Raw genomic sequence first — 576,716 nt, forward strand, 5'->3', positions numbered from 1 at the left:
AGCTGGGGGATGTGGGGATAGAGCTGTCAGGGATGGGTTTGAGTTGAGGGTGTGGGGCTTGAGCTGTGGTAGGGTTGGGGGTGCTGGTTTGAGCTGGGGGATGTGGGGATTGAAGTGCCGGGAGTGGGGTTTGAGTTGAGGGTGCGGGACTTGAGCTGCGGGGGGGGGGGGGGGGGCGACAGGGGTTTGAGCTTGGGGGTGTGGGGATTGAGCTGGGAGTTGTGGGGATTGAGCTGCCGGAGGGCGGGGTTTGAGTTGCCGGGGCGAGGTATGAGTTGAGGGTGTGAGGATTGAGCTGTGGGAGGGTTTGAGTGCTAGGGACGAGGTATGAGTTGAGGGTGTGGGGTTTGAGCTTGGGTGTGTGAGGATTGAGCTGCGGGAGGGTATGAGTTGAGGGTGTGGGGTTTGAGCTTGGGGGTGTGAGGATTGAGCTGCGGGAGGGTTTGAGTTGAGGGTGAGGGGTTTGAGCTTGGGGGTGTGAGGATTGAGCTGCGGGAGGGTTTGAGTAGAGGGTGTGGGGTTTGAGCTTGGGGGTGTGAGGATTGAGCTGCGGGAGGGTATGAGTTGCCAGGGGCGAGGTATGAGTTGAGTGTGTGGGGATTGAGCTGCCGGGTTTCTGCTGCTGGGGCGGGAATTAAGATCCAGGGGGTTGGGTTTGTGCTGCAGGGGGTGTGTCTATGGGCTGAGCCTGCCGCACAGAGCTTTACCTGGAGCCGGCGGGGTGAGCTGAAGCGCAGTGTGTCCATGTGTGTGTGAGAGCTGCAGAAAGCCGCTGCATCGCTCTCTCTCCTGCTCACTCTCTTGGGGAACGGGGATAACTGCAGCAATGGCCGGTGCTCGGGAAGCCGCAATCGCCGGGCTAGCAGGTGTGTCCAGCTGCAAACTGAGCCCCACTTCTCTGGTGTGTTGTGTTGTTTGCCTGTGTTTATTAGCGGCCGCAAATGCTCAGGAGGAGTTCGAGCCCTCTCTGCTGGACGGAGCGAGGCCGGACTCGATCATACTGTCCAACAGCGGAGTGAGAGTCCCCTTCGGCAGGTCCGTCCACATCGACCCTGTCAGCGACCTGGTGATCCAAGTGCGGCCGGGGGACAGGTGCTTTGTCACGGTGCTGGAGAACGACCCCTTGTCTCAGAGACCTGGCATGTTGTCCCCCAAGAAATTCTCCTGTGATTTCGGACCAGAGGATGTCAAATACACCCACTTCGGCTCCAGGAGCCCCAACAGAGACAGAGTGAGGCTCCAGCTCAGGTATGACACCCAGAGCGACACTATTATCGTGCCCTTCATGCTGGAGGTGGAGGTGGTCTTCCAGCAGCTACAGATCCTGACCCGGAACATCCCCCTGATGGTCGATAAGTTGAAGGGCGCCAGCAACCCCATCGACAAGAAGGTGCTGGGGTACACCTTCGACAGCAGCTCGGAAACCTGCAAGATCACCACTTTAGTCGGCACCGGCGGCCTGCCCAGGTATGGCAAACTTTTAAACTTCACATCCAACGGGCAGATGGTGGACTGCGACACCTTCGTGACTTCGGGCATTCGCTACAAACATACGGCCAGCACCAGCTCACCCAACAGGGATTACATCCCCATGCTGGTCGAGCTGCTGGATAGGGATGGGAACCCGGTCAAACAGGAGTATTTCCAGGTTATGGTGAGGATTCGGGAAGGGGCGGAAAATAGCCCGCCGAAACCCAGCTTTGTGGCCATGATGATGATGGAGGTGGACCAGTTTGTCATGACAGCCATCACCAATGATATGTTGGCTGCTGAAGACGTGGAGTCAGATCCTGATGACTTGATTTTTAACATCACTTCACCCCTTGGCTACCAGCAAGGCTCCATCATCAGCACTGACGACCAGAACCTGCCGATCACATCCTTCTATCAGAGGGATATCAGAGAGCTGAAAATCGCTTACAAGCCTCCCTCGGTGGATGCCGACGTGGAGAGGATCTTCCAGATCGAGTTTGAGGTTGTGGACAGCGAAGGAGCCACCTCGGACACATTCGCCTTCATGATCGTAGTGAAACCAATGAACACGCTGGCACCAGTGGCCACCAGGAATAGCGGGCAGCTGCTATTTGAAGGTCAGTCGCGACCACTAGCCAGTGGCCAGAACCTGCAGATCAGTGATGAAGATGACCTGGAGAATGTGCAGATAAGGGTACTAGATGGTCTGAGACACGGCGAGCTGACAGTACTGGGGGTCCGGAGGAAATTCTTCACTGCGGCTGATTTAGACGCCGGCGTGGTGGTTTATCAGCACGATGGCACTGACACCTACAGTGACAATATCATCTTCCGTATGAGCGACGGCAAACACCGGGTGGAGTTCCTCTTCCCCATCACTATAGCAGCGACTGACGATGAGCCTCCCATCATTAACGCCAACACCGGCCTGGTCCTATTCAAGAATGAAATGCTGCAGATCTCCCCCTTCATCCTGAGCGCCACCGACATCGACTCGGAAGATTCAACCATCCGCTTCGTGCTGGAACCTCCTTATTCCACTATCGGTGCCCTGCTCCTGAGGCAGCCGGAGGTGCCCGAGGAACCAGCGGGCTGGAAGAACTTGCAAAGCCAGGGGCTCTACGAGAAGGTGGTGACCGAGTGGTACCAGCAGGACATTCTGGATGGGAAGTTATATTACCGCCACATTGGACCTCACAGCAGCAGCACCATGATGGACACTTTCATCTTCCGTGTGCAGGACGACAATGACCCTCCAAACCAGTCGGGGGAACACACATTCACCGTCAAGATCCAGCCGGTGGATGATATTCCACCCGAACTGTTCCCGGGGACTATCCTACAAATGGTTGTGAAGGAATACGAGCTCACCCATTTCCGCAAGAAATTCCTCCGTTACACCGATCTGGATTCAGATGACCGAGACCTGAGATACACCGTCCTCACACCTCCAACCGATGTAGACGAAAACCATCCGGTAAAGACGGGGCAGATTATTTTGACCGAAAACCCCAACGTCCTTCTCACGGAATTTACCCAGGCTCAAGTGAACCACCACAAAGTCGCCTACAGCCCCCCAGACCAGGAGCTTGGCATCACTCCAAGAGTGGTCCAATGGACCTACGCGGTGGAAGACACGGCAGGGAATTCTGTAGAAGGCACCTTTACAATATTTTTACAGCCAGTGGACAATAAACCTCCTCAAATCACAAACACTGGCTTTACTGTACCCGAACGGGGTGATTTTGTATTAACCAACGCAGAGCTGGATGCGACCGACCAGGATACCGATGAGGATAAAATAACTTTCACCTTGACACAGGCTCCAAAGCATGGCCATTTACAGTATGTAGGAGTTACTATTGCCGTAGGCGAAGCGTTTATTTTGGACGATATTGCAAGTGGACGCGTTGTGTACTGGCACAGCGGCGACGAGTCAACCAGCGATTCGTTTAAAATTGACGTTGGCGACGGGGTCCACGAAGTCCCGGTAACTATCAGAGTTACTGTGCGACCAGTAGATGACGAGATACCAACCATTATGCTTCCTGATGGGCAACTTGGCTCACGCATAGATGTTCTTGAGAACGGGGCCACTGAAATTACCACCAATGTCATCCAGGGTACTGATGAAGATACTGATGACCTAATGCTGACGTTCATTGTGGAAGACCCACCCAAACTTGGTGAAATATTAGTAAATGGGTTACCAGCCGAGAGGTTCACCCAGGAGGACATCATCAGTGGAGCAGTGGTGTATGCTCATACCAGTGGTGAAATTGGGACTCGGAGGAAACAGGATTCCTTCAACTTGACCATATCTGATATGTCAAATGAATGGGTTGTCGGTGGAAACAAAGTACAAGGTGTCCGAGTTCAGGTCACGGTCTTGCCTGTTGACAGTGTGGCACCTGAGGTCATTATTGGTGAGCAATATACCGTTGTGGAGGGAGAGAAGAATGTCATTACACTGGCAAATCTCAATGCTGAAGACATAGACACTCCTAATGATGATATCTTGTGCACAATAATTGTTCAATCTACTTCTGGTTATGTTGAAAACATTTCTCCAGCTCCTGGGTCTGAGAAGTCAAGGACTGGCACAGCAATTAGTGCATTTACAATTAAAGATGTCCGCGATGGGCATATCTACTATGTGCAAAGCATTCACAAAGAGGTTGAAAAGGTTGAGGACAGATTCACCTTCCGCTGTTCGGATGGCATTAACTTCTCTCAGCGTCACTTCTTCCCAATAGTCATCATTCCAACTAACGACGAAAAGCCAGAGATTTTTATCCGTGAGTTTGTTGTGATGGAGGGGATGAGTCTTGTTGTTGACACCCCAATTTTGAATGCAGCTGATGCAGATATCCCTTCTGATGAACTATATTTTATTATAACAGAGCCACCAAAGCACGGGCAGATTGTGCAACAGTTAGCACATGGTACTGTTCCTGTCAACAATTTTACTCTAGAAGAAATTTCAGTTGGTTCCAGTATTGTCTATGAACATGATGATTCTGAGACCAAAGAAGACCGCTTTGACATCAGACTGACAGATGGCAGACATGCAGTAGACAAGACGGTCCCCATCATGATAATTCTTGTTGATGATGAAACACCACGGATGACCATCAATGATGGTCTAGAAGTTGAAATAGGTGAATCAAAGATAATAACCAACAGAATCCTAAAAGCAACTGACTTAGATTCAGATGACAAAACATTGACTTATATAATTCGTTATAGCCAAAGTCAAGGCTTATTGCAGCATCTGATGAAAGATGGTGATGTGGTTCAGAATATCACCGTTGGCATGAATTTTACTCAGGACGAAATTGATAAAGGATTGATTCAGTATGTGCACACTGGCCAAGAAGGTGTACGTGATCTTATCAAGTTTGATGTAACGGATGGCATCAACACGCTGATTGATCGTTATTTCTACATTAGCATTGGCAGCATTGATATGTTGTTCCCAGAAGTAATTAACAAAGGAGTTACACTAAAGGAAGGTGGTAAAGTTACACTGACCACTGACTTACTGAGCACCAGTGACATTAACAGTCCTGATGAATATTTAACATTTAGTATCACTCGTGCCCCAAGTCGTGGTCACCTAGAAAAGACTGATAATCCTGGAGTCCCAATTACCACTTTCACTCAGTTACAATTAGCAGGAAACAAAATCTATTACATCCACACATCAGACGATGAAGTTAAGATGGACAGTTTTGAGTTTGAGGTGACTGATGGTTACAATCCAGTTTTTCGTACCTTTCGTGTTTCAATAACAGATGTAGACAATAAGAAGCCAGTACTCACAGTCCATGATCTGGTAGTGAGTGAAGGGGAAATGAAGTTGATTACTCCATTTGAACTCACAGTTGAGGACCGTGACACTCCAGACTACCTTCTACGTTTCACTATTACCCAGGTTCCTGTTCATGGTCAGTTGTTATTTAACAGAAGCCAACCGATCACCCGCTTCACCAAGCAGGATCTCAATGAAAATCTTATTAGCTACAAACATGATGGCACAGAGACAAATGAAGACAGTTTCTCTTTCACTGTAACTGATGGCACACACACTGAATACTATGTTTTCCCAGATACTGTGTTTGAAACCCGCAGGCCTCAGATGATGAAGATCCAGATATCAGCAGTTGATAATGGTGTTCCACAAATTGTTGTTAACAAAGGGGCTCCAACCCTACGAATTGTGCACACTGGTCACCTTGGGTTTCTGATCACCAGCAAGGCACTGAAGGCTGAAGACCGTGATAGCCCACACAAACTCCTGAAGTTTAGGATCACAGAGGGACCAGAGCATGGCTACATTATTAACACTGACCTGGGCAATGATAGTGTCACCACATTCAGTCAAGGTTAGTCAATGAGGCTTTTTCAGGATCATGTTTTACACAATGAAAGGTTTTCAGGTTTTCTCAAATAATTTTGCAGTATTTATTTAATCTCTATCAAAGGATAACTATTAATTGCACATAAACTAAATTTAATCTCTGATTTAACTTCCATAATATCATCAAATATGTTCGGCTTACAGATGAGAGCCCCTTGAACAAGTAGCTTCTGTCTTGAGAATAATGATGTCTTTCACATGTGCTGTCTCACTATTATGTCTGTTTTGTTGCATTTTTACCTGCATATGTGCACCTCTATCATTTGTTCCTCTAAAGTGACTAGTGCTAAAGTAACATGACATTTCCTTTCTGGCAATTAAGCATGGCTTGCACCAAGAGGGCATTAAATATGTCATGTTTTTCATTTGAGCATTTTTATTTATGTAGTAATGTCTTTCTGTGCTTAATTTATCTTTACATGGCTGCTTTTGCTGGAACTGGTTGAACAAAAATTGTCCATTCTAACTCTGATCAGTGAGGCTTGGTGAAAATTTAGTGGCCACGTAAAGGGAGTGCAAAACAAATGAACAAAATAAAAAGAGCTTTGAAATGATTTGTATGACATTATTAGTCTGAAGACAGGATTTGGTTTATGAAAGCAGTTTTTATTTTAAGAATACTTTGAAGTTGGAAGTGATTAACCAATGTGGTTCTTAGGTAATACTTTTCCTCCCAAACCACTATACACAGAAAACATAAATGACTTGGTGTCTGGTTTGAATAAGAGATCACAGTGCAATTCAATACAGTTTTCAATAGAGACAATCCACATGACAAACATTGTTAGCCTTGCTTAAACAGTCATACAAGTCTTTGAGACATTACACCAGTGCGCAATGAACTTTAATTAACCGAACAATTATCTATTCTATTTGAAAATTATCCTTTAGCACTTTTAAACAAAAACATCCCAGAGCAACTAAAAGAATGGATGATAGTGAACTGATTTTAATTATATAAACTTTGATGTCATGATTTGTGACTGCCATGCCAGGAGATAAAGCATAAAAAATGCATGCTTTTTGTTCCCGCTACGCATAAGCTATGTTGATGAGCCTGGTGAGGTGAATATATTTAGCCCATGGCATTATCATAAAGGAACATGGTTATTAGATGTTGTTCACCACATTTTATGGAAAAACTTTCAATTAGTAACTACAAAAGGAACTTTTTATTTTGCAAAGAACAATATACTATTTTACATTTGACTAATTTTTGGTATAAAATATTTCATTTTTTGAATCATATACAAGCAGTTCCTTGAAATATAGAAAAGAAAGTTGTAGAACCATAGAAAAGTTACGGCATAGAATGAGGCCATGCAGCCCATCGTGTCTCCGCCGGCTGAAAAAACAAGCCGTCCATTCTAATCTCACCTTCCAGCACCTGGTCCATAGCTTTGCAGTTACAGCAATTCAGGTGCATGTCCAGGTACCTTTTCAATGAGTTGAGGGTTTCTGCCTCCACCATCGATCCAGGCAGTAAATTCCAGACACTCACCACCCTCTGGGTGAAAAAGTTTTTCCTCATGTCCCCTCTAATCATTCTCCCAATTATCTTAAATCTGTGTCCCCTGGTAATTGACCTCTTCTCGGGGAAGCGGGTCCTTCCTGTCCACTCTGTCTAGGCCCCTCATAATTTTGTACACCTCAGTTAAATCACCCCTCAGCCTCCTCTGTTCTAAGGAAAACAACTCTAGCCTATCCAATCTTTTTTTATAGCTGCAACTTTCAAGCCCTGGCAACATTCTTGTAAATCTTGTAAATCAATTAGTACAGCAGACCAAACGTTTGGATATAGTTTCTTCACATATCTTACCAGTCCAATCAACAGCTGCTACCTCATCTTCCCTTTATGGCCTTTAATGCTTCATTATCTATTGATATTATGAAAGGTTTTTTTTATTCTATCATGGGATGTGCGTGTCGCTGGCTAGGCCAGCATTTGTTTCCCATCGCTAATTGCCCTTGAGAAAGTGATGGGGAGTTGCCTTCTTGAACCACTGCAGTCCATCTGCTTTAAATACACCCGCAGTGCTGTTAGGAAGGGAGTTCCCGGTTTTGACCCAGAGACGGTGGAACAATGGATAAAACCCAAGTCAGGATGATGTGTGACTTGGAGGGGAACTTGCAGGTAGTGATATTCCCATGTGTCCGCTGCCCTTGTCCTTCTAGGTGGTGGAGGTCTTGGGTTTTAATGGTGCTGTCAAAGGAGGCTTGGTAAGTTGCTGCGGTTCATCTTGTATATGGTACACACTGCTGCCACTGTGCGTTGGTGGTGGAGGGAGTGAATGTTTAAGGTGCTGATCAAGTGGGCTGCTTTGTCCTGAATGGTGTTTAGCTTCTTGAGTGTTGTTGGAGCTGTACACATGCGGGAAAGTGGAGAGTATTCCATCACACTCCTGACTTGTGCTTTGTAGATGGTGGACAGGCATTGGGAAGTCAGGAGGTGGTTTACTCACTGCAGAATTCTCTACCTCTGACTGGCTCGATAAGTTAAGTTTCTGGTCAATGGTAACCCGCAGGATGTTGATGGTGGGAGATTCAGTGTTGGTAATGCCAATGAATGTCAAGGGGAGATGGTTAGATTCTCTTTTGTTGGGGATGGTCATTGGGTGGCATTTGTGTAGTGTAAATGTTTCTTTCCACTTATCAGCCCACGCCTGAATGTTGTCCAGGTCTTGCTACATGTGGACACGGACTACTTCAGTATCTGTGGAGTTGCGAATGGTACTGAATGCTGTGGAATCATCAGTGGACATTCCCATTTCTGACCTTATGAAGGAGGGAAGGTCATTGATTAAGCAGCTGAAGATTGTTGGACCTAGGGCCTAATTAACAGTCTGAATTAATGATTCTTGAACCTTTGACTGTAATGATGTGAAATGAGCACCTGAAATGCTAAATTTCACCAATTAAGGAGAAAGTCCCACACTTCTTCAGTGGTTCAGTAGGTAAATACATTGTGTGGCATTACAGAATGTTACATAGATGAAATAACTTTTATGTTTTATCCCTGGGTTTGTGCTGAGTTTCTGTTTCTCCTATGGTGTTCGAGGTTTGATTGATTGGGACTCAGGACTAAGGCGTGCAATATTGAACTTTTATTGACAATACAAAAAAAGGGTGTTGGGGGGGCCCATGTTTGGCAATCAGTGAGCAGGACTGTAAAATACTTCAGCATTTCATGGATTGGGCAAGCAGGTGGCAGCTGCCATTTAATGTGGAGAAATGTGAGATAATACTCTTTAGGAGGAAAGCAAGAGTTGCAAGTATATATTATACATCACAAGTAAAGGATGAATGAAACTGAATTGGGTGAAAGACATTTAATAAGAAACCTAGGAGTTTGTTTTCCCATCATGTTCAACAGATAGACAATATGATAACAAAACAACAATATACATTTATATAGCATGTTTAATGTAGGAAAATATTCTAAGGTGCTTCACAGAAATGTAATCAGGCAACATAGAACCATAGAAAAAGTACAGCGCAGAAGGAGGCCATTCAGCCCATTGAGTCTGCGCCGGTCGAGAAAACTAGCCATCCAAACTAATCCCACCTTCTAGCACCTGGTCCATAGCTCCGCAGGTTACAGCAATTCAGTTACATGCCCAGGTACGTTTTAAAAGAATTGAGGGTCTCTGCCTCCACCACCATTCCTGGCAGTGAATTCTAGACACCCGCCACCCTCTGGGTGAAAAAGCTTCCCTTCATGTCCCCTCTAATCCTTCTACCAATCACCTTAAATCTGTGTCTCCTGGTAACTTACCTCCCAGCCAGGGGAAACAGGTCCTTCCTCTCCACTCTATCTAGGCCCCTAATAATTTTGTATGCCTCAATCAAGTCACCCCTCAGCTTCCTCAGCTCCAGGGAAAACAACCACAGCCCATCCAATCCTTCATAGCTGCAACCTTCAAGCCATGGCAACATTCTTGTAAATCTCCTCTGCACTGTCTCCAGAGCAATTATGTCCTTTCTGTAATGTGGTGACCAGAACTGCACGCAACACTCCAGTTGCATCCTAACCAGTGTCTTATACAGTTCCAGCATCACATCCCTGCTCCTGTACTCTACACCTTGGCCAATAAAGGAAAGCAATCTATATGCCTTCTCCACCACTCCATCCACCTGTCCCGCCACCTTCAGGGATCTGTGGACAAGCACTCCAAGACCCTCCACCTCCTCTACTCCTCCCAACATCCTCCCGCTTATTGTGTATTCCCTCGCCTTATTTGCGCTCCCTATATGCAACACCCCACACCTCTCTGGACTGAATCGCATCTGCCACCCCTCCGCCCACTCAACCAAACCATTCTGGAGTCCACAGATCCCCTCCCCACCACCTGGCCAATTTTTGTGTCAGCAGCAAATTTCCTAACCATGCCTCCCACATTCAAGTCCAGGTCATTAAAATACACCACAAACAGCAAGGGACCCAACACTGAGTCCCGTGGAATGTCACTGGAAACAGCCCTCCATTCGCACAAACATCTGTCAACTACTACCTTTTGTTTCCTGTCCTTGAGCTAACTTTGGATCCAACCTGCCACCTTATCCTGCACCCCATGGGCCCCCATTTTACTGGCCAGTCTGCCACGTGGGATCTTGTCAAATGCCTTACTAAAATCCATGTAAACCACATCTACTGCACCACCTATTACTCCTCCCTATTACTGCCTCAAAAGTTAGCAAGACATGACCTTCCAGAATGTAGGGCTTAGATGGATGAAGGAACAGGCATCAATTATAGAGAAAGAGAGTGGGGTGCACCAGAGGCCATAGCTGGAGGAATGCAGAGTATATATGCATTTGGAATACAGATGTACAATTTTGGCCACCAAACCATCAAAAACACATTTATTCATTAGAGAAACTGCAGAGAAAAGCTACAAGGCAGATTCCATTATAAAGGATAAGTTGTATGGTATATTGGAAAAAAATCTCAAGCTGTAGCCGAGAAGCACCTTATTGAGATACATTGCAATAGATGGCATAGATAAATAAGGTAAAGCTAGGATAGGAATTTATAGTAAGCCGGGTGAGTATGACTAGAGGATATAAATTTAAATTGGTAAAAAATAAATTTAAAACAAATATTAAGAACAACTTCACTCAAAGAGTGCGAATTATTTTGTTGTCACCTCCAGCTTATCGTCGGTTATTAAGGCAGTAGAATAAACACACCCTGATATTTTTCCATGTGATCGTTTTAACTGATCATTAACAACTTTACAAAGAGCATGTTTACAGATTCATTAAAAGTAAGGCACTGAAGAAAAAAGCAGGACAAAGTTTGTCAGTGGTATACAGTTTTGCCTTTGAGTTCTCCCATGCTTTTTAGCATTTTTGCAAATGTTGTAAGTTATGTTATGTTCATTTAGTAGTTATAGGATTGCTCAAAGTTGTAATCTTCCAGTTTGGCTGTTCTACACTCAAAAACTATTGAAGCAAAATTAACATTTGCATTTTGAGTGACAAATGGCTGTTGATGCAGATTTTCTTTAAAGCAGATTTAGTTTGAAAGAAATCTTAGGTACCACTTTTGAAAGAATTAAGATTGGAACAACTCAATATGTTATTAAAATTGATCTTTTACAATCAACATTCAGACTGTTTACCTGCAAAAGACCTGTTGTTACGGATTTTGTTTATTTGTAACAATATCTTTTAAGCATACTTCTTCTAATTGTAATTTGAACTAATTAGGTTTGACTCGATATAAAACAAAATTCTAAACTATAATGATTTACAGTTCCCTGACTAAATCTTCTATTGCCCTTCAGCATTAAGCATATATAGAAAAACGTCTAAACCTTCTCTTGACTGGAAATTCCTGTCATTCCACTGACCCATTATGTCTTTGGTTTTTCCTATAATTGTGGTCCACTGAAAGTTTATATCTCGTGATCTTGTCATCCATGCTTTTGTTAATAAGAAGAATGACTGTTATTAACCCTAAGCGGTGTTCCACAAAGGCCTCAGGAAAGCTTTCAGGTGCCTGAGGGAGACTTTATCTTTGACAGACCTGATCACGGAGGCTTTGGGATTTCAGTGATAACTTTACTAGAGGTCTGTGAAGGTTTTGTTTTGAACTATCCCAGTAAGAATGATACGGGCTGATCCTTCAAAATTTCACAAAGAAAAATTTATGTGAGCATGCCCAGATACATCCTACCTAAATGTTTAATTGGCTTATCATGGATATGTTCAGAGAAGAAATATTTAGCTTATAATTGAAGAAACATAGTTAAAAATCCATTAAAAAGATCCACCACACTTGATTCATTGGCCTTGTATGCAAGTAATTCTTTGATTTTGTTATGCAGGAACAAATAGCACAAAGATGAGTGGCCTTGGAGATCCCCACTATAACCCTGTGCCGATCTGGGGTCAGCTGACAATGCACAGCTCTACCTTTCTACCACCTCTGCCAGCAGAAGGGTAGGGCTTGGCAGAGGTAAACTTCAAAGACTAGGGCTTATATGTAGAATTGTTCTACTGCCTCTGTGCTGTCAGACTGGTTATCTGACCTCCAGTCTTGAGTGAGCCACAGTTTCCTCCAGTTAAATATTAAGAAGACTAAAGCCTTCATCATTGGTCTCCACCACAAACCCTGTACTCTTGCCACTGACTCTATCCCCACTCCCAACCACCATCTCAGGCAAAACCACTCTGTTTGCAATCTAATCCCAAGTTGAGCTTCTGATCCCATATCCTCTCCATCACAAAGACCATCAACTTCCACCTCTATAACATCACTGGCCTCTGCTGCTGAAATTCTCCAATGCTTTTGCCACATTCAGACTCGACTATTCCAGTACTGTGCTGATGGCCTCTCATAACCCACCCTCCATAAACAGCAATTCATCCAAAATTCTGCTGCTCGTATCCTATCTCATATCAATTCCCATGCACCCATCTCTCTGTCTAGGCTGACCTAGTAAGTCAACTAACACCTCAAATTTATAATTATCTTTCTCATGTCTAAATTCTTTCATATCTTTGCCCTTTTTTTTAATCTCTGCCCAACTATCCCCCACCCCCAGAACTGGCTGTTTATCTGACTCTGACCTCTTGTGCCTCCCTCCTCCATTTGCCACACCATTGGTGCCTGTGCCTTCAGCTGCCAAGGCCCTATGCTCTCGAATTCTTTCCCTAAATCTCTCTTCCTCTATACCTCTCTGCCCTATGTATGTGGGGGGAGTTGGTGGAGATTAAAAAACAGCAGAAGGTCAGGGGAGCCCAACAACAAAGCTACCCTGGCTGGAGGAATTGGGTTGGGGAACAGCATGGGAGGTGTACAGATACAACATGGGAGGGCTGGGTGGCATGGGCGAGGGGGGTGTGCCTGGATAGCATGGGAGGTTGGGGGGGCGGCATGGGAGGGAGGCATGCATGGGGGGAATGGGGATTGGGAATGGCATAGGAAGAAGGGTTGGGATGGGGGATGGAATGGGGATGATATGAGAGAGATGAAAGGAATGGGAGGGTATGGCATGAGAGGAATGGCATGGGAAGGATGGAATGACATGGGATGGGGATTTTAAAAAGTTCTGTTGAAATTAAGATACTAATTTCACTGCAAATATTTTGCGGGTCTCTGCTCGTAAAATAGATAATTCTTACCAGTTTAAACCAGAATTCTTTGAATGGCTTTAGATTACAGTTCCAGACACAATGGGCTGGATTTTATAGAGGCCTCAACGTCGGGATCCGTGGCGGCAAGGGGGGCCTGGAGATTGCCCCGGATGAGGCCCGCCACACACCTTGACACTGGCAGGGCCCATCTTGATCCTGCCGACGGCAGTAAGGCCTTGTGGCAACCCCCCGTTGCTTGGCGATGGGACTGTGATTTAAATATTCAAATTTATTAACTTAGCTGAGTTAATGAAGTTCCCGTCACCTCCTGAAGTGCCATCGCGATCTTCAGCCTGGTGGCTGGCACTGCCGCGCTTTTGAATCCCCATCTGGGGAAATAAGGCGCAGCACCTGCGGGGAGCGGGGAGGAGTTAAGTTTCTCAGTGCAGGAGGTGGGGAGTGGGATCAAATTATTCTGATTGATGGAGGGGTTGGTGGGAAGGGGTAAAGTTAAAGGTTTGTGAACTTTGCGGGGAGAAGGTCAGGTACACAAGGTAAGTATTTTTGGGGGGAGAGGGCAAGGAATGACTATTGTTAATGGGGGGAGGGTGGGAGAGGGGCTGGAAACATGTATGTTATTTTTTCAATCACTTTTATTCCACTTGCCTTTTAAACATATAAATTAAAAGAAAGGGCTGGAAGCCCTTTAAAAATGGGGCCGACACCTGCGCAGTGGCACCAGACGCCATTGCCAAGGACAGCTCGCCCGTCCCCACTTCGTCACCGGGTTGCGGGGTGGGGGGTGGGGGGGTCTGCCCCGGCCATGTAAATGAGCTGCTGCGTATATCATGGTGGGTCCATGGAGTAAAACTCCTGTGTGCAGGCTGCCATCGTTTAATCGGCAGCAGCAGCGTAAAATTCAGCCCAATATGTTATCCTGGCAAGAATGCTCTGATTGAAGGAAAATTAATAGCATCCTTTAACTGATGATTGAATATCATGTATGTTTACAAAGGTAGATTGTAGAATAGTATATGCAGAATACTTGGCAAAAGGTTGAAATTGCTTTGCATTTTTCTGCCCTTCTAGTTTTCCCTATATCACCTGCTATTCCTCTGACTGACAGAGAGAGTGATGAAACATAAGTATAATAGGCTTAATTAGGAAGAATTTAGATATTGTTAATATATTATACCTTTTAGAATTAAAGGTTGAATAAATGGTCAGTTTTCAAGACTCACTGAAATTCCCCTTTATGAAGGTAGAGTTGAAAATTTTAAGGTCTTTCAAGGTCCCTGTTACAATAGAATGTGAACCAGAAACACCTTTTAAGTTGGAAATCCATTTCAGCATTTCTGTTGCCAGGGAATTGGAAGATAAACACATGTTGAAACATCCTGTGTGACATCAGTATGAGGTAGCTATAAACTTAATTAGTTGATGGTGTTGGTAAAAAGTAGACAGATTAACTCAAAAGGGTTCAAGGTACCATAAAACACAATTATAGATAATAAAATGGAATAGTACTTACAGAAACAGATTTCAAGTAAAGTCAATTATAAGCATTTTGACCAGATAAATGCTCACAACTTCAAGAACAGGGGAATTCCAACAAAAACATTAAGTGGGGATGGTAGCTAATGATATTACCGTATATGGATCTTGAAAGGTAACACCTATATGCTTAAAGGTCAGATGATAGTTTAGAAACAGTATAAACATGAGGGTTTTTGAAGCAAAAGTATTGAATTCCTCATCAATGCTTCTCAACCTATAGCTTACTCAGGGAATTCAAGGTAAAAGTTTAATTGAAATTTTGATGGATATTCTAAGATATTTTGCCGTAATAATGTTGAGGTTAAAGTTTTGGATTCAATTTTAGAAATAAGATTATGTGTTATATATCTTAGTAATCTTTGATATTGTGGTATACGTATCCACTTAAAGTGTATTGCATGTTCAATTCTTTAATAGATATATAAAAGTTAATAAGTCGTCTTATGTAGTATTCTGTGTACAACTACAAGAACCCACCCCCCCCCCCCCCCCCCCCCGTGTCTCTTTAAGTGGAGAGATACATTTTGAAGAGAGTTTCCTAGACCCTTATAATATCTGGGATATTTATGACTTAGCCATAATTATTAAAAAATAGGCTATCGGAAAGATGGTAATATTATCTGTTAGTTTTCTTTCTTTTAGGGAAAACTAGTTAAGTTCTTTGGAACCAAATAAGTGTCTATAGGAATTTGTCTGGTTTGAACTTAATTAAAGGAGATTCGTAGGGATTTACGCTTGATTTGGTTTAGTCCCTATAAGGGGTTAAAGTCATAAATCACTTTAGATACACTCTTGGGACAATTCTCCTTAACCTTTTTAAGAGATGTGTAAGTGGAGCACTGACGCCTGATCCTCCCTTTTACTCTCCTTTCCTGTGAAGGAGTCCTGGCCTCTACTTAGCTATGATGGGGGACCTGTCCTTAGGGAAAGCCACTGGTTCAAAGCCAGTCCATGACTCTTCACATTAGAGCTCCAATGCCCTCTGTAGCTACATTGCCTACAAGTAAAAATCTTTTATGGTAAAAAAAAATGCTTAAATCTCAGTTAAACTTAAGTTTACTGTCAATTGGTTTGTAAAGTGTTCGTTAAAATTTTCTACGAATTGTGTTGGAATTCCAGCTGACAGTTGCACTATTGATCTAAATGCCATGAGAATATGAGGAAATTGCTGGCAGGGTACAGAGGCAGATATCCCAATTGAATTGGTGCAGTCTGTGTTGCCATGTACTACTATTCATACTATCACTATTCATAATACAAAAGCAAAATACTACACATGCTGGAAATATGAAATAAAAGCAGAAAATGCTGGAAATACTCAGCAGGTTTGGCAGCATCTCTGGAGAGAGAAACAGAATTAATGTATCAGCTCAATGACCTTTGATCAGAATGACATAAATGGGGCTTTTTCAAGTTGGCAGGCAGTAAATAGTGGAGTGTCGTAAGGATCAGAGCTGGGGCCTAAGCTATTTATCATCTATATTAATCACTTAGATGAAGAAATGGAGAGTAATGTATGTAAGTTTGCTGATGATACAAAGATTGGTGGAAAGGTAAGCTGTGGGGAGAAACAGAGAGGCAGCAAAGAGATATAGACAGGTTAAGTGAGTGGGCAACAAGATGGCAGATGGAGTATAATGTAGGGAAGTGTGAAGTTATGCATTTTGGTCGTAAGAATAGAAAAACAGAATATTTTTTAAATGGTGTGCAACTTATAAGTGTCGATGTTCAAAGAGACTTGGGTGTGCTTGTACAAGTTAACATGCAGGTGCAGTAGGCTATTAAGAAGGCAAATGGCATGTTGGCCTTTATTGCAATTGAATAAAGAAGTCTTACTAAAACTAAAACAGGGCTATGGTGAGACCGCACCTGGAATACTGTGTGCCGTTTTGGTCTCCACATTTAAGAAAGGATATACTTGCACTGGAGGTGGTGCAATGAAGATTTACTAAATTGGTCCCTGGGATGAGGGGGTTGTCCTGTGATAAGAGGCTGAGTAAATTGGGCCTGTATTCTCTGGAGTTTAGAATAAGGAGAGGCAATCTAATTGAGACATACAAGATTCTGAAACGGCTTGATAGGGTAGAAATTGAGATATTTTTTCCATTGGTCAGGTAATCTAGAACACAGGGACACAGTCTCAGGATAAGGGGCCAATCATTCAGGACTGAGATAAGGACAAAGTACTACACTCAAAGGGTTGTGAATCTTTGGAATTCTCAACCTCAGCGTGTTGTGGATGCTCCGTTATTAGATATATTTAAGGCTGGGATAGATAGATTTTTGGTCTAACAGGGAATCAAGGGATATGAGGAGTGGGCAGGAAAGTGGAATTGAAGCCCAAGATTAGCCATAAGCATATTGAATGGCGGAGCTGGCTCAATGGGCCATATGGTCTACCTCTACTCCTATTTCTTGTGTTCTTGTGTGTTAACATGTAGGTACAACAAGCAATGTGGAAGTCAAATGGCATATCGGCCCTTATTGCAAGGGGATTGGAGTGCAGGAATAAGGAAGTATTGCTACAATTGTACAGGGTTTTGGTGAGACCACATCTGGAATACTTTGTGCAGTTTTGGTCTCCATATTTAAGAAAGGATATACTTGCATTGGAAGCAGTGCAGTGAAGGTTCACTCGATTGGTCCCTGGAATGAGGGGATTGGCCTATGATGAGAAACTACGTAAATTGGGCCTGTATTCTCTGGATTTAGAAGAAGGAGAGGTGACCTCATTGAAACATATAAGATTCTAAAGGTGCTGGATAGGGTAGACACTGAGAGATTATTTCCACTGGTTGGGGAATCTATAACACGGGGGCACTGTCTCAGGATAAGGGGCCGATCATTTAGGCCTGAGATGAGAAGAAATTACTTCACTCAAAGGGTTCTGAATCTTTGGAATTTTCTACCCCAGCGGGTTGTGGATGCTGCATTGTTGAATACATTTGAGGCAGGGATAGATAGATTTTTGGTCTCTCAGGGAATCAAGGAGTATGGCGAGCAGGCAGGAAAGTGGAGTTGAATCCTAAGATCAGCCATTATCGTTTTGAATGGCAGAGCAGACTTGATGGGCCATATGGTCTACTCCTGCTCCTATTTCTTGTGTTCATGTGGGATGAAAGGTCATTAACCTGAAAGGTTAACTTTGTTTCTCTGTCCACAGATGCTGCCTGACCTGCTGAGGATTTCCAGCATTTTCTGTTTTTATTTGCTATTCACCATAGTTAGACAAAGTGCAATAATATGTAGCATGCACCCAATGCAATGATTTTAAAGCAGATAATAAGCAGCCAATGATGGATACTTACTAACTTCTGACACAGAACTGTGGTGTTTTGTAATTCATTTGGTGCAAGAATGGAGCCGAACTGGTGGTACATATAAACAGGGGTTTGATGTGTTTAGAATGCTATTAACAACATATCTTTAGTAATATGCCATACAAATTATTCATTGAATGCAAATTGCATTTTAACAGCTGATATCGATGACATGAAGATCTCTTATGTTCTGCATGAAGGTGACAATGCAACAAGTGATATCTTCTACTTCTCTATTGAAGATGCTGGTAGGACTTTATTTATAATATGGTTTATATGGAAAAGAAATCATGCGTTAACACATTAGCCTTACTTTCTGCTCATGATTCTGGTCATGAATTGAGAAAGCTACTTCCTTAATTATTACATATACTGCAGTGTCTCCTGTCACCTCTAACTGCATTATTAATATGTGAACTTGTTTAGGAACGGTTGCGAATATTGGTGCGTTGTATGACTTCAAAAGCCCAATTTTATTTTAAATATCAGTTGTCATAGTAATATTGATTTCCATTCAACTCAGTTAGATAGTGCAATCCAGACCAAAGAGGGAGTGTTACAGTTGCCCCTATCTCTCTTTTGCAGTTGATTTTGTCCTGATTACTACAGAAAAGGAGGAGAAATTGATAACCCCGAACATGGACTATGATAATATTATGTGCTCTTACTAACTATGGGGCAAATTTAATCTCTGCAACATGTGCAACAGGTTCATAAACAAATTGTTATGACCAGGTGAGGAAGGGGTCTCAGTCTCCCCTCTGGCCCCTTTCCAGGTTTGGCCGAAACAGGTTTTAACTGTTATTAGCTTCACCTCAGTGAGTCCTTGCTCACTGCTGTCTAATTGTAATTGTAAAGGAACCAATCAGACGGGCTTTCTCAGGTTTAAACAAGAAAGGTGTAAGTTTATTCACCTTAACACTCTAACTCAGTTAAAACTACTAAAAATAAGCGACGCAACCACGCTAGCGTGCATACACGATAAACACACATACAAATAGATAGGAGGAGAAATAATTAAAGGGAGAAGGTTTGAAGTGGTAGATGGAATTCAGTTACTGTTTTTTGTTTGGATGTAAAGACCTTGATTGGAGTTAAATTTTGCAGTTCTCATTGGGGCCCAGTGCATACTTTCAAACTTGTTTCGCTGCTACCAGAAGGCTAATGGGGTTCTCTGTCTTGAGGCTTAAGTTGCTTCCATGGGTCCCTGGAACTTTGCGTGAGAGACAGAGAGAGAGATGGAGAGAGACCTTGCTTCTCTTTGGTCTTCAAAATTGCAGTCTGCCCAAATATTTCTGTGAGGCACAATTCAATCAATTCCCAGGCTAGTCATGTGACCAGCTCTTTGTTTGAAACAGCATCGCCTGCGAGGGTTGTTGATTCTTCAAAGCTTATGAGACACATTCGGTGGGGGGTGGAGTGCTGGCTCGTACACAGACAATGACTCTCAATGTCTTTTGATCATCACAATTGACAAAACCCATCTGACTAATTGAATCAGGGAGCAATCCCATTGTCTCTCTATGCAACTGTCTCTCAGAATACAGACGTGCAGCCATGTTTTCAGCCATTCAGTTCTGTTGTCTTTTTAAACAAAAGTTATGTTCAATGTCCAGTAAAAGTTGAAATAGTGTTCCACATGATGAAATTAATATGTTTCCATTTGGCAGGTGTGGTTTCCATCACACCTCCACTTCTGGCCGAATGAAATGCGACATTAGGGGGAGCATTTCATTATAAATTAGAAGGAAGAGAAAGTACAGGAAGGCCCACATGCATTTCTTTCATTCATTCTCATTCATCCAGAAATCTTAAAATTGTTACAGCCTGTCTTTCCTTTGTAGCAGTGCTGCTTTAAACTGCCCCTTTTCCCTTGAGGTGGTCTGAGATAGTTATGTGTTGCCCAAGGGGTTTAAAGTTTCTTCACTATCAACCTGCAATACGTTGGGAATGGGCATCCTAATAAACATGTGATTTTTTGGGAGGCTTGAAGTTCGCACATTTCCATGATTGTCTAGGGTGCCTTTGTTCTTGTTGGGGTCTGCAGAGGGTTGGATAGATTTAATTAGCCCTGGTTGGAGCTGTGATCATGGGAGTTGGCAGTGGGTGGATCCACTCTGATCTCTCTTTCAGTGCTCTGATGAGTCATCCAAGTGCTTTTCTCCGTAGGGTATTGTGGGTTCCCTTTTCTTCTGACTGCGGAGGCGTATTCTTTGCTAATCTTCCCTTTCTCCTGTGGGACATTCCTACTTACAGTTACTTGTCCAGATTCTACTGCACTCCCTGTGGCACTTTGACTAGCTGAGGCATCACCCTCACAGTTTCTCTGCCCTCTTGAGGACCTACTTTGTCCTTGCAGGTTTCTGTAAATGCTGTTAGCAACCCTGGTGGGGTGCTTCTGGTGTCTGCATTTACATAGGAGGATGTGGGGTCTAATTGTTCCAACATTTTGGGGTTGGCTGACCGGACAGTAGGAAAGTTTTCATTTGGGAATACTCCCGGACTTCCTTTAACCTGTCCTCTTTGTCCCTTCTTCCCCTTTCCTCTCTAACTTTTTGCCAGCCCTGTGCCTGTCTGTCCCCTTTTGTTCTTGGCAGTGGTCCCTCACAGTGCACCAACCCTTAGCTGGAGGGTTTCCCAAAAGCCAATACAGGAGTTAAGGGTGAAGATATCACTGCAGCTTGGGCTTTCCCATCAACCTGGCACATGTGGCAACTCGTACAGTACTCCACCACATCTTTGTGGAGTTTTGGCCAGTCAAACCGTTGTCTTATACGGGCTTTGGTTTTTCGTATACCAACATGTACGGCCACTGTAATCTCCTGAGCCATTCTTAGTATTTCTCTCCACTGTCTCTGCAGCACCACTAACTGGTGAGCCACTGTTCACTCTTTGTCCTCAGGTCTGTGAGGAGAACTCCGTTTCCTCATCAGTACCTCATTCTTTAAATAGTAGCAATCAGGGACTCCCTCTGTTTCAATTTCAGTCTGGTCAGCCTGTGCTAACTCTCTCAGTACTGGGTTGGCTCGCTGAGCCTCAGCTAGGGAAGATCCATTTGATCCATTCCCTGTGTCCTCTAACTTTCCAAAGAAAATTTCAGACAGACAGATCTCATGGTCATCTGTCTGCAGTGCCAATTCAGTCTCCTCTGGGGAGCTGGTTTGGTCATGGCCTGATTCACTGCACATGCAGGGGAACTGCAGGGGACCGTCTCCTGCCATTGCCCTGTCTCTCTGACCTCCTTCGGTCTCTCTTTCACTGCTGAGGAAGCTACCACCATCGCCCCCACCAGATCATTACCTAGGGGCAGGTCAACCCTGTCCACAGGCAAACTAGGGCCAATCCCTATGGTCACCAGTCCCGAAACTAGGTCGCACTCCAGGTGCATCCAGTGTAAAGGAACAGGTGTACACTGCCCTCCAATACCATTCACCACCATTCTGGTATTTACTGCACTCTCTTGGGGGAAAGGCCAGACCTTTTAACATCAAAAGGAATCTGGTGGCCCCTTTATTACTGAGAATTACCATGGGCTTGCATGTCCCACTCGAGGGGTTTGGGGTTACTCTCCCTTTGGATACAAAATCCTGATAACCTTCAGGGATCCTAATAAATTTTCCTGCACCCACAGCCGTATGTTTTCTGGGTCTTACTATTGCTGAAGTTAAAGCCGCAGCTTGTTCAGCTGTGCTTTCCAACAGGTTCCTTTCTCCTTCACTGAGCGGGTTTGCCCTGCTCAACCCTAGAGGCTTTCCCCATAGCTTCTAGCAGTCAGCTCTCAGATGACCTGCCTTATTACAATGGAAGCACACGGGTCTTTGGGTCTCACTCCTATTTACAGCACTATCCTTTTTGGCTGGGGGAGTGTCCCCTGTGTGTCCTGTTTTTCTTTCTCCCCCAGGACAGCTTGGGCTCCTATCACCTTCCCACCCTTTGACCTTTTCAGATTTGTGGGTGCGAGTAGGAAAGGTTTTCCCCGGGGAACTGACTTGTACAGTAGAGAAAAATCATCAGCCCGAACTGTGGCTTGCCTTGCTCTATGTACATTTTGTTACTCCACATGGGTTTTTATGGAGAGGGGGAGAGAGTTTTTAAATTCCTCGAGGAGAATTATCTCTCTGAGGTTTTCATAGCTGGGCTGCACTTTAAGAGCCCTTAACCACTGGTCAAAAGCCAGCTGCTTACTTCTCTCAAACTCCAAGTAAGTTTGATCAGTCTGTTTTCTGAGGGGTCAGAATTTCTGGCAGTAGGCTTCTGGTATTAGTTTATATGCCCCGAGGATATCATTTTTCGTCATTTCATAATTTGATGAACTCTCATCTGGCAACAGGGAATAAACCTTATGGGCTTTTTCGGTGAGCTTACTTTGCAGCAGGAGAGTCCAACTCTCAGCTGACCATTTTAATTGCTTTGCAAGTTACAAAAGATACAAAAAATGCTTCCACGTCTCCCTCATTGAATTTTGGAATCAATTGGGAAAATTTTAAAAACTCAGCACACAGCCCTGCACCACTAGTATTTTCCATGCTTTCATTGGGGTTACTCTGTTGCCCCCTAGTTAACTCAAGCCACCTCAGCTCTCTTTCCTCCCGTTCCTTCTGGAAATTTCTTTCTCTCTCTCTCTCTCTCTCTCTCTCCTGTCTTTCTTTCTCTCCTCTCTCTCCCGTTATCTCTCTCTTTCCCTGTCTTCTAATTCAAGTTTCCTCTGTTCCAGTTGTATCTTTGCTAACAATACCCTGTCGGAGTTTATTTCTAACCCTGTCTCTGAACTTCAGATTCGAGGGGAAAATGGTTGGCCACTAGTCTTAGGAGTTCCGATTTCCTAGCCTTGGCACTGACAGTGATCCCACACTGCTCAACCATATTTCTCAACTCCTCCATAGACAGTGCCTTTAACTTCACCCTTGCTTGGGTAGTTACTGGCTTCTGCCGCGCACATGTTAGTATTCTAACACATGCAACCACGGGAAAACCTGTATTGAAATAATTTCCCTTTTTGATTGGGATCAATTTGATTTCCCACTTCCAATTTCTCATTTGTCTGTGGGTCCAATCTGGACGATAGCCCCCAAATTTCTGTTACGACTAGGTGAGGAAGGGGTCTCAGGCTCCCCTCTGGCCCCTTTCCTGGTTTGGCCGTAACAGGGTTTAATTTTTAAAACACAGTGTTTTTACCTTCACCTCAGTGAGTCCTTGATCACTGCTCTCTAATTGTAATTGTAAAGGAACCAGGTAACATCACATGGGGTTAGGGGCAATTTATTAGCTTGTGTAGAGGATTGGCTAACCAACAGAAAACAGAGAGTCGGGATGAATGGGTCCTTTTCTGGTTGGCAAGATGTAACTAGTGGGGTGCCACAGGGTTCAGTCCTCGGGCCCCAACTATTTACAATCTATATGAATGAGTTGGATGCAGGGATAGAAGATACTATAGCCAAATTTGCAGATGACACTAAAATAGGTGGGATAGTAAGTTGCAATAAAGAAATAAGAAATTTACAAATGGATATGGATAGGTTAGGTGAATGGGCCAAAATTTGGCAGATGGAGTTTAACGTGGATAAGTGTGAGGTTATCCATTTTGGTCAGAAGAATAGAAAGACAAATTATCTAAATGGAGAGAAACTTCAGAGTGCTTCGGTGCAGAGGGATCTGGGTGTCCTCGTGCATGAATTGCAGAAAATTAGTCTGCAGGTACAGCAGGTAATAAGGAAGGCAAACGGAATTTTGGCATTTATTGCTAAAGGAATAGAGTATAAAAGTAGGGAAGTGTCGCTGCAACTGTACAAGGCATTAGTGAGACCGCACCTGGAGTATTGCGTACAGTTTTGGTCCTTTTACTTGAGGAGGCATGTAGTTGCATTGGAGGCAGTTCAGAGGAGGTTCACTAGATTGATTCCAGACATGAGGGGTTTGTCTTATGAAGAGAGATTGAGCAGTTTAGGCCTTTACTCTCTAGAGTTTAGAAGAATGAGAGGAGATCTAATTGAGGTATATAAGATGATTAAGAAGATTGACAAAGTAGACGTAGAGAGGATGTTTCCTCTGGTGGGGCAATCTAGAACAAGAGGTCATAGTTTTAGGATAAGGGGTAGTAGATTTACAACAGAGATGAGGAGAAATTACTTTTCTCAAAGGGTCGTGAGTCTGTGGAATTCACTACCCCAGAATGCGGTGGATGCCGGAACATTGAGTAAATTTAAGGAGGAGATAGACAGATTTTTAATTAGTAAAGGGTTGAAGGGTTATGGAGAATGGGCAGGAAAGTGGAGTTGAGGCCAAGATGAGATCAGCCATGACTGTAATGAATGGCGGTGCAGGCTCGAGAGGCTGAATTGCCTACTTCTGCTCCTAGTTCTTATGTTCTTTCTCAGGTTTAAACAAGAAAGGTGTAAGTTTATTAACCTTAACACTCCGACTCAGTTAAAACATCTAAAAATATATGACGTAACCACGCTAGCCTGCATACGTGATAAACACATACAAAATAGATACAGAGGAGGAGAAACAATTAAAGGGGGAAGGTTTGAAGTAGTAGATGGATTTCAGTTACTGTTCTTGGTTTGGATGTAAAGACCTTGATTGGAGCTAAATTTTACAGTTCTCATTGGGGCTCTGTGCACACTTTCAAACTTGTCTCACTGGTACCAGAAGGCTAAAGGGGTTCTCTTTCTTAAGGCTTAAGTTGCTTCCATGGGTACCTGGAACTTTGCGTGAGAGACAGAGAGAGAGACGGAGAGAAACCTTGCTTCTCTTTGGTCTTCAAAATTGCAGTCTGCCCAAACCTTTCTGTGAGGCACAATTCAATCAATTCCCAGTTTAGCCAGCAGGTTAGTCATGTGACCAGCTCTTTGTTTGAAACAGCATCGCCTGCGAAGGTTGTTGATCCTTCAAAGCTTACGAGACACACTCGGTGGGGGGTGGAGTGCTGGCTCTTACACAGACAATGACTCTCAATGTATTTTGATCATCACTATTGACAAAACCCATGTGGCTAATTGAATCAGGACGCACTGCCCTTGTCTCTCTATGCAACTGTCTCTCAGAATATGTGCAGCCATATTTTCAGCCATTCAGCTCTGTGGTCTTTTTAAACAAGTTATGTTCAATGTCCAGTAAAAGTTGAAATAGTGTTCCATATGACGAAATTAATATGTTTCCATTTGGCTGGTGTGGTTTCCATCACAGAGTTTATTATTCAGTAATGAAATTGGCTTTATTGTTTAGATTGAAATTGTACAAAGCTTGATATCCAGACTGACATATAGAACATCAGCATCAGAAATTACTAGATTGCAACATTAATCTACATTTCCTCTTATAATTAACCCACTAAATAGAAGAAAGAAATAAACAGCAATGATAAAAAATGAAATAAAAGGCAAATTTAAAACAAAAACTGTTCTTCTTCATCCTTGGACAAGCCCAGCATCATCATCATAGCTGATGGTAACCAAATGATTTGTATTCTTTGTAAATGGGTTTATGATTTTATTACAAATTAACTCTGTCCTTCATGAGTCAAATTGTTTTAAAGAATGGAGACTAGTAACTGTTAGCTTAGCCTAGTTATTTGCCTCTTGCCTCTGAGCTAGAAGGTTGTTCTAAGCTGCACTTGAGCATGTTGGACCAGATGTTTCAGTCAGTGCTAGCTGTTTGCTACACTTGCACTTGCCCATAGGCACTCAATGGATTTTTGCACTGGATTTTCCAGTCAGCCAATTATTGAAAAAGTGCAGTGCCCTCTACTGGGACCTATTTGAACAGGGCAAACAATGGTGTATCTGCTTAACCTATCAGGTTGAAGAATCGTTCATGAGCAGCGCAGTGTCTGAACCAGGAAGTGACTGAATATTGAATTCTGTTGGAATGAGATTAAGCACTTGTAACAGTTAATTTTCAGCGTCACAGAGGATGTTTGGTAGCAATTAAGACTTATGACACCATTAAAAGGGTACTTATACTGAAATGGACAAACCCTAGCCTTTTCTGGTGCTTTTAGTTCATATATCTCAGGTAAGTACAGAAACTCCACACCGTTCAATACATTTGAATGGTGAATCAGGCAGCAAGATACTGTTATTGCACAGTTTTGGAGGAGCAGGGCGTCTTGGATAACAACCTCCTGATTTCATTGTTTAACTGCATTTGGGCTGCCGGTGGAAGTTGCTGTCAAATTTCCATGCAAATGAAGGTGCCTGCAATTATCCTCATCATTGCTTCCACTGCAAAATACAGCCCATTATCCAGACTGACATTTCAGTGCTATACTGAGGGAATGCTGCATTGTCAGAGGGGCTGCCCTTCAGTTGAAGTTGCACTGAGGCTCTGTCCACATGTTCAGATTGCACTATTGGAAGAACACTGCTCCCTGTGTGCCCAATATTCCTGCTGCACGCAATACCACCAAAAATATTTTAACTGGTTATTCATCTCATTGTTATTTGTAGATCCCTGCTGTGCATAAATAGCAGCTGCATTTGCTATCTAACAGCCATGACTGCATTTCAAAGTGACTAATTATACATTGTGCTTTTGGGTGTTTCTGAGAGATGTTATGACCAGGTGAGAAAGGAGTCTTGGGGTCTTTCTCAGCCTTCACCTGGTCTTATTGTAACAGGATTTAATTTTTAAACACACTGTGTTTTGAGCTGCTCCTTGTTCACCACTTTCCAATTATAAGGCAAAGAAATGAGCACAAACAGGCCACCTTAGGTTTAAAGAAGTTTATTAAAAATTAAACTCGAATTTGGTTAACACCTACGGATACACGCCGTGCCTACGCTAGCATGCATGTACGATACGCACATGCAAATAGAGACAGAAAAGAGCAGAAGAAAAATAAAGTAGAGTGGTTTGAGGCAATCTCTGAAGAGGAGTTTTTGTTACTGTGCTTCGAGCTCACTGTAGTCCTTGCTTGTAGGTAGATCTTGCTTTTCGTTGGGGCCCAGTATTCTTCTTAAACCTTGTTCACTGTAGGAAACTTTTCTCTCTCAGGGTTCATATGTCTTCAATGGTTTTTAGTCCCGTGAGAAAGCGATGACAGCAGACAGGAGAGAGGTCTTTTCAGTCCAGGAGCAAACCGCTTTCTGAGATTTAAAATTCGGTGGCAAGTTCAAATTCAAAAAAACTCCAACAGCCAGTTAGTTATGTGACTAAACTGGTCTGGCCATGTCTGTTTGTGTTTACGGCCATTTTAGCAGTTAACCTGGAATGCTAGCTTCTCCACCTTCAACATCTGGTAATCAAAAGTCCATTGTGGATTAAATTGGAGCAGGGAGTGGCCCCTTTGTCCTTTCCAAGTACTGTCAGTTACTATGCAAATATCTTTCCAGTCAAGGGTCTGGTAGGTTTTTTCAAAGGCAAGTTCTTTCTTTTCTCCAGTAACAGTTTAAGAATCAATGTTTATGTGGCAAAATTAATGTGTCTCATTCTTAGCAGGTGGGGGCCTGCATGGCAATGTGATGAGGCTATATAAATGTAAGTTCTTATTTGATATATGCAAACCAGTGCATCTTGTATGTAGTTTGATAAGGTGGTTAGAAAATTGGCTGAACGTGTTGAAAGACAAAATGCAGAACTCAATGATCAATTACTAACAGTCTGACAGAAGATGCTGCTCTGTCTTCAAGTCTGACATTAGCAGTCACTGTGTAATGTTTCAGCCATTCATAATTCAGCATAGAATTACAAGCAATGTTTATTTTTAGTGGAGAATTTTAATTTTAGTTGTATGTTATTTGAGCTTTTGTTCTAGGATTTCATTGCCAGCAAAAACAATGCAGAATGCAAAGAAAAAAAGGTTTTGCAATAGTTCTACAGTGCTACTTTGTTATCTATATAGTTTATCGTTCCCCCTCTGACAGCCGAAGTAAGTCTATAGTAACCGAGTAGAACACCAGCACTGAGGAAGTACTATCAGCCCATTTGACAGGAACATGCTAATTAGAATAATTATAAGGAAGCGGTACTACTCTCGTCAGTTTTTTGGATTACTGGGGGCTAATTCCTTCTACTGTTTAACTGCTTGAGATCTTAACAACAGAGACTGGATGGCATTGTAAAATAGATCAGCAGCAGTCAGCTGTGTAGCAACTACCAAACATAGCTTCTATATGAATTGGAATCATTCAGGTAGAAACTACTTTTGGCAATAATAATGTCTCCCCATAACATTCTTCCATCTTGCTGTTTTAATGTAAGTTGAAGTAACGGACAATGAAACGTTTGTAAGTTTATGTGTTAAACACGTTTTCACTAATATTGCTGACAATAATTTCTGTCCTTTGGAGTGGCTGTAGCACCTCAGTGGACCACACTAGACAGACTCAATTCCTGGTATGGCATGCTTGAAAATTTCCACACTGCCATGTTTGGCTGCTGTGGTAAGTTTGTGTGACAGTGGACTCCTCAGGGTAGATTTTATGAAATTTCTACAAATGGAAGCTCCTCTGGTGTCTACTGTTCCAGAATTCCCAACATGTGCTGCTGCTGTGTAGCATTCCATAGCAGGAGCGCAGTTTGTTTTATCAATCCTCACCAGGTAAATTTGTGAGGCTATACTGAATATTGACCTCTACTGATGGTAAGTAACTCCCCACTTCCCACTTCACTACTAACCAGTAAATGTATTAAACTAATGTTCTATACATGAGAGAAAATCTGCCCAAACCATTCATTTTGATGGCTACAATCAGTGCTATCAGTAGAACGCATTGAAATCTGGTCACAGAAACCTTAGATGCTGTTGTACTATAGCTACAGCTGAATCATATATATTTGCTTATTTTAAGGTATTTGATGAATGTAACTTCCTCATTGTGAGGAAATGAAAACCTTCACCTACTGACAAATTTTGTACTGGGTTCCCCTGAAGACCTGAGGGTCATAGTTGGACTTCAGATTTTAGAAAAGTGAATTTTCTTTGCCAACTTATTTGTTGCATTATATGTTTTGTGTTGTTAGCATCTGAACCATGAACAAGGACAAAAGAAAATGCCAGTTAAAGAATATGCACAAGAACTAAAAGTCACATTGTAGTCCCAATAAATTCTGATATGTCCAGCAATAATTGGGTTTTAGTCCACAGGATCAGCAGAGAGTCAAGTATGTGCAATTGATTCCCTTTCAATAGGCACATAAGCCGGAATTTTATGGTGGATGGACGGGAGCCGGACTCCGATGTGAAAGTCGGTGGCGAACCCGCTTCCTACTAGCCTGGGGATCCATCCCGTATTTTACGGATCCCCAGGCTTTAATTGTCCTGAGGCGGGACTTCCACCTACGTGAGGGAGGAGGTCCTGCCTCAATGAGCTGCCGGCCAATCAGCGGGTCGGCAGCTCTTAGCGCCAGCAGCACCACCGGGAGTGGTGGCCACTGCTGGGACTGCAGTCAAGCCGACGCCATGGATCGAGGAGGGAAGGTAAGTAGGGGCATGCCTCACTGGGGGGATCGATCCTTTCCTGGTGAGGCTGGAGTGGTCCTTTGGGGGGAGGGGGGTGTCTTAGGTCCCGAGGGTGAGTTGGGAGGCAGCGGTGGCCTTCAATCGGGCACCCTGTGCCCGATTGCCATGGCCCCCCACCCCCCCCACCCCGGGGCGCGGAAAGGCTGGCAGCTATCGCTGGGCGGCCTTTCACATCCCCAGCACACCTGCTTGCCATGGGTAAAATGCTCATGGAGGCGGGCGAGGGCCCTTAAGTGGTCGTTAAGTGGCCACTTAAGGGTCTTGATTGGCCTCAGGCGGGTGGGCCGTTTCCCACCCCCCGCCCCCCCCGCCTGACCTCTGTAAACTTGTCCCGAGGCAGAATCGCCGCTCAATTTTGCGCCACCCCCACGCTACCATCCGACCCGCTGGGGTGGTGTAAAATTCCGACCATAAGAACAGGAATGGACTATTCAGCCCCTCAAGCCTGCTCTGCCGTTCACGTAGATTGTGGCTGACCTGTACTTCAACTCTGTGTACCCACCTTAGTTCCATATCTCTTAATACCCTTAGCTAACAAAAATCTATCAATCTCAGTCTTCAAAACTCTAGTTATCTGAGCATCCACAGCCTTTTGGAGCAGAGAATTCCAAATTTCTGGAATCCTTTCTGTGAAAAAATGAAACTTGTTCCAATTGGGAATTCATATCCCCACTATTAATATCCAAAGAGATAAAATGTTCTGAAGTGTATTCCATGGAACACAGGACATGACAGTGGTAAACTGGAAAAAAATGGAAACTATATTAGAGAAAGTTACAAAATTAATACATAGCAGGTAGGAGTATAATCACCATGTTAGAACTTAGAGCAAAATAGATTTAAAATTCTGGCAAAGGAAAAAATATCTGTGTTTACATCCTACCTTTGTCAGGAACTTAGTGGCACAGAAATAAATGAGGGGGAAAAAATCTGGGTGGATGAGTAACCTGACCATAGCACCATGGTACAGGAAGCCATTCAAGTGGAGGGAGAAAAAAGGAATGTAGTGGTAGCAGGGGACAGTATAGTTAGGGGGATTGACACTGTTCTCTGCAGCAAAGAGCGAGAGTCCAGACGGCTGTGTTGCCTGTCCGGTGCCAGGGTTCAGGACATCTGCTGAGGGTTGGAGAGGAACTTACAGTGGGAGGGGAAGGATCCAGTTGTTGTGGTCCATGTAGGTACCAACGACATAGGCAGGGCAAGGAAAGAGGTTCTGCATGGTCATTATGAGGAATTAGGCACTAAATTAAGAAGCAGAACCTCAAAGGTAATAATCTCTGCATTATTACCTGAGCCACATACAAATTGGCATAGGGCAAATAAGATTAGAGAAATTAATGCGCGGCTCAAAGACTGGTGTAGTAGAAGTGGGTTTCGGTTCATGGGGCACTGGTACCAGTACTGGGGAAAGTGGTGGCTGTACCGTTGGGACAGTCTACACCTGAACCGTGCTGGGGCCGGTGTTCTAGCGAGCTGCATAACTAGGGACGTGGAGAGGGTTTTAAACTGAATAGTGGGGGCAAGGGATCAAACTTGGGAAGATATGATAAATCAAGGAGTAGAGACTAGACAAGAGAGGAAGGTATTAATATGGGAAATGATAAACAGACTGTGATAGGAAGGGACGGAGGGTACAAATCTAAGAGTAAATCAACCGATAAAGCTAGAGGTTACAAAAATAATAAAAGGGCAAAACTAAAGGCTCTGTATATGAATGCATGTCGCATTTGAAACAAAACAGATGAACTGAGAGCGCAAATAGAAATAAATAAGTATGATCTGATAGCCATTACAGAGACAAGGTTGCAGGATGACATGGATTGGGACCTGAATATTGAAGGGTACATGGCATTTCGGAAGGACAGGAAGCTAGGAAAAGGTGGAGGTGTGGCTCTGTTAATTAATGATGGTATTAGCGCATTAGGGAGGGATGACATAAGTTCAGGAAACCAGGTTGTAGAAGCAGTTTGGGTACAGATGAGAAATCATAAAGGCAAAAAGTCACTTGTGGGAGTGGTGTACAGGCCACCTAACATTAACCACACTGTAGGACGGGGTATAAAGGAAGAACTAATGGCAGCCTGTCAGAAAGGTATGGTGATAATCATGGGAGATTTTAACCTACATATAGATTGGAAAAATCAGATGGGCAGAGGTAGCCTAGATGAAGAGTACATAGAATGTTTTCGGGGTAATTTCTTTGAACAGTATGTTCTGGAGCCAACCAGAGAACAGGCTATACTGGACCTGGTATTGTGCAACGAGATAGGAATAATTAATGACCTTATTGTTAAGGTGTCCCCAGGTAGCAGCGATCATAATATGATTGAATTTTACATTCAGTTTGAGGGAGAGAAGAGTGGGTCCGAGACCAGTATTTTAAAATTAAATAAGGAAAGCAGAGCTAGCGAAAATAAACTGGAAAATTAGGTTAAGGGATAGAGATAAGATAATAGAGATGCAGTGGCAGACATTTAAGGGGATATTCCAGAATACACAGAATAGATGCATTCCAATGAGAAAGAAAAATTCCAAGGGGAGGACCTGCCATCCGTGGTTAACTAAAACAGTTAACGATAGTATCAAACTTAAAGAAAAAGCATATATTTGCGCAAAGATGTGTTGCAGGTCAGAAATTGGACAGAATATAAAAAACAGCAAAGATTGACTAAAAGATTAATAAGGAAGGTAAAATTAGAGTACAAGAGAAAGCTAGCTAGAAATATAAAGACAGATAGTAAGAGTTTCTGTAGATGTTTAAAAAAGAAAAATTAACAAAGTGAACGTTGGTCCTATAGAAAGTGAGTCTGGCGAATTAATAATGGATAAAATAAGGAGATGGCAGATGAACTGAACAGGTACTTTGCATCGGTCTTCACTATAGAGGATACAAGTAACATCCCAGAATTAGCTGTTAAGTCAGGAAATGGAAGGGAGAGAGGAACTCAAGAAAATTACAATCACCAGGGAAGTGGTACTGAACCTCTTACCTTCCGGGAGAGGAGCGGAGAGGAGCTCTTCCAGCGCGCAGGAGTTTTGAAAAAATAAAGAAAAAAAAAGCCAACAGTGATGTCAGAGGAGAGCTGCAAGCTGATTGGTTGGTGAGTCACTGCATTTAAATATCCTTAAAAAAAAGGGGAAATTTTGTTTTGTTGAAAAAAAACCTCTGGTGATAAGGTGAGTACTACTAAAGTGTTTTTTTTAAAATTCAGTGTAGCTTATTAAGGACTTTAGATTGGAGTGGGTAGAACAAGGCCCCTAGTGTAATTGGTATTTTTTAATTAAGGGAGCAACTAATTAATCTAAGGGTAAGTCATGGCAGGAGAGCTCAGCCCCGTGATAAGCTCTTTCTGTGCTATGTGGGAAATCAGGGATGCTTCCAGTGTCCCTGACGACCATGTGTGCGGGAAGTGTATCCATCTGCAGCTACTGGCTACCTGCATTACGGAGCTGGAGCTGCGGGTGGATTCACTGTGGAGCATCCGTGATGCTAAGGACGTCGTGGATAGCACGTTTAGTGAGGTGGTCACACCACAGGTAATGGCTGCACAGGCAGAAAAGGGATGGGTGACCAACAGACGGAATAGTAGGCACAGGCAGGTAGTGCAGGAGTCCCCTGTGGCCATCCTCCTCTCAAACAGATATACCGCTTTGAATACTGTTGGGGGAGATGACCTCCCAGGGGAAAGCAGCAACAGCCTAGTCGTGGCACCACGGAGGGCTCTGGTGCACAGCAGGCAGGGAAAAGGGGTGGAAGAGCTATAGTGATAGAGGATTCTATCGTAAGGGGTGCAGATAGACGTTTCTGTGGCCACAAACGAGACTCCAGGATGATATGTTGCCTCCCTGTTGCTAGGATCAAGGATGTTTCGGAGCGGCTGCAGGACATTCTGAAAGGGGAGGGTGAGCAAGCAGAGGTCGTGGTCCATATTGGTACTAAAGACATAGGCAGGAAGATAGATGAGGTCCTGCAAAGTGAATATAGGGAGTTCGGCAGAAGGTTAAAAAGCAGGAGCACTAGGGTTGGAATCTCAGGATTACTCCCTGTGCCATGTACTAGTGAGGGTAGGAATAGGAGGATAAGGCAAATGAATGCGTGGCTGAAGAGCTGGTGTAGGCAGGAGGGCTTCAGCTACTTGGATCATTGGGATCTTTTCTGGTGCAGAGGTGACCTGTACAAGAGGGAACTGGAAGGGGACCAATATCCTTGTGGGGACGTTCGCTAGTAGTACTCGGGAGGGTTTAAACTAGTCTAGCAGGGGGGTGGGACCCAAAGTAGTAGTCTTTCCGATGAGATAGTTGAGGCAAATGTAGAGGGTAAAGGAAGCAAGTCCAGTAGGCAGGCCGGGCAGGGGCAGGATAGGGAGCGTGGTAGGTCTGGTAGGCTAAACTGCATTTACTTTAATGCAAGAAGCCTTGCAGGTAAGGCAGATGAACTCAGAGCATGGATTGTGATATTATAGCTGTTACGGAAATGTGGTTGAGGGATGGGCAGGACTGGCAGCCCAATGTTCCGGGGTACCGATGCTTCCGGCGTGACAGATATGGAAGTAAGAGTTGCACTATTGATTAGGGAAGACATCACGGCAGTACTTAGAGAGGATATCCCAGGGGGGAACGTCCAGCGAGGCCATATGGGTAGAACTTAGAAATAAGAAAGGGGTGATAACTTTGATGGGATTATACTATAGGCCCCCCAATAGTCAGAGGGAGGAGCATATATGTAAGGAAATCACAGATAGGTGTAGGAATTATAGGGTTGTTATAGTAGGTGATTTTAACTTCCCTAATATTGACTGGGACCGCCTTAGTGTGAAGGGATCAGATGGGGAAGAATTTGTTAAGTGTGTCCAGGATAGGTTTCTGAAGCAGTATGTGGATGGCCCTACTAGAGAAGGGGCTACACTCGACTTCTTCTTCGGAAATGAGACTGGGCAGGTGGTTGATATGTCAGTGGGGGAGCACTTTGGGACTAGTGACCATAACTCTATTAGCTTCAAGATAGTTATGGAAAAGGATAGGACTGGTCCTCAGATTGAAGTCCTAAATTGGGGGAAGGCTAATTTTGATGGCATCAGACAGGAACTCTCAAAAGTGGAATGGGAGAGGCTGTTTAAAGGTAAAGGGACGTCTGGCAAGTGGGAGGCTTTTAAAAGTGAGATAGGAAGAGTTCAGAGCTGGCATGTTCCTGTTAGATGGAAGGGCTAGGCTGGCAAGTTTAGGGAACCTTAGTTGACGAGGGATATTGAGGGTCTGGTCGGGACAAAGAAGGAGGCATATGTCAGGTATAGGCAGCTGGGATCGAGCGAGTCCCTCGAGGAGTATAGGGGATGTAGGAGTACACTTAAGAAGGAAATTAGGAGGGCGAAAAGGGGCCATGAGATTTCCCTGGCAGATAAGATAAAGGAGAATCCTAAAAGATTCTATAAGTATATTAAGAATAAAAGGGTAGCTAGGGAGAGAGTAGGTCCCTTTAAGGATCAGTGTGGTAATCTATGTGTGGAGCCACAGGAAATGGGCGAGGTCTTAAATGGTTTCTCGTCTGTATTTACCGTGGAGAAGGTCATGGAAGCTAGTGAGTTCAAGGGAAGGAACGGCGATATCCTGGAGCATATCAACATTACAAAGGAGGAGGTTTTGGAGGTTTTGAAGCACATTAAGGTGGATAAATCACCAGGGCCTGACCAGCTGTATCCTAGTATGCTATGGGAAGCAAGGGAGGAGATTGCTGGGGCCCTGGCAGAGAATTTTGTATCATCGTTAGCCACGGGTGAGGTACCAAAAGACTGGAGGATAGCTAATGTTGTGCCTTTATTTAAGAAGGGCAGCAGCGATAAGCCAGGGAACTACAGGCCGGTGAGCCTTACATCAGTGGTGGGAAAGTTATTGGAAGGCATTCTGAGAGACAGGATTTATATGCACCTGGAAAGTCAAGGTCTGATTAGGGATAGTCAGCATGGCTTTGTGTGTGGGAAGTCATGTCTCACGAATTTGATTGAGTTTTTTGAGGAGGTGACCAAGAGGATTGACGAGGGCAGGGCGATGGACATTGTCTACCATGGACTTTAGCAAGGCCTTTGACAAGGTCCCGCATGTTCGGCTGGTCCAAAAGGTTCAAACACATGGGATCCAGGGTGAGCTAGCCAATTGGATACAAAATTGGCTTGGTGATAGGAGGCAGAGGGTGGTAGTGGAGCGTCGTTTTTCAGATTGGAGGCCGGTGACCAGTGGTGTGCCGCAGGGACCGGTGCTGGGCCCTCTGTTGTTTGCCATATATATTAATGACTTGGATGTGAATGTAGGGGGCATGATTAGTAAGTTTGCAGATGACACCAACATTGGTGGTATAGTGGACAGTGAAGAAGGTTGTCTAAGGTTCCAACAGGATATAGATAAACTGGGAAGGTGGGCAAGGGATTGGCAAATGGAATTTAACGCAGACAAGTGCGAAGTGATGCATTTTGGGAAGTTAAACCAGGGCAGGACATATACAGTGAATGGCAGAGCCCTGGGGAGTGTTGTTGAGCAGAGAGACCTTGGGGTGCAAGTACATAGTTCCCTGAAAGTGGCAACGAAGGTAGACAGGGTGGCGAAGAAGGCGTATGGCATGCTTGCCTTCATCGACTGAGGCATTGAGTACAAGAGTTGGGACGTCATGTTACAGTTGTACATAACGTTGCTTCGGCTGCATTTGGAGTACTGTGTGCAGTTCTGGTCGCCGCACTGCAGGAAAGATGTGATTAAGCTAGAGAGGGTGCAGAAAAGTTTCACAAGGATGTTGCCTGGTTTGGAGGGCTTGAGTTATAAAGAGGCTGGGTCTGTTTTCCCTGGAGCGAAGGAGGCTGAGAGGGGACATGATAGAGGTATATAAAATTATGAGAGGCATAGATAGGGTAGATAGCCAGAGTCTGTTTCCCATGGTAGGGGTGACTGAAACTAGAGGGCATAGATTTAAGGTGAGAGGGAGGAGGTTTAAATGGGATCAAAGGGGTAAATTTTTCACTCAAGGAATAGTGGGTATCTGCAATGAGCTGCCAGAGGAGGTGGTGGAGGCAGGAACAGTATCAACATTTAAGAGGCATCTGGACAGGTACTTGAATGAGCAAGGCATAGAGGGATATGGAATTAATGCAGGCAGGTGGGATTAGTATAGATAGGCATTATGGTCGGCATGGACGTGGTGGGCCGAAGGGCCTGTTTCTATGCTGTACGACTCTATGACTGAACAAATGTTTGGAGCTGCGGGCTGACAGGTCCTCGGGTCCTAATGGACTTCATCCTAGAGTCTTAAAAGAAGTGGCTAGTGAGATGGTTGATACGTTCGTTTTAATTTTCCAAAATTCCCTAGATTCAGGGAAGGTTCCGCAAGACTGGGAAATAGCGAATGTCACTCCTTTATTCAAAAAGGGAAGGAGACAGAAAGCAGGAAACTACAGGCCAGTTAGCTTAACATCTGTCTTAGGGAAAATATTAGAAGCTACTATTAAAGACATTATAGCAGGGAACTTAGAAAAACTTAAGGTAATCAGGCAGAGTCAACATGGTTTTGTTAAAGGGAAATCATGTTTAAGCAATTTGTTGGAGTATTTGAGGGAGTTACATGTGCTGTGGAAGAAGGGAAACAGGTGGATGTTGTCAGGCAAACCCCCCACCTGCCAAGACTGAGGCACACATGATTTCGCCACATGAACATTAAAACTTAAAATTGCAAGCCCCTGGCTGGAAGGACATTTGCCTAGTACCAGACAGTGTTGAAACAAAGCGGCCAGTCCCCGCCCCAATACACAGAAGAGACTGGTCAAACCAGTTGGTCACGTGACCACCTGCTGGCCAACTAGGGGAGTTTTAAACTGGAAAAGCAGAATTTGAACTCAGAACGCCATGTGCTCCTGGAACTGAAGCAAGAATTACCTCCTCTCTTGTCTGCCTGCTCATCTCTCAGGGAACTGAATCTTGTGAAGACAGGTGAACCTCAAAGAGAAAAACGTTTCCTACGTGAACAAGGTTTAAGCAGAATATTTGGCCCCAACGAAACGCAAGAATTACCTACGAACGGACTATACATGAGCGAAGCACAGTAACAAGATATTGCCTCAAACTATTCTACTTTATCTTTTCTTCTCTTTTCTGTCCCTATCTGCATGTGTATATTGCATATGCATGCTAATGCATTGTATATCCGTAGGCGTGAACCACATTAGAGTTTAAGTAAGTTTAATACGGTTCCCTTTTTTTCCTTAAACCAAAGCAAGCCTATTTGTTGTCATTTCTTTGCCTTATAATTTGAAAGTTGTGAACAAGGATTCACAAAAGGGGGGAGCTCAAAACACAGTGTTTAAAAATAAAACCCTGTTACAATAAGACGGGTAAAGACAGCAAAAGATCCCTATACAGATTTCTCACCTGATCGTAACAATGTATTTTACTTCGATTTCCAGAAGACATTTGATAAGGTGCCACATCAAAGGTTATTGCAAAAAAATAAAAGCTCATGGTGTAGGGGATAACATATTGGCGTGGATAGAAGATTGGCTAGCTAACAGGAAACAGAGAGTAGGCATAAATGGGTCATTTTCTGGTTGGCAAGATGTAACAAGTGGTGTGCCACAAGGATCTGTGCTGGGGCCTCAACTTTTTACAATTTATATAAATGACTTAGATGAAGGGACCAAAGGTATGGTTGTTAAATTTGCTGATGACACAAAAATAGGTAGGAAAGTAGGTTGTGAAGAGGACATAAGGGGGCTACAAAGGGATATAGATAGGTTAAGTGAGTGGGGAAAACATTTGGCAGATGGTCTATAATGTGGGAAAATGCAAAGTTGTCCATTTTGGCAGGAAGAATAACAAAGATGCATATTATCTAAATGGTGAGAGATTGCAGAGCTCTGAGATGCAGAGGGATCTGAGTGTCCTCGTGCATGAATCGCAAAAGGTTAGTACGCAGGTACAGAACATAATTAGGAAAGCTAATAGAATGTTTTCATTTATTGCGAGGGGAATTGAATACAAAAGTAAGGAAGTTATGCTTCAGTTAATCAGGCCATTGGTGAGACCACATCTGGAATACTGTGTACAGTATTGGTCTCCTTATTTAAGGAAGGATGTAAATGCGTTGGAAGCAGTTCAAAGAAAGTTTACTAGACTGATACCTGGAATGGGCGGACTATCTTATGAGGAAAGATTGGACAGGCTAGGCTTATATCCATTGGGATTTAGAAGAGTAAGAGGTGACTTGATTGAAACATATAGGATCCTGAGGGGTCTTGAAAGGGTGGATATGGAACGATGTTTCCCCTTGTGGGAGAATCTCAAACCAGGGGTCACTGTTTAAAAATAAGGGGTTGCCCATTTAGGACAGAGATGAGGAGAGATTTTTTCTCTCAGAGAGATATGAGTCTTTGGAACTCTCTTCCTCAAAAGATGGTGGAAGCAGAGTCTTTGAATATGTTTAAAGCAAAGGTAGATATATTCTTGATAAACAAGAGGGTGAAAGGTTATCGGGGGTAGGTGGTAATGTGGAGAAATCAGTTCAGCCATGAACTTATTGAATGGCGGAGTAGGCTCGAGGGGCGGAGTATTCTATTCCTGCTCCTAATTCGTATGTTCCTAAACAGTTATTCCTTGTGCAACACACTCAATTTGATGTACACCTTAAGAATCTGGATAGTTGAGAGAATGATTTTCTTGGAATTGGGTAGAGACCAAGGATTAGAGACCTGGGTAGTTTAGAATATATGTCCAGATCTGAGACCTGGCATTTCAATCTGGCTCACACAGGTTGGATGAAACCACATTTTTTTTCTTTCCCTTTCTTACTTTCTTTTTCTCTTCCCTCCCTCCCCTCACCACTTCCACATACTCTACAACAGCTGTTCCAGCTCCAAAATCAAATGAGTTTAAATAGTCCTAGGCTGGTTCCTAGCGATTTCCTCTGACTGCCGTTACTGTTCACAGCTGTTGTAAAATAAAGATGAAACTTGAGTTGCTGTGTTTGCAACGGTGTATAGATTGGGTTGGCTTCTAGATTGTGATGAATGAGTGGACACATTCCAGAGGAACAAATCATTACCTCACTTGAGATCAGAATATTTTAAATTCGGGGACACACTTCACATGTTAGTCATTTGGCTATAGAGTTTTAGCCTTCATTGGATATAATTCTTTTCACTTGGAGGGTTGATTCACTTTTTCCCTGTAGAATCAGCAAGGATCTCAAATGTGTTCTCATCCCTTAAGTGGGCAGAAGATCCTGGGAATTGAGCGGTGATGGGTGCAATAAGTATATGCCTATATCGAGGCATGTGAGCGAAATAAAAGGGTTGTAAAATGTTTTTAAAAAAGCTGTCACTCTTGAGATACACTGCTTCTATTTGACTGAAGAAATCAGGTTTAAAGAAGAACAACTGGATAGAGATATGGGGGCAGATCTTGACTTTGTGTAATAGTGTAACATGGGCGACAATGAGTTGACAGCCCGTTTTACATCTCTCCCAATTTTTTATTTCCGCTGAAGTCAATGACACCACAACATCTACCAGCATAAAACTGACATGGAAAATAGTGAACTAAATATGAAACAAAGTGAATCAATACCAGGGGGAATTGTCTGAGCCTGCATTAGTGTTGAGGTAACCTCATCCGCTGGCACTGCTATTGGAAAATAATGGCCTGCCATGTCTTTCTGTGCACTGTGGGTAGATATGCGTGGGTGTGGTACCTTGCCACAGGTACTGACTTGGAAGATTCATTTCTGTGTGTGGAATAATGATCTCCACTGCCTGTTCCCTGGTAATAACATATCAAAGGGTTGGATTTCTTTCTTTCACAGTTTGATATCATCTGAACAGGTCCATAACATGAGAATAATATTGTGTGTTAGTCCGCATTGATTATATTTGGTACAGTATACAAATTAGTGTAACATTTTTAAAAATCAAAGCTAATTCCTGATTCAACCTGGAGTACAAGGATAGGAGCTTGATCCCAAGAAAGGAGGGGATAGAAATGGTCTGATCAGGTTCTACACATCAACCTAACTAATAAGGCATATGTATAGGTGCCGGTGCCTCTTTAATAGACATGTTTCAAGTGAGAAAATGCACAATGGGATTTAATTTTTTTTAAATTTAGAGATATAGCACTGAAACAGGCCCTTCGGCCCACTGAGTCTGTGCCAACCAAAAACCACCCATTTATACTAATCCTACATTAATCCCACATCCCTACCATTCTCCTACCACCTACCCACACTAGGGGCAATTTTTTTTTTTACAAGGACCAATTTACCTATCAACCTGCAAGTCTTTGGCTGTGGGAGGAAACCGGAGCACCCGGCGGAAACCAACGCGGTCACAGGGAGAACTTGCAAACTCCGCACAGGCAGTACCCAGAATCGAACCCGGGTCGCTGGAGCTGTGAGGCTGTGGTGCTAACCACTGCGACGCCCATGTATGTTCGGGGATATTTGGTGACCTTCATGATATTGCATTAGCAATTGTATGTTCCACTTTTATTCTTTTATGTTTATAAATCGTGCATATCAAGACCAAAATGGACCATCCAAGAACTTCAAAAATAATTCTGTAGTAGCTGTACACCAGTGTTCAGTGTAAGTTGTCTGATACTTCCCATTGAATCAAATGTGTGTGACATCTTGTCAGCTCTCCTCCAAGTTGCCCTGGTGACTTAGCCTGTTGACACTTGCCGTCAACATTGACACATGAAGAATGACCTCTTGGGCAAGGTACCAGAGACTGAGCGGTGCCCATAGAACGATATCCCAGCATGAGTTAGTGCCTTCAGGAGAAGAGGGGAGCAAATTAGATAGTGTGAGAAAGGTTAACAAAAAGAGAGCAGCTGTATATCTCTGTTATTTAGTGTCTGCAAAAGGCTAAAATTACAAAGGATTAAGTAATTATAGTGAAAGCAACGAAGTCCCACTGTTAATTGGCTTCCAGTTGTGTTTGACTGTTGACGTGTAAAAACAAGTCATGAGAAAATGACAGACTGACAAGTGTAAAGGGGAATATTAATGGGTAAAAACAAGTTGGGCTAAAAGTGAATCTCTAAGAACCAGGAACGTAAAGCTGTGTTAGCTTTCTTAACCTTTCATGAGATCAGGCAAATAAAGAATGCTTGGGTTTGGGATGTAGAGTCCCCATTTGGGGTTGATGCTGCATTCTTGACAATAAAATGAAGCCTAGTGATGTCGTGGATGAATACTTGGCTATGTGTTTGAGAATTTTCATTCCCTCTTTAGAGTGAGCACCCCCTTCAGGAATCGTTGCTCTCTTGCCACGTGATTGACATCTGTCCATCAATGCACCTCCACATAACAAAAAAGAGAATTTTGTGATGAAAAAATCTTACCAAGTTCTACTTATTTATTTTTTAATCAAGGGCTCACAAATTCCTTGCGACAGTTTTTTCTGGGCATTCGCTGAATTGACTCAGAAGTTGTTTTAGGCACAAGGACAGAACTGTAACCCACTGCCACCACCATCCCTACCCCTCTTGCTCCCTCCAACAACATGCACCTATTGACATTGTTCTGTTCATTGCTGCTGAACATGTTAGTAGATGCAGAGCTTTATTATAACAGGGCGATTAAACTGATGATTCCATCTCGAGTCAGAGCAATATATTACAAAGCTGAAATATATTTGAAGACTTCTATTACAGTGTAAGAGTTTTTAGGAACCCAAAATAGGGCATTTTCCCCTGACTCTTTGTCAGAGATCAACCCCACTTACCTACCTTCTCACAGCATCTCTCATCCATTTGCAGAAAGGCATCAGTATTTTTAACATATTTATATTGTCCAACACTATAAGCCTTAGCGAAGAAAGTTCTGCATCCCCAAACTTCCTGAGGGTAAATCTTTTCAAATCTTCTCCTGGCTCAGAACTATGTATATCTGAATTTGCAAAGGTTAAAGTTTGTCCCTTAATTTTTACCATATGTTCCCTGGTGTTTGAACCCTTCAGTGTGATGAACAATTTGCTTGGATCAAAATTGTCAGTTCTCTTCAAAATATTGAGTTATTTAGATTACCTCAAAGTCTTCTCTTTTCCAAAGAACTCAAGCCCGATTTCCTTATAATAACCAGAATTACCATTGTTGCTTACTTCTGTAACATTTTCAGGGTAACATTATCTTTTCTGGGTTTAGGTTAGTTGAACTGCATACTGCATACAGTTTAGCTACATAACCCTATCCCTCAGCAAAAGCAACCCAGTACTTTATTTGCAAAAGCAAAATATTGCAAATCTGAAATAAAACAGAAAAGTTGGAAATGCTCCGCAGATCAGGCAGCATCTGTGCAGAGAGAAACAGAGTTAACGGCTGGAATTTTATGCCCCCCCCCCCACAGGAGAGGGTTGGAGGTGAAGGGGTAGTAAAATTGAATGGGAGGTGGGGGGGGTGCCATTCCTGTTGCCTTCCTGTCCCCACTACAATTTTATGAGCGGCGGGGCAGGTGACAAACGGCCTGCCCACCCCAGACCAATTAAGGCCCTTAAGTGGCCAATTAGATGCCACTTAAGGGCCTCCTCCCACCACCGCTGGGAAATTATCAGTGGTGGATGGGTGGCTCAGCACCTCAACAGGCCGCCCAGTAAAACCAGGGGGCCTCCTTGTGGGCTGGAGGGAGGGGCACTCCTGATTGGGCACCCTGTGCCCCGTGGAGGGCCCCCCCCCCCCAAGGCAGAAGACCCCCTGCTGGAGCACATACCCCCCCCACTCAATCAACCCCCCTTGCCTTATGGGGGCACAGCCGATTGTACCCGGTGAAGCCCCACGCACTTACCCTAATTCCGGGATCCGTTCCATTGCTGCTTCTCTCACTGCATGCAGTCCCAGCAGTGGCCACCATTCCCAGTGGCAACCATTCCCAGTGGCACTGCTGTGAGTGAAAAGTTGTCGGCCCACTGATTGGCTGGCAGCTCATGGAGGCGGGATCTCCTGCCTCAGCCCGAGGTCAATTAAGGGCCTGGGCCACGTAAAATCATGGTGTGGCTTCCAGGCCTGGTGGAGGCAGGCTCGTCCCCAATATTTTGGCCGGTGGGCAGGGCCTCCGCCCCGACGTAAAATTCCAGCCAGCGCTTCAAGTCAGTGCTGAAAGTTTTACTGAAAGGTTACTCTGTTGCTCTCTTCACAGCTGTTGCCTGACGTGCTGAGCGCTTCAAGCATTTTCTATGTCTGTTTTTATTTTCTTTATTTCCTGTAGCTAAACAGTGTTGACAGTTTCATAACCTTACCTACTATAACCCCTCGACCTCCTTCCTGATCTGCACTCTGTGCCATTGCGTTATTCAGTACATATTGGGACCAATTCTCAACAGCTAGCCGTGAGAACAGCTAACAGTGAGGGCGGCACAGTGGCGCAGTGGTTAGCACCGCAGCACCGCAGCCTCACAGCTCCAGGGACCCGGGTTCGATTCCGGGTACTGCTTGTGTGGAGTTTGCAAGTTCTCCCTGTGTCTGCGTGGGTTTTCTCCGGGTGCTCCGGTTTCCTCCCACAAGCCAAAAGACTTGCAGGTTGATAGGTAAATTGGCCATTATAAATTGTCACTAGTATAAGTAGGTGGTAGGGAAATATAGGGACAGGTGGGGATGTTTGGTAGAAATATGGGATTAGTGTAGGATTAGTATAAATGGGTGGTTGATGTTCGGCACAGACTCGGTGGGGCGAAGGGCCTGTTTCAGTGCTGTATCTCTAATCAAAGCCACTAGTTTCACACCTGAATAGCAGGCTGCTGGCAGTTGCAATTTGGCAGGGTGGTGGAGGGAGGAAGGAAAGGTGCATTGACATTCAAGATCCACCTGATGCAATTTTCAGTTGGATTTGTGAATGGGTGAGTTGGCGTGCCTGCCTGTTTCAAGCATAAGGCTGCTTAAATATGCAAATCAGAGTCATTCTTGGTTTTAGATCCCCGTTTGCAATTTTCTGATACAAATAGGTGGAGTATTTGCCCATTTGTATCAGGCAGTGAACAGTCAAACCATTGGTCCAGAAAGGAGCTTTATTTTCAGAAAATATTTTGTGGGAGTAGGAGTTATGGAGGGAATAGGAGTACTGCTCCTCCCTCCATAAAAATACAGCAGCTAGAAGCCAGCCATGCTGGATCCCAGACTTGCCTTCCGCCCCCCCCAAACTTGACCAGCCAGCCAGCTCAGCACAGCCAGCGAACTGCAGAGGAACCTGTTTGGTGTCATTAGGTAGCTGGAGGCATTTAAATGAGGCCCGAATCCCAAGATGTGTTTGGACCTGCTGCCACTGGCTTCAGGCAGGTAGTGTCTCCTTCACAGGGCAAAATTAATGGAAGGAGAATTGTATAGGTTCCATAAAGGGTGGGTGAGCTGCTCTGCCAGTTTGCCACCCAGATGGCAAAGCTGAAAATTACCCCAATTGTTTAAGAGCATCAAATGCTTTGAACCAATTTCCTTCATTTTTGATTGCGGTTTCATTAATCTCACTTGAAATCTGATATCCAGCTTTTGTATTTCGTATTGATTAAAGATCCATTAATACCTACTGCATGGAAAAAAGTGCTTACCACTTCATGAATTCTCTCACACATCCATATGTTTAAATGATACACAGTTTAGTTTACTTTTTCCATAGTTTTCCCATTGAAGATTTGGTGTCAAGATGAGAGTTGACTAACCCTACTGCAGCATTTTTTAACATGTACATATAAAAACAAAAGGAGGTGTGGTTGCAACACAAGCCCGGGAATAATGGGTGTACCAAATGCAAAGAGAGGGGGCTTTACAGAAAAATGTGACCACATGTTACAGTGCTACAGCATAAGTAAATAAGAAATCATGGATTGAGAAAAGGCTTTTGGTACATCCACATTCCCTCCACAGCAAATCTACAATTAATCCAATAATAAATACTGCTTCCTGCTGCTGAATCTCCTGTAAGAAATTTCTGAATAAATATGCCTTAATACCTGCAACAATGTTGAATTGAAAATCTTGAGTATTAAGAACACAAGAAATAGGAGCAGGAGTAGACCATTCAGCCCCTTGAGCCTCCTCTACCATTCAATACAATCATGGCTGATCTTCTGCCTCAACTCCACTTTCCTGCCCACACCCCATATCCCTGGATTCACTGGGAGACCAAAAATCTGTCTATCTCAGCCTTGAATAGACTCAATGATGCAGCATCCACAACCTTCTGGGGTAGAAAATTCCAAAGATTCACAAGGCTCTGAGTGAAGAAATTTCTGCTCATCTCAGTGCTGAATGATCAACCCCTTAACTTGAGACTGTTCCCCCCCCGTTCTAGATTCCCCAGCTTGGGGAAACAACCTCTCAGTGTCTACCCTGTCAAGCCCCTGCAGAATTTTGTACATTTCAATGAGATCATCCCTCAACTCAATATTAATCTGTCCTCACAGCATCTCCATTATTTAACCCTGACCTGCATCCTTGGCCCTGGCAGCAGTAGATATTATCAAGAATAATTGACACAATTATATGTCAATAAATCTGATGGGAGATAGGGGAATGATATCATAACTATATTTTTAACCAATTTTCTTTGCTCATGTTTTCTTTTACTTTATTTTAGTCTTTCAATTAAAACAGCTTTCTTCTGGGAGAATCTCTACTCTTAGAAAATTTGTCGTAAGCGATCAAAGAAAACAAGCTTTGCTTGATGTAGCTAAGGGTCAGAAGGCAGCCATCACAGTTAAACTGACTGATTTTATGGTGGGTGTGTACAAAATAAAACTGTCATTTTACAGGAAAAACAGGTAAGAATATACGCGCATACCAGACCGCTGGCAGTAAGTAACCTTGGCAACCCTACAGCTGGAAGGGACGTACCTTTAACAAGCCAGTAGGGCGATCATCAGACAGAACTGTAATAGATAGTAAAAGGGTCTTTGGCCTGTTCTTCTTAATAGCGATGATAGAGGAATATTGAGCCCATGCCAGCATTTGTCCTTGTAGACAGCTTGGCAGGAACAGAGCAAGAGAGATTAATTAGGGCAATTTGTCTGCTCAAACAGCTTTTATACAGTAGTTGCCAATAGCTGGCACAGTTTGAACATACTACACTTGTTATGGATGAGCCATGTTGAAGATATGTCCAAGAAAGCTGAGTCAAATCCAAGATTCGGAAGAAGTATAGACACAAATGAATGAAACATATGAGGAAATATAACAGTTTGGTGAGCAAATTCTTCATGTTGAGCAGGTAGAGTCTTCTGCATTCACTAAAGGTGTATTTAATCATGCTGATGCAAAGTATAACCTTACCTAATTTGATCTCTCTGTGTATAATCCTTGATTTCTTGGTAAGTGACAGATTTTCTGCATGAGGGTTTTAGTGATTGGACCCAGTAACTGATGCTGTAGTCTACATTCATTCTTTCCTATTAGAGGAGCAAATAGATTTGAAATAATTTGTTCTGGAATCAGCTTTCAGATAAAATATGTGTAGAATATCACCCAAGTGATGCCTCTTTCTTTCATAAGTCTGTAAGAGACCAATAATTCACAAAGTTCACAGGTGCAAGCAAGCTATGTTGGGCCTTCACATAAGCAAAATAACAATGATAATGCAATGTCTGGAGAGAGTCATTCTATTTATACCATGACTGATGAATTGTTAACTATTGAATGTGTTCAGGATCATACTTATAACTGATGTCATTCACAACCGTCTACTTCACTGTAGTGAAATTACCTTTTCTTTTAAACCTAGCTTAAGGAATGAATATTCCTGAGGTATCCAACGATGTAGCATGAACAGTAATTAACTGCAAATGTTTTTGATGTAACATCAGTGAAATGAACACAGATAAACACCCAATGGTACTGTCAGCTGCTACATTGCTCGACAAAATCATGTTGGACTTGAAGGAGATACAGCACCAGAAAACATGTGCATTTCATTTAAAAACACAGTGATTTCCAGTAATCTAAGTTAATATACAATCTCATTTAGCTCAAATTATTTGTGATACAGGCAGATACTGAAAAATGATCAGTCTGTGGATAAATTAGCTACAGGTGTAATTTGTAGCACCCTGTGTTAGATCTCCCTCAGTGTCTGTGACGTACTTTCAGTAGAAATGGTTGCTGCCTGCACTGGGAATCTCAAAATAAGCTTTCTAAAATAAAAATTTCATCTGTAATAACAAAACAAAAATAGTCCTTTGAGACTTCTGTCATTGACATAGGTACTTTGCCTAAAAATTTATTTTTGTTAATGTTTATACATTTCATAATGCGACAGTCTGGTTTGGTCGTCTCATACGTGCTAACTGCACATAAAACCTACCAAATTCACCTGTGGCAACCCCAATTCAAATTCCTCATTGGGATGTAAGAAATGCTGATACACTGTGAATCCTGTTAGCAGGCATATCTTTGAGCACTGTGGTGCCAGTTGTAGCATCAGGGCAGCAATCAAAATTTAAGCACAGCATGAGCCTAACCAGCTACTGCAAACATCTCACACCAGGCTAACTTCAATAACTGCTGCATGATCTGGCATACACATTTAACCTTTGTGCAAATTTTTCCCAACCCACCAACTGGGGGCTCCATAATTGTGATTTGCACACAGCTGTTATCTGGAGGATTTTTCTGGTCAGATTTTCACATTTCTTTTTGGAATCAAAGCAATATTATAGTCCTCAAGGCTCTGAACAGACAAAACCTAAATAGGTGCATTCCTAAAAAAGTAGATTTTTGCCCCCAGTTTATTTTTCTGCCATCTTGAAGGTGGTGCCTCAAATTTAAGTCAGATTTTTCGGGCACCAGCTGCCCTCTGTGCCGTACCCAAGAGTCCATTCATAGTCAACAGGCTGTACAAAAGTGGTGATTATCATAACAGTGCCTGATCTTGTCCTCACACAACATCTATAAATGTGCACTCAAGTAACTGGAGCATAAGAACATGAGTAGGCCATTCAGCCCCTCAAACCTGTTCTGTCTTCAATGAGATCATGACTGATCTGTATCCTAACTCGATCCACCTATCATGGTTCCATGTCCCTCATTACCTGAGCAAAAACCTATCCATCTCAGATTTAAAATTATTAATTGAGATAGCGATTAGGAATAATTTATTTCCCCTTCTTAAAGAAATATTGAAGAATATGGTACTGCCTTCATTCCCAATGCTGTTGAGATTGACTAGCTCAGGGACTAAACCTAGAACCTTCCTGATCAGTATGGTTCAGTGTCATATGATATGAAAAGCAGGATTGAAGTTTCTGGCGATATTTAGCAACAGTGTTTGATTTTTTTTGTGGAAGTGGGAGAAGGAAGTTATTATTCTTACATGTAGGGGATCAACGGGTAATGCAAGAGGGAAGTTCATGATAGAATAATCGATATAGATGCTGAATAGAATAAGCTTGATTGGTCAAATCACTTTTCCTCCTTCTGAATGTTCTTATGTTCTAATAAGCCATCAAAAAAGCCCAATGAGGGTAAACATTAAGTCGTGTCATCTCATGCCTTACATTTGTCTATTATAAACTTCCATGCTGAGGTAGATATATATTACAGGATTCTAAACCAGTATCGAGTGTCCTAAATAGTTTGCTTCAGAGATAAGGGGCAGGATTTTATTGGAGACAGGAACGGGGGTGGGGGGGCACACAAAATGGCATGGGATGGTGTTGAAAGGTGCGCCCGATGTTGTCCTGCCCCCATGCCATTTTGTCTACTGTGGGTAAGTTGGAGGATGGTCCTCCTGCCCAAAGCCAATTGAGTCACTTAAGGGCAACTTCCTGCCTCTGCTCCCATATCACCAACGTTGGAAGTGCCTGCCTCCGTGTGCAGACACCTCCACATAAGACCTGGCAGGCTTCTAGTGGGCTCAGGGGTTGGGGGGGGTGGGTGTCCATCCTCTTGGGCAATTCATGGTCCAGGGAGGGTCCCACAGCAGCAATGGCCACCCCCGCGGCAAGATCATCTCCGCCCTCACCAATTCCCCCACTCACCCCCTCACGAGGGCCTGCCTAACTGGTTCTGGTGACCCCCCAATTCCAAGGACCCAGGGTCTCCTCCATCTTCGCCGCTGCAGGCCTCCTGCCGTACTAGCAGCAGCCACCACTCCCTTTGATGCTGCTGATACTGCAGAGATGCTGGCCCTCCGATTGTCTGGCTGCTCTGGAGGCAGGAGCTTGTCCCTTAAAGAGATGGTGTCTCCGATGGCGGGCCGTTAATTGGATGCCCACCATGGAATTCCACTGGGGGTCTGACAGAGAATTGAGGCAGGGTCTCTCCCGCCTTCTGGCCCACCGCCGGGATCTTTGTCACTCGGATAAAATATAATATATATCACATCAGTAAGTATCAGCACAGCAACCAGACAGCAACATATTAGTAAATGCAATGAAATGGTAAAGGGCCACTTTACAGCAATAAGAAACTGGTTGTCAGAATCAAAGCTATGTGGCACAGCACTTGATGTATTATTAAACACGACAGCTGAGAACCCAAGTCAATCCCAATCAGCCAGACAAAGGATTCCTCAGGCACGTTGATGGACATGCACAGCTGTTTATATGTGGGTTACCAGTTCTGCTTTATTTATATATACTGTATATGCTGTTTCCTTCAAAATGACTACAGAGATTTATAGTCTAGCCAAGAAGCTTAAATGATTGTAAATCTGCTGTTGGAAGGTAAATGGAATATATAATGCTGATTAGATCAATATTCAAATTCGTAAATAGATTAAACATGTGAGCCCCCATTTTAATTCTGTCCTTGTGGTGTACTGAAATCAGTCTGAGGATTGGAGCATTTTTACATAGTTTCTATACAGCCGTCTATAATTTATGTCACATCAGAGTTCAGCTAGACCAGAGAATTTATCATTAATATGTGCAAAGTCTGTGGAGCTTTCTTGATGGCCCACTAGGGCATAAGAAAATCTAGACCATGATGAGACAATGTGGCCAATCAATCTTCCTCCATCCAGAGTCTATCTATGATTATTCTATAATGGACTTCCCTCCTGCATCACAGATTGACCCCCCCCCCTACATGAGGGAATAATGGAAAGGATGTTTCCTCTTGTGGAGAATCTAGAACTAGGGGTCACTGTTTAAAAATAAGGGGTCATCCATTTAAGACAGAGATGAGGAGAAATTTTTTCTCTCAGAGGGTCGTGAGTCGTTAGAACTCTGTTGCTCAAAAGGCAGTGGAAGGAGAGTCTTTGAATATTTTTAAGGCAGAGGTAGATAGATTCATGATAAGCAAGGGGGTGAAAGGTTATTGGGGGTAGGCTGGAATGTGGTGCTGAGGTTACAATTAGATCAGCCATGATCTTATTGAATGGCAAAGCAGGCTCGAGGGGCCGAGTGGCCTACTCCTGCTTCTAATTCATATGCTCGTACTTATGTTTGTATAATAATTTCCTTCTCCAACCTCCCCTGAAAAAAAAGTGTTATTAAATATCCATAAACCTAATTTATTTCAATATTTATTGTTGCCTATGTTGTGCTTTTCTTTTGTTGCAAGTAGTGGGTGTCATCTTAGATAATGCCCGATGAGATCTATACTGAAAGATTGATGATTGTGATGCAATAACTGCAAGTCTGTTGAATAATTATTGGTGGTTGTGTTTTGTCTGTGTGCATATTTTCAAGAAAAAGTATTCTCCTAAATTGGTGAATGATCTAATGGTAAAAGAAAACTTTAAACACAGAAGAAAATGTGGCCTAATAGTTGATAAGTTGACTATCAATCTAATACATGAAGAGAGTTTAAACAAATAAAACATTTAAAAAGTGTTTGACATTGACACGCACTTAAAGATGTGTCAGAATCATTTTTATCATAATTCAGTCAAAAACTCTGCATCTATTGCCTGCGAACCAGCTAAAAAATGTAGCGTGCCTCTGCTATTAAGTTTCAATCTTGAAGCACCGCAAACTGTAATTTCACTTAATAGAAACAGCTAAGACAAATATTTATATCTCATTTAAAAATTATTTCAAAACCACCCTGGAACCACCAAATAAAATCTGCAGTACAACAGCCATGTACATCAGAATTGTCTAGTTTATCAAGCAAAAAAAAAATTCCTGTGCATTCAGAAATATCTCTGCCTTTAGCCTTTTTGTCCGTTCAGTGTACAGAAGTCATTCTTTGTCTTGCAAAGTCAATAACTCTTTTATACTGTATATTGTTTAAATTACAAGCTGTTGATGTGTAATAGATGACAGATTTCAGTTGGACTGAGAATGTTGAAGGCACTGAACAAGGAAACCATGTATATTTGAGGAATATTCATGCTACGGCCAGCATTATACAGTGCAATATTATGCCTTAACCAGGAAAGTGCCTGAAAAGAAGTTTCAAATGTTGTAATTCCCTTCTTTGATCTGAACAATAATTGCAATAAGTGTGTGTTTTTCTGCACTCATCTGTATAAGCACATTAAAGGGCAAATCTCCCTGCTTCCCACTGCCCCGAGCAATATTCATGCAGCTGGCTGACAGACTGCACAGACTGCCTGCCCAATAGACCTGCTGGGAGGCCTGGTCCTTTTTAAGGGCGTGGCCTCATTAACATATGGCCAGTGGACTGCTAACAGAAAACAAGTAAACCAGGGCACCCCACCATTTCAATATTGGGTGACTTAGCCCAGCCCCAGGCTGGAAAAGGGTGGGTGGGGTGGTTGATAGGGGGAGTGGGTCAGGTTGATTTTGTAGAGCTTGGAGGAACTTTCCAGCTCCACAAAAATAAACAATGCCTACATTCCTGACTCTGATCTAGCTAAAACTGTGCGGAACATGCATGGTGCACACTCTGTCCAGTTGAGTCCTAAAATGGGCAATCAGAGCCTTATGTACATTATAGGCTCAGTTTGAATATCAAAGGCACCTATTGCCTGACTTAGGCGAACTCTCCAGCTGCACAGTGGTAGGCTCTTGAGAACGTGGTGTTGACCACATTGTCAGTGGGAATTGGGCAGCTGGTCATAACCCACCATGTTCAGGGTGCTACTGCCCCATTTCTGCTACACGGGAAGCTTCAAAATTGTCCCCCACTCCCCGCACCCCCCCCCAACAATTGGTACCAAATCTTCATTTGTTGAAGAACTATGCTAGTGTTACAGTGTGAATTTGGTGCTGATTTTCTGTCAGAATCATACCTTGTGTGCTATATAACTGGTGATATATATCTTTTCCATGGTGTGGCTTATGCTGAGCAGGGGAATATGTTATTTTATAATAGAGGTGGTATACCATGTAACGTAGAATGTATTATCAGTGCCACAGATTCATGGTGACTAAATAAGATGAGGACGAAATTGGTCTTTGGTGATAGTGCGAAACGAGCAATAACAAATTGTCAGCCCATTTTACACAACATCTGGTTTTATTTTCCATTGGTTCACTATCATCCAATTCTCACTCCTGCCAGAAGAACAATTTCAGCTCTGACAAATTTCATTTGTATTACGCGGTATTCTAGGCTTTGGAGATCAAATTCTGCAATAATACCCAATTTCTATGAAGATGAGTGACTTTGATTATTATTATACATTGCTTTGCCAGTATGTTTGATATATATCTCTTAATTTTTGAAAACACACAGGAAGGTGGTGGGCAATGTAGAGCATATTGGAGGAAGGTGGACTTTTCAACTTTTGTCCGAGATGGGCATGAAGTTAGCGGAGTGGTCGCACTGCCCGCCTGAAATCGGTGTCGGGGAAATCCAAACCATTTTTAGGATTGGGGCTCATTTGAATGTTTCCAGAGAGCTGCGGGAGGGTGGGGAAGTAGCTGGCTCCTATCCTGAGCTGTTTCATTGGCCTCCTGGCACCCCCAGCACTGCCACCTCCCCACCCCACCCACTGCCCTGGCCATTGCTAGGATTAGCCACCAGAAATGAAGGCAGACATTGTGGGCAGAATCATTCAAATTTGAGGTTAATGACATAAAATTATCAGGTGATAGAATTCCCAACATTGATGCCTGAGCAACATTGGGTGTCAGTAATACCTTGCATTCTTAGTATCTAATATTGCTAAATATGCAGGGAGTGGGGGGGAGGAGGATTAAATTTAAAGGCCCATTTTGCTTAGTGCAACTGAACGTCAGCTTCTTGCTGACCTTGTAGTTGGCCACCCTAAGCTGCTGCTGGTCCAGCAGCCATTTCCCTCTCCCCTCCCCTCATCTTGAGCTAAGCAAATCCTACCTGGGGAGCCTGCCACTGGCTTGCAACTAGGTCTAGAAGATCCACCAGAGTATGCACTCGCTAGGAAAGGCAGACACACAGTCTGCCCTGCTACAGTTTGATGAGACTCTTACCTGATCAGAAAATGCAACTCCAGTCTAAACCCAGGCATTTCAGAAAATAAGACCTTCAAGTAAAAGCAGTAATGAAGATACTCAAAAAGGCACAAAATGCAACTTCAGCGTTAAAGTTAATCATGTTATTGTGAAATATGAAAATTCTTAATATCATTTTATGATCTAAAACTTGTAGTGAACATCAAGACATTTTAGTTACAGAGAAAAAACCACCAGACAAAATGTTTTCAGAAAGTGTTTTGAGTGATTCACTTGGTGCAGCTTTTCTCTTTTATTGGTAAGTTCACTTGATTGATCATTCAGGATTTTTTTTTCATAAGTCCTGAATAGTTCCTCATTGGCACTTTTCTAGCTGTTTTCCTCATTGAAAATGTTGTATGCTCCCTACTTCTCCAATTCTGACTTAGTCTTTCTTTGAACCAAGTATCAGAGTGTAACATCAAAATATTGGCTTTACTGTGGGTAACTGGCAAACAAGAAGGGTGTACTGGATGAAAGACATATGTATAACAGGTATGGTTATGTTACTGAACCGGGAATCCAGAGAGTGTGTTCAAATTGTACTGTAGTAGTTTGATAATTAAAATGGGAATAAACAACTGGTATCAGTAAAATTGACTGTGAAGCTGTCTGATTGTCATAAAAACCCATCTGGTTCAGAAATATCCTTTAAGGAAGCAAACCTGCCATCCTTACTCAGCGTCACATAATGTGGTTGACGCTTAACTGCCATTTGAAGTAGCCAGGTGAACAGAACTGACAAATGGCCAAGAAATCCCTTAGGGCTCTAGAATGTTATCTTCTACATATACTGGTATCTGACTCATGTGTATAAGCATATTAAGGAATGGATTGATGCTGATAGTGAACAACATTGTTCTCAAGTACTGCTATCTTCATGAGTTCTGTTTTGAGAATTGGTGGTTTTAAACTAAACCCAAAGACGAAAGATGATTGGGTTCATGAAACATTTTACAATTCAGTCCATCCGAAGGGTTTGTTTTATAGTGCTATTAATCATGTAGATAGAAGGAGATATTTCTCTCACTGAGAGGCTGTAAATAGCTTCTTCAGTGGCATTTAATAGAATCTCAATGTTCATTTTAAAATAATGCAGAAAATACAAGGTCATTTTTTAAACTAATCTCATTGACTTTTTTGATGAAGTAACAGAGAAGGTTGCTGAAGGGAAAGCAATGGATGTCATCTATTTGGATTTTAAGAGATCATTTGACAAAGAACTATATAAAAGGCTAGTTAACAAAATTGAGGCTCATGGAACAGGAGTCAGTGTCAGCTTGATAAAAAGTTTGCTTAAGGACAGAAAACAGTGAGACGTGGTAAATAGCTGTTTTTCAGGCTAAAGGTTCGTAGACATTGGTGTTCTTCAAGGTTCAGTGCTAGGACCACTGCTTTAATAATGCACATATATGACATGGATATTGGAATACAGAGTAAAATTTCAAAATTTGCCAATGATACCAAACTTGGAGATGTGGCAGACAGTGAAGATGATACCAATTGACTGCAACAGGACATAGATAGGCTAGCAGAATAGGCAGACAGGTGGCAGATGGAATTTAATACAGAGAAATGTGAGGTAATGCATTTTGGCAAAAGGAAAAGGGAGAAGCAATACAGACTTAATGGTACAGTTCTAAAGAGTGTAAAGGGACATAGGGACCTGGGGGTCATGTGGATAGGTCTTTGAAGGCAGCAAGACATATTAAGAGAGTAGTTAGCAAAGCATATGGGATCTTGGGCTTCATAAATAGCGGTATTGAGTGCAAAAGCAGGGAAGTTATGCTGAATCTTTATAAAGCTCTAGTTAAGCCACAACTAGAGTACTGCATCCCTTTCTGGTCACCACACTTTAGGAACGATGTGGGGGTTTTTAAGAGGGTGCAGAGGAGATTTACCAGAATGGTTCCAGGGATGAGGGATTTTAGCCACAAGGTTAGGTTTGAGAAACTGGGGTTGTTCTCCTTGGAGCAAAGGAGATTGAGGGGAGATTTGATAGAGGTGTACAAGATTGACAGGTTTAGATAAGGTAGACAAAGAAAAACTGTTCCATTTAGCTGATGGTACAAGGACTAAAGGACACAGATTTAAGTTTTGGGCAAGGGATGCAGGGAGGATGTGAGGAAGAACATTTTTACGCTACAAGTGATAATGACCTGGAACTTCTGTCCATGAGGTGGTGGAAGAGGAGGCGATGAATGATTTCAAAAGGAAACTGGATGGGCACTTGAGAGAAATAAACTTACCGGGCTCAGGTGATAGAACCGGGGAATGGGACTGATTGGATTGCTCTGCAGTGTGCTGGCATGGATTCGATGGGCTAAATGGGCTCCTTCTCTGTCGTTATGAATCTATGACTTGAAACATGTCTTGCACAGTTCTTAGTTTAATCTGATTACCAGATTGTCCTTCATTTTCACAGTACAGAGAAAAATTATTTTTCCACCAGCAGAGGTCACAAATAGAATCACGGAGCTTCCTAATTAATGCTATGTGTGCACTGCACTTAGACATGTTGGTTGGTTTAATCTAACTTAAATCAAGATTTGTTGGTTCACAGTACATAGAGAAATGTACAGCCTGAAAGAACTATTAGGTTCAGCATGTGTTTTTGGCAAGTGGAGGGGAAGGGGGAGGGGAATAGGACATCAATACTAGCACAGGCACATCTTCCTGTGCTTTCTGATTCTATGGGCTGGGTTTTTTGCTACACAGCATTTCAGCAATTTAAATGAGGTTGTCATCTCGTCAGGGTGTATACCTTGCACGTATCTCATGGCCACTCTCCTGTTGTACCCCTGGGGTCCTTTATCTGGCATGGCTTGCCCATCTTCCCGCTCTGCATCCTCATCACCCAAGGAGGCAATATGCTGCTCGTTATCCTCATTGCTCATTGCCACACCCCCCTCGCAGCAGACCACCATGATACATGAGACCGTTGCCGGGGCATTCTGAATGGCTCTACCGGACTGATCTGGCACCTGAATCTCATCTTCAGCACACCAATGGCTGCGCGAGTTGTCCTGTGGCTGGTCTTGTACCTCTCCTCTGCATCTGTGTGTAGGCTCCTCACAGATGTCAGTAGCCATGTCCTCAGTGGGTAGCCCTGAAGTATCCATCCCTGAAAGTGCACAGGAAGCTGGAAAAGCTTTGGTACCTGTGACTGCCTCAAAATGTAGGCACTGTGGCAACTTCCTGGGAAGCGTGCATAGACCTGCAGGATCCCTTGACAGTGGTCACAGACCAGTTGTACATTGATGGAGTGGAAGCCCTTGCTGTTACTGGTGTTCAGGAGCCTTGATGGCCACATGCATACACTCAATGGCACCCTGCACCTCTGAAATCCAGCGATGTCCACAAAGCCTAGAGCCCTCTCAGCCTGAGATTTGGAATCCTTGTGGAAGCGCACGTTGTCACCAGTCCTCCTGAAAAGGGTGATCTCCTTGATGCACCAACGTCTGTGACTGTGAGATGCCACACATGTCCCCAGTGACCCCCTGGAATGATCCAGAGAGGTAGAAGTTCAGTGCCATGGTGACCTTTAGCACAACTGGCATTGGATTTCCACCAAATCCCCTGGGGCTCAGCTCGTCCTGAATCATAGTACATAGGTCAGTGACGGCCTTCCTGGAGAGGTGGAGACTTTGTTGGCACTGCTTCACAGACATCTGCAGCTAGTTCAGCCTCGACCTGTAGACCCTCTCTGGAGGGTACCACCATCTTCATGGGGGAGCCACCTCTCTTTCTCCTCTGCACCCTTCTCCTCCGTCTGGCGAGCCTCTGAAACCCTGTGAAATCTGTGTGCTGTTTAGAAAATTCAAACCCGACCATAAAATTGCTTTCAATTTTATCTTAATTAGCTGCTGGCCGCGTCGCCATTGGAGCTCTGCCCTCCATCTTTGCTGCCATCAGTAAAATTGAGATGGGACGTCATGATGAAGTATTGTGTCCCATCCCGATTCTATGCCCCTCTCCTGCCTCCGATTCTGTCCCCGAGGTGCTCTTAAAATTCTGCCCTATGGTTCTAAAATCCAAAGTTGATGTTGTTAGAGTTGATATAAATTCTGAAAACCTCATTATCCTCAAATTCTTTACTTCTACAAGGTTTGGAGTATTTTATTTAACTGCACTACTCTAACATCCCACATAACCCCGCACCCCACTCCCTGCATACTCCACAATCGCTGGGCATTTAAATTGAGCTGCAACCCTGTAAGGTAACTCCACACCACATGACATAATCAAAGAATCAAAGCTGTAATATCACTTTCTTGTTGAAATACATAAAAATGGTTTTACAGTATCAAAAATCAGCATTTAAAATTTCCTAGGGAGTGGCAATCGTCTCTTCCTATAGATCACTTTTCGGTCTTTAAAGTTTAAGGCTGGCACTGTTTGAAGGAACTGCACTGTCCATCTACCTATTTCTCCAGTATCTATATAAATGATCCATTTAGACATACTACAATAGCAAAAACAATATGGTGCATATATGGAAATATTTGTATGGCACTCCTCACATAGAATATCTCAGTGTACTTAACAATGAGGACATGGAGGATGCTGAGGCTGTGCCAAGTTACCTGGACACTGGAATGGGGATAATGGAAGTGCACAACAGTGGATTCAGCCCAAACCATTTAAACTCCTAAAGAAATGACTCTGAAAAGTTCCTTTGTAAAGATTATCGGTACAAAACGTATTGAATCTGGCTGATAAACATACTGTTTGATGCATCAGATTTATGTTGATCATGCAATGGATTCTGTGAATATTGGCATGCAAATACAGGATGTGTGCAACCACAGTAACACTTGAGAAGCCTGACACTGTACGAGACAGAGCATTTTTCTTGATTGATGCCCCTATCTTAACTTGCCTGCTCCTGATGATCGTCTGGTGACCTGTGCTGAAAAGTGCAAGTTTGTGTGTTGTTGTTTGGATGCCAGCTGAACTCTGCTGTGCTGCCTGCCACATTTTTTTTTATTCGTTTATGGGGATGCAGATGTCGCTGGTCAGACCAGCATTTGTTGCACATCACTAATTGCCCATGAGAAGGTTGTGGTGAGCCGCCTTCTTGAACTGCTGCAGTCCATGTTTGGTAGTCCATGTTAGGAAGGGAGTTCCAAGATTTTGACCCAGCAACAGTGCAGGAACGGTGACGTTCAAATAGACTGCCAACATTGACTGTCAAGGATCATACAAGAAGAAAATCACTTGCGTAAGTTATCTGAGTTGCTGTCAATCAAGATAGTGGCACAGAATCTTGAACATCTACCTGAGTTGGCACAGGCTGATAGGATCATAATTTAGCATCTCATTTGGAGGATGGCATTTCCAACAATGCAGCATTGTTTCAGTAGTGTCAGTATTGACTGGGCTGTTAGCCTGGATTATCAGTTTCAACCCTGGAATGGGGCTCAAACCCACAATTTTCTGACCCAGAGATGAGAGTACTGCCAACTCAGCCAACTTGAAACAAAGACAACTTCTCTAATCTTGCTTTTACACTAGAGGGATTCATCTTTTTTCCATTTGAAATCCATCTTCCTTCTCTTTGTACTCTTTTTGATAAAAGTACATCTGTTTTTGTAGTATGGCGACTAAAAGCGAACTCAGTATTCTAAGAGCGATCTGGCCAGTGCATTGCAGAGTCTAACTTCCACATGATTTTCTATTGGTCTGGTATTATATATCCCAGCATCTACCAGTTAGAACATTAAATTACAGAGAAGGTTTCTCCCAGAAGATCATATTTAAAGACATTGTTGCCTTGTTGGAGTGTTTTCAGAAACGTTCAGTTCTTGGAACACAGTAAAGGAAGTAACATGATGCCATGTTAGATACTGGAGGAAGCTAAAGCTGCCTGAGTGACTATGGTTCTCCATGTGCCCTGTGGTTTTGTGGGTTACATGCGAACATACGAAAACATACAGACTAGGAGCAGGAGTAGGCCATTCGGCCCCTCGCACCTACTCTGCCGTTCCATAAGATAATGGCTGATCTGTTTGTGGACTCAACTCCACTTTCCTGCCTATCCCCCGATACCCTTTGACTCCCATGTTTGTCAAGACTCTGTGTATCTCTGCCTTAAAAACATTCAATGAACCAGCCTCCACCGCTCTCCGGGGAAGAGAGTTCCACAGACTCACGACCCTCTGAGAGAAAAAATGTTTCCTCATCTCTGTCCGAAATAGGTGACGCTTTATTTTTAAACTGTGCCCCCTAGTTTTAGTCTCTCCCACATCCACCCTGTCAAGTGCCCTCAGGATCTTATATGTATCAATCAGATCACCGCTCATCCTTCTAAACTCAAATGAATACAGACCCAACCTATCCAACCTTTCCCCATAAGATAACCCTCTGATCCCAGGAATCAGTCGAGTGAACCTTCTCTGAACTGCTTCCATGCAATTATATCCCTTCTTCAGTAAGGAGACCAAAACTGTACACAATACTCTAGGTATGGTCTCACCAATGCCCTGTACAACTGCCAAAAAACATCTCTGCTTTTATATTCCATTCCCCTTGCAACAAACGACAACATTGCATTTGCCTTCTTAATCACTTGCTGTACCTGCATATCAACTTTTTTGGGTTTCATGTCCTAGGACACCCAGATCCCTCTGCATCTCAGAGTTCTGCAATCTCTCTCCATTTAACTAGTATATTGCTTTTCTAGTCTTCCAGTCAAAGTGGACAAGTTGACACTTTCCCACATTATTCTCCATCTGCCAAATCTTATCCCTTAACCTTTGCAGACTCCTTAAGGCCTCTTCAGAACTTACTCTCCTACCTATCTTTGTGTCATCAGCAAATTTAGCAACCATACATTCTATCTATTCATCCAAGTCATTGATATAGATCGTAAATAGTTGCAGCCCCAGCACTGATCCCTGTGGCACTCAACTAGTTACAGCTTGTCAACCCGAATATGACCCATTTATGCCTACTCTCTGTTTCCTGTTAGCTAACTAATCTTCTATCCATGCTAATATGTTACCCCCTGTACCATGGGCTCTTATTTTGTTTAGTAACCTATGATGCGGTACTTGGTCAAATGCCTTCTGGAAATCCAAGTGCACCACATCCACAGGTTCCCCTTTATCCACATTGCTTGTTACTTCCTCAAAGAACTCTAATGAATTAGTCAAACACAATTTCCCTTTCACAAAACCATGTTGACACTGCCTGATTGCATTGAGATTTTCTAAATGACCTGCTGTAGACTCCTTAATAATAGATTCCATCATTTTCCCTATGATAGATGTTAAGCTAACTGGCCTGTAGTTTCCTGATTGCTGTCTTCCTCCTTTCTTGAAGAGTGGAGTTACATTCACTATTTTTCAATCTGATGGGACCTTTCCAGAATCTAGGGAATTTTGGAAAATTAAAATCAATGCATCCACTATCTCAGCAGCCACTTTTTAAAGACCCTAGGATGAAGTCCATCAGGACCTGGGGACTTTTCAGCTTTTAGTTCTAATAATTTTCTCAGTACCCTTTCCCTGATAATGGTAATTGTTTTAAGTTCCCCCCTCTCTTTCAACTCTTGATTTACAGTTATTTCTGGGATGTTATTTGTATCCTCCACAGTGAAGACAGATGCAAAAAATCTGTTCACTTCCTTTACCATTTCCTTATTTTCCATTATTAACTCTTTAGACTCATTCTCTAGAGGACCAACACTCACTCTTTTCCTTTTTAAATATCTGTAGAAGCTCCTACTATCTGTTTTCTGTTTTTATATTTCTAGCTAGCTTTCTCTCGTACTCTAATTTCTCACTCCTTATTATTCTCTTCATCATTCTTTGCTTTTTAATATTCTGTCCAATCTTCTGACCTGCCACTACTCTTTGCTGAATTGTACACCTTTGCAATTTGATACTATCTTTAACATGCTTAGATAGCCGCAGATGGTGCATCCTTCCCCTGGAGTCTTTCTTTCTCACTGGAATGTATCTTTGCTGAGTGTTATGAAATATCTCCTTAAATGTCTACCACTGCATCTCTACTGACCTATCCCTTAACCTAATTTCCCAGTTTACTTCTGTCTTCAAACCATCATAATTACCCTTATTTAATTTTTAAACACGAGCCTTAGATCCACTCTTCCCACCCTCAAACTGAATGTCAAATTCCATCCTGTTGTGATCACTGCTACCTGGGGGCACCTATACTATGAGGTCATTAATTAATCTTGTCTCATTTCACATGACCAGATCTAGAACAGCCTGCTCTTTGGTTGGCTCTAGAACGTGCTGCTCTAAGAAACTGTCCTGAAAACACTCTATGAACTCATCATCCAGGCTACCTTTGCCAATCTGATTCCTCCAATCTATATGTAAATTAAAATCACCCATGATTATTGCAGTACCTTCCTCACAAGTCCCCATTATTTCTTCCTGTATACCCCATCCTACAGTGTGGTTACTATTAGGGGGCCTATAAACTACTCCCACAAATGACTTCCTACATTTACTATTTCTTATCTCTACCCAAACTGATTCTACATTTTGATTTTTAGAACTAAGGTCACCTCTCTCTATTGTACTAATGTCATCCTTAATTAACAGAGCCACCCCTCTGCTTTTTCCTAGTTTCCTGTCCTTTCGAAATGTCATGTACCCTTGAATATTCAGGTTCTAGCCTTTGTCATCTTGCAGCCATGTCTCTATAATGGCTATCAGATCATACATATTTATTTTTATTTGAGCTATCAAATCATTTATTTTGTAACGAATGTTACACACATTCAAATACAGAGCCTTTAGTTCTGACTTTTTACTATTTATGCAACCTCTAGGCTTAGCTGCTTGCACACTCTTAGTTTTGAACATTCTGTCTCTTCATGCTATGCTCTGATTATTATATCCCTTAATGCGACCATGCTCTCTTGCCTTGTCCTCTCTCTTTAATTTAACATATCTTCTCTCACTTGATCCCTCATCCCCACTATTTAGTTTAAAGCTCTCTCTACTGCCCTAGTTATATGACTTGCCAGAACACTGGTTCCAGCATGGTTCAGGTAAAGACCGTCCTAATGGTACAGCTCCCACTTTCCACAGTACTGGTTCCAGTGCCCCATGAATCGAAACCCATTTCTCCCACACAATCTTTGAACCACGCGTTTAACTCTCTAATCTTATTTACCCTATGCCAATTTGCTCATGGCTGAGGTAATAATGCAGAGATTATTACCTTTGAGGTTCTGCTTTTTAATTTAGCCCCAAGCTGTTCATATTCCCTATGCAGAACCTCTTTCCCAGTCCTATCTATGTCGCTGGTACTCACATGGACCACAACAACTGGATCCTCACCCTCCCACTGCAAGTTCCTCTCCAGCCCAGAACAGATGTTCCAAACCCTGGCACCGGGCAGGTAACACAGCCTTCTGGACACTCGCTCTTGGCTGCAGAGAATTGTGTCTATCACTCTGACTATACTATCTCCTAGTACCACTACATTTCTGTGCACTCCCCCTGTTTGAATAGCTTCCTGTATCATGGTGCCATGTACAGTTTGCTCATCCACCCTGCAGCCCATGCTCTCTTCCATACAATCTTGAAAAAACTTCACACCTGTTGGACAATTGCAAGGGCTGAAGGTCCTCCACTTCTGCCTTCTCGATCCTCTTACCAACCTCACTTGTAGTCACATCCTCCTGTCCCTGACCACTGACCAAATCAGACTAGCCTATCCTATGGGGTGTAACTGCCTTCTGGAACAAAGTGTCCAGGTAACTTTCCCCCTCCCTGATGCATCGCATGTCTGTAGCTCAGCCTCCAGCTCAATGACTCTGAGCCGATGCTCCTCTAGCTGCAGCCACTCCCTGCAGACATGTTTGCTGTGCATCACACTGACATCCACCAGCTCCCACATATTGCAGCTGCAACACATCACCTACCCTGCCATCCTTAATGTGTTTTAATTAACTATTAAATTAATTATTTTGTTAGTTTTTAAATTAATGCTCCACCTCAGCAGCACTTACTGTACCAACTTAACTTTGGTAATACAATAAGCCTTACTGCTTAAACTAAAAAAAAAGGCAACAGCAGACTCACCAGCTTTTAGATTATTCTATATTCTAGCTATTTACACACCTTTCCTAAAAGTAGTGAATTAATCTAGCTATTTGCACGTAGACTCTTACAGTAGATACTCATCGACTAATCAACTTACAACTTTGCTGTGACATCACTGTTTTCTTTTTTTCACTCTTCCTTCAAACCAACACTTGCCTGTCAGGGCCCTGGGCCCTTGTTCCTCACTGCTATTGCATATGGTGGTGTGTGAGGGGAAGAGTGGTCAGCTGTTGTTATGCAGGGCATGGTGAGAAGGAAATGTAGTCAGCAACAGTAGGGCTCTCCACTGCATTTTCTGTCACTGTAATTTTGGGCAGGGATTATGGAGGTGAATTCTAGCCTCTGCTGTGTTATATAGTGTTGTGTAATTTGAAATTTCTAGCACCAGCTTTTGGGTTTAATTAAATTAACAACAATGCCACTATATAACCAGTCATGCAATCGTGCACTTTTTTGTTTCTAGTCTGATGCTTGGTTTTACAAAACAGTGGCCCTTTAGTATGACCCAATAATCTAGAGAATTGTAGCTTACCTTAGTAAGCAAAATGTCTCTCATTTGAAAATTTCTTTTTTATCTGTCAAAATCTGCTGACTAATTTAGTAGCTTGCTTTGGGTAAAAAAAGTTAATTCCTTGTGTTTGTGATGTCTTTCCTGAAGCACTACTTTATGCTATAACCATGAGCATGGTTTAACATAGCTATGTGATAAACACCAGCTGTTGCTCACAATCTCATATAGCCCTGCTATATGATGTTCAGCATTCAATGTTAATGGTGTGGTCTTTGGGGTAAAGAGGCAAGGTTGCAATGGGCCCCAAAGGTTTCCAACACCACTACTCTTGTTTCCCGCTAGCATCAGTGTTACTGCTACATCATCCACAAAGGTATGCACTGTTAGGTGACAAATGTCATTTTTTTTATTGTTTCCCGATTCCTGTTGCAGGCAAATGCCACCAGCAATAGACCAGCATTATAAAGATGAGTTAAAGCGATAGTAGAATTTAAATTCTGCAGCTTGAATTGTGAGGCCTTTCATATTAAATATGTTTTCTCCAAGTATTCCGTTTCAACTCTTTGGAATATTGGCTCAGAGATATCTGATGCTGATCACACATGACAGAAAATTAATTTGTAGATGATAAAGAAAAAACAGGAAAGAATTTTAACCTAAAAAGCAAGTGTGTTTGGGAGCAGGTGGCTGGTTAAAAGGGCTGAAAGTGACAGCGCATCAGGAAGTCGCCTGCAATCTGTCTCAACTTCTGCTTTTAACTGTAGTGCATTTGGCTGCATGAGAGAAACCCCCTCAGGAGAGGCAGGTTGCCAATTTAAATATGTTAAACAGCAATTAGCAGCTGTTTTAACTGAGCTTTTTGAACTTAAATCTGAGTGCACGCGTTTCGCGGGCTTCGTGGAACTAGCCAGGAAAAACAAGGTCAGAGGACAGTGGGAGTTGAGGACGCTGGGCAATTGACAAGCAAAATATCCTATAAATACTCAGACCTCACACCTCCTTCCTTGCCTAAGTGAAAGTGTTTTTTCTTACAGGACTTGTTCTGAGATTGTGCTTTCACTACTTTGGTGGTGTCTTCCAATACTTTGAAGGTCATTTATACTACTTCAAAGTTTTGTACATCTAGTCTATACTTTCCATCTTTCCATGGGTGCCACTTATGCAAATTTGCCTTGGACCTTCTCCTCGGCTACCTGCTACTCCACAGGAGAGAGGGGATGAGCACAGAGATACAGTTTGCAGAAGGCAATACTCCCAACACAGGGTATATAAGCAGAGAATCAGCTTCCTAGACATGCCCAAGCAATAGTGCCTCAGGAGGCTCAGGACATTGCATCAGGTGGTCGCAGATATTTGCAGGCTCCTGGAAGAAGACCTTCTGCCATGTGGACCTGGTGGGCATACATTGCCAGCAGATGTCAAACTCGCCACCTCCCTTAATTTTCCTGCCTCTTGGTCTTTCCATGGCCAATCTAAACCTTACTATACTTTGATCACTGTTTCCTATATGTCCCTCGACTGACACTTGATCCACTTGACCCACCTCATTTCCCAGAAACAGATCCAACAATGATTCTTTCCTCATTGGACCGGAAACATAGGGCTGAATTTTATGAGCGTTCCACAAATTGTGGTGGCACGCACTGACCTCGGCAGTCTGCACACGTGGATATTGCTGAGCCCCTGCAATATTTTGCATGGGGCTCATTTAAATGGAGGGGGAAAAGCGACCACTCCCCATGAGGTAGAGGGGGCGGCCGCTCCTCCCCAGGCAATAGTGTCTGGCGCCACTCATTTTTAAAGGACTTCAGGCCCTTCACTTCCATTTACGTGTTTAAAGGTGCCGTTTTGGTAGGAAGTGCAGAATATTTTAATTTATCTTTGATTCCCCTCTACCCCCCCCCCCCCCACCCCCCCCCTCCACCGCTCCAAACGGAGTTCCGAAGGCACGGGAGTTCCAGCCGATGACCAGAATATAGGCATGGGACAGCTGCCGGGACAAGGTTTGTTCATTTGAATGATTTTAAAATAATTTTAATATTGAAATGAAGGCCCTGCTGCTCGGCAGCAGGGGACCACACTGAGGCCTCACCGCCGCTGGGAAAATGCGGGCCTTCTTGTCATCGGTGGTTGTGGTGGGCCTCTCCCGGAAGAATTTTCTGGGCTCCCCCCGCCACAACCCTGGATGCCTGAGGGCTCATAAAATTCAGCCCATACTGATCTAGAAAATACTCCTGAACACACTTCAGAAACTCTTCTCCCTCTCTGCCCTTTAAACATTTACTATCCTAGTCTATATTAGGAACTATTCTATAGTTCTTGCACTTCACTATAATTTCTCTGCAAATTTGCACCTCTATATCTTTCCCAGTAGCTGGTGGCATATAGAGTATATCCAATGGTATAATGTCACCTCTGTTTTTTCTTAACTCTAACCAAATAAATTCTGTCCGTGACTGCTCCAGGACATCCTCTCGCTTCAACACTGTAATATTCTCCTTAATAATATTGCCATCCCTCAACCTTTCTTTCCTTCCCTATTTTTCCTGAACATCTTGTATTCAGGAATATTCAGTACCCAGTCCTGCCCCTTTTTGAGCCAGGTCTCCATTATCACTGCTATCTTTGCATGAAGAAATATTTCCTAATTTCACTCCTGACAGGTCTGGTTCTAATTTTTAGACTATACCCCTGGTCCTAGACTCCCCAACGAGCAGAAATAGTTTCTCTCTATCTATCCTATCTGTCCCCTTAATATCTTGAAAACTTTGATCAAATCACCCCTTAATGCTCTAAATTCTAGGGAAAACCCCTAGTTTGTATAATCTCTCCTCATAAATTAACTCTTGAAGTCCAGGTATCATTCTGGTAAACCTTCGCTACACTCCCACCAAGGCCAGTATAACTTTCTAAGGTGTGGTTCACAGTACTCCAGGTTTGATCTAACCAGAGCTTTGTATAGCTGAAGCATGACTTCCAACTCCTTGTATTCTAGTCCTCAAGACATAAAGACCAGCATTCCATTCGCCTTTTTGATTATTTTCTGTACTTATTCATGCCATTTTAATGTTATGTGTACCTAGACACCCAAGTCGCTTTGGACCTCACTGTTTCTAGCATTTCAACATTTAAAAAGTACCTTGTTCTATCCTTTTTAGGTCCAAAGTAGATGACCTCACATTTGCCTGAAAACCTTACCCACCACAGATGTTAAACTGATCGGCCTGTAGTTACTAGGAATGTCCTTACACCCTTCTGTGCCATAAATGACTCTTTGACTCGATATACGAGGATACCCAGATCCCTCTGTACTGTAGCATTCGGTAGTCTCTCTCCAATTGAATGATCTGCTTTTCTATTTTTCGTACAAATGTGAATAACCTCACATTTTCCCTATTAGACTCCCTCTGCCAATTTTTGCCCACTCACTTAACTTTATCTATATTCCTTTTCAGACTTGTCCTGTTCACAACTTGCTTTCCCATCTATCTTTGTATCATCAGCAGATTTGGCTACAATACATTTAGTCGCTTCATCCAAGTCATTAATATAGATTGTAAATGATTGAGACCCCAGCACAAATCCCTGTGGCAGCCCACTAGTTAGTTTGCCAACCTGAAAATGACCCATGTATCCCAACTCTCTGTTTCTTGTTAGTTAGCCAGTCCTCTCTCCTTGCTTATATATTACCCTCAACACCATGATCTTTTATCTTGCATTAACCTTTCATGTTGCACTTTACCGAATGTCTTTTGGACATCCATATACACTACATCTACTGGTTCTCCTTTATCCACCCTGCTTGTTACATCCTCAAAGAACTCATTTGTCAAACATGATTTTCCTTTCATAAATACATGTTGACTCTTCTTGCTGGTATTATGATTTTCTAAATATCTTGCTACTGTTTCCTTAATAATGGATTCCAGTATTTTCAAATGTTAGGTGAACTGGCCTATGATTTCCTGCTTTCTGTCTCCCTCCTTTCTTGAATGGGGCGTTATGTTTGCAGTTTCTCAATCTACTGGGATCTTTCCAAAACCTAGGGAATTTTGGAAGATTCCAACCAATGCATCCACTATCTCTGCAGCCATTTCTTTTAAGGCTCTAGGATGCAGGCCATTAGGTCCAGGGGACTTGTCAGCCTTCAATCCCATCAGTTTGTCTAGTACTTTTCCTCTAGTGATAATTATTGTTTTAATTTCCTCCCTCCCTTTTTCCTCCTGATTTTCTATTATTATTGGGATACTTTTTGTGTCCTCTACCATGAAGACGAATACAAAATGTTTGTTCAAGTCTTTGCCATTTCCCTGTTTCCTATTATTAATACCCCAGTCTCATCCTCTAAGGGACCAAAGTTTACTTTAGCTACTTTTTAAAATCTGTACTTGTAGAAGCTCTTACTGTCTGTTTTTATATTGCCAGTTTACTCTCAATCTATTTTCTTCCTTTTTTTAGTCATTCTTTGCTAGTTTCTGAAATTTCCCCAATCTTCTGGCCTACCACTGATCTTCACAAATCTAGGCTGACATTTTAGTGCATTAATGAGGGAGTGCTGCACTGTCGGAAGGTATTAAACTGAGGCCTGTTTGTCCTCTGAAATGGGCATAAAATATCGCATGACATTATTTGACGAAAAACAGGGTTGTTCTCCCAGTGTTCTGACATCATTTACAACCCCCCCCCCCCCCCACGCCCCCCACCCCCGCTCCAAAACAATGATCACTTAAAACACATTATCTGGTAATTTATGTCATTGCTGATTGCAGGATCTTGCTGGTTGCAAATTGACTACTGCATTTTTTTTTTAACAATAGATTAGAGATACAGCACTGAAACAGGCCCTTCGGCCCACCGAGTCTGTGCCGACCATCAACCACCCATTTATACTAATCCTACACTAATCCCATATTCCTACCAAACATCCCCACCTGTCCCTATATTTCCCTACCACCTACCTATACTAGTGACAATTTATAATGGCCAATTTACCTATCAGCCTGCAAGTCTTTTGGCTTGTGGGAGGAAACCGGAGCACCCGGAGAAAACCCACGCAGACACAGGGAGAACTTGCAAACTCCACACAGGCAGTACCCGGAATCGAACCCGGGTCCCTGGAGCTGTGAGGCTGCGGTGCTAACCACTGCGCCACTGTGCCGCCCAATATAACAGTGATTACACCACCAAAAGAAAAAAAAAAAAGACACCACAAAGCACTTTATCGGCTGTAAAGCACTTTGGAACATCCTGGGGATGTGAAAGGAACTATATCAATGCAAGTTCTCCATTTTTAAAAAAGTTTTATTTTTATTTCTCCATTGCCACCTTCCATTTCCAGCAATTCTGCACAATGGATGACTATACAATCACAGCCAATGCTGTTCTGCTATTGGTTAGGAGGAGACGTACGTCTATAGGGTGATTCTGGGAAGTTTTCTCTAGATCTGTCCACTCCCCCTTTGCTGAGACAGAGGTCTGCACTGCCAGTGAGGGCAAGAGAGTTTGAACGTCAACTGAGGCCAGGATTCAGAAACACAGCTCTGTTCCCAGACCCAGTGAACCCTATTTTAAACAAGACTATATGTGGAGATTGTGATGTCTTAACGGTGTTTAAAGTATTCCCATCATTTATATATTTAGCATGATATATTTAGCATCTCTTGGCAAATCTTTCTTGTGATATATTTGTGACTGGTTTCTAGACTGAAAGTTAACCAATCAGACAGGCGGCACAGTGGTGCAGTGGTTAGCACTGCAGCCTCACAGCTCCTGTGACCCGGGTTCAATTCTGGGCACTGCCTGTGTGGAGTTTGCAAGTTCTCCCTGTGTCTGCGTGGGTTTCCTCCGGGTGCTCCGGTTTCCTCCCACAGCCAAAAGACTTGCAGGTTGGTAGGTAAATTGGCCATTATAAATTGCCCCTAGTATAGGTAGGTGGTAGGGAAATATAGGGACAGGTGGGGATGTGGTAGGAATATGGGATTAGTGTAGGATTAGTATAAATAGGTGGTTGATGGTCGGCACAGGCTCGGTGGGCTGAAGGGCCTGTTTCAGTGCTGTATCTCTGAACTGAACTGAACTAAGAATTACTCAGAATAAGCATTTTGTTCCTTTTTATAGAATTAAATGAGTTCTTAATTTGGCATTGTTCAAGGCAAGATTTCTTATATTACAATTTAACATTGGTGTCTTCTTGCACAATGTGGAAATGCTTATCTTTTTCAATATACAAAAAATAATTTAAGTATAACTGGCTTTTGCTAGCTTGTTAATGCTAACGTGTTGTGTGAATGAGCTCATTAGTTTGCAGCAGTGTGTTCCCATCTGCCTGCACTCTGACCCTGTTTCCCAGACAACGAAGTGTATGGTGACAAATATGATAAGTTCATTATTGTAACGGCCATTCTAACTGATCTGTAGAAAGGGTGAATGGAGATGGGACTAGTTGAAAGGACCCCTCTTATTCACCTCCTCGTATCTTGAAGATACTAAGTAGATTAGAAGACTAAATATTACGAGGTGTTTCTTAGTTAAGTTTCGATGGCAAGGTGAGTATAGACTGGTAAAAGGTAAATTCAGAACTGATGTAAGGAGGACTTCTTAACGGAAAAGGGTAAGAATTGGTACGCATTTGCCCATTTTTCAGGCATAAAAGGGGTGCAACGTATAACAATTTCTGGCTGTGAGGTCTCATGCTTGATGTCAAACGGCAGCATGACCATCACCACATTCGACTGCAGCCACCTGGAATTGGCATTGGCTCAATTTAAATATGCAAAGAAGGGTCTGCACCTGTTACAGAATTCTTTTACCATATTGGGAAAAATGCCATCAGAATTTACTGGTACCAGATCAGCGTTTTTAATATACAGCATCTACAAGACATCAATGCTTTATTTTTTTTCATGGGAAGTGAGCATCCCTGGCGAGGCCAGCATTTATTGCCCATCCCTAATTGCCCTTGAGAAAGACTAGCTCAGGGTTTGCATCTAACTGATGTGTTCATGAAATCTCTCATTTTAATGTAAAAGCTTGAGACAAGTAAGAAAGTAATGGTAATGTAAAGATAAAGCATCAAAGTAAGGTCAGGAAGGTTTTTTTTGTTTCAATAGCAGCCTAACCAGTGGTCCTTAAAGAGACCATTAGAGGCTACAGAAGAAATGCAAAGATAAGTTTATAAAAACTCCCTGAATATGGAACCAGGCTGTGCAGGAGTGCTTCTCCTAGCTTCACATTAAAACTGTGGGCTGCTGTCGGCCACTGCTTCCCCCTTCCACCCCTTCTCCAGACTTGCTGTCGGCCCTTGATTGGAGTCACAGCCAGCTGGTTTGGGCCTTCCAACTATAGGTGAACAGCCTTTTGAGGTCTCAGTAGTGCCCGCAGGATGTCGGTCACCTTCTGATGAGGCAAGAGGACCAATATCGCATGGTCCTCTCATCCATCAGTTTATGTGTAATGGCCATCGCCAGCACTCTGCTGACATCCGAAACAGCTATGAATGAATTTCAGTGAGTGATTCATACCTGGAATCTTCTGAATAGATTTGTGGAAGCAAACAGTTTGGAATTATTCAAGAGAGATTTAAATGCTGAGATGGGGGTCCCATGGTTTTCAGTGGAAAGATGACTGAATGGGATAAACTGCATATCTCAACTATGCTGGTAGTTGAATTATGTGACCAACGGAAAATGTAAAATATAAAGTTGAGTGTTGTCCTTGATTGTCTTTCACCTCTGGAATCTGGTTTGCAAGCCAGATAGGATAATGTTTCCCCTCTTTGCTGACTGCAAGGGTCCTGCATGAAATCAGTTTGAGCAATTGTAACCCAGTTCCCAGTGGTGAGGGGCCACTGAATGGATGTTTAATGTGGGAAATAAAAAATATAATCTCAGCTGTGCAATAGCGGGTGCTCTTCTGAGGTTGTGTTTAGGGAATATTTTTATGTTAGACAAGAGTGAGCTTTACTCTGCTTCTAATCCATGCTATGATGAATTGGGTGAGACTGGAAATTAAATGATGGTAATGTGTACTGAAATCTCTCATATCGATGGGTACAAAATTGAAGTTAGAAAGAAGAAAAAGAAATATTTTCAAAATATGTGCCCTCATCATTGAGGCTACATGCATTTACATTAAAAATGAATACACAATTAAGTTTTAACAATGTTGGACAATATTTAAATGCATATCAATTTAAAATTCAAGAAGCCTAGTTTCCAGACAACTGCAATGGCTGCACATTTTAAAACAATTTTGAAGATCAGTTAATGGAAAAAACATGATGCTGCAAATAAATTTCTTAAGTAAGTTAGACAGGCCTTTGTCATGGTCACCATCAAACATTTTGTCTGGACGGGCCACCCATGTAGTCTTCACCATCCCCCTCACAGCACAGGGCATTGCCACAGTTTAACTCAAACAATTGAGACTGTCAGCCTTTGAAATAGTAAAGGTTTGCAGCTGTCATCCATGTGGGGATCGAGATATATTTTTTCCCCCAAAAGAGGAGCTAAATAATCCCAGTGTTTAAAGTATTTCATGTAGGTACTGTTTACTCATTGGAAGTGATCTAATTGGCCCTCAGGAGCATGCCTGTGTTATGTGGCACTTGTCATTACCTTTTAAGAGTCTCACACTGTTTCTGTTTCTGTTTATGTTTCGGTTGACCTGTTTTCTCTAGAGCATTTTACTTTTAACAAGTTAATACCAAAAAAAACATTTTTAGTGACTTACTTGTTCAAGTTTTAGGATTTTTTTTTACCCTTGCTTTCATTCCCAATTCATCTGACAGATCTGCCTAGAATAGTCTCGAATTCAGAACAGTCAACATCCTGCACAAAGGCAAGATTAAGGGATCGATTTGTCACATGTGTCAGATGAATTGAGAGAATGTTGTTTTTTGGGGCACAGTTTATCCTCCTCACATACAGCACTGTTATCACCTTACCTTGGGAGACAAATGCATTTTGTGCAGGAATTCTCTCCATAAGGAATGCAATTTACACCTGGTGTTTGGGAACCATTACCTTTCCACACTAGTATTCATTACACGTCACTTTGCACTGATGTTGCTGCTACGGTTTGTTGCGGTTGGCGCACAAGCTGTAAATCATGACACATACCTGCGTGACACCACAATGCACCTCTGTTCTGATGGCCAGAGCTTCAACAAATAGTCAATTACAACACAGACATGCATACATATAAAACAAAAAAGAAAGTTTTCTGAATTATTTGCTGGGTGTAAATAGCAGGAAGTTACTGATCCACACTCTGTGGTGGAAAGGTAACCTGCACTGATGAGGTAGAAGTCGGCAGCAAGGCTATGTGGAATTTAAGTTTGACAGAGAGGAACATAGGAATGGTAGTAGGCCATTGATCCCCTCATGGCTGTTTCACCATTCAGTAAGACTATGGCTGATCTGTGACCTTACTCCATATACCCACCTTTGCTCCATGTACCTTAATACCCGTGGTTAACCGAAACCTATGTATCTTGGGTTCAGAAATTAACAATTGACCCAGTATTAACTGCCTTTTGTGGAAGACCATTCTAAAATTCAGTCACCCTTTTCGCGTAGAAGTGTTTCCTAATTTCACTCCTGAAAGACGTAGCTCTAATTTTTAGGCTATGTCCCCTAGTCCTAGACACCTCAACCAGCAGAAATAATTTCTCTTTATCGACCCTATCAATTTCCCTTAACATCCTGAAAACATCAACTAAATCACCCCTTAATTTTCTAAATTCCAAAGAATACAACCCTAGTTCGTGTAATCTATCCTTGTAATTTAACCCTTGGGAATCCAGGTATCATTCTACGCTGCTGTTCCTCCAAGGCTAATATATCCTTCCTAAGGTGATGCCCAGAACTGTTCACAGTACTCCACTTGTGGTCTATCCAGGGCTTTCTATAGCTGCAGCATGACTACTAACCCCTTGTATTCTAGTCCTCTAGATAAAAAGGTCAGCATTGCAATAGCCTTTCTGATTATTTTTTGTACGTGCCCATGATATTTTAATGATCTGTGTACCTGGGCCTTTAAGTCACTTTGGACCTTCACTGTTTCTAGGATTTCACCATTTAGAATATTCTCTGATTTAACCTTTTTGGTTCCTAAGTAGATGATCTCACACTTGCCAAATTGAAATCTATTGGCCACAATTTTACCTATTCACTTAATCTATCAATACCTCTTTGTAATGTTATGCTTCCATCCGCACTGGTTATGATCCCCCTCATGACAGCGGCGAACTCAGATATGAAGCTCTCTATCCTGTTGTCTAAGTCACTTACAAAAATGATGAATAGTTGAGACCTCAACACAGATCCTTGAGGGGCACATCCTGCCAAATAGAGTACCTGCCCATTAAGCCTACTCTTCCACTCAGCCAATTTCCTCATGGGGTCGATAATGTACCTTCAATTTCATGCACTTCAACTTTAGCTAACCGTCTCTTAAGAGTGACTTTATCAAATGCCTCCTGGAAGTCCATATAAATAACATCCATAGACATTTCCCTGTCCACTACTTTAGTCACTTTTTCAAAAAATTCAAACAGGTTCATCAGACTTGCCCTACACTTTACAAATCCACAATGGCTCCCTCTGAGCGGCTGAAAACTTTCAACGTGCTCAGTCAACTTACCCTGAATTATAGGCTCTAGTGCCGCAAAATGTAGTTGTGGAGCGCCTGTATTTGCAGAGTTATGGATGTTGTTTTGATTTTAAAATAGCATCCATGGCTTGCGTGTGCACACACTTCTGGTGCGAGCTGCAGTGGGTGACATCTTTGGTAGCACGTTAGCGTGGGCACAAGGAGTGTGCACTGGAAGTCTGCAGAGTAGGCAGATTGTGACGTCAATCAGAACATAATGCTAATTTGATGCCAGCACTGTCACTTTGGAGCTCAGTGCTCCAACAAATTCTCTTAACCTAGCACAGTTAAACATGCGTTCAGCAACAGGAAGGATTCCTCCATGATCATTATTTAAAGGTATCATGAACTATTTTCCGGTTAGTTGCCGATTGATTTTTACTGGCTGGTGCTGAGTTTGTAGAAGTGTTTGGTGGTGGATGTTGTTACTTAAAGTTGCTGAAGTCTACAAAGAGTGGTGTGGCAGGTGCTGAGGACTTGGCCCTAACTTATAGAATCATAGAGTTCTTATGGCTCAGAAGGAGGCCATTCAGCCCATTGAGTCCATGCCAGCTCTCTGTCGAGCAATTCAGTCTATCCCCGTATCCCTGCAAGTTTATTTTCCTTAAGTGCCCATCCAGTTTCCTTATGAAATCATTCATCGTCTCTTCTTCCATCACTCTCGTAGATAGCGAATTCCAGGTCATTATCACTCACTGCATAAAAATGTACTTCCTCACATCCCCCCTGTATTTCTTGTCCAAAACCTTAAATCTGAACCCCTAGTCCTTGTATCATCAGCTGACGGGAACAGCTTTTCTTTGTCTACCTTATCTAAACTTGTCATAATCTTGTACGCCTCTATCAAATCTCCCCTCAATCTCTTTTGCTCCAAGGAGAACAACTCCAGCTTCTCCAGCCTAATCTTGTAGCTAAAATCCCTCATCCCTGGAACCATTCTGGTCAATCTCCTCTGCATCCTCTCAAGGACTGTTACATCCTTCCTAAAGTGTGGTGACCAGAACTGCCACTAAGCAGAGCTTTGTAAAGGTTCAGGATGACATCCCAGATTTTGTACTCTATTTATGAAGCCCGAACTCCATAAGCTTTGTTAACCACTCTCTCAGTAGGTCCTGCCACCTTCAAAGATCTATGCACATAAACCCCCATGCTGCTCTCTTCCTGCACACTCTTTAGAACTATGCCATTAAGTCTATATTGTCTCTCCCTATCCTTTCTGCCAAAATGTATCACCTCACACTTCTCTGTATTAAATTCCATCTGCCATTTGTCTGCCCAGTCTGCTAGCCTATCCACATACTGTTGCAGTTGATTGGTATCATCCTCGCTGTCTGCCACACCTGAGGCTCTGTATGCAAAGAGAGCTGATTACATTTCTGTCTCTCCAGAGAGCAGCAGGTGGAGCGAGCATGTGGTTTTGTTAGGATTATAGACTTCCCCATAGTGCAGGTTTCCACTGACTACATACACGTCACTTTGTAGGTGCTGCATGTCAATTTTGACATGCTTTGCAACTGAGAGGGATTCTACTCCTTCAGCTTCCAGCTGGTGTGCGACAATATTCAGCACATCATGTGAGTCAATACTTGGTATTCTGGCAGCAGTACTGAAGCTTTTGTTCTGCGCCAGTCTGCCATACAACCTGCATTTGAACCACCGCAACAAACCAGAGGGTGGCTACTGGGTGACAAGGGCTATCGGCTGACTACATGCCTCATGACTCCGGTGCACAACCCACCCACACAAGGGCAGCATACATATAACGAGAGCCATGCTGCCACATGTAATGTTATCAAGTAGACCATTGGTGTGCTTACACATTACGTCCTCTGCCTGGACCGCTCCGGAGGAGCCCTGCAGTAGTCAACTGAGCCAAGTTCAAGGTTCGTCATGGCCTGCTGCATGCTGCACACCTCTCCATCAAGAGGGCACAACCCTTGCCACCAAATATGTGGCAAATAGCTGAGGAGGAGAAGGAAGAAGAGGAGGAGGAGGAATGAAGGTGACAACCGAGACTCCCTTTCTGGCCGGGCTGTCCATGATTGATTCACCTGACTTTGGTACCATTGAACGTAATTCAATTCCCCATTAACCAATAGTCCCAAACGTTCCCTTCCCTCTGACAATGACTATCACAGCGTCGTCATGGCCATAGTGCTAAAATAAAAGCCACCACAAAACAACATTCCAAACCAAATTTATAAAATTGAAACATCCACTGTTCCATACAAAAGTCAGCCTATCTCCCTTGTGCATTCCCTTAGTGCCTGTCTTCCATGTATCTTTACCTGTCTTAGTGCTCCTACAGAGTGCTACCCCAGTGGCTGCAGCATAGCTGGTGGAATGCTGCTGACTTTCAGTGTGAGCAATTGCAGATGGCCTTGCAAGATGACCTCAAGCAGCTCTGGCCCGAGAGTGTCCAGCTTCAGACTGCACCACCTTGGCATCAGTGGCACCAGTCTAGGCTCGCTGGCTGACTGTCCAACATCAAGGGCGCTGGCGGAGTGGCAGTGGTGAGAGAACAAATGCTGTTATCCTGAGAAAGAGAACACGAGGTTCATGCTCCATGGAACTGTTGTCATAGGGTATGCCTCAGTAATCCTAGCAATGTGTTAGAGGACAGATTGCTGGACTGTTGTGACACCTTGCAAACTGCTTGGCATTTTGGTATGCACAGCTATTGTACAGCAGTCTGAGCTTGTGTGGCAGCAAGCTGGACTTGCATGACTTCAGTCTGAGCTTCCACTGCAGGACTCAAATGTTGGATGGCTCTTGCATGTGCTGCAGTGGAAGCTGAGACATCAGCCATCAGGCACTGCATCATGGATCGGTCCGCAAGTGTTCTCATGAAACTAACTGCCATTTCCATGCTGGAGAGTATGTGCTCCAAACTCTGTGCAAAGCCCAGTGCCAAGTTGGTGCCCAACCCCTCCATGCTTCTTGACGTTGACTGCAGGCTTTCTGGCAGGCTTACTCTTTCCCCATGCCCTGGTGGCAAGCCTCTCACTCCTAATATGTCACCACGATCAAATCCCACCTCTGAGATATCTCTTAAAGTATTCACAATGCCATCTGAGCTAGTGGCTGTGAGTGTTAGATCGAGTGACATTGTTTCTTCTTTATCACTGCCTTCCTGCTCTTCCACCTCTTTCTCTTCCACCACAGCCTGGCCAGGTTTTAATTCTTGGGTATCTGAAAGGAGAAAGGCACAAGGCTAGGGCTTTGGTGAAGGGAGGGATGGAAAGCAAGAGGTGAATGTTTTGACCATCTGAAGCTTAAAATCAGAAAAGCTTGTGGAATGCGAGGTAAATGGGATTTGAGAATGACGAATAGGTATGAGCACACTGTCGTCATCCGTGGTTTCAGCCCCATCATTGGCCATAGCTTCAGTGATGGCTGCTCCAGTAATGGTGAGCACTGTCTCCTCAACGGACATGCAGCTGTGCCTGTCTTCCACTAGTTAGGTGCTGCTGCCTCTGGTGATGTGCCACCTTCTCTTGCAAGAGAAAGGCGTTTGTGTGTGCTGTGCAATGTGTTTGGGTGATGTGGCTGTCATGGTTGAATAGTTAGCAATGTGTGCAAGCTGGATGTGGGTGTAAGGCTTGCAGCAGTGCAAAGTCTGTGAGGGTGAGGTAAACCTTTTAAATGTTAGGTATGAGTCTGCATTGATAGAGATTGTTGGTAGGTGAGTATAGGGGTGTGGTGAATAGAGCAGTGTATGAGGCTAGTCTGCAGTTGTAAGTATATGGTATTTGAAGATGCATTCTCTGACCTTGACCACTTGTGTGAGGTCATTGAACTTCTTGCAGCACTGTATCCAGGTCCTCAGGACTAAACTGCTGGCATTGACCATGACAGCTATCTGCTCCCACTACCTTTGCAGTGCCTGTCTGGATGGCCTCCTGTCACCTGTGGATAGAGGACATCTTTTCTTCTCTTTGCCTCCTGCACAAAAGCCTGCAGAACAGTGTCTGAGAACTTTGGAGCCCTCTTTCTCCCCTGTTGTGTTATCAGTCACTCTTCTTGCAGATCACACACTTTTTCCCCAGCTACTTCCAGCACCTGCTCCAGCCAGAATGCGTCTCCTCTTCAATATGTGCAGGCTGGATTTAAGTGATGCTCGTGCCACACAAACCTGCGCCCTCCATCTATCATTTAAATGAGCAGGTTGTACAAAGTTTGTGTGTTGCCTAAACTGGGCCTGGGTTCATGTGTACATCACAATCCCCATGCCTGTTCTCGGGGAGCTATCCAATTTTGCCCCCTACTAATTTCCCAACAAAGATGTTGGGCTAACATCTGTGAATCCTGGTTTCCCTCTCTTAAATTTCTTACATAGCGGAGTAACGTGCAATTTTCCAAACTAAAGGAATGGTTCCTGAATTGAAAATACTTTGGAAGATCATAGTTAGGACATCTGCAATGTTCTTACCTACTTCCTTTAAAACCCTGGTATGAAAACTATCTGGTCTTTAGAGTTTGTCTCTATTTAGTGCCATTATTTTCTTTATTACTGTTAATTTGCTTACATTAATTTTAGTGAGACCTGTTTCTGATTCGGTATTTGTTTCCTTGCGTTGTCCAGCATGCTATCTTCTTTCTCTACTGTAAATAGAGATGCAGAGTAATTATTTAATGTGCCCACCATTTCCTTATTTTCATTTATAATATCACCATTATCAATTTTTAAGGGGTCCCCATTGCTCTTAACCACTCTTTTATTCCAAATGTAATTGTCAAAGTTTTTTGTTTTGATTTTAATATCTCTTGCAAGTTTCTTTTCATACTTTTTTTTTCTCTAACTCTTACTATCTGTGTTGTCAGCCTGTGCTGTTCTTTGTATTTCTCCCATTCACCAAGATCTGTGTTTTTTTGCATTCCTGCATGCTTTTTCTTTTAGTTTTATGTTGTTTATCTACCTCTTTAATTGTCCAGGGCTGTTTTTTTTTTGCAAATAGAGCTCTTGCCCCTTTGCGGTGTAAACTAATTCTGTATTACATTAATTTCCTTTTTTGAACACCTCCCACTCATCTTCTGGCATTTTATCCATTAACAGATTTGCCCAGTTTACTGTGGACAGTCTCTGTCTCATCCTGTTGAGGTTGGGCTTAACTAAATTTAGAACTTTAATAGCTGTTTCATGTTTGTCCCTTTCAAACATATTGAACTTGATCGCATTCGGATCACTATTAGATAAATGTTCACGCACCATTAAGTTGTTAACTAAATCTTGCTCATTATTCATTGTTAAATCTAACATGGCTTGTCCGCTTATTGGCGCTGGGACAGATTGTTGCAGAAAACTGTCTTGAACACATTCAAGAAATTTTCCACCTTTCTGACATCAGCTCATCTGTTTATCGCAATCTATATGGAAGTTAAAATCACCCAGGAATACCACTCTGCCTTTACCGCAGGCTTGTCTAATGTTTGCATTAATACATTTGGTCGAATTTTATGTTTAAGATGCTGGTCCCGCTGTCAGGACCAGAACCGGGCGTGAGGCACATTAGGGACAGGAGCGGCCAGCTGCACGAGATTCAGTGGCGGCCAGCCAACTTAGCTTAATGAGTCATGACACCTGACCAATTGTGTAGTCGGAGCGGGGTCAGAGGCTGGGAGCATGGCATCAGGTGACACCTCGGCAGGTGCTGGCACCATTTCTAAAGGGCTACCAGCCCTGCATTAAACGCTGCACTGTGAAGACCTGGGAGAGGAGGAGGTGATTGCAGAAACAAGAGATGGCTGAGAAGAGAGCCCGGACGGCCTCACGCTTTCCTGATGCTTCCCTCCAGGTGCTTTTGCAGGCTGCATGGGAAGGGTGAGACATTTTGTTCCTCAGGATTGGGAGGAGTCCTGGGAGCCAAACCAAGCAGGCATGGCTCCCAGGTCGCAGAGGAGGTCAGCAGCCATGGGGTAATGGATCCGGTGTTGCAAGCAGCTCAACGATTGCATCTAGGCTGCGAAAGTGAGTACCTTTTAATACCTTCATGTCACTGGGGGACCAACAGCTTCCTTCCCTCTGTCTGCAGGAAAAGATAGCACACAATCAGAGAGAGTGGGCCAAGACCAGCAGTGGGATGCCCATTCTCCATGTCTTTACTCCTTTGGAGGAGGAGGCCATTGAGCTGGCAGGACTGCAAGATGGCTGGAGTGTCACGGATGCAGCGACAGGGGCATCTTTCCAGGACAGAGTAAGGTCACCATGGGGATAAAGGCTGCATCTGCAGTAATGGGGCCATGCTACTCATCAGGCATCTGGTGCCCACAGAGGTCTGCAGTAGGGGAGTGTGCTATGGTGGGAGGGAAGATCCTTGACCTTTACATGTCTCTGTTCTTTCATGAAAATCAAGCAGTGTCAAATTTGACAGCCTTTTAGACTGCGGGGGAGCCTGCCACCTCTGAGAGGGGAGGAAGGAACCTTAGAGGGGCCATCAGCGCTGCATACTATTGCACCCTCCACCAGTGCAGCTATTTGCACCTCGGTGCATTTATACTTGAGGTTAGATCCGGGCACACAGCCTGGTGAGCGCAGCACACACGTGCCCAAGCAGCTGATGGAGGCTGTGACAGTCCAGGCCTGTGACAGTTGGAGGGCTGAGGAAGGCAAGGTCCATGCTGAGCCATAGGTTCATGACTTGCCTCTGGTGTTGGCAGCATCACGGGAAATGCTGCAGCTCCAGGGAGAGGTCCAGCAACGCCTGGCAGAGATGCCAGAGGAAATGCCTGCCCAGGCGCAGGCGATGGAGGAGTCCATCCAGATCTTGAGCTTGACATTGTCTCTGGTGCACGAATGACATCTGCCATTGAGAGATTGGTGGCTCTAATGGAGAGCCACATCCAGCAGAGCACTCTGTGTCTGCAGGGCATTCGTGCAGACCTGCATACCCTCGTCTTGACCATGGGCTGAAGGCAGCAGTGGCAAAGCAAGTCATCACCAGGTCATCTGCACTCTCAGGTCAGCAAGGAGGTAGAAGTCTGTCTTGCTAGGGAGGAGGAGTGGCTGCCTCGCGCAGCTGGGGGCTCCTCTCAGGGTGTTACTGGTAAGGGCAGCTGCTCCTCTGCCCCTCTGCCAGTGTTGCCAGATCCTCCTTCATCCCTGCCAACAGAAGGTGGTACTGCTTCTGTGCAGGAGTCCCTCAGCATGCCGGGGCCTTCCAGGCCTAAGGCATCCGGGGACGACCGCAAAATTCATTCCTCGCCAAGGTGCAGCAAGGTTTGCAGCCAGCCTCCATCTCAGCTGACTGGCAGAGGGAACACCACATAGGAGTTCGTGCAAAGGAATTAAAGAAGAACACATAGAAGCACAGGGTTATCACAGGTGAGTGTGTCTTTCACATATAAAGGGCAGGGTTTATTGTAAATGTTAATAAATCATTTCTTAGAAGAATAGACTACCTCCCTTTCTCTTTCATCAAGCCATTGGCCCTTCACTGCAGCCCAGCCTCTGAAGAGGCTGGAGGCTCCACAGCAGGGTTGTCCAACATACAGCCTGCGGGCCAGAATCCGGCCTGCCAAAGGTTTCCATCCGGCCCCCGGGTGTAACCTGTACCCGGGGCTGTTCCTCATCCTCGCCAGGCGTCCGTGACTGGAGATGAGAAATTCCGCATTGTCAGACTGGCTTTTCAAAATGATCAAAAGTCTGTTTCACAGCCAACATATCCTGACATCGGGAACAGCAGTTTCTGAACTGGACAGATTCAGGGTGTTTTAAAAGCCCGCTGGAAAACCCTGAATCTGTCCAAAGTTCAGAAATTGCTGTTCCCGATGTCAGGATCTGTCAGCTGTGAAACTAACTTGAGATTTTTTTAAAAACTGATCAACCATCTGCTGAGTGTTCCCACTCTCTGCAACTGTCAGAGAGAGAGAGAGAAAGGGAGACAGAGAGAGAGGGGGGGCAGAGTGAGAGAGGGAAAGGGGGACAGAGAGAGAGAGAGAGAGGGCAGAGAGAGAGAGAGGGCAGAGAGACAGAGAGGGAAAGGGGGGCAGAGAGAGAGAGGGGAGGGAGGCAGAGAGGGGGGGGGGGAGAAAGGAGGACAGAGAGATAGAGGGGTGACAGAGAGAGACAGAAAGAGAGAGAGAGAGTGATCAAGATCACTCCTGACAGAATGACATCTCTCCAGAATACTCCGCACTGCTACAAGTGTGCAGGCAAACATTGACTACTTGTGCAAGCGAAAAAATGCCAGGCATCTCACTAAATCAGTGTTCAATATAGTGACTAGAAAGTAAGTCAATAAATCAGTCTTCTCATTTAAAGCTTCTTCACAAAAATGCACCTTTGTTGTTCTTTAGATTAAGAGTTAGATAAATTTTAATGTCTTTCTCTTCCAAAATTGTCTCACCGGCCCCCCATGTAAGATAAAAATTGTAATATGGTCCCCCACATGAAAAGATTGGACAACCCTGAGCTACAACATGCTACTAGTGGTCAACTATGGAGCCTGACCAGCTCTGTGCTCCGCGATTGTTCAAGAAGCTAGTGTATTCTTAAGGAAGTACGACGACAACATGGCTGCATAAAGGTAAGTTTTTATTGGTCAAGCTACAACTGGCAGTAAGGATCAAAGGAAATGAGAATGTATAAGGGCATCACGAGCTTCCCTTACATGTATCTCATGGGCACTTCCCTGTTGTTCCTGGGGTTCTTTATCTGGCCTGGTTTGTCCATCTTCCCCCTCCACATCCTCATCGTACGAGGAGTCAGTACGCTCTTCACTTTCCTCATTGCTCATCGGCTCCGCTCTCTGTAGGGTTAGGTTGCGCAGTGCACAGCAGACCATGACGATACACGAGACACTTGCCGAGACATACAGAGGGCTCCACCGGACCGATCTAGGCACCTGAATCTCATCTTCAGTAGACTGATGGCCTGCTCAATGGGTAGCTTGTGTTGTCCTGTGTCAGGCGTTGTACCTCTCCTCTGCATCAGTGTTTGAGTTCCTCACAGCTGTCAGTAGCCGTGTCCTCAGTGTGTAGCCCTTGTCTCCAAAGATCCAACCCTGAAGGTGCATAGGAGGCTGGAAAAGCTCTGACACCTGGGACTACCTCAAAATGGAGGCATCGTGACATCGTCCTGGGAAGCATGCATAGGCCTGTAGAATTAGTTTATGACCGTTGCAAACCAGTTGTACATTGAGGGGCTGGAAGCCTTTCCTGTTGATGAAGGCAGCTGGTTGGTGTTCAGGAGCCTTGATGGCCACTTGTGTGCAGCTGATGACACGCTGCATCGGTCGGAATCCAGCGATGTCCACGAACCTGATGGTCCTCTCGGCCTGAGCGTTGGGATCTGAGCGGAAGTTTGCATAGTCGCCGGCTCTACGGGAAAGGGCATTGGTGACCCCCTTTATGCACTGATGGGCCGCTAGCTGTGAGATGCCACACATGTTCCCAGTGGAGCCCTGGAATGATCCAGAGGCAAAGAAGTTCAGCGCCATGGTGACCTTCAGTGCCACTGGCATAGGATTCCCAACAAGTCCCTGGGCCATGGCTCTTCCTGCATCATGGAGCATAGGTCTGTGAGCGCCTGCCTGGAGAAGCGGAGTCTTCGGTGGCATTGCCTCGCAGACATCTGCAGGTAGTTGAGCCTTGACCTGCAAACCCTCTCTGGAGGGTACCTCCTTCTGTGTGGTGCAACCTTCCCACTCCCCTCTGTGCCCTTCTCCACCATCTGGAGGTCGCTGCTGACCCTCTTGTCAACTCACAGGTTGTTGCAGTGCCGGTGCAGTTGCCTGCCTGCCTTCCCACTCTGCTGCACCTCCTCTTCAATGGAGTCCCCAAGGCCTTGATGAATGATAGGTGTTCAGTCCCTGAATGCAAGTCCTTCCCTGCCAGTGGCCCCCACTTTTTTCCCCCACTTGTGAGCCTTGTCCAGGTGTTACTTGCCCATTGCCCCCTTAAAATGCCTTCCCCCGCAGCTGAAACAACCTTCCCCTCACTCCTCGCACAATGTACGATGCCCTCCCTTTGTCACCCTGCCAGGCCCTTGATGGTTGCCCTTCCAATGGCCTCCTCTAACAGGCAGCCATGCTCACCCGCCTCCATGTCACCTCCTTGAAAGAAGCAAGCCTTTGAAGCCCTGTGAAACCTATGCACCGTTTGAAATATCCAATCCAAGCCAAAGTATCTTAATTACCCACCCGGCATGTTGCCATGGGACCTCTACCCTCCACGTTTGCCGCCATCAATAAAATCGGGATGGGATGCCGCACTAAAGTGTCCTTCCCGATTTTATGTGCCCCCATGCCTCTGTTCCCATCCACCTCGTTCCATTAAAATTCAGCCCATTCTGCCACGTTCCAGCTGCTACCAAGGGCCTATAAATGACTCCCACAAGTCTTAAATCCTTTTCTATTTCTTAATTCTACCCATAAAGTCTCGTCTGCCTACTCATTTATTGTTATATCATCTCTTATTATAGAAGTTCATCTTTAATCACTCATGCTACTCCTTCTTCTCTATCATTTCCCTATCCTTCTTTTAGACATTATAACCTGGTATATTCAGTTCTCAGTCCTGACTGTCGTGCAGCCAATTCTCAGTAATAGCTACCATGTCGAACCCTCTAAGCTGAATTTGCAGGTGCAATTCATTTAATTTGCTCCTTATATCCTGTGCATTTGTATAAAGATTGCTTATTTCGCATACATTTCTTAGTTCTTCCTCCTAATTTAATTACTTTAGATCATTTTGTTTTCCTTTCACCTGTATTGTCTAAAGCATACATTCGATTACTGTACTCTCTTCCTTCTCATTAAAACTATTATTTATACTACCTTTTCAACCTGAGTCCTTCCCCCTCCTATCCGCCCCCCCCCCCAACTCCCCCCAACCATTTACAAGTTTAAAGTCCTGTGACTGCGCTGTTTAACCTTTCTGCTAGGACACTGGTCCCATTCTGATACATTTTCTTCCTGCTCCAGTACTGGTACCAGTGTTCCACACCACTCCTTCAGCTACATGGTCACCTCTGTAATCTGCAAATTTGCATGTGTCTTGGGTAATAATCTAAAGATTATAACCCTTTAGGTTCTTTTTAAAAAATTTAGCTCCTAGCTCCTGGTATTCTCTTATTAGAAACCCGATGTTGTTGGTCTCAACATGAGACAAAACAGTTGGATCCTCTCCCTCCCTCCCTAATATTCTTTCAAGCCAGTTTGAGATGCCCTTCATGCTGGCACCAGGTAGGTAACCAACAATGTGGGACTTCCAATCCTGCTTCCAAAGGATGCTTTCTGTCTCCCTAATTATTGAATCCCTGACAGCTACCACATTACACTTCCCCTCATCCTCCCTTTGGACAGCCTCCTTCTCCAAACTGCCATAATCCTGTCCTTCTGACAGTCTTTGTCCTTACCTCACAGGTAGCAAGTACATTGTACCTGTTGGATAGGATCAGTTTCTGTGGACTCTTGTTCTCTATTTCACCTGATTTCCCCTTACTCTGCACACTATTGGTCACACCAACCCCGTTCTGATCCTACACTTCTCTACAAGGTGTGACCAAAGTTTGGAGCAAACTGTCCAGATACTTCTCCCCCTCTCTTATGTGTCGAAATGTCTTCAACTCACTGTCCACCTTAGTGATTCTGAGGTGGAGAGATTTGAGGCGAAGACAGATGTGTTCACTTGGGACAGTCTCTCGCTGTCCACAAACTCCCACATACCGCAGTCCAGAGACGCAACCTGATCTAGCATATCTTAATCTATATTTCTTTAATTTACAGTTTCTTTTTAGTTTTAAGGCTACTTAACTGTTTGGCTAACACCAAAACACAAACGCTAACCACAAAAAAAACTAACCAACAAATGAAATATTTATCTGTAATTTGCCCTCACTGTTCCACACTCTCTGACATCGCTTTTTGAGTTTTTGTCTCTGTTTCTCTGGTGCCTGCCGCTTTGCTTCAATAGACTCTGCTGCTGCCGGGCATTCACACGCAAATTAAATCTGCCGCTTTGCTCCAATAGACTGCTGCTGCCGGCTCTCGCTTGCAGTTTAAATCTGCCATGCTGTTTCCGATAGACTCTGCTGCTGCCGGGCGTTCGCACGCAATTTAAATCTGCCGCTTTGCTCCAATAGACTGCTGCTACTGGCCCTCGCACGCTGTTTAAATCTGCTTCATCTTAATGTACTAACTTGCACTAAGTGCTAAAACACAACACAATTTTAAATACTTACTGCCTCAAGCTTACACAAATCGCTACATGCGTTAAAGACAAAAAGCATTTCTTTCCTCTCTGCACCAAATTCCCACTCTCACCAAATTCTAAACTTCTTACTTTGTTCATGATGCTCTCAGTTAATGTTGTGATCTGTGGTTATGCTCTGTGATGGAGCTCCTGTGGGTTAGTGTCAGGATTACTATCAGACACTTGACGGGGTCGGGATGGAAAGCAAAGTCTTTCACTGGTGCAGGAGAATGGCAGCAGCTTCCGAAGATGGAAATTGATCCTCACTTCATTTTAGGAAACTTAGCGAGAGATGGTATTTACTCATGCACTGAAATTGTAAGTAGCATATAATGATGACACCATATTGACATAGTCATATCAGGTTGCATATGGAACTGGCCCAGTGGTTGGCTGTACCCACTGATTTAGGTGACATTATGCAGATGCTGTGGTGATATTGTACTGCTGACTCAAAATTATACAGGTCTTCTAAGATGATTGAGAGTACACTGAAGGGTAGATGTTCCCAGTCATTGTGCAGGAAGTAACTGGCCCACTGTGAGTGCAGATTGAAAGATTTCCATGTCTTAGACTCCCGACCACTGGTGTTACAAGCTCACAGGACAACACTTGTACTGTGTCTTTATTGAACTGCCCTCTGATGGATGCCTGCAGCGAGTGCCTCATGCATTTCTATCCCAAACATCCCTCTTTTCATACAAAACCCCCCCCCAAAAATTGCATGCATTATCATTTACACTGTGAGTTGCCCAAGTTACCCACTGTACACACAACTGTTCCCACATATTAGCAGTTCATTATTCTCATCAGTCTCTGTACAAGCATCGTACACATAATCTTTAAATCATGCCAGTCTCTTAATGGTGCGCGTGTGCATTGTCATTGGCTGTTTATCTGGGTGATTTTCCTTCTTTGGGGAGTGTCGTTCCCATGTCACTTCTTGATGTTGTGGTAACTATTGTTGTTCCATTTCCATTGTCGGGGTGCTGTGGGCCTCTGGGACTGATGGTTGATCTGTGGTCTGTGAAGATGGTGAGTTCACATCTTCCTGATCAGCCACCTGCAATGAAAGAACAGCTTCTCCAGTTGTGCATATGTGCCTGCTGTTGCGACGGTTTATCTGGTCGTTCACTTCCACCGCGTACGATCGAGGTGACAACTGCTTTATGCAGGTCCCAAGTTGCCACTTGGGCTGACTCTTGTTGAGAGCCTTTGTACCCTGACTTCTCTCCAATGCTCAATTCTGTCAATGGTTTGGCAGTTTTGTCAAAATGAAATTTGGCTTTCTGCCGTTTCACCTTGATTTTGTCACTCACGCCTGTTACTACTTCTGGCTTCAGTAGCTTTTTTGCTATTGCAAGAGCAGTTTGGGTGCGGCATGACATTAGTCTTTGTACTGGACTATTTTTCATGCCTTCAATAGGTGTGTTTCTCAACTCGCGGATTGCCTTGTGTACATCTGTGCTGGATTTGTTTGAATTTTTTCACTGCCGCCTCAGCCTTCCCATTGGCCTAGGGATAGTGTGGAGATGAAGTATGGTGTTGAATTTCCCAGTCCTTTATGAAGCGGCTGAATTCTTCACTTGTGAACTGAGGGCCATTGTCGCTCAGTACAATGTCTGGAATGCCATAATGACCGAAGTGTGCTTTCAGGCATTCTACAATCTCACCGGTAGTCGTTGAAGTCAGCTGGTCTATCTCCCAGTAGTCAGAACAGTAGTCGACAGTGACAAGATAATCAGTTCCTGCGAGAGTGAAGAGGTCTACTCCCAGCTTCATACATGGTCTGTTTAGGATGTCACGTGTCATCAGTGGCTCTAGCTTTCTTAGCTTGGTGCTCATTACATGCACTGCACTGGCTGATGTGGTCCTTGCTTTCATTGCTCATGTTTGGCCAGTAGAGCACTTCTCTTGCCTTCCTTAGACTGGTCTCAATTCCTTGGTGGCTTGCATGGATGTGCTTTCGCATCTCTGCTCTCAACTCCTTAGGGATAATGGCTCTATTTCCTTTGTGCATGATGCCATCTTGGGCTGTCAATTCATCTCTGTATGCCCAATACGCTCTTGTGACCACAAGGAGTGTCCTTGATACTTTCGGGCCATCCTTTCATCACTACTTCTTGCAACACTTGGAGAGTTACATCTTGTTGGGTAGTTCGCTTGCTTTGAGCAAGGCACTTGTCTGTCAGTTTCAACGTCTCTGCTGGGTTGATGACATCTAGGGCATGTTGAGTTGCAGCTTCATGTTGAATCTGGAAGATTTCACACTCTGCCGTAGCATCCTCCATTTTCTTCATAGGGAGTGCTGCTATTGACAACATGTCAGCGATGTACATCTGTTTCCCTTGCTTATATGTCACGTCCCGATGACAACTCTGCAACCGGAATAACATTCTTTGCAGACGTTTTGGAACAGATAGTAGCAGCTTGAGGAAAATACTTTAAAGTGGCTTGTCGCTTCCAAGTAGGTATTGATGAAAATGTTCACAAGCAAAGACAATGGCCAGGCACTCTTTGTTGATCTGAACGTAGTGTCGTTCCATTTGCGTTAACGCCCTGGATGCAAATGCAACCGGTTGTTCTTGCTGCATTAGGGTTGTTCCATGTCCTGTCTTGCTGGCATCACACTGAAGGGCGACTTCATCATTAACGTCATATTATTTCAGCACTGGCGTTGCTGTCACTAGTTTTGATTTTAGTGAACGCTGCTTCTTGTTCTGTGCCCCAATACCACTGCACATTCTTGGCAGTGAGTTGGCATAATGGTTCACACTTCGATGACAAATTGGGCAAGAATTTTGCTAAATAGTTGACAAATCCAACAAATCTGCTTTTACATCTGTCGGTCGCTGCATTGATGCTACTGCTCTCACCTTTTCGGGATCTGGGTGAAGACCTTTTGCTGTCAGAACATGACTTATGTACTTGACTTCGGGCATTTTTAATTGCAATTTTTTCTTGTTCAGCTTCAGGCTCATCTGGCGAGCTCTGTCTAGCAGTCGCACTAGATTTTGATTGTGGTCAGCAATAGCTTCTTCCATTGTATCTCCGCACCCATAAACTAGCAGGTCATCCACTATAGCTTCCACTCTGGGAAGATCATTAACTATCTCATGCTGTCTGCGTTGATACTCCTTAGGAGCCATGGAAATGCCAAACGGCATGAGCAACTATCTGCATCTCCCAAACGGTGTCCAGAATGTGGTTAGAAAGTGACTGCTTTCATCCAGCTTCACTTGACAGTAACCATCCTTCGCATCTCAGGTAGTGAGGATTTTTGCCTTTGCAAGCTGTGGCAAAATTTCCTTTGAGGGGTAGTGAGATCTCTTCAGAGTTTTATTTTGATCCTTTTGAGTCAATGCATACTCTCAGCTTTGCAGGTTGTTTCATTGCTACCATGCTGCTAATCCATTCTGTAGAAGTTGTCACTTTCTTGATTACTCCCTTCTTTTCCAGCTCTTTTATCTTGTCTTTCAGGCTGGCCCTGAGTACAGCTGGAACTTAACTCGGCAGATGCTGAATTGGTCTTATCCTGTCATCTACTTCAAGATAATATTCTCCAGGAAGCCATCCTAAACCTGTAAATACATGGTTGTACTCCTCTAGGATCTGCTCTGTGGTTAATGGTTTAGTTTGCTGCGACACAATGCAAATCTCTTTTTGCACATTGAGGGTTACCAGTCCAAGCTTTAGACTTGCTCCAGCTGAGATGAGTGGTTTTTGCTTGCAGTCTATGGTCTGGAACTCCAGATCTTCGTTCTTGTCATTGCATTGGGCTCTCAGAGTAATTTGTCCTCTCGGCACTAGTCTGGTGCCATCATATAGCCTCAATCTTACTTTCAAGGGCTTCATTTTTGGATTGCCATGTTGAGTCACTTCGCACAGGTCTGTGAAGGTAATGATTGTGCATGATGCACGGTGTCTATCTGACACTTTGTTGACTTGATGTTCTCCTTCTGAAGCCATCATTCCAACAGCCACAAATCATTTATCACCAATTGACCTGACTGAACCAACCTGTTGTATGGAGTATAGTGATTTTTCAGAATCTTCGGCTGATATCTCTCCATCTCTTTCCTGAGAATACGTTTCTCTACTCTCAGTAACTGTGCTCTCACTGCGGGATCTCTTATGCCTAATATAATCCTGTCTTGAATTAGATCATGGCTAGAAAAGACCTTTGCCAGTTCTGATGAAAACTCACAGACTGTTAACTCTGCTTCTCCCTCCAAAGATACTGCCTGACCTGCTAAGTATTTCCAGCACTTTCTGTTTATATTTCAATTTCCTGCATCCATAGTAGTTTGCCTTTTTCCATAACACTCATCTGTGTTGAAATCCATCTGTCACTGTTTTGCCCACTCACTTAATCTATCAATGGATGGAATTTTATGCTCTTGCCTGTGGCAGGTTTGGAGGCAGGAGAACATAAAATTGGGTGGGATGGTGGCTGGGGGGACCTGTGAACAGCCTTCCCACCCCTCCGCCAGTTGAGGCCATTAACTGGGTAATTAATACCTAATTAAGGTCCTCTTCCCACTGCAGCCGTAATTACCCACACGACGGGTGGCCCTGTCGCCGCCTGGGAAGCATGGCACCAAAAACCGTGCGGGCTACTTCCAGCTGCTGGGCGTGGGGGTTGGGTGTGTGGTGGGTGCCTCGTTCAAAGGCACATATTGCCTGAACAAGGGTCCTGGCATCGGCAAAGTGGGGGGCTGCCTGCCACCCCCACTGCCCCCCCGTGACCTCCACCCTGCGAGACCCCTGCTGCCCTGACCTACCTTAAGCCTGGTTTCAGCACTGCTCCTTGGTGTCTGGTCGATGCAGCTATAGCAGCAGCCACTGCCTCTGCGGTGGCGCTGCAGCTATCGCCTCTGATTGGCCAGCAGCTCTGCAAGGCTGGGACTTCCGGCGATGGGGTCCTAAATTGTACGGAAGGCCTGCCACTGTTCAGTTAAGTGCCTGATTGGCACTAAATTTGGCAGACCTTCCATACAAGAGGCGGTGCAGGGATCTCGGCGTCGGTTTTCCCCCGACGTCGAGACCCCACCTACCTACATAGAATTCCACCCACTTTCTCTTTGTATTTTCATGCTTCTTACTATGCAACCAATCTTTGTGTCATTGGAAAACGTGGATCTATGGCTGTCTATTGTGATAGCAAAATCATTAATAGACAGTCAATAGTTAAGGCACTAGCACAGATCCATGTGGCTCATCACTAGTCACTACCTTCCACTTCGAGTACATACCCATCATCCCTAGTCTGTCTTCTGCGCAGTGTCCACTCTAATTTTTTTTTTGAGCATGTCCCATTCATTTAAGTGCGCGAGACATCCAAATTTTTTGCACGGCCATGCTTGCGTGGTAACTTAAAAGTGCTCGACCTGCACGGGAACTTCGGGGTTACTGTGTGGCCGTGCAGTCTAGAGCAGGGTCTGCAACCTGCGGCTCTTTAACATTTCATTTGCAGCTCCCAATCTTTTCCCACTGGATCGCATTAATAGGAAAAAAGCCTAAAAAAATTAAGTCAAGTAAGAGCCACATTTTTATTGTGGGGATAAAAAGTTAATCATTATGCTGTACTTTACAGTTTCAAATTATTATTTTAACTAAAAACATTATGTGCTCTAAATAAACCAGTTCCAGTAGTATAGCCACACCATGGTTATAGATAAAGCCTTTGGTTCGAGGAACATGTTTCATGGTTGTGACCATTATTGTTACTAATATAGTCGAGATGATAAATTATTCTGAATGTTTTTTAAGGCTTTTTTTAATCATGAGAACCAATAGCCGAAAAAAGTGTCTTAATTCTACACATCTTAAGTTAAAGCTTATTTTAAAGATGACTTTACTGACAAAAGTAGTGTAAAAAAAGTCAGAAAATGAAATAATTCGGTGTTCTATTTTAATTTTGATTTTCTTTTCTATTGATACATAAATTCGATACATGTATTTTAGTTATTATATTTGTAAAATTTTGCATTCTACCAGAGATGCTTGTCAATTTCCCAAGTATTTGGTTTTTAACATGCTGAATTTTTGTCTTGCGGCTCTCAATAATTTTTATTTTACGCAATTTTTTTTTAAAAAGGCTTTTCAGATTTTAAAAAAAAGGTGCCAACCCCTGGCCGAGAGGGATATTGTTCCATGGCCTAACCATTCTCCCAATTTGCCTTCAGTTCCATGATCTTCCATTTTAGCTAACAGCCTACTACAAGGCAGGATATCCTTACGATTAGCCCATTCATACAGATTGTTGTTTATATAAAAGGTAACATGACACTTTGGCTAATTCTAGTGCAAGGCTTTTTAATGAGTTCCAGCCAATGTCATGGGGTTATTTATATCAGTGCAGTGATCATAGAGTAAGAAAAAGCTTGACTGGCAAACTAATCAAAAAATCTTCCAGCTTTGCATGCTTGTACCAATATTCTGGCATTGCATGTGGATGTATGAAAAGATATTACAGCATAATGATATGATAAAGGAGATTAAAATTTGATATTTGTTAATGTACAAGTTGTTTTCTGGAATAGCATATTCTAAATCATCAGTTGAAATGTATCTGAGAGCTTTTGGTTTTTAATTGCTTAATTTTTCACCTATTGTTAATTCCCGTGAAACCTATATGGGAACCTTTAATGACTGTTCCCCAAAGTAATTTCAGCCTTTGTTTATATAAAGGTTGTTATTAGAGTGCTGAAACTGCTGAGTATGTATTGTATGAATGGGACTAGGCGATGCAGTCAGTTAGAAAGAATATTGCCCTTTCATCTCTGCCATTGGGAGTTTAATCTAGGCTAGACAGATAACATGAAAAGATCCCGTCTCTGACAACTTTTAATTGTCACAAAATAAATGTTTTTTAGGCCATCTCATACCAGTTCTGAAGTTCTGAATGAACACGAGTCCAGAGTACCATCAGAGACAATATTTAAAAAGATATTATGCATAATCGTAATGCCATGCTGGTGTGGTATTTAATACTCTTTGTGAGGTTTTATTTAGTAGAATACTACACTGCGTGTGCTTTTTGTTGCATCAGAACAAGAGATGATATCCTATTATTTGCCATACAACAGGAAGCCGTACAATCTTCAATTTGAAGGGATAAATATACATACTTGCACAAGTACACACATCAGCACATTCAAGTGGATTTACACTTATATCAACTCACACAAGCTTCGGCCGCAGTTATACTGCCACTTTTGCATCAGTGTCTAAGTGACTTTCGATGTGCAGGAGCGCAGGTGACAATTTAATTCCAGAGCACCATTAGAACCCCTCCCAGAGTCTGTTTCACAGAGCTGGGACTTTACACCTGGAGGAGTGTAACTCTCAATCCAAGATATAAACATTCACTGATGCATATATATGTATATATATATAGATATTCATTTGGTGCATGCAAACCAAAATAAATGCATATATATTTATATATATTATATATATATCAACATGCTTAAACAGGTGTACAAAAATAGATGGATAAACATATACACTTATAATACTAAGCCGAATTTCAGCTGCAAATAAGCTGTCAATACTGGTTTACTTCAATACAAAAGAAATTCCATTTGTTTTATTTGAATTGCAATCTGTTACAAGTGTAGGTCATTTTTACAAAGATACAGCATATTCTTCAAATGACATTCAGTTTGGAATGAATATGGCACATGCTTTTAGATAGGTGACAGTAAATGTAGTCAGAATATATGTCAATGGATTGTAGTCAGTGAAATAAGAAAGTTCAATCATTAAAATAGAAAAAAGGAATAAAGCTGAGCTATTCCAAAGTGCAATTGATAGCAAACATTTCATTTCACTTTGATCCATGCAAGAAAAGTTTTGAATCAAATTAATGCTAAGTGGACCTACTACACCTATTATTGGACGAGATTCAATTGCAGCATTATGTCACAAGCACGCAGACCTTACCTGGTCCGGCCTTCATTTGACTCCTGACCCACAGCAATGTGGTTGACTCTTAAATGCCCTCTGAAATGGCCTAGCAAACAACTCAGCTGTATCTAACTGCTACAAAGTCAATGAGGAATGAAACCAGACAGATCACCCGGCATCGACCCAGTGGCAAACTCAGCCCTGTCGACCTTGCAAAGTCCTCCTTACTAACATCTGGGGGCTTGTGCCAAAGTTGGGAGAGCTGTCCCACAGACTAGTCAAGCAACAGCCTGACATACTCATACTCACGGAATCATACCTCACAGACAATGTCCCAGACACCGCCAACACCATTCCCGGATATGTCCTGTCCCACTGGCAGAACAGACCCAGCAGAGGTGGCAGCACAGTGGTATACGGTCGGGAGGGAGTTGCCCTGGGAGTCCTCAACATTGACTCTGGACCCCATAAAGTCCCATGGCATCAGGTCAAACATGGGCAAGGAAACCTCCTGCTGATTAGTACTAACTGCTCCCCCTTCCTCAGCTGATGACTCAGTACTCCTCCATGTTGAACACCACTTGGAGGAAGCACTGAGGGTAGCAAGGGCACAGAATGTACTTTGGGTGGGGGACTTCAATGTCCATCACCAAGAGTGGCACAGTAGCACCACCACTGGCTGAGTCCTAAAGGACATAGCTGCTAGACTGGGTCTGCGGCATGTGGTGAGGGAACCAACAAGAGGGAAAAATATACCTTACCTCGTCCTCACCAATCTGCCTGTCCCATATACATCTGCCCGTGACAGGATTGGTAGGAGTGACCACCTTGTGGAGACAAAGATCCATCTTCACATTGAGGATACCCTCCATTGTGTTCTGTGGCACTACCACCGTGCTAAATGGGATAAATTTCGAACAGATCTAGCAATGCAAAACTGGGCACCCATGAGGTGCTGTTGGCCATCAGCAGCAGCAAAATTGTATTCAACCACAATCTGTAACCTCATGGTCCGGCATATCCCCCACTTTACCATTCCCATCAAGCTGGGGTACCAACCCTGAACAGTGCAGGAGAACATGCCAGGAACAGCACCAGCCATACCGCAACATGAAACTACAACCCAGGACTACTTGCATGCCAAACAGCATAGGCAGCATGTGATAGACAGAGCTAAATGATCCCATAAGCAACGGATCAAATCTAAGCTCTGCAGTCCTGCCATATCCAGTCGTGAATGGAGGTGGACAATTAAACAACTAAATGGAGGAGCTGGCTCCACAAATATCTCCATCCTCAATGATGGGGAAGCTCAGCACATCAGTGCGAAAGTTAAGGCTGAAGCCTTTGCAACAATCTTCAGCCAGAAGTGCCAAGTGGATGATCCATCTTGGCCTCCTCCAGAAGTCCTCAGCATCACAGATAACAGTCTTCAGCCAATTAGATTCACTCCGCGTGATATCAAGAAACGACTGACGGCACTGGATACTGCAAAAGCTATGGGCCCTGACAATATTCCGGCAATAGTACTGAAGACCTGTGGTCCAGAACTTGCTGCGCCCCCTAGCCAAGCTGTTCCAGTATAGCTACAACACTGGCATCTACCGGCAATGTGGAAGATTGCCCAGGTATGTCCTGTACACAAAAAGCAGGACAAGTCCAACCCGGCCAATTACCATCCCATCAGTCTACTCTCATTCATCAGTATAGTGATGAAAGGTGTTGTCGACAGCGCTATTAGGTGACACTATCTTAGCAATAATCTGCTCAGTGATGCTCAGTTTGGGTTCCTTCAGGGCCACTTAGCTCCTGATCTCATTACAGCCTTGGTTCAAACATGCACAAAAGAGCTAAACTCGAGGTGAGGCGAGAGTGACTACCCTTGACATCAAGGCAGCATTTGACCGAGTATGGCATCAAGGAGCCCTAGCAAAACTGAAGTCAATGGGAATCAGGGGGAAAACCCTCCGCTGGCTGGAGTCATACCTAGCACAAAGGAAGATGGTTGTGGTTGTTGGAGGTCAATCATCTCAGCTCCAGGACATCACTGCAGGAGTTCCTCATGGTAGTGTCCTTGGCCCAACCATCTTCAGCTGCTTCATCAATGACCTTGCTTCAATCATAAGGTCAGAAGTGGGGATGTTTGCTGATGATTGCACAATGTCCAGCACCATTCATGACTTCTCAGATACTGAAGCAGTCCATGTAGAAATGCAGCAAGACCTGTACAATATCCAGGCTTGGGCTGATAAGTGGCAAGTAACATTTGTGCCACACAAGTGCCAGGCAATGACCATTTCCAACAAGAGAGAATCTACCCATCTCCTCTTGCCGTTCAATGGTATTGCGATCACTGAATTCCCCACTATCAACATTCTGGGGGTTACCATTGACCAGAAACTGAACTGGAGTAGCCATATAAATACTGTGGCTACAACAGCAGGTCAGAGGCTAGGAATCCTGTGGCGAGTAACTCACCTCCTGACTCCCCAAAGCCTGTCCACTACATACAAAGCATAAGTCAGGAGTGTGATGGAATACTCTCCACTTTCCTGCATGTGTACAGCTCCAACAACACTTAAGAAGCTAAACAGCATTCAGGACAAAGCAGCTCACTTGATTGGCACCCCATCCATAAACATTCACTCCCTCCACCACCAACGCACAGTGGCAGCAGTGTGTACCATCTACAAGATGTACCTCAGCAACTCACCGAGGCTCCTTAGACAGCACCTTCCAAACCTGCAACCTCTACCAACTAGAAGGACAAGGGCAGCTGATGCATGGGAACACCACCACCTGCATGTTTCCCTCCAAGCCACACACCATCCTGACTTGGAACTATATCGCCGTTCCTTCACTGTCGCTGGGTCAAAATACTGGAAGTCCCTTCCTAACAGCACTGTAGGTATACCTACCTCACATGGACTGCAGCGGTTCAAGAAGGCAGCTCACCACCACCTTCTCAAAGGCAGTTAGGGATAGGCAATAACAGCTGGTCTAGCCTGCGACGCCCACATCCCATGTCCCAATTTTTAAAAATTTACATGAGAATGATGCATATGTTCATGTAATTTAAAATGTTTTCAGATTCTTCATGTTTAACTCTTGAGTACCTATGTATTTTTCTGTGCCATATTATGCCATCACTAGCACCTTGTGATTAAAGGAGTCATGTTGTACTATCCAGTGGCTGCTGGGAGCCTCACCCATTATTTTCACTGAATCAGTAGTGAAGAGGGAACAGAGGCATCAACTACAATGTTTAAACAGTTCAACTTTTTAAATGTGACTGGTTTTCTGAATTATGTCTTTATAAAAAAAGTCAGCAGGTGATCATGATCCGTATGGCCTGTTGTGTACAACAGTAGTGGAAACATGAGAACCTTCGCTGTGGTGGTTGATCCTAGCTGCTGAACTTAGGGCCTTGCAGAGCTGATTTGACCTGGGGAGGTTAGCTGGCAGGTGTCCATACCTCTGCCTGACTTCAGACAGCTGCCTCGATGGAGCAAGAGGCCTTAAAATCCAGCTTGTCGCCAATGACCATATCCTTCTTTCTAAAACTAACAATGCTTGACATCGTTGATATCAGCATGGGTGCACTGCCTGAGAGATCTGAAGCTCCTGTGTGTACCTCACAAGTCTCCCTTCATTCAGGGTCAGTAGCAATTCAATTGTATTTCAGCAAGGGAAAAGAAGACACTCTTGTCTCGCAACAAAGTAGCATGCAATACAGATCATGGAGGTTATCAAATTCTTTATTAGAGACCCAGAGGTCGGCTGCTGTTCAGCTTGCACAGCAGGCAACCGATTGGCTTTCAATTGAAGTCGTCACTGTTCTGAATAGGGAAAAGTGGGCCATCTAAACTGTGCACACAGGTCAGGATGAACTGTGTTTCACGTGCTAATCTCTTACCTTCAGGGCATTGACTGAATTTTGCTCCACCAAAGAGCAGTTTGTTCTGTATAAAAAGATCACCGTTGGGTTGAATACTCATCATCTAACATACTGCTCTGTTCCAGGATCCTTATTTTTAAATAGCCAGAATTTGCAATCTCACTTCTCAAAAATCGATTAAAGGTACTAGCTTCAATATAGGTCCCGATTTTAATCCCAATGGCAGGAAAAGAGCAAGTGATTGGTTAAAATGGGCCAGATTGACTTACCACACTGTTCCCGACAGAAACTCATCAAGGACAAATTTCTCTCTGCAGTTCCTCTGCCTAATTATACCTGAATTGGTATAGCTTCCTGATTTGCATGCCTAAACAGCCTGGCGCTTCTGTCAAGCAGGAGGGCTGCTCACCTATTTACAGGACCACCTGAATATCACCTCAGGCCTGAAACATTAAGGATGTTTATTTCTTCTAGTGTGTAGCATACAAATGTTGGCAGCTTGATTTAGAATGGTGTTGCTCCTTGGTGCCTGTTCTTTGTTTCAGATATGTGACACTTAACCTGCAAATCTTTCCAAGTGATTGCCTTGTAGAAGGAATAAATGTCCTTACTGAATGCAGGAGTCCACTGGCAGTCTGTTGAGATTTGGTTTTTCCTAGAACTACTTGGGCTGTGCAAAACCAGGTACTGTTCATGTGAATCAGCACTTATGTGAGCTTGGTGGCTGATTGGTGTTACCTGCTTTCTGCCACCTCCTTCAATGCTTGGTGCACCAGGTACTTTGGGGTTGGAGGGGAGGTCATTAGTTCCATAAAGTGTGTATATCCCTTCCTCAACGTCTGGTTTGCAGCACCTGGCCAATAACCTGCTTTCTCTCTTTCTGCTACACCCGATTCTACGGCAATTTTGTTCGGTAAACTGTACAATTACTTTAGCTGATCAGCTGCCTTTCATTGCAGTCCACTGCTAACTTAGAAGACTCCTACAAATACCATTTCATTAGTTGGTCTGCTGTGTGGGAGATGGATCCCACATTTGTGCCCAGAGCCTTTTAGGTGTGAATAGTGTGCCAGGAACAATATCTAGGCTTTATATTATGTGCTGCTATGATCACCTCAGTACTGTGTGTGGATAGCTAAAGTGTCAATCAACTGTCAACCTTTTTATTAACATGGCCGTGGGATGCCAGGTATTCAGAAAATCTAGTCACTGGAATGCTGATTGTTAATATTTTGAAATTTGCATCCCAATAAATCAGTCTCAAAGCTAAAGAAAACACTATGGACATAGAATTACTTTGTGTTAATCACATCAGACCTAGGGCTAAAAATTGGATAAGGCCCATTAGCAATTACTCTGCACCCGATAGAGGTATTGCAAGAAGCATGCAAACTTTGTGCTGCCTGCTCATCTCCATGATTGGTGTGTACAGCCTGGCACTAAACACAGTGTTGAGGGGCTGCATGCTCAGCAGGGAGCCTAGGTTCGTACAAGGCTAGCACGAGTTAAAGCTAGGCTGCACTTTTTAAAGCTAGTCTGCAGCTCTTAAAGGGGAGTGGCTGGTGCAGAGGCTGGAACTGTTTGCAGCAGAGTTTCTCAGAAGGCCAAAAGAGGAGCAACGGAGAAGCAGGTCAGGCAGAGGGCTCCCAGGTTCTCCTAGTGATGGGGGCAGAAAGGAGGAGCAAGATTATTTTTCCACAGGGGGCCAGGAGGCCTGCCAGATATACACTTCGAAGGGAATAGGAGCAGATAGCCATGGAGGTCAAAATAAGGAGTCTGCCCACGAGGACCTGATTACAGGGCCGGAAAAAATTCAGTGACTTCGCACGAGTGGTCAAGGCCAGTGAATGCATTTTCAAATACCATGTCCTACCAACCACACCAACCTCATACGCTCCGCACCCCCATTATTCACTGATCAGCAATCTCTAGTAATCAGGAATCATGCCAAACATTCATATGCTCCACCTCACCCTCACACACTTACCACTGCTGCAAGCCTCACACCCACATCTCACAGATTCCACATACTTCTAGCTATTCAGCTATGACAGGCACATAACCCTAACACATTGCTCCACATTCACTGACACCCTACCCTATCTCTTGCAGCACAAGATGACACGTAATGTGCAGCAAAGAACCAGCAGGGCACAAGCGCATGTCTTCAGCCCCTTGGAGGTGATGGTGCCCCTAGTTATTAGCATGGCAGTGACTGAGGCTGTTGCAACCAGCATCACTGAAACAATCCAGGATGATGGTATGTTCCTGCCTTATGCACTTCTCAAATCCTACTTCACCATTTTCCCTCAATCTGGTATGAAGTACAAACTGCAGATAGTGTGAGCATGTGCCTCTTGCTTTCCACCCACCCTTCTTCCCTCAACCCAACACCCGATCCTCTTTCCCTTCTGCATTAATGTTTTCAGATGCCCAAGAACTGCCACCTGGCCAGCCACAGCAACCTGGCAATTGTCATGCTAAGCCCCCACCTGCCAAGAATGAGGCACATTAATTTTGTCATGAACATTGATATGAAACTGTTACTGGAGTGAAGAAAGGACTTGTTAAACAGATCAGCCGTGGCTGGAAAAGACATTTGCATATTAACAGACGGTGATGGGAAGGACAAAGGACCATTCCCTGACACATGCAACCCACAATGGACCTTGATCACCAGGTATTGTGTGTAAGAAGAACATTCCAGAGACTGCTAAGGTGATACAAAATAGCTGTGGTCAGACCAGTTAGTCACATGACTAATCTGCTTGTCAACCTAGGTTTTTCTGAATTGTACAAACAGTTTGAACTCAGAGTGTCTGTTTGCTCCTGGACTGAGAAGATCTCTCCTGTTTGTTCCCATCTCTTTCACACAAGCCTCTGAATCCACTGAAGACACATGAACCCCAAGAGAGAAAAGTCTCCTACAGCGAACAAGGTTTAAGAAGACTGGGCCCCAACAAAAAGCAAGATCTACCTACAATCAAGGACTCTACAGTGAGCTCAAAGAACCGTAACAAAAACTCTTCAGATATTGCCACAAACTTTTCCACTTTATTTTTCTTCTTCTCTTTTCTGTCTCGACTTGCATGTGTGTATCGCATATGCATGCTAGCGAGGGCACATCGTGTATCCGTAGGTGTTAACCGAATTTGAGTTTAAGTTCAAGTTTAATAAAATTCAACTTTTCTTCTTTAAACCTAAGAAAGCCTGTTTGTGCTGTTTTTTTTTGCCTTACAATTGAAAAGCAGTGAACAAGGATTCACCAAGGGGGAGCTGAAAACACGGTGTGTTTAAAATTAAACCCTGTTACAGTAAGACCAGGTGAAGGCTGTAAGGGAACCCTTGACCCCTTTCTCACCTGGTTGTAACACAATAAAGGGCAAGCACAAGAGCTGACATCTGAGGAAAAAGCACCATCACTTGATATGATACTTGCAGCCACCAGCTCAGATACTGGCACTGCACGCACTTTAGAAGGTAGTATAGAGGCATTATATGCACATGATGAATGACTGGGCACGATTAGGCCACAACAAGGACAGAGGGAAAGGGTTACGTGTATGCCGGCTCCCTGGAGGGCAAGGTCACAGATGAGATCTGCTACAGGGCTTTAGGTGAGGACTGCGATGGGGTGACATGCAGGAAAAGGCTGATGGGTCATGCACACAGAAATGCTTGTTACATTGCCTCTTGTCACTGTCAAGGAGCATGGAGGAGTCTGGCACCAACTTGACACAGGGCTTCGTGCAGAGCTTTAAGCCCATCCTTTCTGGCAGGGAAGTGGTGGCCAACTCCATGACAGCACTTGCGGAGTCAGCTGTAATGTAGCATCTGATGGTTGATATCTCCATTGCAGCACAGGCAGAAGCCACCTAATTTCTCCGTGCTGCAAGTCTAAGCTTACACTGAGGTTATGAGATCTCTGCTTGTAGTCATGCAAGCCCAGCTTTGTGCCATGCAGGCTCATACTGCTGCCATCATGCCTGCGGGTACCAGTGCTCAAAGGGGCTTGCAGAGCCTCACAGCAGTCTAGCAATTTGTGCTCCAGCAGGTAACTAGGATTACTGAGGTGCCGCTCTCAGTGAAAGTAGTTCTGTGGTGCATAAACCTGCTTTTTCTCAGGGTGACAGCATTTGTGCTCCCACCACTGCCACCCAACCAGTGCCCTTGCTGTTGCCTGTCAGCCAGCCAACCCAGACTGCTGCTGCCCATGCCAAGGTGGTACAGTGAGAACTTGATGAAGGGTCACAGACCTGAAACGCTGCTTCTTTCTCCACAGATGCTGCCAGACCTGCTGAGTATTTCCAGCACTTTCTGTTTTTATTTCAGATTTCCAGCATCTGCAGTATTTTGCTTTTATTGGACCATTGTTTGTCCCTGCTGCTGGTCTGCTTCACGGCGTTTCCTGTGGTTGCATGGCTCTTGTTCTAAGAGTTCTGTCCCCGTGTGGTCGGGTGATGGAGGGGAGTCATCAGCCATGTGTAGTGCAGGTAGCCCTTGTCGCTAAACAACCACCCTTTGGTTTGATGTGACAGCTCGAGGATAGTGGGAACCCCTGACTAACACAGAATAAAAGCATTGTGTCTGCTGCCAGGATATTGGACATTCACAAACATGTTGGTCTGTGCGTGATCACACAAACCAACTGCACATTCAGGGAGTGGAACCCTTTGTGGTTTCTGTACATCTCATCAACAAGATGTGGTGCCTACATAGCTATATGTGTGCAGTTGATGGCTCCCTGCACCATTGGGAGTCCGTTATCCTGGAAAAACTATGTGCCCACTACTCCTGCTTCTCTCTGCTTAAACAGAAGACAATGAAGTTTCCTCTCCTTGTGTACAGGACCTTGGTGACTTCTCTGATGCAGCAATGCACAGTGAACTGAGAAATATTGATGATGTTGCCAGTTCCAGCCTGGAAGGATCCTTTGGTGGAGAAATTGTGGACGATGGTGACCTTGAGGGTCACTGGCAGTGCCTCCTTGCCCTCCTCTGCTACTGTAGGTCCAGTTGGAGGAGTAGCACATTTCAGTGACCACCTTCTTGGTGAAGCGTAGCCACTGCAGACACTGCTCCTAGCTGAGGTGTTGGAAAGTGTTCTCTGTAGACACTAGGTGGGTATGGCCTTCTGTTGACAGCCCTCCTCCTCTTCCTCCTCCTCCTACCTCTACGAACAGCTTCTCCTCTTTGCTATCCCTGCTGCATCTCCCTGTGACACTGCAGCCTAAAAGGGACCACAACTATAGTCACCATGATTGAGAGCAAGTTTTCTGCTCAGAGACTTCTCAAACACACAGCACTCCTTGCGAAGGTCCAGCACCATTCCTTCCTGACTGAAAGAACTTGTGCGAGCTCCTCCAACAACAAAGTACAAAGTAATTTCACGAACTCTGCGAGCAGCAAAAGAAAGTTAAAAGCACCTCATTTGAAAGCTGCATGATGGTCCTCTAAATCATGCATCTTCCACTGTGTATTTTTAAGAGAGGGTGAGAACAGAACCTGTGAGGTCTGAAATGGCAGGTCGCGTGCCAAATCAACATTAGACACTGTCTGACATCACGATCTTCCCACTCTGCATGCTTCTGGTACATGCACAGGATGCCCACTCTCTTGCCTTGCCTGGTCACTGAAATGTGCTACTCCTCCAACTGGACCTACAGTAGCAGAGGAGGGCAAGGAAGCACTGCCAGTGACCCTCAAGGTCACCGTCATCCTCAATTTCTCTGCCTAAGGATCCTTCCAGGCTGGAACTGGCAACATCATGGTGATTGCCATGGGCCATACCTGACGTCAACTCCGGACTCCTGTAGCCCTGAAACCAGCGGGTCTACAGAGCTGAATTTTGACATCTTAAAATCTACTGAGCACAGATTTTAAATAATGTATTTTCAAAAATTGTATGTGCAATAGAGTGTAGAAATAAAGCATGAGAAAGAATGCTTCCTGCCCATGGCTGATACATTCTGGTAAAACCCTGCCTGTGCTTTGGTCAGCTTGAGCAAGGAAGTTTTGAACTCTTTTCTCCTCACCCCTGATGAGATGAAGACTTGGAGCTTCGACCTGTTTAGAAGAGGATGAGATTCAATGGGTTTGCCTCAATCTGAGTCAAAGACTGTTCCTTATAGGTAGGTACCCTTTTAGTGAAAATACAGGAGAAATGCAATGCATAGGCCAAGAACGGAAATATTCAGAGCTGGGAAATATTTTTAGTGAGATTTATGATCTTGGGTTTCAACCATGGCTAAGTGGTAGCACTTTTGCCTTTGAGTCCAAAGTCCCACTCCAGGAACTTGAGCACAAAATCTAGATTGACACTCCAATGTGGAACTGAGGGAGTGCTGCACTGGCTTGCAGATGAGATGTGAAACCAAGGTCCTGTCTGTCTTCTCGGGTGGATGTAAAAAATCCCATGGCACTATTCTGAAGAAGAGCAGGCGTGTCCTGGCAAATATTTATCCCTCAACCAACACATAAAAGCAAATAATCTGGTCATTACCAAATTGCTGTTCGTGGGACCTTGCAGTGTGCCAATTGGCTGACAAATTTCCTGCATTACAACAGTTACTGCACTTCATAAAAGTACTTTGTGGGTTTTGAAAGGTGCTATTTCAGTGCCAGTCTTTCTGTCTTTCTAAAATTTGAGACAGATTGCAGAACTATTTAAAGAAATGGAGCTGTGTTTATTTTTAGGAGTGAAGTGCAGTGGAATTGGCTAAACATCTAAACCAAAATGATTGAGTCTTGTCCCAACTGAATGAGACTTTTAGGCCTAGAAAGAGAACAGGTTTTCTTGTCGAAGTGTCCCAACACTGGCACTCAGTGTCACAATGCAGACAATAGAAGTGCAGCGAATGCATTTGAAGACACTTGTAACTTAGGACAAGCATGACACAATTTAGCAGTCTGATGTTTATCTTACAAAAATGTTGAATGTTTATGTTAGTGCATCAGTGAGTGGAGTGAAAGCACATGTCAAGCACAGTGAAACTGGAACAACAGTAGAATGGCTCATTTGCAGCGTTTCTCACACTTCACTTCCCCTAACAGATTCCTCATGAGGTCAGGTCATTGCCAGTTTTGGCCTTTGCCTCTGTGCCTACTGGTGCGAAGCTCAGCAGCCTTTGATGGTCAGACTGCTTCAAGTTGGCCTTTGGGAAAGGTCACATGGTGTTAGGTTGTCAGAATGTGATTATGACATTTACAGACCTATCTAGTAGAAATATTACTTCCGGTCCATCTGATCAAAAATAGCCATGAGAAACAAGAAAATGTGACTGAGATTATCTTATCAAAAGCATGAAGCTGCTCTGGCCAAAGTCAAGTTATGTTATTGAAGTTTATACTAAAACAGAAGAAAAAAAAAATCACATTTCAAAATAGAGCTGGTTGTTGAGATCTTATTTCAGCTCCTGATTTTATGCTTTTGCTTTATTGTAAACAAGTTAACATCTTTGTTACAATTGTAGACAGAAGACTTTAATAAGAACATGTTAACATTGTTTGTTGCTGATATCACATGCATGATTTCAAGGCACTGGGACCAGCATTTAATAAATAAGATCAACATTTTTGGCATAAAACTTATGTATCCTTGTGGTTCAAATAAATGGCCTTCAAAAATGTCTGAAATACAGTGGATTACTTTGAAACACTGTTGTTTTGTAAGCAGATGCAGCACCCATTCTGTGCACAGACAGATTCCAAAACTATAATGAAATGGATGATAAGCTGGTTTTGGTGATGGTATTGTTCGAAAAAGGAATGTTAGCCAGGACATCATCAAATTGTGCAATGTGATCTTCATACCCATTCAAAAAACACAGACTCGATGCCATGACGGGATCAGTGTCAGCCTTGACTCAGTGTGAAAATAATTTTCACTTCTGGGTCAAAGCCTGTGGGTTTAAGAACCAATCTTGAACTTGATCACATGATCTAGACTGTCATTTCATTGCACTACTGAGAGAGAACTGCATTTTCAGAGATGCTATTTTTCTGATGAGGTGTTAAACCCTCCCCATCCTCTGATGAACATAAAAGATTCCACATCACTATTTGAAGAAGAGTAGGGGAGTAGTCCTGGTGTCCTGGCCCACATTTATCCTTCAATCAACACAACAAAAAACAGATTAACTGATCATTTGTTTCAGTGCTATTTGTGGGATCTTGCTGTGTGTAAATTGGCTGCTGTGTTACAAAACAATAACTGCACTTCCGAATTAATTAATTGATTGTAAAGTGCTTTGTGACATAGAATCACAGAATCATAGAACAGTTACAACACTCAAGGAGGCCATTCATCCCGTCCTCTCCATGCCAGCTCTCTGCTCGAGCACCTCAGCTAGTCCCACACTCCTACCTTTCCCTGTGGCCCTGCAATTTTCTTCTCTTTGGATAATTATCCAATTCCCTTTGGAAAGATTGGATCTGCCTCCATCACACTCTCAGGCCATGCATTCCAAATCCTAACCACTGGCTGCATAACAAAATGTTTTCTTATGCCGCTTTCTTATGCCGCCTTTGTTTTTTTTCGCCAATCATCTTAAATCTGTGTCCTCTGTTTCTCGACCCTTCCACCAATGGGGACAGTTTCTCTCTACCTACTCGGTCCGGACCTCTTTGATTTTGACACCTGTATCAAATCTCCCCTCAACCTTCTCTTCAGTAAGGAGAACAGACCCAGCTTCTCCAATCTATCCAACTGAAGTGCCTCAACACGAGCAGAATTTCTCACCCACAGCTGTTACAAAAATTTCTAAATTCACTTGTAACAGCCCTTCAAAACACTCCCACAGGGGATGCTGAGACCAAGTGGGCCCACATCAGAGACGCCATCTATGAGTCAGCTTTGACCACCTACGGCAAAAGTGCGAAGAGAAATGCAGACTGGTTTCAATCTCATAATGAAGAGCTGGAACCTGTCATAGCCGCTAAGCGCATTGCACTTTTGAACTACAAGAAAGCCCCCAGCGATTTAACATCCGCAGCACTTAAAGCAGCCAGAAGTACTGCACAAAGAACAGCTCGGCGTTGCGCAAACGACTACTGGCAACACCTATGCAGTCATATTCAGCTGGCCTCAGACACCGGAAACATCAGAGGAATGTATGATGGCATGAAGAGAGCTCTTGGGCCAACCATCAAGAAGATCACCCCCCTCAAATCTAAATCGGGGGACATAATCACTGACCAACGAAAACAGATGGACCGCTGGGTTGAGCACTACCTAGAACTGTACTCCAGGGAGAATGCTGTCACTGAGACTGCCCTCAATGCAGCCCAGCCTCTACCAGTCATGGATGAGCTGGACATACAGCCAACCAAATCGGAACTCAGTGATGCCATTGATTCCCTAGCCAGCGGAAAAGCCCCTGGGAAGGACAGCATTACCCCTGAAATAATCAAGAGTGCCAAGCCTGCTATACTCTCAGCACTACATGAACTGCTATGCCTGTGCTGGGACGAGGGAGCAGTACCCCAGGACATGCGCGATGCAAACATCATCACCCTCTATAAAAACAAAGGTGACCGCGGTGACTGCAACAACTACCGTGGAATCTCCCTGCTCAGCATAGTGGGGAAAGTCTTTGCTCGAGTCGCTCTGAACAGGCTCCAGAAGCTGGCCGAGCGCGTCTACCCTGAGGCACAGTGTGGCTTTCGTGCAGAGAGATCGACTATTGACATGCTGTTCTCCCTTCGTCAGATACAGGAGAAATGCCGTGAACAACAGATGCCCCTCTACATTGCTTTCATTGATCTCACCAAAGCCTTTGACCTCGTCAGCAGACGTGGTCTCTTCAGACTACTAGAAAAGATCGGATGTCCACCAAAGCTACTAAGTATCATCACCTCATTCCATGACAATATGAAAGGCACAATTCAACATGGTGGCTCCTCATCAGAGCCCTTTCCTATCCTGAGTGGTGTGAAACAGGGCTGTGTTCTCGCACCCACACTTTTTGGGATTTTCTTCTCCCTGCTGCTTTCACATGCGTTCAAATCCTCTGAAGAAGGAATTTTCCTCCACACAAGATCAGGGGGCAGGTTGTTCAACCTTGCCCGTCTAAGAGCGAAGTCCAAAGTACGGAAAGTCCTCATCAGAGAACTCCTCTTTGCTGACGATGCTGCTTTAATATCTCACACTGAAGAATGCCTGCAGAGTCTCATCGACAGGTTTGCGTCTGCCTGCAATGAATTTGGCCTAACCATCAGCCTCAAGAAAACGAACATCATGGGGCAGGATGTCAGAAATGCTCCATCCATCAATATTGGCGACCACGCTCTGGAAGTGGTTCAAGAGTTCACCTACCTAGGCTCAACTATCACCAGTAACCTGTCTCTAGATGCAGAAATCAACAAGCGCATGGGTAAGGCTTCCACTGCTATGTTCAGACTGGCCAAGAGAGTGTGGGAAAATGGCGCACTGACACGGAACACAAAAGTCCGAGTGTATCAGGCCTGTGTCCTCAGTACCTTGCTCTACGGCAGCGAGGCCTGGACAACGTATGCCAGCCAAGAGCGACGTCTCAATTCATTCCATCTTCGCTGCCTTCGGAGAATACTTGGCATCAGGTGGCAGGACTATATCTCCAACACAGAAGTCCTTGAAGCGGCCAACATCCCCAGCTTATACACACTACTGAGTCAGCGGCGCTTGAGATGGCTTGGCCATGTGAGCCGCATGGAAGATGGCAGGATCCCCAAAGACACATTGTACAGCGAGCTCGCCACTGGTGTCAGACCCACCGGCCGTCCATGTCTCCGTTATAAAGACGTCTGCAAACGCGACATGAAATCGTGTGACATTGATCACAAGTCGTGGGAGTCAGTTGCCAGCATTCGCCAGAGCTGGCGGGCAGCCATAAAGACAGGGCTAAATTGTGGCGAGTCGAAGAGACTTAGTAGTTGGCAGGAAAAAAGACAGAGGCGCAAGGGGAGAGCCAACTGTGCAACAGCCCCAACAAACAAATTTCTCTGCAGCACCTGTGGAAGAGCCTGTCACTCCAGAATTGGCCTTTATAGCCACTCCAGGCGCTGCTTCACAAACCACTGACCACCTCCAGGCGCGTATCCATTGTCTCTCGAGATAAGGAGGCCCAAAAGAAAGAATCAAATCTCCCCTCAACCTTCTCTTCAGTAAGGAGAACAGACCCAGCTTCTCCAATCTATCCAACTGAAGTGCCTCAACCCTGGAACCATTCTTGTAAATCTTTGCTACACCTTCTCTAATATCTTCACCTCCTTCCTAAAATGTGGTGCCCAGAATTGGACACAGGACTCCAGTTGAGGCCAAGCCAGTGTTATATAAAGGTTCACCATAAATAATTTCCTTTCTTTTGTACTCTAAGCCTCAGTTTATAAACTCCAGGATCCCATATGCCTCATTAACCTCTACTTAAACTGCCCTGTCACCTTCAACAATTTGTGTACATATAGCCCCAGGTCCTTCTGCTCCTACACCCTCTTTAGAATTGTATAATTGTATTCTTTATTTTATATTGTATCTCCTTGTTCTTTCCCCCACCAAAATATATCACTTCACGCTACTCTGCATTAAATTTCATCTGCTACGTGGCTTCCCATTCCACTAGCCTATGTCCGCCTGACATCTAACACTATCCTCCTCACAGTTCACAATACGTCTGAGTTTTGTATTATCCGCAAACTTTGAAATTGTGCCTTGCGCACCCATGTCTGGGTCATTAATATTGATCAAGAAAAACAGGGGTCCTAATACCCACCCCTGTGGAACCCTTCGTCCAGTCCGTAAAATACAGGTTCACTAGCCCTCTCTGTTTCCTGTCACTCAGCCAACTTTGTTTCCGTGCTGCAACTGTCTCTTTTATTCCAAGGGCTTTAACTTTGCTGACAAGCCTGTTATGTGGCATTTTATCAAACGCCTTTTGTAAGTCCATGTACACCACATCAGCTGCATTACCCTGATCAACCCTTTCTGTTACCTCATCAAGAAACTCAAGTAATTTAGTTAAACACAATTTCCCCTTAACAAATCTGTGCTGGCTTTCCTTAACTAATCCATATTTGTCCAAGTGACTGTTAATTTTGTCCCAGATTATCATTTCTAAAAGCGTTCCTACCATCAAGGTTAAACTGACTGTAGCTGCTGCACTTATCCGTACATCCTTTTTAGAACAAGGATGTAACATTTACAATCTCCAGTCCTCTGGCACCGCCCTGTATCTAAGGAGGATTGGAAGATTTATGGCCAGGGCCTCCGCAATTTCCACCCTTAATTCCCTCAGTATTGTCAGATGTATCTCATCTGGTCCTGGTGACTTATCATCAGCCAACCTTTCTAATACCTCCTGTTCATCAATTTTTAGTCCATACAGTGTATCAACTACCTCCTCTTTCACTACTACTTTGACAACATCTTCTCCGTTGGTAAAGACAAATGTAAAGTACTCATGTAGTACCTCAGCCATGCCCTCTGCCTTCAAGTGTTAATCCCCTTTTTGGTCCCTAATCAGCCCCACCCCACCTCTTACTACACTTTTACTATGTATATGCCTTTAGAAGACTTTAGGATTTCCTTTTGTGTCAGCTGCCAGTCTCTTCCCACTCTCTGTCATTGCCCCTTGTTTCTTTTTTCACGTCCTCTCTGAACTTTCTATATTCAGCCTGGGTTCTCATTTGTATAATCAACCTGACATCTGTCATAGGCAACCTTTTTCTGCTTCATCTTACTCTCTATCTCTTTCATCATTCAGGGAGCTCTGGCTTTATTTTGTATCGTCCGCAAATTTTGAAATTGTGCCTTGCACACCCAAGTCTAGGTCATGAATATAGATCAAGAAAAACAGGGGTCCCAATACCTACCCCTGTGGAACCCCACTATTTACCTTCCTCCAGTCTATAAAACATACGTTCACCACCACTCTCTTTCCTGTCACTCAGCCAACTTTGTATCCATGCTACCACTGTCTCTTTTATTCCAAGAGCTTTAACTTTGCTGACAAACCTGTTATGTGGTACTTTATCAAACACCTTTTGGAAGTCCATGTACATCACATCAACTGGTAGGACTTTCTGTCCTACCTTTCCCCCTTGTGGGAATGTACCTTGGCTGTACCCGAACTATCTTGTCTTTAAAGGCAGCCCATTACAGTGTTGCTTGCCAATCTTTGATTCCAATTTACCTGGACCAGATCAGTTCTCACTCCATTGAAACTGACCATTCCCCAATTAATGATTTTTACTCTGGATTGTTCATTGTCCTTTTCCAAAGCTAACCTAAATTTTATGAGACTTTGATTTCTGTCCCCTAAATGTTCCCCTGTTGATACTTGATCTACTTGACCCACCTCATTCCCTAGATCCAGATCCAGCAATGCCTCCTTCCTCATTGGATTGGATGTTAATAGTCTTAACATAAATGTAACTTCTTACTTGGTTCTACCAGCTGAAATCAATTATCTATGAGGAATGATCTCTCCTTTGTGAAACAAAGTCTGAATTTTATGCTATCAAAAAACATATACTTCAAACATTTTTCTTCTGTACCGATGATTAATCAAGAGTACAGATGAGAAAATATATATAAATGGTGGAAAACAGAGAAGGGGAATGGAGAGGAGGAAAGGGAAGTAAGGGGAGAGGAGGGAAAGATTCACTGGCTGCTAGGATCACCATAAAGGTGATTGATACGGCAGAAGATTATCTGGCAGTAGTTAACATGAAATAAAAACAGAAAATTTTGGGCCGGTGTAGATCGGCATCTGAGTAAGAAACATATGTCAATGAATTGCGTGGGACCCTTCACCATAACTGGCCGGAGAAGCCTCTTTAATATGGTTATTATTTAAAAATATATCTGTCTGCTCATTCTCTGTTGTTACTGTGCATTAAAGATCACAATTTAAGCAACCAGGCTCCCTCATTTTTGTATGTACAATTATTGGATGTGTGGTAACCTCGAAAATATCTTTAATTAGCTTAAGTACTTTTATTGTTGTTGAAGCTCTCATCCATGCCTTTGTTACCACCAGACTCGACTATTCCAGTGCTCTCCTGTGCCTTCTGTCACCAAGGCACCATGCTTTGCAATTTCCTCCCTAAATCTACCACTCCTCCTGCCTCTCCCCTTTAAGACCCTCCTTTGACTAAGATTTTGATTACCTCATATCTCCATCGTTGTTTTTGCTTTACATCACTGTGAAGCATCTTAAGGTGTTCTTTCTGTGCTAAAATTGCTTTCTATGTGCAAACTGTTGTTGTATTGCAACAGAAATTTGCATCTTGAGACAGCTCAGTGAAATATCACAACATTGCAATCAATGTGCGAAGAACCACTTGGTGAGTTGTTCACAAAGTAAATGCTGAGATAATTGTATAGAATGAGTTGTAACATGAAATCAAGGATGTTGCGTCCCTGCTTGAGGTTTATCCAGATTGCTTCTGTACTACAGTGTGTTGCGAGATTTACTGCTGCTACAGAAAGTACATCTTATGTGCATGACTCTGCAGGATGATTGCCTAAAGTGTGCTTTTTTCTGCTTATTCAAACCACATCACCACAGGAGGGAACAAGCTGAAGAGTCAACCATTCCATCTGAACTGGGCTTGGATTTCCTTGGAGAGGGAATACTACCTTGTGGATGAGGACTCCCGGTTTCTGGAAGTGACACTGAAACGAAGGGGATACTTGGGAGAAACATCCTTCATTGGTAAGCATCTGCCAAGATCTCACATGAAACAGAAAGGAACCACTCAGCTTTCCATTTATTACCAAATCAGTGCTGTTTCACGGCAGAAAACTCATGATTGTTGGTGTTCCACGAGGGGTATGTGACTGGTCCAAAGTATGCTTTCATAGCAGGATGGTGTTACGATTCAAAGGAAGGTATGAATAGTTTTATTTAAAAGCTCACTCAGTAGATACTACTGCTTTGCCTCCCACTGTGAGTGTCCTAATTAGTCATCCTAATGCCTCTGCACAAAGAAAGAATTTAATTACACCACAAATACTCCCCAAAGAAAAACATCAGTGCTCCCATATGGGCCGCTGTATATTTTGTAACATGTCTGCTGCCAGAAAAAGAAAATAGAATTACCAGGGTGAAAGGTGGCAAAGGGAAATGCTTTATACTTTAAAACAAAGGACTTTGTTCAGTTCCGATACCAGCAGGAGTCCGGTGTATCTAGGAAAGATCATTTCTCGAAGGTTCTTGCTTCTATTTGTAAATGAAAGCCAGTTGGTGACAGTTAATTTCACAGCCTGTTATTTTAACTAAAGCTCAAATTTTTTTTATGCCCTTTGAACAAACCACAAAGATGACATGGACTAGTGGATTCATGAAAGGAACAGCTGGGCTTGACTGAGGCAATGCCCCAAATTATTCTGACATGTGTCAAAGATTATGGCTAGAGAATAGTTTTCAAACCCAAGTTTCTTTTGTTTCAATCATTTTGACTATGCTTGGAATATGATAGTGAGCCTCTAGTTAGATTCAATACCATAGTATAACTCTGCAAAAGACAACCGTGTAAATCATGGTCTTCAGAACATGGACGGTAATCTGGTCGATTGAATCACCTGCCCATTATGGAACGCACCTGATTTTCATTCCATTCAAAACTCTTCCCCCCCCCCCCCACCCCCTGACTCACACAATGAAAACTTGCCTTCTCGGGATAACCCAGCTGAAGTATTATTTATGGTTAGAAAAGAATTAGGTTTTAAGCAAGTGAATGGGAGATGGGGGACACAGGATAAAGGTTAGGAATGAATGTGGGGAGGGTGACGGGGAGTTAAATTTTTGACTTCACACCTGGGCATTAGTTTGGTGGAGCGAGTCACCAACCTATTTAACCTCATGGGGATTAGTAACGTCACTGTGAAACATAATATGTATATTTTAAAGATGGAACTTTTCAGGATATCAAAGTTAAAACTGTAATAAAATCAGAGTTGTGTGATAAAGGATGGCATCATTATTTTTCTCCCCCTTTTCCTCTAGGTATTGCCACCAAGGATGGTACTGCAAAAAAAGATAAAGATTTCAAAGGGAGGTCGCAAAAACAGGTCCAGTTCAACCCAGGCCAGTCCACTGCTACCTGGAGAGTAAAGATACTTGCCGATACTGAATACGAGACTTCCGAAACATTCCAGATTGTTCTGAATGACCCTGTCATGGCTGCTCTGGAGTTTCCAGAAATTGCTACAGTTGAGATCGTTGATCCCAGTGATGGTGAGTACAGCTGGTTTGTATGAACACCAGCTTTGATTTAAATGACAAGCATGATTGCTCTTGTTATGGAGTTAACTAATTTGCTTGAAAATAAATTTCTAACATGTCCAGAGCACTGAACGCTTCACTCGGAGATCAACTTGCATGTCAGTCTTAAAAACATAGGATCATAGAATGATTACAGCACAGGAGGAGGCCAGTCGGCCCGTCATGTCTGTGCCAGCTCTCTGCTGCCATTTTGCCATAGCACTGCAAATGCTTTCTCTTCAGATAGTTATCCAATTCCCTTTTGAAAGCTACATTTGAAACTGCCTTCACTACACTCTGAGGAAGTGCATTCCAGATCCGAACCACTCGCTCCATGAAAAAGTTTTCCTTATGTTGCCGTTGCTTCTTTTGATAATCACTTTAAATCGGTGTCTACTGGTTCTTGATCCTTCTGCCAACGGGAACAGTTTCTCCCTATCTATTCTGTCAAGACCCCTTATGATTTTGAACACCTCTTTCAAATCTCCTCTTAATCATCTCTTTTTAAAGGAGAATAGCCCCAGCTTCTCCAATTTATCTACATAGCTGAAGTTCCTCATTCCTGGAACCATTCTCATGAATCTTTTCTGCACTCTCTCTAATGCCTTCACATCTTTCCTAAAGTATGCTGTCCAGAATTGGACACAATACTGCAGTTGAGGCCACACAGGTTTTTCATAACTTCCTTGCTTTTGTACTCTATGCCTCTATTTATAAAGCCCAGGTTTCCCAAGATGCCCTGCCACCTTCAATGATTTGTGCACTTGTACCTCTAGGTCCCTTTTCTCCTGCACCCCTTTTAGAATTGTACCGTTTATTTTATATTGCCTCTGCTTGTTCTTGCTACCAAAATGTATCACTTCACACTTCTCTGCATTAAATTTCATTTGCCACTTGTCCACCCGTTCCACCATCATGTCTATGTCCTCTTGAAGTTTATCACTATCCTCCTCACAGTTCACAATACTTCCAAGTTTAGTGTCATCTGCAGATTTTGAAATTGTGTCCTGTGCATCCTAGTCCAGGTCATTAATTAAGAAAAGCAGTGGTCCTAACACCGACCCCTGGGGTACTCAACCGCGAGCCTAAAAAACAACTTTTCACCACTACTCTCTGTTTCATGTCACTCAGCCAATTTCATATCCATGTTGCTACTGTCCCTTTTATTCCAATGGCTGTAACTTTGCTGACAAGCCTGTTATGTGGTACTTTATCATTTGCTTTTTGAAAGTCCATGTACACCACATCAACGGCATAACCCTCATCAACCCTTTCTATACCTCATCAAAAATCTCAAGCAAGTTAGTTAAGCACAATTTTCCCATAACAAATCCATGCTGATGTTCCTTAATTAATCCACATTTGTCCAAGTGACAATTTTACATTGAATTATTGTTTCTAAAAGCTTTCCCACTACTGAGGTTAAGCTGACTGACCAGTAGTTGCTGAGCTTATCTTTACACCCTTTTTTGAACAAGGGTCTAATGTTTGCAATTCTCCAGTCCTCTGTCACCAGCCCTGTATCTGAGAAAGATTGGAAGATTATGCCCAGTGCCTCCACAATTTTCGCCCTTTCCTCAGTGTCCATGGATGCATCTCATCTGGTCCTGGTGACTTATCAGCTTTAAGTATGGCCAGCCATCTAATACCTCTTTATCAATTTTTAGCCCATCCAGTGGCTCAGCTACCTCCTCTTTCTCCATGACCTGGGTAGTATCTTCTTCCTTGGTAAAGAGAGATGCAAAGTACTCATTTAGTACCTCAACCACATCCTCTGCCTCCATGTATAAATTGCCTGTTAGGTCCCTAGTCAGCCCTAATCCTCTTTTTACCACCTTTTTACTATTTATATGCCTTTCGAAGACTTTGGATTCCCTCTTATGTTAGCTGCCAGTCTCTTCTCATACGCTTTCTTTGATTCTCTTATTTGTTTTATCCACTTCCCATATGAACCTTCTATATTCAGCCTGGCTCTCAATTGTATTATCCACCAGACATGTGCACCCTTTTTCTGCTTCATCGTGCTCTCTATCTCTTTCATTATCCAGGGAGCTTTGGATTTGTTTGTGCTACCTTTTCCCCTCATGGAAATTTACCTTGACTGTACCCTAAATATCTACTCTTTAAAGGTAGCCATTGTTTCATTACAGTTTTGCCTGCCAGTCTTTGATTCTGATTTACCTGGGCCAGATCGATTTCCACTCCATTGAAGTTGTTACCCCCCGCCCCAATTAATGATTTTTGCTCTAGATTGCTCCTTCTCCTTTTCCATAGCCAACCTAAATCTTGTGATACAATGAGCACCGTCCCATGAAAGTTCCCCTACTGACACTTGATCCATGTGACCCACCTCATTCTTGATTGACATTTGGAGTTAGACACTCTGGGCGGCACAGTGGCGCAGTGGTTAGCACCGCAGCCTCACAGCTCCAGCGACCCGGGTTCAATTCTGGGTACTGCCTGTGTGGAGTTTGCAAGTTCTCCCTGTGTCTGTGTGGGTTTCCTCCGGGTGCTCCGGTTTCCTCCCACATGCCAAAAGACTTGCAGGTTGATAGGTTAATTGGCCATTATAAATTGCCCCTAGTATGGATAGGTGGTAGGGAAATATAGGGACAGGTGGGGATGTGGTAGGAATATGGAATTAGTGTAGGATTAGTATAAATGGGTGGTTGATGGTCGGCACAGACTTGGTGGGCCGAAGGGCCTGTTTCAGTGCTGTATCTCTAAACATATCCGAGGAGGTGAGATTTCCTATCTTAGGTGGATCACCAGGGGAGGGAAATGAATAAAAGCAGCGATAGAATCTGCAAAGAAGACACTAGTGTGAATACGATGAACCGGTGGTGGAAAAGAGAAATGTTTAGAAAAAGGTGTAAGAGGAGACAAAGGAAGTAAACTTCAAGCATATGCAGAAGCGCAAATATGGTGCTTGCAAATCAGCCGCCTGCTATCTGCTCCGCCTGATTTTGCTTTCAATTACTCCAAAGTGTGCATTTGATACTGCCTCAATGCAAAAAGTTGGGGGAAAGCCCACCCCCCTCCTGCCTGGAAGCCATGCTGCAATTTTGCATAGCCTAGGCCCTTGATTGGCCTCGGCAGGGACTTCTGCCCCTCTAGGGCAGGATGTCCACCTCCAGGAGGTGCTGGCCAATCAGAGGGCCGGCAGCTCTTCTGTCCCAGCAGTACCACTGGGAGCGGTGGCCATTGCTGGGACTGCACCCTGCAAGAAGAGGACGATGACGTCGCCCTTCAAAAAGGTAAGTGGGGATCAGATCTCGCCGGGGACAATTAGATGAGCCCCAGCAAAGGGGGTTGCGGTCAAAGTCTAGGGCAGGGGTTTAGTTTTAATTGGGGCAGCCCATGCTGCTGGGGGGCCCTCTGTGAGGCACAGGGTGCCTGATCAGGAGGCCCTCCCACCAGCCCCCAAGGAGGTCGCCAGGTATTACTGGGGAGCCCCCTCACCTGCTAAAGTGCCTGTCCAACGCTGGTAAGATACCAGCGATGGTGGGAGGAGTAAAGGCCTGCTCAGGTCGGGAAACAGAACCCGACTCGAACCCGACTGATCCACAGCGGACCAGAGCCCGACCCGGCCCGAGTCCCTCCAATTTCACCCCGAGCCCGACCTGACCCGAGCCCGACCCCACTCGACCCCGACTTGACCCGACCCGACCCGACCCAACCCTCCCTTTACTTACCTTCTGACTGGGAAGCTTCACGAAGCTGCAACGCATGCGTGATGACGTCATGGTGATGTCACTCGCTCACTGCGCAGACTCAGTTTCATCCTGGGATCCCTGCTCAGCTACGTTTTTTATTCTTAATACTTACCAGCAGAGCACTTACCGTATGTGTCCGGCCCGACCCGAGCACGACCCAGGCTCGGCCCGACCCGACCCAAGCCCGAAAGCCAGACCTGGAAGAGGGGCCCGACCTGACCCGAACCCGACACATGTCATCATGTCCCGTCGGGTCCGGATCGGGTAGCAGGCCTTTAGGGAGGAGGTCCTTAAGTGGCAATTAATTGTCCGCTTAAGGGCCTCAATTGGCCTTGGTTGTCCGGGCCGTTTGTCACCTCCCGCACTGCTGGTAAAATAACAGCGGGGTCGGGTAGGCAACAGCACCCCTTGGCTCCCCCGCAATTTTACATCCCCCAGCCCACTTCCCAGCTCACTCACTCCTGAGGTTGGGGGGCGTGGGTGGGACGCTAAAATTCCGTCCATTGTGTTAATGAATGTTTGATACAGTTTCACTGTGTGAGTGAGTGTCTGATAGCATCTCAATGTGTGAAGATTTGTTTTAGTTTAGTTTAGTGATACAGCACTGAAACAGGCCCTTCGGCCCACCGTGTCTGTGCCGACCATCAACCACCCATTTTATACTAATCCTACACTAATTTCACATTCCTACCACATCTCCACCTGTCCCTATATTTCCCTACCACCTACCTATACTAGGGGCAATTTATAAAGGCCAATTAACCTATCAACCAGCAAGTCTTTAGCATGTGGGAGGAAACCAGAGCACCCGGAGGAAACCCACGCAGACACAGGGAGAACTTGCAAACTCCACACAGGCAGTACCCAGAATTGAACCCGGGTCGCTAAAGCTGTGAGGCTGCAGTGCTAACCACTGCGCCACTGTGCCGCACTTTGATACAGTGAAGAAGTGTTTGGTGCATTCTCAGTGTGTGAATGAGTGTCCAAAATAGTCTCAGTGTGTGAGTGAGTGCTTGATACAGTCGCACTGTGTGAGTGTTTGATAGAAACTCATTGTGCGAGTGCTCGATACAGTCTCAGTGTGAGTGAGTTTCTGATATAGCCTCAATGCGTGAGTGGGTGCTCGATGAAGTCTTAGTGAGTGAGAGTGTGTTTGATACATTCTCAGTGTGTGAGGGTGTGATTGATACAGTTTCAGTGTGACTGAGTGCTCAATACATTCTCACTGGGCTGCATTTTATTATCCCGCTATCAAGAGCGGCGGTGGATGTGCAAAATGGCGGCCGTCCCACCTGTGACATTAGCGGCTGTGCTAATCTCAGGCAGCCATCCCCCCCTGATCACATGGTGGGGGTGGCATTGGCAACGCTGTTAACAGTATCTCCTGATATTGGATTGCAGAGTTCCCTCCTTCCCCTGCCCTCCCTCCCAACAGTATCCACTTGCAGAGCTTCCCCCTTCCCTCACATCTGCAGATTGAGCTCAGCGGCAATGTCCGATGTGACAAAAAATTCCACAAGATAACTGTGGATAACTTACCTAACCTTTGCAGGCACCGATGACTCGCACCTCAGTGGCGCCAGCTTTTCAAAGATGGGAAAGTGAAGGCATGTGAGTGCCACATGCCATGCATAATATTGCGAACACCTGGTAGGATCACGGTGAATTAAATACAAATTCATGCAAAACAGCACATGCCAGAAATCTGGTTGGAATGCACAGAAGTCTGGGTATCCCTGAACGCTGTGGAGTTTTGACTGCACCACCCACGTGTTATAATTAACAGGATTCGTGGCAGGATGGCAGTCTGATTGACAGGCTTGCCTCCCTGTCATTTGGTGAACACTGCAGCAGAGGTCATGGCCCTGAATCAAGTAAGGACATGCTGCTTAGAGATTGCAAGGTACAGTTTTGAGGTGGGTGCAATGTGGGCTTGTAGGGTCGGGGGTGATTCACATTTTCGGAGAAAGATAGGGAGGATGAGGCGGGGGGATGCTGGTAATTGTGATAGGGGTCTTATTGTGTGGATTTGTCACTGATCAAGTGGGTGTTCCAGTCTTAGGGAGGGGAATTTGGTGATGTTGGTGAGGAGTTACAAACATGGGGAGGGGTGTTCGGTGATATCATGGAGCGGAGGGGGTCTGATCCTGAGAGGGTCCAATCACTGGGGTGTTGTTCATTAATCACGGGAGGTTCTGATTGTCAGCAGAAAGGTCTGATTGCAGGATTTGCTTGAGGGACTGGAGGGAAGCACTTCTGTTCCTGGGCCACGGGCCTGCCTCTTCCATGCAGCAGTCCTCCTCTCCCTTTAGCTGCCAGGTTTCCCAAGCCCCAAAAAACCCCGCCAGCCAGTGTTTGAAATGGAGATAAAATCTCATACATGAAGCCTCATTAAAATATTTAAAGAGCATTCCACCTCTTGGGAGCGGGTTTGTTGCACAAGCCTTCATCCCACCTCCACTCAAACTGGCAGGTCAAAGTGGTTTGGGCTTGGGTTTGAGATTTTTTTAATTTTTACACCCCACCCAACCTAAACCCACCCATTTTTGGGGGTTAAAATCTTTTCTTATAATGTATGTGTTTGATGCAGTCTCGGCATGTGAGAAAGAAGCCTGGAAGAAGATACATCCTCCGAGACAGCAAATGTGATCGGGAAACTTAGAAGTGTAAAGGAATAATTAGGAAATAAATTAAATATCATGGCAATTTGTTTTGCAAGTAATTAGTATAGTACAGTTTAGAAGGAAAGTAGTAGGACTGAATAGACTTGATGGATTTGACTTGTGCTGCAAACAAATTGGGTGAGTTTCTAAGCTTGATGTATAATTAAACTATAAATGGAAACACCATTTCTAGCCTTGCCCTGGAACAGACTTTATTTGAAAGAAAATTGCTTGCCCTTCATTTGTTTTCCTCAATGAAACTCCTTCATGATAAACCTGTATTGTATGTGTCAACTGTGGCTCAGTTGGTCGCATTCTGGCCTCTAAATCTCATGGTTCTAAGTTCAAGTCCCACTATAGATTTTGAGTGCAAAAATCAAGGCTAACACTCCAGTGCAGTAATGAGGGAATGCTGTACTGTCGGAGGTGCTGTCTTTCGGATGAGATGTTAAGCCAAGGCCCTATCTACCCTCTCAGGTGAGTGTAAAAGATCCCGTAGTACTGTTTTGAAAAAGAGCAGGGGAGTTATCCCCAGTGTCCTGGCTAATATTCATCCCTCAATCAATATCACTAAAACAGATTATCTGGTCATTATCGCACTGCTGTTTGTGGGAATTTTCTGTATGCAAGTTAACTGCCATGTTTCCTACATTACAACACTGACTACACTTTAAAAGTACTTAATTGGCTGTAAAGCACTTTGAGTCGTCTGGTGGTCATGAAAAGTACTATATAAATGGAAGCCCATTTTTTCTTTCAATACTTCCAACTGTACTGAAGAATTTAGAAGAGTGAGAAGCAGTGCATTTGGTGCAGCTCAGCACTGACATCCAGCAATACTTTTAATTTCCTTTTCAACAGAGTCAACTGTTTACATTCCCCAGTCAGAATACAGGATCGAGGAGGATACTGGTGAGGTGCTCATTCCTTTGAGGAGATCAGGTGATTTTAGCCAGGAGCTCATGGTCATCTGCTTCACACAACAAGGTAAGCTTACAAATACTTACATATCTATAAAATCCTTAAGACACCTTAAAATGCTCCACACAATGAATTACTTTTTTGGAGTGCAGGGACTGTTATGTGAGCAAATACTGATAGTGCAAATAATCAGGAAAAGGAAGACGAGGATTTCACTGAGGATTTGTTTATTTAAGAAAATGAATTAACTATACCTGAATGATATGGAAGATGAAGAAAAAGTAGATGAGAAGTTAGGAAAAAACGTTCTTGTAGAATTCAGTAGGCGCCTGCTTGAAGGCATTTCTTATCTAAGGACTTGATCTTGACACATTCAGAAGTGTGAACAAGTACAGTCCCTAGTATCCAATATCTGGGTGGTCCCTGGAGTACACAGATACCAAATCAATCTCCTAACAGTTGTCATGGCCGGGGATCAGATGGAAGCTTTGGATGAAGGAGGATTGCTGTCATCCAGATTGAAAAGAACGGCTCCTCCATCTTTTAGTTGTTGCTTCAGTACATAGAGTGCAGATTAATAGAGCGAGACTTGTAAGGTGAAATTCTGTTGAAACCTTTACATGCCATTGTGAACATTGGAAAGGAAGGAAAAAGCTAAAATTTTGTAGCTGTCACCTGAACATGGTTGAAATGGATATTGGCTTGCCAGGAGGATGCTGTGTGGCAGCTCACTTTACCTGTTATATTTATTACTAAGCTGAAGGACAAGCAAATTGAGAGGACTCCTCTGTACATCTAGCATCGCTACCTTACCATGTGATGCTGGTACACTGGATTTTCAAAGATCATTCTGTTACCGGGAGTGGAACACTTACACCTTCAGACTGAAGGCAATCAGTTTCAAAATTACACGGTTTGGAATAACTGCGCCAATATTTTTCAGTACAGATGTTATCTTTATCAAGGGTCGGATTTTGAGATTGCTTTGTTACTGAGGATAGAGTTCTGTGAGGTAGGTTCCATTAATTTCCTGCCGTAACTCCTGCAGAACTTAAGCCCCAATGCTTTTAAATTGCAGGTACAATCAATGCACGTCAGCAAAAGTCATTGCTTACCACCAAGCATCATATTTTTGCAACTCAAGACATCTTACCACTAAAAAAGCAATTAGTGTGTACCTGTTAGATCTTTTGAAATTGGGTTTCATTAAAATCACATTAAAACTGAAGGGGTGTCCCTGGATACTGTAGCTGTCTGGTGCAGATAATTAACTATTCAACTGACAATGGGCTGAAATTTATGGAAAACACTTTGCAGAGCTGCCACGATATTTTAAGTGCAGCGGCGCATTTAAATAGCCGGGGCAGACCGCCCACCCCAATGGTGTGGCGGGGGCGGGCTGTCTGTCCCGGCAATGGCATCAGCCGCCATTGCACAGGTGCTGACGCTATTTTTAAAGGGCTTCGAGCCCTACATTTCAATTTAAAGATTTAAAGATATATTGATGTAAAATTGATTTAAAAAATTAAATAAATGTTTCTTGCCTCTCTCCCACCACCGCCCCCCCCAGTCACCATAGAATTAATTACCTGCCTTCTCCCCCCCAAAACACTTAACCTCATGCACCTGACCACCCCCCCCCCACCAAAGTTCCTAAACTTTACACTTTACCCCTTCCCACCATCCCCTACACCAATGAAATTACCTTGACGCTGCTCCCTACCCCCCCACCCCCATCCCCGCACTGAAAAACTTGACCAACTCCTCCCTCCCCACCAGTGTCCCGCCTCGGATCACCGGATGGGGATCTGAAGGCTCTGGAATACAGGCCACCGGCACCAATATCGCAGCGGGACCGAAGGCGGAGGCACAGGTCTGATTAATTCATTAATTTTAATGGATTTAAATATGTTAACGGTGTCTCATCCTCGAGCAGCAATATCGGGCAGGGCCTTCCTGGCGCGAGGCCTGTGGTGGGCCTCTACCGGAGGCATTTGCCAGACCCCCGCCAAGACCCCTGACGTCGGAGGGTCTGTAAAATTCAGCCCAGTGTCTTAGTAAAGGAACTTCCACAAAGGTACAGGTTTAATAAAGGTTATTGAGGAACTAAATAACTAAATTGAGTAGGGGTTTGTTTTGGAGCACAGTGAATAAAATGCATGTAGGAGCCACCTTCCCATTGTACATTCTGATATTAATGATACATAAGTCCTGTAATGTTAAAAGAATGCGTAAATAGAGGCTGATTTTTTTCCTTTTAGCGTTTTTTAAAGTTGCAACTGCCCTCCCATCAAAAAATGTAATACCTTTTAACTTCCCATGCTCCCTCTGCTGCGTTTGTCACAGCAAGGCAGCTTCATCAGTCAGCAGTGATCTTTTGAAAGTCACAGGCCAAAGGTCATCCAATGTCCTCAGGCAGCAGTGGATCATTGGGGAAAGCATTTTTCTAAGTGTTGAGGGTCATAGAAAATCTCAGTGAGAGTTTGTTTCCTGCCCCACAGGGTCAGGCTGCTAAACCTCCCTTTTTAGGCTGATCACTTGACATTGATGAGTTTAACTTTCTCAGATCAACTGTTGTTTTACTTTGTTTTGTTTTTCCCTAGGAATTTCTCACTCCTTTCTTTCCGTACCAACTGATTGATTTGTTCTTAGGGCATGTACATATGTCAAAATTGATGAGATGCTCCTTGTTCAAAATTTGCATTCTTCCCTTTAACTAAAACAAGAGAGCTTCCCACATTCAGGGGCAGCATGAATTGTCAAATTAATTTCGGAACCCTTCCACATTGGGAGGAAATTGCGATATTCTTTAAAATAAACAGTTCAGTAATTGTGACTTTTCTAAAATATAAAGCTTTGAATTTAAAAAAAGATTATTCATAACGATTCAATAACAAGCAAGATTATCTTTACTGGACTGTCTAAGCATGTCAAATAAAGTTGGTCTAACTGTATTTACATCACATTTGCTTGACCCGCACAAGCTCAGGGTGGTCCTTTGAAGCCACTTCATCATTTTGAGGAAGGACAACCACAGCGAGCGTGACAAATCTCACACCATTTCCAATTTCACTGAACCCTTTCATGACTGCAGCAGCACTGCTGATCACACATTTGAAATATAGCAGGCACAATGTTAGAATTCGCAACTTAAGAAATGTGAGGTATGTTAACTACTTCGAGCGGTACAGCAAATAGAAAACCAATGTTTCCTGGTGGATGTCAATACTTCAGACTACAAAGGGACTACTTTAATTGACTGCTTTTTAAGATTCTTATACATACAAGACGTTTCACAAGGTTTATATCTGAAGAAGTTGAGCATGACTCAGTGCTGATCATAAACCCTTCCACTGTTATTTTTCCCCTCCTATCCTGCCTTCCTAAAAGCTAAAGAAAAAAATTCTGCAAACAAAATTTGCATTGCAGCACAAGTTCTCTCAGCTGCGGTGGTGGAATTTGCTACAGCTGTCAAAATGTGAGCAATTTTCAAAGCAGATTGTTGGATGTGGACTGGCTTGAAGTCTCCTCAGTGAGATGGAAGCTCTTCGAATAAAAAGGCTTTTTTTCAGCTTCATCGTTACAGAGCATCACCCAGAAAGGGGAAAACCTCAATGAGGAGCTGCGTAATTATTTAGATTTTTAGATTTAGAGATACAGCACTGAAACAGGCCCTTCAGCCCACCGAGTCTGTGCCGACCATTAACCACCCATTTATACTAATCCTACACTAATCCCATATTCCTACCACATCCGCACCTGTCCCTATATTCCCCTACCACCTACCTATACTAGGGGCAATTTATAATGGCCAATTTACCTATCAACCTGCAAGTCTTTTGGCTGTGGGAGGAAACCGGAGCACCCGGAGGACACCCACGCAGACACAGGGAGAACTTGCAAACTCCACACAGGCAGTAACCAGAATTGAACCCGGGTCGCTGGAGCTGTGAGGCTGCGGTGCTAACCACTGTGCCACTGTGCCACCCATTATAATAAAGAAATAACAGTGGTTAAGTCCATTCAATTGTTTTCTTTATCATAAACATCATAAATCCATTATAAATGTTCTATACAGTTCAAAAAGTACAATATGCATCAACATATCCACCTGTCCATGCAACCTATTAAACAAGAAAGGGAGTCAAAAGGGGCGCCACAGTACTCTTGAACAGCCCAGGACCTCTCCCACCCACAACATCGCCCTATTCCTACATTACACCAGTGACTACACTCGAGTAAGGATTTAATTGGCCAGGAGGTTCTGAAGTCATGAAAAGCACCAGATAAATGCAAGTCTTTTTTATGTGAAGAAGGGAGATTCAGATTTGTTCTGTAAAGATGACATGTTTAATGTAATTGTGCCTATCCTGCAGGTACTGCCACAGGCACGATTCCAAGTACCATCTTGTCCTATTCTGATTTTATCACCCGTCCAGAGGATCACACTAGTGTAATTCGATTCGACAAAGAAGAGACAGAAAAATTCTGTCGCATTGTCATCATCGATGATTCACTTTATGAAGAAGATGAGAGCTTTAACATTACACTCAGCATGCCCATGGGTGGTCAGGTTGGCAAACAATACCCCACTTCTCGTGTCGTCATTCTTCCAGATATGGCTGATGGTAAGTAATATGTATATTTATGTACATTTGGTAGTTCTGCCAGCTATCTTATTTTGCATTGAAATTATCTGGAAATTGTTCTCACATTTGTCACAAAAAATCCAAATTGGTCCATAAATTCAGTAATTGCTAACTAGAAGAGATGGTACTGTGTGTTGACTGGTGGTGATGGTATTTACTTCAGTGGAGGCTTTACAACTGTATATAAGCAGACAGATATTTGGTAATACGAAGTGGTGACACTTGTTACATTAGGCCCTAAAAATGGAGGGGAGAACAAAAAAACCATACAGCCCATTAAGCTCATCCTGTTGTTTCAGTTCGTGTACAGCACCCACTTGGCCCATTTTATCATTTTTCGACAGAAATGCCAAGTCTGTATGAAATACAGTTCTAACTTTTCATTTTGAAAAGAAATCAGTGATACTTAAGCCCTGATTTTAACTAGGGGTGTCAGTGCTATATGCAGCAGGATGAAGCAGGACAAAGCAAGGGACAGGGTTGAGCATAGGAATGGGAGTAGACCATTTAGTCCCTCGAGCCAGTTCGCCATTCAATGACTGGAAATGAAATCATCCAATTTTTCAGATTAGCGCTGTTAAAAAGAACCTTTTAATATTGACATAAATTGGAGCTTGAGAAACTCATTGCTTAACGTTGTAAACCACGCCTTAATTAAGAAGTACAAATAAGAAGCAACTACTTGAGAGGACAGCTAAACGGTTCTCGGACATCCAGGTTTAAATGATCACGAGGAAAGCATGAGAGTGATCTCAAGTAAATATAGAATCACAATGAGTCGAAATATTTTGTAGTATTTAGGCATTCCAAACGTAAAACATGCCATACTTGCCAGGGATTCTGTGCTATCGACTTTCAGCGAGAGGAGCCAATGAAGCTGAAAGCACAGAAGACTTCATCATCCCCTTTGGTACAGACAAGGTCACTAGTTCTGTAAGCACTATGTTCAGATTTCACCACCTTTTGGGCACAAATAGCATTTGCATCACACAGTGTAAGTATGCTATACTCCCCTTGCTTAAATGCACACTTGTCATGCCTGCAGTAAGGAATGCTGCCCAGTAAAGTATAGGAAGGATGTGATTGCACTGGAGAGGGTGCAGAGGAGATTCACCAGGATGTTGCCGAGGCTGGAGCATTTCAGCTATGAAGAGAGACTGGATAGGCTAGGGTTGTTTTCCTTAGAGCAGAGAAGGCTGAAGGTGGACCTGATTGAGGCATACAAAATTATGAGGGGCATAGATAGGGTAGATAGGAAGAAACTTTTTCCCTTAGTGGAGGTGTCAATAACCAGGGGGCATAGATTTAAGGTAAGGGGCAGGAGGTTTAGAGGGGATTTGAGGAAAAGTGTTTTCACCCAGAGGGCGGTTGGAGTCTGGAACACACTGCCTGAAGGGGTGTAGAGGCAGGAACCCTCACAACATTTAAGAAGTATTTAGATGAGCACTTAAAACACCATAGCATACAAGGCTACGGGCCAAATGCTGGAAAATGGGATTAGAATCGATAGGCTTGATGGCCGGCGTGGACATGGTGGGCCGAAGGGCCTGTTTCTGTGCTGTATAACGCTATGATTCTATGACATATTTAGAAAGAATCACGCAGAAAGGTGTTTTCCACTCAGCTTTTCGAGCTCAGATCTATGATGTTAGCCAAGTTGAATAAAAGTTGATAGGTGGATTCTATCAATGCATTCTCAATGGTGATAAGTGATATAGGTTTACACCTCTGGCATCTGCTGCTGGGGCAAACACATCAGGCATAATTTTAACCTAACTTACCGAGCAGTAAACTCACGGGATCAGGTGGCACTCTGGTTTTACACCCCGCTAATATATTAGGGAAGCTGCTGGAGAAGATACTGAGGGATAGGATCTATTCCCATCTGGAAGAAAATGGGCTTATCAGTGATAGGCAACATGGTTTTGTGCAGGGAAGGTCATGTCTTACCAACTTAATAGAATTCTTTGAGGAAGTGACAAAGTTGATTGATGAGGGAAGGGCTGTAGATGTCATATACATGGACTTCGGTAAGGCGTTTGATAAGGTTCCCCATGGTAGGCTGATGGAGAAAGTGAAGGCGCATGGGGTCCAAGGTGTACTAGCTAGATGGATAAAGAACTGGCTGGGCAACAGGAGACAGAGAGTAGTAGTGGAAGGGAGTTTCTCAAAATGGAGACGTGTGACCAGTGGTGTTCCACAGGGATCCGTGCTGGGACCACTGTTGTTTGTGATATATATAAATGATTTGGAGGAAAGTATAGGTGGTCTGATTAGCAAGTTTGCAGACGACACTAAGATTGGTGGAGTAGCAGATACTGAAGGGGACTGTCAGAGAATACAGCAGAATATAGATAGACTGGAGAGTTGGGCAGAGAAATGGCAGATGGAGTTCAATCAGGGCAAATGCGAGGTGATGCATTTTGGAAGATCCAATTCAAGAGTGAACTATACAGTAAATGGAAAAGTCCTGGGGAAAATTGATGTACAGAGAGATTTGGGTGTTCAGGTCCATTGTTCCCTGAAGGTGGCAACGCAGGTCAATAGAGTGGTCAAGAAGGCATACGGCATGCTTTCCTTCATCGGACGGGGTATTGAGTACAAGAGTTGACAGGTCATGTTACAGTTGTATAGGACTTTGGTTCGGCCACATTTGGAATACTGCGTGCAGTTCTGGTCGCCACATTACCAAAAGGATGTGGATGCTTTGGAGAGGGTGCAGAGGAGGTTCACCAGGATGTTGCCTGGTATGGAGGGCGCTAGCTATGAAGAGAGGTTGAGTAGATTAGGATTATTTTCATTAGAAAGACGGAGGTTGAGGGGGGACCTGATTGAGGTGTACAAAATCATGAGAGGTATAGACAGGGTGGATAGCAAGAAGCTTTTTCCCAGAGTGGGGGATTCAATTACAAGGGGACACGAGTTCAAAGTGCGAGGGGAAAAGTTTAGGGGGGATATGCGTGGAAAGTTCTTTACGCAGAGGGTGGTGGGTGCATGGAACGCATTGCCAGCGGAGGTGGTAGACGCGGGCACGATAGCATCTTTTAAGATGTATCTAGACAGATACATGAATGGGCAGGAAGTAAAGAGATACAGACCCTTAGAAAATAGGCGACAGGTTTAGATAGACGATTTGGATCGGCGTAGGCTTGGAGGGCCGAAGGGCTTGTTCCTGTGCTGTAATTTTCTTTGTTCTTTGTACTCTGCATTAACTTCTGCAGTGAGTAAAATTGGGTTGGGTATAAAAAACAGCAGTGCACCTTATCGTGTCAGTTTCCCAACGGGCACCTTAATGCTAAGACCATCCCCAATCAATAAGGATCCTTTAACTGTCTGCTTTAAATATGTTTATGGCGATGCCTTTTACGGTGTGATTGTTGCACAACTGATTTGAATTATGTGTGGTCTTGCAACTGTAAGTATATTTAACATGGTTTTCTCTGGCTTAGTAAAGCTACAATGTGACACATCTATACTTTCACACAGAATGCAAGTCAAAGCAAAAACAAAAAAGTACTTTTCCTACAGCAAATTTTCCTACAGTCCTTTGTAAATTTTGAAAATATTCTTAATGTTTTGTTTTCTTTTTCAATAGATGCAATCTATTTTTAGAATTGTTTTGGTAGATTTTGAATTGATGGTATAGGAAGAAGAGCTGGCCATTCAGCTTCTTGACCCATTAAATTAGATGATGACTGATCTTTACCTCAACTCCATCGGCCCACCTTTGCTCCATATCTCTTGATACCCTTACTTAATAAAAATCTATTGATCTCAATCTTGAAAGTTCCACCTGACCCACCATCTATATTCTTTTGGGGGCGGGAGTTCTAGATTTCCACCACCCTTTGTGTGAAAAAGTTCTTTATGACTTCACTCCTAAATGTCTAGCTGTAATTTTAAAACAATGCCCCCTTATTTGGGATTTCCCCACCAAAGGAAATAGTTTCTCTGTATTTACCCTAGTGAATCCCTTTATCATTTTAAAGACCTCAATTTGATCACCTTACAATCTCCTGACCTCAAGGGGGTGTAAACCAAGTTCATGCAACCTGTCCTCACATGGCTCATGGTGTGGCGTGTCTCCCTGGGTTATGGCGAGAATAGTGACAGGGTTAGCAGTAATGTTCCTGCTAAGCTGCGCAGATGCACGGTGGCACAGCAGCCTGACAGGTACTGTGCAGGCCTTGTTCTGGGATAAATAATGCATGTGCGCATTAGTGCAAAATATTTAGAGGGGCCCCACGCTAAAAAATAAAGGCTGCATACAGCCACTAAATTTTAGAGGAAACATTGGTTAGCAGAACATATGGCTTGATCTGAGGCAACTCATTTGAAAAGGGTACCAATTTGCTGCCTCCATTTCTGTCACCTGCTTGGTTCTGCTAACGCCATCTTGAAAGAGCCCTGTGGAAATCAGAAGAGGTTTGTGAAAAAATGTGAGAGCTGCTAAATGCAAATGTAGCCAGACACATCCTTCTTTTTCGAAATGGAAAGTTAAAAGTGTTTGGGGTCACTCCAGGTCAAGGATGCTCAGGGGTTGGTAATTTCTTTGTAGAAATGTTCATATATTCACCATAAGAGTTTCAAGATGAGCGGAGTTCTGTAGCAATATTCAGGAAGTAGATGTCTGTAAAGTATGACCAGATTTCTCATTAGGATTCATCTGTTTCAAATATATGTAGCAACGTGACATTATTACACACAGCAACCTGAGCAATCCTTCCCTGCCACTGTTAACACACACACAAACACTTATCAGACATTCATAGCTCATTTACCTGTTCTAACTGACCAGAGTTAGGTACCCGTTAGAAGTGAAATAAACTGCGAAGCCCAGTTAGATGTTTTGACTTTGACAAGCTTCTCCTGTTTCTTATGCCAGCACCCTGAAGCTTTTGAATCCTTCACATAAGTCTATCTGTTGTGAGGTTTTTGCACTCCATAGTTCACTGCTTAGCACAGGGTTTTGAACAATCAGTAAATAAATCTGAAACCTTTTCATGGAGCTGGAACATGGCTCCAAAAGCAATCTGTTTTGAAAATCCCCGGGTTGAACGATTAAGGAAAAATTCTGGTTTTAGTGGGAAAAGAAAGGTCACAGGCCACAGATTAAGATAATATATGTGTTCAGATTTGGAATGATTTAACTCCTCCCGAGAAATGTGTTTTGGGGTGTTACCTTTATTCTTGTGTCATTTGTCTCTGTGCTCACTGCAGTGGCCTCACTGCAGCGAGTGTTCAGACTCAGCTCAGCACAATAGGAGCTGAAACTTCCACATTGCCAATCGTTGCTGGGACAGTATTCATCCTACTTCATTTTAACATACATAATTGTTCCCCTTGACTGTCAAAAAGCCACCTTCTGAGTCAAACTGCCAACATTATTTAATTGTTGCAGATTGATGGGAAAATTCTGTTTCACTCCACATTCTGCTTTGTCAGATTTAGAGAGTATTTTCCATTGTTTTTCCTGCTACATTACTGTCAGTCTCTTATTATAACCTCGATGCTCCGTGAGTCATTTTGATGTTGCATGACTTCCATCCTGAACCACGCTGTCATTCCGACTCCCAAGAATTTCAAGCAATACTTGAGATGTCAAAGCTTAAATTGTAAAATATATAACATATTAAGAAGTCAATAACATTTACATGATACAATACATAGTACAATACAATATGGGCTTTTTGTTTCGGCGGTTATTTATATCAACTTTACTGAGAAGCCAAAAATATGGATAATAAGGAATTACATGTAAAACCAAGACTTTTACAGCACAAAGACAGTGGCCAGGCACTTGAAATCATAAAGTTAGTTGTTAAAGTACATTGAAAAAGGCCCCGGAGAAACAGAATACTGTAAGAATTGAAAGACCATTGTTACACAGATTTTACAGTGATGCACTTAACTGTACTGACCTTTACCAACTATGAGAGGATAGGCTCCTTATTCCATAAAAGGCTTTAAAATTAATGGAAATCTAATCAGCAGTAAAGAGGTTAAGAAGCTCTGGTCATTGAAGTTCAAACTGTGAGGTATCAGTCTTTTATAAAATCTTGCTTTAAGAACAGGAAGAAAGGATAAAAGAGGAATTAACTCATTGTTGGAAATAAAAGGCACTCTGCAGAGTAGGAGGTGCATTTTCACTTTAGGAACAATCCACTTAGCAGCTCAGGAACTGGCAGAGAATGCAGTAGCTTTTCAACATCTGTTTGACTGGAGGAATCTCAGTAGCTGAAACTTCTTGTATTTTCATTTTGCTTTCTCCCTTGCTTCTTGCTTCACTTAACATAAACCCAAGAGATTTATTTAGCAGCCATACTTGTGTTTGGATCCTGTGCACAACAAAGTTCCGTAACAATTCAACCAGCAGGTTCTCGTTCAACATGACGATCGCTGCTAGAAGTATAAACTCCACAATTACTGCTTGCGATATAAGCAAAGAAAAGCTTACTGTGTTCTTAAGGAAGTCCTCAGTCCATTCTTGTATTAGACGCATTATCCAATTAAAGTAAAGAGGGTGGTGCCTCCATTAAAGCAGCAGGCGAATTGCCACCTGAGGTATCATTTCCCTGTCCTGGCTGCAGTGCACTTGTGCCCGGTGTCTCACCGTGTGCAAATTCCACCTCTACAGTATCCTCTTAAGCTATGCAGAGAGTCAATATCTGAGCTGGTGGCTGTGAGTGTGAAGTAGTGTGACTGTGTCTCTTCATCATTACTGGCCCCTTCCTTCACTGCCTTGCCAGATTGTAGTTCTTGGGTATCTGAAAGAAAAATGCACAAGGGTAAGGTTGTGGCGAATGGGGAGAGGAAAGTAAGAAGTGCACACTTAAGCTATCTGCAGCTTATAAGTCAGAAGAGCTTGTGGAAGTGGGATGTGAGAAGGATTCTAATGTATGAGGATACAGTGATCTTTAATGGATTCAGCCGCGCTGCTGACCAAGACCTCAGCAATGGTCGTTCCGATAATAGCCAGCATCGTCTCCTATGTGTATACATGGATGGTCGATGGGTGCCCATCTGGAAGGGTAGGAAGAGGCACGTAGTGCAGGAGTCTTCAGGGTGTGTGCCACTCTCAAGCTGGTAATTGGCTTTGGAGACTGCTGGGAGTGACGACATCTTAAAGGAATGCAGTCCAAACCATGGCACCAATGGACATGAGACTGCGCAGGAGGGAACAGCAAAGAGTAGCAATCTAGTCATTATAGGAAATTCCATTGTTAGGGAGACAAACAGGTATTTGTGAACTGTCACCGTGAGTGCCGCATGGTGTGTTGCCTCCCTGGTGCCAGGTAAAGGACACCAAGGAGAGGGTGCAGAATATTCTGCAGGGGGAAGGGAGTGAGCCAGAAGTTGTGGTACACGTTGGAACCAACGACATAGACAGAGCAGATATTGAGGTCCTATGGTCAAATTTTTAGGAGCAAGGGAGGAAGTTAAAAAGGAGGATCTCAAAGGTTGTAATATCTGGATTATTCTCAGTGCCATGTGCTAGCGAAAATAGAAATAGGAAGATAGGGAGGATCAATGTGTAGCTTCAGGCATGGTGCAGGAGGGAGGCCTTCCGATACTTGGGACATTAGGACCAGCTCTGGGGCAGGAGGCACCTATTCAAAAGGGAGGGGTTGCACCCCAAGAGGACTGCGACCAATGTCCTTGCGGGAAGATTCATTAGTGTGGTTGGGGTAGGTTTAAACTAAATTGGCAGGGAGATTGGCACCAGCATATAGAAGTAAAAAAAGAGGAATAAGGTGCATAAAGGAGTGCGAGTGTTATATAGTACTAGAGAAGGAAGTTGTATCCTATTAGATACTGAGTGGTGACTGAGAAGGACTATAAGGAATACAAAGGCAGGTTTTCAATGCATGCAAATAAATGCACAAAGTGGTGAATAAGATTGGTGAGCTACAAGAACAAACAGCCATGTGAGAATATGGTGTAGTGGCAATAATGGAAACGTGGCTCAAAAATGGTGAGGACTGTGCACTTAATATTCAAGGATACAAAGTGTTCAGACAAGATAGGGAAGGAAAAAAGGGAAATCAGGTGGCAGTGCTGATTAGAGAAGACATTGTAGTGTTGGAAAGAGAGGATGTCCTTGAGGGGGCAAAGACGAATCCATTTGGTTAGAGTTGAGAAGCAAAAATGGGATGATCACACTGCTGGGCGTATTCTATAGGCCTCCAAATAGTGAGAGAGAGATAGAGGAACAAATTTGCAGGGTAATCAGAGAGATGTGCAAGAACTATAGAGTGGTGACTTTAATTGCCCAAATATCGATTGGGATAATTTTAGAGTAAAGGGGAACGAGGGGAGGAATTTCTGAAATGTGTTCAGGGGAATTTCATTGACCAGTATGTTCTCAGTAAAACTAGGAAGGAGGCATTGTTGGATCTGATGCTGAGGAATGAAATGGGCCAAGTGGATCAAGTGTCTGTAGGGGAGCACTTAGATAAGTGTGATCAATGTAGTATAAGGTTTAGATTAGCAATGAAGAAGAGAAGAACAATCTAAAGCAGAACTTTTCAATTGGAAGAGGGCCAACTTCAATGGGATGAGAAGGAATCTAGCCAGAGTAGAATGGAACCAAAGACTGGCAGGTAAAACTGTAACAGAACATTTAAGGACAAGATGTTTCAGGTACAGGCTGGGTACAGTCCAACAAGGTAAAGGAACCAAAGCCAAAGCTCCTTGGATGACAAGGGAGTTAGTGAATATGATGAAACAAAAAAAGATGGTGCATGATGCGTATCAGGTGAGAACCAGGCCAAATACAATAAGTTGAGAGGGGAAGTGAAGAGGAAAATATAACTGGCAAAGAGAGAATACAAGAATGGAATGACAGTTAACATAAAAGGGGACCTTAAAATCTTCTGCTGGCATGTAAATAGTAAGTGGGTAGTAAGAGGGGGGGTGGGGCCTATTAGAACTGCAGGGCAAGGCTAGTATACTTAATGAGTAGTTTGTATCGGTGTTTACTGAGGAAAAGGATGTTGACAAAATATCAGCAGAAGCGGTGATGGTAGAGGTAATGGATGAGGTGAAAATTGATAAGCAGGATGTACTGGAAAGTCGAGCTATGCTTAGAGTGGATAAATTGCTTGGTCCAGATAGCTTGCATTCCAGGTTGCTGAAGGAAGAGAGAATGGAGATAGTGTAAGGGCTTGCCATAATTTTCCAGTGTTCCCTGGATACAGGGGAGGTGTCAGAGGATTGGAGATGTGTCAAATGTGACACCCGTATTTAAGAAAGCGTGCAAGGATATTCCCAGTAACTACAGTCCGGTCAACAAACAACAAAGAACAGTCCAGCACAGGAACAGGCCATTCGGCCCTCCAAGCCTGTGCCGATCTTGATGCCTGCCTAAACTAAAACCTTCTGCACTTCTGGGGTCCGTATCCCTCTATTCCCATCCTATTCATGTATTTGTCAAGATGCCTCTTAAACGTCGCTATCGTACATGCTTCCACCACCTCCCCCGGCAGCATGTTCCAGGCACTCACCACCCTCTGTGTAAAAAACTTGCCACGCACATCCCCTCTAAACTTTGCCCCTCGCACCTTAAACCTATGTCCCCTGGTAACTGACTCTTCCACCCTGGGAAAAAGCTTCTGATTATCCACTCTGTTCATGCCACTCACAACTTTGTAAACCTCAATCATGTTGCCCCTCCACCTCTGTCGTTCCAGTGAAAACAATCCAAGTTTATCCAACCTCTCCTCATAGCTAATACCCTCCAGACCAGGCAACACCCTGGTAAACTTCTTCTGTACCCTCTCCAGAGCCTCCACATCCTTCTGGTAGTGTGGCGACCAGAATTGTACTCAATATTCCAAGTGTGGCCGAACTGAGGTTCTGTACAGCTGCAGCATGACTTGCCAATTTTTATACTCTATGCCCTGACCGATGAAGGCAAGCTTGCCGTATGCCTTCTTGACTACCTTATCCACCTGCGTTGCCACTTTCAGTGATCTGTGGACCTGTACGCCCAGATCTCTCTGCCTGTCAATACTCCTAAGGGTTCTGCCATTTACTGTATACTTCCCACCTGCATTAGACCTTCCAAAATGCATTACCTCACATTTGTCCGGATTAAACTCCATCTGCCATTTCTCCGCCCAAGCCTCCAACCGATCTATACGCTGCTGTATCCTCTGACAATCCTTGTCACTATCCGCAACTCTACCAACCTTTGTGTCGTCCGCAAACTTACTAATCAGACCAGCTACATTTTCCTCCAAATCATTTATATATACTACAAAGAGCAAAGGTCCCAGCACTGATCCCTGCGGAACACCACTAGTCACAGCCCTCCATTCAGAAAAGCACGCTTCCACTGCTACCCTCTGTCTTCTATGACCGAGCCAGTTCTGTATCCATCTTGCCAGCTCAGTTTGACATTTGTGGTGGGTAAGGTTTTAGAAACAATAATCAGGGAAAAAATCAGCAGGCAATTGGAGAGGTTTGAGAGCCAGCACAGTTTTGTAAAAGGCAGATCATGCTTGTTGATTTTTTTGAAGTAACAGAGGAGGTTGATGAAGGGAAAGCAATGGATGTTGTCTATATGGATTTTAGAAAAGTGTTTGACAAAATACCACATAAAAGGCTGGTTAACAATATTGAGACTCATTGAATAGGAGGGTCAGTGTGAGCTTGGATAAAAATTGGCTTAAGGATAGAAAAGTGAGTTGTGGTAAATGTTTGTTTTCAGACTGCAGGATGGTAGACAGTGGTGTTCCTCAAGGGTCAGTACTAGGACCACTGCTGTTTTGATATACACAGATGTCTAGGATATTTGGAATACAGAATAAAATTTCAAAATTTGCCAATGATACCAAACTTGGAGGTGTGGCAGACAGTGAGGATGGTATCACTCAGCTGTAACAGGACATAGGCTAATAGAATGGGCAGACAAGAAGCAGATGGAATTTAACACAGAAATGTGAGGTGATGCATTTTGGCAGAAGAGATAGTGAGAGGCAATTTAGACTAACTGGCACAGTTCTGAAGAGTGTACAGGGACAGAGGGACCTGGGGGTTCATGTGCATAGATCTTTAAAAGTAGTAGGACATATTGAGAGAGCAGTTAGCAAAGCATATGGGATCTTGGGCTTCAGAAATAGAGGTATTGAGTACAAAAGCAGGGAAGTTATGCTGAACCTGTATAAAGCTGTATTGGGCTACAACTAGAGTATTGAGTACAGTTCTGATCACCACACTTTAGGGAGGATGTGAGGGCCCTTGAGACTGCAGAGGAGATTTACCGGAACGGTTCCAGGAATGAGGGGTTTTAACTACAAGGTTAGGTTGGAGAAGCTGGGATTGTTCTCCTTGGAGCAAAAGAGCTTGAGGGGAGATTCTGACAGGTTTGGATAGGGTAGACAAAGAAGAACTGTTCCCATTAGCTGATGGTACAAGGACTAGAGGACATAGATTTAAGGTTTTGGGCAAGAGAAACTGGGGGGAATTCAGGAAGTACTTTTTTACGCAACGAATGGTAATGACCTGGAACTCGCTACCTATGAGGGTGGTGAAAGCAGAGACAATGAATGATTTCAAAAGGAAATTGGATGGGCACTTGAGGGAAATAAACTTACACGGCTACAGGGATAGAGCAGATAATGGGATGGATTAGAATGCTGTGCAGAGAGCTGGCATGGACTCGATGGGCCAAATAGCTTCCTTCTGTACCATTATGACTTTATGACTCTATCACATGGGGGTTAGAACATGCAGGCATGCCTCTTACTCTCCGGTTAGCTTCTGCTGCCTCCAGTTGTGTGCCACTCTCTCCCACAAGAGAGAGGGAAGTGTGTCAGTATGTGGTGCAGTATGTTTGGGTGATGTGGTTGTCATTGTTGAATAGCTGGTGGTGTGTGCAAGCTGCAGGTTATGTGTGTGAGGCTTGTAGCTGTGCTAAGTGTATGAGGGTGAGGTGAAGCTATGAATGTCAGATATGTGTTCTGAATAATAGAGATTTTTGTAGGTGAGTGAAGTTTGTATGGTGTATTGAGAAGTGGCTGAGGCTAGTGGTGCAGTTGGTCAGATATGGCATCAGAAGACGTATTCCCTGACCTTCAGGTGAGCTCATTAAACGTCTTGTGGCATTGCTGGGCTAAACTCCTGGCATTAGCCTCGGCGGATATCTGATCCCACTGCCTTCTCATCATGTGTTTGGAGGGCTTACTGCTCTCCTGTAGAGACAGGACATCCCTCCTCCTTTCCACCTCTTTCACCAAGACCTCTAGTGCAGCATTGGAAAACCTTGGTGCATGGTCTCTCCCATGGTCAACCACTGTGCAGGCAGCATGAACAATGCGTATTGTCTGCATTAATTGAACGGGATGTGGTAATTTCACATTGTAATCCCTGCACCTGTATTCGGGGGCTATCCAGTTTAGCCCCCTATGTTCTTCTGACTCTGGCCTCTAATGCATCTCACCTCTCCATTTGCCCCATCGTTGGTGGTCCTGCTTCAGTTATCTCAGCCATACATTCTGGATTTCTCCCCCTAAACCCCCCCCCCCCCCCCACCTCTCCACTTCCCTGAAAGTCTTCGTTAAAACCTCCTTTTTGTCCAAGCTTTTAATCAACCTACTTCTTCTTTGGTACAATGTCAATTTTTGTCTGATTAGGCTCCTGGGAAACACTTTGGAACCTTTTTCTTTGTTAGCGGCCCTATATAAATGCAAGTTGTTGTTGTTGAGGATTATGTTGCCAAACTAGAACTCACCATTCTGACTCAGAAGCAAGAGTACTATCAACTGAGCCAAGCAAGGTAGTTTGTTCAGCCTCACTCTTTTTGGTTTATTATGTCTCCAGTGTGCTATCAGCCATTAGCTGACCTGATTGATGCTGTCCTACCCTTATAATGCTGCCCACTGTATATTACCGTACTATCTCTGATGGTGGTGCTGTAATACAAAGGAAATCACGTTAAGGAGCCTGAGGCTCAAAGCTGCACCTGGAAAAGTTGTTTACCCAGGCCTCTCTGAAGCATATCGGGAATCTTAAAAAAAACAGTTACTGAATTGTAGCTTGCACAATTTATACAAGTGAATGAGAATGGCATAATTATTACACACATATATAATTTGTCTCAGTAATCAGCACCATATGTACAAATCAAATGTACATTTTCCTTATCTAAAATTAACTCAATGCCACTGAAAGTATCCCTTTTAATGCTGCAATCATAATTAAGGCACAGCATGACAATTCACGCTAGCTGCATACTAACATCATTATAATATTTTATAGCTGTAGACTGTTGAAGGAGACAATTGCTGCAGAATATATAGGGGGCCTATCACAGTGCTGTATTCACTTTGCGACGGAACCATCTGACCGGAAATGTACAAGAACTCTGACCTGGAGTTTACTTCATCCTCCAGTTTTCTTTTCTTCTCTCTAGGAAGCACTGGTCCAGACTCATTATATAGGGAATGATGGATAAGAAGCTGTGTTCCTGTTGCTTTGTGATATGACAAACCAGCCCTTAAAAACATAGAAAATAGGAGCAGGAGTAGGCCATTCGGCCCTTTGAGCCTGCTCCGCCATTCATTATGATCATGGCTGATCATCCAATCCAGTAGCCTGTTCCCGCTTTCTCCCCATACCCTTTGATCCCTTTCGACCCAAGAGCTATATCTAACTCTTTCTTGAAAACATACAATGTTTTGGCCTCAACTGCTTTCTGTGGTAGCGAATTCCACAGGTTTACCACTCTCTGGGTGAAGAAATTTCTCCTCATCTCAGTCCTGAAAGGTTTGCCCCGTATCCTTAGACTATGACCCCTGGTTATAGTGCTAAAACAAGAAAGGACAGATTTTCTTATGAGTGGTACTCGTGTGCTTATCTACAATCAAACAGCGAGCACTCTCCTGCAAAGTAACTTAATTTCTTTTTATGTGTTCATGGGATGTGAGCATTGCTGGCAAGGTCAGAAATTATTGCCCATCCCTAATTGCCTTTGAGAAGTGGTGGTGAGCCGCCTTATTGAAACACTGCAGTCCATGTGGTGTAGGTACACCCACAGTAGGAAGGGAGTTCCAGGTTTTTGAGCCAGCGAGAGTAAAGGAATGATGATAAAGTTCCAGGTTTAGATGGTGTATAACTTCGAGGAGAACTTGCAGGTGGTGAGTTGCCCATGCATCTGCTGCCCTTGTCCTTCTGGCTGGTAGAAGTCATGGGTTTGGAAGGTGCCATTGAAGGAGCCTTGGTGAGTTGCTGCAATGCATCTTGTAGATGGTACACACTGTTGACACTGTACACCGGTGGTGGAGGGAGTGAATGTTTGTATACGGGGTGCCAATCAAGCAGGCTGCTTTGTCCTGGATGGTGTCAAGCTTCTTGAGTGTTGTTGGAGTTGCACTCATCCAGGCAAGTGGAGTGTATTCCATCACACTCCTGACCTGTGCCTTGTAGATGGTGGACAGGAATTGGGAGTCAGGAGATGAGTTACAATTCCCAGCCTCTGACCTTCTGTTATAACCGCAGTATTTATATGACTGGTCCAGTTAAGTCACTGATCAATGGCAATCCCCAGGATGTAGATGGTGTGGGATTCAGTGTTGGTAATGCTGTTGGATGTCAAGGGGAGATGGTTAGATTCTCTCTTATTGGAGATGGTCATTGCCTGGGAGTTGTGTGGCGTAAATGTTACTTGTCACTTATCAGGCTAAGCCTGAATGTTTTACAGGTCTTCCTGCATTCATCATTATCTGAGGAATCACAAGTGGTGCTGAACACTGTGAAATCATCAGCGAACATCCCCACATCTGACCTTATGATGGAGGGAAGGTCATTGATAAAGCAGCTAAAGATGGTTGAGCCTCGGACACTACCCTGAGGAACGCCTGGAGTGATGTCCTGGAGCTGAGATAATTGGCCTCCAACAACCACAACTATCTTCCTTTGTGCTAGGTTTGCATCCAGCCAGTGGCGAGTTTCCCCCCAATTTCCATAGACTTCAGTTTTGCAAGGGCTCCTTGATGCCACACTCGGTCAAATGCTGCCATGATGTCAAGGGCAGTCACTCTCACTTCACCTCTGGAGTTCAGAACTTTTGTCCATGTTTGGACCAAGGCTGCAATGTGATCTGGAGCTGAGCGGCCCTGACAGAACCCAAACTGAACATCGGTGAGCAGGTTATTGCTGTATAAATGCTGCATTGTCAATGACACCTTCCGTCACTTTGCTGATGATTGAGAGTAGACTGATGTGGCAGTAATTGGCTGGATTGGATTTGTCATGGTTTTTGTGAACAGGACATACCTGGGCAATTTTCCACATTGTCGGGTAGATGCCAGTGTTGTAGTTGTACTGGAACAGCTTGACTAGGGCCACAGCTAGTTCTGGAGCACAAGTCTTCAGTACTATCGTTGGCATGTTGTCAGGGCCCATAGCCATTGCTGTATCCAGTGCCTTTAGCCACTCCACACGGAGTGAATCGAATTGCCTGAAGACTGGCATCAGTGATGCTGTGGACCTCAGGAGGAGGTCGAGATGGATCATCCACTCGGCACTTCTGCCTGAAGATGGTTGCAAATGTTTCAGCCCTGTCTTTTGCACTGATGTGCTAAACTCCACCATCGTTGAGGATGCGGATATTTGTGGAGCCTCCTCTTCCCATAAGTTGTTTAATTGTCCACGACCATTCATGACTGCAGAACTTTGACCTGGTCCATTGGTTGTGGGATCGCTTTGCTATATCCATGGCAGGCTTCTTCTGCTATTTACATACATGTAGTCCTTAATATGAGGAACAGCAAACAGTCCTATGCACAAATAAATAAAGAAGATGAATATCTCCCAGTTACACAATAAGAATGTAAATGTTTTGAACAGCAAGGATGTTCATTTGCTGATCTGCTATGTTACAAAGCCACAGGATGCAGCTTCTTCAGGAGTGTAGTTCTATGCTATTTTTGAAAAAAACTGGCAGGTGGTGTATAAGAGTAAATAAAAAGTACGATTTTGCCCGTCAGTGATAGTGGATGCTTTAGTGATGTAAGGGGAGCTTTGTTTTCTGAAGAAGTCTCGATTATTTCAATAAGCAGTTTGCTTTGAACTCATTGAAACTCTTGTATTGTTTTTCTGAGGCCACCACACACATGTGTAAATGAGTCATTTCATGACTCAGTTGTTTATGGAGGCAAATTGACTTTGATGCTTTATGTGAAACGTGCTTCATTTGCTGACTGACTTCAAGCTAGCATTCTACTGAAGTTGCTAAGAGTTGGGATGAGTGCGGAAAAGCTTTAAAAGATTGAGAACCTGATGATATGTTGCCCCTCTGGCATCCTCCTGCTGCTGTAACTTGCGTGGGAGTTCCCTGCAAGAGCTGAAAAATTAGCCAGGGCCGAGATGCCAGGCTCTAGCCTTTTCTGGGATGGCCATCAGCGTAGGAAGAACTTTGTACCTCAGGAGATCCTGTCCTGGGCCTTCAGTGGGATCTGGTTTAGTGTTAGGGGAGGTACACCTGATGAGGCCTACAGGAGGACTGAGTGAGCAACAAATTATGCTTTCAAACTGGGACTAAATGCATTTTCCACCCCACTGAGCACTCTTCCACTGGACTTTCCAGCCTCTTTGTCTGGCTAGACCCTAAATGCACACGTGCCTAGCACTTCACTGCCACCATTGGCAGGAAAATTAGAAGGCATTCCCTGGACCCCAGAACATCCACTGGGGTTCAGTGGCAGAGGTTCCTGGCAGATGCACCTTGGCACCTATGTTGTAATGGGCTCCATCACTGGACTTTGGAACCTGATTTTTCTTTTGGGCAGAGTTTGGAAAAGCTGCATGAAACGTGTTTGAGACCGTGCTGGTGGCATACTATATTTTCATCAAAGTGACTCCTGACAATGCAGCCCAGCACCGACATCATCAGAGTGCTCCCAGCTTCGCACATGCGCAGTATGGACTCTTGCTGTCAGTGTGGAGCTGCGCATGCACAGCCTACGTCAACAACAGGTTTGCCAGGACTAATTTGCACATGTGAAAACGTCATCCCTTATTGCAACGTCTGCTCGCCGCTCGATCCCTGCTTCACCACCCCCCACCTACCTGTAGGCCATTTGCTCCCAGCCTCGCCGCTTCCTCCCCTCGGCCTTCCCACGATCACCACCTTTCTTCCCTGCGTAGGGGAAGCAGGGAGAGAGAGAGTGAGAAGATAGGCAGGGGAGGGGAGTGAGACTGCGAGTGGGACGGAGCAGGGAGCAGAAGCAGAGCAAAAGGGATGAAGTGGCAAAGCCGGGAGCGAGGGCCCACAGGTGGGATGGGGGGGGGGTAGTGGTGGAGTGGAGAGCGAGTGGCTGAGGGAGGAGAAGTGGCAAGGCGAGGAGCAAGCGGCGAACAGACGGGCGCGGGAGGCAGTGGCGAGAAGAAGTGCAATGGCAGGAGGGAGCGGGGTACTATTGGGGTGCAATGGAGGCAGCGATCGCAGCTACTGTGGGCATTTGTATAAAACCCACGCGGTCACAGGGAGAACTTGCAAACTCCGCACAGGCAGTACCCAAAATCGAACCCGGGTCCCTGGAGCTGTGAGGCTGCAGTGCTAACCACTGCACCACTGTGCCGTCCACTATGCCACTAATTCTATTAATTATTGCAGTATTATTGTTGCTACTTACCAGGAAGAGTAAAATCCATGGCCTGAGGTATCCAGCCTGGGCCTGAAGCTATGAAGTGTTGGGCCTGTCTGGGTCCAGGGTGGTAGCAGCAAAAATCAGGGCTTGGGTGGTCCCTTCTTGGCTCTGGGATGCTGGGAAAGGAGCAAAGGCTAAGGTTGGGAGTCAGACGGGTAGTTTACATTCTGAATGTTGAAGCTTCCTTGTGGGGCTGGTGGATGTTATCCAGTGACAGGTGTAACATTGCTCTAGGGACATCAGGAGCAGAGTCATGACCACTGCCTCAGACTGTGCAACATTGATCTCTTATTGGCCTAACATTGGTTCCTACCACCATCCTTTTTCCTCCCCCTCTGACTCAAGATGGAGGTCTGATGAATGTCGCCTATGCAGACTTCTGAAGAAGAGTCATATCTGACTCGAAATGTTAACTCTGTTTCTCTCTCCATAGGTGCCGCCAGACCAGCTGAATATTTCCAGCACTGTGTGTTTTTATATCCTTTATCCCTGGCCTGGCTACAGCCCACTCTTTCCTGGTGACTCACCACATGCTAATCCTAGGGCGGCACAGTGGCGCAGTGATTAGCACTGCAGCCTCACAGCTCCAGCGACCTGGGTTCAGTTCTAGGTACTGCCTGTGTGGAGTTTGCAAGTTCTCCCTGTGATCACGTGGGTTTCTGCTGGGTGCTCTGGTTTCCTCCCACAGCCAAAGACTTGCAGGTTGATAGGTAAATTGGCCATTGTAAACAGCCCCTAGTGTAGGTAGGTGGTATGAGAATGGTGGGGATGTGGTAGAGAATATGGGATTAATGTAGGATTAGTATAAATGGGTGGTTGTTGGTCAGCACAGACTCAGTGGGCCTAAGGATCTGTTTCAGTGCTGTATCTCTCTATGACTCTAATTCTATAGCCTTTAAAGAACGTGCAGTGCTGGTGGCTCTGAGTGTCAGAATATATGATGGGGCCTCTTCATCAGTGCTGTGTGCTGTTAATGCATTGTTAATACAGTCCCACTACTCCACAGGTCACAGCATATCAAGAAAGTTTCCCACCTACTGAAGAATAGCCAAATTAGACACTCTATTTGTGCCCCAGAATAAAGCAGACCAAACCAGGTTTCTTTAAACAACAACATTAACTATGTATTAGAAAATAAATAATAAGCCTTAAACAATAATGAGATGAATCTATATATGAAAAGATTTTTAAAAATTCCTTATTCTTCCTAGCCCTTGTGAACACACACATACATTCAAAAAACCGGTTAACCGGGGCGAAAAGGATTTTTTTGGTTTGCAGCTGTTTCTTAGGAATAAAAAGGAAAAAAATAAAATGATTGAGTTTATCATGTTCTGGTAGGATGTTTACAGTATGGTGAGGTGTCCCAGAGTCGAATAGTCAGATGTCACTCGAAGTCTCTCCAGGTGAGGTTAATGAACAGTCTGTGATGGGTAGGCACTCAAGGCAGTTTGCCTGCAGCAGGCATTTCACAGGTCTTTCAGCAGGGGTGCAGCAACTGGTCTGCTCAGGACTCACAGTAGCAATACAGCAGTAGAAGCTTTCTGCAGATTCCAGGGTTTCCCAAAACACAAGAGTCTATATGAACCACACTGGATGCAGGAATTCTTCATAGACAGGAGGCAATAGGAATCTTTCACCTTTCAAATGCAGGATTTCTTTTCAAGCGATGCAGGTTTTCTTTACAGAGAGAGGTCTTTTTCATCTCCAGGCAGGTCACAGCCAAATTTCAAATGCCTGCTCCTTGTCCAGCTCACTGGTCCTTTACAATCCAAAAATGAAAATAACTTCAACAATCAAGTGACATGACAATCATAAATCTTGGATATAGGTGCCTTGCAGTGTGTGTATTTCACTCAGTCCAAACCCACAAAGTTCAGCAATCAGTGTCCACTGAAAAATCCTTTTTCATTTTGTTTTTAAAAACACACAGAATTCAAAGTTTTTAATACAAAACAAAGCCTTGCAGCACATGCTGTTGTCTCTCTTTTTCCTGGGGTTGGTCTTGCTAGGCAGGTGGAAGCTGTTGGATGCCTGAAAGCAGAAAATCAGAAGGGAAAGGTTGGGGTCATGGTGATGCAATTTGCATGGTGATGCAGCTTGCTCATTATAATATATTTGGGTGGCACTAGCAGAGAAAATGGACACCAAGCATAGCCAGTTCAACAAAGTATTTTTTTAAGTCATTACGTTATCACGCTATTATGTCATTAGTATAATATACAAATACATTACACTGTTTCCCCTTTCAGAAGAAAAGTATGTTTCTTTTAGTTTCTCTACAATGAACTATATCTACGAATCAAGTTTGATAACCGGCTTATGAAATCTTTCTCATCTCCTTACAGGTTTTGGTGTAGAGTCAGGTTTTGGACTGCTTGGTATTGGTTCAGTACTTAAATAAGATCTTGTTTCTTTCTCAGAAATTGGTACTTCAGACACTGAAGTCTGAACTGGTTCAAACTCTGGCATGACCTCGTGATCGAGCAGATCATGCTCATGTTTTGGTTCATCCCTTGCCGTGATCATATGATCTCCATGAATATTTCTCACCTTTCTGTCAATTTCAAAATCTTTTGGCTCCATACACTTCAACCATATTTCCCACATCCCACTGTGTGACTTGTGAGCGGGACTCAAAACACAAACATGCTCATTTGCCTGAAACCGCGTTCTCTCTTTTTTGTGTCATGCTGATGTTTTTGACTGAACTCTTTGTGCCCAACTTTAGAAGTCAAGTTTGGTAGAACCAGACTCAAACGTGTCCTTAACCTTCTCTTCATCACAAGATCAGCAAGTGTATGCCCTGTAGTGGAGTGTAGGGTTGTTCTATACTTCAGCAGGAAATTAGCCCACTGTTGTTTCATAATGAGTTTTGAACATAGATGCAATATTTGTTTCTTGAGTGTATCTTTAACTATTCTAATAGATCTTTCAGCTGCTACATTTGATGCTGGATGATGAGGAGGAGTGAGGGTATGTTTGATACAGTTTTGCTTCATAAAATTTTGGAGGGGAGCAGAATGGAATTGACGACCATATTGAGACAAGCTCTTCGGGTAAACCATGACGAGCAAAAATAGACCATAACTATCTATTGTTCATTCTGCATTGGTGTTTTGACTCATGTTCTTTACTTTGATCCACTTCAAGTGGCTATCAATGAATACTAAGAAATTGTCATTTGCATTCTCACAAAAGTCTACATCAAATCTTCGAAATGGTTGAGTTGGTCATGGCCACGATTGCAAAGGAGCTTTAGGCGGCTTATTTCTACAGTGTTGGTTAAGCAATGATTCTAGGTCACTGTCTAAACCAGGCCAACAAGCAAAACCTCTTGCTATGGATTCCTCTGTGTTCAGTATGGAGTTCTTCCAGACTCCTATCTCTCTCAGAACTAGGTACCACCACTCTATAACCCCACTAAATGCAGCCCGGTTCACATAACAACTCATTGCAATGATTGTGGAACACTTTCAGTTCCTTGTCTGTAATCTGGTGAAATTCTGTCCATCCATTCAATGTCTGTTCGTAGACTCTTTTCAACACTGACTCTGAGTTTCAGCTGCAATTTCAGTTGCAGTGATTAGAAGTTCATCATCTACGACTCCTATTGTGAAGATTGTACCTTTGCAGCCGACTTCTGAGTCCTCATTCGGCAAATGCAACAGTACGTCAGCGATAGCATTCTCTTTCGAGCTGCGTTATTCAGTGTTGTAATTGCACTGTGAGAGAAGTACAGCTCACTGCTGCATCCTTGACGCTGTCATCATCAGTATTGCAGGCTTTGGTCCCAGAATAGCTACTAGGGGTTTATGATCTGTTACTAGCTTGAAGTTTCTACTCAACAAAAACTGGTGAAACTTTTTGATTCCAAAGATGATTCCAAGTGCTTCCTTTTTTATCTGCATGTAGTTGCATTTGCACTTGGTCAGGCTGAGCATCATTCATGACATGACCAATCATTGCTCCAACTCCATAGTTTAAAACATCACATGCTAGCTTAGGGTCACGATTTGTGTCATAATGAATGAGTAGTGCATCACTAGTCAAGCTTCTCTTTTATGCATCAGAAGCATCTTGTACTGTAGACCATTCCCATTTCACATCTTTCTTCAACAACTCATGTAATGAAGCTTACACCGTTGCAAGCTCAGGCAGAAATCGCAAGTAATATTGGTCCATGCCATGAAAAGATCTAAGCTTTTGGCTTCAGGGCATTGACTATAGCCTCTATCTTCTCTTTCACTGGATGTAGTCCTTTCTCATCGATTTTCAGGCCAAGGTACACTACCTCAGATTGCATGAAAGTGCATTTGCTCTTTTTCAACTTCACATTGTGATCATTGAGCCTTTTTAACATTTCGTCCAACACTTGAAGATTCTCTTCCTCTGTTGCAGTCGCGATCAGCACATCATCCTGATTACACAAGCAATGTGGCACTCCTTGCAAAATGTTATCCATTGTAGCTTGGAAGATTTTTAGAGAAGACTTCACACCATAGGGCAGCTTCATGTAGGAGAGGGGTCTTAATAACAAGAAGAGCCATTTTTTCAACTAACTCAAAAACGCAATATCCTAAGAGCCGCAATGTTATTTATTACTCAAATATAAATAATAATGAAAAGCAACACAGAGACACATATTTCAACAACATTGTAAAGGTTTTTACCAAAATGTTGTTAATTGAATGATGCTTTCGCACAAGTACAATATTACTAAAAGTTTTTAAAAAATGAAACAAGCCATTTAATTACCAGCATTCGATCAAGGTCGGGAGCCGCAAAAGTCCTTCATGAGCCACATGCGGCTCTGGAACTGTAGGTTGCAGACTCCTGGTTTGGGAGTGTAACTCCATGTGTGTGTTTATCATGAAATATTGCTGACTCTCTCGATCTACGTTGAGCTGTGCATAAGCATGGGACAAATCCAACTTCTTGAATAGCTTGGATTTCACTAACTCCACATAGAGATCTTGAGAGGTCGGTACTGGATACTGCTGACTATTCACTGCCTGGTCGATTGTGACTTTGTAGTCCCCGCTTAGTCTTATGGTTTTGTCTGACTTGGGCACTGCTACAATTGGGATTGCCCAATCACTTTAATCAGTTTTCACTAACATACCATTCCTCTCTAGCTTCTTTAGTTCCTCTTCAACCTAGGTTTTGAGAGCATAAGGAACCAACCTAGCCTTGCAATATACGTTCCGAAGAAGGGTCACTGACCCGAAACATTAACTCTGCTTCTCTTTCCACAGATGCTGCCAGACCTGCTGAGTGATTCCAGCATTTCTTGTTTTTGTTCTTGCAATATACTGGTTTGTCATCTGGCCTGATTTGGGTGTGCACTTTCACCCCAATTATGCCTTCATAGCTTTCCTCGAAAATGTTGCTGTAATTATTCAATAGTTGATCAAGCTTCTTGGTCGTCTCAACTAGGAAAACATGCTTCCAGTCTAATTTCAGCTTGGAAAGCCAGTCTTTAGCCATTAACACTGGTTTGTTGACATATCTCACTACAACAATGGATAGCTTGAGGGGCTTGAACATTGGGCTCCATTTGTCTACACTTTTCTAACACCTCATCTGAGTAGGTTTTCAACTGAACTGTGCTCTCAGTTTGAGGTACATCACTGAATTTGCTATCGTACTTATCTCTACTCGTAATGAAGCAATCTGCAGCCGTATCAAAGTGCATATTGATTTACCAACATCTCTGTACAAAAGTCTGTCATTTGAGTTATTGCTAGTGGTATAAATTCTGTACAGCCCTAACTCCTCTTCGCTTAGGCACTCTGGATTCACTTCAAGACGGTGAACTTCACCTTTGTGACTTAACTGTTTTCCATTACCACTGGAATGAGTTCCCTTGCCTGCTTTGACCTTCATGTGGCAAGCAGTTGCAAAACGGCCTTTCTTTTGACAATTAAAGCACTTGGCATTTCTGTACTGACATGCTTGTGCCATGTGGTTGCCCTTAAAGAGATAACAAGACACTAAACTGCTATCACCAGCACTCCTCTGACTAGGTCTCTTCACTTTAGGCTTAGCAAAAGCCTTCTGACAGTGGACAGAAGGTGGACTCGTCACTGGCATAGGATGAAATTCCCAAGCATTCTTTGATGCCATCTCCATAGAAAAAGTAAACTTGCACAAATGTAAGTTTTTTGTGTTTAGTAACTTTGGTTGGATTCTTTCTTCCACCAATCCACATACAAATCTGTCTCCGAATGCACAGTCTAAGAATGCGCCAAAGTTGCAATGTAGTGATAAATTCTTCAGTGCCACAATGTACTCACCAACTGAACGAGGAGACTGCGGGGGAATGGAACTGAGGGAATTGCTCTTTCAGAAAGCCAGTCAGGACATGATGGACCGAATGGCCTTCTTCTGCACTGTAACGATTCTGATTATGTGAATTCAGTGTAACTTCCCTTTAAGAGGGTCAGACTGCCTTTAAGAACAGAAGGCTGGCTGCCCACTGCGTGTTCTCCGTGAAAGCTGCTTGGCGAGCAGCGTGGCAGATACTCAGCTCCATGCTACAATCATGGAGATGCTGTTGGAGCAACAAATTTACATGCTGCCTATCTCCACTGGAACTGGCTAGGGTGGGTTGCAAATTGCAACCCCCTTGCCCGAAAATTGGCGCAAACCAGTTTTTATCCCTTTGTGAATTGATCATCATCTCAAATAGGTCTTAGATGTCCGAACAACACAAAATGAAGTGCTGAAGAATTTAAAGGGCTGTATACCATTTGAGTAGGTATTGCTGAATGGATGGAGATGATTCATGGTTGTGATTTGATGTCGTTCACATTGTGCTGTAACTTTACTTGCACTTGGTCCTTCATGCATGATGCAAACTCCTGTCACCCAAACATAGGTCCAGTTAACATCTGCAGTAATAACCAAAAACTTCACCACAGGTCTGTAAGAAGATGGTTACTTTTATAGTCTTTTTGGTCACAGGGTCAGGGCCTTGCTGCTAGTAACTCTTGAAAGTGTGGCTTCTTGACATTTAAAAGAAGCAAATAAAATATTTCATTAACTGCAACTCATCTACCATTGTTGGGAAGAGTTCTGGTTTAATTTCATTAGACCAGAGACACTTGCTTCTGTTTCAAGTTAGACATTATTAAAATCATGTTGACGCAGATAAATAGGAACTAACTTTCTTCATTTGTTTTCCCTGGTTTTTGTAACCTACTGTCTTGCCAGGTTTGTGGCAGTTCCCATGATAGAGCAGCGACAGGTAGACTCCTAAATATATCTGCACTATTTTATGAACCTTCAATTCTGTTCATCTGCTTTTATTACTTTGTGCTTGTTGATCGCTCTGGATAAATTCAAGGCCAAGTTTCCTTTGGAATATGAATGATAAATGAGGTAGTAAAAGAGGATAAAAAGACAGGCAACCTTTACTAAAGAAGTTGAAGCGCTTGTCAAGAGTAAGAAGAAGGCTTATGTTAGGATGAGACGTGAAGGCTCAGTTAGGGCGCTTGAGAGTTACAAGCTAGCCAGGAAGGATCTAAAGGGAGAGCTAAGAAGAGCAAGGAGAGGACACGAGAAGTCATTGGCGGATAGGATTAGGGAAAACCCTAAGGCTTTCTATAGGTATATCAGGAATAAAAGAATGACTAGAGTTAGATTAGGGCCAATCAAGGATAGTAGTGGGAAGTTGTGTGTGGAATCAGAGGAGATAGGGGAAGTGTTAAATGAATATTTTGCGTCAGTATTTACAGTAGAGAAAGAAAATGTTGTCGAGGAGAATACTGAGATTCAGGCTACTAGGCTAGATGGGATTGAGGTTCGCAAGGAGGAGGTGTTATCAATTTTGGAAAGTGTGAAAATAGATAAGTCCCCTGGGCCAGATGGGATTTATCCTAGGATTCTCTGGGAAGCTAGGGAGGAGATTGCAGAGCCTTTGTCCTTGATCTTTATGTCATCATTGTCGACAGGAATAGTGCCGGAAGACTGGAGGATAGCAAATGTTGTCCCCTTGTTCAAGAAGGGGAGTAGAGACAGCCCTGGTAATTATAGACCTGTGAGCCTTACTTCGGTTGTGGGTAAAATGTTGGAAAAGGTTATAAGAGACAGGATTTATAATCATCTTGAAAAGAATAAGTTCATTAGCAATAGTCAGCACGGTTTTGTGACGGGTAGGTCGTGCCTCACAAACCTTATTGAGTTTTTCGAGAAGGTGACCAAACAGGTGGATGAGGGTAAAGCAGTGGATGTGGTGTATATGGATTTCAGTAAGGCGTTTGATAAGGTTCCCCACGGTAGGCTATTGCAGAAAATACGGAAGTATGGGTTGAATGTGATTTAGAGCTTTGGATCAGAAATTGGCTCGCTGAAAGAAGACGGAGGGTGGTGGTTGATGGCAAATGTTCATCCTGGAGTTTAGTTACTAGTGGTGTACCGCAAGGATCTGTTTTGGGGCCACTGCTGTTTGTCATTTTTATAAATGACCTGGAAGAGGGTGTAGAAGGGTGGGTTAGTAAATTTGCGGATGACACTAAGGTCGGTGGAGTTGTGGATAGTGCCGAAGGATGTTGTAGGGTACAGAGGGACATAGATAGGCTGCAGAGCTGGGCTGAGAGATGGCAAATGGAGTTTAATGTGGAGAAGTGTGAGGTGATTCACTTTGGAAGGAGTAACAGGAATGCAGAGTACTGGGCTAATGGGAAGATTCTTGGTAGTGTAGATGAACAGAGAGATCTTGGTGTCCAGGTACATAAATCCCTGAAGGTTGCTACCCAGGTTAATAGGGCTGTTAAGAAGGCATATGGTGTGTTAGCTTTTATTAGTAGGGGGATCGAGTTTCGGAGCCACGAGGTCATGCTGCAGCTGTACAAAACTCTGGTGAGAGCGCACCTGGAGTATTGCGTGCAGTTCTGGTCACCGCATTATAGGAAGGATGTGGAAGCTATGGAAAGGGTGCAGAGGAGATTTACTAGGATGTTGCCTGGTATGGGAGGAAGGTCTTACGAGGAAAGGCTGAGGGACTTGAGGTTGTTTTCGTTGGAGAGAAGGAGGAGGAGAGGTGACTTAATAGAGACATATAAGATATTCAGAGGGTTAGATAGGGTGGATAGTGAGAGTCTTTTTCCTCGGATGGTGATGGCAAACACGAGGGGACATAGCTTTAAGTTGAGGGGTGATAGATATAGGACAGATGTCAGAGGTAGTTTCTTTACTCAGAGAGTAGTAGGGGCGTGGAACGCCCTGCCTGCAACAGTAGTAGACTCGCCAACTTTAAGGGCATTTAAGTGGTCATTGGATAGACATATGGATGAAAATGGAATAGTGTAGGTCAGATGGTTTCACAGGTCGGCGCAACATCGAGGGCCGAAGGGCCTGTACTGCGCTGTAATGTTCTAAAAAAAAACCTAGAGGAAATCATTTCCAACCAATTTGACAATATGGAAGCACATTTTAAGATAATGAATAATGCTATTTAATAATTTATTGTCTAAGAAACCAGTGCAGTATAACATTTCAAACAGGGCTGGAATGTTTGTTGAAATAAAGGCAATGTTGCTCATTTTTACATAAAAATTATGCCCTTTTTTTCTTTTTACAAGGATCAAATTTAACATTGTTTACACTATGATTAATGGAATGGGTGTCAAAGCTCATAAGTGTGTAGAAAGAACAATTATTCAGAGTGCAGTTGCAGCCTTGCTTAATCCTTGAGACATTAAAAGACAAAGAGAAAATTAAGGAAAGAGGAGGTGCCTGTAGAAATTATAGCAGAGATTAGAGTGAAATAATTGAACTCAAAGATTGATAAGTGCCAACCATTTCAATGTTCACAGTACATGACTGAACACAGTGAACAAGTTGTGCTCATATTATTGAGAATGACTTTATGTATGTACACGGGGAGAAATCTATTAAATATGTAGAAACACAAGCAACAGGCGGGGATCAAAAATTACAGCTAGCTCTGAGCACAGATTCTGAGGTAACAAAGCAACACATTGGGCTGGATTTTACATTCGGCAGTGGCCATAAAATTAGGCGGCCCGCACGCATGGGTTTTACTTTGCAGAGCCGCCATTATCTTATACGTGGCAGCTCATTAACATAACCGGTGCGGACTGTCCCTACCGATGACATGGATGGGGTGGGAGAGCCGTCCCCTGCAACGGCGTCCGGCACCACTGCATAGCAACCAGTGCCATTTTTAAAGGGCTTCAAGTTCTTAGAAGAAAGTTTACTTTTTAAAGGGACTGGTGTTAAAATTTAATTTACACATTACATTACATCTGCACACCCCTCACCCCCAAGTAATAATCGAGTCATTAATAGGCAAGTGCCACCCCAAAAAAACTTTGATTCAGATTGCGACCTTTCCCTCCGACCTTTAATCACTTTCACCCTCAACCCCTTCCCACCATCCCCCTCCACCAATCCAAAGAGTTTGACCCTGTTCCGCGCCCCCACCCCCCCCCCGCTGTCACTGAGAAACTTATCTCCTCCCCCCACCCCACAGGTGTTGTGCCTCGTTTCCCTAGGATGAAGATCGCAGCAGCACTTCAGGAGGCGACAAGCACTTTATTAATGCAAGTGAGTTAATTTATTTGAATATTCAAATCCAGGTCCCGTTGCCGAATGGTGGGGCACGCTGCCACGTGGCCTTTCTGCCGCCGGCATAATCAGAACAGGCCCTGCCGGCATTGAGGTTGGTGGCGGGCCTCATCCGGGGCAATCTTCATGCCTCGCCCGCCACAGATCCCGATGTCAAGGCCCCTATAGAATTCAGCCCATTATATTTGATGTCAAGCTGAACTGAAATGTCATTTTACTGTGGTGTGCAGTACTGCCTGATTAACTCAAAGTACGTGGTGCTGAATTTTTTTTCAGTGGATTTACTGTGAAATATTTTGGCTGGGATTTTATCCTGGCGATGGGGGTCTTGATGCCCAGAAAAAGTGACACCAAGAACCCTGCGTTCATACGAACATACATACAAGCATAGGAATTAGAAGCAGGAGTCGGCCACTCGGCCCCTCGGTCCTGCTCCGCCAATCAATAAGATCATAGCTGATCTGATTGTAACCTCAACTCAACATTCCCACCAATAACCTTTTATCCCCATGCTTATCAAGAATCTATCTACCTCTGTCTTAAAAATATTGGGCTGAATTTTTAAAGCTCGCTGCCGGTCTCAGCGGAAAGCTTCAAAAGAGGCGAGGCGCACCCGCAAGATGTGTGGCGGCTCATTTACACGGAGGGGGCGGAACACCCACTCCCAATGACGTAGAGGGGGCGGCTGCTCCATTCCTGGCAATGGCTTCCAGCGCCACCGCGCAGGCACCGACGGCATGTTTAAAGGGCTTCAAGCCTTCAGTTACATTTAAATTTTTAAAGGTCCCAGTCTCCAGGAAATAAAAATGAAATTTTAATGCAACTTTGAAACCCCTCTCCCACCCCCCACCCCCCCAATGAGTAATCTATATATAAATTGCCCTCGCCCTCCAAAAGAAACGTTAATTCAGATCCCGAACTTTCCCCCTCGAACTTTATGTCCTTTGACCCTCAACCCCTTCCCACCATCCCCACAACCAATAGGAAGGGTTTCACTGCTCCCCACTCAGCCCCCGCCGCCCTGAAAACTTCACTCCTCCCCCCTCCCCACCAGTGTTATGCCTCGGTTCTCCAAACGGAGATCCGAAGGCGCAGGAGTTCTGGCCACTGGCCGGAATATTGATGTGGGTCAGCTGTCGGGACAAGGTAAGTGTTTATGCATTCATTATAATTTATTTAAATAAATGCTTCGTCGCTGAGTGGCAGGTGGGCTGCTCCGAGGCTTGCCGCCGCTGGCGGAAAAATGGGATGGGGCCTTCCCAGTGTCGAGTCCCATAGTGGGCCTCTCCCGGAAGTATTTTCCTGGCCCCCCCCCCCACGACCCACAACATCGGGGGACTGGTAAAACTCAGCCCAAGGACTCTGCTTCCACCGCCTTTTTTGGAAGAGAGTTCCAAAGACTCACAAACCTCTGAGAGAAAAAAATTCTCCTCATCTCTGTCTTAAATGGGCGACCCCTTATTTTTAAACAATGACCCCTAGTTCTAGATTCTCCCACAAGAGGAAACATCCTTTCCACATCCACCCTGTCAAGACCCCTTAGGATTTCATGTTTCAATCAAGTTGCCTCTTACTCTTCTAAATTCCAGAAGATACAAGCCGAGCCTGTCCAACCTTTCCACATAAGAGAACCTGCCCATTCCAGGTATTAGTTTAGTAAACATTCTCTGAACTGCTTCCAATGCATTTACATACTTCTTTAAATAAGGAGACCAATACTGTACACAGTACTCCAGATGTGATCTCACCAATACCCTGTATAACTGAAGCTTAACTTCCCTACTTTTGTATTCAGTTCCTCTCGCAATAAATGATAACATTCTACTGGCTTTCCTAATTACTTGCTGTACCTGCATACTAACATTTTGTGATTCATGAAGTCGGACACCCAAATCCCTCTGCATCTCAGAGCTCTGCAATCTCTCACCATTTAGATAATATTTTTTTTTTAAATTCTTCCTGCCAAAATGGACAATTTCACATTTTCCCACATTATACTCCATTTGCCAGATCTTTAACCACTCACTTAACCTATTTATATCCCTTTGTAGCCTCCTTATGTCCCCTTCACAACTTACTTTTCCACCTATCTTTGTGTGATCAGCAAATTTAGCAACCATACCTTTGGTCCCTTCATCCAAGTCATTTATATAAATTGTAAAAAGTTGAGGCCCCAGCACAGATCCCTGTGGCACACCACTCATTACATCTTGCCAACCAGAAAATGATCCATTTATGCCTACTCTCTGTTTCCTGTTAGCTAGCCAATCTTCTATCCATGCCAATATGTTACCCACTACACCAAGAGCTTTTATTTTCCACAGTAACCTTTGATGTGGCACCTTATCAAATGTCTTCTGGAAATCTAAGTACAGTACCTCCACTGGGTCCCCTTTATCCACAGCACATTACTTCTTCAGGGAACTCCAATAAATTGGTTAAACGTGATTTCCCTTTCACGAAACAATGTTGTCTCTACCTGATTACTGTGAATTTTTCTAAGTGCCCTGCTATAACGTCTTTAATAATCGCTTCTCACATTTTCCCTAAGACAGATATTAAGCTAACTGGCCTGTAGTTTCCTGCTTTCTGTCCCTCCCTTTTTTGAATACAGGAGTTACATTGGCTATTTTCCAATCTAATGGAACCTTCCCCGAATCTAGGGAATTTTGGAAAATTAAAACCAACGCATCAACTGTCTCACTAGCCACTTTTTTTAAGACCCTAGGATGAAGTCTATCAGGACCCGGGGACTTGCCAGTCTGCAGCTCCAACAATATGCTTAGTGATTGTAATTTTCTTGAGATCCTCCCTCCCTTCCATTTCCTGATTTACAACTATTTCTGGGATGTTACTTGGATCCTCGATGGTGAAGACCGATGCAAAATACCTATTCAGTTCATCTGACATCTCCTTATTTTCCCTTATTAATTCCCCAGATTCACTTTCTATAGGACCAACGCTCACTTTGTTAATTCTTTTCTTCTTTAAGTATCCATATCTGTTATCTTTTTATATTTCTAGCCAGCTTTTTCTCGTACTCTAATTTTTCCTTCCTATTAATCTTTTAGTCATTCTTTGCTGCTTTTTATATTCTGTCCAATCTTCTGACCTGCCATGCATCTTGACGCAATTATATGCTTTACCTTTAAGTTTGATACTGTCTTTAACTTTTTTAGTTAACCACGGATAGTGGGTCCTCCCCTTGGAATTTTTCTTTCTCATTGGAATGTATCTATTCTGTGTGTTCTGAAATATCCCATTAAATGTATGCCACTACATCTCTATTGACATATCCTTTAACCTACTTTGCCAGTTCACTTTAGCTAGCTCTGCTTTCATGTCCTCATAATTGCCCTTATTTAAGTTTAAAATACTCGTCTTAGACCCACTCTTCTCTCCCTTCAAACTGAATGTAACATTCAATCATATTTTGATCGCTGCTGCCCAGGGGCGCCTTCACTAGGAGGTCATTAACTACTCCTACCTCATTGCACAATACCAGCTCTAGTATAGCCTGCTCTCTGGTTGGCTCCAGAACGTACTGTTCTAAGACACTATCCCGAAAACTTTCTATGAACTCCTCATCTAGGCTACCTTTGCCCATCTGATTTTTCCAGTCTATATGTAGATTAAAATCCCCCATGATTATCGCAGTAACTTTCTGACAAGCACCCATTATTTCTTCCTTTATGCCCTGTTCTACAGTGTGGTTACTGTCAGGGGGCCTGTACACCACTCCCAAAAGTGACTTCTTGCCTTTATCATTCCTCATCTCGACCCAAATCGCTTCTACATCCTGGTTTCCTGAATGTGGATCATTTTTCTCTACCGTGGGAGGCCTGCTGAAACTAGTGCCAATTCTGCACTTAAGGGGACAGCAGCGGGCCTTCGACGGGATCAAGGACACCAGTGATGGAGGTCCTACCCTCGGAGAGCTGCCAGCCAATCAGAGGTCAGCAGCTCTTTCACTGAGCAGCGCCATTGTGGAGGCAGTGGCTGCTGCCAGTGGAGCACCTGCCTGAGGCCCAGGAGTGGCGCTGGACCCAGGCCACAGGTGGGTCATGGCAGGAGGGGGGTTGTGGGAGAGGGGTTGTGCGGGGGTTGGTAGCAATGGCGGGGGGGGGGGCAGCTATCGGCAGGCACCCCCCCCCCCCCCCCCCATTTCCCGATGCCGAGTCCCTTGTACAGGCACTAAGTGCCTTTTAACAAGGGATACTACCCCCAGAGGGAGAAAGCAGCCTGCACGATTTTTCATGCTGTGCTTCCTGTGCGGCGACAGGGCCACCTGCCGTACGTCTAATTGTGGTGGTGGTGGTGGATCGAGGTCCTCAAGCGGGCATTAATTGCTCAGTTAGGGGCCTCAATCGGCAAGGGAGCTGGAGGCTCCGGTGGCCTTCCCGATCCGCTCCCATTCCGCCGCCACTTAACGGCCACTTAAGACCCTTTGCCCGCCTCCACGCAGATTTTACGTGTGGCAAGTGGGCGTCTGAGACCCGAAAGAAGCTGCCTGACAAATGCAGGCGGCTCTCGAACGTGCCGGGGGGTGGGGGGGGTGCGGCCCTCATGATCGGGCACCCTGTGCCCAATGGAGGGCTGCCCCCACTACCCCAACCATCTCCAACACCCAACACGCCCCCCTTTCCCCGAATTGACCACCCTTGCCTCGCTGGGGCCCGACCAATTACCCGCGGTGAAGCAACCAAAACTTACCTGCCTTCCAGCCTCCCTGGCATCTTTCCTTCGAGCTGGGCTGTAGTCCAGGTGGTTTCCGTTGGCGCTGCTGGGACTGAGAGCTGCCGGCCCGCTGATTGGCCAGCAGCTCCATTAAGCGCGATTTCCTACCTCAAGCAGGTGGAAGTCCTGCCTCACACTGCCGGGCGACCTGCAAAAAATACAGATCGATTCCACAGGCGAGGTGAAAGTGGATTTGCCACCGCCGGCTCCCATCCACGGAGCGTAAAATCCTGGCCAATGTTTCAGATTGATAACTTTTCATGAGAACTGCCAGTCAGAACAGTCCCAGTTCTGATAAACGGTCATGGACCTGAAAGGTTAACTCAGTTTATCTCTCTCCTCAAATGCTGCCTGCCGAGTATTTCCTGCATTATCTGCTTTTTATTCCAAATGTAAACCTCTATGTGTGGTCTTAGAATGGCTTAGAAATGTGGTTCAATAAATGATAAAATATTGTAATACTTAGAAAATGTTTAGATTAGATTTGAATATAGATAATAGAAAACAGGGTTTCCTGCCTGTCACTTTAGACAGAACAAGATGCAGCACTGACTGAGAGAATATAACAGTACGGGTACAACACTAATTTGCCCCTTCAACATAGTGAAAAGTTCCAAGATGGTTCACAAGGGGTGATTGGGGACTCCCAGGAGAATTTGGAAGAAGAAATAAGAGGGGTGGTGAAAGGCACAGTCGAAGAAAAAAGGTGTTGAGAAGATTTCTCAAGGTAGTGTTAGGAAGAGAATTTCCTGACGGTTGGGAAGCTTTATTTTCGATGGTGGAGTGGTGAGAGAGTAAGGAAATGCATCATAGATCAGAATTGGAAAGATCGAGGTACTGCCTGATATGTACGGCAGGAGGAGGTTACAAACGAGTAGATGTATAGAAAATGCGGAATTAGATTCATTTTGCAATTAACTTTTTCAGCATAGGGGCTAAAAATCAGAAATGTACACATTGGGAGTGAAATTCAATGTAAAGCGGGCACAAGCAAATCGAAAAGCGAATTGAAAAGAAAATTGAGCGGGTGTATCACATTTTACACTACCATCAAATTGAATTTCACTTCCCATTATTTTCTTATGGGTTTATCTCTGCTATTAACCTTCAACTTTTGCTAAGAATTGGAGATGAAGAGGAGAGGTCAGCATGTAAGAAAGCAGGAACAATCTTCTTCTGTACCTGCAATGCAAATTTAATATCTTAAAAACTAATGCCTTTAAGGTTTTTAATTCCTGTTTCTGCCTTATTGGCAAAGAAAAACTGACACAATCCAAAGCAAATCATGCATAAATCAAACTAGTTGGGATAGTGAAAAATAAGAAAACAGTGCGAGACAAAAAGTGGTTAGAAACACTTAGGTTTGTCCACTGGGGAGTGAAAAGGAGGTAAGGTTTTATCCACTGCCTAGAAAAGATCAGCCTCTCTGACCCTGAAGTTGGAAGAAGAGCAAGATTGAGAATGTCGGCCCCTGGGGATTTTATTTGAAGGCCACACAAATGTGATCATGATAGCACAGAAAAGACTGAATACATTCTCTACATTTCCTGCACACAAATCTGCTATCAATTGATTAATCAGAGTTACTGACATCCCATTCTGGCCCCAGAAGATGCAATAAAAAGATTATTAACAAACATGAAGGCAGTTGAATTAGTTGGAAAACTAGCTAAAAAAGAATCAGGCCATTAATAGCTGATCTATTTCATCCTCTCTTTTTTTAATCAAAAGCCAAGCCTTTGGTTTGTAACGAAATAGAAAGTGATGAAAGATTTGAATCTGAGATGTTTAAACTTTTCAGAGCTTTGCGGTAAAATTAGTCTTCTTCCTTTTCAGTAAGTCAGATGTGAAGTTTGGGGCAAATAGGTTAGCACTTTTTTAAACAAAATAACTACATGGAGTATAACATTTCTCTGGAATGTCTTAATAGGGCGGCACAGTGGTGCAGTGGTTAGCACTGCAGCCTCACAGCTCCACTGACCTGGCTTCAATTCTGGGTGGTGCCTGTGTGGAGTTTGCAAGTTCTCCCTGTGTCTGCGTGGGTTTCCTCCGGGTGCTCCGGTTTCCTCCCACATGCCAAAGACTTGCAGGTTGACAGGTAAATTGGCCATTTTAAATTGCCCCTAGTATAGGTAGGTGGTAGGGATATATAGGGACAGGTGGGGATGTGGTAGGAATATGGAACTAAGTGTAGGATTAGTATAAGTGGGTGGTTGATGGTCGGCACAGACTCGGTGGGCCAAAGGGCCTGTTTCAGTGCTGTATCTCTAAACTGAAAAACTAAACTAAACTGTCAGCAGAGGCTTCACCTTTCTTCTGGTCTGCTGAGTGGCAATTCGTGGCTGAGATGGGGGCATAAAGTTGTTTCTGATTTGTGAACAATTTGCTTCAATTTATTTTATGTTCACTTCTGTCTTCTTGCATCCAATATCAGACGTTTCCCGCTTTTTTTCAGGTCCGCACTAATTCCTGCTACGACCAACGTTTCTGTCTTTAAAATCTCACTGCAAGACTAAGGATTACTTTCCTCCTTAAATTAAACTAAGTTTCTGTGATGCACCTTTAACTCCCTTCTCGTTGAGAATTGAGTATTTGCAGCCTCGTTGCTTGCTTTTTTCTTTTTGCTCCAGACTCCATGTGTAATGGTGTTGACCTCAGATCAGCCCACACTATGGACTTCCCTGGTGCTGTCTGCCTAGTACTGTTAGGGACCCATCTTTTACCCTCTTTTAGGGTTGCTCACCAGATTCTCGAAGTTTGCTTGGATCTCCGGCTCGAATTCTACGCTCGCCGGACTGAATTTCGACTGCCAATTCCGCGACTCTCTGTGTCTGGAGCTTTGGAACTTTTCTACAGCCCCTTCTCGAGTCCTGCAGTTTTGGTTCTTTTTTCAGGTCAGCCATCTTCAAACTCTTTCAAATTCTTCTTCTGGGTGTAGAATGGTAAGAATCCCCGTTATTCCCGATCCGACCACTGATCACCATATACACTGCCACCTTAATTAGTCTATCGTAGGCTGGAGTAGTTAGAACATTCACATTTATTACAGTATAACTACGCACATCTTCACACCAGTCTGTATGACTTCTCCGAAGACATGCTGCATCTATCTTCCAGTCTCTCTCACATGTTATCTCTTACATCATCGTAGGAGGTATTCTTTACACGCTGTCAAGATTAACCCTTTCAGACCCTTATACTACAGTGGAGAATTAAAATGAGCCAGTGGCTTGATGTTCAGTGGCATGGTCAGGGTCCAGGGGGAGATTGGAGGAAGTGTCGGAATGTTGGTGTTTGGCCTCTGGTAGGTAAAGGTCAGTTTACCCTGGCCATTGTTTCCAGGACTGTCACTGATCTCCTCTGGAGATCTTCCCTCCACGGCTTCTAACCTCATAGTCCCGCAACTCCGAACAGCCTGCTTCTACCTCCTTCCCAAGATCCACAAACTGGACTGCCCTGGTAGACTCATCATTTCAGCTTGTTCCTCCCTCACTGAACAGATTTTTTCTTAGCTCAACTCTATTTTTTCTTCTCTTGTCCAGTCTCTTCCCACCTAGATCTATGATTCTTCTCAGGCTCTCCGAACTTTTAACATTTTCCAATTTTCTGTCCCCAATCACTCTACTGCCACCTCCCACCAGGACAATCTTGGGATTTCCGCTTTTCCCTTGAACGGAGGACCAGCCAGAAGTCATCCACAACCACCCTCTTCTTCCTAGCTAAAGTTCTCACATTGAACAATTTCTCTTTTAACTCAACTCACTAGCTCCAAGTATCAGGTGCTGATAAGGGTACCTGCGTGGGTCCCAGATATGCATGCTTTTTTGTGGAATATGTGTAACATTGTATGTTGCAGTCCTACTCAGGCACCTTCCTCACCTCTTTTTTTGGTACATTGTTGACTGTATCAGTGTTGTTTCCTGCTCTCACCCTGAACTGGAAAACGTCATCAACTATGTTTCCAATTTCCACCCTTCTCTCACCTTCACATGGTCCATCTCCAACTCTTCCCTTCCATTCCCTTCCTTAACTTCTCTGTTTCCATTTTTGGGGATAGGCTAGCAACATATTCATTATAAGCCAACTGACTCCCACAGCTACCTTAACTACACTTCCTCACACTCTGCTTCATGTGAGGACTGCATTTCATTCTCCCAGTTTCTCCGTCTCTGTCGCATCTGTTCTGCTGATGCAACCTTCCATAGCAGCGCTTCTGATATAGAGTCATAGAGTTATACAGCACAGAAACAGGCCTTTCGGCCCTTCGTGTCTGTGCCGGCCATCAAGCACCTAACTATTCTAGTACCATTTTCCAGCATTTGGCCCGTAGCCTTGTACACTATGGTGTTTAATTTTCTTCAGCCGAGGGCTCCCTCCCACCATGGTTGACAGGACCCTCGACTTTGTCTGTCCCGTTTTCTGCACTTCTGCTCTCATCCCTAACCTCCCACTCAGAACCAGGATAGGGTTCCCTTAGTCCTCACCTTCCACCCCACCAACGGATCATCCTCCACCATTTCCGCACCTCCAGCATGACGCCATCACCAAACGCATCTTCCCCTCCCCTCCCCTCCCCTTTTAGTATTCTGAAGGGACCGTTCCCCCAGGACATGCTGGTCCACTTCTCAATCGCCCCCAATACCCCATCCCCTTCCCACGGCACCTTTTCATGCAAGTGCAGGAGATGCAAGACCTGCCCTTTTACCTGCTCTCTCCTCACTGCCCAAGGCCCCAAACACTCAATCCGGGTGAAATTGCAATTTGTGTGCACCTCTTTCAATTTAGTGTACTGTATTCACTGCTCACAATGCGGTTTGCTCTACATTGGCGAGACCAAATGCAGATTGGGTGACTGCTTTGCGGAATAGCTCCATTCAATGTGCAAACTTGACCCAAACTTCAGGCTGCCTCTCATTTTAGTTCTGCACCTTGCTTTCACACTAATATCTCTGTCCTCAGCCTACTGCAGAATTTCAGTGAAGCTCAACACAAGCTGAGGAACAGTACCTCATCTTTTGATGAAATGCTTTATAGCCTTCTGAACTCAACAATGAGTTCAACAATTTCAGACCATAATCTCTGCCCCCATTTTGTTACCTTTTTTTTTAATGTTTCAGTCTTACTCTTGTTTTTTTCTTATTTTTTTCTTTTGGATGGCAGCAGTTCGTCATTCTTCCATTCACACCTTCTCCAAACACATCTTTTGTTTCTTTACTTGTCCCATTACTACTCCCTTTGGTCCTGCACCACTAACACTTCTATCATTTAATCTCACTTGGCTTTCGCCCTATCACAGACCTTCCCTTTTGTTCTTTTTCCGCCCTTTCCCTTTTCACTACTTAAAACCCATTACATTCTTACTTTTCTAGTTCTGATGAAAGGTTATTGACCTGAAATGTTAACTCTCTTTCTCTCTCCTCAGATGTTGCTTGACTTGCTGAGTACTTCCAGCAATTTTTGTTTGATTTCAGTTTTCCAGAATCGGCATCATTTTGCTTTTCTAAAACTGTAGTTGTTGGGTTAAGAGGTGTATGCTTGTACTGTTTAATTCTGTAAATAATTATAGAAGTGTGTAAAGATTCGCTCCAGTTCTATCCTTCACCGTCTGGCTTTCTGGATTAGAACATCTGTCTCACCTGATTCCTAAGCAAGATGGATGTGAGGAGCATTACAAGCAAGAAGATGCATAATTATTGGATTGAGACAATGGCAGACCTATAAGGCTTGTTCTTGAAATAAGGAAGATGATATATACAGAAAAAATGGCTGCCCAGGCATTTTAGACCCTGTAACAGATGAGGATAAGGGAAAGGCTTGATAGAGGTCTTTATATGATTTTCACATTTGAGGAGAATCAGGACTCAGGAAAGATCTTCTGTTAGGCAGACAAATCAGAGGCCAGCAGAAACAGTTGTGACAGAATTGTGGAACACAAAACCAGCAGGGCTGCTGGTGCAGAAAACAATGGCAGATTAAAAAGAACTGGATGAATTCCTGTTAATGAATGGGTTAAAGGGCTATTAGTTCTAAAATCACAGTAAGAAAACTGATGAGAGGTGTGAAAGGTTAGGTTGAATAGATCAATATTCTGTTTCTGTCCACACGACTGTGTTTCTGCTTATCCATCTTACTAATTAGGCAGTGAAATACACGGCAAGGAAATGATAGCTGATGTACTAGGAAATAAATAGTTGCCTAGCATCTCCATATCTATGTATTATATATATATATATACACAAAGATCCTATTGTTATGCTCACAGTGGTACAAAAGACTACCACAGTCCAGAAATAATGACTATTGTGCTCAGCAGAAACAGTGCAAATATTCTGTGGTGATAGATGAAAGCAATAGACAGCCTACTTATCCTCAGTGCTGGTGTATGTTCACTTCCTCTGCTGGCTCCTAAAGAAATCTAAAACACCTTCGTACTTTGGAATAGTTGTGGATGTCAGTCTTTCAACAAGTGGCCAGGGATAATAGTCTTTACCTCACAAACTCATGTGGTTTCGGCTTGTGTGGAGCATAGGAATGAATGGTCTGTTTCTGTACTGTAAATTCCATGTAACAAACTGATGAGGGTCCAAACTCTGCTCAAGCACTGCAACAGTCACAAGATGTAACCAATGGCGAGGCTATCTATTGTCCAGATTGGGCAAAGATTGTGGATCTCTGCTGACTGTGGACCTGTCCTTCCATCTGGGGAGCACCACACATGACAATGGATTTAAAACAATATCGCTAGCCTGTATGGGCTGTCACAGCCCTCACAAAACATATGGTGGATCGGAACTGGCAGTACCATCTGATTATATTGCTGCACTAGTTCTGCTGACATGGGAGAGAAACACCTCTTGAGACAGTCCTCGCGCTGCTGCCAGCAGTGGAACTGCCTCATTTCCATCGCAGAGCTACACACAGCATTAATGAATCCATGTTGGTGATTAATAAAAGCTGATTGCACATCACATTTAAAGCAGATGCTGATGACAAAATGGCTATGTGTGTGCTCACATTGCTTGTGTCAAAATTAAATGTTTCAGAAAAGAATATTTGTGAATTCAAAAACGTGCTCTGAATTAGCCTGTAGCTTATTTTTCATTCCTGAGAACGGTGCTTAGATCCAGAATTAATTTTCATATCCACTGATAATTTCTGAGAGTGTGAGCATCTGTTCAGCTGTCTTGGGACTGATCACCTCAAACCTGCAGTGAACTGTTCAACAAGAAAAACAGCAAGTGCTCAGCAACTAGAAGAGCCTTCTCAGCTGTGTCATGTTCCATGATTGAGCCTTAATGCGCCCAAAACAGCTTTTTTCATGTCTTTTCACTAAGTTTTATTAATCCTTTTTTTGGAAGTTGGGAATCGTCGAAGATGGGCCAAATATTGAAAAAAAGCTTTCTCCACAGATAACGCCATTATTTATTCTTTTGAGTAGATTCATGAAACAGAGGCATTTCAGTGCTTTGGTAACCATAACTGAATGGTAATTCTGTCACTTCCAATTTATGTAGTCAGTATCACTTCAGTGATCCTTCATAGCTTATCCTAACAGGATGGAGTTGTGGCTTCAACTAAAATGTTTTTCTTAGTTTAGATGAATTTTGAATGGTAAATGTTCTGACTTAGGCATCTGGTTTAGAGCTTCATGGGACAGAAAAGCTAAATCCTAAACTTTACCCTTAAGCTTATATCCGTTGTGTTTTTTTAGTGTACATCAAGGGATGGAGGGAAATGCTGGGAGGTGGATAGGAATCCACTCACGGCACCTCATTGACTGCATTAGGCAACATTTTCTTGTAAAGTTAAACCATTTGCATTGGATGTAGCATGCAAAGCCAGAAATTCCAGTTCTGTTCAAAAGATTAATGTGTAAATATTTAGATTTTTCAAAAGTATCTGAAACTCGACACGCATATAATCAAAGTCAAAACTAACCAAGTTCACTGCAGGAATTTGTCAACTTACTTTATTAAGAGATGTGAGGTTAATAAGTGCACTGCATAATAACATGTTCACCAATCAGCCTGGTTATAACATAATGCCAAATGAAATGCCACAGTGTTTTTCTAATCCTTTGAAATCAATTGCCACAGGTTAAGAGCGCACAGGAATTTGTTGTTTATGCCCCAAGTTCTTTTAGACATGCTGATCGATTTCTACCGTATGTGTGCAGTGTTTGAAAAGTTACCCTCTGAATCTAGGCTGGAAAGATCAAATGAACCAGGCCAGTTAGAGGATTGCAATTCTAATCTTTTAAAACATTTGCCAAGCACTGGGTATTCATGTGTAAATAGCAAATAAATCTGATCTGTTGACAGGTAAGATTACGGGGATACTTAAAGCTGGCCATATGGAACCTCTCTAAGTTTTGTGAAGTCCTGATTACCTTGTTACGAGATTTAAAGAAAGAGTGTGCTAATAACTAAAGGATAGCTTTCTCTATAGTTTGTACTAAGGCTGAATGAACAGCTGGACTTTTGTTCACTTTTTTTGTGTATCAATTGTCAGTGTATCCCCCCACCCACCAAAAATAAAACCTTTAGTTTTCTATAAGCAGCTTCTCTCTGTTCAGACAATCCCTTAGCTGCACTACAGTCGTCAGTGGTCTTTGCTGTCTGATCTTTGTGGGGGAGTCGGGGATGGGGGGGGGGGTACATTTCTGCAGTGGTCCTCCATGCATCTGTTGTAACTTCAGTGGAAGAAATTGTGGAAAAATGGTGAAAATGCCATTCACCCAGTCTTTCCGGAGATTCTGTGTTTTTTCTGCCTAGGTTATGGGAGAGGAGTAGAACTTCTGTGGAAAACCATCCATCCCTTTGTGTTTGTCTGACTGTCATTTGAAAGACGTTGTGTTAAAAGGTGCAAGATCACTCTATTTCCACTGTTTTGCTTTGATTTAGCTTCACCTTTTGAACCTATTCCCACTGTGAATCTCCAGTCACGACACCAGTGTTCCACATTGGCATATGTAACATTGGCTAAGATGGTGATATCATCTGGTACACATGCCACTTGTTCTGATCTCTCATCACGAGGAGCTTGATGATTAAGATTTGGTAATTCTGCACAGGAAGAGTATAAGAGTGCATAATCCATCATGACCATTCCTTCCACACACCATATATAATTTAATCAAATGGGGCAAAAAATTGGCTCACCCTGTTTTTTGGGCACAAGGATCATGATTCACGACCTGCCAGCAGCCATTCAGATTGAGATGGGCAGCACACAAATTTGGTGTACCCACCTCATCTGCATGATTGTAGCATCACGCGAGTCCCGCTTTGCTGTCTACTTAACTCTGCTGGCTGCCTTTGCGCTCAGCAGGGTAGCCCAGTGGCATTTTTCAGAAGCCATGTGATGCTCCAGCCTGCTCTCCTTAAAGGCAAGCTCTCTCCTAAAGGGAAGCTCCACTGAAGAATATTGCTGTAATTTAAATGATGGTAAGGTGAACACCAAGGCAGCGAGAGGATTCCAGGGTGACAGATATGCCTCTGGAGACACTAGTGGTGGAAGTGGGTTGGAGGAGAGATGCCATGCTTCTGCTGGGAATAAGGCGACTCTCAAAGACCTCCTTCAGAAGGGAGTGGGAGCAGGTGACCGGCGAGGTCAATTCACAGAGTTTGGACCCAAGGACCTGGCAGCAGTGCCACAGAAAGTCTTATGACCTCACACGGCTGGTCAAGGCCAGTGAATGTATCTACACATGACATCTCCACCCCACCACTCAAACAGCCTCTCATGCTACTCAATGCACCACACTCCCATCACTAACCCAGCAGCACTCCCTGGGACTTAGGACTCACAGCTAACATCCAGATACTCTACCTGACCCTCGCACACCTTCCAATTGCTGCCAGCCTCACACCCACTACTTTCTGCCTCGACGTACCTCCAGCCATTCAACTGTGGCAGGCACATCACTCAACACAATCACTGATATTCTGCCCTCTCTCTTGTAGAACAAGATAGCGCACACTAGAAGGGAGCAGAGCAGAGCCGTTGAGGGACAAGGATGCCTGCAGCTCGTGAGCCCTACAGAGGAGATGGCTCTCAGCATCATGGTATCAGCTGCGATGGGGCACATAGCGTTCGACATCACTGAGATCATTGAGGTTGATTGTATATTCCTGCCTTATGTCCCTTCCCAACTCCCAACACACCCTCATCCTGCTATCTGGCATGATGAGCAAGCTGCTGATAGTGTGATCATGGACATTTTGCTACCCACCCCACCTACCTTCCCTCACCACAACCTTACCCTGTGAATTCTGGATTACAGACACCCAAGAACTGCCGTCTGTCCAGCTACAGCAGCCCAAGGAGGAAGAGAGAGAGCAACAGCGCAGCATTGATAAAGAGGCCTAGTCACTTGATATGACACTCGCAGCTTCAGCTCAGTTACTGGCACTGCACATACCTTCAAGGCGAGTGAAGAGTGGAGAACAGCATGTGATGAGTTATGCAGGCACGAATGGGCTGCAGCCAAGCCAGGGATAAAGGATGGTTCGTTTGCCAGTGCACCAGAGGGTGAGGACCCAGACGATTCTGCTGCAAAGAATTCAGATGAGGTCCTTGATGGTGCAGTATACGGGAGAGCACTAATGGGCCTGCATACTGAGATGTTAGGAGAATTAGTTGGCCTAACAGGCAACCTCCTGTCACAATCAAGGAACATGGAGGGGTCTGGCTGTAAGTTGGCTGAGGGCATGGCACAGAACTTGCCCTCTCTACAGCTTGGCTCCATCTTCCTGTCATGCTGCAGGCCCAGAGACACTGCTAATTAGAATTAGAATTAGAACATTACAGCACAGTACAGGCCCTTCGGCCCTTGATGTTGCGCCGACCTGTGAAACCATCTGACCTACACTATTCCATTTTCATCCATATATCTATCCAATGACCACTTAAATGCCCTTAAAGTTGGCGAGTCTACTACTGTTGCAGGCAGGGCGTTCCACGCCCCTACTACTCTCTGAGTAAAGAAACTACCTCTGACATCTGTCCTATATCTATCACCCCTCAACTTAAAGCTATGTCCCCTCGTGTTTGCCATCACTATCCGAGGAAAAAGACTCTCACTATCCACCCTATCTAACCCTCTGATTATCTTATATGTCTCTATTAAGTCACCTCTCCTCCTCCTTCTCTCCAACGAAAACAACCTCAAGTCCCTCAGCCTTTCCTCGTAAGACCTTCCCTCCATACCAGGCAACATCCTAGTAAATCTCCTCTGCATCCTTTCCATAGCTTCCACATCCTTCCTATAATGCGGTGACCAGAACTGCACGCAATACTGCAGGTGCGGTCTCACCAGAGTTTTGTACAGCTGCAGCATGACCTCGTGGCTCCGAAACTCGATCCCCCTACTAATAAAAGCTAACACACCATATGCCTTCTTAACAGCCCTATTAACCTGGGTAGCAACGTTCAGGGATTTATGTACCTGGACACCAAGATCTCTCTGTTCATCTACACTACCAAGAATCTTCCCATTAGCCCAGTACTCTGCATTCCTGTTACTCCTTCCAAAGTGAATCACCTCGCACTTTTCCGCATTAAACTCCATTTGCCATCTCTCAGCCCAGCTCTGCAGCCTATCTATGTCCCTCTGTACGCTACAACATCCTTCGGCACTATCCACAACTCCACCGACCTTCGTGTCATCCGCAAATTTACTAACCCACCCTTCTACACCCTCTTCCAGGTCATTTATAAAAATGACAAACAGCAGTGGCCCCAAAACAGATCCTTGCGGTACACCACTAGTAACTAAACTCCAGGATGAACATCTGCCATCAACCACCACCCTCTGTCTTCTTTCAGCTAGCCAATTTCGGATCCAAAGCTCTAAATCACCTTCAACCCCATACTTCCGTATTTTCTGCAATAGCCTACCATGGGGAACCTTATCAAACGCCGTACTGAAATCCATATACACCACATCCACTGCTTTACCCTCATCCACCTGTTTGGTCACCTTCTCGAAAAACTCAATAAGGTTTGTGAGGCACGACCTACCCGTCACAAAACCGTGCTGACTATCGCTAATGAACTTATTCTTTTCAAGATGATTATAAATCCTGTCTCTTATAACCTTTTCCAACATTTTACCCACAACCGAAGTAAGGCTCACAGGTCTATAATTACCAGGGCTGTCTCTACTCCCCTTCTTGAACAAGGGGTCAACATTTGCTATCCTTCAGTCTTCCGGCACTATTCCTGTTGACAATGACGACATAAAGATCAAGGACAAAGGCTCTGCAATCTCCTCCCTAGCTTCCCAGAGAATCCTAGGATAAATCCCATCTGGCCCAGGGGACTTATCTATTTTCACACTTTCCAAAATTGCTGACACCTCCTCCTTGTGAACCTCAATCCCATCTAGCCTAGTAGCCTGAATCTCAGTATTCTCCTCGACAACATTTTCTTTCTCTACTGTAAATACTGACGCAAAATATTCATTTAACACTTCCCCTATCTCCTCTGATTCCACACACAACTTCCCACTACTATCCTTGATTGGCCCTAATCTAACTCTAGTCATTCTTTTATTCCTGATATACCTATAGAAAGCCTTAGGGTTTTCCCTGATCCTATCCGCCCCCTTACCTGATGCAGCATTTGGGCTGAATTTAATGTGGCAGATGTGGTGGCGTGGGGGGGGACAGAGAATCGCATTGCTGTCGTTCACCCGGAAATTTAGCCTTGTGACATTGGTTCAGGATTTTGTTCGTGGCGGGAAAGCGCCATTGCAGCATTGCTGCCCCAACGTGATGGGAAGCTATTTTAAATTGCTGAAATGCTGATTTAAATGAATTTGAACATAATTAATTCCAATTTATTGATTGGTCCGCGATTTTGTGAACGGTAGGCGGCACTCACGTGCCTTCGGGGTCACGACTGGTAAAACCTGCTGGCACCGAGGCAGAGACGCCACATTGCCGCGAGGGGGAGGCAGCCCTGACCATTGCTGCATAGGGGAAGAGGGGGTTCGGAGGCCATTGTGGGACTGTGTTGCTGCGTGCTCCGCAAGGGCGGTTCAGGGGCTCTGCAAAAGGGGTTTGGGGTCTTAGGGGCTCTCCAAGGGGTTCTGGGGTCTCAGGGGCTCTGCATGGGGGTTCAGTGTGGGTTTGAGGGTTGGGCAGTATAGGGTTGACAAACTGCCATGCGACGTGTTTGGTCACTTACACTGCTGGAACAGAGTCCTGGGTGGCACATGGCTTTCAGACATTGATGACTAATAATTTTGACAGAAGAATTTTTAATTAGTTACTAGAGAACATATTAGAAACACCCGTGAGACACAAAGTGTAGCTAGGCGGTCTTTCTAATACGTTTGCGATTGCTCCTGCACAGTGTGATGCCTGTGACAGCAGCCTGCTGATCAGGCTGCCCATTGGCTCATGAAGAATTTGGCTGCCTTCCTCTGGCTGCCTGAAGCCTGGAGCACCCCGGCTGCCTGATGGTGTCATGCACTGGTGCAGGACTCTCCTCAGGCGTCCCAGCTGCTGGAGCTGGGCTCACTGGCAGAGGGGCTAAGGAGCTGCTGTCCACACTCAGAGTGTCCTAAGGGGAGCCCCCAGATGTGGATAGCAGCCTCTCCTCCTGCCTTTGAAGGCTGTCTTGAACCTCCCTGCTCATCAGAGAAGGAAGCGGAGCAGAAGAAGTCTCCAGGCTCCTGATCCTTCTCTCGCCTTGCCACTGCTGCGTTGAGCTCATGGCCAAGGCGACAGTGTGCAGATCTGTGTAATCTGGCTCCATGAGGGTTGCCAATATGTCGAGGGAGGAACCCTTGCACCCACACGTCAGAGACATGGCAGCACCTCCATCGTCCGCTCATGCCTGTGCATTGCCTCTGGCATCTCCGCCAGATGTTGGCTTACCTCTGTCTGCAACTCCAACATGCCCTGTGCTGTTGGTCCCAGAGGCCCATCATCAGCCTAGGACTCAGCATGGGCCTGGCCACCCACAGCCCTTCGACTGTCGGAGGTCTCGGCTGTCTCAGCATCAGCCAGATTCTTGGGCATGTGTGCTGCTCTCACCAGATTGTGACCCTGATTCTAAAGACATGCAGTAACCCACTGAGTTGGAAGGTGCAGGAGAGTAATGGGACAGTGCATCCTTTGACTGGTGGTCCTCCTCAGAGGTGGAGGACTGTTCCTCTGTGGCTGAAGTCTCCTGCACATACCGACCTGCATGAGGGAACACAAACATGTGTGGGTTAGACTGTACAGATCTCCTCATGCCAAGCTGGCAAAATGTAGGTCTCCAACATTATTGACTATGCCAATGGGAGCCAATCCTCACTCTCTTGCACAGGGACTCTAGTCTCCCCGTCCGAAATAGCGCAGCCACATTAGGTGCCCATGAGCTCTGAGGCCTCTTGCTCGGCATTGGCAAGAGGATGCGCAGATCTGGAACTCCACCACCAGTCCTTGCCGTCCCCCTGCTATTGTGGGCCCTCTTGTCTTGCAAGAGGAAGGATGAAGATAGTAGAGCTTGGCAGTGAGCTCAACATGACGGTTCTGCTAATGTCAGCCCCTCGCTCCCTACTGGGGAAGCTGATGTAACTTTGCTGACACAGTTAAGGAGGAATGAGTTCTAAAGGAAGGTGGCCTGTGGCCGAGATGCAGCAATGCATCTGTCAGGATGAGATCATACCCTAGTCCCTCTGCCATCGCCTTTGTAGTGCTGCCCTGCCCATGTCACGCACCCTCCCGCGTGGTGACATGCACTTCCCAAAAAGGAGAGAGTTATGGGGAATGCACCTTGGCCAAATGCAAGAGGTGTTGACTCTCTTTCGTCAATGCATCCAGTTACGGTGGGTGACCCCATGGCTGCTGACCTCCTCTACGATCTCCACCCAGGCTTGCTTAGTCAGGCGGGAGGAGCTCTTTTTGCATCGCTGGGGAAGAGAGCCTCCTGCCTTTCCTTTTCAGCCTGGAGGAGAATCTGCAGGAAGGCATTGCTGAATTGTGGGGCCACCCTGTGTGTTGCCTCGGTCATCCTGTGCTGTCCTCTTCGGGGGGTTTGGAGTGTCCAGGATTCATTCCAGCACCGTCTTCAGCAGTGTACTGAAAGCTAACATTGACTCTAAGGCAGGAGTGAAAGCAGGGCTAACATCCCTTTAAATATGGCATCACCACCCACTCCGGAGTCATCTGACGCTGTAATCACTGACTTCTTCCTGCCCCATCACATGATCACTTCCAGTATGTAAAATGGCCACCTGCCACGTGATCGCAATGAGCCGGCCATCCATGTATCATTTGGGAACAGCGTCCATTTCCGGGTCCCAGCTGCAGTCTCATAAAATTCACACCTTTGTGTGCACAGGTCACCAACTCCTCTGTCCTCCCTATGAGAATGCAGCAACACTCCCTGCCAAATCCAAGAACTCAATGCAAAATACCTCCAAAAACACTTCAGAGTACTACCAGACATTTTGCAATGGAGAACCTATCTAAAATTACTTTACCAATTTGGATGCCTGGCCCTTTAAGGAATGCTCGTGCAGGACCTATCTTGCAGCCTCATGCCTGACCTTTGCAGAGTGACTTGCAAATCCATTGCCAGGACTAGCGGTGAGGCTGTGTGACGTCAATATAACGCTGCTTCACAGACTTCCGTGCCCTCTTGGGATACTCACATCGGCGCCGTTCTGAGCTGGCATCATTGCATGGGTCGTGCCAGAAGCATGAGACACTGCTCACCTCTGGAAAGCGGCACTATGAAACTGAACTTCGCACCCTCTGAGTCTACTTAACCCATTTAATCTACAGTGGAAAGTTTCTGAATATTTGTCCCTGAACCTAGGGAACAATCAGCAAACTCCTAAACATAATTTCTTCTCAGAGCTAATTAGGCCAAATCAAGCCAGTTTGAATTTGGATCCATTCTAGGTCCCCTGTTCCTTTTCAAATTGGCATAACATAGAGGGACAAAATGTTCTTCTCTGTGTGTGATGTAGCACATTTCTGTCCTGGCAATAATTTCTGTGGCAGCTGTTGGTGTCTGAACCTGGGAGTAATTACAAACAGTAAAATAAAATCTACCACATTGGTTGCACTCTTGTTAAATTCGTACCTGGTATTTTTTTATCTCTCCTGATAAAATCTCTTAGGTTCTACGTGCTCATGTCATGCTCACAGGTTTTCAGGTCATACAAATCTGGAGGAAGATGCATCGGCACACAAAATATCATCACTTCAAATTGAATATGCTATCAAAACCCAACAGAGCCTTTTTGATTAAGGATACTGAATTCCATTGTTTTCCAGCATGCAGCTTTACTCTGCAGTGGAAACAGCTTCAGGCTTATCCTCAAACATGATTTAACATCTTTTACTTCAGACAATTTTTATCAAACTTCTGGTGGAGAGAGCCTTGATTGAATGACATTCCTTATTGTAAGTTTAAATGGAAAGTCAGCTATTAAAATGATGCTTTAAAGTGAGAACTTAATGAACAGCTTTAAAGAAACAATAGCCTAGAAATTGGATTGTGCCATGCCCTTTTTCAGGTGTCAAACAGGTACCTAAGGGTCCAATATGGTAGTGGGGGCAGGTGTTCCCATCACGGACCAGAAATGTGCCAATGCCATATTGGGTTGGCCGCTGCCCTCCTATCCAACACATAGTTGTCCAGGACATGTGCCAGATGTGTTTAAAAAAATCCTTAAAATAAGGGCCCTATGTTGGTTGCAAGACTGTTTGGGTGGCCTCGAGCAACTCTTTGCATTGATGACCTAACTGCAGACCGCAACATACTGGTGTGGGTTGAGACAGTTGGACCCAGCAAGCTGTGTGGCACTGACAAGGGCACGGGTCGAGTTGGGAGAAGTTTATTCCACACATTAAGGTTGATTTTAACTTTTGGGTGACCAACTAGCAAAGAGGGCTGGCAGCCCGCCATTCCATGGGTGAAGAAACTGCAACCAATTTGAGGCCCGGCCTCACTAAAATGGAACTGTCGGGCAGTGCAGTGGATTCAAGCTGGTCCAGTATAGGGTGGCCTTACAGTTGCTGGACTGACAGCAATGTAAGTTCAGGGGAATGTATGTCCTAATTGTGGGGAGTGGGGGAGCTTGGGGTAGAAGCAACACAGATTATTTCCATGTGGTCTAGAGGAGTCCACCTGGCCTCACAAATATTGTTAAAAACTTATTTTTTCAAGGTGTCTTCAGCTCTATTGCCAGTGAAACTGGTCAGAGGCTATGCCATACATAATCAGAGCAGTACAATCCCAAAAAGGTATTCGGGGACCTGTGTGCAGCATAGGACATGGATTTTCCTATTTAAATGGGCCTGCTGTTTTGGCTGTGAATGGTGGGCTCCTCTGAAAGTGGCATTGGGCCAATCGTCAGTGTTAACAGAGCAGTAAGTCACCAAAATAAAAACAGAAATGCTGGAACTACTCTGTTAACTCTGCTTCTCTCCACAGATGCTGCCAGACCTGCACTTTCTGTTTTTATTTCAGATTTCCAGCGTCCGCAGTATTTTGCTTTTCTATTAGTAAGTCACCAACCCCATTTTGAGGTCATTATCACTCCCTTAATGGCTATTCCGGATTGTTAAAATCCATCCCTTCATGGGAAGAATAATTTCCTGATAACAGTTGTAAAATTACCATTTACTGGTTTGAATCTCTGATCCCTACTTCTACTCATGCAGTTAAATTTGAAATAATATTCTATGTTTTTTCTCTATACCCTTAGCAACCATATAAAACTCATTTTACCTTTATATACTTCTCAGATGCCTCTTTCCCAGTTTGAGATTTGATCCCTGTTCTCTGCTGAATTATATTCCATTAACATGGAATCACCTGCAATGGCAGCGTTTCCATAATTGTGTTAGGAACAACCCTGAAAGGGTATGAAATTGGAGGCAACCTGTTGACTTGCGTAGAGATTTGGTTCAGAGATGAAAGACAGAGAGTAGTGATAATGGTAAGTACTCAAACCGGCAGGTTGTGACCAGTGGTGTCCCTAGGGATCTGTAGTGGGGAAACAGCTTTCCACTATATTTATAAATGACTTGGATGAAGGAATAGAAAACCGTATATGCACATTTACTGATCATATGAAAGCCGCAAAATTAGACAGGGCCCAAAAACGGGCGTAGGTATCGCGATGTGTAATTAACTCGCACCTACTGCCTCTGATACAAGAAGCACACAAACTTCGTATGATAACCGTGTGCATATAGCACTGAATGCACTGCACTGTGGCTGCCTATCTCAGCAGGGGGTCCAAGTTTGTGCAACACTTAGAACATAGAACATTACAGCGCAGTACAGGCCCTTCAGCCCTCGATGTTGCGCCGACCTGTGAAACCATCTGACCTACACTATTCCATTTTCATCCATATGTCTATCCAATGACCACTTAAATGCCCTTAAAGTTGGCGAGTCTACTACTGTTCCAGGCAGGGCGTTCCACGCCCCTACTACTCTCTGCGTAAAGAAACTACCTCTGACATCTGTCCTATATCTATCACCCCTCAACTTAAAGCTATGTCCCCTCGTGTTTGCCATCACCATCCGAGGAAAAAGGCTCTCACTATCCACCCTGTCCAGCCCTCTGATTATCTTATATGTCTCTATTAAGTCACCTCTTCTCCTCCTTCTCTCTAACAAAAACAACCTCAAGTCCCTCAGCCTTTCCTCGTAAGACCTTCCCTCTATACCAGGCAACATCCTAGTAAATCTCCTCTGCACCTTTTCCAAAGCTTCCACATCCTTCCTATAATGCGGTGACCAGAACTGCACGCAATACTCAAGGTGCGGCCTCACCAGAGTTCTGTACAGCTGCATCATGACCTCATGGCTCCGAAACTCGATCCCCCTACTAATAAAAGCTAACACACCATATGCCTTCTTAACAGCCCTATTAACCTGGGTAGCAACTTTCAGGGATTTATGTACCTGGACACCAAGATCTCTCTGCTCATCTACACTACCAAGAATCTTCCCATTAGCCCAGTACTCTGCATTCCTGTTACTCCTTCCAAAGTGAATCACCTCACACTTTTCCGCATTAAACTCCATTTGCCATCTCTCAGCCCAGCTCTGCAGCCTATCTATGTCCCTCTGTACCCTACAACATCCTTCGGTACTATCCACAACTCCACCGACCTTCGTGTCATCCGCAAATTTACTAACCCACCCTTCTACACCCTCATCCAGGTCATTTATAAAAATGACAAACAGCAGTGGCCCCAAAACAGATCCTTGCGGTACACCACTAGAAACTATACTCCAGGATGAACATTTACCATCAACCACCACCCTCTGTCTTCTTTCAGCTAGCCAATTTCTGATCCAAAGCACTAATTCACCTTCAACCCCATACTTCTGTATTTTCTGCAATAGCCTACCGTGGGGAACCTTATCAAACGCCTTACTGAAATCCATATACACCACATCCACTGCTTTACCCTCATCCACCTGTTTGGTCACCTTGTCAAAAAACTCAATAATGTTTGTGAGGCACGACCTACCCTTCACAAAACCGTGCTGACTATCTCTAATGAAGTTATTCTTTTCAAGATGATTATAAATCCTATCTCTTATAACCTTTTCCAACATTTTACCCACAACCGAAGTAAGGCTCACAGGTCTATAATTACCAAGGCTGTCTCTACTCCCCTTCTTGAACAAGGGGACAACATTTGCTATCCTCCAGTCTTCCGGCACTATTCCTGTCGATAATGACGACATAAAAATCAAGGACAAAGGCTCTGCAATCTCCTCCCTGGCTTCCCAGAGAATCCTAGGATAAATCCCATCTGGCCCAGGGGACTTATCTATTTTCACACTTTCCAAAATTGCTAACACCTCCTCCTTGGGAATCTCAATCCCATCTAGCCTAGTAGGCTGTATCTCAGTAATCTCCTCGACAACATTTTCTTTCTCCACTGTAAATACTGACGAAAAATATTCATTTAACACTTCCCCCATCTCCTCTGATTCCACACACAACTTCCCACTACTATCCTTGATTGGCCCTAACCTATCTCTAGTCATTCTTTTATTCCTGATATACCTATAGAAAGTCTTAGGGTTTTCTTTGATCCTATCCGCCAATGACTTCTCGTGTCCTCTCCTCGCTCTTCTTAGCCCTCCCTTTAGATCCTTCCTGGCTAGCTTGTAACTCTCAAGCGCCCTAACTGAGCCTTCACGTCTCATCCTAACATAAGCCTTCTTCTTCCTCTTGACAAGCTCTTCAACTTCTTGAATAAACCACGGCTCCCTCGCTCGACAACTTCCTCCCTGCCTGACAGGTACATACTTATCAAGGACATGCAGTAGCTGCTCCTTGAATAAGCTCCACATTTCGATTGTTCCCATCCCCTGCAGTTTCCTTCCCCATCCTACACATCCTAAATCTTGCCTAATCGCATCATAATTTCCTTTCCCCCAGCTATAATTCTTGCCCTGCGGTATATACCTGTCCCTGCCCATCGCTAAGGTAAACCTAACCGAATTGTGATCACTATCTGCCTCTCTCTCTCTCTCTCTCTCTCTGTATCTGCCTCTCTCTTTGTCTCTCTGTGTCTCTGTATCTCTGTATCTGTCTCTCTCTGTCTCTGTCTCTGTATCTTTGTGTCTCTGTGTCTCTGTCTCTCTCTGTATCTGTATCACTGTATCTGCCTCTCTCGCTCTCTCTCTCTGTGTCTCTCCCTCTCTCTGTGTCTCTCCCTCTCTCTCTGTATCTCCCTCTCTCTCTCTGTCTCTCCCTCTCTCTCTCTCTCTCTCTCTCTGTCTCTCTCTCTCTCTCTCTCACTCCCTCTCTCTCTCCCTCTCTGTCCATCTCCCTCTCTGTCCGTCTCCCTCTCTGTCCGTCTCCCTTTCTGTCCGTCTCCCTCTCTGTCTCTGTCTCTCTCTCCCTGTCTCTCCCTCTCTCTCTGTCTCCCTCTCGCTCTTTCTCTGTCTCTCATTCTCTCTCTCTCTCTCTCTCTCTGTATCTGCCTCTCTCTCTGTCTCTGTGTCTCTGTGTGTCTCTCTCTGTCTCTTTGTGTCTCTGTGTCTCTCTCTGTCTCTGTCTCTGTATCTTTGTGTCTCAGTGTCTCTCTCTCTCTCTCTGTGTATCTGCCTCTCTCTCTGTCTCTGTGTCTCTCTCTCTGTCTCTTTGTGTCTCTGTGTCTCTGTCTCTCTCTGTCTCTGTCTCTGTATCTTTGTGTCTCTGTGTCTCTGTCTCTCTCTGTATCTGTATCACTGTATCTGCCTCTCTCGCTCTCTCTCTCTGTATCTGCCTCTCTCTCTGTCTCTGTCTCTCTGTGTCTCTGTATCTCTGTATCTGCCTCTCTCTGTCTCTGTATCTCTGTATCTCCCTCTCTCTCTGTCTTGCACCGTTTAAAGCTACTCTTCACTACTTAAAGCCAGCCTGCACCTCTTAAATGGGAGGTGCGTTCTGACCACAGCAGGTGCTGAAACTGATTGCAAAAGAGAGTGCCAGCAAAAAATTACACTGAATTATGGCACAACAGGGCAGGGAGTGTACTCCAAGTTTCTCTGACGCAGCACTGGAGTCCTTGGTGGAGGAAGTGAATAAAAGGAGAGAGAACCTCCAAACACAGGGGGCCAGGAGGCCTATCAGACAAACTATGCAAAGGTAATAGGAGCAGACAGCCCTAGTGGTCAATGCCAGGAGTTTATTCCCGAGGCCCTGGATGCAGTGCCACAAGACGTGCCATGACATCACATGAATTGTAAAGGTCACTGAATTCATGTTCAAATGCCATATCCTTCAACTGAACAACTAGCCTCACACAGTACTCAATTCACCACATCACCTTCACTCACCTATCAGCAATCTCTATCGATTAGAACTCCTACCTAACATGCATAGCTGCACCTCACTGTCACGCACTTAGCACGGCTGCATGCCTCATACCCACATCTCACACCTTGTACACTTTTTTTTGTTCATTCATGGGATTTGGGCATCACTGGCTATGCCAGCATTTATTGCCCATCCCTAATTGCCCTGGAGAAGGTGGTGGTGAGCTGCCTTCTTGAACTGCTGCGGTCCATGTGAGGTAGGTACACCCACAGTGCTGTTAGGAAGGGAGTTCCAGAATTTTGACCCAGCGACAGTGAAGGAACGGCGATATAGTTCCAAGTCAGGATGGTGTGTGACTTGGACAGGAATTTGCAGGTGGTGATCTTCTCATGCATCTGTTGTTCTTGTCATTCTAGGTGGTAGAGGTCGCAGGTTTGAAAGGTGCTGTTTAAGGAGCCTTGGTGCGTTGCTGCAGTGCATCTTGTAGATGGTACACACTGCTGCCACTGTGCGTCGGTGGTGGAGGGAGTGAATGTTTGTAGATGGGGTGGCAATCAAGCGGGCTGCTTTGTCCTGGATGGTGTTGAGCTTCTTGAGTGTTGCTGGAGCTGCACCCATCCAGGCAAGAGGAGAGTATTCCATCACACTCCTGACTTGTGCCTTGTAGATGGTGGACAGGCTTTGGGGAGGCAGGAGGTGAGTTACTTGCCACAGGATTCCAAGCCTCTGACCTGCTCTTGTATTTATATGGCTACTCCAGTTGAGTTTCTGGTCAATGGTAGCCCCTAGGATGTTGATAGTGGGGGATTCAGTGATGGTAATGCTATTGAATGTCAAGGGGAGATGGTTAGATTCTCTCTTGTTGGAGATGGTCATTGCCTGGCACTTGTGTGGCACAAATGTTACTTGCCACTTATCAACCCAAGCCTGGATATTGACCAGGTCTTGCTGCATTTCTACATGGACTGCTTCAGTATCTGAGGAGTCGCGAATGGTGCTGAACATTGTGCAATCATCAGCGAATATCCCCACTTCTGACCTTATGATTGAAGGAAGGTCATTGATGAAGCAGCTGAAGATGGTTGGGCCTCGGACACTACCCTGAGGAACTCCTGCAGTGATATCCTGGAGCTCAGATGACTTACCTCCAACAACCACAGCCATCTTCCTTTGCGTTAGGTATGACTCCAACCAGCAGAGAGTTTTCCCCTGATTCCCATTGACTCCAGTTTTGCTAGGGCTCCTTGATGCCATACTCGGTCAAATGCTGCCTTGATGTCAAGGGCAGTCACTCTCACCTCACCTCTTGAGTTTAGCTCTTTTGTCCATGTTTCAACCAAGGCTGTAATGAGGTCAGGAACTGAGTGGCCCTGGCGGGACCCAAACTGAGCATCACTGAGCAGGTTATTGCTAAGCAAGTGCTGCTTGATGGCACTGTTGATGACACCTTCCATCACTTTACTGATGATTGAGAGTAGACTGATGGGGCTGTAATTGGCCAGGTTGGATTTGTCCTGCTTTTTGTGTACAGGACATACCTGGGCAATTTTCCACATTGCCGGGTAGATGCCAGTGTTGTAGCTATAATGGAACAGCTTGGCTAGGGGTGCGGCAAGTTCTAGAGCACAGGTCTTCAGTGCTATTGCCGGAATATTGTCAGGACCCATAGCCTTTTCAGTATCCAGTGCCTTCAGTCATTTCTTGATATCACACGGAGTGAATCGAATTGGCTGAAGTCTGGCATCTGTAATGCTGGGGACTTCAGGAGGGGGCCAAGATGGATCATCAACTTGGCACTTCTGGTTGAAGATTGTTGCAAATGCTTCAGCCTTATCTTTCGCACTGATGTGTTGGGCTCCTCCATCATTGAGGATGGGGATATTTGTGGAGCCACCTCCTCCAGTTAGTTGTTTAATTGTCCACCACCATTCACAGCTGGATGTGGCAGGACTGCAGAGCTTAAATCTGATCCGTTGGTTATGGGATTGCTTAGCTCTGTCTATTGCATGCTGCTTATGCAGTTTGGCATGCAAGTAGTCCTGTGTTGTAGCTTCACCAGGTTGACACCCCATTTTGAGGTATGCCTGGTGCTGCTCCTGGCATGCCCTCTTGCACTCTTCATTGAACCAGGGTTGGTCTCCTGGCTTGATGGTAATGGTAGAGTGGGGGATATGCCAGGCCATGAGATTACAGATTGTGATTGAGTACAATTCTGCTGCTGCTGATGGCCCACAGCGCCTCATGGATGCCCAGTTTTGCATTGCTAAATCAGTTCGAAATATATCCCATTTGGCATGGTGATAGTGCCACACGATGGACGGTATCCTCAATATGAAGGCGGGACTTCGTCTCCACAAGGATTATGCGGTGGTCACTCCTACCAATACAGTCATGGACAGAAGCATCTGCGGCAGGCAGATTGGTGAGGACAAGGTCAAGTATGTTTTTCCCTCGTGTTGGTTCCCCCACCACCTGCCGCAGACCCAGTCTAGCAGCTATGTCCTTTAGTACTCGGCCAGCTCGGTCAGTAGTGGTGCTACCGAGCCACTCTTGGTGATGGACATTGAAGTCCCCCACCCAGAGTACATTTTGTGCCCTTACCACCCTCAGTACTTCTTCCAAGTGCTGTTCAACATGGAGCAGTACTGACTCATCAGCTGAGGGAGGGCGGTAGGTGGTCATCAGTAGGAGGTTGCCTTGCCCATGTTTGACCTGATGCCATGAGACTTCATGGGGTCCGGAGTCGATGTTGAGGACTCCCAGGGCAACTCACACCCTACTGTAGACCACTGTCCCGCCACCTCTGCTGGGTCTGTCCTGCCGGTGGGACAGGACCTACCCAGGGATAGTGATTGCGGTGTCTGGGACATTGACTGTGTGGTATGATTCCGTGAGTATGACTATGTCAGGCTGTTTTTTGACTAGTCTGTGGGACAGCTCTCCCAACTTTGGCACAAGCCCCCAGATGTTAGTAAGGAGGACTTTGCAGGGTCAACAGGGCTGGGTTTACCGTTGTCGTTTCCAGTGCCTAGGCTGATGCTGGGTGGTCCGTCCGGTTTCATTCCTTTTTATTGACTTTGTAGCGGTTAGGTACAACTGAGTGGCTTGCTGGGCCATTTCAGAGGGCAAGTAAGAGTTAACCACATTGCTGTGGGTCTGGAGTCACATGTAGGCCAGACCAGGTAAGGATAGTAGATTTCCTTCCCTAAAGGACATAAATGAACCAGATGGGTTTTTACAACAATCGACAATGGTTTCATGGCCATCATTACACTAGCTTTTAATTCCAGATTTATTAATTAAATTCAAATTCCACCTTCTGCTGTGGTGGGATTTGAACCCATGTCTCCAGATCAATACCCTGGGTCTCTGGGTTACTAGTCCAGTGATAATACCACTACGCCACCACCTCCCCCTATTCTGTCACTTATTCAACCATGACAGCCATATCATTCAAACACTGAACATACAACTCACTGACAAACTTCCCTGTCTCTCGAAGGACAAGATGGTGAGGTTTTGCAGCATGCAGCAGCTGACCATGAACCTTGGCACATGCTATGCTGAGTACTGCAGAGCTTCTCCAGAGCTGTCTAGGCAGTGGAAGTGTTCTTTGAGTACCCCAGTAGCCTGCTGCAACTCATTTTGAGTAGCCCACATGTGTGTCTGTAGTCAGGAGCCATGTCTTCAAAGGAAAGCCCTTGACCCCCAGTAGCCACTCTCGGGTTTTTCATGGTGGTTCAAATGCAAATGGCAAAGCGGAATGCCTCTAAATGAAGGCATCATGACTGCTGCCAGGACACTGGGCATTAACCAATATGGTACATTAAGTATGGTTGCACGCCTGCTGGACGTTGAGGGAGTGGAATCCCTTTTGGTTGGGGTGCATCTCAAAATTGACATGCGGCACCCGCAAGGCAATGTGTGTGCAGGCAATGCCACCCTGCCGCTTGGGAAAGCCTACAATTCTTGCGAAGCCATGTGCGTGCTCTGCCTGTTTCTCTCTGGCAATAGAGAATGAACTGTATTCAAATCTCTTGGAATACAGAGCCTCAATGACCTCTCTTATGCAACAGTGGACAAACTGGAAGTTGTTGCAGATATCTCCAGCTCTGGCCAGGTAGGAGCCAGGGGTGTATGAAAGTTCCTGGCCACGTTTGCCTTCACAACCATAGCCAATGCCATCTTTGCCCTGCTCTGAGGCTGTAGCAGGTGGCAGATTTCAGTGAGAACATCCTCAGTGAAGTGGAGACATGTGACATACTGTTCCTCACTGAGGTTATGGGAGGAACATTGCTACTGAACATCCTGGGTTGATATGGCCTCCTGTTGAGACCCTCGCCCGCCTCCACCCACTCTTCCTCCTCCCTCTTCCAGCAGCTTGTCCTGCTGTAAATCACGTCTGCTCATTCTCCCTGTCATGCTGTACTTCATGTCTGAGAGCAAATTGTTTGTGCAGAATCCTTGAAGTCACAACAAAGTCCTTAAGCTTGTGTCACACCACTCCCTCTGGACTTTAGCAACTTTAAAGAACTCTCGAAACATATCCATAATTGTGGCAAGAGCAAGAGGAAATCAATCAACACTAACCTGAAAGTAGTTGATGATTCTTTTAAATAGCCCTGGTGGGAGTCAGGGTGGGGGGTCATTCCTGCTGCTGAACGCATGTTCAACTGGCCATGTTTAACAGAGGGTGTTACTGGATCATAGAGCTCCAAAACAGTAGCGCTGGTGACAAATTATGTCACAATCTGCCCAGTCTCCATACTTCTGTGGATGGTCCTTGTGTACGTGCTAACTCAGTAACCAAAATGCATCTGGTGTGTGTCTGTGGGGCCGCAGACATTTTGGAGGCAGAACAGCACCCATGCGGCTAGGAAAACAGGGCATTGCAGAGCTGAATTTCATGGTCTATGTTAGGTATCACAGAAAGTAGTCTATATGGGAGCAGAAAGTTGCATGAGGAATTTGATAGGCAAAGTGAGTGCGCAGAGCTGTGACAAATAGAGTTCAATGTGAGCAAGTGTGAGGTCATCCACTTTAGACCTTAGAAAGATAGATCAGAGTTTTTCTAAATGGCGAGGAGCTAGAAACTGTGGAGGAGCAGTGAGACTTAGTGATCCTTATACAAATACCACTTAGAAATGAAGAACTAGTACAAAAAGTACAAAAAGGCTAATGGAATGTTAACTTTTATTTCAAGGGGGCTTGAATACAAAGGAGTGGAAGTTATGTTATAACTATATAAAGCTCTGGTTAGATTGCATCTGCAGTCCTGCATTCAGCTCTGGGAACCACACAGTTGCAGCTCAGATTCACCAGAATGATACCGAAGCTAAAAGGATTAAATTATGAACACAGGTTGCAAAGACTCGATATTCCCTTAAGTATAGCAAAATTAAACAGTGATCTTATAGAGATGTTCAGGTTAATTAAAGGGTTTGATCAGTTCGATGGAAAGAAACTGTTTCCTCTGATGGTGAGTCCAGAGCAAGGGGACATAACCTTAGAAATCGAGCTAAGTCATTCAGGGGTGATGTCTGGAAGTACATCTTTATACAAAGGGTACCAGAAATCCAGAACTCTCTCTCCCAAAAAGCTGTTGAGGCTAGATCAATTGAAAAAATTCAAAAGTGAGTTTTACAAATTTTTGTTAGGCCAGTGTATTAAGGGTTGCAGGAACAAGGCAGGTAACTGGAGTTGAGATACAGATCAGCCATGCTGTAATTGAATGGTGGAATAGACTCAAGGGGCTGAATGGCCTCCTTCTGTTCCCATGTTCCATCTGAGCTGCATAGTGATTGGAGCATTGTGATTGGGCTGAGTGTCAGCAGACTAGAGAAGGGAAAAAATCACACTGAATTCAATCACTATCCAGCAGCCTCTGCAGTAAAATGCACATGTGTATGCTGGATGCAGGCAGGATTGATCTCGGCTATGATGCCTTCTGACAGGGAATAACTACTGAAGCTCACTCACCAAGGCTCGTATTTTGCGTCAGGTACCAGGAATTGTACTTCAGCATGAGTCATTGCCCTCAGCAGACAATGAGAGGAAAGGGCAGAAAATTGGGGGGACAAAACTGCTTTTTCCAACAGATTACATAGTTCTCATAATTCATTAAGCACAAACTACTTGTTACTGCCCCAGATGGTATATTTATGTGTAGGTTGGTGAAACTTGATGCAAGTCAATACTACCACTTTTCTGCTCCTTATATATATACCACAGACAGCTCATTGAGACTTTTCCCTTTCGTGGAATTCTTGCATGGAACCATTCCAAAGTTTCTTGGGAATTCCATTCCAAGTAAAATGACATTACTGCAATGACAGATTGGATGAATCATATTTTTGCAATGGTTTGCTACCTAAATTATTTCAAGATAAAGATTGTTGCCAAATATTCCTTTCAGGTAGGGTCTCTGCTAAAATTACCCAACAGTTGCCCGGCTGCAGGCGGGGTAGAACAGGTGTTTGGACAGTCACGTAAATAGAAGCAGATACTTTTGCAAATGACAGAGTGCCCAGTGGCATGCTTAGCTGCATGCCTGCTTTGTACAAGTACTTGATATAACTGATGATTTTGACAAATGTGAACAATATTTATGTCTTATTAGCGCCATGGAAACTCAGTGAGATCCAATTAAATGCCTGTGGTGAAGCTTTCAGTCAGCTCTAATTTGTTCTTCTTCTACATAGTGGAGCTCAATTTAAGAAGCAGTTGACGTGTAGAAATTGCTTTCCACCTTGTCTAATGGGCCCCTGGACACAGATCAGGTCACAAAGGAGGCAGCTAATATAAATCATTTGGAAATGTTGACAGCCTACACTTATTAGAATATAAAGGAGCCCAGTTATTTAAACAATACTGTCATAATTTAAAATGATCATATTTCTATTACTTGAGCATTAGAGAGCCAGTAGTGGCAACTATTTCTGCGCATAGACATCTAAGGTAGGTTACACTTTTAAGGCTGTTTCTGCTCTCATTTCTCTTTTTAAAGCAAGTTCTCCACCCTCACCACCCTGCGACACTACACCACCAATCCTCCCTCCCAGGCCCTCGGAATTCTGGGGCAGCTAACTCTTGCTGGTTTAGGGTGCCACTGATCACCCTCCAATGGTATACCTAATTGCCAGTACTCATTTCTGACCTTTGAATGGGAGAGTTGGCAAGCTGTTCAATCATTACTGTACAATCATACACTATCCTATCTCCACCTGATGCCCACATGCATGCACTTCCAGAAGGGGTTACTAAGTGCTAGTCAGTAGCAGAAACCCTGGTTGATTTTCTTTCTCCCTGATCCAGGATCAATGAGGGCAATTGTAGCAACATTCCACTGAGTCCAATTGATTCAGCATGGACTGGGGATTGAACCTTGGTCCTCACTGGTCTGGGCTGAATTAGGTAAATTCAGTTAGCCAATGGAAGGATCCCCTGATCTGTCTATTTTAATTACCCTAATACTGTATGTAATATAAATAGAGTACATCGGTTCAGCAGATTGAAAGTACATAGTGGTGCAGTATGGAGCTAGCATGTTGTCAGTTTAACTTTTAAGTAGTTTATACACCAATTCAATATAGTCAGCAAAAACCTTGTCACCAGTTTAAGGGTTAAAATGCTAAGTTTTTTTTAAAATGTCCTTTTGCTTTGTTTATGTTTTCTTTAGTTTAAAAGTGTTGAGGTCAATTGTACATGCTTTTGTGAGCGATTAGAATGACTCTTACTATAAGATCATATTCTTTATTACCAGTTTGTGACTGAGAAATGTGTCTTTATTGCTACTGTAGAAAGTTTTTTTTTTCTTAATGTTAAGGGAGAGGCATTTCACAGTACCTTTTGTGATATCCAGAACAGTGAATCCTTTGTCAGCTACAGGATGGACATTGCCACTTTGTGATGTCTCATTCTGCTATGTTTCAGAAATGTGGTGATTTCACAGCTTGCTGGACTCCTCCATGAAAGTGCAGGGGTCTGTCTTCATGGGAGGTTGCTACTGGAAAAGAAAGAAGGAAAGACTTGCATTTTATACAGCGCCTTTCTTAACCTCAACATGTCCCAAAGTACTTTACAGCCAATGAAGTCTTTTTGAAGTGTAGTCACTGTTGTGATGAAGGAAAAGTGGCAGCCAAATTGCACACAGCAAGGTCCCATAAACAGCAATATGATAATGAGCAGATAGTCTGTTATTTTGGTGATTTTTGGTTAATGGATAAATATTGGTCAGGGCACCAGAGAGAACTCAGATGCTCCTCTTGAAATGGTGCCTTGGGGTCTTTTACATCCATCTGAGAGAACGGATGGGGCCTCAGCTTAACGACTCATCCAAAGGACGGTACCTCAGTACTGCACTGAAGTGTAAACCTAGACTATGTGCTCAAGTCTCTGGAGTTGGACTTGAACCCATTATCTTCTAACTCAGAGGTGAGAGTGCTACTATGTGAGCCATGGCTGGGAGAGTGCGTATTGGGTAACAGTCAAAATTAGTCCTGCATATCGGTCCGTGCTTTGCCCTGCACCCAGACTTGAAGAACAACAGCAAATGTATCATCTCCCAAAATGCAGCAGAACGCATCAAAAATATGGATTCTGCTAATGTAGACTTGAGTGGTGGGAGGATCTATATCCACTGTGTCTAGTAAGATAGAATGAAATAGTCATATTGGTGGAATATTTTATCAAAGAAATCAAAGCAGTGGGAAAAGACAGACCTTTCACTGTCCAAAGCAAAGCCTATTGCAAGCTGATTATCATCACAAAGTATATTTCTGTATCAATTATCTGTCTTAACATGGAGTGAGAAAAGTATTAGGAAACTCGAGGAAAATCAGGATCCCTTCCACATCACAGCTGTAGTTGTTCAGCAAGATTTCTAATTGAAATCTGAAATGATTAAGTAAGCTGCTGCAGCACAGAAGTGGTAGAGAAAGATACCAGCTATTTCCCAGAGGAATAGATGACCAGTCTCTCGTGCATTGTATTTGATGGTAAACATGTCATTGAGAGAGGACTTAGAGAAGGTGAACATTTTTAACCAGTGATATTCCTTGGTTTGTGAAAAAAGCAATGGGGACATTATTATATACATTTTTAATAAATATATATAATATACACCTTTGTGTCTAATGTTGTACCATGTGCAAATTTGCATGCTGATTAACAACAAAAAAAACAATGTGAAGATCCCAAGGCTGCTGAAAGTTCCATTTCTGAAGTTACTGATCACTGTGCAGCTACTGGGTGGTGCTATTGCTGGAATCTCAGTGGCAAGACTCTCATTCATGTTAATCAGTTTGCTTACTGATAAGTAGGTCGTTCTGAACAAGAGAACTGACTTGTCTGATGTCTCATCCTAAAGTTGATGGCAGGATCAAAAGAGGGACTTCTTAATTTTTTTCTCTTTGCTCTTGGGCAAATAAATTTTCCTGTGCACTTAATACCTTTCAGTCAGGCTTGTTTGTTTTAATGAACAAGTTTGAGTGGCAGCCCAATTCAATGAAACTAATTACAACATCAGACAGGATAGGTAAAGGACACTGTTGATGGCAACATGATACTCTCCTTTCATCAGCAAGCAGTAGCCACATGGATGTGTGATAAGAAGCTTCCTAAATCATCACCTTTTGCAACATTATCTGGGTTTTCTTCTAGATCAAAGATGGCATTCCTGCTACAAAGGTACAGTTGTGGAATGAAGTTATGTGGAAGGGCCTCAGAATCGTTTTTTCTTACACTGTGTTAGGTTTTTCACCATCTCTTGTCTCTGTTCAATTACTCTTCACAGAACCTGCATTCTACTTCGGAGATACAGAATATCAGGTCGATGAAAGTGCTGGCTATGTGGAGGTGCGTGTCTGGAGGACAGGTACTGACCTGTCAAAGACTGCTACTGTCACTGTGCGTTCACGCAAAACTGAACCAATGTCGGCAGAAGGTATGTGAATCTGAAAGGCTAAAAATGATGTTTTCCATGTTGCATGATTCATTTTGTAGATTTAATTTGTTCTTGATGTTAGAATGGTATTATTTGTGGAGGTGAGTTTCTTCCCCCTAATTTCCACCTGCACCCTCTCCAGCAACCTTCTGTTAATATCACTCTTCTTCATGTGGAAACCTAGACAGTGCATATCAGCAGGCCATTTAATCAAGGGGGTCAAGTCTGATCCTGTCTTTACCACACATCTACATTTGTTTTTTCCAGCAATGGTCACTGGATAGCAATTATGCACCATAGGTGGATTTTCTTTTTGCTTTCCATGGCCTGGGGCACAAAGGTCAATTATAGGTTCCCCTGTAGCAATGAATTTCACTGACAGATATGCGACCTGATCTCTTCAGCCTATCTCTTTGCTGTTATTCCAAACCGTGAAATTTCCCTGAGGTCAGAATAATGCTTGTTGATCAAAGTGAAACCATGTACCACTCTTAGCATAAGATCCAGCCTGCTCTTTTTCTCCTGTTCCAACTGGGAATTAGTAACAGGCATGGACTAAGTATTGGCAGTCCCAGGACCATATTCTACATTTCAGAATTACAGCAAAGAAGTAAATTTATCCTAACTTAGAAATTATTGAGGGAAAATTGGGCATTAATAAACTTGCCAAATGGCTGTATAAATGGAAAATGAATTGTAATAGAGATAAGTGTAAGGTAGTGCATTTTGGGAGGAGAAATAACAAGGCCACATAGTTTTGGAAAATAAGTGTCTAAATTGGGTAGAGGAGAAAAGAGATCTGGGGTACTGATTCTCAAATTATTAATAGTAGCAACACAGGTTAACAGGGTAGTAAAACATATAACAGAGCAATGGGGTTAATTTCTAGAGGAATCGAATTTAAAAGCAGAGAAGTTATGTTAAAGTTGTAACGAGTCTTAAACCACACGTGGAGTACTGTGCAGTTCTCATCTCCATATTACAAAGGATATAGAGGCAATAGAGAAGGTGCAAAAAAAGGATTTACAAGGATGATACCAGAACCGATGGGTTTTAACTATAAACAGACCACTTTTCTCTAGAAAGAAAAAAGCTGAGGGGTGACCTGATAAAGGTCTTTAAAATTATGAAGGAGTTTGATAGGGTAGACACAATGAAGATGTTTCCACTTGTGGGGAGTCCAAAACTAAAGGCCATGAATATAAGACAGTAACTAATACATTTGGTAAAGGGAATTCAAGACCCTAGAGCCTAGGCAGCTGAAAGAAATGGTGGAGTGATGAAAATCAGGGATGCGCAAGAGTCCATAATTGAAGTGTCAAGATTTCAGAGGTTGCAGGGTGGGAGAAGATTTTAGAGATAGGGAGGGGCGAGGCCATGCTCTAGTTATACATTGTTCAAGTTAGTTCTGTGTATCTTTTCTTAACAGTGTTAAACATGGAAGCATATAAGAAAGAACTTAAATTTATAGTGTTTTAGCACATCTCGCAGAAACTTTCCAAAATCACTTCACATAAATTGAATTGCAGTCACTGTTATTTTGTAAGCAAATACAGCAGCCGTTTTGTATACAGTAGTTTCCAAGAGACAGCAATAAGATGAATGATCATACGACCAACTGAGCCAAGCAAACATACTGCAAGGTACTAACCTCAAAGGAGACTTTGTAAAAATCTTACTTGTTACACAATGTGAAAAACAGAGGCACAATAGTTTTCTGATTTTTTTTAACAAGCTGGAGTCGATTATGTTGGAATCAGCCAGAATTTGGACTTTGCTCCTGGTGTCACGATGCAGACATTCCGCGTCACTGTTCTGGATGACCTGGGCCAGCCTGTCCTCGAGGGGCCTGAGAATTTTGAGCTTGTGCTCCGTATGCCAATGAATGCAGTGCTTGGTGAACCCAGCAAGACGATGGTGACCATTAATGATTCCACATCTGACTGTAAGTGCAGAGGCGCAGAATCAGAAGCCAATTGTCTCACCAATCCTCTCAACTGGACCATATGATTCTTCTCATTTTAAAGAAAATATTTTTCTTCTTGTGTGTCTTCAGTGCCCAAGATGCAGTTCAAAGAATCTCAGTATGTGGGAAAGGAAAAAGCTGGCAAGATCACAGCTGTTGTATACCGCAGTGGTGATATCAGTTATGAGTCCACAGTGCGCTGTTACACTCGCCAAGGCACCGCTCAGGTTATGAGTGATTATGAGGAAAGGCCAAACACAGATGACTCCATCATTACTTTCCTGCCTGGTAAGTAGTCAGTATTAACAGTGTAATTATTTGAAAATTCCTTGGCACGGGAACAGTACACAATGGCTGGTGTTCCAATGCATAGCTTTGCATTGTGTATTTTATGATGTGTGCTTGCCGACATATTTCACCACACAGTAAACTTTAAATCTCATGTGCACCATCAGGATGAAGGTGCCAGATAGAGGCCCAGTGCTTTGGCACACAGAGAGAAAGGGGACAATTAGTGAGCAAGCCACCCTGGGTTATTCTCCCAGTGCCAGACTCTAGATGCAGCGTTCACTAAGTCTTGAGAGTAGGTGGCAGCAGCACAGAATGATGATGGGGCAAATAGAGAGGGGGGAGAAAGAGAGAGATTGAGAGAGACAGCAGCAAGAGAAGTAAAGTGGACAAAAAATATAGATTCAGAGTCCTGAACTTTCAATGGAGGAGGGAGTTCTCCCAATCTCTGACTGTAACTTCGGCAGGAGATTTGTGACAACCCCAGCAAAATGGTGTAAACAACCTTTTGTCTGGGATTCTGGCAGTTTCACCACTGAAGTTATGGCAGGAAACTGGGAGAATGCCCATGAAATCCCCAGCCCCATGCTTTTTAAGAACTATAACTGAAACTCACCTTGAATTTATGATGTGCAAATATTGTCACAAGGACACTTAATACATTCATATGAATTCCCTTTCCCATCATTTTAACAGACATTTATTTAAAATGGGAGGAATTTGTTTTGGTGGAGGGGATTCAGTTGCTCTTATTGGTTTATAAGGTTTATAACTGTCATCTGAACTCTGCCCTTCTGCCTTCAGCCTTGAACTCACTCCCTGCTATCTGCTACTTCTATCATATCTTGTTTCATTTTTATTCCATTTTTGGATCTGTATTTGTGTCAGCATGCATTATACTCCTGATGCATGATGCTCATAAGTAGGTATTAACAGTTTAGAATTTACTATTATTTACCAGGCTGTGCTTTAATTAGTGTAGGCCCATTTAATTAACCCGTTGTACTGATTCAGGTTTCACTTAAGTTGAGGCATTCAGACACAAATGCCTGCACTGCTGTTCTCCTTCGACAACACTACATGATTATAGGTGTGCATGATGTCTGTGCTATAGGATTGACCTGTGATTTGCAAAATGGTGGCCAGGTTTGTTCATGAGATTTTAACAGACACTATATATTTGCCACCCAGGGGAGATAGAGAAGTCCTGCACTGTGCCTCTTGTGGATGATACCATTTATGAGGAAGAGGAGGAGTTCCGTCTGGTACTTGGGACACCCCAAAGTGAATCACCATTTGGGGCTTCTGTGGGAGAGCAGAATGAAACACTAATCAAGATCATGGATGAAGGAGACAGTACGTTTGTGACTCACGTAATCATTGTCCTTCTTTGCTGTTTTTGAAGTGAAATCGGTGACTGACACATAATTTTGTTTTTAATAGAACCAATCATAAAGTTTTCTGAAACAAAGTTCAGCATTCAAGAGCCTCAAGAACCTGGGGAATTGGCAATTGTGACAATCCCTGTGCTACGTCTGGGTGATGCATCAAAGGTCTCCATTGTACGAGTTCACACCAAGGATGGATCAGCTACATCTGGTGAAGACTACAATCCATTATCTGAAGGTCAGAGAATGAACAGAGGAACTGGCTGCTCTCCTTGCATTCTGCAATGACACACCAGTTACGACCTAGCATAAATTTTATTTCTAAAATGCAGGCTTTGCATGAATAAATTAATACAAATATTCTCAATTGGACGATGTGCCATCCAATTAGATCTTTTTCAAAAAGAATCCAGCATCCGCAGTATTTTACTTTTGCTTTATATATTTCTACACATATTGCCAATAATTTTATGCAAAATCCAACCTTGTTCCAATTTTACAGACACTAATTTAATTCTATTGTTGTAAATGAGGTGGTAACTATTGATAGTCTGAAGTAGCTGCAGAAGCATTTCAACAGTGTTCCACTTCACTAAAAGGTTGAAGTTAACAGTGCCACCAAGGGCTGGCCGGACCTTTTCAGAGCAATCAATCTTTCATATACACTAATGCAGACCAGCATGATATTTGAAGATCAAATGGTATCAGCAGTACAATAAGGAGGAGCTGAGTTTTTTCCTGTGGCTTTTATTTCAGATATCGAGTTTAAAGAAGGGGACACTGAACATTTTATAGAGATAGAAGTTGTGTATGATGGAGAGCGGGAGATGAGAGAAGCTTTTACTGTACACTTGAAGCCCGATGAGAACATGGTGGCCGAAACACAGGTAATGCTTTGGCTCACTGCTGCTGATAGCTGGGCTTCTGTGATCTAGGCTTGAAAAATCTTCATATGAGTCTGTGGGTGGTATTTTATGCTCTTCGCCCATGGCGGGTTTGGAGGTGGTGAGAGCTTAAAATCTCCCCCCACCATCCGGCCTCCGCCAAAATTTAGTCTGGGGCGGAAAGATCTGTGAACAGCCTTTCCACTCTGTCACCAATGTAGGCCTTATTTACTGGATCATTAACCCCTAAGTAAGGGTCTCTTCCTGCTGCAGCCGCAATTATCCGTGAGGTGGGTGGCCCTGTTGCTGCACAGGGAGCATGGCACGAAAAGCCATGCGGGCTGCTTTCCAGCTCCAGGGGTGGGGGCTCTCGTTCAAAGGCAATTAGTGCCTGAACAAAGGACCTGGCATTGGGAAGTGGGGGGGGGGGGTCCATTGACAACCACCCCCTACCGTTAATGACGACCCACCCAACCCCACCGTGACCCGTCACCCCGCGAGACCTCTTCTGCCCTGACCTACCTTAAGCCTGGTTCCAGTGCTGCTCCTCGGTGTCTGGTTGCTGCAGCTACAGCAGCTGCCACTGTCTGCATGGTGGCACTACAGCTGCTGGCCTCTGATTGGCTGGCAGCTCTACAAATCCAGGACTTGTGGCGACAGGGTCCAAAATCCTATGGAAGGCCTGCCACTGTCCAGTTATTTGCTTGATTGGCTTTAAATTTGGCAGGCCTTCCAGAAGACAGGTGACGCGGGATTCTTGGCATTGGTTTCCCCCAATGTCAAGACCCCTGCCACCAGCATAAAATTCTCCGTGTATCTGGTGACGTCTTGTCTATAGTTTTGAAGTGAATACCTATTGTTCTATGCAAAATAGTACTGGAAAAGCTTTAACCCTGTGTAATTTTTTTTTTGCACAACAAGTAAAAGATTGTTGCTTTGGCTTAAGATCAATCAAATGTAAAGTAAAGGATTTGGTAACGTTATAGAAATAGGTTCGGGTTTAGCATTTGAATGGAGTTGAGGAAATCATGGCCTGGAAATGTTCTTGCACAGCACATATTTATTGTGTGCTAATGGGTTTACTAAGGCCTCAGGACAACAGGTGAGAAGCATGCGCACATTCCCACATGTCAAATTGGGAAAGGACAAAAAAAATTAATCATGAACTGCCCAAGCCTGAAACAGGTGTTACGGTCAGGTGAGGAGGGGTCAAAGGACTTCTCTTTTTTCCCCTCTCCATGTTTGACCACAGCAGGTTTAATTCTTTCTTAAAGTGGATGAATTGGCTAAATCAGTAGGTGTTTGATTATTTACTTGCTATGATCATAACAAGAACCAAACGGACAGGTTTTCTTGAGTTGAACAAAGAAAGAGGTTAACTTTATTGTACCTAAACTGGACTAATGAAAATGATAAACTACATGCCAAACTTTCGCTCACACACACATTATAGAGGTTAATACACAAACAAATAGTTTACAGAATGGGGAAAGTTAATTCAGTTGAGTTAGAGTCCATAGCAAAAAGGGGGTATACAGTCTGTGGAGTTTGGTGATTTGGCTGGCTTCTAGCTGAATTCAGTAGTCCTGAGGGTTTTAGTTTGAAGAGGTTCGGTGGGTCTCTTGGAAACAGTGATGCAGATGGTTTCCTCCAACGGGGTTTCTGATTGTAGCCAGAGTATACAAAGGTGTCAGTCAACAGGCAGAGTTTGAAGCTTGTAAGCTGAAATCGAGAGAGAGGGTCCCCCACTTAGGGTCTGCACATGTCAGAGTCCAGAAGCTTCTCCTTTGCTGCAGAGAAAACACCAGCTTAAAACCACAGATGGGGCGGGGCTTATCACATGACAGTCATCCAGTGATTCAAACATCGCAGTTAGCAGTATTTCTTCTTGTTGCTGGATCCTGGGTCTTGGTTCTTGCTGGGGACTGAGGAGACATTTCACCTCCCTCCTCACAGTCCTTGCAATGTAGAATACAGTGTTGCAAATTCGGTGGCCAGCCTAAGCTGCCAGCAAAGTCATCATTTTAGCTGTTCTTTTTAAATGTCTTTAAAAAAAATTCAGATCTCCAGTCAGTGGATTAAATAAAATTATCATTCAACAAAGCACATTGGCATGACACAGGCATTGAGCCCTTCATATGTGCAAAAGTGGCACACCCAAATTTCTAAGACTTTAATTTGAGAAGCTCTGTTCAACAATGGAAGACATTGTTTTGATTGCCAGTTTTGAACTTCAGTCAGTATGAGTGGTATATTGCAGGTTGCTTGCCTCTAACTCTTCCTGCATTACTGCCCTGCAGCCGTGTTCAGTTGCCTTATGGAGACTCTGTGGCTGTTAAGCGAAACCTCGCATAAAAGTTTTATGCTGTAGGCACTGGTTCAGATTTATTATTACTTGAGAGAGTTGTGTCATTAATTATTTTTGTACCCAAGCTGGCATAAGTTATAAATTCTGTAATCAAGTAAAATCTGCTGTACTGACATTCTGTTCTAGTCTAATTTTTACTGTTAATGGTTTGTAGTTTGTAGCCTAATTCACACAGTCTGACATGTGCACTTGCAATTTGTGTGAGGGTTCTCCCAATTGCCCACTGTATCGTCAATGGAAAATCAGTGGAAGACCGTTTACATCATTTCTAGGGGGTTTTGCCTACCTTCTGCCAAAGTTACTGTCAGAGATCGGGGAAATACCCCTGGAATTTCCATCCCTAGGGCTGAATTTTCAGGCCCTGCCAAGGTAGGGAACAGAGGCAGACAGAGCCCGAAAATTACGAGGCTGGCCAGCATGCTGGTTTCCCGACCCCATTCCCAACTATTTTGGCTAACGAGGGTTCGAGGCTTGGCAAGGTCGCCCGCCCCCACAAGGTGGCAGGCAGTTAGGCTCGTTAACAGCCTTGTTAATCAGGGAATAAGGAGGCCAATGAGGGGAATATCTCAACTGCCTGGAGGCAGGCACCCAATGGCAGGCCGGGGTGCCAGTGCTCCAAGCTGGCTGACAGGCCCTCCCTATTTGCCTGGGTATGGGTGCAGCCAAATGCCACCCTGTAGAAGGGCTCCTCCCCACTCCATCCTCAACAGTGATGACCTGGATGCTTCCTCTATTTTTTTATTACATTTTTAAAAATGTGGCTGAGAGGGTGCCTTCCTGTTAAAGCGTGCTCTCAGTTACTTACCATTTACTGCAGCGGGTGCTCCTCTGAAGCTGAAAGGCTTCTAATTATCCCTCCATCTTCGAAAGCCCGTATGCCACCCTTAATTGGACAGGGAACCTGTCTCCATGCCATTAAGGAGGCGCCCTGGTCAAAATTCCAACGAGTGACTGTTTCCCCCTCAGGGGCTGGTTTGGGACCCAGAAACAGTTCCCACTCCTGTTTCCAGCCCCCGAAGAGAAAATTCAGCCCTTGGTATTTATACCTCCACTGTCTGAAGAATAGAATACATGAGGGTTTGTGCCAATTCATGGAGCTAATTTCAGAAGCAAGGACTTGTTTGAAGGCAGAAAATTAATAAGCATGCTTGGAAGTCAGAGGAAACAAAAGCTAGAAAATAGACAACAAGGGAGTTTGGCAGTGCTAAATGGGATATTCTCAATACTGAGCCACAGCTGAAAAAAGGGGTAGGAATGGAAGCTTAACATTATTGGTTACAAGGTTTTCAGATGAGATAGAGTGGGGGATAAAAAAAGAGGAGGGGGGTCACAATATTGATTAAAGAAAGAATTATAGCTTTGAGGAGGGATAATATAGTAGAAAGATCATCAAATGAGGCGATATGGGTTGAACTGAAGAACAAAAAAGGGGCAATCACATGACTGGGAGTATACTATAGATGCCCAAACAGCGAGAGGGAGATAGAAGAGCAAATATGTGGGCTAATCTCTGAGTGCAAAAACAATGGGCAGAATTTTAATTGCGCATTGCGCACTGCAGCGGCACGCTTTCAACTCGGTGGCCTTCCGACATGGAAGGGCCGCCAAGGAGCCCCCACGATATTATGCGTGGGGGCTCATTTAAATAGAGGGGGCGGAGTGGCCGCCCCCGATGACGTAGTGGGGCTGGCCACCGTGTCCCCGGATGGCGGGCCATTTTTAAAGGGCTTTAAGCCCTTATGATTAATTTTAATTTTTAAGGTATATCATGATAAAATTTGATTAAATAAAAACTTTTGTGATGGAGGCCCTTCCCCAATGCTCCCAATGGTCATTTCATTGCCCGAACTGACCAAAAATTTACTTTTTCAAATACCCGAACTTTCCACCCCAACTTTCCATCTTTTGCCCTTCAACCCCTTCCCACCATTCCCACATCCAATCAAAGTTGTTTTCCCTACTCCTTCACCCCTCCCACCCTGAAAATTTTATTCCTCCTGCCTCTGCACCAGGTTCTCGCCTTGGAACTCCGTGTGGAGTTCCGAAGGCGCGCAAAGGCCGAACGGAGGCCGTAAAATCGGCGTGAGATGGCAACCGCCTGCAGGTAAGTACATTTATATCTTATTAATGTTAATTTGCATATGGAGATGAAGGGCCCGCCGCCAAGCGCCAGGCGGGCCGCACCGAAGACCCCCGCCACCGGTAATATGCAGCGGGCCCTTCTCAACATCACGGGTTGAGGTGGGCCTCTCCCCACAGAATTTTACCGGCTCCCATGCTGCAACCCACAGTATCGAGGGGCCGATAAAATTCAGCCCAATCGGCCAGTAATAGTGGGGGATTTCAACTGCCCTAATATTAACTGGGGTAAAATTAATGTAAAAGGCACAGGTGAAGAAAAATTCTTAAAATGTATTTAGGGGAACTTTTTTAGCCAGTACACAGCAAGTCCAACAAGAGAGGGGTGGTTCTGGACTTTATTTTAGGGAATGCAGCTGGGCAGGTGGAAAAGGTATCAGTTGGGGAACACTTTAGCGGCAGTTAGATTTAGGGTAGGTATGGTAAAGGACAAAGATAGACCAAGAATAAAAGTTCTCAATTGGAGAAAAGCTAATTTTACTAAACTGAGATGTAATTTTGCTAAAGTGAACTGGAAACAGCCACTTGAAGGTAAATCAGTGCCAGATCAGTGGGAGACATTCAAGGAAGGGATAGTGAGGGTGAAGAGCATGTATTTTCCCTTAAAGAAAAAGGGTGAGACTAACAAATCCAGAGCCTGTTGGATATCAAGGGGCTTTAAGGAGAGGATAGAGAAAAAAGGGGAAGTTTATGACAGATACTTCTGTCATAGAAGCTTCAGGCGGGATAGAGGGGGATGTAAAAGGGGTGGGGGAGTTGCATTACTTGTAAAGGAGAATATCACAGCTGTACTGCGGGAGGACACCTCGGAGGGGTCGTGCAGTGAGGCAATATAGGTGGAGCTCAGGAATAGGAAGGGTGCAGTCACTATGTTGGGGGTTTTCTACAGGCCTCCCAACAGCCAGCGGGAGGTAGAGGAGCAGATATGTAGACAGATTTTGGAAAGATGTAAAGGTAACAGGGTTGTAGTGGTGGGTGATTTTAACTTCCCCTATATTGACTGGGACTCACTTAGTGCTAGGGGCTTAGATGGGGCAGAATTTGTAAGGAGCATCCAGGAGGCCTTCTTGAAACAATATGTAGATAGTCCAACTAGCGATGGGGCCATACTGGACCTGGTATTGGGGAATGAGCCCGGCCAGGTGGTCGAAGTTTCAGTAGGGGAGCATTTCGGGAACAGTGACCATAATTCCATAAGTTTTAAGGTACTTGTGGATAAGGATAAGAGTAGTCCTCGGGTGAAGGTGCTAAATTGGGGGAAGGTATAACAATATTAGGCAGGAACTGAAGAATCTAGATTGGGGGCGGCTGTTTGAGGGTAAATCAACATCTGACGTGGGAGTCTTTCAAATGTCAGTTGATTAGAATCCAGGACCAGCATGTTCCTGTGAGGAAGAAGGATAAATTTGGCAAGTTTCGGGAACCTTGGATAACGCGGGATATTGTGAGCCTAGTCAAAAAGAAAAAGGAAACATTCGTAAGGGCTGGAAGGCTAGGAACAGATGAATCCCTTGAGGAATATAATGACAGGAGTCAGGAGGGCTAAAAGGGGTTATGAGAAGTCATTGGCAAACAGGATTAAGGATAATCCCAAAGCTTTCTATATATATATATATATGAGCAAGAGGGTAACTAGTGAAAGGGTTGGCCCGCTCAAGGACAGAGAAGGGAATCTATGTGTGGAGCCAGAGGAAATGGGCGAGGTACTAAATGAGTACTTTGCATCAGTATTCACCAAAGGGAAGGACTTGGTGGATGATGAGCCTAGGGAAGGGAGCGTAGATAGTCATCTCATTATCAAAAAGGAGGAAGTGTTGGGTGTCTTGCAAAGCATTAAGGTAGATAAGTCCCCAGGGCCTGATGGGATCTACCCCAGAATACTAAGGGAGGCAAGGGAAGAAATTGCTGGGGCCTTGACAGAAATCTTTGCATCCTCATTGGCTACAGGTGAGGTCCCAGAGGACTGGAGAATAGCCAATGTTGTTCCTTTGTTTAAGAAGGGTAGCAAGGATAATCCAGGAAATTATAGGCCGGTGAGCCTTACGTCAGTGGTAGGGAAATTATTAGAGAGGATTCTTCGGGACAGTATTTACTCCCATTTGGAAACAAACAAAATTATTAGCGAGAGGCAGCATGGTTTTGTGAAGGGGAGGTCGTGTCTCACTAATTTGATTGAGTTTTTTGAGGAAGTGACAAAGATGATTGATGAAGGAAGGGCCGTGGATGTTATCTATATGGACTTCAGTAAAGCCTTTGACAATGTCCCTCATGGCAGACTGGTACAAAAGGTGAAGTCACACGGGATCAGAGGTGAGTTGGCAAGATGGATACAGAACTGGCTCTATCATAGAAGACAGAGGGTAGCAGTGGAAGGGTGCTTTTCTGAATGGAGGGATGTGATTAGTGGTGTTCCGCAGGGATCAGTGCTGGGACCTTTGCTCTTTGTAGTATATATAAATGATTTGGAGGAAAATGTAGCTGGTCTGTTTAGTAAGTTTGCGGACGACACAAAGGTTGGTGGAGTTGCGGACAGTGATGAGGATTGTCAGAGGATACAGCAGGATATAGATCGGTTGGAGACTTGGGCGGAGAAATGGCAGATGGAGTTTAATCCTGCACAGTGGCGCAGTGGTTAGCACCGCAGCCTCACAGCTCCAGGGACCCGGGTTCGATTCCGGGTACTGCCTGTGTGGAGTTTGCAAGTTCTCCCTGTGTCTGCGTGGGTTTTCTCCGGGTGCTCCGGTTTCCTCCCACAAGCCAAAAGACTTGCAGGTTGATAGGTAAATTGGCCATTATAAATTGTCACTAGTATAGGTAGGTGGTAGGGAAATATAGTGACAGGTGGGGATGTTTGGTAGGAATATGGGATTAGTGTAGGATTAGTATAGATGGGTGGTTGATGTTCGGCACAGACTCGGTGGGCCGAAGGGCCTGTTTCAGTGCTGTATCTCTATAAAAAAAATGAAAAAAAAATGTGAGTTAATGCGTTTTGGAAGATCTAATGCAGGTGGGAAGTATACAGTAAATGGCAGAACCCTGAGGAGTATTGACAGGCAGAGAGATCTGGGCGTACAGGTCCACAGGTCACTGAAAGTGGCAACGCAGGTGGATAAGGTAGTCAAGAAGGCATACGGCATGCTTGCCTTCATTGGTCGGGGCATAGAGTATAAAAATTTGCAAGTCATGCTGCAGCTGTACAGAACTTTAGTTAGGCCACACTTAGAATATTGCGTACAATTCTGGTCGCCACACTACCAGAAGGACGTGGAGGCTTTGGAGAGGGTACAGAAGAGGTTTACCCGGATGTTGCCTGGTCTGGAGGGCATTAGCTATGAGGAGAGGTTGGATAAACTCGGATTGTTTTCACTGGAACGACGGAGGTGGAGGGGTGACATGATAGAGGTTTACAAAGTTATGAGCGGCATGGACAGAGTGGATCGTCAGAAGCTTTTTCCCAGGGTGGAAGAGTCAGTTACTAGGGGACATAGGTCTAAGGTGCAAGGGGCAAAGTTTAGAGGGGATGTGCGAGGCAAGTTCTTTACACAGAGGATGGTGAGTGCTTGGAACTTGATGCCGGGTGAGGTGGTGGAAGCAGGTACGATAATGACGTTTAAGAGGCATCTTGACAAATACATGAATAGGATGGGAATAGAGGGATACGGACCCCGGAAGTGCAGAAGGTTTTAGTTTAGGCAGGCATCAAGATCGGCGCAGGCTTGGAGGGCCGAATGGCCTGTTCCTGTGCTGTACTGTCCTTTGTTCTTTATGACAGATACTGAGGGTTCAATACTGGAGAAAACTTAGAGAAGTACAAAAAGTGATGGGGTGAAATTAAAAAGGAAATTAGGAAGGCAAAGAGAGAGCATAAAAAAATTGGCAAGTAAAATCAAGGAAACCCCAAAGATTTTTATAAATAAATAAGAGCAAGAGAATAACTAAAGAAAGTGTCGTGCCTATTAGGGACCATAAGGCTAACCTGTCTGTGGAGGTGAGGACATTGGTATGGTTCTTAATCAATACTTTGCATCTGTTTTCACAAAAGAGAGGGTGATACACACATTGCATTCAAGGAGGAGGAGTGTGAAATATTAGATGAAATTAACAACTTGAGAGAGGAAGTATTAAGGGGTTAAACATCTTGCAAGTGAATAATTGTATCCTAGGCTGTTAAGGGAAGCAAGAGAAGAAATATTGGAGCCTCTAACCATCATTTTCTAATCCTCTCTGGCTACAGGTGTGATGCCAGAGAAATGGAGGACAGCTAACGTTGTGTCATTGTTTAAAAAGGGAGAAAGGCATAGACTGAGTAATTATAGGCCAGTCAGCCTAATCTCAGTAGGTGGAAAATTATTCGAAAAATTTCTGAGGGACAGGATAAATCTTCATTTAGAAAGACATGGATTAATCAAGGACAGTCAACATGAATTTATTAAGGGAAGGTCGTGTCTGACTAACAGGATTTAATTTTTTGAGGAGCTAACAAGGAGGGTCGATGAGGGTAATGCACTTGATGTCATCTGTATGGATTTTAGAAAGGCTTTTGATAAGGTCCCACATGACAGGCTGGTCTTGAAATTAAAAGCTCATGGGATCCAAGGCAAAGTGACAAGTTGGATCCAAAATTGGTTCAGAGGCAGGATGCAAAGGATAATGGTCAATGGGTGTTTCTGTGACTGGAGGGCTATTTCCAGTGGTGTGACATGGGGCTCAGTACTAGGTCCCTTGCTTTTTGTGGTATATATCAATGATTTGGACATGAATGTCAGGGGTATGATTAAGAAGTTTGCGGATGATACAAAAATTGGCCATGTGATTGATGATGAAGAAATCTGTAGACTGCAGGAAGATATCAATGGACTAGGCAGATGGGTGGAATAGTGGCAAATGGAATTTACTCCAGAAAAGTGTGAGGTAATGTACTTGGGGAAGGCTAACAAGGCAAGGCAATACACAATAAATGGTAGGATACTGAGAAGTGTAGAGGAACAGAGGGACCTTGGAGTATATCTCCATAGATCCCTGAAGGTGGCTCAACAGATAGCTAAGATGGTCAAGATGGCATATGGGATACTTGCCTTGATTAGCCAAGGCATAGAATATAAGAGCAGGAAGGTTATGCTGGAACTGTATAAAGCACTAATTAGACCACAGCTGGAGTATTGTGTGCAGCTCTGCTTACCGCACTATAGGAAAGATGTGATTACACCAGGGAGGGTACAGAGATTTGCGAGGATGTTGCCTGGACTGGGGAAATTTTAGTTATGAGGAAAGATTGGATAGAGTTGTTTTCTTTGGAACAAGGAGGCCAAAGGGAGACCTAACTGAAGTGCATAAAATTATAAGGAAATAAAAACAAAAAGTGCTGGAAATACTCAGCAAGTTTGAGTTCAATACTGGCAGCATCTGTGGAGAGAGAACCAAAGTTACAGGCCTGAAACGTTAACATTGCTTCTCTTTCCACAGATGCTGCCAGACCTGCTGAGTATTTCCAGCACTTTTTGTTTTTATTTCAGATTTCCAGTATCTGCAGTATTTTGCTTTTATAAAATTATGAGGGGTCCGGATAGAGTGGATAGGAAGGCCCTAATCCCCTTGGTTGAGGGGTCCATAACCAGTGGGCATAGATTTAGGGTAAGTAGTCGGAGGTTTAGAGGAGATTCGAGGGGAAATGTTTTTCACCCAGAGGGTGGTGGGGGTCTGGAACTCACTGCCTGAAAGCGTGGTAGAGGCAGACATCCGCATAATATTTAAAAAGTACTTGGATATGTACTTGAAGTGCCATAACCCACAAGGCTACAGACCAAGATCTGGAAAATGGGATATGGCTGGATGGCTACTTGTTGGCCAGTGTGGACTGGATGGGCCAAATGGCCTCCTTCCATGCTGTAAACTTTTATGATTCTATGATTGCTTTGATTCTATGACTTCTGTTCAACCCAGACACTGCTATATTACCAGATATTAGGAGCAACCTTCCAACTTGCTGCTGCTGGTGGTGAGCCTCATTTGCTGGCAGCTCAAACTGCATGTGACACATCATTCTCCAATCGTGAATTTAATGGATGGGAAACAATGGGCTAGATTTTCCACATGTGCTACTGGTAGACAAAACTCCCAGTGGGAGTGTGAAGTCAGAAAATGACCTTATTTTGCATATCAAATGACTCTTCACTATAATGAGCAAGGACTGACTTAAAGCAATGGGCTTTGGTACAATGCATGCAAGATAAATTGGGGTATAGACTAAAATTATAACAATCAAATGTGTTTATTTTTGCAACTTCTTTTTATGCATCATAAGCAATATAGGAGCAGCCATTTCGTCTATAAACCCCTCTTTGACTAACTCATGCCTTTTCACTTTTGTAAAGTCTGGGGAGACCATGGTAAATGCACAGGAAGCTCCTTTCATAATGTTTGTGAAATTCATCTATTTGTTACATTAGTGAAATGGGCAGAAACATGGCAGCTGAGATTTAATGCAGAGCAGTGTGAAGTGATACATTTTGGTACGAAGAATGAGGAGCGATAATATGAACTAAATGGTACAATTTTAAAGCAGGTGCAGAAACAGTGAAACCTGCGGATGTCTGCATACAATTCTCTGAAGGTTGCAGGATAAGTTGAGAAGGCTGATAAAAAAGCATATGGGATCGTTGCCTCTATTAATGGAGGCATAGATTACCAAAGCAAGGAAGTTATGCCAAATCTTTATAAATCACTGGTTAGTCACCAGCTGGTGTATTGTGTCCATTTCTGGCCACCAAACTTCAGGAAGAATGTCCAGGCCTTAGAGAAGGTCCAGAGGAGACTGTCCAGGCCTTAGAGAAGGACCAGAGGAGATTTACTAGAATAGCACCAGGGATGAGAGACTTCATTTGTGTGGAGAGACGAGTGAAAATGGGATTGTTCCTTAGAGTAGAGAAGGTCAACAGGAGATTTGGCAGAGGTGTCCAAAATCATGAAGGGTTTTGATAGAGTAAATAGGGAGAAACTGTTTCCAGTAACAGAATGGTTGGTAACCAGAGGACAAAGATTTAAGGTGAGTTGCAAAAGAACCAGAGGTGACATGAGGAAAAGAAAATGTGATCTGGAAGGCACTGCTAGAAAGGGTGGTGGCAGCAGCTTCAAAAATAACTTTGAAAAGACATTTGGATAAATACTTGAAGGGAAAGTATTTACAGGGCTATGGAGAAAGAGCAGGGGAATGGAACTAATTGGATAAATCTACCAAAGAGCTGGCACAGGAATGATGGCCCAAATGGCCTCCTTCTGTGCTGTATCATCCTATGATTATCCCATGAGCAGAGTCATATTTATTTACTTTGTTTGGGTTAATGCCTTTATTAAAATAGCAGGTTGGGTAATATACAAGTAAATTCTTTTCACTGCTGTTAAGTACTTTGGGATGTCCTCTAACATTAAAGTTGCTATATAGGGTCAAGTTATTGTCAAGCATTTGTATAATCATATTGTCAACAGCAATTTCTAAACTATGCTCACTATAACTGTGCAGTGCACAGTAGAATTTTTCACTGTGTGATTATAACAGTAATTCATTTTAACGCTCATCAGCCTGAAAATATAAAGGTTATTCAGTTTGGTAGACTATTAAAATACTTTTGACAGAGGTATCTTTTTATTTCATTTGATGCTTTTAATAGCTGTTATATTTTGATTCCAAATGTTTTTAAAAGGCAGTGTGAAATTTCCTGTATCCAGTATTGTTGACCTTTTTTGTAACCAAAATGATGGTTGGCATCCTTCTATCTATGAAAGATGATGGACACACACCAAACAATCCATTTAGGTGGGGTGTCTTCTCTTGGTGCACCTTTGTTAATGACTGTAAAGGCCAACCATTGAGAGGCAGGTTCTGCCACAAGTGCTGCACGTGAAGCTGCCAAGCGATGCCGTGAGATGTTGTTTTTGACGTTGGTGCCTGTTGCCAAGCTGCTGTAGCAACTGGTCATCATGGTAGTGCACAGAATGTGTCACCATTTCCCCTTTTCGCCAGCTAGTGAATCCCAGGTGCAACAGCCGACATTTAGGGCCTTCATGTCACGCTTGCAAGCATCCTTGAAGTGGAGCTTTGAGCGCTACACTGGTCTTCTGGCCCCGGATACCTCACCATAAAGAAGGTCCTTGGGTATGCGACCGTCTTCTATCCTGCGGACGTGTCCGATACACCAAATCTGCCTCTGTTTGATTAGTGCCAACACACTTGGGAGCTCTGCCTTTGAGAGGACTGCTACATTTGTGATTTTATTCTGCCAGGAGATACCCATAATGCACCACAGACAGCGAAAATGGAAATCATTGAGCTTCTTTTCCTGGTAGCTGTAAGTCACCCATGTTTCACAGCCATACAGCAAGGTGCCAAGAGCACACGCCTTATAAACCATCAGCTTGGTCTAAGGGTCAGCTTGGTGTTATCCCATGCATGTTTTGCGAGTTGGCCAAAGGTGGCAACTGCTTTCCGTACATGTGTGTCGAGCTCTGCATCAAGGGACAGTTTGATGTGGTGTATTATGAAAGTAAAGGATTCCATTGCATTAGTTTTACTGATCCTGTTTTCCTACTGCTCAAAATCAGAGTCTGACAGTCATTTATTTCATATGGGTGACTGTGCCTGTGTTTTATTTGTTTCCCCCTCATTCAGATGAGCAAAGCTATTGTGTATATTGAAGAAATGGACAGTGTGGCTGATGTCACCTTCCCAGCTGTCCCGCAGGTCGTCTCACTCCTGATGTACGATGACACCACAAAAGCGAAAGAAACTCCCAACCCACCTACTGGCTACCCCACAGTCTGTGTCACAGTAAGAGCTGTTTAAAAAATGTTTTTTAAAGTCGTAGATGATCATTATTATTGGAAATAATATAAAGAAATTAAATTAGAAAATGCAGCTTTTCTGTGAGCATTTGCTGCTTTAGCAGTTAAACACCCACCGGGCATCAGATTTTATCACCACACAATCTACTTGATATTTTCTTTCTTGACCTGTTCCACACTGCTCTCTGGGCACAAGAGCAGATAGCCGGTTTGCAACCAGGCATTCCAGCAAGGCTATGCTGCAACTGGCCATTAGAAGTTCTCCAGTGTGGTGCCAGAGTGACTCAGCCCATGCCACCCTCCAACACCCTGTGTTGTTAATTTGACATTGTTCAGTAATAGTTCTTAAACTTTCTTCTTTCTTCTGCAGGCCTGCAATCCAAAGTATTCAGACTATGATAAGACTGGCTCGATCTGCTCAGCTGAGAATATAAATGACACTTTGACCCAATACCGCTGGCTTGTCAGTGCTCCCAGCGGCCAGGATGGAGTGACCAGCCCCATGCGTGAAGTGGATTCCAACACATTCTTCACCAGCACCAAGCTCATCACATTAGACTCTATCTACTTCCAGGCAGGTTCCAGGGTACAGTGTGCTGCCCGGGCATTCACTACCACTGGTGAAGCAGGTCTGGAGCTTCTCAGCCCCATCAGTACAATCAGTAAGGAAGATGGTAAGCTGGCAGGTGCAACATGCCAAGATTTGAATGCTTTATTTTAACATCTTTTCACCAACACTCTCCCCATTTTCTCTTTTTAAAAAAAAAAGTTTTGTTAATTTTCTACATTTTTTTCTCCTCTCCCCTTTTCTGAAAGCTTTGATTCATTGCTTACACATCAGCCTCTTGCACCTCACCAGATAGGCATTCTCCATGTGCGAGCATGAGCTTAACAGTGGACAACATTAAGAATCTGTAAGGGAAGATCACCAGAAGAAGTGGTGTTACGTCACATATGACCAGGGAGTTGTGGGTTTACCCCAACAGTGTGAAATGTGTTTAGATCTGCTCGTGCAGTAACAGTTTGTATATATATGTTCTAGTTTAAAATATAATAAAACCCCACATTTTCTTTGGATGTTACTTGTAATTCTGTGAGTCTTACAATAATTCACATATCAAAGGAACAAGTAATATTACATGGTGGTAATGTTTGGTACTTTTTTTTCTGAAGATCACCAAATATTACATCATGGCAACATTAGATTTTTTTTCTGAAGAACGCACTAAGAAAGAACAAGGAACAACCGATTGCCTACATAGAGTGGCTGAAGATTCAGGCAGAGAGCACAGACAGGACCCCGGATGTGTTGAAGCTCTGTTAATACAGTAGGCAATTTGGCAGGAGATTGAAGTTTTCAACTAATCTGGCAGTGGGTCGAAAAATTTGAAAAGCAGTAGCTGAAGCCATTACTGTTTTAGTTTTCCTGGTCTTTTTTGATTCATCCGCGGGGCTAAGTTGAAAAGAGAGGGGAGAATGCGACAGCACCACTGGAGGTCCACAGCACAGTGTGAAAGTCTGGTTGTGATAGCTGCCAGTACTGCAAGGTGAAGCTGATTGCAGGAAAAAAAACCTCAGTTTTAAAAAAAAGCTGTTAAAAAAGCCTATGTAAACAAAGAGCTGCTCCCTCAGTTTAAAAAAAACTGCACACAAAGAACTGCGTTCTCTATTTTTATTTAAAAAAGACAATATCGTCTAACTCTTAAAGGGGCAGGTCTGGAGAAAACTAATCTAAGCAAGAAAAAAAAGTGTGCCTATGAGAAAGAAAACCTGAAAAAGTTCTATATTTATAAAAAAAACAAGATCTCTATGGCAATAGCTTTCAGATATCCAGTTATGGATTGAAAGATGTCAGACATCGCGTCTGAATTTAAACTGTTTCGGCAGCGAATGTTTCCTGGATCAAGAAGAGCAAACCAGAGAAACAAGCTATCAAAAACAAGATTGCACTGGGCAATGAGGGCCTGCAACAGATTAATACATCAGCATTGTCAGCTGAGGATCAGAATGATCCTCGCTAACTATGGACATACCCGGAGCAGCAACTCAAGGTAAACGTAAATTTCCAAGTACATAGGCTTGAACTTATGACCTACCACCAAAGGCAAGATGAGTCCATTGAGTTTGTTGCAAGGTGCCGAGACAATGCTCAAGAATGCCACTTTGCAGATATTGAATTGTCAGAATGGATTATAGAAGTAGTAATTGCATCTACCCTACTAGAGACCTTTCAAAAAGACCTGCTAGAAAAGAAGAAAGGGCACACCACAGATGCACTACTTAATGATGGAAGGAAATTTGAAGCCATCATGGCCGGGCACCAACAGTTAAAAGTGTTGGGGGTGGCTCTGACAATTGGTATGGTAACCAAGGCTCAGAAGTCTGCTAAGCCTTGTGGCAAATGTGGCCTGATTCACCCAATTCACAGTTGTCCGACGTACCAGGACCAGTACAAAGCTTGTGGCATATGAGAACACTTGGCAAAGCAGTGCAGAAGGCCAAGCTCAGATACTGCACACAGGAATGGTGGCAGATCACATACAAAGAGAGCATCCGCAAGACAGGTTGGTGAATGCAACAAAAGGTATGCCAACATACAATAAAAGCCCAAGTAGGTACATCAGGTCAGCAAAGAGACAGATTAGCAGGAGGATACAGATGCAGAATGCACTTATGTGAAGAGAGAGCAAGCATTCCACATGGTTAACTTGGATCAACATGTCAATACTATCACACAATTTGAGGCATTCACCAGGATTGGGATTAGATGTCCGCAGAACAGTGGCAAGCAAAAGCTCAAAGTAAAAATCGACACTGGAGCAAGTGCACATATTCTATCCAGCCATATACTGAAGGACATGTACTTCAAGAAATGGGAATCTATGGTACGACCCACCACACCTAGGTTGGCTACCTACAATGGTTCTCCAACCAAGTGCTTGGAATGATAATCTTACATTGCAGCAATGCAAGCACCAAATGGCTACCACAAATGTTTTATATTGTAGACACAACTGGACCGGCTGTCGCAGGACTTCCAGTTTTCTGAGATTTACAAATTGTCACAATGCATGAATTCATTAACGCTCTGAATATCCTGGTCAAGTATGTCAGGTCGGTCCATGTAAAGGATGACACAAAGGTTGGGAGTATTGTCATGAAGTGGCGATATGACCAGGAGTGTCTCCTCGGGCTTCAGTTCGTTGCAGCAAGAACCAGAGGCCAGAGGGATTGCCGGTGATTTGTGAAGTTGCCAGTCATCATTTTCTAAGCTTTCTAAACAAGGGAAGATGAAGGCATCAGATGACAGGCAAACGGGACAAGAATTAGCTCAATTGTGAGTAGGACAGAAGGTCAGAGCCCTCAATCATGCATTGGGAACTTGGTATCCTAGAGGCCGCGACGATATGCAACCAGCACAGATCGTATGAGGTCCAGACACCCAATGGTGCGATTCTCATGCAGAAGCAAAGTCAATTCAGAGAGCCGTATGACAGCACTACATGTGACGGCCCTGTGGCATCATAGACAATTCAAAGACAATGCCTGAAATGAACATACACAGGCTACGAGCACAGAGGAAGAACATACCAACCAGAGTTCTGAGTCATCAGTCTCAGAAGCCGTCAAGATGAGCACAGCTCTGGGAATAAGTTTACGATAAGATTGGGATGAATAAGCAAACCTCCTGTACGTTTTGTATATTGGACTTATGTTTTCATCATTGGAAAAAAGGGGGGTGTTGTGGGACATAGAAACATAGGAACAGGAGTAGGCCATTAGGCCTGTCGAACCTGCACCACCATTCAATTAGATCATGGCTTATCATCTACCCCAATGACACTTTCCCACGCTATTCCCATATCCCTTGATGTCATTAGTATCCAGATTTCTGTCTTGAACATGCTCAATGATTGAGCTTCCACAGCCCTCTGGGGTTAGAGAATTCTAAAGATTCACCACTCTCTGAATGAAGAAATTCCTCCTTATCTCAGTCTTAAATTGCTTACCCCTTATTCTGAGACTGTGCCCCCTGGTTCTGGACTCACCAACCAGGGGAAACATCCTATCTACATCGACCCTGTCACGCCCTGTAAGAATTCTGTAAGTTTCATGAGATCACCTCTCATTCTAGAGAATGCAGGCCCAGGTTCCTCAATCGCTGCACATAAGACAATCCCGCCATCCCAGGGATAAGTCCGGTGAATCTCCGTTGCACTCCCTCTATGACAAGTATATCCTTCCTTCGATGAGGAGATCAAACTGTACACAATACTCCGGGTACGGTCTCATCAAGGCTCTATACAATTGCAGCAAGACTTCTTTACTCCTGCACTCAAAACCTTTGCGGTGAAGGCCAACATACCATTTGCTGTCCTAATTGCTTGTTGCACCTGCATGCTAGCAGTTAGTAACTCATGAACAAGTACACCCAAGTCCCTTTGGACATCAAAACTTCCCAAAATCTCACCATTTAAGAAATACCCTGTGTCATGAAACTCCTATATGCCAATTGGGGAATATTGCATTAGACTTTTACTGGAAATACTTACAAGTAACTTTTTTATAAAGTAAACAGGCAGCCAAGATGGCCACTGCAATTTACATTTGAAACACCGAAAGACCAGACTGGAGACGAACTTTTGACTCAACCTAGCCAGGACAGCAGGATTCTCTGGGTGATTAAATTACCTGGAATGGCCTTATCAGCACAGTCATCAGGGACCATCTACACACACTGACTTTGAAAGAACCAACCCCCTTCAAGTGTGACTGGACAGCTTGAGGTGTCGCACTCTGAATCTCAGAGAAGATTCCAGAAAGATCTCATTAACACAACAACAGGGTTTGATAATGTCATGTGACTGCCTGCACAGCTCTGGAGAGACTTTAAGCTTTGTCACACAGAAAGTAGACAGGAGTAACTGAAAACCCATCAATGACACAGGTCTCTCTCTGTCCTCAATAAAGATCAAGAGAAGACCCGGCTGCATCTGGTAAAGCCCCTCAAGCCTACAGACCATCACTGCTAGCAACTGGGGACAAGGATCGAACCCCTTTTCTGCCTTCAGGAGCCCCGAGAAAATCAAGTCCACAACGTTGCACGCGACCCAGCGAAGATTTCAGGAATACAACTTCAGCTGAGGACTTGAGATTTAAAACTGTATTTAAATTCTGGGCTCTACTCCAACCACCAAAGCCGTTTTCCCTCTATTATCTATTTGTGTGTATGTGACTCTCATGTGAATGTGTGCGTGAATGCATAGTGTATTTTTAGTAATTTTAACCAGTTTAGAGTGTTAGGAGTAATAAACTTACATGTTTCTTGTTTAAACTTAAGAAAACCTGTCTGATTGGTTCTTTTGCAATTACATCAGAGGAACAGGAGGAAGCACTCACTGAGGTGGTACATTCAATCACTGTTAAAAAAGGATAAACCTTGTTACAGTCAAACTAGAGAAGGCGCAAAAGGAGAGCCTGAGACCCCCTCCTCACCTGGCCGTAACACCTGTCTTTCTACTTTTTCTACCAACGTGGATCACTTCACACTTATTCACATTGTATTCCATCTACCATGTTCTTGCCCATTCACTTAACTTGTCCAGGTCCCCTTGAAGCCTCCTTGCATCCTCCTCACAACTTACATTCCCTCCTAGCTTTGTGTCATCAGCAAATTTGGGAATATTACATTCGGTCCCCACATCCAAATCATTTATATAGATTTTATATAGATTGTGAACAGCATAGAGGGATGATCTTAGGAGCTGACGACCTTAAGAAACTATAAGTGAAGATCATCAGAGGAATTGATGTCACATCACACGTGACCAGGAAGTTGTGGGTGTAGCGTGACAGAGTGAGATGTATTTAGATGTGCTCGTGCAGTAACTGTTTGTATATATATGTTCTAGTTTAAAGTATAATAAAATCCCACATTTTCTTTGGATATTATTTGTAGTCCTGTGAGTCTTAAAACAGTTCACATTACAAAGGAACTAGTAATATTACAGATCCTACCCTCATCCATTGCCTACACATGAAAACTTTCCACCAGGAGAGTTATCCCCAGTGCCCTGACCAATATCTATCGAGCAGTTAACAGCTAAAAACAGATTATTTGGCCATCGTCACATTGCTGTTTGTGGGAGCTTGATGTGTGCAATTTGGCTGCTGCGTTTCCTACATTATAACAGTGACTACGCTTCAAAAGTACTCCATTGGCTGTAAAGTGCTTTGGGATGTCCTTAAGTTGGGCATGGTGCTATATAAATGCAAGCTTTTTTTTAGGGCTCACTGTAGCTGATTGCGATCAGCTCAGTAGAACTTGGTCGAATCTGGGACCTTCTGGTTTGTTACGTCATCAACAGGGGCACTGGAAGAATTTTTTCCTTGCAAATTACTGTCTTGAATCATTATGCTAAGTGGTTGGTGGGGGATAGCTGGCAGCGTGGGGTGCTAAATGGACCATGGCCCAGATGTTACCGGTGATGCTCTGTTGGTTAGCTCTGTGCAGGAGGCATACATGCAGGAAGGAGCGTCTTCACCTGGCCAATGATTCCTGCCAGTCCCAGTCCCATGATAGTTGAACGCACTCCATAGAGGAAGAGTGTGAAAACTGGTCTAAACTGATAATTAAGTTAGCTTGTATGGTCAATAGTGCATCATTCTATCATAGTGGCTCACACCATATTCCCCCACAACTTCAGCAGTAGATTGGTGGAATACCTGGAGAAACAATGTGAATGGCCACTTTTAGCTGTTGGCTCCCTTTCTTCAGAAATTCCACTGATTTCCTGTTGGAGAATCCCACAGAAATTCCCCACCTTTTTATAACTCCACTCAGTTGTAAGCGTCACTGTTCAATGAACAGAGAAAACTTGTATGTTTCAAAACACAAAGTTGAACTTTACATCAGGTGGTAAATAATTCTGAAAAAACATTTTCACATGGCTTTTGAGTTCATCCTCCATCCTTTCTTTTAAACTGACAAACAATGCAGCACTTACAGAGACTCCATTCCTCGTGTTTTGCTAGTGTACATGCATAGCTAATGTTACACCAAACAAACAGTACGGAGAAGAGTGTCAGGCAAACATAATAAGCATTTGTATACTATGGTAGCATTTCAGTGACTTGGCTTTTATAGTTACGACATGATAGACTTGTCTCACACACTCAGCTCCTGCTTTAAAGTTTAATTGGTCACAGGAACGTCAGTATTCTGAAGACCTTTTTGATTGAAAAAAGAATTCTACTCTTTAAATTTATTTTTGAATCCTGATGCCCTGAACTAAGAGGTTCTGAAAATCGATAGGGATAATAAAATTATTGATTATTACACAACACCAAGACTAACACCATTGCTACACCACATACATCTCAAATGGCAACAGTGGAGAAGTGGTGCTATTGACCACCATACTTCAAACAGTATCTTAAGACAGGCTGCCTGAGTGATGCTATTCATAAGGAAAGGGAGTTTTTCAATAGTTTATTTCTGTGTGCCTGTTGTTTCCAGGTCTTTGCCAGTCACGTGTGCCAGGAGCAGTTGGTGCGGAGCCCTTCTCTGCAAAGCTGCGCTACACTGGCTCAGATGACCCTGACCATCCAAACCTTATCAAGCTAACTGTGACAATGCCTCACATGGATGGTAAGTGCACCTTTACTGTCATGTTTGTCCAGTGTCCTGCTTAATTGTTGCTGTTTAAACTTTAGTGCTTCTACCATTTCTTCTAGTTGCTGCCTTTAACATCAGTCCTGCCAGCTCCAGTACAGTCAGTATATTATGGAAATAACAAAAACATTAGCAGCTGTGAAAAATGCCTCAACTTATAATTTCTTTTTATTTAAATATTTATGGAGAAACCGGTAAAGGTCCAGGGCCCTTAGTACAGATGTGCCAAGGATAAAACAGAATGAGAGCGTAATGATTAGGTGGTGCCAAGATTAAGTTTTAAAAGGAGGGAGGAAAGACTGAGGGATTAAGGATTTCTTTGAGATCTTGGGAAAGAAAGACTTTAACAATGTAGAGAGGAAGAAGAGTATGAAGGATGACATATTTCAAGCTTAGAATGAACAAGAGAATAGCGTTTCGAGGACCATTGGTCAAAGTATTATTAATAAAATAGAGAGAGAAAGAGAGAGGAAATTGACAATTGTGAAAGGGATAGAAATTCAGCTTGGGCAGTATAATAAAACAAGCAGTGTGGCATGGGCTGCCTGCTATACGCCTGCCAGGTATTCAGTACCATTGACTCTACCACCCAAGATGGATTTCTACCCTAAGAGAGGTTGGAGCTGAGTAATGCATAGGAAGCCTCAGCCTGCCAATAAATACTGATGGATCATGACACTAACCCATCTCTGCAACTGAGTACAGCTGATGGTCAACAGTAAAAACAAATGACACAGCAGATCCATTTGCATCAAAAATAGAAAAAAATAGATTAACATTTGGGGCATTAACCTGTTATCAGGACCAGTTTTCTGGTGCATAAAGTAGTAACAAGAATCAAGACTTTATTGTGAATAATGCTGACATACACCCTCCCACCAAATTCCTCTCTCTGCTATTTTAAATGGTTTATTGCCATATGTAAGATAGAGGATAAAGGGATTTGGTATGAATGCATTAAATGTGTAAAGTATTCTGCAGGGAAAGACCAGGCTCAGTGGAGCCACCAATTTGAGAATTGTAGTGATATTCATGGCTTAGGTCAAAACGTGTGATGCTGATGAACAACTCATAACAAATAGAAGCCATATTTTGATCATCATAAATGTAGATTAGTCTTGATTATAATAAAACAGCCAATTTTACCTCAATCCAATATATCTGTCCAACCATTGAACTTTGTTTATATGGTAAGTTAGTAATGTATTGGCGATCTCCAAGTGAAATCATGAAAGGACATTTGGAAATGTATCTGGGGAAATACTGGCAGGTAGTGCCGTGCATAGCAGCTCAAAGAAGCTATGCCAGACAATGATGATTCACCACATGGCGAATTACCAACACCTTTGAAATATAGCCACAGAGATTACAGAAGCAGTTTATATTAAAAGGTTATAAAGTTCGGGGGTTTTAGTGTAATTCATCAGGCATGTGATACTGTAGTCAAAGAACAAAGAACAGTACAGCACAGGAACAGGCCATTCGGCCCTCCAAGCCTGCGCCGATCTTGATGCCTGCCGAAACTAACACCTTCTGCACTTCCGGGGCCCATATCCCTCTATTCCCATACTATTCATGTATTTGTCAAGATGTCTCTTAAACGTCGCTATCGTATCTGCTTCCACCGCCTCCCCCGGCATCAAGTTCCAGGCACTCACCACCCTTTGTGTAAAAAAAAAAATTAGTCTTAATTAATCAAATCAAAATATCCAACTGTTTGGCAGCTGAGCTTTCCCGATGACATTGGCTGCTTTTACTTCAAGGTATAGACATTGCCAAGATCTTTGAATGTCTGTTACTGCAAATCCATGTGTAATGTAGTAGTCTTGCAGTTAGAATGATCTCTTCTGTACCTCATGCCAACTGACTTTCTTTTAATTTTCAGGCATGCTTCCTGTCATCTCATCTCGGCCATTGTCCAACTTCGAGTTGACCCTAAGCCCAGATGGCACCCGGGTTGGTAACCACAAGTGTTCCAATCTTTTGGATCATAATGAAGTCTCCACTCGTTATGGCTTCATTAATGATGCCACAAAGAACCCCGAGGTGATTGGAGAAACATCTCCATATCAATACAGCACTGCTCTGCGTTCTGCCAGTACCCTCCGATTCTACCGTAACCTCAACCTTGAAGCATGTCTCTGGGAATTCACAAGCTACTATGACATGTCTGAACTTCTGACTGACTGTGGAGGCACCATTGGAACTGATGGACAGGTAAGATACATTGTCTTTTATGTGAATTGTTCAAACCCCTCTAAAAATATATAGTATTATTCTTACCTGGCCTTAGGTTTTCCTGAATCTTTCCTCTCAGTCATTTGTACTCCTGGATTCTCGCTTCATAAGCAGGTGACTTCAGAACTCTGGGATTGACCAACAAATGGGTTGACTTCTGCTTGTGGGAGTTTTTTTTCCTACACCAGCTGCATCATTCCGGAGAGGTGCTGATCAGAAGCTGGGAAGGGAAAATCAGAGAGGAAACGTTATTTCTGTGCCTCTTATGTGGGACATGCTAACCAGTTTGAAGCAATACTGGTAGACGGCTGGGAACAATTACTTGCCGGCCCTCTTGGGTAATTGCATGATGGTCCATGAAGAGAAATAAAAGAGGACGAGGGAGGCATTTTACTTGAAAAATAGGGATATGCAGTCAGACATTGAAAAGATAATGGGTAGGATTTTAACTGCCCAGTAGAGACGGAGCAGTAGTAGAGTCAAAATGAAGATTGTGGATTTACTGTCCCATTCCCGCTCTGCCACCATGTCATCTGAGGCATTCCATTGGGTGACCCAGGTGCTAACCTGAACTGTCAGAAGTCTCACTCTTGTATGCAAATTGGGGTGCTATGATGTACATAGGATACTAATGGCATTTTAGCTGCCTACTGAGTGGGACATGCACTGTGGTGTTCCACTCAACAAAACATAGCAGCAGAGTAGAAGCTGACAGAAAAGTTAAGTGTTAACACCATGTTTGTGGGGCCTGGAGGAGCATTTCTATCTTGATAAAAGCTTTTACTAAGTGAGCCTGTTTGGTGATTATCGGTATGTGTAATAGATACTAGCCATAAGTGACACACTTGCGATCATTGGTTTTGTCAATGCCTATCATAATGTTGAAACATTTATTAAATCACTGAAAAGATTATGATTTTCCAAAGAAAATAGCTTGGCAACTTAACGTTTCCTTCTAATGTAAATACACTGACAGTGTTATCACTGTAAAGACCCATCTGGTTCATTTATGTCCTTTAGGGAAGGAAATCTGCTATCCTTATCTGGTCTGGCCGACATGTAACTCCAGACCCACAGCAATGTGGTTGACTCTTAAATGCCCTCCGAAATGGCCTAGCAAGCCACTCAGTTGTATCAAACTGCTACAAAGTCAATAAAGAATGAAACCAGACAGATCACCCAGCATTGACCTAGGCACCGGAAACGACAACGGCAAACCCAGCCCTGTCGACAAAGTCTTCCTTACTAACATCTGGGGGCTTGTGTCAAAGTTGGGAGAGCTGTCCCACAGACTAGTCAAGCAACAGCCTGACATAGTCATACTCATGGAATCATACCTTACAGACAATATCCCAGACACTGCAATCACAATCCCCAGGTACATCCTGTCCCACCGGCAGGATAGACCCAGCAGAGGTGGCAGCACAGTGGTTTACATTTGGGAGGGAGTTTCCCTGGGAGTCCTCAACATCGATTCCGGACCCCATGAAGTCTCATGGCATCAGGTCAAACATGGGCAAGGAAACCGCCTGCTGATTACCACCTACTGCCCTCCCTCAGCTGATGAGTCAGTACTCCTCCATGTTGAACAGCACTTGGAGGAAGCACTGAGGGTGGCAGGGCACAGAATGTACTCTGGGTGGGGGACTTCATTGTCCATCACCAAGAGTGGCTCGGTAGCACCACTACTGACGGAACTGGCCGAGTCCTAAAGGACATAGTTGTTAGACTGGGTATGCGGCAGGTAGTGATGGAATCAACAAGAGGGAAAAACATACTTGACCTCGTCCTCACCAATCTGCCTGCCGCAGATGCATCTGTCCATGACAGTATTGGTAGGAGTGACCACCTCACAGTCCTTGTGGAGACGAAGTCCCGCCTTCATATTGAGGATACCCTCCACCGTGTTGTGTGGCACTACCACTGTGCTAAATGAGATAGATTTTGAACAGATCTAGCAATGCAAAATTGGACATTCATGAGGCGCTGTGGGCCATCAGCAGCAGCAGAATTGTACTCAACCACAATCTGTAACTTCATGGCCTGGCATATCCCCCACTCTACCATTACCATCAAGCCAGGAGACCAGCCCTGGTTCAATGAAGAGTGCAAGAGGGCATGCCAGGGGCAGCACCAGGCATACCTCAAAATGAGGTGTCAACCTGGTGAAGCTACAACCCAGGACTACTTGCATGCCAAACTGCGTAAGCAGCATGCGATGGACAGGGCTAAGCGATCCCATAAGCAGTCCATTTAAAATGGCATTTCATTCCTGTAAGGATGGAGGTGTTAGAAAAGTGCTTCCATTTGTTGATTTTTTTTGAGGACTTGTGTTAAAACCGAAAAGATTCCATGGATGTGTCTTCTTTTTAACAAGTTCATCGAAAGGACACTTGAGATGTTGTTTGAAAGCCACCTGTGCTGGAAGTCATGTGCTTTGGGCTCAGTAAACAACAGAAGCCTAGGTGACCTGGGGAAAAATTGTTACAGAGAAGTCACATGTCAAGGTTTATGGAGGTCAGGAGGTCGACTCTGTGTTTGGGGTTTAGACCTTGTTTTCAGTTTAGTTGGGATATTGAACTGTTTACCTGCCAAGGGAAAAGAAACCACCCAGCTCACCTCCTTCTCTACCTCTTTGAAGAAATCCTGCAAAGACCCAGTGTAGGAGAGCTAAAATCTCTGGTGCTGCAAAGCTCCTGAGAAGTTGAAAAAAATCCTGCAATTCAAGTGAGTGCTGGCGGAAAGCCCTGATGTCACATTTCTCCTAGAAAGCCTACAAGAATAATTCTCGACATCTCCAGAATGGACTGCTTCTGAAACAAATTTTTCTTCATCTGTTTTTTCACTCTTTGTAATGAAATGCCCTAGAGTCATTTAAGGCATAGTAGGAGGCCTTTTGGCCCATTGAGTCCATGCCGGCTTTCCGTAGAGCAATCCCGTCAGTCGCATTCCCTGCTCTATCCCCGTAGCCCTGCAGGTTTGTTTCCTTCATGTTTTTATCCAGTTTCCTTTTGACATCATTGATCATCTCCACTTCCACCACCCTCATAGGCAGCAAGTTCCAGGTTATTACCACTTGCTGCATAAAAAAGTTCTTCCTTAAATCTTCTCTGCATCCCTTGCCCAAAACTTTAAATGTGTCCCCTAGTCCTTGTACCATCTGCTAATGAGAACAGCTTTTCTTCGTCTGTCCTATTCAAACCTATCATAATTAAGTACACCTCTATCAAATCTCCTCTCAAATTCCTTTCCTTCAAGAACAACAACCCCGGCTTCCCCAATCTAACCTTGCAGCTAAAATCCCTCATGCCTGGAACCATTTTGGTAAACCTCCTCTGTACCCTCAAGGGCCCTCATATCCTTACTAAAGTGTGGTGACAAGAACTGGATGCAATACTCCAGTTGTGGCCTAACCAGAGTTGTATAAATATTCAGTATAACTTCCCTACTTTTGTACTCAATGCCTCTGTTTATGAAGCCCGAGATCCCCTTTGCTGACCACTCTCACAATATGTCCTGCCACCTTCAAAGATCTATGCACATGGATCCCTAGGTCCCTCTGTCCCTGAACACTCTTCTGAACTGTGCCCTTAAGTCTGTATGGCATTTCCCCATCCCTTCTGCCAAAATGCATCACCTCTTACTTCTCTGTATTCAATTCCATCTGCCACTTGTCTGCCCATTCTGCTAGCCTATATCTGTGTCCTGTTGCAGTTGATTTGTATTATCCTCACTATTTGCCACTCCTTCAGGCTTGGTATCATCAGCAAATTTTGAAATGTTACTCTATATTCCAATATCCAAGTCATCTATATAAATATTAAAAAAAAGCAGTGGTCCACAGACTGACGCTTGGGGAACATCACTGTCTTACCATCCTCCAGCCGAAAAATAACTATTTACCACAACTCACTGTTTTCTGTCCTTAAGTCAATTTTTTTTATCAAAGCTGACACTGACCCTCCTATTTCATTAGCCTCTATTTTGTTAACCCGCCTTTTAAGTGGTCCTTTATTAAGTGGTTGGTTAAGATTTATTCCAGCAGAGTTACAACTGGAGATAGTCTTGAGACTGAGCCACTTACTTGGTTTGCTCTGTTCCATTTCTCTGCAGCCAAACATTTAAGTGAGGAATAGTAGGTGCATCACACACCTGATTCCCATTTGTTAACTAGTAACATAAAACAGCATGAGAACAAACAGCAATTCATCTTTAGGAAAGGCCACAGTGCAATCATGAACTTACACCATTATAACAAACTGGTGCACTTCATTACAGAACCTGTTGACCAATCTGAATATATTATAATGAGTTAATAATATTTCAGATGCAAAAAAGATGGCACCACCTCGCCTAAGATTGATGACTAGCATAAGATTGTCAAGCGTTCCCACTTCATCAAATTTCCATTAGCTTTACTGGTTTGGAACCAATAAAGTGCTCAGTACTTTCAATCCCTACTGAATGCACTAAACATGTTATGGGGGCCGATCAAGAGAACCCCAGAGGAAATTCCCGACATAAGACTCATTGCACCATGTTTAACTCTGCATCATTCTTTCTCTAGAACCTCAAAACAGTATAACACCTTACCTCCTTGTGTCTCCACTCCCTCTCTCCCTACAACTATCATGCTTTGAAAACCCAAGTTTGTTGCACCTAACTTCTATTTGATTTACCTTCTCCTATGACTTTCAACCTTGGTGGTCCCTTACAGTTTAGGCCTTGGTCCCTTGCCTTGAATTGTTCAGTAACAAAGGGCATGTTCAGAATGTAGGACAATCTCTCTAACCTGACCCAACATGCGCACTCTGGCTTCTTATCTGCTGAAACAGTTGTTACGACCAGGTGAGAAAGGGGTCTAGGTTATCTCTCAGCTTTCACCTGGTCTTACCGTAACAGGGTTTAATTTTAAAAACACTGTGTTTTTAACTCCCCTTTGGTGAATCCTTGTTTACTGCTTTCTAATTATAAGGCAAAGAAACCAGCCAAACAGGTTTTCTTAGATTTAAAGAAGAAAGGTTGAATTTTTAAAACTTAAACTCTAATTCAGTTAATGCCTACGGATATACGACGCACCCACGCTAGCATGCATACGCAATACACACATGCAAATAGAGACAGAAAAGAGCAGAAGAAAAAATAAAGTGGAAAGGTTCGAGGCAATATCTGAAGATAGTTTTGGTTACTGTTCTTCGAGCTCGCTGTAGAGTCCTTGATGTAGGAGACTTTTCTCTCTTGAGGTTCACGCCTTCAGTGGATTTGGAGTTCTGTGAGAAAGAGATGGGAGCAGACAAGAGAGGCTGTGGTGAGCCAGCCAGGAGAAGTCTTTACAGTCCAGGAGCAAACAGTCTCTCAAGCTGTTTGTATAATTCAAAAAAATGCAGCTTGCCATGCCAGGTTAGTCATGTGACTAGCTGGTTTGACCACTTCTGTTTGTGGATTCGGCCACCTTAGCAGTCATCCTGGAATGTGAGCTTCCTCACCAACAATGTCTGGTGATCAAAGTCCATTGTGGGTTGACTGTGTCAGGGAATGGTCCTTTGTCACCACAAGCACTGTCTGTTAGTATGTAAATGTTTTTTCCAGCTACAACTGATCTGTTTACCAAGCCATTACTGCGCTCCAGCAACAGTTAAAAATCAATGCTGATATAACAAAATTAATATGCCTCATTCTTGGCAGGTGGGGGTCTGCATGACACAGTCAAAAAGTGACAAGTACCAACTTCAGCTTCTGATTGTAACATAACTGAGTCCGGAGGATTGTATTTGCATTGATGCATGGTCAAAGCCTGCATTTTCCTGAGCCAGCTCAGTAATTCCTTCACAATTCATCTACGAATGATCCTAATGGATATTGAAGTTAATTTTATGGTAGAACAATGGATCTCAAGCTTACTTGTGCTTTAATTAGCTATCTGCCCACTAATCCATCATAAACAGTCTGTGGCACTAGAATCATGTTGGAATGAAGTCTGTCTGGAATTGACTGTGTACATAGTCTGTTGTTCAAGTGTGCTTGGGAGGGGAGACGGAAATAGACCAAGCCACTGGTTCAGTATTGCCACTATATCTGCTAAATCTTGATTTCAGTACATTTGAGTTTTATGTAGGATTACATAAAGGAGATTGATGTTTAAATTTGGTGATCAATGTCTTTTAAGGATATTTAACACGAAAAATAGAATATTGTTTGACCAAATTTTATACTAAGTTGACAACAACCTGTGATTATTGGCACTATCCCCAGATTATACTAAATTTAATTTTCATTTGGACAGTATGGCCTTGAATTTCTTCTGCATATGTGCCCAGAGACACACATAACTTGGAGCTCAAATCAATTATTTGGCTTAAAAGATGGCAGAATTTTGAACGTAATGAGTTGAAACTTTAATTTTCATGCTTAATGGGGAATACGTAGTGTGAGTTCAGCGTTGTTCTTGAGCTTCAATTGTTTATGCTGCTTTATGCCCGTTTTTACATTCAGGAATATTTTAATGAGATTGGCATGATATTTAATTAGAACTCAACATTGGTAGAATGGGTACAGGAATAGGTGCATGTTTGGGTCCAACTTCCGGGTTGCACCCTCGGAGGTGATTTCAGGCCTTAAACCATCTGATGTTTCTCTTCATATTCTCATCAGGTAAATTTAAACATTACTTTTAATTTTGCAGATTTCCAAGGAAAAGGATTTACTTTGAAGCGTTGATTATAGTATGGATCCCAGTGGATTGAGTTTCACCATTCCTCTTTCTTCCTTAGTTATTAATTTTATTTCTGTTTGACTTGCAGGTTCTAAACTTAGTTCAGTCGTACGTCACACTCCGCGTCCCTCTTTTTGTCTCGTATGTCTTCCACTCTCCTGCAGCAGTTGGCGGCTGGCAACACTTTGACCTGCAATCCGAACTAAAACTCACCTTTGTGTATGATACTGCCATCTTGTGGAAGGATGGTATCGGCAGTCCCCCAGAAGCAGCGCTACAAGGTATTTTAGAAGAAAACCTGGTTTGTTATATGCTTGGAATACAGAGTACCCGGACTCAGAACATCTTTGAGCAATTCTTACAATTATTTTGTTTGTTAGCCTGCTATAGGCTGAATTGTTTTAGTTTGCAGGCACACTATGTACAGGAACCCACTCCAGTGTTGCCAGGGCCACTATTTGTGGGTGTAGGGACATATTGCCTGCTGAGAGAAGTCATGATTCAGTTCCAGCTATTTTTTGGCTGGGATAGTCAAGTTTTGAATGTTTATAATATATATATGTATATTAAAATAAATTGGTGCCACGACACTTAATAGGGAGGCTATGCAGCCAATATTGAAATATAAAACACAATCATCAAAACAAAAAGTTGAACAGACCCCACCTGGAGTTTTTATTCTTTGACATGTTGAAGTTCTGTCTGACTGAGGGAAAGATTCCAACCCTTCATTGAGGTGGAATGGAATGTTTTTATTGAGAGTAAAATTGAATTCCTGGTGGCTTTGAGTTGTCTCAAATGTTGCTTTTCATTCCAGTAAAAAAAAAATCACGATCGCCATCAGTCTGCCTCTAATTTGCATAAAATGCCCATTGGAGATGAAAGCATGACTACTTCTGTGGGAATGTGTTCATAAACAGCCAGCAATATTACACCTGGACAAACATTCATGCACCAGGCTGCAATTTAACTACCCACCGAAAAACTCACCCCACCCCATCCAAACAAAATCAACCTCTGGTTCATATTGATAAATGTGGATAAACAGTCTAAGACTGGCTTTTTTCAGGCAATCATCTTGATCTTGATATAAGATTAAATGTACCAGATTTAGGGCAAAGAGCAGGTGAAATGTTGGTACATGGATGCTTGTGAGGCTGTGGAATGCACTATCGGAGTCAGTGATTGAAGTAAAGACCTTGTCAACATTTAAGAATAGGTTATATAGATGTTTGAAGGAAAGGGGAATAAAGGGACATAGAACAAACAGGGCACATGGAATTAGGACTATTGCTGAGGTGGAGGTTAAACACCAATATAGACCGGCGGGGCCCAACGACCTGTTTCCTTGTTATAATTTCTGTGTAGCTTCTATGTCATATGTTAAATCAATCCTTCCAGCCGTCGTACTGCAGGACTACCAGGTTGGCCTGTGTAGTAAGATTATGCTGCAGTCCTTATATCTGTTTCACTGAACTTTTTACAAAATGCTCTTGTTTTACATGTTTACATTTTATTTTATTAAAACTATCCCTTAAAAAATGTTATGCTCGCCTTAATAACATTGTTACAGAGACCACATAATTGAGTCAAACAGTTTTGTGAGGCACATTGGAAAGCAACACTGACCCTTTAAAGACTCAAGGAGGTGAAATTGGTCTTGGGTGGTTGCGCAAAACATGTGATAAGGAATCAGCAACCTGATTTACACCCCGCCCCATTTTCATTTCTGCTGAGTTCAGTGGAGAAGAAATTGGAGTTGTGAGTGGGTTGCTGATTCCCTATTGCCTGGGGTTTGTGCTGCCACTAGAGATCAGTTTCATCCCTTAGTTTTCAACTTCTGACATCATCCTTTGGAACATGCTGAAAAGTAAAAGCCTGACCCAGACCCGACGGGACCTGACAACATGTGTCGGGTTCGGGTCGGGTCAGGTCACACTTCCGGGACCGGCATTCAGGCTCAGGTTGGGTCAGGCCAGGTCAGATATGCTCTATCACAACGTCCGGTAAGTGGCTCCAATGTTAATGTACTTTTTGGACTTAAAAGGTGGTTTTGTTACAGTTATTTTAAGCTTGTGCAGATAAGCAACAAAGTGAAAAACGGAAGGTAGGTTCACTGATAGTCGGGTCAGCTCAGGTCGGACGTGGGAAAAAAGGAAGGACTCGGGTCGGGCTCGGGATCAGATGTGGTTCTTTCGGGCTCGGGTTTCATTTGCAGACCCAAGCCAGCCTTTACTGAAAGGTGAATTATTGACATAGGAACATGGAAATATCAACAATATGGAGAAGGAAAATGAATAAATTTTAACTGCAAGTTAACTTTGTAAGATGGGTGCCAGCATGAAGAAGATATGGTACCGAACATGCAATATCTTACTTTAAACATAGTCCATTAGAAACTTGTACTTAATATGGTTCAATTTTCAATCATCCGTGGGGGCATGTTCGGGTGTGGGCGGGCCTGAAAAATCACGCACAGTTAGTTGAGTATACATTAATTCAATTATTACTGTTTCGACTAGGTGAGGAGGAGGTCTAGGGCTCCCCTCTCAGCCTCTTCCTGGTTTGGCCGGAACAGAGTTTAACTTTTAAAACACAATGTTTTTAGCTTCCCCTCAGTGAGTCCTTGCTCACTGCTCTCTAATTGTAATTGCAAAGAAATCAACCAGACAGATTTTCTCAGATTTAAACAAAAAAGGTGTATGTTTATGAACCTTAAAACTCTAATTCAGTTAAAACTAATAAAAATACGTGCCGCGACCACACTAGCACGCATACGCAATAAACACACATGCAAATAGAGACAGAGAAGGAGAAAGAATTAAAGGGGAAAGGTTTGAAGTAATAGATGGTTCTGGGTTGGATGTAAAGTCTTTGATTGAAGTTAAGTCTTGCAGTTCTCGTTGGGGCCTCGTGCACACTTTCAAACTTGTTTCACTGGTCTTCTGTTTTGAGGCTTAAGTTACTTCCCTGAGTCCCTGGAATTTTGATCATGACCTTGATGCAAGGTCACAGACCTGAAATGTTAACTTTGCTTCTCTCTCCACTGATGCTGCCAGACCTGCTGAGTATTTCCAGCACTTTTTGTTTTTGTTTCAGATTTCCAGCATCTGCAGTATTTTGCTTTTATTCAGTTAACTCCAGGTTGGCCAGCAGGTTAGTCATGTGACTAGCTTCTTGCTTGAGACAGCCTCACCTGCGAGGTTTGTGGATTCCTCACAGCTTACCAGACACTCTCGGTAAGGGTGGGGGGTGGGGGGGGGTGGGGTGCGGTACGGTGGAATGCTGGCTCTTCCACGTTCAATGCCACTCAATGTCTCTTGATCATCACTATTGACAAAACCCATCTGGCTAATTGAATACGGGAGTACTCCCATTGTCTCTTCATGCCACTGACTTTTAGAATGCAAATGTGCAGCCATGTTTTCAGCCATTTTCTGTGGTCTTTTTTAAAACAAGTTATGTTCAATTCCAGTAAGCGTTCAAATAATGTATTTCCATCTGGCAGGTGTGGTTTCCGTCACATTACCTTACTGTGATTGTGTGCTAAAGCTCCCTAATATCTGGAAACTTTGAATGAGGAACTGGATTGTTTTGACTACTTTGTGCAGGTGCCTTGTATCCAACCAGCATGAGGATCAATGAAGAAGGTCGACTGGTGGTAAATTTCAAGACAGAGGTTCGATTCAGAGGCCAGTTTGTCATGTCTCACCCAGGTAAATAACAGAATTCCTTTCAGTGGTAAATCCCCTGCAGAGACATGTTATTGATTCTACAAACAAATCAACATATGGTTCAGTTGGATCTTGCAAGATGCTGTCTGCTTGTTTCTGTGTGATTGGCAGTCTGGGAGTGCTCAGATTCAATCCCATGTGAGAATGCACACCTTTAACAATCCTTTAATTCGGCAGTCAGTCACATGAACAAAGTTCTCAGCCATGATTGTGTTTTATGGACACAAATAATATACTTGTTAAATTGCTTATGATGGAAGATGTGTGAAAATGTAAGATGGGTCCAGATAAAAAACATTTCGCTGACACTTAAGAATGAAAAAAAATCCTTCATTTAACTTGCTGTAACAGTTGCAGAAACAGTACCAATAATGAAGTCTTGTTTGTAGTGGTACTTGTATAAATTCCCTAAGAAAATGGTCGGGGAAAAGAAACTTATCCTTAATCCTTCCTTGTTCTACTTAAGTTTAATTTGCACATGCAATTGCCTTTACATTTCAATATTCTACTCTTTACTAGTGGAGATTTAAGTAATATCTGTACTGCTTTGTGTTCTAGGTACCTCATTAGCATCCATGGTAATGTCTGCTGATCACCCTGGCCTCACCTTCACACTCAGCCTTATGCGCAGTGAGCCAACCTACAATCGGCCAACACAACAGTGGAGTTTCATCTCCGACTTCGCTGTAAGTTCACTACCTTGAGTTAGGAGAGCTCTCATCATTGGTGTACCCTTTCCCACATCCTGGCTCCTTTACATTCTCCTCACTATATTCCTGCCTTCATGGAGTATAGGCTGCTGCCAATTTCCCACAGCTGCTGCCCATATTCGATGCCTCAAATTTAAAATGCTCATTGTTGTGTTTAAATCATCCGCTTCTGGACATCTCTTTGCTTTTTTGACTCCAGGGTCTTGTCTATGCCCCTTCCCTTCATTCAACTCTTGGCAGCCATGCCATTAATTGCATAAGCCCCACACTTTGCCTTATTTGGCTTGGCACTCATTCTTTTTTGTATGGCTCTGTGAAGTGCCTTAGGACATTCTTCTATATTATAGGTGCTTACATAACCATACTATGTTATTGTTGTGTTAGGTTATGAGTATCAGGCACCACTGCAGATGATAACCTTCAAGATGCACTTGACAAGACCACTATTTTACAAAGATTAAGTCTGTTAAAATCTACTTCTTGTTACATGAGATTAGGGGATTTTTACGAATGTTTTGGAGATTGCATTCCATGATTCTTCTCACTGAATATAACATAAGAAACAGGAGTAGACCATTCATTATGATCATAACTGATGTTCTACCTCAACTCCACTTTCCCCCTGCTTACTCCCCACAACCCTAGATTCCCTGAGAGATCAAAAAACTATCGATCTCAGTCTTGAATATACTCAATGATGGAACATCCACAATCCCCTGGGGTACACAGTTCCAAAGATTCACAACCATTTGAGTGAAGAGATTTCTCTTCATTTCAGTCCTAAATGATCAACCCCTTATCCTGTGGCTGTGCCCCGTGTTCTAGATTTCCCAGCCAGGGGAACCAACCTCTCAGTGTCTACCCTTTCGAGGAAAAGTGCCAGAGGACTGGAAGACCGCAAATGTGGTACCATTATTCAAGAAGGGTAGTAGGGATAAACCAGGTAATTACAGGCCAGTGAGTCGAACATCAGTGGTAGGGAAACTATTGGAAAAATTTCTGAGGGACGGGATTAATCTCCACTTGAAGAGGCAGGGAATAATCAGGGATAGTCAGCAAGGCTTTGTCAGGGGGAGATTAGGTCTAACAAATTTGATTTAATTTTTCGAGGAGGTGACCAGATGTGTAGATGAGGGTAAAGTAGTTGATTAGTTGATGTAGTCTACATGGACTACATCAAGGCTTTTGATAAGGTCCCACACGGGAGATTGGTCAAGAAGGTAAGAGCCATGGGATCCAGGGCAATTTGGCAAATTGAATCCAAAATTGACTTAGTTGCAGGAGGCAGAGGGTGATAGTCGAGGGTTGTTTTTACAATTGGAAGCCTGTGACCAGTGGTGTACCGCAGGGATTGGTGCTGGGACCCTTGCTGTTTGTAGTGTACATTAATGATTTCGATGGGAATATCGGAGGTACAATCAGTAAATTCGCAGATGACATGAAAATGGGTGGTGTCATAAATAGTGAGGAGGAAAGCCTTAGATTACAGGACGATATAGATGGGCTGGTAAGATGGGCAGAGTAGTGGCAAATTGAATTTAATCCTGAGAAGTGTGAAGTGATGCATTTTGGGAGGACTAACAAAGCAAGGGAATATACAATAGATGGTAGGACCCTAGCAAATACAGAGGGTCAGAGGGGCCTTGGTGTACCTGTCCATAGATCACTGAAGGCAGCAGCACAGGTAGATAAGGTGATTAGGAAGGCATATGGGATTCTTGCCTTTATTAGCTGAGGCATAGAAAATAAGAGCAGGGTGTTATGATGGAGCTGTATAAAACACTAGTTAGGCCACAGCTGGAGTACTGTGTCCAGTTCTGGTCGCCACACTATCGAAAGGATGTGATTGCACTGGAGAGGGTACAAAGGAGATTCACCAGGATGTTGCCAAGGCTGGAGCATTTCAGCTATGAAGAGAGACTGTAAAAGCTAGGGTTGCTTTCCTTAGAGCAGAGAAGGCTGAGGGGGGACCTGATTGAGGTATACAAAATTATGAGGGGCATAGATAGGGTAGATAGGAAGAAACTTTTTCCCTTAGTGGAGGTGTCAATAACCAGGGGGCATAGATTTAAGGGAAGGGGCAGGAGGTTTAGAGGGGATTTGAGGAAAAATGTTATCACTCAGAGGCTGGTTGGAATCTGGAACACACTGCCTGAAGTAGGGTTAGAGGCAGGAACCCTCACAGCATTTAAGAAGTATTTAGATGAGCACTTGAAACACCATAGCATACAAGGCTACGGGCTAAGTGCTAGAAAATGGGATTAGAATAGATAGGCTTGATAGCCAGTGCAGACACGGTGGGCCAAAGGACCTGTTTCTGCGCTGTATAACTCTTTGACTCTATATGGAGACCAAAACTGTGCCACAGTACTCCAGGTATGGTCTCATTAAAAGCCCTATACAATTGTAGCAAGAGTTCCTTATTCTTGTACACCAAATCCATTTGCAATCAAGGCCAACATGCCATTTTCCTTCCTAATTGCTTGCTGTCCTTGCCGGCTAAATTTCTATATTCCTTGTAGATGTATAGCCAAGTGTCTTGGAATATCAACATTTCAAAATTTCATGCCTTTTGCAAAATATTCTGCATTTCTGTTCTTGCTACCAAAATGAATAAATTCATGCTTTCCGACATTATATGCCATCTGCCACCTTGTTGTTCACTCACTTAACCTGCCTATATATATATCTCTGCAGCCATTGTGCCTTGTCACAGCTTACATTCCCACCTAACTTTTTGCATCATCAGCAAACTTAGATACATGACTCTCGGTCCCTCTTCAATCAAGTCATTAATATAGAGTGTAAATAGCTGAGGCCCCAGCACTGATCCTTGCGGCACTCCACTAGTTACAGCCTGCTCCCCCTGCCACCCACCCCCATATCTCTTGATTCCCTGAGAGGTCAAAAATCTATCGATCTCAGTCTTGAATGTACTCAAGTATGGAACATCCACAACCCCCCTCAGGTACACAATTCCAAAGATTCACAACCCTTTGAGCAAAGAAATTTCTCCTCCTCTCAGTCCTAAATGATCAACTCTTTATCCTGAGCCTGTGCCTGTGTTCTAGATTTCCCAGCCAGGAGAAACAACCTCTCAGTGTCTACCCTTTCAAGATCCTTCAGAATCTGTTTATCCCTACTCTCTGCTCCCTGTCCATCAACAAATCCTCCATCCATGCTAATATATTACCCCAACTCCATGAGCACTTATCTTGCCTACTAACGTTTTGTATGGCACCTTATCGAATGCCTTTTAGAACTCCAAGTATACTACATCTACTGGTTCTCCTTTATCTACCCTACTTCTTACATCCTCAACAAACTCTAGTAAATTTGTCAAACACAAGTTCCCTTTTGTAAAACCATGTTGACTTTGTCTGATCATACTTTGATTTTCTTCGTGCATTAAGATTTCCTTAATAACAGATTCCAGCATTTTCCCAACAACTGATGTTGGGCTAACTGGTCTGTTGTTTCCTATTTTCTCTCGCCCTCCTTTCCTGAATAGTGGTGTTGTATTTGCTAGATTCCAATCCGCTGGGACTCTTTTAGAATCTAGGGAATTTTGGAAGATCATAATCCTAGGATGTAGGCCATCAAGTCTTGGGGATTGGTTGGCTTTTAGTCCCTTATGTTTCTCCAGTACTTTATCTCTGCTGATATTAATTATCTTAATTTGCTCACTCTTTTTAGTTGCTTGGTTGCACCCTATTTCTGGTATGTACTTTGTGTCTTCTACTGTGAAGATAGACACAAAGTATTTGTTCAACGTCTCTGCCATTTCTTCATTCCCCATGAGAGTTTCTCCTGTTTCTGCCACTAAGGGACCAACATTTACTTTAGCTGCTCTTGTCTTTAGTATACCTGTAAAAGCACTTACAGTCTGTTTTCATATTCCTGGCTCGTTTCCAAACATACTGTCATGCCCAGTAAAGACGCATCATATTCCTACCTTTTAAGATATGAACTTTATTCAATGTGGGCTCTTTGAAATTTATTTTTCCTTTAAAAAAATGGACAATGTGCTGCAAAGATGGCTGCCGAAGGTCAGATAACCAAGCCTGTGTATACAAAAACTGCTTGTCTTGAAAGGACAAAAGGATATATTCCAGATAAGAGGTATCAACTCCACCCATCCTGAAACCATCAAGAGACATTCCTGAATTGAATGGGTTTCTTCTGAGATAATGACTGTATCAGGGTGAATGTCTTACAACAATAAACCAGAATGTGGCAAATCAACCTAAGACTACCACCAGATTTGGAAAAGTAACTGTGAGAAGTCACATCGTAGGCAGCCATGTTTGTCTCCTTTTTAATTTTTAAATGCTGACTGCAAAAAGAAGCAACAGTAGACAATGTAGTATCATGTGCCTTAAAAGAATCAGAGGCTATTACATCACAAGGTCTCAAACCCCTTCAATTTCGGGTCCACCAATACAGCAAACTGAGCTCCTGGTAACAAGAATAGAAGCAACCAACTTTGTGACCTGCAGAAAGTCCATCACTTTGAGAAAATCCTGAAAACCATGTCAGAATATGATTTTTGGCTGTTAAACTTACCTAAACTACACTTCTGGAGTGAAGACATCTTCTTCATCAGGCCTGCAATGCGTGTTGTCCAGAGCAAGACAATCACATGAATTACCAACTATTCTTTTTTCTTATGACCTGTAAAAGTTCGCTTCAACTGTACTTTTCTTGAGTGTGTTTTTGTGGTGACTGTGTGAGTGCTGTAGTGTTAGATTTTGGGATGAGTGTGTAAATAAAGAATCCTCAGTCTTTATTTGAACCCGCAAAGAGCTTGCTGCTGGTTATTCAAATTGTCCGCACATCAGGGGTGTTAAAAAAAAACACACATCATCTTCTCAAAAGCTTTCTGATTACAGACAGTTGGAAAGGGAACAGGGATTTCAGCAGATCTCTCTCACCCTGTCCATAACAATATTCTATTTTTTACCTTTTATCAACTTTTTGGTCACCCATTGCTGGTTTCTAAAACACTCCCAATCCTTTTGCTTACTAGTATTCTCTGCAACATTATAAACCTCTTCTTTTAATCTAATGTTATCCTTCCCTAGTAAGACACAGTAATGCATCTTTCTCGCTGAGTTTTTTTAATGGCATGTATTTTTGTTGAACATTTTGAATAGTTTCTTTAAATGTTTCCCATTGTTCATTTACCACCATAGCTTTTAGTCTAATTACTCAATCAGCCTTAAACAGCTCTCTCCTCACATCTACGGAATAGGCTTTGTTTAAATTTAAGATTCATGTTTGGGACTCAGTATGTCACGTTCAAACTTATAGAATTCAACTTGATCACTTTTTCCCAGAGGATATTTTACTATGAGATTACTAATTAAACCTGCTTTATTACACAATCCTAGATCAAAAATGGCTTTATCCCTATTCGGTTCCACAACATATTGTTCCAAGAAACTGTCGCGGAAATATTCTACGAACTCATCTTCCAGACTACCTCTGCCAATTGGATTTGTCCATTCTATAGGAAGATTAAAGTCCCCTACAATTATTACATTGCCCGTATTACAAGTTCCAACTATTTCTTACCAAATGTTCTGTCCAATGTTAGAACTGCTGTTAGGTGACCTATAAACTACTCCACCAGCGTTTTCTGACCCTTGTTATTCCTAATCACCCATACTGATTCTATTTCCTGATCTTCTGAGCCAAGATCCTTTTTCACTACTGTCCTTACATCAGCCTTTACTGTCAGGGATACTCCTCCTCCTTTTCCATTCTATCTGGCTTTTCAAAATGTTGTGTACCCTGGAATATTTATTTCCCAACCTTGGTCACCTTGTAACCATGTCTCTGTAAAAGGTGATTACATCTGAATGATTTATCTCTATTTGTGCCTCTAGTTCATCTATTTTATTTTGAATGCTTTGTACGTTCTGATAAAGAGCCTTTAATTTTATTTTTGCACTACTGTTCTTTGCATGAACCTTATTTGCTAATGCATGATTACCGTTAAACTCTGTCCCTTCCTGTCCCACTCTTGTCTTTACCCAAATCGTTACACTGCTCTATTACTATGACTTTTCTCTTTAGATTTTGAAATCTCCCTTCGCCTGACTCCTCCCCCCTTTTAGTTTAATGCCCTAGTTATACGATTTGTCAGGGAGCTCATCCCAACGGAACAGTACCCTCTTTCCCCAGTACTGGTACCAGTGCCTCATGAATCGAAACCGCTTTTTCCCACACCACTCTTTGAGCCACGCATTTAATTCTCTAATCTGCTTGACCCTGTGGCAATTTGCATATGGCTCAGGTAACAATCCAGAGATTATTACCTTTGATGTTCTGTGTTTTAATTTCGACCCTTTTCTAGTTCTACCTATGTCATTGGTTCCTATGTGGAACATAAAACCTGGATCCTTCCCCTCCCACCCCAAGTTCATCTCCAGCTGTGAGGAGATGTCTTTAATCCTGACACCAGGCAGGCAACACAACTTTTGGAACTCCTGGTCATGGCTGCAGACAGCAGTATCTATCCCCTTGATTATACTGTCCCCTATCACTACCACATTCCTTTTCAATCCCCCCCACTTGAATGGCCTCCTGCACCATGGTGCTATGGTCAGTTTCGCCATGCACCCTGCAGTCCTTGTTCTCATCCACACAGGTAACAAGTACCTCGTACCTGTTGATCAAAATTGAGGACTGAGGCTCCTCCATCACTACATCCTGGATCCCCCTACCTGCTTGACTCTCAGTCACAACCTCCTGTCCCTGACCATTGACCAACTCCATAGTTCTATTTAACCTAAGGGGTGTGACTGCATCCTGGAACAAAGTGTCCAAGTAACTCTTCGGCTCCCTGATACCCTGCAATAACTGTAGCTTGGACTCCAGCTCAACAACTCTGAACCGCAGATTATCAAGCTGCAGAATCTTACTGCAGATTTGGTTGTGTGGGATTGCAATACTTGCCACAACTCCCATATGTTGCAGTCACTCACACCACCCGCCTTGCCATATCTGTCTATCCTTATTTATTTATTTAATTAGTCAACTAGTTACTAATTTAGTAAAGTAATAGTGAGTTAGTTTCATAGCTTGGAGACTCACCAGTGACTGGAGGTAAAACAAAAAGAATGAAAAAAGCACCTCCTTCCCCCTCTGCACCAAATACCCAACATTAGCACTTTGTTGACAAAAAATTCTGGTCCTCAATCACTCTGTGCTTCACACTCTGTGGGATAGAAAACATTTGGAGAACTTATGACTCACACCCAAGTTACAACTGCTAAGTCAGCTTCCTGCTGCAGTCACTTACTCAGGCAACCACTTTCAGCTGATTGACAGTTAACCTCTACTGCCACTGACAGGCAGTTTCTGTTAACTAGACATCTTAACTAACTTGCAGTTTCTTTTGCAGTTTTAGAGTTCTAAGTCAAATACTAAATGGTAATCTAAATTATAGCTAGAGAAATACTTACCAGTTCATACTGACTGAATAAACCACATTCTATTTTAAATGAAGAGATTGCAGCATTTTCTGGGATGTTTGCCAGTCTTTCAGGGATCATAACTTGTGATTGCTTGCATTTTTCTGTGAAAATCATGTATCAGTGGTCTCAGTGATTGTCCTGCTGCATAAAGGAAGTGCTCGATCTATTGACTGGGCCAAGAAGTGGTAAGGTTCTCCCAATAAAGGCAATGAAGTTTAAATTCATGTTGAAAGAAAGAACTGGCATTTATAAAGCACATTTCATGTCATCAGGACATCCTAAAGTACTTCACAGGCACTGAAGTGTTATTGCTGTTACAATGTAGGAAAACATGGAAGACAGTTAAGTGCCACAAACAGCAATGGGATAATGATCAGACAATCTGTTTTAGTGCTGCTGATCGAGGCATAAATATGGACAAGAACATCAGGGAGCATTCCCCATCTCTTCCTCAAATAGTGCCATAATGATCTTTACACCCACCTTAGAGGGCACTAGGGGCCCCGGTTTAACATCTCATTCAACATACAACATTTCCAACAGTGCAGCATTTCCACAGTACTGCACTAGAGTGTTAGACTCTTTGAAGTGAGGATGAGCTCACGATCTTCTGACTCAGAGGCAAGAGTACTACCACTGAGCAAAGGATGTCAAGGCTGGGACTTGCCGGCATAACCCTCGAGGTTCAATCTTACATAATAATTACAGAGCAGGAAGTCCATCTGGCAAGAAAGACTCTAGAGTCCATTGCTGTATCTGTTTGTTTCTTAAATGATTCTGGGGTTTTCACCTCCACTATTCTACAGTAAACCACTAATGTGAGTTGCAGCTACACTAATCATTTAAAATTCTACGCTAGACATGTGCTTTTGAACCAGTGTAAAAGAGCTTGGTGCTCCCAGCATTTAACTTTATTATTCTCACCATCCATGTGTCTCTTTGTCCTTTTTCCCTCCAGGTTCGGGATTACTCAGGAACATATACAGTGAAACTTATCCCGTGCAGCTCTGCACCGAACCAGGAGTACAATCTGCCAATTGTCTGTAATCCACGAGAACCCATGACATTCGATCTTGATATTCGATTCCAGCAGGTGTGGGAGAATACTTGCAGATTTTTGTGTGTACTTTCTTTAGTGTGTACTTTATCATTATAATCTAATATTATTAATATAAACTATGATATAATATATTAATATAATGCAATTATAATATAATTAATTAAAATAATCGCTTCTGTTTGCTGCTCTATACTTTGTAATAGGTGAGCGACCCTGTGGCTGCTGAGTTTAGCCTGAACACACAGATGGTCCTACTGTCCAAGCGAGAGCTTTGGTTATCTGATGGCTCAATGGGATTTGGAGAAGGAACAGATGTTGCATTTTCCGAAGGTTTGCTCGCACATGCTGCACAGCTAGTGAGACCACTATAATGAGTTGCAGTAGAGTTCCCTATACATACATGCACACCATTGGCACTGTCAGTAAAGAGATGTTTATTTCTGATTAATGTACTGGTATAGTAGTGGGAAGTTGTGTGCGGAATCGGAGGAGATAGGGGAAGCGTTAAATGAATATTTTTCGTCAGTATTTACAGTAGAGAAAGAAAATGTTGCCGAGGAGATTACTGAGATACAGCCTACTAGGCTAGATGGGATTGAGATTCACAAGGAGGAGGTGTTAGCAATTTTGGAAAGAGTGAAAATAGATAAGTCCCCTGGGCCAGATGGGATTTATCCTAGGATTCTCTGGGAAGCCAGGGAGGAGATTGCAGAGCCGTTGTTGTTGATCTTTATGTCGTCATTGTCGACAGGAGTAGTGCCGGAGGACTGGAGGATAGCAAATGTTGTCCCCTTGTTCAAGAAGGGGAGTAGAGACAGCCCTGGTAATTATAGACCTGTGAGCCTTACTTCGGTTGTGGGTAAAATGTTGGAAAGGGTTATAAGAGATAGGATTTATAATCATCTTGAAAAGAATAAGTTCATTTGCGATAGTCAGCACGGTTTTTGTGAAAGGTAGGTTGTGCCTCACAAACCTTATTGAGTTTTTCGAGAAGGTGACCAAACAGGTGGATGAGGGTAAAGCCGTGGATGTGGTGTATATGGATTTCAGTAAGGCGTTTGATAAGGTTCCACATGGTAGGCTATTGCAGAAAATACGGAAGTATGGGGTTGAAGGTGATTTAGAGCTTTGGATCAGAAATTGGCTAGCTGAAAGAAGACAGAGGGTGGTGGTTGATGGCAAATGTTCATCCTGGAGTTTAGTTACTAGTGGTGTACCGCAAGGTTCTGTTTTGGGGCCACTGCTGTTTGTCATTTTTATAAATGACCTGGATGAGGGTGTAGAAGGGTGGGTTAGTAAATTTGCGGATGACACGAAGGTCGGTGGAGTTGTGGATAGTGTCGAAGGGTGTTGTAGGGTACAGAGGGACATAGATAGGCTGCAGAGCTGGGCTGAGAGATGGCAAATGGAGTTTAATGCGGAGAAGTGTGAGGTGATTCACTTTGGAAGGAGTAACAGCAATGCAGAGTACTGGGCTAATGGGAAGATACTTGGTAGTGTAGATGAGCAGAGAGATCTTGGTGTCCAGGTACATAAATCCCTGAAAGTTGGTACCCAGGTTAATAGGGCTGTTAAGAAGGCATATGGTGTGTTAGCTTTTATTAGTAGGGGGATCGAGTTTCGGAGCCACGAGGTCATGATGCAGCTGTACAAAACTCTGGTGAGGCCGCACCTGGAGTATTGCGTGCAGTTCTGGTCACCGCATTATAGGAAGGATGTGGAAGCTTTGGAAAGGGTGCAGATGAGATTTACTAGGATGTTGCCTGGTATGGAGGGAAGGTCTTACGAGGAAAGGCTGAGGGACTTGGGGTTGTTTTCGTTAGAGAGAAGGAGGAGGAGAGGTGACTTAATAGAGACATACAAGATAATCAGAGGGTTAGATAGGGTGGATAGTGAGAGTCTTTTTCCTCGGATGATGATGGCAAACACGAGGGGACATAGCTTTAAGTTGAGGGGTGAAAGATATAGGACAGATGTCAGAGGTAGTTTCTTTACGCAGAGAGTAGTAGGGGCGTGGAACGCCCTGCCTGCAACAGTAGTAGACTCGCCAACTTTAAGGGCATTTAAGTGGTCATTGGATAGACATATGGATGAAAATGGAATAGTGTAGGTCAGATGATCGGCGCAACATCGAGGGCTAAAGGGCCTGTACTGCGCTGTAATGTTCTAATTCTAATTCTAATAGGCATTATAGCAGACTCATCCATGCAGACCCATTATGCCCTGTATGGCTGATGTCCTTTTGTAACTGAACAGATTAGCTCGAACAGATTGTATTTTCATGACTGGTAATGCCAGAGCTCCCCAATTTGATGGTTATGCCACCTGCAAACAAAGTATGTGATAAAAATGTTTTCATGGAGTTCCTAAACTGTGTCATGTTGATTGGCTAAAGCAATGGTGGAGATTTGGAAAGCAGAGAGTTCTTGTATCTATGGCATGTTGGGATGTGGATTTGCACCCACAATTTCCCAAACCTTGCCTTGCTAATCCAGAAGACCAGACACTTAGCCACAGTTAGAAAAAATAAATTGAAGGAAGAATGAGCTACTGATCCTCCAATTCAGACCCAGAGATGATTCAGAGATGCTTTAACAAAAGCTGGTCAGTCATTCTCACTTTACCTGTAATGCAGGCAGGCCAGGATTGGGAAAAGCTATCGAAAGATGGAAGAGTGTTATCTCACCTAAAAAGGATCGACACTGAGTTACAGAGAATCCAGGAATATATCTGAACCACTGTTCTACAGTGCTGCAACTAACATGTTACAATGGAACCCTAATCACATCCATTCTAAATCATAACACTGCAGCTGGCTAATTAGGTGACTGGTGTGAGATGCCAGATTGCAGAGATTTGAATCTACATCCATCTTCATATTGAAAGGGGCTCAAAGCTTCAATATCATCGACTGCATGTTCTGTTCCTCAGCATCCCATAGGCACCCAACAGTATGGACTGGATCTTTTTTTTCTGGGGATGGGAGGAGATGGATTTAACCCAGAAAATGGTTAGCATTCAAATTTCACAGAACAGACCTGGCACAACCAAAGTGAGCTCTAACTGGTGGTTTGTAAAATATTCTGCAAACTGGGGTTTTTACAGACATTCCCCTGAAGATATATATTTTTCTATAGCCTGTATTGTCTGATGTTCTCTCTCTTTTTCCTCCTCCAATGTAAAAGATGTCTTAGAATTTTCATGCAACTGAGCAGCGGGGTTGGGATAAAATTGTACAAGACACGGGTTAGGCCACAGTTAGAGCACTGTGTGCAGTTTTGGACACCCATTATAGAATGAACATTAAAGCTATAGATATATTTATATGTGCATCTATCTTGGCTTCAACTCTTATTTTGAACTTCTTTTCTAAAAGAGGCAATGGTCCTTGTGCAACCCTGTGTAAAGGATAATCTCAGAAATGAGATGCAGTGCTCAGAGGAGAGAGTGGGGCAGTGGGATTAGATTGGATTGCTTTAACAAAAAGCTGGCATGGGGCAATGGGCTGAATGGACTCCTTGTGTATTGTAAACAGCTACAGATATTTTCAACCTAATGTCGACTGTGACCTTTCTATTCAGGTTCTATCATCTATGGACGTGTTATGGTGGACCCAGTCCAGAACTTGGGTGATTCTTTCATCTGCAACATTGAGAAGGTTTTCCTATGTACTGGTGCAGATGGATACGTTCCCAAATACAGTCCAACAAATCATGAATTTGGTTGCCTGGCTGATTCCTTATCTTTATTGTACAGGTTTAAGATTTTGGTATGTTGGATTCTGTCAGCAATGGCCAAAAAGAATGGAAACATAATTCAAGTTACTTATTCACAAGTTAGCCATGCATCAACATAAATTATTCTTCTCTCCTCAGGACAAAGCTCAGCCTGAGTCCCAAGCTCCAGTCTTTGGTAATGTTCCCTTTGATGCCAGGTTGGCTATTGATGTGCCAGATGCATTACCACTTGTGAAGCAGCCAGGGTCTGATGGTTTCAGCTTTGCTTCTGCTCCGCTTTTCCAGGTTAGTGTCTGACATTAGTCCCTGCATGGGCTATTGTTTACTTTTATGCTGTTGAATGCCACTTGTTTGGAATGAGGGGTTGGGTAATTTGTAAAGGTTTATTTTGGCAAGTTATTGCAACTTATCCAAAGAGAAATTATCCTCTCAAGTTCCTCTATTGTATCCCTTAAAATGTGACAATTGAAAGAACTTTGTGGTGATGCAACATGTTAGAATTAATGATGTGCAGTGCTGTGGCATGGAGGAGTGCAACTTTGCTCCTACAATCCCCCGACACACACTGGGGGAAGTTTTTACATACGTCCACAGAGAGCTGCAATTCAGAATTTTTTTTCATTTTCTCATGGGATGTGGGCATCACTGGCTAGGCCAGCATTTATTGCCCATCCCTAATTGCACTTGAGAAGGTGGTGGTGAGCTTGAACCTTCTTGAACCGCTGCAGTCCTTGGGGTGTAGGTACACCCACAGTGCTGTTAGGAAGGGGGTTCCAGGATTTTGACCCAGCAACAGTGAAGAAATGGTGATATAGTTCCAGGTCAGGGTGGTGTGTGGCTTCGAGGGGAACGTGCAGGTGGAGGTGTTCCCATGCATCTGCTGCCCTTGTACTCCTAGTAACATTCGCGCCATACAAGTAGAGGACACGGGTTTGGAAGGCGCTGTGGAAGGAGCCTTGGTGAGTTGCTGTAGTGCATCTTGTAGATGGTACACACTGCTGCCACTGTGCGTCAGTGGTGAGGGTAGTGAATGTTGAAGGTAGTGGATGGGGTGCCAATCAAATAGGCTGCTATGTCCTGGATGGTGTTGAGCTTCTTGAGTGTTGTTGGAGCTGAACCTATTCAGGCAAGTGGTGAGTATTCCATCACACTCCTGACTGTTGCCCTGTAGATGGTGGACAGGCATTTTGGAGTCAGGTGGTGAGTTACTCGCTGCAGAATTTTCAGCCTTGAGCTGCTCTTGTAGCCACAGTATTTATGTGGCTACTCCAGTTTAGTTTCTGGTCAATGGTAATCCCCTGGATGTTGATAGTGGGGGAATACAGCGATGGTAATGCTATTGAACATTAAGGGGAGATGGTTAGATTCTTTCTTGTTTGAGCTGGTCATTACCTGGCACTTGTATGGCGCGAATGTTACTTGCCACTTATCAGCCCAAGCCTGGATGTTGTCCAGGTTTTGCTGCATATGGACATGGGCTGCTTCATTATCTGAGGAGTTGCGAATGGTGCTGAACATTGTGCAGTCATCAGCAAACATCTGACCTTATGATGGAGGGAAGGTCATTGATGAAGCAGCTGAAGATGATTGGACCTAGGACACTACCCTGAGGAACTCCTGCAGTGATGTCCTGGAGCTGAGATGAATGACCTCCAACAACCACAACCATCTTCCTTTATGCTAGCTATGACTCCAAACAGTAAAGAGTTTTCCCCCTGACTCCAGCTTTTCTCGGGCTCCTTTATGCCATACTCAGTCAAATGGTTCCTTGATGTCAAAGCAGTCACTCTCACCTCACCTCTGGAATTCAGCTCTTTTGTTCATGTTTGGACAAAGGCTGTAATGAGCTGAGTGGCCTGGCAGAACCCAAACTGAGCATCACCGAACAGGTGAGCAAGTGCCGCTTGATAGCACTGTTGATGACACCTTCCAACACTTTGCTGATGATCGAGAGTAGAGCCTGATGGGGCGATAATTGGCCGGGTTGGATTTGTCCTGCTTTTTGTGTACAGGACATACTTGGGCAATTTTCCACATTGCCGGGTAGATGCCAGTATTGTTGCTGTACTGGAACAGCTTGGCTTTGGGCACGGCTAGTTCTGAAGCACAAGTCTTCAGTACAATTGCTGGAATGTTGTCAGGGCTCATAGCCTTTGCAGTATCCAGTGCCTTCAGCCGTTTCTTGATATCACCTGGAATGAATCAGATTAGCTGATGACTGGCATCTGTGATGCTGGAGACCTCAGGAGGAGGCCAAATTGCTGTGAAGTTTTAATTCTAACAGCATGTCAGTGGCATCACAGATTGGTTCCCTGCCCTCGGCTGGCCTGATTGGCAGGCTGGCCCTCCAGTCGAGTTGGGAGTCAGCGGGAAGGGAGGGGCTGTTGATTGGGGGGAAGGTGGCATCAATTTGGTGGATAGGAGGGGGTTTATCAGGAGTAGGTCAATAGGAAGGGTAGGGGGGTGTCAATCAGGTGGGCTGCTGATCCCGATGGATAATTTGGGGGCCTGAGTCAGGAAGGTCTGAGGCCTTGTGATTGGGTGAATCAAAGCCTCAGCAGGGGACTGGGGGTTCGGAGGCCTCGTGTTGGGTGGGTGATCGGGGCTTGGTGGTCAGGGAAAGAAATTGGAGTTCTCGTGGTGGAACCAGAGGCTTCGGTGGAAAGTTGGTGGGGGGGGCCGAATCATGGAAGCTTTTCAGGTAGGCACCTGGATCCAGGAGGTAAGTGCAAAGGCATTTACTGCCTGAAGGCAACAAGTCCTTGTCTCGAGTTCCTGAGTTTCCACTTGGGAAACCCGGCCGACCAGTGTTAAGGTTGAAAACCTGAATGACGATGAAACTTGCAGCCTCATTATCATATTTAAAGTTCCAACCCACCTCCTTGGAGTAGATTGGCTGCCCACCCAACTTCCAGCTTCAGTTAAAGCCAGAAATGGGTGGGTTGAAGGTGGGTTTGGGTCAGGAAACAGATTTTTCAGGCGTCAACTCCCAACCTGACCCCAAAGCTGACCATTGTTTCAGGTTAAAATTCAGCGTACTGAGTCACTGTGCAGAGAGATGCAGAATAGTGAAGGTGTCATCCAAGTGCTCTCAAGTGATCAGTTTCACAGTAGGATTAGTGGAGACTTTGGAAATTACAAAGGGGAAGAGGGCAAAATATAAATCGTATAACAGAGTCTCACTCACAGAAGAAAATATAGCATTTAAAATATTATATTTCCTGATGCAAAAATATCTTGATCAATGCAGCAGTGATTGATAAATAATTTGCAGTAACAAGTCCAGAACAATCATAAAACCCACCTTAGTACATCTGTGCAGTACTCCACTGTTTTAGGTTCATGTAGGTGATTTATAAACCTGTTAATTTGATGTCTAAGGTAATGGACTGCCCATTCGTAAAGGAGGTTAAAGGTCTTGGTGATTATTGACCATTTGCTGAAAAGATCCACTCAAAGTTTCCTAATCTAGATAAAGCACTTGACGTGACATTAGGCAGTTTCGTCTAAGTCTGTCACATGGCAGTAATACGGCAAAGGATCAGTCCTCAGGTGGCTCAGATGTGCGTTTTACAATTGTTCTAGATTTAGAATCTTCAACAGAACACTGATGTTCCCAAGACAATTCTGAAAAGAGTGAAAAGGATAAAGAACTAAATGTGTTCTCACTAGAATAAAGAACATGGAGGGGAGATGTAATTCAGGTCTGAGAAGGCTGAAATACAGCTTACAAGTAACAAAATTGACAGAACTAAATTGAAGCTACAGATTGGGAGGATTTTTCACAAAACAGTGTAGTATGTGGAATAGACTGCCAGCAAGTAATGCTGCTTGATCAACTTCTTTAAAAGACAGTTGGGAAAGTATCTGACCTGAACCTGAGAGTAGATATAGACAGAGATGATTGGTGCATGAAACATAGTGATTGATAAGCTGCTGAAACCATGGAAAGCAACCAGTCAAGAATTAATAATGCTGATTTAAGATTAGATAGAGACTCGGGGTTTTATTTCACTTGTCTGTAGGCAGCAAGGAGAATCATTGCAGAAGCTCGCTGCAAGAGATGAAATGAGTTGGTAGAGTTCATGATGGAAAAAATATTGGAAGACAGGGTGGAACTTTCGACTTCAGCGAAGACATATGACATATTTTATAAATGGTGATAATACATCTAACTTCACTCAATTCACAGAACAAATAAAGGAGCTTTACTCAATCAAACCATGCTTTTCTCATCCTCTTCCAGGTGACTGCTGGCCGAGAGTGGTATATTCATGTTATTTACACAGTCCGTTCCAAAGAGAATGCCAGCAGAGGAATTGGCAAGAGAAGCTTGGAGTTTCTGCACCATTCAGTGTCCTCCATGGGAAGCCTTTCCAACAGCCTGGGATTCAGCCGCAGCCGCCGATCAGCACCACGGGAACCAGATCTTGTCCAGGACATTGGAGCAGAGAATAGCAGAGGCACTAATATCCAGCACATAGCACTGGACCGTGCCAATAAAATCATTATCGCCCAGAAGGACTACCTGCCGAGTGGTGAGCAGTACCAGAAGCCACTTCTGCCCACCACCAGCAGGGAGTCTGACAGCAGCATCCTCCCCATGGTAGGTGGAGCTGGGGGTCTGTTGCTCTTAGCCTGCATGGCTGCCATAATCTTCCTGTTGTTGAAGCGCAGGAACAGCACTAGCAATGGGAAGCAGTCACCGAAGGAGAAACGGGCCGGCAGCAATGAGACAATGACCACGGGGCAAAGCTACAACAGCGACAGTTCAGAGGTCTAACAGTGCCAAGAGCAGTCACTGTGGCTGCGTCTTGTACAAAGACTGGTTTAAAAAGAGACAAATCTCAGTGCCTTATTCCACCGTGCCTTGCATAAACACTTGGAGCAACTACGGGAAATGACAGTTTCATTTTTTTTGCCATGAGTTGAGACTTGAGGAGGGAAAACTGTAAAACTCTTGTCAAAGTGCATCTGGCAACTGCAAACGGCAAGGAATAAATATACAAGCTTTGAATTTGAATGAGTTATTTATGTTTGAAAGGTAGCATCCTCTTATAGCATGTGGCACTGTGAGATTGTACCCTCTGACCTTTTATACACATTGCTGTTGGTTTCTGATGTTTGAAGCTGATGGTACCCAGTTATCGATGGGGCCGAATGCCATCCCTTTTGTCACTGAATTGATGCCTTGAAATGTGTGGCACAATCTGTGCTAGCAGCCTGGTGCTCTTTTAAAGGGATTATAATGATTTCTGTTTCTTTTTGGTTCTTAATACAGCCCTATGTTTATTAAAATGTATTGTAATACTTGTATTACATGTGCAGATTTTAGTTTATTTTTGTGCTTATCTTTTTTAATCATTTACTTTAATGCCTCTTATTGGGATAGCAGTGAATGTTTAGGATTGTATATTGTAATGAAATGCAGGAGTGATGAGATGAGGGAGAACATAAGAATAAGCTAGTTAGAATTTACAGGAAGTTTAAAACACACCCTGATAGGCTTGAAGAGTTGTGTTGTGTGGTTCTTGTGTATCAACATTAACTATTGTAAATATATGTTTGTGATGCCATATACCTCCTGATTTAGTACCTGTAGGGTGCAAAGCAATGGGAATCATGAGAATTTAACATTTTTTAGGGTTAGGAAGAGGCCATTTTGCTCAACAAGCCTTTCTCTTTCTGATAGAACTCAACATTGTGGGCTGAATTTTATAAGCTCGCCGCCTTTGTAGATGGCGCGGCGCATGTGCGACTTGTGCGCCGCTGAGCCCCCGCGATATTTCACACGGGGGCTTATTTATATGGAGGGGGCAGACGTAAAGGGGGCGGCCGCTCTGTCACCGGCAATGGTGTCTGGTGCCACTGCGCAGGTGCCGGTGCCATTTTTAAAGGGCTACAAGCCCTTACCAGCAATTTAAATTTTTAAAGGGACATGAAGGGTAAATTAAAAGTTAAAACTTAATTAACTGATCAAAGCCCCTCACCCCTCCCCTCAATGACCATTTAATGTATTTTACACTTTTCTTCCCATCACCAACTTTGCCCCCTGAGCTTTGTTCCTTTGCCCTTCAACCCCTTCCCACCATCCCCTCAGTCAATACAAATGTTTTCCCCGCTCCCCCCACTCCCCACCAGTGTCACGCCTCGTAACTCCAAACAGAGTTCCGAAGGCACGGGAGTTGTGGCCGGAATATCGGCATGGATGGCTGCCGGGACAATATAAATTAATTTGCATGACTTTAACTTAATTTTAATATTAAAATGAAGGCCCCACCACCGAGCAGCAGGGGGATGCGGGGTGCTGGGGGCACCAAGGCCTGGCCACTGCCGGTAAAATGCGGCGAGGCCTTCTCGGTGTCAGGGGTCATGTCGATTCTCTCCCGTAATAATTTTCCATATCCCCCCGCCATGACTTCCGACATTGGAGGGTTAGTAATATTCAGCCCTATGTACCTACCTTCTCGCCTTATCCCTCAGTCACTTTCCCTGCAGCCTCATCTCGCCATCTTCTTCCACCCATCTATGCATTTTCTCATATCCCTCAATTCCTTATCCAATGCCATTTACCAATCTTCTCAACATATCTCTCATTCCCTTTTCTCTAAAACACATCCACCCATCTTCTCACCATAACCTTCAATCCTTTCCTTCTTCCAAAATGCATTGATATGCCACTTGGGCCCATTTATTACATCAGCTTCAATGCCCTTCTCTGATTTATTTTACAAATCTATTGCTGTTTGGGTGAAAATGAGTCAGTTCTGGCTCTTTGTGGAGCAGGATGATTCTTGCATTTAGCTCCAGACATTCGTAGATACACACAGAGCTTGTCTTACTGTGGGTCCTTTAGGAACTGATTGTTTCAGAATATATCCCATGTCATTATGTTCTTAGCCATGGGTTTTTTTTCCTATGTATTTCTTTTGGTAACATGAGTTGAGTGTAGCTGCCTAGTACTGAGGATGTTTTAATTGTGCTTTTTTGCCCTTACGTATAAATCACATTCATGTTTTTTTTTAAAATTGGTATATTGATGAAACATGTTGTTAAATCTCTCTACACATGACAGTGCTTTATAGTAGAATCCTAAATCCCTACTTTTAGAGTGGACCCCTGACTATAAACAACACATGAATTACTTTCTTAGTTAATTATAATGGCTGTTGATGTGTACATTCAGTGAATGAATAGCACTTGTAACCTGTATGGACAATCTTATATATTCAGTTTAACATTATGACATTATTACCTCAACATTGTACATTGTCACGGTACCAACAAGAGCGGCAGAGTTTTGACTCTGGAAATCGGGAAAGGTAAATGTCATGTCACATTTCAGAAATGATTTGAGATTTTCACAGATAAATGGATGGTATCATGGAACACCATCCCCATAAGCAAACTATTCAGTGACTTGAGCTTCTAAGCCTAGCTATAAACTGATGAATTTGCAGAATCTGAATCCCAAAGCACCAGTAAGTATCCCAGAATCCTTTGTAATAAAAAGCAGAATTTCAATAATTCAGTTACTGTGAACCAGCGACCCTAGAAATGGTGATTAATTCTGCAGCCTTAACTTTAATCCGAAGCTACACTTTAACATGGGAGCTGGCAAATACTGACTGTCAAAGTCCATAAACACAAGCTTAACATGACTGACAGGGAAAGAACTCTTATCATTGGGCCGTGCCTCATTGAAACTTGGGTCCGTCCCTTTATTGACTTTAGCCGAGCTTTAGCTGGGATCAGGGAACAAGTGATACTGGTCATAATAAACAAAAACTGTCAATGCTGGAAATAGAAATAGAAACGCAAAACACTGGACATGCACAGCAGGTCAGTCAGCATCTGACAAAGAACAGATACCAGAATGCAGGTGATGTTATCATGAGTTCTGACTGTATGCATTCTGATTAATTAAGTGACCGTCTTTGCTGGATTTCTTTTTAGAGACAATAATACAGTTGCTTTCATAAATAAAAATCTGTCTCATGCCTCTGTTTATTTGGGAAAATATTTGTGACTGAGGTGTGAGGATATATGCATTCCCACTCAACCTTACAGTCTTAGCCTCAACTCCAAACCTTCTGCTTGAAAGTGTGAATCCTCACCATAGAATTATAAAGCTGTACAGTGAGTGCTGCGGCTTAGATAATTACAGCTCCAATTTTGGGAGAGCACAGGTTCCTTTTGTCACAAATCTTTCATTATAAAGAACTTTGGGAGCTAAATTTGTTATGGCCCATTTTCAGTTGCATACTTGGTGGTGTGGTTCTAGTTTAGTTTAGTTTAGAGATACAGCAATGAAACAGGCCCTTCAGCCCACCGAGTCTGTGCCGACCATCAACCAGCCATTTATACTAATCCTACACTAATTCCATATTCCTACCACATCCCCACCTGCCCCTATATTTCCCTACCACCTACCTATTCCAGGGGCAATTGCTAATGGCCAATTTACCTATCAACCTGCAAGCCTTTGGCATGTGGGAGGAAACCGGAGCACCCGGAGGAAACCCACGCAGACACAGGGAGAACTTGCAAACACCACACAGGCAGTACCCAGAATTGAACCCGGGTTACTGGAGCTGTGAGGCTGCGGTGCTAACCATGTGTCAAAACCAGGAGGCCCGAGGACCATCCTAAATTGGTCCTTGGCTCTCATTGTAATAATTGGAACAAGCTGCTGGCATCTGTCACTCTTCCAGAGACAGCTGACCCATGTGACCCAATCGAATTTGGCTCACTTGCCTCGCCAGTAGCAGCCTTGTGGGTGATGGCAAGAGGGATGGCGGTTGGCAGTTGGGAGAGTTGTGGCGGAGGGCGGAGCATGGGGCTAGCAGCAGTCCACATTTTGCTGGAAAAGCCACATCGAGCTAAGCATATAAAAAGAACACGCATATTTGGTGGCGGCCTCTAGCGGTCCCTTTAAAAATGGTTGACCAGGTCACTTGCAGACCAAGTGATTCTGAGCAGAACAGGCCCAGCACCTGATGAATTCCATGGATGGATCCTAAAACGGGTGCATATTGGCCACCTAAATAAAAAAGTCCCTCACTAATCTTGCATTCCCCAGGACACACATGCAAAATGGGTGCAACAGTATTTCATTTTGACTCTTTTGGACCTAAGGTTTTAAAAAATACTTTGTTTACTTGTAGCTTTTTGTGTAAAATATATACAATGTGGTGGACATGTCAATACAAGATAATATGGCACAAAAATCAGGAGCTAAAACAAAGCTGGTATGAGCATAAGGCCATTTTCAAATGGAATTGAGTGATCTATCTGTGCAGCAAGGACTCCCAGGTGACTAGAATACCACAATCCCAGAAAGGAGGGAACCGTGCAACTTTAAATAACACTTGCAGATTCTGCAGGGAGAAATAAAAGGAAATAGGACAGGTCACAGAAACAAAAGCCATGTCTTAGAAATTTGATTTAAATTTTTGGAGAAGTCTCCAGGATAATCGAGGAAGGTAACCCGTAGAGATTGTCAGAAAGCTTTTGATATGGTACCTCACAAGAGGCTTCTCTACAAGATGGAATCTTGTGGAATTAATGGTAATTTGCTGCCACGGATTGAGAATTAGCTGAATGCCCATAGGCAGAAAATTATAGTCGATGGATTTGAATGTGCTTGGAGTCCTGTTACCAGTGGTGTTCTGCAGGAATCATTTCATATTTTCATTAATGATTCAGAGGTAGGTGTTGTGGGAATGGTTGACAAGTTTGCAGAGGATGCCACGATACGTGTGAGAGTTAGGACTATCGCAGATGTTTGACTACAACAAATAGATCTTGATGTGTTTGGCAAATGATTTTTAACTGAGAAAATTGAAGTGTTATGCACATGGTCAGGACCAAGGCTGAGTATACATGCACCTTACAGGCAACAGATTGAAGCCCATGGTGAAAGAAAGAGATTTGGGTGTTCTAGTGCATTACTCATGACTAATGCCATGAAGCTACAGCTAATGCAAACAGGGTTCTTGATTGTATTTGTTGTATGTTTGTTTGGTATGCTGCCACCTTGGTTAGTCTAGCTTAGAGAGATTCTTTATTCAGGGGTAATTAGAACATTAACCTTTATTACATTATAACTACTGTTATGATCCTGTAGTTTTCTTTTCCGTGAAGAATCTTGTGTGCCTTTAAGGCTAGAAAAGGAGCAGTACTGCTTTAAGGCAACAAGCTCCAGAGACTGAGTCAAAGAATGCATTCTCTTTGCCCTGGGATACATCCACACAGAGACTGTGATTCAAAGAGTGCATTGTCGTTGCCATAGGATAGAGCCACTCAGGACCAAAGACACGAAATACATTGTTGCAGATTGACATTTGAAACGAGTTGAAAAACTGGCTTTTGAGACACAATTAACAGAGAAACAGACAGACAGCTGAACCAGCATATATCGAAGGTAATGTGAGCTCTCTCTCAGTTTATTTAAACCCTACTTATTACACTCTCAGAATTCTGATGTCAGGCTGGATGGATTTCTTAAAAGAAAATAATCAAATTCCTTTAACTACTGAACTGTAATTGTTGAAATTCATCGCTGGAAAATAAGAGCATCAATTCAACTGCTGAATTAGACTACGGACTGTTCTACTGTTGAAGAACCCTTTCTTTCCCCCATCAGACGGCTGCGAGGACTTCAAGCAACCTTGGACTATTCCGCATTGGAAGATTTCACTTTTACAGGAGCGTAAATATGCAAGCACTCTATTTTTTTCAATTTTATATGTTGTTTATATCTTAGTAGTGTCTAAGAATTTAGTTCTTCTATGAGATCCCCCCCCCCCCTCACTCTTCTGAACTCCAGCAAATATGATCCTAACTGACTCAATCTCTCCTCATATGTCAGTCCCGCCATCCCAGGAATCAGTCTGGTAAACCTTCGCTGCACTCCCTCTATAGCAAGAACATCCTTCCTCAGATAAGGAGACCAAAACTGCACACAATATTCCAGGTGTGGCCTCACCAAGGCCCTGTATAATTGCAGCAAGACATCCCTGCTTCTGTACTCGAATCCTCTCGCTATGAAGGCCAAAATACCGTTTGCCTTTTTTACCGCCTGTTGCACCTGCATGCTTACCTTCAGCGACTGGTGTATGAGAACACCCAGGTCTCGCTGCATACTCCCCTCTCTCAGTTTATAGCCATTCAGATAATAATCCGCCTTCCTGTTTTTGCTACCAAAGTGGATAACCTCACATTTATCCACATTATACTGCATCTGCCATGCATTAGCCCACTCACTCAACTTGTTCAAATCACCCTGAAGCCTCTCTGCTTCTTCCCTCAACTCACCCTCCCACCCAGTTTTGTGTCATCTGCAAATTTGGAGATATTATATTTAGTCCCCTCATCTAAATCATTAATGTATATTATGAATAGCTGGGATCCTAGCACCGATCCCTGTGGTACCCCACTAGTCACTGCCTGCCATTCGAAAAAAGACCCATTTATCCCTCCTCTTTGTTTCCTGTCCACCAACCAATTTTCTATCCATCGCAATACACTACCTCCAATGCCATGTGCTTTAGTTTTACATGCTATGTATATATTGATTGGGGGCTTTGACTTGAGCAGTCGGCCGTAACACTATGTACAGCTTCACACCAGTCTGTGTGACCTCTCTGAGGACATGCTGCATCTCTCTTCCAGTCTCTCTCACATGTGATCTCTTACATCATCATGGTAGGAGGTATTCTTTACACTTTCTCCACATTACCCCTTTCAGACCCTTATACTACATCTCCCCCCAAGTCTCTATCCAAATATATATATTTACATACATTCACTTATATTTATTTTTACATACTATCCCATCTCCCCTCAAGTCTTTGACTTCATAGATTCAATCCGTCAGGAGGCTTCACAACTCTCCCTGATCTTGCTGTTGTTAGGTGCAGAAGATTGGTAGACTTTTTCTGAACTCTTGTTTCTTGATTTGGACGGCCTTCATTGAGGTTTGTAGTATCCAGTGCTTTCTGAATTTCAGGTTCAACATCTGATTCATCCAAATGTATGACTGAGTGACGTCTTTGATGAATAAGAATAAGATTACTTCTGTTTCTCCTGATAGTACCTTCTGAAGTTTGTACTAAATAAGATCGCTGGTGAATCTCATCTCCCTGGATGATTACTCCTTCTCTGCTTTGCTCTCATGCCCATACTTCTTGCCCTTTTGTCAACTTTGGTAGGTTTCTGGTATGGTATTTCCTGTTATAATTATAGGCTTATTGTCTTCTATAAGAATTTTCTCTGTCTTGAACTCTCTAATAATCCTGGATTTGTAGCCCTGGAAGTAACTTTTTGGGTAGTATTTGAAGTTGTGTGCTAAATTTTCTTCCCAGTTATAGTTCTGATGGTGCTAATCCGCATAATAATGGAGTAGTTCTGTAGTTCAGAAGTGCTGTTTGAAAATCTTGATTTTTCTTTCAGTGCTTTAATAGTTCTGACTGCTTGCTCAGCTTCTCCATTAGGTTGCCGAGAGCAGAATTGTCCAACATACAGCCCGTGGGCCAGGATCCAGCCCGCCAAAGGTTTCCATCCAGCCCGTGGCTGTTACTCATCCTCGCCAATGCTCCATGAGTAGAGATGGGAAATTTCCTTTTGTCTTCCTGCAGAGAGGCCTTTTTAAAAACATCGCACTGTCATTTTCACAAATGACAGCTTCTGAAGCAGGAACGCGCTTCCCAACAGCGGACAGATACAAGGTTTTCCGACTCTTTTAAAAGTCGAGCGCAGAATCCGGAATCGGTCCGATGTTGAGAAGTGTGTTCCTACTTCAGCAGCTGTCATCTATGAAACTCAGCACAATGTTTTTAAACAAACTGATCGAGCACAAAACTGCTGTGCTGAGCGCTCCCGCTCAGTGCAACTGTTAGGGGGGGAGGGGGAGAGAGAGGGGGAAAACAGAGAGAGAGGATGAACAGAGAGGGGGGAACAGAGAGAGAGGATGAACAGAGAGGGGGAAACAGAGAGAGAGGATGAACAGAGAGGGGGAAACAGAGAGAGAGGATGAACAGAGAGGGGGAAACAGAGAGAGAGGATGAACAGAGAGAGAGGGTGAACAAAAAGAGAGGGGAAACTCAGAGAGAGGGGGGAACAGAGATATAGGGGGACCAGATAGATAGGGGGGACAGAGAGAGGGGGATACACAGAGAGGGGTAAACGACACAGAGAGGGGGGAAACAGGGAGAGACAGAGAATGAGATCTCACTCCTGAAAGGTGGATATCCAGAATACACTGCATCGCTACATCAAGTGTGCGGGCAGAGATTGACTACTTCTGCAAGCAAAAACAATGCCGGGTATGCCACTCAATCAATTTTCAATATAGTGACGAGAAAGTAAGTCAATAAATTAGTCTTCTCATTTAAAGCTTCTTCACAAAAATGCACACTTGTTGTTGTTTTTATTAGTAAGATAAATTTTTAATGCCTTTATCTTTCGAAATTTGCTCAACGACCCCTCGGGCTGAGCAAAAATCGTAATGCGGCCCTCCACCCGACAAGGTTGGACAACTCTGGTCAAGAGGGACTGGTTAGATGTACAAATCCACAGTTTTCCACAAAGTGCATGAAGTACTCATTTGCAAATTGTGGTCCATTATCGGATGCTATCTGATCAGGTATATCATATGTTGTAAAGATCTCTTGTAACCCTCGAATGACTGCTTCAGTTGTTGTATGTACATATGTTTAACCTTGATCCACCTTGAAAAGTAATTGACTACAGTTGATTTTCCATTAAAGATGAATAGATCCATCGCCAGACATTGCCATGGTCTGGTTGGGTATTGGGTCGAAATAAGAGGCTCCCTTTCATCCTGTCTCTGCACTGCACATACCTGACAATTTGACATAATTTCTTCTATATCTTTCGATATTCCCAGCCACCACACAGATGCCTGAGCCTGTGCTATACATTTACTTATGCCCATATGACCTTTGTGTATTTTCTCCAAGATGTCTACCCGGCGTGACTCCGGAATCACCAGTCTCTCATCACATATATGAATAAGAACTCAAGAGGCGAGGTGAGAGTGACTGCCCTTGACATCAAGGCAGCATTTGACCAAGTATGGCATCAAGGAGCCCTAGCAAAACTGAGGTCAATGGGAATCAGGGGGAAAACCCTCCGCTGGCTGGAGTCATACCTAGCGCAAAGGAAGATGGTTGTGGTTGTTGGAGGTCAATCATCTGAGCTCCAGGACATCACTGCAGGAGTTCCTCAGGGTAGTGTCCTGGGCCCAACCATCTCAGCTGCTTCATCAATGACCTTCCTTCAATCATAAGGTCAGAAGTGGGGATGTTCGCTGATGATTGTGCAATGTTCAGCACCATTCGTGACTCCTCAGATACTGAAGCAGTCCATGTAGAAATGCAGCAAGAGCTGGACAATATCCAGGCTTGGGCTGATTAGTGGCAAGTAACATTCGTGCCACACAAGTGCCAGGCAATGACCATCTCCAACAAGAGAGAATCTCACCATCTCCCCATGACATTCAACGGCATTACCATCGCTGAATCCCCCACTATCAACATCCTAGGGGTTACCATTGACCAGAAACTGAACTAGAGTAGCCATTATAATACCGTGGCTACAAGAGCAGGTCAGAGGCTAGGAATCCTGAGGCGAGTAACTCACTTCCTGACTCCCCAAAGCCTGTCCACCATCTACAAGGCATAAGTCAGGAGGGTGATGGAATACTCTCCACTTGCCTGGATGGGTGCAGCTCCAACAACACTCAAGAAGCTCGACACCATCCAAGACAAAGCAGCCCGCTTGATTGGCACCCCATCTACAAACATTCACTCCCTCCACCACCGACGGACAGTGGCAGCAGTGTATACCATCTACAAGATGCACTGCAGCAATGCACCAAGGCTCCTTAAACAGCACCTTCCAAACCCGCGACCTCTACCAACTAGAAGGACAAGGGCAGCAAATACATGGGAACACCACCACCTGCAAGTTCCCCTCCAAGTCACACACCATCCTGACTTGGAACTATATCGCCGTTCCATCACTGTTGCTGGGTCAAAATCCTGGAACTCCCTTCCTAACAGCACTGTGGGTGTACCTACCCCACATGGACTGCAGCAGTTCAAGAAGGCAGCTCACCACCACCTTCTCAAGGGCAATTAGGGATGGACAATAAATGCTGGCCTGGCCAGCGACGCCCACATCCCATGAATGAATAAAAGAAAAAGTGTCTTTTGTGCTCAAAGAAAATTTCCAAAATTCTCTAGATTCGGGGAAGGTTCCTTTAGATTAGAAAATAGTGAATGTAACTCCTTTATTCAAAAAGGGAGGGAGACAGAAAGCAGGAAACTACAGGCCAGTTAGCTTAACATGTGTCATTGGGAAAATGTTAGAAGCTATTATTAAAGATGTTATAGCAGGGCATTTAGAAAAATTCAAGGCAATCAGGTGGAGTCAACGTGGTTTTGTGAAAGGGAAATCATGTTTAACCAATTTTTTTTTTTTTGAGGGAGGTACATGTGCTGTGGATAAAGGGGAACTGGTGGATGTATTGTACTTAGATTTCCAGAAGGCATTTGATAAGGTGCCACATCAAAGGTTATTGCAAAAAACAAAATCTCATGGTGTAGGCGGTAACATATTGGCATGGATAGAAGATTGGTTAGCTAACAGGAAACAGAGAATAGGCATAAATGGGTCATTTTCTGGTTGGCAAGATGTAATGAGTGGTGTGCCACAGGGATCTGTGCTGGGGCCTCAACTTTTTACAATTTATATAAATGACTTAGATGAAGGGACCGAAGGTATGGTTGCTAAATTTGCTGATGACACAAAGATAGGTAGGAAAGTAACTTGTGAAGAGGACGTAAGGGGACTACAAAGGGATATAGATAGGTTAAGTGAGTGGGCAAAGACCTGGCAAATGAAGTATCATGTGGAAAGTGTGAAATTGTCCATTTTGGCAGGAAGAATAAAAAAGCATATTATCTAAATGGTGAGAGATTGTAGAGCTCTGAAATGCAGAGGGATCTGTGTGTCCTAGTGCATGAATCGCAAATGGTTAGTATGCAGGTACAGCACGTAATTAGGAAAGATAATAGAATGTTATCGTTTATCGTAAGGGGAATTGAATACAGAGGTAGGGAGGTTATGCTTCAGTTATACAGGGCACTGGTGAGACCACATCTGGAATTCTGTGTACAGTACTGGTCTCCTTGTTTAAGCAAGGATGTACATGCGTTGGAGGCAGTACAGAGAAGGTTTATTAGACTAATACCTGGAATGGGCAGGCTGTCTTACGAGGAAAGATTGGACAGGCTAGGCTTGTATCTGCTGGAATTGAGAAGAGTGAGAGGCGACTTGATTGAAACATATAAGATCCTGAGAGGTAAACCTCATTAGCCACAACCAGAATATTAGTGATAAAAGCAAAATACTGCAGATGCTGGAAATCTGAAACAAAAACAAGAAATGCTGGAACCACTCAGCAGGTCTGGCAGCATCTGTGGAAAGAGAAGCAGAGTTAACGTTTCGGGTCAGTGACCCTTCATCGGAACTGACAAATATTAGAAAAGTCACAGGTTATAAGCAAGTGAGGTGGGGGTGGGGCAAGAGGTAACAAAGGAAGTCTAGATTGGACCAGGCCGCATAGCTGACCAAAAGGTCACGGAGCAAAGGCAAACAATATGTTAATGGTGTGTTGTAAGACAAAGCATTAGTAAAAATTAGGTGTTAATACACTGTATTAATGAGTTGGGTGAGAAGCAGTGGGAGAGGAGAGGATTTAAAAAGCACCGAAACCTGGTGACTCAGAGAGGAGCAGTGGGAGAGGAGCGGGAGGTTCAGAGGCAAATCGAGAAAAGTGACGTCACAATCAACAGAGAACGCAGGGAAACAGAAAGCCAGCCCGGGTGAGTATACCAGTAAGCTTTTAATTTAATCTAATTTAATAAAATATAAAACAAGACTTAATCTATTCATTAGTATAAAAAGTGAAAAGTAAGGCAGATTTTATAATTTACCACAGAGAAAGACCAGAAGGGAGGGTATTGGTTCAAATTAGGAGCTGGGAACTTACAAATTTTTAATTTGGGGGCAGTGTAACAGTAAGTCTTTTGTAATAGTGGCATAAACACAGAGCAGGACTAGCTGTAATAATTACAATTGATTGTTTAAACAGGGTACTAAATAGATTGTTTAAAAAGGGCATAGAGGGTTTTCATTTTGATCATGGATGGGCAGCTACGACCTGTTGCTTGCAATTCCTGTGCCACGTGGGAACTTCAGGACTCTTTATGTGTCTTGGGCGACCACTTGTGTAGGAAGTGTCTCCAGATGCTTCAGCTTGAGCTCAAGATTTCTGAGTTTGAGGGGCAGCTGGAGTCACTGCGGAGCATCAGGGAGCAGGAGAGTTTCCTAGATTGTACATTCCAGGAGGTGGTCACCCATAGGCAGTAGCAGTTCGGAATAGTAGGTGGGTGGTCATCCGGAAGAGGCAGGAAGTACAGGAATCTTTGGGATGCGTGCCGCTATCAAACCGGTACTCAGCTTTGAAGACTGCGGAGAGTGACGACACCTTGAAGGAGTCCAGTCCAAACCAATGGGCAAGGGATTGTGCAGGAGGGAGCAGCAAAGTGCAGAAATGCAGTTGTTATAGGTGATTCATAGTCAGGAGGACAGACAGGCATTTCTGTGACCATTATCGTGAGACCAGCATGGTGTGTTGCCTCCCTGGTGCCAGGGTAAAGGACATCACTGTCCAGGATATTCTGCAGAGGGAAGGGAATGAGCCAGAAGTTGTGGTGCATGTTGGTACCAGCCACATAGCAAGGGCAGATATTTAAGTCATATGGTCAGATTTTCTGAAACTGGGGAGGGAGTTAAAGAGTAGGACCTCGAGGGCAGTAATCTCTGGATTACTTCCAGTGCCACGTGCTTGCGAGAGTAGAAATAGGAAGATAGGGAGGATCAATGCATGGCTTGAAACCGGTGCAGGGAGAGGGCTTCAGATTCTTGGGACATTGGGACCAGTTCTGGGACAGGAGGCACCTTTTCAAAAGGGACATGTTGCGCCCCAACATGACTGTGACCAAAGTCCTTTCGGGGCGGTTCCCTGTTGTGGTTGGAGAAGGTTTAAACTAAATTGGCAGGGGGATGGGAACCAGCATATAGAAATAGAAAAGAGGAATAAGGTGCATAAGGTGAGAGTGTTAGACAGTACTACCAAGGTGCATGGAATTCTGGGAGAGATAGATGGCACTAGAGTAGGGAATAGTAAGTCATTAGTTGGGGGCAGAGTAAGGGAGGAAGTAATAAAGTCTAAATCAGGGTTAATGTGTATGTATGTGAATGCATACAGTGTAGTTAATAAGATTGGTGAGTTACAGGTGAAGATTGACATGTAGGAATATGATGTTGTGGCTATAACAGAAACCTGGCTCAAAGAAGGTCAGGGCTGGGTGTTAAATATTCCTGGATACAAGGTGTTCAGGCAAGATGGGAAAGGAAGAAAAGGGGGAGGAGTGGCTATATTGATTAAGGAGAGTATGACAGAGAGAGACGATATCCCAGAGAGGTCAAGGACAGAATCTATTTGGCTAGAGCTAAGGAACAAAAAAGGTGCAGTTACATTGCTCAGTGTAGTCTATCGGCCACCAACTAGTGGAAAGGATGTAGAGAAACAAATTTGCAAGGAAATTACAGTGAGGCGTAAGAATTATAGAGCAGTTATAATGGGGGACTTTAATTCTCCAAATATAGACTGGGATAGTAGTAGTGTAAAGGGCAGAGAGGGGCAAGAGTTCCTACAGTGTGTTCAGGAAAATGTTCTATGGCGGTATGTTTCCAGTCCAATGAGAGGGGAGGCACTGCTGGACCTGGTTCTTGGGAATAAGGTAGGCCAAGTGGATCAAGTGTCAGTAAGAGAATATTTAGGAGACAGTGATCATTGTATCATAAGATTTAGGTTGGCTATGGAAAAGGGCAAAGAACAGTCCAGAGTCAAAATAAGTAACTGGGGGAAAGCCAACTTCAAAGAATGGATCCAGATCGAATAAACTGTAATCAAAGGTTGGCAGGAAAATTGGTAGCTGAACAATGGGCTACCTTCAATGAAGAAATAGTTCGGGCACAGTCAAGGTATATTCCCTCAAAGGGGAACGGTTGGGCAAACAATTCCAGACCTCCCTGGATGACAAAAGAGATAGAGATGAAGATGGAGAGGAAAAAGTGTGCTTATGACAGATGTAAGGTGGATAACACAATGTAAAACCAGGCAAAAGAAGCAAAACGAGAGAATGAAAAGAGACTGGTAGCTAACATAAAAGGGAATCCCAAAGTCTCCTATAGGCATATATATAGTAAAGGGTGGTAAAAGGTGGAGTAGGCCGATTAGGGACCAAAAAGAGGATTTATGCATGGAGGCAGGGGGAATTGCTGTGGTATTAAATGAATAAGGAGGAGGTATTAGATAGGCCGTCTATACTTAAAGTTATTAAAGAACCAGGAGCGAACGAGATGCATCCAAGGGTACTGAAGGAAGTGAGAGTTGAAATTGTGGAGGCACTGGCCATAACTCTCCAGCCTTCCTTAGACTTGGGGTGGTACCAGAGGACTGGAGAATTGCAAATGTTGAACTCTTGTTCAAAAGAGGATGCAAAGATAAACCCAGCAACCGCAGAACAGTCAGTTGAACTTCGGTGGTGGGGAAACTTCTAGAAACGATAATTCAGGGCAAAATTAATAGTCACCTGGTCAAATGCAGGTTAATTAAGGAAAGCCAGCATGGATTTGTTAAGGAAAGATCATGTTTAACTCATTTGCTGGAGTTTTTTGAGGCGGTAACCGAGAGGGTTGATGAGGGCAATGCTGTGATGTGGTATATATGGACTTCCAAAAGGCATTTGAAACAGTGCCACACAACAGACTTGTGAGCAAAGGTACAGCTCATGGAATAAAAGGGACGGTAGCAACATGGGCTGGAATTTTACGTTGGGTGGGAGGCCCCGTTCACCGGCCCAAAAGGTTGGGGGTGAGCACGCCTCCGCTGGACCTGGGAGCCACGCTATGATTTTATGTGGCCCAGGCCCTTAATTGGCCTCGGGCGGAACTTCCGCTCTCTGAGGCAGGAAATCTCGCCTACAAGAGCTGCTGGCCAATCAGAAAGCTGGCAGCCCTCAGTCCCAGCAGCGGCACCGGGAGCAGTGGCGACTGCTGGGACTGCAGCCAGGGAGAGCAGCAAGAGGGACGCCAGCCCCGGAAAAAGGTTAGGCATGTGGGGTATCGCTGGGGACAATCGGCCGGGCCCTGGCGAGGCAATGAGGGGTCGGGTGGGGGGAGGGGGGGTGGTGGTGAATGTAGTGCAGTGGGGGCAGTTGGCTGTGGGGGCGGCCTCCATGGGGCACAGGGTGCCCCATTGGGTGGGGCCCCCCAGCCCGCAAGGAGGCCGCTAGGTTTTACTGAGCGGCCTCTTCAGGGTCCTGAGTCATCCGCCCGCAGCTGGTAATAATATAACAGCGGTGGTGGGAGGAGGCCCTTAAGTGAGTTAATTGGTCACTTATGGGTCTTAATTGGCCTGGGGCGGGCAGACCGTTTCTCACCAACGCCGTCCCTCATAAAATTGCAGTGGGGGCAGGAAGGCGATGGAAAAGGCATCCCCCTCCTCCCACTCAATTTTATCACCGCCCCCCCGCCACACCTCCTGTCCCATCCTGTGGGGGATGGTTGAGTGATGGGAAACAGAGAGTAGTGGTTAATGGATGTTTTTCGGTCTGGAGGAAGGTTTGTAGTTGAGTTCCCCAGGGGTCAGTGTTGGGACCCTCGCTCTTCCTAATATATAGAGGATATGAAACTTGGAAGCATTGTGAACTGTGAGGACGATAGTGTGAAACTTCAAAAGACAAGCTGGTGGTATGGGCGGACAGGTGGCAGATGAAGTTCAATGTGGAGAAATGTGAGGTGATTCATTTTGGCAGGAAGAAAATGGAGAGACAATATAAAATAAAGGTTACAACTCTAAAGGGGGTGCAGGAACAGAGGGACCTGGGTGTATATGTGCATAAATCATTGAAGGTGGCAGGACAGATTGAGAAAGCAGTCAATAAAGCATATAGTATCCTGGGCTTTATTAATCGGGGCCTAGAGTACAAGAGGAAGGAGGTTATGTTGAATTTATATAAGACACTAGTTCGTTCTCAGCTGGAGTATTGCATCCAGTTCTGGGCACCACATTTAAGGAAAGATGTGAAGGCATTGGAGAGAGTACAGAAAGGAATCACGAGAATGGTTCCAGGAATGAGAAACGATATTTACAAAGATAGATTGGAGAAGGTGGGACTGTTTCCTTTGGAGACAATAAGGCTGAGAGGAGATTTGATAGAGGTTTGCACAGAGTAGAGAGGGAGGAACTGTTCTCACTCAAGAAAGGATCAAGAATGAGAGGGCACAGATTTAAGGTAATTGGCAAAAGAAGCAATGGCGACATGACGAAAAAGTTTTTCATGCAGCAAGTGGTTCGGATCTGGAATACGCTGCCTGAGAGTGTGGTGGAGGCAGGTTCAATTGAGGCCTTCAAAAGGAAATTAGATAGTTACCGGAAAAGGAAGAATGTACAGTGTTATGAGGAGAAGGCAGGAGAATGGCACTAAGTGAATTGCTCACTCGGAGAGCTGTGCAGACATGATGGGCCGAATGGCTTCCTTCTGTGCTGTAACAATTCTGTGATTCTGTGATTACAATGTATCTCGTCTCAGTGTCAGACAATGCTCGTGACGCACAATGAACAGGACTTCGACTTCCATCTGGCTGTTCCTCGAAAAGGACTGCCCTTATCCCTGTAGCCGAGGTGTCAGCCGCAATTGCAGTGAGGGGTTTTAATGTGCTAAGTCATCCGGCGAAATCAACATCTCCTTGATCCTTTGAAATGCTTGTTCCTGATATGCATCCCAGTACCATGCTTGAGCTTTCCTTAATATTTGTCGCAAAGGCTCAGTAAATTCTCGTGCCACAGCCTTATTAAGTTGAGTTAAGTCTACACAAATGTGAAGATCACCGTTAGGTTTAAGAACTGGAACCATTCCCGAACTCCACTCTATAAGCCTCAGTAACAGGAGAAATGACTCCCATCCTGGTCATCTCTTCTAATTGATGTTGAACCTGCTTCATTAGTGGGTGTGAATCGACATACTGGTTTAGCATCTTTTCCCAAAGTAATACTATATTCAGTCTTCTGTCTTCTGAGACCAGTAAACAATTTCAAGAATTCCTTTTGGAAGTGATTCCTGGATTCTTGTTGGTTAACTTTTTCCAGTTACTTTATAAGATGAAGGTCAATACAAGCTCTTCTCCTTAAGAGAGAGAATTCCTGATTCCTTAGAACATACAGTTTCTAATATTTGGCAACAGCATGAAACTTCCCCTTTACTTTCAGTTCAACACCTCCTGGGCCATGTAACTTTTTTTCTGTTGGTTGTAGGTAATGTATTGATAACCATGGCTGATTAGACTGTTACACTTCTTCCAGTGTCCAGTTTAAAGTTAGTGACATGTCCATTGGCATATATATCTGCAGACCAAAATGCCTGAATAGGATCATTGATCTCACCACAAAAGTGTTCTGATTGCTCTCCTGATGGAGGTTGTTTAACTTTGTTAACCACTCCATGCTTGGCTGTTCTTTCTTTTGAACTTGTGGGAGTAGAGATTTTCTTTGGCACAAAATGCCCTATTTTCTTACAGTGGAAGCATTCTGCTTTGTTTGCAGGACACTGGTCGCACCTGTAGGTATTTTGGCGCCACATCACTGGTCGGGTTTAATGGCATCTTTCGCTACCTGTTCTCCCACCCACCCCCTCGCCACTCCCCCTCACCGCCTCCCTCCCCCCCCCCACCAGTGTACTTTCTTTTCTGCTGCTTCTTTTACAGCCCTCTTGTTAAGGAACTGTACAGTTTCATGAAGGTTCCTGAACCAAGATCTTTCCTCACCTCTCAGGATTGCTCTGTTGTTCTTCCGGACCTCTGCTGGTTTCACCAGCTGAATAGCTTTGTCCAGGGTGAGATCTTCTTTAGACTGCAATAAATCTGATAGGGATTCATCAGCAATACCTACTACAATGTGGTCTCTTATTAATTCTGTTTTAAGGCCTCCATATTCACATCCTTCAGCTGGCCTGTACAGGTAAGAGATAAAAGCATCAACTGCTTCACCTGTTTTTTGGACCCTTCTGTTGAATCTTGCCCTTCCTAAAATCTTATTGCTCCACAGTTTGGAATAAGTATCAAAAGCTTTTACAACTTCATTGAATTTGGCAAGTGTCTCATTAATGCCTTGTCTTGCAATAACATCTGCTATCGACCCTATAGAATACAGCAATGTGTCAACTTACTCTGCTTCAGAGTTTTAGAAGCAATTTAAAAGCACTTCTGTATCTCAGAAATCTTTTTCGCCAGAGTGACCAATTTTGGGTTTGATTTGGTCCTTACATGTGTCCAAACCTTTCTGGTTTTATGAATTTACGATCCATAGCTTCATTTTGTTTTACTTTTGAGTTTTTCCATCCAGTATCAGAAGTTTCCCGTGCTTTTCAGATCCACGCTAACTCCCACCAAGGCCACCGTTTCTCCCCTTGAAATCTCACCGTTGGACTGAGGAATTATTTCCTCCTTGTATTAAACTCAGTTTTATAATGTTACTGCTATATTTCCTTAACTCTCTTCTCTTAGAGAATCGAGTATTTGCAGCCTCGTTGTTTTTCTTTTTCGCTTGCTCCAGTCTCCATGTGTAATGGCACCAACCTCGGATCAGCCCTCACTAAGGACTTTCCCGGTGCTGCCTGCCTAGTGCCATTAGGGACAATTTTTTTACCCTCTTTCAGGGTTGCTCACCAGTTCCTTGATCATTGCTTGGTTCTCCAACTTGAAGCCTTCGATCGCTGGACCGGATTTCTACTGTTGATTCCCCAACTCTTCGTGTCTGGAGTTTTGGTGCTTTTTTCAGGTTAGCCCTATTAAAATAATTACTTCAAATTCTTCTTCTGGGTGTTTCATGGTAAGACTACAGTTGTTCTCGATCTCACCGCTGATCACCATATTGTATGTTTGTTTGGTATGCTGCCACCTTAGTTTAGCTTAGAGATTCTTTAGTATGGAGTAGTTAGAACATTAACATTTATTACATTATAACTATGTATAGCTTCACACTAATCTGTGTGACCTTTCTGAAGACATGCTGCATCTCTCTTCCAGTCTCTCTCACATATGATCTCTTCCATTATCATGATAGGAGGTATTCTTTACACTTTCTCCACATTACCCCTTTCAGTATTTACAGGACAATTTACTATAAAACAAAGCAGACATTTCCTTGTACAGGACCTTGGTTGTGCCTCAGTTTGAGTACTGTGTCCAGTTTTGGTCACCTCACAGGGGTATGTAGACTTTGGAAATGGTGGAGAGGAGGGCCAGTAGATTAACTCATAGTTTAAAAATCCTTAGGTATGCAGATAGCCTCAAAGACCTGGGTCTGTACAGGCTAGTAAATTATAGACTTAGGGGTGATTTGACCAAGGTTGATAAGATAATGAAGGGACTGGATTGTATTTATGTGCATCAATTATTTTAATTTAACAGGTTAGGTAGGAGCAGGATTACGAATGATGACAGACAGAAAAACACCATCCAGTCTGTCCCACACAATTGTGTACCTTGTGTATTTACACTCTTCACCCCACCCAAAACCATGTGATTTCCTGGCAGAAGTTTAAAACCAGATAAAGGCCCAGACCAATTTGGGGAAAACGATCTGTGAAATTCCTCTCCAACTGTTGAGACAATCAAAACTGGTCCAGGAGATCACTGTGGCCTTGATAATTCCCTGGAGAACCTATCTGGTAAGAGGTGATCTCCACCTCAGACAGAAGCAAATCTAACTCTCACTTGAAGCAAGTTGACATCCACCGCACAAGCCAGCAGCCTGTTCCAGAGGTCCGCTATTCTCCGGGAAAGAACTATCTCCTGACATCTAACCTAGAACTTACCTAGATCTGGCCTTACACAACTTAGAATTGTGACTCCTGGTCCTCCTTGACCGATTTGGAACAATCTGTCAACTGGAACACAGTCTATTCCTTTCATCATCTTATAAACCTCAATTAGATCTCCCCGAGTCTACACTTCAACTGCCAGCTCTTTTAACCTATTTGGCTTACTAAGATGTTTTAAACTGGGAATGAGTCTAATCAGCCTCCTTTGCACCTCTTCCAAAGCCTCAATATCACCCACCATGTGAGGAGACCAAAATGGAACAGAGTGATGAGGCCTGACCAAGGTCTTGAATAAGGACAAATAGTATGCCCTGTGTTACAGTCAATTGTCCTATAACTGCACCCTATTTGCTCTAGCTATTTCTTTCTTGCAAAAGATTTTTGGAAGTCTAAGTAAACAATGTCTACTGGGCTTATCACATCCACCATCTTGGTAACTTGTTCAAAGCACGTAATCAAATTTGGAAGAAATTAGCTATTCTTGGAGCCATGTTGGGTACCCCTAATATCGCCCTCTTTTTCCAAGTAGTCACATATTGCAACCCTAATGATTCCCTTCAAAAATCTCTGGATTACTCCCAGTGCCACGTGCTAGCGGGTATAGAAATAGGAGAATAGCACAGATGAATGCGTGGCTTAAGAGTTGGTGCAGGAGGGAGGGTTTTAGATTCCTGGACCACTGGGACCGTTTCTGGGGAAGGTGGGACCTGTACAAGCAGGACGGTCTACATCTGAACCAGAGGGGAACTAACATCCTTGCTGGCGGATTTGCTAGTGCTGTTGGGAGGAGTTTAAACTAATTTGGCAAGGGGAGGGGATGCAGACTCCTAGCAGAATAGGGACACAGCGAAACACAGGAAAGCGAACAAGTCAGAGGGAATACAGCTGAAGTAAGTTTCAAGGGAGTAACACCAGAATGGAAGGCCTCTACTTTAATGCCAGGAGTATTGAGTTTTTTGAGGAAGTGACGAAGATGATTGATGAAGGAAGGGCAGTGGATGTTGTCTATATGGACTTCAGTAAAGCCTTTGACAAGGTCCATCATGGCAGACTGGTACAAAAGGTGAAGTCACACGGGATCAGAGGTGAGCTGGCAAGATGGATACAGAGCTGGCTCAGTCATAGAAGACAGAGGGTAGCAGTGGAAGGGTGCTTTTCTGAATGGAGGGCTGTGACTAGTGGTGTTCTGCAGGGATCAGTGCTGGGACCTTTGCTGTTTGTAGTATATATAAATGATTTGGAGGAAAATGTAGCTGGTCTTAGTAAGTTTGCGGACAACACAAAGGGTGTTGGAGCTGCGGACAGTGATGAGGATTGTCAGAGGATACAGCAGGATATAGATCGGTTGGAGACTTGGGCGGAGAAATGGCAGATGGAGTTTAATCCGGACAAATGTGAGGTAATGCATTTTGGTAGGTCTAATGCAGGTGGGAAGTATACAGTAAATGGCAGAACCCTTTGGAGTATTGACAGGCAGAGAGATCTGGGCGAACAGGTCCACAGGTCACTGAAAGTGACAACGCAGGTGAATAAAGTAGTCAAGAAGGCATACGGCATGCTTGCCTTCATCGGTCGAGGCATAGAGTATAAAAATTGGCAAGTCATGCTGCAGCTGTACAGAACTTTAGTTAGGCCACACTTAGAATATTGCATGCAATTCTGGTCGCCACACTACCAGAAGGACGTGGAGGCTTTGGAGAGGGTACAGAAGAGGTTTACCAGGATGTTGCCTGGTCTGGAGGGCATTAGCTATGAGGAGAGGTTGGATAAACTCAGCGACATGGACAGAGTGGATAGTCAGAAGCTTTTTCCCAGGGTGGAAGAGTCAGTTACTAGGGGACATAGGTTTAAGGTGCGAGGGGCAAAGTTTAGAGATGATGTGTGAGGCAAGTTCTTTACACAGAGGGTGGTGAGTGCCTGGAACTTGTTGCCGGGGGAGGTGGTGGAAGCAGGTACGATAGCGACGTTTAAGAGGCATCTTGACAAATACATGAATAGGATGGGAAGAGAGGGATACGGTCCCCGGAAGTACAGAAGGTTTTAGTTTAGGCAGGCATCAAGATCGGCGCAGGCTTGGAGGGCCGAATGGCCTGTTCCTGTGCTGTACTGTTCTTTGTTCTTTTGTTCTGTTGCAGGTAAAACAGATGAGTTAAGGGCAATGATTGACACTTGGAATTGTGATATAGTAGCCATCACGGAGACATGGTTGAGGGAGGGGCAGGATTGGCAGCTCAATATCCTGGGATATAGAAACTTCAGGCGAGACAGAGGAGGGGGTAAAAGAGGAGGGGGCAATGCAATATTAGTTAAGGAGTCAGTTACTGCAGTAAGGAGAGATGATTTCTTGGCGGGTGCATCAAATGAAGCTTTATGGGTAGAGTTTAGGAATAAAAAAGGGACAGCCACATTGCTAGGTGTTTATTATAGACCCCCAGATAGTCAGCGGGAAATTGAGGAGCAATTATGTGTGCAATTCACAGAGGTGTGTAAAAATAATAATAGGGTAATTATATCAGGTGATTTCAACTTTCCCAACATTAATTGGGATAGTCATCGTGTTAAGGGCTTAGATCGAGTGGCGTTCTTAAAATGTATACAGGAGAACTTTTTAGCTCAATATGTAGAGGATCCAACAAGGGAGGTTACAGTGCTGGACCTAATTCTGGGGAATGAAGCCGGACAGGTGGTTGATGTGTTGGTGGGGGTGCATTTTGGTGATAGCGACCACAACATGGTACAATTTAAGCTTGTTATGGAGAAAGAAATAGACAAGTTGCAAAAAAAGGTTTTGGATTGGGGGAGAGCAAATTTTAGTAAAATAAGGCAGGATCTGGCCAAGGTAGACTGGAAAGAGTTACTTGTCAGGAAATCTACAGAAGAGCAGTGGGGGGCATTCAAAAAGGAAATGGGGAGGGTACAGACCCAACATGTTCCCTCTAGGGTAACAGGTAGGAGCAACAAGCCCAGAGAATCATGGATGACCAGAAACATTCAGGGTATGATGAGAAGGAAAAGAGAGGCTTTTAGCAAATACGAGAAGAGCAAATCAATGGAAGCACTAGTGGAGTACAGAAAGTGTAGGATTGAGCTTAAGAAAGCAATTAGGAGAGCAAAGAGGAGATATGAGAAAGCTCTGGCTGGTAAAAGCCGGGAAAATCCCAAGATATTCTATAAGTATATCAATGGAAAGAGGATAACCAGGGAAAGAGTAGGACCCATTAGGGACCAAGGGGGAAATTTGTGGCTGGAGCCAGAGGACATTGGTAGGGTGTTGAATGAATACTTCACATCTGTCTTCACCCAAGAGAAAGAGGATATAGATATGGAACTTACAGAGAGAGACTGTGAGGCTCTTGAGCAAATTGTCATAGGGAGTGACAAGGTATTGGAGGTTTTGGAAGGCTAAAAAGTGGACAAATCTCAAGGTCCAGAGGATTTGTGTCCCAGGATGCTGTGGGAGGCGAGGGTGGAGATTGCAGGGGCTCTGACCCAAATTTTTAATTCCTCTCTGGCCACGGGGGAGGTGCCAGAGGACTGGAGAACAGCTAATGTGGTCCCACTATTTAAGAAAGGTTGTAGAGATAAGCCAGGAAACTACAGATCAGTGAGTCTCATGTCAGTGGTAGGGACACTATTGGAGAAAATTCTGAAGGAGAGAATCTATCACCACTTGGAGGGGCAAAATTTGATTAGGAATAGTCAGCATGGCTTTGTCAGAGGGAAGTCATGCCTAACAAATTTGATTGAATTTTTTGAGCATGTGACCAGGTGTGTAGATGAGGGTAGTGCAGTTGATGTAGTTTACATGGATTTTAGCAAAGCCTTTGAAAAGGTCCCACATGGGAGACTTATCAAGAAAGCAAATGCACATGGGATACAAGGTAACTTGATAAGGTGGATTCAAAATTGGCTTAGCTGTAGGAGACAGAGAGTGATGACAGACGGCTGTTTTAGTGACTGGAAGCCAGTGTCCAGTGGTGTACCACAGGGATCTGTGCTGGGTCCCCTATTGTTTGTCATTTATATAAATATCATAGATGAATATGTGGGGGGTAGGATCAGTAAGTTTGTGGATAACACAAAGATTGGCCGAGTGGTTAACAGTGAGGTGGAGTGTCTTAGGTTACACGAAAATATAGACGGGATGGTCAAATGGGCAGAAAAGTGGCAGATGGAATTTAACCCTGAAAAGTGTGAGGTGATACACTTTGGAAGGAGTAATGTGACACGGAAGTATTCAATGAATGGCCTGACACTGGGAAGTTCCGAGGAACAAAGGGACCTTGGCATGTTTGTCCATAGATCTCTGAAGGCAGAAGGGCAGGTTAATAGGGTGGTGAAAAAGGCATATGGGACACTTGCCTTTATCAATCGAGGCATAGATTACAAAAGCAGGGAGGTCATGTTGGAGTTGTACAGAACTTTGGTAAGGTCACAGCTGGAGTACTGTGTGCAATTCTGGTCGCCACATTAGAGGAAGGATGTGATTGCACTGGAGGGGGTGCAGAGGCGATTCACCAGGATGTTGCCTGGAATGGAACATTTAAGCTATGAAGAGAGGTTGGATAGGCTTGCGTTGTTTTCGCTGGAGCAGAGAAGACTGAGGGGTGACCTGATTGAGGTGTACAAAATTATGAGGGGCATGGACAGGGTGGATAGGGAGCAGCTGTTCCCCTTAGTTGAAGGGTCAGTTACGAGGGGTCACAAGTTTAAGGTGAGGAGTAGGAGGTTTAAGAGGGATTTGAGGAAGAACTTTTTTACCCAGAGGGTGGTGACGGTCTGGAATGCCCTGCCTGGGAGGGTGGTAGAGGCGGGTTGCCTCACATCCTTTAAAAAGTACCTGGATGAGCACTTGGCACGTCATAACATTCAAGGCTATGGGCCAAGTGCTGGCAAATGGGATTAGGTAGACAGGTCAGGTGTTTTAATGCATCAGTGCAGATTCGATGGGCCGAAGGGCCTCTTCTGCATTCTATTATTCTGTGATTCTGTGATGCTGTGATCTTTTCGATTACTGAGGTCAAATTATTGGGCCTATAGTTACCCGGGTCCCTTTTGTCTTCTTTTTTAAAGATGGGGACTACATTAGCCTCATTCCAGTCTACTGGAACTGTGCCAGAGCACAGAGAACTATTAAAGATATGGGCAAGGGATTCACACAGCATATGTCTCCTTACCCTGAGGACTCTCGAGTGTTTATCATCCAGCACAGCTGCTCTATCTATTTTCAGGTTCTTAATTCTACATAAAACAATATGTTAATTTATGTTAATATGACCAGTTTTATTATGAACATCACTATACAATTCTGATAGTCAAGCATCATCTTCAGTTTGTGAAAGTAGAACCAGATTGGATGTTCAGTGGTTCTTCTCTTTCCAGAGAATAATGGACCTACAGAACAGGTATCCGGTTCCTATGATGAATCACTTCAAGAGAGAGTTGGACCTGTTTCTGGCTATGGCTGAGATCATAAGAACATAAGAAATAGGAGCAGGAGTAGACCCGATTCAATACCAATATGGCTGATTTTCTGCCTCAACCCTTAGATGTCCTGTAATGTAAATCAGGGTCAATGTGGTCTCCTAGACTAGTTTAAATTTCTTAAAGGGGTTAAAGAGGGATTTTCCAGATTTTTTCCCTAATTGGTCTGGATTTCTAATATGTTTTTTAGCCTCTCCTATGAGATTACATAGCTTCAGGCAGGCGGGGAGTAACTTTAATATGATGGTTGAGGCATCACAGCTGTATGGGATAGGCTAGATGGGCCAGTCAATCTTTTCTTGTGTATTATTTATGTAGTGTATCATACTACCTAGGACTTAGGGCATTACAGCACATATATTTTGGGACAGAGGCAAAAACTGTAGCCCTGAAGCTCTTCTCCTCTTGGCATCAATATTCCTGAAGGAAGTGCCAGCACTTCAGGAAGGCTTGAAATCTGTGGGAGTGAAATTCATTTTTGGCAGTGACACAGAACATGTATTGGCGAATCAGCAGCCTGGCTTACACCCTGGTTGATTTTCACTTCCATTGACATCGACAGAAAGAATCTCAAGACAGCGGATGAACAATTTGCCGATTGGCTGTTGCCAGTTTTGCACTATCTCCTGAGAAGAATCTCACTTCTTGTATGTTTTAAAACGAGTTCCAAAAGTTCCCAACTGGGTGGGTGATGTTGTACCTTTAACTATTCTCACAGGTTTGTAGCCAGTTGTGTGGCACCATTTTAATAAATCAGACAGAAGCTCCCATATCAACAGTCATGCTTGAACAAGTGTTGCTACATTTAAGTGACTTGCTGAAAACCAGCTTTGTTCAATTTTTCTTCTCACACAAAAAAAAACCAAAACTGGAAGGGCTGCTGTCGAACTAATAGATTCAATGGCAGCTGATAGTGCAGGGCAGGACCCTAAAAGTTTCATCTAAAACTGAAACAATCTCTGTATGTTGCCTTTCTAACTTAAACAACCCAGGAAATGAAAATTAAGCTAATGCATGTGTATAGAATTAAGTTAGTGCATCGAGGATCATGTTAGATTCTGGTTTACTTTAAATGGTGGGAGGCCTGAAAATTGCACACGTGTCGGAAACATGTCCGTACATGGACACCAGTGTCCGTGGTCAAAGATTTTGGGGTTCGTGACTGGTAATTTCACAGATGAGAAATTTCCCGTTGGCTTAAATAGATCAGCTTTTAAAAAAATCACAAGTTTCAGTTTCACAGTTGACAGGTGCTTCCCAACTTTGGACAGATTCAGGGTTTTCCAATGGGTTCCGATTTTTTAAAAAGTCCACCCAAAAACCACAAATTTGTCCAAAGTTCAAAAGCGTTGTTACCACTCTCAGCAACGGTCAGAGAGAAAGCGAAAAGGGCAGAAAGAGAGTGGGGGAGAGAGAATGAGGGCTACAGAGAGAGAGGGAGAGAGAGAGAGTGGGGCCAAGAGAGATACTGGGGGGGAGGGTAGAGAGAGAGAGGGAGAGCGAAGGACAGAGAGGAGGGGGACCGAGAGAGAGCAGAGAGAGGTGGGGGACAGAGAGAGAGAGAGGTGAGGGGCAGACAAAGAGAGAGATAGAGAGATGGAGGGACAGAGAGAGAGAGAGGCAGGGAGCACAGGGATGTCACAGTGAGGGGGAAACAACACGGGCAGTGGGACAACACAGAGAAGGGGCCAACACAGAGAGGGGGACAACACAGAGCAGGGGGATGACAAGGGGGAGGAAACAGAGAGGGGTGACAACATGGGGGTGGGGAAGCAACGCACAGAGGGGAGGGACAACACGGTGGGGGAGGAACAACAAGGTGGGAAATACAGAGAGGGAGGGCGCAGAGAGCAAGGAGGGAGAGAGAACAATTAAGATCTGTTCTGACAGATGGATATCTATTTGGAATAATCTGCATCACTACACAAGTGTGCGGGCAGAGACTGACTACTTGTTCAAGCAAACAACTGTCAGATATCTCACTAAATCAGTGTCCAAAATAATGATGAGAAAGTAAGTCAACAAATTAATCATCTCATTTAAAGCTTCTTCACAAAAATGCACATTGGTTGTTGTTTTGATCAATAGCAAGATAAATTTTTAATGCCTTTATCTTTCTGAAATTGTCTCACTGGCCCCCTTTGTAAGACAAAAATTGTAATGTGACCCCCACCACCCCCCATGTGAAATGGTTGGACACCCTTGCTGCAAGCTTAAACCTTGTGTTTTAAAATAACTTCGCTGCTCAGTTATTTTAAAACACAAGTTTAAAGGGTTGCACTATGTAAACTCATTTTAAAATGGCAAAAGTCATTTCGGGAATGTCTTGATTTCTATGCTCTGGCATGCATTACTTTCACTTGGGACACAAGCTCTGTGACATGTTAAAGTTAATAGACTTTTATTTCTAAAAAATGTCACAATTCTGCTGCTATCCATTTGGTATCACATTGTTCCAGAACTTGTATTAAGGGGAAAACAGGCAAGAAAATCCAAGGAATCTCCAGAAGTCAGCACTGTATGTTCCTCATAAATACAAGAGTACGGAGTATTGGGAATGAATGAGATTTGCAAATACAGGATGTTGCTAACCCATATACAATAGTTAGTAAATACAATGTAAAGGATAGCTTTAATAAACCTTAATCTATGGCGAACTGTCATTTCTGTCAGATGATTCCTTAACAAAACCCAAGCTGCATTTGAAGTTTTAAAAACTGTTGGGGAAGACATAGTAAAGATTTATTATGTTTCAATTACCATGTTAGAAACAGTCATTAACTGAATTTTTTGCTGTGAATTGGGTTAAAGGACAAGTTTTACAAGTATGTCAAAGATCAGTAACTATAATGTGCATCATTTACTATCCAGTTTGAGGGAAGATAATCTGAGGGGCCAATGTCATTTGAAAGTTGTCTGTATCATATAATTACATCATGTTATAAGTGCATCTTTGCTAACAGGTAAGAGATTTGGCTTGGACATAAATTGGTTTGTCTGGAGTACAATCTTACAGATAGTGACTAAACATTTTGCAATTGAATAATACATGCAGCGACAACTGCTCAACTTTTTTCAGAAAAGCCTTTTGTTAATAATTATCTTGTCAGAGCTGAATTGGAAGAGACAGTGATAGACTGAGACAATGACATAGTGAATTTAAGAGAATCACTTTATTGGAGGAACTGAAGGGCGTTCTCTATTTGTAATTGTGTTTATTTAATTTTGTAACTAGCTTTGGTGAGCAAATGACATTTTGTCCATGAGAAATTCTGTTGTTTCTGTATTTTAGAATCCAGGACAACTGTCAAGTTGAGTAATCTTGTCTTGGCTACCTACCGTTAATCTCTCTGTCCCTTTCTGTCCCAGTCTGCTTTTCTGTTTTCATGACTCTTCTGAAGTACTATCAGCTCCATCTCATAAAATTCTCCTGATTTTGCCCTTTTGTTGGCTGCCTTTTTGTTGGCTGCCCTGTCTTCAGACACATATTACAAGCAGGTGGCAAAGTTTCACAAACATTGACCATCACAGGTTAAATTGTCATGACAACAGCAGTGTGAGAAATGGTCCAACTTCCTATTGCTGATTCTTCTACTGCCTCACCTCAATAACCACAATAACAATCCTCTCCTTGGGTTTCATGGTTTATTGGATGAATTTGCACACCTGACACAATGTGAATCCACAGAGGTCATGCAATCAGGTCCATCTACAACTCTGTGACATGGTACAGCTAGCTCCATTCTGTCAACAAAAGTAATTCACATTAGCATTGCATAATATTTTGCTTGCTAGCTAGCTAATACAGTTGTGCTGCTGTCCATTGATGTTTGTATGCTTAGCTACTTTATTTATAGGGAGAAATGTGTTTTAAATTAGACTGTGTTTTGATGGCATTAGATTGGCTGTACACAAAATACAGAATAATTGCCCCCATGTCCATGGCTGAGTCAATAATTTTGTCAAATGTCTGTGTGCAACATGTTGGTGCCTATCCTTGAAACTGCAGCTACTGAGCATGGGAAGATAACAGCTTGGTGTTTGGTTGACAAGTTCCACACAAAATGCAGGGGAATAAATAAAAGGGGGAAAACTGCAGATCATGAAATACAAACAGAAAATGGCAAAAATACCAACTTGGTCAGCAACTGAAATTGTGTCCATTCTGTCACAGGGTCAGTGTCCTTTTTATCTCTCAGCTGCTGGACAGACCTGCTGTATGTTTACGTTTTAAAGGCAGGGAAGGAAGCTGACTATATGTGTGATAAAATAAACTCATCCTATTATACTGAGTACTAAAACAATAGGGGAAATAGTACAAAGTTCAACAATGTGAGAAAGGACTGGCTCGAGAGAAAAACTATTATTTGTTTCAGAGCGAATATACTTGTGTGAATTGTTTTTAATAAAACAGCTTTTTTAAAATAAGATCCTTGGGTAGAAGTAGTTCTGAGATTGAGGTGCCTGGGGCAGACAGTGTCCGGCAATGTCCAGAAATATTTCACCCCAGCTGGATGGTATTTACAGAAAATGAAGTCCTACAATGTCTTCTTAAAATGGGAACATTAAGAAACAAATAAGCATCTGCACACATAAATTATATTTACATTTCATGCCCATTTATTTCACAGTGGAAACAGTTAAAACTAACCACAATAAGTCTGAGTAAAATTCTGTGATTTCAAAAATGAGGTGAAGGTGATTGATGCACAATTATTAAAATCCACCACCAGGGGGCAGAAGGTGTACATGTTTATTGCAGGGTTCCGTTATCTATAACTACCACTAATCTGCTGCTAAGAAGAAGGTCTTGGAAACTATCTCCTGGAAATTGTTGCTTATGTTTTCTGTAGAAACGCTAGAGTTATTCTGGGCTAGATATAGTTGTGTCAGATACCACACAGACCCCACTCATGGGATGAATCTGAATCTGCTTCACCCAGTCTGCGCTTGGTCTCCCCAATGTAGATGAGACCACATTGTGAGCAGCGAATACAGTATACTACATTGAAAGAAGTACAAGTAAATCACTGCTTCACCTGAAAGGAGTGTTTGGGGCCTGGGATAGTGAGGAGAGAGGAGGTAAATGGGCAGGTATTACACCTCCTGCGATTGCAGGGGAAGGTGCCATGGGACGGGGACGAGGTGGTGGGGGTAATGGAGGAGTGGACCAGGGTGTCGCAGAGGGAGCGATCCCTTCGGAATGCTGACAGGGGAAGGGAGGAGAAGATGCATTTGGTAGTGGCATCACGCTGGAGGTGGCGGAAATGGCGGAGGATGATCCTTTGGATATGGAGGCTGATGGGGTGGAAAGTGAGGACAAGGGGAACCCTGTCACGGTTCTGGGAGGGAGGGGAAGGGTTGAGGGGAGAGGTATGGGACATGGGCCGGACACGGTTGAGGGCCCTGTCAACAACAGTGGGGGGGAATCCTCGGTTGAGGAAAAAGGAGGTCATATCAGAAGCACCGTCATGGAAGGTAGCATCATCAGAGCAGATGCGTCGGAGACGGAGAAACTGGGAGAATGGAATGGAGACCTTACAGGAGGTAGGGTGTGAAGAAGTGTAGTCGAGGTAGCTGTGGGAGTCAGTGGGCTTATAATGGATATTAGTAGACAACCTATCCCCAGAGATGGAGACAGAGAAGTCGAGGAAGGGAAGGGAAGTGTCAGAGATGGACCATGTAAAGGTGAGAGAAGGGTGGAAATTGGAAGCAAAATCGATAAAGTTTTCCAGTTCGGGTGCCAACAGGAGACTGAATCCCTGAAAAATGTCAGTGTGTCGAAAACCCAACATGATTCCACTCAATTCCGCTTTTACCGGGGCACGTTCCGAAGCTTGTGGGAAACCCCTATGGAAATGCTGGATCTATAATTTAAATATATAAATGTCCAATTAATTGTGCCTATAACCTAGAATTCTGGCTTTAACAGCCAGCACACAGGTTTCCTGAGCTGTGTGGAACTCACCAGGGTCAACACAGCGGGGAGCCATTCTTCAGTGAAACTGACAGCTTTGAAAGCCTTGTGCTCACAGCTCATATTCTGAGAACCTGATTTCACTGCTTTACAAGTGTTTTCTAACTTTTTGTCAGTCTTTTCTCCTACTTTGGATTTTGTCCACTTAGATCTGCACTTTGCTGCTCTCAGCCTTCACTGCAGCTTGGGGGCAACTTATGCAGCTATAGCAGGGGCCTCCGATGAGGAACAAGAGGAACAGTAATACAAACAGCCACACCAACAGTAGCAGGAGCAAGAACACCAACAGCAGCTTCCTTCTCCGCAGCCACATGCCACTCCACAGGACAGAGGGAAAGGACACAAAATTCCAGCTCGAAGGAGGTGATACCCGCAGCACAGGATATAGAGGCGGAGGATCAGAATCCTCGACATGACAGAACAACTGTGCCTCAGGAGCCTCAGGCTTTTGTGGCAGGTCATTGCCGACATCTGCAGCCTCCTGGATCACAACCTCCTTCAGAGAGCGTCAGGTGGCCATGCATTGTCAGTGGCCATCAAGGTCATCACAGCACTGAATTTCTTCATGGATCTGCTGGTGACATCTCAGGATTTCACAATTAGCTGCCCACAAGTGCATTTTCCAGGAGACCGATCCCATGTTTGCCAATGCTGCCACTTATGTCTACTTTGACACTGAGGGCTCTCGCATTTGCTGCAGTGGCTGAATTCTCACTGGCTCAGGGAGTCATTGACTGCACACATGAAGCAATAATGGCCACCTCAGATCAACCAGTAGCCTTGGCCAATCAGAAGGGATTCCATTCCATCCATATTCAGCTGGTATGTGACTGCTAGAAGGTTATCATGCATGTCTGTGCAAGATATCCTGGGAGCTGCCATAATGCCTTCACCCTGTCACATTTCCCACATGTCTTTGAACCTCCACATAGAGTCAGTGAGTGGCTCCTTGGAGACAAAGGCTGCTCTCTAAGGACAGCTGATGACACCTGTGAGGGGCTGTGGTGACCTTGATGGCCACAGAGCGAAGATACAACTGGAGCCCTATGAGTACGAGGGTGCTCATACAGCAAGCCATTGGATTGCTAAAGGTGTGATTCAGGTGCCTGGACAGATGTGGGGGCACCCTTCAGTAAGTACCAGAATGATAGTGATCTGCTGTGCTTTGCACAACATTGCTGTATAGAGTGGACTGGTGCTGCAAGTGGAGGAAGGTGAGGACTGGGCTGCATCCTCAGAGGGGGAGGAGGAGAAGCAGGATGAGGAGGTGCCTGATCTGTCCAGGGTGTCCTGCAGCGGCTCACCTGGCTGCCAGAGAAGCCCCAGACGGCCATATGCAGCCTGAGTGAGTGAAGCCTTATGGCAGAACATTACTGAACCCACTGCCCCCCATTCCCCTCATCCCACTCCCCCCATGAACACAAATCATTCCCAGTGTCAGAAATCCCTCCATCTCATTCATACCCTCTGCTCATCTTCCACCCTGGTCGTACCATTTTCCTCAAGGCTAATGACAATTTGGAAGGTGGGAGGCAACAATGGAGATGAATGGACAATAGAAATTTGAAATAAATTGCATAATTCATTTACATTTTGCAGTACATTAACACATTGACATTTTTATGACCACCCAAGTGAATCCTCCAGCGCAATTAAAAAATCTTTCCTTTCCTTTTCCAATTACCTCGATGTGGTGCTACCCCTGTAGCTTCAGTAGAGCTAGAGGCAGGCTGCTTGTTGCCTGCTCTGACTGCTCAGATGCTTGTGGCTGTCATCCTCTGTGCCGTGAAGCCCATGAGACTTCCCCAACAGCATTTGTTCAGGGGCAGACTCAGCCATTGTGCAGGAGGCAGCATGTGGAAGTCTGACTGAGGGGTGAGGGACAAGGGGTGAGAATTGGGAACACCTTGAGAAGAGTCCCTACTTCTCTTTCTCCATCTTGCCTCTCAGGGCCCAATCGTACTTCCTGGCCAGCCAAAAGCTGAAGAGCACTTTGCTGCACATGGTGAGGCTTTCCTCCGTCCTATTTAAAGTGGCACACTGCAAGCTGAGGAAATGGGCACCGTTCCTGTCTGTCATGTGGGCAGCTGTCCCACCGCGATCATGCAGCAAGTGGCCATTTTGCATACTGGAGGTGCAGGTCCCCCCAATTATGTGGTGGGGGTGGGAGGCAAGTCGCCGATTATGGCGTCAGATGACTCCGAAGCAGTTGCTGGCACCGAATTTAAAGGCCTGCCAACCTGCCTAATGGTCACTGACCCCTTTCAGTGCAATGCTGTAAACGGTGCTGGACTGACTGACTCCTGGAAACCCCCCCCCCCCCCCCACACACCCCCCACCCAAGGAGAATACTACAGGAAGGTCGAGACAAAACACAGGGTGGCCCCACGCTTCAGTGATGCCTCCCTGCAGATTCTCTTCTAGGCTGCAAGGGAAAGGCGAGAGGTTCTTTTCCCCAGAGATGACAAGAAGACGTCCTCCCGCCTGACCAAGCAAGCCTGGATGGAGATCAGTCAGGGAGTCAGCAGCTGTGGGATCATTCTCCGGAACTACATGCAGTGCCGAAAGAGGGTTAATGACCTTCTGCCAAGGTGAGTGCTGCATATCTCTCTATTACTGAGTGCAAGTGGCTACTCAGGATCAAACAGGGTATGGTGAGGGTGGCACTACCACAGTGAACGCAGAGAGTGTAAGGCATCACCTCATCCTGACAGATGCATGGCTGCATCTCGGCCACAGGTCACCTTCCTTCACAGCTCAGCCCCATTACCTCCCCTGAGACTGTGTGGCAGCATGAGTTATATGATATTCCAGTAGGGGACACAGGGCTGACATGAGTAGAACTGTCATGTTGATCTCCCTGCTAAATATGACTATCTCCAACTTTCCTCTTGCAGGAGAAGAGGGCCCGCAACAGGTAGGAGACAGCCTGAACAGGCACAGACATTCCAGATCTGCTGCCTCTCACCCCAGCTGAGGAGGAGGCACTAGAATTGACAGGGACCCAAGGCAGCTGGGCATATCAGATGGAGAGACTGGAATCTCTGTGCAAGAGAGTGAGGATTGGCTTCTATTGCCATACACATTACTCCTGGAGACCCACATCCTGTATGTTTAGAGATACAGCACTGAAACAGGCCCTTCGGCCCACCGAGTCTGTGCCGACCATCAACCACCCATTTTATACTAATCCTACACTAATTCCATATTCCTACCACATCCCCACCTGTCCCTATAACCTACCTATACTAGGGGCAATTTATAATGGCCAATTAACCTATCAACCTGCAAATCTTTGGGATGTGGGAGGAAACCGGAGCACCCGGAGGAAACCCACGCAGACACAGGGAGAACTTGCAAACTCCACACAGGCAGTACCCAGAATTGAACCCGGTTCGCTGGAGCTGTGAGGCTGCGGTGCTAACCACTGCGCCACTGTGCCGCCACTGTTGGCATGCTGAGATCGGCACTGATTAACCTACAAATGTTTGTGTTCTCTCATGCAGGTCGACGTTCACAGGAGACTGCAGCCACAGGGGGGACAGCCATCCACCTCTGAGGAGGAGGACCGCTCAAAGGATGCACTGTCCCATGACTCTCCAGCACCTTCCGCGCAGATACTTTCACCTCGGGGGTAACCCCTTGGCTTTAGAATCAGGGTCACAAACTGGTGAGAGCACTACACACGCATCCGAGAAGCTGTCTGAGTCTGAGACAGTGAGGCCTCTGAAAGTCAGAGGACTGTGGGTGACCAGGCCCATGCTGAGTCCCAGGCTGATGATGAACCTCTGGTGTCAACAGCACAGGGCATACTGGAGTTGCAGAGAGAGGTAAGGCAACATCTGGTGGAGATGCCAGAGGCAATGCACAGGCATGAGCAGATGATGGAGGAGTCCATCTATGCTATTAGTCTACCATGTCTCAGACATGTGAGTGCATGGCTTCCTCCATCAAGAGGTGGGCGACCCTCATAGAGAGCCAGTCCCTACAGATGCATGCAGACTTACACACCACCACCTTGGCCATGAGCATGACACAGAGTGGCAAGGCAAGAGAAGGACAAGGTGCCTGGAGTCTGCTACAGGCCATCGTCTTTCTCTGGTAAGCAGGGAAGTTCAAGTGAGCCTTGAAAGGGAGGAGGAGAGGCTGACCTCCATATTTGGGGGCTCCCCTCAGGGCGCTCGGAGTAAGAACAGCGGCTCCTCAGCCCCTCCACCAGTGAACCCAGCTCCGGCAGCCGTGACGCCTGAGGAGTGTCCTGCACCTATCCAGGACCCTCCCAGGCAGCCAGAGGATGGCTGCCGAAGTTATTACATGCCAAAGGGCAGCCTGATCAACAGCCTGCCTCCAGCCCAGATGCTGTCGCAGGGATCTCACTGTGTAGGACCACTTGGAAACGTATTAAGAAAACCATCCAGCCGACTTGGGGAATCACGGGAATCTGACATCTTACATCTAATGATTTAGATAAAGTTCTTTTGTTCAAATCATTAACGATCATTGTCTGAAAGCCATTTTCCATTATGCCTTAATTGTGAGCTGCTGACTTTCCCCTTCCTTCTTAGTGAAATGCCAATGTGACCACAACCCTCATTAACATTTGATCTCCCAATGCCACCGGTGCACATTGCAGCTGGGTGCAAGCCAGGGAAGGAAGCGACAGACAACATGCGTTGGGGTGAGTCCTTGTTGGCTTCTCTGTCCTTGGACATCAGGGAGGCTGGAAACGGCTAAGTTTGATATTGTCTCTTGCCTCCTTAGCAGGTCACTCAATCTGCCTGGCTTCCGGTGCAAGGGCTTTACCGTCTAGTGCTGCTTGCTCCTCTCCCTCCTCTGCATCCTCCACATCGGTAGATGAGTGTCGCTCAGTCATTTCATCATCATGTAAGGCTTCCCCCCTCTGTGGTGCTAGATTGTGCAGAGCACAGCAGACCACCACAATATGTGAGACCCTCGCTGGGGTATACTGCAGGGTTCTACTGGATCAATTGAGGCAGCGGAATCTCATCTTCAGCAGCTCAGTGGTCACTTGGGTGGAGCTGTGGCAATTGTTGTACCTCTCTGTTGCATTGCGAGGGTTCCTCACAGGCGTGACTTGCCAAATCTTCAATGGGTAGCTCTTGTCCTGAGAATCCATCCTTGAAGGTGACTGGGGGCCTGAAAAGCTGTGGCACCTGCGATTGGCGAAGTATGTAAGCATTGTGGTTGCTTCCCAGGAAGCAGGCACAAACCTGCAGGAAAGACTTTCAGTGGACCAGTTGAACGTTGATTGAATGGAAGCCCTTCCTGTTGATGCAGGTGGCTGGCTGGTCTGTGGGAGCCTTGATGGCCACATACATGCAACCTATCACACCTTGCACCCTAGGAAATCTAGTGAATCTGATAGTCCTCTCAGCCTGACTGTTAGGGTCAGTCTGGTAACGCATATCATCACCAGCCCTCTTGAACAGGGCATAGGTCACCTGGTGGATTGCTGGAAAGATCCAGATGTGTAAAGGTTTAGTGCCACAGTGACCTTCAGGGCCAGTGGAATAGGGTGACCCCCAAAATCCCATAGGTCGCAACACATCTTGCAGCATGTGCTGCATATGTCAGTGACGTCCTCCCTGGAGAGCCATAGTCTTCACTGACAACACCGCTCAGACATTTGGAGGTAGCTGATTCAGGTCCTGTAGACTCTCTGGCACTGGTGGGCCCTTCTTGGTCAGCTGCTGCTGCTCTCGTCGTGGGGCTTCATGGGCAGGCTAAGCTGCCTCCTGGCCCTCCCTCTGTCAGAGACACTGCATCATGCCATGGGGGTCCACTAAAACAGGGTGTATGACACCCATGCCAGGTGACCAGTGGGCCTACACTTTGCTGTAAATGCAAAGGTGACCCTGCCTTGGCAACTGAGCTTTTGATATTCTGCAACCAGACTCCCTGATGGCGCTCAATGCCCACATTTGCTGATGCCTGACACTCTCATCCAGCAGTATGGGTGGCCAAACATCTCACAGAGCAGTTTGGTCACCCAATACAGCCACCCAAACACAAGCCCCCCACCTTACACAATTACCGAGACCCTCTGACCCCAACCCCACATGCAGAGCACCCGAGACCCCGACCCCCCCCCCCCCCCCCAGTCTGAGACCCTGACTGCCCCCCCCCCCTTGCAGGGCGCCCGAGACCCCAAACCCCCTTGCAAAGGACACAGCAACACCTCCTAAACCCCATCTTCACCAATGTTGCACTGTTGATAGCTGCCTCCCCTTTGTGGCACTGAAGCTTATCACCCTGGTGCTGCTAACTTTTAACAGTCATGAACCCAAAGGCATGTGAGTGCCAACCGCTGTCCACTAAATCAAAAGTCAACCATTAAATCGGGGTTAATTAGATGCAAATGCATTACAATCAACTGCTCATCAATTTAAAATAGATTGCCTTGGTGCTTTCCCACCACTGACAAAATCTGGAACAGACGTCACAATGCTGGATTTCCGAGCAGATGGTTATACGCACTTCTCTGTCCCCCATGCCACCATTCCCACTTTAAACAGCCACATTAAATTCTGCCCTAAGTGTGCAGGCCATTGGTCAGGGCCAGCATGCACTCGGTTGGCTGCCGTGTCTGATGCTCCATGCAGCTGGCCACTCTTTCTATGGAGATGTATATTAGACCCAACAAACAACTGAGACACCATAGCATGCAGGTCTGAGATGGACTCCTCCAATCTCTCTCCAACCTTGCACACTGCCTCTGGAAATGCTGACAGAATGTCACACATTTTCTGTTGCTGCTTCAGAAAAGTCATCTTTGTGGATGACCCCCAACGCTCAGCATCTGCGTCCAGCTGAGCAGAGCTTGCAGTGTCCTGCACCCTCCAATGGGGACTCTGTCCTGACTCCAGCACCTGCTCCTGCTCACTAGTGATGCGCTTCACCATGCGACAACCTATCTCCCTTGAGGTGTGTACATCTGCCCTGGTGAAGGGTGTGCATGAATCATGTGATGGTGCTTCCTCAGAGTGCACAACCTCCTCTGAGAACTCCTTGGCCTCCTCCTATTCCAGGTCCTGTGTTACACTTGATGGTACTTGTGGGAGATGAAAGACATGAATCAGAACTGACATGGGAAAGGGTAAAATGTTGCCGTCGTGCAGATGTTCACATCTCATTTAATGGTGACAGCATATCGCTATTAATTGGCGGTACAGTGGCGCAGTGGTTAGCATCGCACCCTCACAGCTCCAGCGACACGGGTTTAGTTCTGGGTACTGCCTGTGCGGAGTTTGCAAGTTCTCCCTGTGAACGCGTGGGTTTCCTCCGGGTGCTCCGGTTTCCTCCCACAGCCAAAGACTTGCAGGTTGATAGGTAAATTGGCCAATGTAAATTGCCCCTAGTGTAGGTAGGTGGTAGGAGAATGGTGGGGATGTGGTAGGGAATGTAGGATTAGTATAAATGGGTGATTGATGGTCGGCACAGACTCGGTGGGCTGAAGGGCCTGTTTCAGTGCTGTATCTATAAATAAATAATTGTTATATGCCACGTGGCAGTGTAATTTCTAATTTGGTCACCAGGTACATGGGAGACCCCCATCTCTCCATCGTCAGTGGCCATGCACTCCGCCAACCTGCCAATCTCCAAGGCTTCCTTCTCCGCAATGGTCAAGGTGAATATCACTGGAGGGTCACCCCCGGTTCTGTGCCTCTCCCTGGAATTGTGCGCTATCTTCTCCTGCAAGAAGATGCAGGGGGTTATGAGTGTAAGAGATGGATTGTTTTAGAGTGGAGGGAATGACAACATTTGTAGAGGGTGCCTGTGTGGGATGGGTGTGAAATGGCACAAAGTTGAAGGTGAGTGTCAGTGTTGGCTGTTCAGATGAAAATGTGAGGGACCTTGAGAGAGACAAAGGAGTGGAGCTGCAAGGTGTATTGGTCAGAGGAGTACTGTGGGAGATGAAAGATGCGCTGGCCAAGTCAGAGTGTCGGGGCTGGCACCTAAAAGTGAGATGCCACTCATCTATTCTGCCATCCTGAGGTCTGTGCAACATTGTATCCGGGTTTGAGGAACCACAGTCCTGTTGCTCACTTCCTTGTACACTTCCACCCACGCCTGCTTAGTTTGAGAGGCTGGCCCCCTTCTTTCTATATGTCCCTCAGAGCCCACAGCAGAGCCTCGAGGGAAGCATTAGAGAATTGGGAGTGGGGCGGGGGGGGGGAGGGTGAGGGTGTTGGTGGGAGGCGGTGCGGATGGGTTGCCTAGAAAGCCTTCCATTGTCATCTTCCTGTCACTCTACATTTAAGTCGGGAGTGGGAAAGGCCACAGTCAGCCTTCCTGCCCAGAGGTCTTTTAGCCAGCATTGGGGAACCCTCCCCCATGTGGGAAGGTCACCCTGTGCAACAAGGAGATCTCCCTGCGGGCTTGGCTAGGGGGCCTCCTCCATGGGCAATCTGTGGCCCACAGAAGACCCCTACGGCCAAATACCCGACGTTCTGACTCCCTCCACACGCATCACCCGCCCTCTTCCCCACCCCTGCGCCAGGGCCTACTGGACTGGCTCTGGCAACCCTGCCTCACTGACCTTCTCTTCAGGTCTCCAGCACTGGGCCTGCTCCCAGGGCAGATGCAGTAGTGGCAGGGGCCACCGCTCCTGGAGGCGATATACTACTGGGTTGCCAGCCCTCTGATTGGCCGGCAGCTCTTGGAGGCGGGATCATTGTCGTTAAAGGGACTTAATTGCCAGAGCACCATTGAATCGTGCAAGAGGCTCTGAATGGCCGAGGTGGAGATCCCCTCATCTTTTTGGCCCACCGGTGCAGCTAAATGCAGCCCAATCATTTGTCTACATAACATGTGACTACACTTCAAAATCCTTCATTGTCTGTAAAGCACTCTCGAATGTTCTAATTCAGTGAAAGGCTAACTTTCAATCCAAGTTGGTTTTTCAAATATTATTGAAAGGGACATTGGGGGTTATTTTGACCTTGGGTGATATTGCAAAACTGTATAAACTGTATACCAATTCTTTTCTTATATTTTTGGGCCAGTGAAGAATGGGTAAATTATCTGCTTCTTTCAGAATAGGTTTGATTTTAGCTAATAGAAGAGCATCCCCTCCCCATATACTAATGCTGCAAAAGGGAGATATCATTGAGCTGTGATTGGCAGCAGCCACAACCTATGAGCTTCTATTTGATTTTGTGTAACAACCAGAGCTTTGACATCAAAGCTGGGATTTAATGAGGAGGTGGTGGATCGCCCACCAGCTGGAAAACAGGGGGCGTTCCCGCCTCCACCCGCTCTGGAAGGCAATTGGCTCAGGAAATTAATTGCCTCAGGTTGTGGCTTCCCCCCCTCTGAGGCAGAATGTCCAGCCTCTGAGAATTGCTGGCCAATCAGAGGGCTGGCATCACTTCAGTCCCAGCAACGCCATTGGGAGCGGTGGCCACTGCTGGGACTGCAGCAGGCTCCAGAACCAGCCAGTGATGGAGACCGGAGAAGAAGGTAAGTGGGTCGGGCTTACCGGAGCCAATCAGCAAGGCCCCAGCGAGGGGGGATGGGGGCGATCATGAGGGTGGGTCTTTCAGCGTCCATGCCACTGGGGGGGCTCTCCGTGGGGCATAGGATACCATATCAGGAGGGAACCCCCCAGGACCACAAGGGGGCCACCAGGTTTATCCGCCCCTGATAAAACCGGCCGCGAAAGTGCCTCAATCGGCTTAAGGGCAAGCGGGCCAGCCACCACCTCCTCTGCCTCTGGTAAAATACCATGGCATGGCACACCTTGCTATCCCAGCTGATTTTACACCCCTCCCACCTCCCAGCCCATTTCTGGGGTGGAAAGGGGGCATAAAATTCTAGCCCAATCTGTGAAGTGCAAATGGTGAATTCCAGAGTGTTGGGTGCCAACATATTCACAAGCATTTCCACTTGAAGCAGATGTGTGCAACATAAACTGACCATTAATCTATCTGTACTGAGCTCTGAGAACATGTTAATTGAGATTTAGTGAGGGAGTAAGAAACCCCCATCCTCCCAGAGTGAGAGGGTAAGAGGTACATTTTTTGGAAAAGAGGAAGGAAATAGATTCAGATAGCTTTTTGGTAGCGGCATAAAAATAACATGCATCACGGTGTATTCGGGTCACCAAATCTGGTTTGATATTTCTGGAGAATTCATCACTTCCTGCCTCCAAATGTCCAGCCCCAAGTTTCTGCCATTGGTTCCTTGGCACCTTCCTTGCAGCGCAACACTTATCCCTGCAAAAGACTCCTCATTACCCGTTTGGATCATTCATGACCATTCGTCAAACAGCCCTTTTTAACATCGCCAATATTTTTATAACTAATAAATGAAAATGTTCAAGGCAAAATGAAAAAAATGCCCACAGTTTATTTTAGTGATCCTATGATTTTTCTCCCAGGATTTAATTGCCCCACCATTAGTGGTCATGTCTTCAGTTGTCTAGGCCCCAAGCTCTGGAATACCCTCCCTACATCTCTCCGCCTTTCTACCTCACTTTCCTCCTTTAAGACACTCCTTAAAACCTACCTCGTTGACCAAGCTTTTGGGTCATCTGACCTAATATCTCCTTTTGTGCCTCAGTGTCAGACTTTGTTTTATAATGTTCCTGTAAAGCACCTTGGGACATTTCATTATGTTAAAGGTGCTATATTAATATAAGTTGTTGTTGTTGTTGAGCTCATGGTGTATCTGTATCCTAAAACCATCCACCTGTCTTGGCTCCAGATCTCTTAATACCTTTAGCGAGCAAAAATCTATATCATTCTCAGATATAAAGTTATTGACTGAGGAGGCATCTACTATTTTTTGTGAGCTCCGCGTGTCTACCACCCTTTCCATTGAGAACTGTTTCCTAACTTAATCTCATGAATGGATTGGGTCTGATTTTATGGTTATGTCCCCTTGTCCTAGACTACCCCATCAGCAGAAAAAGTTTCTCTCTATCTACCCGATTAATTTCTTTCAAAATTCTAAACCTTAATCAAGTCACCCCTTAACCTTCTATGCTCCAACAAATACAAGCCTAGTTTATGTAACCTCGCCTCATAATCTAACCCTTGGAGCCCTGGTAACATCTGGCACATCTTTCCAAGGCCAATATATCCTCCCTAAAGTAAGATACCCAGAACAATACACAATACTCCAGATGTGGTCTAAGCAGGGCATTGTATAGTTGCAGGAAAATTCCTCAGTTTTATATTCTAATCCTCTAGTTATAAAGGCTAACATTCCATTTGCCTTTTTAATTTTTTTCTATATGTGTCCACGACATTTTAGTGATTTGTGTACGTAGACCCCCAACTCTCTTTGGATCACCATTCTACCTAGCTTTTCACATTAAAAGAAAATACACAGATCTATTCTTTTTGGTTCAAAGTGGATCACCTCACACTTACCTGTGTTGAAATCCATCTGCCACAGCTTTGCCCACTCATTTAGTCTATCAATGTCTCTTTGCAATTTTATGCTTCCATCCACACAACTTACTATGTAACCAATCTAGTGTCAACAGCAAATTTGGGTATATGGCTCTCTATTGCTTTATCTATGTCATTAACAAATATAGTAAATAAAGAGAATAGTTGAGGCTCATTTCAGACACCGTTAGTCACTTCCTTCCAATTCGAGTGCACAACCATTATCCCTATTCTTTGTTTTCTAGACATGACACAACCTGCACCTTCTGACTGATGTGGGAATGCTACCATTAAACCAAAGGCTCACTTCATCCTAATCATGAGATTCTCTTACTATATGTGAAAAAAAGTGTCATGAAGTATAATATGCTGTTACTCTCCTGGAGTTAAAAACGATGCTCAACCAATTCTTGAGATGCCCGTTGTACAAGTTTAAGACACACTCCTGTCTGTGACATGGAAGCCTGTACCATACAAACTCAAAAGGACACCAGATATAAGTGGAGAAAATTTAAACAGGATCCTAAATCATACCTGTCACTTTCCACAGCTGCTCATAATCAATTCCAAAGGCAGTAACTAGGCCAGATAGAAATAGTGCAAGTAGGATAACCAACAATTCCACTTCACTGAAAGGTGTTAGCAAGAGAACATCTTTCTTTGTGTTCAGTTAGAAAAGAGGCATTTAGCTTTATGAGTAAACAAGGCAGGTAACTCATGAAACAAGCCGATTAACTCCATATACAGGCACGCAGTACAAAGCAAGAACTTGTGAGATTTAGGTCCCTACAACTCACACAGAATGCATGAGTTTGTTTTGTCTTGTGTGTTGTAACACAATGCCTGATTTTGCTCAATTTAGAACATAGCCACCACTGATGAGCTAATCGGAATGGAGCATCAATAAGCCTGTTAAACAAGTCAATAAGTCTCTAGGCAATTACCAACATTTCCTACTTTACAACTGTAACTACACTTCAAAAGTGCTTAATTGGCTTTAAAGCACTTTGAGACACCAGATGGTCATGAAAAGCGCTATATAAATGCAAGTCTTTCTTTTTTGGAAGACTGGAGTAGCAGTCGGTGGACCTGTGAGGAACTGGGACCAGAGCGGGAGTTATAAATAAAGAGCAGGGCTCGAGACCTACACCTATCTGGAAGATCAGAGCGGCAGTCGGCTGAGCCTGTGGCTCCGCACGCTGGGTTCAATAGTGAAAAAACTAAGACACATCACTGGAAATCTGTAAGCTGATTGGTTGGTAAGTAACAGCTGTTATTGCCTGTAAATAGATTTAAAAATCAGAGAGAAAAAAGTTTTTTTAAACCCTCAGTTACCTTGTAAGGTTGGTACTATTAAGGTTTCAGTTAGTGTAATTTATTAATAATTACTAATTAGAATAGTGCTGTTTGGACAGAGAGTAAGGCTGTTAAGTTGTGTGTGAGGAATTTTACTGACTAGGGGAAGGAGATGCTCTTTGCAGTCTTTCTTTTCTTTTCTGCTTTTTCAGCTTCCACGGTACAGGAGAAGAAGCTGATTGGCATGTAACTGGTACGTTATTATACTTATTACATTAACAATAATTTTTTTGTAAAGCTAAGTAATGGCAGGGCAGCTCAGCCAAGCGGAATGTGCCTCCTGTGGCATGTGGGAAGTCGTGGATGCACCATGTGTCCTTGACAAACACATCTGCAGGAAGTGTAACCGGCTGCAGAAGCTTGAGCTCCGGGTTTAGGAACTCGAGCAATGGCTGGAGTCACTGTGACGCATCCACGAGGCAGAGAACTATGTGGCTAGCACGTTTCAGGAGGTAGTCACCCTGGAGTTTAAGAGAGCACAGGCAGAGAGGCACTGGGTGGCTGCCATACAGACAAGAAGGTCAAGGCAGGTAGTGCAGGAGTCCCCGGAAAGCATCTTAATTTCTAACCGGTATTCAGCTCTGAGTACCGATGGGAGAAAGGGTCCCCTGGAGACTGCAGCGAGAGTCATAACCACAGCACCATGGATGGCTCAGCTGTACAGGGAGGGAGGAGAAAAGACAGGACAGCAATAGTGGTAGGGGATTCTATAGTTAGGGGAACAGACAGGTGTTTCTGTGATAGCTGACATGATTCCAGGATGTTGCCTCCCTGGTGCAAGGGTCATGGATATCACCGAGCGGCTACAGAGCATTCTGGAGGGTGAGGCTGCACAGCCAGAGGTTGTGGTCCACATTGGTACCAACAAGATAGGAAGAAAAAGGATGAGGTTCTGCAGGCTGAGTTTAGGGAGTTAGGAAAGAGATTAGCAAGTAGGACCTCAAAGGTAGTAATCTCCGGATTACTCCCAAGGCCACGTGCTAGTGAGTATAGAAATAGGAAACTGTATGGCTGGAGAGATGGTGCAGGAGGGAGAGCTTCAGATTTCTGGGGCATTGGGACTGGTTCTGGAGAAGATGGGAACTGTACAAGCCGGATGGTCTACACCTGAACAGGACCGGGACAAATATCCTTGCAGCAAGGTTTGCGAGTGCTGTTGAGGATGGTTTAAACTAGTTTGGCAGGGGGGGTGGGAACCTGAGGGCAGTTTCAGATCGGGCAATTTCAGATCGGGCAATTTCAGGGCAGGGAACGGTGACTCTGACAGACAGAAGAAGCAAAGGTTAAAAAGTGTGCAACGCAGGAAGGTGGCAGTGTTAAAGGGTATATATTTAAATGCAAGAAGTATAGTAAATAAAGCCGATGAGCTGAGGGCACAGGCAGACACATGGCAACATGATTTCATTGCTATGACAGAAACTTGGCTTCAAGTAGGGCAAGAATGACAGCACAAACATCCCTGGATATAGAGTTTTCAGGCGGGATAAAGAGGGGGATAAAAAAGGAGAGGGTGTGGCATTATTAGGTGAGGAATCAATAATAGCTGTGAGGAGGGATGATTTGCTAAACAAATCATCAAATGAGGCCATTTGGGTGGAGCTGAGAAATGAAGAGGGAGCAGCCATACTACTAGGAATGTACTATAGACATCCAAATAGTGAGAGGGAGATAGAAAAACAAACATGTAGGTATCTTTCTGAGCGCAAAACCTATAGGGCAATAGCAGTTGGGGATTTCAACTACCCCAATATCAACTGGGATACAAAGGGCAGAATTTTATTTGGGCACCACGCTCCGCAGCGGCACCCTTCAAACTCAGTGGGGTGCCCGCATTCAGAGGCTGCCGATTAGACCCCGCGATATTTTTCGCGGGGCTTCATTTAAATGGGGGGGGGGGGAGGGCAAAGTGCCCACCCCCGACGATGTGTGGGGCGGCTGCCATGTTCCCGGCAATAGCGTTCAGTGCCACTGAGCAGGCGCTGGTGCCATTTTTAAAGGGCTTTAAGTCCTGACAATCAATTTTAATTTTTAAAGGCAAAACATAATTGATTTTTATTAAATATAAAAATAAGTGATGGAGGCCCTACCCCAACATCCCCGATGGTCATTTCATTGCCTGAAATGACCATTAATTGATTTTTCAAATACCCAAACTTTTTCTGCCAACCTTCAATCTTTTGCCCTTCAACCCACCATCGCCACATCCAATAAAAATTGATTTCCCCGCTCCTGCACCCTTCCCACCCTGAAATTATTATTACTTCCACCGTCCCCCCCACCTCGCACAACCAGGAGGGGTGTGAAGTTCCGAAGGCGTGCGAAGGCCAAACGGAGGCCGTAAAATCGGCGTGGAATGGCAGGTAAGTTATGTTGTATATATTTATTGTCAATCTGCATATGGAGATGAAGGGCCCGCCGCATATTACCACCAGTGGGGGAACTCAGTGCGGCGGGCCCTTCATCTCCTTATACATTGACAATAAATTCCACATTCCAAATTGAGATACTACAGGCGCAGTGTAGGCATGTCCCTACAAAGATACAGGGTGGTACTGCCAAATCTAGAGCCCCATGGTTATCTAGAAACTTACAGGGTAAGTTAAAGCAGAAAAAGAAGGCTTATGACGATCACAAAAAACTTAATACTTTAGAAAGCCTAGAGGAGTATAGAAAGTGCAGGGCTGAAGTAAAAAAGGAAATGAGAAAAGCAAAGAGAGGACATGAAAAATTATTGGCAGATAAAATCAAGGAAAACCGAAAGATGTTTTATCAGTACAATAGCAAGAGGATAACTAAGGAAAGGGTAGGGCCTATCAGAGATGTACAAGGGAACTTATGCGCGGATGCAGAAGATGTGGGCAGGGTTTTTAATGAGTATTTTGCCTCTGTCTTCACAAAGGAGGGGGATGATGCAGACATTGTAGTTAAAGAGGAGTGTGAAATATTAGATACGATAAGCATAATGAGAGAGGACGTACCAGAGAGTCTGACATCCTTGAAAGTGGATAAATCGCCAGGGCCAGATGGATTGCATCCCAGGTTGTTAAAGGAAGCCAGGGAGGAAATAGCAGATGCGCTGAGGGTCATCTTCCAATCCTCATTGGATACAGGTGAGGTGACAGAGGGTTGGAGGTTTGCGAACATTAAACCATTGTTTAAACAGGGTGTGAGGGATAGGCCAAATAATTATAGGCCGGTCGGTCTGACCTCGGTGGTGGGTAAATTATTAGAATCAATTCTGAGGGACAGGATAAACTGTCACTTAGAAAGGCACGGATTAATCAGGGATAGTCAGCATAAATTTGTTAGGGGAAGGTCATGTCTTCCTAACTTGTTTGAGTTTTTGAGGAAGTAACAAGGAGGATTGATGAGGGTAGTGCAGTGGCTGTGGTCTACATGGATTTTAGTAAGGCATTCGACAAGGTCCCGTATGGCAGACTGGTCAGTAAAGTGAAAGCTCATGGGATACAGGGCAATGTAGCAGGTTGGATCCAAAATTGGCTCAGTGACAGGAAACGAAGGGCAGTAGTCGATGGATGTTTTTGCGAATGGAAAGCAGTTTCCAGAGGCGTTCCACAGGAGCAGTGTTGGGTCTCTTGCTGTTTGTGGTATATATTAATGATTTGGATTTAAACGTGGGAGGCGTGATTAGGAAATTTGCTGATGACACAATAATTGGCCAGGTAGTTGATATTGAAGAGGATAGCTGTAGACTCCAGAATGATAGCAATGGTTTGGTTGAGTGGGTGGAAAAGTGGCAGTTGGAATCCAATCCAGAGAAGTATGAGTTAATGCATTTGGGGAGGGCAAACAAAGTGAGGGAATACACAATGTGGGCGGCACAGTGACGCAGTGGCTAGCACCGCAGCCTCACAGCTCCAGCGACCTGGGTTCGGTTCTGGGTACTGCCTGTGTGGAGTTTGCAAGTTCTCCCTGTGACCGCGTGGGTTTCCTCTGGGTGCTCCAGTTTCCTCCCACAGCCAAAGACTTGCGGGTTGATAGGTAAATTGGCCATTGTAAAATAAATTGCCCCTAGTGTAGGTAGGTGGTAGGAGAATTGAGGGAAGGTAGGGATGTGAGAGGGAAAATGGGATTCGTGTAGGATTAGTATAAATGGGTGGTTGATGGTCAGCGTGGACTCGGTGGGCCAAAGGGCCTGTTTCGGTGCTGTATCTCTCTATGACTCTATGACAATAAGCAGGAGGATATTGAGAGGAATAGAAGAGGTGAGATACATTGGAGTGCATGTCCATATGTCCTTGAAGGTGGCAAGACAGGTAGATAGAGTGCTGAAGAAGGCATATGGAATGCTTTCCTTTATTGGCCGAGGTATAGAATACAAAAGCAGGGAGGTAATGCTGGAACTGCACAAAATGCTGGTTAGGCCACAGCTGGAGTATTGCACACAGCTCTGGTGACCACATTATAGGAAGGATATAATTGCTCTGGAGAGAGTGCAGAGGAGATTTACAAGAATATTGCCAGAGCTTGAAAGTTGCAGCTATGAGGAAAGATTGGATAGGCTAGGGTTGTTTTCCTTAGAACAGAGGAGGCTGATGGGTGCCTTAATAGATGTGTACAAAATTATGAGGGGCCTAGATAGAGTAGACAGGAAGGACCTGTTTCTCCTAGCGGAGAGGTCAGTTACCAGGGGGCACAGATTTAAGGTGATTGGTAGAAGGATTAGAGGGGACAGGAGGAAACAATTTTTCACCCAGAGAGTGGTTGGTGTCTGGAATTCACTGCCAGGAATGGTAGTGGAGGCAGAAACCCTCAACTCATTTAAAAGGTACCTGAAGTGCTGTAACCTGCAAGGCTATGGAACAGTTGCTGGAAGGTGGGATTAGATTGGGAGGCTAGTTTTTTCAGCCCATGCAGATATGATGGGCTGAATGGCCTCCTTCTGTGCTGTAATTTTTCTATGGTCAAGTCTAAAACCTGTATTGTGCCTGAATATGGGAATGGAGTGTGAAATTTGGTGCTTTGGTGAAAAGTAACAGGCTTAAAAGGCCATTGTGCTTCTCAGATGATGTCTTTCAGGCACTATTGGACATGGTCACAATGTATTGCAAGTTTCTTTTTTGGGGCAGATGCCTGTTGATGCCAAGGGAGAATGACAGGCATGGAAGGTCATAGCATAAAATGTGGGGTTCTTCCTCACTGTGAACTGAAAATAACCATTCAGGCCATTTCCTGGGGTGGTGTGGGGGTGGGGGGGGGGGGGGGGAGGCGGGGGCGGTGGTAGGAGGTTACATCGGGAGATAAGAACAATCTATGTGGAAATTCAGGGTCTCCATGTATGTACCTATTAATTTCCGGAGTAAATGGTTTTGCAATAGGGCTCAATGCCTACAGACAAATGTAATTGTCTGTAATTTAAAACTCTGACACAAAGTCTTCATAGGCATTATTATATTGTTATATTATCCCAAAATGATTTAGGGTCAATATTATTTATGTCTGTGCATACATGTATATACATACCACCACATCAACCACCACTGCCCTACAGTCTGTGTACCTAACACACATTATATAATTCTGGCACATGGGTAGAGATGTGGAAAATATAAGAGATGCATGTTCCAGTATCTGTATCAAAAAGTGTGATTATTTGGGAGCTCTGGGAACTACAAGACATAATATGGTGGCAGCAAGGTGTTCATGTGTAGATTTCATACGCTATGAGCAATGTAAGTGCTGAATTTGATTGTGGAAAAACAAGATGGCTGCTACAGCAATGAAAGCACAGCTCCAGCCCATGATGAATTGGGAAGCTGATGATTTCGTGGAAGCATGTGAAAAATTTAAGCAAAAGTGCAAATTAACGTTCAGTAGTTTTCTGAAAGGCACTTGTGAAGAGGAAAAGGTCAGCTACATCATTTTGTTGACTTGGAGAAAAAGGATTTGATCTTTTCAATAGCTGGGAAATGAATGAGGATGGCAGTAAGAACCTAGACAAGATTTTTGAGAAATTTAGCTGACATCTACAGCCAAAGTCAAACCATTGAAGCCACAGGAACAAAGTGAACCTGTTAACAATTTCTTAATGAGATTGAGAAATGTAGCCAGCAAATGTAAATTCAAGGACATGACCGAAAGGCTGGTAGATCAGTTCATTTGGAGCTCTGCACACTCTGATGTACAAAAAAGCTCTAATGGGAAAGGACAAGCTTACAATATTGCAGCTGTAGACACTGCCAAAGCATATGAAGCCATGAGTAGACTGATGAAGATGCTCACTACCCAAATGGCTAGCCTTCAATTAAGTCAAGGGAAAGGAAGCAGGGTTGATGCAGTGAAATAGCAACAAAGGAATGCACACCAGAGGGAGGGAAAAATGTACAAGAGATGTGGCGACTACATGAGTTCACAGAAAGAAACTGGTTACTGGAACGTAAAGCTTGATAAGGATTCTTCGATGTTGACAACATTCAACGCATCATTTGGACGCTACAAATTCCTGCGTCTACTTTTTGGCCTTAGTGTGAGCCAGGATATGTTCCAACAAAGAATAGATGAGACATACAGGGGATGCAAAGGAGCAATTAGCATAGCTGATTATATCCATATCTATGGTGTAGATGAAAAAGACCATGACTACCATCTACCTGAAGCCATGGAAAGAACCAGGAAAGCTGGGATCAAGCTAAATGCAGACAAATGCATTGTAAAGATGACAGAATGCCAGTTCTTCAGAACGGTGTACACACCTGATGGAGTCAAGCCAAGTCCTGTAAGAGTCACAGCTATCTCTGAGATGGAAGCTCCAGGAGACAAGTCTTCCGCTCGGGAGGAGTCGTGATGAAATAAACAATGAACTGGAGAAATTATGAAATAAAAATTAACTGTTGAACTGAAGCACAAGAAAATGGGCACATTTGGACCACAGATAAAATGGAGTAGAGGTCAGGTGACCCCTCACTGTCAATGAACAAGCCTGTTTGCAAAGGTGAAACTCATTAACTGGGTGGCTTCCACTTTACACCTCCCGACTGACTACAAATAATGTTTTGTTAAAGTAGTGTGTTAGTCTCTCAGTGTTTTACAGTCAAATACACAAATGACAGCTTTTCCTGTAGGTTAATAAAGAAAGATAACTATTTTTAAACAATTCCCGAAATGGTCGCAACCTCACCCACACATGCAATCACACATACATGCACCCACAAGAATAGATAGAGAGAAATGGGTATAGTGCAATTAAAGTCAAATTACTGTGCAAGAGTCCATTGCTTAAAATAAACTTTGAGAGTTTCTTTCGGGAAGAAATTTTATAATGGTGTTGCAGGCCTGAATGTTCCTTGTCTTGAATATGTTGAAGTGTAGTAGTCTTTTGTGGAAAAACACATTGAAATGGAAAGAAGTCCATTTCATGTTAATGACTCCTCTCAACAGGAATGGGACTAACAAAGGTTCTGTAAACCGACTCCACAGCCCAAACAAAGATGAATAAATGTGAAGAAGTACCATTGTAAGAGAATGGTCCCCATCCATACACCAACAGATAACAACGGTTTCTATATCCTGGACAATTGTATGGTCAAACCAGAGGGCCTTTTGTCACCTGACAGAGACTCAAATGTGATGAGTTTTTACCTTAAAAGGTAGTTCTCTCTCAAGAGGAGATCAAGCAAAGATCACAGAAAGCCAGTTCCATTCAGAGGCTGTGAGATATGGTCACTCATGTATAGTAATTTGGACATCAATTGCACACTACCCTGAGGAGCTCCTGAAGTGGTGTCCTGGAGCTGAGATGATTGACCTCCCACAACCACAACTATCTTCCTTTGCACTAGTTATGACTATAACCGGTGAAGAGTTTTCCCCCAATTCCCATTGGCTTCAGTTTTGCTAGGGCTCCTCGATGCCATACTCAGTCAAGTGCTGCCTTGATGTCAAGGGCACTCACTCTCACCTCACTTCTTGACTTCAGCTCTTTTGTCCATATTTGAACCAAGGCTGTAATGAGGTCAGGAGCTGAGTGGCCCTGGCGGAACCCAAACTGAGTGACACTAAGCAGATTATTGCTAAGCAAGTGCCGCTTGATAACACTGTCGATGATCCCTTCCATCATTTTGCTGATGATTGAGAGTAGACCGATGGGGTAGTAATTGGCCGGGTTGTATTTCTCCTGTTTTTTTGTGTACAGGCCATACCTGGGCAATTCTCCACATTGCCAGGTAGATGCCAGTGGTTCCCCCTGATCTATTCTGCTAATTACATCCTGAAAAAACTCCACAGTTTTGTCAAACATGATTTCCTTTTCATAAATCCATGTTGACTATTATTACCCGTGTCCATTTATCACATCCTTTCGAATAGATTATAGCATTTTTCCGACTACTGATGTCAGGGTAATAGGTCTGTAGTTTCCCAGTTTCTCTCTCCCTCCTTTCTTAACTACTGGGGTTACATTTGCTACCTTTCTATCTTCAGGAACTGCCCCAGGATCTGTAGAATTTCGTAAGATGATCACTAATGCATCCGCCATCTCTACAGCCACCTCTTTCAACACTCTGGGATGTAGATCATCAGGTCCAGGGGATTTATCTCCAAGCAGCCACCAGCTGACTGTGTTTTGAAGTGTGAAGATCTATGGGAAACTTGATGAAGGCATCATTGCAGCTCCCTGGATACCTTGCACAAACATGTATGATAAACTTCTGGTGGTTCCATACCAGCTGAACATTAGTGAGATGAAATCCCTTTTGATTGATGCATAATGCTGGTTAGTCTGAGGGTCCCTTAATTAACATGTGTGCTATCTATGGCTCCTGGACCTGTGGGAATCCAGCCAGAGAAGCAAATCCAAGAGCCCTCTCATCCTGACTGACCTCATCAGCAGTGAAGTAGATGTAAGTGGTGGCCCTGGCAAACATGGTATCAGCCACCTGGGAGATACACTTGTGGTCAGCAGATGTCACCAACAGATCCCTGGAAGGAGTCAGAGGAGATGAAATTCAGAGCTGTGGTGACCTTGACAGCCACTAGCAGCATATGTCCACCTGGTCCATGTGGAAGGATGTCTTGTTCCAGGAATCAGATGTCAGCTATAACCTGCTATGAAAGTCTAAGCCTCCTGAGGCATTGGTGCTCAGTCTCGTCCAGATCCTCTGCCTGTAAGCCCTATTCTGAGAGCTGGAGCTCTATGCTCATTCCCCCTGTCCTGTTGAGTGGCAGGTGGCTGGGGAAAAGGCACCTTCTGTTCCTCCTGTTGTTGCTTCTGCTGCTGGTGGTGCTGCTCCTCATCAGAGGTCCAAGGTAGAGTTGCATAAGCTTCTCCCATTCTGCTGAGAAGGCAGATCAAAGTCAAAATAAGTCCAAGATTACAGCAATGACTTTCAAGTTCTTGGAAATTACCTCCAAAGCAATGCGAGCGCTCTCAGAACAAGTCCTGTGAACTAGCCAAAGAAGCAGCTGGCATATCTTTGTAGTTAAAGGCTTTCTAGCCTGTCAATTACTCAGTCCTGCTAATGCCCGCTGTATTCTCACCTGGCACATTTCAGTCAGCCCAGGAAACCCATGTGTTGGCAGTTAAAGCCAGAATCCAGGATTAAAGCTGCACTCAGTTGGCTTTTTGCATGTCTAAATCTCAGACCTGCTGGTTCCATGAATGTTTCCCACGTGCTTAGAAATGTGCACCTTTTAAATGTGATAGTAGTTGGGTTCCAGCCCAGTTCTCGACAGGCATATTTCTCTTCTTTAAACCACCCCACATGCATACACCAATATCTGCTCCCCCACCACCACCGGCGCCCCCCCACCCCCCCAAAACCTTTGGAGTTTAAACTTCCCCCTGTTGGTGCCATTGTGGGGACATAAATCTCCAATATAAGAATCCTTACATCATTAAGTATTAGATTTAACTTTCTGCAACAAGTTTCATTTGCGTTAACAGCATAAAAGTTGCAATTTCTTAAAACTCATGTGGAAGTTGTTGAAGACTACCCATTTTCCTGGAGCTAACATCGGAGCACCGTGCATTGTCCAGCGATTTGTGGTGACTCGCAACTCACAGCGGATCTCTTCCTCGCCACAAATTGCTGTTTTTTAAAACACTAATTATGGTGTGCGCATTTAACTTGCTGTTATTTTCGCAGCAAATTCTGGGCAATGAGATCAATTGCTTGGGTTCCTAAGGCTTTATGTTCCATGACCAGGTGCAGTTATGTTGTGAGTAAATTGCTCAGAAAAATCATCAAAAATGAAAGACTGTTATTGAAGTTATACAGATGATAAGCCTCTGTATTGTGAAGAAATGTTCTTCTTTAGATGCACACGGGATTAACCAACTTTTCATAGAGTCATAGTATGATACAGCACAGATTCAGCCATCGTGTCCGTGCTGACTCTTTGAAAGACCTATCTAATTGGTCACACATCCCTGCTTTTTCCCCATAGCTATGTAAATTGTTCGCCATCAAATATTTATCCAATTTCTCTTTTGAATGTTATTATTGAATCAGCCTCCACCACCATTCAGGCACTGGATTTCATATCATAACAATTCACTGTGTAAACTTTTATTTCCTCGTGTCACTTCCGGTCCTTTTGCCAATTATTTTAAATCTGCTTCCTCTGGTTACAGACCCTTCTGCCACTGGAAACAATTCCTCCTTATGTACTCTATCAAAATGCTTCATAACTCTGAACATCTCTATCAAATCTCCACTGAACCATCTCTGGTCTATGGAGAATAATTCCAGTTTCATTAGCATGCCCACATAACTGAAGTTCTGACCTCTCATACCATTCAGGTAAATCTCTTCTGCACTCTCTTACGCCTTGTCATCCTTCCTAAATTATGATGCCCATTATTGGTCACAATACAGCAGCTGGGGCTGAACCAGTATTTTATAAAGATTTCACATAACTTCTTTGTTTTTGTTAGCTATTGTTAGCTCTACTAATAAAGCCAAACATTCCATAGGGCTTTTTGAAAGTCTTTTCATCTTGTCCTGTCACATTCAAAGATTTGTGTACATACACCCCCCAGGTCTCTCTGTTCTTGCATTCCCTTTAAAATGGCACCATTTGGTTTATATTATCTCACCTTATTCTTCCTACCAAAATGAAGCACTTCACATGTCTTGGCATTACATTTTATCGGCCATATGTCTGCTCATTCCACCAATGTGTCTATGTCCCACTGAAGTCTTTACTACCTTCCTCATTGTTAACTATGTAGCTGAGGTTTATGTCATCCACAGACTTTTAAATTTTATATATATATATATATATATAAAAAATCTCCTGGGGGACATTATTGTACACTTCCCTGCAGTCTGAACAATAACAGTCCACAACTAGTCTCTGCTTTCTGTCACAGCCAACTTCTCATCCACACGGTCACTGCTTCTGTAATCCCATGGACTTCAATTTTGCTAACAACACTATTATGTGGGACTTTATGAAATGCCTTTTGAAAGTCCCTATACATATCACCAGCTGACAACTTCATCAGCATCCCTAGATATGTCCTCTCCAGCTGGCACGACAGACTCACCAGAGGTTGCAGCACAGTGATAAAGAGTTGAGAGGGAGTGGCCCTGTGAGTCCTCAACATTGACTTCAGTCCCTATGAAGTTTTATGGCAACAGGTCAAACATGAGCAAGGAAACCTACTGCTAATTGCCACCTAGCACCCTCCGTCAGCTGATGAATCAGTACTGCTCCATATTGAATACCATTTGGAAGAAGCACTGAGGGTAGCAACGGCACAAAATGTGCTGTGGGTAGGGAACTTCAATGCCTATCACCAAGAGTGGCTCGGTAGCACCACGACTGACTGAGCTGGTCACCCTCCATCATATTGTGCACCCCTACAATCTTGCTAAATGTGATAAATTCAGAACAGCAGCTCAAAACTGGGCATCCATGAGGGTTTGTAGGCCATCAATAGCAGCATAATTGTATTCAGCCACAATCTGTAACTGCATGGCCCTGCATATACCTTACTCTACCATTGCTATCAAGCCAGGGGATCAACCCTAGTTCAATGAGAAGTGTAGGAGGACATGCCAGGAGCAGCACCAGGCTTATCCAAAAATGAGATGCCGATCCGGTGAAGATATAATACAGGGCTACATGCATGCTAAACAGCAGAAGCAGCATGCTAGATACAGAGCTAAGCGATCCTACAACCAACAGATCAGATCAAAGCTTTGCCCTGCAACATACAGTCGTAAATGGTGGACAATTAAACAATTACTGGAAGGAGGAGGCTCCATCAACATCCCCATCCTGAATGATGGTAAAACACAGAATGAGTGGAAAAGACAAGGATAAAGCTTTTGTAAACGCCTTCAGACATAAGTACCGAGTGGATGACCCATCTCAGCCTCCTCCTAAGGTCCCTACCATCACAGATGCCAGTCTTCAGCAAATTTGATTCACTCCATGTATTATCATGCGCCAACATGATATAGGGCGGCACAGTGGCGCAGTGGTTAGCACTGCAGCCTCACAGCTCCAGGGACCCGGGTTCGATTCTGGGTACTGCCTGTGTGGAGTTTGCAAGTTCTCCCTGTGTCTGCGTGGGTTTTCTCCGGGTGCTCCGGTTTCCTCCCACAAGCCAAAAGACTTGCAGGTTGGTAGGTAAATTGACCATTATAAAATTGTCAGTAGTATAGGTAGGTGGTAGGGAAATATAGGGACAGGTGGGGATATTTGGTAGGAATCTTGGGATTAGTGTAGGATTAGTATAAATGGGTGGTTGATGGTCAGCACAGACTCGGTGGGCCGAAGGGCCTGTTTCAGTGCTGTATCTCTAATCTAATCTAAACAACATCACAGCTAAAGAACAAGTTCTCCACAACTAGCCGTGCCTCTAGCCAAGCTGTTCCAGTACAGCTACAACCCAGGTATGTCCTGTCTACAAAAAACAGGACAAATCCAATCTGGCCAATTATTGCCCCATCAGTCTACTCTCAATCATCAGTAAAGTGATGGAAGTGGTTGTCAACGGTGCTATCAAGTGGTACTCACTCAGCAATAACCTGCTCACTGATGATCAGCTTGGACCACTCAGCTCCAGACCTCATTACAGCCTTGGTCCAAACATGGGTGAAAGAGCTGAATTTCAAAGGTGAGGTGAGAGTGATTGCCTTTGACATCAAGGCAGCATTTGTCTGGGTGTGGCATCAAACAGCCACAGTAAAATTGAAGTCAGTGGGAATCAGGTTGGAGTCGTACCTAGCACAAAGTAAAATGGTTATGGCTGTTGGAGGCCAATCATCTCAGCCCCAGTATATCGCTGCAGGATTTCCTCAGGCCAGGGTCCTAGACCCGACCATCTTCACCTGCTTCATCAATTACCTTACCTTCATTATAAGGTCAGAATTGGGTCTGTTTCCTTATGATTGCAGTGTTCAGTTCCATTTACAACTCCTCAGATACTGAGGAAGGATTATCCTCAGATACTGAAGCAGTCCGTGTCAATTTGCAGCAAGACCTGGACAACATTCAGGCTTGGGCTGATAAATGGTAACATTCATGTCACACAAGTGCCAGGCAATGAACATCTTCAACAAGAGAGAACACCTAGACATTCAATAGCAATACCAGTGTTGAATCCCTCACCATCAATATCCTGGGGTCACCACTGACCAGGCATTGAACTGAACCAGTTAAATACTGTGGTTCATAAAAGCAAAATACTGCAGATGCTGGAAATCTGAAATAAAAACAAGAAATCCTGGAAATATGCAGCAGGTCTGGCAGTATCTGTGGAGAGAGAAGCAGAGTTAATGTTTCAGGTCAGTGACCCTTCATCAGAACTGCAAATACTGTGGTTACAAGTGCAGTTCAAAGGCTGAGTATTTTTGTGGCGAATAACTAATCTCCTAACTCCTTTCCACTCGCCTTTCCACCTTCCACAAAGCACAAGTCAGGACTGTGACAGAATACTCCTGGATGAGTGCAGTTCCAACATCACTCAAGAAGCTCGACCCCATCCAGGATAAGGCAGCCGTTTGATTGGCACCCTGTAAGAAATGGCTGTCTAATGACCTTATAAAATCTTAAGAAATGAATTGAACATTTTAGAACTAGTTCTATCTCTCACTTTCTCCCTTATTAAGAAAGATTCTTCAGCAGCCTGCCAGAGCTGACACAGAAACAGAATAGCAGTCAGGATAGGACATTTTCATCAGGGAGTCTGTATTCAAACCAAGGAAACAACATAGAAGCTGGCCTTTGTGTAAGCATTGTTAGACTGTAGTATAAGGATATAAAGGGTTAATACCGAAGACAGCAGGCGGGATTTTATTCTCAGCCCAATTTCGGGTTTCGTGGCTGGAGGGGAGGGGCCGGACAATCAGAGCGGCAGCAGCTGCCATCGAGCCTGACGCCAGGACTATCGGGCCCAATCATCCCAGTGGCAGTGAGGCTCCGTGGCGGCACCTCTGCCGCTCTGCGACGGGACCCTACTTTAAATATTTAAAATACCTCTCTGTGTAAATTTAAATTTAATTCCCCATTATCTTTCCTTCAGTTCCAATCTTGAACATGTCGTGCGGCACTCACGCGCCTTCACTGTCCCATCCAGAAGAAACTGGCGCCAACGAGTGCCTCTGTATTATTTAGTGCATGGGGTAGGGGTGAAGGAGTCAACTCTATTATTTAGAGCCGGGGGGAAGGGGTTGATTCTGCATTATTTAGTGAATGGGAGGAAGGGGTCAACTCTGCATTATTTAATCTATGGGGGGAGGGAGTCGACTCTGCATTATTTAGTGCATGGGGGGAAGGGGGTCGACTCTATTATTTAGTGCATGGGGTCAGGAGGGGGGGAAAGGGTCAACTCTGCATTATTTTGTGTATGGGATGGAAGTGGTCAACTCTGCATTATTTTGTGTATGGGGGGGAAAGGGTCAACTCTGCATTATTTTGTGTATGGGGTGGAAGTGGTCAACTCTGCATTATTTTGCACAAGGGTGGGGGGGGGGAAGGGGTTGACTGGCCATTTACAGGTTCATCCTCAGGGCAATGCCTTGACCAATCAGAGTCAAGCTGCCTGGTTTAAATTTCAAACAAAGCTTGGCAGTTAACTTGGTGCATTCTCCATGGCAACACCTCTACCAATCAGAGTCCACTTGCCAGCCAATCAGCACTCTCTTCTCATATAGTATAAATGTTTCTTTCCCTTACGTTGGTATTTTTGCTAATCTTCCTGATGAGTGCAAGATGAAAAGCTTTGACAAAATGTCTCTATTTTCAGCAATACTCAAGTTCTGCACTACCAAGCAACTAATTGGGAGGAAGTTAAGAACACAGCTTCCAAAATGCCTCAACAATTATGCCTGGATTGAAGACTCAAGACTACGAGAAAGTTCGAGAAAGAGAAAACTCCTACAGAAGGAAACAAACCTGGAATTACATTAGGAGATTTCGAGTGAGGAGCTTACCCAAATTAAACAATGGTCAAAAAGTTTGGATACATGACCTCGAATGAGAAGCTACAGTATGCATAAACATGAGGACTATCAGCGAGCGTATGTTATATGAACGAATAAAGGGAACATACAAAGGAATCAGAGGAATATCATTCAGTTATGAAAGCACTTCTATTAATATTATTTGAGAACTCGTGTTTTAGAATTGTGAAGATGGATACATTGGAGAACTGAAGTGATTCCATAGATACTGGACTTTCTTTTTAAAGGGTCACTGGAAGGACTCTTTTTAAAAACATTTACTGGATGTCACATGTTTCAGCTAAGTAAACAACAGGTGCCTTCTGACTATGGGAGTTGTTTACAAGAGAATTGAAATGTCAAGATTTATGGTACTCAAGGTTGGGTTTTATTTTTGAATACTGTTTTGAGTTAGTTGGAGGTCAGTCGCTAAAAGAGAAGACCAATTCATCTTTTCTCCACCTCTTTGAGGAATCCTGAGAATCAAGTGAAAGATAGGGGCGGCACAGTGGTGCAGTGGTTAGCACCGCAGCCTCACAGCTCCAGGGACCCGGGTTCGATTCCGGGTACTGCCTGTGTGGAGTTTGCAAGTTCTCCCTGTGTCTGCGTGGGTTTTCTCCGGGTGCTCCGGTTTCCTCCCACAAGCCAAAAAAAGACTTGCAGGTTGATAGGTAAATTGGCCATTATAAATTGTCACTAGTATAGGTAGGTGGTAGGGAAATATAGGGACAGGTGGGGATGTTTGGTAGGAATATGGGATTAGCGTAGGATTAGTATAAATGGGTGGTTGATGTTCGGCACAGACTCGGTGGGCCGAAGGGCCTGTTTCAGTGCTGTATCTCTAATCAAATAGAGAAACCGAAACAGCATTTCTCCTGAGAAGCTTCTGGAAGACTTCCTTTCAACATCGCCTGAAAAGAACTGATCCAGAAAAGATCCCAGTGACCCATCTACGTGTACTCTGATGCCAGACTGTATGCCATTTGGAACATAACATATCTTATCCTTTTTCATCAAGAATTAACAAGTACTTTGGCCAAAGCATCTTTATTTTTTGGGTAATGCCTGTGTGGAGTTTGCAAGTTCTCCCTGTGTCTGCGTGGGTTTCCTCCGGGTGCTCTGCTTTCCTCCCACATGCCAAAGACTTGCAGGTTGATAGGTAAATTGGCCATTATAAATTGCCCCTAGTATAGGTAGGTGGTAGGGAAATATAGGGACAGGTGGGGATGTGGTAGGAAGATGGAATTAGTGTAGGATTAGTATAAATGGGTTGTTGATGGTCAGCACAGACTCGGTGGGCTGAAGGGCCTGTTTCAGTGCTGTATCTCTAAATAAAAATTTAAAAAATTAAAAATAAATAAATAAAATAAATTAACTGGTGTATATGTGTGTGTTTTGAATATTTAGAAAGGAATATATATATTACCTGACATATTTCAGGCTGTGTGTTAAAGTTTTGCATCTTTATTGACTAAGTCTTGTTTTATAATAAATTAATACTTCTGTTGTTTATTAAAGAAACCTAGTTGGTGGATTTTATTCTGAAATTAAAATAAATAGAGTATGTATTTGGCCGCATCAGAAACTGGGTAGACAGTTAGATATATGTTGTGACCTGTGGCGACGTGGAACTAGAGAAAGACAGTGCACTCCTCCTGCCTTGGTTGTAACAATTCCCATTCCACAAAAGCAACTGCCAATAACCCATCTGCAAGATCAGATGAGGATGAACAAACCCAAACTGAATGGAATACTACAACTCGTATAAATGATTAAACCAAGTCAAGAATGCAGACTTTCTCCAAAGGCAATTGATCATCCCAGACAGCTTACAACCAGATCGGGGAGAGTTGTCAAACCTCAGTTGAGACTGAATCTGTAAAGGGGGAGAGAGAGTAGTAGAGACATTATAAATGTATATTAGTTTGGAAAAATGTTGGATAAAGATGGAATTATTGGGGGGAGATGTAGTATAAGGATGTAAAGGGTTAATACCGAAGAAAGTGAGAGAGACCCCTTCCACTGTATGAGCGATGATGTAACAGTCACATGAGATAAGCTTGAGAAGAAGGTGGTATAGCAGCACGAAGGATGCTAGCTTAGGTGGCTTGCAGAGAGTGTGTATAGTAACTGTAAATAATAGAGTTGTTCTTTAATCTTTACTGGAGTTTAAGGCTTTCTCTAGAACACCCTACAATGTTACTAATATAAACCCTACAACACAACAATGACCACTTAACTAAACAACTCTCTGGTGAAACTAGCAAGATGTTGTTACAAGAGATAAGCCACAAGATGACTTCATGCGCTAGGGGACTGAAATAGAAGGGAATTACTTTGGGTACCTGTCCCTTGGTACTTGGAAAATTGGATGGGAATTGAATGAGTGATTGACACGAGGTACCCACCAACCCTAAAAATAGGGTATATTAGTGGGCAATTAAGAAGGGAAAAGCACGGATGAAGGGAGGAGGCTCTTTAGGGATGCTAGCTTCGGCTCAACACACTGATCAGCCTAAAGGCATAGAAGAGATCGTTATGGCAGGCATCAGAGACCAGGCCTCTCTGTCCGTCTGATCTGGGACCGGTAACCTTCTCACCTGTTATGGGTTGTATATATACCATATCTATTCTAATTATGTGTCATATCTGAACTGTTGCTTCTCAATAAACCACTTTAAACTTTTAAACTAAGCCACTTGTGGCTCCTCAAGTCTTTTGATTAATCTGTTACTGCGAATCAAATCTTACAAGCCACCCACCACCTTAAATATATACTCCCTCCACCACTGCCATAAAGTGGCTGTAGTGTGCGCATTATACAAGATGCACTGCAGCAACTCGCCAGACCTCCTTCAACAGCACCTTCCAAGCCCATGACGCCCACCACCTAGAAGAACAAGGACACATGTGCATAGGAACACCACCACCTGGAAGTTCCCCTCCAAGTAATGGACCATCCTGACCTGTAAATATATTGCCATTCCTTTTTATCTTCATTGGGTCAAAATTCTGGAACTCCCTAACAGCACTGCATGTGTACCTATACCACATGGAGTGGAGTGCCTCACCACCACTTTCTGAAGGACAATTCAGGATGGCCAATAAATGCTGGCCTTGCCAACGACACCCACATCTCATGAATGAATAAATAAAAAAAGATAAGCTAAAAGAACTGGAACTACACAGGGCTACTGGGAAAAGGTGGGGGAATGGGACCAAGTGAATTGCTCTTGCAGAGAGCTGGCACAGATGACGACCTCCTTCTGCGCTGTAACCATTTTATGATTCCATGAATCCACGACTCTATCTTTATAAAAGTACAGACTTAGGAGTGATCTAATCAAGGTTTATAAGATATTGAAGGGAATAGATTGTGTTTGAGTTTACAGTTTGTTCCAACTGAATAGATTAGGGAGGAACTTTTTTTAAGTTTTATTAACTAGGTTAGTTATCAACAGGTGGCTCTTGTCCCAGAAAATATTTAATCTCTGGAGCAGGCTGCTAGCTTGTGCGGTGAACAGCAATTCGCTGATTTCCTTCAAGCGAGAGCTGGACCTGTACTATACTGGGGCGGAGATCACCTCTTACAAAATGTAGGTACTGCAAGGAATTATCAAGTCCAGAGTGATCTCCTGGACTAGTTCTGATCAGCTTAGGTGGGCGGAGTGTGGGGGGGGGTGGTGCGGAGTGTTGGAGAGGAATTTCCCAGAACTTTTTCCGCAATTCCGGCCCAGGTCTTTAACTGCTTTCTCGCCTCTCCCAGCGAATCATGTGGTTTTGGGTGAGGTGGAGAGTGTATGTACACAATGATACACAATGTGTCACAACTGTACAGGATAGGCTGGATGAACCAAAAGTATTTTTCCTGTCTGTCATGGCTCGTATGTTCATATGGTGCCAGAGTTCCTGGACGAGGCCGGCACCAAGCACCAAATTTTTTTTTAGATTCACTGATGGAATGTGGGCGTCGCTGGCAAGGCCAGCATTGATTGCCCATCCCAAATTGCCCTTGAGAGGTGGTGGTGAGCTGCCTTCTTGAACCGCTGCTGTCTGGGGTGTCGGTACACCCACAGTGCTGTTAGGAAGGGAGTTCCAGGATTTTGACCCAGTAATAGTGGAGGAACGACGATATAGTTCCAAGTCAGGATGGTGTGTGGTTTGGAGGGGAACTTGCAGTTGGTGGTGTTCCCATGCATCTGCTGCCCTTGTCCTTCTCGGTGGTAGAGGTCACGGGTTTGGAAGGTGCTGACAAAGGTGTCTTGGTGCGTTGCTGCAGTGTATCTTGTAGATGGTACACACTGCTGCCACTGTGCATCGGTGGTGGAGTGAGTGAATGTTGAATGTGGTAGTGGGATGCCATTCAAGTGGGCTGATTTGTCCTGGATCGTGTCGAGCTTCTTGAGTGTTGTTGGAGCTGCACCCATCCAGGCAAATGAAGAGTATTCCTGACTTGTGCCTTGTAGATGGTGGACAGGCAGTGGGGAGACAGGAAGTGAGTTAGTCACCGCCGAATCCCCAGCCTCTGACCTGCTCTTGTAGCCACAGTATTTATGTGTCTGATCCAGTTCACTTTATGGTCAATGGTGACTCCCAGGATGTTGATAGTGGGGGATTCAGCGATGGTGATGCCAGTGAACATCAAGGGGAGATGGTTAGATTCTCTCTGGTTTGAGATGGTCATTGCCTGGCACTTGTGTGACGCGAACGTTACTTGCTACTTATCAGCCTGGATGCTGTCCAGGGTTGAGTGTGAAACTGGAGCTGGGCTATGATAGACATCACCAGACCCAAACTTCTGAGCATTTATGAAGCACTTGCCTACCTGCAACGTGTGGGCCTCACAACCCTCCCGATACCCAGGAGTTACAATTGCCTCAGGTGAGAGCACAGCACCATGCAGGTGCACAAGAATTGCCTGTATTGTAACCACTGCTCCTAGCTCCACATGCCTCTTTCTCATCAGGTACAGGGAGCTATAATCAGTGCTGGTCTGTCTGTCAGATAATAAGATATGAATAAATAGAGAATAGATTGCCTACTTTCAAACTGTTGGTAATTTAGAATCCACTTAGCACTGACTGAAGAGTATACTCCAGGCAGCAAGAATATTTTTAGAAGTATTAAATGGTCAACATTGGGTGATCCTAAGTGTAAGATTTTCAGTCACTAGTCAGCTGCATTGCGTCATGCCAGAAACATAAATGTGGTTAAAAGTTGTAAGCTAAATCACTTGGGCCACAGGGATACCATTAGCACTGAGTTCATCTGATTCGAGTTGCCTCTTCACCATAAATTTTATAGAGGCACTGCCATACCGGTTTCCCACTTTAATATAAAAACCTCAAAATAAATGTCATCTCCGACCTCATTACCAACCCTCCAGCTTTCTCCTGGTACACTCTACAACCTCTGCTGCACACATAGAGCTGGATTTTGTTCTCCTCCAGGCATCATGTTCCATGGCGAGGAGGGGCCTCAAGATGGCTCCGGATGAGGCCTGCCATGGACCTCAACCCTGGGTGGGCCCGGCCCCATCCTACTGGCAGCGGCGAGGCTCTGTGGCAGCCCCCCACCACTGGGCGTCAGGACCATGATTTAAATATTTAAATGAATAAAATTAATAAATTCAAATAAACTTACTTGCGATCTTGAGGACCTGCCGAAATCTTCAGTTTAGCAGCCGGCACTCCCGCTCCTTCAGATCCCCATCTAGGGAAATGAGACACCACACTGGTGCGGAGGAGAGAGGAAGTAAGTCTATCAGTGTGAGGGAGAGGGTGAAATGGGGTCAAATGCACGTAACAGGTTTAGGGGATGGTGGGAAGAGGAGATGTAAAAGCTAAGTGTTTGGGCGGGAGAAAGCACCTGCGTACAGGCAGCTGACGCCATTGCTGGGGATGGACAGCCAGCACCCTCCTCAAAATTGGGGGGGGGGGGGATGGCATGGGACGCCCCAGCTATTTTAATGAACTACCACACTAAAGATCGCGGTGGCTCTTTGGCATGCAGCCCACATAGGCGGGCCGCCATTTTTTGAGCTCATCACCGAAATCAGCAGTGGGCTCTTAAAATCCAGCCCATTGTTTCCATTATTTTTTAACCAGACCCATTCAATCACCTGTTTCTCTTATTAGCACAGCAAAGACTTTACTTTTCCTTGCTTATCTCCTTGAAGTTAGCTATTGCCATAAGGGTGCTCCTGTATTTTAGAAAAAATAGGGAAGTGACAAGGGCGATTTAATTCCACAGATCTGAATCATGGTTCCAAACTGGAATTTTTTTTAATAACAACTGGCATGAATTTTTCTCAGGATTCATCCACTCTCCCTCTGTAACCATAATGGAAAATCAGTGGAAACCGTGGAGAAATGATGCAAATGGACATATTTAGCCATTTATTTATATTGTTTCCACAATGCATTGTTCCAGGAAACTGTAATGGAAGTAGTCTATAAACTCATCTTCCAGACTACCTTTCCCAATTTGATCTGTCCAGTCTATATGAAGATTAAAGTCTCCCATGATTATTACATTACCTTTGTTACAAGCTCCATTTATTTCTTACGTAATGCTCCATCCAATGATCTAACTAGTGTTATGGGACTGTAAACTACTCCCACCAGTGTTTTCTGACCCTTGTTATTCCTAATCTCCACCCATACCGATTCTACTTCCTGAGGTTCTAACCAAGATCCTTTCTCACAACTGTCCTTATGCCATCCTTCACTATAAGGGCGACTCCTCCTCCTCCTTTTCCATTCTGTCTGTCTTTTTGAAATATTGTGCACCCTGAAAATTTTATTTCCCAGCCATGGTCATGTTGTGACCATGTCTCTGTAATCGCGATTAAATCTAAACCTTCTTTGGCCTCCTTATCTTGAGAGACAATGGGTAAGCGCCTGGAGGTGGTCAGTGGTGTGTGGGGCAGCGCCTGGAGTGGCTATAAAGGCCAATTCTAGAGTGACAGGCTCTTCCACAGGTGCTGCAGAAAAATGTGTTTGTCGGGGCTGTTATGCAGTTGGCTCTCCCCTTGCGCTTCTGACTTTTTTCCTGCCAACTGCTAAGTCTCTTCGACTCGCCACACTTTAGCCCCGCCTTTATGGCTGCCCGCCAGCTCTGGCGAATGCTGGCAACTGACTCCCACGACTTGTGATCAATGTCACAGAACTTCATGTCGCGTTTGCAGACGTCTTTAAAGTGGAGACATGGACGGCCGGTGGGTCTGATACCAGTGGCGAGCTCGCTGTACAATGTGTCTTTGGTGATCCTGCCATCTTCCATGCGGCTCACATGGCCAAGCCATCTCAAGCGCCGCTGACTCAGTAGTGTGTATAAGCTGGGGATGTTGGCTGCCTTGAGGACTTCTGTGTTGGAGATACGGTCCTGCCACCTGATGCCAAGTATTCTCCAGAGGCAGCGAAGATGGAATGAATTGAGACGTCGCTTTTGGCTGGCATACGTTGTCCAGGCCTCGCTGCCATAGAGCAAGGTACTGAGGACACAGGCTTGGTACACTCGGACTTTTGTGTTCCGTGTAAGTGCGCCATTTTCCCACACTCTCTTGGCCAGTCTGGACATAGCAGTGGAAGCCTTTCCCATGCGCTTGTTGATTTCTGCATCCAGAGACAGGTTACTGGTGATAGTTAAGCCTAGGTAGGTGAACTCTTGAACCACTTCCAGAGTGTGGTCGCCAATATTGATGGATGGAGCATTTCTGACGTCCTGCCCCATGATGTTCGTTTTCTTGAGGCTGATGGTTAGGCCAAATTCGTTGCAGACAGCCACAAACCTGTCGATGAGACTCTGCAGACACTCTTCAGTGTGAGATGTTAAAGCAGCATCGTCAGCAAAGAGGAGTTCCCTGATGAGGACTTTCCGTACTTTGGACTTCGCTCTTAGATGGGCAAGGTTGAACAACCTGCCCCCTGATCTTGTGTGGAGGAAAATTCCTTCTTCTGAAGACTTGAACGCATGTGAGAACAGCAGGGAGAAGAAAATCCCAAAAAGTGTGGGTGCGAGAACACAGCCCTGTTTCACACCACTCAGGATAGGAAAGGGGTCTGATGAGGCACCGCTATGTTGAATTGTGCCTTTCATATTGTCATGGAATGAGGTCATGATACTTAGTAGCTTTGGTGGACATCCAATCTTATCTAGTAGTCTGAAGAGACCACGTCTGTTGACGAGGTCAAAGGCTTTGGTGAGATCAATGAAAGCAATGTAGAGGGGCATCTGTTGTTCGCGGCATTTCTCCTGTATCTGACGAAGGGAGAACAGTATGTCAACGGTCGATCTCTCTGCACGAAAGCCACACTGTGCCTCAGGGTAGACGCGCGTGGCCATCTTCTGGAGCCTGTTTAAAGGGACTCGAGCAAAGACTTTCCCCACTACGCTGAGCAGGGAGATTCCACGGTAGTTGTTGCAGTCACCGCGGTCACCTTTGTTTTTATAGAGGGTGATGATATTGGCATCGCGCATGTCCTGAGGTACTGCTCCCTCGTCCCAGCACAGGCAAAGCAGTTCATGTAGTGCTGAGAGTATAGCAGGCTTGGCACTCTTGATTATTTCAGGGGTAATACTGTCCTTCCCAGGGGCTTTTCCGCTGGCTAGAGAATCAATAGCATCACTGAGTTCTGATTTTGTTGGCTGTTCGTCCAGTTCATCCATGACTGGTAGAGGCTGGGCTGCATTGAGGGCGGTATCAGTAACAACATTCTCCCTGGAGTACAGTTCTAGGTAGTGCTCAACCCAGCGGTCCATTTGCTTGCATTGGTCAGTGATCGTGTCCCCTGATTTAGACTTGAGCGGGACGATCTTCTTGATGGTTGGCCCAAAAGCTCTCTTAATGCCATCATACATTCCTCTGATGTTTCCGGTGTCGAAGGCCAGCTGAATACAACTGCATTGGTGTTGCCAGTAGTCATTTGCACAGCGCCTGGCTGTTCTTTGGGCAGCGCTTCTGGCAATGACTCTATGCAGCACAAATTGTTGTTCTCTCTCAGAAAGACAGCAATCGTCGTCTCACCTCTGCCATTCCCTTGCAGTTATATGTCAGCCAGCTAACCTCAACTGTTGCTGTCTATGCCGAGGTGATGCAGTCCACAGCGGGGCCTTCTAGGGCCAGAACTGCTCGAGGTCGCCCTCCAAGGCTATCTGCAGTCTCCTACAGTGAACGTCACCAGCCTTCCTCCAGCCATGATGCAGCCACTAGGAGCACTAGGACAGGAAAGGGAACATGGAAGTCAGTAAGCATGTAACATTTGCGCCACACAAGTGTCAGCCAATGGCCATTTTTTTAATCGTTCATGGGATATGGGCGTCACTGGCTATGCCAGCATTTATTGCCCATCCCTAATTGCCCTTGAGAAGATGTTGGTGAGCTGCCTTCTTGAACCACTGCAGTCCATGCAGTGTAGGTACACCCACAGTGCTGTTAGGGAGGGAGTTCTGGGATTTTGACCCACTGATAGTGAAGGAATGGTGATATAGTTCCCAGTCAGGATGGTGTATGGCTTGGAGGGGAACTTGCATTTGAGATGAAATCAACCTGCAACTAACCTGCAAGTCGGTGATGCTCCCTTTAAATAGTGCTGGTGGCAGAGGGGGCTGGGAAGTCCTTCCTGCTATTGTATGTGTGTTCATCTGTGTGAGGTTAACAGAGAATTGGCTGGAGCATTTAGCTCAAAAATGTCACTGCTGGCATCAAATCAACGGTGGTCCGTGCGGTGTAAGTATACCTAAAGTGCTATTTGGGAGGTATTTCCAGGATTTTAACCCAGTGACAGTGAAGGACTGGCAATACATTTTCAAGTCAGAAACTTAGAGCAGAACTTGCTGGTGGTGATGTTCCCATGCATCTGCTGCCCTTGTTCTTGTAGGTGGTAGAGGTTGAGGGTTTGGCAGATGCTGTCAAAGAAGGCTTGATGAGCTGCTGCAGTGCATCTTATAGATGGTACACACTGCTGCCACTGTGCATCAGTGGTGGAGGGGGTAAATGTTTTAGGTGGTGGATGGGGTGCCGATCAAGTAGGCTGCTTTGACCTGGATGGTATCGAGCTTCTTGAATGTTGTTGGAGCTGCACTCATTCAGACAAGTAGAGAATACTCCATCACACTCCTAACTTGCATCTTTTAGATGGTAGACAGGCTTTGGGGAGTCAGGAGGTGAATTACTTGCCACAGAATTCCCAGCCTGTGACCTGCTGTTGTAGTCACAGTATTTGTATTGGCTGGTCCAGGTAAGTTTCTGGTCAATAATGACCCCAGGATGTTGATAGTGGGGGATTCAGCGATGGTGATGCCATTGAATGTCAAAGGCAGATGGTTAGTGTTGGAGAAAATCCAGTTAAAACCCAATGATTCAACAAATTCTCTGGACTCAGACTTTGAGAATAAACAGACTTTATTCATGATATCATGGAGAGCACACCTTACCTAAAAGCGGTCCAGTGTTACTCTCTAGAACAAAGGAAATCCACAACGGATATACAGTTACTCAGCCCATCCCGGCTGGACACAATCCAATCAGAATGGTTATTAATTACATACATTACACATAGTACCAATTAAATCACTGATTAGGCATCATGTGGTGACCTGATCAGCTTATGCTGGCCCTGATCATCAATTGATGAGCTCAGGTCCCATCCATTGTCCTGAAGTCTCCCAATTGTCACTTTAAATGGGCCTGCATTCCTGAAGGTGCCGGGCAGTCTGCAGATTCACTGATAAGAGGGGCCCCCTCTCCTTATCTGTGTTATGCTGTACCAAGCTCCAACTGTGAGCTCACTAAATCTGTCCCACAGTGCCTCGGGCTAAAACTCCATTTTGTATCAATACGTGGCTATACTTTCAACTCATATAAGAGAGAATATGTGTATACGTTCTCACTAGGATTATATTAATCTACTTACAAAATAATAGGTATAGAAGCAAAACTCAGCAAAATTGCTCCCACAGTTAGATTCTCTCTTGTTTGAGATAGTCATTGCCTTACACTTGTGTGGCGCAAACGTTACTTGCCATTTATCAGCCGAAGCCTGAATGTTGTCCAGGTCTTGCCGCATGTGGATACAGACTGTTTCAGTATCTGAGGAGTTGTGAATGGTACTGAACACTGTGCAATATTCAGCAAACACCCCCACCTCAGACCTTATGTTGGAGGGAAGGTCATTGATGAAGCAGTTGAAGATGGGTGGGCCTAGGACACTACCCTGAGGAACTCCTGCAGCAATGTCCTGGGGCTGAGATGACTGGCCTCCAACAAGCACAACGATCTTCCTTTGTGCTAGGTAAGACTGAAAACAGTGGAGAGTTTTACCCCTGATTCCCATTGACTTCAATATTGCTAGGGCTCCTTGATGCCACACGTGGTCAAACCTTACCTCTGGAATTCAGCTCTTTAGTCCATCTTTGGACAAAGGCTGTAATGAGGTCTGGACCCAAGGAGCTCTGGTGGAACTCAAACTGAGCGTCAATGAGCAGGTTATGCCTGAGTAAGTGCTGCTTGATAGCACTGTCGAAAACACCTTCCATCACTTTGCCGATGATTGAGAGCAGACAGATGGTAATTGGCCAGATAGGACTTGTCCTGCTTTTCGTGAACAGGACATAGCTGAACAATTTTCCACATTGCTGGGTATATGCCAGTGTTGTAGCTGTACTGGAACAGCTTGGCTAGGGGCGCAGCTAGTCCCAGAGCAGAAGTCTTCAGTAGTACTGCCAGAATGCTGTCAAGGCCTATAACTTTTGCTGTATCCAGTGCCTTCAGCTGTTTCTTGATATCATGTGTAGTGAATCAAATTGGGTGAAGACTGGCATTTGTAATGCTGGGGACCTTAGGATCATCCACTCAGCACTTCTGGCTGAAGATGGTTGCAAATGCTTCAGCCTTGTCTTTTGCACTGATGTGCTGGGCTCTCCCATCATTGAGGATGGGGATGTTTGTGGAGCCTCCTCCTCTGGTTAGTTGTTTAATTGTCCACCACCATTCAAGACTGGATGTGGAAGGACTGAAGAGCTTTGATTTGATCCAAAAAAAATACTGCGGATGCCAGGAATCTTAAATTAAAACAGAAAGTGCTGATAAATACTCAGGAGGTCAGGCAGCACCTGTGGAGGGAGAAACAGAGTTAATGTTTCAGGTCTGTGACCTTTCATCAAAACTGGAAAAGGTAGAAATGTAATAGACTTTGAGCAAGTGAAAAGAGGGAGGGGAAAGATGAACAATAGGGAAGGTGTGTGATAGGGCAGAAGGCAAGACAGATTATATGACAAAGATGTCACAGAACAAAGGCAAAGGGAGCATTAATAGTTGTATTAAAAGACAAAGCATTAGTCCACTTGCTCAAAGCCTATAACATTTCTAACCTTTGCCAGTTCAGATGAAAGGCCACAGATGAGAAACATTAACTCTCTTTCTCTCCCCACAGATGCTGAGTATTTCCAGCATTTTCTGGCTTGACTTGATCTATTGGTTGTAGGATCACTTAGCTCTGTCTATGGCACGCTGCTTCCACCGTTTAGCATGCTTGTAGTCCGCAGTTGCAGCTTCACCAGCTTGGCATCACATTTTTTATGTATGCCTGCTGCTGCTCCTGGCATGCTGTCCTACACACCTCATTGAAACTGTGTTGGTCCCCTAATGGTAGATTGAGAGATATGCCAGACTATGGGGGTACAGATTGTGGTTGAATGCAATTCTGCTGCTGACTCACAGCGCCTCATGGATGCCCAGTTTTGAGCTGCCAGATCTGTTCTGAATCCATCCATTTAGCACAGTGATAGTGCCACACAACACAATGGAGGGTGTCCTCAGTGTGAAGACAGGACTTTGTCTTCACATGGACTGTGCGATGGTCATTCCTACCAATAGCGTTGTGGACGGATGCATATGCGACAGGTAGATTGGTGAGAGCGAGGTCAAGTAGGTTTTTCCCTCTTGTTGGTTCTCTCACCACCAGCCTTAAGCCAGTCAGGCAGATATGTCCTTTAGGACTCGGCCAGCTCAGTCATGAGTGGTGCTACTGAGCCACTCTCGGTGATGGACGTTTAAGTCCCCCCCTCAAAGTACGTTCACTGTGCATGTGCTAATGCCTGTACCAACATGGCATCTGGCATGATTCACCCGAAAGGTGTGCATGCCTGCGGGGAACATCATTTTGCAGCTCTCAGGACACTTGTCGTGTCCATAAAACTGGCACTGGAGCTTAATTTTTCACCCTAGATCAATATCTATGCAGAAGCATGCCCAGAAGAGGGCCATTGATAGAATCATAGAATGATACTGCTCAGAAGGTGACCATTCAGCCCCTCGTGCCTGTGCCAGCTCTTTCAAAGAGCTTTTTAAAAATTCATTCATGGGATGTGGGCGTTGCTGGCCAGGCCAGCAGTTATTGCCCATCCCTAATTGCCCTTGAGAAGGTGGTGGTGAGCTGCCTTCTTGAACCGCTGCAGTCCATATGGGGTAGGTACACCACAGTGCTGTTAGGAAGGGAATTCCAGGATTTTGACCCAGCAACAGTGAAGGAACGGCGATATAGTTCCAAGTCAGGATGGTATGTGACTTGGAGGGGAACTTGCAGGTGGTGGTGTTCCCATGCATTTGCTGCCCTTGTCCTTCTAGTTGGTAGAGGTCGCGGGTTCGGAAGGTGTTGTCTAAGGAGCCTGGGGGCATTGCTGCAGTGCATCTTGTAGATGGTACACACTGCTGCCATTGTCCGTCTGTGGTGGAGGGAGTGAATGTTTGTAGATGGGGTGCCAATCAAGTGGACGGCTTTGTCCTGGATGGTAGATCCTGGATGGTGTCGAGCTTCTTGAGTGTTGTTGGAGCTGCACCCATCCAGGCAAGTGGAGAGTATTCCATCACACTCCTGGCTTGTGCCTTGTAGATGGTGGACAGGCTTTGGGGAGTCAGGAGGTGAGTTACTTAGCACAGGATTCCTAGCCTCTGACCTGTTCTTGTAGCCACTGTATTTATATGGCTACTCCAGTTCAGTTTCTGATCAATGGTAGCCCCTAGGATGTTGGTAGTGGGGGATTCAGTGATGGTAATGCCATTGAATGTCATGGGGAGATGGTTAGATTCTCTCTTGTTGGAGACGGTCATTGACTGGCACTTGTGTAGCGCAAATGTTACTTGCCACTTATCAGCCCAAGCCTGGATATTGTCCAAGTCTTGTTGCATTTCTACATGGACTGCTTCAGTATCTGAGGAGTCACAAATGGTGCTGAACATTGTGCAATCATCAGCGAACAGCCCCACTTCTGACCTTATGATTGAAGGAAGGTTTATTTAGATTTAGATTTCGAGATACAGCACTGAAACAGGCCCTTCAGCCCACCGAGTCTGTGCCGACCATTAACCACCCATTTATACTAATCCTACACTGATCCCATATTCCTACCACATCTCCACCTGTCCCTATATTCCCCTACCACCTACCTATACTTGGGGCAATTTATAATGGCCAATTTACCTATCAACCTGCAAGTCTTTTGGCTGTGGGAGGAAACCGGAGCACCCGGAGGAAACCCACGCAGACACAGGGAGAACTTGCAAACTCCACACAGGCAGTACCCAGAATTGAACCCGGGTTGCTGGAGCTGTGAGGCTGCGGTGCTCACCACTGCGCCACTGTGCCACCCCAACTTCATTGATGAAGCAGCTGAAGATGGTTCGGCCTAGGACACTACCATGAGGAACTCCTGCAGTGATGTCCTGGAACTCAGATGTTTGACCTCAAACAGCCACAACCATCTTCCTTTGCGCTAGGTATGACTCCAGCCAGCGGAGGGTTTTCCCCCGATTCCCATTGACCTTACCTTCCCCTCCCTCCCAGAACCATGACAGGGTTCCCCTTGTCCTCACTTTTCATCCCACCAGCCTCCATATCCAAAGGATCATCCTCCGCCATTTTCGCCACCTCCAGCGTGATGCCACTACCAGTCGCATCTTCCCCTCCCTTCCCCTGTCAGCATTCCGAAGGGATCGTTCCCTCCACGACACCCTGGTCCACTCCTCCATTACCCCCACCACCTCGTCCCCGTCCCAGGGCACCTTCCCCTGCAATCGCAGGAGGTGTAATACCTGCCCATTTACCTCCTCTCTCCTCACTATCCCAGGCCCCAAACACTCCTTTCAGGTGAAGCAGCGATTTACTTGTACTTCTTTCAATGTAGTCTACTGTGTTCGCTGCTCACAGTGTGGTCTCCTCTACATTGGGGAGACCAAGTGCAGACTGGGTGACCGCTTTGCAGAACACTTCCGCTCAGTCCGCAAGCAGGACCCTGAGCTTCCGGTTGCTTGCCATTTCAACACTCCCCCCTGCTCTCATGCTCACATCTCTGTCCTGGGATTGCTGCAGTGTTCCAGTGAACATCAACGCAAGCTCGAGGAACAGCATCTCATCTACCGATTAGGCACACTACAGCCTGCCGGACTGAACATTGAGTTCAATAATTTCAGAGCATGACAGCCCCCCATTTTACTTTCATTTTTAGTTATTTTTTCTTCCTTTTTTTTACATTCCTTTTTACATTTTTTACAATCTTTTTTGCATTTATTTCATTTCATCTTAGTTTGTTCAGTTTGCTTACCCACTGTTTTTTTCACGTTGTTTTTCTTCAGGTCTGCACTTGCTGCTGTTCAATATTCAGTGTATTCACACCTAATCTTTACTAATGCTTTGTCTTTCAACACACCATTAACATATTGTTTGCCTTTGCTCCGTGACCTTTTGGTCAGCTATGTGGCCTGGTCCAATCTGCGCCTTCTCCTTTGTTATCTCTTGCCCCACCCCCACCTCACTTGTTTATAATCTGTGACTTTTCTAATATTTGTCAGTTCCGAAGAAGGGTCACTGACCCGAAACGTTAACTCTGCTTCTCTTTCCACAGATGCTGCCAGACCTGCTGAGTGACTCCAGCATTTCTTGTTTTTGTCCCATTGACCTTAGTTTTGTTAGGGCTCCTTGATGCCATACTATCCATGTAGATCTTTCCCCATAGCCCTGCAACTGTTTTCCCCTTCAAGTATTTATCCAATTTCATTTTCAAAGTTTTTACCAAACCTGGTTCCACCTCACTTTCAGGCAGTCCTTTCTAGATCATAACAACTCACAGCATTAAAATGTTTTTCCTCAAATCATCTTTGGTTTATTCATCAATTGAATGAAATCTGTGTTCTCTAGTTTTCTACCTTTCTGTCAGTGGAAACAATTTCTCCTTATACACTCTTATCAAAATCCAATACAGGAAGTTATTTTCAATTTTTTAAGTATCCTATTGGCCAGAAGTATATTCATTGAAAAAGGAAGCAGGTGAGATACAAACTGGAAGCAAAATACTGTGAATGCTGGAAATCTGAAATAAAAACAAGAAATGCTGGAAATACTCAGCAGGTCTGGCAGCATCTGTGGAGAGAGAAGCAGAGTTAACGTTTCAGGTCAGTGACCCTTCTTCAGGTAGAAAATGGGGCTGCTATTGGCTACCTGCTGTTTTTTGCTCTGTGACTATTGTTATAATTACTCTCAACTGTGTGTGAGGAATTGCCGGGAGCAATTACAGAAAGTTTAAGGCAGTGAAGGAGCTCTAAACTTTCAGACTTTTACATCTATTTCTGCATCTTGTGAACAAAGCAGGGGAAATATTGTGTACTATTCAATACGAATTTGGCCTAACCATCAGCCTCAAGAAAACGAACATCATGGGGCAGGACGTCAGAAATGCTCCATCCATCAATATTGGCGACCACACTCTGGAAGTGGTTCAAGAGTTCACCTACCTAGGCTCAACTATCACCAGTAACCTGTCTCTAGATGCAGAAATCAACAAGCGCATGGGAAAGGCTTCCACTGCTATGTCCAGACTGGCCAAGAGAGTGTGGGAAAATGGCGCACTGACACGGAACACAAAAGTCCGAGTGTACCAAGCCTATGTCCTCAGTACCTTGCTCTATGGCAGCGAGGCCTGGACAACGTATGTCAGCCAAAAGCGACGTCTCAATTCATTCCATCTTCGCTGCCTCTGGAGAATACTTGGCATCAGGTGGCAGGACCGTATCTCCAACACAGAAGTCCTCGAGGCAGCCAACATCCCCAGCTTATACACACTACTGAGTGAGCGACGCTTGAGATGGCTTGGCCATGTGAGCCACATGGAAGATGGCAGGATCCCCAAAGACACATTGTACAGCGAGCTCGCCACTGGTATCAGACCCACCGGCCGTCCATGTCTCTGTTTTAAAGACGTCTGCAAACGTGACATGAAGTCCTGTGACATTGATCACAAGTCATGGGAGTCAGTTGCCAGCGTTCGCCAGAGCTGGCGGGCAGCCATAAAGGCGGGGCTAAAGTGTGGTGAGTCGAAGAGACTTAGCAGTTGGCAGGAAAAAAGACAGAGGTGCAAGGGGAGAGCCAACTGTGTAACAGCCCCGACAAACAAATTTTTCTGCAGCACCTGTGGAAGAGCCTGTCACTCTAGAATTGGCCTTTATAGCCACTCCAGGCGCTGCTCCACACACCGCTGACCACCTCCAGGCGCTTACCCATTGTCTCTCGAGATAAGGAGGCCAAAGAAGAAGAATTCAATACGAATGATGTTTTAATGCAGTCTGTCATACTATAATATCAGAAAAAAGTCTCAATTCTTTAAAATGTTACAGGTTTTTGCACATTGCTCACAAATTTGAGGGAAGACTAATAAGGGCCATGATTCAATGCAAATCTGCAAATATACTGAAACAAAATGCTGAAAAGGAAATGTAATAACTGGGCATTTGAAGTAATATGGGGCACTTGCTTTACCTAAATTTGTCAATTTACTGCTATTTTCTTCATTGTAATAGGCAGCTCAACTTGCACGACACGTAATGGCTTGATTTTATATCTAAAAATATATTGTAACATTTCCTTGTCTCTGAATGTGAAAGGAATATATATCACAGAGTAAATAGGGGTGAGAGTTCTGAGTGTTCAGAAGATTGGATTGAAAGCATTGGAAATTTGGATAGTCCATCTACAAATTCAGATTACTTCTCTCACCCAAATGATCAGTTGCAACTGTTTGAATATGAATTTGTTGAAGCAAAATGTATCCTTCTCATTTACTCAATGTTAGACTATAAGGAAAGGTGGCCTTGTATTTTTTGGTCAGTATGTAGCAAGTCCAACAAGAGAGGGTGCAGTTTTAGACTTTGTTTTAGGAAATGAAGCTGGGCAGGCGGAAGGAGTGGCAGTGGGAGAGCATTTTGGTGATAGTGATCATAATTCAGTCAGTTTAGCATAATTATGGAAAAGGACAAGGATAGAACAGGAGTTAGACTTCTCAATTGGGATAAGGTCAATTTTACTCAGCTGAGAAATGATTTATCGAAAGTTGGTGTTGTTCTTAATGAATACTTTGTGTCTGCCTTCACAAAAGAGGGGGATGATATGTACATTGTAGTTAAGGAAGAGGGTTGTGATGTATTGGATGTGATAAACATAGAAAGAGAGGAAGTATTGATGGGATTGGCATCCTTGAAAGTTGATAAATCACCAGAGCCAGATGAAAAGTACCCAAAGCTGTTAAAAGAAGCCACAGAGGAAATAGCAGAGGGTCTGACCATCCTTTTCCAGTCCTCACTGGATACAGGTGTGGTGCTGGAGGATTCGAGGACTGCTAATGTTGTACCTCTGTTTAAAAGGGAGCGAGAGATAGATCGAATAATTACAGGCCAGTCAGTCTAAACTCAATAGGGGGCAAACTATTGGAATCAATTCTGAGAGACAGGATAAACTGTTATTTAGAAGGGCACAGGCAAATCAAGGGTAGTCAGCATGGATCTGTGAAGGGAAGATCTTGTCTGACTAATTTGATTGAATTTTTTAAAGAAGTAACAAGGAAGATAGATGAGGGCAGTGCAGTTGATGTTGTCTACATGGATTTTAGCAAGGCTTTTGACAAGGTCCCACATGGCAGAATTGTTAAAAAATAAAAGCCCATGGGGTCCAGAGAAATGTAGCAAGGTGAATACAAAATTGGCTCAGTGGCAGGAAACAAAGGGTAATTATTGACGGGTGTTTTAGCGACTGGAGGGCTGTTTGCAGTGGTGTTCCATAGCGCTCAGTACTGGGTCCCCTGCTTTTTGTGGTATATATTAATGTAAATGTAAGGGGCATGATCAAGAAGTTTGCAGACTACACAAACATTGGCTGTGTTGTTGATAGCGAGGAGGATAGCTGTAGGCTGCAGGAAGATATCGATGGACTGGTCAGGTAGGCAGAAAAGTGGCAAATGGAATTCAACCCAGAGAAGGGTTGAATTTGCCTCAACCCAAGACAAAAGAATACATGATTAATGGGAGACTACTGAGAAGTGTAGAGGAAGTGAGGGAACTTGGAGTGAATGTCCACAGATCCCTGAAGGTAGCAGGACAGGTAGATAAGGCAGTTAAGAAGGCATATGGAATCCTTTTCTTTTTTGCCAAGGTATAGAATTTAAGAACAGGGAGGTTATGCTGGAACTGCATAAATCATTGATTCGGTCACAACTTGAGTTCTGTGTGCAGTTCTGGTCACCTCATTACAGAAAGGATGTAATTGCACGAGAGAGGGTACAGAGGAGATTTACAAGGATGTTGCCAGGACTGGAAAAATGCAGCTATGAGGAAAGATTGGATAGGCTGGGGTTGTTCTCCGTGGAACAGAGAAGGCTGAGGGGAGATTTGATTGAAATGTACAAAGTTGTGAGGGACCTGGATAGAGTGGATGTGAAGGGCCTATTTACCTTAGCAGAGAGGTCAGTGACTAAGGGACCTAGATTTAAAGTGATAGGTAGAACGATTAGAGGGGAAATGAGGAAAGATATTTTCACCCAAAGGGTGGTGGGGGTCTGGAACTCACTGCCTGAGAGGGTAGTAGAGGCAGAAACCTTCAATTCATTTAAAAGGTGTCTGGATATGCACCTCAAGTGCCGTAATCTGCAGGGCTACAGACCAAAGGCTGGAAGTGGGATTAGGCTGGGTGGCTCATTTTTCGGCCAGTGCTGTAAACTTCCTATGATTCTATTTCTTTTCATCTATTCTGAAAAAGGGCATCTTGAATGCCTATTCTTTCTTATCCTTAAAGTAAGTAGACATATTAGGAAAACATTTCCTCCTTCAACTGCAAAGCACATATATGTCCTAGACCTCAAGGGAAACTGGTGCCATTAGAGTGGTGGCTGTTAGGTCACGAGAAAAAAATCAATACCTTGAATAAACTGAAATAAGCAAACAGAAATCAGAAACAGAAATTGGGTGGTGAAGTATTTTCACTATGATCTTTCACATATAGAACCTAAATTTAAATATATCCCCCATTCAAAAGATGCAAAAGCAAAATACTGTGGATGCTGGAAATCTGAAACAAAAACAGAAAATGTTGGAAACACCCAGCAGGTCAGACAGCATCTGTGGAAAGAATAACGCAATAACATTTCAGGTCTGTGTGACCTAATGAAAGCTGCTGCTTTATTAACATCTTATATCAAAGGATACTTTTCCAACTTCACACTCCTGGTGGGAGCCTTACCCACCAAGAGAGCACATCAGAAATTTTGAGTTTTTGAACATTGGTTAGAAAACGTTACAGAATTTTTACTCTGCAACCCCGGTTTGCAAGAACCCCTGCCAGCAGCATGAAGTCAGAAAATTCCTCCTGAAATGTGTTTGGGGATTCCTGACATAATTACTAGTGGGTGTGAGGTCATAGCATAATACTACCTCCAAATTGGTCAGCATGTAAGATGGCTCCTATGTGGAATGGAAAAACTCATACTGGTGCAGTAGTTGCTCTTCTGAGGTAATGGCTCAGGTGCATCATTGAGATAGAGTAGAGGAAACTTAACTCTGTATCTGACTGTGCTATTCCTGGCCTAAGTAGGGGCTGGATTTCTTCTGAACATTGTGGGGAGAATTTGAGTGGAAAATGAAGTAAAATGGGAACTTAAGCGTTACTCAAATCTGCCATTAAAAAACTTTACCCAAATAACTTCCAAAAATAATCTCTAGTTTTTTTTAATGCCTCTGGGACCCCAGAAATGTAAACAGGTCAACAAGGCATGGCTAACCCTCCGACCCATTTCCTCTTGCTTCCACATTAATTCATTATCATCACTTTATAAGTGGCAGTAGGAACTGAAGGAAAGTCTCTGGTGTAAATACCATGTTGAGGAGGCTATTTTGTATGTTGTGACTGAAGGTTGGTATTTATTTGCCGGTATATCTATCTCTTTAGTATTTTGGAGGTCTAGTGAGGACTTTAGCTGCTAGTTTAACACAGCTCTGCTGGAAATACTACTTTACATTGAGGACATGGATCTCCTAATGGGAATATGTCTATTTTTACACTATGAAGAGGAGGATGACAAGACCATCGAGGAAGCTATATTGGCAGCTCTTAGAGTTTGACATCAGTAAAGGGATCAGTTCCGTAAGTGTTCGTACCCACTACTGGGTCGACAGAGCAAGAAAATCTCAGAAGACTGCACCATTTTCCAGGGATTATTGGTGAATTATGACGAATTCTGGCTGAAGACCTGCAGCCCACTTCGACGAGGGGTACAGCATTTTCTGTACTAATCAAGGTCTCCACTGCCTTTAATATGTTTAACAACTGAATCTTTCCAGACAGCATCTAGTAATCTTTCTACATTAGTCTGACAACTGATCACCACTACACCAGGAAGGTCACAGGTGCTCTATTTAGCACAGCAGCACAATTCATGTCCTTCCCAATGGAAGAAGATAAACAATGAGGAAGATCATAGGAACATAGGAGTAGGAATAGACCATTCAGCCCATGGAGCCTGCTCCGCCATTCAATTCGATCATGGCTGATCATCTACCTCAATGCCACTTTCCCGCATTATCCCTTGATGTCATTCGTATCTAGATGGGGGCGGTGCAGTGGTTAGCACCGCGGCCTCACAGCTCCAACGACCTGGGTTCGGTTCTGGGTACTGCCTGTGTGGAGTTTGCAAGTTCTCCCTGTGCCCGTGTGGGTTTCCATTGGCTGCTCTAGTTTCCTCCCACAGCCAAAGACTTACAGGTTGGTAAGTAAATTGGCCATTGTAAATTGCCCCTAGTGTAGGTAGGTGGTAGGAGAATTGAGGGAAGGTGGGAATAATCACTCTATATCTATCAATTTCTGTCTTGAACAAGCTCAATAATTGAGCTTCCACGGCCCTCAGGGGTAGAGAATTCCAAAGATTCACTACCCTCTGAGTGAAGAAATTCCTTCTCATTTTGGTCTTAAAGGCTTACCCTTTATTCTGAGACTATGTCCCCTGGTTCTAGACTCATCAGCCAGAGGAAACATCCTATTTCCATCCATCCTGTCACATCCTGTACGAATTTTGTAAGTTTCAATGAAATCACCTCCCATTCTTCAAAACTTTAGAGAATACAGGCCCAGTCTCCACAATCTCTCCTCATAAGACAGTTCCGCCATCCCAGGGATTAGTCTGGTGAACCTCCCTCTATGGCAAGTTTATCCTTCCTTAGATGAGGAGACCAAAACTGTACACAATACTCCAGGTGCGGTCTCACCAAGGCTCTATACAATTGCAGCAAGACTTCTTTACTCCCGCATTCAAAGCCACTTGCGATAAAGGCCATTTGCCTTCCCAATTGCTTGCTGCACCTGCATGCTAGCTTTTAGTGATTAATGAACAAGGACACCCAGGTCCCTTTGGACACCAACACTTCCCAACCTCTCACCATTTAAGAAATACCCTGTCTTTCTGTTTTTTCTACCAAAGAGGATAACTTCACACTTATTCACATTATATTCTATCTGCCATGTTCTTGCCCTTTCACTTAGCCTGTCCAAATCCCATTGAAGCCTCTGTGCATCCTCCTCACAACTCACATTCCTGCATAGTTTTGTGTCATCAGCAAATTTGGAAATATTACATTTGGTCCCCACATCCAAATCATTTATATAGATTTTGAATAGCGGTGGCTCAAGCACTGTTCCTTGCGATATCTTACTGGTAACAGCCCCTGCCATCCTGAGAATGACCCATTAATTCCTACAGCCTGTTTTCTGTTTGTTAACCAATTCTCAATCCATATCAGTATATTATCCCCAATCCCATCTGCTCTAATTTTATTTACTAACCTCCTGTGTGGGACCTTATTAAAAGCCTTCTGAAAATCCAAATACACCACATCCACTGGTTCTCTTTTATCTATGCTACAAGTAACATCCTCAAAAAACTCCAGCAGGTTTGTAAAACATGATTTACCTTCCATAAATCTATGTTGACTCTGCCCAGTCAGATCATTATTTTCTAAGTGTCTGGTTATCACATCCTTTATAATACATTCTAACATTTTCCCTACCACTGATGTCAAGCTAACAGGTCTGTTTTTCCCTGTTCTCTCTCTGCCTCCTTTCTTAAATAGTGGGGTTACATTTGCTACTTTCCAGTCTGCAGGAACCTTTCCAGACTCTTTGGAATTTTGAAAGATAACCACCAGTGCATCCATTATCTCTATAGCCACCTCCTTCAATACTCTGGGATGTAGCTCATCTGGTCCAGAGGATTTATCAACCTTCAATCCAATTGTATCCTATCTCTTTATTAATACTAATTTCTTTCAGTTCTTCATTTTCACAAGTCCTTTGGTTCCCTAGTATTTCTGGGAGATTTTCTGTATCTTCCTCAGTAAAGACAGACACAAAGTAATTGCTTAGTTTCTCCACCATTTCACTGTTCTCCATTATAAGTTCGCCTGTCTCTGCTTGTAATGGACCCACATTTGTCCTTGCTAACCTTTTTCTTTTTACATGCCTAAAGAAGCTTTTATAGTCCGCCTTTATGTTTCTCACTAGCTTGCATTCATATTGTCTTTTCCCTTTCTTTATCAGTTTCTTTGCTGGATTCTAAATTGCTCTCAATCCTCAGGCTTACCACTTTTCCTGGCAATCTTATAAGCCACTTACTTTTATATAATGCAATTTTTAACTTCATTTATTAGCCACGGTTGATTCATCTTTCCTGTTGGGTTTTTGTGTCTTAGAGGAATGTATATTTGTTGTAAACAGTGTAATACTTCTTTAAATACTATCCATTGCCTGTCTACTGTTAAATCTTTTAGTGTATTTTCCCAATCCACCACAGCCAACTTGCCCTTCATATTTTCATAGTTTCCTTTGTTCAGATTTATGACCCTAGTTTCAGAATAAACTTTCAAACTTAATGTAAAATTCTATCATATTATGGTCACGATTTCCCAAAGGGTCCTTGACAGCAAGGTTATTAATTAGCCCTTTCACATTACATAATACTAAATCTAAAATAGCTCAATCCCTAGTTGATTCTTCAATATACTGTTCCAAAAGCCCAACTCGTACACATTCCAGGAATTCATCCTCCACATCATTAGTGCTGCTTAGGTTTACCCAGTCTAAATGTAGATTAACGTCACCTATCATTACTGAATTACCCATGTTACATGCACCTCTAATTTTCTGATTTATACCATGCCCAACATTACTGCTACAATTTGATGGCCTATAAACAACTCATACCAATGTTTGCTGCCACTTGCTGTTTCTTAGCTTAACGCAAATTGATTCTAATCCTGATCCTTCGTTCTAAGATCCTCTCTCACTAATGTACTGATCTTGTCCCTCATTACGAGTGCTATCCCACCTCCTTTTTCTTTTTGCCTATCCTTCCTAAATGATAAATAACCTTGAATATTCAGTTCCCAGTCTTGGTCACCCTGTAACCACACCTCTGTAATAGCAATGAAATCATACCCATTTACCTTTATTTGTAATCTAACTAGTTCAACAGACTGGCAGGGTTCCCACAGGAGCAAGGACTAATTGATGGAATGTGCGTAGTACTCAAATGCCCAAATGACAGGGAAAAGAGGGCAGGTAATGAAAATTTCAGATGTCTGAGATTGGGTCAAGGGCAGAAGATCATTAAGTGATGATGGCACATGGTAAAAGGAGATGGTAATGAGAGAACTTAGAGAAAGAGAAGATGTGTCCAGAGGATATTCAGAATAGCAGAGGTAGTTGGTGGTGGGGGGGGGAGGAAGAAAAATCTACCTTGTGGAGAAGGCTCTCGTGGCCCAGAAATGTGGTGGAAAAAACATCGGTAGACACATAGATAGACCACCCACCCAGCTGTGTACTGACAGTGGATCATCCTCCGCCATGTCTAGCGTGATCCCACCACCAAACACATCTTATCTTTTTCTCCCCTTTCAGCCTGTCGAAGGGACCGTTCCTTCCATGACATCCTGGTCCAATCTGTCATTTAATTATGTCCTGCTCTCCATGCAATCACAGACCTCTGCTATTTACTTCATCTGCCCCTTTTCTCTGGCACTTTACCTGCTTAAAAGCTGTTAGCCTGTAATAAAGAATCATGGAATAATAAAGCACAGAAGGGGACCATTCTACCCACTGTGCCTTTGCCAGCTCTTTGAAAGAGCTGTCCAATTTTGTCTCATTCCCCTGCTCTTTTGCAATAAAATATCTTCCAGTTCTGGTGAAAGGTCATTAACCTGAAACGTTAATCCTACTTTCCTTCTTCACAGAAGTTGCTGACCTGTTGAATGTTTCCAGCACTTTCACTTTTTATTTTATCTAAGTTTACATATGGAGGTCCACTCCTTCATCACCCCCAAAACCTGCTGCACTTCTCCAGCAACTTCCATGCAAGTGCAGGAGATGTATCTTGTAAGAGTAGCAGACTTGGGAAATCTTCTTATAAGAAAGGCACCATGGGTTGCCAGTTGGGCAAAAAATAAATTGATAACGATTAGCAGTGTTGGGAATTAAATTCATCACATTAATCATAATTGACACTTTGACCTGCTGAGTGGTATAGAGTTGTTTGGGCAGTTTAAATGTTCTTTAATGCAGGATGAAGGGATTGGTGAAGAATGTAACAGGACTGTTAAGGTAGAGGGGTTTTGTGTCAGTTTTTAGGTCAGAAAATGAGCAGGTAACCAGAATCATGGAGCACATTAATTCACCTCTGGCACTTTTTGCTACAAGATGTTAATGTGGTCCTCCTTCTTCTGCTGCTTCCTCACCTTCACCCTGTTGCTGCAGGCTCTGCGAAGGAGTCCGGGGTAGTGAGGACTCTGCGAAGGAGTCCGGGGTAGTGAGGGCTCTGCACAGGAGTCCGGGGTAGTGAGGGCTCTGCAAAGGAGTCCGGGGTAGTGAGGGCACTGCAAAGGGGTCTGGGGTAGTGAGGGCTCTGCAAAGGAGTCCGGGGTAGTGAGGGCTCTGCAAAGGAGTCCGGGGTAGTGAGGGCACTGCAAAGGGGTCTGGGGTAGTGAGGGCTCTGCAAAGGAGTCCGGGGTAGTGAGGGCTCTGCGAAGGAGTCCGGGGTAGTGAGGGATCTGTGAAGGAGTCCGGGGTAGTGAGGGATCTGTGAAGGAGTCCGGGGTAGTGAGGGCTCTGCAAAGGAGTCCGGGGTAGTGAGGGCTCTGCGAAGGAGTCCGGGGTAGTGAGGGATCTGTGAAGGAGTCCGGGGTAGTGAGGACTCTGCGAAGGAGTCCGGGGTAGTGAGGGCTCTGCAAAGGAGTCCGGGGTAGTGAGGGCACTGCAAAGGGGTCTGGGGTAGTGAGGGATCTGTGAAGGAGTCCGGGGTAGTGAGGGCTCTGCAAAGGAGTCCGGGGTAGTGAGGGCACTGCAAAGGGGTCTGGGGTAGTGAGGGATCTGTGAAGGAGTCCGGGGTAGTGAGGAGTCTGCAAAGGGGTTTGGGGTAGTGAGGGATCTGTGAAGGAGTCCGGGGTAGTGAGGGCTCTGCAAAGGGGTTTGGGGTAGTGAGGGCTCTGCAAAGGAGTCCGGGGTAGTGGGACTCTGCAAAGGGGTCCGGGGTAGTGAGGACTCTTCAAAGGAGTCCAGGGTAGTGAGGGCTCTGCGAAGGAGTCCGGGGTAGTGAGGGCTCTGCAAAGGGGTTTGGGGTAGTGAGGAGTCTGCGAAGGAGTCCGGGGTAGTGGGACTCTGCAAAGGGGTCCGGGGTAGTGAGGACTCTTCAAAGGAGTCCGGGGTAGTGAGGCTCTGCAAAGGGGTCCGGGGTAGTGAGGACTCTTCAAAGGAGTCCAGGGTAGTGAGGGCTCTGCGAAGGAGTCCGGGGTAGTGGGGTTCTGCAAAGGGGTCCGGGGTAGTGAGGACTCTTCAAAGGAGTCCGGGGTAGTGGGGTTCTGCAAAGGAGTCCGGGGTAGTGGGGTTCTGCAAAGGGGTTTGGGGTAGTGAGGGTTCTGCAAAGGGGTCCGGGGTAGTGAGGACTCTTCAAAGGAGTCCAGGGTAGTGAGGGCTCTGCGAAGGAGTCCGGGGTAGTGAGGACTCTTCAAAGGAGTCCAGGGTAGTGAGGGCTCTGTGAAGGAGTCCGGGGTAGTGGGGCTCTGCAAAGGGGTTTGGGGTAGTCAGGGCTCTGTAAAGGGGTCCGGGGTAGTCAGGGCTCTGCAAAGGGGTCCGGGGTAGTGAGGACTCTTCAAAGGAGTCCAGGGCAGTGAGGGCTCTGCGAAGGAGTCCGGGGTAGTCAGGGCTCTGCAAAGGGGTCCGGGGTAGTGAGGACTCTTCAAAGGAATCCAGGGTAGTGAGGGCTCTGCGAAGGAGTCTGGGGTAGTGGGGCTCTGCAAAGGGGGTTGGGGTAGTCAGGGCTCTGCAAAGGGGTCCGGGGTAGTGGGGCTCTGCAAAGGGGTTTGGGGTAGTCAGGGCTCTGCAAAGGGGTTCGGGGTAGTGGGGCTCTGCAAAGGGGGTTGGGGTAGTCAGGGCTCTGCAAAGGGGTCCGGGGTAGTGGGGCTCTGCAAAGGGGTTTGGGGTAGTCAGGGCTCTGCAAAGGGGGTTGGGGTAGTCAGGGCTCTGCAAAGGGGTCCGGGGTAGTGGGGCTCTGCAAAGGGGGTTGGGGTAGTCAGGGCTCTGCAAAGGGGTCCGGGGTAGTGGGGCTCTGCAAAGGGGTTTGGGGTAGTCAGGGCTCTGCAAAGGGGTCCGGGGTAGTGGGGCTCTGCAAAGGGGGTTGGGGTAGTCAGGGCTCTGCAAAGGGGTCCGGGGTAGTGGGGCTCTGCAAAGGGGGTTGGGGTAGTCAGGGCTCTGCAAAGGGGTCCGGGGTAGTGGGGCTCTGCAAAGGGGTTTGGGGTAGTCAGGGCTCTGCAAAGGGGTTCGGGGTAGCGAGGACTCTTCAACGGAGTCCAGGGTAGTGAGTGCTCTGCGAAGGAGTCCGGGGTAGTGAGGCTCTGCAAAGGGGTTTGGGGTAGTGAGGGCTCTGCAAAGGGGTTTGGGGTAGTGAGGGATCTGTGAAGGAGTCCGGGGTAGTGAGGCTCTGCAAAGGGGTTTGGGGTAGTGAGGGCTCTGCAAAGGGGTTTGGGGTAGTGAGGGCTCTGCGAAGGTGTCCGGGGTAGTGAGGGCTCTGCAAAGGAGTCCGGGGTAGTGGGGCTCTGCAAAGGGGTTTGGGGTAGTCAGGGCTCTGCAAAGGGGTCCGGGGTAGTGAGGACTCTTCAACGGAGTCCAGGGTAGTGAGGGCTCTGCGAAGGAGTCCGGGGTAGTGGGGTTCTGCAAAGGGGTTTGGGGTAGTCAGGGCTCTGCAAAGGGGTCCGGGGTAGTCAGGGCTCTACGAAGGAGTCCGGGGTAGTGGGGCTCTGCAAAGGGGTTTGGGGTAGTCAGGGCTCTGCAAAGGGGTCCAGGGTAGTCAGGGCTCTACGAAGGAGTCCGGGGTAGTGGGGCTATGCAAAGGGGTTTGGGGTAGTCAGGGCTCTGCAATGGGGTCCAGGGTAGTCAGGGCTCTACGAAGGAGTCCGGGGTAGTGGGACTCTGCGAAGGAGTCCGGGGTAGTCAGGGCTCTGCAAAGGGGTCCAGGGTAGTGAGGACTCTTCAAAGGAGTCCAGGGTAGTGAGGGCTCTGCGAAGGAGTCCGGGGTAGTGAGGGCTCTGCAAAGGGGTTTGGGGCACTGAGGGCTCTGCGAAGGAGTCCGTGGTAGTTAGGGCTCTGCAAAAGGATCTGGGATAGTGAGGGTTCTGCAAAGGGGTCCGGGATAGTGAGGGCTCTGTGAAGGAGTCCGGGGTAGTGAGGGATCTGTGAAGGAGTCCGGGGTAGTGAGGACTCTGCGAAGGTGTCCGGGGTAGTGAGGGCTCTGCAAAGGGGTCCGGGGTAGTGGGACTCTGCAAAGGGGTTTGGGGTAGTGAGGGCTCTGCAAAGGGGTCTGGGATGGTGGGGCTCTGCAAAGGGGTCCAGGGTAGTGGGGGCTCTGCAATGGGATAAAATGTGCATTTGGAGAAGTAGGGTTGAGGTGCTAGTAATGCAAACAGCTATGTGATGGGTCTGTGTGATCACACAACTGGAGTAGAGACTGGGCTATCATCTAGGCTGGGATCTGAGGTCCATGAGTGACTATGTTGATAGAATTTTCACATCCTTATGTACCAAGGCAGGAGGATAGATGGGTAGAGCTACGCTCGAAGGAAGCAAAAGACAACCTCATAATGAATCGTTTGCAGCCATCCTGGTGTCCATTCACAGAGAGTGAAGTAAAAGCTCACCTTAATGCCTTAGCTCTGTCACATTCTTTCCATTTGTAGTCCCTGTCTTGCATGTAGATGGCAATATTAATGAGGGATATGTTCACATTGGGAAGAGTGAGGTCTGCACCGCACAATTGAGGCATAATGGTACATGGCTTTCAAACAATGAAACCTAAAGATTCCAACAAAGCATCTCTTAATTATTTAACACAAATTGTATAATATTCACCCATGGGACCCAAAGTGTGGCTTGGTGGTTTTCTTAATACGTTTGCGACTACTCTAATGCAGTGTGATCTCTGCAACAGCAGCTGGGCTGGAGGCAGGCTGCTGATCAGGCTGCCCCTTGGCCTATGATGACTTTGACAGGCATCCTCTGGCTGCCTGAGGCCTGGAAGGCCCTGGCTGCCTGGGGGTGTCCTGGACTGGTGCAGGATTCTTCTTAGGCGCCACAGCTGCTGGAGTTGGGCTCACTGGAGAAGGAGCTGAGGAACCAGTGGCCACACTCAGAGCGTGTAGAGAGGTGCCCCCAAATGTGGCTGTCAGCCTCTCCTCCTCCCTTTCAAGTCTCCCTTGAGCCTCCCTGCTCAACAGAGAAGTACAAGGAGCTGCAGAATCATCTGAGCTCCAGTTCCTTCTCTCGCCCTGCCACTGCTGCGTTGAGTTCATGGCCAAGGTAATGTGCAAGTCAGTGTGGATCTGTGGAATCTGGCTCTCCATGAGTGTCGCCAACCACTCGATGGAGAAAGCCATGTGCTCATAGGCCTGTGCATGGCCTCTGGCATCTCCGCCAGATTTTGACCTGTTCCTCTTTGCAACTCCAGCATGCCCTGTTCTGTCGACACCAGAGGCTCTTCATCATCCTGGGGTTCAGCATGGGCCTGGCCACCCACAGTCCTCTGACTATCGGAGACATCAGCTGTCTCAGCCTCCGCCAGCTGATTGCACCCGTGCGTAGTGCACTGACCAGCTTGTGACCTTGATTCTAAAGCCGAGCAGGTAGCCACCGAGATTAAAGTCTCTGCGCTGGTGGAGGATGCAAGAGCTCATGGGATAGTGCATCCTCTGAGTCGTCTTCCTCCTCAGAGGTGGACAGCTGTCCTTCAGTGGATCCGGGTTCCTGTGAAGGGCTACCTGCATGAGAATACAAACATATGCAGCTTAGGCTTTGCAGTTCTCCAGATTCTTACCAAGCGCAACGTGGGTCTCCAACATTGATTCGCATGCCAATGGGAGACAATCCTCACTCTCTTACACAGGGACTCCAATTTCCCCATCGCCTCCTGAGCAGCCAGCCCTGGGTGTCCGCCAGTTCCAAGGCCTCTTCCTCGGCAGAGATCAGTGGAAATACATCTGGGATTCCTCCGCCTGTCCAGGACATCTCCCAACTATTATGGGCCCTCTTGTCCTGCAAGAGGATGGATGGAGATGTTTGAGAATGGCACAGAGATCAACATGACAGTTCAGCTCTTTTCAGCCCCTCAACCCCCACTGGAGAATCTGATGTCTCTCATGCCGACACTTGCTGTCATGGGAGTTAAGGTGGTGATCACTGAAGGAAGGTGGCCTGTGGTCGAGAGACAACCATTCATCTGTCAGGAAGTGACAAAACCGTGGGCACTCAGCGAACGCCTCATCGCTGCCCCCCCCCACCCCCATGTCGCTCAACCTCCTGCATACTCACATGCAAGTCTCAAGAAGGCGACTGGTATGGAGCACTCACCTTGGTAGAATACAGGAGGTCGTTGACCCTCTTCCTGCACTGGACCCATTTGTGCTGGGTGACCCCATAGCTGCTAACCTCCTCCGCGATCTCCACCCAGGCTTGCTTGGTCAGGCGGGAGGACCTTTTCTTGCCAGCGCTGGGGAAGAGAACCTCCAGCCTTTCCTTGCAGCCTGGAGGAGAATCTGCAGGGAGGCATCACTGAAGCATGGAGCCACCCTGCGTCTTTGTTCTGACATTGCCTTCTGCCTTCCTCAGGTGATGGGGAGATACAGGACCCAGAAGGACAGAGTTGTCGGCTGCACCGAGCTGACAATGTATCCAGAACAGGAGTGAATGCAGGGTCGGCAGATCTTTAAATATGGTGCCAGCAGCTGCTCCAGAGTCATCTGAGGACATAATCAACGAATTGCCTCCTGCCCTCACCACGTGATGGGGGGAACCCACATCTGCAATATGTAAATGGGTGCCCGCTGCGTAATCGCGGTGCAATGAGCGCCCACATGAGAGATGGGATGGTGCCATTAACCAGGCCTGCTGATTCTGCCAGCAGGGTCACTATATTCAGCCCAATGTCTGATTGACCATCTCAAACAAAGTGATCCATTCTACTTAATTTTATCTGTCATTTGTTTTATGCACATTCTTCTCACTTTTATGCTTGGAAATTCCTCACTCGTGATCGGACAAATGCTTAACATGCTCATGTCAAGTTTCTCTCACTGCCATTTAAAATAACAAGTTTAACATTGCCATTAAAATAATGGGGAGAGGAGTGCATTAACGTTTTGCATGATAACATCGCTTAGTCATTTCCAGGATTTAGTTTCTTTGAAGGGTTGAAATTGCACCATGTGATTTTAGCATAAGAACACAACGACTTTGTATGAAATTCCTGTCTGCTATTTCAAGAAGGCTGCAAGTGATTTAAAATAAATGGGTTACCACTTCCTTTAAAGTAGCAGGTGAAAGTAATTTCATGCAAACATGTTAAGAATTAGTACACTAATACTGCAGAGTGTAATTCCAAAGCCTTGTTGCCTGAAATCCTGGGATTCCAACACTTCCAGAGGAGTGGAATTCCAGGCAGCCCCACCCAAATCCCAAAGATGGCATCAGCTGTGAGGCTGCTGGCAGTAGCAGGGGAACATTAATGCCACCCAGCCCAGCATCAGCTCAGAAAATCAGAGTGGCCCGTGTCATTTCTAGGGTGCAAGAGGAGACTCAGGAAGGGCCCAAGACAGTGGTGAGTATTATTTATCTTCATTGGCCAATGGAGCCAAAGCATGATTTCAACATAATCAATCCAATCGGGGATTTTACTGAGGTTTGGGAGCTTTCCTAGAGAATCAGGACGGACAAGAGATCTTGAGGTATCCTAGGAAAAGCCACAGACACACCATTTTGACATGTGGCAGAGCTGGTGGCGGGGTAGTGGTGGGAGACCTGGGGTGGGTGGGGATGGGGTGTGCTGGAGTGGGTAGGGGTGGGCGGTGAATGAGTCACGAAGTTATATTTATCATTAGATGAGAGAGTGTCATTAAATATCTGCCTCCAAATCGCTCTTCCAAAATGCAGTGATGCTTCTTGAGATGTTATCACATGTATATTTCGCTCTGCTGAGTGCTTTGTTTATTAAGGTGCATTTTCAGCTGTTTATAACATGTAGTTGTAACCATATCTGTTCAGCACTGGTCTTCTGCAACAAATTGGCATTGAACAGCCAGCAGTAAGAGTCCAGACAGAATACAGCGAGCAGCAAGAGTCCAGGCCGGATACAGCCAGCAGTAAGAGTCCAGACAGAATACAGCGAGCAGCAAGAGTCCAGGCCGGATACAGCCAGCAGTAAGAGTCCAGACAGGAAACAGCCAGCAGGAAGGGTCCAGACAGAATACAGCCGACAGTAAGAGTTCAGACAGGAAACAGCCAGCAGTAAGAGTCCAGACAGGAAACAGCCAGCAGTAAGAGTCCAGACAGGAAACAGCCAGCAATAAGAGTCCAGGCAGGAAACAGCCAGCAGTAAGAGTCCAGACAGGAAACAGCCAGCAGTAAGAGACCAGACAAAATACAGCCAGCAGGAAGAGTCCAGACAGAATACAGCCAGCAGTAAGAGTCCAGGCCCGATACAGCCAGCAGTAAGAGTCCAGACAGAATACAGCCAGCAGGAAGAGTCCAGACAGAATACAGCCAGCAGTAAGAGTCCAGGCCCGATACAGCCAGCAGTAAGAGTCCAGACAGAATACAGTCAGCAGGAAGAGTCCAGACAGGAAACAGCCAGCAGTAAGAGTCCAGACAGGAAACAGCCAGCAGTAAGAGTCCAGACAGGAAAAAGCCAGCAGTAAGAGTCCAGACAGGAAACAGCCAGCAATAAGAGTCCAGGCAGGAAACAGCCAGCAGTAAGAGTCCAGACAGGAAACAGCCAGCAGTAAGAGACCAGACAAAATACAGCCAGCAGGAAGAGTCCAGACAGAATACAGCCAGCAGTAAGAGTCCAGGCCCGATACAGCCAGCAGTAAGAGTCCAGACAGAATACAGCCAGCAGTAAGAGTCCAGGCCCGATACAGCCAGCAGTAAGAGTCCAGACAGAATACAGTCAGCAGGAAGAGTCCAGACAGGAAACAGCCAGCAGTAAGAGTCCAGGCAGGATACAGCCAGCAGTAAGAGCCCAGACAGAACACAGCCAGCAGTAAGAGTCTAGGCCCGATACAGCCAGCAGTAAGAGACCAGGCAGAAAACAGCCAGCGGTAAGAGACCAGACAGAATACAGCCAGCAGTAAGAGTCCAGACAGAATACAGCCAGCAGTAAGAGTCCAAGCCCGAAACAGCCAGCAATAAGAGTCCAGACAGGAAACAGCCAGCAATAAGAGTCCAGGCTGGATACAGCCAGCAGTTAGAGTCCAGGCCGGATACAGACAGCAGTAAGAGTCCAGGCAGAATACAGCCAGCAGTAACAGTCCAGACAGGATACAGCGAGCAGTACAAATCCAGGCCAGATACAGCCAGCAGTAAGAGTCCAGAGAGGATACAGCCAGCAGTAAGAGTCCAGACAGGATACAGACGGCAGTAAGAGTCCAGACAGGATTCAGACAGCAGTAAGAGTCCAGGCCGGATACAGACGGCAGTAAGAGTCCAGACAGGATTCAGACAGCAGTAAGAGTCCAGGCCCGATACAGCCAGCAGTAAGAGTCCAGACAGAATACAGCCAGCAGTAAGAGTCCAGGCAGGATCCAGACAGCAGTAAGAGTCCAGACAGAATACAGCCAGCAGTAAGAGTCCAGGCAGGATACAGACAGCAGAAAGAGTCCAGGCAGGATACAGCCGGCAGTCAGAGTCCAGGCAGGATACAGCCGGCAGTCAGAGTCCAGACAGGATACAGCCAGCAGTAAGAGTCCAGACAGGATACAGCCAGCAGTAAGAGTCCAGACAGAATACAGCCAGCTGTAAGAGTCCAGACAGAATACAGCCAGCATAAAGAGTCCAGACAGAATACAGCCAGCAGTATGAGTCCAGGCCGGATACAAACGGCAGTAAGAGACCAGGCCGGATACAGAAGGCAGTAAGAGTCCAGGCCGGATACAGACAGCAGTAAGAGTCCAGGCAGGATACAGACAGCGGTAAGAGTCCAGACAGAATATAGCCAGCAGTAAGAGTCCAGACAGAATACAGCCAGCAGAAAGAGTGCAGACAGGATACAGCCAGCAGTAAGAGTCCAGGCTGGATACAGCAGCGGGAAGAGTCCAGGCCCGATACAGCCAGCAGTTAGAGTCCAGGCCGGATACAGACGGCAGTAGTAGTCCAGGCCGGATACAGAAGGCAGTAAAAGTCCAGGCAGGATACAGACAGCAGTAAGAGTCCAGGCCGGATACAGACAGCAGTAAGAGTCCAGGCAGGATGCAGACAGCAGTAAGAGTCCAGACAGGATACAGCCAGCAGTAAGAGTCCAGACAGAATACAGCCAGCATAAAGAGTCCAGACAGAATACAGCCAGCAGTAAGAACCCAGGCCCGATACAGCCAGCAGTAAGAGTCCAGACAGAATACAGCCAGCAGTAACAGTCCAGAAAGGAGACAGAGAGCAGTAAGAGTCCATGCTGGATCCAGCCAGCTGTAGGAGACCAGGCAGGATACAGCCAAAAGTAAGAGAACAGACAGAATACCGCCAGCAGAAAAAGTCCAGACAGGATACAGCCAGCAGTAAGAGTCCAGGCAGGATACAGCCAGCAGTAAGAGTCCAGGCCGGATACAGACAGCAGTAAGAGTCCAGGCCGGATACAGACAGCAGTAAGAGTCCAGGCAGGATACAGACAGCAGTAAGAGTCCAGACAGAATACAGCCAGCAGGAAGAGTCCAGACAGAATACAGCCAGCAGTAAGAGTCCAGACAGAATACAGCCAGCAGTAAGAATCCAGGCCAGATGCAGCCAGCAGTAAGAGTCCAGGGCCGATAAAGCCAGCAGTAAGAGTCCAGACAGAATACAGCCAGCAGGAAGAGTCCGGACAGAATACAGCCAGCAGTAAGAGTCCAGACAGAATACAGCCAGCAGTAAGAGTCCAGACAGAATACAGCCAGCAGTAAGAGTCCAGACAGAATACAGACAGCACTAAGAGTCCAGGCAGGATACAGACAGCAGTAAGAGTCCAGACAGAATACGGCTAGCAGGAAGAGTCCAGGCCCGATACAGCCAGCAGTAAGAGTCCAGACAGGATACAGGGAGCAGTACAAATCCAGGCCAGATACAGCCAGCAGTAAGAGTCCAGAGAGGATACAGCCAGCAGTAAGAGTCCAGACAGGATACAGACGGCAGTAAGAGTCCAGACAGGATTCAGACAGCAGTAAGAGTCCAGGCCGGATACAGACGGCAGTAAGAGTCCAGACAGGATTCAGACAGCAGTAAGAGTCCAGGCCCGATACAGCCAGCAGTAAGAGTCCAGACAGAATACAGCCAGCAGTAAGAGTCCAGGCAGGATCCAGACAGCAGTAAGAGTCCAGACAGAAGACAGCCAGCAGGAAGAGTCCAGACAGAATACAGCCACCAGTATGAGTCCTGGCAGGATACAGACAGCAGTAAGAGTCCAGACAGAATACAGCCAGCAGTAAGAGTCCAGACAGAATACAGCCAGCAGTAAGAGTCCAGGCAGGATACAGACAGCAGTAAGAGTCCAGGCAGGATACAGCCGGCAGTCAGAGTCCAGACAGGATACAGCCAGCAGTAAGAGTCCAGACAGGATACAGCCAGCAGTAAGAGTCCAGACAGAATACAGCCAGCTGTAAGAGTCCAGACAGAATACAGCCAGCATAAAGAGTCCAGACAGAATACAGCCAGCAGTAAGAGTCCAGGCTGGATACAGCAGCGGGAAGAGTCCAGGCCCGATACAGCCAGCAGTAAGAGTCCAGACAGAATACAGCCAGCTGTAAGAGTCCAGACAGAATACAGCCAGCAGAAAGAGTGCAGACAGGATACAGCCAGCAGTAAGAGTCCAGGCTGGATACAGCAGCGGGAAGAGTCCAGGCCCGATACAGCCAGCAGTTAGAGTCCAGGCCGGATACAGACAGCAGTAAGAGTCCAGGCCGGATACAGACAGCAGTAAGAGTCCAGGCAGGATGCAGCCAGCAGTAAGAGTCCAGACAGGATACAGCCAGCAGTAAGAGTCCAGACAGAATACAGCCAGCATAAAGAGTCCAGACAGAATACAGCCAGCAGTAAGAACCCAGGCCCGATACAGCCAGCAGTAAGAGTCCAGACAGAATACAGCCAGCAGTAACAGTCCAGAAAGGAGACAGAGAGCAGTAAGAGTCCATGCTGGATCCAGCCAGCTGTAGGAGTCCAGGCAGGATACAGCCAAAAGTAAGAGAACAGACAGAATACCGCCAGCAGAAAAAGTCCAGGCAGGATACAGCCAGCAGTAAGAGTCCAGGCAGGATACAGCCAGCAGTAAGAGTCCAGGCCGGATACAGACAGCAGTAAGAGTCCAGGCCGGATACAGACAGCAGTAAGAGTCCAGGCAGGATACAGACAGCAGTAAGAGTCCAGACAGAATACAGCCAGCAGGAAGAGTCCAGACAGAATACAGCCAGCAGTAAGAGTCCAGACAGAATACAGCCAGCAGTAAGAATCCAGGCCAGATGCAGCCAGCAGTAAGAGTCCAGGCCCGATAAAGCCAGCAGTAAGAGTCCAGACAGAATACAGCCAGCAGGAAGAGTCCGGACAGAATACAGCCAGCAGTAAGAGTCCAGACAGAATACAGCCAGCAGTAAGAGTCCAGACAGAATACAGCCAGCAGTAAGAGTCCAGACAGAATACAGACAGCACTAAGAGTCCAGGCAGGATACAGACAGCAGTAAGAGTCCAGGCAGGATACAGACAGCAGTAAGAGTCCAGACAGGATACAGCCAGCAGTAAGAGTCCAGACAGGATACAGCCAGCAGTAAGAGTCCAGACAGAATACAGCCAGCAGCAAGAGTCCAGACAGAATACAGCCAGCATAAAGAGTCCAGACAGAATACAGCCAGCAGTAACAGTCCAGAAAGGATACAGACAGCAGTAAGAGAACAGACAGAATACAGCCAGCAGAAAAAGTCCAGACAGGATACAGCCAGCAGTAAGAGTCCAGGCAGGATACAGCCAGCAGTAAGAGTCCAGACAGAATACAGCCAGCAGTAAGATTCCAGACAGAATACAGCCAGCAGAAAGAGTCCAGACAGGATACAGCCAGCAGTAAGAGTCCAGGCAGGATACAGCCAGCAGGAAGAGTCCAGGCTGGATACAGCAGCGGGAAGAGTCCAGGCCGGATCCAGCCAGCAGTTCGAGGCGAGGCCGGATACAGACGGCAGAAAGAATCCTGGCCAGATGCAGCCAGCAGTCAGAGTCCAGGCCCGATAAAGCCAGCAGTAAGATTCCAGGCAGGATACAGCCAGCAGTAAGAGTCCAGACAGAATACAGCCAGCAGTCAGAGTCCAGACAGAATACAGCCAGCAGTAAGAGTCCAGACAGAATACAGCCAGCAGTAAGAGTCCTGGCAGGATACAGACAGCAGTAAGAGTCCAGGCAGAATACAGCGAGCAGTAAGAGTCCAGACAGAATGCAGCCAGCAGTAAGAGTCCAGGCTGGATACAGCCAGCCGTAGGAGTCCAGGCAGGATAGAGCCAGCAGTAAGAGAACAGACAGAATACAGCCAGCAGAAAAAGTCCAGACAGGATACAGCAAGCAGTAAGAGTCCAGGCAGGATACAGCCAGCAGTAAGAGTCCAGGCTGGATACAGCCAGCAGTAAGAGTCCAGGCTGGATACAGCCAGCAGTAAGAGTCCAGGCTGGATACAGCCAGCAGTAAGAGTCCAGGCCGGATACAGACAGCAGTAAGAGTCCAGGCAGGATACAGACAGCAGTAAGAGTCCAGACAGAATACAGCCAGCAGTAAGAGTCCAGACAGAATACAGGCAGCAGAAAGAGTCCAGACAGGATACAGCCAGCAGTAAGAATCCAGGCAGGATACAGCCAGCAGTAAGAGACCAGGCAGAATACAGCCAGCAGTAAGAGACCAGACAGAATACAGCCAGCAGTAAGAGTCCAGACAGAATACAGCCTGCAGTAAGAGTCCAGACAGAATACAGCCAGCAGTAAGAGTCCAAGCCCGATACAGCCAGCAATAAGTGTCCAGACAGGAAACAGCCAGCAGTTAGAGTCCAGGCCGGATACAGACGGCAGTAAGAGTCCAGGCCGGATACAGAAGGCAGTAAGAGTCCAGGCAGGATACAGACAGCAGTAAGAGTCCAGGCAGAATGCAGCCAGCAGTAAGAGTCCAGACAGAATACGGCCAGCAGGAAGAGTCCAGGCCCGATACAGCCAGCAGTAAGAGTCCAGACAGGATACAGCCAGCAGTAAGAGTCCTGACAGGATACAGACGGCAGTAAGAGTCCAGACAGGATTCAGACAGCAGTAAGAGTCCAGGCCGGATACAGACAGCAGTAAGAGTCCAGACAGAATACAGCCAGCAGGAAGAGTCCAGACAGAATACAGCCACCAGTATGAGTCCTGGCAGGATACAGACAGCAGTAAGAGTCCAGACAGAATACAGCCAGCAGGAAGAGTACAGACAGAATACAGCCAGCAGTAAGAGTCCAGGCAGGATACAGACAGCAGTAAGAGTCCAGGCAGGATACAGCCAGCAGTAAGAGTCCAGACAGAATACAGCCAGCAGTAAGAGTCCAGACAGAATACAGCCAGCAGTAAGAGTCCAGGCCGGATACAGACAGCAGTAAGAGTCCAGACAGAATTCAGCCAGCAGTAAGAGTCCAGACAGAATACAGCCAGCAGTAAGAGTCCAGACAGAATACAGCCAGCAGTAAGAGTCCAGGCCCGATACAGCCAGCAGTAAGAGTCCAGACAGAATACAGCCAGCAGTAAGAGTCCAGGCAGGATCCAGACAGCAGTAAGAGTCCAGACAGAATACAGCCACCAGAAAGAGTCCTGGCAGGATACAGACAGCAGTAAGAGTCCAGGCAGGATACAGACAGCAGTAAGAGTCCAGGCAGAATACAGCCAGCAGTAAGAGTCCAGGCCCGATACAGCCAGCAGTAAGAGTCCAGACAGGATACAGCGAGCAGTACAAATCCAGGCCAGATACAGCCAGCAGTAAGAGTCCAGACAGGATACAGCCAGCAGTAAGAGTCCAGACAGGATACAGACGGCAGTAAGAGTCCAGACAGGATTCAGACAGCAGTAAGAGTTCAGGCCGGATACAGACAGCAGTAAGACTCCAGACAGAATACAGCCAGCAGTAAGAGTCCAGACAGAATACAGCCAGCAGTAAGAGTCCAGGCCCGATACAGCCAGCAGTAAGAGTCCAGACAGAATACAGCCAGCAGTAAGAGTCCAGACAGAATACAGCCAGCAGTAAGAGTCCAGGCAGGATCCAGACAGCAGTAAGAGTCCAGACAGAATACAGCCAGCAGGAAGAGTCCAGACAGAATACAGCCACCAGTATGAGTCCAGGCAGGATCCAGAAAGCAGTAAGAGTCCAGACAGAATACAGCCAGCAGTAAGAGTCCAGACAGAATACAGCCAGCAGTAAGAGTCCAGACAGAATACAGCCAGCAGTAAGAGTCCAGACAGAATACAGCCAGCAGGAAGAGTCCAGACAGAATACAGCCAGCAGTAAGAGTCCAGACAGAATACAGCCAGCAGTAAGAATCCAGGCCAGATGCAGCCAGCAGTAAGAGTCCAGGCCCGATAAAGCCAGCAGTAAGAGTCCAGACAGAATACAGCCAGCAGTAAGAGTCCAGACAGAATACAGACAGCAGTAAGAGTTCAGGCCGGATACAGACAGCAGTAAGACTCCAGACAGAATACAGCCAGCAGTAAGAGTCCAGACAGAATACAGCCAGCAGTAAGAGTCCAGACAGAATACAGCCAGCAGTAAGAGTCCAGACAGAATACAGCCAGCAGTAAGAGTCCAGACAGAATACAGCCAGCAGTAAGAGTCCAGACAGAATACAGCCAGCAGGAAGAGTCCAGACAGAATACAGCCAGCAGTAAGAGTCCAGTCAGAATACAGCCAGCAGTAAGAATCCAGGCCAGATGCAGCCAGCAGTAAGAGTCCAGGCCCGATAAAGCCAGCAGTAAGAGTCCAGGCCCGATAAAGCCAGCAGTAAGAGTCCAGACAGAATACAGCCAGCATAAAGAGTCCAGACAGAATACAGCCAGCAGTAACAGTCCAGAAAGGATACAGACAGCAGTAAGAGAACAGACAGAATACAGCCAGCAGAAAAAGTCCAGACAGGATACAGCCAGCAGTAAGAGTCCAGGCAGGATACAGCCAGCAGTAAGAGTCCAGGCCGGATACAGCCAGCAGTAAGAGTCCAGACAGAATACAGCCAGCAGTAAGATTCCAGACAGAATACAGCCAGCAGAAAGAGTCCAGACAGGATACAGCCAGCAGTAAGAGTCCAGGCAGGATACAGCCAGCAGGAAGAGTCCAGGCTGGATACAGCAGCGGGAAGAGTCCAGGCCGGATCCAGCCAGCAGTTCGAGGCGAGGCCGGATACAGACGGCAGAAAGAATCCTGGCCAGATGCAGCCAGCAGTCAGAGTCCAGGCCCGATAAAGCCAGCAGTAAGATTCCAGGCAGGATACAGCCAGCAGTAAGAGTCCAGACAGAATACAGCCAGCAGTAAGAGTCCAGACAGAATACAGCCAGCAGTAAGAGTCCAGACAGAATACAGCCAGCAGTAAGAGTCCAGACAGAATACAGCCAGCAGTAAGAGTCCAGACAGAATACAGCCAGCAGGAAGAGTCCAGGCTGGATACAGCCAGCTGTAGGAGTCCAGGCAGGATAGAGCCAGCAGTAAGAGAACAGACAGAATACAGCCAGCAGAAAAAGTCCAGGCCCGATACAGCCAGCAGTAAGAGTCCAGACAGGATACAGCGAGCAGTACAAATCCAGGCCAGATACAGCCAGCAGTAAGAGTCCAGACAGGATACAGCCAGCAGTAAGAGTCCAGACAGGATACAGACGGCAGTAAGAGTCCAGACAGGATTCAGACAGCAGTAAGAGTTCAGGCCGGATACAGACAGCAGTAAGACTCCAGACAGAATACAGCCAGCAGTAAGAGTCCAGACAGAATACAGCCAGCAGTAAGAGTCCAGGCCCGATACAGCCAGCAGTAAGAGTCCAGACAGAATACAGCCAGCAGTAAGAGTCCAGACAGAATACAGCCAGCAGTAAGAGTCCAGGCAGGATCCAGACAGCAGTAAGAGTCCAGACAGAATACAGCCAGCAGTAAGAGTCCAGACAGAATACAGCCAGCAGTAAGAGTCCAGGCAGGATCCAGACAGCAGTAAGAGTCCAGACAGAATACAGCCAGCAGTAAGAGTCCAGACAGAATACAGCCAGCAGTAAGAGTCCAGACAGAATACAGCCAGCAGTAAGAGTCCAGACAGAATACAGCCAGCAGTAAGAGTCCAGACAGAATACAGCCAGCAGGAAGAGTCCAGACAGAATACAGCCAGCAGTAAGAGTCCAGACAGAATACAGCCAGCAGTAAGAATCCAGGCCAGATGCAGCCAGTAGTAAGAGTCCAGGCCCGATAAAGCCAGCAGTAAGAGTCCAGACAGAATACAGCCAGCATAAAGAGTCCAGACAGAATACAGCCAGCAGTAACAGTCCAGAAAGGATACAGACAGCAGTAAGAGAACAGACAGAATACAGCCAGCAGAAAAAGTCCAGACAGGATACAGCCAGCAGTAAGAGTCCAGGCAGGATACAGCCAGCAGTAAGAGTCCAGGCCGGATACAGCCAGCAGTAAGAGTCCAGACAGAATACAGCCAGCAGTAAGATTCCAGACAGAATACAGCCAGCAGAAAGAGTCCAGACAGGATACAGCCAGCAGTAAGAGTCCAGGCAGGATACAGCCAGCAGGAAGAGTCCAGGCTGGATACAGCAGCGGGAAGAGTCCAGGCCGGATCCAGCCAGCAGTTCGAGGCGAGGCCGGATACAGACGGCAGAAAGAATCCTGGCCAGATGCAGCCAGCAGTCAGAGTCCAGGCCCGATAAAGCCAGCAGTAAGATTCCAGGCAGGATACAGCCAGCAGTAAGAGTCCAGACAGAATACAGCCAGCAGTAAGAGTCCAGACAGAATACAGCCAGCAGTAAGAGTCCAGACAGAATACAGCCAGCAGTAAGAGTCCTGGCAGGATACAGACAGCAGTAAGAGTCCAGGCAGAATACAGCGAGCAGTAAGAGTCCAGACAGAATGCAGCCAGCAGTAAGAGTCCAGGCTGGATACAGCCAGCTGTAGGAGTCCAGGCAGGATAGAGCCAGCAGTAAGAGAACAGACAGAATACAGCCAGCAGAAAAAGTCCAGACAGGATACAGCGAGCAGTAAGAGTCCAGACAGAATGCAGCCAGCAGTAAGAGTCCAGGCAGGATACAGCCAGCAGTAAGAGTCCAGGCTGGATACAGCCAGCAGTAAGAGTCCAGGCTGGATACAGCCAGCAGTAAGAGTCCAGGCTGGATACAGCCAGCAGTAAGAGTCCAGGCCGGATACAGACAGCAGTAAGAGTCCAGGCAGGATACAGACAGCAGTAAGAGTCCAGACAGAATACAGCCAGCAGTAAGAGTCCAGACAGAATACAGGCAGCAGAAAGAGTCCAGACAGGATACAGCCAGCAGTAAGAATCCAGGCAGGATACAGCCAGCAGTAAGAGACCAGGCAGAATACAGCCAGCAGTAAGAGACCAGACAGAATACAGCCAGCAGTAAGAGTCCAGACAGAATACAGCCTGCAGTAAGAGTCCAGACAGAATACAGCCAGCAGTAAGAGTCCAAGCCCGATACAGCCAGCAATAAGAGTCCAGACAGGAAACAGCCAGCAGTTAGAGTCCAGGCCGGATACAGACGGCAGTAAGAGTCCAGGCCGGATACAGAAGGCAGTAAGAGTCCAGGCAGGATACAGACAGCAGTAAGAGTCCAGGCAGAATACAGCCAGCAGTAAGAGTCCAGACAGAATACGGCCAGCAGGAAGAGTCCAGGCCCGATACAGCCAGCAGTAAGAGTCCAGACAGGATACAGCCAGCAGTAAGAGTCCTGACAGGATACAGACGGCAGTAAGAGTCCAGACAGGATTCAGACAGCAGTAAGAGTCCAGGCCGGATACAGACAGCAGTAAGAGTCCAGACAGAATACAGCCAGCAGGAAGAGTCCAGACAGAATACAGCCACCAGTATGAGTCCTGGCAGGATACAGACAGCAGTAAGAGTCCAGACAGAATACAGCCAGCAGGAAGAGTACAGACAGAATACAGCCAGCAGTAAGAGTCCAGGCAGGATACAGACAGCAGTAAGAGTCCAGGCAGGATACAGCCAGCAGTAAGAGTCCAGACAGAATACAGCCAGCAGTAAGAGTCCAGACAGAATACAGCCAGCAGTAAGAGTCCAGGCCGGATACAGACAGCAGTAAGAGTCCAGACAGAATACAGCCAGCAGTAAGAGTCCAGACAGAATACAGCCAGCAGTAAGAGTCCAGACAGAATACAGCCAGCAGTAAGAGTCCAGGCCCGATACAGCCAGCAGTAAGAGTCCAGACAGAATACAGCCAGCAGTAAGAGTCCAGGCAGGATCCAGACAGCAGTAAGAGTCCATACAGAATACAGCCAGCAGGAAGAGTCCAGACAGAATACAGCCAGCAGTAAGAGTCCAGGCCGGATACAAACGGCAGTAAGAGACCAGGCCGGATACAGAAGGCAGTAAGAGTCCAGGCCGGATACAGACAGCAGTAAGAGTCCAGGCAGGATACAGACAGCGGTAAGAGTCCAGACAGAATATAGCCAGCTGTAAGAGTCCAGACAGAATACAGCCAGCAGAAAGAGTGCAGACAGGATACAGCCAGCAGTAAGAGTCCAGGCTGGATACAGCAGCGGGAAGAGTCCAGGCCCGATACAGCCAGCAGTTAGAGTCCAGGCCGGATACAGACAGCAGTAAGAGTCCAGGCCGGATACAGACAGCAGTAAGAGTCCAGGCAGGATGCAGCCAGCAGTAAGAGTCCAGACAGGATACAGCCAGCAGTAAGAGTCCAGACAGAATACAGCCAGCATAAAGAGTCCAGACAGAATACAGCCAGCAGTAAGAACCCAGGCCCGATACAGCCAGCAGTAAGAGTCCAGACAGAATACAGCCAGCAGTAACAGTCCAGAAAGGAGACAGAGAGCAGTAAGAGTCCATGCTGGATCCAGCCAGCTGTAGGAGTCCAGGCAGGATACAGCCAAAAGTAAGAGAACAGACAGAATACCGCCAGCAGAAAAAGTCCAGGCAGGATACAGCCAGCAGTAAGAGTCCAGGCAGGATACAGCCAGCAGTAAGAGTCCAGGCCGGATACAGACAGCAGTAAGAGTCCAGGCCGGATACAGACAGCAGTAAGAGTCCAGGCAGGATACAGACAGCAGTAAGAGTCCAGACAGAATACAGCCAGCAGGAAGAGTCCAGACAGAATACAGCCAGCAGTAAGAGTCCAGACAGAATACAGCCAGCAGTAAGAATCCAGGCCAGATGCAGCCAGCAGTAAGAGTCCAGGCCCGATAAAGCCAGCAGTAAGAGTCCAGACAGAATACAGCCAGCAGGAAGAGTCCGGACAGAATACAGCCAGCAGTAAGAGTCCAGACAGAATACAGCCAGCAGTAAGAGTCCAGACAGAATACAGCCAGCAGTAAGAGTCCAGACAGAATACAGACAGCACTAAGAGTCCAGGCAGGATACAGACAGCAGTAAGAGTCCAGGCAGGATACAGACAGCAGTAAGAGTCCAGACAGGATACAGCCAGCAGTAAGAGTCCAGACAGGATACAGCCAGCATTAAGAGTCCAGACAGAATACAGCCAGCAGCAAGAGTCCAGACAGAATACAGCCAGCATAAAGAGTCCAGACAGAATACAGCCAGCAGTAACAGTCCAGAAAGGATACAGACAGCAGTAAGAGAACAGACAGAATACAGCCAGCAGAAAAAGTCCAGACAGGATACAGCCAGCAGTAAGAGTCCAGGCAGGATACAGCCAGCAGTAAGAGTCCAGACAGAATACAGCCAGCAGTAAGATTGCAGACAGAATACAGCCAGCAGAAAGAGTCCAGACAGGATACAGCCAGCAGTAAGAGTCCAGGCAGGATACAGCCAGCAGGAAGAGTCCAGGCTGGATACAGCAGCGGGAAGAGTCCAGGCCGGATCCAGCCAGCAGTTCGAGGCGAGGCCGGATACAGACGGCAGAAAGAATCCTGGCCAGATGCAGCCAGCAGTCAGAGTCCAGGCCCGATAAAGCCAGCAGTAAGATTCCAGGCAGGATACAGCCAGCAGTAAGAGTCCAGACAGAATACAGCCAGCAGTCAGAGTCCAGACAGAATACAGCCAGCAGTAAGAGTCCAGACAGAATACAGCCAGCAGTAAGAGTCCTGGCAGGATACAGACAGCAGTAAGAGTCCAGGCAGAATACAGCGAGCAGTAAGAGTCCAGACAGAATGCAGCCAGCAGTAAGAGTCCAGGCTGGATACAGCCAGCCGTAGGAGTCCAGGCAGGATAGAGCCAGCAGTAAGAGAACAGACAGAATACAGCCAGCAGAAAAAGTCCAGACAGGATACAGCAAGCAGTAAGAGTCCAGGCAGGATACAGCCAGCAGTAAGAGTCCAGGCTGGATACAGCCAGCAGTAAGAGTCCAGGCTGGATACAGCCAGCAGTAAGAGTCCAGGCTGGATACAGCCAGCAGTAAGAGTCCAGGCCGGATACAGACAGCAGTAAGAGTCCAGGCAGGATACAGACAGCAGTAAGAGTCCAGACAGAATACAGCCAGCAGTAAGAGTCCAGACAGAATACAGGCAGCAGAAAGAGCCCAGACAGGATACAGCCAGCAGTAAGAATCCAGGCAGGATACAGCCAGCAGTAAGAGACCAGGCAGAATACAGCCAGCAGTAAGAGACCAGACAGAATACAGCCAGCAGTAAGAGTCCAGACAGAATACAGCCTGCAGTAAGAGTCCAGACAGAATACAGCCTGCAGTAAGAGTCCAAGCCCGATACAGCCAGCAATAAGTGTCCAGACAGGAAACAGCCAGCAGTTAGAGTCCAGGCCGGATACAGACGGCAGTAAGAGTCCAGGCCGGATACAGAAGGCAGTAAGAGTCCAGGCAGGATACAGACAGCAGTAAGAGTCCAGGCAGAATGCAGCCAGCAGTAAGAGTCCAGACAGAATACGGCCAGCAGGAAGAGTCCAGGCCCGATACAGCCAGCAGTAAGAGTCCAGACAGGATACAGCCAGCAGTAAGAGTCCTGACAGGATACAGACGGCAGTAATAGTCCAGACAGGATTCAGACAGCAGTAAGAGTCCAGGCCGGATACAGACAGCAGTAAGAGTCCAGACAGAATACAGCCAGCAGGAAGAGTCCAGACAGAATACAGCCACCAGTATGAGTCCTGGCAGGATACAGACAGCAGTAAGAGTCCAGACAGAATACAGCCAGCAGGAAGAGTACAGACAGAATACAGCCAGCAGTAAGAGTCCAGGCAGGATACAGACAGCAGTAAGAGTCCAGGCAGGATACAGCCAGCAGTAAGAGTCCAGACAGAATACAGCCAGCAGTAAGAGTCCAGACAGAATACAGCCAGCAGTAAGAGTCCAGGCCGGATACAGACAGCAGTAAGAGTCCAGACAGAATTCAGCCAGCAGTAAGAGTCCAGACAGAATACAGCCAGCAGTAAGAGTCCAGACAGAATACAGCCAGCAGTAAGAGTCCAGGCCCGATACAGCCAGCAGTAAGAGTCCAGGCAGGATCCAGACAGCAGTAAGAGTCCAGACAGAATGCAGCCAGCAGGAAGAGTCCAGACAGAATACAGCCACCAGAAAGAGTCCTGGCAGGATACAGACAGCAGTAAGAGTCCAGGCAGGATACAGACAGCAGTAAGAGTCCAGGCAGAATACAGCCAGCAGTAAGAGTCCAGGCCCGATACAGCCAGCAGTAAGAGTCCAGACAGGATACAGCGAGCAGTACAAATCCAGGCCAGATACAGCCAGCAGTAAGAGTCCAGACAGGATACAGCCAGCAGTAAGAGTCCAGACAGGATACAGACGGCAGTAAGAGTCCAGACAGGATTCAGACAGCAGTAAGAGTTCAGGCCGGATACAGACAGCAGTAAGACTCCATACAGAATACAGCCAGCAGTAAGAGTCCAGACAGAATACAGCCACCAGTATGAGTCCTGGCAGGATACAGACAGCAGTAAGAGTCCAGACAGAATACAGCCAGCAGGAAGAGTACAGACAGAATACAGCCAGCAGTAAGAGTCCAGGCAGGATACAGACAGCAGTAAGAGTCCAGGCAGGATACAGCCAGCAGTAAGAGTCCAGACAGAATACAGCCAGCAGTAAGAGTCCAGACAGAATACAGCCAGCAGTAAGAGTCCAGGCAGGATCCAGACAGCAGTAAGAGTCCAGACAGAATACAGCCAGCAGGAAGAGTCCAGACAGAATACAGCCACCAGTATGAGTCCAGGCAAGATCCAGAAAGCAGTAAGAGTCCAGACAGAATACAGCCAGCAGTAAGAGTCCAGACAGAATACAGCCAGCAGTAAGAGTCCAGACAGAATACAGCCAGCAGTAAGAGTCCAGACAGAATACAGCCAGCAGTAAGAGTCCAGACAGAATACAGCCAGCAGGAAGAGTCCAGACAGAATACAGCCAGCAGTAAGAGTCCAGACAGAATACAGCCAGCAGTAAGAATCCAGGCCAGATGCAGCCAGCAGTAAGAGTCCAGGCCCGATAAAGCCAGCAGTAAGAGTCCAGACAGAATACAGCCAGCAGTAAGAGTCCAGACAGAATACAGACAGCAGTAAGAGTTCAGGCCGGATACAGACAGCAGTAAGACTCCAGACAGAATACAGCCAGCAGTAAGAGTCCAGACAGAATACAGCCAGCAGTAAGAGTCCAGACAGAATACAGCCAGCAGTAAGAGTCCAGACAGAATACAGCCAGCAGTAAGAGTCCAGACAGAATACAGCCAGCAGGAAGAGTCCAGACAGAATACAGCCAGCAGTAAGAGTCCAGTCAGAATACAGCCAGCAGTAAGAATCCAGGCCAGATGCAGCCAGCAGTAAGAGTCCAGGCCCGATAAAGCCAGCAGTAAGAGTCCAGACAGAATACAGCCAGCATAAAGAGTCCAGACAGAATACAGCCAGCAGTAACAGTCCAGAAAGGATACAGACAGCAGTAAGAGAACAGACAGAATACAGCCAGCAGAAAAAGTCCAGGCCGGATACAGCCAGCAGTAAGAGTCCAGACAGAATACAGCCAGCAGTAAGATTCCAGACAGAATACAGCCAGCAGAAAGAGTCCAGACAGGATACAGCCAGCAGTAAGAGTCCAGGCAGGATACAGCCAGCAGGAAGAGTCCAGGCTGGATACAGCAGCGGGAAGAGTCCAGGCCGGATCCAGCCAGCAGTTCGAGGCGAGGCCGGATACAGACGGCAGAAAGAATCCTGGCCAGATGCAGCCAGCAGTCAGAGTCCAGGCCCGATAAAGCCAGCAGTAAGATTCCAGGCAGGATACAGCCAGCAGTAAGAGTCCAGACAGAATACAGCCAGCAGTAAGAGTCCAGACAGAATACAGCCAGCAGTAAGAGTCCAGACAGAATACAGCCAGCAGTAAGAGTCCAGACAGAATACAGCCAGCAGTAAGAGTCCAGACAGAATACAGCCAGCAGTAAGAGTCCAGACAGAATACAGCCAGCAGTAAGAGTCCAGACAGAATACAGCCAGCAGGAAGAGTCCAGGCTGGATACAGCCAGCTGTAGGAGTCCAGGCAGGATAGAGCCAGCAGTAAGAGAACAGACAGAATACAGCCAGCAGAAAAAGTCCAGGCCCGATACAGCCAGCAGTAAGAGTCCAGACAGGATACAGCGAGCAGTACAAATCCAGGCCAGATACAGCCAGCAGTAAGAGTCCAGACAGGATACAGCCAGCAGTAAGAGTCCAGACAGGATACAGACGGCAGTAAGAGTCCAGACAGGATTCAGACAGCAGTAAGAGTTCAGGCCGGATACAGACAGCAGTAAGACTCCAGACAGAATACAGCCAGCAGTAAGAGTCCAGACAGAATACAGCCAGCAGTAAGAGTCCAGGCCCGATACAGCCAGCAGTAAGAGTCCAGACAGAATACAGCCAGCAGTAAGAGTCCAGACAGAATACAGCCAGCAGTAAGAGTCCAGGCAGGATCGAGACAGCAGTAAGAGTCCAGACAGAATACAGCCAGCAGGAAGAGTCCAGACAGAATACAGCCACCAGTATGAGTCCAGGCAGGATCCAGAAAGCAGTAAGAGTCCAGACAGAATACAGCCAGCAGTAAGAGTCCAGACAGAATACAGCCAGCAGTAAGAGTCCAGACAGAATACAGCCAGCAGTAAGAGTCCAGACAGAATACAGCCAGCAGTAAGAGTCCAGACAGAATACAGCCAGCAGTAAGAGTCCAGACAGAATACAGCCAGCAGGAAGAGTCCAGACAGAATACAGCCAGCAGTAAGAGTCCAGACAGAATACAGCCAGCAGTAAGAATCCAGGCCAGATGCAGCCAGCAGTAAGAGTCCAGGCCCGATAAAGCCAGCAGTAAGAGTCCAGACAGAATACAGCCAGCATAAAGAGTCCAGACAGAATACAGCCAGCAGTAACAGTCCAGAAAGGATACAGACAGCAGTAAGAGAACAGACAGAATACAGCCAGCAGAAAAAGTCCAGACAGGATACAGCCAGCAGTAAGAGTCCAGGCAGGATACAGCCAGCAGTAAGAGTCCAGGCCGGATACAGCCAGCAGTAAGAGTCCAGACAGAATACAGCCAGCAGTAAGATTCCAGACAGAATACAGCCAGCAGAAAGAGTCCAGACAGGATACAGCCAGCAGTAAGAGTCCAGGCAGGATACAGCCAGCAGGAAGAGTCCAGGCTGGATACAGCAGCGGGAAGAGTCCAGGCCGGATCCAGCCAGCAGTTCGAGGCGAGGCCGGATACAGACGGCAGAAAGAATCCTGGCCAGATGCAGCCAGCAGTCAGAGTCCAGGCCCGATAAAGCCAGCAGTAAGATTCCAGGCAGGATACAGCCAGCAGTAAGAGTCCAGACAGAATACAGCCAGCAGTAAGAGTCCAGACAGAATACAGCCAGCAGTAAGAGTCCAGACAGAATACAGCCAGCAGTAAGAGTCCTGGCAGGATACAGACAGCAGTAAGAGTCCAGGCAGAATACAGCGAGCAGTAAGAGTCCAGACAGAATGCAGCCAGCAGTAAGAGTCCAGGCTGGATACAGCCAGCTGTAGGAGTCCAGGCAGGATAGAGCCAGCAGTAAGAGAACAGACAGAATACAGCCAGCAGAAAAAGTCCAGACAGGATACAGCGAGCAGTAAGAGTCCAGACAGAATGCAGCCAGCAGTAAGAGTCCAGGCAGGATACAGCCAGCAGTAAGAGTCCAGGCTGGATACAGCCAGCAGTAAGAGTCCAGGCTGGATACAGCCAGCAGTAAGAGTCCAGGCTGGATACAGCCAGCAGTAAGAGTCCAGGCCGGATACAGACAGCAGTAAGAGTCCAGGCAGGATACAGACAGCAGTAAGAGTCCAGACAGAATACAGCCAGCAGTAAGAGTCCAGACAGAATACAGGCAGCAGAAAGAGTCCAGACAGGATACAGCCAGCAGTAAGAATCCAGGCAGGATACAGCCAGCAGTAAGAGACCAGGCAGAATACAGCCAGCAGTAAGAGACCAGACAGAATACAGCCAGCAGTAAGAGTCCAGACAGAATACAGCCTGCAGTAAGAGTCCAGACAGAATACAGCCAGCAGTAAGAGTCCAAGCCCGATACAGCCAGCAATAAGAGTCCAGACAGGAAACAGCCAGCAGTTAGAGTCCAGGCCGGATACAGACGGCAGTAAGAGTCCAGGCCGGATACAGAAGGCAGTAAGAGTCCAGGCAGGATACAGACAGCAGTAAGAGTCCAGGCAGAATACAGCCAGCAGTAAGAGTCCAGACAGAATACGGCCAGCAGGAAGAGTCCAGGCCCGATACAGCCAGCAGTAAGAGTCCAGACAGGATACAGCCAGCAGTAAGAGTCCTGACAGGATACAGACGGCAGTAAGAGTCCAGACAGGATTCAGACAGCAGTAAGAGTCCAGGCCGGATACAGACAGCAGTAAGAGTCCAGACAGAATACAGCCAGCAGGAAGAGTCCAGACAGAATACAGCCACCAGTATGAGTCCTGGCAGGATACAGACAGCAGTAAGAGTCCAGACAGAATACAGCCAGCAGGAAGAGTACAGACAGAATACAGCCAGCAGTAAGAGTCCAGGCAGGATACAGACAGCAGTAAGAGTCCAGGCAGGATACAGCCAGCAGTAAGAGTCCAGACAGAATACAGCCAGCAGTAAGAGTCCAGACAGAATACAGCCAGCAGTAAGAGTCCAGGCCGGATACAGACAGCAGTAAGAGTCCAGACAGAATACAGCCAGCAGTAAGAGTCCAGACAGAATACAGCCAGCAGTAAGAGTCCAGACAGAATACAGCCAGCAGTAAGAGTCCAGGCCCGATACAGCCAGCAGTAAGAGTCCAGACAGAATACAGCCAGCAGTAAGAGTCCAGGCAGGATCCAGACAGCAGTAAGAGTCCATACAGAATACAGCCAGCAGGAAGAGTCCAGACAGAATACAGCCACCAGAAAGAGTCCTGGCAGGATACAGACAGCAGTAAGAGTCCAGGCAGGATACAGACAGCAGTAAGAGTCCAGGCAGAATACAGCCAGCAGTAAGAGTCCAGGCCCGATACAGCCAGCAGTAAGAGTCCAGACAGGATACAGCGAGCAGTACAAATCCAGGCCAGATACAGCCAGCAGTAAGAGTCCAGACAGGATACAGCCAGCAGTAAGAGTCCAGACAGGATACAGACGGCAGTAAGAGTCCAGACAGGATTCAGACAGCAGTAAGAGTTCAGGCCGGATACAGACAGCAGTAAGACTCCAGACAGAATACAGCCAGCAGTAAGAGTCCAGACAGAATACAGCCAGCAGTAAGAGTCCAGGCCCGATACAGCCAGCAGTAAGAGTCCAGACAGAATACAGCCAGCAGTAAGAGTCCAGGCAGGATCCAGACAGCAGTAAGAGTCCAGACAGAATACAGCCAGCAGTATGAGTCCAGACAGAATACAGCCAGCAGTAAGAGTCCAGGCAGGATCCAGACAGCAGTAAGAGTCCAGACAGAACACAGCCAGCAGGAAGAGTCCAGACAGAATACAGCCACCAGTATGAGTCCAGGCAGGATCCAGACAGCAGTAAGAGTCCAGACAGAATACAGCCAGCAGTAAGAGTCCAGACAGAATACAGCCAGCTGGAAGAGTCCAGACAGAATACAGCCAGCAGTAAGAGTCCAGACAGAATACAGCCAGCAGTAAGAATCCAGGCCAGATGCAGCCAGCAGTAAGAGTCCAGGCCCGATAAAGCCAGCAGTAAGAGTCCAGACAGAATACAGCCAGCAGGAAGAGTCCGGACAGAATACAGCCAGCAGTAAGAGTCCAGACAGAATACAGCCAGCAGTAAGAGTCCAGACAGAATACAGCCAGCAGTAAGAGTCCAGACAGAATACAGCCAGCAGTAAGAATCCAAGCCAGATGCAGCCAGCAGTAAGAGTCCAGGCCCGATAAAGCCAGCAGTAAGAGTCCAGACAGAATACAGCCAGCAGTAAGAGTCCAGACAGAATACAGCCAGCAGTAAGAGTCCAGGCAGGATACAGCCAGCAGTAAGAGTCCAGGCAGGATACAGCCAGCAGTAAGAGTCCAGACAGAATACAGCCAGCAGTAAGAGTCCAGACAGAATACAGCCAGCAGTAAGAGTCCAGGCCGGATACAGACAGCAGTAAGAGTCCAGACAGAATACAGCCAGCAGTAAGAGTCCAGACAGAATACAGCCAGCAGTAAGAGTCCAGACAGAATACAGCCAGCAGTAAGAGTCCAGGCCCGATACAGCCAGCAGTAAGAGTCCAGACAGGATACAGCCAGCAGTAAGAGTCCAGGCAGGATACAGCCAGCAGGAAGAGTCCAGGCTGGATACAGCAGCGGGAAGAGTCCAGGCCGGATCCAGCCAGCAGTTCGAGTCGAGGCCGGATACAGACGGCAGAAAGAATCCTGGCCAGATGCAGCCAGCAGTCAGAGTCCAGGCCCGATAAAGCCAGCAGTAAGAGTCCAGACAGAATACAGCCAGCAGTAAGAGTCCGGACAGAATACAGCCAGCAGTAAGAGTCCAGACAGGATACAGACGGCAGTAAGAGTCCAGACAGGATTCAGACAGCAGTAAGAGTCCAGGCCGGATACAGACAGCAGTAAGAGTCCAGACAGAATACAGCCAGCAGTAAGAGTCCAGGCAGGATCCAGACAGCAGTAAGAGTCCAGACAGAATACAGCCAGCAGGAAGAGTCCAGACAGAATACAGCCACCAGTATGAGTCCTGGCAGGATACAGACAGCAGTAAGAGTCCAGACAGAATACAGCCAGCAGTAAGAGTCCAGACAGAATACAGCCAGCAGTAAGAGTCCAGGCAGGATACAGACAGCAGTAAGAGTCCAGGCAGGATACAGACAGCAGTAAGAGTCCAGGCAGGATACAGCCAGCAGTAAGAGTCCAGACAGAATACAGCCAGCAGTAAGAGTCCAGACAGAATACAGCCAGCAGTAAGAGTCCAGGCCGGATACAGACAGCAGTAAGAGTCCAGACAGAATACAGCCAGCAGTAAGAGTCCAGACAGAATACAGCCAGCAGTAAGAGTCCAGACAGAATACAGCCAGCAGTAAGAGTCCAGGCCCGATACAGCCAGCAGTAAGAGTCCAGACAGGATACAGCCAGCAGTAAGAGTCCAGGCAGGATACAGCAGGAAGAGTCCAGGCTGGATACAGCAGCGGGAAGAGACCAGGCAGAATACAGCCAGCAGTAAGAGACGAGACAGAATACAGCCAGCAGTAAGAGTCCAGACAGAATACAGCCAGCAGTAAGAGTCCAGGCCGGATACAGACAGCAGTAAGAGTCCAGACAGAATACAGCCAGCAGTAAGAGTCCAGACAGAATACAGCCAGCAGTAAGAGTCCAGACAGAATACAGCCAGCAGTAAGAGTCCAGACAGAATACAGCCAGCAGTAAGAGTCCAGGCCCGATACAGCCAGCAGTAAGAGTCCAGACAGAATACAGCCAGCAGTAAGAGTCCAGGCAGGATCCAGACAGCAGTAAGAGTCCAGACAGAATACAGCCAGCAGGAAGAGTCCAGACAGAATACAGCCACCAGAAAGAGTCCTGGCAGGATACAGACAGCAGTAAGAGTCCAGGCAGGATACAGACAGCAGTAAGAGTCCAGGCAGAATACAGCCAGCAGTAAGAGTCCAGGCCCGATACAGCCAGCAGTAAGAGTCCAGACAGGATACAGCGAGCAGTACAAATCCAGGCCAGATACAGCCAGCAGTAAGAGTCCAGACAGGATACAGCCAGCAGTAAGAGTCCAGACAGGATACAGATGGCAGTAAGAGTCCAGACAGGATTCAGACAGCAGTAAGAGTTCAGGCCGGATACAGACAGCAGTAAGACTCCAGACAGAATACAGCCAGCAGTAAGAGTCCAGACAGAATACAGCCAGCAGTAAGAGTCCAGGCCCGATACAGCCAGCAGTAAGAGTCCAGACAAAATACAGCCAGCAGTAAGAGTACAGGCAGGATCCAGACAGCAGTAAGAGTCCAGACAGAATACAGCCAGCAGTAAGAGTCCAGACAGAATACAGCCAGCAGTAAGAGTCCAGGCAGGATCCAGACAGCAGTAAGAGTCCAGACAGAACACAGCCAGCAGTAAGAGTCCAGACAAAATACAGCCAGCAGTAAGAGTACAGGCAGGATCCAGACAGCATTAAGAGTCCAGACAGAATACAGCCAGCAGTAAGAGTCCAGACAGAATACAGCCAGCAGGAAGAGTCCAGACAGAATACAGCCAGCAGTAAGAGTCCAGACAGAATACAGCCAGCAGTAAGAATCCAGGCCAGATGCAGCCAGCAGTAAGAGTCCAGGCCCGATAAAGCCAGCAGTAAGAGTCCAGACAGAATACAGCCAGCAGGAAGAGTCCGGACAGAATACAGCCAGCAGTAAGAGTCCGGACAGAATACAGCCAGCAGTAAGAGTCCAGACAGAATACAGCCAGCAGTAAGAGTCCAGACAGAATACAGCCAGCAGTAAGAGTCCAGACAGAATACAGACAGCACTAAGAGTCCAGGCAGGATACAGACAGCAGTAAGAGTCCAGGCAGGATACAGCCAGCTGTCAGAGTCCAGACAGGATACAGCCAGCAGTAAGAGTCCAGACAGGATACAGCCAGCAGTAAGAGTCCAGACAGAATACAGCCAGCAGCAAGAGTCCAGACAGAATACAGCCAGCATAAAGAGTCCAGACAGAATACAGCCAGCAGTAACAGTCCAGAAAGGATACAGACAGCAGTAAGAGAACAGACAGAATACAGCCAGCAGAAAAAGTCCAGACAGGATACAGCCAGCAGTAAGAGTCCAGGCAGGATACAGCCAGCAGGAAGAGTCCAGGCCGGATACAGCCAGCAGTAAGAGTCCAGACAGAATACAGCCAGCAGTAAGATTCCAGACAGAATACAGCCAGCAGAAAGAGTCCAGACAGGATACAGCCAGCAGTAAGAGTCCAGGCAGGATACAGCCAGCAGGAAGAGTCCAGGCTGGATACAGCAGCGGGAAGAGTCCAGGCCGGATCCAGCCAGCAGTTCGAGTCGAGGCCGGATACAGACGGCAGAAAGAATCCTGGCCAGATGCAGCCAGCAGTCAGAGTCCAGGCCCGATAAAGCCAGCAGTAAGATTCCAGGCAGGATACAGCCAGCAGTAAGAGTCCAGGCTGGATACAGCCAGCAGTAAGAGTCCAGGCCGGATACAGACAGCAGTAAGAGTCCAGGCAGGATACAGACAGCAGTAAGAGTCCAGACAGAATACAGCCAGCAGTAAGAGTCCAGACAGAATACAACCAGCAGAAAGAGTCCAGACAGGATACAGCCAGCAGTAAGAATCCAGGCAGGATACAGCCAGCAGTAAGAGACCAGGCAGAATACAGCCAGCAGTAAGAGACCAGACAGAATACAGCCAGCAGTAAGAGTCCAGACAGAATACAGCCAGCAGTAAGAGTCCAGACAGAATACAGACAGCAGTAAGAGTCCAGACAGAATACAGCCAGCAGTAAGAGTCCAGGCCCGATACAGCCAGCAGTAAGAGTCCAGACAGAATACAGCCAGCAGTAAGAGTCCAGGCAGGATCCAGACACCAGTAAGAGTCCAGACAGAATACAGCCAGCAGGAAGAGTCCAGACAGAATACAGCCACCAGAAAGAGTCCTGGCAGGATACAGACAGCAGTAAGAGTCCAGGCAGGATACAGACAGCAGTAAGAGTCCAGGCAGAATACAGCCAGCAGTAAGAGTCCAGGCCCGATACAGCCAGCAGTAAGAGTCCAGACAGGATACAGCGAGCAGTACAAATCCAGGCCAGATACAGCCAGCAGTAAGAGTCCAGACAGGATACAGCCAGCAGTAAGAGTCCAGACAGGATACAGACGGCAGTAAGAGTCCAGACAGGATTCAGACAGCAGTAAGAGTTCAGGCCGGATACAGACAGCAGTAAGACTCCAGACAGAATACAGCCAGCAGTAAGAGTCCAGACAGAATACAGCCAGCAGTAAGAGTCCAGGCCCGATACAGCCAGCAGTAAGAGTCCAGACAGAATACAGCCAGCAGTAAGAGTCCAGGCAGGATCCAGACAGCAGTAAGAGTCCAGACAGAATACAGCCAGCAGTAAGAGTCCAGACAGAATACAGCCAGCAGTAAGAGTCCAGGCAGGATCCAGACAGCAGTAAGAGTCCAGACAGAACACAGCCAGCAGGAAGAGTCCAGACAGAATACAGCCACCAGTATGAGTCCAGGCAGGATCCAGACAGCAGTAAGAGTCCAGACAGAATACAGCCAGCAGGAAGAGTCCAGACAGAATACAGCCAGCAGGAAGAGTCCAGACAGAATACAGCCAGCAGTAAGAGTCCAGACTGAATACAGCCAGCAGTAAGAATCCAGGCCAGATGCAGCCAGCAGTAAGAGTCCAGGCCCGATAAAGCCAGCAGTAAGAGTCCAGACAGAATACAGCCAGCAGGAAGAGTCCGGACAGAATACAGCCAGCAGTAAGAGTCCGGACAGAATACAGCCAGCAGTAAGAGTCCAGACAGAATACAGCCAGCAGTAAGAGTCCAGACAGAATACAGCCAGCAGTAAGAGTCCAGACAGAATACAGACAGCACTAAGAGTCCAGGCAGGATACAGACAGCAGTAAGAGTCCAGGCAGGATACAGCCAGCTGTCAGAGTCCAGACAGGATACAGCCAGCAGTAAGAGTCCAGACAGGATACAGCCAGCAGTAAGAGTCCAGACAGAATACAGCCAGCAGCAAGAGTCCAGACAGAATACAGCCAGCATAAAGAGTCCAGACAGAATACAGCCAGCAGTAAGAGTCCAGGCAGGATCCAGACAGCAGTAAGAGAACAGACAGAATACAGCCAGCAGAAAAAGTCCAGACAGGATACAGCCAGCAGTAAGAGTCCAGGCAGGATACAGCCAGCAGTAAGAGTCCAGGCCGGATACAGCCAGCAGTAAGAGTCCAGACAGGATACAGCCAGCAGTAAGATTCCAGACAGAATACAGCCAGCAAAAAGAGTCCAGACAGGATACAGCCAGCAGTAAGAGTCCAGGCAGGATACAGCCAGCAGGAAGAGTCCAGGCTGGATACAGCAGCGGGAAGAGTCCAGGCCGGATCCAGCCAGCAGTTCGAGTCGAGGCGGATTAGGACGGCAGAAAGAATCCTGGCCAGATGCAGCCAGCAGTCAGAGTCCAGGCCCGATAAAGCCAGCAGTAAGATTCCAGGCAGGATACAGCCAGCAGTAAGAGTCCAGACAGAATACAGCCAGCAGTCAGAGTCCAGACAGAATACAGCCAGCAGTAAGAGTCCTGACAGAATACAGCCAGCAGTAAGAGTCCTGGCAGGATACAGACAGCAGTAAGAGTCCAGGCAGAATACAGCGAGCAGTAAGAGTCCAGACAGAATGCAGCCAGCAGTAAGAGTCCAGGCTGGATACAGCCAGCTGTAGGAGTCCAGGCAGGATAGAGCCAGCAGTAAGAGAACAGACAGAATACAGCCAGCAGAAAAAGTCCAGACAGGATACAGCAAGCAGTAAGAGTCCAGGCAGGATACAGCCAGCAGTAAGAGTCCAGGCCGGATACAGACAGCAGTAAGAGTCCAGGCAGGATACAGACAGCAGTAAGAGTCCAGACAGAATACAGCCAGCACTAAGAGTCCAGACAGAATACAGCCAGCAGAAAGAGTCCAGACAGGATACAGCCAGCAGTAAGAATCCAGGCAGGATACAGCCAGCAGTAAGAGTCCAGGCTGGATACAGCCAGCAGTAAGAGTCCAGGCCGGATACAGACAGCAGTAAGAGTCCAGGCAGGATACAGACAGCAGTAAGAGTCCAGACAGAATACAGCCAGCACTAAGAGTCCAGACAGAATACAGCCAGCAGAAAGAGTCCAGACAGGATACAGCCAGCAGTAAGAATCCAGGCAGGATACAGCCAGCAGTAAGAGACCAGGCAGAATACAGCCAGCAGTAAGAGACCAGACAGAATACAGCCAGCAGTAAGAGTCCAGACAGAATACAGCCAGCAGTAAGAGTCCAGACAGAATACAGCCAGCAGTAAGAGTCCAAGCCCGATACAGCCAGCAATAAGAGTCCAGACAGGAAACAGCCAGCAGTTAGAGTCCAGCCCGGATACAGACGGCAGTAAGAGTCCAGGCCGGATACAGAAGGCAGTAAGAGTCCAGGCAGGATACAGACAGCAGTAAGAGTCCAGGCAGAATACAGACAGCAGTAAGAGTCCAGACAGAATACGGCCAGCAGGAAGAGTCCAGACAGGATACAGCCAGCAGTAAGAGTCCTGACAGGATACAGACGGCAGTAAGAGTCCAGACAGGATTCAGACAGCAGTAAGAGTCCAGGCCGGATACAGACAGCAGTAAGAGTCCAGACAGAATACAGCCAGCAGTAAGAGTCCAGGCAGGATCCAGACAGCAGTAAGAGTCCAGACAGAATACAGCCAGCAGGAAGAGTCCAGACAGAATACAGCCAGCAGTAAGAGTCCAGACAGAATACAGCCAGCAGTGAGAGTCCAGGCAGGATACAGACAGCAGTAAGAGTCCAGGCAGGATACAGCCAGCAGTAAGAGTCCAGACAGAATACAGCCAGCAGTAAGAGTCCAGGCCGGATACAGACAGCAGTAAGAGTCCAGACAGAATACAGCCAGCAGTAAGAGTCCAGACAGAATACAGCCAGCAGTAAGAGTCCAGACAGAATAGAGCCAGCAGTAAGAGCCCAGGCCCGATACAGCCAGCAGTAAGAGTCCAGACAGAATACAGCCAGCAGTAAGAGTCCAGGCCCGATACAGCCAGCAGTAAGAGTCCAGACAAAATACAGCCAGCAGTAAGAGTACAGGCAGGATCCAGACAGCAGTAAGAGTCCAGACAGAATACAGCCAGCAGTAAGAGTCCAGACAGAATACAGCCAGCAGTAAGAGTCCAGGCAGGATCCAGACAGCAGTAAGAGTCCAGACAGAACACAGCCAGCAGTAAGAGTACAGACAAAATACAGCCAGCAGTAAGAGTACAGGCAGGATCCAGACAGCATTAAGAGTCCAGACAGAATACAGCCAGCAGTAAGAGTCCAGACAGAATACAGCCAGCAGGAAGAGTCCAGACAGAATACAGCCAGCAGTAAGAGTCCAGACAGAATACAGCCAGCAGTAAGAATCCAGGCCAGATGCAGCCAGCAGTAAGAGTCCAGGCCCGATAAAGCCAGCAGTAAGAGTCCAGACAGAATACAGCCAGCAGGAAGAGTCCGGACAGAATACAGCCAGCAGTAAGAGTCCGGACAGAATACAGCCAGCAGTAAGAGTCCAGACAGAATACAGCCAGCAGTAAGAGTCCAGACAGAATACAGCCAGCAGTAAGAGTCCAGACAGAATACAGACAGCACTAAGAGTCCAGGCAGGATACAGACAGCAGTAAGAGTCCAGGCAGGATACAGCCAGCTGTCAGAGTCCAGACAGGATACAGCCAGCAGTAAGAGTCCAGACAGGATACAGCCAGCAGTAAGAGTCCAGACAGAATACAGCCAGCAGCAAGAGTCCAGACAGAATACAGCCAGCATAAAGAGTCCAGACAGAATACAGCCAGCAGTAACAGTCCAGAAAGGATACAGACAGCAGTAAGAGAACAGACAGAATACAGCCAGCAGAAAAAGTCCAGACAGGATACAGCCAGCAGTAAGAGTCCAGGCAGGATACAGCCAGCAGGAAGAGTCCAGGCCGGATACAGCCAGCAGTAAGAGTCCAGACAGAATACAGCCAGCAGTAAGATTCCAGACAGAATACAGCCAGCAGAAAGAGTCCAGACAGGATACAGCCAGCAGTAAGAGTCCAGGCAGGATACAGCCAGCAGGAAGAGTCCAGGCTGGATACAGCAGCGGGAAGAGTCCAGGCCGGATCCAGCCAGCAGTTCGAGTCGAGGCCGGATACAGACGGCAGAAAGAATCCTGGCCAGATGCAGCCAGCAGTCAGAGTCCAGGCCCGATAAAGCCAGCAGTAAGATTCCAGGCAGGATACAGCCAGCAGTAAGAGTCCAGGCTGGATACAGCCAGCAGTAAGAGTCCAGGCCGGATACAGACAGCAGTAAGAGTCCAGGCAGGATACAGACAGCAGTAAGAGTCCAGACAGAATACAGCCAGCAGTAAGAGTCCAGACAGAATACAACCAGCAGAAAGAGTCCAGACAGGATACAGCCAGCAGTAAGAATCCAGGCAGGATACAGCCAGCAGTAAGAGACCAGGCAGAATACAGCCAGCAGTAAGAGACCAGACAGAATACAGCCAGCAGTAAGAGTCCAGACAGAATACAGCCAGCAGTAAGAGTCCAGACAGAATACAGACAGCAGTAAGAGTCCAGACAGAATACAGCCAGCAGTAAGAGTCCAGGCCCGATACAGCAACAGTAAGAGTCCAGACAGAATACAGCCAGCAGTAAGAGTCCAGGCAGGATCCAGACACCAGTAAGAGTCCAGACAGAATACAGCCAGCAGGAAGAGTCCAGACAGAATACAGCCACCAGAAAGAGTCCTGGCAGGATACAGACAGCAGTAAGAGTCCAGGCAGGATACAGACAGCAGTAAGAGTCCAGGCAGAATACAGCCAGCAGTAAGAGTCCAGGCCCGATACAGCCAGCAGTAAGAGTCCAGACAGGATACAGCGAGCAGTACAAATCCAGGCCAGATACAGCCAGCAGTAAGAGTCCAGACAGGATACAGCCAGCAGTAAGAGTCCAGACAGGATACAGACGGCAGTAAGAGTCCAGACAGGATTCAGACAGCAGTAAGAGTTCAGGCCGGATACAGACAGCAGTAAGACTCCAGACAGAATACAGCCAGCAGTAAGAGTCCAGACAGAATACAGCCAGCAGTAAGAGTCCAGACAGAATACAGCCAGCAGTAAGAGTCCAGACAGAATACAGCCAGCAGTAAGAGTCCAGGCAGGATCCAGACAGCAGTAAGAGTCCAGACAGAACACAGCCAGCAGGAAGAGTCCAGACAGAATACAGCCACCAGTATGAGTCCAGGCAGGATCCAGACAGCAGTAAGAGTCCAGACAGAATACAGCCAGCAGGAAGAGTCCAGACAGAATACAGCCAGCAGGAAGAGTCCAGACAGAATACAGCCAGCAGTAAGAGTCCAGACTGAATACAGCCAGCAGTAAGAATCCAGGCCAGATGCAGCCAGCAGTAAGAGTCCAGGCCCGATAAAGCCAGCAGTAAGAGTCCAGACAGAATACAGCCAGCAGGAAGAGTCCGGACAGAATACAGCCAGCAGTAAGAGTCCGGACAGAATACAGCCAGCAGTAAGAGTCCAGACAGAATACAGCCAGCAGTAAGAGTCCAGACAGAATACAGCCAGCAGTAAGAGTCCAGACAGAATACAGACAGCACTAAGAGTCCAGGCAGGATACAGACAGCAGTAAGAGTCCAGGCAAGATACAGCCAGCTGTCAGAGTCCAGACAGGATACAGCCAGCAGTAAGAGTCCAGACAGGAAACAGCCAGCAGTAAGAGTCCAGACAGAATACAGCCAGCAGCAAGAGTCCAGACAGAATACAGCCAGCATAAAGAGTCCAGACAGAATACAGCCAGCAGTAAGAGTCCAGGCAGGATCCAGACAGCAGTAAGAGAACAGACAGAATACAGCCAGCAGAAAAAGTCCAGACAGGATACAGCCAGCAGTAAGAGTCCAGGCAGGATACAGCCAGCAGTAAGAGTCCAGGCCGGATACAGCCAGCAGTAAGAGTCCAGACAGAATACAGCCAGCAGTAAGATTTCAGACAGAATACAGCCAGCAGAAAGAGTCCAGACAGGATACAGCCAGCAGTAAGAGTCCAGGCAGGATACAGCCAGCAGGAAGAGTCCAGGCTGGATACAGCAGCGGGAAGAGTCCAGGCCGGATCCAGCCAGCAGTTCGAGTCGAGGCGGATTAGGACGGCAGAAAGAATCCTGGCCAGATGCAGCCAGCAGTCAGAGTCCAGGCCCGATAAAGCCAGCAGTAAGATTCCAGGCAGGATACAGCCAGCAGTAAGAGTCCAGACAGAATACAGCCAGCAGTCAGAGTCCAGACAGAATACAGCCAGCAGTAAGAGTCCTGACAGAATACAGCCAGCAGTAAGAGTCCTGGCAGGATACAGACAGCAGTAAGAGTCCAGGCAGAATACAGCGAGCAGTAAGAGTCCAGACAGAATGCAGCCAGCAGTAAGAGTCCAGGCTGGATACAGCCAGCTGTAGGAGTCCAGGCAGGATAGAGCCAGCAGTAAGAGAACAGACAGAATACAGCCAGCAGAAAAAGTCCAGACAGGATACAGCAAGCAGTAAGAGTCCAGGCAGGATACAGCCAGCAGTAAGAGTCCAGGCCGGATACAGACAGCAGTAAGAGTCCAGGCAGGATACAGACAGCAGTAAGAGTCCAGACAGAATACAGCCAGCACTAAGAGTCCAGACAGAATACAGCCAGCAGAAAGAGTCCAGACAGGATACAGCCAGCAGTAAGAATCCAGGCAGGATACAGCCAGCAGTAAGAGTCCAGGCTGGATACAGCCAGCAGTAAGAGTCCAGGCCGGATACAGACAGCAGTAAGAGTCCAGGCAGGATACAGACAGCAGTAAGAGTCCAGACAGAATACAGCCAGCACTAAGAGTCCAGACAGAATACAGCCAGCAGAAAGAGTCCAGACAGGATACAGCCAGCAGTAAGAATCCAGGCAGGATACAGCCAGCAGTAAGAGACCAGGCAGAATACAGCCAGCAGTAAGAGACCAGACAGAATACAGCCAGCAGTAAGAGTCCAGACAGAATACAGCCAGCAGTAAGAGTCCAGACAGAATACAGCCAGCAGTAAGAGTCCAAGCCCGATACAGCCAGCAATAAGAGTCCAGACAGGAAACAGCCAGCAGTTAGAGTCCAGCCCGGATACAGACGGCAGTAAGAGTCCAGGGCGGATACAGAAGGCAGTAAGAGTCCAGGCAGGATACAGACAGCAGTAAGAGTCCAGGCAGAATACAGACAGCAGTAAGAGTCCAGACAGAATACGGCCAGCAGGAAGAGTCCAGACAGGATACAGCCAGCAGTAAGAGTCCTGACAGGATACAGACGGCAGTAAGAGTCCAGACAGGATTCAGACAGCAGTAAGAGTCCAGGCCGGATACAGACAGCAGTAAGAGTCCAGACAGAATACAGCCAGCAGTAAGAGTCCAGGCAGGATCCAGACAGCAGTAAGAGTCCAGACAGAATACAGCCAGCAGGAAGAGTCCAGACAGAATACAGCCAGCAGTAAGAGTCCAGACAGAATACAGCCAGCAGTGAGAGTCCAGGCAGGATACAGACAGCAGTAAGAGTCCAGGCAGGATACAGCCAGCAGTAAGAGTCCAGACAGAATACAGCCAGCAGTAAGAGTCCAGGCCGGATACAGACAGCAGTAAGAGTCCAGACAGAATACAGCCAGCAGTAAGAGTCCAGACAGAATACAGCCAGCAGTAAGAGTCCAGACAGAATAGAGCCAGCAGTAAGAGCCCAGGCCCGATACAGCCAGCAGTAAGAGTCCAGACAGAATACAGCCAGCAGTAAGAGTCCAGGCAGGATCCAGACAGCAGTAAGAGTCCAGACAGAATACAGCCAGCAGGAAGAGTCCAGACAGAATACAGCCACCAGAAAGAGTCCTGGCAGGAGACAGACAGCAGTAAGAGTCCAGGCAGGATACAGACAGCAGTAAGAGTCCAGGCAGAATACAGCCAGCAGTAAGAGTCCAGGCCCGATACAGCCAGCAGTAAGAGTCCAGACAGGATACAGCGAGCAGTACAAATCCAGGCCAGATACAGCCAGCAGGAAGAGTCCAGACAGGATACAGCCAGCAGTAAGAGTCCAGACAGGATACAGACGGCAGTAAGAGTCCAGACAGGATTCAGACAGCAGTAAGAGTTCAGGCCGGATACAGACAGCAGTAAGACTCCAGACAGAATACAGCCAGCAGTAAGAGTCCAGACAGAATACAGCCAGCAGTAAGAGTCCAGGCCCGATACAGCCAGCAGTAAGAGTCCAGACAGAATACAGCCAGCAGTAAGAGTCCAGGCAGGATCCAGACAGCAGTAAGAGTCCAGACAGAATACAGCCAGCAGTAAGAGTCCAGACAGAATACAGCCAGCAGTAAGAGTCCAGGCAGGATCCAGACAGCAGTAAGAGTCCAGACAGAATACAGCCAGCAGGAAGAGTCCAGACAGAATACAGCCACCAGTATGAGTCCAGGCAGAATCCAGACAGCAGTAAGAGTCCAGACAGAATACAGCCAGCAGTAAGAGTCCAGACAGAATACAGCCAGCAGGAAGAGTCCAGACAGAATACAGCCAGCAGTAAGAGTCCAGACAGAATACAGCCAGCAGTAAGAATCCAGGCCAGATGCAGCCAGCAGTAAGAGTCCAGGCCCGATAAAGCCAGCAGTAAGAGTCCAGACAGAATACAGCCAGCAGGAAGAGTCCGGACAGAATACAGCCAGCAGTAAGAGTCCGGACAGAATACAGCCAGCAGTAAGAGTCCAGACAGAATACAGCCAGCAGTAAGAGTCCGGACAGAATACAGCCAGCAGTAAGAGTCCAGACAGAATACAGACAGCACTAAGAGTCCAGGCAGGATACAGACAGCAGTAAGAGTCCAGGCAGGATACAGCCAGCTGTCAGAGTCCAGACAGGATACAGCCAGCAGTAAGAGTCCAGACAGAATACAGCCAGCAGTAAGAGTCCAGACAGAATACAGCCAGCAGCAAGAGTCCAGACAGAATACAGCCAGCATAAAGAGTCCAGACAGAATACAGCCAGCAGTAACAGTCCAGAAAGGATACAGACAGCAGGAAGAGAACAGACAGAATACAGCCAGCAGAAAAAGTCCAGACAGGATACAGCCAGCAGTAAGAGTCCAGGCAGGATACAGCCAGCAGTAAGAGTCCAGGCCGGATACAGCCAGCAGTAAGAGTCCAGACAGAATACAGCCAGCAGTAAGATTCCAGACAGAATACAGCCAGCAGAAAGAGTCCAGACAGGATACAGCCAGCAGTAAGAGTCCAGGCAGGATACAGCCAGCAGGAAGAGTCCAGGCTGGATACAGCAGCGGGAAGAGTCCAGGCCGGATCCAGCCAGCAGTTCGAGTCGAGGCCGGATACAGACGGCAGAAAGAATCCTGGCCAGATGCAGCCAGCAGTCAGAGTCCAGGCCCGATAAAGCCAGCAGTAAGATTCCAGGCAGGATACAGCCAGCAGTAAGAGTCCAGACAGAATACAGCCAGCAGTCAGAGTCGAGACAGAATACAGCCAGCAGTAACAGTCCAGACAGAATACAGCCAGCAGTAAGAGTCCTGGCAGGATACAGACAGCAGTAAGAGTCCAGGCAGAATACAGCGAGCAGTAAGAGTCCAGACAGAATGCAGCCAGCAGTAAGAGTCCAGGCTGGATACAGCCAGCTGTAGGAGTCCAGGCAGGATAGAGCCAGCAGTAAGAGAACAGACAGAATACAGCCAGCAGAAAAAGTCCAGACAGGATACAGCAAGCAGTAAGAGTCCAGGCAGGATACAGCCAGCAGTAAGAGTCCAGGCAGGATACAGCCAGCAGTAAGAGTCCAGGCTGGATACAGACAGCAGTAAGAGTCCAGGCAGGATACAGACAGCAGTAAGAGTCCAGACAGAATACAGCCAGCACTAAGAGTCTAGACAGAATACAGCCAGCAGAAAGAGTCCAGACAGGATACAGCCAGCAGTAAGAATCCAGGCAGGATACAGCCAGCAGTAAGAGACCAGGCAGAATACAGCCAGCAGTAAGAGACCAGACAGAATACAGCCAGCAGTAAGAGTCCAGACAGAATACAGCCAGCAGTAAGAGTCCAGACAGAATACAGCCAGCAGTAAGAGTCCAAGCCCGATACAGCCAGCAATAAGAGTCCAGACAGGAAACAGCCAGCAGTTGGAGTCCAGCCCGGATACAGACGGCAGTAAGAGTCCAGGCCGGATACAGAAGGCAGTAAGAGTCCAGGCAGGATACAGACAGCAGTAAGAGTCCAGGCAGAATACAGCCACCAGTAATAGTCCAGACAGAATACGGCCAGCAGGAAGAGTCCAGGCCCGATACAGCCAGCAGTAAGAGTCCAGACAGGATACAGCCAGCAGTAAGAGTCCTGACAGGATACAGACGGCAGTAAGAGTCCAGACAGGATTCAGACAGCAGTAAGAGTCCAGGCCGGATACAGACAGCAGTAAGAGTCCAGACAGAATACAGCCAGCAGTAAGAGTCCAGGCAGGATCCAGACAGCAGTAAGAGTCCAGACAGAATACAGCCAGCAGGAAGAGTCCAGACAGAATACAGCCACCAGGATGAGTCCTGGCAGGATACAGACAGCAGTAAGAGTCCAGACAGAATACAGCCAGCAGTAAGAGTCCAGACAGAATACAGCCAGCAGTGAGAGTCCAGGCAGGATACCGACAGCAGTAAGAGTCCAGGCAGGATACAGCCAGCAGTAAGAGTCCAGACAGAATACAGCCAGCAGTAAGAGTCCAGACAGAATACAGCCAGCAGTAAGAGTCCAGGCCGGATACAGACAGCAGTAAGAGTCCAGACAGAATACAGCCAGCAGTAAGAGTCCAGACAGAATACAGCCAGCAGTAAGAGTCCAGACAGAATACAGCCAGCAGTAAGAGCCCAGGCCCGATACAGCCAGCAGTAAGAGTCCAGACAGAATACAGCCAGCAGTAAGAGTCCAGGCAGGATCCAGACATCAGTAAGAGTCCAGACAGAATACAGCCAGCAGGAAGAGTCCAGACAGAATACAGCCAGCAGGAAGAGTCCAGACAGGATACAGACGGCAGTAAGAGTCCAGACAGGATTCAGACAGCAGTAAGAGTTCAGGCCGGATGCAGACAGCAGTAAGACTCCAGACAGAATACAGCCAGCAGTAAGAGTCCAGACAGAATACAGCCAGCAGTAAGAGTCCAGGCCCGATACAGCCAGCAGTAAGAGTCCAGACAGAATACAGCCAGCAGTAAGAGTCCAGGCAGGATCCAGACAGCAGTAAGAGTCCAGACAGAATACAGCCAGCAGTAAGAGTCCAGCCCGGATACAGACGGCAGTAAGAGTCCAGGCCGGATACAGAAGGCAGTAAGAGTCCAGGCAGGATACAGACAGCAGTAAGAGTCCAGGCAGAATACAGCCACCAGTAATAGTCCAGACAGAATACGGCCAGCAGGAAGAGTCCAGGCCCGATACAGCCAGCAGTAAGAGTCCAGACAGGATACAGCCAGCAGTAAGAGTCCTGACAGGATACAGACGGCAGTAAGAGTCCAGACAGGATTCAGACAGCAGTAAGAGTCCAGGCCGGATACAGACAGCAGTAAGAGTCCAGACAGAATACAGCCAGCAGTAAGAGTCCAGGCAGGATCCAGACAGCAGTAAGAGTCCAGACAGAATACAGCCAGCAGGAAGAGTCCAGACAGAATACAGCCACCAGGATGAGTCCTGGCAGGATACAGACAGCAGTAAGAGTCCAGACAGAATACAGCCAGCAGTAAGAGTCCAGACAGAATACAGCCAGCAGTGAGAGTCCAGGCAGGATACAGACAGCAGTAAGAGTCCAGGCAGGATACAGCCAGCAGTAAGAGTCCAGACAGAATACAGCCAGCAGTAAGAGTCCAGACAGAATACAGCCAGCAGTAAGAGTCCAGGCCGGATACAGACAGCAGTAAGAGTCCAGACAGAATACAGCCAGCAGTAAGAGTCCAGACAGAATACAGCCAGCAGTAAGAGTCCAGACAGAATACAGCCAGCAGTAAGAGCCCAGGCCCGATACAGCCAGCAGTAAGAGTCCAGACAGAATACAGCCAGCAGTAAGAGTCCAGGCAGGATCCAGACATCAGTAAGAGTCCAGACAGAATACAGCCAGCAGGAAGAGTCCAGACAGAATACAGCCAGCAGGAAGAGTCCAGACAGGATACAGACGGCAGTAAGAGTCCAGACAGGATTCAGACAGCAGTAAGAGTTCAGGCCGGATGCAGACAGCAGTAAGACTCCAGACAGAATACAGCCAGCAGTAAGAGTCCAGACAGAATACAGCCAGCAGTAAGAGTCCAGGCCCGATACAGCCAGCAGTAAGAGTCCAGACAGAATACAGCCAGCAGTAAGAGTCCAGGCAGGATCCAGACAGCAGTAAGAGTCCAGACAGAATACAGCCAGCAGTAAGAGTCCAGACAGAATACAGCCAGCAGTAAGAGTCCAGGCAGGATCCAGACAGCAGTAAGAGTCCAGACAGAATACAGCCAGCAGGAAGAGTCCAGACAGAATACAGCCACCAGTATGAGTCCAGGCAGGATCCAGACAGCAGTAAGAGTCCAGACAGAATACAGCCAGCAGTAAGAGAACAGACAGAATACAGCCAGCAGAAAAATGCCAGACAGGATACAGCCAGCAGTAAGAGTCCAGACAGAATACAGCCAGCAGTAGGAGAACAGACAGAATACAGCCAGCAGAAAAAGTCCAGACAGGATACAGCCAGCAGTAAGAGTCCAGGCCGGATACAGCCAGCAGGAAGAGTCCAGGCAGGATACAGACAGCGGTAAGATTCCAGACAGAATATAGCCAGCAGTAAGAGTCCAGACAGAATACAGCCAGCAGTAAGAGTGCAAACAGGATACAGCCAGCAGTAAGAGTCCAGGCTGGATACAGCAGCGGGAAGAGTCCAGGCCCGATACAGCCAGCAGTTAGAGTCCAGGCCGGATACAGACGGCAGTAGTAGTCCAGGCCGGATACAGAAGGCAGTAAAAGTCCAGGCAGGATACAGACAGCAGTAAGAGTCCAGGCCGGATACAGACAGCAGTAAGAGTCCAGGCAGGATGCAGACAGCAGTAAGAGTCCAGACAGGATACAGCCAGCAGTAAGAGTCCAGACAGAATACAGCCAGCAGTAAGAATCCAGGCCAGATGCAGCCAGCAGTAAGAGTCCAGGCCCGATAAAGCCAGCAGTAAGAGTCCAGACAGAATACAGCCAGCAGGAAGAGTCCGGACTGAATACAGCCAGCAGTAAGAGTCCAGACAGAATACAGCCAGCAGTAAGAGTCCAGACAGAATACAGCCAGCTGTCAGAGTCCAGACAGGATACAGCCAGCAGTAAGAGTCCAGACAGGATACAGCCAGCAGTAACAGTCCAGAAAGGATACAGACAGCAGTAAGAGAACAGACAGAATACAGCCAGCAGAAAAAGTCCAGACAGGATACAGCCAGCAGTCAGAGTCCAGGCAGGATACAGCCAGCAGTAAGAGTCCAGGCCGGATACAGCCAGCAGTAAGAGTCCAGACAGAATACAGCCAGCAGTAAGATTCCAGACAGAATACAGCCAGCAGAAAGAGTCCAGACAGGATACAGCCAGCAGTAAGAGTCCAGGCAGGATACAGCCAGCAGGAAGAGTCCAGGCTGGATACAGCAGCGGGAAGAGTCCAGGCCGGATCCAGCCAGCAGTTCGAGTCGAGGCCGGATACAGACGGCAGAAAGAATCCTGGCCAGATGCAGCCTGCAGTCAGAGTCCAGGCCCGATAAAGCCAGCAGTAAGATTCCAGGCAGGATACAGCCAGCAGTAGGAGTCCAGACAGAATACAGCCAGCAGTCAGAGTCCAGACAGAATACAGCCAGCAGTAAGAGTCCAGACAGAATACAGCCAGCAGGAAGAGTCCTGGCGGGATACAGACAGCAGTAAGAGTCCAGGCTGGATACAGCCAGCTGTAGGAGTCCAGGCAGGATAGAGCCAGCAGTAAGAGAACAGACAGAATACAGCCAGCAGAAAACGTCCAGACAGGATACAGCAAGCAGTAAGAGTCCAGGCAGGATACAGCCAGCAGTAAGAGTCCAGACAGAATACAGCCAGCAGGAAGAGTCCAGACAGAATACAGCCACCAGAAAGAGTCCTGGCAGGATACAGACAGCAGTAAGAGTCCAGGCAGGATACAGACAGCAGTAAGAGTCCAGGCAGAATACAGCCAGCAGTAAGAGTCCAGGCCCGATACAGCCAGCAGTAAGAGTCCAGACAGGATACAGCGAGCAGTACAAATCCAGGCCAGATACAGCCAGCAGTAAGAGTCCAGACAGGATACAGCCAGCAGTAAGAGTCCAGACAGGATACAGACGGCAGTAAGAGTCCAGACAGGATTCAGACAGCAGTAAGAGTTCAGGCCGGATACAGACAGCAGTAAGACTCCAGACAGAATACAGCCAGCAGTAAGAGTCCAGGCCCGATACAGCCAGCAGTAAGAGTCCAGACAGAATACAGCCAGCAGTAAGAGTCCAGGCAGGATCCAGACAGCAGTAAGAGTCCAGACAGAATACAGCCAGCAGTAAGAGTCCAGACAGAATACAGCCAGCAGTAAGAGTCCAGGCAGGATCCAGACAGCAGTAAGAGTCCAGACAGAATACAGCCAGCAGGAAGAGTCCAGACAGAATACAGCCACCAGTATGAGTCCAGGCAGGATCCAGACAGCAGTAAGAGTCCAGACAGAATACAGCCAGCAGTAAGAGAACAGACAGAATACAGCCAGCAGAAAAATGCCAGACAGGATACAGCCAGCAGTAAGAGTCCAGACAGAATACAGCCAGCAGTAGGAGAACAGACAGAATACAGCCAGCAGAAAAAGTCCAGACAGGATACAGCCAGCAGTAAGAGTCCAGGCCGGATACAGCCAGCAGGAAGAGTCCAGGCCGGATACAGACAGCGGTAAGAGTCCAGACAGAATATAGCCAGCAGTAAGAGTCCAGACAGAATACAGCCAGCAGAAAGAGTGCAGACAGGATACAGCCAGCAGTAAGAGTCCAGGCTGGATACAGCAGCGGGAAGAGTCCAGGCCCGATACAGCCAGCAGTTAGAGTCCAGGCCGGATACAGACGGCAGTAGTAGTCCAGGCCGGATACAGAAGGCAGTAAAAGTCCAGGCAGGATACAGACAGCAGTAAGAGTCCAGGCCGGATACAGACAGCAGTAAGAGTCCAGGCAGGATGCATACAGCAGTAAGAGTCCAGACAGGATACAGCCAGCAGTAAGAGTCCAGACAGATTACAGCCAGCATGAAGAGTCCAGACAGAATACAGCCAGCAGTAAGAACCCAGGCCCGATACAGCCAGCAGTAAGAGTCCAGACAGAATACAGCCAGCAGTAACAGTCCAGAAAGGAGACAGAGAGCAGTAAGAGTCCATGCTGGATCCAGCCAGCTGTAGGCGTCCAGGCAGGATACAGCCAAAAGTAAGAGAACAGACAGAATACCGCCAGCAGAAAAAGTCCAGACAGAATGCAGCCAGCAGTAAGAGTCCAGGCTGGATACAGCCAGCTGTAGGAGTCCAGGCAGGATAGAGCCAGCAGTAAGAGAACAGACAGAATACAGCCAGCAGAAAACGTCCAGACAGGATACAGCAAGCAGTAAGAGTCCAGGCAGGATACAGCCAGCAGTAAGAGTCCAGACAGAATACAGCCAGCAGGAAGAGTCCAGACAGAATACAGCCACCAGAAAGAGTCCTGGCAGGATACAGACAGCAGTAAGAGTCCAGGCAGGATACAGACAGCAGTAAGAGTCCAGGCAGAATACAGCCAGCAGTAAGAGTCCAGGCCCGATACAGCCAGCAGTAAGAGTCCAGACAGGATACAGCGAGCAGTACAAATCCAGGCCAGATACAGCCAGCAGTAAGAGTCCAGACAGGATACAGACGGCAGTAAGAGTCCAGACAGGATTCAGACAGCAGTAAGAGTTCAGGCCGGATACAGACAGCAGTAAGACTCCAGACAGAATACAGCCAGCAGTAAGAGTCCAGGCCCGATACAGCCAGCAGTAAGAGTCCAGACAGAATACAGCCAGCAGTAAGAGTCCAGGCAGGATCCAGACAGCAGTAAGAGTCCAGACAGAATACAGCCAGCAGTAAGAGTCCAGACAGAATACAGCCAGCAGTAAGAGTCCAGGCAGGATCCAGACAGCAGTAAGAGTCCAGACAGAATACAGCCAGCAGGAAGAGTCCAGACAGAATACAGCCACCAGTATGAGTCCAGGCAGGATCCAGACAGCAGTAAGAGTCCAGACAGAATACAGCCAGCAGTAAGAGAACAGACAGAATACAGCCAGCAGAAAAATGCCAGACAGGATACAGCCAGCAGTAAGAGTCCAGACAGAATACAGCCAGCAGTAGGAGAACAGACAGAATACAGCCAGCAGAAAAAGTCCAGACAGGATACAGCCAGCAGTAAGAGTCCAGGCCGGATACAGCCAGCAGGAAGAGTCCAGGCCGGATACAGACAGCGGTAAGAGTCCAGACAGAATATAGCCAGCAGTAAGAGTCCAGACAGAATACAGCCAGCAGAAAGAGTGCAGACAGGATACAGCCAGCAGTAAGAGTCCAGGCTGGATACAGCAGCGGGAAGAGTCCAGGCCCGATACAGCCAGCAGTTAGAGTCCAGGCCGGATACAGACGGCAGTAGTAGTCCAGGCCGGATACAGAAGGCAGTAAAAGTCCAGGCAGGATACAGACAGCAGTAAGAGTCCAGGCCGGATACAGACAGCAGTAAGAGTCCAGGCAGGATGCAGACAGCAGTAAGAGTCCAGACAGGATACAGCCAGCAGTAAGAGTCCAGACAGATTACAGCCAGCATGAAGAGTCCAGACAGAATACAGCCAGCAGTAAGAACCCAGGCCCGATACAGCCAGCAGTAAGAGTCCAGACAGAATACAGCCAGCAGTAACAGTCCAGAAAGGAGACAGAGAGCAGTAAGAGTCCATGCTGGATCCAGCCAGCTGTAGGAGTCCAGGCAGGATACAGCCAAAAGTAAGAGAACAGACAGAATACCGCCAGCAGAAAAAGTCCAGACAGGATACAGCCAGCAGTAAGAGTCCAGGCAGGATACAGCCAGCAGTAAGAGTCCAGGCCGGATACAGACAGCAGTAAGAGTCCAGGCCGGATACAGACAGCAGTAAGAGTCCAGGCAGGATACAGACAGCAGTAAGAGTCCAGACAGAATACAGCCAGCAGGAAGAGTCCAGACAGAATACAGCCAGCAGTAAGAGTCCAGACAGAATACAGCCAGCAGTAAGAATCCAGGCCAGATGCAGCCAGCAGGAAGAGTCCAGGCCCGATAAAGCCAGCAGTAAGAGTCCAGACAGAATACAGCCAGCAGGAAGAGTCCGGACAGAATACAGCCAGCAGTAAGAGTCCAGACAGAATACAGCCAGCAATAAGAGTCCAGACAGAATACAGCCAGCAGTAAGAGTCCAGACAGAATACAGACAGCACTAAGAGTCCAGGCAGGATACAGACAGCAGTAAGAGTCCAGGCAGGATACAGCCAGCTGTCAGAGTCCAGACAGGATACAGCCAGCAGTAAGAGTCCAGACAGGATACAGCCAGCAGTAAGAGTCCAGACAGAATACAGCCAGCAGCAAGAGTCCAGACAGAATACAGCCAGCATAAAGAGTCCAGACAGAATACAGCCAGCAGTAACAGTCCAGAAAGGATACAGACAGCAGTAAGAGAACAGACAGAATACAGCCAGCAGAAAAAGTCCAGACAGGATACAGCCAGCAGTCAGAGTCCAGGCAGGATACAGCCAGCAGTAAGAGTCCAGGCCGGATACAGCCAGCAGTAAGAGTCCAGACAGAATACAGCCAGCAGTAAGATTCCAGACAGAATACAGCCAGCAGAAAGAGTCCAGACAGGATACAGCCAGCAGTAAGAGTCCAGGCAGGATACAGCCAGCAGGAAGAGTCCAGGCTGGATACAGCCGCGGGAAGAGTCCAGGCCAGATCCAGCCAGCAGTTCGAGTCGAGGCCGGATACAGACGGCAGAAAGAATCCTGGCCAGATGCAGCCAGCAGTCAGAGTCCAGGCCCGATAAAGCCAGCAGTAAGATTCCAGGCAGGATACAGCCAGCAGTAAGAGTCCAGACAGAATACAGCCAGCAGTCAGAGTCCAGACAGAATACAGCCAGCACTAAGAGTCCAGACAGAATACAGCCAGCAGTAAGAGTCCTGGCAGGATACAGACAGCAGTAAGAGTCCAGGCAGAATACAGCGAGCAGTAAGAGTCCAGACAGAATGCAGCCAGCAGTAAGAGTCCAGGCTGGATACAGCCAGCAGTAAGAGTCCAAGCCCGATACAGCCAGCAATAAGAGTCCAGACAGGAAACAGCCAGCAGTTAGAGTCCAGGCCGGATACAGACGGCAGTCAGAGTCCAGGCCGGATACAGACAGCAGTAAGAGTCCAGGCAGAACACAGCCTGCAGGAAGAGTCCAGACAGAATACAGCCACCAGTATGAGTCCAGGCAGGATCCAGACAGCAGTAAGAGTCCAGACAGAATACAGCCAGCAGTAAGAGTCCAGACAGAATACAGCCAGCAGGAAGAGTCCAGACAGAATACAGCCAGCAGTAAGAGTCCAGACAGAATACAGCCAGCAGGAAGAGTCCGGACAGAATACAGCCAGCAGTAAGAGTCCGGACAGAATACAGCCAGCAGTAAGAGTCCAGACAGAATACAGCCAGCAGTAAGAGTCCAGACAGAATACAGCCAGCAGTAAGAGTCCAGACAGAATACAGACAGCACTAAGAGTCCAGGCAGGATACAGACAGCAGTAAGAGTCCAGGCAGGATACAGCCAGCTGTCAGAGTCCAGACAGGATACAGCCAGCAGTAAGAGTCCAGACAGAATACAGACAGCACTAAGAGTCCAGGCAGGATACAGACAGCAGTAAGAGTCCAGGCAGGATACAGCCAGCTGTCAGAGTCCAGGCTGGATACAGCCAGCTGTAGGAGTCCAGGCAGGATAGAGCCAGCAGTAAGAGAACAGACAGAATACAGCCAGCAGAAAAAGTCCAGACAGGATACAGCAAGCAGTAAGAGTCCAGGCAGGATACAGCCAGCAGTAAGAGTCCAGGCTGGATACAGCCAGCAGTAAGAGTCCAGGCCGGATACAGACAGCAGTACGAGTCCAGGCAGGATACAGACAGCAGTAAGAGTCCAGACAGAATACAGCCAGCAGAAAGAGTCCAGACAGAATACAGCCAGCAGAAAGAGTCCAGACAGGATACAGCCAGCAGTAAGAATCCAGGCAGGATACAGCCAGCAGTAAGAGACCAGGCAGAATACAGCCAGCAGTAAGAGACCAGACAGAATACAGCCAGCAGTAAGAGTCCAGACAGAATACAGCCAGCAGTAAGAGTCCAGACAGAATACAGCCAGCAGTAAGAGTCCAAGCCCGATACAGCCAGCAATAAGAGTCCAGACAGGAAACAGCCAGCAGTTAGAGTCCAGCCCGGATACAGACGGCAGTAAGAGTCCAGGCCGGATACAGAAGGCAGTAAGAGTCCAGGCAGGATACAGACAGCAGTAAGAGTCCAGACAGAATACAGCCAGCAGTAAGAGTCCAGACAGAATACAGCCAGCAGTAAGAGTCCAAGCCCGATACAGCCAGCAATAAGAGTCCAGACAGGAAACAGCCAGCAGTTGGAGTCCAGCCCGGATACAGACGGCAGTAAGAGTCCAGGCCGGATACAGAAGGCAGTAAGAGTCCAGGCAGGATACAGACAGCAGTAAGAGTCCAGGCAGGATACAGACAGCAGTAAGAGTCCAGACAGAATACGGCCAGCAGGAAGAGTCCAGGCCCGATACAGCCAGCAGTAAGAGTCCAGACAGGATACAGCCAGCAGTAAGAGTCCTGACAGGATACAGACGGCAGTAAGAGTCCAGACAGGATTCAGACAGCAGTAAGAGTCCAGGCCGGATACAGACAGCAGTAAGAGTCCAGACAGAATACAGCCAGCAGTAAGAGTCCAGGCAGGATCCAGACAGCAGTAAGAGTCCAGACAGAATACAGCCAGCAGGAAGAGTCCAGACAGAATACAGCCACCAGTATGAGTCCTGGCAGGATACAGACAGCAGTAAGAGTCCAGACAGAATACAGCCAGCAATAAGAGTCCAGACAGAATACAGCCAGCAGTAAGAGTCCAGACAGAATACAGACAGCACTAAGAGTCCAGGCAGGATACAGACAGCAGTAAGAGTCCAGGCAGGATACAGCCAGCTGTCAGAGTCCAGACAGGATACAGCCAGCAGTAAGAGTCCAGACAGGATACAGCCAGCAGTAAGAGTCCAGACAGAATACAGCCAGCAGCAAGAGTCCAGACAGAATACAGCCAGCATAAAGAGTCCAGACAGAATACAGCCAGCAGTAACAGTCCAGAAAGGATACAGACAGCAGTAAGAGAACAGACAGAATACAGCCAGCAGAAAAAGTCCAGACAGGATACAGCCAGCAGTCAGAGTCCAGGCAGGATACAGCCAGCAGTAAGAGTCCAGGCCGGATACAGCCAGCAGTAAGAGTCCAGACAGAATACAGCCAGCAGTAAGATTCCAGACAGAATACAGCCAGCAGAAAGAGTCCAGACAGGATACAGCCAGCAGTAAGAGTCCAGGCAGGATACAGCCAGCAGGAAGAGTCCAGGCTGGATACAGCCGCGGGAAGAGTCCAGGCCAGATCCAGCCAGCAGTTCGAGTCGAGGCCGGATACAGACGGCAGAAAGAATCCTGGCCAGATGCAGCCAGCAGTCAGAGTCCAGGCCCGATAAAGCCAGCAGTAAGATTCCAGGCAGGATACAGCCAGCAGTAAGAGTCCAGACAGAATACAGCCAGCAGTCAGAGTCCAGACAGAATACAGCCAGCACTAAGAGTCCAGACAGAATACAGCCAGCAGTAAGAGTCCTGGCAGGATACAGACAGCAGTAAGAGTCCAGGCAGAATACAGCGAGCAGTAAGAGTCCAGACAGAATGCAGCCAGCAGTAAGAGTCCAGGCTGGATACAGCCAGCAGTAAGAGTCCAAGCCCGATACAGCCAGCAATAAGAGTCCAGACAGGAAACAGCCAGCAGTTAGAGTCCAGGCCGGATACAGACGGCAGTCAGAGTCCAGGCCGGATACAGACAGCAGTAAGAGTCCAGGCAGAACACAGCCTGCAGGAAGAGTCCAGACAGAATACAGCCACCAGTATGAGTCCAGGCAGGATCCAGACAGCAGTAAGAGTCCAGACAGAATACAGCCAGCAGTAAGAGTCCAGACAGAATACAGCCAGCAGGAAGAGTCCAGACAGAATACAGCCAGCAGTAAGAGTCCAGACAGAATACAGCCAGCAGGAAGAGTCCGGACAGAATACAGCCAGCAGTAAGAGTCCGGACAGAATACAGCCAGCAGTAAGAGTCCAGACAGAATACAGCCAGCAGTAAGAGTCCAGACAGAATACAGCCAGCAGTAAGAGTCCAGACAGAATACAGACAGCACTAAGAGTCCAGGCAGGATACAGACAGCAGTAAGAGTCCAGGCAGGATACAGCCAGCTGTCAGAGTCCAGACAGGATACAGCCAGCAGTAAGAGTCCAGACAGAATACAGACAGCACTAAGAGTCCAGGCAGGATACAGACAGCAGTAAGAGTCCAGGCAGGATACAGCCAGCTGTCAGAGTCCAGGCTGGATACAGCCAGCTGTAGGAGTCCAGGCAGGATAGAGCCAGCAGTAAGAGAACAGACAGAATACAGCCAGCAGAAAAAGTCCAGACAGGATACAGCAAGCAGTAAGAGTCCAGGCAGGATACAGCCAGCAGTAAGAGTCCAGGCTGGATACAGCCAGCAGTAAGAGTCCAGGCCGGATACAGACAGCAGTACGAGTCCAGGCAGGATACAGACAGCAGTAAGAGTCCAGACAGAATACAGCCAGCAGAAAGAGTCCAGACAGAATACAGCCAGCAGAAAGAGTCCAGACAGGATACAGCCAGCAGTAAGAATCCAGGCAGGATACAGCCAGCAGTAAGAGACCAGGCAGAATACAGCCAGCAGTAAGAGACCAGACAGAATACAGCCAGCAGTAAGAGTCCAGACAGAATACAGCCAGCAGTAAGAGTCCAGACAGAATACAGCCAGCAGTAAGAGTCCAAGCCCGATACAGCCAGCAATAAGAGTCCAGACAGGAAACAGCCAGCAGTTAGAGTCCAGCCCGGATACAGACGGCAGTAAGAGTCCAGGCCGGATACAGAAGGCAGTAAGAGTCCAGGCAGGATACAGACAGCAGTAAGAGTCCAGACAGAATACAGCCAGCAGTAAGAGTCCAGACAGAATACAGCCAGCAGTAAGAGTCCAAGCCCGATACAGCCAGCAATAAGAGTCCAGACAGGAAACAGCCAGCAGTTGGAGTCCAGCCCGGATACAGACGGCAGTAAGAGTCCAGGCCGGATACAGAAGGCAGTAAGAGTCCAGGCAGGATACAGACAGCAGTAAGAGTCCAGGCAGGATACAGACAGCAGTAAGAGTCCAGACAGAATACGGCCAGCAGGAAGAGTCCAGGCCCGATACAGCCAGCAGTAAGAGTCCAGACAGGATACAGCCAGCAGTAAGAGTCCTGACAGGATACAGACGGCAGTAAGAGTCCAGACAGGATTCAGACAGCAGTAAGAGTCCAGGCCGGATACAGACAGCAGTAAGAGTCCAGACAGAATACAGCCAGCAGTAAGAGTCCAGGCAGGATCCAGACAGCAGTAAGAGTCCAGACAGAATACAGCCAGCAGGAAGAGTCCAGACAGAATACAGCCACCAGTATGAGTCCTGGCAGGATACAGACAGCAGTAAGAGTCCAGACAGAATACAGCCAGCAGTAAGAGTCCAGACAGAATACAGCCAGCAGTGAGAGTCCAGGCAGGATACAGACAGCAGTAAGAGTCCAGGCAGGATACAGCCAGCAGTAAGAGTCCAGGCAGGATACAGCCAGCAGTAAGAGTCCAGACAGAATACAGCCAGCAGTAAGAGTCCAGGCCGGATACAGACAGCAGTAAGAGTCCAGACAGAATACAGCCAGCAGTAAGAGTCCAGACAGAATACAGCCAGCAGTAAGAGTCCAGACAGAATAGAGCCAGCAGTAAGAGCCCAGGCCCGATACAGCCAGCAGTAAGAGTCCAGACAGAATACAGCCAGCAGTAAGAGTCCAGGCAGGATCCAGACAGCAGTAAGAGTCCAGACAGAATACAGCCAGCAGGAAGAGTCCAGACAGAATACAGCCACCAGAAAGAGTCCTGGCAGGAGACAGACAGCAGTAAGAGTCCAGGCAGGATACAGACAGCAGTAAGAGTCCAGGCAGAATACAGCCAGCAGTAAGAGTCCAGGCCCGATACAGCCAGCAGTAAGAGTCCAGACAGGATACAGCGAGCAGTACAAATCCAGGCCAGATACAGCCAGCAGTAAGAGTCCAGACAGGATACAGCCAGCAGTAAGAGTCCAGACAGGATACAGACGGCAGTAAGAGTCCAGACAGGATTCAGACAGCAGTAAGAGTTCAGGCCGGATACAGACAGCAGTAAGACTCCAGACAGAATACAGCCAGCAGTAAGAGTCCAGACAGAATACAGCCAGCAGTAAGAGTCCAGGCCCGATACAGCCAGCAGTAAGAGTCCAGACAGAATACAGCCAGCAGTAAGAGTCCAGGCAGGATCCAGACAGCAGTAAGAGTCCAGACAGAATACAGCCAGCAGTAAGAGTCCAGACAGAATACAGCCAGCAGTAAGAGTCCAGGCAGGATCCAGACAGCAGTAAGAGTCCAGACAGAATACAGCCAGCAGGAAGAGTCCAGACAGAATACAGCCACCAGTATGAGTCCAGGCAGGATCCAGACAGCAGTAAGAGTCCAGACAGAATACAGCCAGCAGGAAGAGTCCAGACAGAATACAGCCAGCAGTAAGAGTCCAGACAGAATACAGCCAGCAGTAAGAATCCAGGCCAGATGCAGCCAGCAGTAAGAGTCCAGGCCCGATAAAGCCAGCAGTAAGAGTCCAGACAGAATACAGCCAGCAGGAAGAGTCCGGACAGAATACAGCCAGCAGTAAGAGTCCGGACAGAATACAGCCAGCAGTAAGAGTCCGGACAGAATACAGCCAGCAGTAAGAGTCCAGACAGAATACAGCCAGCAGTAAGAGTCCAGACAGAATACAGCCAGCAGTAAGAGTCCAGACAGAATACAGACAGCACTAAGAGTCCAGGCAGGATACAGACAGCAGTAAGAGTCCAGGCAGGATACAGCCAGCTGTCAGAGTCCAGACAGGATACAGCCAGCAGTAAGAGTCCAGACAGGATACAGCCAGCAGTAAGAGTCCAGACAGAATACAGCCAGCAGCAAGAGTCCAGACAGAATACAGCCAGCATAAAGAGTCCAGACAGAATACAGCCAGCAGTAACAGTCCAGAAAGGATACAGACAGCAGGAAGAGAACAGACAGAATACAGCCAGCAGAAAAAGTCCAGACAGGATACAGCCAGCAGTAAGAGTCCAGGCAGGATACAGCCAGCAGTAAGAGTCCAGGCCGGATACAGCCAGCAGTAAGAGTCCAGACAGAATACAGCCAGCAGTAAGATTCCAGACAGAATACAGCCAGCAGAAAGAGTCCAGACAGGATACAGCCAGCAGTAAGAGTCCAGGCAGGATACAGCCAGCAGGAAGAGTCCAGGCTGGATACAGCAGCGGGAAGAGTCCAGGCCGGATCCAGCCAGCAGTTCGAGTCGAGGCCGGATACAGACGGCAGAAAGAATCCTGGCCAGATGCAGCCAGCAGTCAGAGTCCAGGCCCGATAAAGCCAGCAGTAAGATTCCAGGCAGGATACAGCCAGCAGTAAGAGTCCAGACAGAATACAGCCAGCAGTCAGAGTCGAGACAGAATACAGCCAGCAGTAACAGTCCAGACAGAATACAGCCAGCAGTAAGAGTCCTGGCAGGATACAGACAGCAGTAAGAGTCCAGGCAGAATACAGCGAGCAGTAAGAGTCCAGACAGAATGCAGCCAGCAGTAAGAGTCCAGGCTGGATACAGCCAGCTGTAGGAGTCCAGGCTGGATACAGCCAGCTGTAGGAGTCCAGGCAGGATAGAGCCAGCAGTAAGAGAACAGACAGAATACAGCCAGCAGAAAAAGTCCAGACAGGATACAGCAAGCAGTAAGAGTCCAGGCAGGATACAGCCAGCAGTAAGAGTCCAGACAGAATACAGCCAGCAGTAAGAGTCCAGGCTGGATACAGCCAGCAGTAAGAGTCCAGGCCGGATACAGACAGCAGTAAGAGTCCAGGCAGGATACAGACAGCAGTAGGAGTCCAGACAGAATACAGCCAGCACTAAGAGTCCAGACAGAATACAGCCAGCAGAAAGAGTCCAGACAGGATACAGCCAGCAGTAAGAATCCAGGCAGGATACAGCCAGCAGTAAGAGACCAGGCAGAATACAGCCAGCAGTAAGAGACCAGACAGAATACAGCCAGCAGTAAGAGTCCAGACAGAATACAGCCAGCAGTAAGAGTCCAGACAGAATACAGCCAGCAGTAAGAGTCCAAGCCCGATACAGCCAGCAATAAGAGTCCAGACAGGAAACAGCCAGCAGTTAGAGTCCAGCCCGGATACAGACGGCAGTAAGAGTCCAGGCCGGATACAGAAGGCAGTAAGAGTCCAGGCAGGATACAGACAGCAGTAAGAGTCCAGGCAGAATACAGCCAGCAGTAAGAGTCCAGACAGAATACGGCCAGCAGGAAGAGTCCAGGCCCGATACAGCCAGCAGTAAGAGTCCAGACAGGATACAGCCAGCAGTAAGAGTCCTGACAGGATACAGACGGCAGTAAGAGTCCAGACAGGATTCAGACAGCAGTAAGAGTCCAGGCCGGATACAGACAGCAGTAAGAGTCCAGACAGAATACAGCCAGCAGTAAGAGTCCAGGCAGGATCCAGACAGCAGTAAGAGTCCAGACAGAATACAGCCAGCAGGAAGAGTCCAGACAGAATACAGCCACCAGGATGAGTCCTGGCAGGATACAGACAGCAGTAAGAGTCCAGACAGAATACAGCCAGCAGTAAGAGTCCAGACAGAATACAGCCAGCAGTGAGAGTCCAGGCAGGATACAGACAGCAGTAAGAGTCCAGGCAGGATACAGCCAGCAGTAAGAGTCCAGACAGAATACAGCCAGCAGTAAGAGTCCAGACAGAATACAGCCAGCAGTAAGAGTCCAGGCCGGATACAGACAGCAGTAAGAGTCCAGACAGAATACAGCCAGCAGTAAGAGTCCAGACAGAATACAGCCAGCAGTAAGAGTCCAGACAGAATACAGCCAGCAGTAAGAGCCCAGGCCCGATACAGCCAGCAGTAAGAGTCCAGACAGAATACAGCCAGCAGTAAGAGTCCAGGCAGGATCCAGACATCAGTAAGAGTCCAGACAGAATACAGCCAGCAGGAAGAGTCCAGACAGAATACAGCCAGCAGGAAGAGTCCAGACAGGATACAGACGGCAGTAAGAGTCCAGACAGGATTCAGACAGCAGTAAGAGTTCAGGCCGGATGCAGACAGCAGTAAGACTCCAGACAGAATACAGCCAGCAGTAAGAGTCCAGACAGAATACAGCCAGCAGTAAGAGTCCAGGCCCGATACAGCCAGCAGTAAGAGTCCAGACAGAATACAGCCAGCAGTAAGAGTCCAGGCAGGATCCAGACAGCAGTAAGAGTCCAGACAGAATACAGCCAGCAGTAAGAGTCCAGACAGAATACAGCCAGCAGTAAGAGTCCAGGCAGGATCCAGACAGCAGTAAGAGTCCAGACAGAATACAGCCAGCAGGAAGAGTCCAGACAGAATACAGCCACCAGTATGAGTCCAGGCAGGATCCAGACAGCAGTAAGAGTCCAGACAGAATACAGCCAGCAGTAAGAGAACAGACAGAATACAGCCAGCAGAAAAATGCCAGACAGGATACAGCCAGCAGTAAGAGTCCAGACAGAATACAGCCAGCAGTAGGAGAACAGACAGAATACAGCCAGCAGAAAAAGTCCAGACAGGATACAGCCAGCAGTAAGAGTCCAGGCCGGATACAGCCAGCAGGAAGAGTCCAGGCAGGATACAGACAGCGGTAAGATTCCAGACAGAATATAGCCAGCAGTAAGAGTCCAGACAGAATACAGCCAGCAGTAAGAGTGCAAACAGGATACAGCCAGCAGTAAGAGTCCAGGCTGGATACAGCAGCGGGAAGAGTCCAGGCCCGATACAGCCAGCAGTTAGAGTCCAGGCCGGATACAGACGGCAGTAGTAGTCCAGGCCGGATACAGAAGGCAGTAAAAGTCCAGGCAGGATACAGACAGCAGTAAGAGTCCAGGCCGGATACAGACAGCAGTAAGAGTCCAGGCAGGATGCAGACAGCAGTAAGAGTCCAGACAGGATACAGCCAGCAGTAAGAGTCCAGACAGAATACAGCCAGCATAAAGAGTCCAGACAGAATACAGCCAGCAGTAAGAACCCAGGCCCGATACAGCCAGCAATAAGAGTCCAGACAGAATACAGCCAGCAGTAACAGTCCAGAAAGGAGACAGAGAGCAGTAAGAGTCCATGCTGGATCCAGCCAGCTGTAGGAGTCCAGGCAGGAGACAGCGAGCAGTACAAATCCAGGCCAGATACAGCCAGCAGTAAGAGTCCAGACAGGATACAGCCAGCAGTAAGAGTCCAGACAGGATACAGACGGCAGTAAGAGTCCAGACAGGATTCAGACAGCAGTAAGAGTTCAGGCCGGATACAGACAGCAGTAAGACTCCAGACAGAATACAGCCAGCAGTAAGAGTCCAGACAGAATACAGCCAGCAGTAAGAGTCCAGGCCCGATACAGCCAGCAGTAAGAGTCCAGACAGAATACAGCCAGCAGTAAGAGTCCAGGCAGGATCCAGACAGCAGTAAGAGTCCAGACAGAATACAGCCAGCAGTAAGAGTCCAGACAGAATACAGCCAGCAGTAAGAGTCCAGGCAGGATCCAGACAGCAGTAAGAGTCCAGACAGAATACAGCCAGCAGGAAGAGTCCAGACAGAATACAGCCACCAGTATGAGTCCAGGCAGGATCCAGACAGCAGTAAGAGTCCAGACAGAATACAGCCAGCAGGAAGAGTCCAGACAGAATACAGCCAGCAGTAAGAGTCCAGACAGAATACAGCCAGCAGTAAGAATCCAGGCCAGATGCAGCCAGCAGTAAGAGTCCAGGCCCGATAAAGCCAGCAGTAAGAGTCCAGACAGAATACAGCCAGCAGGAAGAGTCCGGACAGAATACAGCCAGCAGTAAGAGTCCGGACAGAATACAGCCAGCAGTAAGAGTCCGGACAGAATACAGCCAGCAGTAAGAGTCCAGACAGAATACAGCCAGCAGTAAGAGTCCAGACAGAATACAGCCAGCAGTAAGAGTCCAGACAGAATACAGACAGCACTAAGAGTCCAGGCAGGATACAGACAGCAGTAAGAGTCCAGGCAGGATACAGCCAGCTGTCAGAGTCCAGACAGGATACAGCCAGCAGTAAGAGTCCAGACAGGATACAGCCAGCAGTAAGAGTCCAGACAGAATACAGCCAGCAGCAAGAGTCCAGACAGAATACAGCCAGCATAAAGAGTCCAGACAGAATACAGCCAGCAGTAACAGTCCAGAAAGGATACAGACAGCAGGAAGAGAACAGACAGAATACAGCCAGCAGAAAAAGTCCAGACAGGATACAGCCAGCAGTAAGAGTCCAGGCAGGATACAGCCAGCAGTAAGAGTCCAGGCCGGATACAGCCAGCAGTAAGAGTCCAGACAGAATACAGCCAGCAGTAAGATTCCAGACAGAATACAGCCAGCAGAAAGAGTCCAGACAGGATACAGCCAGCAGTAAGAGTCCAGGCAGGATACAGCCAGCAGGAAGAGTCCAGGCTGGATACAGCAGCGGGAAGAGTCCAGGCCGGATCCAGCCAGCAGTTCGAGTCGAGGCCGGATACAGACGGCAGAAAGAATCCTGGCCAGATGCAGCCAGCAGTCAGAGTCCAGGCCCGATAAAGCCAGCAGTAAGATTCCAGGCAGGATACAGCCAGCAGTAAGAGTCCAGACAGAATACAGCCAGCAGTCAGAGTCGAGACAGAATACAGCCAGCAGTAACAGTCCAGACAGAATACAGCCAGCAGTAAGAGTCCTGGCAGGATACAGACAGCAGTAAGAGTCCAGGCAGAATACAGCGAGCAGTAAGAGTCCAGACAGAATGCAGCCAGCAGTAAGAGTCCAGGCTGGATACAGCCAGCTGTAGGAGTCCAGGCTGGATACAGCCAGCTGTAGGAGTCCAGGCAGGATAGAGCCAGCAGTAAGAGAACAGACAGAATACAGCCAGCAGAAAAAGTCCAGACAGGATACAGCAAGCAGTAAGAGTCCAGGCAGGATACAGCCAGCAGTAAGAGTCCAGACAGAATACAGCCAGCAGTAAGAGTCCAGGCTGGATACAGCCAGCAGTAAGAGTCCAGGCCGGATACAGACAGCAGTAAGAGTCCAGGCAGGATACAGACAGCAGTAGGAGTCCAGACAGAATACAGCCAGCACTAAGAGTCCAGACAGAATACAGCCAGCAGAAAGAGTCCAGACAGGATACAGCCAGCAGTAAGAATCCAGGCAGGATACAGCCAGCAGTAAGAGACCAGGCAGAATACAGCCAGCAGTAAGAGACCAGACAGAATACAGCCAGCAGTAAGAGTCCAGACAGAATACAGCCAGCAGTAAGAGTCCAGACAGAATACAGCCAGCAGTAAGAGTCCAAGCCCGATACAGCCAGCAATAAGAGTCCAGACAGGAAACAGCCAGCAGTTAGAGTCCAGCCCGGATACAGACGGCAGTAAGAGTCCAGGCCGGATACAGAAGGCAGTAAGAGTCCAGGCAGGATACAGACAGCAGTAAGAGTCCAGGCAGAATACAGCCAGCAGTAAGAGTCCAGACAGAATACGGCCAGCAGGAAGAGTCCAGGCCCGATACAGCCAGCAGTAAGAGTCCAGACAGGATACAGCCAGCAGTAAGAGTCCTGACAGGATACAGACGGCAGTAAGAGTCCAGACAGGATTCAGACAGCAGTAAGAGTCCAGGCCGGATACAGACAGCAGTAAGAGTCCAGACAGAATACAGCCAGCAGTAAGAGTCCAGGCAGGATCCAGACAGCAGTAAGAGTCCAGACAGAATACAGCCAGCAGGAAGAGTCCAGACAGAATACAGCCACCAGGATGAGTCCTGGCAGGATACAGACAGCAGTAAGAGTCCAGACAGAATACAGCCAGCAGTAAGAGTCCAGACAGAATACAGCCAGCAGTGAGAGTCCAGGCAGGATACAGACAGCAGTAAGAGTCCAGGCAGGATACAGCCAGCAGTAAGAGTCCAGACAGAATACAGCCAGCAGTAAGAGTCCAGACAGAATACAGCCAGCAGTAAGAGTCCAGGCCGGATACAGACAGCAGTAAGAGTCCAGACAGAATACAGCCAGCAGTAAGAGTCCAGACAGAATACAGCCAGCAGTAAGAGTCCAGACAGAATACAGCCAGCAGTAAGAGCCCAGGCCCGATACAGCCAGCAGTAAGAGTCCAGACAGAATACAGCCAGCAGTAAGAGTCCAGGCAGGATCCAGACATCAGTAAGAGTCCAGACAGAATACAGCCAGCAGGAAGAGTCCAGACAGAATACAGCCAGCAGGAAGAGTCCAGACAGGATACAGACGGCAGTAAGAGTCCAGACAGGATTCAGACAGCAGTAAGAGTTCAGGCCGGATGCAGACAGCAGTAAGACTCCAGACAGAATACAGCCAGCAGTAAGAGTCCAGACAGAATACAGCCAGCAGTAAGAGTCCAGGCCCGATACAGCCAGCAGTAAGAGTCCAGACAGAATACAGCCAGCAGTAAGAGTCCAGGCAGGATCCAGACAGCAGTAAGAGTCCAGACAGAATACAGCCAGCAGTAAGAGTCCAGACAGAATACAGCCAGCAGTAAGAGTCCAGGCAGGATCCAGACAGCAGTAAGAGTCCAGACAGAATACAGCCAGCAGGAAGAGTCCAGACAGAATACAGCCACCAGTATGAGTCCAGGCAGGATCCAGACAGCAGTAAGAGTCCAGACAGAATACAGCCAGCAGTAAGAGAACAGACAGAATACAGCCAGCAGAAAAATGCCAGACAGGATACAGCCAGCAGTAAGAGTCCAGACAGAATACAGCCAGCAGTAGGAGAACAGACAGAATACAGCCAGCAGAAAAAGTCCAGACAGGATACAGCCAGCAGTAAGAGTCCAGGCCGGATACAGCCAGCAGGAAGAGTCCAGGCAGGATACAGACAGCGGTAAGATTCCAGACAGAATATAGCCAGCAGTAAGAGTCCAGACAGAATACAGCCAGCAGTAAGAGTGCAAACAGGATACAGCCAGCAGTAAGAGTCCAGGCTGGATACAGCAGCGGGAAGAGTCCAGGCCCGATACAGCCAGCAGTTAGAGTCCAGGCCGGATACAGACGGCAGTAGTAGTCCAGGCCGGATACAGAAGGCAGTAAAAGTCCAGGCAGGATACAGACAGCAGTAAGAGTCCAGGCCGGATACAGACAGCAGTAAGAGTCCAGGCAGGATGCAGACAGCAGTAAGAGTCCAGACAGGATACAGCCAGCAGTAAGAGTCCAGACAGAATACAGCCAGCATAAAGAGTCCAGACAGAATACAGCCAGCAGTAAGAACCCAGGCCCGATACAGCCAGCAATAAGAGTCCAGACAGAATACAGCCAGCAGTAACAGTCCAGAAAGGAGACAGAGAGCAGTAAGAGTCCATGCTGGATCCAGCCAGCTGTAGGAGTCCAGGCAGGAGACAGCCAAAAGTAAGAGAACAGACAGAATACAGCCAGCAGTAAGAGTCCAGACAGAATACAGACAGCACTAAGAGTCCAGGCAGGATACAGACAGCAGTAAGAGTCCAGGCAGGATGCAGCCAGCTGTCAGAGTCCAGACAGGATACAGCCAGCAGTAAGAGTCCAGACAGGATACAGCCAGCAGTAACAGTCCAGAAAGGATACAGCCAGCAGGAAGAGTCCAGACAGAATACAGCCACCAGTATGAGTCCAGGCAGGATCCAGACAGCAGTAAGAGTCCAGACAGAATACAGCCAGCAGTAAGAGAACAGACAGAATACAGCCAGCAGAAAAATGCCAGACAGGATACAGCCAGCAGTAAGAGTCCAGACAGAATACAGCCAGCAGTAGGAGAACAGACAGAATACAGCCAGCAGAAAAAGTCCAGACAGGATACAGCCAGCAGTAAGAGTCCAGGCCGGATACAGCCAGCAGGAAGAGTCCAGGCAGGATACAGACAGCGGTAAGATTCCAGACAGAATATAGCCAGCAGTAAGAGTCCAGACAGAATACAGCCAGCAGTAAGAGTGCAAACAGGATACAGCCAGCAGTAAGAGTCCAGGCTGGATACAGCAGCGGGAAGAGTCCAGGCCGGATACAGACGGCAGTAGTAGTCCAGGCCGCATACAGAAGGCAGTAAAAGTCCAGGCAGGATACAGACAGCAGTAAGAGTCCAGGCCGGATACAGACAGCAGTAAGAGTCCAGGCAGGATGCAGACAGCAGTAAGAGTCCAGACAGGATACAGCCAGCAGTAAGAGTCCAGACAGAATACAGCCAGCATAAAGAGTCCAGACAGAATACAGCCAGCAGTAAGAACCCAGGCCCGATACAGCCAGCAATAAGAGTCCAGACAGAATACAGCCAGCAGTAACAGTCCAGAAAGGAGACAGAGAGCAGTAAGAGTCCATGCTGGATCCAGCCAGCTGTAGGAGTCCAGGCAGGATACAGCCAAAAGTAAGAGAACAGACAGAATACAGCCAGCAGTAAGAGTCCAGACAGAATACAGACAGCACTAAGAGTCCAGGCAGGATACAGACAGCAGTAAGAGTCCAGGCAGGATGCAGCCAGCTGTCAGAGTCCAGACAGGATACAGCCAGCAGTAAGAGTCCAGACAGGATACAGCCAGCAGTAACAGTCCAGAAAGGATACAGACAGCAGTAAGAGAACAGACAGAATACAGCCAGCAGAAAAAGTCCAGACAGGATACAGCCAGCAGTCAGAGTCCAGGCAGGATACAGCCAGCAGTAAGAGTCCAGGCCAGATACAGCCAGCAGTAAGAGTCCAGACAGAATACAGCCAGCAGTAAGATTCCAGACAGAATACAGCCAGCAGAAAGAGTCCAGACAGGATACAGCCAGCAGTAAGAGTCCAGGCAGGATACAGCCAGCAGGAAGAGTCCAGGCTTGATACAGCAGCGGGAAGAGTCCAGGCCGGATCCAGCCAGCAGTTCTTCGAGTCGAGGCCGGATACAGACGGCAGAAAGAATCCTGGCCAGATGCAGCCTGCAGTCAGAGTCCAGGCCCGATAAAGCCAGCAGTAAGATTCCAGGCAGGAGACAGCCAGCAGTAAGAGTCCAGACAGAATACAGCCAGCAGTCAGAGTCCAGACAGAATACAGCCAGCAGTAAGAGTCCAGACAGAATACAGCCAGCAGGAAGAGTCCTGGCAGGATACAGACAGCAGTAAGAGTCCAGGCAGAATACAGCGAGCAGTAAGAGTCCAGACAGAATGCAGCCAGCAGTAAGAGTCCAGGCTGGATACAGCCAGCTGTAGGAGTCCAGGCAGGATAGAGCCAGCAGTAAGAGAACAGACAGAATACAGCCAGCAGAAAACGTCCAGACAGGATACAGCAAGCAGTAAGAGTCCAGGCAGGATACAGCCAGCAGTAAGAGTCCAGACAGAATACAGCCAGCAGGAAGAGTCCAGACAGAATACAGCCACCAGAAAGAGTCCTGGCAGGATACAGACAGCAGTAAGAGTCCAGGCAGGATACAGACAGCAGTAAGAGTCCAGGCAGAATACAGCCAGCAGTAAGAGTCCAGGCCCGATACAGCCAGCAGTAAGAGTCCAGACAGGATACAGCGAGCAGTACAAATCCAGGCCAGATACAGCCAGCAGTAAGAGTCCAGACAGGATACAGCCAGCAGTAAGAGTCCAGACAGGATACAGACGGCAGTAAGAGTCCAGACAGGATTCAGACAGCAGTAAGAGTTCAGGCCGGATACAGACAGCAGTAAGACTCCAGACAGAATACAGCCAGCAGTAAGAGTCCAGGCCCGATACAGCCAGCAGTAAGAGTCCAGACAGAATACAGCCAGCAGTAAGAGTCCAGGCAGGATCCAGACAGCAGTAAGAGTCCAGACAGAATACAGCCAGCAGTAAGAGTCCAGACAGAATACAGCCAGCAGTAAGAGTCCAGGCAGGATCCAGACAGCAGTAAGAGTCCAGACAGAATACAGCCAGCAGGAAGAGTCCAGACAGAATACAGCCACCAGTATGAGTCCAGGCAGGATCCAGACAGCAGTAAGAGTCCAGACAGAATACAGCCAGCAGTAAGAGAACAGACAGAATACAGCCAGCAGAAAAATGCCAGACAGGATACAGCCAGCAGTAAGAGTCCAGACAGAATACAGCCAGCAGTAGGAGAACAGACAGAATACAGCCAGCAGAAAAAGTCCAGACAGGATACAGCCAGCAGTAAGAGTCCAGGCCGGATACAGCCAGCAGGAAGAGTCCAGGCCGGATACAGACAGCGGTAAGAGTCCAGACAGAATATAGCCAGCAGAAAGAGTCCAGGCCCGATACAGCCAGCAGTAAGAGTCCAGACAGGATACAGCCAGCAGTAAGAGTCCTGACAGGATACAGACGGCAGTAAGAGTCCAGACAGGATTCAGACAGCAGTAAGAGTCCAGGCCGGATACAGACAGCAGTAAGAGTCCAGACAGAATACAGCCAGCAGTAAGAGTCCAGGCAGGATCCAGACAGCAGTAAGAGTCCAGACAGAATACAGCCAGCAGGAAGAGTCCAGACAGAATACAGCCACCAGGATGAGTCCTGGCAGGATACAGACAGCAGTAAGAGTCCAGACAGAATACAGCCAGCAGTAAGAGTCCAGACAGAATACAGCCAGCAGTGAGAGTCCAGGCAGGATACAGACAGCAGTAAGAGTCCAGGCAGGATACAGCCAGCAGTAAGAGTCCAGACAGAATACAGCCAGCAGTAAGAGTCCAGACAGAATACAGCCAGCAGTAAGAGTCCAGGCCGGATACAGACAGCAGTAAGAGTCCAGACAGAATACAGCCAGCAGTAAGAGTCCAGACAGAATACAGCCAGCAGTAAGAGTCCAGACAGAATACAGCCAGCAGTAAGAGCCCAGGCCCGATACAGCCAGCAGTAAGAGTCCAGACAGAATACAGCCAGCAGTAAGAGTCCAGGCAGGATCCAGACATCAGTAAGAGTCCAGACAGAATACAGCCAGCAGGAAGAGTCCAGACAGAATACAGCCAGCAGGAAGAGTCCAGACAGGATACAGACGGCAGTAAGAGTCCAGACAGGATTCAGACAGCAGTAAGAGTTCAGGCCGGATGCAGACAGCAGTAAGACTCCAGACAGAATACAGCCAGCAGTAAGAGTCCAGACAGAATACAGCCAGCAGTAAGAGTCCAGGCCCGATACAGCCAGCAGTAAGAGTCCAGACAGAATACAGCCAGCAGTAAGAGTCCAGGCAGGATCCAGACAGCAGTAAGAGTCCAGACAGAATACAGCCAGCAGTAAGAGTCCAGACAGAATACAGCCAGCAGTAAGAGTCCAGGCAGGATCCAGACAGCAGTAAGAGTCCAGACAGAATACAGCCAGCAGGAAGAGTCCAGACAGAATACAGCCACCAGTATGAGTCCAGGCAGGATCCAGACAGCAGTAAGAGTCCAGACAGAATACAGCCAGCAGTAAGAGAACAGACAGAATACAGCCAGCAGAAAAATGCCAGACAGGATACAGCCAGCAGTAAGAGTCCAGACAGAATACAGCCAGCAGTAGGAGAACAGACAGAATACAGCCAGCAGAAAAAGTCCAGACAGGATACAGCCAGCAGTAAGAGTCCAGGCCGGATACAGCCAGCAGGAAGAGTCCAGGCAGGATACAGACAGCGGTAAGATTCCAGACAGAATATAGCCAGCAGTAAGAGTCCAGACAGAATACAGCCAGCAGTAAGAGTGCAAACAGGATACAGCCAGCAGTAAGAGTCCAGGCTGGATACAGCAGCGGGAAGAGTCCAGGCCCGATACAGCCAGCAGTTAGAGTCCAGGCCGGATACAGACGGCAGTAGTAGTCCAGGCCGGATACAGAAGGCAGTAAAAGTCCAGGCAGGATACAGACAGCAGTAAGAGTCCAGGCCGGATACAGACAGCAGTAAGAGTCCAGGCAGGATGCAGACAGCAGTAAGAGTCCAGACAGGATACAGCCAGCAGTAAGAGTCCAGACAGAATACAGCCAGCATAAAGAGTCCAGACAGAATACAGCCAGCAGTAAGAACCCAGGCCCGATACAGCCAGCAATAAGAGTCCAGACAGAATACAGCCAGCAGTAACAGTCCAGAAAGGAGACAGAGAGCAGTAAGAGTCCATGCTGGATCCAGCCAGCTGTAGGAGTCCAGGCAGGATACAGCCAAAAGTAAGAGAACAGACAGAATACAGCCAGCAGTAAGAGTCCAGACAGAATACAGACAGCACTAAGAGTCCAGGCAGGATACAGACAGCAGTAAGAGTCCAGGCAGGATGCAGCCAGCTGTCAGAGTCCAGACAGGATACAGCCAGCAGTAAGAGTCCAGACAGGATACAGCCAGCAGTAACAGTCCAGAAAGGATACAGACAGCAGTAAGAGAACAGACAGAATACAGCCAGCAGAAAAAGTCCAGACAGGATACAGCCAGCAGTCAGAGTCCAGGCAGGATACAGCCAGCAGTAAGAGTCCAGGCCAGATACAGCCAGCAGTAAGAGTCCAGACAGGACACAGCAGCGGTAAGAGTCCAGGCCGGATACAGACACCAGTAAGCGTCCAGTCAGAAGACAGACAGCAGTAAGAGTCCAGACAGGATACAGCCAGCAGTAAGAGTCCAGGCAGGATACAGCCAGCAGGAAGAGTCCAGGCTTGATACAGCAGCGGGAAGAGTCCAGGCCGGATCCAGCCAGCAGTTCGAGTCGAGGCCGGATACAGACGGCAGAAAGAATCCTGGCCAGATGCAGCCTGCAGTCAGAGTCCAGGCCCGATAAAGCCAGCAGTAAGATTCCAGGCAGGAGACAGCCAGCAGTAAGAGTCCAGACAGAATACAGCCAGCAGTCAGAGTCCAGACAGAATACAGCCAGCAGTAAGAGTCCAGACAGAATACAGCCAGCAGGAAGAGTCCTGGCAGGATACAGCGAGCAGTAAGAGTCCAGGCAGAATACAGCGAGCAGTAAGAGTCCAGACAGAATGCAGCCAGCAGTAAGAGTCCAGGCTGGATACAGCCAGCTGTAGGAGTCCAGGCAGGATAGAGCCAGCAGTAAGAGAACAGACAGAATACAGCCAGCAGAAAACGTCCAGACAGGATACAGCAAGCAGTAAGAGTCCAGGCAGGATACAGCCAGCAGTAAGAGTCCAGACAGAATACAGCCAGCAGGAAGAGTCCAGACAGAATACAGCCACCAGAAAGAGTCCTGGCAGGATACAGACAGCAGTAAGAGTCCAGGCAGGATACAGACAGCAGTAAGAGTCCAGGCAGAATACAGCCAGCAGTAAGAGTCCAGGCCCGATACAGCCAGCAGTAAGAGTCCAGACAGGATACAGCGAGCAGTACAAATCCAGGCCAGATACAGCCAGCAGTAAGAGTCCAGACAGGATACAGCCAGCAGTAAGAGTCCAGACAGGATACAGACGGCAGTAAGAGTCCAGACAGGATTCAGACAGCAGTAAGAGTTCAGGCCGGATACAGACAGCAGTAAGACTCCAGACAGAATACAGCCAGCAGTAAGAGTCCAGGCCCGATACAGCCAGCAGTAAGAGTCCAGACAGAATACAGCCAGCAGTAAGAGTCCAGGCAGGATCCAGACAGCAGTAAGAGTCCAGACAGAATACAGCCAGCAGTAAGAGTCCAGACAGAATACAGCCAGCAGTAAGAGTCCAGGCAGGATCCAGACAGCAGTAAGAGTCCAGACAGAATACAGCCAGCAGGAAGAGTCCAGACAGAATACAGCCACCAGTATGAGTCCAGGCAGGATCCAGACAGCAGTAAGAGTCCAGACAGAATACAGCCAGCAGTAAGAGAACAGACAGAATACAGCCAGCAGAAAAATGCCAGACAGGATACAGCCAGCAGTAAGAGTCCAGACAGAATACAGCCAGCAGTAGGAGAACAGACAGAATACAGCCAGCAGAAAAAGTCCAGACAGGATACAGCCAGCAGTAAGAGTCCAGGCCGGATACAGCCAGCAGGAAGAGTCCAGGCAGGATACAGACAGCGGTAAGAGTCCAGACAGAATATAGCCAGCAGTAAGAGTCCAGACAGAATACAGCCAGCAGAAAGAGTGCAGACAGGATACAGCCAGCAGTAAGAGTCCAGGCTGGATACAGCAGCGGGAAGAGTCCAGGCCCGATACAGCCAGCAGTTAGAGTCCAGGCCGGATACAGACGGCAGTAGTAGTCCAGGCCGGATACAGAAGGCAGTAAAAGTCCAGGCAGGATACAGACAGCAGTAAGAGTCCAGGCCGGATACAGACAGCAGTAAGAGTCCAGGCAGGATGCAGACAGCAGTAAGAGTCCAGACAGGATACAGCCAGCAGTAAGAGTCCAGACAGATGACAGCCAGCATGAAGAGTCCAGACAGAATACAGCCAGCAGTAAGAACCCAGGCCCGATACAGCCAGCAGTAAGAGTCCAGACAGAATACAGCCAGCAGTAACAGTCCAGAAAGGAGACAGAGAGCAGTAAGAGTCCATGCTGGATCCAGCCAGCTGTAGGAGTCCAGGCAGGATACAGCCAAAAGTAAGAGAACAGACAGAATACCGCCAGCAGAAAAAGTCCAGACAGGATACAGCCAGCAGTAAGAGTCCAGGCAGGATACAGCCAGCAGTAAGAGTCCAGGCCGGATACAGACAGCAGTAAGAGTCCAGGCCGGATACAGACAGCAGTAAGAGTCCAGGCAGGATACAGACAGCAGTAAGAGTCCAGACAGAATACAGCCAGCAGGAAGAGTCCAGGCCCGATAAAGCCAGCAGTAAGATTCCAGGCAGGATACAGCCAGCAGTAAGAGTCCAGACAGAATACAGCCAGCAGTCAGAGTCCAGACAGAATACAGCCAGCAGTCAGAGTCCAGGCCCGATAAAGCCAGCAGTAAGATTCCAGGCAGGATACAGCCAGCAGTAAGAGTCCAGACAGAATACAGCCAGCAGTCAGAGTCGAGACAGAATACAGCCAGCAGTAACAGTCCAGACAGAATACAGCCAGCAGTAAGAGTCCTGGCAGGATACAGACAGCAGTAAGAGTCCAGGCAGAATACAGCGAGCAGTAAGAGTCCAGACAGAATGCAGCCAGCAGTAAGAGTCCAGGCTGGATACAGCCAGCTGTAGGAGTCCAGGCTGGATACAGCCAGCTGTAGGAGTCCAGGCAGGATAGAGCCAGCAGTAAGAGAACAGACAGAATACAGCCAGCAGAAAAAGTCCAGACAGGATACAGCAAGCAGTAAGAGTCCAGGCAGGATACAGCCAGCAGTAAGAGTCCAGACAGAATACAGCCAGCAGTAAGAGTCCAGGCTGGATACAGCCAGCAGTAAGAGTCCAGGCCGGATACAGACAGCAGTAAGAGTCCAGGCAGGATACAGACAGCAGTAGGAGTCCAGACAGAATACAGCCAGCACTAAGAGTCCAGACAGAATACAGCCAGCAGAAAGAGTCCAGACAGGATACAGCCAGCAGTAAGAATCCAGGCAGGATACAGCCAGCAGTAAGAGACCAGGCAGAATACAGCCAGCAGTAAGAGACCAGACAGAATACAGCCAGCAGTAAGAGTCCAGACAGAATACAGCCAGCAGTAAGAGTCCAGACAGAATACAGCCAGCAGTAAGAGTCCAAGCCCGATACAGCCAGCAATAAGAGTCCAGACAGGAAACAGCCAGCAGTTAGAGTCCAGCCCGGATACAGACGGCAGTAAGAGTCCAGGCCGGATACAGAAGGCAGTAAGAGTCCAGGCAGGATACAGACAGCAGTAAGAGTCCAGGCAGAATACAGCCAGCAGTAAGAGTCCAGACAGAATACGGCCAGCAGGAAGAGTCCAGGCCCGATACAGCCAGCAGTAAGAGTCCAGACAGGATACAGCCAGCAGTAAGAGTCCTGACAGGATACAGACGGCAGTAAGAGTCCAGACAGGATTCAGACAGCAGTAAGAGTCCAGGCCGGATACAGACAGCAGTAAGAGTCCAGACAGAATACAGCCAGCAGTAAGAGTCCAGGCAGGATCCAGACAGCAGTAAGAGTCCAGACAGAATACAGCCAGCAGGAAGAGTCCAGACAGAATACAGCCACCAGGATGAGTCCTGGCAGGATACAGACAGCAGTAAGAGTCCAGACAGAATACAGCCAGCAGTAAGAGTCCAGACAGAATACAGCCAGCAGTGAGAGTCCAGGCAGGATACAGACAGCAGTAAGAGTCCAGGCAGGATACAGCCAGCAGTAAGAGTCCAGACAGGATACAGCCAGCAGTAAGAGTCCAGACAGGATACAGCCAGCAGTAACAGTCCAGAAAGGATACAGCCAGCAGGAAGAGTCCAGACAGAATACAGCCACCAGTATGAGTCCAGGCAGGATCCAGACAGCAGTAAGAGTCCAGACAGAATACAGCCAGCAGTAAGAGAACAGACAGAATACAGCCAGCAGAAAAATGCCAGACAGGATACAGCCAGCAGTAAGAGTCCAGACAGAATACAGCCAGCAGTAGGAGAACAGACAGAATACAGCCAGCAGAAAAAGTCCAGACAGGATACAGCCAGCAGTAAGAGTCCAGGCCGGATACAGCCAGCAGGAAGAGTCCAGGCAGGATACAGACAGCGGTAAGATTCCAGACAGAATATAGCCAGCAGTAAGAGTCCAGACAGAATACAGCCAGCAGTAAGAGTGCAAACAGGATACAGCCAGCAGTAAGAGTCCAGGCTGGATACAGCAGCGGGAAGAGTCCAGGCCCGATACAGCCAGCAGTTAGAGTCCAGGCCGGATACAGACGGCAGTAGTAGTCCAGGCCGGATACAGAAGGCAGTAAAAGTCCAGGCAGGATACAGACAGCAGTAAGAGTCCAGGCCGGATACAGACAGCAGTAAGAGTCCAGGCAGGATGCAGACAGCAGTAAGAGTCCAGACAGGATACAGCCAGCAGTAAGAGTCCAGACAGAATACAGCCAGCATAAAGAGTCCAGACAGAATACAGCCAGCAGTAAGAACCCAGGCCCGATACAGCCAGCAATAAGAGTCCAGACAGAATACAGCCAGCAGTAACAGTCCAGAAAGGAGACAGAGAGCAGTAAGAGTCCATGCTGGATCCAGCCAGCTGTAGGAGTCCAGGCAGGATACAGCCAAAAGTAAGAGAACAGACAGAATACAGCCAGCAGTAAGAGTCCAGACAGAATACAGACAGCACTAAGAGTCCAGGCAGGATACAGACAGCAGTAAGAGTCCAGGCAGGATGCAGCCAGCTGTCAGAGTCCAGACAGGATACAGCCAGCAGTAAGAGTCCAGACAGGATACAGCCAGCAGTAACAGTCCAGAAAGGATACAGACAGCAGTAAGAGAACAGACAGAATACAGCCAGCAGAAAAAGTCCAGACAGGATACAGCCAGCAGTCAGAGTCCAGGCAGGATACAGCCAGCAGTAAGAGTCCAGGCCAGATACAGCCAGCAGTAAGAGTCCAGACAGAATACAGCCAGCAGTAAGATTCCAGACAGAATACAGCCAGCAGAAAGAGTCCAGACAGGATACAGCCAGCAGTAAGAGTCCAGGGAGGATACAGCCAGCAGGAAGAGTCCAGGCTTGATACAGCAGCGGGAAGAGTCCAGGCCGGATCCAGCCAGCAGTTCGAGTCGAGGCCGGATACAGACGGCAGAAAGAATCCTGGCCAGATGCAGCCTGCAGTCAGAGTCCAGGCCCGATAAAGCCAGCAGTAAGATTCCAGGCAGGAGACAGCCAGCAGTAAGAGTCCAGACAGAATACAGCCAGCAGTCAGAGTCCAGACAGAATACAGCCAGCAGTAAGAGTCCAGACAGAATACAGCCAGCAGGAAGAGTCCTGGCAGGATACAGCGAGCAGTAAGAGTCCAGGCAGAATACAGCGAGCAGTAAGAGTCCAGACAGAATGCAGCCAGCAGTAAGAGTCCAGGCTGGATACAGCCAGCTGTAGGAGTCCAGGCAGGATAGAGCCAGCAGTAAGAGAACAGACAGAATACAGCCAGCAGAAAACGTCCAGACAGGATACAGCAAGCAGTAAGAGTCCAGGCAGGATACAGCCAGCAGTAAGAGTCCAGACAGAATACAGCCAGCAGGAAGAGTCCAGACAGAATACAGCCACCAGAAAGAGTCCTGGCAGGATACAGACAGCAGTAAGAGTCCAGGCAGGATACAGACAGCAGTAAGAGTCCAGGCAGAATACAGCCAGCAGTAAGAGTCCAGGCCCGATACAGCCAGCAGTAAGAGTCCAGACAGGATACAGCGAGCAGTACAAATCCAGGCCAGATACAGCCAGCAGTAAGAGTCCAGACAGGATACAGCCAGCAGTAAGAGTCCAGACAGGATACAGACGGCAGTAAGAGTCCAGACAGGATTCAGACAGCAGTAAGAGTTCAGGCCGGATACAGACAGCAGTAAGACTCCAGACAGAATACAGCCAGCAGTAAGAGTCCAGGCCCGATACAGCCAGCAGTAAGAGTCCAGACAGAATACAGCCAGCAGTAAGAGTCCAGGCAGGATCCAGACAGCAGTAAGAGTCCAGACAGAATACAGCCAGCAGTAAGAGTCCAGACAGAATACAGCCAGCAGTAAGAGTCCAGGCAGGATCCAGACAGCAGTAAGAGTCCAGACAGAATACAGCCAGCAGGAAGAGTCCAGACAGAATACAGCCACCAGTATGAGTCCAGGCAGGATCCAGACAGCAGTAAGAGTCCAGACAGAATACAGCCAGCAGTAAGAGAACAGACAGAATACAGCCAGCAGAAAAATGCCAGACAGGATACAGCCAGCAGTAAGAGTCCAGACAGAATACAGCCAGCAGTAGGAGAACAGACAGAATACAGCCAGCAGAAAAAGTCCAGACAGGATACAGCCAGCAGTAAGAGTCCAGGCCGGATACAGCCAGCAGGAAGAGTCCAGGCAGGATACAGACAGCGGTAAGAGTCCAGACAGAATATAGCCAGCAGTAAGAGTCCAGACAGAATACAGCCAGCAGAAAGAGTGCAGACAGGATACAGCCAGCAGTAAGAGTCCAGGCTGGATACAGCAGCGGGAAGAGTCCAGGCCCGATACAGCCAGCAGTTAGAGTCCAGGCCGGATACAGACGGCAGTAGTAGTCCAGGCCGGATACAGAAGGCAGTAAAAGTCCAGGCAGGATACAGACAGCAGTAAGAGTCCAGGCCGGATACAGACAGCAGTAAGAGTCCAGGCAGGATGCAGACAGCAGTAAGAGTCCAGACAGGATACAGCCAGCAGTAAGAGTCCAGACAGATGACAGCCAGCATGAAGAGTCCAGACAGAATACAGCCAGCAGTAAGAACCCAGGCCCGATACAGCCAGCAGTAAGAGTCCAGACAGAATACAGCCAGCAGTAACAGTCCAGAAAGGAGACAGAGAGCAGTAAGAGTCCATGCTGGATCCAGCCAGCTGTAGGAGTCCAGGCAGGATACAGCCAAAAGTAAGAGAACAGACAGAATACCGCCAGCAGAAAAAGTCCAGACAGGATACAGCCAGCAGTAAGAGTCCAGGCAGGATACAGCCAGCAGTAAGAGTCCAGGCCGGATACAGACAGCAGTAAGAGTCCAGGCCGGATACAGACAGCAGTAAGAGTCCAGGCAGGATACAGACAGCAGTAAGAGTCCAGACAGAATACAGCCAGCAGGAAGAGTCCAGGCCCGATAAAGCCAGCAGTAAGATTCCAGGCAGGATACAGCCAGCAGTAAGAGTCCAGACAGAATACAGCCAGCAGTCAGAGTCCAGACAGAATACAGCCAGCAGTCAGAGTCCAGGCCCGATAAAGCCAGCAGTAAGATTCCAGGCAGGATACAGCCAGCAGTAAGAGTCCAGACAGAATACAGCCAGCAGTCAGAGTCGAGACAGAATACAGCCAGCAGTAACAGTCCAGACAGAATACAGCCAGCAGTAAGAGTCCTGGCAGGATACAGACAGCAGTAAGAGTCCAGGCAGAATACAGCGAGCAGTAAGAGTCCAGACAGAATGCAGCCAGCAGTAAGAGTCCAGGCTGGATACAGCCAGCTGTAGGAGTCCAGGCTGGATACAGCCAGCTGTAGGAGTCCAGGCAGGATAGAGCCAGCAGTAAGAGAACAGACAGAATACAGCCAGCAGAAAAAGTCCAGACAGGATACAGCAAGCAGTAAGAGTCCAGGCAGGATACAGCCAGCAGTAAGAGTCCAGACAGAATACAGCCAGCAGTAAGAGTCCAGGCTGGATACAGCCAGCAGTAAGAGTCCAGGCCGGATACAGACAGCAGTAAGAGTCCAGGCAGGATACAGACAGCAGTAGGAGTCCAGACAGAATACAGCCAGCACTAAGAGTCCAGACAGAATACAGCCAGCAGAAAGAGTCCAGACAGGATACAGCCAGCAGTAAGAATCCAGGCAGGATACAGCCAGCAGTAAGAGACCAGGCAGAATACAGCCAGCAGTAAGAGACCAGACAGAATACAGCCAGCAGTAAGAGTCCAGACAGAATACAGCCAGCAGTAAGAGTCCAGACAGAATACAGCCAGCAGTAAGAGTCCAAGCCCGATACAGCCAGCAATAAGAGTCCAGACAGGAAACAGCCAGCAGTTAGAGTCCAGCCCGGATACAGACGGCAGTAAGAGTCCAGGCCGGATACAGAAGGCAGTAAGAGTCCAGGCAGGATACAGACAGCAGTAAGAGTCCAGGCAGAATACAGCCAGCAGTAAGAGTCCAGACAGAATACGGCCAGCAGGAAGAGTCCAGGCCCGATACAGCCAGCAGTAAGAGTCCAGACAGGATACAGCCAGCAGTAAGAGTCCTGACAGGATACAGACGGCAGTAAGAGTCCAGACAGGATTCAGACAGCAGTAAGAGTCCAGGCCGGATACAGACAGCAGTAAGAGTCCAGACAGAATACAGCCAGCAGTAAGAGTCCAGGCAGGATCCAGACAGCAGTAAGAGTCCAGACAGAATACAGCCAGCAGGAAGAGTCCAGACAGAATACAGCCACCAGGATGAGTCCTGGCAGGATACAGACAGCAGTAAGAGTCCAGACAGAATACAGCCAGCAGTAAGAGTCCAGACAGAATACAGCCAGCAGTGAGAGTCCAGGCAGGATACAGACAGCAGTAAGAGTCCAGGCAGGATACAGCCAGCAGTAAGAGTCCAGACAGAATACAGCCAGCAGTAAGAGTCCAGACAGAATACAGCCAGCAGTAAGAGTCCAGGCCGGATACAGACAGCAGTAAGAGTCCAGACAGAATACAGCCAGCAGTAAGAGTCCAGACAGAATACAGCCAGCAGTAAGAGTCCAGACAGAATACAGCCAGCAGTAAGAGCCCAGGCCCGATACAGCCAGCAGTAAGAGTCCAGACAGAATACAGCCAGCAGTAAGAGTCCAGGCAGGATCCAGACATCAGTAAGAGTCCAGACAGAATACAGCCAGCAGGAAGAGTCCAGACAGAATACAGCCAGCAGGAAGAGTCCAGACAGGATACAGACGGCAGTAAGAGTCCAGACAGGATTCAGACAGCAGTAAGAGTTCAGGCCGGATGCAGACAGCAGTAAGACTCCAGACAGAATACAGCCAGCAGTAAGAGTCCAGGCCCGATACAGCCAGCAGTAAGAGTCCAGACAGAATACAGCCAGCAGTAAGAGTCCAGACAGAATACAGCCAGCAGTAAGAGTCCAGGCAGGATCCAGACAGCAGTAAGAGTCCAGACAGAATACAGCCAGCAGTAAGAGTCCAGACAGAATACAGCCAGCAGTAAGAGTCCAGGCAGGATCCAGACAGCAGTAAGAGTCCAGACAGAATACAGCCAGCAGGAAGAGTCCAGACAGAATACAGCCACCAGTATGAGTCCAGGCAGGATCCAGACAGCAGTAAGAGTCCAGACAGAATACAGCCAGCAGTAAGAGAACAGACAGAATACAGCCAGCAGAAAAATGCCAGACAGGATACAGCCAGCAGTAAGAGTCCAGACAGAATACAGCCAGCAGTAGGAGAACAGACAGAATACAGCCAGCAGAAAAAGTCCAGACAGGATACAGCCAGCAGTAAGAGTCCAGGCCGGATACAGCCAGCAGGAAGAGTCCAGGCAGGATACAGACAGCGGTAAGATTCCAGACAGAATATAGCCAGCAGTAAGAGTCCAGACAGAATACAGCCAGCAGTAAGAGTGCAAACAGGATACAGCCAGCAGTAAGAGTCCAGGCTGGATACAGCAGCGGGAAGAGTCCAGGCCCGATACAGCCAGCAGTTAGAGTCCAGGCCGGATACAGACGGCAGTAGTAGTCCAGGCCGGATACAGAAGGCAGTAAAAGTCCAGGCAGGATACAGACAGCAGTAAGAGTCCAGGCCGGATACAGACAGCAGTAAGAGTCCAGGCAGGATGCAGACAGCAGTAAGAGTCCAGACAGGATACAGCCAGCAGTAAGAGTCCAGACAGAATACAGCCAGCATAAAGAGTCCAGACAGAATACAGCCAGCAGTAAGAACCCAGGCCCGATACAGCCAGCAATAAGAGTCCAGACAGAATACAGCCAGCAGTAACAGTCCAGAAAGGAGACAGAGAGCAGTAAGAGTCCATGCTGGATCCAGCCAGCTGTAGGAGTCCAGGCAGGAGACAGCCAAAAGTAAGAGAACAGACAGAATACAGCCAGCAGTAAGAGTCCAGACAGAATACAGACAGCACTAAGAGTCCAGGCAGGATACAGACAGCAGTAAGAGTCCAGGCAGGATGCAGCCAGCTGTCAGAGTCCAGACAGGATACAGCCAGCAGTAAGAGTCCAGACAGGATACAGCCAGCAGTAACAGTCCAGAAAGGATACAGCCAGCAGGAAGAGTCCAGACAGAATACAGCCACCAGTATGAGTCCAGGCAGGATCCAGACAGCAGTAAGAGTCCAGACAGAATACAGCCAGCAGTAAGAGAACAGACAGAATACAGCCAGCAGAAAAATGCCAGACAGGATACAGCCAGCAGTAAGAGTCCAGACAGAATACAGCCAGCAGTAGGAGAACAGACAGAATACAGCCAGCAGAAAAAGTCCAGACAGGATACAGCCAGCAGTAAGAGTCCAGGCCGGATACAGCCAGCAGGAAGAGTCCAGGCAGGATACAGACAGCGGTAAGATTCCAGACAGAATATAGCCAGCAGTAAGAGTCCAGACAGAATACAGCCAGCAGTAAGAGTGCAAACAGGATACAGCCAGCAGTAAGAGTCCAGGCTGGATACAGCAGCGGGAAGAGTCCAGGCCCGATACAGCCAGCAGTTAGAGTCCAGGCCGGATACAGACGGCAGTAGTAGTCCAGGCCGGATACAGAAGGCAGTAAAAGTCCAGGCAGGATACAGACAGCAGTAAGAGTCCAGGCCGGATACAGACAGCAGTAAGAGTCCAGGCAGGATGCAGACAGCAGTAAGAGTCCAGACAGGATACAGCCAGCAGTAAGAGTCCAGACAGAATACAGCCAGCATAAAGAGTCCAGACAGAATACAGCCAGCAGTAAGAACCCAGGCCCGATACAGCCAGCAATAAGAGTCCAGACAGAATACAGCCAGCAGTAACAGTCCAGAAAGGAGACAGAGAGCAGTAAGAGTCCATGCTGGATCCAGCCAGCTGTAGGAGTCCAGGCAGGATACAGCCAAAAGTAAGAGAACAGACAGAATACAGCCAGCAGTAAGAGTCCAGACAGAATACAGACAGCACTAAGAGTCCAGGCAGGATACAGACAGCAGTAAGAGTCCAGGCAGGATGCAGCCAGCTGTCAGAGTCCAGACAGGATACAGCCAGCAGTAAGAGTCCAGACAGGATACAGCCAGCAGTAACAGTCCAGAAAGGATACAGACAGCAGTAAGAGAACAGACAGAATACAGCCAGCAGAAAAAGTCCAGACAGGATACAGCCAGCAGTCAGAGTCCAGGCAGGATACAGCCAGCAGTAAGAGTCCAGGCCAGATACAGCCAGCAGTAAGAGTCCAGACAGAATACAGCCAGCAGTAAGATTCCAGACAGAATACAGCCAGCAGAAAGAGTCCAGACAGGATACAGCCAGCAGTAAGAGTCCAGGCAGGATACAGCCAGCAGGAAGAGTCCAGGCTTGATACAGCAGCGGGAAGAGTCCAGGCCGGATCCAGCCAGCAGTTCGAGTCGAGGCCGGATACAGAATGCAGAAAGAATCCTGGCCAGATGCAGCCTGCAGTCAGAGTCCAGGCCCGATAAAGCCAGCAGTAAGATTCCAGGCAGGAGACAGCCAGCAGTAAGAGTCCAGACAGAATACAGCCAGCAGTCAGAGTCCAGACAGAATACAGCCAGCAGTAAGAGTCCAGACAGAATACAGCCAGCAGGAAGAGTCCTGGCAGGATACAGACAGCAGTAAGAGTCCAGGCAGAATACAGCGAGCAGTAAGAGTCCAGACAGAATGCAGCCAGCAGTAAGAGTCCAGGCTGGATACAGCCAGCTGTAGGAGTCCAGGCAGGATAGAGCCAGCAGTAAGAGAACAGACAGAATACAGCCAGCAGAAAACGTCCAGACAGGATACAGCAAGCAGTAAGAGTCCAGGCAGGATACAGCCAGCAGTAAGAGTCCAGACAGAATACAGCCAGCAGGAAGAGTCCAGACAGAATACAGCCACCAGAAAGAGTCCTGGCAGGATACAGACAGCAGTAAGAGTCCAGGCAGGATACAGACAGCAGTAAGAGTCCAGGCAGAATACAGCCAGCAGTAAGAGTCCAGGCCCGATACAGCCAGCAGTAAGAGTCCAGACAGGATACAGCGAGCAGTACAAATCCAGGCCAGATACAGCCAGCAGTAAGAGTCCAGACAGGATACAGCCAGCAGTAAGAGTCCAGACAGGATACAGACGGCAGTAAGAGTCCAGACAGGATTCAGACAGCAGTAAGAGTTCAGGCCGGATACAGACAGCAGTAAGACTCCAGACAGAATACAGCCAGCAGTAAGAGTCCAGGCCCGATACAGCCAGCAGTAAGAGTCCAGACAGAATACAGCCAGCAGTAAGAGTCCAGGCAGGATCCAGACAGCAGTAAGAGTCCAGACAGAATACAGCCAGCAGTAAGAGTCCAGACAGAATACAGCCAGCAGTAAGAGTCCAGGCAGGATCCAGACAGCAGTAAGAGTCCAGACAGAATACAGCCAGCAGGAAGAGTCCAGACAGAATACAGCCACCAGTATGAGTCCAGGCAGGATCCAGACAGCAGTAAGAGTCCAGACAGAATACAGCCAGCAGTAAGAGAACAGACAGAATACAGCCAGCAGAAAAATGCCAGACAGGATACAGCCAGCAGTAAGAGTCCAGACAGAATACAGCCAGCAGTAGGAGAACAGACAGAATACAGCCAGCAGAAAAAGTCCAGACAGGATACAGCCAGCAGTAAGAGTCCAGGCCGGATACAGCCAGCAGGAAGAGTCCAGGCCGGATACAGACAGCGGTAAGAGTCCAGACAGAATATAGCCAGCAGAAAGAGTCCAGGCCCGATACAGCCAGCAGTAAGAGTCCAGACAGGATACAGCCAGCAGTAAGAGTCCTGACAGGATACAGACGGCAGTAAGAGTCCAGACAGGATTCAGACAGCAGTAAGAGTCCAGGCCGGATACAGACAGCAGTAAGAGTCCAGACAGAATACAGCCAGCAGTAAGAGTCCAGGCAGGATCCAGACAGCAGTAAGAGTCCAGACAGAATACAGCCAGCAGGAAGAGTCCAGACAGAATACAGCCACCAGGATGAGTCCTGGCAGGATACAGACAGCAGTAAGAGTCCAGACAGAATACAGCCAGCAGTAAGAGTCCAGACAGAATACAGCCAGCAGTGAGAGTCCAGGCAGGATACAGACAGCAGTAAGAGTCCAGGCAGGATACAGCCAGCAGTAAGAGTCCAGACAGAATACAGCCAGCAGTAAGAGTCCAGACAGAATACAGCCAGCAGTAAGAGTCCAGGCCGGATACAGACAGCAGTAAGAGTCCAGACAGAATACAGCCAGCAGTAAGAGTCCAGACAGAATACAGCCAGCAGTAAGAGTCCAGACAGAATACAGCCAGCAGTAAGAGCCCAGGCCCGATACAGCCAGCAGTAAGAGTCCAGACAGAATACAGCCAGCAGTAAGAGTCCAGGCAGGATCCAGACATCAGTAAGAGTCCAGACAGAATACAGCCAGCAGGAAGAGTCCAGACAGAATACAGCCAGCAGGAAGAGTCCAGACAGGATACAGACGGCAGTAAGAGTCCAGACAGGATTCAGACAGCAGTAAGAGTTCAGGCCGGATGCAGACAGCAGTAAGACTCCAGACAGAATACAGCCAGCAGTAAGAGTCCAGACAGAATACAGCCAGCAGTAAGAGTCCAGGCCCGATACAGCCAGCAGTAAGAGTCCAGACAGAATACAGCCAGCAGTAAGAGTCCAGGCAGGATCCAGACAGCAGTAAGAGTCCAGACAGAATACAGCCAGCAGTAAGAGTCCAGACAGAATACAGCCAGCAGTAAGAGTCCAGGCAGGATCCAGACAGCAGTAAGAGTCCAGACAGAATACAGCCAGCAGGAAGAGTCCAGACAGAATACAGCCACCAGTATGAGTCCAGGCAGGATCCAGACAGCAGTAAGAGTCCAGACAGAATACAGCCAGCAGTAAGAGAACAGACAGAATACAGCCAGCAGAAAAATGCCAGACAGGATACAGCCAGCAGTAAGAGTCCAGACAGAATACAGCCAGCAGTAGGAGAACAGACAGAATACAGCCAGCAGAAAAAGTCCAGACAGGATACAGCCAGCAGTAAGAGTCCAGGCCGGATACAGCCAGCAGGAAGAGTCCAGGCAGGATACAGACAGCAGTAAGATTCCAGACAGAATATAGCCAGCAGTAAGAGTCCAGACAGAATACAGCCAGCAGTAAGAGTGCAAACAGGATACAGCCAGCAGTAAGAGTCCAGGCTGGATACAGCAGCGGGAAGAGTCCAGGCCCGATACAGCCAGCAGTTAGAGTCCAGGCCGGATACAGACGGCAGTAGTAGTCCAGGCCGGATACAGAAGGCAGTAAAAGTCCAGGCAGGATACAGACAGCAGTAAGAGTCCAGGCCGGATACAGACAGCAGTAAGAGTCCAGGCAGGATGCAGACAGCAGTAAGAGTCCAGACAGGATACAGCCAGCAGTAAGAGTCCAGACAGAATACAGCCAGCATAAAGAGTCCAGACAGAATACAGCCAGCAGTAAGAACCCAGGCCCGATACAGCCAGCAATAAGAGTCCAGACAGAATACAGCCAGCAGTAACAGTCCAGAAAGGAGACAGAGAGCAGTAAGAGTCCATGCTGGATCCAGCCAGCTGTAGGAGTCCAGGCAGGATACAGCCAAAAGTAAGAGAACAGACAGAATACAGCCAGCAGTAAGAGTCCAGACAGAATACAGACAGCACTAAGAGTCCAGGCAGGATACAGACAGCAGTAAGAGTCCAGGCAGGATGCAGCCAGCTGTCAGAGTCCAGACAGGATACAGCCAGCAGTAAGAGTCCAGACAGGATACAGCCAGCAGTAACAGTCCAGAAAGGATACAGCCAGCAGGAAGAGTCCAGACAGAATACAGCCACCAGTATGAGTCCAGGCAGGATCCAGACAGCAGTAAGAGTCCAGACAGAATACAGCCAGCAGTAAGAGAACAGACAGAATACAGCCAGCAGAAAAATGCCAGACAGGATACAGCCAGCAGTAAGAGTCCAGACAGAATACAGCCAGCAGTAGGAGAACAGACAGAATACAGCCAGCAGAAAAAGTCCAGACAGGATACAGCCAGCAGTAAGAGTCCAGGCCGGATACAGCCAGCAGGAAGAGTCCAGGCAGGATACAGACAGCGGTAAGATTCCAGACAGAATATAGCCAGCAGTAAGAGTCCAGACAGAATACAGCCAGCAGTAAGAGTGCAAACAGGATACAGCCAGCAGTAAGAGTCCAGGCTGGATACAGCAGCGGGAAGAGTCCAGGCCCGATACAGCCAGCAGTTAGAGTCCAGGCCGGATACAGACGGCAGTAGTAGTCCAGGCCGGATACAGAAGGCAGTAAAAGTCCAGGCAGGATACAGACAGCAGTAAGAGTCCAGGCCGGATACAGACAGCAGTAAGAGTCCAGGCAGGATGCAGACAGCAGTAAGAGTCCAGACAGGATACAGCCAGCAGTAAGAGTCCAGACAGAATACAGCCAGCATAAAGAGTCCAGACAGAATACAGCCAGCAGTAAGAACCCAGGCCCGATACAGCCAGCAATAAGAGTCCAGACAGAATACAGCCAGCAGTAACAGTCCAGAAAGGAGACAGAGAGCAGTAAGAGTCCATGCTGGATCCAGCCAGCTGTAGGAGTCCAGGCAGGATACAGCCAAAAGTAAGAGAACAGACAGAATACAGCCAGCAGTAAGAGTCCAGACAGAATACAGACAGCACTAAGAGTCCAGGCAGGATACAGACAGCAGTAAGAGTCCAGGCAGGATGCAGCCAGCTGTCAGAGTCCAGACAGGATACAGCCAGCAGTAAGAGTCCAGACAGGATACAGCCAGCAGTAACAGTCCAGAAAGGATACAGACAGCAGTAAGAGAACAGACAGAATACAGCCAGCAGAAAAAGTCCAGACAGGATACAGCCAGCAGTCAGAGTCCAGGCAGGATACAGCCAGCAGTAAGAGTCCAGGCCAGATACAGCCAGCAGTAAGAGTCCAGACAGAATACAGCCAGCAGTAAGATTCCAGACAGAATACAGCCAGCAGAAAGAGTCCAGACAGGATACAGCCAGCAGTAAGAGTCCAGGGAGGATACAGCCAGCAGGAAGAGAACAGACAGAATACAGCCAGCAGAAAAATGCCAGACAGGATACAGCCAGCAGTAAGAGTCCAGACAGAATACAGCCAGCAGTAGGAGAACAGACAGAATACAGCCAGCAGAAAAAGTCCAGACAGGATACAGCCAGCAGTAAGAGTCCAGGCCGGATACAGCCAGCAGGAAGAGTCCAGGCAGGATACAGACAGCGGTAAGATTCCAGACAGAATATAGCCAGCAGTAAGAGTCCAGACAGAATACAGCCAGCAGTAAGAGTGCAAACAGGATACAGCCAGCAGTAAGAGTCCAGGCTGGATACAGCAGCGGGAAGAGTCCAGGCCCGATACAGCCAGCAGTTAGAGTCCAGGCCGGATACAGACGGCAGTAGTAGTCCAGGCCGGATACAGAAGGCAGTAAAAGTCCAGGCAGGATACAGACAGCAGTAAGAGTCCAGGCCGGATACAGACAGCAGTAAGAGTCCAGGCAGGATGCAGACAGCAGTAAGAGTCCAGACAGGATACAGCCAGCAGTAAGAGTCCAGACAGAATACAGCCAGCATAAAGAGTCCAGACAGAATACAGCCAGCAGTAAGAACCCAGGCCCGATACAGCCAGCAATAAGAGTCCAGACAGAATACAGCCAGCAGTAACAGTCCAGAAAGGAGACAGAGAGCAGTAAGAGTCCATGCTGGATCCAGCCAGCTGTAGGAGTCCAGGCAGGATACAGCCAAAAGTAAGAGAACAGACAGAATACAGCCAGCAGTAAGAGTCCAGACAGAATACAGACAGCACTAAGAGTCCAGGCAGGATACAGACAGCAGTAAGAGTCCAGGCAGGATGCAGCCAGCTGTCAGAGTCCAGACAGGATACAGCCAGCAGTAAGAGTCCAGACAGGATACAGCCAGCAGTAACAGTCCAGAAAGGATACAGACAGCAGTAAGAGAACAGACAGAATACAGCCAGCAGAAAAAGTCCAGACAGGATACAGCCAGCAGTCAGAGTCCAGGCAGGATACAGCCAGCAGTAAGAGTCCAGGCCAGATACAGCCAGCAGTAAGAGTCCAGACAGAATACAGCCAGCAGTAAGATTCCAGACAGAATACAGCCAGCAGAAAGAGTCCAGACAGGATACAGCCAGCAGTAAGAGTCCAGGGAGGATACAGCCAGCAGGAAGAGTCCAGGCTTGATACAGCAGCGGGAAGAGTCCAGGCCGGATCCAGCCAGCAGTTCGAGTCGAGGCCGGATACAGACGGCAGAAAGAATCCTGGCCAGATGCAGCCTGCAGTCAGAGTCCAGGCCCGATAAAGCCAGCAGTAAGATTCCAGGCAGGAGACAGCCAGCAGTAAGAGTCCAGACAGAATACAGCCAGCAGTCAGAGTCCAGACAGAATACAGCCAGCAGTAAGAGTCCAGACAGAATACAGCCAGCAGGAAGAGTCCTGGCAGGATACAGCGAGCAGTAAGAGTCCAGGCAGAATACAGCGAGCAGTAAGAGTCCAGACAGAATGCAGCCAGCAGTAAGAGTCCAGGCTGGATACAGCCAGCTGTAGGAGTCCAGGCAGGATAGAGCCAGCAGTAAGAGAACAGACAGAATACAGCCAGCAGAAAACGTCCAGACAGGATACAGCAAGCAGTAAGAGTCCAGGCAGGATACAGCCAGCAGTAAGAGTCCAGACAGAATACAGCCAGCAGGAAGAGTCCAGACAGAATACAGCCACCAGAAAGAGTCCTGGCAGGATACAGACAGCAGTAAGAGTCCAGGCAGGATACAGACAGCAGTAAGAGTCCAGGCAGAATACAGCCAGCAGTAAGAGTCCAGGCCCGATACAGCCAGCAGTAAGAGTCCAGACAGGATACAGCGAGCAGTACAAATCCAGGCCAGATACAGCCAGCAGTAAGAGTCCAGACAGGATACAGCCAGCAGTAAGAGTCCAGACAGGATACAGACGGCAGTAAGAGTCCAGACAGGATTCAGACAGCAGTAAGAGTTCAGGCCGGATACAGACAGCAGTAAGACTCCAGACAGAATACAGCCAGCAGTAAGAGTCCAGGCCCGATACAGCCAGCAGTAAGAGTCCAGACAGAATACAGCCAGCAGTAAGAGTCCAGGCAGGATCCAGACAGCAGTAAGAGTCCAGACAGAATACAGCCAGCAGTAAGAGTCCAGACAGAATACAGCCAGCAGTAAGAGTCCAGGCAGGATCCAGACAGCAGTAAGAGTCCAGACAGAATACAGCCAGCAGGAAGAGTCCAGACAGAATACAGCCACCAGTATGAGTCCAGGCAGGATCCAGACAGCAGTAAGAGTCCAGACAGAATACAGCCAGCAGTAAGAGAACAGACAGAATACAGCCAGCAGAAAAATGCCAGACAGGATACAGCCAGCAGTAAGAGTCCAGACAGAATACAGCCAGCAGTAGGAGAACAGACAGAATACAGCCAGCAGAAAAAGTCCAGACAGGATACAGCCAGCAGTAAGAGTCCAGGCCGGATACAGCCAGCAGGAAGAGTCCAGGCAGGATACAGACAGCGGTAAGAGTCCAGACAGAATATAGCCAGCAGTAAGAGTCCAGACAGAATACAGCCAGCAGAAAGAGTGCAGACAGGATACAGCCAGCAGTAAGAGTCCAGGCTGGATACAGCAGCGGGAAGAGTCCAGGCCCGATACAGCCAGCAGTTAGAGTCCAGGCCGGATACAGACGGCAGTAGTAGTCCAGGCCGGATACAGAAGGCAGTAAAAGTCCAGGCAGGATACAGACAGCAGTAAGAGTCCAGGCCGGATACAGACAGCAGTAAGAGTCCAGGCAGGATGCAGACAGCAGTAAGAGTCCAGACAGGATACAGCCAGCAGTAAGAGTCCAGACAGATTACAGCCAGCATGAAGAGTCCAGACAGAATACAGCCAGCAGTAAGAACCCAGGCCCGATACAGCCAGCAGTAAGAGTCCAGACAGAATACAGCCAGCAGTAACAGTCCAGAAAGGAGACAGAGAGCAGTAAGAGTCCATGCTGGATCCAGCCAGCTGTAGGAGTCCAGGCAGGATACAGCCAAAAGTAAGAGAACAGACAGAATACCGCCAGCAGAAAAAGTCCAGACAGGATACAGCCAGCAGTAAGAGTCCAGGCAGGATACAGCCAGCAGTAAGAGTCCAGGCCGGATACAGACAGCAGTAAGAGTCCAGGCCGGATACAGACAGCAGTAAGAGTCCAGGCAGGATACAGACAGCAGTAAGAGTCCAGACAGAATACAGCCAGCAGGAAGAGTCCAGACAGAATACAGCCAGCAGTAAGAGTCCAGACAGAATACAGCCAGCAGTAAGAATCCAGGCCAGATGCAGCCAGCAGGAAGAGTCCAGGCCCGATAAAGCCAGCAGTAAGAGTCCGGACAGAATACAGCCAGCAGGAAGAGTCCGGACAGAATACAGCCAGCAGTAAGAGTCCAGACAGAATACAGCCAGCAGTAACAGTCCAGAAAGGAGACAGAGAGCAGTAAGAGTCCATGCTGGATCCAGCCAGCTGTAGGAGTCCAGGCAGGATACAGCCAAAAGTAAGAGAACAGACAGAATACCGCCAGCAGAAAAAGTCCAGACAGGATACAGCCAGCAGTAAGAGTCCAGGCAGGATACAGCCAGCAGTAAGAGTCCAGGCCGGATACAGACAGCAGTAAGAGTCCAGGCCGGATACAGACAGCAGTAAGAGTCCAGGCAGGATACAGACAGCAGTAAGAGTCCAGACAGAATACAGCCAGCAGGAAGAGTCCAGACAGAATACAGCCAGCAGTAAGAGTCCAGACAGAATACAGCCAGCAGTAAGAATCCAGGCCAGATGCAGCCAGCAGGAAGAGTCCAGGCCCGATAAAGCCAGCAGTAAGAGTCCGGACAGAATACAGCCAGCAGGAAGAGTCCGGACAGAATACAGCCAGCAGTAAGAGTCCAGACAGAATACAGCCAGCAATAAGAGTCCAGACAGAATACAGCCAGCAGTAAGAGTCCAGACAGAATACAGACAGCACTAAGAGTCCAGGCAGGATACAGACAGCAGTAAGAGTCCAGGCAGGATACAGCCAGCTGTCAGAGTCCAGACAGGATACAGCCAGCAGTAAGAGTCCAGACAGGATACAGCCAGCAGTAAGAGTCCAGACAGAATACAGCCAGCAGCAAGAGTCCAGACAGAATACAGCCAGCATAAAGAGTCCAGACAGAATACAGCCAGCAGTAACAGTCCAGAAAGGATACAGACAGCAGTAAGAGAACAGACAGAATACAGCCAGCAGAAAAAGTCCAGACAGGATACAGCCAGCAGTCAGAGTCCAGGCAGGATACAGCCAGCAGTAAGAGTCCAGGCCGGATACAGCCAGCAGTAAGAGTCCAGACAGAATACAGCCAGCAGTAAGATTCCAGACAGAATACAGCCAGCAGAAAGAGTCCAGACAGGATACAGCCAGCAGTAAGAGTCCAGGCAGGATACAGCCAGCAGGAAGAGTCCAGGCTGGATACAGCCGCGGGAAGAGTCCAGGCCAGATCCAGCCAGCAGTTCGAGTCGAGGCCGGATACAGACGGCAGAAAGAATCCTGGCCAGATGCAGCCAGCAGTCAGAGTCCAGGCCCGATAAAGCCAGCAGTAAGATTCCAGGCAGGATACAGCCAGCAGTAAGAGTCCAGACAGAATACAGCCAGCAGTCAGAGTCCAGACAGAATACAGCCAGCAGTAAGAGTCCAGACAGAATACAGCCAGCAGTAAGAGTCCTGGCAGGATACAGACAGCAGTAAGAGTCCAGGCAGAATACAGCGAGCAGTAAGAGTCCAGACAGAATGCAGCCAGCAGTAAGAGTCCAGGCTGGTTACAGCCAGCAGTAAGAGTCCAAGCCCGATACAGCCAGCAATAAGAGTCCAGACAGGAAACAGCCAGCAGTTAGAGTCCAGGCCGGATACAGACGGCAGTCAGAGTCCAGGCCGGATACAGAAGGCAGTAAGAGTCCAGGCAGGATACAGACAGCAGTAAGAGTCCAGGCAGAATACAGCCAGCAGTAAGAGTCCAGACAGAATACGGTCAGCAGGAAGAGTCCAGGCCCGATACAGCCAGCAGTAAGAGTCCTGACAGGATACAGACGGCAGTAAGAGTCCAGACAGGATTCAGACAGCAGTAAGAGTCCAGGCCGGATACAGACAGCAGTAAGAGTCCAGACAGAATACAGCCAGCAGTAAGAGTCCAGGCAGGATCCAGACAGCAGGAAGAGTCCAGACAGAATACAGCCAGCAGGAAGAGTCCAGACAGAATACAGCCACCAGTATGAGTCCTGGCAGGATACAGCCAGCAGTAAGAGTCCAGACAGAATACAGCCAGCAGTAAGAGTCCAGGCAGGATACAGACAGCAGTAAGAGTCCAGGCAGGATACAGCCAGCAGTCAGAGTCCAGACAGGATACAGCCAGCAGTAAGAGTCCAGACAGGATACAGCCAGCAGTCACAGTCCAGACAGAATACAGCCAGCTGTAAGAGTCCAGACAGAATACAGCCAGCATAAAGAGTCCAGACAGAATACAGCCAGCAGTAAGAACGCAGGCCCGATACAGCCAGCACGAACAGTCCAGACATAATACAGCCAGCAGTAAGAGTCCAGACAGAATACAGCCAGCAGTAAGAGTCCTGGCAGGATACAGACAGCAGTAAGAGTCCAGGCAGAATACAGCGAGCAGTAAGAGTCCAGACAGAATGCAGCCAGCAGTAAGAGTCCAGGCTGGATACAGCCAGCTGTAGGAGTCCAGGCAGGATAGAGCCAGCAGTAAGAGAACAGACAGAATACAGCCAGCAGAAAAAGTCCAGACAGGATACAGCAAGCAGTAAGAGTCCAGGCAGGATACAGCCAGCAGTAAGAGTCCAGGCTGGATACAGCCAGCAGTAAGAGTCCAGGCCGGATACAGACAGCAGTAAGAGTCCAGGCAGGATACAGACAGCAGTAAGAGTCCAGACAGAATACAGCCAGCAGTAAGAGTCCAGACGGAATACAGGCAGCAGAAAGAGTCCAGACAGGATACAGCCAGCAGTAAGAATCCAGGCAGGATACAGCCAGCAATAAGAGACCAGGCAGAATACAGCCAGCAATAAGAGACCAGGCAGAATACAGCCAGCAGTAAGAGACCAGACAGAATACAGCCAGCAGTAAGAGTCCAGACAGAATACAGCCAGCAGTAAGAGTCCAGACAGAATACAGCCAGCAGTAAGAGTCCAAGCCCGATACAGCCAGCAATAAGAGTCCAGACAGGAAACAGCCAGCAGTTAGAGTCCAGGCCGGATACAGACGGCAGTAAGAGTCCAGGCCGGATACAGAAGGCAGTAAGAGTCCAGGCAGGATACAGACAGCAGTAAGAGTCCAGGCAGAATACAGTCAGCAGTAAGAGTCCAGACAGAATACGGCCAGCAGGAAGAGTCCAGGCCCGATACAGCCAGCAGTAAGAGTCCTGACAGGATACAGACGGCAGTAAGAGTCCAGACAGGATTCAGACGGCAGTAAGAGTCCAGGCCGGATTCAGAAGGCAGTAAGAGTCCAGGCAGGATACAGACAGCAGTAAGAGTTCAGGCCGGATACAGACAGCAGTAAGAGTCCAGGCCCGATAATGCCAGCAGTAAGACTCCAGACAGGATACAGCAAGCAGTACGAATCCAGGCCAGATACAGCTAACAGTAAGAGTCCAGACAGGTTACAACCAGCAGTAAAAGTCCAGACAGGATTCAGACAGCAGTAAGAGTCCAGGCCGGATACAGACAGCAGTAAGAGTCCAGACAGAATACAGCCAGCAGTAAGAGTCCAGACAGAATACAGCCAGCAGTAAGAGACAAGACAGAATACAGCCAGCAGAAAGAGTCCTGGCCAGATGCAGCCAGCAGTCAGAGTCCAGGCCCGATAAAGCCAGCAGTAAGAGTCCAGGCAGGATACAGCCAGCAGTAAGATTCCAGACAGAATACATACAGCAGTAAGAGTCCAGATAGAATACAGCCAGCAGTAAGAGACAAGACAGAATACAGCCAGCAGAAAGAGACCAGACAGAATACAGCCAGCAGTAAGAGACAAGACAGAATACAGCCAGCAGAAAGAGACCAGACAGAATACAGCCAGCAGTAAGAGACCAGACAGAATACAGCCAGCAGTAAGAGACAAGACAGAATACAGCCAGCAGAAAGAGTCCAGACAGAATACAGCCAGCAGTCAGAGTCCAGACAGAATACAGCCAGCAGTAACAGTCCAGACAGAATACAGCCAGCAGTAAGAGTCCAGGCAGGATACAGAAAGCACTAACAGTCCAGGCAGGATACAGACAGCAGTAAGAGACCAGGCAGAATACAGCCAGCGGTAAGAGTCCAGACAGAATACAGCCAGCAGTCAGAGTCCGGATAGAATACAGCCAGCAGTAAGAGTCCAAGCAGAATACAGCCAGCAGTAAGAGTCCAGACAGAATACAGCCAGCAGTAAGAGTCTAGACAGAATACAGCCAGCAGTAACAGTCCAGACAGAATACAGCCAGCAGTAAGAGTCCAGACAGAATACAGCCAGCAGCAAGAGTCCAGACAGAATACAACCAACAGTAAGAGTCCAAGCCCGATACAGCCAGCAATAAGAGTCCAGAGAGGAAACAGCCAGCAGGAAGAGTCCAGGCTGGATACAGCAGCGGGAAGAGTCCAGGCCGGATACAGACGGCAGTAAGAGTCCAGGCCGGATTCAGAAGGCAGTAAGAGTCCAGGCCGGATACAGACAGCAGTAAGAGTCCAGGCCCGATAATGCCAGCAGTAAGACTCCAGACAGGATACAGCGAGCAGTACGAATCCAGGCCAGATACAGCCAGCAGTAAGAGTCCAGACAGGATTCAGACAGCAGTAAGAGTCCAGGCCGGATACAGACAGCAGTAAGAGTCCAGACAGAATACAGCCAGCAGTAAGAGTCCAGGCAGGATCCAGACAGCAGTAAGAGTCCAGACAGAATACAGCCAGCAGTAAGAGTCCAGACAGAATACAGCCACCAGTATGAGTCCTGGCAGGATACAGACAGCAGTAAGAGTCCAGACAGAATACAGCCAGCAGTAAGATTCCAGGCAGGATCCAGACAGCAGTAAGAGTCCAGACAGAATACAGCCAGCAGGAAGAGTCCAGACAGAATACAGCCACCAGTATGAGTCCTGGCAGGATACAGACAGCAGGAAGAGTCCAGACAGAATACAGCCAGCAGTAAGAGTCCAGACAGGAAACAGCCAGCAGTAAGAATCCAGACAGAATACAGCCAGCAGTAAGAGACAAGACAGAATACAGCCAGCAGAAAGAGTCCTGGCCAGATGCAGCCAGCTGTCAGAGTCCAGGCCCGATAAAGCCAGCAGTAAGAGTCCAGGCAGGATACAGCCAGCAGTAAGAGTCCAGATAGAATACAGCCAGCAGTAAGAGACAAGACAGAATACAGCCAGCAGAAAGAGACCAGACAGAATACAGCCAGCAGTAAGAGTCCAGACAGGATTCAGACAGCAGAAAGAGTCCAGACAGAATACAGCCAGCAGTAAGAGTCCAGGCAGGATCCAGACAGCAGTAAGAGTCCAGACAGAATACAGCCAGCAGTAAGAGTCCAGATAGGATACAGCCAGCAGGAAGAGACCAGACTGAATACAGCCACCAGTATGAGTCCTGGCAGGATACAGACAGCAGTAAGAGTCCAGACAGAATACAGCCAGCAGTAAGAGTCCAGACAGGAAACAGTCAGCAGTAAGAGTCCAGACAGAATACAGCCAGCAGTAAGAGACAAGACAGAATACAGCCAGCAGAAAGAGTCCTGGCCAGATGCAGCCAGCAGTCAGAGTCCAGGCCCGATAAAGCCAGCAGTAAGAGTCCAGGCAGGATACAGCCAGCAGTAAGAGTCCAGACAGAATACAGCCAGCAGTAAGAGTCCAGATAGAATACAGCCAGCAGTAAGAGACAAGACAGAATACAGCCAGCAGAAAGAGACCAGACAGAATACAGCCAGCAGTAAGAGACAAGACAGAATACAGCCAGCAGAAAGAGACCAGACAGAATACAGCCAGCAGTAAGAGACCAGACAGAATACAGCCAGCAGTAAGAGACAAGACAGAATACAGCCAGCAGAAAGAGTCCAGACAGAATACAGCCAGCAGTCAGAGTCCAGACAGAATACAGCCAGCAGTAACAGTCCAGACAGAATACAGCCAGCAGTAAGAGTCCAGGCAGGATACAGACAGCACTAACAGTCCAGGCAGGATACAGACAGCAGTAAGAGACCAGGCAGGATACAGTCAGCAGTATGAGTCCAGACAGAATACAGCCAGCGGTAAGAGTCCAGACAGAATACAGCCAGCAGTAAGAGTCCGGACAGAATACAGCCAGCAGTAAGAGTCCAGGCAGAATACAGCCAGCAGTAAGAGTCCAGACAGAATACAGCCAGCAGTAAGAGTCCAGACAGAATATAGACAGCACTAAGAGTTCAGGCAGGATACAGACAGCAGTAAGAGTTCAGGCCGGATACAGACAGCAGTAAGAGTCCAGGCCCGATAATGCCAGCAGTAAGACTCCAGACAGGATACAGCGAGCAGTACGAATCCAGGCCAGATACAGCCAAAAGTAAGAGTCCAGACAGGATACAGCCAGCAGTAAGAGTCCAGACAGGATTCAGACAGCAGTAAGAGTCCAGGCCGGATACAGACAGCAGTAAGAGTCCAGACAGAATACAGCCAGCAGTAAGATTCCAGGCAGGATCCAGACAGCAGTAAGAGTCCAGACAGAATACAGCCAGCAGGAAGAGTCCAGACAGAATACAGCCACCAGTATGAGTCCTGGCAGGATACAGACAGCAGGAAGAATCCAGACAGAATACAGCCAGCAGTAAGAGTCCAGACAGGAAACAGCCAGCAGTAAGAATCCAGACAGAATACAGCCAGCAGTAAGAGACAAGACAGAATACAGCCAGCAGAAAGAGTCCTGGCCAGATGCAGCCAGCTGTCAGAGTCCAGGCCCGATAAAGCCAGCAGTAAGAGTCCAGGCAGGATACAGCCAGCAGTAAGAGTCCAGACAGAATACAGCCAGCAGTAAGAGTCCAGATAGAATACAGCCAGCAGTAAGAGACAAGACAGAATACAGCCAGCAGAAAGAGACCAGACAGAATACAGCCAGCAGTAAGAGACAAGACAGAATACAGCCAGCAGAAAGAGACCAGACAGAATACAGCCAGCAGTAAGAGACCAGACAGAATAGAGCCAACAGTAAGAGTCCAGACAGGATACAGCCAGCAGTAAGAGTCCAAGCCCGATACAGCCAGCAATAAGAGTCCAGACAGGAAACAGCCAGCAGTAAGAGTCCAGACAGGATTCAGACAGCAGAAAGAGTCCAGACAGAATACAGCCAGCAGTAAGAGTCCAGGCAGGATCCAGACAGCAGTAAGAGTCCAGACAGAATACAGCCAGCAGTAAGAGTCCAGATAGAATACAGCCAGCAGTAAGAGACAAGACAGAATACAGCCAGCAGTAAGAGTCCAGATAGAATACAGCCAGCAGAAAGAGACCAGACAGAATACAGCCAGCAGGAAGAGACCAGACAGAATACAGCCACCAGTATGAGTCCTGGCAGGATACAGACAGCAGTAAGAGTCCAGACAGAATACAGCCAGCAGTAAGAGACAAGACAGAATACAGCCAGCAGTAAGAGACAAGACAGAATACAGCCAGCAGAAAGAGTCCAGACAGGAAACAGCCAGCAGTAAGAGCTCAGACAGAACACAGCCAGCAGTAAGCGTATAGGCCCGATACAGCCAGCAGTAAGAGACCAGGAAGAATACAGCCAGCAGTAAGAGACCAGACAGAATACAGCCAGCAGTAAGAGTCCAGACAGAATACAGCCAGCAGCAAGAGTCCAGACAGAATACAACCAACAGTAAGAGTCCAAGCCCGATACAGCCAGCAATAAGAGTCCAGACAGGAAACAGCCAGCAGTAAGAGTCCAGGCCGGATTCAGAAGGCAGTAAGAGTCCAGGCAGGATACAGACAGCAGTAAGAGTTCAGGCCGGATACAGACAGCAGTAAGAGTCCAGGCCCGATAATGCCAGCAGTAAGACTCCAGACAGGATACAGCGAGCAGTACGAATCCAGGCCAGATACAGCTAACAGTAAGAGTCCAGACAGGTTACAGCCAGCAGTAAAAGTCCAGACAGGATTCAGACAGCAGAAAGAGTCCAGGCCGGATACAGACAGCAGTAAGAGTCCAGACAGAATACAGCCAGCAGTAAGAGTCCAGATAGAATGCAGCCAGCAGTAAGAGACAAGACAGAATACAGCCAGCAGGAAGAGACCAGACAGAATACAGTCAGCAGTAAGAGTCCAGACAGAATACAGCCAGCAGTAAGAGACAAGACAGAATACAGCCAGCAGAAAGAGTCCTGGCCAGATGCAGCCAGCAGTCAGAGTCCAGGCCCGATAAAGCCAGCAGTAAGAGTCCAGGCAGGATACAGCCAGCAGTAAGAGTCCAGACAGAATACAGCCAGCAGTAAGAGTCCAGATAGAATACAGCCAGCAGTAAGAGACAAGACAGAATGCAGCCAGCAGAAAGAGACCAGACAGAATACAGCCAGCAGTAAGAGACAAAACAGAATACAGCCAGCAGAAAGAGACCAGACAGAATACAGCCAGCAGTAAGAGACCAGACAGAATACAGCCAGCAGTAAGAGACAAGACAGAATACAGCCAGCAGAAGGAGTCCAGACAGAATACAGCCAGCAGTCAGAGTCCAGACAGAATACAGCCAGCAGTAACAGTCCAGACAGAATAAAGCCAGCAGTAAGAGTCCAGGCAGGATACAGACAGCACTAACAGTCCAGGCAGGATACAGACAGCAGTAAGAGACCAGGCAGGATACAGTCAGCAGTATGAGTCCAGACAGAATACAACCAACAGTAAGAGTCCAAGCCCGATACAGCCAGCAATAAGAGTCCAGACAGGAAACAGCCAGCAGGAAGAGTGCAGGCTGGATACAGCAGCGGGAAGAGTCCAGGCCGGATACAGACGGCAGTAAGAGTCCAGGCCGGATTCAGAAGGCAGTAAGAGTCCAGGCAGGATACAGACAGCAGTAAGAGTTCAGGCCGGATACAGACAGCAGTAAGAGTCCAGGCCCGATAATGCCAGCAGTAAGACTCCAGACAGGATACAGCGAGCAGTACGAATCCAGGCCAGATACAGCCAACAGTAAGAGTCCAGACAGGTTACAACCAGCAGTAAAAGTCCAGACAGGATTCAGACAGCAGTAAGAGTCCAGGCCGGATACAGACAGTAGTAAGAGTCCAGACAGAATACAGCCAGCAGTAAGAGTCCAGATAGAATACAGCCAGCAGTAAGAGACAAGACAGAATACAGCCACCAGTATGAGTCCTGGCAGGATACAGACAGCAGTAAGAGTCCAGACAGAATACAGCCAGCAGTAAGAGTCCAGACAGGAAACAGTCAGCAGTAAGAGTCCAGACAGAATACAGCCAGCAGTAAGAGACAAGACAGAATACAGCCAGCAGAAAGAGTCCTGGCCAGATGCAGCCAGCAGTCAGAGTCCAGGCCCGATAAAGCCAGCAGTAAGAGTCCAGGCAGGATACAGCCAGCAGTAAGAGTCCAGACAGAATACAGCCAGCAGTAACAGTCCAGCCAGAATACGGCCAGCAGTAAGAGTCCAGGCAGGATACAGACAGCACTAACAGTCCAGGCAGGATACAGACAGCAGTAAGAGACCAGGCAGGATACAGTCAGCAGTATGAGTCCAGACAGAATACAGCCAGCAAAAGAGTCCAGACAGAATACAGCCAGCAGTAAGAGTCCAGACAGAATACAGCCAGCAGTAACAGTCCAGACAGAATACGGCCAGCAGTAAGAGTCCAGGCAGGATACAGACAGCAGTAAGAGACCAGGCAGGATACAGTCAGCAGTATGAGTCCGGACAGAATACAGCCAGCAGTAAGAGTCCAGGCAGAATACAGCCAGCAGTAAGAGTCCAGACAGAATACAGCCAGCAGTAAGAGTCCAGACAGAATATAGACAGCACTAAGAGTTCAGGCAGGATACAGACAGCAGTAAGAGTCCAGGAAGGATACAGCCAGCTGTCAGAGTCCAGACAGGATACAGCCAGCAGTAAGAGTCCAGACAGAATACAGCCAGCAGCAAGAGTCCAGACAGAATACAGCCAGCATAAATAGTCCAGACAGAATACAGCCCGCAGTAACAGTCCAGAAAGGATACAGACAGCAGTAAGAGTCCAGGCTGGATACAGCCAGCTGTAGGAGTCCAGGCAGGATACAGCCAGCAGTAAGAGAACAGACAGAATACAGCCAGCAGAAAGAGTCCAGGCCGGATACAGCCAGCAGTAAGAGTCCAGACAGTATACAGCCAGCAGTAAGAGTCCAGACAGAATACAGCCAGCAGAAAGAGTCCAGACAGGATACAGCCAGCAGCAAGAGTCCAGACAGAATACAGCCAGCATAAATAGTCCAGACAGAATACAGCCCGCAGTAACAGTCCAGAAAGGATACAGACAGCAGTAAGAGTCCAGGCTGGATACAGCCAGCTGTAGGAGTCCAGGCAGGATACAGCCAGCAGTAAGAGAACAGACAGAATACAGCCAGCAGAAAGAGTCCAGGCCGGATACAGCCAGCAGTAAGAGTCCAGACAGTATACAGCCAGCAGTAAGAGTCCAGACAGAATACAGCCAGCAGAAAGAGTCCAGACAGGATACAGCCAGCAGTAAGAGTCCAGGCAGGATACAGCCAGCAGGAAGAGTCCAGGCTGGATACAGCAGCGGGAAGAGTCCAGGCCGGATCCAGCCAGCAGTTTGAGTCGAGGCCGGATACAGACGGCAGAAAGAATCCTGGCCAGATGCTGCCAGCAGTCAGAGTCCAGGCCCGATAAAGCCAGCAGTAAGATTCCAGGCAGGATACAGCCAGCAGTAAGAGTCCAGACAGAATACAGCCAACAGTAAGAGTCCTGGCAGGATACAGACAGCAGTAAGAGACCAGGCAGAATACAGCCAGCAGTAAGAGACAAGACAGAATACAGCCAGCAGAAAGAGACCAGACAGAATACAGCCAGCAGTAAGAGACAAGACAGAATACAGCCAGCAGAAAGAGACCAGACAGAATACAGCCAGCAGTAAGAGTCCAGATAGAATACAGCCAGCAGTAAGAGACAAGACAGAATGCAGCCAGCAGAAAGAGACCAGACAGAATACAGCCAGCAGTAAGAGACAAAACAGAATACAGCCAGCAGAAAGAGACCAGACAGAATACAGCCAGCAGTAAGAGACCAGACAGAATACAGCCAGCAGTAAGAGACAAGACAGAATACAGCCAGCAGAAGGAGTCCAGACAGAATACAGCCAGCAGTCAGAGTCCAGACAGAATACAGCCAGCAGTAACAGTCCAGACAGAATAAAGCCAGCAGTAAGAGTCCAGGCAGGATACAGACAGCACTAACAGTCCAGGCAGGATACAGACAGCAGTAAGAGACCAGGCAGGATACAGTCAGCAGTATGAGTCCAGACAGAATACAACCAACAGTAAGAGTCCAAGCCCGATACAGCCAGCAATAAGAGTCCAGACAGGAAACAGCCAGCAGGAAGAGTGCAGGCTGGATACAGCAGCGGGAAGAGTCCAGGCCGGATACAGACGGCAGTAAGAGTCCAGGCCGGATTCAGAAGGCAGTAAGAGTCCAGGCAGGATACAGACAGCAGTAAGAGTTCAGGCCGGATACAGACAGCAGTAAGAGTCCAGGCCCGATAATGCCAGCAGTAAGACTCCAGACAGGATACAGCGAGCAGTACGAATCCAGGCCAGATACAGCCAACAGTAAGAGTCCAGACAGGTTACAACCAGCAGTAAAAGTCCAGACAGGATTCAGACAGCAGTAAGAGTCCAGGCCGGATACAGACAGTAGTAAGAGTCCAGACAGAATACAGCCAGCAGTAAGAGTCCAGATAGAATACAGCCAGCAGTAAGAGACAAGACAGAATACAGCCACCAGTATGAGTCCTGGCAGGATACAGACAGCAGTAAGAGTCCAGACAGAATACAGCCAGCAGTAAGAGTCCAGACAGGAAACAGTCAGCAGTAAGAGTCCAGACAGAATACAGCCAGCAGTAAGAGACAAGACAGAATACAGCCAGCAGAAAGAGTCCTGGCCAGATGCAGCCAGCAGTCAGAGTCCAGGCCCGATAAAGCCAGCAGTAAGAGTCCAGGCAGGATACAGCCAGCAGTAAGAGTCCAGACAGAATACAGCCAGCAGTAACAGTCCAGCCAGAATACGGCCAGCAGTAAGAGTCCAGGCAGGATACAGACAGCACTAACAGTCCAGGCAGGATACAGACAGCAGTAAGAGACCAGGCAGGATACAGTCAGCAGTATGAGTCCAGACAGAATACAGCCAGCAAAAGAGTCCAGACAGAATACAGCCAGCAGTAAGAGTCCAGACAGAATACAGCCAGCAGTAACAGTCCAGACAGAATACGGCCAGCAGTAAGAGTCCAGGCAGGATACAGACAGCAGTAAGAGACCAGGCAGGATACAGTCAGCAGTATGAGTCCGGACAGAATACAGCCAGCAGTAAGAGTCCAGGCAGAATACAGCCAGCAGTAAGAGTCCAGACAGAATACAGCCAGCAGTAAGAGTCCAGACAGAATATAGACAGCACTAAGAGTTCAGGCAGGATACAGACAGCAGTAAGAGTCCAGGAAGGATACAGCCAGCTGTCAGAGTCCAGACAGGATACAGCCAGCAGTAAGAGTCCAGACAGAATACAGCCAGCAGCAAGAGTCCAGACAGAATACAGCCAGCATAAATAGTCCAGACAGAATACAGCCCGCAGTAACAGTCCAGAAAGGATACAGACAGCAGTAAGAGTCCAGGCTGGATACAGCCAGCTGTAGGAGTCCAGGCAGGATACAGCCAGCAGTAAGAGAACAGACAGAATACAGCCAGCAGAAAGAGTCCAGGCCGGATACAGCCAGCAGTAAGAGTCCAGACAGTATACAGCCAGCAGTAAGAGTCCAGACAGAATACAGCCAGCAGAAAGAGTCCAGACAGGATACAGCCAGCAGTAAGAGTCCAGGCAGGATACAGCCAGCAGGAAGAGTCCAGGCTGGATACAGCAGCGGGAAGAGTCCAGGCCGGATCCAGCCAGCAGTTTGAGTCGAGGCCGGATACAGACGGCAGAAAGAATCCTGGCCAGATGCTGCCAGCAGTCAGAGTCCAGGCCCGATAAAGCCAGCAGTAAGATTCCAGGCAGGATACAGCCAGCAGTAAGAGTCCAGACAGAATACAGCCAACAGTAAGAGTCCTGGCAGGATACAGACAGCAGTAAGAGACCAGGCAGAATACAGCCAGCAGTAAGAGACAAGACAGAATACAGCCAGCAGAAAGAGACCAGACAGAATACAGCCAGCAGTAAGAGACAAGACAGAATACAGCCAGCAGAAAGAGACCAGACAGAATACAGCCAGCAGTAAGAGTCCAGACAGAATACAGCCAGCAGTAACAGTCCAGACAGAATACAGCCAGCAGTCAGAGTCCAGACAGAATACAGCCAGCAGTAAGAGTCCAGGCAGGATACAGACAGCACTAACAGTCCAGGCAGGATACAGACAGCAGTAAGAGTCCAGGCAGGATACAGTCAGCAGAATGAGTCCAGACAGAATACAGCCAGCAGGAAGAGTCCGGACAGAATACAGCCAGCAGGAAGAGTCCGGACAGAATACAGCCAGCAGTAAGAGTCCAGGCAGAATACAGCCAGCAGTAAGAGGCCAGACAGAATACAGCCACCAGTAAGAGTCCAGACAGAATATAGACAGCACTAAGAGTTCAGGCAGGATACAGACAGCGTAAGAGTCCAGGCAGGATACAGCCAGCTGTCAGAGTCCAGACAGGATACAGCCAGCAGTAAGAGTCCAGACAGGATACAGCCAGCAGTAAGAGTCCAGACAGGATACAGCCAGCAGGAAGAGTCCAGACAGAATACAGCCAACAGCAAGAGTCCAGACAGAATACAGCCAGCATAAATAGTCCAGACAGAATACAGCCAGCAGTAACAGTCCAGAAAGGATACAGACAGCAGTAAGAGTCCAGGCTGGATACAGCCAGCTGTAGGAGTCCAGGCAGGATACAGCCAGCAGTAAGAGAACAGACAGAATACAGCCAGCAGAAAAAGTCCAGACAGGATACAGCCAGCAGTAAGAGTCCAGGCCGGATACAGCCAGCAGTAAGAGTCCAGACAGAATACAGCCAGCAGTAAGAGTCCAGACAGAATACAGCCAGCAGAAAGAGTCCAGACAGGATACAGCCAGCAGTAAGAGTCCAGGCAGGATACAGCCAGCAGGAAGAGTCCAGGCTGGATACAGCAGCGGCAAGAGTCCAGGCCGGATCCAGCCAGCAGTTTGAGTCGAGGCCAGATACAGACGGCAGAAAGAATCCTGGCCAGATGCCGCCAGCAGTCAGAGTCCAGGCCCGATAAAGCCAGCAGTAAGATTCCAGGCAGGATACAGCCAGCAGTAAGAGTCCAGACAGAATACAGCCAGCAGTAAGAGTCCAGACAGAATACAGCCAGCAGTAAGAGTCCTGGCAGGATACAGACAGCAGTAAGAGACCAGGCAGAATACAGCGAGCAGTCAGAGTCCAGATAGAATACCGCCAGCAGTAGGAGTCCAGGCAGGATACAGACTGCACGAAGAGTCCAGGCCCGATAAAGCCAGCAGTAAGATTCCAGGCAGGATACAGCCAGCAGTAAGAGTCCAGACAGGATACAGCCAGCAGTAAGAGTCCAGACAGGATACAGCCAGCAGTAAGAGTCCAGACAGAATACAGCCAGCAGTAAGAGCCCAGGCCCGATACAGCCAGTGGTAAGAGTCCAGACAGAACACAGCCAGCAGTAACAGTCCAGAAAGGATACAGACAGCAGTAAGACTCCAGCCTGGATACAGCCAGCTGTAGGAGTCCAGGCAGGATAGAGCCAGCAGTAAGAGAACAGACAGAATACAGCTAGCAGAAAAAGTCCAGACAGGATACAGCCAGCAGTAAGAGTCCAGGCAGGATACAGCCAGCAGTAAGAGTCCAGGCCGGATACAGCCAGCAGTCAGAGTCCAGGCAGGATACAGACAGCAGTAAGAGTCCAGACAGAATAAAGCCAGCAGTAAGAGTCCAGACAGAATACAGCCAGCAGAAAGAGTCCAGACAGGATACAGCCAGCAGTAAGAGTCCAGGCAGGATACAGCCAGCAGTAAGAGTCCAGGCTGGATACAGCAGCTGGAAGAGTCCAGGCCGGATACAGATGGCAGTAAGAGTCCAGGCCGGATAGAGAAGGCAGTAAAAGTCCAGGCAGGTACAGACAGCAGTAAGAGTCCAGGCCGGATACAGACAGCAGTAAGAGTCCAGGCAGGATGCAGACAGCAGTAAGAGTCCAGACAGAATACAGACAGCAGTAAGAGTCCAGTCAGAAAACAGCCAGCAGAAAGAGTCCTGGCCAGATGCAGCCAGCAGTCTGAGTCCAGGCCCGATAAAGCCAGCAGTAAGATTCCAGGCAGGATACAGCCAGCAGTAAGAGACCAGACAAAATCCAGCAGTAAGATTCCAGGCAGGATACAGCCAGCAGTAAGAGTCCAGACTGGAAACAGCCAGCAGTAAGAGACCAGACAAAATACAGCCAGCAGGAAGAGTCCAGACAGAATACAGCCAGCAGTAAGAGTCCAGGCCCGATACAGCCAGGAGAAAGAGTCCAGACAGAATACAGCCAGCAGTAAGAGTCCAGACAGAATACAGCCAGCAGAAAGAGTCCTGGCCAGATGCAGCCAGCAGTCAGAGTCCAGGCCCGATAAAGCCAGCAGTAAGAGTCCAGACAGAATAGAGCCAGCAGTAAGAGTCCAGACAGAATAAAGCCAGCAGTGAGAGTCCAGATAGAATACAGCCAGCAGTAAGAGACAAGACAGAATACAGCCAACAGAAAGAGACCAGACAGAATACAGCCAGCAGTAAGAGACAAGACAGAATACAGCCAGCAGAAAGAGACCAGACAGAATACAGCCAGCAGTAAGAGACCAGATAGAATACAGCCAGCAGTAAGAGAAAAGACAGAATACAGCCAGCAGAAAGAGTCCAGACAGAATACAGCCAGCAGTAAGAGTCCAGACAGAATACAGCCAGCAGTAAGAGTCCAGACAGAATACAGCCAGCAGTAACAGTCCAGACAGGAAACAGCCAGCAGTAAGAGTCCAGACAGAATACAGCCAGCAGTAAGAGACAAGACAGAATACAGCCAGCAGAAAGAGTCCTGGCCAGATGCAGCCAGCAGTCAGAGTCCAGGCCCGATAAAGCCAGCAGTAAGAGTCCAGGCAGGACACAGCCAGCAGTAAGAGTCCAGACATAATACAGCCAGCAGTAAGAGTCCAGGCAGGATACAGCCAGCAGTAAGAGTCCAGATAGAATACAGCCAGCAGTAAGAGACAAGACAGAATACAGCCAGCAGAAAGAGACCAGACAGAATACAGCCAGCAGTAAGAGACAAGACAGAATACAGCCAGCAGAAAGAGACCAGACAGAATACAGCCAGCAGTAAGAGACCAGATAGAATACAGCCAGCAGTAAGAGACAAGACAGAATACAGCCAGCAGAAAGAGTCCAGACAGAATACAGCCAGCAGTTAGAGTCCAGACAGAATACAGCCAGCAGTAAGAGTCCAGACAGAATACAGCCAGCAGTAAGAGTCCAGGCAGGATACAGACAGCAGTAAGAGTCCTGGCCAGATGCAGCCAGCAGTCTGAGTCGAGGCCGGATACAGACGGCAGAAAGAATCCTGGCCAGATGCTGCCAGCAGTCAGAGTCCAGGCCCGATAAAGCCAGCAGTAAGATTCCAGGCAGGATACAGCCAGCAGTAAGAGTCCAGACAGAATACAGCCAGCAGTAAGAGTCCTGGCAGGATACAGACAGCAGTAAGAGACCAGGCAGAATACAGCCAGCTGTAAGAGACAAGACAGAATACAGCCAGCAGAAAGAGACCAGACAGAATACAGCCAGCAGTAAGAGACCAGACAGAATACAGCCAGCAGAAAGAGACCAGACAGAATACAGCCAGCAGTAAGAGTCCAGACAGAATACAGCCAGCAGTAACAGTCCAGACAGAATACAGCCAGCAGTCAGAGTCCAGGCAGGAAACAGACAGCAGTAAGAGTCCAGACAGAATACAGCCAGCAGTAAGAGTCCAGACAGAATACAGCCAGCAGTAAGAGTCCAGGCAGGATACAGACAGCACTAACAGTCCAGGCAGGATACAGACAGCAGTAAGAGTCCAGGCAGGATACAGTCAGCAGAATGAGTCCAGACAGAATACAGCCAGCAGGAAGAGTCCGGACAGAATACAGCCAGCAGTAAGAGTCCAGGCAGAATACAGCCAGCAGTAAGAGTCCAGACAGAATACAGCCACCAGTAAGAGTCCAGACAGAATATAGACAGCACTAAGAGTTCAGGCAGGATACAGACAGCGTAAGAGTCCAGGCAGGATACAGCCAGCTGTCAGAGTCCAGACAGGATACAGCCAGCAGTAAGAGTCCAGACAGGATACAGCCAGCAGTAAGAGTCCAGACAGAATACAGCCAACAGCAAGAGTCCAGACAGAATACAGCCAGCATAAATAGTCCAGACAGTATACAGCCAGCAGTAAAAGTCCAGAAAGGATACAGACAGCAGTAAGAGTCCAGGCTGGATACAGCCAGCTGTAGGAGTCCAGGCAGGATACAGCCAGCAGTAAGAGAACAGACAGAATACAGCCAGCAGAAAAAGTCCAGACAGGATACAGCCAGCAGTAAGAGTCCAAGGCCGGATACAGCCAGCAGTAAGAGTCCAGACAGAATACAGCCAGCAGTAAGAGTCCAGACAGAATACAGCCAGCAGAAAGAGTCCAGACAGGATACAGCCAGCAGTAAGAGTCCAGGCAGGATACAGCCAGCAGGAAGAGTCCAGGCTGAATACAGCAGCGGCAAGAGTCCAGGCCGGATCCAGCCAGCAGTTTGAGTCGAGGCCAGATACAGACGGCAGAAAGAATCCTGGCCAGATGCCGCCAGCAGTCAGAGTCCAGGCCCGATAAAGCCAGCAGTAAGATTCCAGGCAGGATACAGCCAGCAGTAAGAGTCCAGACAGAATACAGCCAGCAGTAAGAGTCCTGGCAGGATACAGACAGCAGTAAGAGACCAGGCAGAATACAGCGAGCAGTCAGAGTCCAGATAGAATACCGCCAGCAGTAGGAGTCCAGGCAGGATACAGACTGCACGAAGAGTCCAGGCCCGATAAAGCCAGCAGTAAGATTCCAGGCAGGATACAGCCAGCAGTAAGAGTCCAGACAGGATACAGCCAGCAGTAAGAGTCCAGACAGGATACAGCCAGCAGTAAGAGTCCAGACAGAATACAGCCAGCAGTAAGAGCCCAGGCCCGATACAGCCAGTGGTAAGAGTCCAGACAGAACACAGCCAGCAGTAACAGTCCAGAAAGGATACAGACAGCAGTAAGACTCCAGCCTGGATATAGCCAGCTGTAGGAGTCCAGGCAGGATAGAGCCAGCAGTAAGAGAACAGACAGAATACAGCTAGCAGAAAAAGTCCAGACAGGATACAGCCAGCAGTAAGAGTCCAGGCAGGATACAGCCAGCAGTAAGAGTCCAGGCCGGATACAGCCAGCAGTCAGAGTCCAGGCAGGATACAGACAGCAGTAAGAGTCCAGACAGAATAAAGCCAGCAGTAAGAGTCCAGACAGAATACAGCCAGCAGAAAGAGTCCAGACAGGATACAGCCAGCAGTAAGAGTCCAGGCAGGATACAGCCAGCAGTAAGAGTCCAGGCTGGATACAGCAGCTGGAAGAGTCCAGGCCGGATACAGATGGCAGTAAGAGTCCAGGCCGGATAGAGAAGGCAGTAAAAGTCCAGGCAGGTACAGACAGCAGTAAGAGTCCAGGCCGGATACAGACAGCAGTAAGAGTCCAGGCAGGATGCAGACAGCAGTAAGAGTCCAGACAGAATACAGACAGCAGTAAGAGTCCAGTCAGAAAACAGCCAGCAGAAAGAGTCCTGGCCAGATGCAGCCAGCAGTCTGAGTCCAGGCCCGATAAAGCCAGCAGTAAGATTCCAGGCAGGATACAGCCAGCAGTAAGAGTCCAGACTGGAAACAGCCAGCAGTAAGAGACCAGACAAAATCCAGCAGTAAGATTCCAGGCAGGATACAGCCAGCAGTAAGAGTCCAGACTGGAAACAGCCAGCAGTAAGAGACCAGACAAAATACAGCCAGCAGGAAGAGTCCAGACAGAATACAGCCAGCAGTAAGAGTCCAGGCCCGATACAGCCAGCAGAATGTGTCCAGACAGAATACAGCCAGCAGTAAGAGTCCAGACAGAATACAGCCAGCAGAAAGAGTCCTGGCCAGATGCAGCCAGCAGTCAGAGTCCAGGCCCGATAAAGCCAGCAGTAAGAGTCCAGACAGAATACAGCCAGCAGTAAGAGTCCAGACAGAATAAAGCCAGCAGTGAGAGTCCAGATAGAATACAGCCAGCAGTAAGAGACAAGACAGAATACAGCCAGCAGAAAGAGACCAGACAGAATACAGCCAGCAGTAAGAGACAAGACAGAATACAGCCAGCAGAAAGAGACCAGACAGAATACAGCCAGCAGTAAGAGACCAGATAGAATACAGCCAGCAGTAAGAGAAAAGACAGAATACAGCCAGCAGAAAGAGTCCAGACAGAATACAGCCAGCAGTAAGAGTCCAGACAGAATACAGCCAGCAGTAAGAGTCCAGACAGAATACAGCCAGCAGTAACAGTCCAGACAGGAAACAGCCAGCAGTAAGAGTCCAGACAGAATACAGCCAGCAGTAAGAGACAAGACAGAATACAGCCAGCAGAAAGAGTCCTGGCCAGATGCAGCCAGCAGTCAGAGTCCAGGCCCGATAAAGCCAGCAGTAAGAGTCCAGGCAGGACACAGCCAGCAGTAAGAGTCCAGACATAATACAGCCAGCAGTAAGAGTCCAGGCAGGATACAGCCAGCAGTAAGAGTCCAGATAGAATACAGCCAGCAGTAAGAGACAAGACAGAATACAGCCAGCAGAAAGAGACCAGACAGAATACAGCCAGCAGTAAGAGACAAGACAGAATACAGCCAGCAGAAAGAGACCAGACAGAATACAGCCAGCAGTAAGAGACCAGATAGAATACAGCCAGCAGTAAGAGACAAGACAGAATACAGCCAGCAGAAAGAGTCCAGACAGAATACAGCCAGCAGTTAGAGTCCAGACAGAATACAGCCAGCAGTAAGAGACAAGACAGAATACAGCCACCAGTATGAGTCCTGGCAGGATACAGACAGCAGTAAGAGTCCAGACAGAATACAGCCAGCAGTAAGAGTCCAGACAGGAAACAGTCAGCAGTAAGAGTCCAGACAGAATACAGCCAGCAGTAAGAGACAAGACAGAATACAGCCAGCAGAAAGAGTCCTGGCCAGATGCAGCCAGCAGTCAGAGTCCAGGCCCGATAAAGCCAGCAGTAAGAGTCCAGGCAGGATACAGCCAGCAGTAAGAGTCCAGACAGAATACAGCCAGCAGTAACAGTCCAGCCAGAATACGGCCAGCAGTAAGAGTCCAGGCAGGATACAGACAGCACTAACAGTCCAGGCAGGATACAGACAGCAGTAAGAGACCAGGCAGGATACAGTCAGCAGTATGAGTCCAGACAGAATACAGCCAGCAAAAGAGTCCAGACAGAATACAGCCAGCAGTAAGAGTCCAGACAGAATACAGCCAGCAGTAACAGTCCAGACAGAATACGGCCAGCAGTAAGAGTCCAGGCAGGATACAGACAGCAGTAAGAGACCAGGCAGGATACAGTCAGCAGTATGAGTCCGGACAGAATACAGCCAGCAGTAAGAGTCCAGGCAGAATACAGCCAGCAGTAAGAGTCCAGACAGAATACAGCCAGCAGTAAGAGTCCAGACAGAATATAGACAGCACTAAGAGTTCAGGCAGGATACAGACAGCAGTAAGAGTCCAGGAAGGATACAGCCAGCTGTCAGAGTCCAGACAGGATACAGCCAGCAGTAAGAGTCCAGACAGAATACAGCCAGCAGCAAGAGTCCAGACAGAATACAGCCAGCATAAATAGTCCAGACAGAATACAGCCCGCAGTAACAGTCCAGAAAGGATACAGACAGCAGTAAGAGTCCAGGCTGGATACAGCCAGCTGTAGGAGTCCAGGCAGGATACAGCCAGCAGTAAGAGAACAGACAGAATACAGCCAGCAGAAAGAGTCCAGGCCGGATACAGCCAGCAGTAAGAGTCCAGACAGTATACAGCCAGCAGTAAGAGTCCAGACAGAATACAGCCAGCAGAAAGAGTCCAGACAGGATACAGCCAGCAGTAAGAGTCCAGGCAGGATACAGCCAGCAGGAAGAGTCCAGGCTGGATACAGCAGCGGGAAGAGTCCAGGCCGGATCCAGCCAGCAGTTTGAGTCGAGGCCGGATACAGACGGCAGAAAGAATCCTGGCCAGATGCTGCCAGCAGTCAGAGTCCAGGCCCGATAAAGCCAGCAGTAAGATTCCAGGCAGGATACAGCCAGCAGTAAGAGTCCAGACAGAATACAGCCAACAGTAAGAGTCCTGGCAGGATACAGACAGCAGTAAGAGACCAGGCAGAATACAGCCAGCAGTAAGAGACAAGACAGAATACAGCCAGCAGAAAGAGACCAGACAGAATACAGCCAGCAGTAAGAGACAAGACAGAATACAGCCAGCAGAAAGAGACCAGACAGAATACAGCCAGCAGTAAGAGTCCAGACAGAATACAGCCAGCAGTAACAGTCCAGACAGAATACAGCCAGCAGTCAGAGTCCAGACAGAATACAGCCAGCAGTAAGAGTCCAGGCAGGATACAGACAGCACTAACAGTCCAGGCAGGATACAGACAGCAGTAAGAGTCCAGGCAGGATACAGTCAGCAGAATGAGTCCAGACAGAATACAGCCAGCAGGAAGAGTCCGGACAGAATACAGCCAGCAGGAAGAGTCCGGACAGAATACAGCCAGCAGTAAGAGTCCAGGCAGAATACAGCCAGCAGTAAGAGTCCAGACAGAATACAGCCACCAGTAAGAGTCCAGACAGAATATAGACAGCACTAAGAGTTCAGGCAGGATACAGACAGCGTAAGAGTCCAGGCAGGATACAGCCAGCTGTCAGAGTCCAGACAGGATACAGCCAGCAGTAAGAGTCCAGACAGGATACAGCCAGCAGTAAGAGTCCAGACAGGATACAGCCAGCAGGAAGAGTCCAGACAGAATACAGCCAACAGCAAGAGTCCAGACAGAATACAGCCAGCATAAATAGTCCAGACAGAATACAGCCAGCAGTAACAGTCCAGAAAGGATACAGACAGCAGTAAGAGTCCAGGCTGGATACAGCCAGCTGTAGGAGTCCAGGCAGGATACAGCCAGCAGTAAGAGAACAGACAGAATACAGCCAGCAGAAAAAGTCCAGACAGGATACAGCCAGCAGTAAGAGTCCAGGCCGGATACAGCCAGCAGTAAGAGTCCAGACAGAATACAGCCAGCAGTAAGAGTCCAGACAGAATACAGCCAGCAGAAAGAGTCCAGACAGGATACAGCCAGCAGTAAGAGTCCAGGCAGGATACAGCCAGCAGGAAGAGTCCAGGCTGGATACAGCAGCGGCAAGAGTCCAGGCCGGATCCAGCCAGCAGTTTGAGTCGAGGCCAGATACAGACGGCAGAAAGAATCCTGGCCAGATGCCGCCAGCAGTCAGAGTCCAGGCCCGATAAAGCCAGCAGTAAGATTCCAGGCAGGATACAGCCAGCAGTAAGAGTCCAGACAGAATACAGCCAGCAGTAAGAGTCCAGACAGAATACAGCCAGCAGTAAGAGTCCTGGCAGGATACAGACAGCAGTAAGAGACCAGGCAGAATACAGCGAGCAGTCAGAGTCCAGATAGAATACCGCCAGCAGTAGGAGTCCAGGCAGGATACAGACTGCACGAAGAGTCCAGGCCCGATAAAGCCAGCAGTAAGATTCCAGGCAGGATACAGCCAGCAGTAAGAGTCCAGACAGGATACAGCCAGCAGTAAGAGTCCAGACAGGATACAGCCAGCAGTAAGAGTCCAGACAGAATACAGCCAGCAGTAAGAGCCCAGGCCCGATACAGCCAGTGGTAAGAGTCCAGACAGAACACAGCCAGCAGTAACAGTCCAGAAAGGATACAGACAGCAGTAAGACTCCAGCCTGGATACAGCCAGCTGTAGGAGTCCAGGCAGGATAGAGCCAGCAGTAAGAGAACAGACAGAATACAGCTAGCAGAAAAAGTCCAGACAGGATACAGCCAGCAGTAAGAGTCCAGGCAGGATACAGCCAGCAGTAAGAGTCCAGGCCGGATACAGCCAGCAGTCAGAGTCCAGGCAGGATACAGACAGCAGTAAGAGTCCAGACAGAATAAAGCCAGCAGTAAGAGTCCAGACAGAATACAGCCAGCAGAAAGAGTCCAGACAGGATACAGCCAGCAGTAAGAGTCCAGGCAGGATACAGCCAGCAGTAAGAGTCCAGGCTGGATACAGCAGCTGGAAGAGTCCAGGCCGGATACAGATGGCAGTAAGAGTCCAGGCCGGATAGAGAAGGCAGTAAAAGTCCAGGCAGGTACAGACAGCAGTAAGAGTCCAGGCCGGATACAGACAGCAGTAAGAGTCCAGGCAGGATGCAGACAGCAGTAAGAGTCCAGACAGAATACAGACAGCAGTAAGAGTCCAGTCAGAAAACAGCCAGCAGAAAGAGTCCTGGCCAGATGCAGCCAGCAGTCTGAGTCCAGGCCCGATAAAGCCAGCAGTAAGATTCCAGGCAGGATACAGCCAGCAGTAAGAGTCCAGACTGGAAACAGCCAGCAGTAAGAGACCAGACAAAATCCAGCAGTAAGATTCCAGGCAGGATACAGCCAGCAGTAAGAGTCCAGACTGGAAACAGCCAGCAGTAAGAGACCAGACAAAATACAGCCAGCAGGAAGAGTCCAGACAGAATACAGCCAGCAGTAAGAGTCCAGGCCCGATACAGCCAGGAGAAAGAGTCCAGACAGAATACAGCCAGCAGTAAGAGTCCAGACAGAATACAGCCAGCAGAAAGAGTCCTGGCCAGATGCAGCCAGCAGTCAGAGTCCAGGCCCGATAAAGCCAGCAGTAAGAGTCCAGACAGAATAGAGCCAGCAGTAAGAGTCCAGACAGAATAAAGCCAGCAGTGAGAGTCCAGATAGAATACAGCCAGCAGTAAGAGACAAGACAGAATACAGCCAACAGAAAGAGACCAGACAGAATACAGCCAGCAGTAAGAGACAAGACAGAATACAGCCAGCAGAAAGAGACCAGACAGAATACAGCCAGCAGTAAGAGACCAGATAGAATACAGCCAGCAGTAAGAGAAAAGACAGAATACAGCCAGCAGAAAGAGTCCAGACAGAATACAGCCAGCAGTAAGAGTCCAGACAGAATACAGCCAGCAGTAAGAGTCCAGACAGAATACAGCCAGCAGTAACAGTCCAGACAGGAAACAGCCAGCAGTAAGAGTCCAGACAGAATACAGCCAGCAGTAAGAGACAAGACAGAATACAGCCAGCAGAAAGAGTCCTGGCCAGATGCAGCCAGCAGTCAGAGTCCAGGCCCGATAAAGCCAGCAGTAAGAGTCCAGGCAGGACACAGCCAGCAGTAAGAGTCCAGACATAATACAGCCAGCAGTAAGAGTCCAGGCAGGATACAGCCAGCAGTAAGAGTCCAGATAGAATACAGCCAGCAGTAAGAGACAAGACAGAATACAGCCAGCAGAAAGAGACCAGACAGAATACAGCCAGCAGTAAGAGACAAGACAGAATACAGCCAGCAGAAAGAGACCAGACAGAATACAGCCAGCAGTAAGAGACCAGATAGAATACAGCCAGCAGTAAGAGACAAGACAGAATACAGCCAGCAGAAAGAGTCCAGACAGAATACAGCCAGCAGTTAGAGTCCAGACAGAATACAGCCAGCAGTAAGAGTCCAGACAGAATACAGCCAGCAGTAAGAGTCCAGGCAGGATACAGACAGCAGTAAGAGTCCTGGCCAGATGCAGCCAGCAGTCTGAGTCGAGGCCGGATACAGACGGCAGAAAGAATCCTGGCCAGATGCTGCCAGCAGTCAGAGTCCAGGCCCGATAAAGCCAGCAGTAAGATTCCAGGCAGGATACAGCCAGCAGTAAGAGTCCAGACAGAATACAGCCAGCAGTAAGAGTCCTGGCAGGATACAGACAGCAGTAAGAGACCAGGCAGAATACAGCCAGCTGTAAGAGACAAGACAGAATACAGCCAGCAGAAAGAGACCAGACAGAATACAGCCAGCAGTAAGAGACCAGACAGAATACAGCCAGCAGAAAGAGACCAGACAGAATACAGCCAGCAGTAAGAGTCCAGACAGAATACAGCCAGCAGTAACAGTCCAGACAGAATACAGCCAGCAGTCAGAGTCCAGGCAGGAAACAGACAGCAGTAAGAGTCCAGACAGAATACAGCCAGCAGTAAGAGTCCAGACAGAATACAGCCAGCAGTAAGAGTCCAGGCAGGATACAGACAGCACTAACAGTCCAGGCAGGATACAGACAGCAGTAAGAGTCCAGGCAGGATACAGTCAGCAGAATGAGTCCAGACAGAATACAGCCAGCAGGAAGAGTCCGGACAGAATACAGCCAGCAGTAAGAGTCCAGGCAGAATACAGCCAGCAGTAAGAGTCCAGACAGAATACAGCCACCAGTAAGAGTCCAGACAGAATATAGACAGCACTAAGAGTTCAGGCAGGATACAGACAGCGTAAGAGTCCAGGCAGGATACAGCCAGCTGTCAGAGTCCAGACAGGATACAGCCAGCAGTAAGAGTCCAGACAGGATACAGCCAGCAGTAAGAGTCCAGACAGAATACAGCCAACAGCAAGAGTCCAGACAGAATACAGCCAGCATAAATAGTCCAGACAGTATACAGCCAGCAGTAAAAGTCCAGAAAGGATACAGACAGCAGTAAGAGTCCAGGCTGGATACAGCCAGCTGTAGGAGTCCAGGCAGGATACAGCCAGCAGTAAGAGAACAGACAGAATACAGCCAGCAGAAAAAGTCCAGACAGGATACAGCCAGCAGTAAGAGTCCAAGGCCGGATACAGCCAGCAGTAAGAGTCCAGACAGAATACAGCCAGCAGTAAGAGTCCAGACAGAATACAGCCAGCAGAAAGAGTCCAGACAGGATACAGCCAGCAGTAAGAGTCCAGGCAGGATACAGCCAGCAGGAAGAGTCCAGGCTGAATACAGCAGCGGCAAGAGTCCAGGCCGGATCCAGCCAGCAGTTTGAGTCGAGGCCAGATACAGACGGCAGAAAGAATCCTGGCCAGATGCCGCCAGCAGTCAGAGTCCAGGCCCGATAAAGCCAGCAGTAAGATTCCAGGCAGGATACAGCCAGCAGTAAGAGTCCAGACAGAATACAGCCAGCAGTAAGAGTCCTGGCAGGATACAGACAGCAGTAAGAGACCAGGCAGAATACAGCGAGCAGTCAGAGTCCAGATAGAATACCGCCAGCAGTAGGAGTCCAGGCAGGATACAGACTGCACGAAGAGTCCAGGCCCGATAAAGCCAGCAGTAAGATTCCAGGCAGGATACAGCCAGCAGTAAGAGTCCAGACAGGATACAGCCAGCAGTAAGAGTCCAGACAGGATACAGCCAGCAGTAAGAGTCCAGACAGAATACAGCCAGCAGTAAGAGCCCAGGCCCGATACAGCCAGTGGTAAGAGTCCAGACAGAACACAGCCAGCAGTAACAGTCCAGAAAGGATACAGACAGCAGTAAGACTCCAGCCTGGATACAGCCAGCTGTAGGAGTCCAGGCAGGATAGAGCCAGCAGTAAGAGAACAGACAGAATACAGCTAGCAGAAAAAGTCCAGACAGGATACAGCCAGCAGTAAGAGTCCAGGCAGGATACAGCCAGCAGTAAGAGTCCAGGCCGGATACAGCCAGCAGTCAGAGTCCAGGCAGGATACAGACAGCAGTAAGAGTCCAGACAGAATAAAGCCAGCAGTAAGAGTCCAGACAGAATACAGCCAGCAGAAAGAGTCCAGACAGGATACAGCCAGCAGTAAGAGTCCAGGCAGGATACAGCCAGCAGTAAGAGTCCAGGCTGGATACAGCAGCTGGAAGAGTCCAGGCCGGATACAGATGGCAGTAAGAGTCCAGGCCGGATAGAGAAGGCAGTAAAAGTCCAGGCAGGTACAGACAGCAGTAAGAGTCCAGGCCGGATACAGACAGCAGTAAGAGTCCAGGCAGGATGCAGACAGCAGTAAGAGTCCAGACAGAATACAGACAGCAGTAAGAGTCCAGTCAGAAAACAGCCAGCAGAAAGAGTCCTGGCCAGATGCAGCCAGCAGTCTGAGTCCAGGCCCGATAAAGCCAGCAGTAAGATTCCAGGCAGGATACAGCCAGCAGTAAGAGTCCAGACTGGAAACAGCCAGCAGTAAGAGACCAGACAAAATCCAGCAGTAAGATTCCAGGCAGGATACAGCCAGCAGTAAGAGTCCAGACTGGAAACAGCCAGCAGTAAGAGACCAGACAAAATACAGCCAGCAGGAAGAGTCCAGACAGAATACAGCCAGCAGTAAGAGTCCAGGCCCGATACAGCCAGCAGAATGTGTCCAGACAGAATACAGCCAGCAGTAAGAGTCCAGACAGAATACAGCCAGCAGAAAGAGTCCTGGCCAGATGCAGCCAGCAGTCAGAGTCCAGGCCCGATAAAGCCAGCAGTAAGAGTCCAGACAGAATACAGCCAGCAGTAAGAGTCCAGACAGAATAAAGCCAGCAGTGAGAGTCCAGATAGAATACAGCCAGCAGTAAGAGACAAGACAGAATACAGCCAGCAGAAAGAGACCAGACAGAATACAGCCAGCAGTAAGAGACAAGACAGAATACAGCCAGCAGAAAGAGACCAGACAGAATACAGCCAGCAGTAAGAGACCAGATAGAATACAGCCAGCAGTAAGAGAAAAGACAGAATACAGCCAGCAGAAAGAGTCCAGACAGAATACAGCCAGCAGTAAGAGTCCAGACAGAATACAGCCAGCAGTAAGAGTCCAGACAGAATACAGCCAGCAGTAACAGTCCAGACAGGAAACAGCCAGCAGTAAGAGTCCAGACAGAATACAGCCAGCAGTAAGAGACAAGACAGAATACAGCCAGCAGAAAGAGTCCTGGCCAGATGCAGCCAGCAGTCAGAGTCCAGGCCCGATAAAGCCAGCAGTAAGAGTCCAGGCAGGACACAGCCAGCAGTAAGAGTCCAGACATAATACAGCCAGCAGTAAGAGTCCAGGCAGGATACAGCCAGCAGTAAGAGTCCAGATAGAATACAGCCAGCAGTAAGAGACAAGACAGAATACAGCCAGCAGAAAGAGACCAGACAGAATACAGCCAGCAGTAAGAGACAAGACAGAATACAGCCAGCAGAAAGAGACCAGACAGAATACAGCCAGCAGTAAGAGACCAGATAGAATACAGCCAGCAGTAAGAGACAAGACAGAATACAGCCAGCAGAAAGAGTCCAGACAGAATACAGCCAGCAGTTAGAGTCCAGACAGAATACAGCCAGCAGTAAGAGTCCAGACAGAATACAGCCAGCAGTCAGAGTCCAGGCAGGATACAGACAGCACGAACAGTCCAGGCAGGATACAGACAGCAGTAAGAGTCCAGGCAGGATACAGACAGCAGTAAGAGTCCTGGCCAGATGCAGCCAGCAGTCTGAGTCGAGGCCGGATACAGACGGCAGAAAGAATCCTGGCCAGATGCTGCCAGCAGTCAGAGTCCAGGCCCGATAAAGCCAGCAGTAAGATTCCAGGCAGGATACAGCCAGCAGTAAGAGTCCAGACAGAATACAGCCAGCAGTAAGAGTCCTGGCAGGATACAGACAGCAGTAAGAGACCAGGCAGAATACAGCCAGCAGTAAGAGACAAGAAAGAATACAGCCAGCAGAAAGAGACCAGACAGAATACAGCCAGCACTAAGAGACCAGACAGAATACAGCCAGCAGAAAGAGACCAGACAGAATACAGCCAGCAGTAAGAGTCCAGACAGAATACAGCCAGCAGTAACAGTCCAGACAGAATACAGCCAGCAGTCAGAGTCCAGGCAGGAAACAGACAGCAGTAAGAGTCCAGACAGAATACAGCCAGCAGTAAGAGTCCAGACAGAATACAGCCAGCAGTAAGAGTCCAGGCAGGATACAGACAGCACTAACAGTCCAGGCAGGATACAGACAGCAGTAAGAGTCCAGGCAGTATACAGTCAGCAGAATGAGTCCAGACAGAATACAGCCAGCAGGAAGAGTCCGGACAGAATACAGCCAGCAGTAAGAGTCCAGGCAGAATACAGCCAGCAGTAAGAGTCCAGACAGAATACAGCCACCAGTAAGAGTCCAGACAGAATATAGACAGCACTAAGAGTTCAGGCAGGATACAGACAGCGTAAGAGTCCAGGCAGGATACAGCCAGCTGTCAGAGTCCAGACAGGATACAGCCAGCAGTAAGAGTCCAGACAGGATACAGCCAGCAGTAAGAGTCCAGACAGAATACAGCCAACAGCAAGAGTCCAGACAGAATACAACCAGCATAAATAGTCCAGACAGTATACAGCCAGCAGTAAAAGTCCAGAAAGGATACAGACAGCAGTAAGAGTCCAGGCTGGATACAGCCAGCTGTAGGAGTCCAGGCAGGATACAGCCAGCAGTAAGAGAACAGACAGAATACAGCCAGCAGAAAAAGTCCAGACAGGATACAGCCAGCAGTAAGAGTCCAAGGCCGGATACAGCCAGCAGTAAGAGTCCAGACAGAATACAGCCAGCAGTAAGAGTCCAGACAGAATACAGCCAGCAGAAAGAGTCCAGACAGGATACAGCCAGCAGTAAGAGTCCAGGCAGGATACAGCCAGCAGGAAGAGTCCAGGCTGAATACAGCCAGCAGTTTGAGTCGAGGCCAGATACAGACGGCAGAAAGAATCCTGGCCAGATGCCGCCAGCAGTCAGAGTCCAGGCCCGATAAAGCCAGCAGTAAGATTCCAGGCAGGATACAGCCAGCAGTAAGAGTCCAGACAGAATACAGCCAGCAGTAAGAGTCCAGACAGAATACAGCCAGCAGTAAGAGTCCTGGCAGGATACAGACAGCAGTAAGAGACCAGGCAGAATACAGCGAGCAGTAAGAGTCCAGATAGAATACCGCCAGCAGTAGGAGTCCAGGCAGGATACAGACAGCACGAAGAGTCCAGGCCCGATAAAACCAGCAGTAAGATTCCAGACAGAATACAGCCAGCAGTAAGAGACAAGACAGAATACAGCCAGCAGAAAGAGACCAGACAGAATACAGCCAGCAGTAAGAGACCAGATAGAATACAGCCAGCAGTAAGAGAAAAGACAGAATACAGCCAGCAGAAAGAGTCCAGACAGAATACAGCCAGCAGTAAGAGTCCAGACAGAATACAGCCAGCAGTAAGAGTCCAGACAGAATACAGCCAGCAGTAACAGTCCAGACAGGAAACAGCCAGCAGTAAGAGTCCAGACAGAATACAGCCAGCAGTAAGAGACAAGACAGAATACAGCCAGCAGAAAGAGTCCTGGCCAGATGCAGCCAGCAGTCAGAGTCCAGGCCCGATAAAGCCAGCAGTAAGAGTCCAGGCAGGACACAGCCAGCAGTAAGAGTCCAGACATAATACAGCCAGCAGTAAGAGTCCAGGCAGGATACAGCCAGCAGTAAGAGTCCAGATAGAATACAGCCAGCAGTAAGAGACAAGACAGAATACAGCCAGCAGAAAGAGACCAGACAGAATACAGCCAGCAGTAAGAGACAAGACAGAATACAGCCAGCAGAAAGAGACCAGACAGAATACAGCCAGCAGTAAGAGACCAGATAGAATACAGCCAGCAGTAAGAGACAAGACAGAATACAGCCAGCAGAAAGAGTCCAGACAGAATACAGCCAGCAGTTAGAGTCCAGACAGAATACAGCCAGCAGTAAGAGTCCAGACAGAATACAGCCAGCAGTCAGAGTCCAGGCAGGATACAGACAGCACGAACAGTCCAGGCAGGATACAGACAGCAGTAAGAGTCCAGGCAGGATACAGACAGCAGTAAGAGTCCTGGCCAGATGCAGCCAGCAGTCTGAGTCGAGGCCGGATACAGACGGCAGAAAGAATCCTGGCCAGATGCTGCCAGCAGTCAGAGTCCAGGCCCGATAAAGCCAGCAGTAAGATTCCAGGCAGGATACAGCCAGCAGTAAGAGTCCAGACAGAATACAGCCAGCAGTAAGAGTCCTGGCAGGATACAGACAGCAGTAAGAGACCAGGCAGAATACAGCCAGCAGTAAGAGACAAGAAAGAATACAGCCAGCAGAAAGAGACCAGACAGAATACAGCCAGCACTAAGAGACCAGACAGAATACAGCCAGCAGAAAGAGACCAGACAGAATACAGCCAGCAGTAAGAGTCCAGACAGAATACAGCCAGCAGTAACAGTCCAGACAGAATACAGCCAGCAGTCAGAGTCCAGGCAGGAAACAGACAGCAGTAAGAGTCCAGACAGAATACAGCCAGCAGTAAGAGTCCAGACAGAATACAGCCAGCAGTAAGAGTCCAGGCAGGATACAGACAGCACTAACAGTCCAGGCAGGATACAGACAGCAGTAAGAGTCCAGGCAGTATACAGTCAGCAGAATGAGTCCAGACAGAATACAGCCAGCAGGAAGAGTCCGGACAGAATACAGCCAGCAGTAAGAGTCCAGGCAGAATACAGCCAGCAGTAAGAGTCCAGACAGAATACAGCCACCAGTAAGAGTCCAGACAGAATATAGACAGCACTAAGAGTTCAGGCAGGATACAGACAGCGTAAGAGTCCAGGCAGGATACAGCCAGCTGTCAGAGTCCAGACAGGATACAGCCAGCAGTAAGAGTCCAGACAGGATACAGCCAGCAGTAAGAGTCCAGACAGAATACAGCCAACAGCAAGAGTCCAGACAGAATACAACCAGCATAAATAGTCCAGACAGTATACAGCCAGCAGTAAAAGTCCAGAAAGGATACAGACAGCAGTAAGAGTCCAGGCTGGATACAGCCAGCTGTAGTAAGAGTCCAGGCCGGATACAGCCAGCAGTAAGAGTCCAGACAGGATACAGCCAGCAGTAAGAGTCCAGACAGGACACAGCAGCGGTAAGAGTCCAGGCCGGATACAGACACCAGTAAGCGTCCAGTCAGAAGACAGACAGCAGTAAGAGTCCAGACAGGATACAGCCAGCAGTAAGAGTCCAGGCAGGATACAGCCAGCAGGAAGAGTCCAGGCTGAATACAGCAGCGGCAAGAGTCCAGGCCGGATCCAGCCAGCAGTTTGAGTCGAGGCCAGATACAGACGGCAGAAAGAATCCTGGCCAGATGCCGCCAGCAGTCAGAGTCCAGGCCCGATAAAGCCAGCAGTAAGATTCCAGGCAGGATACAGCCAGCAGTAAGAGTCCAGACAGAATACAGCCAGCAGTAAGAGTCCAGACAGAATACAGCCAGCAGTAAGAGTCCTGGCAGGATACAGACAGCAGTAAGAGACCAGGCAGAATACAGCGAGCAGTAAGAGTCCAGATAGAATACCGCCAGCAGTAGGAGTCCAGGCAGGATACAGACAGCACGAAGAGTCCAGGCCCGATAAAACCAGCAGTAAGATTCCAGGCAGGATACAGCCAGCAGTAAGAGTCCAGACAGGATACAGACAGCAGTAAGACTCCAGCCTGGATACAGCCAGCTGTAGGAGTCCAGGCAGGATAGAGCCAGCAGTAAGAGTACAGACAGAATACAGCTAGCAGAAAAAGTCCAGACAGGATACAGCCAGCAGTAAGAGTCCAGGCAGGATACAGCCAGCAGTAAGAGTCCAGGCCGGATACAGCCAGCAGTAAGAGTCCAGGCCGGATACAGCCAGCAGTAAGAGTCCAGGCAGGATACAGACAGCAGTAAGAGTCCAGACAGAATAAAGCCAGCAGTAAGAGTCCAGACAGAATACAGCCAGCAGAAAGAGTCCAGACAGGATACAGCCAGCAGTAAGAGTCCAGGCAGGATACAGCCAGCAGTAAGAGTCCAGGCTGGATACAGCAGCGGGAAGAGTCCAGGCCGGATACAGATGGCAGTAAGAGTCCAGGCCGGATAGAGAAGGCAGTAAAAGTCCAGGCAGGATACAGACAGCAGTAAGAGTCCAGGCCGGATACAGACAGCAGTAAGAGTCCAGGCAGGATGCAGACAGCAGTAAGAGTCCAGACAGAATACAGACAGCAGTAAGAGTCCAGTCAGAAAACAGCCAGCAGAAAGAGTCCTGGCCAGATGCAGCCAGCAGTCTGAGTCCAGGCCCGATAAAGCCAGCAGTAAGATTCCAGGCAGGATACAGCCAGCAGTAAGAGTCCAGACTGGAAACAGCCAGCAGTAAGATACCAGACAAAATACAGCCAGCAGGAAGAGTCCAGACAGAATACAGCCAGCAGTAAGAGTCCAGGCCCGATACAGCCAGCAGAAAGAGTCCAGACAGAATACAGCCAGCAGAAAGAGTCCTGGCCAGATGCAGCCAGCAGTCAGAGTCCAGGCCCGATAAAGCCAGCAGTAAGAGTCCAGACAGAATAAAGCCAGCAGTAAGAGTCCAGGCAGGATACAGCCAGCAGTAAGAGTCCTGACAGAATACAGCCAGCAGTGAGAGTCCAGATAGAATACAGCCAGCAGTAAGAGACAAGACAGAATACAGCCAGCAGAAAGAGACCAGACAGAATACAGCCAGCAGTAAGAGACAAGACAGAATACAGCCAGCAGAAAGAGACCAGACAGAATACAGCCAGCAGTAAGAGACCAGATAGAATACAGCCAGCAGTAAGAGAAAAGACAGAATACAGCCAGCAGAAAGAGTCCAGACAGAATACAGCCAGCAGTAAGAGTCCAGACAGAATACAGCCAGCAGTAAGAGTCCAGACAGAATACAGCCAGCAGTAACAGTCCAGACAGGAAACAGCCAGCAGTAAGAGTCCAGACAGAATACAGCCAGCAGTAAGAGACAAGACAGAATACAGCCAGCAGAAAGAGTCCTGGCCAGATGCAGCCAGCAGTCAGAGTCCAGGCCCGATAAAGCCAGCAGTAAGAGTCCAGGCAGGACACAGCCAGCAGTAAGAGTCCAGACATAATACAGCCAGCAGTAAGAGTCCAGGCAGGATACAGCCAGCAGTAAGAGTCCAGACAGAATACAGGCAGCAGTAAGAGTCCAGATAGAATACAGCCAGCAGTAAGAGACAAGACAGAATACAGCCAGCAGAAAGAGACCAGACAGAATACAGCCAGCAGTAAGAGACAAGACAGAATACAGCCAGCAGAAAGAGACCAGACAGAATACAGCCAGCAGTAAGAGACCAGATAGAATACAGCCAGCAGTAAGAGTCCAGACAGAATACAGCCAGCAGAAAGAGTCCAGACAGAATACAGCCAGCAGTTAGAGTCCAGACAGAATACAGCCAGCAGTAAGAGTCCAGACAGAATACAGCCAGCAGTCAGAGTCCAGGCAGGATACAGACAGCACTAACAGTCCAGGCAGGATACAGACAGCAGTAAGAGTCCAGGCAGGATACAGCCAGCAGTCAGAGTCCAGACAGAATACAGCCAGCAGAAAGAGTCCAGACAGAATACAGCCAGCAGTAAGAACCCAGGCCCGATACAGCCAGCAGTAAGAGTCCAGACAGAATACAGCCAGCAGGCAGAGTCCAGGCAGGATACAGCCAGCAGTAGGAGTCCTGGCAGGATACAGACAGCAGTAAGAGTCCAGGCCGGATACAGCCAGCAGTTAGAGTCCAGGCCGGATACAGACAGCAGTAAGAGTCCAGGCCGGATACAGACAGCAGTAAGAGTCCAGGCCCGATAATGCCAGCAGTGAGAGTCCAGGCAGAATACAGCCAGCAGTAAGAGTCCAGACAGAATACGGCCAGCAGGAAGAGTCCAGGCCCGATGCAGCCAGCAGTAAGAGTCCAGACAGGATACAGCGAGCAGTACGAATCCAGGCCAGATACAGCCAACAGTAAGAGTCCAGACAGGATACAGCCAGCAGTAAGAGTCCAGACAGGATTCAGACAGCAGTAAGAGTCCAGGCCGGATACAGCCAGCAGTAAGAGTCCAGACAGGATACAGCCAGCAGTAAGAGTCCAGACAGGACACAGCAGCGGTAAGAGTCCAGGCCGGATACAGACACCAGTAAGCGTCCAGTCAGAAGACAGACAGCAGTAAGAGTCCAGACAGGATACAGCCAGCAGTAAGAGTCCAGGCAGGATACAGCCAGCAGGAAGAGTCCAGGCTGAATACAGCAGCGGCAAGAGTCCAGGCCGGATCCAGCCAGCAGTTTGAGTCGAGGCCAGATACAGACGGCAGAAAGAATCCTGGCCAGATGCCGCCAGCAGTCAGAGTCCAGGCCCGATAAAGCCAGCAGTAAGATTCCAGGCAGGATACAGCCAGCAGTAAGAGTCCAGACAGAATACAGCCAGCAGTAAGAGTCCAGACAGAATACAGCCAGCAGTAAGAGTCCTGGCAGGATACAGACAGCAGTAAGAGACCAGGCAGAATACAGCGAGCAGTAAGAGTCCAGATAGAATACCGCCAGCAGTAGGAGTCCAGGCAGGATACAGACAGCACGAAGAGTCCAGGCCCGATAAAACCAGCAGTAAGATTCCAGGCAGGATACAGCCAGCAGTAAGAGTCCAGACAGGATACAGACAGCAGTAAGACTCCAGCCTGGATACAGCCAGCTGTAGGAGTCCAGGCAGGATAGAGCCAGCAGTAAGAGAACAGACAGAATACAGCTAGCAGAAAAAGTCCAGACAGGATACAGCCAGCAGTAAGAGTCCAGGCAGGATACAGCCAGCAGTAAGAGTCCAGGCCGGATACAGCCAGCAGTAAGAGTCCAGGCCGGATACAGCCAGCAGTAAGAGTCCAGGCAGGATACAGACAGCAGTAAGAGTCCAGACAGAATAAAGCCAGCAGTAAGAGTCCAGACAGAATACAGCCAGCAGAAAGAGTCCAGACAGGATACAGCCAGCAGTAAGAGTCCAGGCAGGAGACAGCCAGCAGTAAGAGTCCAGGCTGGATACAGCAGCGGGAAGAGTCCAGGCCGGATACAGATGGCAGTAAGAGTCCAGGCCGGATAGAGAAGGCAGTAAAAGTCCAGGCAGGATACAGACAGCAGTAAGAGTCCAGGCCGGATACAGACAGCAGTAAGAGTCCAGGCAGGATGCAGACAGCAGTAAGAGTCCAGACAGAATACAGACAGCAGTAAGAGTCCAGTCAGAAAACAGCCAGCAGAAAGAGTCCTGGCCAGATGCAGCCAGCAGTCTGAGTCCAGGCCCGATAAAGCCAGCAGTAAGATTCCAGGCAGGATACAGCCAGCAGTAAGAGTCCAGACTGGAAACAGCCAGCAGTAAGATACCAGACAAAATACAGCCAGCAGGAAGAGTCCAGACAGAATACAGCCAGCAGTAAGAGTCCAGGCCCGATACAGCCAGCAGAAAGAGTCCAGACAGAATACAGCCAGCAGAAAGAGTCCTGGCCAGATGCAGCCAGCAGTCAGAGTCCAGGCCCGATAAAGCCAGCAGTAAGAGTCCAGACAGAATAAAGCCAGCAGTAAGAGTCCAGGCAGGATACAGCCAGCAGTAAGAGTCCTGACAGAATACAGCCAGCAGTGAGAGTCCAGATAGAATACAGCCAGCAGTAAGAGACAAGACAGAATACAGCCAGCAGAAAGAGACCAGACAGAATACAGCCAGCAGTAAGAGACAAGACAGAATACAGCCAGCAGAAAGAGACCAGACAGAATACAGCCAGCAGTAAGAGACCAGATAGAATACAGCCAGCAGTAAGAGAAAAGACAGAATACAGCCAGCAGAAAGAGTCCAGACAGAATACAGCCAGCAGTAAGAGTCCAGACAGAATACAGCCAGCAGTAAGAGTCCAGACAGAATACAGCCAGCAGTAACAGTCCAGACAGGAAACAGCCAGCAGTAAGAGTCCAGACAGAATACAGCCAGCAGTAAGAGACAAGACAGAATACAGCCAGCAGAAAGAGTCCTGGCCAGATGCAGCCAGCAGTCAGAGTCCAGGCCCGATAAAGCCAGCAGTAAGAGTCCAGGCAGGACACAGCCAGCAGTAAGAGTCCAGACATAATACAGCCAGCAGTAAGAGTCCAGGCAGGATACAGCCAGCAGTAAGAGTCCAGACAGAATACAGGCAGCAGTAAGAGTCCAGATAGAATACAGCCAGCAGTAAGAGTCCTGGCAGGATACAGCCAGCAGTAAGAGACAAGACAGAATACAGCCAGCAGAAAGAGACCAGACAGAATACAGCCAGCAGTAAGAGACAAGACAGAATACAGCCAGCAGTAAGAGACCAGATAGAATACAGCCAGCAGTAAGAGACAAGACAGAATACAGCCAGCAGAAAGAGTCCAGACAGAATACAGCCAGCAGTTAGAGTCCAGACAGAATAATGCCAGCAGTAAGAGTCCAGACAGAATACAGCCAGCAGTCAGAGTCCAGGCAGGATACAGACAGCACTAACAGTCCAGGCAGGATACAGACAGCAGTAAGAGTCCAGGCAGGATACAGCTAGCAGTCAGAGTCCAGACAGAATACAGCCAGCAGAAAGAGTCCAGACAGAATACAGCCAGCAGTAAGAACCCAGGCCCGATACAGCCAGCAGTAAGAGTCCAGACAGAATACAGCCAGCAGGCAGAGTCCAGGCAGGATACAGCCAGCAGTAGGAGTCCTGGCAGGATACAGACAGCAGTAAGAGTCCAGGCCGGATACAGCCAGCAGTTAGAGTCCAGGCCGGATACAGACAGCAGTAAGAGTCCAGGCCGGATACAGACAGCAGTAAGAGTCCAGGCCCGATAATGCCAGCAGTAAGAGTCCAGGCAGAATACAGCCAGCAGTAAGAGTCCAGACAGAATACGGCCAGCAGGAAGAGTCCAGGCCCGATGCAGCCAGCAGTAAGAGTCCAGACAGGATACAGCGAGCAGTACGAATCCAGGCCAGATACAGCCAACAGAAAGAGTCCAGACAGGATACAGCCAGCAGTAAGAGTCCAGACAGGATTCAGACAGCAGTAAGAGTCCAGGCCGGATACAGCCAGCAGTAAGAGTCCAGACAGGATACAGCCAGCAGTAAGAGTCCAGACAGGACACAGCAGCGGTAAGAGTCCAGGCCGGATACAGACACCAGTAAGCGTCCAGTCAGAAGACAGACAGCAGTAAGAGTCCAGACAGGATACAGCCAGCAGTAAGAGTCCAGACAGGATACAGCCAGCAGTAAGAGTCCAGGCTGGATACAGCAGCGGTAAGAGTCCAGGCCGGATAGGGCCAGCAGTAAGAGTCCAGACAGAATACAGCCAGCAGTAAGAGACAAGGCAGAATACAGCCAGCAGAAAGAGTCCAGGCCCGATAAAGCCAGCAGTAAGAGTCCAAGCCAGATACAGACAGCAGTAAGAGACCAGACAGAATACAGACAGCAGTAAGAGTCCAGGCTGGATACAGCCAGCTGTCGGAGTCCAGGCAGGATACAGACAGCAGTAAGCGTCCAGACAGAAGACAGACAGCAGGAAGAGTCCAGACAGGATACAGCAGCGGTAAGAGTCCAGGCCGGATACAGACAGCAGTAAGCAGACAGAAGACAGACAGCAGTAAGAGTCCAGACAAGATACAGCCAGCAGTAAGAGTCCAGGCTGGATACAGCCAGCTATAGGAGTCCAGGCAGGATACAGCCAGCAGTAAGAGAACAGACAGAATACAGCCAGCAGAAAAACTCCAGACAGGATACAGCCAGCAGTAAGAGTCCAGTCAGGATACAGCCAGCAGTAAGAGTCCAGGCCGGATACAGCCGGCAGTAAGAGTCCAGGCCGTATACAGCCAGCAGTAAGAGTCCAGGCCGGATACAGCCAGCAGTAAGAGTCCAGGCCGGATACAGACAGCAGTAAGAGTCCAGGCAGGATACAGATAGCAGTAAGAGTCCAGACAGAATAAAGCCAGCAGAAAGAGGCCAGACAGAATACAGCCAGCAGAAAGAGTCCAGACAGGATACAGCCAGCAGTCAGAGTACAGGCAGGATACAGCCAGCAGTAAGAGTCCTGGCTGGATACAGCAGCGGGAAGAGTCCAGGCCGGATTCAGCCAGCAGTTAGAGTTCAGGCCGGATACTGACGGCAGAAAGAATCCTGGCCAGATGCAGCCAGCAGTCAGAGTCCAGGCCCGATAAAGCCAGCAGTAAGATTCCAGGCAGGATACAGCCAGCAGTAAGAGTCCAGACAGAATACAGCCAGCAGTAAGAGTCCAGACAGAATACAGCCAGCAGTAAGAGTCCTGGCAGGATACAGACAGCAGTAAGAGTCCAGGCAGAATACAGCCAGCAGTAAGAGTCCAGACAGAATACAGCCAGCAGTAAGAGTCCAGGCAGGATACAGACAGCACGAAGAGTCCAGGCAGGATACAGACAGCAGTAAGAGTCCAGGCAGGATACAGCCAGCAGTCAGAGTCCAGACAGGATACAGCCAGCAGTAAGAGTCCAGACAGGATACAGCCAGCAGTAAGAGTCCAGACAGAATACAGCTAGCAGTAAGAACCCAGGCCCGATACAGCCAGTAGTAAGAGTCCAGACAGAACACAGCCAGCAGTAACAGTCCAGAAAGGATACAGACAGCAGGAAGAGTCCAGGCTGGATACAGCCAGCTGTAGGAGTCCAGGCAGGATAGAGCGAGCAGTAAGAGAACAGACAGAATACAGCCTGCAGAAAAAGTCCAGGCAGGATACAGCCAGCAGTAAGAGTCCAGGCCGGATACAGCCAGCAGTAAGAGTCCTGGCAGGATACAGAAAGCAGTAAGAGTCCAGGCCGGATACAGCCAGCAGTTAGAGTGCAGGCCGGATACAGACGGCAGTAAGAGTCCAGGCCGGATACAGAAGGCAGTAAGAGTCCAGGCAGGATACAGACAGCAGTAAGAGTCCAGGCCGGATACAGAGAGCAGTAAGCGTCCAGTCAGAAGACTGACAGCAGTAAGAGTCCAGACAGGATACAGCCAGCAGTAAGAGTCCAGACAGGATACAGCCAGCAGTCGGAGTCCAGGCCGGATACAGACAGCAGTAAGAGTCCAGGCTGGATACAGCAGCGGTAAGAGTCCAGGCCGGATAGGGCCAGCAGTAAGAGTCGAGGCCGGATACAGACGGCAGAAAGAATCCTGGCCAGATGCTGCCAGCAGTCAGAGTCCAGGCCCGAAAAAGCCAGCAGTAAGATTCCAGGCAGGATACAGCCAGCAGTAAGAGTCCAGACAGAATACAGCCAGCAGTAAGAGTCCAGGCTGGATACAGCCAGCTATAGGAGTCCAGGCAGGATACAGCCAGCAGTAAGAGAACAGACAGAATACAGCCAGCAGAAAAACTCCAGACAGGATACAGCCAGCAGTAAGAGTCCAGTCAGGATACAGCCAGCAGTAAGAGTCCAGGCCGGATATAGCCGGCAGTAAGAGTCCAGGCCGGATACAGCCAGCAGTAAGAGTCCAGGCCGGATACAGCCAGCAGTAAGAGTCCAGGCCGGATACAGCCAGCAGTAAGAGTCCAGGCCGGATACAGACAGCAGTAAGAGTCCAGGCAGGATACAGATAGCAGTAAGAGTCCAGACAGAATAAAGCCAGCAGAAAGAGGCCAGACAGAATACAGCCAGCAGAAAGAGTCCAGACAGGATACAGCCAGCAGTCAGAGTACAGGCAGGATACAGCCAGCAGTAAGAGTCCTGGCTGGATACAGCAGCGGGAAGAGTCCAGGCCGGATTCAGCCGGCAGTTAGAGTTCAGGCCGGATACTGACGGCAGAAAGAATCCTGGCCAGATGCAGCCAGCAGTCAGAGTCCAGGCCCGATAAAGCCAGCAGTAAGATTCCAGGCAGGATACAGCCAGCAGTAAGAGTCCAGACAGAATACAGCCAGCAGTAAGAGTCCAGACAGAATACAGCCAGCAGTAAGAGTCCTGGCAGGATACAGACAGCAGTAAGAGTCCAGGCAGAATACAGCCAGCAGTAAGAGTCCAGACAGAATACAGCCTGCAGTAAGAGTCCAGGCAGGATACAGACAGCACGAAGAGTCCAGGCAGGATACAGACAGCAGTAAGAGTCCAAGCAGGATACAGCCAGCAGTCAGAGTCCAGACAGGATACAGCCAGCAGTAAGAGTCCAGACAGGATACAGCCAGCAGTAAGAGTCCAGACAGAATACAGCTAGCAGTAAGAACCCAGGCCCGATACAGCCAGTAGTAAGAATCCAGACAGAACACAGCCAGCAGTAACAGTCCAGAATGGATACAGACAGCAGGAAGAGTCCAGGCTGGATACAGCCAGCTGTAGGAGTCCAGGCAGGATAGAGCGAGCAGTAAGAGAACAGACAGAATACAGCCTGCAGAAAAAGTCCAGGCAGGATACAGCCAGCAGTAAGAGTCATGGCAGGATACAGAAAGCAGTAAGAGTCCAGGCCGGATACAGCCAGCAGTTAGAGTCCAGGCCGGATACAGAAGGCAGTAAGAGTCCAGGCAGGATACAGACAGCAGTAAGAGTCCAGGCCGGATGCAGACAGCAGTAAGCGTCCAGTCAGAAGACAGACAGCAGTAAGAGTCCAGACAGGATACAGCCAGCAGTAAGAGTCCAGACAGGATACAGCCAGCAGTCGGAGTCCAGGCCGGATACAGCAGCGGTAAGAGTCCAGGCCGGATAGGGCCAGCAGTAAGAGTCGAGGCCGGATACAGACGGCAGAAAGAATCCTGGCCAGATGCTGCCAGCAGTCAGAGTCCAGGCCCGATAAAGCCAGCAGTAAGATTCCAGGCAGGATACAGCCAGCAGTAAGAGTCCAGACAGAATACAGCCAAAAGGAAGAGTCCTGGCAGGATACAGACAGCTGTAAGAGACCAGGCAGAATACAGCCAGCAGTAAGAGACAAGACAGAATACAGCCAGCAGAAAGAGACCAGACAGAATACAGCCAGCAGTAAGAGTCCAGACAGAATACAGCCAGCAGTAACAGTCCAGACAGAATACAGCCAGCAGTCAGAGTCCAGGCAGGAAACAGACAGCAGTAAGAGTCCAGACAGAATACAGCCAGCAGTAAGAGTCCAGACAGAATACAGCCAGCAGTAAGAGTCCAGGCAGGATACAGACAGCACTAACAGTCCAGGCAGGACACAGACAGCAGTAAGAGTCCAGGCAGGATACAGTCAGCAGAATGAGTCCAGACAGAATACAGCCAGCAGGAAGAGTCCGGACAGAATACAGCCAGCAGTAAGAGTCCAGGCAGAATACAGCCAGCAGTAAGAGTCCAGACAGAATACAGCCACCAGTAAGAGTCCAGACAGAATATAGACAGCACTAAGAGTTCAGGCAGGATACAGACAGCGTAAGAGTCCAGGCAGGATACAGCCAGCTGTCAGAGTCCAGACAGGATACAGCCAGCAGTAAGAGTCCAGACAGGATACAGCCAGCAGTAAGAGTCCAGACAGAATACAGCCAGCAGAAAGAGTCCAGACAGAATACAGCCAGCAGTAAGAACCCAGGCCCGATACAGCCAGCAGTAAGAGTCCAGACAGAATACAGCCAGCAGGCAGAGTCCAGGCAGGATACAGCCAGCAGTAGGAGTCCTGGCAGGATACAGACAGCAGTAAGAGTCCAGGCCGGATACAGCCAGCAGTTAGAGTCCAGGCCGGATACAGACAGCAGTAAGAGTCCAGGCCGGATACAGACAGCAGTAAGAGTCCAGGCCCGATAATGCCAGCAGTAAGAGTCCAGGCAGAATACAGCCAGCAGTAAGAGTCCAGACAGAATACGGCCAGCAGGAAGAGTCCAGGCCCGATGCAGCCAGCAGTAAGAGTCCAGACAGGATACAGCGAGCAGTACGAATCCAGGCCAGATACAGCCAACAGTAAGAGTCCAGACAGGATACAGCCAGCAGTAAGAGTCCAGACAGGATTCAGACAGCAGTAAGAGTCCAGGCCGGATACAGCCAGCAGTAAGAGTCCAGACAGGATACAGCCAGCAGTAAGAGTCCAGACAGGACACAGCAGCGGTAAGAGTCCAGGCCGGATACAGACACCAGTAAGCGTCCAGTCAGAAGACAGACAGCAGTAAGAGTCCAGACAGGATACAGCCAGCAGTAAGAGTCCAGGCAGGATACAGCCAGCAGGAAGAGTCCAGGCTGAATACAGCAGCGGCAAGAGTCCAGGCCGGATCCAGCCAGCAGTTTGAGTCGAGGCCAGATACAGACGGCAGAAAGAATCCTGGCCAGATGCCGCCAGCAGTCAGAGTCCAGGCCCGATAAAGCCAGCAGTAAGATTCCAGGCAGGATACAGCCAGCAGTAAGAGTCCAGACAGAATACAGCCAGCAGTAAGAGTCCAGACAGAATACAGCCAGCAGTAAGAGTCCTGGCAGGATACAGACAGCAGTAAGAGACCAGGCAGAATACAGCGAGCAGTAAGAGTCCAGATAGAATACCGCCAGCAGTAGGAGTCCAGGCAGGATACAGACAGCACGAAGAGTCCAGGCCCGATAAAACCAGCAGTAAGATTCCAGGCAGGATACAGCCAGCAGTAAGAGTCCAGACAGGATACAGACAGCAGTAAGACTCCAGCCTGGATACAGCCAGCTGTAGGACTCCAGGCAGGATAGAGCCAGCAGTAAGAGAACAGACAGAATAAAGCCAGCAGTAAGAGTCCAGGCAGGATACAGCCAGCAGTAAGAGTCCTGACAGAATACAGCCAGCAGTGAGAGTCCAGATAGAATACAGCCAGCAGTAAGAGACAAGACAGAATACAGCCAGCAGAAAGAGACCAGACAGAATACAGCCAGCAGTAAGAGACAAGACAGAATACAGCCAGCAGAAAGAGACCAGACAGAATACAGCCAGCAGTAAGAGACCAGATAGAATACAGCCAGCAGTAAGAGAAAAGACAGAATACAGCCAGCAGAAAGAGTCCAGACAGAATACAGCCAGCAGTAAGAGTCCAGACAGAATACAGCCAGCAGTAACAGTCCAGACAGGAAACAGCCAGCAGTAAGAGTCCAGACAGAATACAGCCAGCAGTAAGAGACAAGACAGAATACAGCCAGCAGAAAGAGTCCTGGCCAGATGCAGCCAGCAGTCAGAGTCCAGGCCCGATAAAGCCAGCAGTAAGAGTCCAGGCAGGACACAGCCAGCAGTAAGAGTCCAGACATAATACAGCCAGCAGTAAGAGTCCAGGCAGGATACAGCCAGCAGTAAGAGTCCAGACAGAATACAGGCAGCAGTAAGAGTCCAGATAGAATACAGCCAGCAGTAAGAGACAAGACAGAATACAGCCAGCAGAAAGAGACCAGACAGAATACAGCCAGCAGTAAGAGACAAGACAGAATACAGCCAGCAGAAAGAGACCAGACAGAATACAGCCAGCAGGAAGAGACCAGATAGAATACAGCCAGCAGTAAGAGACAAGACAGAATACAGCCAGCAGAAAGAGTCCAGACAGAATACAGCCAGCAGTTAGAGTCCAGACAGAATACAGCCAGCAGTAAGAGTCCAGACAGAATACAGCCAGCAGTCAGAGTCCAGGCAGGATACAGACAGCACTAACAGTCCAGGCAGGATACAGACAGCACTAACAGTCCAGGCAGGATACAGACAGCGGTAAGAGTCCAGGCAGGATACAGCCAGCAGTCAGAGTCCAGACAGAATACAGCCAGCAGAAAGAGTCCAGACAGAATACAGCCAGCAGTAAGAACCCAGGCCCGATACAGCCAGCAGTAAGAGTCCAGACAGAATACAGCCAGCAGGCAGAGTCCAGGCAGGATACAGCCAGCAGTAGGAGTCCTGGCAGGATACAGACAGCAGTAAGAGTCCAGGCCGGATACAGCCAGCAGTTAGAGTCCAGGCCGGATACAGACAGCAGTAAGAGTCCAGGCCGGATACAGACAGCAGTAAGAGTCCAGGCCCGATAATGCCAGCAGTAAGAGTCCAGGCAGAATACAGCCAGCAGTAAGAGTCCAGACAGAATACGGCCAGCAGGAAGAGTCCAGGCCCGATGCAGCCAGCAGTAAGAGTCCAGACAGGATACAGCGAGCAGTACGAATCCAGGCCAGATACAGCCAACAGTAAGAGTCCAGACAGGATACAGCCAGCAGTAAGAGTCCAGACAGGATTCAGACAGCAGTAAGAGTCCAGGCCGGATACAGCCAGCAGTAAGAGTCCAGACAGGATACAGCCAGCAGTAAGAGTCCAGACAGGACACAGCAGCGGTAAGAGTCCAGGCCGGATACAGACACCAGTAAGCGTCCAGTCAGAAGACAGACAGCAGTAAGAGTCCAGACAGGATACAGCCAGCAGTAAGAGTCCAGACAGAATACAGCCAGCAGTAAGAGACAAGGCAGAATACAGCCAGCAGAAAGAGTCCAGGCCCGATAAAGCCAGCAGTCAGAGTCCAAGCCAGATACAGACAGCAGTAAGAGACCAGACAGAATACAGACAGCAGTAAGAGTCCAGGCTGGATACAGCCAGCTGTCGGAGTCCAGGCAGGATACAGACAGCAGTAAGCGTCCAGACAGAAGACAGACAGCAGGAAGAGTCCAGACAGGATACAGCAGCGGTAAGAGTCCAGGCCGGATACAGACAGCAGTAAGCATCCAGACAGAAGACAGACAGCAGTAAGAGTCCAGACAAGATACAGCCAGCAGTAAGAGTCCAGGCTGGATACAGCCAGCTATAGGAGTCCAGGCAGGATACAGCCAGCAGTAAGAGAACAGACAGAATACAGCCAGCAGAAAAACTCCAGACAGGATACAGCCAGCAGTAAGAGTCCAGTCAGGATACAGCCAGCAGTAAGAGTCCAGGCCGGATACAGCCGGCAGTAAGAGTCCAGGCCGGATACAGCCAGCAGTAAGAGTCCAGGCCGGATACAGCCAGCAGTAAGAGTCCAGGCCGGATACAGACAGCAGTAAGAGTCCAGGCAGGATACAGATAGCAGTAAGAGTCCAGACAGAATAAAGCCAGCAGAAAGAGGCCAGACAGAATACAGCCAGCAGAAAGAGTCCAGACAGGATACAGCCAGCAGTCAGAGTACAGGCAGGATACAGCCAGCAGTAAGAGTCCTGGCTGGATACAGCAGCGGGAAGAGTCCAGGCCGGATTCAGCCAGCAGTTAGAGTTCAGGCCGGATACTGACGGCAGAAAGAATCCTGGCCAGATGCAGCCAGCAGTCAGAGTCCAGGCCCGATAAAGCCAGCAGTAAGATTCCAGGCAGGATACAGCCAGCAGTAAGAGTCCAGACAGAATACAGCCAGCAGTAAGAGTCCAGACAGAATACAGCCAGCAGTAAGAGTCCTGGCAGGATACAGACAGCAGTAAGAGTCCAGGCAGAATACAGCCAGCAGTAAGAGTCCAGACAGAATACAGCCAGCAGTAAGAGTCCAGGCAGGATACAGACAGCACGAAGAGTCCAGGCAGGATACAGACAGCAGTAAGAGTCCAGGCAGGATACAGCCAGCAGTCAGAGTCCAGACAGGATACAGCCAGCAGTAAGAGTCCAGACAGGATACAGCCAGCAGTAAGAGTCCAGACAGAATACAGCTAGCAGTAAGAACCCAGGCCCGATACAGCCAGTAGTAAGAATCCAGACAGAACACAGCCAGCAGTAACAGTCCAGAAAGGATACAGACAGCAGGAAGAGTCCATGCTGGATACAGCCAGCTGTAGGAGTCCAGGCAGGATAGAGCGAGCAGTAAGAGAACAGACAGAATACAGCCTGCAGAAAAAGTCCAGGCAGGATACAGCCAGCAGTAAGAGTCCAGGCCGGATACAGCCAGCAGTAAGAGTCCTGGCAGGATACAGAAAGCAGTAAGAGTCCAGGCCGGATACAGCCAGCAGTTAGAGTGCAGGCCGGATACAGACGGCAGTAAGAGTCCAGGCCGGATACAGAAGGCAGTAAGAGTCCAGGCAGGATACAGACAGCAGTAAGAGTCCAGGCCGGATACAGACAGCAGTAAGCGTCCAGTCAGAAGACTGACAGCAGTAAGAGTCCAGACAGGATACAGCCAGCAGTAAGAGTCCAGACAGGATACAGCCAGCAGTCGGAGTCCAGGCCGGATACAGACAGCAGTAAGAGTCCAGGCTGGATACAGCAGCGGTAAGAGTCCAGGCCGGATAGGGCCAGCAGTAAGAGTCGAGGCCGGATACAGACGGCAGAAAGAATCCTGGCCAGATGCTGCCAGCAGTCAGAGTCCAGGCCCGAAAAAGCCAGCAGTAAGATTCCAGGCAGGATACAGCCAGCAGTAAGAGTCCAGACAGAATACAGCCAGCAGTAAGAGTCCAGGCTGGATACAGCCAGCTATAGGAGTCCAGGCAGGATACAGCCAGCAGTAAGAGAACAGACAGAATACAGCCAGCAGAAAAACTCCAGACAGGATACAGCCAGCAGTAAGAGTCCAGTCAGGATACAGCCAGCAGTAAGAGTCCAGGCCGGATACAGCCGGCAGTAAGAGTCCAGGCCGGATACAGCCAGCAGTAAGAGTCCAGGCCGGATACAGCCAGCAGTAAGAGTCCAGGCCGGATACAGACAGCAGTAAGAGTCCAGGCAGGATACAGATAGCAGTAAGAGTCCAGACAGAATAAAGCCAGCAGAAAGAGGCCAGACAGAATACAGCCAGCAGAAAGAGTCCAGACAGGATACAGCCAGCAGTCAGAGTACAGGCAGGATACAGCCAGCAGTAAGAGTCCTGGCTGGATACAGCAGCGGGAAGAGTCCAGGCCGGATTCAGCCAGCAGTTAGAGTTCAGGCCGGATACTGACGGCAGAAAGAATCCTGGCCAGATGCAGCCAGCAGTCAGAGTCCAGGCCCGATAAAGCCAGCAGTAAGATTCCAGGCAGGATACAGCCAGCAGTAAGAGTCCAGACAGAATACAGCCAGCAGTAAGAGTCCAGACAGAATACAGCCAGCAGTAAGAGTCCTGGCAGGATACAGACAGCAGTAAGAGTCCAGGCAGAATACAGCCAGCAGTAAGAGTCCAGACAGAATACAGCCTGCAGTAAGAGTCCAGGCAGGATACAGACAGCACGAAGAGTCCAGGCAGGATACAGACAGCAGTAAGAGTCCAGGCAGGATACAGCCAGCAGTCAGAGTCCAGACAGGATACAGCCAGCAGTAAGAGTCCAGACAGGATACAGCCAGCAGTAAGAGTCCAGACAGAATACAGCTAGCAGTAAGAACCCAGGCCCGATACAGCCAGTAGTAAGAATCCAGACAGAACACAGCCAGCAGTAACAGTCCAGAAAGGATACAGACAGCAGGAAGAGTCCAGGCTGGATACAGCCAGCTGTAGGAGTCCAGGCAGGATAGAGCGAGCAGTAAGAGAACAGACAGAATACAGCCTGCAGAAAAAGTCCAGGCAGGATACAGCCAGCAGTAAGAGTCCAGGCCGGATACAGCCAGCAGTAAGAGTCATGGCAGGATACAGAAAGCAGTAAGAGTCCAGGCCGGATACAGCCAGCAGTTAGAGTCCAGGCCGGATACAGAAGGCAGTAAGAGTCCAGGCAGGATACAGACAGCAGTAAGAGTCCAGGCCGGATGCAGACAGCAGTAAGCGTCCAGTCAGAAGACAGACAGCAGTAAGAGTCCAGACAGGATACAGCCAGCAGTAAGAGTCCAGACAGGATACAGCCAGCAGTCGGAGTCCAGGCCGGATACAGCAGCGGTAAGAGTCCAGGCCGGATAGGTCCAGCAGTAAGAGTCGAGGCCGGATACAGACGGCAGAAAGAATCCTGGCCAGATGCTGCCAGCAGTCAGAGTCCAGGCCCGATAAAGCCAGCAGTAAGATTCCAGGCAGGATACAGCCAGCAGTAAGAGTCCAGACAGAATACAGCCAAAAGGAAGAGTCCTGGCAGGATACAGACAGCTGTAAGAGACCAGGCAGAATACAGCCAGCAGTAAGAGACCAGATAGAATACAGCCAGCAGAAAGAGACCAGACAGAATACAGCCAGCAATAAGAGACAAGACAGAATACAGCCAGCAGAAAGAGACCAGACAGAATACAGCCAGCAGTAAGAGTCCAGACAGAATACAGCCAGCAGTAACAGTCCAGACAGAATACAGCCAGCAGTCAGAGTCCAGGCAGGAAACAGACAGCAGTAAGAGTCCAGACAGAATACAGCCAGCAGTAAGAGTCCAGACAGAATACAGCCAGCAGTAAGAGTCCAGGCAGGATACAGACAGCACTAACAGTCCAGGCAGGATACAGACAGCAGTAAGAGTCCAGGCAGGATACAGTCAGCAGAATGAGTCCAGACAGAATACAGCCAGCAGGAAGAGTCCGGACAGAATACAGCCAGCAGTAAGAGTCCAGGCAGAATACAGCCAGCAGTAAGAGTCCAGACAGAATACAGCCACCAGTAAGAGTCCAGACAGAATATAGACAGCACTAAGAGTTCAGGCAGGATACAGACAGCGTAAGAGTCCAGGCAGGATACAGCCAGCTGTCAGAGTCCAGACAGGATACAGCCAGCAGTAAGAGTCCAGACAGGATACAGCCAGCAGTAAGAGTCCAGACAGAATACAGCCAACAGCAAGAGTCCAGACAGAATACAGCCAGCATAAATAGTCCAGACAGAATACAGCCAGCAGTAAAAGTCCAGAAAGGATACAGACAGCAGTAAGAGTCCAGGCTGGATACAGCCAGCTGTAGGAGTCCAGGCAGGATACAGCCAGCAGTAAGAGAACAGACAGAATACAGCCAGCAGAAAAAGTCCAGACAGGATACAGCCAGCAGTAAGAGTCCAGGCCGGATACAGCCAGCAGTAAGAGTCCAGACAGAATACAGCCAGCAGTAAGAGTCCAGACAGAATACAGCCAGCAGAAAGAGTCCAGACAGGATACAGCCAGCAGTAAGAGTCCAGGCAGGATACAGCCAGCAGGAAGAGTCCAGGCTGAATACAGCAGCGGCAAGAGTCCAGGCCGGATCCAGCCAGCAGTTTGAGTCGAGGCCAGATACAGACGGCAGAAAGAATCCTGGCCAGATGCCGCCAGCAGACAGAGTCCAGGCCCGATAAAGCCAGCAGTAAGATTCCAGGCAGGATACAGCCAGCAGTAAGAGTCCAGACAGAATACAGCCAGCAGTAAGAGTCCAGACAGAATACAGCCAGCAGTAAGAGTCATGGCAGGATACAGACAGCAGTAAGAGACCAGGCAGAATACAGCGAGCAGTAAGAGTCCAGATAGAATACCGCCAGCAGTAGGAGTCCAGGCAGGATACAGACAGCACGAAGAGTCCAGGCCCGATAAAACCAGCAGTAAGATTCCAGGCAGGATACAGACAGCAGTAAGACTCCAGCCTGGATACAGCCAGCTGTCGGAGTCCAGGCAGGATAGAGCCAGCAGTAAGAGAACCGACAGAATACAGCTAGCAGAAAAAGTCCAGACAGGATACAGCCAGCAGTAAGAGTCCAGGCAGGATACAGCCAGCAGTAAGAGTCCAGGCCGGATACAGCCAGCAGTAAGAGTCCAGGCCGGATACAGCCAGCAGTAAGAGTCCAGGCCGGATACAGCCAGCAGTAAGAGTCCAGGCAGGATACAGACAGCAGTAAGAGTCCAAACAGAATAAAGCCAGCAGTAAGAGTCCAGACAGAATACAGCCAGCAGAAAGAGTCCAGACAGGATACAGCCAGCAGTAAGAGTCCAGGCAGGATACAGCCAGCAGTAAGAGTCCAGGCTGGATACAGCAGCGGGAAGAGTCCAGGCCGGATACAGATGGCAGTAAGAGTCCAGGCCGGATAGAGAAGGCAGTAAAAGTCCAGGCAGGATACAGACAGCAGTAAGAGTCCAGGCCGGATACAGACAGCAGTAAGAGTCCAGGCAGGATGCAGACAGCAGTAAGAGTCCAGACAGAATACAGACAGCAGTAAGAGTCCAGTCAGAAAACAGCCAGCAGAAAGAGTCCTGGCCAGATGCAGCCAGCAGTCTGAGTCCAGGCCCGATAAAGCCAGCAGTAAGATTCCAGGCAGGATACAGCCAGCAGTAAGAGTCCAGACTGGAAACAGCCAGCAGTAAGATACCAGACAAAATACAGCCAGCAGGAAGAGTCCAGACAGAATACAGCCAGCAGTAAGAGTCCAGGCCCGATACAGCCAGCAGAAAGAGTCCAGACAGAATACAGCCAGCAGTAAGAGTCCAGACAGAATACAGCCAGCAGAAAGAGTCCTGGCCAGATGCAGCCAGCAGTCAGAGTCCAGGCCCGATAAAGCCAGCAGTAAGAGTCCAGACAGAATAAAGCCAGCAGTAAGAGTCCAGGCAGGATACAGCCAGCAGTAAGAGTCCTGACAGAATACAGCCAGCAGTGAGAGTCCAGATAGAATACAGCCAGCAGTAAGAGACAAGACAGAATACAGCCAGCAGAAAGAGACCAGACAGAATACAGCCAGCAGTAAGAGACAAGACAGAATACAGCCAGCAGAAAGAGACCAGACAGAATACAGCCAGCAGTAAGAGACCAGATAGAATACAGCCAGCAGTAAGAGAAAAGACAGAATACAGCCAGCAGAAAGAGTCCAGACAGAATACAGCCAGCAGTAAGAGTCCAGACAGAATACAGCCAGCAGTAAGAGTCCAGACAGAATACAGCCAGCAGTAACAGTCCAGACAGGAAACAGCCAGCAGTAAGAGTCCAGACAGAATACAGCCAGCAGTAAGAGACAAGACAGAATACAGCCAGCAGAAAGAGTCCTGGCCAGATGCAGCCAGCAGTCAGAGTCCAGGCCCGATAAAGCCAGCAGTAAGAGTCCAGGCAGGACACAGCCAGCAGTAAGAGTCCAGACATAATACAGCCAGCAGTAAGAGTCCAGGCAGGATACAGCCAGCAGTAAGAGTCCAGACAGAATACAGGCAGCAGTAAGAGTCCAGATAGAATACAGCCAGCAGTAAGAGACAAGACAGAATACAGCCAGCAGAAAGAGACCAGACAGAATACAGCCAGCAGTAAGAGACAAGACAGAATACAGCCAGCAGAAAGAGACCAGACAGAATACAGCCAGCAGTAAGAGACCAGATAGAATACAGCCAGCAGTAAGAGACAAGACAGAATACAGCCAGCAGAAAGAGTCCAGACAGAATACAGCCAGCAGTTAGAGTCCAGACAGAATACAGCCAGCAGTAAGAGTCCAGACAGAATACAGCCAGCAGTCAGAGTCCAGGCAGGATACAGACAGCACTAACAGTCCAGGCAGGATACAGACAGCAGTAAGAGTCCAGGCAGGATACAGCCAGCAGTCAGAGTCCAGACAGAATACAGCCAGCAGAAAGAGTCCAGACAGAATACAGCCAGCAGTAAGAACCCAGGCCCGATACAGCCAGCAGTAAGAGTCCAGACAGAATACAGCCAGCAGGCAGAGTCCAGGCAGGATACAGCCAGCAGTAGGAGTCCTGGCAGGATACAGACAGCAGTAAGAGTCCAGGCCGGATACAGCCAGCAGTTAGAGTCCAGGCCGGATACAGACAGCAGTAAGAGTCCAGGCCGGATACAGACAGCAGTAAGAGTCCAGGCCCGATAATGCCAGCAGTAAGGGTCCAGACAGAATACGGCCAGCAGGAAGAGTCCAGACAGAATACAGCCAGCAGTAAGAACCCAGGCCCGATACAGCCAGCAGTAAGAGTCCAGACAGAATACAGCCAGCAGGCAGAGTCCAGACAGGATTCAGACAGCAGTAAGAGTCCAGGCCGGATACAGCCAGCAGTAAGAGTCCAGACAGGATACAGCCAGCAGTAAGAGTCCAGACAGGACACAGCAGCGGTAAGAGTCCAGGCCGGATACAGACACCAGTAAGCGTCCAGTCAGAAGACAGACAGCAGTAAGAGTCCAGACAGGATACAGCCAGCAGTAAGAGTCCAGACAGAATACAGCCAGCAGTAAGAGTCCAGACAGGATACAGCCAGCAGTAAGAGTCCAGGCTGGATACAGCAGCGGTAAGAGTCCAGGCCGGATAGGGCCAGCAGTAAGAGTCCAGACAGAATACAGCCAGCAGTAAGAGACAAGGCAGAATACAGCCAGCAGAAAGAGTCCAGGCCCGATAAAGCCAGCAGTAAGAGTCCAAGCCAGATACAGACAGCAGTAAGAGACCAGACAGAATACAGACAGCAGTAAGAGTCCAGGCTGGATACAGCCAGCTGTCGGAGTCCAGGCAGGATACAGACAGCAGTAAGCGTCCAGACAGAAGACAGACAGCAGGAAGAGTCCAGACAGGATACAGCAGCGGTAAGAGTCCAGGCCGGATACAGACAGCAGTAAGCATCCAGACAGAAGACAGACAGCAGTAAGAGTCCAGACAGGATACAGCCAGCTATAGGAGTCCAGGCAGGATACAGACAGCAGTAAGAGAACAGACAGAATACAGCCAGCAGAAAAACTCCAGACAGGATACAGCCAGCAGTAAGAGTCCAGTCAGGATACAGCCAGCAGTAAGAGTCCAGGCCGGATACAGCCGGCAGTAAGAGTCCAGGCCGGATACAGCCAGCAGTAAGAGTCCAGGCCGGATACAGCCAGCTGTAGGAGTCCAGGCAGGATAGAGCCAGCAGTAAGAGAACAGACAGAATACAGCTAGCAGAAAAAGTCCAGACAGGATACAGCCAGCAGTAAGAGTCCAGACAGGATACAGACAGCAGTAAGACTCCAGCCTGGATACAGCCAGCTGTAGGAGTCCAGGCAGGATAGAGCCAGCAGTAAGAGTACAGACAGAATACAGCTAGCAGAAAAAGTCCAGACAGGATACAGCCAGCAGTAAGAGTCCAGGCAGGATACAGCCAGCAGTAAGAGTCCAGGCCGGATACAGCCAGCAGTAAGAGTCCAGGCAGGATACAGACAGCAGTAAGAGTCCAGACAGAATAAAGCCAGCAGTAAGAGTCCAGACAGAATACAGCCAGCAGAAAGAGTCCAGACAGGATACAGCCAGCAGTAAGAGTCCAGGCAGGATACAGCCAGCAGTAAGAGTCCAGGCTGGATACAGCAGCGGGAAGAGTCCAGGCCGGATACAGATGGCAGTCAGAGTCCAGGCCGGATAGAGAAGGCAGTAAAAGTCCAGGCAGGATACAGACAGCAGTAAGAGTCCAGGCCGGATACAGACAGCAGTAAGAGTCCAGGCAGGATGCAGACAGCAGTAAGAGTCCAGACAGAATACAGACAGCAGTAAGAGTCCAGTCAGAAAACAGCCAGCAGAAAGAGTCCTGGCCAGATGCAGCCAGCAGTCTGAGTCCAGGCCCGATAAAGCCAGCAGTAAGATTCCAGGCAGGATACAGCCAGCAGTAAGAGTCCAGACTGGAAACAGCCAGCAGTAAGATACCAGACAAAATACAGCCAGCAGGAAGAGTCCAGACAGAATACAGCCAGCAGTAAGAGTCCAGGCCCGATACAGCCAGCAGAAAGAGTCCAGACAGAATACAGCCAGCAGAAAGAGTCCTGGCCAGATGCAGCCAGCAGTCAGAGTCCAGGCCCGATAAAGCCAGCAGTAAGAGTCCAGACAGAATAAAGCCAGCAGTAAGAGTCCAGGCAGGATACAGCCAGCAGTAAGAGTCCTGACAGAATACAGCCAGCAGTGAGAGTCCAGATAGAATACAGCCAGCAGTAAGAGACAAGACAGAATACAGCCAGCAGAAAGAGACCAGACAGAATACAGCCAGCAGTAAGAGACAAGACAGAATACAGCCAGCAGAAAGAGACCAGACAGAATACAGCCAGCAGTAAGAGACCAGATAGAATACAGCCAGCAGTAAGAGAAAAGACAGAATACAGCCAGCAGAAAGAGTCCAGACAGAATACAGCCAGCAGTAAGAGTCCAGACAGAATACAGCCAGCAGTAAGAGTCCAGACAGAATACAGCCAGCAGTAACAGTCCAGACAGGAAACAGCCAGCAGTAAGAGTCCAGACAGAATACAGCCAGCAGTAAGAGACAAGACAGAATACAGCCAGCAGAAAGAGTCCTGGCCAGATGCAGCCAGCAGTAAGAGTCCAGGCAGGACACAGCCAGCAGTAAGAGTCCAGACAGAATACAGGCAGCAGTAAGAGTCCAGATAGAATACAGCCAGCAGTAAGAGTCCAGGCAGGATACAGCCAGCAGTAAGAGTCCAGACAGAATACAGGCAGCAGTAAGAGTCCAGATAGAATACAGCCAGCAGTAAGAGACAAGACAGAATACAGCCAGCAGAAAGAGACCAGACAGAATACAGCCAGCAGTAAGAGACAAGACAGAATACAGTCAGCAGAAAGAGACCAGACAGAATACAGCCAGCAGGAAGAGACCAGATAGAATACAGCCAGCAGTAAGAGACCAGATAGAATATAGCCAGCAGTAAGAGACAAGACAGAATACAGCCAGCAGAAAGAGTCCAGACAGAATACAGCCAGCAGTTAGAGTCCAGACAGAATACAGCCAGCAGTAAGAGTCCAGACAGAATACAGCCAGCAGTCAGAGTCCAGGCAGGATACAGACAGCACTAACAGTCCAGGCAGGATACAGACAGCAGTAAGAGTCCAGGCAGGATACAGCCAGCAGTCAGAGTCCAGACAGAATACAGCCAGCAGAACGAGTCCAGACATAATACAGCCAGCAGTAAGAACCCAGGCCCGATACAGCCAGCAGTAAGAGTCCAGACAGAATACAGCCAGCAGGCAGAGTCCAGGCAGGATACAGCCAGCAGTAGGAGTCCTGGCAGGATACAGACAGCAGTAAGAGTCCAGGCCGGATACAGCCAGCAGTTAGAGTCCAGGCCGGATACAGACAGCAGTAAGAGTCCAGGCCGGATACAGACAGCAGTAAGAGTCCAGGCCCGATAATGCCAGCAGTAAGAGTCCAGGCAGAATACAGCCAGCAGTAAGAGTCCAGACAGAATACGGCCAGCAGGAAGAGTCCAGGCCCGATGCAGCCAGCAGTAAGAGTCCAGACAGGATACAGCGAGCAGTACGAATCCAGGCCAGATACAGCCAACAGTAAGAGTCCAGACAGGATACAGCCAGCAGTAAGAGTCCAGACAGGATTCAGACAGCAGTAAGAGTCCAGGCCGGATACAGCCAGCAGTAAGAGTCCAGACAGGATACAGCCAGCAGTAAGAGTCCAGACAGGACACAGCAGCGGTAAGAGTCCAGGCCGGATACAGACACCAGTAAGCGTCCAGTCAGAAGACAGACAGCAGTAAGAGTCCAGACAGGATACAGCCAGCAGTAAGAGTCCAGACAGGATACAGCCAGCAGTAAGAGTCCAGGCTGGATACAGCAGCGGTAAGAGTCCAGGCCGGATAGGGCCAGCAGTAAGAGTCCAGACAGAATACAGCCAGCAGTAAGAGACAAGGCAGAATACAGCCAGCAGAAAGAGTCCAGGCCCGATAAAGCCAGCAGTAAGAGTCCAAGCCAGATACAGACAGCAGTAAGAGACCAGACAGAATACAGACAGCAGGAAGAGTCCAGACAGGATACAGCAGCGGTAAGAGTCCAGGCCGGATACAGACAGCAGTAAGCATCCAGACAGAAGACAGACAGCAGTAAGAGTCCAGACAAGATACAGCCAGCAGTAAGAGTCCAGGCTGGATACAGCCAGCTATAGGAGTCCAGGCAGGATACAGCCAGCAGTAAGAGAACAGACAGAATACAGCCAGCAGAAAAACTCCAGACAGGATACAGCCAGCAGTAAGAGTCCAGTCAGGATACAGCCAGCAGTAAGAGTCCAGGCCGGATACAGCCGGCAGTAAGAGTCCAGGCCGGATACAGCCAGCAGTAAGAGTCCAGGCCGGATACAGCCAGCAGTAAGAGTCCAGGCCGGATACAGACAGCAGTAAGAGTCCAGGCAGGATACAGATAGCAGTAAGAGTCCAGACAGAATAAAGCCAGCAGAAAGAGGCCAGACAGAATACAGCCAGCAGAAAGAGTCCAGACAGGATACAGCCAGCAGTCAGAGTACAGGCAGGATACAGCCAGCAGTAAGAGTCCTGGCTGGATACAGCAGCGGGAAGAGTCCAGGCCGGATTCAGCCAGCAGTTAGAGTTCAGGCCGGATACTGACGGCAGAAAGAATCCTGGCCAGATGCAGCCAGCAGTCAGAGTCCAGGCCCGATAAAGCCAGCAGTAAGATTCCAGGCAGGATACAGCCAGCAGTAAGAGTCCAGACAGAATACAGCCAGCAGTAAGAGTCCAGACAGAATACAGCCAGCAGTAAGAGTCCTGGCAGGATACAGACAGCAGTAAGAGTCCAGGCAGAATACAGCCAGCAGTAAGAGTCCAGACAGAATACAGCCAGCAGTAAGAGTCCAGGCAGGATACAGCCAGCAGTCAGAGTCCAGACAGGATACAGCCAGCAGTAAGAGTCCAGACAGGATACAGCCAGCAGTAAGAGTCCAGACAGAATACAGCTAGCAGTAAGAACCCAGGCCCGATACAGCCAGTAGTAAGAATCCAGACAGAACACAGCCAGCAGTAACAGTCCAGAAAGGATACAGACAGCAGGAAGAGTCCAGGCTGGATACAGCCAGCTGTAGGAGTCCAGGCAGGATAGAGCGAGCAGTAAGAGAACAGACAGAATACAGCCTGCAGAAAAAGTCCAGGCAGGATACAGCCAGCAGTAAGAGTCCAGGCCGGATACAGCCAGCAGTAAGAGTCCTGGCAGGATACAGAAAGCAGTAAGAGTCCAGGCCGGATACAGCCAGCAGTAAGAGTCCAGGCAGGATACAGACAGCAGTAAGAGTCCAGGCCGGATACAGAAGGCAGTAAGAGTCCAGGCAGGATACAGACAGCAGTAAGAGTCCAGGCCGGATACAGACAGCAGTAAGCGTCCAGTCAGAAGACTGACAGCAGTAAGAGTCCAGACAGGATACAGCCACCAGTAAGAGTCCAGACAGGATACAGCCAGCAGTCGGAGTCCAGGCCGGATACAGACAGCAGTAAGAGTCCAGGCTGGATACAGCAGCGGTAAGAGTCCAGGCCGGATAGGGCCAGCAGCAAGAGTCGAGGCCGGATACAGACGGCAGAAAGAATCCTGGCCAGATGCTGCCAGCAGTCAGAGTCCAGGCCCGAAAAAGCCAGCAGTAAGATTCCAGGCAGGATACAGCCAGCAGTAAGAGTCCAGACAGAATACAGCCAGCAGTAAGAGTCCAGGCTGGATACAGCCAGCTATAGGAGTCCAGGCAGGATACAGCCAGCAGTAGGAGAACAGACAGAATACAGCCAGCAGAAAAACTCCAGACAGGATACAGCCAGCAGTAAGAGTCCAGTCAGGATACAGCCAGCAGTAAGAGTCCAGGCCGGATACAGCCGGCAGTAAGAGTCCAGGCCGGATACAGCCAGCAGTAAGAGTCCAGGCCGGATACAGCCAGCAGTAAGAGTCCAGGCCGGATACAGACAGCAGTAAGAGTCCAGGCTGGATACAGCCAGCTATAGGAGTCCAGACAGAATAAAGCCAGCAGAAAGAGGCCAGACAGAATACAGCCAGCAGAAAGAGTCCAGACAGGATACAGCCAGCAGTCAGAGTACAGGCAGGATACAGCCAGCAGTAAGAGTCCTGGCTGGATACAGCAGCGGGAAGAGTCCAGGCCGGATTCAGCCAGCAGTTAGAGTTCAGGCCGGATACTGACGGCAGAAAGAATCCTGGCCAGATGCAGCCAGCAGTCAGAGTCCAGGCCCGATAAAGCCAGCAGTAAGATTCCAGGCAGGATACAGCCAGCAGTAAGAGTCCAGACAGAATACAGCCAGCAGTAAGAGTCCAGACAGAATACAGCCAGCAGTAAGAGTCCTGGCAGGATACAGACAGCAGTAAGAGTCCAGGCAGAATACAGCCAGCAGTAAGAGTCCAGACAGAATACAGCCAGCAGTAAGAGTCCAGGCAGGATACAGACAGCACGAAGAGTCCAGGCAGGATACAGACAGCAGTAAGAGTCCAGGCAGGATACAGCCAGCAGTCAGAGTCCAGACAGGATACAGCCAGCAGTAAGAGTCCAGACAGGATACAGCCAGCAGTAAGAGTCCAGACAGAATACAGCTAGCAGTAAGAACCCAGGCCCGATACAGCCAGTAGTAAGAATCCAGACAGAACACAGCCAGCAGTAACAGTCCAGAAAGGATACAGACAGCAGGATGAGTCCAGGCTGGATACAGCCAGCTGTAGGAGTCCAGGCAGGATAGAGCGAGCAGTAAGAGAACAGACAGAATACAGCCTGCAGAAAAAGTCCAGGCAGGATACAGCCAGCAGTAAGAGTCCAGGCCGGATACAGCCAGCAGTAAGAGTCATGGCAGGATACAGAAAGCAGTAAGAGTCCAGGCCGGATACAGCCAGCAGTTAGAGTCCAGGCCGGATACAGAAGGCAGTAAGAGTCCAGGCAGGATACAGACAGCAGTAAGAGTCCAGGCCGGATGCAGACAGCAGTAAGCGTCCAGTCAGAAGACAGACAGCAGTAAGAGTCCAGACAGGATACAGCCAGCAGTAAGAGTCCAGACAGGACACAGCCAGCAGTCGGAGTCCAGGCCGGATACAGCAGCGGTAAGAGTCCAGGCCGGATAGGGCCAGCAGTAAGAGTCGAGGCCGGATACAGACGGCAGAAAGAATCCTGGCCAGATGCTGCCAGCAGTCAGAGTCCAGGCCCGATAAAGCCAGCAGTAAGATTCCAGGCAGGATACAGCCAGCAGTAAGAGTCCAGACAGAATACAGCCAGCAGTAAGAGTCCTGGCAGGATACAGACAGCAGTAAGAGACCAGGCAGAATACAGCCAGCAGTAAGAGACAAGACAGAATACAGCCAGCAGAAAGAGACCAGACAGAATACAGCCAGCAGTAAGAGACAAGACAGAATACAGCCAGCAGAACGAGACCAGACAGAATACAGCCAGCAGTAAGAGTCCAGACAGAATACAGCCAGCAGTAACAGTCCAGACAGAATACAGCCAGCAGTCAGAGTCCAGGCAGGAAACAGACAGCAGTAAGAGTCCAGACAGAATACAGCCAGCAGTAAGAGTCCAGACAGAATACAGCCAGCAGTAAGAGTCCAGGCAGGATACAGACAGCACTAACAGTCCAGGCAGGATACAGACAGCAGTAAGAGTCCAGGCAGGATACAGTCAGCAGAATGAGTCCAGACAGAATACAGCCAGCAGGAAGAGTCCGGACAGAATACAGCCAGCAGTAAGAGTCCAGGCAGAATACAGCCAGCAGTAAGAGTCCAGACAGAATACAGCCACCAGTAAGAGTCCAGACAGAATATAGACAGCACTAAGAGTTCAGGCAGGATACAGACAGCGTAAGAGTCCAGGCAGGATACAGCCAGCTGTCAGAGTCCAGACAGGATACAGCCAGCAGTAAGAGTCCAGACAGGATACAGCCAGCAGTAAGAGTTCAGACAGAATACAGCCAACAGCAAGAGTCCAGACAGAATACAGCCAGCATAAATAGTCCAGACAGAATACAGCCAGCAGTAAAAGTCCAGAAAGGATACAGACAGCAGTAAGAGTCCAGGCTGGATACAGCCAGCTGTAGGAGTCCAGGCAGGATACAGCCAGCAGTAAGAGAACAGACAGAATACAGCCAGCAGAAAAAGTCCAGACAGGATACAGCCAGCAGTAAGAGTCCAGGCCGGATACAGCCAGCAGTAAGAGTCCAGACAGAATACAGCCAGCAGTAAGAGTCCAGACAGAATACAGCCAGCAGAAAGAGTCCAGACAGGATACAGCCAGCAGTAAGAGTCCAGGCAGGATACAGCCAGCAGGAAGAGTCCAGGCTGAATACAGCAGCGGCAAGAGTCCAGGCCGGATCCAGCCAGCAGTTTGAGTCGAGGCCAGATACAGACGGCAGAAAGAATCCTGGCCAGATGCTGCCAGCAGACAGAGTCCAGGCCCGATAAAGCCAGCAGTAAGATTCCAGGCAGGATACAGCCAGCAGTAAGAGTCCAGACAGAATACAGCCAGCAGTAAGAGTCCAGACAGAATACAGCCAGCAGTAAGAGTCATGGCAGGATACAGACAGCAGTAAGAGACCAGGCAGAATACAGCGAGCAGTAAGAGTCCAGATAGAATACCGCCAGCAGTAGGAGTCCAGGCAGGATACAGACAGCACGAAGAGTCCAGGCCCGATAAAACCAGCAGTAAGATTCCAGGCAGGATACAGCCAGCAGTAAGAGTCCAGACAGGATACAGCCAGCAGTAAGAGTCCAGAAAGGATACAGACAGCAGTAAGACTCCAGCCTGGATACAGCCAGCTGTCGGAGTCCAGGCAGGATAGAGCCAGCAGTAAGAGAACAGACAGAATACAGCTAGCAGAAAAAGTCCAGACAGGATACAGCCAGCAGTAAGAGTCCAGGCAGGATACAGCCAGCAGTAAGAGTCCAGGCCGGATACAGCCAGCAGTAAGAGTCCAGGCCGGATACAGCCAGCAGTAAGAGTCCAGGCAGGATACAGACAGCAGTAAGAGTCCAAACAGAATAAAGCCAGCAGTAAGAGTCCAGACAGAATACAGCCAGCAGAAAGAGTCCAGACAGGATACAGCCAGCAGTAAGAGTCCAGGCAGGATACAGCCAGCAGTAAGAGTCCAGGCTGGATACAGCAGCGGGAAGAGTCCTGGCCGGATACAGATGGCAGTAAGAGTCCAGGCCGGATAGAGAAGGCAGTAAAAGTCCAGGCAGGATACAGACAGCAGTAAGAGTCCAGGCCGGATACAGACAGCAGTAAGAGTCCAGGCAGGATGCAGACAGCAGTAAGAGTCCAGACAGAATACAGACAGCAGTAAGAGTCCAGTCAGAAAACAGCCAGCAGAAAGAGTCCTGGCCAGATGCAGCCAGCAGTCTGAGTCCAGGCCCGATAAAGCCAGCAGTAAGATTCCAGGCAGGATACAGCCAGCAGTAAGAGTCCAGACTGGAAACAGCCAGCATTAAGATACCAGACAAAATACAGCCAGCAGGAAGAGTCCAGACAGAATACAGCCAGCAGTAAGAGTCCAGGCCCGATACAGCCAGCAGAAAGAGTCCAGACAGAATACAGCCAGCAGTAAGAGTCCAGACAGAATACAGCCAGCAGAAAGAGTCCTGGCCAGATGCAGCCAGCAGTCAGAGTCCAGGCCCGATAAAGCCAGCAGTAAGAGTCCAGACAGAATAAAGCCAGCAGTAAGAGTCCAGGCAGGATACAGCCAGCAGTAAGAGTCCTGACAGAATACAGCCAGCAGTGAGAGTCCAGATAGAATACAGCCAGCAGTAAGAGACAAGACAGAATACAGCCAGCAGAAAGAGACCAGACAGAATACAGCCAGCAGTAAGAGACAAGACAGAATACAGCCAGCAGAAAGAGACCAGACAGAATACAGCCAGCAGTAAGAGACCAGATAGAATACAGCCAGCAGTAAGAGAAAAGACAGAATACAGCCAGCAGAAAGAGTCCAGACAGAATACAGCCAGCAGTAAGAGTCCAGACAGAATACAGCCAGCAGTAAGAGTCCAGACAGAATACAGCCAGCAGTAAGAGTCCAGACAGAATACAGCCAGCAGTAACAGTCCAGACAGGAAACAGCCAGCAGTAAGAGTCCAGACAGAATACAGCCAGCAGTAAGAGACAAGACAGAATACAGCCAGCAGAAAGAGTCCTGGCCAGATGCAGCCAGCAGTCAGAGTCCAGGCCCGATAAAGCCAGCAGTAAGAGTCCAGGCAGGACACAGCCAGCAGTAAGAGTCCAGACATAATACAGCCAGCAGTAAGAGTCCAGGCAGGATACAGCCAGCAGTAAGAGTCCAGACAGAATACAGGCAGCAGTAAGAGTCCAGATAGAATACAGCCAGCAGTAAGAGACAAGACAGAATACAGCCAGCAGAAAGAGACCAGACAGAATACAGCCAGCAGTAAGAGACAAGACAGAATACAGCCAGCAGAAAGAGACCAGACAGAATACAGCCAGCAGTAAGAGACCAGATAGAATACAGCCAGCAGTAAGAGACAAGACAGAATACAGCCAGCAGAAAGAGTCCAGACAGAATACAGCCAGCAGTTAGAGTCCAGACAGAATACAGCCAGCAGTAAGAGTCCAGACAGAATACACACAGCAGTCAGAGTCCAGGCAGGATACAGACAGCACTAACAGTCCAGGCAGGATACAGACAGCAGTAAGAGTCCAGGCAGGATACAGCCAGCAGTCAGAGTCCAGACAGAATACAGCCAGCAGAAAGAGTCCAGACAGAATACAGCCAGCAGTAAGAACCCAGGCCCGATACAGCCAGCAGTAAGAGTCCAGACAGAATACAGCCAGCAGGCAGAGTCCAGGCAGGATACAGCCAGCAGTAGGAGTCCTGGCAGGATACAGACAGCAGTAAGAGTCCAGGCCGGATACAGCCAGCAGTTAGAGTCCAGGCCGGATACAGACAGCAGTAAGAGTCCAGGCCGGATACAGACAGCAGTAAGAGTCCAGGCCCGATAATGCCAGCAGTAAGAGTCCAGGCAGAATACAGCCAGCAGTAAGAGTCCAGACAGAATACGGCCAGCAGGAAGAGTCCAGGCCCGATGCAGCCAGCAGTAAGAGTCCAGACAGGATACAGCGAGCAGTACGAATCCAGGCCAGATACAGCCAACTGTAAGAGTCCAGACAGGATACAGCCAGCAGTAAGAGTCCAGACAGGATTCAGACAGCAGTAAGGGTCCAGGCCGGATACAGCCAGCAGTAAGAGTCCAGACAGGATACAGCCAGCAGTAAGAGTCCAGACAGGACACAGCAGCGGTAAGAGTCCAGGCCGGATACAGACACCAGTAAGCGTCCAGTCAGAAGACAGACAGCAGTAAGAGTCCAGACAGGATACAGCCAGCAGTAAGAGTCCAGACAGAATACAGCCAGCAGTAAGAGTCCAGACAGGATACAGCCAGCAGTAAGAGTCCAGGCTGGATACAGCAGCGGTAAGAGTCCAGGCCGGATAGGGCCAGCAGTAAGAGTCCAGACAGAATACAGCCAGCAGTAAGAGACAAGGCAGAATACAGCCAGCAGAAAGAGTCCAGGCCCGATAAAGCCAGCAGTAAGAGTCCAAGCCAGATACAGACAGCAGTAAGAGACCAGACAGAATACAGACAGCAGTAAGAGTCCAGGCTGGATACAGCCAGCTGTCAGAGTCCAGGCAGGATACAGACAGCAGTAAGCGTCCAGACAGAAGACAGACAGCAGGAAGAGTCCAGACAGGATACAGCAGCGGTAAGAGTCCAGGCTGGATACAGACAGCAGTAAGCATCCAGACAGAAGACAGACAGCAGTAAGAGTACAGACAGGATACAGCCAGCAGTAAGAGTCCAGGCTGGATACAGCCAGCTATAGGAGTCCAGGCAGGATACAGACAGCAGTAAGAGAACAGACAGAATACAGCCAGCAGAAAAACTCCAGACAGGATACAGCCAGCAGTAAGAGTCCAGTCAGGATACAGCCAGCAGTAAGAGTCCAGGCCGGATACAGCCGGCAGTAAGAGTCCAGGCCGGATACAGCCAGCAGTAAGAGTCCAGGCCGGATACAGCCAGCAGTAAGAGTCCAGGCCGGATACAGCTAGCAGTAAGAGTCCAGGCCGGATACAGACAGCAGTAAGAGTCCAGGCAGGATACAGATATCAGTAAGAGTCCAGACAGAATAAAGCCAGCAGAAAGAGGCCAGACAGAATACAGCCAGCAGAAAGAGTCCAGACAGGATACAGCCAGCAGTCAGAGTACAGGCAGGATACAGCCAGCAGTAAGAGTCCTGGCTGGATACAGCAGCGGGAAGAGTCCAGGCCGGATACAGCCAGCAGTTAGAGTTCAGGCCGGATACTGACGGCAGAAAGAATCCTGGCCAGATGCAGCCAGCAGTCAGAGTCCAGGCCCGATAAAGCCAGCAGTAAGATTCCAGGCAGGATACAGCCAGCAGTAAGAGTCCAGACAGAATACAGCCAGCAGTAAGAGTCCAGACAGAATACAGCCAGCAGTAAGAGTCCTGGCAGGATACAGACAGCAGTAAGAGTCCAGGCAGAATACAGCCAGCAGTAAGAGTCCAGACAGAATACAGCCAGCAGTAAGAGTCCAGGCAGGATACAGACAGCACGAAGAGTCCAGGCAGGATACAGACAGCAGTAAGAGTCCAGGCAGGATACAGCCAGCAGTCAGAGTCCAGACAGGATACAGCCAGCAGTAAGAGTCCAGACAGGATACAGCCAGCAGTAAGAGTCCAGACAGAATACAGCTAGCAGTAAGAACCCAGGCCCGATACAGCCAGTAGTAAGAATCCAGACAGAACACAGCCAGCAGTAACAGTCCAGAAAGGATACAGACAGCAGGAAGAGTCCAGGCTGGATACAGCCAGCTGTAGGAGTCCAGGCAGGATAGAGCGAGCAGTAAGAGAACAGACAGAATACAGCCAGCAGAAAAATTCCAGGCAGGATACAGCCAGCAGTAAGAGTCCAGGCCGGATGCAGCCAGCAGTAAGAGTCCTGGCAGGATACAGAAAGCAGTAAGAGTCCAGGCCGGATACAGCCAGCAGTTAGAGTGCAGGCCGGATACAGACGGCAGTAAGAGTCCAGGCCGGATACAGAAGGCAGTAAGAGTCCAGGCAGGATACAGACAGCAGTAAGAGTCCAGGCCGGATACAGACAGCAGTAAGCGTCCAGTCAGAAGACAGACAGCAGTAAGAGTCCAGACAGGATACAGCCAGCAGTAAGAGTCCAGACAGGATACAGCCAGCAGTCGGAGTCCAGGCCGGATACAGACAGCAGTAAGAGTCCAGGCTGGATACAGCAGCGGTAAGAGTCCAGGCCGGATAGGGCCAGCAGTAAGAGTCCAGGCCGGATACAGACAGCAGTAAGAGTCCAGACAGAATACAGCCAGCAGTAAGAGACAAGGCAGAATACAGCCAGCAGAAAGAGTCCAGGCCCGATAAAGCCAGCAGTAAGAGTCCAAGCCAGATACAGACAGCAGTAAGAGTCCAGACAGAATACAGACAGCAGTAAGAGTCCAGGCTGGATACAGCCAGCTGTAGGAGTCCAGGCAGGATACAGACAGCAGTAAGCGTCCAGACAGAAGACAGACAGCAGTAAGAATCCAGACAGGATACAGCAGCGGTAAGAGTCCAGGCAGGATATAGACAGCAGTAAGCGTCCAGACAGAAGACAGACAGCAGTAAGAGTCCAGACAGGATACAGCCAGCAGTAAGAGTCCAGGCTGGATACAGCAAGCTGTAGGAGTCCAGGCAGGATACAGCCAGCAGTAAGAGAACAGACAGAATACAGCCAGCAGAAAAAGTCCAGACAGGATACAGCCAGCAGTAAGAATCCAGACAGGATACAGCCAGCAGTAAGAGTCCAGTCAGGATACAGCCAGCAGTAAGAGTCCAGGCCGGATACAGCCAGCAGTAAGAGTCCAGGCCGGATACAGCCAGCAGTAAGAGTCCAGGCCGGATACAGACAGCAGTAAGAGTCCAGGCAGGATACAGATAGCAGTAAGAGTCCAGACAGAATACAGCCAGCAGAAAGAGGCCAGACAGAATACAGCCAGCAGAAAGAGTGCAGACAGGATACAGCCAGCAGTCAGAGTACAGGCAGGATACAGCCAGCAGTTAGAGTCCAGGCCGGATACAGACGGCAGAAAGAATCCTGGCCAGATGCAGCAAGCATTCAGAGTCCAGGCCCAATAAAGCCAGCAGTAAGAGTCCAGACAGAATACAGCCAGCAGTAAGAGTCCAGACAGAATACAGCCAGCAGTAAGAGTCCAGGCAGGATACAGACAGCACGAAGAGTCCAGGCAGGATACAGACAGCAGTAAGAGTCCAGGCAGGATACAGCCAGCAGTCAGAGTCCAGACAGGATACAGCCAGCAGTAAGAGTCCAGACAGGATACAGCCAGCAGTAAGAGTCCAGACAGAATACAGACAGCAGTAAGAGTCCAGTCAGAAAACAGCCAGCAGAAAGAGTCCTGGCCAGATGCAGCCAGCAGTCTGAGTCCAGGCCCGATAAAGCCAGCAGTAAGATTCCAGGCAGGATACAGCCAGCAGTAAGAGTCCAGACTGGAAACAGCCAGCAGTAAGATACCAGACAAAATACAGCCAGCAGGAAGAGTCCAGACAGAATACAGCCAGCAGTAAGAGTCCAGGCCCGATACAGCCAGCAGAAAGAGTCCAGACAGAATACAGCCAGCAGTAAGAGTCCAGACAGAATACAGCCAGCAGAAAGAGTCCTGGCCAGATGCAGCCAGCAGTCAGAGTCCAGGCCCGATAAAGCCAGCAGTAAGAGTCCAGACAGAATAAAGCCAGCAGTAAGAGTCCAGGCAGTATACAGCCAGCAGTAAGAGTCCTGACAGAATACAGCCAGCAGTGAGAGTCCAGATAGAATACAGCCAGCAGTAAGAGACAAGACAGAATACAGCCAGCAGAAAGAGACCAGACAGAATACAGCCAGCAGTAAGAGACAAGACAGAATACAGCCAGCAGAAAGAGACCAGACAGAATACAGCCAGCAGTAAGAGACCAGATAGAATACAGCCAGCAGTAAGAGACAAGGCAGAATACAGCCAGCAGAAAGAGTCCAGGCCCGATAAAGCCAGCAGTAAGAGTCCAAGCCAGATACAGACAGCAGTAAGAGTCCAGACAGAATACAGACAGCAGTAAGAGTCCAGGCTGGATACAGCCAGCTGTAGGAGTCCAGGCAGGATACAGACAGCAGTAAGCGTCCAGACAGAAGACAGACAGCAGTAAGAATCCAGACAGGATACAGCAGCGGTAAGAGTCCAGGCAGGATATAGACAGCAGTAAGCGTCCAGACAGAAGACAGACAGCAGTAAGAGTCCAGGCAGGATACAGCCAGCAGTAAGAGAACAGACAGAATACAGCCAGCAGAAAAAGTCCAGACAGGATACAGCCAGCAGTAAGAATCCAGACAGGATACAGCCAGCAGTAAGAGTCCAGTCAGGATACAGCCAGCAGTAAGAGTCCAGGCCGGATACAGCCAGCAGTAAGAGTCCAGGCCGGATACAGCCAGCAGTAAGAGTCCAGGCCGGATACAGACCGCAGTAAGAGTCCAGGCAGGATACAGATAGCAGTAAGAGTCCAGACAGAATACAGCCAGCAGAAAGAGGCCAGACAGAATACAGCCAGCAGAAAGAGTGCAGACAGGATACAGCCAGCAGTCAGAGTACAGGCAGGATACAGCCAGCAGTTAGAGTCCAGGCCGGATACAGACGGCAGAAAGAATCCTGGCCAGATGCAGCAAGCATTCAGAGTCCAGGCCCAATAAAGCCAGCAGTAAGAGTCCAGACAGAATACAGCCAGCAGTAAGAGTCCAGACAGAATACAGCCAGCAGTAAGAGTCCAGGCAGGATACAGACAGCACGAAGAGTCCAGGCAGGATACAGACAGCAGTAAGAGTCCAGGCAGGATACAGCCAGCAGTCAGAGTCCAGACAGGATACAGCCAGCAGTAAGAGTCCAGACAGGATACAGCCAGCAGTAAGAGTCCAGACAGAATACAGACAGCAGTAAGAGTCCAGTCAGAAAACAGCCAGCAGAAAGAGTCCTGGCCAGATGCAGCCAGCAGTCTGAGTCCAGGCCCGATAAAGCCAGCAGTAAGATTCCAGGCAGGATACAGCCAGCAGTAAGAGTCCAGACTGGAAACAGCCAGCAGTAAGATACCAGACAAAATACAGCCAGCAGGAAGAGTCCAGACAGAATACAGCCAGCAGTAAGAGTCCAGGCCCGATACAGCCAGCAGAAAGAGTCCAGACAGAATACAGCCAGCAGTAAGAGTCCAGACAGAATACAGCCAGCAGAAAGAGTCCTGGCCAGATGCAGCCAGCAGTCAGAGTCCAGGCCCGATAAAGCCAGCAGTAAGAGTCCAGACAGAATAAAGCCAGCAGTAAGAGTCCAGGCAGGATACAGCCAGCAGTAAGAGTCCTGACAGAATACAGCCAGCAGTGAGAGTCCAGATAGAATACAGCCAGCAGTAAGAGACAAGACAGAATACAGCCAGCAGAAAGAGACCAGACAGAATACAGCCAGCAGTAAGAGACAAGACAGAATACAGCCAGCAGAAAGAGACCAGACAGAATACAGCCAGCAGTAAGAGACCAGATAGAATACAGCCAGCAGTAAGAGAAAAGACAGAATACAGCCAGCAGAAAGAGTCCAGACAGAATACAGCCAGCAGTAAGAGTCCAGACAGAATACAGCCAGCAGTAAGAGTCCAGACAGAATACAGCCAGCAGTAACAGTCCAGACAGGAAACAGCCAGCAGTAAGAGTCCAGACAGAATACAGCCAGCAGTAAGAGACAAGACAGAATACAGCCAGCAGAAAGAGTCCTGGCCAGATGCAGCCAGCAGTCAGAGTCCAGGCCCGATAAAGCCAGCAGTAAGAGTCCAGGCAGGACACAGCCAGCAGTAAGAGTCCAGACATAATACAGCCAGCAGTAAGAGTCCAGGCAGGATACAGCCAGCAGTAAGAGTCCAGACAGAATACAGGCAGCAGTAAGAGTCCAGATAGAATACAGCCAGCAGTAAGAGACAAGACAGAATACAGCCAGCAGAAGGAGACCAGACAGAATACAGCCAGCAGTAAGAGACAAGACAGAATACAGCCAGCAGAAAGAGACCAGACAGAATACAGCCAGCAGTAAGAGACCAGATAGAATACAGCCAGCAGTAAGAGACAAGACAGAATACAGCCAGCAGAAAGAGTCCAGACAGAATACAGCCAGCAGTTAGAGTCCAGACAGAATACAGCCAGCAGTAAGAGTCCAGACAGAATACAGCCAGCAGTCAGAGTCCAGGCAGGATACAGACAGCACTAACAGTCCAGGCAGGATACAGACAGCAGTAAGAGTCCAGACAGAATACAGCCAGCAGAAAGAGTCCAGACAGAATACAGCCAGCAGTAAGAACCCAGGCCCGATACAGCCAGCAGTAAGAGTCCAGACAGAATACAGCCAGCAGGCAGAGTCCAGGCAGGATACAGCCAGCAGTAGGAGTCCTGGCAGTATACAGACAGCAGTAAGAGTTCAGGCCGGATAAAGCCAGCAGTTAGAGTCCAGGCCGGATACAGACAGCAGTAAGAGTCCAGGCCGGATACAGACAGCAGTAAGAGTCCAGGCCCGATAATGCCAGCAGTAAGAGTCCAGGCAGAATACAGCCAGCAGTAAGAGTCCAGACAGAATACGGCCAGCAGGAAGAGTCCAGGCCCGATGCAGCCAGCAGTAAGAGTCCAGACAGGATACAGCGAGCAGTACGAATCCAGGCCAGATACAGCCAACAGTAAGAGTCCAGACAGGATACAGCCAGCAGTAAGAGTCCAGACAGGATTCAGACAGCAGTAAGAGTCCAGGCCGGATACAGCCAGCAGTAAGAGTCCAGACAGGATACAGCCAGCAGTAAGAGTCCAGACAGGACACAGCAGCGGTAAGAGTCCAGGCCGGATACAGACACCAGTAAGCGTCCAGTCAGAAGACAGACAGCAGTAAGAGTCCAGACAGGATACAGCCAGCAGTAAGAGTCCAGACAGGATACAGCCAGCAGTAAGAGTCCAGGCTGGATACAGCAGCGGTAAGAGTCCAGGCCGGATAGGGCCAGCAGTAAGAGTCCAGACAGAATACAGCCAGCAGTAAGAGACAAGGCAGAATACAGCCAGCAGAAAGAGTCCAGGCCCGATAAAGCCAGCAGTAAGAGTCCAAGCCAGATACAGACAGCAGTAAGAGACCAGACAGAATACAGACAGCAGTAAGAGTCCAGGCTGGATACAGCCAGCTGTCGGAGTCCAGGCAGGATACAGACAGCAGTAAGCGTCCAGACAGAAGACAGACAGCAGGAAGAGTCCAGACAGGATACAGCAGCGGTAAGAGTCCAGGCCGGATACAGACAGCAGTAAGCATCCAGACAGAAGACAGACAGCAGTAAGAGTCCAGACAGGATACAGCCAGCAGTAAGAGTCCAGGCTGGATACAGCCAGCTATAGGAGTCCAGGCAGGATACAGCCAGCAGTAAGAGAACAGACAGAATACAGCCAGCAGAAAAACTCCAGACAGGATACAGCCAGCAGTAAGAGTCCAGTCAGGATACAGCCAGCAGTAAGAGTCCAGGCCGGATACAGCCGGCAGTAAGAGTCCAGGCCGGATACAGCCAGCAGTAAGAGTCCAGGCCGGATACAGCCAGCAGTAAGAGTCCAGGCCGGATACAGCCAGCAGTAAGAGTCCAGGCCGGATACAGACAGCAGTAAGAGTCCAGGCAGGATACAGATAGCAGTAAGAGTCCAGACAGAATAAAGCCAGCAGAAAGAGGCCAGACAGAATACAGCCAGCAGAAAGAGTCCAGACAGGATACAGCCAGCAGTCAGAGTACAGGCAGGATACAGCCAGCAGTAAGAGTCCTGGCTGGATACAGCAGCGGGAAGAGTCCAGGCCGGATACAGCCAGCAGTTAGAGTTCAGGCCGGATACTGACGGCAGAAAGAATCCTGGCCAGATGCAGCCAGCAGTCAGAGTCCAGGCCCGATAAAGCCAGCAGTAAGATTCCAGGCAGGATACAGCCAGCAGTAAGAGTCCAGACAGAATACAGCCAGCAGTAAGAGTCCAGACAGAATACAGCCAGCAGTAAGAGTCCTGGCAGGATACAGACAGCAGTAAGAGTCCAGGCAGAATACAGCCAGCAGTAAGAGTCCAGACAGAATACAGCCAGCAGTAAGAGTCCAGGCAGGATACAGACAGCACGAAGAGTCCAGGCAGGATACAGACAGCAGTAAGAGTCCAGGCAGGATACAGCCAGCAGTCAGAGGCCAGACAGGATACAGCCAGCAGTAAGAGTCCAGACAGGATACAGCCAGCAGTAAGAGTCCAGACAGAATACAGCTAGCAGTAAGAACCCAGGCCCGATACAGCCAGTAGTAAGAATCCAGACAGAACACAGCCAGCAGTAACAGTCCAGAAAGGATACAGACAGCAGGAAGAGTCCAGGCTGGATACAGCCAGCTGTAGGAGTCCAGGCAGGATAGAGCGAGCAGTAAGAGAACAGACAGAATACAGCCAGCAGAAAAAGTCCATGCAGGATACAGCCAGCAGTAAGAGTCCAGGCCGGATGCAGCCAGCAGTAAGAGTCCTGGCAGGATTCAGACAGCAGTAAGAGTCCAGGCCGGATACAGCCAGCAGTAAGAGTCCAGACAGGATACAGCCAGCAGTAAGAGTCCAGACAGGACACAGCAGCGGTAAGAGTCCAGGCCGGATACAGACACCAGTAAGCGTCCAGTCAGAAGACAGACAGCAGTAAGAGTCCAGACAGGATACAGCCAGCAGTAAGAGTCCAGACAGGATACAGCCAGCAGTAAGAGTCCAGGCTGGATACAGCAGCGGTAAGAGTCCAGGCCGGATAGGGCCAGCAGTAAGAGTCCAGACAGAATACAGCCAGCAGTAAGAGACAAGGCAGAATACAGCCAGCAGAAAGAGTCCAGGCCCGATAAAGCCAGCAGTAAGAGTCCAAGCCAGATACAGACAGCAGTAAGAGACCAGACAGAATACAGACAGCAGTAAGAGTCCAGGCTGGATACAGCCAGCTGTCGGAGTCCAGGCAGGATACAGACAGCAGTAAGCGTCCAGACAGAAGACAGACAGCAGGAAGAGTCCAGACAGGATACAGCAGCGGTAAGAGTCCAGGCCGGATACAGACAGCAGTAAGCATCCAGACAGAAGACAGACAGCAGTAAGAGTCCAGACAAGATACAGCCAGCAGTAAGAGTCCAGGCTGGATACAGCCAGCTATAGGAGTCCAGGCAGGATACAGCCAGCAGTAAGAGAACAGACAGAATACAGCCAGCAGAAAAACTCCAGACAGGATACAGCCAGCAGTAAGAGTCCAGTCAGGATACAGCCAGCAGTAAGAGTCCAGGCCGGATACAGCCGGCAGTAAGAGTCCAGGCCGGATACAGCCAGCAGTAAGAGTCCAGGCCGGATACAGCCAGCAGTAAGAGTCCAGGCCGGATACAGACAGCAGTAAGAGTCCAGGCAGGATACAGATAGCAGTAAGAGTCCAGACAGAATAAAGCCAGCAGAAAGAGGCCAGACAGAATACAGCCAGCAGAAAGAGTCCAGACAGGATACAGCCAGCAGTCAGAGTACAGGCAGGATACAGCCAGCAGTAAGAGTCCTGGCTGGATACAGCAGCGGGAAGAGTCCAGGCCGGATTCAGCCAGCAGTTAGAGTTCAGGCCGGATACTGACGGCAGAAAGAATCCTGGCCAGATGCAGCCAGCAGTCAGAGTCCAGGCCCGATAAAGCCAGCAGTAAGATTCCAGGCAGGATACAGCCAGCAGTAAGAGTCCAGACAGAATACAGCCAGCAGTAAGAGTCCAGACAGAATACAGCCAGCAGTAAGAGTCCTGGCAGGATACAGACAGCAGTAAGAGTCCAGGCAGAATACAGCCAGCAGTAAGAGTCCAGACAGAATACAGCCAGCAGTAAGAGTCCAGGCAGGATACAGCCAGCAGTAAGAGTCCAGACAGGATACAGCCAGCAGTAAGAGTCCAGACAGGACACAGCAGCGGTAAGAGTCCAGGCCGGATACAGACACCAGTAAGCGTCCAGTCAGAAGACAGACAGCAGTAAGAGTCCAGACAGGATACAGCCAGCAGTAAGAGTCCAGACAGGATACAGCCAGCAGTAAGAGTCCAGGCTGGATACAGCAGCGGTAAGAGTCCAGGCCGGATAGGGCCAGCAGTAAGAGTCCAGACAGAATACAGCCAGCAGTAAGAGACAAGGCAGAATACAGCCAGCAGAAAGAGTCCAGGCCCGATAAAGCCAGCAGTAAGAGTCCAAGCCAGATACAGACAGCAGTAAGAGACCAGACAGAATACAGACAGCAGTAAGAGTCCAGGCTGGATACAGCCAGCTGTCGGAGTCCAGGCAGGATACAGACAGCAGTAAGCGTCCAGACAGAAGACAGACAGCAGGAAGAGTCCAGACAGGATACAGCAGCGGTAAGAGTCCAGGCCGGATACAGACAGCAGTAAGCATCCAGACAGAAGACAGACAGCAGTAAGAGTCCAGACAGGATACAGCCAGCAGTAAGAGTCCAGGCTGGATACAGCCAGCTATAGGAGTCCAGGCAGGATACAGCCAGCAGTAAGAGAACAGACAGAATACAGCCAGCAGAAAAACTCCAGACAGGATACAGCCAGCAGTAAGAGTCCAGTCAGGATACAGCCAGCAGTAAGAGTCCAGGCCGGATACAGCCGGCAGTAAGAGTCCAGGCCGGATACAGCCAGCAGTAAGAGTCCAGGCCGGATACAGCCAGCAGTAAGAGTCCAGGCCGGATACAGCCAGCAGTAAGAGTCCAGGCCGGATACAGACAGCAGTAAGAGTCCAGGCAGGATACAGATAGCAGTAAGAGTCCAGACAGAATAAAGCCAGCAGAAAGAGGCCAGACAGAATACAGCCAGCAGAAAGAGTCCAGACAGGATACAGCCAGCAGTCAGAGTACAGGCAGGATACAGCCAGCAGTAAGAGTCCTGGCTGGATACAGCAGCGGGAAGAGTCCAGGCCGGATACAGCCAGCAGTTAGAGTTCAGGCCGGATACTGACGGCAGAAAGAATCCTGGCCAGATGCAGCCAGCAGTCAGAGTCCAGGCCCGATAAAGCCAGCAGTAAGATTCCAGGCAGGATACAGCCAGCAGTAAGAGTCCAGACAGAATACAGCCAGCAGTAAGAGTCCAGACAGAATACAGCCAGCAGTAAGAGTCCTGGCAGGATACAGACAGCAGTAAGAGTCCAGGCAGAATACAGCCAGCAGTAAGAGTCCAGACAGAATACAGCCAGCAGTAAGAGTCCAGGCAGGATACAGACAGCACGAAGAGTCCAGGCAGGATACAGACAGCAGTAAGAGTCCAGGCAGGATACAGCCAGCAGTCAGAGGCCAGACAGGATACAGCCAGCAGTAAGAGTCCAGACAGGATACAGCCAGCAGTAAGAGTCCAGACAGAATACAGCTAGCAGTAAGAACCCAGGCCCGATACAGCCAGTAGTAAGAATCCAGACAGAACACAGCCAGCAGTAACAGTCCAGAAAGGATACAGACAGCAGGAAGAGTCCAGGCTGGATACAGCCAGCTGTAGGAGTCCAGGCAGGATAGAGCGAGCAGTAAGAGAACAGACAGAATACAGCCAGCAGAAAAAGTCCATGCAGGATACAGCCAGCAGTAAGAGTCCAGGCCGGATGCAGCCAGCAGTAAGAGTCCTGGCAGGATTCAGACAGCAGTAAGAGTCCAGGCCGGATACAGCCAGCAGTAAGAGTCCAGACAGGATACAGCCAGCAGTAAGAGTCCAGACAGGACACAGCAGCGGTAAGAGTCCAGGCCGGATACAGACACCAGTAAGCGTCCAGTCAGAAGACAGACAGCAGTAAGAGTCCAGACAGGATACAGCCAGCAGTAAGAGTCCAGACAGGATACAGCCAGCAGTAAGAGTCCAGGCTGGATACAGCAGCGGTAAGAGTCCAGGCCGGATAGGGCCAGCAGTAAGAGTCCAGACAGAATACAGCCAGCAGTAAGAGACAAGGCAGAATACAGCCAGCAGAAAGAGTCCAGGCCCGATAAAGCCAGCAGTAAGAGTCCAAGCCAGATACAGACAGCAGTAAGAGACCAGACAGAATACAGACAGCAGTAAGAGTCCAGGCTGGATACAGCCAGCTGTCGGAGTCCAGGCAGGATACAGACAGCAGTAAGCGTCCAGACAGAAGACAGACAGCAGGAAGAGTCCAGACAGGATACAGCAGCGGTAAGAGTCCAGGCCGGATACAGACAGCAGTAAGCATCCAGACAGAAGACAGACAGCAGTAAGAGTCCAGACAAGATACAGCCAGCAGTAAGAGTCCAGGCTGGATACAGCCAGCTATAGGGGTCCAGGCAGGATACAGCCAGCAGTAAGAGAACAGACAGAATACAGCCAGCAGAAAAACTCCAGACAGGATACAGCCAGCAGTAAGAGTCCAGTCAGGATACAGCCAGCAGTAAGAGTCCAGGCCGGATACAGCCGGCAGTAAGAGTCCAGGCCGGATACAGCCAGCAGTAAGAGTCCAGGCCGGATACAGCCAGCAGTAAGAGTCCAGGCCGGATACAGACAGCAGTAAGAGTCCAGGCAGGATACAGATAGCAGTAAGAGTCCAGACAGAATAAAGCCAGCAGAAAGAGGCCAGACAGAATACAGCCAGCAGAAAGAGTCCAGACAGGATACAGCCAGCAGTCAGAGTACAGGCAGGATACAGCCAGCAGTAAGAGTCCTGGCTGGATACAGCAGCGGGAAGAGTCCAGGCCGGATTCAGCCAGCAGTTAGAGTTCAGGCCGGATACTGACGGCAGAAAGAATCCTGGCCAGATGCAGCCAGCAGTCAGAGTCCAGGCCCGATAAAGCCAGCAGTAAGATTCCAGGCAGGATACAGCCAGCAGTAAGAGTCCAGACAGAATACAGCCAGCAGTAAGAGTCCAGACAGAATACAGCCAGCAGTAAGAGTCCTGGCAGGATACAGACAGCAGTAAGAGTCCAGGCAGAATACAGCCAGCAGTAAGAGTCCAGACAGAATACAGCCAGCAGTAAGAGTCCAGGCAGGATACAGCCAGCAGTCAGAGTCCAGACAGGATACAGCCAGCAGTAAGAGTCCAGACAGGATACAGCCAGCAGTAAGAGTCCAGACAGAATACAGCTAGCAGTAAGAACCCAGGCCCGATACAGCCAGTAGTAAGAATCCAGACAGAACACAGCCAGCAGTAACAGTCCAGAAAGGATACAGACAGCAGGAAGAGTCCAGGCTGGATACAGCCAGCTGTAGGAGTCCAGGCAGGATAGAGCGAGCAGTAAGAGAACAGACAGAATACAGCCTGCAGAAAAAGTCCAGGCAGGATACAGCCAGCAGTAAGAGTCCAGGCCGGATACAGCCAGCAGTAAGAGTCCTGGCAGGATACAGAAAGGAGTAAGAGTCCAGGCCGGATACAGCCAGCAGTTAGAGTGCAGGCCGGATACAGACGGCAGTAAGAGTCCAGGCCGGATACAGAAGGCAGTAAGAGTCCAGGCAGGATACAGACAGCAGTAAGAGTCCAGGCCGGATACAGACAGCAGTAAGCGTCCAGTCAGAAGACTGACAGCAGTAAGAGTCCAGACAGGATACAGCCACCAGTAAGAGTCCAGACAGGATACAGCCAGCAGTCGGAGTCCAGGCCGGATACAGACAGCAGTAAGAGTCCAGGCTGGATACAGCAGCGGTAAGAGTCCAGGCCGGATAGGGCCAGCAGTAAGAGTCGAGGCCGGATACAGACGGCAGAAAGAATCCTGGCCAGATGCTGCCAGCAGTCAGAGTCCAGGCCCGAAAAAGCCAGCAGTAAGATTCCAGGCAGGATACAGCCAGCAGTAAGAGTCCAGACAGAATACAGCCAGCAGTAAGAGTCCAGGCTGGATACAGCCAGCGATAGGAGTCCAGGCAGGATACAGCCAGCAGTAGGAGAACAGACAGAATACAGCCAGCAGAAAAACTCCAGACAGGATACAGCCAGCAGTAAGAGTCCAGTCAGGATACAGCCAGCAGTAAGAGTCCAGGCCGGATACAGCCGGCAGTAAGAGTCCAGGCCGGATACAGCCAGCAGTAAGAGTCCAGGCCGGATACAGCCAGCAGTAAGAGTCCAGGCCGGATACAGACAGCAGTAAGAGTCCAGGCAGGATACAGATAGCAGTAAGAGTCCAGACAGAATAAAGCCAGCAGAAAGAGGCCAGACAGAATACAGCCAGCAGAAAGAGTCCAGACAGGATAGAGCCAGCAGTCAGAGTACAGGCAGGATACAGCCAGCAGTAAGAGTCCTGGCTGGATACAGCAGCGGGAAGAGTCCAGGCCGGATTCAGCCAGCAGTTAGAGTTCAGGCCGGATACTGACGACAGAAAGAATCCTGGCCAGATGCAGCCAGCAGTCAGAGTCCAGGCCCGATAAAGCCAGCAGTAAGATTCCAGGCAGGATACAGCCAGCAGTAAGAGTCCAGACAGAATACAGCCAGCAGTAAGAGTCCAGTCAGAATACAGCCAGCAGTAAGAGTCCTGGCAGGATACAGACAGCAGTAAGAGTCCAGGCAGAATACAGCCAGCAGTAAGAGTCCAGACAGAATACAGCCAGCAGTAAGAGTCCAGGCAGGATACAGACAGCACGAAGAGTCCAGGCAGGATACAGACAGCAGTAAGAGTCCAGGCAGGATACAGCCAGCAGTCAGAGTCCAGACAGGATACAGCCAGCAGTAAGAGTCCAGACAGGATACAGCCAGCAGTAAGAGTCCAGACAGAATACAGCTAGCAGTAAGAACCCAGGCCCGATACAGCCAGTAGTAAGAATCCAGACAGAACACAGCCAGCAGTAACAGTCCAGAAAGGATACAGACAGCAGGAAGAGTCCAGGCTGGATACAGCCAGCTGTAGGAGTCCAGGCAGGATAGAGCGAGCAGTAAGAGAACAGACAGAATACAGCCTGCAGAAAAAGTCCAGGCAGGATACAGCCAGCAGTAAGAGTCCAGGCCGGATACAGCCAGCAGTAAGAGTCATGGCAGGATACAGAAAGCAGTAAGAGTCCAGGCCGGATACAGCCAGCAGTTAGAGTCCAGGCCGGATACAGAAGGCAGTAAGAGTCCAGGCAGGATACAGACAGCAGTAAGAGTCCAGGCCGGATGCAGACAGCAGTAAGCGTCCAGTCAGAAGACAGACAGCAGTAAGAGTCCAGACAGGATACAGCCAGCAGTAAGAGTCCAGACAGGATACAGCCAGCAGTCGGAGTCCAGGCCGGATACAGCAGCGGTAAGAGTCCAGGCCGGATAGGGCCAGCAGTAAGAGTCGAGGCCGGATACAGACGGCAGAAAGAATCCTGGCCAGATGCTGCCAGCAGTCAGAGTCCAGGCCCGATAAAGCCAGCAGTAAGATTCCAGGCAGGATACAGCCAGCAGTAAGAGTCCAGACAGAATACAGCCAGCAGTAAGAGTCCTGGCAGGATACAGACAGCAGTAAGAGACCAGGCAGAATACAGCCAGCAGTAAGAGACAAGACAGAATACAGCCAGCAGAAAGAGACCAGACAGAATACAGCCAGCAGTAAGAGACAAGACAGAATACAGCCAGCAGAAAGAGACCAGACAGAATACAGCCAGCAGTAAGAGTCCAGACAGAATACAGCCAGCAGTAACAGTCCAGACAGAATACAGCCAGCAGTCAGAGTCCAGGCAGGAAACAGACAGCAGTAAGAGTCCAGACAGAATACAGCCAGCAGTAAGAGTCCAGACAGAATACAGCCAGCAGTAAGAGTCCAGGCAGGATACAGACAGCACTAACAGTCCAGGCAGGATACAGACAGCAGTAAGAGTCCAGGCAGGATACAGTCAGCAGAATGAGTCCAGACAGAATACAGCCAGCAGGAAGAGTCCGGACAGAATACAGCCAGCAGTAAGAGTCCAGGCAGAATACAGCCAGCAGTAAGAGTCCAGACAGAATACAGCCACCAGTAAGAGTCCAGACAGAATATAGACAGCACTAAGAGTTCAGGCAGGATACAGACAGCGTAAGAGTCCAGGCAGGATACAGCCAGCAGTAAGAGTCCAGACAGGATACAGCCAGCAGTAAGAGTCCAGACAGAATACAGCCAACAGCAAGAGTCCAGACAGAATACAGCCAGCATAAATAGTCCAGACAGAATACAGCCAGCAGTAAAAGTCCAGAAAGGATACAGACAGCAGTAAGAGTCCAGGCTGGATACAGCCAGCTGTAGGAGTCCAGGCAGGATACAGCCAGCAGTAAGAGAACAGACAGAATACAGCCAGCAGAAAAAGTCCAGACAGGATACAGCCAGCAGTAAGAGTCCAGGCCGGATACAGCCAGCAGTAAGAGTCCAGACAGAATACAGCCAGCAGTAAAAGTCCAGACAGGATACAGCCAGCAGAAAGAGTCCAGGCCCGATAAAGCCAGCAGTAAGATTCCAGGCAGGATACAGCCAGCAGTAAGAGTCCAGACAGAATACAGCCAGCAGTAAGAGTCCAGACAGAATACAGCCAGCAGGAAGAGTCATGGCAGGATACAGACAGCAGTAAGAGACCAGGCAGAATACAGCGAGCAGTAAGAGTCCAGATAGAATACCGCCAGCAGTAGGAGTCCAGGCAGGATACAGACAGCACGAAGAGTCCAGGCCCGATAAAACCAGCAGTAAGATTCCAGGCAGGATACAGCCAGCAGTAAGAGTCCAGACAGGATACAGCCAGCAGTAAGAGTCCAGAAAGGATACAGACAGCAGTAAGACTCCAGCCTGGATACAGCCAGCTGTCGGAGTCCAGGCAGGATCGAGCCAGCAGTAAGAGAACAGACAGAATACAGCTAGCAGAAAAAGTCCAGACAGGATACAGCCAGCAGTAAGAGTCCAGGCAGGATACAGCCAGCAGTAAGAGTCCAGGCCGGATACAGCCAGCAGTAAGAGTCCAGGCCGGATACAGCCAGCAGTAAGAGTCCAGGCAGGATACAGACAGCAGTAAGAGTCCAAACAGAATAAAGCCAGCAGTAAGAGTCCAGACAGAATACAGCCAGCAGAAAGAGTCCAGACAGGATACAGCCAGCAGTAAGAGTCCAGGCAGGATACAGCCAGCAGTAAGAGTCCAGGCTGGATACAGCAGCGGGAAGAGTCCAGGCCGGATACAGATGGCAGTAAGAGTCCAGGCCGGATAGAGAAGGCAGTAAAAGTCCAGGCAGGATACAGACAGCAGTAAGAGTCCAGGCCGGATACAGACAGCAGAAAGAGTCCTGGCCAGATGCAGCCAGCAGTCTGAGTCCAGGCCCGATAAAGCCAGCAGTAAGATTCCAGGCAGGATACAGCCAGCAGTAAGAGTCCAGACTGGAAACAGCCAGCAGTAAGATACCAGACAAAATACAGCCAGCAGGAAGAGTCCAGACAGAATACAGCCAGCAGTAAGAGTCCAGGCCCGATACAGCCAGCAGAAAGAGTCCAGACAGAATACAGCCAGCAGTAAGAGTCCAGACAGAATACAGCCAGCAGAAAGAGTCCTGGCCAGATGCAGCCAGCAGTCAGAGTCCAGGCCCGATAAAGCCAGCAGTAAGAGTCCAGACAGAATAAAGCCAGCAGTAAGAGTCCAGGCAGGATACAGCCAGCAGTAAGAGTCCTGACAGAATACAGCCAGCAGTGAGAGTCCAGATAGAATACAGCCAGCAGTAAGAGACAAGACAGAATACAGCCAGCAGAAAGAGACCAGACAGAATACAGCCAGCAGTAAGAGACAAGACAGAATACAGCCAGCAGAAAGAGACCAGACAGAATACAGCCAGCAGTAAGAGACCAGATAGAATACAGCCAGCAGTAAGAGTCCAGACAGAATACAGCCAGCAGTAAGAGTCCAGACAGAATACAGCCAGCAGTAACAGTCCAGACAGGAAACAGCCAGCAGTAAGAGTCCAGACAGAATACAGCCAGCAGTAAGAGACAAGACAGAATACAGCCAGCAGAAAGAGTCCTGGCCAGATGCAGCCAGCAGTCAGAGTCCAGGCCCGATAAAGCCAGCAGTAAGAGTCCAGGCAGGATACAGCCAGCAGTAAGAGTCCAGACATAATACAGCCAGCAGTAAGAGTCCAGGCAGGATACAGCCAGCAGTAAGAGTCCAGACAGAATACAGGCAGCAGTAAGAGTCCAGATAGAATACAGCCAGCAGTAAGAGACAAGACAGAATACAGCCAGCAGAAAGAGACCAGACAGAATACAGCCAGCAGTAAGAGACAAGACAGAATACAGCCAGCAGAAAGAGACCAGACAGAATACAGCCAGCAGTAAGAGACCAGATAGAATACAGCCAGCAGTAAGAGACAAGACAGAATACAGCCAGCAGAAAGAGTCCAGACAGAATACAGCCAGCAGTTAGAGTCCAGACAGAATACAGCCAGCAGTAAGAGTCCAGACAGAATACAGCCAGCAGTCAGAGTCCAGGCAGGATACAGACAGCACTAACAGTCCAGGCAGGATACAGACAGCAGTAAGAGTCCAGGCAGGATACAGCCAGCAGTCAGAGTCCAGACAGAATACAGCCAGCAGAAAGAGTCCAGACAGAATACAGCCAGCAGTAAGAACCCAGGCCCGATACAGCCAGCAGTAAGAGTCCAGACAGAATACAGCCAGCAGGCAGAGTCCAGGCAGGATACAGCCAGCAGTAGGAGTCCTGGCAGGATACAGACAGCAGTAAGAGTCCAGGCCGGATACAGCCAGCAGTTAGAGTCCAGGCCGGATACAGACAGCAGTAAGAGTCCAGGCCGGATACAGACAGCAGTAAGAGTCCAGGCCCGATAATGCCAGCAGTAAGAGTCCAGGCAGAATACAGCCAGCAGTAAGAGTCCAGACAGAATACGGCCAGCAGGAAGAGTCCAGGCCCGATGCAGCCAGCAGTAAGAGTCCAGACAGGATACAGCGAGCAGTACGAATCCAGGCCAGATACAGCCAACAGTAAGAGTCCAGACAGGATACAGCCAGCAGTAAGAGTCCAGACAGGATTCAGACAGCAGTAAGGGTCCAGGCCGGATACAGCCAGCAGTAAGAGTCCAGACAGGATACAGCCAGCAGTAAGAGTCCAGACAGGACACAGCAGCGGTAAGAGTCCAGGCCGGATACAGACACCAGTAAGCGTCCAGTCAGAAGACAGACAGCAGTAAGAGTCCAGACAGGATACAGCCAGCAGTAAGAGTCCAGACAGAATACAGCCAGCAGTAAGAGTCCAGACAGGATACAGCCAGCAGTAAGAGTCCAGGCTGGATACAGCAGCGGTAAGAGTCCAGGCCGGATAGGGCCAGCAGTAAGAGTCCAGACAGAATACAGCCAGCAGTAAGAGACAAGGCAGAATACAGCCAGCAGAAAGAGTCCAGGCCCGATAAAGCCAGCAGTAAGAGTCCAAGCCAGATACAGACAGCAGTAAGAGACCAGACAGAATACAGACAGCAGTAAGAGTCCAGGCTGGATACAGCCAGCTGTCAGAGACCAGGCAGGATACAGACAGCAGTAAGCGTCCAGACAGAAGACAGACAGCAGGAAGAGTCCAGACAGGATACAGCAGCGGTAAGAGTCCAGGCTGGATACAGACAGCAGTAAGCATCCAGACAGAAGACAGACAGCAGTAAGAGTACAGACAGGATACAGCCAGCAGTAAGAGTCCAGGCTGGATACAGCCAGCTATAGGAGTCCAGGCAGGATACAGACAGCAGTAAGAGAACAGACAGAATACAGCCAGCAGAAAAACTCCAGACAGGATACAGCCAGCAGTAAGAGTCCAGTCAGGATACAGCCAGCAGTAAGAGTCCAGGCCGGATACAGCCGGCAGTAAGAGTCCAGGCCGGATACAGCCAGCAGTAAGAGTCCAGGCCGGATACAGCCGGCAGTAAGAGTCCAGGCCGGATACAGCTAGCAGTAAGAGTCCAGGCCGGATACAGACAGCAGTAAGAGTCCAGGCAGGATACAGATATCAGTAAGAGTCCAGACAGAATAAAGCCAGCAGAAAGAGGCCAGACAGAATACAGCCAGCAGAAAGAGTCCAGACAGGATACAGCCAGCAGTCAGAGTACAGGCAGGATACAGCCAGCAGTAAGAGTCCTGGCTGGATACAGCAGCGGGAAGAGTCCAGGCCGGATACAGCCAGCAGTTAGAGTTCAGGCCGGATACTGACGGCAGAAAGAATCCTGGCCAGATGCAGCCAGCAGTCAGAGTCCAGGCCCGATAAAGCCAGCAGTAAGATTCCAGGCAGGATACAGCCAGCAGTAAGAGTCCAGACAGAATACAGCCAGCAGTAAGACTCCTGACAGAATACAGCCAGCAGTAAGAGTCCTGGCAGGATACAGACAGCAGTAAGAGTCCAGGCAGAATACAGCCAGCAGTAAGAGTCCAGACAGAATACAGCCAGCAGTAAGAGTCCAGGCAGGATACAGACAGCACGAAGAGTCCAGGCAGGATACAGACAGCAGTAAGAGTCCAGGCAGGATACAGCCAGCAGTCAGAGTCCAGACAGGATACAGCCAGCAGTAAGAGTCCAGACAGGATACAGCCAGCAGTAAGAGTCCAGACAGAATACAGCTAGCAGTAAGAACCCAGGCCCGATACAGCCAGTAGTAAGAATCCAGACAGAACACAGCCAGCAGTAACAGTCCAGAAAGGATACAGACAGCAGGAAGAGTCCAGGCTGGATACAGCCAGCTGTAGGAGTCCAGGCAGGATAGAGCGAGCAGTAAGAGAACAGACAGAATACAGCCAGCAGAAAAAGTCCAGGCAGGATACAGCCAGCAGTAAGAGTCCAGGCCGGATGCAGCCAGCAGTAAGAGTCCTGGCAGGATACAGAAAGCAGTAAGAGTCCAGGCCGGATACAGCCAGCAGTTAGAGTGCAGGCCGGATACAGACGGCAGTAAGAGTCCAGGCCGGATACAGAAGGCAGTAAGAGTCCAGGCAGGATACAGACAGCAGTAAGAGTCCAGGGCGGATACAGACAGCAGTAAGCGTCCAGTCAGAAGACAGACAGCAGTAAGAGTCCAGACAGGATACAGCCAGCAGTAAGAGTCCAGACAGGATACAGCCAGCAGTCGGAGTCCAGGCCGGATACAGACAGCAGTAAGAGTCCAGGCTGGATACAGCAGCGGTAAGAGTCCAGGCCGGATAGGGCCAGCAGTAAGAGTCCAGGCCGGATACAGACAGCAGTAAGAGTCCAGACAGAATACAGCCAGCAGTAAGAGACAAGGCAGAATACAGCCAGCAGAAAGAGTCCAGGCCCGATAAAGCCAGCAGTAAGAGTCCAAGCCAGATACAGACAGCAGTAAGAGTCCAGACAGAATACAGACAGCAGTAAGAGTCCAGGCTGGATACAGCCAGCTGTAGGAGTCCAGGCAGGATACAGACAGCAGTAAGCGTCCAGACAGAAGACAGACAGCAGTAAGAATCCAGACAGGATACAGCAGCGGTAAGAGTCCAGGCAGGATATAGACAGCAGTAAGCGTCCAGACAGAAGACAGACAGCAGTAAGAGTCCAGACAGGATACAGCCAGCAGTAAGAGTCCAGGCTGGATACAGCAAGCTGTAGGAGTCCAGGCAGGATACAGCCAGCAGTAAGAGAACAGACAGAATACAGCCAGCAGAAAAAGTCCAGACAGGATACAGCCAGCAGTAAGAGTCCAGACAGGATACAGCCAGCAGTAAGAGTCCAGTCAGGATACAGCCAGCAGTAAGAGTCCAGGCCGGATACAGCCAGCAGTAAGAGTCCAGGCCGGATACAGCCAGCAGTAAGAGTCCAGGCCGGATACAGCCAGCAGTAAGAGTCCAGGCCGGATACAGACAGCAGTAAGAGTCCAGGCAGGATACAGATAGCAGTAAGAGTCCAGACAGAATACAGCCAGCAGAAAGAGGCCAGACAGAATACAGCCAGCAGAAAGAGTGCAGACAGGATACAGCCAGCAGTCAGAGTACAGGCAGGATACAGCCAGCAGTCAGAGTCCAGGCCGGATACAGACGGCAGAAAGAATCCTGGCCAGATGCAGCAAGCATTCAGAGTCCAGGCCCAATAAAGCCAGCAGTAAGAGTCCAGACAGAATACAGCCAGCAGTAAGAGTCCAGACAGAATACAGCCAGCAGTAAGAGTCCAGGCAGGATACAGACAGCACGAAGAGTCCAGGCAGGATACAGACAGCAGTAAGAGTCCAGGCAGGATACAGCCAGCAGTCAGAGTCCAGACAGGATACAGCCAGCAGTAAGAGTCCAGACAGGATACAGCCAGCAGTAAGAGTCCAGACAGAATACAGACAGCAGTAAGAGTCCAGTCAGAAAACAGCCAGCAGAAAGAGTCCTGGCCAGATGCAGCCAGCAGTCTGAGTCCAGGCCCGATAAAGCCAGCAGTAAGATTCCAGGCAGGATACAGCCAGCAGTAAGAGTCCAGACTGGAAACAGCCAGCAGTAAGATACCAGACAAAATACAGCCAGCAGGAAGAGTCCAGACAGAATACAGCCAGCAGTAAGAGTCCAGGCCCAATACAGCCAGCAGAAAGAGTCCAGACAGAATACAGCCAGCAGTAAGAGTCCAGACAGAATACAGCCAGCAGAAAGAGTCCTGGCCAGATGCAGCCAGCAGTCAGAGTCCAGGCCCGATAAAGCCAGCAGTAAGAGTCCAGACAGAATAAAGCCAGCAGTAAGAGTCCAGGCAGGATACAGCCAGCAGTAAGAGTCCTGACAGAATACAGCCAGCAGTGAGAGTCCAGATAGAATACAGCCAGCAGTAAGAGACAAGACAGAATACAGCCAGCAGAAAGAGACCAGACAGAATACAGCCAGCAGTAAGAGACAAGACAGAATACAGCCAGCAGAAAGAGACCAGACAGAATACAGCCAGCAGTAAGAGACCAGATAGAATACAGCCAGCAGTAAGAGAAAAGACAGAATACAGCCAGCAGAAAGAGTCCAGACAGAATACAGCCAGCAGTAAGAGTCCAGACAGAATACAGCCAGCAGTAAGAGTCCAGACAGAATACAGCCAGCAGTAACAGTCCAGACAGGAAACAGCCAGCAGTAAGAGTCCAGACAGAATACAGCCAGCAGTAAGAGACAAGACAGAATACAGCCAGCAGAAAGAGTCCTGGCCAGATGCAGCCAGCAGTCAGAGTCCAGGCCCGATAAAGCCAGCAGTAAGAGTCCAGGCAGGACACAGCCAGCAGTAAGAGTCCAGACATAATACAGCCAGCAGTAAGAGTCCAGGCAGGATACAGCCAGCAGTAAGAGTCCAGACAGAATACAGGCAGCAGTAAGAGTCCAGATAGAATACAGCCAGCAGTAAGAGACAAGACAGAATACAGCCAGCAGAAAGAGACCAGACAGAATACAGCCAGCAGTAAGAGACAAGACAGAATACAGCCAGCAGAAAGAGACCAGACAGAATACAGCCAGCAGTAAGAGACCAGATAGAATACAGCCAGCAGTAAGAGACAAGACAGAATACAGCCAGCAGAAAGAGTCCAGACAGAATACAGCCAGCAGTTAGAGTCCAGACAGAATACAGCCAGCAGTAAGAGTCCAGACAGAATACAGCCAGCAGTCAGAGTCCAGGCAGGATACAGACAGCACTAACAGTCCAGGCAGGATACAGACAGCAGTAAGAGTCCAGGCAGGATACAGCCAGCAGTCAGAGTCCAGACAGAATACAGCCAGCAGAAAGAGTCCAGACAGAATACAGCCAGCAGTAAGAACCCAGGCCCGATACAGCCAGCAGTAAGAGTCCAGACAGAATACAGCCAGCAGGCAGAGTCCAGGCAGGATACAGCCAGCAGTAGGAGTCCTGGCAGGATACAGACAGCAGTAAGAGTTCAGGCCGGATACAGCCAGCAGTTAGAGTCCAGGCCGGATACAGACAGCAGTAAGAGTCCAGGCCGGATACAGACAGCAGTAAGAGTCCAGGCCCGATAATGCCAGCAGTAAGAGTCCAGGCAGAATACAGCCAGCAGTAAGAGTCCAGACAGAATACGGCCAGCAGGAAGAGTCCAGGCCCGATGCAGCCAGCAGTAAGAGTCCAGACAGGATACAGCGAGCAGTACGAATCCAGGCCAGATACAGCCAACAGTAAGAGTCCAGACAGGATACAGCCAGCAGTAAGAGTCCAGACAGGATTCAGACAGCAGTAAGAGTCCAGGCCGGATACAGCCAGCAGGAAGAGTCCAGACAGGATACAGCCAGCAGTAAGAGTCCAGACAGGACACAGCAGCGGTAAGAGTCCAGGCCGGATACAGACACCAGTAAGCGTCCAGTCAGAAGACAGACAGCAGTAAGAGTCCAGACAGGATACAGCCAGCAGTAAGAGTCCAGACAGGATACAGCCAGCAGTAAGAGTCCAGACAGGATACAGCCAGCAGTAAGAGTCCAGGCTGGATACAGCAGCGGTAAGAGTCCAGGCCGGATAGGGCCAGCAGTAAGAGTCCAGACAGAATACAGCCAGCAGTAAGAGACAAGGCAGAATACAGCCAGCAGAAAGAGTCCAGGCCCGATAAAGCCAGCAGTAAGAGTCCAAGCCAGATACAGACAGCAGTAAGAGACCAGACAGAATACAGACAGCAGTAAGAGTCCAGGCTGGATACAGCCAGCTGTCGGAGTCCAGGCAGGATACAGACAGCAGTAAGCGTCCAGACAGAAGACAGACAGCAGGAAGAGTCCAGACAGGATACAGCAGCGGTAAGAGTCCAGGCCGGATACAGACAGCAGTAAGCATCCAGACAGAAGACAGACAGCAGTAAGAGTCCAGACAGGATACAGCCAGCAGTAAGAGTCCAGGCTGGATACAGCCAGCTATAGGAGTCCAGGCAGGATACAGCCAGCAGTAAGAGAACAGACAGAATACAGCCAGCAGAAAAACTCCAGACAGGATACAGCCAGCAGTAAGAGTCCAGTCAGGATACAGCCAGCAGTAAGAGTCCAGGCCGGATACAGCCGGCAGTAAGAGTCCAGGCCGGATACAGCCAGCAGTAAGAGTCCAGGCCGGATACAGCCAGCAGTAAGAGTCCAGGCCGGATACAGCCAGCAGTAAGAGTCCAGGCCGGATACAGACAGCAGTAAGAGTCCAGGCAGGATACAGATAGCAGTAAGAGTCCAGACAGAATAAAGCCAGCAGAAAGAGGCCAGACAGAATACAGCCAGCAGAAAGAGTCCAGACAGGATACAGCCAGCAGTCAGAGTACAGGCAGGATACAGCCAGCAGTAAGAGTCCTGGCTGGATACAGCAGCGGGAAGAGTCCAGGCCGCGTACAGCCAGCAGTTAGAGTTCAGGCCGGATACTGACGGCAGAAAGAATCCTGGCCAGATGCAGCCAGCAGTCAGAGTCCAGGCCCGATAAAGCCAGCAGTAAGATTCCAGGCAGGATACAGCCAGCAGTAAGAGTCCAGACAGAATACAGCCAGCAGTAAGAGTCCAGACAGAATACAGCCAGCAGTAAGAGTCCTGGCAGGATACAGACAGCAGTAAGAGTCCAGGCAGAATACAGCCAGCAGTAAGAGTCCAGACAGAATACAGCCAGCAGTAAGAGTCCAGGCAGGATACAGACAGCACGAAGAGTCCAGGCAGGATACAGACAGCAGTAAGAGTCCAGGCAGGATACAGCCAGCAGTCAGAGTCCAGACAGGATACCGCCAGCAGTAAGAGTCCAGACAGGATACAGCCAGCAGTAAGAGTCCAGACAGAATACAGCTAGCAGTAAGAACCCAGGCCCGATACAGCCAGTAGTAAGAATCCAGACAGAACACAGCCAGCAGTAACAGTCCAGAAAGGATACAGACAGCAGGAAGAGTCCAGGCTGGATACAGCCAGCTGTAGGAGTCCAGGCAGGATAGAGCGAGCAGTAAGAGAACAGACAGAATACAGCCAGCAGAAAAAGTCCAGGCAGGATACAGCCAGCAGTAAGAGTCCAGGCCGGATGCAGCCAGCAGTAAGAGTCCTGGCAGGATACAGAAAGCAGTAAGAGTCCAGGCCGGATACAGCCAGCAGTTAGAGTGCAGGCCGGATACAGACGGCAGTAAGAGTCCAGGCCGGATACAGAAGGCAGTAAGAGTCCAGGCAGGATACAGACAGCAGTAAGAGTCCAGGCCGGATACAGACAGCAGTAAGCGTCCAGTCAGAAGACAGACAGCAGTAAGAGTCCAGACAGGATACAGCCAGCAGTAAGAGTCCAGACAGGATACAGCCAGCAGTCGGAGTCCAGGCCGGATACAGACAGCAGTAAGAGTCCAGGCTGGATACAGCAGCGGTAAGAGTCCAGGCCCGATAAAGCCAGCAGTAAGAGTCCAAGCCAGATACAGACAGCAGTAAGAGTCCAGACAGAATACAGACAGCAGTAAGAGTCCAGGCTGGATACAGCCAGCTGTAGGAGTCCAGGCAGGATACAGACAGCAGTAAGCGTCCAGACAGAAGACAGACAGCAGTAAGAGTCCAGACAGGATACAGCAGCGGTAAGAGTCCAGGCAGGATATAGACAGCAGTAAGCGTCCAGACAGAAGACAGACAGCAGTAAGAGTCCAGACAGGATACAGCCAGCAGTAAGAGTCCAGGCTGGATACAGCAAGCTGTAGGAGTCCAGGCAGGATACAGCCAGCAGTAAGAGAACAGACAGAATACAGCCAGCAGTAAGAGTCCAGACAGGATACAGCCAGCAGTAAGAGTCCAGTCAGGATACAGCCAGCAGTAAGAGTCCAGGCCGGATACAGCCAGCAGTAAGAGTCCAGGCCGGATACAGCCAGCAGTAAGAGTCCAGGCCGGATACAGCCAGCAGTAAGAGTCCAGGCCGGATACAGACAGCAGTAAGAGTCCAGGCAGGATACAGATAGCAGTAAGAGTCCAGACAGAATACAGCCAGCAGAAAGAGGCCAGACAGAATACAGCCAGCAGAAAGAGTGCAGACAGGATACAGCCAGCAGTCAGAGTACAGGCAGGATACAGCCAGCAGTTAGAGTCCAGGCCGGATACAGACGGCAGAAAGAATCCTGGCCAGATGCAGCAAGCAGTCAGAGTCCAGGCCCAATAAAGCCAGCAGTAAGAGTCCAGACAGAATACAGCCAGCAGTAAGAGTCCAGACAGAATACAGCCAGCAGTAAGAGTCCAGGCAGGATACAGACAGCACGAAGAGTCCAGGCAGGATACAGACAGCAGTAAGAGTCCAGGCAGGATACAGCCAGCAGTCAGAGTCCAGACAGGATACAGCCAGCAGTAAGAGTCCAGACAGGATACAGCCAGCAGTAAGAGTCCAGACAGAATACAGCTAGCAGTAAGAACCCAGGCCCGATACAGCCAGTAGTAAGAATCCAGACAGAACACAGCCAGCAGTAACAGTCCAGAAAGGATACAGACAGCAGGAAGAGTCCAGGCTGGATACAGCCAGCTGTAGGAGTCCAGGCAGGATAGAGCGAGCAGTAAGAGAACAGACAGAATACAGCCAGCAGAAAAAGTCCAGGCAGGATACAGCCAGCAGTAAGAGTCCAGGCCGGATACAGCCAGCAGTAAGAGTCCTGGCAGGATACAGAAAGCAGTAAGAGTCCAGGCCGGATACAGCCAGCAGTTAGAGTGCAGGCCGGATACAGACGGCAGTAAGAGTCCAGGCCGGATACAGAAGGCAGTAAGAGTCCAGGCAGGATACAGACAGCAGTAAGAGTCCAGGCCGGATACAGACAGCAGTAAGCGTCCAGTCAGAAGACAGACAGCAGTAAGAGTCCAGACAGGATACAGCCAGCAGTAAGAGTCCAGACAGGATACAGCCAGCAGTCGGAGTCCAGGCCGGATACAGACAGCAGTAAGAGTCCAGGCTGGATACAGCAGCGGTAAGAGTCCAGGCCGGATACAGACAGCAGTAAGAGTCCAGGCCCGATAATGCCAGCAGTAAGAGTCCAGGCAGAATACAGCCAGCAGTAAGAGTCCAGACAGAATACGGCCAGCAGGAAGAGTCCAGGCCCGATGCAGCCAGCAGTAAGAGTCCAGACAGGATACAGCGAGCAGTACGAATCCAGGCCAGATACAGCCAACAGTAAGAGTCCAGACAGGATACAGCCAGCAGTAAGAGTCCAGACAGGATTCAGACAGCAGTAAGAGTCCAGGCCGGATACAGCCAGCAGGAAGAGTCCAGACAGGATACAGCCAGCAGTAAGAGTCCAGACAGGACACAGCAGCGGTAAGAGTCCAGGCCGGATACAGACACCAGTAAGCGTCCAGTCAGAAGACAGACAGCAGTAAGAGTCCAGACAGGATACAGCCAGCAGTAAGAGTCCAGACAGGATACAGCCAGCAGTAAGAGTCCAGACAGGATACAGCCAGCAGTAAGAGTCCAGGCTGGATACAGCAGCGGTAAGAGTCCAGGCCGGATAGGGCCAGCAGTAAGAGTCCAGACAGAATACAGCCAGCAGTAAGAGACAAGGCAGAATACAGCCAGCAGAAAGAGTCCAGGCCCGATAAAGCCAGCAGTAAGAGTCCAAGCCAGATACAGACAGCAGTAAGAGACCAGACAGAATACAGACAGCAGTAAGAGTCCAGGCTGGATACAGCCAGCTGTCGGAGTCCAGGCAGGATACAGACAGCAGTAAGCGTCCAGACAGAAGACAGACAGCAGGAAGAGTCCAGACAGGATACAGCAGCGGTAAGAGTCCAGGCCGGATACAGACAGCAGTAAGCATCCAGACAGAAGACAGACAGCAGTAAGAGTCCAGACAGGATACAGCCAGCAGTAAGAGTCCAGGCTGGATACAGCCAGCTATAGGAGTACAGGCAGGATACAGCCAGCAGTAAGAGAACAGACAGAATACAGCCAGCAGAAAAACTCCAGACAGGATACAGCCAGCAGTAAGAGTCCAGTCAGGATACAGCCAGCAGTAAGAGTCCAGGCCGGATACAGCCGGCAGTAAGAGTCCAGGCCGGATACAGCCAGCAGTAAGAGTCCAGGCCGGATACAGCCAGCAGTAAGAGTCCAGGCCGGATACAGCCAGCAGTAAGAGTCCAGGCCGGATACAGACAGCAGTAAGAGTCCAGGCAGGATACAGATAGCAGTAAGAGTCCAGACAGAATAAAGCCAGCAGAAAGAGGCCAGACAGAATACAGCCAGCAGAAAGAGTCCAGACAGGATACAGCCAGCAGTCAGAGTACAGGCAGGATACAGCCAGCAGTAAGAGTCCTGGCTGGATACAGCAGCGGGAAGAGTCCAGGCCGCGTACAGCCAGCAGTTAGAGTTCAGGCCGGATACTGACGGCAGAAAGAATCCTGGCCAGATGCAGCCAGCAGTCAGAGTCCAGGCCCGATAAAGCCAGCAGTAAGATTCCAGGCAGGATACAGCCAGCAGTAAGAGTCCAGACAGAATACAGCCAGCAGTAAGAGTCCAGACAGAATACAGCCAGCAGTAAGAGTCCTGGCAGGATACAGACAGCAGTAAGAGTCCAGGCAGAATACAGCCAGCAGTAAGAGTCCAGACAGAATACAGCCAGCAGTAAGAGTCCAGGCAGGATACAGACAGCACGAAGAGTCCAGGCAGGATACAGACAGCAGTAAGAGTCCAGGCAGGATACAGCCAGCAGTCAGAGTCCAGACAGGATACAGCCAGCAGTAAGAGTCCAGACAGGATACAGCCAGCAGTAAGAGTCCAGACAGAATACAGCTAGCAGTAAGAACCCAGGCCCGATACAGCCAGTAGTAAGAATCCAGACAGAACACAGCCAGCAGTAACAGTCCAGAAAGGATACAGACAGCAGGAAGAGTCCAGGCTGGATACAGCCAGCTGTAGGAGTCCAGGCAGGATAGAGCGAGCAGTAAGAGAACAGACAGAATACAGCCAGCAGAAAAAGTCCAGGCAGGATACAGCCAGCAGTAAGAGTCCAGGCCGGATGCAGCCAGCAGTAAGAGTCCTGGCAGGATACAGAAAGCAGTAAGAGTCCAGGCCGGATACAGCCAGCAGTTAGAGTGCAGGCCGGATACAGACGGCAGTAAGAGTCCAGGCCGGATACAGAAGGCAGTAAGAGTCCAGGCAGGATACAGACAGCAGTAAGAGTCCAGGCCGGATACAGACAGCAGTAAGCGTCCAGTCAGAAGACAGACAGCAGTAAGAGTCCAGACAGGATACAGCCAGCAGTAAGAGTCCAGACAGGATACAGCCAGCAGTCGGAGTCCAGGCCGGATACAGACAGCAGTAAGAGTCCAGGCTGGATACAGCAGCGGTAAGAGTCCAGGCCCGATAAAGCCAGCAGTAAGAGTCCAAGCCAGATACAGACAGCAGTAAGAGTCCAGACAGAATACAGACAGCAGTAAGAGTCCAGGCTGGATACAGCCAGCTGTAGGAGTCCAGGCAGGATACAGACAGCAGTAAGCGTCCAGACAGAAGACAGACAGCAGTAAGAGTCCAGACAGGATACAGCAGCGGTAAGAGTCCAGGCAGGATATAGACAGCAGTAAGCGTCCAGACAGAAGACAGACAGCAGTAAGAGTCCAGACAGGATACAGCCAGCAGTAAGAGTCCAGGCTGGATACAGCAAGCTGTAGGAGTCCAGGCAGGATACAGCCAGCAGTAAGAGAACAGACAGAATACAGCCAGCAGTAAGAGTCCAGACAGGATACAGCCAGCAGTAAGAGTCCAGTCAGGATACAGCCAGCAGTAAGAGTGCAGGCCGGATACAGCCAGCAGTAAGAGTCCAGGCCGGATACAGCCAGCAGTAAGAGTCCAGGCCGGATACAGCCAGCAGTAAGAGTCCAGGCCGGATACAGACAGCAGTAAGAGTCCAGGCAGGATACAGATAGCAGTAAGAGTCCAGACAGAATACAGCCAGCAGAAAGAGGCCAGACAGAATACAGCCAGCAGAAAGAGTGCAGACAGGATACAGCCAGCAGTCAGAGTACAGGCAGGATACAGCCAGCAGTTAGAGTCCAGGCCGGATACAGACGGCAGAAAGAATCCTGGCCAGATGCAGCAAGCAGTCAGAGTCCAGGCCCAATAAAGCCAGCAGTAAGAGTCCAGACAGAATACAGCCAGCAGTAAGAGTCCAGACAGAATACAGCCAGCAGTAAGAGTCCAGGCAGGATACAGACAGCACGAAGAGTCCAGGCAGGATACAGACAGCAGTAAGAGTCCAGGCAGGATACAGCCAGCAGTCAGAGTCCAGACAGGATACAGCCAGCAGTAAGAGTCCAGACAGGATACAGCCAGCAGTAAGAGTCCAGACAGAATACAGCTAGCAGTAAGAACCCAGGCCCGATACAGCCAGTAGTAAGAATCCAGACAGAACACAGCCAGCAGTAACAGTCCAGAAAGGATACAGACAGCAGGAAGAGTCCAGGCTGGATACAGCCAGCTGTAGGAGTCCAGGCAGGATAGAGCGAGCAGTAAGAGAACAGACAGAATACAGCCAGCAGAAAAAGTCCAGGCAGGATACAGCCAGCAGTAAGAGTCCAGGCCGGATACAGCCAGCAGTAAGAGTCCTGGCAGGATACAGAAAGCAGTAAGAGTCCAGGCCGGATACAGCCAGCAGTTAGAGTGCAGGCCGGATACAGACGGCAGTAAGAGTCCAGGCCGGATACAGAAGGCAGTAAGAGTCCAGGCAGGATACAGACAGCAGTAAGAGTCCAGGCCGGATACAGACAGCAGTAAGCGTCCAGTCAGAAGACAGACAGCAGTAAGAGTCCAGACAGGATACAGCCAGCAGTAAGAGTCCAGACAGGATACAGCCAGCAGTCGGAGTCCAGGCCGGATACAGACAGCAGTAAGAGTCCAGGCTGGATACAGCAGCGGTAAGAGTCCAGGCCGGATAGGGCCAGCAGTAAGAGTCCAGGCCGGATACAGACAGCAGTAAGAGTCCAGACAGAATACAGCCAGCAGAAAGAGTCCAGGCCCGATAAAGCCAGCAGTCAGAGTCCAATCCAGATACAGACAGCAGTAAGAGTCCAGACAGAATACAGACAGCAGTAAGAGTCCAGGCTGGATACAGCCAGCTGTAGGAGTCCAGGCAGGATACAGACAGCAGTAAGCGTCCAGACAGAAGACAGACAGCAGTAAGAGTCCAGACAGGATACAGCAGCGGTAAGAGTCCAGGCCGGATACAGACAGCAGTAAGCGTCCGGACAGAAGACAGACAGCAGTAAGAGTCCAGACAGGATACAGCCAGCAGTAAGAGTCCAGGCTGGATACAGCAAGCTGTAGGAGTCCAGGCAGGATACAGCCAGCAGTAAGAGAACAGACAGAATACAGCCAGCAGAAAAAGTCCAGACAGGATACAGCCAGCAGTAAGAGTCCAGTCAGGATACAGCCAGCAGTAAGAGTCCAGGCCGGATACAGCCAGCAGTAAGAGTCCAGGCCGGATACAGCCAGCAGTAAGAGTCCAGGCCGGATACAGCCAGCAGTAAGAGTCCAGGCCGGATACAGACAGCAGTAAGAGTCCAGGCAGGATACAGATAGCAGTAAGAGTCCAGACAGAATACAGCCAGCAGAAAGAGGCCAGACAGAATACAGCCAGCAGAAAGAGTCCAGACAGGATACAGCCAGCAGTCAGAGTACAGGCAGGATACAGCCAGCAGTTAGAGTCCAGGCCGGATACAGACGGCAGAAAGAATCCTGGCCAGATGCAGCCAGCAGTCAGAGTCCAGGCCCGATAAAGCCAGCAGTAAGAGTCCAGACAGAATACAGCCAGCAGTAAGATTCCAGACAGAATACAGCCAGCAGTAAGAGTCCCGGCAGGATACAGACAGCAGTAAGAGTCCAGGCAGAATACAGCCAGCAGTAAAAGTCCAGACAGGATACAACCAGCAGTAAGAGTCCAGACAGAATACAGCCAGCAGTAAGAACCCAGGCCCGATACAGCCAGTAGTAAGAATCCAGACAGAACACAGCCAGCAGTAACAGTCCAGAAAGGATACAGACAGCAGAGAAAGTCCAGGCAGGATACAGCCAGCAGTAAGAGTCGAGGCAGGATACAGCCAGCAGTAAGAGTCCAGGCCGGATACAGCCAGCAGTTAGAGTCCTGGCAGGATACAGAAAGCAGTAAGAGTCCAGGCCGGATACAGACGGCAGTAAGAGTCCAGGCCGGATACAGACGGCAGTAAGAGTCCAGGCCGGATACAGAAGGCAGTAAGAGTCCAGGCAGGATACAGACAGCAGTAAGAGTCCAGGCCGGATACAGCGAGCAGTACGAATCCAGGCCAGATACAGCCAACAGTAAGAGTCCAGACAGGATACTGCCAGCAGTAAGAGTCCAGACAGGATTCAGACAGCAGTAAGAGTCCAGGCCGGATACAGCCAGCAGTAAGAGTCCAGACAGGATACAGCCAGCAGTCAGAGTCCAGACAGGATACAGCCAGCAATAAGAGTCCAGACAGAATACAGCCAGCAGTAAGAGTCCAGACAGAATACAGCCAGCAGTAACAGTCCAGAAAGGGGACAGCCAGCAGTAAGAGTCCAGACAGAATACAGCCAGCAGTAAGAGTCCAGGCAGGATACAGCCAGCAGTAAGAGTCCAGACAGAATACAGCCAGCAGTAAGAGTCCAGATAGAATACAGCCAGCAGTAAGAGACAAGACAGAATACAGCCAGCAGAAAGAGACCAGACAGAATACAGCCAGCAGTAAGAGACAAGACAGAATACAGCCAGCAGAAAGAGACCAGACAGAATACAGCCAGCAGTAAGAGACCAGATAGAATAAAGCCAGCAGTAAGAGTCCAGACCGAATACAGCCAGCAGTAAGAGTCCAGACAGAATACAGCCAGCAGTCAGAGTCCAGGCAGGAAACAGACAGCAGTAAGAGTCCAGACAGAATACAGCCAGCAGTCAGAGTCCAGACAGAATACAGCCAGCAGTAACAGTCCAGGCAGGATACAGACAGCACTAACAGTCCAGGCAGGATACAGACAGCAGTAAGAGTCCAGGCAGGATACAGCCAGCAGTAAGAGTCCAGACAGAATACAGCCAGCAGTAAGAACCCAGGCCCGATACAGCCAGCAGTAAGAGTCCAGACAGAATACAGCCAGCAGGCAGAGTCCAGGCAGGATACAGCCAGCAGTAAGAGTCCTGGCAGGATACAGACAGCAGTAAGAGTCCAGGCCGGATACAGCCAGATGTTAGAGTCCAGGCCGGATACAGACGGCAGTAAGAGTCCAGGCCGGATAGGGCCAGCAGTAAGAGTCCAGACAGAATACAGCCAGCAGTAAGAGACAAGGCAGAATACAGCCAGCAGAAAGAGTCCAGGCCCGATAAAGCCAGCAGTAAGAGTCCAAGCCAGATACAGACAGCAGTAAGAGACCAGACAGAATACAGACAGCAGTAAGAGTCCAGGCTGGATACAGCCAGCTGTCGGAGTCCAGGCAGGATACAGACAGCAGTAAGCGTCCAGACAGAAGACAGACAGCAGGAAGAGTCCAGACAGGATACAGCAGCGGTAAGAGTCCAGGCCGGATACAGACAGCAGTAAGCATCCAGACAGAAGACAGACAGCAGTAAGAGTCCAGACAGGATACAGCCAGCAGTAAGAGTCCAGGCTGGATACAGCCAGCTATAGGAGTACAGGCAGGATACAGCCAGCAGTAAGAGAACAGACAGAATACAGCCAGCAGAAAAACTCCAGACAGGATACAGCCAGCAGTAAGAGTCCAGTCAGGATACAGCCAGCAGTAAGAGTCCAGGCCGGATACAGCCGGCAGTAAGAGTCCAGGCCGGATACAGCCAGCAGTAAGAGTCCAGGCCGGATACAGCCAGCAGTAAGAGTCCAGGCCGGATACAGCCAGCAGTAAGAGTCCAGGCCGGATACAGACAGCAGTAAGAGTCCAGGCAGGATACAGATAGCAGTAAGAGTCCAGACAGAATAAAGCCAGCAGAAAGAGGCCAGACAGAATACAGCCAGCAGAAAGAGTCCAGACAGGATACAGCCAGCAGTCAGAGTACAGGCAGGATACAGCCAGCAGTAAGAGTCCTGGCTGGATACAGCAGCGGGAAGAGTCCAGGCCGCGTACAGCCAGCAGTTAGAGTTCAGGCCGGATACTGACGGCAGAAAGAATCCTGGCCAGATGCAGCCAGCAGTCAGAGTCCAGGCCCGATAAAGCCAGCAGTAAGATTCCAGGCAGGATACAGCCAGCAGTAAGAGTCCAGACAGAATACAGCCAGCAGTAAGAGTCCAGACAGAATACAGCCAGCAGTAAGAGTCCTGGCAGGATACAGACAGCAGTAAGAGTCCAGGCAGAATACAGCCAGCAGTAAGAGTCCAGACAGAATACAGCCAGCAGTAAGAGTCCAGGCAGGATACAGACAGCACGAAGAGTCCAGGCAGGATACAGACAGCAGTAAGAGTCCAGGCAGGATACAGCCAGCAGTCAGAGTCCAGACAGGATACAGCCAGCAGTAAGAGTCCAGACAGGATACAGCCAGCAGTAAGAGTCCAGACAGAATACAGCTAGCAGTAAGAACCCAGGCCCGATACAGCCAGTAGTAAGAATCCAGACAGAACACAGCCAGCAGTAACAGTCCAGAAAGGATACAGACAGCAGGAAGAGTCCAGGCTGGATACAGCCAGCTGTAGGAGTCCAGGCAGGATAGAGCGAGCAGTAAGAGAACAGACAGAATACAGCCAGCAGAAAAAGTCCAGGCAGGATACAGCCAGCAGTAAGAGTCCAGGCCGGATGCAGCCAGCAGTAAGAGTCCTGGCAGGATACAGAAAGCAGTAAGAGTCCAGGCCGGATACAGCCAGCAGTTAGAGTGCAGGCCGGATACAGACGGCAGTAAGAGTCCAGGCCGGATACAGAAGGCAGTAAGAGTCCAGGCAGGATACAGACAGCAGTAAGAGTCCAGGCCGGATACAGACAGCAGTAAGCGTCCAGTCAGAAGACAGACAGCAGTAAGAGTCCAGACAGGATACAGCCAGCAGTAAGAGTCCAGACAGGATACAGCCAGCAGTCGGAGTCCAGGCCGGATACAGACAGCAGTAAGAGTCCAGGCTGGATACAGCAGCGGTAAGAGTCCAGGCCCGATAAAGCCAGCAGTAAGAGTCCAAGCCAGATACAGACAGCAGTAAGAGTCCAGACAGAATACAGACAGCAGTAAGAGTCCAGGCTGGATACAGCCAGCTGTAGGAGTCCAGGCAGGATACAGACAGCAGTAAGCGTCCAGACAGAAGACAGACAGCAGTAAGAGTCCAGACAGGATACAGCAGCGGTAAGAGTCCAGGCAGGATATAGACAGCAGTAAGCGTCCAGACAGAAGACAGACAGCAGTAAGAGTCCAGACAGGATACAGCCAGCAGTAAGAGTCCAGGCTGGATACAGCAAGCTGTAGGAGTCCAGGCAGGATACAGCCAGCAGTAAGAGAACAGACAGAATACAGCCAGCAGTAAGAGTCCAGACAGGATACAGCCAGCAGTAAGAGTCCAGTCAGGATACAGCCAGCAGTAAGAGTGCAGGCCGGATACAGCCAGCAGTAAGAGTCCAGGCCGGATACAGCCAGCAGTAAGAGTCCAGGCCGGATACAGCCAGCAGTAAGAGTCCAGGCCGGATACAGACAGCAGTAAGAGTCCAGGCAGGATACAGATAGCAGTAAGAGTCCAGACAGAATACAGCCAGCAGAAAGAGGCCAGACAGAATACAGCCAGCAGAAAGAGTGCAGACAGGATACAGCCAGCAGTCAGAGTACAGGCAGGATACAGCCAGCAGTTAGAGTCCAGGCCGGATACAGACGGCAGAAAGAATCCTGGCCAGATGCAGCAAGCAGTCAGAGTCCAGGCCCAATAAAGCCAGCAGTAAGAGTCCAGACAGAATACAGCCAGCAGTAAGAGTCCAGACAGAATACAGCCAGCAGTAAGAGTCCAGGCAGGATACAGACAGCACGAAGAGTCCAGGCAGGATACAGACAGCAGTAAGAGTCCAGGCAGGATACAGCCAGCAGTCAGAGTCCAGACAGGATACAGCCAGCAGTAAGAGTCCAGACAGGATACAGCCAGCAGTAAGAGTCCAGACAGAATACAGCTAGCAGTAAGAACCCAGGCCCGATACAGCCAGTAGTAAGAATCCAGACAGAACACAGCCAGCAGTAACAGTCCAGAAAGGATACAGACAGCAGGAAGAGTCCAGGCTGGATACAGCCAGCTGTAGGAGTCCAGGCAGGATAGAGCGAGCAGTAAGAGAACAGACAGAATACAGCCAGCAGAAAAAGTCCAGGCAGGATACAGCCAGCAGTAAGAGTCCAGGCCGGATACAGCCAGCAGTAAGAGTCCTGGCAGGATACAGAAAGCAGTAAGAGTCCAGGCCGGATACAGCCAGCAGTTAGAGTGCAGGCCGGATACAGACGGCAGTAAGAGTCCAGGCCGGATACAGAAGGCAGTAAGAGTCCAGGCAGGATACAGACAGCAGTAAGAGTCCAGGCCGGATACAGACAGCAGTAAGCGTCCAGTCAGAAGACAGACAGCAGTAAGAGTCCAGACAGGATACAGCCAGCAGTAAGAGTCCAGACAGGATACAGCCAGCAGTCGGAGTCCAGGCCGGATACAGACAGCAGTAAGAGTCCAGGCTGGATACAGCAGCGGTAAGAGTCCAGGCCGGATAGGGCCAGCAGTAAGAGTCCAGGCCGGATACAGACAGCAGTAAGAGTCCAGACAGAATACAGCCAGCAGAAAGAGTCCAGGCCCGATAAAGCCAGCAGTCAGAGTCCAATCCAGATACAGACAGCAGTAAGAGTCCAGACAGAATACAGACAGCAGTAAGAGTCCAGGCTGGATACAGCCAGCTGTAGGAGTCCAGGCAGGATACAGACAGCAGTAAGCGTCCAGACAGAAGACAGACAGCAGTAAGAGTCCAGACAGGATACAGCAGCGGTAAGAGTCCAGGCCGGATACAGACAGCAGTAAGCGTCCGGACAGAAGACAGACAGCAGTAAGAGTCCAGACAGGATACAGCCAGCAGTAAGAGTCCAGGCTGGATACAGCAAGCTGTAGGAGTCCAGGCAGGATACAGCCAGCAGTAAGAGAACAGACAGAATACAGCCAGCAGAAAAAGTCCAGACAGGATACAGCCAGCAGTAAGAGTCCAGTCAGGATACAGCCAGCAGTAAGAGTCCAGGCCGGATACAGCCAGCAGTAAGAGTCCAGGCCGGATACAGCCAGCAGTAAGAGTCCAGGCCGGATACAGCCAGCAGTAAGAGTCCAGGCCGGATACAGACAGCAGTAAGAGTCCAGGCAGGATACAGATAGCAGTAAGAGTCCAGACAGAATACAGCCAGCAGAAAGAGGCCAGACAGAATACAGCCAGCAGAAAGAGTCCAGACAGGATACAGCCAGCAGTCAGAGTACAGGCAGGATACAGCCAGCAGTTAGAGTCCAGGCCGGATACAGACGGCAGAAAGAATCCTGGCCAGATGCAGCCAGCAGTCAGAGTCCAGGCCCGATAAAGCCAGCAGTAAGAGTCCAGACAGAATACAGCCAGCAGTAAGATTCCAGACAGAATACAGCCAGCAGTAAGAGTCCCGGCAGGATACAGACAGCAGTAAGAGTCCAGGCAGAATACAGCCAGCAGTAAAAGTCCAGACAGGATACAACCAGCAGTAAGAGTCCAGACAGAATACAGCCAGCAGTAAGAACCCAGGCCCGATACAGCCAGTAGTAAGAATCCAGACAGAACACAGCCAGCAGTAACAGTCCAGAAAGGATACAGACAGCAGAGAAAGTCCAGGCAGGATACAGCCAGCAGTAAGAGTCGAGGCAGGATACAGCCAGCAGTAAGAGTCCAGGCCGGATACAGCCAGCAGTTAGAGTCCTGGCAGGATACAGAAAGCAGTAAGAGTCCAGGCCGGATACAGACGGCAGTAAGAGTCCAGGCCGGATACAGACGGCAGTAAGAGTCCAGGCCGGATACAGAAGGCAGTAAGAGTCCAGGCAGGATACAGACAGCAGTAAGAGTCCAGGCCGGATACAGCGAGCAGTACGAATCCAGGCCAGATACAGCCAACAGTAAGAGTCCAGACAGGATACTGCCAGCAGTAAGAGTCCAGACAGGATTCAGACAGCAGTAAGAGTCCAGGCCGGATACAGCCAGCAGTAAGAGTCCAGACAGGATACAGCCAGCAGTCAGAGTCCAGACAGGATACAGCCAGCAATAAGAGTCCAGACAGAATACAGCCAGCAGTAAGAGTCCAGACAGAATACAGCCAGCAGTAACAGTCCAGAAAGGGGACAGCCAGCAGTAAGAGTCCAGACAGAATACAGCCAGCAGTAAGAGTCCAGGCAGGATACAGCCAGCAGTAAGAGTCCAGACAGAATACAGCCAGCAGTAAGAGTCCAGATAGAATACAGCCAGCAGTAAGAGACAAGACAGAATACAGCCAGCAGAAAGAGACCAGACAGAATACAGCCAGCAGTAAGAGACAAGACAGAATACAGCCAGCAGAAAGAGACCAGACAGAATACAGCCAGCAGTAAGAGACCAGATAGAATAAAGCCAGCAGTAAGAGTCCAGACCGAATACAGCCAGCAGTAAGAGTCCAGACAGAATACAGCCAGCAGTCAGAGTCCAGGCAGGAAACAGACAGCAGTAAGAGTCCAGACAGAATACAGCCAGCAGTCAGAGTCCAGACAGAATACAGCCAGCAGTAACAGTCCAGGCAGGATACAGACAGCACTAACAGTCCAGGCAGGATACAGACAGCAGTAAGAGTCCAGGCAGGATACAGCCAGCAGTAAGAGTCCAGACAGAATACAGCCAGCAGTAAGAACCCAGGCCCGATACAGCCAGCAGTAAGAGTCCAGACAGAATACAGCCAGCAGGCAGAGTCCAGGCAGGATACAGCCAGCAGTAAGAGTCCTGGCAGGATACAGACAGCAGTAAGAGTCCAGGCCGGATACAGCCAGATGTTAGAGTCCAGGCCGGATACAGACGGCAGTAAGAGTCCAGGCCGGATAGGGCCAGCAGTAAGAGTCCAGACAGAATACAGCCAGCAGTAAGAGACAAGGCAGAATACAGCCAGCAGAAAGAGTCCAGGCCCGATAAAGCCAGCAGTAAGAGTCCAAGCCAGATACAGACAGCAGTAAGAGACCAGACAGAATACAGACAGCAGTAAGAGTCCAGGCTGGATACAGCCAGCTGTCGGAGTCCAGGCAGGATACAGACAGCAGTAAGCGTCCAGACAGAAGACAGACAGCAGGAAGAGTCCAGACAGGATACAGCAGCGGTAAGAGTCCAGGCCGGATACAGACAGCAGTAAGCATCCAGACAGAAGACAGACAGCAGTAAGAGTCCAGACAGGATACAGCCAGCAGTAAGAGTCCAGGCTGGATACAGCCAGCTATAGGAGTACAGGCAGGATACAGCCAGCAGTAAGAGAACAGACAGAATACAGCCAGCAGAAAAACTCCAGACAGGATACAGCCAGCAGTAAGAGTCCAGTCAGGATACAGCCAGCAGTAAGAGTCCAGGCCGGATACAGCCGGCAGTAAGAGTCCAGGCCGGATACAGCCAGCAGTAAGAGTCCAGGCCGGATACAGCCAGCAGTAAGAGTCCAGGCCGGATACAGCCAGCAGTAAGAGTCCAGGCCGGATACAGACAGCAGTAAGAGTCCAGGCAGGATACAGATAGCAGTAAGAGTCCAGACAGAATAAAGCCAGCAGAAAGAGGCCAGACAGAATACAGCCAGCAGAAAGAGTCCAGACAGGATACAGCCAGCAGTCAGAGTACAGGCAGGATACAGCCAGCAGTAAGAGTCCTGGCTGGATACAGCAGCGGGAAGAGTCCAGGCCGCGTACAGCCAGCAGTTAGAGTTCAGGCCGGATACTGACGGCAGAAAGAATCCTGGCCAGATGCAGCCAGCAGTCAGAGTCCAGGCCCGATAAAGCCAGCAGTAAGATTCCAGGCAGGATACAGCCAGCAGTAAGAGTCCAGACAGAATACAGCCAGCAGTAAGAGTCCAGACAGAATACAGCCAGCAGTAAGAGTCCTGGCAGGATACAGACAGCAGTAAGAGTCCAGGCAGAATACAGCCAGCAGTAAGAGTCCAGACAGAATACAGCCAGCAGTAAGAGTCCAGGCAGGATACAGACAGCACGAAGAGTCCAGGCAGGATACAGACAGCAGTAAGAGTCCAGGCAGGATACAGCCAGCAGTCAGAGTCCAGACAGGATACAGCCAGCAGTAAGAGTCCAGACAGGATACAGCCAGCAGTAAGAGTCCAGACAGAATACAGCTAGCAGTAAGAACCCAGGCCCGATACAGCCAGTAGTAAGAATCCAGACAGAACACAGCCAGCAGTAACAGTCCAGAAAGGATACAGACAGCAGGAAGAGTCCAGGCTGGATACAGCCAGCTGTAGGAGTCCAGGCAGGATAGAGCGAGCAGTAAGAGAACAGACAGAATACAGCCAGCAGAAAAAGTCCAGGCAGGATACAGCCAGCAGTAAGAGTCCAGGCCGGATGCAGCCAGCAGTAAGAGTCCTGGCAGGATACAGAAAGCAGTAAGAGTCCAGGCCGGATACAGCCAGCAGTTAGAGTGCAGGCCGGATACAGACGGCAGTAAGAGTCCAGGCCGGATACAGAAGGCAGTAAGAGTCCAGGCAGGATACAGACAGCAGTAAGAGTCCAGGCCGGATACAGACAGCAGTAAGCGTCCAGTCAGAAGACAGACAGCAGTAAGAGTCCAGACAGGATACAGCCAGCAGTAAGAGTCCAGACAGGATACAGCCAGCAGTCGGAGTCCAGGCCGGATACAGACAGCAGTAAGAGTCCAGGCTGGATACAGCAGCGGTAAGAGTCCAGGCCCGATAAAGCCAGCAGTAAGAGTCCAAGCCAGATACAGACAGCAGTAAGAGTCCAGACAGAATACAGACAGCAGTAAGAGTCCAGGCTGGATACAGCCAGCTGTAGGAGTCCAGGCAGGATACAGACAGCAGTAAGCGTCCAGACAGAAGACAGACAGCAGTAAGAGTCCAGACAGGATACAGCAGCGGTAAGAGTCCAGGCAGGATATAGACAGCAGTAAGCGTCCAGACAGAAGACAGACAGCAGTAAGAGTCCAGACAGGATACAGCCAGCAGTAAGAGTCCAGGCTGGATACAGCAAGCTGTAGGAGTCCAGGCAGGATACAGCCAGCAGTAAGAGAACAGACAGAATACAGCCAGCAGTAAGAGTCCAGACAGGATACAGCCAGCAGTAAGAGTCCAGTCAGGATACAGCCAGCAGTAAGAGTGCAGGCCGGATACAGCCAGCAGTAAGAGTCCAGGCCGGATACAGCCAGCAGTAAGAGTCCAGGCCGGATACAGCCAGCAGTAAGAGTCCAGGCCGGATACAGACAGCAGTAAGAGTCCAGGCAGGATACAGATAGCAGTAAGAGTCCAGACAGAATACAGCCAGCAGAAAGAGGCCAGACAGAATACAGCCAGCAGAAAGAGTGCAGACAGGATACAGCCAGCAGTCAGAGTACAGGCAGGATACAGCCAGCAGTTAGAGTCCAGGCCGGATACAGACGGCAGAAAGAATCCTGGCCAGATGCAGCAAGCAGTCAGAGTCCAGGCCCAATAAAGCCAGCAGTAAGAGTCCAGACAGAATACAGCCAGCAGTAAGAGTCCAGACAGAATACAGCCAGCAGTAAGAGTCCAGGCAGGATACAGACAGCACGAAGAGTCCAGGCAGGATACAGACAGCAGTAAGAGTCCAGGCAGGATACAGCCAGCAGTCAGAGTCCAGACAGGATACAGCCAGCAGTAAGAGTCCAGACAGGATACAGCCAGCAGTAAGAGTCCAGACAGAATACAGCTAGCAGTAAGAACCCAGGCCCGATACAGCCAGTAGTAAGAATCCAGACAGAACACAGCCAGCAGTAACAGTCCAGAAAGGATACAGACAGCAGGAAGAGTCCAGGCTGGATACAGCCAGCTGTAGGAGTCCAGGCAGGATAGAGCGAGCAGTAAGAGAACAGACAGAATACAGCCAGCAGAAAAAGTCCAGGCAGGATACAGCCAGCAGTAAGAGTCCAGGCCGGATACAGCCAGCAGTAAGAGTCCTGGCAGGATACAGAAAGCAGTAAGAGTCCAGGCCGGATACAGCCAGCAGTTAGAGTGCAGGCCGGATACAGACGGCAGTAAGAGTCCAGGCCGGATACAGAAGGCAGTAAGAGTCCAGGCAGGATACAGACAGCAGTAAGAGTCCAGGCCGGATACAGACAGCAGTAAGCGTCCAGTCAGAAGACAGACAGCAGTAAGAGTCCAGACAGGATACAGCCAGCAGTAAGAGTCCAGACAGGATACAGCCAGCAGTCGGAGTCCAGGCCGGATACAGACAGCAGTAAGAGTCCAGGCTGGATACAGCAGCGGTAAGAGTCCAGGCCGGATAGGGCCAGCAGTAAGAGTCCAGGCCGGATACAGACAGCAGTAAGAGTCCAGACAGAATACAGCCAGCAGAAAGAGTCCAGGCCCGATAAAGCCAGCAGTCAGAGTCCAATCCAGATACAGACAGCAGTAAGAGTCCAGACAGAATACAGACAGCAGTAAGAGTCCAGGCTGGATACAGCCAGCTGTAGGAGTCCAGGCAGGATACAGACAGCAGTAAGCGTCCAGACAGAAGACAGACAGCAGTAAGAGTCCAGACAGGATACAGCAGCGGTAAGAGTCCAGGCCGGATACAGACAGCAGTAAGCGTCCGGACAGAAGACAGACAGCAGTAAGAGTCCAGACAGGATACAGCCAGCAGTAAGAGTCCAGGCTGGATACAGCAAGCTGTAGGAGTCCAGGCAGGATACAGCCAGCAGTAAGAGAACAGACAGAATACAGCCAGCAGAAAAAGTCCAGACAGGATACAGCCAGCAGTAAGAGTCCAGTCAGGATACAGCCAGCAGTAAGAGTCCAGGCCGGATACAGCCAGCAGTAAGAGTCCAGGCCGGATACAGCCAGCAGTAAGAGTCCAGGCCGGATACAGCCAGCAGTAAGAGTCCAGGCCGGATACAGACAGCAGTAAGAGTCCAGGCAGGATACAGATAGCAGTAAGAGTCCAGACAGAATACAGCCAGCAGAAAGAGGCCAGACAGAATACAGCCAGCAGAAAGAGTCCAGACAGGATACAGCCAGCAGTCAGAGTACAGGCAGGATACAGCCAGCAGTTAGAGTCCAGGCCGGATACAGACGGCAGAAAGAATCCTGGCCAGATGCAGCCAGCAGTCAGAGTCCAGGCCCGATAAAGCCAGCAGTAAGAGTCCAGACAGAATACAGCCAGCAGTAAGATTCCAGACAGAATACAGCCAGCAGTAAGAGTCCCGGCAGGATACAGACAGCAGTAAGAGTCCAGGCAGAATACAGCCAGCAGTAAAAGTCCAGACAGGATACAACCAGCAGTAAGAGTCCAGACAGAATACAGCCAGCAGTAAGAACCCAGGCCCGATACAGCCAGTAGTAAGAATCCAGACAGAACACAGCCAGCAGTAACAGTCCAGAAAGGATACAGACAGCAGAGAAAGTCCAGGCAGGATACAGCCAGCAGTAAGAGTCGAGGCAGGATACAGCCAGCAGTAAGAGTCCAGGCCGGATACAGCCAGCAGTTAGAGTCCTGGCAGGATACAGAAAGCAGTAAGAGTCCAGGCCGGATACAGACGGCAGTAAGAGTCCAGGCCGGATACAGACGGCAGTAAGAGTCCAGGCCGGATACAGAAGGCAGTAAGAGTCCAGGCAGGATACAGACAGCAGTAAGAGTCCAGGCCGGATACAGCGAGCAGTACGAATCCAGGCCAGATACAGCCAACAGTAAGAGTCCAGACAGGATACTGCCAGCAGTAAGAGTCCAGACAGGATTCAGACAGCAGTAAGAGTCCAGGCCGGATACAGCCAGCAGTAAGAGTCCAGACAGGATACAGCCAGCAGTCAGAGTCCAGACAGGATACAGCCAGCAATAAGAGTCCAGACAGAATACAGCCAGCAGTAAGAGTCCAGACAGAATACAGCCAGCAGTAACAGTCCAGAAAGGGGACAGCCAGCAGTAAGAGTCCAGACAGAATACAGCCAGCAGTAAGAGTCCAGGCAGGATACAGCCAGCAGTAAGAGTCCAGACAGAATACAGCCAGCAGTAAGAGTCCAGATAGAATACAGCCAGCAGTAAGAGACAAGACAGAATACAGCCAGCAGAAAGAGACCAGACAGAATACAGCCAGCAGTAAGAGACAAGACAGAATACAGCCAGCAGAAAGAGACCAGACAGAATACAGCCAGCAGTAAGAGACCAGATAGAATAAAGCCAGCAGTAAGAGTCCAGACCGAATACAGCCAGCAGTAAGAGTCCAGACAGAATACAGCCAGCAGTCAGAGTCCAGGCAGGAAACAGACAGCAGTAAGAGTCCAGACAGAATACAGCCAGCAGTCAGAGTCCAGACAGAATACAGCCAGCAGTAACAGTCCAGGCAGGATACAGACAGCACTAACAGTCCAGGCAGGATACAGACAGCAGTAAGAGTCCAGGCAGGATACAGCCAGCAGTAAGAGTCCAGACAGAATACAGCCAGCAGTAAGAACCCAGGCCCGATACAGCCAGCAGTAAGAGTCCAGACAGAATACAGCCAGCAGGCAGAGTCCAGGCAGGATACAGCCAGCAGTAAGAGTCCTGGCAGGATACAGACAGCAGTAAGAGTCCAGGCCGGATACAGCCAGATGTTAGAGTCCAGGCCGGATACAGACGGCAGTAAGAGTCCAGGCCGGATACAGAAGGCAGTAAGAGTCCAGGCAGGATACAGACAGCAGTAAGAGTCCAGGCCGGATACAGACAGCAGTAAGAGTCCAGGCCCGATAATGCCAGCAGTGAGAGTCCAGGCAGAATACAGCCAGCAGTAAGAGTCCAGACAGAATACGGCCAGCAGGAAGAGTCCAGGCCCGATAATGCCAGCAGTAAAAGTCCAGACAGGATACAGCGAGCAGTACGAATCCAGGCCAGATACAGCCAACAGTAAGAGTCCAGGCCGGATACAGCCAGCAGTAAGAGTCCAGACAGGATACAGCCAGCAGTAAGAGTCCAGACAGGATACAGCCAGCAATAAGAGTCCAGACAGAATACAGCCAGCAGTAAGAGTCCAGACAGAATACAGCCAGCAGTAACAGTCCAGAAAGGATACAGACAGCAGTAAGAGTCCAGGCAGAATACAGCCAGCAGTAAGAGTCCAGACAGAATACAGACAGCAGTAAGAGTCCAGACAGAATACAGACAGCAGGAAGAGTCCAGGCCCGATGCAGCCAGCAGTAAGAGTCCAAGCCGGATACAGACAGCAGTAAGAGTCCAGACAGAATACAGACTGCAGTAAGAGTCCAGGCTGGATACAGCCAGCTGTCGGAGTCCAGGCAGGATACAGACAGCAGTAAGCGTCCAGACAGAAGACAGACAGCAGTAAGAGTCCAGACAGGATACAGCAGCGGTAAGAGTCCAGGCCGGATACAGACAGCAGTAAGCGTCCAGACAGAAGACAGACAGCAGTAAGAGTCCAGACAGGATACAGCCAGCAGTAAGAGTCCAAGCTGGATACAGCCAGCTGCAGGAGTCCAGGCAGGATACAGCCAGCAGTAAGAGAACAGACAGAATACAGCCAGCAGAAAAAGTCCAGACAGGATACAGCCAGCAGTAAGAATCCAGTCAGGATACAGCCAGCAGTAAGAGTCCAGGCCGGATACAGCCAGCAGTAAGAGTCCAGGCAGGATACAGATAGCAGTAAGAGTCCAGACAGAATACAGCCAGCAGAAAGTGGCCAGACAGAATACAGCCAGCAGAAAGAGTCCAGACAGGATACAGCCAGCAGTAAGAGTACAGGCAGGATACAGCCAGCAGTAAGAGTCCTGGCTGGATACAGCAGCGGGAAGAGTCCAGGCAGGATCCAGACAGCAGTAAGATTCCAGACAGGATACAGCCAGCAGTAAGAGTACAGGCAGGATACAGCCAGCAGTAAGAGTCCTGGCTGGATACAGCAGCGGGAAGAGTCCAGGCAGGATCCAGACAGCAGTAAGAGTCCAGACAGAATACAGCCAGCAGTAAGAGTCCAGACAGAATACAGCCAGCAGTAAGAGTCCAGACAGAATACAGCCAGCAGTAAGAGTCCAGACAGAATACAGCCAGCAGTAACAGTCCAGAAAGGATACAGACAGCAGTAAGTGTCCAGGCTGGATACAACCAGCACTAAGAGTCCAGGCAGGATACAGCCAGCTGTAAGAGAATAGATGGAATACAGCCAGCAGAAAGAGTCCAGACAAGATACAGCCAGCAGTAAGAGTCCAGGCAGGATACAGCCAGCAGTAAGAGTCCAAGCCGGATACAGACAGCATTAAGAGTCCAGACAGAATACAGACAGCAGTAAGAGTCCAGACAGGATACAACAAGCAGTAACCGTCCAGACAGGATACAGCCAGCAGAAAGGGTCTGGGCAGGATACAGCCAGCAGTCGGAGTACAGACAGGATACAGCCAGCAGTTAGAGTCCAGACAGGAAACAGCCAGCAGTAAGGGTCCAGGCAGGATACAGCCAGCAGTAAGAATCCAGACATGAAACAGCCAGCAGTCAGAGTCCAGACAGGATACAGCCAGCAATAAGAGTCCAGACAGAATACAGCCAGCAGTAAGAGTCCAGACAGAATACAGCCAGCAGTAACAGTCCAGAAAGGGGACAGCCAGCAGTAAGAGTCCAGACAGAATACAGCCAGCAGTAAGAGTCCAGGCAGGATACAGCCAGCAGTAAGAGTCCAGACAGAATACAGCCAGCAGTAAGAGTCCAGATAGAATACAGCCAGCAGTAAGAGACAAGACAGAATACAGCCAGCAGAAAGAGACCAGACAGAATACAGCCAGCAGTAAGAGACAAGACAGAATACAGCCAGCAGAAAGAGACCAGACAGAATACAGCCAGCAGTAAGAGACCAGATAGAATAAAGCCAGCAGTAAGAGTCCAGACCGAATACAGCCAGCAGTAAGAGTCCAGACAGAATACAGCCAGCAGTCAGAGTCCAGGCAGGAAACAGACAGCAGTAAGAGTCCAGACAGAATACAGCCAGCAGTCAGAGTCCAGACAGAATACAGCCAGCAGTAACAGTCCAGGCAGGATACAGACAGCACTAACAGTCCAGGCAGGATACAGACAGCAGTAAGAGTCCAGGCAGGATACAGCCAGCAGTAAGAGTCCAGACAGAATACAGCCAGCAGTAAGAACCCAGGCCCGATACAGCCAGCAGTAAGAGTCCAGACAGAATACAGCCAGCAGGCAGAGTCCAGGCAGGATACAGCCAGCAGTAAGAGTCCTGGCAGGATACAGACAGCAGTAAGAGTCCAGGCCGGATACAGCCAGATGTTAGAGTCCAGGCCGGATACAGACGGCAGTAAGAGTCCAGGCCGGATACAGAAGGCAGTAAGAGTCCAGGCAGGATACAGACAGCAGTAAGAGTCCAGGCCGGATACAGACAGCAGTAAGAGTCCAGGCCCGATAATGCCAGCAGTGAGAGTCCAGGCAGAATACAGCCAGCAGTAAGAGTCCAGACAGAATACGGCCAGCAGGAAGAGTCCAGGCCCGATAATGCCAGCAGTAAAAGTCCAGACAGGATACAGCGAGCAGTACGAATCCAGGCCAGATACAGCCAACAGTAAGAGTCCAGGCCGGATACAGCCAGCAGTAAGAGTCCAGACAGGATACAGCCAGCAGTAAGAGTCCAGACAGGATACAGCCAGCAATAAGAGTCCAGACAGAATACAGCCAGCAGTAAGAGTCTAGACAGAATACAGCCAGCAGTAACAGTCCAGAAAGGATACAGACAGCAGTAAGAGTCCAGGCAGAATACAGCCAGCAGTAAGAGTCCAGACAGAATACAGACAGCAGTAAGAGTCCAGACAGAATACAGACAGCAGGAAGAGTCCAGGCCCGATGCAGCCAGCAGTAAGAGTCCAAGCCGGATACAGACAGCAGTAAGAGTCCAGACAGAATACAGACAGCAGTAAGAGTCCAGGCTGGATACAGCCAGCTGTCGGGGTCCAGGCAGGATACAGACAGCAGTAAGCGTCCAGACAGAAGACAGACAGCAGTAAGAGTCCAGACAGGATACAGCAGCGGTAAGAGTCCAGGCCGGATACAGACAGCAGTAAGCGTCCAGACAGAAGACAGACAGCAGTAAGAGTCCAGACAGGATACAGCCAGCAGTAAGAGTCCAAGCTGGATACAGCCAGCTGCAGGAGTCCAGGCAGGATACAGCCAGCAGTAAGAGAACAGACAGAATACAGCCAGCAGAAAAAGTCCAGACAGGATACAGCCAGCAGTAAGAATCCAGTCAGGATACAGCCAGCAGTAAGAGTCCAGGCCGGATACAGCCAGCAGTAAGAGTCCAGGCAGGATACAGATAGCAGTAAGAGTCCAGACAGAATACAGCCAGCAGAAAGAGGCCAGACAGAATACAGCCAGCAGAAAGAGTCCAGACAGGATACAGCCAGCAGTAAGAGTACAGGCAGGATACAGCCAGCAGTAAGAGTCCTGGCTGGATACAGCAGCGGGAAGAGTCCAGGCAGGATCCAGACAGCAGTAAGATTCCAGACAGGATACAGCCAGCAGTAAGAGTAAAGGCAGGATACAGCCAGCAGTAAGAGTCCTGGCTGGATACAGCAGCGGGAAGAGTCCAGGCAGGATCCAGACAGCAGTAAGAGTCCAGACAGAATACAGCCAGCAGTAAGAGTCCAGACAGAATACAGCCAGCAGTAAGAGTCCAGACAGAATACAGCCAGCAGTAACAGTCCAGAAAGGATACAGACAGCAGTAAGTGTCCAGGCTGGATACAACCAGCACTAAGAGTCCAGGCAGGATACAGCCAGCTGTAAGAGAATAGATGGAATACAGCCAGCAGAAAGAGTCCAGACAAGATACAGCCAGCAGTAAGAGTCCAGGCAGGATACAGCCAGCAGTAAGAGTCCAAGCCGGATACAGACAGCATTAAGAGTCCAGACAGAATACAGACAGCAGTAAGAGTCCAGACAGGATACAACAAGCAGTAACCGTCCAGACAGGATACAGCCAGCAGAAAGGGTCTGGGCAGGATACAGCCAGCAGTCGGAGTACAGACAGGATACAGCCAGCAGTTAGAGTCCAGACAGGAAACAGCCAGCAGTAAGGGTCCAGGCAGGATACAGCCAGCAGTAAGAATCCAGACATGAAACAGCCAGCAGTAAGAGTCCAGACAGGATACAGCCAGCAGTAACAGTCCAGACAGAATACAACCAACAGTAAGAGTCCAAGCCCGATACAGCCAGCAATAAGAGTCCAGACAGGAAACAGCCAGCAGGAAGAGTGCAGGCTGGATACAGCAGCGGGAAGAGTCCAGGCCGGATACAGCCAGCAGTTAGAGTCCAGGCCGGATACAGAAGGCAGTAAGAGTCCAGTCAGGATACAGACAGCAGTAAGAGTCCAGGCCGGATACAGACAGCAGTAAGAGTCCAGGCCCGATAATGCCAGCAGTAAGAGTCCAGACAGAATACAGCCAGCAGTAAGAGTCCAGACAGAATACAGCCAGCAGTAAGAGACAGACAGAATACAGCCAGCAGAAAGAGACCAGTCCAGATGCAGCCAGCAGTAAGAGTCCAGGCCCGATAAAGCCAGGATTAAGATTCCAGGCAGGATACAGCCAGCAGTAAGAATCCAGGCCAGATGCAGCCAGCAGTAAGAGTCCAGGCCCGAAAAAGCCAGCAGTAAGAGTCCAGACAGAATACAGCCAGCAGTAAGAGTCCAGGCAGGATCCAGACAGCAGTAAAAGCCCAGACAGAATACAGCCAGCAGTAAGAATCCAGACTGGAAACAGCCAGCAGTAAGAGTCCAGGCTGGATGCAGCCAGCAGTAAGAGTCCAGACAGAATACAGCCAGCAGTAAGAGTCCAGGCTGGAGACAGACAGCAGTAAGAGTCCAGACAGAATACAGCCAGTTGTAAGAGTCCAGACAGGATACAGACAGCAGTGAGAGTCCAGACAGAATACAGCCAGCAGTAAAAGTCTTGGCTGGATACAGCCAGCAGTAAGAGACCAGCAGAATACAGCCAGCAGTAAGAGTCCAGGCAGGATACAGCCAGCAGTAAGAATCCAGACTGGAAACAGCCAGCAGTAAGAGTCCAGACAGGAAACAGCCAGCAGTAAGCGTCCAGACAGTAAACAGCCAGCAGTAAGAGTCCAGACAGGAAACAGCCAGCAGTAAGAGTCCAACTGGATGCAGCCAGCAGTAAGAGTCCAGACAGAATACAGCCAGCAGTAAGAGTCCAGGCTGGAGACAGACAGCAGTAAGAGTCCAGACAGAATACAGCCAGTTGTAAGAGTCCAGACAGGATACAGACAGCAGTGAGAGTCCAGACAGAATACAGCCAGCAGTAAAAGTCTTGGCTGGATACAGCCAGCAGTAAGAGACCAGCAGAATACAGCCAGCAGTAAGAGTCCAGGCAGGATACAGCCAGCAGTAAGAATCCAGACTGGAAACAGCCAGCAGTAAGAGTCCAGACAGGAAACAGCCAGCAGTAAGCGTCCAGACAGTAAACAGCCAGCAGTAAGAGTCCAGACAGGAAACAGCCAGCAGTAAGAGTCCAACTGGATGCAGCCAGCAGTAAGAGTCCAGGCAGGTTACAGCCAGCAGTAAGAGTCCAGACAGAATACAGCCAGCAGTAAGAGTCCAGGCAGGTTACAGCCAGCAGTAAGAGTCTAGGTAGGATACAGACAGCAGTAAGAGTCCAGACAGGAAACAGCCAGCAGTAAGGGTCTGGGCAGGATACAGCCAGCAGTCGGAGTACAGACAGGATACAGCCAGCAGTAAGAGTCCAGACAGGAAACAGCCAGCAGTAAGAGTCCAGACAGGAAACAGCCAGCAGTAAGAGTCCAGGCAGGATACAGCCAGCAGTAAGAGTCCAGGCAGGATACAGCCAGCAGTAAGAGTCTAGGTAGGATACAGACAGCAGTAAGAGTCCAGACAGGAAACATCCAGCAGTAAGCGTCAAGACAGTATACAGCCAGCAGAACGGGTCTGGGCAGGATACAGCCAGCAGTCGGAGTCCAGACAGAATCCAGCCAGCAGTAAGAGTCCAGACAGAATACAGCCAGCAGTAGGAGTCCAGATAGAATACAGCCAGCAGTAAGAGACAAGACAGAATACAGCCAGCAGTAAGACACCAGACAGAATACAGGCAGCAGAAAAAGTCCAGACAGGATACAGCCAGCAGTAAGAGACAAGACAGAATACCGCCAGCAGTCAGAGTCCAGGCCCGATAAAGCCAGCAATAAGATTCCAGGCCGGATACAGCCAGCAGTAAGAGTCCAGACAGAATACAGCCAGCAGTAAGAGACAAGACAGAATACAGCCAGCAGTAAGATTCCAGACTACAGACAGCAGTAAGAGTCCAGACAGAATACAGCCAGCAGAAAGAGTCCAGACAGAATCTAGCCAGCAGTAAGCGTCCAGTCAGAAGACAAACAGCAGTAAGAGTCCAGACAGGATACAGCCAGCAGTAAGAGTCCAGACAGGATACAGCCAGCAGTCGGAGTCCAGGCCGGATACAGACAGCAGTAAGAGTCCAGGCTGGATACAGCAGCGGTAAGAGTCCAGGCCGGATAGGGCCAGCAGTAAGAGTCCAGGCCGGATACAGACAGCAGTAAGAGTCCAGACAGAATACAGCCAGCAGTAAGAGACAAGGCAGAATACAGCCAGCAGTCAGAGTCCAGACAGGATACAGCCAGCAGTAAAAGTCCAGACAGGATTCAACCAGCAGTAAGAGTCCAGACAGAATACAGCCAGCAGTAAGAACCCAGGCCCGATACAGCCAGTAGTAAGAATCCAGACAGAACACAGCCAGCAGTAACAGTCCAGAAAGGATACAGACAGCAGAGAAAGTCCAAGCAGGATACAGCCAGCAGTAAGAGTCGAGGCAGGATACAGCCAGCAGTAAGAGTCCAGGCCGGATACAGCCAGCAGTAAGAGTCCAGGCCGGATACAGACGGCAGTAAGAGTCCAGGCCGGATACAGAAGGCAGTAAGAGTCCAGGCAGGATACAGACAGCAGTAAGAGTCCAGGCCGGATACAGCGAGCAGTACGAATCCAGGCCAGATACAGCCAACAGTAAGAGTCCAGACAGGATACTGCCAGCAGTAAGAGTCCAGACAGGATTCAGACAGCAGTAAGAGTCCAGGCCGGATACAGCCAGCAGTAAGAGTCCAGACAGGATACAGCCAGCAGTCAGAGTCCAGACAGGATACAGCCAGCAATAAGAGTCCAGACAGAATACAGCCAGCAGTAAGAGTCCAGACAGAATACAGCCAGCAGTAACAGTCCAGAAAGGGGACAGCCAGCAGTAAGAGTCCAGACAGAATACAGCCAGCAGTAAGAGTCCAGGCAGGATACAGCCAGCAGTAAGAGTCCAGACAGAATACAGCCAGCAGTAAGAGTCCAGATAGAATACAGCCAGCAGTAAGAGACAAGACAGAATACAGCCAGCAGAAAGAGACCAGACAGAATACAGCCAGCAGTAAGAGACAAGACAGAATACAGCCAGCAGAAAGAGACCAGACAGAATACAGCCAGCAGTAAGAGACCAGATAGAATAAAGCCAGCAGTAAGAGACAAGACAGAATACAGCCAGCAGAAAGAGTCCAGACAGAATACAGCCAGCAGTAAGAGTCCAGACCGAATACAGCCAGCAGTAAGAGTCCAGACAGAATACAGCCAGCAGTCAGAGTCCAGGCAGGAAACAGACAGCAGTAAGAGCCCAGACAGAATACAGCCAGCAGTCAGAGTCCAGACAGAATACAGCCAGCAGTAACAGTCCAGGCAGGATACAGACAGCACTAACAGTCCAGGCAGGATACAGACAGCAGTAAGAGTCCAGGCAGGATACAGCCAGCAGTAAGAGTCCAGACAGAATACAGCCAGCAGTAAGAACCCAGGCCCGATACAGCCAGCAGTAAGAGTCCAGACAGAATACAGCCAGCAGGCAGAGTCCAGGCAGGATACAGCCAGCAGTAAGAGTCCTGGCAGGATACAGACAGCAGTAAGAGTCCAGGCCGGATACAGCCAGATGTTAGAGTCCAGGCCGGATACAGACGGCAGTAAGAGTCCAGGCCGGATACAGAAGGCAGTAAGAGTCCAGGCAGGATACAGACAGCAGTAAGAGTCCAGGCCGGATACAGACAGCAGTAAGAGTCCAGGCCCGATAATGCCAGCAGTGAGAGTCCAGGCAGAATACAGCCAGCAGTAAGAGTCCAGACAGAATACGGCCAGCAGCAAGAGTCCAGGCCCGATAATGCCAGCAGTAAAAGTCCAGACAGGATACAGTGAGCAGTACGAATCCAGGCCAGATACAGCCAACAGTAAGAGTCCAGGCCGGATACAGCCAGCAGTAAGAGTCCAGACAGGATACAGCCAGCAGTAAGAGTCCAGACAGGATACAGCCAGCAATAAGAGTCTTGATTAGATTAGATTAGATTAGATTAGAGATACAGCACTGAAACAGGCCCTTCGGCCCACCGAGTCTGTGCCGAACATCAACCACCCATTTATACTAATCCTACACTAATCCCATATTCCCACCAAACATCCCCACCTGTCCCTATATTTCCCTACCACCTACCTATACTGGTGACAATTTATAATGGCCAATTTACCTATGAACCTGCAAGTCTTTTGGCTTGTGGGAGGAAACCGGAGCACCCGGAGAAAACCCACGCAAACACAGGGAGAACTTGCAAACTCCACACAGGCAGTACCTGGAATCGAACCCGGGTCCCTGCAGCTGTGAGGCTGCGGTGCTAACCACTGCGCCACTGTGCCGTCCAGACAGAATACAGCCAGCAGTAAGAGTCCAGACAGAATACAGCCAGCAGTAACAGTCCAGAAAGGATACAGACAGCAGTAAGAGTCCAGGCAGAATACAGCCAGCAGTAAGAGTCCAGACAGAATACAGACAGCAGTAAGAGTCCAGACAGAATACAGACAGCAGGAAGAGTCCAGGCCCGATGCAGGCAGCAGTAAGAGTCCAAGCCGGATACAGACAGCAGTAAGAGTCCAGACAGGATACAGCCAGCAGTAAGAGTCCAAGCTGGATACAGCCAGCTGCAGGAGTCCAGGCAGGATACAGCCAGCAGTAAGAGAACAGACAGAATACAGCCAGCAGTAAGAGTCCAGACAGAATACAGCCAGCAGTAACAGTCCAGAAAGGATACAGACAGCAGTAAGAATCCAGTCAGGATACAGCCAGCAGTAAGAGTCCAGGCCGGATACAGCCAGCAGTAAGAGTCCAGGCAGGATACAGATAGCAGTAAGAGTCCAGACAGAATACAGCCAGCAGAAAGAGGCCAGACAGAATACAGCCAGCAGAAAGAGTCCAGACAGGATACAGCCAGCAGTAAGAGTACAGGCAGGATACAGCCAGCAGTAAGAGTCCTGGCTGGATACAGCAGCGGGAAGAGTCCAGGCAGGATCCAGACAGCAGTAAGATTCCAGACAGGATACAGCCAGCAGTAAGAGTACAGGCAGGATACAGCCAGCAGTAAGAGTCCTGGCTGGATACAGCAGCGGGAAGAGTCCAGGCAGGATCCAGACAGCAGTAAGAGTCCAGACAGAATGCAGCCAGCAGTAAGAGTCCAGACAGAATACAGCCAGCAGTAACAGTCCAGAAAGGATACAGACAGCAGTAAGTGTCCAGGCTGGATACAACCAGCACTAAGAGTCCAGGCAGGATACAGCCAGCTGTAAGAGAATAGATGGAATACAGCCAGCAGAAAAAGTCCAGACAAGATACAGCCAGCAGTAAGAGTCCAGGCAGGATACAGCCAGCAGTAAGAGTCCAAGCCGGATACAGACAGCATTAAGAGTCCAGACAGAATACAGACAGCAGTAAGAGTCCAGACAGGATACAACAAGCAGTAACCGTCCAGACAGGATACAGCCAGCAGAAAGGGTCTGGGCAGGATACAGCCAGCAGTCGGAGTACAGACAGGATACAGCCAGCAGTTAGAGTCCAGACAGGAAACAGCCAGCAGTAAGAGTCCAGGCAGGATACAGCCAGCAGTAAGAATCCAGACATGAAACAGCCAGCAGTAAGAGTCCAGACAGGATACAGCCAGCAGTAACAGTCCAGACAGAATACAACCAACAGTAAGAGTCCAAGCCCGATACAGCCAGCAATAAGAGTCCAGACAGGAAACAGCCAGCAGGAAGAGTGCAGGCTGGATACAGCAGCGGGAAGAGTCCAGGCCGGATACAGCCAGCAGTTAGAGTCCAGGCCGGATACAGAAGGCAGTAAGAGTCCAGTCAGGATACAGACAGCAGTAAGAGTCCAGGCCCGATAATGCCAGCAGTAAGAGTCCAGACAGAATACAGCCAGCAGTAAGAGTCCAGACAGAATACAGCCAGCAGTAAGAGACAGACAGAATACAGCCAGCAGAAAGAGACCAGTCCAGATGCAGCCAGCAGTAAGAGTCCAGGCCCGATAAAGCCAGGATTAAGAGTCCAGACAGAATACAGCCAGCAGTAAGAGTCCAGGCAGGATCCAGACAGCAGTAAGAGTCCAGACAGAATACAGCCAGCAATAAGAGTCCGGACAGAATACAGCCAGCAGTAAGAGTCCAGGCAGGATCCAGACAGCAGTAAAAGCCCAGACAGAATACAGCCAGCAGTAAGAATCCAGACTGGAAACAGCCAGCAGTAAGAGTCCAGGCTGGATGCAGCCAGCAGTAAGAGTCCAGACAGAATACAGCCAGCAGTAAGAGTCCAGGCTGGAGACAGACAGCAGTAAGAGTCCAGACAGAATACAGCCAGTTGTAAGAGTCCAGACAGGATACAGACAGCAGTGAGAGTCCAGACAGAATACAGCCAGCAGTAAAAGTCTTGGCTGGATACAGCCAGCAGTAAGAGACCAGCAGAATACAGCCAGCAGTAAGAGTCCAGGCAGGATACAGCCAGCAGTAAGAATCCAGACTGGAAACAGTCAGCAGTAAGAGTCCAGACAGGAAACAGCCAGCAGTAAGCGTCCAGACAGTAAACAGCCAGCAGTAAGAGTCCAGACAGGAAACAGCCAGCAGTAAGAGTCCAACTGGATGCAGCCAGCAGTAAGAGTCCAGGCAGGTTACAGCCAGCAGTAAGAGTCCAGACAGAATACAGCCAGCAGTAAGAGTCCAGGCAGGTTACAGCCAGCAGTAAGAGTCTAGGTAGGATACAGACAGCAGTAAGAGTCCAGACAGGAAACAGCCAGCAGTAAGGGTCTGGGCAGGATACAGCCAGCAGTCGGAGTACAGACAGGATACAGCCAGCAGTAAGAGTCCAGACAGGAAACAGCCAGCAGTAAGAGTCCAGGCAGGATACAGCCAGCAGTAAGAGTCCAGGCAGGTTACAGCCAGCAGTCAGAGTCTAGACAGGATACAGCCAGCAGTAAGAGTCTAGGTAGGATACAGACAGCAGTAAGAGTCCAGACATGAAACATCCAGCAGTAAGCGTCAAGACAGTATACAGCCAGCAGAACGGGTCTGGGCAGGATACAGCCAGCAGTCGGAGTCCAGACAGAATCTAGCCAGCAGTAAGAGTCCAGACAGAATACAGCCAGCAGTAAGAGTCCAGATAGAATACAGCCAGCAGTAAGAGACAAGACAGAATACAGCCAGCAGTAAGACACCAGACAGAATACAGGCAGCAGTAAGAGTCCAGACAGAATACAGCCAGCAGTAAGAGACAAGACAGAATACAGCCAGCAGTCAGAGTCCAGGCCCGATAAAGCCAGCAATAAGATTCCAGGCAGGATACAGCCAGCAGTAAGAGTCCAGACAGAATACAGCCAGCAGTAAGAGACAAGACAGAATACAGCCAGCAGTAAGATTCCAGACTACAGACAGCAGTAAGAGTCCAGACAGAATACAGCCAGCAGAAAGAGTCCAGACAGAATCTAGCCAGCAGTAAGCGTCCAGTCAGAAGACAGACAGCAGTAAGAGTCCAGACAGGATACAGCCAGCAGTAAGAGTCCAGACAGGATACAGCCAGCAGTCGGAGTCCAGGCCGGATACAGACAGCAGTAAGAGTCCAGGCTGGATACAGCAGCGGTAAGAGTCCAGGCCGGATAGGGCCAGCAGTAAGAGTCCAGGCCGGATACAGACAGCAGTAAGAGTCCAGACAGAATACAGCCAGCAGTAAGAGACAAGGCAGAATACAGCCAGCAGAAAGAGTCCAGGCCCGATAAAGCCAGCAGTCAGAGTCCAATCCAGATACAGACAGCAGTAAGAGTCCAGACAGAATACAGACAGCAGTAAGAGTCCAGGCTGGATACAGCCAGCTGTAGGAGTCCAGGCAGGATACAGACAGCAGTAAGCGTCCAGACAGAAGACAGACAGCAGTAAGAGTCCAGACAGGATACAGCAGCGGTAAGAGTCCAGGCCGGATACAGACAGCAGTAAGCGTCCGGACAGAAGACAGACAGCAGTAAGAGTCCAGACAGGATACAGCCAGCAGTAAGAGTCCAGGCTGGATACAGCAAGCTGTAGGAGTCCAGGCAGGATACAGCCAGCAGTAAGAGAACAGACAGAATACAGCCAGCAGAAAAAGTCCAGACAGGATACAGCCAGCAGTAAGAGTCCAGGCCGGATACAGCCAGCAGTAAGAGTCCAGGCCGGATACAGCCAGCAGTAAGAGTCCAGGCCGGATACAGCCAGCAGTAAGAGTCCAGGCCGGATACAGACAGCAGTAAGAGTCCAGGCAGGATACAGATAGCAGTAAGAGTCCAGACAGAATACAGCCAGCAGAACGAGGCCAGACAGAATACAGCCAGCAGAAAGAGTCCAGACAGGATACAGCCAGCAGTCAGAGTACAGGCAGGATACAGCCAGCAGTTAGAGTCCAGGCCGGATACAGACGGCAGAAAGAATCCTGGCCAGATGCAGCCAGCAGTCAGAGTCCAGGCCCGATAAAGCCAGCAGTAAGAGTCCAGACAGAATACAGCCAGCAGTAAGATTCCAGACAGAATACAGCCAGCAGTAAGAGTCCCGGCAGGATACAGACAGCACTAAGAGTCCAGGCAGAATACAGCCAGCAGTTAGAGTCCAGACAGAATACAGCCAGCAGTAAGAGTCCAGGCAGGATACAGACAGCACGAAGAGTCCAGGCAGGATACAGACAGCAGTAAGAGTCCAGGCAGGATACAGCCAGCAGTCAGAGTCCAGACAGGATACAGCCAGCAGTAAAAGTCCAGACAGGATACAACCAGCAGTAAGAGTCCAGACAGAATACAGCCAGCAGTAAGAACCCAGGCCCGATACAGCCAGTAGTAAGAATCCAGACAGAACACAGCCAGCAGTAACAGTCCAGAAAGGATACAGACAGCAGAGAAAGTCCAGGCAGGATACAGCCAGCAGTAAGAGTCGAGGCAGGATACAGCCAGCAGTAAGAGTCCAGGCCGGATACAGCCAGCAGTTAGAGTCCTGGCAGGATACAGAAAGCAGTAAGAGTCCAGGCCGGATACAGACGGCAGTAAGAGTCCAGGCCGGATACAGACGGCAGTAAGAGTCCAGGCCGGATACAGACGGCAGTAAGAGTCCAGGCCGGATACAGAAGGCAGTAAGAGTCCAGGCAGGATACAGACAGCAGTAAGACTCCAGGCCGGATACAGCGAGCAGTACGAATCCAGGCCAGATACAGCCAACAGTAAGAGTCCAGACAGGATACTGCCAGCAGTAAGAGTCCAGACAGGATTCAGACAGCAGTAAGAGTCCAGGCCGGATACAGCCAGCAGTAAGAGTCCAGACAGGATACAGCCAGCAGTCAGAGTCCAGACAGGATACAGCCAGCAATAAGAGTCCAGACAGAATACAGCCAGCAGTAAGAGTCCAGACAGAATACAGCCAGCAGTAACAGTCCAGAAAGGGGACAGCCAGCAGTAAGAGTCCAGACAGAATACAGCCAGCAGTAAGAGTCCAGGCAGGATACAGCCAGCAGTAAGAGTCCAGACAGAATACAGCCAGCAGTAAGAGTCCAGATAGAATACAGCCAGCAGTAAGAGACAAGACAGAATACAGCCAGCAGAAAGAGACCAGACAGAATACAGCCAGCAGTAAGAGACAAGACAGAATACAGCCAGCAGAAAGAGACCAGACAGAATACAGCCAGCAGTAAGAGACCAGACAGAATACAGCCAGCAGTAAGAGACAAGACAGAATACAGCCAGCAGAAAGAGTCCAGACAGAATACAGCCAGCAGTCAGAGTCCAGACAGAATACAGCCAGCAGTAACAGTCCAGACAGAATACAGCCAGCAGTAAGAGTCCAGGCAGGATACAGACAGCACTAACAGTCCAGGCAGGATACAGACAGCAGTAAGAGACCAGGCAGAATACAGCCAGCGGTAAGAGTCCAGACAGAATACAGCCAGCAGTAAGAGTCCGGACAGAATACAGCCAGCAGTAAGAGACAAGACAGAATACAGCCAGCAGAAAGAGACCAGACAGAATACAGCCAGCAGTAAGAGACAAGACAGAATACAGCCAGCAGAAAGAGACCAGACAGAATACAGCCAGCAGTAAGAGACCAGATAGAATAAAGCCAGCAGTAAGAGACAAGACAGAATACAGCCAGCAGAAAGAGTCCAGACAGAATACAGCCAGCAGTAAGAGTCCAGACCGAATACAGCCAGCAGTAAGAGTCCAGACAGAATACAGCCAGCAGTCAGAGTCCAGGCAGGAAACAGACAGCAGTATGAGTCCAGACAGAATACAGCCAGCAGTCAGAGTCCAGACAGAATACAGCCAGCAGTAACAGTCCAGGCAGGATAAAGACAGCACTAACAGTCCAGGCAGGATACAGACAGCAGTAAGAGTCCAGGCAGGATACAGCCAGCAGTAAGAGTCCAGACAGAATACAGCCAGCAGTAAGAACCCAGGCCCGATACAGCCAGCAGTAAGAGTCCAGACAGAATACAGCCAGCAGGCAGAGTCCAGGCAGGATACAGCCAGCAGTAAGAGTCCAGGCCGGATACAGACGGCAGTAAGAGTCCAGGCCGGATACAGAAGGCAGTAAGAGTCCAGGCAGGATACAGACAGCAGTAAGAGTCCAGGCCGGATACAGACAGCAGTAAGCGTCCAGGCCCGATAATGCCAGCAGTGAGAGTCCAGGCAGAATACAGCCAGCAGTAAGAGTCCAGACAGAATACGGCCAGCAGGAAGAGTCCAGGCCCGATAATGCCAGCAGTAAAAGTCCAGACAGGATACAGCGAGCAGTACGAATCCAGGCCAGATACAGCCAACAGTAAGAGTCCAGGCCGGATACAGCCAGCAGTAAGAGTCCAGACAGGATACAGCCAGCAGTAAGAGTCCAGACAGGATACAGCCAGCAATAAGAGTCCAGACAGAATACAGCCAGCAGTAAGAGTCCAGACAGAATACAGCCAGCAGTAACAGTCCAGAAAGGATACAGACAGCAGTAAGAGTCCAGGCAGAATACAGCCAGCAGTAAGAGTCCAGACAGAATACAGACAGCAGTAAGAGTCCAGACAGAATACAGACAGCAGGAAGAGTCCAGGCCCGATGCAGCCAGCAGTAAGAGTCCAAGCCGGATACAGACAGCAGTAAGAGTCCAGACAGAATACAGACAGCAGTAAGAGTCCAGGCTGGATACAGCCAGCTGTCGGAGTCCAGACAGAAGACAGACAGCAGTAAGCGTCCAGACAGAAGACAGACAGCAGTAAGAGTCCAGACAGGATACAGCAGCGGTAAGAGTCCAGGCCGGATACAGACAGCAGTAAGCGTCCAGACAGAAGACAGACAGCAGTAAGAGTCCAGACAGGATACAGCCAGCAGTAAGAATCCAGTCAGGATACAGCCAGCAGTAAGAGTCCAGGCCGGATTCAGCCAGCAGTAAGAGTCCAGGCAGGATACAGATAGCAGTAAGAGCCCAGACAGAATACAGCCAGCAGAAAGAGGCCAGACAGAATACAGCCAGCAGAAAGAGTCCAGACAGGATACAGCCAGCAGTAAGAGTACAGGCAGGATACAGCCAGCAGTAAGAGTCCTGGCTGGATACAGCAGCGGGAAGAGTCCAGGCAGGATCCAGACAGCAGTAAGATTCCAGACAGGATACAGCCAGCAGTAAGAGTACAGGCAGGATACAGCCAGCAGTAAGAGTCCTGGCTGGATACAGCAGCGGGAAGAGTCCAGGCAGGATCCAGACAGCAGTAAGAGTCCAGACAGAATACAGCCAGCAGTAAGAGTCCAGACAGAATACAGCCAGCAGTAAGAGTCCAGACAGAATACAGCCAGCAGTAAGAGTCCAGACAGAATACAGCCAGCAGTAAGAGTCCAGACAGAATACAGCCAGCAGTAAGAGTCCAGAAAGGATACAGACAGCAGTAAGTGTCCAGGCTGGATACAACCAGCACTAAGAGTCCAGGCAGGATACAGCCAGCTGTAAGAGAACAGACGGAATACAGCCAGCAGAAAGAGTCCAGACAAGATACAGCCAGCAGTAAGAGTCCAGGCAGGATACAGCCAGCAGTAAGAGTCCAAGCCGGATACAGACAGCATTAAGAGTCCAGACAGAATACAGACAGCAGTAAGAGTCCAGACAGGATACAACAAGCAGTAACCGTCCAGACAGGATACAGCCAGCAGAAAGGGTCTGGGCAGGATACAGCCAGCAGTCGGAGTACAGACAGGATACAGCCAGCAGTTAGAGTCCAGACAGGAAACAGCCAGCAGTAAGAGTCCAGGCAGGATACAGCCAGCAGTAAGAATCCAGACATGAAACAGCCAGCAGTAAGAGTCCAGACAGGATACAGCCAGCAGTAACAGTCCAGACAGAATACAACCAACAGTAAGAGTCCAAGCCCGATACAGCCAGCAATAAGAGTCCAGACAGGAAACAGCCAGCAGGAAGAGTGCAGGCTGGATACAGCAGCGGGAAGAGTCCAGGCCGGATACAGCCAGCAGTAAGAGTCCAGGCCCGATAACGCCAGCAGTAAGAGTCCAGACAGAATACAGCCAGCAGTAAGAGTCCAGACAGAATACAGCCAGCAGTAAGAGACAGACAGAATACAGCCAGCAGAAAGAGACCAGTCCAGATGCAGCCAGCAGTAAGAGTCCAGGCCCGATAAAGCCAGGATTAAGATTCCAGGCAGGATACAGCCAGCAGTAAGAATCCAGGCCAGATGCAGCCAGCAGTAAGAGTCCAGGCCCGAAAAAGCCAGCAGTAAGAGTCCAGACAGAATACAGCCAGCAGTAAGAGTCCAGGCAGGATCCAGACAGCAGTAAAAGCCCAGACAGAATACAGCCAGCAGTAAGAATCCAGACTGGAAACAGCCAGCAGTAAGAGTCCAGGCTGGATGCAGCCAGCAGTAAGAGTCCAGACAGAATACAGCCAGCAGTAAGAGTCCAGGCTGGAGACAGACAGCAGTAAGAGTCCAGACAGAATACAGCCAGCAGTAAGAGTCCAGACAGAATACAGCCAGCAGTAAGAGTCCAGACAGAATACAGCCAGCAGTAAGAGTCCAGACAGAATACAGCCAGCAGTAAGAGTCCAGACAGAATACAGCCAGCAGTAAGAGTCCAGAAAGGATACAGACAGCAGTAAGTGTCCAGGCTGGATACAACCAGCACTAAGAGTCCAGGCAGGATACAGCCAGCTGTAAGAGAACAGACGGAATACAGCCAGCAGAAAGAGTCCAGACAAGATACAGCCAGCAGTAAGAGTCCAGGCCGGATACAGCCAGCAGTAAGAGTCCAAGCCGGATACAGACAGCATTAAGAGTCCAGACAGAATACAGACAGCAGTAAGAGTCCAGACAGGATACAACAAGCAGTAACCGTCCAGACAGGATACAGCCAGCAGAAAGGGTCTGGGCAGGATACAGCCAGCAGTCGGAGTACAGACAGGATACAGCCAGCAGTTAGAGTCCAGACAGGAAACAGCCAGCAGTAAGAGTCCAGGCAGGATACAGCCAGCAGTAAGAATCCAGACATGAAACAGCCAGCAGTAAGAGTCCAGACAGGATACAGCCAGCAGTAACAGTCCAGACAGAATACAACCAACAGTAAGAGTCCAAGCCCGATACAGCCAGCAATAAGAGTCCAGACAGGAAACAGCCAGCAGGAAGAGTGCAGGCTGGATACAGCAGCGGGAAGAGTCCAGGCCGGATACAGCCAGCAGTTAGAGTCCAGGCCGGATACAGAAGGCAGTAAGAGTCCAGTCAGGATACAGACAGCAGTAAGAGTCCAGGCCCGATAATGCCAGCAGTAAGAGTCCAGACAGAATACAGCCAGCAGTAAGAGTCCAGACAGAATACAGCCAGCAGTAAGAGACAGACAGAATACAGCCAGCAGAAAGAGACCAGTCCAGATGCAGCCAGCAGTAAGAGTCCAGGCCCGATAAAGCCAGGATTAAGATTCCAGGCAGGATACAGCCAGCAGTAAGAATCCAGGCCAGATGCAGCCAGCAGTAAGAGTCCAGGCCCGAAAAAGCCAGCAGTAAGAGTCCAGACAGAATACAGCCAGCAGTAAGAGTCCAGGCAGGATCCAGACAGCAGTAAAAGCCCAGACAGAATACAGCCAGCAGTAAGAATCCAGACTGGAAACAGCCAGCAGTAAGAGTCCAGGCTGGATGCAGCCAGCAGTAAGAGTCCAGACAGAATACAGCCAGCAGTAAGAGTCCAGGCTGGAGACAGACAGCAGTAAGAGTCCAGACAGAATACAGCCAGTTGTAAGAGTCCAGACAGGATACAGACAGCAGTGAGAGTCCAGACAGAATACAGCCAGCAGTAAAAGTCTTGGCTGGATACAGCCAGCAGTAAGAGACCAGCAGAATACAGCCAGCAGTAAGAGTCCAGGCAGGATACAGCCAGCAGTAAGAATCCAGACTGGAAACAGCCAGCAGTAAGAGTCCAGACAGGAAACAGCCAGCAGTAAGCGTCCAGACAGTAAACAGCCAGCAGTAAGAGTCCAGACAGGAAACAGCCAGCAGTAAGAGTCCAACTGGATGCAGCCAGCAGTAAGAGTCCAGGCAGGTTACAGCCAGCAGTAAGAGTCCAGACAGAATACAGCCAGCAGTAAGAGTCCAGGCAGGTTACAGCCAGCAGTAAGAGTCTAGGTAGGATACAGACAGCAGTAAGAGTCCAGACAGGAAACAGCCAGCAGTAAGGGTCTGGGCAGGATACAGCCAGCAGTCGGAGTACAGACAGGATACAGCCAGCAGTAAGAGTCCAGACAGGAAACAGCCAGCAGTAAGAGTCCAGGCAGGATACAGCCAGCAGTAAGAGTCCAGGCAGGTTACAGCCAGCAGTCAGAGTCTAGACAGGATACAGCCAGCAGTAAGAGTCTAGGTAGGATACAGACAGCAGTAAGAGTCCAGACATGAAACATCCAGCAGTAAGCGTCAAGACAGTATACAGCCAGCAGAACGGGTCTGGGCAGGATACAGCCAGCAGTCGGAGTCCAGACAGAATCTAGCCAGCAGTAAGAGTCCAGACAGAATACAGCCAGCAGTAAGAGTCCAGATAGAATACAGCCAGCAGTAAGAGACAAGACAGAATACAGCCAGCAGTAAGACACCAGACAGAATACAGGCAGCAGTAAGAGTCCCGACAGAATACAGCCAGCAGTAAGAGACAAGACAGAATACAGCCAGCAGTCAGAGTCCAGGCCCGATAAAGCCAGCAGTAAGATTCCAGGCAGGATACAGCCAGCAGTAAGAGTCCAGACAGAATACAGCCAGCAGTAAGAGACAAGACAGAATACAGCCAGCAGTAAGATTCCAGACTACAGACAGCAGTAAGAGTCCAGACAGAATACAGCCAGCAGAAAGAGTCCAGACAGAATCTAGCCAGCAGTAAGAGACCAGACAGAATACAGCCAGCAGTAAGAGACAAGACAGAATACAGCCAGCATTAAGAGTCCAGACGGAATACAGCCAGCAGTAAGAGACAAGACAGAATACAGCCAGCAGAAAGAGACCAGGCCAGATGCAGCCAGCAGTAAAAGTCCAGGCCCGATAAAGCCAGCAGTAAGAGTCCAGACAGAATACAGCCAGCAGTAAGAATCCAGGCCCGAAAAGCCAGCAGGAAATGTCCAGACGGAATACAGCCAGCAGTATGAGTCCAGACAGAATACAGCCAGCAGTAAGAGTCCAGGCAGGATACAGACAGCAGTAAGAGTCCAGACAGAATACAGCCCGCAGTAAGAGTCCAGGCAGGATACAGACAGCACTAAGAGTCCAGGCAGGATACAGACAGCAGTAAGAGTCCAGGCAGGATACAGCCAGCAGTCAGAGTCCAGACAGCATGCAGCCAGCAGTAAGAGTCCAGATAGGATACAGCCAGCAGTAAGAGTCCAGACAGAATACAGCCAGCAGTAAGAGTCCAGACAGAATGCAGCCATTAGTAAGACTCCAGGCAGGTAAGAGCCAGCAGTAAGAGTCCAGACAGGATACAGCCAGCAGTAAGGGTCTGGGCAGGATACAGCCAGCAGTCGGAGTACAGACAGGATACAGCCAGCAGTAAGAGTCCGGACAGGAAGCTGCCAACAGTAGGAGTCCGGACAGGATGCAGGCAGCGGTAAGAGTCCGGACATGATACAGCCAGCAGTAAGAGTCCAGACAGGATACAGCCAGCAGTATGAGTCTAGGCAGGATACAGACAGCAATAAGACTCCAGACAGGAAACAGCCAGCGTTAAAAGTCCAGACAGGATACAGCCAGCAGAAAGACTCCAGACAGAATACAGCCAGCCGAAAGACTCCAGACAGAATACAGCCAGCAGTAAGAGACAAGACAGAATACAGCCAGCAGAAAGAGTCCAGGCCAGATAAAGCCAGCAGTAAGATTCCAGGCTGGAGACAGCCATCAGTAAGAGTCCAGACAGAATACAGCCAGCAGTAAGAGTCCAGGCCCGATACAGCCAGCAGTTAGAGTCCAGTCCCGATAAAGCCAGCAGTAAGATTCCAGGCTGGATACATCCATCAGTAAGAGTCCACACAGAATAAAGCCAGCAGTAAGAGTCCAGACAGAATACAGCCAGCAGTAAGAGTCCAGACAGAATACAGCCAGCAGTAAGAGACAGACAGAATACAGCCAGCAGAAAGAGACCAGTCCAGATGCAGCCAGCAGTAAGAGTCCAGGCCCGATAAAGCCAGGATTAAGATTCCAGGCAGGATACAGCCAGCAGTAAGAATCCAGGCCAGATGCAGCCAGCAGTAAGAGTCCAGGCCCGAAAAAGCCAGCAGTAAGAGTCCAGACAGAATACAGCCAGCAATAAGAGTCCAGGCAGGATCCAGACAGCAGTAAGAGTCCAGACAGAATACAGCCAGCAGTAAGAATCCACTGGAAACAGCCAGCAGTAAGAGTCCAGACAGGACACAGCCAGCAGTAAGAGTCCAGGCTGGATGCAGCCAGCAGTAAGAGTCCAGACAGAATACAGCCAGCAGTGAGTCCAGGCTGGAGACAGACAGCAGTCAGAGTCCAGACAGAATACAGCCAGTTGTAAGAGTCCAGACAGGATACAGACAGCAGTGAGAGTCCAGACAGAATACAGCCAGCAGCAAAAGTCTTGGCTGGATACAGCCAGCAGTAAGAGACCAGCAGAATACAGCCAGCAGTAAGAGTCCGGACAGGAAGCTGCCAACAGTAGGAGTCCGGACAGGATGCAGGCAGCAATAAGACTCCAGACAGGATACAGCCAGCAGTAAGAGTCCAGACAGGATACAGCCAGCAGTATGAGTCTAGGCAGGATGCAGCCAGCAGTAAGAGTCCAGGCAGGATACAGCCAGCAGTAAGAGTCCAGGCAGGATACAGCCAGCAGTAAGAGTCCAGGCAGGATACAGCCAGCAGTAATAGTCCAGGCAGGATACAGCCAGCAGTAAGAGTCCAGGCAGGATACAGCCAGCAGTAAGAGTCCAGACAGAATACAGCCAGCAGTAAGAGTCCAGGCAGGATACAGCCAGCAGTAAGAATCTAGACTGGAAACAGCCAGCAGTAAGAGTCCAGACAGAATACAGCCAGCAGAAAGACTCCAGACAGAATACAGCCAGCAGTAAGAGACCAGACAGAATACAGCCAGCGGAAAGACTCCAGACAGAATACAGCCAGCAGTAAGAGTCCAGACAGAATACAGCCAGCAGAAAGACTCCAGACAGAATACAGCCAGCAGTAAAAGACCAGACAGAATACAGCCAGCAGTAAGAGTCCAGTCCCGATAAAGCCAGCAGTAAGATTCCAGGCTGGATACAGCCATCAGTAAGAGACAAGACAGAATACAGCCAGCAGAAAGAGACCAGGCCAGATGCAGCCAGCAGTAAGAGTCCAGGCCCGATAAAGCCAGGATTAAGATTCCAGGCAGGATACAGACAGCAGTAAGAGTCCAGACAGAATACAGCCAGCAGTAAGAGTCCAGGCAGAATACAGCCAGCAGTAAGAATCCAGGCCAGATGCAGCCAGCAGTAAGAGTCCAGGCCCGAAAAAGCCAGCAGTAAGAGTCCAGACAGGATCCAGATAGCAGTAAGAATCCAGACAGAATACAGCCAGCAGTAAGAATCCAGACTGGAAACAGCCAGCAGTAAGAGTCCAGACAGGATACAGCCAGCAGTAAGAGTCCAGGCAGGATCCAGATAGCTGTAAGAATCCAGACAGAATACAGCCAGCAGTAACAATCCAGACTGGAAACAGCCAGCAGTAAGAGTCCAGACAGGATATAGCCAGCAGTAAGAGTCCAGGCTGGATGCAGCCAGCAGTAAGAGTCCAGACAGAATACAGCCAGCAGTAAGAGTCCAGGCTGGAGACAGACAGCAGTGAGAGTCCAGACAGAATACAGCCAGCAGTAAGAGTCCAGACAGTATTCAGCCAGCATTAAGAGTCCAGACAGGATACAGCCAGCAGTAACAGTTCAGACAGGATACAGCCAGCTTTCGGAGTCCAGACAGGAAACAGCCAGCATTAAGAGTCCAGACAGGATACAGCCAGCAGTAACAGTTCAGACAGGATACAGCCAGCAGTAAGAGTCCAGGCAGGATGCAGCCAGCAGTAACAGTTCAGACAGGATACAGCCAGCTTTCGGAGTCCAGACAGGAAACAGCCAGCAGTAAGAGTCCAGGCAGGTTACAGCCAGCAGTAAGAGTCCAGACAGGAAACAGCCAGCAGTAAGCATCCAGGCAGGAGACAACCAGCAGTAAGAATCCAGACAGGAAACAGCCAGCAGTAAGAGTCCAGACAGAATACAGCCAGCAGTAAGAGTCCAGGCAGGATACAGACAGCACTAGGTTTCCAGGCAGGATACAGACAGCAGTAAGAGTCCAGACAGGATACAGCCAGCAGTGAGTCTAGACAGAATACAGCCAGCAGTAAGAGTCCAGACAGAATACAGCCATTAGTAAGACTCCAGGCAGGTGAGCCAGCAGTAAGAGTCCTGGCAGGATACAGCCAGCAGTAAGAGTCCAGACAACAGACAGCAGAAAGAGTCCAGACAGAATACAGCCAGCCGAAAGACTCCAGACAGAATACAGCCAGCAGTAAGAGACAAGACAGAATACAGCCAGCAGAAAGAGTCCAGGCCAAATAAAGCCAGCAGGAAGATTCCAGGCTGGAGACAGCCATCAGTAAGAGTCCAGACAGAATACAGCCAGCAGTAAGAGTCCAGGCCCGATACAGCCAGCAGTAAGAGTCCAGGCCCGAAAAAGCCAGCAGTAAGAGTCCAGACAGAATACAGCCAGCAATAAGAGTCCAGGCAGGATCCAGACAGCAGTAAGAGTCCAGACAGAATACAGCCAGCAGTAAGAATCCACTGGAAACAGCCAGCAGTAAGAGTCCAGACAGGACACAGCCAGCAGTAAGAGTCCAGGCTGGATGCAGCCAGCAGTAAGAGTCCAGACAGAATACAGCCTGCAGTGAGTCCAGGCTGGAGACAGACAGCAGTCAGAGTCCAGACAGAATACAGCCAGTTGTAAGAGTCCAGACAGGATACAGACAGCAGTGAGAGTCCAGACAGAATACAGCCAGCAGCAAAAGTCTTGGCTGGATACAGCCAGCAGTAAGAGACCAGCAGAATACAGCCAGCAGTAAGAGTCCGGACAGGAAGCTGTCAACAGTAGGAGTCCGGACAGGATGCAGGCAGCAATAAGACTCCAGACAGGAAACAGCCAGCGGTAAGAGTCCGGACATGATATAGCCAGCAGTAAGAGTCCAGACAGGATACAGCCAGCAGTATGAGTCTAGGCAGGATGCAGCCAGCAGTAAGAGTCCAGGCAGGATACAGCCAGCAGTAAGAGTCCAGGCAGGATACAGCCAGCAGTAAGAGTCCAGGCAGGATACAGCCAGCAGTAATAGTCCAGGCAGGATACAGCCAGCAGTAAGAGTCCAGGCAGGATACAGCCAGCAGTAAGAGTCCAGACAGAATACAGCCAGCAGTAAGAGTCCAGGCAGGATACAGCCAGCAGTAAGAATCTAGACTGGAAACAGCCAGCAGTAAGAGTCCAGACAGAATACAGCCAGCAGAAAGACTCCAGACAGAATACAGCCAGCAGTAAGAGACCAGACAGAATACAGCCAGCGGAAAGACTCCAGACAGAATACAGCCAGCAGTAAGAGTCCAGACAGAATACAGCCAGCAGAAAGACTCCAGACAGAATACAGCCAGCAGTAAAAGACCAGACAGAATACAGCCAGCAGTAAGAGTCCAGTCCCGATAAAGCCAGCAGTAAGATTCCAGGCTGGATACAGCCATCAGTAAGAGACAAGACAGAATACAGCCAGCAGAAAGAGACCAGGCCAGATGCAGCCAGCAGTAAGAGTCCAGGCCCGATAAAGCCAGGATTAAGATTCCAGGCAGGATACAGACAGCAGTAAGAGTCCAGACAGAATACAGCCAGCAGTAAGAGTCCAGGCAGAATACAGCCAGCAGTAAGAATCCAGGCCAGATGCAGCCAGCAGTAAGAGTCCAGGCCCGAAAAAGCCAGCAGTAAGAGTCCAGACAGGATCCAGATAGCAGTAAGAATCCAGACAGAATACAGCCAGCAGTAAGAATCCAGACTGGAAACAGCCAGCAGTTAGAGTCCTGGCAGGATACAGAAAGCAGTAAGAGTCCAGGCCGGATCCAGATAGCTGTAAGAATCCAGACAGAATACAGCCAGCAGTAACAATCCAGACTGGAAACAGCCAGCAGTAAGAGTCCAGACAGGATATAGCCAGCAGTAAGAGTCCAGGCTGGATGCAGCCAGCAGTAAGAGTCCAGACAGAATACAGCCAGCAGTAAGAGTCCAGGCTGGAGACAGACAGCAGTGAGAGTCCAGACAGAATACAGCCAGCAGTAAGAGTCCAGACAGTATTCAGCCAGCATTAAGAGTCCAGACAGGATACAGCCAGCAGTAACAGTTCAGACAGGATACAGCTAGCTTTCGGAGTCCAGACAGGAAACAGCCAGCATTAAGAGTCCAGACAGGATACAGCCAGCAGTAACAGTTCAGACAGGATACAGCCAGCAGTAAGAGTCCAGGCAGGATGCAGCCAGCAGTAACAGTTCAGACAGGATACAGCCAGCTTTCGGAGTCCAGACAGGAAACAGCCAGCAGTAAGAGTCCAGGCAGGTTACAGCCAGCAGTAAGAGTCCAGACAGGAAACAGCCAGCAGTAAGCATCCAGGCAGGAGACAACCAGCAGTAAGAATCCAGACAGGAAACAGCCAGCAGTAAGAGTCCAGACAGAATACAGCCAGCAGTAAGAGTCCAGGCAGGATACAGACAGCACTAGGTTTCCAGGCAGGATACAGACAGCAGTAAGAGTCCAGACAGGATACAGCCAGCAGTGAGTCTAGACAGAATACAGCCAGCAGTAAGAGTCCAGACAGAATACAGCCATTAGTAAGACTCCAGGCAGGTGAGCCAGCAGTAAGAGTCCTGGCAGGATACAGCCAGCAGTAAGAGTCCAGACAACAGACAGCAGAAAGAGTCCAGACAGAATACAGCCAGCCGAAAGACTCCAGACAGAATACAGCCAGCAGTAAGAGACAAGACAGAATACAGCCAGCAGAAAGAGTCCAGGCCAAATAAAGCCAGCAGGAAGATTCCAGGCTGGAGACAGCCATCAGTAAGAGTCCAGACAGAATACAGCCAGCAGTAAGAACCCAGGCCCGATACAGCCAGTAGTAAGAATCCAGACAGAACACAGCCAGCAGTAACAGTCCAGAAAGGATACAGACAGCAGAGAAAGTCCAGGCAGGATACAGCCAGCAGTAAGAGTCGAGGCAGGATACAGCCAGCAGTAAGAGTCCAGGCCGGATACAGCCAGCAGTTAGAGTCCTGGCAGGATACAGAAAGCAGTAAGAGTCCAGGCCGGATACAGACGGCAGTAAGAGTCCAGGCCGGATACAGACGGCAGTAAGAGTCCAGGCCGGATACAGACGGCAGTAAGAGTCCAGGCCGGATACAGAAGGCAGTAAGAGTCCAGGCAGGATACAGACAGCAGTAAGACTCCAGGCCGGATACAGCGAGCAGTACGAATCCAGGCCAGATACAGCCAACAGTAAGAGTCCAGACAGGATACTGCCAGCAGTAAGAGTCCAGACAGGATTCAGACAGCAGTAAGAGTCCAGGCCGGATACAGCCAGCAGTAAGAGTCCAGACAGGATACAGCCAGCAGTCAGAGTCCAGACAGGATACAGCCAGCAATAAGAGTCCAGACAGAATACAGCCAGCAGTAAGAGTCCAGACAGAATACAGCCAGCAGTAACAGTCCAGAAAGGGGACAGCCAGCAGTAAGAGTCCAGACAGAATACAGCCAGCAGTAAGAGTCCAGGCAGGATACAGCCAGCAGTAAGAGTCCAGACAGAATACAGCCAGCAGTAAGAGTCCAGATAGAATACAGCCAGCAGTAAGAGACAAGACAGAATACAGCCAGCAGAAAGAGACCAGACAGAATACAGCCAGCAGTAAGAGACAAGACAGAATACAGCCAGCAGAAAGAGACCAGACAGAATACAGCCAGCAGTAAGAGACCAGACAGAATACAGCCAGCAGTAAGAGACAAGACAGAATACAGCCAGCAGAAAGAGTCCAGACAGAATACAGCCAGCAGTCAGAGTCCAGACAGAATACAGCCAGCAGTAACAGTCCAGACAGAATACAGCCAGCAGTAAGAGTCCAGGCAGGATACAGACAGCACTAACAGTCCAGGCAGGATACAGACAGCAGTAAGAGACCAGGCAGAATACAGCCAGCGGTAAGAGTCCAGACAGAATACAGCCAGCAGTAAGAGTCCGGACAGAATACAGCCAGCAGTAAGAGACAAGACAGAATACAGCCAGCAGAAAGAGACCAGACAGAATACAGCCAGCAGTAAGAGACAAGACAGAATACAGCCAGCAGAAAGAGACCAGACAGAATACAGCCAGCAGTAAGAGACCAGATAGAATAAAGCCAGCAGTAAGAGACAAGACAGAATACAGCCAGCAGAAAGAGTCCAGACAGAATACAGCCAGCAGTAAGAGTCCAGACCGAATACAGCCAGCAGTAAGAGTCCAGACAGAATACAGCCAGCAGTCAGAGTCCAGGCAGGAAACAGACAGCAGTATGAGTCCAGACAGAATACAGCCAGCAGTCAGAGTCCAGACAGAATACAGCCAGCAGTAACAGTCCAGGCAGGATAAAGACAGCACTAACAGTCCAGGCAGGATACAGACAGCAGTAAGAGTCCAGGCAGGATACAGCCAGCAGTAAGAGTCCAGACAGAATACAGCCAGCAGTAAGAACCCAGGCCCGATACAGCCAGCAGTAAGAGTCCAGACAGAATACAGCCAGCAGGCAGAGTCCAGGCAGGATACAGCCAGCAGTAAGAGTCCAGGCCGGATACAGACGGCAGTAAGAGTCCAGGCCGGATACAGAAGGCAGTAAGAGTCCAGGCAGGATACAGACAGCAGTAAGAGTCCAGGCCGGATACAGACAGCAGTAAGCGTCCAGGCCCGATAATGCCAGCAGTGAGAGTCCAGGCAGAATACAGCCAGCAGTAAGAGTCCAGACAGAATACGGCCAGCAGGAAGAGTCCAGGCCCGATAATGCCAGCAGTAAAAGTCCAGACAGGATACAGCGAGCAGTACGAATCCAGGCCAGATACAGCCAACAGTAAGAGTCCAGGCCGGATACAGCCAGCAGTAAGAGTCCAGACAGGATACAGCCAGCAGTAAGAGTCCAGACAGGATACAGCCAGCAATAAGAGTCCAGACAGAATACAGCCAGCAGTAAGAGTCCAGACAGAATACAGCCAGCAGTAACAGTCCAGAAAGGATACAGACAGCAGTAAGAGTCCAGGCAGAATACAGCCAGCAGTAAGAGTCCAGACAGAATACAGACAGCAGTAAGAGTCCAGACAGAATACAGACAGCAGGAAGAGTCCAGGCCCGATGCAGCCAGCAGTAAGAGTCCAAGCCGGATACAGACAGCAGTAAGAGTCCAGACAGAATACAGACAGCAGTAAGAGTCCAGGCTGGATACAGCCAGCTGTCGGAGTCCAGACAGAAGACAGACAGCAGTAAGCGTCCAGACAGAAGACAGACAGCAGTAAGAGTCCAGACAGGATACAGCAGCGGTAAGAGTCCAGGCCGGATACAGACAGCAGTAAGCGTCCAGACAGAAGACAGACAGCAGTAAGAGTCCAGACAGGATACAGCCAGCAGTAAGAATCCAGTCAGGATACAGCCAGCAGTAAGAGTCCAGGCCGGATTCAGCCAGCAGTAAGAGTCCAGGCAGGATACAGATAGCAGTAAGAGCCCAGACAGAATACAGCCAGCAGAAAGAGGCCAGACAGAATACAGCCAGCAGAAAGAGTCCAGACAGGATACAGCCAGCAGTAAGAGTACAGGCAGGATACAGCCAGCAGTAAGAGTCCTGGCTGGATACAGCAGCGGGAAGAGTCCAGGCAGGATCCAGACAGCAGTAAGATTCCAGACAGGATACAGCCAGCAGTAAGAGTACAGGCAGGATACAGCCAGCAGTAAGAGTCCTGGCTGGATACAGCAGCGGGAAGAGTCCAGGCAGGATCCAGACAGCAGTAAGAGTCCAGACAGAATACAGCCAGCAGTAAGAGTCCAGACAGAATACAGCCAGCAGTAAGAGTCCAGACAGAATACAGCCAGCAGTAAGAGTCCAGACAGAATACAGCCAGCAGTAAGAGTCCAGACAGAATACAGCCAGCAGTAAGAGTCCAGAAAGGATACAGACAGCAGTAAGTGTCCAGGCTGGATACAACCAGCACTAAGAGTCCAGGCAGGATACAGCCAGCTGTAAGAGAACAGACGGAATACAGCCAGCAGAAAGAGTCCAGACAAGATACAGCCAGCAGTAAGAGTCCAGGCAGGATACAGCCAGCAGTAAGAGTCCAAGCCGGATACAGACAGCATTAAGAGTCCAGACAGAATACAGACAGCAGTAAGAGTCCAGACAGGATACAACAAGCAGTAACCGTCCAGACAGGATACAGCCAGCAGAAAGGGTCTGGGCAGGATACAGCCAGCAGTCGGAGTACAGACAGGATACAGCCAGCAGTTAGAGTCCAGACAGGAAACAGCCAGCAGTAAGAGTCCAGGCAGGATACAGCCAGCAGTAAGAATCCAGACATGAAACAGCCAGCAGTAAGAGTCCAGACAGGATACAGCCAGCAGTAACAGTCCAGACAGAATACAACCAACAGTAAGAGTCCAAGCCCGATACAGCCAGCAATAAGAGTCCAGACAGGAAACAGCCAGCAGGAAGAGTGCAGGCTGGATACAGCAGCGGGAAGAGTCCAGGCCGGATACAGCCAGCAGTTAGAGTCCAGGCCGGATACAGAAGGCAGTAAGAGTCCAGTCAGGATACAGACAGCAGTAAGAGTCCAGGCCGGATACAGACAGCAGTAAGAGTCCAGGCCCGATAACGCCAGCAGTAAGAGTCCAGACAGAATACAGCCAGCAGTAAGAGTCCAGACAGAATACAGCCAGCAGTAAGAGACAGACAGAATACAGCCAGCAGAAAGAGACCAGTCCAGATGCAGCCAGCAGTAAGAGTCCAGGCCCGATAAAGCCAGGATTAAGATTCCAGGCAGGATACAGCCAGCAGTAAGAATCCAGGCCAGATGCAGCCAGCAGTAAGAGTCCAGGCCCGAAAAAGCCAGCAGTAAGAGTCCAGACAGAATACAGCCAGCAGTAAGAGTCCAGGCAGGATCCAGACAGCAGTAAAAGCCCAGACAGAATACAGCCAGCAGTAAGAATCCAGACTGGAAACAGCCAGCAGTAAGAGTCCAGGCTGGATGCAGCCAGCAGTAAGAGTCCAGACAGAATACAGCCAGCAGTAAGAGTCCAGGCTGGAGACAGACAGCAGTAAGAGTCCAGACAGAATACAGCCAGCAGTAAGAGTCCAGACAGAATACAGCCAGCAGTAAGAGTCCAGACAGAATACAGCCAGCAGTAAGAGTCCAGACAGAATACAGCCAGCAGTAAGAGTCCAGACAGAATACAGCCAGCAGTAAGAGTCCAGAAAGGATACAGACAGCAGTAAGTGTCCAGGCTGGATACAACCAGCACTAAGAGTCCAGGCAGGATACAGCCAGCTGTAAGAGAACAGACGGAATACAGCCAGCAGAAAGAGTCCAGACAAGATACAGCCAGCAGTAAGAGTCCAGGCCGGATACAGCCAGCAGTAAGAGTCCAAGCCGGATACAGACAGCATTAAGAGTCCAGACAGAATACAGACAGCAGTAAGAGTCCAGACAGGATACAACAAGCAGTAACCGTCCAGACAGGATACAGCCAGCAGAAAGGGTCTGGGCAGGATACAGCCAGCAGTCGGAGTACAGACAGGATACAGCCAGCAGTTAGAGTCCAGACAGGAAACAGCCAGCAGTAAGAGTCCAGGCAGGATACAGCCAGCAGTAAGAATCCAGACATGAAACAGCCAGCAGTAAGAGTCCAGACAGGATACAGCCAGCAGTAACAGTCCAGACAGAATACAACCAACAGTAAGAGTCCAAGCCCGATACAGCCAGCAATAAGAGTCCAGACAGGAAACAGCCAGCAGGAAGAGTGCAGGCTGGATACAGCAGCGGGAAGAGTCCAGGCCGGATACAGCCAGCAGTTAGAGTCCAGGCCGGATACAGAAGGCAGTAAGAGTCCAGTCAGGATACAGACAGCAGTAAGAGTCCAGGCCCGATAATGCCAGCAGTAAGAGTCCAGACAGAATACAGCCAGCAGTAAGAGTCCAGACAGAATACAGCCAGCAGTAAGAGACAGACAGAATACAGCCAGCAGAAAGAGACCAGTCCAGATGCAGCCAGCAGTAAGAGTCCAGGCCCGATAAAGCCAGGATTAAGATTCCAGGCAGGATACAGCCAGCAGTAAGAATCCAGGCCAGATGCAGCCAGCAGTAAGAGTCCAGGCCCGAAAAAGCCAGCAGTAAGAGTCCAGACAGAATACAGCCAGCAGTAAGAGTCCAGGCAGGATCCAGACAGCAGTAAAAGCCCAGACAGAATACAGCCAGCAGTAAGAATCCAGACTGGAAACAGCCAGCAGTAAGAGTCCAGGCTGGATGCAGCCAGCAGTAAGAGTCCAGACAGAATACAGCCAGCAGTAAGAGTCCAGGCTGGAGACAGACAGCAGTAAGAGTCCAGACAGAATACAGCCAGTTGTAAGAGTCCAGACAGGATACAGACAGCAGTGAGAGTCCAGACAGAATACAGCCAGCAGTAAAAGTCTTGGCTGGATACAGCCAGCAGTAAGAGACCAGCAGAATACAGCCAGCAGTAAGAGTCCAGGCAGGATACAGCCAGCAGTAAGAATCCAGACTGGAAACAGCCAGCAGTAAGAGTCCAGACAGGAAACAGCCAGCAGTAAGCGTCCAGACAGTAAACAGCCAGCAGTAAGAGTCCAGACAGGAAACAGCCAGCAGTAAGAGTCCAACTGGATGCAGCCAGCAGTAAGAGTCCAGGCAGGTTACAGCCAGCAGTAAGAGTCCAGACAGAATACAGCCAGCAGTAAGAGTCCAGGCAGGTTACAGCCAGCAGTAAGAGTCTAGGTAGGATACAGACAGCAGTAAGAGTCCAGACAGGAAACAGCCAGCAGTAAGGGTCTGGGCAGGATACAGCCAGCAGTCGGAGTACAGACAGGATACAGCCAGCAGTAAGAGTCCAGACAGGAAACAGCCAGCAGTAAGAGTCCAGGCAGGATACAGCCAGCAGTAAGAGTCCAGGCAGGTTACAGCCAGCAGTCAGAGTCTAGACAGGATACAGCCAGCAGTAAGAGTCTAGGTAGGATACAGACAGCAGTAAGAGTCCAGACATGAAACATCCAGCAGTAAGCGTCAAGACAGTATACAGCCAGCAGAACGGGTCTGGGCAGGATACAGCCAGCAGTCGGAGTCCAGACAGAATCTAGCCAGCAGTAAGAGTCCAGACAGAATACAGCCAGCAGTAAGAGTCCAGATAGAATACAGCCAGCAGTAAGAGACAAGACAGAATACAGCCAGCAGTAAGACACCAGACAGAATACAGGCAGCAGTAAGAGTCCAGACAGAATACAGCCAGCAGTAAGAGACAAGACAGAATACAGCCAGCAGTCAGAGTCCAGGCCCGATAAAGCCAGCAGTAAGATTCCAGGCAGGATACAGCCAGCAGTAAGAGTCCAGACAGAATACAGCCAGCAGTAAGAGACAAGACAGAATACAGCCAGCAGTAAGATTCCAGACTACAGACAGCAGTAAGAGTCCAGACAGAATACAGCCAGCAGAAAGAGTCCAGACAGAATCTAGCCAGCAGTAAGAGACCAGACAGAATACAGCCAGCAGTAAGAGACAAGACAGAATACAGCCAGCATTAAGAGTCCAGACGGAATACAGCCAGCAGTAAGAGACAAGACAGAATACAGCCAGCAGAAAGAGACCAGGCCAGATGCAGCCAGCAGTAAAAGTCCAGGCCCGATAAAGCCAGCAGTAAGAGTCCAGACAGAATACAGCCAGCAGTAAGAATCCAGGCCCGAAAAGCCAGCAGGAAATGTCCAGACGGAATACAGCCAGCAGTATGAGTCCAGACAGAATACAGCCAGCAGTAAGAGTCCAGGCAGGATACAGACAGCAGTAAGAGTCCAGACAGAATACAGCCGTCAGTCAGAGTCCAGACAGAATACAGCCCGCAGTAAGAGTCCAGGCAGGATACAGACAGCACTAAGAGTCCAGGCAGGATACAGACAGCAGTAAGAGTCCAGGCAGGATACAGCCAGCAGTCAGAGTCCAGACAGCATGCAGCCAGCAGTAAGAGTCCAGATAGGATACAGCCAGCAGTAAGAGTCCAGACAGAATACAGCCAGCAGTAAGAGTCCAGACAGAATGCAGCCATTAGTAAGACTCCAGGCAGGTAAGAGCCAGCAGTAAGAGTCCAGACAGGATACAGCCAGCAGTAAGGGTCTGGGCAGGATACAGCCAGCAGTCGGAGTACAGACAGGATACAGCCAGCAGTAAGAGTCCGGACAGGAAGCTGCCAACAGTAGGAGTCCGGACAGGATGCAGGCAGCGGTAAGAGTCCGGACATGATACAGCCAGCAGTAAGAGTCCAGACAGGATACAGCCAGCAGTATGAGTCTAGGCAGGATACAGACAGCAATAAGACTCCAGACAGGAAACAGCCAGCGTTAAAAGTCCAGACAGGATACAGCCAGCAGAAAGACTCCAGACACAATACAGCCAGCCGAAAGACTCCAGACAGAATACAGCCAGCAGTAAGAGACAAGACAGAATACAGCCAGCAGAAAGAGTCCAGGCCAGATAAAGCCAGCAGTAAGATTCCAGGCTGGAGACAGCCATCAGTAAGAGTCCAGACAGAATACAGCCAGCAGTAAGAGTCCAGGCCCGATACAGCCAGCAGTTAGAGTCCAGTCCCGATAAAGCCAGCAGTAAGATTCCAGGCTGGATACATCCATCAGTAAGAGTCCACACAGAATAAAGCCAGCAGTAAGAGTCCAGACAGAATACAGCCAGCAGTAAGAGTCCAGACAGAATACAGCCAGCAGTAAGAGACAGACAGAATACAGCCAGCAGAAAGAGACCAGTCCAGATGCAGCCAGCAGTAAGAGTCCAGGCCCGATAAAGCCAGGATTAAGATTCCAGGCAGGATACAGCCAGCAGTAAGAATCCAGGCCAGATGCAGCCAGCAGTAAGAGTCCAGGCCCGAAAAAGCCAGCAGTAAGAGTCCAGACAGAATACAGCCAGCAATAAGAGTCCAGGCAGGATCCAGACAGCAGTAAGAGTCCAGACAGAATACAGCCAGCAGTAAGAATCCACTGGAAACAGCCAGCAGTAAGAGTCCAGACAGGACACAGCCAGCAGTAAGAGTCCAGGCTGGATGCAGCCAGCAGTAAGAGTCCAGACAGAATACAGCCAGCAGTGAGTCCAGGCTGGAGACAGACAGCAGTCAGAGTCCAGACAGAATACAGCCAGTTGTAAGAGTCCAGACAGGATACAGACAGCAGTGAGAGTCCAGACAGAATACAGCCAGCAGCAAAAGTCTTGGCTGGATACAGCCAGCAGTAAGAGACCAGCAGAATACAGCCAGCAGTAAGAGTCCGGACAGGAAGCTGCCAACAGTAGGAGTCCGGACAGGATGCAGGCAGCAATAAGACTCCAGACAGGATACAGCCAGCAGTAAGAGTCCAGACAGGATACAGCCAGCAGTATGAGTCTAGGCAGGATGCAGCCAGCAGTAAGAGTCCAGGCAGGATACAGCCAGCAGTAAGAGTCCAGGCAGGATACAGCCAGCAGTAAGAGTCCAGGCAGGATACAGCCAGCAGTAATAGTCCAGGCAGGATACAGCCAGCAGTAAGAGTCCAGGCAGGATACAGCCAGCAGTAAGAGTCCAGACAGAATACAGCCAGCAGTAAGAGTCCAGGCAGGATACAGCCAGCAGTAAGAATCTAGACTGGAAACAGCCAGCAGTAAGAGTCCAGACAGAATACAGCCAGCAGAAAGACTCCAGACAGAATACAGCCAGCAGTAAGAGACCAGACAGAATACAGCCAGCGGAAAGACTCCAGACAGAATACAGCCAGCAGTAAGAGTCCAGACAGAATACAGCCAGCAGAAAGACTCCAGACAGAATACAGCCAGCAGTAAAAGACCAGACAGAATACAGCCAGCAGTAAGAGTCCAGTCCCGATAAAGCCAGCAGTAAGATTCCAGGCTGGATACAGCCATCAGTAAGAGACAAGACAGAATACAGCCAGCAGAAAGAGACCAGGCCAGATGCAGCCAGCAGTAAGAGTCCAGGCCCGATAAAGCCAGGATTAAGATTCCAGGCAGGATACAGACAGCAGTAAGAGTCCAGACAGAATACAGCCAGCAGTAAGAGTCCAGGCAGAATACAGCCAGCAGTAAGAATCCAGGCCAGATGCAGCCAGCAGTAAGAGTCCAGGCCCGAAAAAGCCAGCAGTAAGAGTCCAGACAGGATCCAGATAGCAGTAAGAATCCAGACAGAATACAGCCAGCAGTAAGAATCCAGACTGGAAACAGCCAGCAGTAAGAGTCCAGACAGGATACAGCCAGCAGTAAGAGTCCAGGCAGGATCCAGATAGCTGTAAGAATCCAGACAGAATACAGCCAGCAGTAACAATCCAGACTGGAAACAGCCAGCAGTAAGAGTCCAGACAGGATATAGCCAGCAGTAAGAGTCCAGGCTGGATGCAGCCAGCAGTAAGAGTCCAGACAGAATACAGCCAGCAGTAAGAGTCCAGGCTGGAGACAGACAGCAGTGAGAGTCCAGACAGAATACAGCCAGCAGTAAGAGTCCAGACAGTATTCAGCCAGCATTAAGAGTCCAGACAGGATACAGCCAGCAGTAACAGTTCAGACAGGATACAGCCAGCTTTCGGAGTCCAGACAGGAAACAGCCAGCATTAAGAGTCCAGACTGGATACAGCCAGCAGTAACAGTTCAGACAGGATACAGCCAGCAGTAAGAGTCCAGGCAGGATGCAGCCAGCAGTAACAGTTCAGACAGGATACAGCCAGCTTTCGGAGTCCAGACAGGAAACAGCCAGCAGTAAGAGTCCAGGCAGGTTACAGCCAGCAGTAAGAGTCCAGACAGGAAACAGCCAGCAGTAAGCATCCAGGCAGGAGACAACCAGCAGTAAGAATCCAGACAGGAAACAGCCAGCAGTAAGAGTCCAGACAGAATACAGCCAGCAGTAAGAGTCCAGGCAGGATACAGACAGCACTAGGTTTCCAGGCAGGATACAGACAGCAGTAAGAGTCCAGACAGGATACAGCCAGCAGTGAGTCTAGACAGAATACAGCCAGCAGTAAGAGTCCAGACAGAATACAGCCATTAGTAAGACTCCAGGCAGGTGAGCCAGCAGTAAGAGTCCTGGCAGGATACAGCCAGCAGTAAGAGTCCAGACAACAGACAGCAGAAAGAGTCCAGACAGAATACAGCCAGCCGAAAGACTCCAGACAGAATACAGCCAGCAGTAAGAGACAAGACAGAATACAGCCAGCAGAAAGAGTCCAGGCCAAATAAAGCCAGCAGGAAGATTCCAGGCTGGAGACAGCCATCAGTAAGAGTCCAGACAGAATACAGCCAGCAGTAAGAGTCCAGGCCCGATACAGCCAGCAGTAAGAGTCCAGGCCCGAAAAAGCCAGCAGTAAGAGTCCAGACAGAATACAGCCAGCAATAAGAGTCCAGGCAGGATCCAGACAGCAGTAAGAGTCCAGACAGAATACAGCCAGCAGTAAGAATCCACTGGAAACAGCCAGCAGTAAGAGTCCAGACAGGACACAGCCAGCAGTAAGAGTCCAGGCTGGATGCAGCCAGCAGTAAGAGTCCAGACAGAATACAGCCTGCAGTGAGTCCAGGCTGGAGACAGACAGCAGTCAGAGTCCAGACAGAATACAGCCAGTTGTAAGAGTCCAGACAGGATACAGACAGCAGTGAGAGTCCAGACAGAATACAGCCAGCAGCAAAAGTCTTGGCTGGATACAGCCAGCAGTAAGAGACCAGCAGAATACAGCCAGCAGTAAGAGTCCGGACAGGAAGCTGTCAACAGTAGGAGTCCGGACAGGATGCAGGCAGCAATAAGACTCCAGACAGGAAACAGCCAGCGGTAAGAGTCCGGACATGATATAGCCAGCAGTAAGAGTCCAGACAGGATACAGCCAGCAGTATGAGTCTAGGCAGGATGCAGCCAGCAGTAAGAGTCCAGGCAGGATACAGCCAGCAGTAAGAGTCCAGGCAGGATACAGCCAGCAGTAAGAGTCCAGGCAGGATACAGCCAGCAGTAATAGTCCAGGCAGGATACAGCCAGCAGTAAGAGTCCAGGCAGGATACAGCCAGCAGTAAGAGTCCAGACAGAATACAGCCAGCAGTAAGAGTCCAGGCAGGATACAGCCAGCAGTAAGAATCTAGACTGGAAACAGCCAGCAGTAAGAGTCCAGACAGAATACAGCCAGCAGAAAGACTCCAGACAGAATACAGCCAGCAGTAAGAGACCAGACAGAATACAGCCAGCGGAAAGACTCCAGACAGAATACAGCCAGCAGTAAGAGTCCAGACAGAATACAGCCAGCAGAAAGACTCCAGACAGAATACAGCCAGCAGTAAAAGACCAGACAGAATACAGCCAGCAGTAAGAGTCCAGTCCCGATAAAGCCAGCAGTAAGATTCCAGGCTGGATACAGCCATCAGTAAGAGACAAGACAGAATACAGCCAGCAGAAAGAGACCAGGCCAGATGCAGCCAGCAGTAAGAGTCCAGGCCCGATAAAGCCAGGATTAAGATTCCAGGCAGGATACAGACAGCAGTAAGAGTCCAGACAGAATACAGCCAGCAGTAAGAGTCCAGGCAGAATACAGCCAGCAGTAAGAATCCAGGCCAGATGCAGCCAGCAGTAAGAGTCCAGGCCCGAAAAAGCCAGCAGTAAGAGTCCAGACAGGATCCAGATAGCAGTAAGAATCCAGACAGAATACAGCCAGCAGTAAGAATCCAGACTGGAAACAGCCAGCAGTAAGAGTCCAGACAGGATACAGCCAGCAGTAAGAGTCCAGGCAGGATCCAGATAGCTGTAAGAATCCAGACAGAATACAGCCAGCAGTAACAATCCAGACTGGAAACAGCCAGCAGTAAGAGTCCAGACAGGATATAGCCAGCAGTAAGAGTCCAGGCTGGATGCAGCCAGCAGTAAGAGTCCAGACAGAATACAGCCAGCAGTAAGAGTCCAGGCTGGAGACAGACAGCAGTGAGAGTCCAGACAGAATACAGCCAGCAGTAAGAGTCCAGACAGTATTCAGCCAGCATTAAGAGTCCAGACAGGATACAGCCAGCAGTAACAGTTCAGACAGGATACAGCTAGCTTTCGGAGTCCAGACAGGAAACAGCCAGCATTAAGAGTCCAGACAGGATACAGCCAGCAGTAACAGTTCAGACAGGATACAGCCAGCAGTAAGAGTCCAGGCAGGATGCAGCCAGCAGTAACAGTTCAGACAGGATACAGCCAGCTTTCGGAGTCCAGACAGGAAACTGCCAGCAGTAAGAGTCCAGGCAGGTTACAGCCAGCAGTAAGAGTCCAGACAGGAAACAGCCAGCAGTAAGCATCCAGGCAGGAGACAACCAGCAGTAAGAATCCAGACAGGAAACAGCCAGCAGTAAGAGTCCAGACAGAATACAGCCAGCAGTAAGAGTCCAGGCAGGATACAGACAGCACTAGGTTTCCAGGCAGGATACAGACAGCAGTAAGAGTCCAGACAGGATACAGCCAGCAGTGAGTCTAGACAGAATACAGCCAGCAGTAAGAGTCCAGACAGAATACAGCCATTAGTAAGACTCCAGGCAGGTGAGCCAGCAGTAAGAGTCCTGGCAGGATACAGCCAGCAGTAAGAGTCCAGACAACAGACAGCAGAAAGAGTCCAGACAGAATACAGCCAGCCGAAAGACTCCAGACAGAATACAGCCAGCAGTAAGAGACAAGACAGAATACAGCCAGCAGAAAGAGTCCAGGCCAAATAAAGCCAGCAGGAAGATTCCAGGCTGGAGACAGCCATCAGTAAGAGTCCAGACAGAATACAGCCAGCAGTAAGAGTCCAGGCCCGATACAGCCAGCAGTAAGAGTCCAGTCCCGATAAAGCCAGCAGTAAGATTCCAGGCTGGATACAGCCATCAGTAAGAGTCCACACAGAATACAGCCAGCAGTAAGAGTCCAGACAGAATAGAGCCAGCAGTAAGAGACAGACAGAATACAGCCAGCAGAAAGAGACCAGTCCAGATGCAGCCAGCAGTAAGAGTCCAGGCCCGATAAAGCCAGGATTAAGATTCCAGGCAGGATACAGCCAGCAGTAAGAGTCCAGGCAGAATACAGCCAGCAGTAAGAGTCCAGGCCCGATACAGCCAGCAGTAAGAGTCCAGTCCCGATAAAGCCAGCAGTAAGATTCCAGGCTGGATACAGCCATCAGTAAGAGTCCACACAGAATACAGCCAGCAGTAAGAGTCCAGACAGAATACAGCCAGCAGTAAGTGTCCAGACAGAATACAGCCAGCAGTGAGAGACAGACAGAATACAGCCAGCAGAAAGAGACCAGGCCAGATGCAGCCAGCAGTAAGAGTCCAGGCCCAAAAAAGTTAGCAGTAAGAGTCCAGACAGAATACAGCCAGCATTAAGAGTCCAGGCAGGATCCAGACAGCAGTAAGAGTCCAGACAGAATACAGCCAGCAGTAAGAATCCAGACTGGAAACAGCCAGCAGTAAGAGTCCAGGCTGGATGCAGCCAGCAGTAAGAGTAAAGACAGAATACAGCCAGCAGTAAGAGTCCAGGCTGGAGACAGACGGCAGTAAGAGTCCAGACAGAATACAGCCAGTTGTAAGAGTCCAGACAGGATACAGACAGCAGTGAGAGTCCAGACAGAATACAGCCAGCAGTAAAAGTCTTGGCTGGATGCAGCCAGCAGTAAGAGACCAGCAGAATACAGCCAGCAGTAAGAGTCCGGACAGGAAGCTGCCAACAGTAGGAGTCCGGATAGGATGCAGGCAGCAGTAAGACTCCAGACAGGATACAGCCAGCGGTAAGAGTCCGGACATGATACAGCCAGCAGTAAGAGTCCAGACAGGATACAGCCAGCAGTATGAGTCTAGGCAGGATACAGACAGCAATAAGACTCCAGACAGGAAACAGCAAGCGTTAAAAGTCCAGACAGGATACAGCCAGCAGTATGAGTCTAGGCAGGATACAGACAGCAATAAGACTCCAGACAGGAAACAGCAAGCGTTAAAAGTCCAGACAGGATACAGCCAGCAGTAACAGTTCAGACAGGATACAGCCAGCAGTAAGTGTCCAGGCAGGATGCAGCCAGCAGTAAGAGTCCAGGCAGGATACAGCCAGCAGTAAGAGTCCAGGCAGGATACAGCCAGCAGTAAGAATCTAGAATGGAAACAGCCAGCAGGAAGAGTCCAGGCAGGATGCAGCCAGCAGTAAGAGTCCAGGCAGGATACAGCCAGCAGTAATAGTCCAGGCAGGATACAGCCAGCAGTAAGAGTCCAGGCAGGATACAGCCAGCAGTAAGAGTCCAGACAGGATACAGCCAGCAGTATGAGTCTAGGCAGGATACAGACAGCAATAAGACTCCAGACAGGAAACAGCCAGCGTTAAAAGTCCAGACAGGATACAGCCAGCAGTAACAGTTCAGACAGGATACAGCCAGCAGTAAGAGTCCAGGCAGGATGCAGCCAGCAGTAAGAGTCCAGGCAGGATACAGCCAGCAGTAATAGTCCAGGCAGGATACAGCCAGCAGTCAGAGTCCAGGCAGGATACAGCCAGCAGTAAGAGTCCAGGCAGGATACAGCCAGCAGTAAGAATCTAGACTGGAAACAGCCAGCAGGAAGAGTCCAGGCAGGATGCAGCCAGCAGTAAGAGTCCAGGCAGGATACAGCCAGCAGTAAGTGTCCAGGCAGGATACAGCCAGCAGTAAGAATCCAGACTGGAAACAGCCAGCAGTAAGAGTCCAGGCAGGATACAGCCAGCAGTAAGAATCTAGACTGGAAACAGCCAGCAGGAAGAGTCCAGGCAGGATACTGCCAGCAGTAAGAATCCAGACTGGAAACAGCCAGCAGTAAGAGTCCAGACAGAATACAGCCAGCAGTAAGAGTCCAGGCAGGATACAGCCAGCAGTAAGAATCCAGTTTGGAAACAGCCAGCAGTAAGAGTCCAGACAGAATATAGCCAGTTGTAAGAGTCCAGACAGGATACAGACAGCAGTGAGAGTCCAGACAGAATACAGCCAGTTGTAAGAGTCCAGACAGGATACAGACAGCAGTAAGAGTCCAAACAGGATACAGCCAGCAGTATGAGTCTAGGCAGGATACAGACAGCAATAAGACTCCAGACAGGAAACAGCCAGCGTTAAAAGTCCAGACAGGATACAGCCAGCAGTAACAGTTCAGACAGGATACAGCCAGCAGTAAGAATCCAGGCAGGATGCAGCCAACAGTAAGAGTCCAGGCAGGATACAGCCAGCAGTAATAGTCCAGGCAGGATACAGCCAGCAGTAAGTGTCCAGGCAGGATGCAGCCAGCAGTAAGAGTCCAGGCAGGATACAGCCAGCAGTAAGAGTCCAGGCAGGATACAGCCAGCAGTAAGAATCTCGACTGGAAACAGCCAGCAGGAAGAGTCCAGGCAGGATGCAGCCAGCAGTAAGAGTCCAGGCAGGATACAGCCAGCAGTAATAGTCCAGGCAGGATACAGCCAGCAGTAAGAGACCAGGCAGGATACAGCCAGCAGTAAGAGTCCAGACAGGATACAGCCAGCAGTATGAGTCTAGGCAGGATACAGACAGCAATAAGACTCCAGACAGGAAACAGCCAGCGTTAAAAGTCCAGACAGGATACAGCCAGCAGTAACAGTTCAGACAGGATACAGCCAGCAGTAAGAGTCCAGGCAGGATCCAGACAGCAGTAAGAGTCCAGGCAGGATACAGCCAGCAGTAAGAGTCCAGGCAGGATACAGCCAGCAGTAAGAGTCCAGGCAGGATACAGCCAGCAGTAAGAATCTAGACTGGAAACAGCCAGCAGGAAGAGTCCAGGCAGGATGCAGCCAGCAGTAAGAATCCAGGCAGGATACAGCCAGCAGTAATAGTCCAGGCAGGATACAGCCAGCAGTAAGAGTCCAGGCAGGATACAGCCAGCAGTAAGAGTCCAGGCAGGATACAGCCAGCAGTAAGAATCCAGACTGGAAACAGCCAGCAGTAAGAGTCCAGACAGGATACAGCCAGCAGTAAGAATCCAGACTGGAAACAGCCAGCAGTAAGAGTCCAGGCAGGATACAGCCAGCAGTAAGAATCTAGACTGGAAACAGCCAGCAGGAAGAGTCCAGGCAGGATACTGCCAGCAGTAAGAATCCAGACTGGAAACAGCCAGCAGTAAGAGTCCAGACAGAATACAGCCAGCAGTAAGAGTCCAGGCAGGATACAGCCAGCAGTAAGAATCCAGTTTGGAAACAGCCAGCAGTAAGAGTCCAGACAGAATACAGCCAGCAGTAAGAGTCCAGGCAGGATACAGCCAGCAGTAAGAATCTAGACTGGAAACAGCCAGCAGTAAGAGTCCAGACAGAATACAGCCAGCAGAAAGACTCCAGACAGAATACAGCCAGCAGTAAGAGACCAGACAGAATACAGCCAGCAGAAAGACTCCAGACAGAATACAGCCAGCAGTAAGAGTCCAGACAGAATACAGCCAGCAGAAAGACTCCAGACAGAATACAGCCAGCAGTAAGAGACCAGACAGAATACAGCCAGCAGTAAGAGTCCAGTCCCGAAAAAGCCAGCAGTAAGATTCCAGGCTGGATACAGCCATCAGGAAGAGACAAGACAGAATACAGCCAGCAGAAAGAGACCAGGCCAGATGCTGCCAGCATTAAGAGTCCAGGCCCGATAAAGCCAGGATTAAGATTCCAGGCAGGATACAGACAGCAGTAAGAGTCCAGACAGAATACAGCCAGCAGTAAGAGTCCAGGCAGAATACAGCCAGCAGTAAGAATCCAGGCCAGATGCAGCCAGCAGTAAGAGTCCAGGCCCGAAAAAGCCAGCAGTAAGAGTCCAGACAGGATCCAGATTGCAGTAAGAATCCAGACAGAATACAGCCAGCAGTAAGAATCCAGACTGGAAACAGCCAGCAGTAAGAGTCCAGACAGGATACAGCCAGCAGTAAGAGTCCAGGCAGGATCCAGATAGCAGTAAGAATCCAGACAGAATACAGCCAGCAGTAAGAATCCAGACTGGAAACATCCAGCAGTAAGAGTCCAGACAGGATATAGCCAGCAGTAAGAGTCCAGGCTGGATGCAGCCAGCAGTAAGAGTCCAGACAGAATACAGCCAGCAGTAAGAGTCCAGGCTGGAGACAGACAGCAGTAAGAGTCCAGACAGAATACAGCCAGTTGTAAGAGTCCAGACAGGATACAGACAGCAGTGAGAGTCCAGACAGAATACAGCCAGCAGTAAGAGTCCGGACAGGAAGCTGCCAACAGTAGGAGTCCAGACAGGATGCAGGCAGCAGTAAGACTCCAGACAGTATACAGCCAGCATTAAGAGTCCAGACAGGATACAGCCAGCTTTCGGCGTCCAGACAGGAAACAGCCAGCATTAAGAGTCCAGACAGGATACAGCCAGCAGTAACAGTTCAGACAGGATACAGCCAGCAGTAAGAGTCCAGGCAGGATGCAGCCAGCAGTAACAGTTCAGACAGGATACAGCCAGCTTTCGGAGTCCAGACAGGAAACAGCCAGCAGTAAGAGTCCAGGCAGGTTACAGCCAGCAGTAAGAGTCCAGACAGGAAAGCCAGCAGTAAGCATCCAGGCAGGATACAACCAGCAGTATGAATCCAGACAGGAAACAGCCAGCAGTAAGCGTCCAGACAGGAAGCAGCCAGCAGCAAGAGTCCAGACAGAATACAGCCAGCAGTAAGAGTCCAGGCAGGTTACAGCCAGCAGTAAGAATCCAGACTGGAAACAGCCAGCAGTAAGAGTCCAGGCAGGATACAGCCAGCAGTAAGAATCCACACTGGAAACAGCCAGCAGTAAGAGTCCAGGCAGGTGACAGCCAGCAGTAAGAGTCCAGGCAGGATACAGCCAGCAGTAAGAGTCCAGGCAGGTGACAGCCAGCAGTAAGAGTCCAGGCAGGATACAGCCAGCAGTAAGAATCCACACTGGAAACAGCCAGCAGTAAGAGTCCAGGCAGGTGACAGCCAGCAGTAAGAGTCCAGGCAGGTGACAGCCAGCAGTAAGAGTCCAGGCAGGATACAGCCAGCAGTAAGAATCCACATTGGAAACAACCAGCAGTAAGTGTCCAGACAGAAGACAGACAGCAGTAAGAGTCCAGGCAGGTTACAGCCAGCAGTAAGAATCCAGACTGGAAACAGCCAGCAGTAAGAGTCCAGGCAGGATACAGCCAGCAGTAAGAATCTAGACTGGAAACAGCCAGCAGGAAGAGTCCAGGCAGGATGCAGCCAGCAGTAAGTGTCCAGGCAGGATACAGCCAGCAGTAATAGTCCAGGCCCGATACAGCCAGCAGGAAGAGTCCAGTCCCGATAAAGCCAGCAGTAAGATTCCAGGCTGGATACAGCCATCAGTAAGAATCCAGACAGGAAACAGCCAGCAGTAAGAATCCAGACAGGAAACAGCCAGCAGTAAGAGTCCAGACAGGAAACAGCCAGCAGTAAGAGTCCAGGCTGGATGCAGCCAGCAGTATGAGTCCAGGCAGGTTACAGCCAGCAGTAAGAGTCCAGGCAGGTTACAGCCAGCAGTAAGAGTCCAGACAGAATACAGCCAGCAGTAAGAGTCCAGACAGGAAACAGCCAGCAGTAAGAGTCCAGGCTGGATGCAGCCAGCAGTAAGAGTCCAGGCAGGTTACAGCCAGCAGTAAGAGTCCAGACAGGATACAGCCAGCAGTAAGAGTCTAGGTAGGATACAGACAGCAGTAAGAGTCCAGACAGGAAACAGCCAGCAGTAAGCGTCCAGACAGTATACAGCCAGCAGAAAGTGTCTGGGCAGGATACAGCCAGCACTCGGAGTACAGACAGGATTCAGCCGGCAGTAAGAGTCCAGGCCCGATAAAGCCAGGATTAAGATTCCAGGCAGGATACAGACAGCAGTAAGAGTCCAGACAGAATACAGCCAGCAGTAAGAGTCCAGGCAGAATACAGCCAGCAGTAAGAATCCAGGCCAGATGCAGCCAGCAGTAAGAGTCCAGGCCCGAAAAAGCCAGCAGTAAGAGTCCAGACAGGATCCAGATTGCAGTAAGAATCCAGACAGAATACAGCCAGCAGTAAGAATCCAGACTGGAAACAGCCAGCAGTAAGAGTCCAGACAGGATACAGCCAGCAGTAAGAGTCCAGGCAGGATCCAGATAGCAGTAAGAATCCAGACAGAATACAGCCAGCAGTAAGAATCCAGACTGGAAACATCCAGCAGTAAGAGTCCAGACAGGATATAGCCAGCAGTAAGAGTCCAGGCTG

At 47.3% G+C, this 576,716-nt stretch overlaps 1 protein-coding gene across 1 annotated transcript; it reads left to right on the plus strand.

The window, feature by feature from the left end:
• The first annotated feature begins 826 nt into the window (after positions 1–826).
• Positions 827–248,382, plus strand: frem3 (Fras1 related extracellular matrix 3). The gene is made up of 24 exons (XM_068033444.1): positions 827–5,861; positions 18,516–18,605; positions 113,958–114,104; positions 115,398–115,628; positions 122,896–123,021; positions 127,332–127,583; positions 192,178–192,327; positions 194,063–194,272; positions 194,384–194,581; positions 195,773–195,937; positions 196,025–196,207; positions 196,726–196,856; positions 210,023–210,181; positions 210,566–210,869; positions 217,715–217,846; positions 219,756–220,087; positions 226,909–227,101; positions 230,432–230,536; positions 231,113–231,240; positions 239,707–239,841; positions 240,012–240,138; positions 243,390–243,577; positions 243,684–243,830; positions 247,792–248,382. The coding sequence occupies exons 1-24, from the start codon at positions 827–829 to the stop codon at positions 248,326–248,328; spliced, it is 9,405 nt and encodes a 3,134-aa protein (XP_067889545.1). The 3' UTR covers positions 248,329–248,382.
• The last annotated feature ends 328,334 nt before the right edge of the window (positions 248,383–576,716 follow it).

The sequence above is a fragment of the Heterodontus francisci genome, chromosome 1, assembly GCF_036365525.1.
Source record: "Heterodontus francisci isolate sHetFra1 chromosome 1, sHetFra1.hap1, whole genome shotgun sequence".
NCBI classification, from domain to species: domain Eukaryota; kingdom Metazoa; phylum Chordata; class Chondrichthyes; order Heterodontiformes; family Heterodontidae; genus Heterodontus; species Heterodontus francisci.

Bases quoted from the DNA above. Each gene is read 5' to 3' on its own strand.
- frem3 (XM_068033444.1), top strand. From the start codon at position 827: ATGGCCGGTGCTCGGGAAGCCGCAATCGCCGGGCTAGCAGGTGTGTCC. The intron at 196,857-210,022 runs GTAATGCTTTGG...CCCCTCATTCAG, and splicing joins ACATGGTGGCCGAAACACAG to ATGAGCAAAGCTATTGTGTA. The intron at 227,102-230,431 runs GTATTTTAGAAG...TACTTTGTGCAG, and splicing joins CCCAGAAGCAGCGCTACAAG to GTGCCTTGTATCCAACCAGC.